The following is a 576716-nucleotide window of genomic DNA, read 5'->3' on the forward strand; positions in this document are numbered from 1 at the left end:
GCCGCCTTCTACCAGGAAAAAAAAAATTGTCCATAATAAACAGAGTATGCTAAAAAAATGGTTTCTGTTGTGGAAGATCGAGTGGGTTTCTTTAAGGTGGGCATTCTCTTAATTTAAATATCTATAAAACGAACTTCATCTGTGCATTCAATGACTCTAGCTGGTTCTCCCCAAGCATCCCACATCGGGCAGCATTCCCCCAAGAGCGGCTGCTGCGGGGTGGGGGGCAGCTGAGGACGGGAGCTGCCAAGGCTGAACGACTAAAAATGATCAAGTTGAAAGAAGCAGAGGGTCCCCCACCCAGTCACACGGTCACATTCACAACAGTTGCACACGCGCTTCTATGATCCACGACAGATGTGGCCGGTCCGCAGGCCCAGGAGCGTAAACACTGACCTCTCCTCGCACCCGGGAGCAGGCGGGGGGATGGCGGTCTCCGGCCTGTGGCTTTGTGCAAAGCAGATGTTGGTCTTGAAACTACGCCGTGGGCCTTTGTGCCTCCTGATGGGGACCAGGGCCGTGCTCGAGGTGTGGCCGTGCACCTGCAGGGAGCACCTAGCCGGCAGCCACGGGAACCCGGCACCCGCAGGCCCACTCCGGCCACGACCTGCCTCCTGGCACTTCAGACCCGGGGGCGTCTAGCCCTTGACTCAGGCCCGGCTCCCACGGGGAAGGCAGGTGACAGTCCCCCAGGAACCGCCCAGTCGCACAGCCCCACCCCCACTGCCACCTGCTCTGCAAAGCAACTTTCCCGCTCGGGGAAAGTCTGTGCAACAGATTCCTTCTCCTCCTTGTACAGCGCGACCCCCTGGAGTCAATGGGCCGCACCTGAGCGCACAGCAGCAGGGCGCGTGCTGCACCTGCGAGCACAGGCGTGAGCTCTTGCTCTCCGTCTGGGCCGGCGGGCCCTTCTACTTGGAGGATTCTTTCGGATGATGGCCTCACAATATTTTAAATAAATTTCGCTGCATATCAAATACATGGAGAAACTCTCTGGGGAATAATGTGCCAGAAATTCGCCTGCACATTTTCCACATCCTCAAGCTGATAGGCCATCAGTGCTGCGCTCCTTGTTTTCTTTCCATTAGAGACTGTGGTTTTCCTCTGTTATTTCCTGCCCGGTGAGGTTTAAAAATTGTTCTAATGTTGCTATAACAAAGGCTTTGCTCACTGGTTTGTTTTTCTTTTATTGATGGTAAAACATGGTAGGAATAGTATTTGGTTGCTGTGTGGACACTGGGCAGATGGCAGGGGAATGGAGGGAAGGGAGGGGAGGGAATCAGTTGAGAAATGGAAACCTGGCTCTCCGCTTCTGAGCAGGTGCTGCTCTAGGACACAGCGGGTCGGGTTCACGTTCTCTGAATCCCTTTAATGCCTTTTTTTTTTTTGAAGGATGAGTGGCAACATATTTTATTTTATATTTAATAAAAGTTTTTGCTGTTATAGCCTCACATACTCAGATGTATCCAAACCTCCTGAATAGATAATAATGATAATTTTCTGCAAAATGGATGAGCAGGACTTTTTTTTTAAATAATAAATTTATTTTTTATTCGTGTTCAATTTGCCAACATACAGAATAACACCCAGTGCTCATCCCGTCAAGTGCCCCCCTCAGTGCCCGTCACCCATTCACCCCCACCCCCGCCCTCCTCCCCTTCCACCACCCCTAGTTTGTTTCCCAGAGTTAGGAGTCTTCATGTTCTGTCTCCCTTTCTGATATTTCCCACTCATTCTTTCAAAAACCTGCCTCCAAGGAAGAAAGCTCAGGACGGTTTACACAGATTCCTACTTGATTATTACTAGTTCATGGACTTGGGCACCATGTACGTGACTTTCTATTTACGGGATCTAATCACAAAGGACATCTTAACCAAAACCAAAACCAAACACTTTCTCTAAACTTTCACTGACATTCAGTCTTTAGTCAAGTCATTATCTTCTCCTAGAAGGTTCTATTAAATTCAAAAAGCGGTCCAAGTCCCTGCTCCGCTGTGTCGGGTACACTTGGACCCAAGCTCGAGCTTGTAAATAAACCCTCGTGTGTTTGCAAAAAAAATAAAAGAATAAAAAAATAAATTCAAAAAGCAAAAATAAAAAATGCTTGGCTGGGAAGAACTATTTTATATCAATATTAGACATTGTAATATGATGACTGGTTAATAGGACGTAGGACACAGAAAAGAGATTTTCTTCATCTTGAAAACTAAATATAATTTATAATTTCATCCTTTTTAGTGTACAGTTCTGGAAGTGTTGACAAATGCAAACAGTCGTGTAACTACCACTACAACCAAGATTTAAAATAATCCTATCACACCAAAAAATTCCTTCATATCCCTTGGTGTCAATGCCTGAACAATCCCTGATCTGTTTTCTGCTCCTATATGTTTGCTTTTTCCAGAACATCACATAAATGGGGTCATACAGTACATAGAGCCTCACAATGCGTCTGAGATTCATCCACATTGTTTTACATCTCAATAATCTGTCCCTTCTCATTGTTGAGTCGTATCACATTGTGTGGATTTAACAGATTTTGTGTATTTATTGCCCAGCTAAAGGACTGCTATGCACTGAATTGTGTCTCTTCAAAATTCATATGTTGACTTAACCCTCAATGTAACAGTATTTGGAGACGGGCCTTTAGGAGGTGATCAAGGCTGCGTGATGTCAGAAGGGTGGGCCCCTAATCCATAGGGCTGGTGCCTCTATAGGAGGAACAGACACCCGAGCTCCCTCTTTGAGCACACAGGCTGGGGAAAAGCTACGTTAGCACATAGAAGGCAGCGATCCACAAACCAAGAAGAGAGTCCTCACCAGAAACTGAATTGGCTTGTACCTTACCTGGGACCTTCTAGACCCCAAAACTATTAAAAAGTAAATTTCTGCGGTTTAAGCCACCTAGGCTGCGGTGTTTGGTGATAGCAGCCTCAGAAGACTGATGCAAGGACATTTGGGTGGTTTTTATTTTTGTGATTATGAATAAGCTGTCATAAGCCAGACTTAGTATGCTTTTAATTTTTAATTTAATTTTTAAAAATAGCTAACACATTTTTGTGGCTCAAGAAAATAAAAAGTAAAAAAAAAAAAAGAAAGAAAGAAAAGAAAAAGTAATGTTGTAGTGAGTCCAATAGGTGGGCTTGTTCAGCATGTGCTCCAACCTTCCATGGGGTTCAAGCTGAAAAGTGGAAACTACATTTAAATAGATCCTTGAGGGCAGCCCTCGTGGCTCAGCAGTTTAGCGCCTGGCTTTGGCTCAGGGGGTGATCCTGGGGTCCCAGGATCGACTCCCCCATCGGGTTCCCTGCATGGAGCCTGCTTCTCCCTCGGCCTGGGTCTCTGCCTCTCTCTGTGTGTCTCTCATGAATAAATAAATAAAATCTCAGAAAAAAATAGATCCTTGAAACTAGAGTTTCAGATATGAAATAGACACACAAATCAAATAGAGCCTTATAAAATGTGACCTTGGAAATATGTGGGGAAAGAAATGGCATAGAAGTCACCCATTTTGCTGATGAGAATGGTGTTAGTTGATGCTGAATTGCAGCTAAGCCAGTTCCCTCTAGTCAGCAGTCATGGCTCTGACTCTGGCTGCTGATCTGTGCAATGGAGCTACACTGGATGGCCCAGGAACCAGAAGTCAGGCCCATGGATTTCTCTTTCCCACTGCCCTCACCCCAGTTTCCCGATAGTGGAAGAGCTAGCGTGTCCCGGAGCATTATTGGTGTTTAACTGGGAGCTTTCTGGGGGGAGTCTATTCTAGAGTCTACTCTTCCAGCATTTACAGTGGGTTTTGTAAGAATCTAAATTTTTACCTTAAAGGCACTTCTGTTGAATCTAGCCAGAGGGTTTCTAGGAGTTGCAGCAGAATCCTGATGAACTGAGATATACAGTGGAAAGACATCCTTTCCCAGCCACCCAGTTCCCCTTTCCAAAGGCATTCACTATTTTTTAAAAACAGATTTACTATATTTTTAAATTTTTTTAATTTAAATTCAATTAATTAGCATCATTAGCTATTAGTTTATTATATTAGATTATTATTATTATTAATATCAGTTTCAGATTATTATTATTATTATTAGTTTTGGAGGTAGAGGTCAGTGACTCATCAGTCTATAACGCCCAGTACTCATCACATCACGTGCCCTCCTTAATGCCCGTCACCCAGTTCCTCCACCCCTTCACCCACCTCCCCTCCAGCGACCCTCAGTTTGTTTCCTATCGTTAAGAGTCTCTTATGGTTTGTCTCCCTCTCTGATTATGTCTTGTTTTATTTTTCCCTCCCTTCCTCCATACTCCTCTGATTTGTTTCTTAAATTCCACATGGGGTGAAATCATGTGGTATTTGTCTTTCTCTGATTGATTTAGTTTTCTTAGCATAATACCTTCTAGTTCCTTCCACGTTGTTGCAAATGGCAAGATTTTGGGGGCTTTTTGATGACCGAGTAATATTCCATGGTGTATGTAGACCACATCTTCTTTATCCATTCATTTATTGATGGGCATCTGGGCTCTTTCCATAGCTTGGCTACTGTAGACATTGCTGCTATGAACATTGGGGTGCAGGTGCCCCTTCAGGGTAAATATCTAGTAGTGCAACTGCTGGGTCATAGGGCAGCTCTATTTTTAGCTTTTTGAGGAACATCCATCCTGTGTTCCAGAGCGGCTGCACCAGCTTGCATTCCCACCATATCTCTCCACATCCTCACCAACAGGTGTTGTTTCCTGACTTGGTAATTTTAGCCCTTCTGACAGGTGTGAGATGGTATCTCATTGTGGTTGTGATTTGTATTTCCCTGATGCCGAATGATGCTGAGCATTTTTTTATGTGTCTGTGACCATTTGTTTATCTTCTTTACAGACATGTCTTCTGCCCACTTTTGACTGGATTGTTTGTTCTTTGCGTGTTGAGTTGCTGAGTTCTTTATAGATCTTGGATACTAGCCCTTTACCTGGTAAGGCATTTGCAAAAATCTCCTCCCATTCTGTAGGTTGTCTTTTGGTTTTGTCGACTGTTTCTTTTGCTGTGCGGAAGCTTTTTATCCTGATGACGTCCCAATAGTTCATTTTGCTTTTGTTTCCCTTGCCTTTGGAGACCTAAATGTGAGACAGGAATCCAACAAAATTCTAGAAGAGAACACAGGCAGCAACCTCTGTGACTTTGGCTGCAGCAACTTCTGGCTAGACACGTCTCCAGAGGCAATCAGTATTATTAATTTCTCATGTATCTTTCTGGATGTATTTTATACAAATATAATCAAATATAAATTTGTACTCCCTTTTTAAAAAACAGAAATTTTAACATATACTCTTCTGCATCAACTTAAAGAACTTTATATCTTAGAAATCTTTTCCGTATCTTCAGTTTCCTAATTCTCTTTTAGAGTTGCAGAGTATTGCATTATGTATATGAATGTACAATGATTTATTTAACAAATCCCTTATTGGTGGAAATTTGTTACTTCCAATAGTTTTCTATTACCAACAACACTGCAATGAACATCATTTTTGTACACTTGCACGTGTACTCGTATAGCTATGGAGTAAAGTCCTAGAATTAGAATTGCAAGGAATATGCATATTTCTAATTTTGATAGTATTGCCAAATTTCTCTTCATAGATATTGTCCCAATTCACCTTCTCTTGAGATGTTTGAGAATACCTATTTCTTCATGCCACCAATATAGTGTATTATAAGATTTTTATGTTTTTGCCAATCGAATAGGTGAAAGCTATTATGTCATCCTAATTTTATTTATTTTTATATTTTTTAAATATTTTATTTATTTATTCATGAGAGACACAGAGAGAGGCAGAGACACAGGCAGAGGGAGAAGCAGGCTCCCTGCGGGGACCCGACACGGGACTCGATCCCAGGACCCCGGAGTCATAGCCTGGGCCTACGGCAGGTGCTCAACCGCTAAGCTCCCCAGGCATCCCTTTATCCAAGTTCCTTAAGATGTGGTTTCAGAGAATGTTCTATACCTCCTATATTCTTCTGTATCTCCTACTGTATACTTTCTCTTCAAAGTGTATAGTGGTCAGAAGGAAAAAGCTAGCTAGAGTCCCTCACTATTAGTTACAAATAAATAATCATAATAATTCAATCATTCCCTAAACATAGTGGCCATGGTGGATCATTCTCTGCTCTTTAGTGAAAAATAAAAGAGGATAACTGAGGTCTATGCCTGGAGTAAAAGGGTTCATTTCATTGTGGAGAAAAATTGAAGAAATACCAGAATGAAAAAAGAAGATGGCGAAATTGATAGAGTCAAGCTAACTGCTCTTAACTCTCTTTTTTTTTTTAACTTTTTTTTTTTAATTTTTATTTATTTATGATAGTCACACAGAGAGAGAGAGAGAGGCAGAGACATAGGCAGAGGGAGAAGCAGGCTCCATGCACCGGGAGCCCGATGTGGGATTCGATCCCGGGTCTCCAGGATCGCGCCCCGGGCCAAAGGCAGGCGCTAAACCGCTGCGCCACCCAGGGATCCCTGCTCTTAACTCTCTTATGAGTACTTCTGCGTAAAATACTCAGCAGTAGAGACGCTCAGTTCTGTCCTTCACCAAGGACAACAAGGGGGAGAAGAGGGCTCAGCTCTTCTCAGGACTCTGCTGGGTCTCAGGACGGTGTCACTCAGTTGAGAGATGACAGGATCACCGGCATCAGAATCTCATGGGGTGCTTGCCAAAGAGTACGGTCCTAGGCCCTACCTGGGGTGAGACCCTGAAATCTGAATATTTTTAAAAAGCCAGATAATTCTGATGCAGATAGTCCTTGGATCTCATTTTCAAAACAGTGCATGAGAGATGGCTGAGGTCTCCATTCTACCTCATTTAAGTATATCATGGCTTAAATCTAGGCCCTGCCTTCCAGAAAGATGCACACATAGGGATTATGACACACGCATGCATAGCATACATACACAGACGGTGATAATTTATTTCAGCGTTTTTGTTGAGAGAAAACCAGACAAGTTGATATTACTGAAACAAATTCGTCTAAAAAGTAGACAACTGAGCTTCCAGGATCCATAGGTTTTCTGTGCATAAAACTCGTCAGTCACATCCTAAGTGTCAGAGTCACTAAATGATGCATATCCTCTCACACCTTTTAGGGGGTTGAATACCGAAGGGAGACGGTCCTGTGGGTGTCACTATGGGCCGTCTCTGGCTTCTAGTCAACACTCTGCAGTGAAAAATGAATGTTTCAATACTTCTCAATAGTCTGCTTAGTAATTTGGAAAGCAGAACCCACCTCTCTGATGCTCACTAAGCATTCTTGGCGAGTGATTTGGACACATTTATCTCCTCTGACACTGCCTGATGGAACCATCTCCTTCCCTGCTCGATGTTGAATGTGACAGGCTCGGAGGTGTGCACTGAACACTCTGCAGTAAGGTGTGTGCGCCCTACAGGGGGGAGCCACCGCCTGGGGCACCCGGCCTAAAAAGTTAAACAAACCTGTTCTCCAAAAGGGAGCCCTCTTGCACTGTTGGTGGGAATGTGAACTGGTGCAGCCACTCTGGAAAACTGTGTGGAGGTTCCTCAAAGAGTTAAAAATAGACCTGCCCTATGACCCAGCAATTGCACTGTTGGGGATTTACCCCAAAGATACAGATGCAGTGAAACGCCGGGACACCTGCACCCCAATGTTTCTAGCAGCAATGGCCACAATAGCCAAACTGTGGAAGGAGCCTCGGTGTCCATCGACAGATGAATGGATAAAGAAGATGTGGTCTGTGTATACAATGGAATATTCCTCAGCCATTAGAAATGACAAATACCCACCATTTGCTTCAACGTGGATGGAACTGGAGGGTATTATGCTGAGTGAAGTAAGTCAATAGGAGAAGGACAAACAGTGTATGTTCTCATTCATTTGGGGAATATAAATAATAGTGAAAGGGAATAGAAGGGAAGGGAGAAGAAATGTGTGGGAAATATCAGAAAGGGAGACAGAACATAAAGACTCCTAACTCTGGGAAACGAACTAGGGGTGATGGAAGGGGAGGAGGGCGGAGGGTGGGGGTGAGTGGGTGACGGGCACTGAGGGGGGCACTTGACGGGAGGAGCACTGGGTGTTATTCTGTATGTTGGTAAATTGAACACGAATAAAAAATTTATTTATTAAAAAAAAAAAAAACCTGTTCTCCAGTAGCTATTCACGGGGGTATTTGTTATTTGAACCTCTTAGGTAAGGTCTCAGATCTTTCAAGGCTGGGCTCTAGGAGTTAACAAAAGTGTTAACCCAAGACTGCAAAAATATATCATTTAAAACTGAGTGGTAAAGCAAACATTAAAAGTTGATTAAAAGGAACATTCTAAGTGCTTTGCCAACGTTTCGATTCCCGAACCCGGAGAAACTGGTTACAGCCGAAAAATGTGACTTATTAAGACATTTGTAGAAATAGCTTTAAAACTGGCAGAAGAATCTCAGCAGAAGGAGAAGAAGGAGGAAGAGGAGGAAGAGGAGGAGGAAGGGAAGGATGAGGGTCATCCCTGTAGGATTTTTTGCTGATAATATCTTTTGACTAGAAAAAAAAGATGGGAGGGGGTATTAGGCCGCTGAAGAAAGGAAGAATCCAAGTCCCATGCTTGGATTCATTTCATCAGTCCTCAAATTCATCCAAGAAATGGCATGAGCTTGTAAAAGAAAAGGTGAAGCTGTGGGTTTTCATCGGTGCTATCAAGTATGTACAGGCTCCTTCTAACTACTTGAGGAGAGATAATTCTAGGACACGGACTGCTTTTACTGTAAGGGCATGTTCATGCTCTGATTATAAACCCTGGCATGGCAAGGCTTCCCAAACCTGTCTTTACCAATTCATACCTCCCACTTCAACCCTCAACACCATCAACTTAGTTTTTCATTCCAAGAAAGGTGATAAAATCAAATATCACTAAAATCGCCCTTCATATAAAAAGCCTAATTGCAATTTATCCAGTTTCATAGAATTCCGGAACAGCTATTGAAAACTGAGTAACTAAAAGTTACAGATGGATATAAATATTTCAATCATCAGCCGTGATTAAGTGTAACAAATAAATGTTCTTGATGCTTTTGGAGTCTTGTCCTTTAAGATGGAATCCAAATGTTAAATGCTAAATGTTAGAATTAGGGTTAGAAAATATTCAGAGGAGGCTCTAATAAAGTCAGCTAATATATTTTCTTGAATTGTGACTATTCTCATTCAAGCCCCAAAACTGGTTCTCTAGAGCAATCTTTGACTCTTGTTTTCGGGAAACCTGGGTGGGCTCAGTGGTTGAGCATCTGCCTTCGGCTCAGGTTGTAATCATGGGGTCCCAGGATCGAGTCCTGCATCGGGCCCCCCTGCGTGGAGCCTGCTTCTCCCTCTGCCTGTGTCTCTGCCTCTCTCTGTGTCTCTCATGAATAAATAAATAAAATCTTTTAAAAAACCCAAAACATTTTTTTAAAGATTAAACTAAAATTTCTGCTTAGTAAGTATTTATTTCCACTATTTTGTGAAAATTAAAAGAAAAAAAAAGGATTTTCATTTCCACTCCTTCTCTAAAGCTCAGGCCACTGGCGATTACTGCAGTTGTGTTGAAATTACCAATACATGCAGATAAAACTAGAAGATGTGGGAAAGCTGAGGCCAAATGATTTGTTGGAAAGTGAGATTTGGGATGAATAACTTCTATTTTTAAATTCCAATACTGTTGTGATTATGTTGTTTACAAAATAACTTTTTTAAAAAAAGAATCTGATTGACTTGTATACTGAAAACTATAAAGCCTTATTGAAAGAACAAATCAATGGAAAGAAATCCAGACTAGACCACCCTCTTTCACCATACACAAAGATAAACTCAAAATGGATGAAAGATCTAAATGTGAGACAAGATTCCATCAAAATCCTAGAGAAGAACACAGGCAACACCCTTTTTGAACTCAGCCATAGTAACTTCTTGAAAGATACATCCACGAAGGCAAAAGAAACAAAAGCAAAAATGAACTATTGGGACTTCATCAAGATAAGAAGCTTTTGCACAGCAAAGGATACAGTCAACAAAACTCAAAAACAACCTACAGAATGGGAGAAGATATTTGCAAATGACATATCAGATAAAGGGCTAGTTTCCAAGATCTATAAAGAACTTATTAAACTCAACACCAAAGAAACAAAGAATCCAATCATGAAATGGGCAAAAGACATGAAGAGAAATCTCACAGAGGAAGACATAGACATGGCCAACATGCATATGAGAAAATGCTCTGTATCACTTGCCATCAGGGAAATACAAATCAAAACCACAATGAGATACCACCTCACACCAGTGAGAATGGGGAAAATTAACAAGGCAGGAAACAACAAATGTTGGAGAGGCTGCGGAGAAAAGGGAACCCTCTTACACTGTTGGTGGGAAAGTGCACTGGTGCAGCCACTCTGGAAAACTGTGTGGAGGTTCCTCAAACAGTTAAAAATATACCTGCCCTACGACCCAGCAATTGCACTGTTGGGGATTTACCCCAAAGATACAAATGCAATGAAACGCCAGGACACCTGCACCCCGATGTTTATAGCAGCAATGGCCACGATAGCAAACTGTGGAAGGAGCCTCGGTGTCCAACGAAAGATGAATGGATAAAGAAGATGTGGTTTATGTATACAATGGAATATTACTCAGCTTCAACGTGGATGGAACTGGAGGGTATTATGCTGAGTGAAGTAAGTCAGTCGGAGAAGGACAAACATTATATGTTCTCATTCATTTGGGGAATATAAATAATAGTGAAAGGGAATAGAAGGGAAGGGAGAAGAAATGTGTGGGATATCAGAAAGGGAGACAGAACGTAAAGACTGCTAACTCTGGGAAACGAACTAGGGGTGGTGGAAGGGGAGAAGGGCGGGGGGTGGGAGTGAATGGGTGACGGGCACTGGGGGTTATTCTGTATGTTAGTAAATTGAACACCAATAAAAAATAAATTAAAAAATCCAGTTACAACGGATGGAAAGATGTAATATTGCTCAAGGTGATCTATGAATTCAATGCAACTTCTGTCAAAATTCCAACATCATTTGCATAAATAGAAAAATCCATGTTAAAATTCATATGGAATCTCAAGGGACCCCAAATAGCCAAACAATCTTGAAAAGGAAGAACAAAGTTGGAGGTCTCACACTTTATTTTTTCAAAGCTTACTACAATACCAGAGTAATCAAAACAGCGTACCACCGGGATAAAGACAGACATAGAAACCCATGGAATAGAATAAGGATCTCAGAAATAAACCCTCTCAAATAAGGTCAGATGATTTTTGACAAAGATGTCAAGACCATTGAATGAAGGAAGGACAGTCTTTTCGATTAATGGTGTTGGGAAAACTGGATATCCCCATGCAAAAGAATGGAGTTAAGCCCTTACTTTATGCCATATGCAAAAGTTCACTCAGTATGGATCAAAATCTAAACGTAAGTGCTAAAACCACAAACTCTTGAAAGAAGACAGAGAGCAAAATCTTTATGATGTTGGATTTGGCAATAACTTTTTGGATACTACACTAAAAGCACAAGCAGCAAAAGAAAAACACATCAGTCGCACTACATCAAAATTAAAACACGTATGTGCATCAAAGGACACTATTAACAGAGTGAAATGGTTACCCAAGGAATGTGAGAAAATATTTGCGAGTTATGTATCTGATAAAAGATTGAGATCTACAGTGTATAAAAAACTCCCACAACTCAACAACAAAACAACCTGATTTTAAAAATGGGTAAGAACATTAATAGGCACTTCTCCAAAGAAGAAACACAAATGGCCAATAAGCACGTGCAAAGATGCTCAACATCATGAGTCATTAGAGAAGAGCAAATCGAATCACAATAGGATACCAGTTCACACTCATTGTTATTGAAACAAAAAGCAAAAGACAGAAAACAAAATGTGGTATCAAGAACGTGGCGAAACTGGAACCTTTGTGCACTGTTGGTGGGAATGTCAAATGGTATAGACACCGCGTCAGACAGTATGATAATCTCTCAAAATACTGAAAATTGAGGGGCACTTGGGTGGCTCAGTCGACTATGCATCTGCCTTCGGCTCAGGTCATGATCCCAGGGTCCTGGAATTGAGTCCTGCATTGGGCTCTCTGTTTGGCGGGGAGTCTGTTTCTCCCTCTCCCTCTGCCCTTTCTCCACTAGTGCTCTCCAGCCCCCAATAAATTAAAAAATAATTAAATAAATAAATATCTTCTAACAAAATTGAAAATTGAATTACTAAATAAATCCACTTCTGTGCACATACCTAAGAGAAATGAAAGCGGAGATTCAAACAGACGTTTATCCACCTATGTTCATGGAGGCATCATTCACAATCACCAATGGTGGAAGTAGCCCAAATGTCCATTGACAATAAGTGGATAAACGATATGTGGTACATACACACAGTGGAATAGTATCCTGCCCTAAAAAGGAAGGAAGGGATGACACATGCTACAACATGGATGAGCCCTGAAGACATTATGCTATAAGTTAAATAACCCAGTCACACAAGTCATCATACTGTATGATTCTTCTTATATGAAATTCTTAGAATAGTCATATTTATAGAGACAGAAAACAGAACGGTCTTTGCCAGGGGTTGGCCAAGGGGAGAATGGGGAGTTATTATTTAATGGGTGTAGGGTTTCACTGTTATAAGATGAGAAGAGTTTTGGAGATGGAGGGTGGTGATGGTTGCACAACAAAATGGATGTATTTAATGTCACTGAACTATATGCTTTGAAATAGTTAAAATGAGGGGTGCTTGGCTGGTTGTTCGGTAGGGTATGTAACTCTGGAGTACGCCCCATGTTGGGTGTAGAGATCTTTTAAAAATAAAATTTAAAAAATATTTTATTTATTTATTTGAGAGAAAGAGAGAGAGAGCGAGCACTAGGAGGGTGAGTGGCAGAGGGAGAAGGAGGCAACCTGCTGAGCAGGGAGCCTGATGCGGGGCTTGGTGTCAGGACCCGGGGATCATAACTGGAGCTGAAGGCAGATGCTGAACTGACAGAGCCACCCAGATGCCCCTAAAAATAAAAAAATCTTTATTATTTATTTATTTATTTTAATAAAAAATCTTTAAATACATTGTTAAAATGTTAAATTTGTTATGGATGCTTTACCACAATAAAAAGGTCCAATTAAATGCATATTCTAACTCTCTCATCGTAGGCAGGACCTCCGGAGGTCCTGTCCCTTTCTTTTTCTATATTCTCGTTCCCCTCAGCTTTGTTCTTTTTTTTTTTTTAAAGTTTATTTATTCATGAGAGACAGAGATAGAGAGAGGCAGAGACACAGGCAGAGGGAGAAGCAGGCTCTATGCAGGGAGCCCGATGTGGGACTCGATCCCGGGATCCCGGGACCACGACCTGAGCCAAAGGCAGACACTCAACCACTGAGCCACCCAGGTGCCCAGCTTTGTTCTTAATGAGATCGTTGCAAATAAATTTCCCCGGTATCAACTCTGCAGTAGGCCTCCTCTGACCGCTTGCCTGCCAAATTCTCCACTAATGGGCTCATCTTTTGAGTTACACGTATTTACTAACTAGGTAACATGGGTGGGGGGGCCTGTATTTGGTGCTGTGGACAATAACATAGATTATAGGCTCAGTGATTTTCAGCAAAACCTTGACAAGAGAGAGCACCTGGGACACAGAGCACAGAGTGAAGGAAAATGGCACTTGATACACTCATCGGGGGTGGTACAGACCAAAAGTGCTTGAAGAAGTCAGGTAGGGCAACCCGGGTGGCTCAACAGGTTAGCACTGCCTGTAGCCCAGGGCGTGATCCTGGAGACCCTGGATCGAGTCCCACGTTGAGCTCCCTCCATGGAGCCTGCTGCTCCCTCTGCCTGTGTCTCTGCCCCTCCTTCTCTTTCTCTCTCTCTCTATGTCTTTCATGAATAAATAAATTAAAAAATTTTAAAAAGAAAATTCAGTTAAAAAAGAAAAAAAAGAAGTCAGGTAGAAGGGGCACCTGGGGGCTCAGCAGTTGAGCGTCTGCCTTTGGCTCAGGTCATGACCCTGGGATCGAGTCCCACACCGGGCTCCCGGCATGGAGTCTGCATCTCTCTCTGCCTGTGTCTGCCTCTCTCTCTGTGTCTCTCATGAGTAAATAAATAAAATCTTAAAGAAAGTCAGCTGAGAGAGGTAGAGGTGAAGAAGCTTTGGAGAAAGGGTGGGATCTGGTTACACGTAGGTGGGAAGCCCTGAACCGATGGACCAACTCATGAGTCAACTACTAAGTGTGTTTTTTCTCAACCTTGGCACCACTGATATTTTGGACTGTACTGTTTTTGTCGTGGGGAGCTGTCCTGAACATTGTAGGATGCTTAGCAGCATCCCTGGATCAGTTGGACAATCAAAAATAGCTTCAGGGGCGCCTGGGTGGCTCAGTCGCTTAAAGCATTGACTCTTGATGTCAGCTCAGGTCATGATCTCAGGGTCGTGAGATCAAACCCCCCCCCCCCCCCATTGGGCTCCAAGCTCAACAGAGTCTCCTTGAGATTCTCTCCCTCTGCTCCTTTCACAGCCCAAAATAAATAAATTAATTAAAAATGAAATAAATAAATAAATTAAATTATAATATATATATATATATATATATATATATATATATAGACATTTCAAGCATGTCTAGAGAAGCATTGATGTATGAACTTGTTCCTGAGGCAGTTTGACCACTGTAGAAAGTCCAGTCATGAGAGTGTCTTTTTTTTTTAAGATTTTATTTTTATTTATTCATGAGAGACACAGAGGCACAGGCAGAGGGAGAAGCAGGCTTCCTGCGGGGACCTGATCAGGGACTCGAACCCAGGACCCCAGGACTATGACCCAAGCCAAAGGCAGATGCTCAACCACCGAGCCCCCCGGTGCCCCCATGACAGTGTCTTTCACCCAATGTGTCTGGGCACCTGACACATAATGGATGGTTTATGGGCCTTTATGTTCATTCCTTTTAATGGTGTCGTAAGAAAGTTGATCTGGAACTTTTAAAAGAGTTCACATAGGGAGAGCCTCGACGTAGACGGACCATTTAGGAAACCTTTTCTAATAATTCGGGAAAGAGATATAAAGACCTGAACTAAGGTTGTGATTAGTGGAATAGAAAGGGGGCAGATGTAAGGATTTGTGTGAAGGAAAAATAACCCAAACTTGGGGGCGGGGGCTAATACAAGGGTGAGCTGGGCAGATGGAGGGGGCGCCCTGGTGTTGCTGAGACTCTGGGAAATCAGTGTAGATAGAAGCAGCGGTCTCCAGGCAACTGCAGCCTGAGTGTGGACAGTTACCGGTGATTTCAGATCACGAAAAGAATTTCTCCAGCGAGGAGTCACGCTGCTGTGGAATCACCCTGCAGGTAGAGGAGGTGGACAAATTCAGGCTTTCTAGTGTCCCCACAAGAAGAAAAAAAGGAATGTGAGAAGGACAAGAACAAGAGAAAGAGCAGGGCAAAATTTTTCTTTGTCGTTATTATTTTTGCTCAGTAATAGCAGTTGCAGACACGAGGATGAATAAGCTCTGATTTGGGATCCTAAAATCCACATTCGAAGCTCAGCATGTCCCTTTAAAAGCCCCAAAAAGAATTAAAAAAAAAAAAACCAAAAAACGCCAACTTTGTGCTTTTTAATATTCTAAGCCATTTCCCCATTTTCGGGAGGAAGTGTAGACATAGCAGGGGCGACGTTTCAGCGTGAGGGCCTCCCCTGTTCCCAGCCTTGGGCGTCGCTAAGCGGGCGGGCGTCCTATTGTCGCTGGAGAAAGCAGCTGCACAGCTGGATGGAGCCGCCTGTCTCTGCAGCTCGAGACTGTAATTATGCTAAAACAGGATCTGGCAGCAGTGATGCGGGGGCCCTGAGCATCGCCCCTACACTCAGCAGCTTCACGGGGGCGAGGACGCAATTACCGGGAACAAGATGCGACCAAGTACAAACAGCTCAGCCGTCCAGCTCTTCCAACTTGGACGTCCACAGCCTTGTGCTGACTCCGAACAGGCTTTGCTCTTTTTCTCCTGAAGCCATAATACTTGTAGTTTTCTAGCCTGACTTTTTAGGTGAATGGAAATAATTTTTTTTTTTGGAAATAATTTTTTTTAATGCACCAGCCCTCACTCAGTGTAAAGCATCCTCTAGGTGGGCTCGGTAATGCCAGGGGTTGTGCCGAAGTCTGGGTTGGGGCATCCTTGGTGCCCGGGACCCCCTTGGCTACCTGCCAGCAGCTGCACCTGTCAAGATGACACGGCCCCGCCGGGAGCAGGGTGGCCCGGGCACAGGACGGGGTGCAGGCCTGCAGGGCCCTGACTCCTCTTCTCTGTGACAGGGCGGCAGACGCGGGGCATCAGGGCAGAGGCTCTGGCCAGGGGGCAGCTGCCGTCAGAAGCACCTGCCGCCCGCCACCGCCTCTCTGCCTCGAGGCCTGTGCCCCGAATGTCCCTGGAATGCTGCTTCCCGAAGGTCGGCGATGGGGGGAAAGTGGGGTAGTGCTTGAGGCCAAGCGCACTCAGGCTGGGTCTACACAGGTTCATGGACAACGAGCTTCCTGAATGGTTCTAGAACCCCAAAGATCAATGTGCACCTACTTACACAGCCGGCTCTGCTCGGGGCTCAGTCCACCGTCCTCAGGGACGGCTTAGCCGAAGCCTGAGACGACGGGAAGAAGAAGGCAAGAAGTATCGAGAAGAGACAGGAGTGTCAGGATGTCCAAACCACATGATTGCCTTCTTGGAAACGTTTCGATAATCAGGAAAAGCAATTATGTCTGATGAGAGGCAGGAGTAAGGAAGCCAGAGGGAACCGCAGGCCGCTGAGCCAGTAGGTTTCCTACATAATCAGCAATAATCAATGATAAAATATAAGAAACATTAAGTGAGAAGAATTCTTTAAATAAATCAACGTATGTCCACCCAGTGTAATTTATGCAGCATTCCAAAGGCAAAGTGAGCTCTGTAAGAGGACGCGGGAGGGTGGCTCTGACGTCCTGGATGAGGAAACTGTGACATCAACATAGCACGTAACGGATTAAAGCAAATAAAATTACGTGTATACGTGTGTGCGTGTGTGACACGTGGATCTCATACGCAGAAATATAATCCAAAAGAATACAATCCACCCCTTTAAAGCGGTTTCCTCGGCAGTGGGGGAGCAGCTGATTTTCTCTATGTTCTATATTTCTCTTAATATTTTTATGTGACAATTATGTATTATATTTGAAATCCAGAAAAAAGCAACAAAGACTTAAAATTTAAGAAAAAAGAATCTTCCTGAGCTCTCCATTTGTTAGAGCCGGAAAGTACTTAGGGTTCATCTGTTAGCCCAACATACTAAACACTTGAAAGGGCAGCCCCGGTGGCTCAGCCGGTTAGCACCTGCCTTTGGCCCCGGGGCGTGATCGTGGGGCCCCGGGTTCGAGTCCTGCGTCGGGCTCCCTGCATGGAGCCTGCTTCTCCCTCTGCCTGTGTCTCTGCCTCTCTCTCTCTCTCTCTCTCTCTCTGCATTTCTCATGAATAAATAAATAAAATCTTAAAAAAATAAACACTTGAAAGCTCATCTCCTTAAAACTGAAATTGAAAACGAACAGCTCCCAAGATGGAATAAAAAGTTCTAGGGTTCAGATCATAAAAGAGAGTAACTGTATTGATATTGTTAAATCAGAACATATTTTTTTTTTTAAGTTTCAAGTTTTTTAATTTTAAAAATTTTTTAAAGACGTTATTCATTTATTCCTGAGAGACACAGAGAGAGAGAGGCAGAGACATGGGTGGAGGGAGAAGTAGGGTCCCTGTGGGGAGCCCGATGTGAACTCAATCCCAGGACCCTGGGATCACGCCCTGAGCCAAAGGCAGACACTCAACCGCTGAGCCACCCAGGCGTCCCAGAACGTATTTTAAAAGATGGACCCAGAGTAGGGAAATTTCTCATTTCCCCTGGTGTTACAACCAACTTTTAATACATTGTATTTTCTTCTAATGATGTCAGTAATTTGTGTTTAGTCCAGAAATTTAGAAATAACCAAAAAGCATAAAGAAAAAATATCGTTTATAAAAATAATCTATAATTAGGGCGCCTGGGTGGCTTAGTCGGTTAGGCGTCTGCCTTCGGCTCGGGTCATGACCCCAGGTCCTGGGATCAAGCCTCACATTGTGCTCCCTCTGCTGCTCCCCCTGCTTGTGCTCTCTCTCTCTCTGATAAATAAATAAATTGATAAATTAATAAATTAATAAAATATTTTAAAAAATAATCTGTAATCATGTTTTTCAGGGATAATGAAGATTAACATATATACTTTTAAATATATACATGCTGAACGTGGGGCTTGAACCTGTGACCTTGGGATTAAGAAGTTCGATGCTCTACCAACTGAGCCAGCTGGGCAGCCCATAAAGGTGAATATTTTTGTGTACATATCTCCTTTACTCTTTGTATCAACGCATACGTATATTTTTGAAAAGAGATCCCAGCTGTTTTCCTCTGACCCACATGGCGAACAGTTTCCCATGCCATTCTTCAAATATCATTGGGAATTTCCTCTACTTACTATCTTTCATCATAAATAACACTATAATGAATATATTGATGTAAAATTTTTGAGTAAAAAGAATAAGCTCCTTGAGCACAAGGACTATGTCTGTGTTATTTATGACCCACAACTGTGTCCCCAGTGCATAGAATTGAGCCCAATCTTTAGTAGGGGCAGAGTAAGCATTAACGGATGCATCTCACTTGCTCAGGGCCGTAGGGCTCAAGCTTTGCCGTATATGAGAATTATCAGGAGATCTCGTTATGGCCAGATTTCCAGATCTCAGTCTGAATCAGACATATCGATCTTGGGAAGGGCCCACGTGATTCTGACGATGGGACCAAGCTTTGGGAAATACTGCCTTAGGCTAAATAAGTAGACTCAGAATTACCGGATCAAAAGCATAGATATATATATTTTTTAATAATAAATTTATTTTTTATTGGTGTTCAATTTGCCAACATACAGAATAACACCCAATGCTCAGATATTTTTAAGGCCTCTGATTTATACTGTTAATTTGTCTTCCTTGAAGGTTTTATCAGCTTACCAGTTCACGGCTTTCAAGTATTCTTTCCCTGCTTTATAATATATAAAATCGCCTATTTTGCTGCCTTTCATCAACACTGCCTTTTCGGGTTAAAAACTCATTACAGATTTGATGAGGATGATGAAGAGAAAATTGTTTCCCACTAAAAATATAAAAAGTCATATACGAAAATGTATGTAGAATGAACTACTCTTGTTCACCTCTTGACATATTTGTCTGTTGCCTTGGTTTTTTAAAGAAAAAAATCATTATTATTTTTGTAAAAATGGCACCCATTATTGTAAAGAATGTGTACATTGTAGAAAAGGGCACCTATAAAGGTTAAAAACGCCTCAGGTTGCACCATGTAGAGATATTTAGATTTAACATTAAAAAAACATGATTTTAGCCGTCTTTGCATGTCCATAGGTAGGTGAACAAGAGATGGATGGTACATGATTGGTTGGCTGGGTGGAAAGCAAGAGAAAAGCACTTTTATAAAAATGAAGTCATACTACAGATAATGATGAGTATGTTCTCTTTGATACACCCGCGTTGTACTCTCCCTTCCGGGATTTTGCTAATAATCCCATGCCAGAGTTCACACTCTTCGTGTGGGTGTACATTGTACTCTTCCCAGTGGTTCATGGTTTGTAGGTCGGGTTCCCACAGAAGCTCAACCCAAGGCAAGGACATGAGTGGAGGTGGTTTATTTGGAAAATGATCCCAGGAAGCACTGGTGAGGGAAAGAGGTGAGGAAGGGAAGGAAAGGGAGCCATAGGTGAAGGAAGCACAGCCAGGGCACTTGTGTGGCCCAAGGGAGCTTGACTCATGGTCTCTGCAGACTCCACAGGGACCTCCTGCAGACTCCACAGAACACATATCAGACTGGAGGAACTGGGTATTTATCCCCGCTGTTGTCAAGTCATTGGTTGAGCCCTGCTGGGAGGAGGCCTGGATGTCCCAGTACGTCCTGCCTCCCCTACAGGAGGCTAAGGGAGGCTTCCTGGTCTGAAAAGCCCTGGAGAGTTGTAGGTCCTTGGGGCTGGAACCCTGAAAAGCAAACATAGTAACTGTGAGTGCTGAGGGGGTGCGAGCAGAGCCCTAACAGTGTCGGCAGCCACCTTTGGTTTGGAGTTGTTTCCCCAATTCAGCCTGTTGCTTTTTTTTCCCCTCTATTTTATCCCTTTCTCTCCATATGCTTGCCTATCACTCTCCAGTCAGAAGATGGGAGAGAGATCCGTATATCTGTGTAGGTCTCTCCCCAGATTTGGGAGTATTGGTGAGAACTCTCGGGACTTTGTTGACAGCTTTCTCCAGTTTCTGGGGATGGCAATGAGGTTGGGGGCTGAGCTTTCCTGTGTTTCCAGCTTCTCTGCTGTTTTAGAAGATGGGACCTGTCCCCCAACCCTGCACACCCCCAACTCCCCACGATGTTAAAAGTTTATTGAAGTGTGATCTAAAAATATATCCACAAAATCCTCCTAAAAGGAAGAGGCAAATTCCCTCCACTTGGAGTGTGGACTGGACTCTGACTGTCTTCTAATGAATAGAATATGGTGGAAGTGAAGAGACTGGCCGAGGGCATGAAAGGCATCCTAATTCTCTTCTTGCTTTCTCTCTCAAATAATTTATTATGAAAGAAGCTAATTACCCTATTGTGAGGACACTGATGGACAGATCCACATGATGGTTTTGTGAACAGCCAGTGAGGGATTAAACAACAACCATGAGTCAAATGAGTGAGTTTGGAAGAGGATCCTCCAGTCCCACTTAGGTCTCAGGATGGAAAGCCCTGAGCCAACTACCCAGGTAAGCTGCTCCCGGTTCTTGATTCGAGACCTGTGACATAAATGTTTTAAGTCACCAACTTTTGGGGTAACTTGTTAAGCACTAGAAGACAATAATACAGTAGCATTAGGGTTTTCCACTTCCTACTTTAGTTCTTTCTTTTTTTTTTTAAGATTTTATTTATTTATTCACGAGAGACACAGAGAGAGAGAGGCAGAGACACAGGCAGAGGGAGAAGCAGGCTCCATGCGGGGAGCCCGATGCGGGACCCGATCCCAGGACCCCGGGGTCAAGCCCTGAGCTGAAGGTAGACGCTCAACCTCCCAGGTGGCCCTCCTAGTTTAGTTCTTTTATGGTAAATTTGGGGCTGGCTTTTATACTAATTTTTTTTCTCTTTTTAAATATGCAATTTTAATTCAGCATATGAAGCAACCCTTGATATTAAGTTTCTTGCCTCAAACATAGTATAATACATCAAACTTTGCTCTAGGGGCAGCCCCGGTGGCTCAGCGGTTTAGCGCCGCCTTTAGCCCAGGGTGTGATCCTGGAGTCCCAGGATCGAGTCCCACCTTGGGCTCCCTGCATGGAGCCTGCTTCTTCCTCTGCCTGTGTCTCTGCCTCTCTCTGTGTCTCTATGAATAAATAAATATACTCTTTTTAAAAAAAAAAAAACTTTGCTCTTTACTCCTTTCTATAAGGCATAAATCCCGGGGGACCTAGGGCATCATCTGTCATATAATTTCCTGGACAAAAAAAAAAAAATTCCTGGATGACAATGTAGAGTACCTTGTTCAGTATGTCCTTTCCCTTCACATTTTATCTATAAAGAGAATAATGTGAGCTGTTAATGCTTTTTACAGATAGAGGTACTTTAACCAGTTCTAGACAAAAGAAGCCTTTGATGCTGTCTCCAAGACCATCTTTGCTTTTTCCACGGGCTTCCCAAAACTTTATTGGGTTCCCTGGATTGTCAAATCCCTTCCGTCACCGCCACCACCACGGTCTTTTCCTCTGGTTCAAGCTGATTCTTCGGTATCACTAGGCTCATACTCTTAATTTTCCCTGTTTGAAATCAATTAGGAAAGACTTTTTCTTCTATAAAGTTCCCACTGGCATTTCATTTTTAGAAATACTTCACGAAGGGCATGGAGCAGAGGGCAGAATCAGATGACCAAAGAGATGGTGACTCCGTGAAGTTTAAGTAGCATCTCTTAACCCAGAGCTTAATAAAACAGGTAGTCCGCTTGGAGCAACTTTTGCAACTCAGTTTTTTTAATAATGCAATCACTTTAAAATTAAAAATTTCCCATTTTCTACTCATGCCAGAATTAGAGAGAGGGCACTTCCTCACGTCACACTTGATGACTTGGAAAAGGATTGCCAGTAGAAGCACACAATTAAAAATGTGGAAAGCAAAATCATGTGTATTCTATGTTAAGAAATACGTAGGAAGCCTGAGTGTATGTGGGTAAGGACTAGGAGAACTGAAGGAACGTGAACAGTTCTCTCATTTAGGCTGGACATCATAGGTACCGTCGTTGAAACCATAAAATCGAAATCTTTCTGGAAGAAAGAAATGTGGTTGTGGATGCCTGAGTGGATTTCTGTAAACATACGAGGATGCAGAATTTTTAAAAGTCAGTGGGGCCACGGTGGTGCCGGAGACAGAGGGAGGGAATGTCCCCTGAGGCTGGCCGGGGTGGGCTGCCGAGGTGAGGCCTCCCCTGTGTTGGCCAAGAAGCCTCCCCCCTCCTTCCTCCCCTTTTCTGCTTGGCCCCATGTTGCTGGTTGTCTGCTTCTCTTCTCTCTTGATAGAAAACCTTCTAATTAGTTTACCGTTGCCTGTTTTGCCTAAACAAAAATAATGATAATACAGCTTCCCCCGAATAAACTGTGGCAAGTCCCACTCTGAAAACCAGAGCGACCGGGCGCGGAGCCTACCGTCCTGTGAGCTCCTGGGAGCCAGGGCCTGCCTCCGTCTTGCACATTGGGGCTCTTGGGAGTGTGGACGTGACCTTGGGGAAGCCAGCAGAGGGGCCTGTGGAGGAGCCTTGCACCTGGAGAGAAGCAGCGGGCTTGCTTTATTAGGTGTCTCCGCAAGCCCGGTGTGCTGCAGCCCACTCACGGAGTCGTGGCCCGGGCCCGGCAGGTGCCGGTGCGGATGTGCACGCGGCTGGCTGGGAAACGGAGCGTGTCCAGGAGGAACCTCCCCCGGAGAAGGGCCGGTCGCAGGGCAGGGCCCGGCTGTCCCCCCTGTGCCCGGGGAGCTGTTGGACGCCGACCGTTTGTGGCAGCAGAGCGGGCAGCCACCGGGCCTTGGCCTTCGTTGGCAGAGAGGGGTGGAGGCACCCTCAGGCCACGGCCCTGGATCCGTGCAGAGGCCCCAGCCCAGAGCCGGGGGCCCGAGCCGAGCCGACCCGACCTTGCAGAAAGCTACGTTGGTTGGTTTTCATTTTTTTGCTCTTTTCTTCTCAGTCTACCCCCTCCAAGCGGAAGCCCCACGAGGCTGAGGGCCGCCGGCTGTTGGGCTCCTTGCTCTCCCTCGCACCAGTGTCCTGACGGGGGTCAGCAAACGTGCCCAGGCCAGGCCGCGTGGCGCTGGCAGAGGGCCCCGGGCCCGGACCGAAGGAAGGGGGTGACGTGTCCCAGGGCCAGCCAGGCAGGGAGGCAGGCGCCTCGTGCAGGGAGGCTCGTCCCAGCTGACAGCTTGCGTGCTGGCCTGGTTGGCAGGGCCCGGTGGGCCTGAGCGCCCGGCTTCCTAGCCCAGTGGCGCTGGCGTGGAGACCCGCCGGGAGGCCAGGGGTGGGGGGATGCCTGCAGTGGGGGGTGCTGGCCTGGGGGCAGTCGCCAAAGGCGTGCGCTGCAGGCGGCCTAGGCCGGGTCTCTAACCTCGGGCCTGGAGCCCCGGGACAGGCAGAGTGGCTGGTGCGGCTGGAAAGCGGCTGGGCTCAGTTTCTTGGGTCCATTTCATCCTGCTGCCCAACTTCGTCCTCCAAGGGTCTTCAAAAAGGCAAGTATTTTCATATCAAAACGTCTGGAACTCACCTAAACTATAAACCCATATGCCTTGCCTCCGCTCTTCCTGTTTTCCATTTCATCCTTCCGAGGGCAAACATCTGTATTTCATGATTTGCATCCTTCTCAGATCTTAATTCCAGGTGTTGAGGACCCTTAGTCAACCAGCACTAGAAACTTTATTCCTTACATTGAGGGTCTCCCCACCCCAGGGCCGAGGAGCTCACGACCTGCCCCTTCTGAGAAGTTGTTCAGGCTCCACAGCAGGAATCAGGCTCTTGCCACCTGCGGGCCAGACCTCAGAGCTGCAGTCATGAAAGTGGGGGAGACCAGCTGCTGCTCGGTCAACATCAAAAGATGAAGGATTTGGGGTGGTGGAAGGGGAGGTGGGTGGGGGGACGGGGCAACTGGGTGACGGGCACTGGGGGGCACTTGATGGATGAGCACTGGGTGTTATGCTATATGTTGGCAAATTGAACACCAATAAAAAATAAATTTATAAAAAAAAGATAAAGGATTTGAGGATGAGGACTTGGTAGGTGGCTTTTATCTTCCTTGTACTTAAATTTTTCCCCCAAATGTCAAAAAAAAAAATATTTAATCCTTTTATTTACAAGTTTAAAAAACGAGGTATTTCTCACAGATGTCCTTGGCTTATTTTCATAAACCACCGTGGATTTATTATTTTGTCTGAATCCTTTTTGAACTTACATATTTTACCTTTGCAACTTGTGAGTGAAAGGACTTTGTAAAGAAAAAAGCCTTGTAAGTTAACTTCCCATGATAAAGTCTTTGATTAAGGGCAAATTTCCAAGCTTATCGTTTTAGAGAATTGTGTGCACCATGCTTCTTGAGTCAAACGATGGTAGAAATGGGTAGGAAATATCAGAAAGGGAGACAGAACATAAAGACTCCTAACTCTGGGAAACGAACTAGGGGTGGTGGAAGGGGAGGAGGGAGGGAGGTAGGAGTGACTGGGTGACTGGCACTGAGGGGGGCACTTGGCGGGATGAGCACTGGGTGTTATTCTGTATGTTGGCAAATTGAACACCCATAAAAAATAAATTTATTATTAAAAAATAAATTAAAAATGGTAGTTAGGATCCTCATAAAATTTGCAAATGAATGTAGACCATCTAAGTGCTCTGCTACTTTAAGTTTTGTTTCTCAAGGTAAGTGGTAAAGTGAGTTACCTGGAGAGGCCACAGGCCACCTGCGGAGGCCCAGGGGGCGAGCCCCGGGAGGCCTCCCACCAGGTAGCCCCGGGCCCCAGGTGTGTGCTCACGTGCCACGTCTTATGTCACCTGAGGCAGAACTCCCACCATTCTGAGCCACACTTTCTCACCGCACATGGTCAGGAGTAGCAGTACAGGCCCCGCAAGACGAGTTGTCTGATGGTTACGAGGATTTTCTGATACAACGGACAAAATCCAGTAGAGAACAAACTCTGCAAGATGAGGGCAGTGACTCGGTTTCCGCAATAAAACAATGGAAAGGAAAGGAAAGAAACATGTTTTGCTTTGGGTGAGAGAAAGAAGGAGAAGGGGGAGGGATTGAGTACGGGTCCCGGTGACGAAATGTTAGCTACCGTTATGTGCCTTCTGCATTAAACTATACAGGAGTTTTCTTAAATCAAGTAAATATGTATGGCACCCTATTAAGGCCACTTCTAGTGTAACTCAGCACGCGTCCTACGGGCCTCCTGGCACTCAGGGGTTGCACAGGAGGGTAATGCCACCCCTCCCTCCTGCTCCGGGCTTGCACGGTTATTAGATGTGCTATATCTAGGACAAATAATTTCTCCTTTTCTCTATCTCCTTAGCCATAAAATCTGGATGAAAATAATAATGCCTGCCTCATAAAGCTGTTGCAAAGATTCGTGACACCTGGTACGAATAGTGCCACGCCTACCACTCAATCTGCATTCGGTAATCATGCTTTCAGGGGCGCCTGCGTAGCTCAGTTGGTTGAGTGCCTCCCTTTGGCTCAGGTCATGATCCCGAGGTGCTGGGATCCAGCCCCGCATTGGGCCTTCTCCTTCTCTCTCTGCCCGTGTGTACATGCTCACATGCTTTCTCTCTCCCTCTGTAAAATAAATAAAATCTTAAATAAATAGTGCTTTCTATTATTGTTACCACCTTAGTAAATATTTTCCCTGCTCTTAAGCTGATGCTGCAACTGGGGAGATAAGACATGTCCACAGAGAACCACACCCCAAGGCCCAAGATGAAGAATAATGCAAGAGCCAGAAAAGTGCTATTGGAGCACAAGGGAGAGAGAACCAACCAGCAAAATGCATTTCCTTCAAGATGGAAGAGGCTCCTGACCTCCTTCCTCAACGGCCTTACTCGCTCTTGCTTCTAGAGCAAGAGGCTGGACAGAAGGGACACAAGTTGGGGGGCTTGCGTCTGGACTGCGGACGCTTCTCGAAGGGTCTGGCAGACTGAAGGAGCTGCAATCTCTGGATGCTAAGCCACAGGGGGAGCGCGAGGGGTGCAAACTTGCTCTGCTCCCAGGTGTGACTTTTCATGCCAGAGTGGGGACCCGGCCACTGCGGAAGCCTGGGAGGGGAGGGGAGCCCTCCCAGGATGAGGGGGAAGGGAATAAGGCTTGCTAAGCACCGGGAGCACTAGCATCTGGGAAAAGGTGGCTCCCTACACGGAGTGGCCCACGGGGCCTAGTCAGGAGGAGGGTGTGGAAGGCGCCTTGGAAGTCCTCCAGCCCCCTTGCCCCCGCCTGACCCCTCTGGGGCAGCCGGTGTCCTGTCCGAAGTGCTCAAACACCAGGGGAGAGGGGAGGCCGGGGCATGGCCTTGGCTCAGGAGATGGGGAGTCCCGCCTCCACTCCCTATGGGATGGCCTTGGATAAGCTGCCCAACAGCACGGGCTTGACACTCCCTCAGCTGCGAAGCAGATGTAGGAGACCTGCCCTGGGGAGCTCGTGGGACGGTTGGGAAGGTCGTGTGAATTAATGTGCGTGATACACGAGTTGTTGCATCGGTGGCTCTGCTCTCTTTGCCCTTGACTTATGTCCTGAGCCTCTTGGAATGAACCAGTGGCTCCGCAAGTGTCTCTGCTACTAGCCTTGACCAGGACCTATCAACAGCAGGCTTTCTCTGTAAAGGTCATTTACACTTGGCGTGTTTAAAATTAGTTTTTTTTTTTTTTCATTTATTTTCATTTATTTCTTCCCTCAAGGAAATATCTATTCTCTGCATCCTAGATTCCTTACTCATCTTTTTCCTAATTCAACATAAATACTGTAATCACTTTAAACCCACTGGTAGGAAAAGCAGCTTTCTTCAAGACGCCATCATTTGCTATTAAGGGTAGAAGACGAAAAAAAAAAAAGGGTAGAAGATGACCTTGTCTGAAATATGGGATATAATTATATCCGGTTCTGAAAAAAAAAATGGTTCTTTGTGAACAGTCCACGCCTCTGCTTTGCATGTTTCTTTTAAAAGAACTGCAAGCTCTAGTGAGAAACATGCCACAAAAATAGAAATGCCAATCTTTAAAGATCTCAAGGCACTTTCAAAATGATAATTAATTTTTCACAGCATCCCCGATATGATTAATCTTCTTTTAGAAATGAAGCAAAGAAGGGCAACAGAAGTTAAGGGACATGCTCAAGGTTATAAGCAGCCAAAACCAGAAGGGAAGCCAGGCTGCAACACTATCCTTCTAACACAAGGGTTTCGTATATGGGGCCTATCATCTAGGAGCCCGTGATCCAGTGGGGAGCACATGCACGCACATGCACACCCTAATAGCAAGCAAACAGCAACAAATACTATAATTACATACAAAATATTAGGAAAGAGGAGAGGAGAAATTAATTATGACTCAGGGAAAAGAGAAATCTGGAAATATTTTTTTGTAGATGAGCTGAGGCTTGAAGAATGGGTTGGACCTTGAGAGAAGGACACAGGATGGAGAAACAAAGGGGAATCACTGCAGACAGACTGTTCTGCTTTGAGTCAATAACTCAAAGGCGTTTGAAAGGCGTGGGAGACGCTCTCATAAAACAGCAAGCGGATCTGGGGTGTGCACGGAGTAGGGATCAGCTTGCTGAAGATGTTGAGTTCGAAACTGAGGCTGGAATTTGTTGGCCATGATGAGTCATCCGTGCCTTTTACGTAGGGAAGATATAAGATGTGTGTTATAATAGGAAGGTTATCACGGCACCAACAGGTAGGATAAATGAGAAGGCCAGATAGCAAACAAAAAACAGGAAATTCATTAATGCTTCCAATCGTTGGAATTTTGGGACCGGTTCGTGCATCCCTGGTGGATTGTTGAGTAGCAGGTCAACAGTGTAACACGTTGAAGCTCAAGTGGTCAGAGAAAAGTCTCAACGATGGGCCAAGGAAAGCTCAAATCGGGGGTTTCACGAAAGAGGAAGGCAATGAGTAACAGAGAGTCAAGAGGCAGAATGTAGAATTTGAGTGACTGTATAGACGTGTGACCTGGACACCCAGGACGGGCAGGCCTACGGCAGGAAGATCCTTAAATCACGGGCAGGATCTGAGAAAAAAGTGATTTACCTGTTAGCGGCTGACTGGTGTCTTCCCAAAATCCATAGGTTGGAGTCGGAATGCCCAGTACCTCAGAATGTGGCCATATTTCAAAATAGGTCCTTTAAAGGGGTCATTAAGGTTAAATAAGGTGATTAGGATGGTCTCTAGTCCACATTGACCGGCGTCCTTAGGAGCAGCTGTCAGGACGTAGATCTGTGCCCGCGGGAGGCCCATGCGAGGCCGCGAACAGAGGCTCGGAATCAAACCAGCCTGCTGACCCCGGAGCTGGACTGCGAGCCTCCAGGGTAGGGACTTGAATCTGCAAGTCTCGCAGCCTGTGGCACTGTTCGGGCAGCCCTGCGACACCCATGCATCACCGCGGGAGCTAATATAGTAAGTAAATCGCCTCCGCGGGGCTAGAGGACCTCCAGGACTGGGGGGAGCCGGAGAACAGTCAGCGAGAAAGGGAACGGAAATTTAGAGAGGGGGGGAAGAGAGAACCTCGGGTAAGTGGAGGCACGCAGCTCTAAGGGTCGCCAAGCAAACGATCCCCTAAACCAGGCAGAATATGTGGTGGCCGCCTTGAGTCGTCACACGCTCTGCGGAGTGGCTTTGTTGAATGCAGTCCCCTGCCCAGTCCCGTGCCTTCCCTGTGCCGCCGTGCTCGGCTCAACGTCACCATCGTCCACCTGGATGTGAAGACAAGGCACCTGCTCCAAGGGGGGGCCGGTGGGGAGGGGGGTCAGGGTGATCACAGGAACTCCTAATTGGCCAAGTGATCGGAGGACAGCAGAGCCCCGGGTGATGCGAGGCCTGGCGAGGGCGAGGGACCAGAGTGCGGGGTGTGTAGGGAGCCTCCAGCCCTTCCACGGGAGGCCCTCGTCGTCAGGCAGGGCCGGGACCAGGGAGCGGGTGAGCGCCCGAAGAGGTTCTTGAACTATTTAAATACAAGACGGGCTTGAAAATAATTCTGCTTACAACTGTCAAGCGCCGTGCAGCGCCTCGGGAGACGCTTTCAGGTTTAGGGTACGCAGCTGTGGTCCTCAAGTCGGCAGAGCGCTGCTCCGGGCCACCGTCCCCGGGGCGAGCCAGGCCCCATGCGGCATTCCACCGCGCACGCTTCTCCAGTCTGACCTCTCATGGGTTAGCAAGTCTGTGTTTGCAGCAACACAGAGCAATGAACGGCAACACGGGACAGCATTGGGCATGACTGTTCTGTAAGCTCGTGACTCAAAACGTCGACGTTTACGTTAGGGCTTTTCTGTGGCAACTTCTGCTGGAACCACAGAACCCACTAGCGCAGGAGCTGAGTGTTCGAGCACGGAGAAATAACCTCACCCCTCGGCCCCCACTTGTGCAAGGCCCCCAGGCCTCCGCTTACGCGGACCCGCCTCCACTCTGAAGCCTTGAGGGCCTCTCGGGGACCTGGAGCCAGCACTCTGCGGGCCCTGGGGTCTCCGACGGGGGAATGGGGGGAATGGGGCCTCCGATCCCAGTGGTCGAGAGCCGAGAGCCGGGTCCCGGGGCCACACTGTTGGGGCCCAAAACTTTGCCCCTCCCCGGCCTCCGGGGGTGCAGCTGTGAGCAAGTGGCCCGGAGTGTCTCTGCCCCTCCCCTCCCTGACACACACGCCCGGAGGCCGGGATAGGCGTGAGGACGGCGTGCACCCATCCTGTGTCGCTCGTCGGAGGAGCTGGATGTGACCTGAGCCCTGTATGAGGCACCAGGGGCACAGGCTGCAAGCAGGGAGGCCGGGCCCTGCCTCCCCCTGGACACCCGCGGCGGGAGGCACAGGGCTTGGCCTGGGAGGGCCCTGGCGGGAGCTCAGCACTCCCGGATGCTGCACACGAGCCCGCGTGGCAGCTTCTGTGAGGACTCAGGAGACCCCTGATGGTCCTCGTATCTCAGGACACTTGGCGGCGGAGCTGGCTGGCAGAGATTTGATTTTCAATTTCTGCCCTTGAATTTGTTACCATGTGCATGAGGATATTTTTCCCTTTTTTTTTTTTTTTGGTATATTTTTTATTGGAGTTCCATTTGCCAGCATATAGCATAACCCCCAGTGCTCATCCCATCAGGTGCCCCCTCACTGCCCGTCACCCCAACCCCCTGCCTCCCCTTCCACTGCCCCGTGTTGCTTCCCAGACTCTCATGGTTTGTCTCCCTCTGATTTTTCCCACTAATTTTCTCTCCTTTATTTTTCAAGAAATAAATTTTATTTTATTTTATTTTAACTAAAAACAAAATAAAACAGTGATAATGCCTGGTGTGTCTGCTTCAGAAGATGTTTTTGAGGATTGAACATAAGGTAATGAATCTAAAGGCATCTTTAGGAACTGGAAAATCCCGTGTCAATGTAATGCATTATTAAAAATAAAAATACGTTTTCTGGAAAAAACAGGAGCCCTGAGCATACACGGTCATGAAATACGTAAGGATGGTCTAGACTTTCTGCATAATGGTCAATAATGACCTTAAAACCGTAGGATTAACGATCCTGCTGACTAGTGACAACAAGTGGCCCTGGAGTATTAGTAGTATTAGGAGTAACTGGGGTCCCGTGGAAGGCAGAGCTTCTTGTCTTATTTTTCTATTTAAATAAAGGGTCAGGGTCCGTCCCCAAGATGTTTAGCTCTGGAGTCCTACTTATTCTGCAGCTCTGGGGCAGAAAATCAATCCTACAACTTCCCATGTTTCAAGAGTTTCTTCCTTCCTCGGACGAGGGGTGACTTAAGAAAATGCTTCCAAATTAGGACTCCTGCATCACGGATAGTCTGTCCGTGAAGATATTTCAGTATGAACCCTTTAAAAAGATCGAAATCCATAAGGAATTAAACATCGGGCTAGGGTCAAAGGAGAAGGCCCTGGTCGTGCTCCGACGCGGGCCCGGCCAAGAGGAGGTGGGTGGGGAGGAGCCGGAGGACAGTCCTCATCATGCTCTCCACCAGGCAGGGCTGTTTTCAGTTGATCTTCAGGAAACAGAGTCCTGCCTTCTGCTTAGATTGTGAAGGAGGGGGTCCCACAGGTGCCTAATAGCACTCAGTCCCCCACAGGTCCCCCCAGAACGAGCCTCAGGACAAGCCTGCCGTGGGCGCCTGCGGGCACTGTGAGCCTGGCACCCGGGGCACAGCGACCTCGGTGCAGCCCCAAGGGGCCCCGCCTGCCCCTTGGGGTGCAGCTCTGCGTGCAGCGTCGCCCCCCACACCTGCCGTCCTTGGGCTCGGGGCCGCCCCGGGGCACCTGCCTGCCCAGTGTCAGGCCTGGGGGCCCGGGACCTGCTGGGCTCCTGCCTCTTTCCTGCCTGTGGGCAGACACAGGTGCAGCTAGGTGCCCCCTGCATGTCCCGCTCCCAAGCCTGGAGTGGGTGGCAGGAGCTGCTTTCCTCCGCAGGGCACCGCGTTGCCCCTGGAGGCACAGGTGCGCGGGGTGGCTGCTGCTTCCGAGGCGTCTCTGGGCGGCAGCCGGGGCCTGACCCTGCGCGGGGTGGCCTGTCGCCTCCCGACCTGCCAGGCCCACCGGGCAGCTTGGCTGAGCGGCGTCGGGGCAGCCTCGTCCCTCTTCGGCTCGGGGGGGCAGGCCTGGTGGAAGGTGGCTGCTTGCCCTGCGCTGGGTGCCCGGAGCCTAGGCCTTGCCTCCCGTCGGTGTTTGGGGAGGGCGGCCTTGCTGCAGGGAGCTGGACGTGGGACTCGATCCTGGGACCCGGAGTCATGGCCTGGGCCAAAGGTGGCGCTACCCCGCTGGGCCCCCCGGGCTGCCCGGCCCGTCGGCATCGTAACGACCTTGGCCAGGCCGCTGTCACCGTCCCTGTCCTGCCACAGCGGGGCCAGCCGCCGGGTGACGACTGGGCCCTGCCCTGAGCCTGCCTGGGGTGGCCGCCGGGTCCCAGGTGCCCAGCCTGCATGCAGGGGAGCGGCGCCAAGAGCTGGCGGGCAGGGGTGGTGGGTGGGCGTGTCGGGCGAGCTGGTCTGGTCTGAGCATGAGGCGAAGCAGGGGAGGGGACAGAGGGAAGGCAGGACGAGGGCAATCGGCTCCGTGTTGCCCCTGCAGGGGCCAGGCCAGGACAAGGGGAGCCTGCGTTCATGGGGGCTACCCCAGTGTGTCATCGCCCTGCAGGTAACAGCCAGGACCCCGGGTCAGGAAGCTGCCCCCGGGGCTTCGCACCTGTAACCGACCCGGCCTGTGCACCTGTGCTGCCCCCCGCCCCCCCGGGCAGACGAGGCGACCCCGCTGTCCTCGAGGGAACATGGTCACCCGAGGCACAGGAGGTTTGCCACGACGGGGCCCCAAGGCCCTACAGCCCCCCGACTTCACCGGGTGCCCCTGGCTCTGGGCCCCTTGCGTCACGGAGCCTCCTTGGCTTCACCTGGGCGGCCACCGCCTCCACCGGGCTCCCAGCAGTGCCTGGGCCGTCAGCCCCCGTGTGGCGGAACACCTGGAACACCTGGGAGGCAGCTGGCCGCTTCCATCCCCCTTTACGGGCCGATCGTTCCTCGAAGGCTTGTGTGAACCGAAAGGCTCCAGTCGCTTCGCCGTTTATTAGACTCGCCCTCCCTGCAGGTAACCTGTAGACGCGGCCGTGACCTTTGACCCCATATGGGTGCATCGTTTCTTACAAGAAAAGTAGACACTCAATCCAGTTTGCCCTGTTCTCCCTTCCCTCCATGATGGGAAAGGTTGGAGCTCAGAACAACAGGCCACGATGCGAGGCAGCTGCTCGCCCCCGGGCAGACCGGAATGACCTCTGTCCCAGGTGAGGCGGTGTTGTTTCCAGAGGCAAAATGGGCCCAAAAAAGCTTTTTGGCATGTCCAAAAAATCCGATTAGCCGATAGCACTTTAGCCATGAGGAGTCACATTTAGGTGAAAACGACGACAATGATCATTATTTCTACCACTGCTGTGCCACTCGGTGCCTTTGCCCGGAATGTCCTCCACGTGCATGGCAGGTGGGGCCCGGCGCGGTGGGTCGCTGCCACCCGACAGCGGCTTCTCGTGCTGGGATTGTGGAATTTGCAGCCTCCATGGGTGTGGGCCGCTTCCGGGGAAAAATGCGTATTCTCAGAACACATTCCCCTCGTCCCGCTTCTTATTCCAATGACGATTCATGGCCAGGGCGTTATGGGCCGCACAGCCGAGGGCCAGTATTTGCTGTTTCCTTGCAGGACATGCTGGGGATGCTGGCAGGACGCCTGCCCCCAAGGGCGCCAACCCGGCTATCTCTCCAGATGCTACAGGGCATCACATGCCCAGTTTTCAAAAGGACGTGTCCCCTCCTTGCTGACAAGGTTTCCCCGTTGGAAGTGGGCTGTGGGTCTTTCTAGAAGCTTCTGTTCCAGGCACATGAAAGGGATCTGGGGTCCCGACCCCGTGCGACCCGCACTGTCACTTCCAGGGATGGCCCAGCCGGCCGAGCTCCCCCTGGAAGAGTGTCGCAGGGGGTGGATGAGCAGGACCGCCCGGGCTCCCAAACAAGACGGGTGTTCTTACAGGCCTTTCTCTGCCTCGCTTAGGTTACTTCCATGGGGATCCGAATAGAAAGTCTGGGACGTATTGCACTTACCAAAGCCCTTGAACCACCCCTTCCCTCTGGGCCTCGTGCCGGCCTCCGAGGAGGCGTCTTTCCATCATTCTCATTCTCTGTGCAGGGACGGGACGCAGACTGGTTGGGGCTTCAGTCACTTCCCCCCTTACTTCCCTTATTGTGACACTTAGCACACTTGGCCGTCAGGACTTATTTGATGTCACAAGACCTCAAGCTTGACGACGGCTTCTATCCCCATCACCATGTCCCAGGCACCTAGCAAGTGCCAGTCCGTAAAAATAATGATTTGTCGGAAGAATAAATAAGTGAATGAATGGTAACAAAGAAAAGCTGTGTTCTGGAGGAAGAAAAAGACACAGAACTGATTTTCCAGTGGGATGTAAGCGAACAAGACTACTTTGTCCCGGATGGGCTGGGATTCAAGCAACAGCGAGTGTGAGCGCCAACCCGATTTTTCACATGCCTGCACTGAAAATCTGCAAGACGCGCGGAAATGCACACCACTCGTCTTAAGCCTCTCCTGCGACGTGCCTGCGTCCCCGTCCCTGTCCCTGTCGGTAGCCCTGCCGCCAGGAGCGGCGGCGAGACCCCCCCCTTCACGTGCTGCGGACCGCACCTCATCCAGGTGATGTTGCACCTGCAGAAGCTGAAACCGCAGGTCCCATGGCTGCTAACGACGGGCCATCCCCAGGACGCGGGCTTCAGCTCAGGTGCGCCGCAGGTGCCCACGCCCAGCCTACCTGCCCTCCCCTTTCCCGCCTCTCAAACCCCAGGTGCTGAGTCATCGCAGAATGCCCGCCTCGCTGCAGGGCTCTCCCCTGGGCTCCCCACTCGGGCAGGGGAGCATAGCAGGTGGCAGGACTTCGGGGGTCATCGGGTCATACCGATCAGGGTCGGGGGGGTATCCCGGTGTCACACTCAATGGGGCATTCGCCACTCCAGGCTTCTGCCCCCAGATCCGACTCGGAGCCCTGGAAACGTGATGGCTGGACCCAGAGCGGCTCAGCTCGTGGCCGGCAGCGCGGGCCCCGCTGTCCCCCACCACCTCTGGGGTCACAAGCCTGGGGTGTTGCCTTTCCTGCCCTAACACCTGCTCAAAGAACTTCATTCAAGTAAATCGCACGAAACCATTTGACAGCGGCTCTGGCAGAGAGGACGGGGCTCAGAGCTGGGTCTGACATGCTCAGCAGTGCCTGAGGACCTAGCGAGGCAAGCGCTCTGGGCTCCGCGCAGGGTCCCGCAAACGTTGTTCTTATTTGAACGAGAGGGTTGTCAGGATACGGCTCCTGAAGCAGAGATCCGCGCAAAATTCACTATGAATACCTAGGGAAGGAAAGTTGGGGTCAGGACAGAAGAGGTCTTGAGAAGGAAAGATAGCAAAATGAAAATATGAGTTTTTACAGCTGGTCTTCTGCAGATTAGTCACTGAATTAACTCAGAGTGGAAGCAATGAAAGCGCCATCAGAGTGTACATGTATCCAGCTACGGTGACACTGAGCTTCTGAACGGTTCTGAACGGTTAGGAAAGTAGTTGCTAGTCTTGTTTTTGTCCTTTACGTGTAGGGCTTTAGGCAAACCACTTCCCTCTTTTAAACCCCGTTTTCCTCATTTGCGGAACGTTCGGCCTGGGTTCGAGAACGTCTAGGGTGCTCTCCGCAGGTAATAAGTCTCTGGTTCATTGGAATATTGCAGCTATCTAGAGGAAGCCAGCACAATCTTGTGTTTGGTGAACTGAGGTTAGCCTTTGCGCCGTCGCTTAAGCGGCAATTTCAGTGAAACCATCTGTAACCGAATTTGTTACCTTAAGAAAAAAAAAAAGAGCCTGATCCTACAGGAGCACGTCTGAGAATGTTAAACTGCACTGAGCATTTCAACCTGACATGTGAAAAAGCAATCATAACATAGTGGTAATGTTAGAATATTAAATAAAAAGATAACTCTAGTGGCGTCAACTGCGGCACAAAGAAAAATACAAAAGCGCGTGACCCCTGTTCCTCATCACTGTGGGATTCGGAGACCACCTCTTGCCGTTGCAAAGCATTTGTGGACAGGAAAAGAATGTCTCCTTCGAACCCTAAGAGAAGAACCAGGGGGATTAGGATTTTGGGAATACTGTCTCCCGGACTCAAAAAGCAAGACTCCTCAATAATTTATAGAATTATAATAAGAGAGTATTCCTCAGCTGAGGCCCCCAGTGTGTCTGCCTCAGAATCCCCCGCAGCAGGAAAGCGCCTACCCTCGGGCCCCGCTCAGACCCAGGGAGTCTGCACTCTAGAAGCCGGTGTCTTAACAAGCACCCCCGATGTAGGAAGAGACTTGAGAACTAAAGGTCTAGGCACATACTTGAGGGATAAAGGCCTTCTCTGCAGCAAACACCAGAATGGCCCACGGGAGAAAGAGAACCTTCCGGTCCTTACGAATAAGCAAAGGTACTTGATGTTAGATTATCAGCATCCAGTTAGGAATATTCCTAGAATTTCTTAGAATTTCCTAGAATTAACAGGGCACTTGGTGTTAGGTTATCAGCATCCAGTTAGGAATATTTCTAGAATTTCTTAGAGTTTCCTAGAATTAAGAATGGGCATCCACCGTGAGCTTGGCCTCTGGTGGAAGCCGCCAAGTATAGTGTTGAGAGCGCTGGCTTGCAGAACGGGCAGGCCTGGGCGGGCTTCTCGCCTCTGCTTAACTCCAGGCAAGAATGCAAACTGGGAAATTGGTGTGAGCACTTAATTTTCCTAACAACTGTACGTCCTAGCGCCGCATGATAAGATCTCAGCAAATATTAATGTTTGTATTAGTTTCCTATTGCTGCTATAACCAATGATCACAAACTTGGTGATTTAAAACAACGTAATTTATTCTTCAACAGTTCTACAGGGATGCATCCCTTTTTTTTGTTTTTTTTATTCATTTTTATTTTTTAAAATATTTTATTTATTTATTCATGAGACACAGAGAGAGAGAGAGAGGCAGAGACACAGGCAGAGGGAGGAGCAGGCTCCATGCAGGGAGCCCGACATGGGACTCGATCCAGGGACTCTGGGATCACGACCTGAGCCGAAGGCAAGTGCTCAACCACTGAGCCATCCAGGGATCCCTGTTTTATCTTTTTAGATTTTATTTATTTATTTATTTATTTATTTATTTATTTATTTATTTAAAATTTTTTTGATTTTTTTTTTTATTGCAGTTCAATTTGCCAACATATAGCACCCCTTTTGGAGGCCCTAGGGGAGAGTCCATTTCCAGCTGCTGGAGGCGACCCACAGTCTTTAGCTCATGGCCTCATTCTCCATCTGTAAGACCAGGACTAGCATATCCTCAAATCACTCCTTCCCTGACCTCTGCTTTGGTTGTCACATCTCCTTCTCCTACTTTGGCCTCTGCCTCCTTCTCTCATGATGACGCTGGACCCACCCAGAGCACTCACGACAACCTCCCCAGCAAGATAGCCTCTATTTAATCACACCTGCAAAGCTCCTTTGCCCATGTAAGGCAACATCGCCACAGGTTCCGGGGATTAGGACAGAGACATCTATGAGGGGAGGCCATTGCTCTGCCTATACAATGTTGTCAAACAAAAGTTTCTTAACTTTTCTAATTCTTGGGGCTCTCCTCTGTAAAATGGAGTTTCTGTAAGGATTGAGTTGAGTAATGACTATAAATGCACAATTAAAGGCAAGCTAATGTTATTATGCCTTCTAATCATTCTAGAATAAATTGCTTATAAGAAAGTGACTTAAATACACTAAACTTGCATTGATTTCTTTCTTGCTAGTACTTCATTACTAGGGGTAAATGTTTAAATTCAGAAGAAGACCTCAGAAAACTTTTGAGGGCCTCCTATATCAGTCAGGGTCTAGAACATGAAATAGAACAACTCTAGGTATTTTTAATAGAAAGGAATTTAATACGGGGCATTAGATAATTCTAAAACCATCAGATAGAGGAGCAGGGATCAGCTGTGACTACTGGCAATATCGAGTTTAAGGCCTCACAGCTGTAGAGGGAGTCTAGGGACCAGGAAGCCACCGCCATAGTGAACACAACCAACCTCCCCACCCCTGTAGGCCTCTCTACCTCTTAAAGCAGGAGATTAGACATTGGAAGTCTGAGTCCAGCTACCACCTGCCTCTTGACACTCTGAGACCGTGTTTGCCGGTAGAAAGAGTCACAGAAAAGATGTTCTTGGCTTCATTCCCGTACCCTAAATCAACTGTAAGTGCATCTCATTGCCAGGGCCCATGTGGTATCCAGAAGTCCAGCATCTCGGCAGCCTGGAAAATGTCTGTTTCAGCTTTCTAGCCTCCTCTGTAGGAAAGCACAGTGAATGAGATTGAACGTATGCTGAGCAACAGTCAGGCATGCCCAAGCCAGCCTCTCTCTAGAACCTTCTATTTGCTTTTTTTTTTTTAAGAGGGAGGAGGGGCAGAGGGAGATTGAGAATCTTAAGCAGGCTCCACACCCAGCACAGAGCCTGACTCAGGGCTCTGTCTCACGACCCTGAGATCATGCCCTGAGCCAAAATCAACAGATGAACGCTTGACCAGCTGAGCCACCCAGGTGCCCCGATTTGGTGTTTGAAATATGTACCTTGGAGGGAAGCCCCCTTTCCTATGATATGTTGCACTGCAGGGCTTGAGAATATTCTAAAATCCTCTTAACTGGATCATCTAGATCTCAGAAGAAATTATTCTCCTGAGAGATTAAACATTTCTCCTAAGAAAACTTCTCCTTTGGTGAAATTCCCAACTTTTCTTTCTTTAAAGGTTATAGATTATGCAATACATTTTTAAACTGAATATTTAAGAAATCTTTTGTGTAAATTAATATGGATTAAAGATTCTGAGAAGCTAACATGGCCTGGAAATTGCCACTGGCAGTCTTTATTTATTTATTTATTTATTTATTTATTTATTTATTTATTTATTTATTTTTGCCACTAGCAGTCTTAACACAAGTCTGAAACATAGTAGGTGCTCAATAAATATGTTTCCTTTCCCAAAATGTGAATCGGCCAGCCTATAGATTCTCCACATTAGAATTGTTAAGATTGTATGATTAATGATTAATTGTATGATTGATTAATTGTATGATTAATGATTAAGATTGTATGATTAATGATAATTGTATGATTAATGAGTTAAAATGTACATGGCCAATTTAAATACTGAGGGATAATGCTTAAAACAGAGTGTGGGAGGGTTTAATCATGATCAAATTTACGACTTTTATCAAGTGGGTTCTCAGTAAGAATTCTCTTTTCTTCTATTGCCCATATTGCTTCTGCAGAGAACCTTTGATTTGGGCCTTCCCCAAGCCCATTGAGCCATCTTTCAGTTCCAGCGCACCTCCCAGCCCTACTGTGCCACATGGCTTTAGCCACACTAGCCACTCCCTTGGTATGACCTTGAACCTAGTACACAATTTCTAAACCCTCTGACATAGTCTCAGGAAGCACGGAAACAAAATAGAACCACAAAAGAGCAAATCACACATGGTCCCTTGCATTTATTTGTTTTTCAGGGGAAGAAGAATAATTTTGAACTGCAACACTGGAATTACGTGATGTGAAGTGGGAAATGACTACTCTTTGCAGAAGCTGAAATTGCTTTTTTGGCACCTAAACACACAACTATAATGCATCAATTTGGTAGCCTACTGTCAAGCAAAAGAAGGTCTATATTTTTGGATTAAGAACATGACAATCTCTTCCATGACACTAATTTACATAGATTGATGTCACCTTTAATACTATGTAGGTTGTAATTTCTATTTAATTATTCCAACTGCCCCATTGCTTTAAATAGGTAAGGATATCTTCTTAACTGCATTTGTTAGAAAGATCTTTTTTTTTTTTTTTTTTTAGAAATTTTATTTATTCATGCATGAGAGACTAGAGAGAGGGAGGAAGAGACACAAGCAGAGAGAGAGAAGCAGGCTCCACACAGGATGCCCGACATGGGACTCGATCCCGGGTCTCCAAGATCCCACCCCGGGCTGAAGGTGGCGCTAAACCGCTGAGCCACCGGGGCTGCCCTTGTTAGAAAGATCTTATGCTGAACCCCAAACTCTGGTTTCTAAGTCTGAAGTGACAAGTTTAGAGCACTGTTGCAGCAGTACACCTTGGGCTGGTTGGTCCGTGATGCGCCCAGCCTCCGTGACATCTCTCCCACAGTGGTGTGTTTGGAAAGGCCTAGCATTTGTGGCCCTGTGCCAAGCAATTGAGGGGCACATTTTTTTCTTGTGAATCGAATGAAACACCCCTCGGCAGACCCACCCATGGAAGGCCCCAGGAACAGCTGGGTGGAATTAAATGGCATTTATTCCTATATTGGTTATGGCCAGGAGCCAGGAATCCTATACCCAAGATGCATGCAGCCTCAGGCACACAAGAGCCTTGGTATTGATTGTGGCTGGAGCTCCACTCTCACTGTGGACAGGATGTAAATGATTGATTTTCTATTAAAAAATTCCTGAAGGATATGGAGGGACTGTTTATTTTTTTGCTCCAGGCCCGGTTTCCCTGATACCCATGTAATTCTCACGTGTCTACACAAGAAAGGGGAGAATTGTGCAATTATGCCATAGACTCTGATGACTCACACAGAGTAATCCGGGCAGAAATGTCCACAAGGATCTAGTCTCGGGTTCACTGAGTAATTATCTAGTGATTTCATGTGACATTTTGAGGACTGGACTTAGGGTTGGAAAAACTTGATATTATGAAAATATCATTTCCCTCAAATTATCCTGTATGTTCATCTGGAAGATTAAAGGTGTTGAAATAGCTAAGAATGTTTTGAAAACGAACACAAAGGGCTGATGAGGTGGTGACCAGCCTTATCAGATGAAAAAAGATGCTGTAAAGCTATAGTGACTTGAACGTTGTGGTGTTACGTGAGGGGAGATATTCAGATGAATAGAACAGAACAGACAAGACCTATTAGCTACGGGTATTTAGAATATAATACATTTTGTAATTCAAATCAATGAAGAAAATACGGATTGCTCAGGAAGTTCTGTAAGGACATTTGGAAAATAATTCAATCATGTATTGTCTCTCAGGATATACCACTTATCTCCAACTAAACCCAAATCCAAATGGGTTAGAGATTTACACATTTAAAGATATATGAGAGACTGAAAGAAAATATAGGGGAATTTGTGTGTGTTTGTGTGTGGTGATGTAGACGTAGAGATGCTTTTTAAAATACAACTTGAAACCCTGGAATCATAATAGAAAAGAAGGCTTCTTTTGGCTCTACCAAACTAAAATGGGTGGTTCATAGAAAGAGAAATACAAATTCCTATAAAAATATGCTCATTCTGATAATTAAATAAATGCAGATAAGCATAAAAAGGATACTTTTTTGCCTATCAGGCAACTTTTTATTTAATTTTTAAAAAAGGTTTTTAAACATTTATGTATTTGAGAGAGAAAAAGAGCAGAGTGAGTGAGAACATGAGTGGGGGTGGGTAGGGCCAGAGGGAGAAAGAGAAGCAGACTCCTGTTGAGCAGGGAGCCGGTTTGGGGACTCGATTTCAGGACCTCAGGATCATGACCTGAGCCAAAGGCAGATGCTTAACCAATTGAGCCACCCAGGTGCCCCAATGAGGCAACTTTTTAAAGTTGCAAAACGAATATTGGTGAGAGAGTGAAGAAAGGAGTAGTTTCATATGCTTGTTGGAAGCGTAACATGATACAACCTTTGTGAAGGCAATTTGATGCCATCAATCATATTTTTAAATGCACATAACATTTGTCTAACAATTACACTTTGATATTACAGCAAAAACACGGCAAGGTGTTTATTGCAGCGTTACTTGTACAACAACAGCTATAACAGAAACAACCTAAATGTCCAGCAAGGGAAATAACAAGTTGAATCATGATGTTGCCATGTGATGGAATATTATTTAACTATTAAAAAAGCCATAAGTACTGATATATAAAAATCACAAGACATATAAATGAATGGGAAAAGTTCATGACACTGAAAATTCTTAAAAATATGTAATAAAAACATGATTACAGAAGTAAATTTTTTGAAAAGCAATATACATACAATATAAATGTAGGCACATGCACATCATGTATTTTTTGAAATGAAAACTATTAACAGTAATTATCTTTAGGGGGAGATTCCAGGGATAGTAGCATGCATTTATGTGTGTGTCATGGGTGGGGGGTAGGAGTGGGGAGATGAGTAAAAAACAACTGTGGAAAAGGTTGATTTGAGCTAATCTGTAATGTGGCCTTGAATGCCAAGTTAAAGATTTAGAACTTGAATGTAGGCAACAGTTAAGAATTATCGATGTTAGGGACACCTGGGAGGCTCAGTGGTTGAGCATCTGCCTTCAGCTCAGGGTGTGACCCCGGGGTCCTGGGATCTAGTCCTGCATGGAGCCTGCTTCTCCCTCTGCCTGTGTCTCTGCCTGTCTCTCTGTGTCTCTCATGAATAAATAACAAAAATCTTTAAAAAAAAGAATTATAGATGGTAGGAAATAGAAGAAATAAAAAAGTATATAGAAATAAATGAAAATGGAAACACAATGGTTCAAACCTTTGGGATGCAGCAAAAGCAGTTCTAAGAGGAAAGTTTATAGCAATACAGGTCTATCTCAAGAAGCCAGAAAAATCTCAAATAAATAACCTAACTTTACATATAAAGGAGCTAGAAAAAGAACAACAAACAAAACTTAAATTGAAGGAAGGAAATACTAAAAACTAGAGCAGAAATAAATGACATAGAAACTAAAAAACCTCCACAACACAAGAGATCAATGAAACCAGGAGATGGTTCTTTGAAAAAAATCAATGAAATTAATAAGTTCCAGCAAGACCAATCACAAAAATAGAGACAGGGACCAAATAATCAAAGCCACAAATGAGAGAGGAGCAATCACAACCAATACCACAGAAAAACAAACAATTATAAGAAAATATTATGAAAAACTATATGCCACAAACTGGACAACCTGGAAGAAATGGATGAATCCCTAGAAACACATAAAAATTACCAAAACTGAAACAGGAAGAAAAAGAAAATTTAAACAGACGATTACAGGCAATGAAATTGAATCAATAATCAAAAACCTCCCACCACATAAAAGTCCAGGGCCCCATAGCTTCACAGTGGAATTCTACTGAATATTTAAAGAAGAATAAATACATATTCTGCTCAAAATATTCCAAAAAAATAGAAAAGGAAAGAAAACTTCCAAATTTATTCCATACAGCCAGCATTACCCTGACACCAAAGCCAGAAAAAGACAACACACAGAAAGAGAACTACAGGCCAATATCTCCCATGAACATAGATGCAAAAATCCTTGGTGCAATACTGGCAAACTGGGGGCGCCTGGACGGCTCAGTCCATTGAGTGACCGACTCCTGATTTCGGCTCAGGTCGGGGGTCTCAGGGTCGTGAGGCAAAGCCCCACCTTGGGCTCAGCACTCAGCCGGGGGAGCTGCTGGTCTCCCTTTCACTCTCCCTCTGCCCCTCCCTCTGCATGCACTTGTGCTCTCTAGTCTCTCAAATAAATCAATAATTCTTTTTAAACAAATACTAGCAAACTGAAGGCAACAATACATTAAACAAATCACTCATCACGACCAAGTGGGATTTATTCCTGGATTGCAAGGATGGCTCAATATCCACAAATCAAACAAACATGATATATTACATCAATAAGTGAAAGGATAAGAATCATATGATCACTTCAATAGATACAAAAAATCTACACATTTACTACAAACCATATCAAGATACCAATAGCATTTTTCATAGAACTGGAACAAACTATCCTAAAATTTGTGTAGGATAAAAGATTTGAATAGCAGAGCAATTTTGAAAAAGCAAAACAAAGCGGGAAGCATTACAATTTCAGACTTCAAGTCATATTTACAGAGCTGTAGTGATCAAAACACATGGTATGGCACAAAAATAGACACATAGGGTCAATAGGACAAAATTAAAACCCCAGAAATATATGGTCAATTCATCTTTGACAAAGTGGGAAAGACTATGCAATGGGAAAAAACCGGTCTCTTCAACAGATGGTGTTGGGAAAACTGGACAGCAACATGCAAAAAGAACACAAAAGAATGGACGATTTTCTTACACCAAACACAAAACTAAATTCAAAATGGATGAAAGGCCTGAACGTGAGACCTGAAACTGTACAAATCCTAGATAAGAGCACAGGCAATAATTTCTTTGACATTATCAACTCTTCTCTGACAGTAGCAACTTTTTTTCTCGATACGTCCCCTGAGATAAGGGGAACAAAAGTAAAAATAAACTATTGGGACTACGTCAAAATAAAAAGCTTGCACAGCGAAGGAAGCAGTCTTCCTCTGAATACATAACATTAACAAAGCTCAAAATTAAAAGAAAAATAAATGAGATGCAGTGGAAACTTTTCCTCTTATCCCATCTTTCATCCTCCCAGTTCACCATCTCCCCAGTAAAGGTGTCTTCTGATTTCTCTGTATTTTTATAAGCAAATGTAATTATAGGTATTTTTTGATTAAAGGTAGTTATTTTTTCTTTTCCTTTTATGCAAAAAAGTTGCATAAAGTTGGAGTATCACACATAACGAAACAAAAGTTGGAGTATCACACATAACGATCAGCACTTTGCTTTTTTCGAACTTAATCTCGGTTTTCGAGATCCTTTTATATTACTATACACAGATCTGACCTCATCCTTCTGCATAGACGCACATTTGCTTGCATCCCGTGGATGCCCGTGATTTATTTAAGGAGTCCACTTTCATTGGCTATTTGCATTGCCTCCGTGCTTTTCTACAAGACAGAGACTTTTACAAACCTAAAAACGCAATATTTAAGATTTCCATATTCCAGTACCTCATAGGCTTCAACCGTTTTGGACCAACGCTGGTGGTGGACTGACCGATGGGGTCTTACGTGCATCTTCCAGGAACATCAGGCCTAATGACCCTTTTTGCACATTGTCCAATGGCTCTGTAGGACTTGTAGGACTGTAGGACTGTAGGACCCGTGGGACCCGTGGGACCCGTGGGACCCGTAGGACCCGTAGGACCCATGGGACCCGTGGGACCCATGGGACCCGTGGGACCCGTAGGAGCCGTGGGATCCTATGATCCCTGATTGCGGTGTCAGAAGCAGCCGTTGAAGCCCCCACAGGAGCCACAGCAGCGTCCGTGCCTGCGGCTCTTCGGGACCCTGACCAACTATGCCAGCACCGTGTCACACACTGTCGCTGCTCCTAGAGCTAAAGGGTCGCGCCGGGGGGTTTAGTGTCTACTGCTCTCAACACGACTTCGAGTGGAGGTGAACACGTTCATCGGTGTTGAAGGCTCCTCGTGGGCTCCGGCCCCTGGAGTTAAGGGCCATGTGCTCTCCTCTTACCCCGTCCCCTCTGGGGGCGGCGCCCCCACTGCCTCCGGGGGTGATGCTCCTGGGAGAGCAGCTTCTGTCTGTGACGGAGGCCCTGGCTCCGGCCCCGGCTGACCAGTTGTGTTTCTGGCGCTTTCCTTCCACGCTCACTCTTCTTTCCTGGCTTCTTGATTTTGAGTCTCGGTGGAAAGACGTCCTCTACTCCGAGGTGACAAGCCGCCCCCGTTCACGCTGCTGCAGCCGCGGCCACACTTGGCACCCTGGTGGACCTGGGATTTGTCCCACCGCTCGGGCCACTGAAGACCCTCGCAGCCTGCCTGGCGCCACGTCGCGGCCGGTGTGGAGGCGACATGAAGCTCAGTGCCACTTCCCACCCGACGTGGGTCCACGATCACCGTTGGCAGTCCCTGGCCCGGGGCAGCCGGCCCTCCATTCCGTGCCGCAGAGCCCGAGCGAGGGCCTGGCTGGGGACAGGCGGCCCCGAGGGACGGCGCGGGTCGGGGCCGTCAGTCCGTGTCCCCCCGAAGCTTGTGAAGGTCGAGGTGACCCGTTCTAGCCGGTGGGACGTGGGGAAGGCTGTGGAGGGGTGCTGGAGGGGGTGCTGCTCACGCTGGAGATGAGACCGAAAGGGCCAGATCTCCTCTTCGGCTCGGAGAGGCACCTTGAGGCCCGCGTGGGAGCCCACGCAGCAAAGCCAGAGCCGCCGCCGGGCCGAGCGGGGCCAAGAGGAGCTCTTCCTCGCTGCTCAGTGGCCACGCGGGCTGGCCGGTCAGCCGTTGCCCCCCAAGGCCAGGTCCCTGGACGCTGGGCGTGCCGGAGACGCGGTCCCAGGATCACAGAACATCCCGCTGGGAGGGCTGGCTTCCTCCTTTGTTTATCCATGAGACGCAGAGAGCGGAGACCCAGGGAGAGGGAGAATCAGGCGCCCTGCGGAGAGCCCACACGGGACCGATCTCGGGACCTGGGGTCACGCCCTGGGCCGCAGCAGAGGCTCCACGCTGAGCCCCCGGGTGTCCCCTGGTGAGATGTCCTACGGCGGCCGGCGGCCGGGTGCCCCAGCCTCACATACCGACCTACACAGTGGGCCCGCTCTGGGTGACGCCGCCGCCGCAGGGCTGACCAAGGACTACGGAAGACCGCACAGGTACGCACGTGAAAATTCCCAATAGGATCTTCAGTGTAAACATGTGGCTTGTACCCCAAACAGAATTTTGTATGATTTTACTCTCCCGGATTTAATGGAATTTAAAATTGGGCTGTGTTGTTTGTTACAGGCTTGAGGAACTAATTTGAGTCTTTAAAATATTACATAAGAGTAGTATTTATCTTGATCACTGGGTCTCCTGGTGCCATCTTGTATTTTGTACGTGAGGTCCCAGCCACCACACCCTTGGGGCAACACAGTGTGGGTAAGGTTTCTGGATAATGTGGCCAAAATCTCTGCTCTGTAACTTTGGGGACAGATAGCTCCCCATTTTAAAGGTGACTGGTTTTCCAGAACCTCTCTGGGTTGCACCCTGCCTTCCTTAGTTAGCATCTTCATGTTATGAGAAATGCAAAAAAAAAAAAAAAAAAAAAAAAAAGAAAAAAAAGAAAAAGAAAAAGAAAAAGAAAAAGAAAAAGAAAAAGAAAAAGAAAAAGAAAAGGAAAGGAAAGAGGGAGAGAGGAAGCCAGGCAGCCCCACTGAATAAGCTCCAACAGCAATTCCGGGTGTGGAACTTTGAAAAATGATCTTGAAATGCAAAAGCGCGTCGTTGATTGCAGATCAAGTCAGCAGATTGTCAAGCCCCAGGCAGTTCATGGAGAAAGCTCTTCGGAAGCTGAATTTGTTTTAGTATAATAGCAGGTGTTTCCATCTTTCTAACCCACGGGCACCTGGATTACGTCCTGCCGTCAGGGTGGGACGGGAGACACGTCCCAGTGGCCACGTCCTCCCGGTGGCCACGTCCTCCTGAGACCACATCCTCCCGAGACCACGTCCTCCTGGTGACCACGTCCTCCTGGTGGCCATGTCCTCCCGAGACCACGTCCTCCCGTGTCCTCATGCTGCCGCACAGGCTCCAGGGCGGCTCCTCAGCAGGAGGCAGGAAGGGAAGGGGACGAGGCTGCGATCAGTGGCCGTGGGGACTGCAGGGCGGGGCCACGCAGTGTGCGATTCAGGCCGTCAACAGGGCTTTCAGCACGGCATTCGAGTGGGTTGGCAAAGACCACGATAGAAATAAGGACCGGAAGCCGGAGGGAAGATGTGCGTCTCACTAGACAGCCTCTTGGCAGGGGCGTCCAGCGGGAGGCCTCACCAGGCTGCGGCCGCAGCTCTGCGCAGAGGAGTCCGGGCGCCAGGCGGCCTCCGTCGGGCCACCAGCTCATTAGTATTTAAATCAGCTCATAAATATTTCCTGCGAATCCGCAGGGCCTGAGGCTTTCCCGCTGTTTGTCTCCCGTTTTAACGCCGTCCTTCCTCAGGCCAGGGTCCCGCAGGAGGCTGGGCCTCGCTGCCTAGTGATGCGGGTGAAGCAGGATGAAGGGGGAGCCGAGGGAGCCCTGCCAGGGGGAGCAAGGTGAGAGCAGGACGCGGACGAAGTCTCACTCCCTTTCCTTTGCACAAACAAAATCCTCTAAGGATGGGCCCAGGGAGTCCGTATGGAGTGAAAGCAGCCCCAAAGCACATGCTGAGCCGGTCCATCCTGAACGAGTTTGCTCTTTAAAAGCCTTGAAACACGGACAGAGCGTCTCACTGCGGGTGGCCCCGGACGTGCCCACTGGCATGGGAGGGAGAAGCAGGCTCCCTGCAGGGACACCACGCGGGACTCGATCTCGGGACCCCGGGGTCACGCCCTGAGCCTGGGGCAGATGCTGCACCGCGGAGCCACCCTGGCGTCCCAATATATGAATTTTAGAACGAGTCCAGATCATTCTGTGGTTGATGGTAGTGATGGTCTCCTTAGCGGGAGCACCCACTCCCAGGAGCGATGGCTTTTCTGACGTCGTCCGTCCGAAAGGTGTGAGCAGCACAGAGAGGCAGACCTGTGGGGCTGGAGGAGAGGGGACGCTGACAGCGCGGGTCCCGTGGGACGCCGACTCCTGCTCCAGGCGTCTTCCAGAGAGAAGTTCCAGAGCGCATTGCCAGGCCGGGCAATTGACATGCAATTTTGGCCTGAGAAGCACACACTCCGATTAAACATCGTCTGGACAACATAGCCTCCATGCAAGACCCTGCAAAATCTGCTCTTAAACTCTTTTTTTTTTTTTTTTTTTGAGGGTTTTCCCCCTTCTGGCTTCCTACGTGTAATCCATACTTGCATCCAGGCGAGTTCCTCAATCTTCTTAGACCCACACCACGTATTACCTCGATTCCCCGTATCGCCGCGACGAGATTCTCTGAAACTTGGCGCCGCAGACGCTGCGGCCCAGAGAGCTGGTTTCCGTGGATGGATGCGCTGGCTTTGCGGGGTTTCCACCGGCCGCGCTCTCACTGCACCCACATGCCAACAGCTCGTCTTCTCGGTTGTAACAACTGGCACGTCAGACAGCGGCCCGGGCCCCGGGGGAGGGGATGGAGAGCCACGGCCGGGGCCAGTGGCCTCGGGAGACACGGGCCCGACTTGGGGCTCCGGCCCCGCGCTCCCCCAGGTGGTCGCCGGGCTCTGTGGCCTCCCAGTACCTCCCCCGTCTGGCAGCACACGTTTCCCCACCACGTGCAGACCTGATGGGGCCCGTTGAGGTGTCGGAGAAGACATCTTGCCCTCCCCCTGGAGGACGTGTGCAGCCCAGCCTGGCCAGTCTTGGGCCCCTGAGCTGCCAGCTGGGCGGGGGCAGCGGCAGGAGGTGGCGTGGACGGACGCCCGAGTGACACTTGGAGGGTCTCTCCTGTCTTTGCCTCTGCCCGACCTCCCGGCCTTCCTCCTGATTTGGGTTTCTCGATTTCCCGTGGCCTCCGCATCCCCACATCCGTCCAGCACGTGACCTGTGTGGTCCGACAGCCAGGGTCCCACTCCGCAGCTTCCTGCCAAGTCGCCCGGCGGAGCCTCTGCCGACCGCCCGCCTCCCGGCGCGGCCAGTCCCGTCTCCCTTCCGCGGACCACGAACAAGCGCTGCCCGAGGGTCCAGGCCCCCACCCCTGCCCCTGCACCCGGCTGCCGCGCTGAGGCCTGGGGGTGAGCAGGGGGCCTCTGGCGGGGACACACTGGCCGCTGGTCAGGTCCGCCTTGCGCCCCCCAGTGCCCTAGCCCCCTGGGCCCGGCTCCCGGCCTACAGCCCAACGGACTCCAGGAGCAAGAGAAGATTCGGGGCCAGCAGGTCCTCTGTCGTCGGACGAGAAGCCAGGTCTCCACCAAACAGGCCCGTCCCGGGCGCCGTGGCAAAGCAGGAGCCCGGGTCGCAGAGGTTCCCAGCAGGTGGCCGGGCAGGACGATCCAGGGCCAAGTTCTTGGCTCTCCGTGGGGAGCAGCTCCTCCTCGTGCCCGGCCTCGCCCCTCCCGACGGGGAGGAGGGCACCTCTGGGCTCCTCCGTCCCGACCCCAAGCCCCGTCAACGAGGGTGGCCTGCGTCCCCCAGCCGTCCGCCGCCGCCTGCCTCGAGCTCCCAGCGGCCACCCCGTCCCTGTCCTCACGGGCTGGCGGCGACGTGTCACCCCTCCTCAGCCACCCAGCCATGATGTCAGTGTGACCGAGTCCGCCTTGTGCCCAGGGGGACTAGCCCGAGGGCTGCAGGGGTGCGCAGTGGGGCGGCTGGCGGGCCCCAGCTAGCACCTGTCTGCGCCCCCGAGGCTGAGCCGGCCCGGCCTGCGTCCGGAGCCTTCCCTCTATGGCCCGGCTCAAGCCTCAGGTGTGGCCCTCGGTGGCGCCCCATCGGTGGGGACACAACAGGATGGGGCGGGCCTCCCAGCTGGCACCATGGCACGCGCCCGCTAACCAGCTGCCCCTCCTGCCAGGGGCTGTAGGTCATCCACTGACCAACGTGCTTTGAGTCTTAATCTGTCCCTGGGGGTGCACCTGTGGGTGTCCCTGGGGGTGTGTCTCCGGGTGTCCCTGGGGTGCGTCTGCGGGTGTCCCTGGGGTGCGCCTGCGGGTGTCCCTGGGGTGCGTCTCCGGGTGTCCCTGGGGTGCGTCTGCGGGTGTCCCTGGGGTGCGCCTGTGGGTGTCCCTGGGGTGTGCCTGCGGGTGTCCCTGGGGTACGTCTGTGGGTGTCCCTGGGGTGCGCCTGCGGGTGTCCCTGGGGTGTGTCTGCGGGTGTCCTTGGGGTGCGCCTGCGGGTGTCCTTGGGGTGCACCTGCGGGTGTCCCTGGGGATGTGTCTCCGGGTGTCCCTGGGGTGTGCCTGAGGGTGTCCCTGGGGTGCGTCTGCAGGTGTCCCTGGGGTGCGCCTGCAGGTGTCCCTGGGGTGGGCGCACGGTGGGCCGCAGGCTGGCAGGTGGACACCCCTGGGGCACTCAGGGAGCCAGTGCATCGGGCTGAGCCCCAGCAGCCGGTATCCCATGTGGGTGGGACCTTGCGGGGGTGACCACTGCTCAGCATGAGCCTCGGTCCCGCGTGGGGTCCGGATGGCACGACACGGTCTAGAGGACTCACCGTGGGTGCTCAAGGACTATTCTCCACGTTTCCTTTGCTTTTTCTTCTGTTAACTGCAGAGTCACTACGATCTAGTCACATCGTCCCAACACACCAGCCCTGTCTCCCTGGGCCTTGTCGCTGTGCTTTTCCGCGCGGCCGGTCTGTCTGTCTCTGCCCCAGACACCCAGTGGGATGCACCCGGCCCCAGGCCTCACCCAGACGGATGCCTGGTGGGACGCACCTGCGCCAGGGCCTCACCTGGACAGACACCTGCTGGGACGCACCTGCCCCCGGAGCTGCACCCAGTCAGACGCTCGGTGGGACGCACCTGCCCCCGGGCCTCACCTGAATGGATGCCTGGAGGGACGCACCTGCCCCCGGGCCTCATCCACGGCGCCCACGCAGGCCGGCCCTGCTTCCACCCATCCCTGGTCGGCAGCCCCTTAGCTCGCGTGGGGATCGGCTACGTGGAGGCACAGGATGGGCGCGTGGACACGGACACGCGGGAAGCAGGGCAAACCCCGGCCACATTGGAGGGCAGCTCCTCTCTGAACACCCCCTTCCCTCCACCGTCCCCAGCCACCCGGACTCCAGTAATGAGAAACCCGGATTGATTTTGTAAGAGAAGGCTGCACCCTGTGCCCGAAAGTGTGCTCTAGGCTGCTGACGGTCGGCTCGATCGAGAGCACAGAGGAGCATTTGGAGGACGGGGTTGTTCCTGCGGGGGCACGTCCGCGCCCGGTTGCTCCCTGCTGGAAGCAGGGGACCTGCTGAGACGCTGCCCCGGCAAACATAACCAGGTCGTGGAGCCCCCTCTCGCCCCGCTGGCTTCCAAAAGCAGAACCGAGAGGAAGGCATTTGTCCGCAGCAGCTGAAACAGGCAAGCACTAGAAGGAACCTTAGAAACCGTGGGGTCGGGCCTCCCGGTGGCTCAGGGGCTGGCGTCTGCCTCCGGTCGGGCTGACCCGGGGTCCTGGGATGGGGCCCTGCCCCCGGGCCTTGCTCTGCCAAGAGTCTACTCCTCCCTCTGCCCTGTGCCCCCTGCTCCTGTGCCCCGCGATCTATCTGCAATTAATGCAATTAAAAAAAAAAAAAAACAACGCACACACGTTGAGCACTGGGTGCCCCAGGGTGCAGGGGTGAGAAAAGCAGGCGGCCCCCGCCCTCCTGGCACTTGTGTCCCCACCGAGCTCGGGTGCCCCTAGGCCGGGAGGAAACCATCGGAGGAGAGGAAGGGGTATGGGGCCAGCGCGGGCAGGAGAACGGTGCCCAGGTAGCTGGAGGCCGTCGGGTCACGCGGGGAGGTTCTGCTCCCTGCCCTGTGACCCGGTCGGTCACGCTGCCGCAGATGCTTCGGGCTCCTGTGCACCTGCCGGCTCAGCCGCGGGGTGTGCGTCCAAGGTGGGTGTGAACCAGCACCCGGGCCCCCTCTGCGGGATCGGGATTTCCCCAGGACGCGTGGGGGAGGAGAACTGGCGGCAAGGAGGTCAGGGTCAGTCTTGCTCCACGAGGGGAATGCACCCCCCCCCAAGTCCTGGCTCAGACCCGGCACCGCCCTGGCTCCCATGGAATCGGAGGAGGCCTGCAGAGCCCAGCTGCCCACCGCCCCACCTCAACCCCTCGGCCCCCAGGAATCTCCTGTGCGCGCTTCGAGGCTCCTTGGAAGTGCACAACCGGGGAGAAGAAGGCCCGGCGGTGGTTGAGGCACCCGAGGCCTAGACCCGGCTCGCCGTCACCCATGACCCACGCGTGGGTGATCCTCCCCTTGCAGCCTCCTTCCTGCTGTGTATCCAGCTGGCACGCATCTGCATCACACGGTGGCAGACGTCATTGCACACAGAGGCCCCTTACCCAGGCGGGCCGGGAAAGCCCTCCGGGAGCGACCCCGCTGTGTCCCCCATGGCGTCCCTGTGCCCAGCTCAGGGCAGGTAGGCAGCAGCCCCTCTGCGATGCCGCCACTGGCCCGGAGCGCACGACACGCACGTCTGCGTGCTGCTTTTCAGCACCAAGCCAGGTCGAAAGCCTTATTTCTTGCAGTTTTCTTGCAGGGGATACGGGCCGACATGTCCGTGGTTGTCAAAGGAAAGCCGCCGCCGCCAGGAAGCATGCAAAGCAGCAAAGCCAGGCCGCGCTCAGGGCTGCAGCACAGAGAGGGAGGGAGGCCTGGAGTTGGCTGCGGGCAGGCGGGCTCTACACACGGGGAGGCCTCTGGGGGAAACACCAGGGCGGAGGGGATGGGGAGCAGGACCTGGCCAGGCCGCGGCCCCGGGGACGCTGAGGTAGCCCGCCTGGAGAGCGCACGGGGCCTCCTGCGAAACCAGAGGCAAAGGACAATATCGAGCCTCCCCCCACTGCCCCCAGGCTCAGCATATCATTTGCATTTACAGTGTAAAGTCATTATTTAAGGCAGGATATTGGGCAGTCCGGGTGGCTCAGCGGTTTAGCTCTGCCTTCAGCCCAGGGCCTGGTCCTGGGGACCCGGGATCGAGTCCTGCATTGGGCTCCCTGCATGGAGCCTGCTTCTCCCTCTGCCTGTGTCTCTACCTCTCTCTCTCCCTGTGTCTCTCATGAATAAATAAATAAATAAAATATTTTTTAAAAATTGAGTGGAAATGAGCTAAGGTGGCTTGTCTCCAATAACATTTCAGACGGGGAGGAGCACTGTACCGGGAGTCCAGTCCCTGAAGGCCCGACTTGTTCACTGACCGTGTAACCCAAACAAACAGCGATTTTCCTGGGCCTCGGTGTCCTCGGCGTTTAAGGGAAAGGGTGGGCGTGGATATTGAATGTTGCAAACTGGAGCTCACGGATGCGTTTTATTTGACCTGCTTGAAATTAGTTTTATTTATTTATTTATTTATTTATTTATTTATTTATTTATTTATTTATTTATTTTTGAAATTAGTTTTAAATAGTAGGCACAGTTGGGATGTTTGGCACACAAATCTGCATTCTCAGCCTCCTCTGGACATGGCATGATCTGACCAGCAGGCCCGGGCCCGGCAGCTGCTTCCCCTCCTCCTCCGGGAGCCCGTCCTGTCCCCCGAACCCCGTGTCCCCCCCAGCACAGGCCTGACCCCGAAGGTGTGGAGCCGCGGCCCGTGGTGCTTCTGCGAGTCGTTCACTCTTACGGTTAACCATGCAGTGAACCTAATTCGGTTTAACCGTCCGTCTCGAAAAAGATTCCTCTTCCGTGTTCCTGTGTTCCCTGCAAGGCCGGGCACCTTGAGCCCATGTGGGTACAGAGGCCGATGCAGCCGATCCCCGGTTACCATGGTGACCACCACCCCTTAAGGATACAAGCTCGATGGGAAGCTGCGGTTGGGGGGGGCGGGGGCACAAGGTGCAGCAGCTTTCTGTCCCCGTGTCCCCCCGGTGCTCGCCCGTCACCACCAGGGCCAGGGGCAGGCTGCCGATGAGTCTCCCCGAGCAGCCACCCGGAGGCCTCCCGGGCCCCAGGCGCTCGCAGGGACTCTGGGACGGGCTGCTCCGAACTTCAGAGCCTGGGACTCCATGCAAACCTCATGGGATGTCATTAAAATAATCAGTTTTCACAGCTCAGGCTCCCACCCCTCCTGCACAAAATGAGCATTGCGTGTGCAGAAAGCCCGGCTCGCTCGCACTCAGGGCCAGTGCCGCCCCCCGGCCCCGGGCCTGCCTGGTTCCCCGGGGGCTGCGAGGGGTGCTCACGGCTCCGCCTGGCCCTTCCAGGCCTCGCTTGGGGCGTCAGTTCGGTGTCCAGTGTCTCCCCCAAACCCCTCGCATCCTGGGGCTCCCTTCCAGAGGCGACGCTCAGAGGGGCCGCTGCCAGCCACCCAGGGATGACCTGGCTCACCGGCCGTCGACGTCTCTAGCCCTAAGCTCTACTTAAAAATCGTGGCCGGGGGATCCCTGGGTGGCTCAGCAGTTTAGCACCTGCCCTTGGTCCAGGGCATGACCCGGGGTCCTGGAATCGAGTCCCGCCTCGGGCTCCCTGCATGGAGCCTGCTTCTCCCTCTGCCTGGGTCTCTGCCTCTCTCTGTGTCTCTCATGAATAAATAAGTAAAATCTTCAATCCATCAATCAATCAATAAAAATTATGGCCAAATAGGAAGCTGGGTTGGAGAGGATGAATCCAAAAAAGCGCATGTTGTTCTTTACTTCACTGCTGGAAGGAGCACTGAGTGTGAGCCCTACATGCCCAGCAGACTCCCCCGGGGCCCCGAGCCGTCCCGAGCCTCTGGGCACAGGCAGTGCGTGGATTTTCCAGGACGGAGCTCACCCGGCGTGGCCGACACTTGCACCTGTTGATTGGGGAGTCCCCATTTCTCCCACCCCTGAGGCTGAATTTAAGACCCGAGGTACCAGCCTGGGGTCCCCTCTGCAGGGCTCGCCCTCTCCTGTCCTCTTTCCTGCTCCTTCCAATTCCCATAGGGGCAGAATGACGAAGTGCCCGGAGGTCCGGGGATAGGCCAGCGATGTGTCCACTGTAAGACGACCTCGGCTTCTCCACACAGTTGAATTTTTCATCGGAAATACCAGAAAACAGAGGACTGGAACTGAGCTTAGGAACCAGGGAGCCACCGCCGCACGAGGTCCACGGGGCGGGATGTATTTGGCCATCGGGGTGGCTTTTCTGATGGAATCAGGAGCAAACATTGTAAAAAGCCGGAGTGTTCACAGTAAGCTCTGGATTTCTTGAGTCTCTAGAAGCATCAGGATGCCAGGCACCCGGAGGCCCCACGTTTCTGCGCGGACCTGGGGGGCAGGTCCTCTCCACTTGGACACAGACCCCATTGGGCACACGGTGCTCCCTGCGGCCCTGCAGGAGGCCAGCTTCCCTGCCGGGACATGCAGGCAGCCCGGGGGGGTCCCCAAGTGTTGAGTGTGTGCGAGGCTGTGCGCGGAGGGCCGGTGAGCACGGCAGCCCTGGGGGTCTGGGTGAGGCTGGGCCCCCCGCAAGGCCCACATGGCTGACGCGGTTGCCCTCCACTGATTGCCTGTGGCCGGGCAGCCGGGCGTGGGGCCGGGGGCCGGGGATGTGCCCCCCTCGCCGCCGAGGGGACCCTTGCCCTCTGCTGTTCGACTCTCGGGCGCAAGGGACCTTTGTGCCTTACACACGTCCTCGGCAGGAGAGATTGGTCGCGGCAGGGTGCCCAGTGCCCGTGCCTCGTCCCGGCCCCGTGGGTGCTGCTCACCGGGTGCCTGTGCCTCGTCCCGGCCCCATGGGTGCCACTCACCGGGTGCTGCATGGGCTGGGCTGCACCCCAGGCCTGGGTGGGCGCCACAGCAACCACTGTGCTGCCCCACGGCCCGGAGCCAAGCAGGCCGGATCCGCGCCTCCCGGGCGCTGCTGGGACGGCAGCTCGGCCCTCTCCCGCCTGGGGCTCCCCCTGGGCTCAGCGGCTGCCCCAGCCCTGGGCCTGCTGACCTCCTGGGGCTCCCCCTGCGCCCTCGCCCCTACCCCCTGTGCCCCACCTGCTGCTGCCCGGGCTGCAGTCATTACCCAGATCCTTCTCCTCTGCTTGTCCCAACCGACCTGTCCCATGGATGAGCCCCCAGAAGCGAGGCCGCTGTGTCTCCACCCGGCGCCGGCGCCGGGATGGCTGCTGGAAAGGCAAGGTTGCCACCTAGTGTTACATGCGACGACGCGGCCGCGGCACCTGGTCCAGAATCCTGGAGTCTGCGCACAGGCCACTCCCAGGCCGCGGCTCCAGCGTCAGTCCCTGCAGGTGTCCTCACGATTCTCTCCATAGCAGGGCTTGTGCCAGGAGTGGGGTGCAGCCGACGCCCCTCCCGCCCCGTACAGGGGACAGCAGCCCACCGCCTCCAGTGCGCACTGTCCCGGCGACACGGGGTGGGGGGGGCACCTCAAGGCTCAGCCCCCAGGCGGCCGTGGCCCAGCAGGAGGCTCTTGGGCGCTGCAGAGTCCAGGGTGGGGGGGTGCTTGGCCGGGTGCTTGCTGGAGGCAAGGGCGGCTGGGCGGAGGGGCCGGGTGACGGGGTGCCTCAGTTAGGCTCCGAAGGCCGCACCCTGGGCCACGGGATTATTAGAAATGATGGAAAACGGGTGCTGAGATGTGCCCGTGGATGGCAATAATGTAACCAAATACCCGTTTTCTTATTATCTCACTTTCCTTGAGACTAAAAATGGATCACGTGTAGGTCATTGCAAGCAAGGCCAGCGGTTCACGCCCCTGGCTCCAGCTCTTGCTGGCCTTTCTGGGGGCTTGCGAGGACTTGCCCTCCTGCCAAGGGGAGAGTACCTGTCACCCTTTGTTGCTTCGTCTTGGTCTATGTGTCACCTTGCTGCTCACGGTCTTCCATTTTTACTTTAGAATATATTTTCTAAAAAAAAAAAAAAAAGAATATATTTTCTATATCAGAAAGGGAGACAGAACATGAGAGACTCCTAACTCTGGGAAATGAACTAGGGGTGATGGAAGGGGAGGTGGGCGGGGGGTGGGGGTGAATGGGTGACGGGCACTGAGGGGGGCCCTTGACGGGATGAGCCCTGGGTGTTACTCTATATATTGGCAAATTGAACACCAATAAAAAAATAAATTTATAAAAATAAAAAAATAATAAAAATAAAAATAGAGCTAAAAAAGAATATATTTCCTAAATATATTTATATTTTAAATATAAAATATTTTTATTTTTATAAAATAGAAGCGGCCGCTTGGGGGCTGAGCAAGTAGGAAGCAATGATGCAATTATAAAGCCAAATTACAACGTGTTTTGGAAACCGCTTGAGCAACGCGAGATTTTTTTTTTCCATCCTAAGAGATGTGGGTTCCACTTAAATGTCTGCGGGGACAAGGAGCTTGCTATTTCGTGACGCAGTAATTCTATTACTGAACAAATCGCTGGAAAGTCATTTCTCTACTTCCTTTTTTTTTTTTTTTTTTTTTATTTATCTACTTCTCTTTGCCCGTGTACCCGTTCGGTACCGAATGAAGCAGCCCCGAGGGCACCGGAGCCACAGCCCGCTCCCCTGCGACTTGCCTCGGGGTGTCTGCGACTACAGACATTGTAGATCATTGCAATGCACTAACGGAGGGCTTAGTCCCATTGAGGGTCCTCTAAAGTTTGCAGAGGCCCCTTAGGCTCCCGCTCACCAACACAGCGTATGAGGTCTGTGAGGGCTCCTTGGCTGCAAGCAAGCAAAACAACGAACAAAGGCCTTGGCAAAAAAAGGAAAAAAAAAAAAAGGATTGATTTGCGGGAAATAGGATAGCTCAGAGAATTGAAGGGAGGGGATGAATCAGGCTGGGAGGGGGCGGAACCGGGGAGCTTGGGGCCTCTAAAAACCTGTGTTTTCAAGCTCCTGCTGTTGTTTTGGGAACAATTGTTCTCAGCTGTCCCCATGATGAAGACCGAGGTTTCAAGGAGAGAGTCCGACTGGCGTGGCTCGGGGCTCGGGGCCCAGGCCCACGCCGCACTAGGGCTGGTTGGCGGGGCGCCTTCCTGACGTCCGCCTGGGTGCAGGCGAAGGAGCAACGGGGGCAACGGGCGATCCTGCAGGGACGAAGAAGCCGCCAGGAGGAGGCAGAGCGGGTGCTGGCAGGAAGGCCAACCGCGTCTCAGTGAGCAGCCTCCGGGCACACGGACACAGGGCCGCACCGCCCTGGGACAGCCGGCCTCATGGTGCCTCATCTCTCGGGCGACAGCCCCGCGCCTCGCCTCCCCACGTGAGCCTCAGGATGACCTCAGCGCCTCGTCTTGGGCGGTCTTACTGCACCCGGGACGCAAGGACGAGCCCACCTGGCGGTGACCAAGGGCCCATGGCTCTTCCTTTAGCGACTGCCCTCTGGGTGCAGCCCAAGCGCCGGGGCCCCCCCAGGCCTTGCTGGATTCCCAAACACATGTGTTCATAACCAGCGTGGGGTGCACGTGCATCCCTCGGGTCGCCGTCCTCTGCATGGACACATCACGGGGCACTTGGCGGACACAGATGGGCGAGCTGGCTTCACGCACTTGTTCTCGGGAAATCAGGCCGCTTTGCTAAAAGTACACAGAGGACCAGCCTAGGTTTTTGCTAGATTAATGGGAAAACTAAATATTTGCTTATCGCTTTCGCCAAAGGGAAAAGCCGTGAACTGTCCTCACTATTGGAGCAGCTCCCAGTTTTATATTTTTTGGAGGTTATCACAGGGCCTCACACGAGGTCTGCAGGCTTCTGTTGCCTTGGACTAGAACTCACTCGGGCCCAGGGTTATACAGGCTCTCAGGGCTGCCGGGCATGCCCACTCTCTCATATATCAACACGGCCTGCCTTGTTGGCCCCGTCTAAGCCCAACACTAAAAGTGTTGCTAAAAGAGGCCGTGAGCTACTGACTAGACCTGCCTTCCCGTGCGGAACTCAGCTGCGCGCAGAGGAGCGAGGCCCCGACAGCCACCAAGCCCTAGGCTTCCGCCCTCGTCCTTCTCAACCTAGTGTGCGACGTTGGTCCAGCTTTTTTTTTTTTTAAACCTATTCTATGTCTCAATCTTCTCATCTGGAAAATGGGTACAACCTCAGGGGGCAGGGTGTGGATCAAGTGTATCCACCAGGAGACAGAAATCACCTATTTATTTATTTATTTTTAAATTTTTATTTTTTTAAAGTTATATTTATTTGTTCATGAGAGACACAGAGAGAAAGAGAGGCAGAGACACAGGCAGAAGGAGAAGCAGGCTCCATGCAGGGAGCCTGATGCGGGACTTGATCCCGGGTCCCCAGGACCAGGCCCTGAGCCAAAGGCAGGTGCCAAACCGCTGAGCCACTCGGGGATCCCCATCACCCAGTTATTTAAAAAGAGAACTTCCTATAAAGAGCCGTCAACCAAGAACTAAAGAGAGGGAAAGGCAGAAAAGGAAACGTTCGGGATGTAGCAGTCTTGGTAAGAGGTTACCACCCTCGAACTGAGGGGGTGAATGGGACATTTGGGGGCTGTTAAGGTGGAGAAGCCTGAGGGGGCCCTGCAGCCCTGAAATCCAGAGCCCTGGAACTGGGACGTGAGGACCCTAAATGCCGGTGGCAGGCTCGCCTTCCAAGTCCATGGAACCACTATCGTGTAGCGGAAAGGAGTCATCGTCCCCGCAGCCCCGGACGGCTTGCTGTTCCCCGGCGGGAGGTGAGGGTGGTGCAGGAGGGTGACTGGGTGTAGTAGTGGGGGCGGCTCCTGCAGCCCTGACGCCTGGGCCCATGTGGGCCGCCTACAGAGAGGGCCCCGGCCCCTGGCCTGACGCAGGCACCACTGCACCCGGAGGTAGAGCCCCGGGCCTTCGGGTATTGTTTGTTCGCGGGTGCCGTGAGCCCATTTCCAACGGGTGTCCCATTTGGGGCCCGGGGACTTCCGAGCACCGGGGCCCAGAGACCCGGCAGCACCTGCCCAGCCAGGGTGTCCGGTGACCTGGGACGCGTGAAAGGCCTGGACATCCAGGGGCCCCTCAGTCTTCAGTCCCATCGGGGTGTCCTCTGCGCTCCCTGCTTTTCTTTTTCCTAGAAACGGTCCTCTCATGAGCTCCCTGCCCCCGAGCCTCTCATCACTGCCGTCAACAGCTCCTCGAGGGACGCGCTTCTCCGCAGGGACCTGGGAGGCCTCCGGCCACCGAGGGAGCGTCTCCCGCTGGACAGCCCGGCGACAGCTCCAGACGCCTCTGACTCCACGACAGCGGATCTTGACTCTCGAAGGCGGTTCAGCCGGGGGAGCTCGCAGGGCCTGGACAGGACTTGCTTCTGTCTTTGGGTTCCGTGACCTTCTTTGGGTCCAGGTGAGGCCAGCCTCGTGTGTCTGGACATCAGACAATGCTCTGGGTCCACTCTGTGTCGCCCTCTGGCCACTGCTTGGCCCCTTCTCTGGCATGTGATGCAATACGCTTGGCGTGACCTAAGCCCCCGTATTGGTCATTTCTGCTAAGGCCATGCTGAGTGAGAGTGATTCCAAGTGTGACCCCTGAAGGTAACACTGGGGTTTCACTGGCTCCAAACAACTATGACTCAGTATCCAGGGAAGGAACAAAAAGCAAGATTCTGGATAAGCTCAAATACTGGGGACTCCTGATTTGTCATTATGTAAGTATAAGTGCTTCCTAATCTAATAAGAGCAATAGAGTTTGTGTATTGCAAATTTCAAACAACTTTCCCAGTTTGTAGTTGGCCTTTCAGTTTCTTAAAAAAAAAAAATTATTTATTTCAGAGAGAAAGAGAGAGGGAGAGGGAGAAGCAGCCTCCCTGCTGAGTGGGAATGCCAACATGGGGCTCAATCCCAGGACCCTGAGGTCATGACCTGAGCTGCAGGCAGAGGATTAGCTGATTGAGCCACCAGGCACCCCTCAATTTTTATATAAAACTGTTTTTTAAGCATAATTTGTCATTTGATCAGAAAAAAACATCATAAACAAATCCAAATAACATTTCTTATATATTTTTTGGATCCTTTGCATCATTATGCTATGGAATCCGCTCCAGCTGTGCCCTCAGCGGGACCTGTCGCGCTGTGAGTGACTCTGGGCGTGACCTCTCTAGGTCTCAGTTTTCTCGTCTGTGAAATGAAATGAGTAGATGAGACGTCTCCAAGGTATTTTTCGTTAATACTACGACATGAACTTTCAGGTGATACGATTTCGTACGATGTGACTTGAGCAAAGGACGGGGCAGGGATTGAATTAGCTAAAGATGACCTTAACCTTCATCTTTTTTTTTTTAATCTTATTTATTTATTCATGATAGAGAGACAGAGAGAGAGAGGCAGAGACCCAGTCAGAGGGAGCAGCAGGCTCCATGCAGGGAGCCGGACACGGGACTCGATCCCAGGACTCCAGGATCACGCCCTGGGCCAAAGGCAGGTGCTAAACCACTGAGCCACCCGGGGATCCCCAACTTTCATCTTTAAATTCAAACTCTTTTGGGGCCTAACAAAGTTCTTAAGTGTTGGAGACAAAACAACTATCAATTAAGCTGCAATAGATATGGCCCATCTGATCCGAGGCCGTCTTGCTCTCATCTCTCCAGGGAGCTAGCAGGGGTCTCTCCGGTGTTTCCCAGCTGCAGAGACGTTCAGTCCCGGAGCCTGCAGCACGGCCGGCGCCCCAACCCCCGATGGCCGGTGGGCAGGGCGGTGGCTTTGCTGGATTCTCCATCAGTGGCGAGAGGGGACGCTGGGCTTCACGCGCTCTAGCTTGAAATATGAGGGAGAGGCTGGAGCTGGGGAGAGAAGGAGGCGAAAAAGAAGAAAGAGCTGAGATGAGGGGCAGCCTGTTGGCTGCAGGCGTCTGTCGGGATCTGGCCCCACAGTTCCCTTAGGAGGTCGGCCCGTGGGGACGCTTCTGCACCGGGCGGCGACACGGCCTGACAACCCCACAGGTGATCATTGCCTGGCCTGGTACCTGCTGGCGCCAGGCAGGTGTCCCGGGAAGCCAGGTGCCCAGGAGGCAGCAAGGGGCCTAAGGAACAAGTCGGTGAGGTCCGCAATTCTGGTCATGGGTTTGCACCGCGACAGATGGCGTCTGAGTCTGGCTCCCTCGCAGGGAAGCACACCAAGCGCCCGGTGGGCCTTGGTTCTCAGCTCCTGGGTGCGGTTGGAAATCCCAAAGGTGGACGCCCACGGGGCCTAGGGGGGAGCACCTGCCTGTGGCCCGGGGCGAAACCCTGGGGCCTGGGATCCAGTCCCTGCAGGGAGCCTGCTTCCCCCACTGCCTGCGTCTCTGCTCCTCTCTCTGTGTCTCATGAATACATACATAAAATCTTAAAAAAAAAAAAAAAAGGTGGAAGGCAGGGCTCATGCATCATGAGCACACAGCCAGGGCTGTTGCACGAGGTCCACTGCTCAGAAGGATCCCACGCTTGATGCTTAGGGTTTTGCAATTGTTATCCTGGTTATTTTTAATAATCTTATTTTTGAATTTATGGTTTATTAAGTAAAGTCAGATGAGACCACAGAGCGTGACCAGGGACTTGGGGGCGCGGCTCACAACAATCCTGTTTTTAACCACCTCCTGCTCCCTGCGTCTCAGCTGCCAGTGCCCCCAGCAACTACTGGCGCCTGTGCTCTTGGTTGGGGCCTCGGAGTGAGGCAGGAACATCTGGGATAGGTATGCTCATGCTGCACATGTGCCACTTGTCGAGGACTGGGCCTCATTCATCCCGCAAGTATCCCCGAGCACGAGGGAGTGCAACAGCAAACAGCAAATACCCCAGGTCAAAAGAGACCACAAAATCAAGAAAAAGCTTTTTCTTCTGCTTTTTAAATGAGAGGCCCCACATTTTCATTTTGCATAGGTCCCACAAATTGTGTAGCCAACACTGATGAGAGGGGAGGTAATGACTATCCGGGGGGTGAGCTAGGCTGACAGCAGGCCGCGGCTGGTAGCAAGGGTGGAGGTGGAGTATGGGGCCAGGGAGGGCAGTGGACGCGGGAGCTCGAATCAAGGAGGGAGTTTGAATCAAGGTTTTTCTGAATATAAATTTAAACAGCGGTTGGTGTTTTAATCTTGTTTTATGTGTGGTTGAGGGTCCATCTGAAGTCAAATGGCCACTGAAAAAATGGTCCGTGAAAAAAATCAGAAAGTTTTAATTTTTTTCAAAGTCAGGAGCAAAAAATTGAATGTAATGTTACAGCTATGTAATAAGGAATCCAGCCTGGATTACCTGCCCTTAGCCCCGTGAAGCTGCAAAATATAATGTTTGATATGGCTTTATGGAAGGAGGGGCTTACGTGAAGGCAAGTGTATATAGGGCCCACAAAAATCATAATGTCGTTCTAATAACAACTGCTTCATTATCTTAACTTCATAGAGGAGAAGTACGAAGCATGCTTAGGTGACCTGAGAGCTCCACGCTAGTGATGAGGGACAGGACACTCTACTCAAGCCTTGCTTCCAGCAGTCCGTGGAACGCTGCACTGAGCTACGCTGACACGCTCATCCCTGGGATATTTCAACCAAAACTTGACCGTTTTGGTTCACACAGAGCTAACTTAGCTCTCTATAGAAAATTATTATTATTGATAAAATTCATTATTAATAATCAACAATTATTTATTAATTTATTATTAATAGTAAAATTATTCTTTAGAATTAGCTCTCTATAAACCAAAACTTTTTAATAATTTTAGAAGAAAAAAATAATAATTTTAGAAGGAGGTCTTCCATGCGTTGGTTACTCCATTCCTGCCTTGCTAATTAGGTTATCCGGAACATAACCGATTCCTTTGCAGGATACCATGGTATCCTTACCCAAAGGTAACATCACGGAGTTTTTTTTGTACTTGGCACTCCTCTAAGATTTTTTTAAAAAATAAACGTTAACTCATTGAATCTTCACCACCTCGTGAGACAGATTTTATAGATGAGGTGGCCCAAGTTAAGAGAGGCTACACCACTTGTCCAGTTTCACACAGCCAGTTGCTAACAAAGGAACCTGGGTGTCCTGGCCCCAGAGTGGACCCTTCCAACCAAGGAGGAGCAGTGACTTTCCCCTGTGCAGTACAGAGTGATAGTCTCAGGAGCTTTTTCCCTACCTGTTGTATTTTTATTTTTATTTTTTAAATTTATTTATTCATGAGAGACACATAGAGAGAGAGGGAGAGGCAGAGACTCAGGCAGAGGAAGAAGCTGGCTCCATGCAGGGAGCCCAACATGGGACTCGATCCCGGGTCTCTAGGATGAAACCCTAGGCTGAAGGCGGCGCTAAACCGCTGTGCCACCAGGGCTGCCCCCCCTCCCCCGTCATATTTTTAGATGCAGATGTTATTTTAAGTCTGCTGTCACTTTTCAGGGTATCTACTTCTCTCTCCTCATTAGGTAACTGGCTAATAATTTTAGCTATGTGTTGCATCTGGTACTCACAATCATCACTTGATAAATTCACGGAGCGCCAACCAAGTGCTTGTTGTGTTTATTTGCTGCATTCAACTACTTTAATTGAAGAACCAGAGAGTCCATTACTCTGCCAAGTACCATCCTCATGTGCTGTCTGGAGGTGGAGGTGTTCCTATAATCGGCCTTGTGATCCTTATTGTTTGGCCTTGTGAAGATGATTTTGGATGCTTTTAAGGCCTTGGTTGGTTATTGGTTGTTTATTTCTTGGTTTTTAGCCAACTTTTCAATAGCAAGTGCTGGTAAATTGCAGGGTGGGAATTATTATATATAGAGGGGAAATATTTGGCATGATACCTTAATTGAGCAAGTGGGTCAAGAGAGTTCATTTGCCAGCTGGCTGGACTCTCTTTAGGGTCTTTATTGAATACTGTGACAAATGATTTAAGTGGAAAATAAAACTCCATTGAAGCATTCTGGATTAGCCTTCCCTTACAGCTCAGTCTTGAATTCTGGTCCTGAAGTTGGGAGAGACTCGATCTCCCTCCGATGTGTATGCTCTCCCAATGTTTTTATGTAGAAAGAAATGTTTGTTTTATATCTTGACCTTTGCTCATATCCAAATATCACATTAGGCATATCCTGAATTTCACCCTCATGACTATTTTAGAGTTTATAATCCAATTGACCACAACTCTAGGATTTGAAGACCGCTCTCTGTCAGCAATTTGATTCTTCTCTATTAACCTCATTTCAGCTCTTGGTCTTCACAGCCCTGTGAGAAAACACTGCTATGCAGGCCTGAGACTGTATTCTTTATGATTGGCTCCACAATGCTCAGCTGATGGGCAATCAGTTTACAATCCTGCAGAAGCTTGACAGTTTGTGGGTCCTACTGCTTAGTCATCATGAAAATACCTAGGGTCCTTTGTGTAGCCTCTGGAATAATAACCGATATTTTAGATAGGAGGAAAACAAGCAAGAGATGAGCCAGTTTCTTGAAGCATCTTCATCTGTTTATTTGTTTTGTTTTGTTTTTAAAGAAACCACTCCAGACTACTAAGTCAGAGTTTACAAACCAGTGACCCACAGGTCAGGCCATTGACATGATTTGTTGGGTCTACATCTTAAACTGAAAATTTAAAACAATTAACTTTCATTTAAAGATCAGGAAATTTTGCCCTCCAAAAATCTCTAGACTTCTCACTTCTTTGGAGATTGGGTGATCTGTCAGCATTAGATCCATATTCTTGTATGGCAACGATTGGCTGGACCTGGGTAATCTAGTCCTTGGCTGCTGTCGACAGAGCAGATACTGCCTCACTCTTCACAATCAACACGCAATCCAATTTTCTTAGTTACATCACCTGCCTGTGCCCTGGAGGCATTTGATTTTGTATCCTCTACCGTGAATCAATGAAAGACACAAGCTCAAAAGTTCAGGATCACAGTACCGCTCCTTAGTTTTCTGACCTCTGCTTAGTTTTCTGCTTAGTTAACATACTCTAAAAAATTGAAATGGAAAAGTAATACATGCTCATAAAAATTAAAACAGTGTACAGCAAAAGTACAAATTTAGTGACCCCACTGATCCAACAATTCTTTTTCTTCACTCCCCAGAAATAACACTGTTAATAGTATCTTTTGTATTCACTTAGCTATTTTCTATGAATTTTTTTTTAATCCAACTGGTATTAATTGCTTTTTGTAAGGCTACATTCGTATACAACTATTGGGTCCCACACATGTGCAAAGAATGATATTGTGTAATAAAGTAACTATCCATATAATTGACAAAAACTCTTGCTAAAATGTTTAAAGAAAACATTTTAGAGAAAAATGTTGCCTTCATCAGTCATCCTTTCAGCTCCCTTCTTTATGGAAGGAATCCATCCTTTCAGTTGACATTCATTGAGTTCCTATCATGTTCAAGGCACTCTGCTAAGTAAAGTGGGAAATACAGAGATAAATTACAAACAAGGTCAGCAGCACAAACATAAGAAAGAAAGTGATTAATTTTCCCCAAAGAGAATGAAGGGAAGATATTGGATTTTGAATAAAACACGCTCTAATTTCAGTGGACCAGGTCTGAGATTTGAGGGATTACAGAAATCTAGGAATAATCCAAACCTAAAAAGGTAAATAAGAAAAAGTTTCAGCTGAATGAGGAGGACATGGGTGATGCAGTTGGTAGGAAGTGGATTGGCTAGAGGAGCGCTCAGTGATACAGCACGACTTCCCAGGATATAGTCCTGCAGGCATTTGGTCTGTGTTCAGACAGATAAAAGCCACCCTGAGCACATGATGGCAGTTCCTCTTCTTTCCTAAGTAGGTTTCAATGACAATTTTGCTAAAGTGAAATTGGGATAAAAGAACCACAAAGTAGTGATAGAACTGGAGATCTCCCTACGAGAGATTTAAGGAGAAAGAAATTTCGCCTTTGAAATCTTATATCTCAGTTACTTTGAAAAAAAATAGTTTTTGTTTGTTGAATACTTTCTTGAATTAGAGAATGGTAAAAAGCTGCCAATCTTTAAGAAAATAAGCAAAACGAAAAAAAAAAAACCATAAGATTACTGTAAGGGCTTTTCCCCACTAGAGTTGAAAATACCCATTTGTCACATATCTGCAATCACTTGTGGATATAGCATTATGGAGGACACGAAGCACATCCAGAGTTCTTTCCAAAGAAATATCATCCTTCAAAAATTCTTTATTTGGATCTCCAGCAACCTTATGCTTTCCCGTGCTCAATGTGGATAAGGAGTTTAAGAGTTATGCAGCTCTAGTTTTGACATGTATAATGGCTATGTAAAACTCTTATTGACATTGGATAAAGCTGGGTGAACTGTTCTTGCAATTTCTTATGAATCTGAAACTATTTCAAAATTTAAAGTTATTTTTAAAATTATCAACAAATTTTCATTTTGCTTTGGAATGCCTTATCTTTTGTCTTGAATGGCTCAAGTTCTAATTTTAAAACTTCTTAAATTATTTTCTGGATAATGCTAATTGAAATATCAATGAAATTGCCTGAATTAGTCAAGCAAAAATATCTGTTTTTAGAAAAGCATTTTATTCTCTGATGAGTCATCTAGGCTAGATTTCTTCAATGACAAAGTTCAGAGGATAATTGGCCAACCTCAATTTCTCTTTGCTTTCCGTTAGAACTTTAGATAAGAAAGAACATTTTTTCATAATAATTCCATAAGTTTACAAATTTTTTGTTTTTTGTCTCAAAAGTGTATGAGCTATTTGAAATATCATTAGTACCACAAATGAACAGCTATTTTTTGACATTACTTTCCAACAGTTTTTTTTCTCTAGAAACATACCATGCCAGTCTGTAAATGTGTTATGCTATATAATAAATTACATAAAACCAATAAATGCCCAGTTTTCTTAATTCTGTATATTAGAAATACTAAAAATCCACTTAGAAATATCATTAGAGCCCACTTAAAAAATAATTCAATTCTATGGTCTCCAAAATAGGGCTCACATGTCCCAGGGGATGTTCAGGTTGATTCATACTAATTGTCTAAATGTGAAAAACTAAGATATGATCCAGAGCAGTGGTAGCTAATATATTGTGCCAATGGTCTCCAAGATTCATTTATCAATGTTTCTCCACAAGTTTCTTCATAATCAATCAAGAAAAATTTCTTAATTTCTAATAGGTAGTAACTATTCTTTTGGGGAGCATGAATCAGTAATTTACATATTTCCATAATTTTCTAAAAAGCATTATGGCCTTTTTAGTGAATCATCAGAATAAGTATTCATCCTTTATCAGTCAAGAAAATATACAGTTTAGAAGGGATCTACATGCTTTCCAGCCCAACAGACTGCCTGCTGTTTGAATCTGCTTTTTGAAATCCTCACAAAGCATTCATCTAGCTTAGATCATGCTATGATCTGGAGAGCCTCAGGCTCTCAAAGGCAGTGCTTCAAGGAGTACTATGCATGGGGGGAGGTGGGAGAAGCCAGAAAAAGTGAATGCTGACCTGGCATGGGTCCAGTTCTCCTCACTCACTCATTGAACAAGAGCAGCTGGGATTGCATCTGATTCAATTAATCAGCTTCTTTGTCAGACTTAATCTGCAGAAAGCATTCTATAGCTCAAGGAAGTGACCCTTAAGCTGAGTTTTAAGATGAGTAGGAGTTAGCTATCCAAGAATACAGTAATTGTACACAACTGTTTGAACGGCAAACTATGTCGCCTCAAATAAAGCTACACAGGAGGAATGTCAGAGAAAATGGGAGCATAAGGATCTCCAAGAAATCTTCATAAAATTAAGAGGAATACTGGCAAAAATCACGAGTCAACTTTTTCAGAACTTTAGACATTTAATGAAAGGCTTGTAGCAATCTGGGAAGCGTTTATTCAAGAAAAATGACTGACTCTCAGTAAAAACAGCGAGATTCATGGCATTTTAACTTGCCCTATTCCCATTCCCCACTTTTGAGCTCCATGATAGCTTTGAAATAAACAACCTCCAATCTTGTTAAAACCTGGCAACCTGGTAGCCATTGGAGGCTGCAGAATGGACATGGGCCTCCTTCAACACCTCAGTTCCAGAGGATTGTCAGTGACTTATCTGGAGTTCCCTGAAAGATTCTATCTGCAAGGCTGTCTTTATTTGACATGACTCAGAGTGGAGCTCATCTAGTAGAAAAAGCCTTTACATCAGCAGTGTTTATTAAAACAATTAGTGGCAATTGTTTAAAATTTGTGGCTGCCAGGAGTGACAAAGTTAGGATAAAAAATAAGCTAACCAAAAAGTTTAAAGGAAAATATGGAGAATACAATAGCCATAGGAACTTTGAAAAGCTCTGACATATCCCTAGGAATCTAGAAGGTCAAGGGCATGCACAGGGCTGTCTATGCCCAAGACTCTGCTGAGAAAGATCTGAGAAGACCCTAAGCCCTTAGCTCTGGATAACCTTGAAGGTCTATGCAAATAGAAAGTGAAGGCTAAGGCAGAGTTGTTAACAATTAACAAAGTTAATTAACAAAGTTAACAATTCTTTCTTTTTTTTTTTTTTTTAAAGATTTCATTTATGTATTTGACAGGAGAGAGGACAAGCAGAGAGAGCAATAGGCAGAGGGAGGGAGAGAAGCAGACTCCTGCTGAGCAGGGACCTCAACACCACAGGGCTCCATCCCAGGACCCCGAGATCATGATCTGAGTCAAAGGCAGATGCTTAACCAACTGAGCCACCCAGACGCCACAAGAGTTGTTAACTTTCTGACTGAGTGTTCAAGGCAAGTTCTAATACACAGACACATGGCCCCTTCGGAGACTCACTGATTCCAGGCATTTAAAGAAATCTCTGCTTCAACCATTACCTGATCATTAAGGTAACCGAGCAGAGACTTCAGCAGCTACATATGACAATGAACACAGACTTTATCATCCAGAAAAGTCACTAAAACAAACAATAAACAGCAACAGCAGCAAATCCCAAGAAGGAGGGAGAATCTGATTTCTAGAGTTGCCGCAATTTATTATTTGAATGTTCAGTTTTCAACAAAAAATTACAAGATGCTCAAAGAAATAAGAAAATATGAAAGGGAATAGAGGGGAAGGCAGAAGAAATGGGTAGGAAATATCAGAAAGAGAGACAGAACATGAGAGACTCCTAACTCTGGGAAACGAACTAGGGGGGATGGAAGGGGAGGAGGGGGGTGGTGGTGACTGGGTGGCGGGCACTGAGGGGGGCACTTGACGGGATGAGCACTGGGTGTTATTCTGTATGTTGGCAAGTTGAACACCAATAAAAAATAAATTTATTATTAAAAAAAAGAAATAAGAAAATATGGCCCAAACACAGAGGGGGAAAGTAGCAATTAATAACAGTCCCTGGTAGGGGCCCATATGGTGAAGTCACTAGACAAGGACTTTGAATCAGCTATTGGCCAAGAAACGATGAAAAGATGCTCAACATCATTAGCCATTAGCGAAATGTGAATCAAAACCTTTTCATACCCATTGGGATCACCATACTAAACAACAACAACAGTAATAAATGCTGGAGAAAATTTGAAGAAATTGGAGCCACAGAATACATTAGTAGAAGAGGGTTCAGTCTATCTAACAAACTTTATTTGGTAAGTATAATCTTCACTTCAGAGACAAGAAAAATACCTACAGGTAATCTAGGGCACTTTCTAGCACTTCCCAAATTGCTTCAGGTACCCACAAATCACTCTGAGGTGTCCTAAAAGCATCTATCTGAAGGCGCAAAGAAAGACTTTACGGGGGTAATTTAATGGATTAAATGCTAGAGGCACATTCTTGAGTCATACATTCCTCCTTGTATATGCTTGACTTCTCTTTGTTATAAAGAACCATAGATCTTGTTGGAAGCAATTTGTCTAAAGCTCAGAGGAAGTACCTCGCAGGCCAGCAACACTGTCTCTAATGCTAGAGGAACTGATACAATTCAGCTTTGGAGGCACATACCATTTAGCCTCACATGGTATTATTTTGATATAAAAAACTTATTAACCTTTTCAACTCTAGGCTCTTGTGCATTTGAATGTTTCCTCAACAAAAAATAAATCAGCACTTTCCGTGAAATGTATGACAAATTTGCGACGTATGGATTAGGATAAACCACACTGAATATAATTGAGTCCATTATTTGGCAAATGTTAGTGGTCTCCTTATAGGCACATATTGGAAGTTAAGCATGGTAGCCTTTGTAAACCTACCAGCTAATTCTGAATTCCCCTAAATAGCTTTATCATTCCATTATTTTATAAGATGTTTCTTTTCTTTTTTTTTTTTTATAAGATGTTTCTAACTGGTAATCATAAATTACTTCTGCTATATTCTGGCTGAGATGAATGTGGCAGTTACCCTCTGAGTCAGTAAAATGTACTCAGGTGTTGCCAAGTCCTGTCAAATGTTTGACTAGTTGAATGTGTCTCATTCTGCTTTTACTTAAGAGAGAGTAAATTCTGTTAAATCGGACAGATTTCTTGTTTCCATCTTTCCCACTTAAATCACTAAAATAGTCACTAGTAACTTTCAATAAAAATAATTATTTTTATTTTTCTTAACTTATGTCTCAGTAAGTTAAAGTCTAAGTACTTGAATCATATCTTCAAACACAAAGTGAAACAGCCTGTCACACTGACCTGCCAGGGCCGGAGTGCAAGGCACAGACACTGTAGTTCTATTTACCTACCAAGAAAATTAATCCCTTCTGCCTAAATCTGCTCTGGGCAATTGTACCTCATTCCTAGTTCTGAGTTTTGTCTCCATTTTTGGATCTTCTCTGGTCTTTCACACCCTTCACTGGACTTGGTTTCTGTATTAGTTTCCTTGGGCTGCTGTAACAAATTACCACAAACTGTTTGGCTTAACACAACAGAAATGTGTTCTCTCACAGTTCCGGAGACCACAAATCTAAAACCATCATGTCAACAGGGGCACATTCCCTCCAAAAGCCCTTGGGAAGAATTCTTTCTTGCCTCTTCCGTCCTCCGGTGGTACTGGCAATGCTTGGCACTCTTGGCCTTTACACACATCACCGGAATCACTATTTCCATTTTCATGTGGCCTTCTCCCCTGTGTCTCTACCCCCTTCTCATAAGGACATTGGATTTAGGGCCCACCCTAATCCAGTATGACCTTATCTTAATTTAGTACATCTTCAGAGACTCTATTTGTATGTGTGTGTATGTGTGTGTGTGTGTGTGTGTGTGTCTCCTACTGGTTCTGTTTTTCTGGTGGAATCTTTACTAATGCAGCATGTAATAAACATTTATTAAATGAGTGAATTACACATAAAAATGAACAAATAAGCCTTCTATAGCCATGTACTGATTTCATGTTCCCAGCTTTAATACATACTGCCTTTCACAAACAGATCAATCTTCCTTTAATACCAATTTTATCACCTTATTCACCTTCTAAGGTACTGACTTCAAATTCCTTGAAACTCTTCCAGGAGCTCATAGTCTTAGCGTTCTATCAAGTAGTAAGATCTAGTGGTTAAAAACATAATCTTGATATCAAAAAGACCTCAGTGCAATCGAGGCTTCCCTATTTATGAAATATGTGACCCTGGACACATTATGTTATTTTTCTGAGCTTCAATTTCTCCATCTATAAAACACACATGTTAGTACTTACCTCTAATAACTGCAAGAAGTAAATAAGACAATATATTTCAAACTGTTAGCTGAATGCCTGAAAGGTATGAAGCAACAAACAAATGGAATGTTCTTGTATTATTATCTTCACTCTACTTCAATATGAATTATTCAAACTAGTCAAGCTGGTCTCCTCACAGGTCCAGAGATTTATTCCCAACCCCATGTCCTCTTAAAAGTGCCCTCTTTTTCTTTCTTTCTTTCTTTCTTTCTTTCTTTCTTTCTTTCTTTCTTTCTTTCTTTCTTTCTTTCTTTCTTTTTTCTTTCTTTCTTTCTTTCTTTCTTTCTTTTTCTTTCTTTCTCTTTCTTTCTTTCTTCTTTCTTTCTTTCTTTCTTTCTTCTTTCTTTCTTTCTTTCTTTCTTTCTTTCTTCTTTCCATTTACTTATTTATTTTTTGGTCTCTTTTTCTTTCTTACTCTCTTCACTTTTGAAGCTTCACTTTTGAAAGCTAGACTGAAACCTATTTCCATCATGTCAGTCCTCATTTACTCAACCTGCTTCTCTGTGGGCAACATTTTATCTCTATTGAAAATGTTAGTTTTTCTCCAGGGAGATGGAGTAGGTTGTGTTTTTCCATATTTCTCCTGCCAACTAAAACTAAAAATCCTGAATATATATTTTATTCTCTATATAAAGTAAATGGAAAATGGAAAAAGATTTTGAAAGAAAAAAAGGCAGAATGGCTAAAGACTTAGGGGCACAAAAAAATAACACAGTGGTGAGTTTCCTGCTTTTTCTTTTTGTGTTATATGTCCCAAACTTGGAGCTGAAGGAGGAATCAGCTCAGAAATGTCAAATTGGCAGCCAAAAAAAAAAAAAAAAAAAAGCCCCAACAAAAGCCTATATCCAAAGGACTATTTATCCAAAGGACTAAGAAAAAGGAAACCTGGCAAGCCAGAAAACTTTCAGACAGTAACAACTCTACTCCAGCCAAACACCACAGAAAACACTAGGGCTTCACTCCCACGCATGCCAGCAGAGGCCAAATGGGGAGCCTAGACTTCCACACTTGTGAGGCGTTAATGAGACATTCAGTACTCACTCCCAGTGGGGTGTCAGAGAAGGCCAAGGAGGGAGCCTCGGCTTCTATCCCCTGCCCTTTCTCTAGAGCCATCTCAGAGAAGGCCTCGAAGAGATTCAGGGCTTTCACCATCACTCACTGGTCATGATGCTGCAGTGAACCGTGAAAATAAAAACTGACAATACAATGCCATTCACAGGGTAGGAGGCTGCTGAGCTCACCTCATCCCACCAGTACAACCAGATAACACCCACTTCAGTGTAAATAACCCAGAAGACCCTCAGATTGGCAGAACAAACTCCACAGCTAAATGTAGACAGGTGGTCCCACTGAAGAGGGTAAGGAAGGAAGACCCGCAGGAGCTCCAAGAGAGGGCACCCAGGGACATGGAGAGGGGAGAGAAACAGACTCACACTGGGAAGACTGCATGGAAAAGATGAATCCCTGTGATGTTTGGCTTTGAAAACCAGAAGGGCTGAATTCTGTGAGTTCTTGTATTCCAGTTCTAAAACCTGGAATTTAAAAAATCAATGAGCTCAGTTCTGGGAGAGCGAGGAGGACAGGAGGATAAGAGGAAACTGAGACCCTGCCCTCAAAGAGACAGCACAACAAAGAGCCTGCAGGGATATAGCATAGAAGCAGCAGTTTGAAAAATGCCTGGGGCACACAGGAGAGAGAGAGAGCTTTACTTATCTCAGAGCGTGTCCAGGAGGGACAAAGATGTTGGGAGAGTCTTCTAGAAACAAAGGAGTTGGCAGGAACCGTTTCCTTCCCAAGTCCCTCAAATAAACACATGGCCACCTGGGGAATCAGTGCAACTCTGACTCACTACCTTACTTGTTAACATTGTCACCCTACGCCTCCGTGCTACAGCAGATCAGCCCCTTCCACTCTACTCTCGGCCAAAGTCCACACAAAGAGATGCCACAAGCCTGGCAGTGTCCAAGCAGCCCCACAGCAGTGCAAGCTGCACTACTCCAGAGGGAGTCCAGCGCCGGAGAGAGGGAGAGATAACCACATATTACAGTCAGACTGTGGCCCTAGCAGTGAGCTGGGGGCAAACAGCTGGTCTGACTGCAGGTTCTGCCCACCATCTAAAGCTTTTCAGGGGACAACACAGGGAAAGCATCCTGCAGTTTGGTGCTATTGCGTCTCTGGCAAATGTGTGGTCAGACTCAACTTATGCCCCAGGTGGCCCAGGCTGGCCCACTAATACCACAGGGACCAAACATTGCTCAGAACAGCTGCTGCAGATGACTGGACTGAAGGAAAGAGCAGCTCAGCCACAACAGCAGGGTGCATGCAACACATGTAAGAGACACCCTGGAAGCACCAGTTTCCACCAGTTCTACACAGTACACTACAGGGTACCACAGGACCTCTTCTTCACAATACCACTACTTTCAAGTGCAGGAGACATAGCTGACTTTCCTAACATGGAGAGGCAGACACAGACAGATAAAATGAAGAGGCAGAGGAATATGATCCAAAGGAAAGAACAAGACAAAACCACATCAAGAGACCTAAGCAAAACTGATATAAGTAACATGACTGATAGAGGATTTAAAGTAATGATCATAAAGATACTGGACTTGAGATAAGGGTGGAAGACTTCAGGGAGAACCTTAACAAAGAGATAAAAAAAGGACCAATCAGAGATGAATAGCATATTAAATAAAATTTAAAATACACTAGATGGAATTAATAGTAGACTAGACAAGGCAGAAGAATGAATCAGTGACCTGGAGGACAGAGTAATGGAAAGTAATCAAGCTGAGCCGATGAGAGAAAAAAATTATGGAAAATGAGAATAGACTTAGGAACTCAGTGATATCATTAAGTGTAACAACATTTACATTATAGAGATTCCAGAAGGAGGAGAGAGAGAAAAGGGGACAGAAAATTTATTTGCAGAAATAATAGCTGAAAACTAACTGAATCTGGGGAATTTAACTGAAGTCTAAATCAAGAGGCACAGAGATTTCCCCCAACAAAATCAACCCAAGGAGGTCCACACCAAGACACATAGTAATTAAAATGGCAACAAGTAGTGATAAAGAGGGAATATTAAAAGCAGCAAAAGAGAAGACAGTTAAATACAAGGGAAACCCTATTAAGTTTATCAGTGGCCAGAAGAGAGTAGTATGATATATTCAAACTTCTGAAAGGAAAATATATGCAGCCAAGAATACTCTGTCCACCAAGGCTATCAGTCAAAATAGAAGGAGAGATGAAGAGTTTCAACAAACAAAAGTTAAAGAAATTCATGACCATTAAACCAGCCCTATAAGAAATGTTAAAGGATACTCTTTGAGTGGAAAGACCATAAACAAGAGTAAGAAAAGTAGGAAGCACACAGATAGTAACAAATAGGCATATCTGTAAATATCAAAGGACTCATGAAATAAAAAATATAAAGTATGATCCCAAATGCCCAGAATGTGGGGAGCAAAGAGGGGGGAAGCATAAAGAACAGGTTCAAACGCGAGTGACCATCAACTTAATACAGACTGCTGTATGCAGAAGATGTTATAAACAAACTTAATGGTAACTACAAATCAAAATCCAGTAATAGATAAGCAAAAAATAAAAAAGAGGAATCCAAGTATATCTTTTATTGTGAGAAAAGAAACCAGGGAAGAAAGGAACAGAGAAGAACTACAAAAACAATCATAAAACAAGTAATAAAATGGCAACAAATATATACCTAATAATAATTACTTTGAATGTAAATGGTCTAAACACTCCAATCAAAGATATAGGGTGATGGAATGGATTACAAAAAACAAACAAAACAAAACAAAAAACCAAGACACATCTATATGCTGCCTACAAGAGACTCATTTCAGACCTAAAGACACATGCAGGTTGAAAGTGAAGGGATGGAGAAGCATTTATCATGCAAATGGTTGTGAAAACATATCTGACAAAATGATGTTAAAACAAAGACCGTAATAAGAGATAAAGAAAGACATTGTATAATCATAAAGGGAGCAATCCAATAAGAAGATATAACAGATATAAATATTTATGCACCCAGTATAGGAACAACCAAATACGTAAAACAGTTTATAACAAACATAAAGGAAGTAATCGATAGTAACTCAGTAATATCAGGGGACTTTAATACCAAACTTACGTCAATCCACAGATCATCCAGACAGAAAATTGACAAGGAAACAGTAGCTTTGAATGACACATTGGACTAGGTGGATTTAACAGATATATATTCAGAACATTCCATCCTAAAGCAGCAAAATACACAATCTTTTCAAGTGCACATGGAACATTCTTCAGAATAGATCATATATTAGGCCACAAAACAAGTCTCAACAAGCCTCATCTAAAAACGATGAGTCATACCATGCATCTTTTCTGACCACAATGTTATGAAACTAGAATGAACCCCAAGAAATAATCTGGAAAGAGCACAAATATATGGAGGTTAAATAACATGCTCCTAAATGAATGGGTCAGCCAAGAAATCAAAGAAGAAATAAAAAAATACATGGCGACAGATGAAAATCAAAACACAATCGTCCAAAATCTTTGTGATGCAGCAAAAGCATTTCTATTTTTTTAAAGGTGTATTTATTTATTTTAGAGCGAGCACACAAATGGGAGGGGGATAGAGAGGGAGAGAATCTCAAGCAGATGCCCCCCACCCCCCCGAGTGCAGACCCCAACACAGAGCTTAATCCCACAACTCAGGGGATCCCTGCGTGGCTTAGTGGTTTGGCACCTGCCTTTGGCCCAGGGCATGATCTTGGGGTCCTGAGATCGAGTCCCACATCGGGCTCCCTGCATGGAGCCTGCTTCTCCATCTGCCTGTGTCTCTGCCTCTCTCTCTCTGTCTCTATGAATAATAAATAAATAAATCTTAAAAAAGAAATCTCACAACTCAGAGATAATGACCTGAGTCGAAATCAAGACTTGGAAAGTCAACCAACCAAGCCACCCAGGCACCCTAGCAAAGTCAGTTCTAAGAGGGAAGCTGATAGCAATACAGGCCTGCCTCAAGAAGCAAGAAAAGTCTGAAATAAACAATCCAACCATACCCCTAAAAGAGCTAGAAAAAGAAAAACAACTCAAAACCGTAGAAGGAAGAAAACAATAAGGATTAGAGCAGAAATAAATGAAATAGAAATTAAAAGAATACAATCGAACAGGTCAATGAAACCAGGAACTTGTTCTTTGAAAGGATCAACAAAATTGATAAGTGTTTAGCCAGATTCATCAAAAGAGAGTGTGAGAGAGAGAGAACTCAAATAAACAACATTAGATATGAAAGAGGAGAAATAACAATTGACACTCCAGAAATACAAAAGATTGTAGGAGGATATTATAAAAAGTTATATGCCAACAAATTGGACAACCTAGAAGAAATGGATAAATGCCTAGAAACATATAACCTACCAAAACTGAATCAGGAAGAATCAGAAAATTCAAATGGACTAATTTCTAGAAATGAAATAGCATCAGTAATAAAAAAAAAATCTTCTCAACAAACTGAAGTCCAAGACCAGATAGCTTCACAAGTGAATTCTATCAAACATCTAAAGAAGAGTAAATTCCTATTCTTCTCAAACTATTCCAAAGAATAAAAGAGGGAGGAAAGTCTCCAAATTCATTTTTTTGTTTTTGTTTTTTTTCCTTTTTTTTTTCCAAATTCATTTTATGAGGCCAGCATTATCTTGATACTAAAACCAGGTAAAGAAACTACGAAACAGAGAACTACAGGTCAATATGTCTGTTGAACATAAATGCAAAAATCCTTAAGAAAATATTAGCAACTCAAATCAAACAATACACTAAGAAAAATCATTCACCACAATGAAGTAGGATTTATTCCTGGGATGCAAGTGGCTCAACACTCACAAATCAATGTGATAACATAACATCAACAAGAGAGAGGACAAAAACCATATAATCATTTCAATAGATGCATTAAAAGCATTTTACAAAGTACAACATCCATTCATGATAAAAAAAAAAACCTGGTAGATTTAGAGGAAACATACCTCAACACAATAAAGGCTATATTTTAAAAACCCATAACAAACATTATACTAAGTAGAGAAAAACTGAGAGCTTTCCTCTATGGTCAGAAGCAAAACAAGGTTGTCCACTTTGACCACTTTTATTCAATATAGTACTGGAAGTCCTAGCCACAGCAATCAGACAAGAAAAAGAAATAAAAAGGCATCCAAATTGGTAAGGAAGAAGTAAAATTCTTACTGTTTGCAGATGACGTGATGCCATATATAGAAAACCCAAAAGATTCCACCAAAAACTACCAAAACTTATAGATGAATTCAGTACAGTGACAGGATACAAAACCAATGTACAGCATTCCATTGCATTTCTATACACTAATAATGAAGCAGCAGAAAGATAAATTAAGAAAACAATCCCATTTACAATGGTACCAAAAATGATAAAATACTTAGGATAAATTTAAACAAGGATTTGAAAAATTTTGACTTTGAAAACTATAAAACACTGATAAAAGAAATTGAAGATGACACAACAAATGGATTGCAAGAATCAAAATTGTTAAAATGTCCATACTACCCAAAACAATCTACAGATTTAATGCAATCTCTATCAAAATAATAATAGCATTTTTCACAGAGCTAGAACAAATAATACTAACATTTGTATGGAACCACAAAAGACCCAGAATGGCCAAAACAGTTTTTCCTAAATAGACTTAATTTTTTTTTTTTTTTTTTTTTTTTTTTTTTTTTTTTTTTTTAGAAAATAGGCTCTATACCCAACATGAGGCTTGAACTCAAGAGCCACATCACTACCAACTGAGCCAGTCAGGTGCCCCAGCCAAAGCCATCTTGAAAAAGAAAAGCAAAGCTGGAGGTCTCACAGTTCCAGATTTCAGGTTATACTACAAAGCCATAGTAATCAAAACAGTATGGAGCTGGCACAAAAAAATAGACACACAGATCAATGGAACAGAATAGAAAGCCCAGAAATAAACCCATGATTATATCGTCAATTAGTCTTCAATAAAGGAGGCAAGAATGTCCAATGGGAAAAAGACAGTCTCTTCAACAAATGGTGCTGGGAAAACTGGACGCTACATGCAGAAGAATGAGACTGGGCCACTTTTCTACATCATACACAAAAATTAGCTCAAATGGATTAAAGACCTAAATGAGAGATCTGAAACCATAAAAATCCTAGAAAAGAGCACAGGCATCCTAGGTCTCTGACCTAGGCCATAATGTGGCCTTCAGCCGCATTTTTCTAGATATGTCTCTGATGCAAGAGAAACAAAAGCAAAAAAAAACCAAAACAAAACAAAAAAACAAACAAAAAAGAGAAACAAAAGCAAAAACAAACTATTATGACTACAACAGAATAAAAAGCTTCATCACAGAAAGGCAATAATCAACAAAACTAAAAGTTAACCTACTGAGAGAAGATATTTGCAAATGACATATCTGATAAAAGGTTACTATCCAAAATACGTATTTATACAATTCAACATCAAAAAATCTACAAATAATCCAATGAAGAACTGGGCAGAAACACATGAGCAGATATTTCTCTAAAGAAGACATCCAGATGGCCAACAGACACGTGGAAACATGCTCAACATCATTCATTATCAGGGAAATGCAAATCAAAACTGTGACCCTGGGGTCCTGGGATCGAGTCCCACGTCGGGCTCCCTGCATGGAGCCTGCTTCTCCCTCGGCCTGTGTCTCTGCCTCTGTGTGTGTGTGTGTGTCTTTCATGAATAAATAAATAAAATATTTTTAAAAATCTTAATATATGTTTCAATACTGAGAAAAGTAAAAACACTAATTAGGTTCTAATACGTCATTGCTAATGACAATAAACCCCAAAGAAGCTCATCTACATTGTGGCTGCTTGTGTGGGTGACTAAGTGATGATTAGATGGATATTAACAGATTGGATATTAATTGGTCCTTCATTAAATGTCTTGTTATAGGGCATCAATGAGGATGAATTAGATAATTTCTTTCTTTGAAGAGCTCGCAGTCCAGAAGACAGACACATAAAAACAATGACAACACCGTAATAAAAGCTGCAACAGGGATGTGTTCACGGTGTTATGGGAACAGAGAAGGGAGGAACTAACTTTGTATGTGGCAAGTTTCTAAAAGTCACAGAATCCTGTGGTTTTCAAAAGATCTGGTTTTTTTTTGTTTGTTTTTTGTTTTTTTGTTTGTTTGTTTGTTTTTTTTTTCCCCCAGCTCCAAGATGATGTCTCCACTTAACCGCGAGAAATTAGAGGACACCACCTGGTGTCAAGACTTAGGATCTGAGGTTTCCAATATATGTGCTATGCCTGAGCCTGCTTGCAGGTCCAACTTCTTGCAGGTAATTGCCCTGAGAATCAGTGGTTGGAGTTAAGAAATCAGGCTTTGGAGCCAGATGCCTTGAGTTCAAATCTCAGCTCTCTTGCTTAATTGTTTGGCCACGGCCAAGTTACTTACTTCTCCGGATTTTACTCTCCTCAACTGTAAGATGGAAATAATAATAGTACACTTATCACTAATATATGAAACCGTTCATGAAGTTAAATAGCAAATCATTCACTTAATTGTATCCGTATTCTATTACTTTCAAACATCGACGTGACCTTCAGCTGTATAACAACAATCAGCTCTATGATAATGGTGATCTGACTATTGGTTTGATTCTTCATCTCATCTACTGTATAAGATGGATTTCAAGTTTCCCAACTATCTTACACAACTTGTCATGACATTATGCAATTTCCCTGAACATACATACCTATGCACATGCTTGACCAGAAGCAAATAAGCAGGGAGTTGTAGCAGTTAGAATCCTGGCAGGAAGTGGGTGGCACACAGGATCTGGGTTAATTTGGGGAGAGTTTTAAAAGAGACTATTGAGGGCAGCCTGGGTGGCGCAGCGGTTTGGCGCTGGCTTCAGCCCAGGGCGTGATCCTGGAGACCCAGGATCGAGTCCCACATCGGGCTCCCTGCATGGGGCCTGCTTCTCCCTCTGCCTGTGTCTCTGTGTCTCTCATGAATAAATTTAAAAAGAGAGAGAGAGACTATTGACAGATGTGAAGAGGATATAGGGAAATCATGAGAGATGGTATGGCACCCCAGATAGGTAACACCGGAAGCCACTGGAGGCAAAGAGAGGAAACAGTGATCAGAATCAAGAGACGGCCCCTTGATAGGAGCCGTGACCTTTTATACCACCCAGTAGAAAGAGATCTAGGGGGAAAAGATATTCTAATCTCACTCTGCTTTTTGCCCCATGACCTTGTGCAGGTTCCCCCCATTGGCCAAACCCAACAGAGAGCCGGAGAGCAAGGGAACCCTTGACTATTACCATGTAAGTAGATGGGCTTCCCGGTGCGTGGACCCGGGCTGAGGGAGTCAAGCAAGAGTCAAGGCAGGAACAAAGTAAACGTGTCACATCTATGACGGAGTAAGTGATGGCATTGACGGCCCCCGGAGGCTCTGCTTTCTGTTTGAACCAAACTTGTTTGTTTGTTTGTTTGTTTTTATAAATTTATTTTTTATTGGTGTTCAATTTGCCAACATATAGAATAACACCCAGTGCTCATCCTGTCAAGTGCCCACCTCAGTGCCCGTCACCCATTTCGTTTTCCTTTTTTTATTACAGATACTTTTTATTATCTCAAAAAATACTTACATTTTATTGTTAAGTTAGAAAATTTAGAAATTTTGGAAGAAAATAAAGGAGAAACTAAAGACCACACATGAGCTCTTATTGCACAGATCACTGTTTTGACCTTTCAACATCCTTCGTGAGTTTTTCTTGATTTGTGTGTGTGTACATGTATTTTATAAATCTAAAATTGTGCCATATAAACAATTCTGTATCCTGATTTTCATTTAGTGTGAGCATTCTTTCATATCCCAACTTGTTTTAAATGCAGAAGAAATGCAATGTCATTCTAAGAAATATGAATAACTAAAGGAACCTGTCATATCTTTCCTGTTTCCCTTAGTAGCAAACCACTTACATGGAAAATTATGAGAAAAAAAAGAGAAAGATAGGGTAACCCACAGTTCGTTTTCCTTTCCATCCTTCTTCCCTCATAAGTAAGCCAAAGGTAAAGAATTTTGATGGAACATGCACATAAAAGAAGCAAAATAAATCAGTTATTTCTGTGCTGTTTCTACTGCTCTGGTACGACCAGAATGCAGGTTTCTGGATGGGCTACGAAGTACAGATCTGTAATTCCTTTCCTTTTTTTTTTTTCAGATCTGTAATTTCAGTGATTCTGCATACAAGTTAAATGCTCTTATATTTGCATTGAAAACTGGCATCACATAATATAAAAATGAATGGTAAAATTCATGCTAATAATTTAAAAATCGGAGTTTTCTTTACATTGAGTGACATTAAATAGAAAATTAAAAACGCAGGACAAATTGAGAGACCACAGAAGAAAAGAGACCACGGAAGAAAAGAAAAAGCTTTGTATTTTAGTACTTTTAATAGCACTTTTTATTTTTTAACACGGAGCCTCACATTTTCACCTTGTGCTGGACTCTAAAAATTATACAGTTGACCCTAAATATGATGTACATTTATGCATAGCACATGAACTATCAGCTAGCTGTAATAAACACTAATTAGACATCCAATTAACAATCATGCTCCAATAAATAGTCCTTTAGTAGAGGGGGAGGAAACAAAACTTTGCTAAAAAAAAACCCTATTCTACTTATAGTGCATAATTTAGCTAAAGATCCATTTCCTATAATGTCTGGGGGCGAAAAACAAATTCTCTCTCCAGTGTAACACTGGTGCAAGGAAAGGAGAGAGGCGAGAGCCATAGTTTGGGATACTATGAGTCTTGGAAGAAATTGGGTTCCCTGAGCCCTTCCACGCAGCCCCTGCTCCGTGCAAAGGGACGACCCGTCTCCCTGTGGTTGCATGGGGCTGCAGGGAGGGGACAGATCGATGGTCGCTGGCCTGCTGCCGGCTACTGTTTTGAACCACCCTGGGGCCGCAGCCAGTGGGGTCCATGACCCATCCCTGGCACCCAGGCCTGTCGGGAGGATAAAGGATATCAAGGCCCAGCTTCCGTCCACAAGGTCTGTGACTCGGGTGGGTCTGAGGCTTGGTTCACAGCCCGGGACACCGAAGCCCCCTAAGCCACAGGATCGGGAGTCCCGGAAGCACGGCTCAGAGCTCTCAGGCCCCGGGGCCACCGCCACAGGAGTGTCCCCAGGGACAGGTACTGCTGTGGTTCTGGGCTGTCAGACAAGGGACGTCTTTGGAGGCAGAGCCCAAGGTCGCGGGAATGGGTGTGCAGAGGACAGACCGTCCAGGATCAGGAGCTGGAGCAGCTGCTGGGGCCAGGGGTCGCCATGGAGCCTCTCCCCGACCCCACCCGAGGCAACAATACCTGCCGTGGCCCAGGGACGACAGTGTTCTCGCCCCCCCCAACAGCAGGTGTTATGAACTCGTTCCTTCCTCCCTTCACGGGTCTCCAGGGGTCGTTGGCTCAGCCAAACATGAAGAGGCTGGGCCTCGGGGGGCAGCTGGACTGACGGGTGTGGAGGGCACGGCCACCCCGCGGAGCCCGGGCCCCTGGGGACACGCTGCCCTCCGGCCCCTCCACCTGGATGCCTGGCAGGGAGCATCCCTGGCACCCCGCCACGCCCGGGCCCTGCCCCCCCCAGGACTTGGGACCCCTGGCCCCCTGCAGCTGGCGCATCCCGGGACACACTGGGCCTGTCGAACCCAGGCTGGAGCCCCTGCCGACGACACCCTGGCCCAGCCCGCCGGAGGCCACTTGCACAGAGGACCTGGGGGCGTTGAGTAGCCACCGCAGGCCCGCGAAGTTGGCTTGCCATTTGGTTTTCAGGATATACCTGCTGGAATTAGGTGGAGGCGATGGAGGAAGATGATTTCTTCGGGGAGGGTACTGTGCATGATGCCAAAGCAGGGTTATCTTACCTTCAGTTGAGTCCATGAGGCTGAGAAAAGCAGACGGCGTGTGTCCCCCGTATGGTAAAGAGGGGTGCTGGCCCATCCCAACAGTCTGACTCAAAGCCAGCTCTGCTCCCCCCTTGGGCTTCAGTGAGGGCCTGAGTGGGGCCTTCTTGGCGCTGGTAGGGGTGGAGCTCCGGGCCACACGGGAGGGTGCTCCCCCCACACCCCGAGCCAGTGAAGGGGCCCGTGAGCCCTTCCGAGGCCCCAGAGTGGATACAGTGTGCTGAGGGCCGGGGGCTTGCACATGGCCCAGAGCCTGGAGCATCCGGGACGGACCCCTGCCCAGAGGCTTCCGAGCTCAAGACTCTCCGGACCTGCCTCTGGGGCAGGGCCACGTGGCAGCCAAGACGCAGGTGCCGCACTCCCCTCACGGTGCAGGGGATTCCCTGGGCCCGAGGGGCCCCTGTGGGTTGCTCCCTGGGACCCGCGAGCTGCCCCCCACCCATCCCCTCCCGGCTGTCTCCTCCTCTCCTCCACAGTGAGCGCAGACGAAAGGTGGAGGAGCCAGGCAGGGAAACTGAGGACGAGAGTAGCCCCCACTGGTCCGTGGACGGAGGCAGGGAGAAGCCCGGGAGATGAAAGCTTTCCTTTGTATCCCATAGGACTTGTTAATGTGCCTGAAAATACAACCTCTTAATATCTGAAAGGGGCTGCAAATCCACGTGATCTGCTGAGCTCTCATCTGGGGGCTGAGAAGGGAGATCCAATGGAGGACATATCTGAGCATTAAAGTGGGAGAAAGATGAACGTGCTTCCTGTCTGTACCCCGTGGGGCCCACGCTACTGCCGGGATGCCGGAGAGAAGCTGGAAGAGGGAGGTGACGAGTGTGGACGGAGAGGAGACGCCCCACCAGGGAAAACATGAACTGGTGTTCGCGGGGCCCTATTCACTATCAGAATTATAGCGTCTGACTGGGAGACGTCAAACAGGGGTTGTTCTCATCGTTTCCGTCAATGATGACCAAAATTATTTCCCCACCTCAGCAATTCACTCCTTTGGGAGAAAAAAAAAATCTAAGGATTTGCTTTTTTTTTAATTGTTTTTTTTAGGATTTGCTTTTTTATATAAACATTCTATCATAATTATTTCCCATGTATCTCTCGTTTTCTTCTGAGTGTAGTTTTAAATGACTTTGTAACCACATCCTATAAAGATGTCTAGATTACTAACAGTTTTTCTCACTTATACGAGCAAAGCACGTAGATAGGACTTTTTCAATATTTTTAGAGTTTATTTCCTTTGGTTATATTCCAAGAACCAATTGAACTGCTTTAAGTCTGGTGATTATTTCATTTTGGATGCATGATAATTCAAGGTAATTAATAATTAATTTATTATTATTAGTTAATAATATTAATTATTAAATTAATAATATTACTAATTCTTATTAATTATAATTGAAGTAATTTCTTGCTCTGTGAATTTCAGGGCCTTACTGGTTAGAAAAGAAAGGCAGGAAGGAAAAAAAAAGAAAGGCAGTTTCATCAAAAGCTGATCACTGTGTGTGTGCATGCGTGCGTGTTTCAAATCAAAAGCTCACATATTAACAATTTATTCTACGGGCTTTCAATTTCTGGTTTTACCAATAAACAGTTTTGTGGAAACAGTGAATAATTATGGTTCATATGATGTTAGTTCATTTTACTCCTTATTTCTATATCATACGTGCTGTACTAGGAGTAAATTGCATTTAAAAACATTTCTCAGTTACGAATCGTCACTTAGTAGAATAGCCATTTCTTTATTGTTTCCAGTTTGTGAGATTTTATCACAACAGGCTTACGGTACAAGACTCAGAACTCAGGGTAATTTCATTTTTTTGTCCAGACAGTTCTGTGCAAATAAAGTGGCTTATACTATATATGAAAAAGTTTGAGTTGTGACATAATCATTTGTTAAGATTCTCCCATATTTAATAATAAGATCATGTTAAGTGAGTTGTATGAGCAGAATGAAGCATGTTCCACATTATTTTGCTTATAAATGTAGTTTTATAAAATAAATGAGGTTTCCATTGTCAAGGGACAGGATGGAGAATGGCAACCATAAGAAACAATGCCTGACCTAATCTAATGACGTGTAAATACTAAACAATGTCCACACATAAGGCTCGTGTTCAAGGATTTGCATTTGGTTTCACGGTTTTTAATCCGTGCAGGAAAACACAGACAAAGGCAACGTAATTTTAAAGTTTAATTTGAATTTTTGGCAATATGTCTTTAAGCAAAGGAAACTGGACTCTTTCCCCAGTTGCCTTCAGCAATAAGCCCCACAGTGACTGATCCTCATGACCTCATCCTGGAATTTGGCTTGAGTGACCAGTTTTAGTCAACCTGAAAATAATGCCCCTTTGTCTATTAGAAAACAAATGGCGACAGATCGGCTCTTTCTGCTATAACCATAGCTCATCTGACGAGCTCTGCCCATGAAAATCTAAGAAAATACGGAACACAATTTGAAGAGTTAGCTGTGTGTGAAAATCTTAATGAACCCAGTCGCCTTGTAATGTAATAGCTAAGAGGCAGCTGTCTGAATAGATTAGCCGTTAAATCTCAGATGTGCAGCTGTTTGACCTTAATTTGCATATTTTAAAAAAATCTGATTTTGCAGGCTTCTTTTTTTTTTTTTTTGCGCTGCTCTCCAAGGCAGGTGAGGAGACTTTGAACACTCCTTCACTCTGTCAGGTTACGAGGCTACGCGGCAGAAGCAAGGCCAGTCCCTAGTGGAAAAACAAATGCGGCTCTGCTTTCCTTTGTTTATTAAGTTAAGATGGTTTTATAGAATTAGCGTCAGCTCACCGGTCACTTTCGTTTTCTGAGATGCTTAATCAACATTCATTTATAGCCCCAGGGAGACCTGGGGTGGGGCAGGAAAACATCACCATGGTGGTCTCTGAGATGTATGTGCATTTCTGAAGGTAGATAGGGCTGTGGGGTTGGGGTTCAGAAAACTGCAAATAAAATAACAAAAAAACTGAAACACTGTTGCCGAAGGAACTGCAGAGGAGAACCAGGCCCTGACTACTGAGCTTTAGTGGTAGGATCCCGCTCAGGACATGTACCAGGCTCCTCAGGCTCCCTCCAACCAGGCGAGGCCACGTGCTATGGGCTGAACTGTGTCTCCCTAAGGTTCACGTTATATGACTATCGCCCCCTCCACATACCCCGTGACTGTATCTGGAAATAGGGTCTTCAGGAGATAGCTAAGTTAAAGGAGGTCATAAGGGTGGCCCTTCATCTGATGGGACTGTGGCCTTTGAAGAACAGGAAAAGATGTCTCTGTTTCTTCCCACCCCGTGAGGACACAGCAAGAGGGTGGCCGTCTGCAAGCCCAGAACAGAGCCCTCGCCAGAACAGAGCCCCACACCAGCTGGCACCTCGATCTCAGACTTCCCAGCCCCCGGGGGCCGGGAGAAGAAGCATCGGTCGTGTACACCACCCGGTCTGAGGATTCCACCTAGTGAGTTCTGGCCAATGAGGGACGAGCAGCAATGATGAGCGCAACGTCTGAAAACGCACACGCTCCCCCCTTCTCTCTCCCTCAGCAGGAACCCGTCCCGGGTGGCGGACTGCCATCTGGGGCCACTGCAACGAGGACGACGCCTGAGGGATCACCGAGCAACAACACAGAGGGGCCCGGGCCCCTCGTACCGCGGATCCGCCACCTTAACCCTGCACCGTCCATGCTGAACGACAGCCCATGAGAGAAAGCCAGATTCACGTCACCAAAACCACTGCTACTCGGGGTCTGTGTCTTAACGGCAGAACCTGTTTCTTTTTTTTTTTTTTTAAAGATTTAATTTATTTATTCATGACAGAGAGAGAGAGAGAGGCAGAGACACAGGCAGAGGGAGACGCAGTCTCCATGCAGGGAGCCCGATGTGGGACTCGATCCCGGGTCTCCAGGGTCACACCCCAGGGCCCGAAGGCGGCGCCAAACCACTGGGCCACTGGGGCTGCCCAGAACCTGTTTCTTGATTGACCTAGAGTGAGTGGTTAAGGTCTTAAAACCTTGAATATTCGAACATTAGGAAAAAGGTGCAGGCAAAACCAAAAATAAGTAAAATACAGTCTTGGGGTAGATTGAATTAGTGTGCAGTTGTGGTTGCCAACTTTCAATCTTCCCTGAAGCCTGCGCTCAGGAATTCCTAGAGGGTCGCCGCATGTCATATTGACTCCCCTCTGTTCCAGTTCGTTCAAACCATCCCTCTCACAGATCCCAATGAAGGGGAGTCTTGCCTGTCAGGGCCATACAAGAGCTAGGCCTGGGGCAGGGATGGGTGCACATGGTTTAGGTCCTTCATTGACTGCCTGGCTAATTGTGGAAAACGGGGAGTCCAAAACCAAGGGCCGTGGGTTTATGAGGTGCCGAAAGAAAAGGGATCTGGGGATGGATTGGAGAGAAAGTCCTCAGAGGGGATGGGCATGGAGGCATTCCTTGCTTGTCTACTGCACAACTCTAAGGTAGAATATTTAGGATTAAATTATTCTGATATTCTAACGCACATTCTAACATCTTCCAGCAAGCATTAGTGAAGTGCCTTGTCAAAGAACCCTTGTCCTATTTGCACACAGCTGGGGCCCATGCTGCCACGGTGGGTGCAGCCCTCTGACTGAGCCTGAATGCCAAGAGTGGGAGCCTTCCAGGAGCAGAGAGAGAGGATGGCAGTCTACAGAAGAAGGCAAAACTTACCTTTCCCTTTAAAAAGTCAGCGAGGAGCGGTTACTGGGGGGTGGACTCCTGGTTTCAGCTCAGGTCATGACCTCAAGGTCCTGAGATTCATCCCCTTGTCAGGGATGCCTTCAGCATCCCTCTCCCTCTGCCCCCCCCCCACACCTTGCACGCGCTCTCTCCCTCTCTAATAAATAAATAAATCTTAAAAAAGGGGGGGAGGGGCAGCCCGGGTGGCTTAGCAGTTTAGCGCCGCCTTTGGCCCAGGGCCTGATCCTGGAGACCCGGAATCAAGTCCCGTGTCGGGCTCCCTGCGTGGAGCCTGCTTCTCCCTCTGCCTGTGTCTCTGCCTCTCTCTCCCTGTCTCTCATGAATAAGTAAATAAAATCTTTAAAAAAAAAAAAAAAAAAGCCATGAACGAGGCTTCAGAGTGCCCAGGGCGCCCGAGTTTCAGAACACGTGTCTCGATCTTGAGATGGTCCCAGAGGATGTGGTTCACCACAGGAGGACCAACGATGTGCAGGAGGTAGGGGCCCTGGATCAGGGAGGTTCCTACTCTCAGTGGCTGCACAGGGAATCATAGACCCCCAAAATGGGGGTGGGGGTGGAGGGGAGAGATTCACAGACTTGTATTCCAGCCACTTAGAAACACTGGTTTGGGGCCTCCGGGGGGCTCAGTGTTGGAGCATCTGTCTTTGGCTCAGGGCGTGATCCCGGGTCCTGGGATTGAGTCCCCCACCAGGCTCCCCGCTGCTCATTCTCTGTCTCTCAAATAAAATCTTTTTTACAAAAGCTGGCTTCATGTCAAACTTATCTGAAGAGTAGCTGTCCCACATTCCATAAATTTCCAAGAGTTGAGAGGAGATGGAGAAGGAAATGGCAATGCTGTGCAATTCATTGTTCAGGCTCTTAAAATACTATAAGCTGTTCCGCGTCGGAGGTTGCAAACTGGCTGTTCAGCTCAGACGTGGCCTTGCAGTCATGTTTTGCTTTGCTGACATGGCATTTTTTTTAAAGTTTGTATTTTTCTTGCCAATGTTTGAATAAAGGAAGAAATTTCACAATAAAATTGGGAGTTGAGGCTTGTTCTTTGAAAACTGGAACATGTGCACAGTTGACCCCCACCACCTCATGGACACAATCAATGGAGCTGAAGAGAGGCTGGCCCTTCCAGGCGGAGCCTCTACTCAGCGTCCACCGTCACCCAGGTCCGCCGCCTGCCTCCTCGTCCTTGCGGCCCCTGCAGGACTTCACTTGCCCCCGCCCCCCCGCCCCGTCCCCGCCCCTCCCCTACCAAGGGCATGATGCATCGCTCCGGGGTCCGTGCTCTATGGATATAGTCACTGAATAATGAATGGACGAATGAATTGATCCTGTTCAAGGTTCGCCAAAGCCCAAGATCACGATCATCCTCAGGCTAGAATACCTTATAGGGCCGGGGTTTTGATCATCTTGCTTAGACCTCTGCTCCTGGCCGGGACACAGGTGCACTTCGAAGCCAGATGCCGTGGCCCCATCTCCGGGGAAGCAGCGTTTGTAGTTATTCCTGAAGAGCTCATAGGGCCTGGCCCTGCCCTTCGTTTTTGAGACCTTTACTTTCCGATCGCCTAAGCCTTGTGTTACGGGCAATTTCTAGACGGAGGTCTCGCTGTTTGTGTGTCTTTGTAAAGCTGCTTTAGATTCTTTGTTCAAAAAAGGATGACTTTGGGCAGCCCGGGTGGCTCAGCGGTTGAGCAGCTGCCTTTGGCCCAGCGGTTGAGCAGCTGCCTTTGGCCTAGAGACCCAGGATCAAGTCCCATGACGGGCTCCCTGCATGAGGCCTGCTTGTCCCTCTGCCTCTCTCTGTCTCTCTGTGTCTCTCATGAATAAATAAGTAAAAAAATAAAATAAAAAATAAATAAAAAGATGACTTTTGCCTCCTGACCTGCTTATTCAGCTTATTCAACAATTCTATGATTTCAGTTATTTCCTCAGGAAACTGTGCTTGAGTCCACATGAAACACTTAAGCGTTTTATCTGCAAGTAACACGCAGAGTGTCCCAAATGCGTGGACTTTAATTTGTGAGTCATCGAAGAGAAAGGACCATTAAAGGGAACCTGGGTGTGTGCCCGGGGGGGGGAGAGTGAGACGAAAGGGGCCAGAGCAGCGGGGTTGGGGTCGTGAAGCAATAATTTAACACTGAATTACATTGGGGCATACAATGGTGTAAATTCAAACAGAAAGCTCTTCTAAAATGAAAAGAAAACCATCCAGTTAATGCTTTGGGGGTAAAAATCTCTCGTTCTGGGGTAATATTTTTCTGCCATCCTACTTTTCCCCAATTGTCACGGATTTTGCTCCTTTTTGTGGAAGTTGGAAGAGGGAGGAATCTCTCCAGAGTCCTGCGAGCTGGTCAGCGCTTCATAAATAAGCCAGAGAGGAGTCTAAGCTCCTCCCAGAAGGATGCGGCGTGTTCCAGAAAGAATCCTGCGACCCGGTCACCGCATGGCCAAGCTCGACCGCGTCCCTACACGCAGGCCTGTCATCCTTGGGTGACTCATAGCTGCACCCTCCACTCAGGTCACAAAGCAGAAAGCGCTTTCTTCTCGTACTTTTCACGGGTTCCCAAAGCCCAGCATTTAAGGGAGGGAGAGGCATTCCCGTTCTGGAAGCACTGACGAGGCGTCACTGGCCTACCCACTACCTGGATAAAACCCCCGCAGAGAACGGTGGATGGAGAGACAGGGAAAGGAGGTAAAGGGGTGCAAGAGAAGACAGAGGAATCCTGCCATGAAATAGCGTCTGATCAAGAAGCCAGTCCGTGGGGGCAGATGAGATTTACACATTTCATTCATTCGTGTATCTATTATTCACTAAACATTTGTTGATTTATATCGAGAAAAATGCAACGTGAACACAATTAAAAGACGTACAGCTGGGGAAACAGCACGTAACAGCACTCAGTAAACGGTACCATTGCATTTACTGGGAAATCAAGAATGTCACAAAGGGCTTACACAGATCAATGGGGTGTTAAAGACACTCCAAGAGAAAATCGAGCAAGGGTTACGAATAGGCGATTTAGGGAGGAGGACATCCTAATCACCAGCAAGCGTATGAAAAGACGTCGACCTATGCTGGAGGTGACAGGCAGGTGCTCAGTCCCCAGGGGCCCCGAAGATCAGGTTAGTGTCTCCGAGGACACTGTCGCTGCGAGCAGCGCTGAAGTCAGAGACGGGGTCCCCACTGCCAGGAGAGAGGTCCAGGCAAGGAAACGAGGGTGAGAGACCTGAGGGAGAGGGTGGAGGGCACCCAGACCCAGCAGTGAGGTCCAGGGGCACCTCCGTGGCTGCTCCAGGCGGGGCTCTAACTCGGGTGCCGAGCGGGGAAGGCCGCCCCGGTGCACCTGTGGACGTGCTCAAGGTCGCGGCAAGCACTTCCTCACCCTTGGGGCGCCCCGGCCCGGACGGCTTCAGGGCTCAGCGCTGCACCCAGCCCACCTGGGTACCGTAGGCCCCGAGCCTCGGGGGCAGCCGGCGGGTCCCACTGGGCCTCAGGCCCCAGACTGCGGCCCGAGGTCGCCCCAGAGCAAGCACCGGTGTTGGCTGGTCCTGCGCTTGGCCCCAGGGAACGTATGGAGCCAGGTGACCCTGGAGCCCGCGGGTCCCCCGGGGAAGGTAAGGAGCCAGGTGACCCTGGAGCCCGCGGGTCCCCTGGGGAGGCCTAGGCCGGAGCCTGGCTCGCAGCGTGCAGCACAGGCAGAGCCTACACGGGTGACGGGCAGGACGGGCCCGAGCGCCGCGTCTGGTTGGAAGGCTCCAGCGAGACGACCCTACAGATCCAGAAGCCAGAAAGGTTGGAAGGCGGGGGAAAAGCAGAGACTGAAGGTGGCCTTGGGGTGGCCTGTGCTCTGCGCAGGACTCGCCCCCAAGCAGAGCCCGGGTCCGGCCACAGCAGCCGGGCACCCAGACAGCCACCAGCCTGGGGTCCTGCACCCCCGCCCTCGCTGCCCCAGGCTCTGCACACCCAGACTCGCCCCGAGTTGGGGGCACCCAGCCCAGCGCACTGAGGTCTCCTCGCCCCACGCCCTCGGAGGTGCCCTGCTCACCGGCAGCCGCTGGGCCCTCATCTCCGTCCAGCCCGAGTGTGCACCAGGCGAGGCCCGGGACACCCGCAGCCATGTCTCACAGGCCACGGCCCGTGCTCCTGCCCAGCGCACCTCCCTCGAGGCCTCGTGCCGGGCATCCAGTCGGCGCTCAGCAAACGTCTGTCTGCATGTCACCACGGGAGACACGCGACTCCCCGTGTTGGCTATGGGCAGCGAGGGGAAACAGAATCCGGGTCACAGAAGCATGGTGAGGCCCTGAGGGCCCCTGGGCCCGGAGCTGCATCACTGCCCTAAGGGGCTCCGGCCCGGCGGCCCGGCGTGGAGCTGCTCTGCGACCCGATTGTCTGACGTGCACCCTGTGGCTGTACTGGGACTCGGCTCACAGTGACGCAGCAGGAGGAGTTATTCTCATTTAATCACTGCAGGGAAGTCAGAGAGGTTGAATGACTTGCCCGGGGTCACCGGGCTGGGAAGCGATGGAGTCTTTTGGTCTCTAAAACCCGGGCTTGGGACGCCTCGTGGCTCAGGGGTGGAGCGGCTGCCTTCGGCCCAGGGCATGACCCTGGGGTCCCGGGATCGAGTCCCGCTTCGGGCTCCCTGCATGGAGCCTGCTGCTCCCTCTGCTTGGGTCTCCACCTCTCTCTGTGTGTCTCATGAATAAATAAACATCTTTAAAAAAATGAAATAAAATCTGGGCTTGGGCCATAAGGTGGAGCCGTTTGTTTTTTACTGCTTGTTGGGCTTTTTCTTTTAATAAGATAACATGATAAATAAAACCTGCTTCTGTACAGCTATTTAATATTTCAGAAATACATACATGTTACATGCCAAGAAAGGACCCTGGTTTTCTTGTAAGAAACAAGGTGAGATCATAACTGAAGGAAAAAAAAAAACCCACAAACAAAAAGGAAAAAAAAACACAAACAAATAAGAGAGTGATAAAATCACAAATGCACAACTAACTACAGTTCTGTACCTACACTGTTAGCCACATTTAACATGATTCTGAGGGAGCAGGAATCAACTTTACATACAAGTCCCTTTTCCCCCACAAAACTGAATGAAAACACAAAGTTGGCATTTTTTAAACCAGTGGCCACATAGTAAAAACTGTACATCGTTGTCCATTCCTTGAATCATAAGGTGGAGCCTGCTCCCATTCACTGAGTGTGTTGGGCAAGAGTGCAAGGCGAGGAAGCATCACTGACCGTTCATGGTGAGCCGTGCCCAGCGCTCTGATGAAGGCCTGCGGGAGGGCTGGGCGGAGAGAAAGCGGAGTAGGCTCAGGCGCAGGCCATCGTCTCGGGGGCAGGGTCCACGAATGCAGTTTTGAAAAATAGTAGGACTGTCCTAGGCGGAGAAGGGTGATGGTCTTGTGTGGAGAACTGCTAGGCATTGTTTTTTTTTTTAATTAATTTTTAAAGATATTTATTTATTCATGAGCGACACAGAGAGAGGCAGAGACCCAGGCAGAGGGAGAAGCAGGCTCCATGCAGGGAGCCTGACGCGGGACTCCATCCCGGGACCCCAGGGTCACGCCCTGGGCGCAGCAGAGGCTCCACCGCTGAGCCAGCAGGTGTCCTAAGCATTGGGCTTACATCCTGGATTGTCTCTGCTCCAGCTGTGTGGCCTCGGAGACGTGCTTACACCCTCTGAGCCTCCACGCCCTCATCCCGCAGGTCGTCTGCAGGCTCTGCTGCTGCAGCCTGTGGGGTGGCACACGCGGCAGACCTGCCTTGCTGCGCTGGTGGTGGCAGGCGGTTGTCGCCGTCCCACTGAGTGGGCCACTGAGTACCCAGACGCAAGGCCCACGGGGAGGCCTCCAGCCGGAGCGGGGAGGCAGGCTGGCAGACACCTTGGGGGCTCCGGGTGCCACAGCAAGGATCCATTGACAGGTTGGAGCCTGAGGGAGACAGAGAGAACTTCTCCCGGTTACGGGCTCAGGCACCAGGTCTGCTGATGGCCCACAAGGTAGGAAGGACTGCAGCACAGCTGCGGCTAGAGCCCGCCACCTGTGGGGTCGAGGCTGACAGAGGCCATCACGCAGATTGGACCTGGGAAGGGGCCGGGAGGGAAACGGTGCTGCAGATTTCGAACCCCGAACCTCACATCCCAGCTAGTGTCTGTCATCTTGGAGAAACACGAGCATGCTCAGAGAGTAACTCTAAAATTATTTGGGATGACATCGTGTCCTTAATGTTAGGGCATCTTTTAAGACCTCAGGAAGATTCAGAATTAAGTATGGGGCCAAACCCAGGGAATCAGTGATTTTTGTGCTAAAGGGACCTGTGCATATTTGGTACTTGAGTCTTTGTCGTATTTAAGGGAATTGGGCCTTTTCGAATAAACAAGCAGCCTTGTTTCCAAATCTGTAAGGGAATCATTAAACTTGTGGTACAAAATAAAATAAAATAAAATAAAATAAAATAAAATAAAATAAAATAAAATAAAATAAACTTGTGGTACAAGCTGGAAAACATAAGAATATCTCACCAAGTTTAAAGACTGTATTAGCGATCTTAAAACATTTTAGAAACATTTAACGTCCACGTGTAAGAGTAATTTAGGTTCTTAAAAAGGTTTCCCTTGTTCTTTAGATAGCTGAAATAGTCAAGATAGAAATAAAACGTATAAAAAAAAATAAAAAAAAAATAAAAAAAAAATAAAAAAAAAGAAATAAAACGTATAAATGCTTAAGGGTATTTTTCATTAATTAAGTTTATATATTAATTGAACACAGAAATCTAAAGCTCCTAGGAGTGCTTGTTAGACTTTGCTACTTTTATGAACGGAGTAGTAAGATCTGTAAGTGAACTAAAAGCTCAGACTTCTCATTTTTAACTTCAATACGTTGCTTTTTTTAAAAAAATAATATTCCTGTATAATGTTTCTGTTGGCAAATGCCTCTCAGGGTTACCAAAAATGCAAATATATTGACACGCCTACTTAAAAAGAGGGGCGCCTGGGTGGCTCCGTCGGTTTAGCGTCCGACTCTTGGTTTCAGGTCCGGTCATGGTCTCGGGGTCCTGGGATCGAGCCCCACACTGGGCTCTCCCTCTACCCCTTCCGCTTGTGCTTTCTTTCTCTTTAGAATAAATAAAAACCAAAAAACAAAACAAAACAAAATTAAATTAAATTAAAAAAAAGAATAAATAAAAACCTTACAAAAAATGCTATATACGGTTTCTCAAATGATACGTAGGATCCATTAATGGTCTATTCCCATACATACCCAGCATATCATGATCATAGGTAACACGGATGTGCCCCCATCCTCCCATGGTGCACGTGTGCATGCTTCCCCGTCTCCTGGCCTGCGGCAAGGACAAGGACAAGCGGCTGCTCGCAGGCGCGGCCCGCTCGGCTTGGACGGCCCGTCTGAAGGCTGTTTCCAGGCTCTGATACTCAGCAACCATACAGAGAACAAAAGGATCGTGTTCCATGACGCCTAATTGCCTGCTGGATAAATAAATCAATAGATGAAGCACTGCCCACGTTCAATGGAGGTGAACAGCGGCCTGACACCATCCGTGTGCAGGTGCAGCTGAGGTGCGGGTGGGCTCCGGCCATGCGGGGCCTCCTCGCTCAGGGGCCCTCATGCACGGGCCTCCCCGGCACCCCAAGGAGGGGCGATCGGATGGGTATTGATTGCTCCACTGCGGAGGGTCCCTTGGGGGCCTTCGTGAAATCAGGCCGAGGAGGAGAAGCAGGCCGTTGGGTGTTTTCCCTTTCACTCCAGCAAGGGGTGTGGGAGCAACTGCTGCAGGTGTTCCGTGGCCTGGCGGCGCCACCTGCTCGGAAGTCCCGTCCTCTGTCTGCGCCCGGGGTTCCTGATACCGCGAGGACCATAAGACTGGTCCTGTCTTTGCATAGGGTTTGGAAGCTCAGTGGGGTTAATTATGCAACGAGCCCTGGAGGAAAGGGCCGTGGTCTTAAAGGCGATCGTGATGACGTCCCAGAGCGCATCCTTCTTCTCCGTCCCTCCCTTCTCTCACCCCGGCTGCCGGGCCCCCTTCCTGTTCCCAAGCCCAGAAGGCCCGGGAGAGGCAGCGACAGGCCAGGCTGCTCCTACAGGCGACTTGTGCACACAGAGAGATCCCTTTTTCCTTCTGGTTCTTTCTGAATCAAGAGATTCCGTTACAGAGTTGCCAAGAAAAGAAACTTCTTAATTTCAAGGATGCACAGAATCAGAGAAACTAAATATTTTCCTTCGATAATAGACAAAACTTATTTCTAGGAGTGGCGTGCAGCACAGAAGCAAGGGGGTCTTTAAAAGAAATTATGTTGGTTCTCTGGTTTCTTGTTGACCTTACACAGCTACATGGACGGGCTGGATTTCAGCTGGGATTACATTAGGTCGCCATAGCAAACGAGCAAACAGATGCCCCAAAACAATAGGGATTTGAACAGATGGATGTTTCCTTCTTCCTTTCCTATCAAGAAGCCCAGAGATCGGCCCCCCAGGCTGGAGTGCTGCGCTCATGCTTCGCCATCCAGGCTCCTTTCTTGCCCCCCTACCATCAGCTCTACATGGCTCTTTGCACCCCAGTCGATCCTTTTCCAGCTCTAGCCACCGGAAGGATGGATGGAGCCGTTGCGCCCCCTCCTTCCTTCTTTTTAAAGACTTTTAAAAGACTCTCAGGAAGTATGATTTAATATTGAACATGTTCATCTCATCGGCCCAGGTCTGAACCACTTGAAAGGAAGTTTGGAGAAAATGCCCAACAGACAACTGGGGCTTAGTTTCGCAGGTAGATTATGTGCCATATTTTGCTTTGGTATGTGGATAATGGGAAGGAAAATTTCAGCCTCAAGTTGTCATAAATTGCAAAATCAGCAGTGTGCTTTGGATACTATTCCTGGAAAGCTCAGGAGCTGCCTCCTCCTTCCCTTTGCCCCCTCCAGCCGTGCACACTGCTGCTTGCAGTATGGGCCAAGTTAATGAACTAAAAGCCATAGATATGTGGGATGTTCCAGGCAGTATCTTAGGTGTTACAGATGAAAACTGAATAGGGTGTGGCCTCTGCCCTCAGGCAGCTCACTGTCTGATAGAGAAGACAGACATGTGAAATGCATTCATAATCATAAATACCGTTGTTTAAAAATACTCAATAAAAAGAAATTCACACGTCGATTTTCTAGGGTCTTATTTGCTAAGTGGGGCAGGGGCAGAGGGGAAGGAAGAGAGAGCACCGCAAGCAGGCGCCTGCTGAGCCCAGAGCCCGACGCGGGCCTGTCTGTGACCTGGGCTGCGGGCAACCGTTAAGTTTCTGTGACAGTGACTTAGCAACGGGCAGAGGAGTGCTTGCCGGGAGCCGTCGTCCCACCAGGCTACAGACTCATGTAACCAGAGAGCACGTCCGCTTTGCTCCCTGCAAGGCCTGGCACACGGCGGACGGTCCATGAGCACGGATTGAGGGGCCGAGTGAGGAGAAGTATGCGGGTAGCACCTCTAAAATGTCTAAATTATATAAGGTGGAAACCTGGGAAATGGAAATACAGATTTGTCAAAAGCGTGAGACGTCGAATGACTATTTACCGTGAAAACGTGGTCTTTGTTCACTTTTTCTTCCCTTTTTTTTTCTTTGTTCACTTTAGAGCAGCATCTGTCAAGCAGCCCTGCGTGTTTAAGCGGTGACCTGCGTCACGGACCTTTGTTGGTTATGCCCACCTGTTCTTAGGCCCCAATGGCCTACTTACTCCGTCCAGGGCCCCTGTTTGGGGACTCGTGTGATTCCACAGAAGCAAATCCTGCCTACGGCTCTGGAGGTGCCTCTCGTCCTGGGCTAAGCCAGTCGGCCCAGCGTCCCTTTAGCCACGGCCCTTGCTTCGGGGTGGACGGTGTCCTCACCATCACTCGCGTTGTCATCTTCACCGCCAACACGTCCAGGCTATTAACCAAGGGCCAGACACTGCTGTAAGCGTCGCGTTGGTCCGCCGAATCCTCATGACCCGCGCCCGAGGGAGGTGCTATTGTAACGCCTCATCTCTGGGGCTCTGAGGCACAGGCCAGGTGCACAGTGAGGGGGCTTGGAGTCCGCGCTGGGGCAGGTGGGCTCTGGAACCCATGACCCAAATGACTCTCCTGAACCACTTACGACTGGAGCTGGTCAATCAGGGTAAAGCCTGGGCCTCCACCTAAGAGGCTTAGGAAGCTGGCTCCCTTTGCTCTGTGTGGTGTGGACACCAAATGTGAGCCCTGGAGCCGTTCCAGCAGCTGATTGTTTCAAGAGAAGCTGGGCCGAGTTCAAGACCAATGTATGGAGGGGCCACAGGTGAAAGGACAGGGAGAGTCAGAGTCCGTTCTTGGATGCGGTTTGAAGTTTGTAGTCAGGGAGGCAATAAACTATTTTATTTTTTAAAAGATTTTATTTGGGGATCCCTGGGTGGCTCAGCGGTTTGGCACTTGCCTTTGGTCCAGGGTGCGATCCTGGAGTCCCGGGATCGAGTCCAACATCAGGCTCCCGGCATGGAGCCTGCTTCTCCCTCTACCTGTGTCTCTGCCTCTCTCTCTCTCTCTCTGTCTATCATGAATAAATAAATAAAATCTTTAAAAAAATAAAAAAATAAAAGATTTTATTTATTTATATGATAGAGGGAGAGCAGGTGAGTGAGCAGAGAGCACCAGCGAGCCGGACACAGGGCTCCATCCCAGGACCCTGGGATCACCAGCTGAGCCCAAGGCAGATGCTTAACCAACAGAGCCACCCAGGTGCCCCAATAAATTCTAAAGGTTGCTTTAAGTTGGGTTTTCAAAAGCATCTTGATATCATTTGATTTACAAAAAAAAAAAAACTATTACATACATGCATTCTTTCCTATCCGCATCTATTACGTGATGCGTGTCCATCACTTGTATTTACAAATATAGAGATATTAACAACATTAAATGGATTATTTTAAGCATGCTTGGGTGGTGCAGTCGATTGAGCGTCCCACTCTTGGTTTCGGCTCAGGTTGTGATTGTGTGGTTATGAGATCGAGCCACGTGTTGGGCTCCGCATTCGGCAGTGAGTTTGCTTTAGTTTCTCTCTCCCTCTGCCCCTCCCCTCCATGCATGCATTTTCTCTCTCTCTCTCAAATAAATAAATAAAATTTTAAAAATAGGTTATTTTAGCAAAAAAAGTAGTAGACACATAGTCCTAATGAACACCATACTTCTTCAATTTTCAAGTTGACATTTTTTTCACATTAATATTTCTGAAATTACTACCTTCTATAACTGATAGTATCTTCAATTAATTGGCAATTTTTCTTTCCTAACAGCAAAATAAGTCACTAATGTAATTGGTGGCATCTTAGGGTCCATGAAATACAGTAATTTAATTAAAATTGGACGTAAATCTCTTTAATGTAACTTCATCTTATGTACGATCTGGATTAAGCCTACTCAGATAAACACTAGTGATATATAAATTATATGTTTAGAAGACAAAGCTTAAATTAATTTCACACTTTCTTAGAGCTCTGGCTGGGGTTCTATTACAAGTAGTGGCAAATCATCTAAAAAATAAATAAATATTTTTTTTTAAATAAATATTTTTAAATAAATATTTAAAACAATATTTTTAAATAAATATTTTAAAAATAAAATAATTAGGACTTGAGGGCAGGAGTCCTGTGGTCAAACCCAACTCTGCCAATGCTAGACACTTCATTTCTTTGTGTCTTGATCCCTTCATCCGTAAGATAATCAGGGGGTGGAATAGGTGATCAGTAAAGTTCCTTCCAGATTTCATAGGCTATAGGTCCTATGTAATTATCTGGTTTGCTTCTGTTTTATGTCACAAGCAATGACCACATAATTTCAGTAAAGCATGGCCTAGATTAAGTTAAATGAATTATTAGCGATGGCTCCTCATCTTGGGCAACTCAACGAAGCCTCAACGAAGGAACAGATTACTGCCTCTCTGAGCAGTAGCAGCTTGGTTATCAGCTCAGGTGCAACCTCTGATGGCATTCAGTATTTACTCAATGCAACTTGAGGGCAAACTCCGGCCTATAAGTTTGCACAAACATCTAGAGCGTTCACAACTGACCTCATTGCTCATCCAAGTTAATTTCTACAAAAAATAAGTAGCTCATAAAGCTTCCAAGCTCCGCAGAACCAGTAATGCACAGGGCAAGGAGAACCCCTACGGCTACATTTTTTTAAAAGAGGATTTTATTTATTTGAGAGACAGAGCATGAGCGGGAGAGAGCGGCAGAGGGAGACGGAGAAGCAGGCTTCCCGCTGAGCAGGAAGCCTGACACAGGACTCGATCCCAGGACCCCGGGATCATGACCTGAGCTGAAGGCAGACACTTAACCCACAGAGCTACCCAGGTGCCTCTAAGTGCACATTTCAATATAGAGCAATGGTTATAAGCTTATTCCAACTCATTTTTCAAAAAATGATAATAATTGCAGGATAACTAAAAGCTAATTTCCCCATCGCTTCCTCAAATATCTAGAGGTGGATTAACACCTGTATCACTAAATTGATGTTAGTAAAATGAAGTTGATGATCCGAATACATGAACCGGATGAAACAGTCCTTAGAGTCCAGGTTAGAACCTAGAAAAGTAGTTCATTTTTATTTTTTATTTTATTTATTTATTTTTTTAGTAGTTCATTTTTATTTTATTTATTTATTTATTTATTTTAAGATTTTATTTTATTTATTTATTCATGAGAGACACAGAGAGAGGCAGAGACACAGGCAGAGGGAGAAGCAGGCTCCATGCAGGGAGCCCGATGCAGGACCCGATCCCGGGACCCCAGGACCACGCCCCGGGCCGAAGGCAGGCACCAAACCTCTGAACCACCCAGGGATCCCCAGTAGTTCATTTTTAAATGAAGGTTAATTTTGTTAACCACTAATGACAGTCTTTTAACATTAAACAATTTTTGCTTAAATTAATTCATGCTCATTGTAAAAAAAATCCAAACTTTCTTTTAAAAACAAACAGAATCATGAATAAATAAAATCTTAAAAAAATAAAAACAAACAGAAATGAATATTTCTATAGGCACTATTATATAAGTTGTTCTTTTTTTGCCTCATTCCTTACCTTGGCTCACTTTCCATGTCAGTGCGTATATACCCACCCCGTCTTCTCTCATAGTTGCTGGAAATCCTATTACATGCATACACTAGAATTAATGTAACAACTCCTTATTCGTGGGTGTGTGGACTGTGAAAGAGCTTTAATATCATCAGCTTTAAGCAGTTCTTTAAAAACCAAAAACCAAAAAAGGTCCCCAAAGGGGCTAGACTTCCCAGCCGGCTCTCCCGCCCCCATTGTTGTGATAGTGTCCATCTGAACAGTGAAGGGAGAACAGGGGACTCTCAGAGCGAAAGCTCCAAACCACTTAAACTAAATACAAGCCGTATCCATGCATCACCAACACGGATTGAAAACTGCAAAGTAAGGATTTTCGGTAAACCCCAAAGAACGTTTATAGGGAGAGCACAAAGATGAAGAAACAGCTTAGATTGTGTCTTGGGGGATGACTTCTCTGGAAATCACCCGCGAGGCGCCGCAGCACGCAGGATCTAGGCCCCCGTGGAGGAGCAGGCTGGTTAGGGACATACATACGCAGTGCGTCAGAGGCAGGATGGTCTTAAAACTGGATGTGCCTGAGCACATACTATAATCAGAAGAAAAACGAGTAAGGTGTTTGAATAGAATGGGCAGTAGTATGCTGAAACTAAAACTGGGGTATCTACCTTCCTTAAAAACTACTCTTTCCGACGTAACCTACTTGGCAGGGTCTTCGATAGTCTTTTCTTGCACAGGCGTTATTTTGATGGATGAGATAGATTAATAGGGGGTAAAGAGTGAGCCACCCCCTTTGAAAAAAATTACTTATAGGTAATCAGGTCCAACCTTCATTATCTATCCGAAAGATAATCTCTATAGCAGTGTTTCTCAAACCAGCAGCGTCTGCATCCGCTGGGAATCTGTTAAAAACGTAAAATTTCAGTTTCCACTTCTATAGTACTGGGTCTAAAACTCTGGGGTGGGGCCAGCAGTCTGTGTTTTAAACGAGTCTTCCCGCCCTGCCTTTGGGTGGTCAAATAATTATATTATTTACTGTCAATGTTTTTAAGATTTTTCTTTTCTCTTTGCAAATTACTGTTAACTTTCCAGAGTTTGGAAAATGCAAAATTATAAAAAGATGATGAAAGACACGGATTGTTTAAAGACATCTCCCTAAGAAGAATACGGTGCTTTCGAAAGAATTCCGTCTGGCATTTTGAAGTGCTCGTTTCGGCAAGGGGTCGGGGGCCAGCTGTAGGTGGAGGGAAGTTGCTTCTTCCAGGATGGGGTCGGAGCAGGCCTTCACAGATGGTCTACATATTTCCATAACACACACCTACTATGAACTTGTTTGTCATTTGACTCACCTACGTCAGCCTATTATGACGAAATGTCATCTTGACCAAAGAAAGTACTTTTCTAAAAATCTCTGAAGAGAGATCAAAGGTTTTAAATAGACTGTACTGTGGGATGCACATGTTGAAAATGATACTATTTTCCCGGTGAAAACTGTGTTCAAATAGTGTCTTGTTAATCTGTTTCTGTGGATAGGCAGAGAAAGTTTCCCTCCAAAATCCCGTGGAAGCTGCACGTGGAACTTTTTGAGAAGCTGTCAGTGTTACCCGGAGGGTTCATGCCATCTTACATCCGCGCCGGCAGAGGAGGAGAATTCCAGTTGTTCCACGTCCTTACCGACCCTGGGAATGGTGGCGTCGTATCAGGCCTCCTGTCAGGTCTGCGATGGTGACTTACGGTAATTTCAACTTGCATTTCCTTAATGACTAATGATGTTGAGCAACTTTTCATGTGCTCATTTGTCATTTAGCTACCTTATGATTCAATCAATTGCTTTTTTTTTTTTTTTTACTTAAATGAAAGCACATGTCTGTACAAAGACAAGGATCCTTACCATGGTCTGAACTGTGTCCCCTCCAAATTTATATGTTGAAGCTCTCACTCCCAGTGTGACCATATTTGGAGACAGGGCCTATAACTAGGTAATTAAGGTTAAAAAAGAGGTCATGAGGGTGGAGCCTTGATAAGATAGCTGTAGTGTCCTTATAAGAAGAGACTCTGTAGGGCTTGTGCTAATGCCCATGCCTCCCAAAAAGAGGAGATCATGTGAGCACACATGAAGTGTCTCTTGTGTAGGCCACCCAGTCTGTGGCGTTCTGCTATGGCAGCCTGAGCTGACTGGTAAAACCCTCACAGCAGGATTCATAAAATTTGTATTACTTGTAACGGTAAAAAACTGGAAACCACACAAATGAATGGATAAACAAGTTGTGGTACACACACATTAAGGAACTACTGAGCAATAGGAACGAATGGACGGTCGACGTGTACAGCAACACGGACAAATCTCAATGATGCTGACTGAACAGACCAGACCGACAAGGAAAAAAGAGTTGTCACTGTTACCCCATTTCTGTAAAAGTTTAGAAGGTGCAGAGACCCTATCCTATAGTGACAGAAAGAAGATCTGCGGTTGCCTGGGAGGTGAGGTGTGGTGAGAAATGAGAAGGAAAAATCACAAAGGTACAGGAGGAAACTTTAGGGGATGATGAATACATTCACTAGCTTGATGGTTGTAGTGGTTTCGTGTATACATATGCCAAACTTACCAGACTGTATACTTTAAATACATGCAGTTTACTGGATGCCAAGTATATAGTTCAATAAGGCTGTTTTTTAAAACAAACAAACAAATAAACAAACAATCTGTGGAATCTTCCTACGATCTCTAGGAAACTCCAATTTTGTGTTAAAATGTTTTTTTTTTCTTTTTTCCAGTCTCTGAAAGAAATGGAAGAGAAAGTGCTTCACTGAGAAAGGGCTGTCATACATATGGGAATCTATGGCTTTGTATCTTCCCTTAGGAGGCTCCTGGAACAGAATCCTTGCCCCCACCCCAAGCCCCCAGCCTTCTCATTACCTTTGGAAGTAAAACAAAAGCAAAACAAACCAAAGTCAAAGGGCCAAAAACAAATGGCAGCAAAACTCAGAAGCGGGGAGCCAATGATTACACTCGGACTGTATCTTCTGTTTCTGCAAGTAACAGGTGACCCTCTTGGAGGATGGAAGGCCCTTTCGAAGCCTTTCCATCACGTTTGGTAATTTACGTCAGGAACGTTGTGTTACCGAAAAGCCTCTAGAGGTAAAGACGCTAAAATCCAGAATAATGTGTCAGTCACGGCAGGCAAAACATTGACAACACAACCCAAAGTTGGACATGGAGTTTCGTTAGGAATTCAACACCTGCTTCCATTTCACGGAAGCCTTGGAAGATGCAATAGGGTCCGCTGCTTGGCTTTGGGTAAAGTTCACAGGGAACAGGAGGGTGTCCAGCCCCTGCCCTGCGGGGACTGCGCTAAGTCACGTTTATGCGCCCAACGGGAGAGCCAGTGTCCTAGACGGTACTCGGTGGCAAATCACCGTGGAAGGAAACTCTCTCCAAAGTTGCAAATTGTTCATTTCCATTTAAACATTTTAAAGGTTTTAGGCGAATTTTGTGAGTTCTGACCATCTAGCTTGTAAGTCGTAGAGGGACGCCCAAGCTCCGGCCCTAACGCTAGGTAGGAGGTCGGCAAGTGTCCCGGGAGGCCTGGCGTCACCCCGCCCCCCTGCCCCGCGCCACCCAGAGACGCACCCGCTGCACCTGCTCCGCCCGGCGCCGCGCCCCGCCCCGCCCCGCCCCCGGCACCCAGCAGGGGGCGCTGCCGCCCGGGAGCCGTGCCTGCCGCGCAGAGGCCCTGGGACCCGGAGCCCTGGCCGCCCCGGGCCGGGCACCCGCCCCCCAGCTCCGCTCCGCCTTCCGCCCCCGCCCGGCCCCTGCGCGAGCACCCTGGCCGCTGCCCCCGGGGGAGACCTTGCCCGCGAGCCGCCGCCTGCGCCCGGCGCGCCCCCAGCTCCCGGGCTCCCGCCTCCCCGCGCGCCCCCGGCCCTGAGCCCCCCCGCCCCCAGGAGCGCCAGCCCGAGCCCCCCCAAGGAGCCCCAGCCCCGAGCCCCCCTCCACCCCAGGAGCCCCAGCCCCAGCTCCCCCCCAAGGAGCCCCAGCCCGAGCCTGCCCCAAGGAGCCCCCCCCAAGGAGCCCCAGCTCCGGGCCCCCCTCCACCCCAGGAGCCCCAGCCCGAGCCCCCCCCAAGGAGCCCCAGCCCCAAGCCCCCACAAGGAGCCCCAGCCCGAGCCCCCCCCCAAGGAGCCCCAGCCTGGGCCCCCCCAGGAGCCCCAGCCCGAGCCTCCCCCAAGGAGCCCCAGCCCCAAGCCCCCCTCCACCCCAGGAGCCCCAGCCACAGCCCCCCCCACGGAGCCCCAGCCCGAGCCCCCCCAAGGAGCCCCAGCCCCAAGCCCCCCTCCACCCCAGGAACCCCAGCCACAGCACCCCCCCAGGAGCCCCAGCCCGAGCCCCCCCCAAGGAGCCCCAGCCCCCCTCCACCCCAGGAGCCCCAGCCACAGCCCCCCCAAGGAGCCCCAGCCACAGCCCCCCCCAAAGGAGCCCCAGCCCGAGCCCCCCACAAAGAGCCCTAGCCCCAGGCCCCCCCCAGGAGCCCCAGCCCGAGCCCCCCCACAAGGAGCCCCAGCCCCAAGCCCCCCTCCACCCCAGGAGCCCCAGCCCCGAGCCCCCCCCAAGGAGCCCCAGCCCCAAGGCCCCTCCACCCCAGGAGCCCCAGCCTGCGCTCCCCCCCCCAAGGAACCCCAGCCCCGGGCCCCCCCTCCAGGAGCCCTAGCCACAGCCCCCCCCAGGAGCCCCAGCCCGAGCCCCCCTCCACCCCAGGAGCCCCAGCCCGCGCTCCCCCGCCAAGGAGCCCCAGCCCGAGCCCCGCCCCCCCAGGAGCCCCAGCCCGAGCCCTGCCCCCCCAGGAGCCCCACTGCCCCGGACGGCAGCCGCCCCCCGCCCCCCCCCCCCCCCCCCAGCTCACCGGCCCGGGGCGGAGGCGGCCGACCGACCGCGCGACACCGCCGCCCCTGGCCCTGCGCGCCCCGCGCTGCCCCGACACAAAGGCGCCTCCGGGGCCGGGGGGTCGCGCCCCGGGGCGCGGGGGGCGGGGTGCTCCCGGCAGGCCCCTCCCTCCCTCCGTCCCTCCCCGCCCCGCCCCGCCCCGCCCCCGTCCCGGAGCCGCGCGGCCGCAGGATGCTCGGGCCCCGCCGCCCCCGCTCAGCGCCGCCCGCGCCGCCCTCCCCGCGGCTCCCGGTGCTCACGCCGCGGGCGCCCCGCCCCCTCCCCTCCCCTCCCCCCTCCCCGCCCCGGGATCGGCGCTCGGGCCCGCGCGGCGCGGACGACCCGGCGAGGCCTGGGCGGGGCGGGGCCCGGGGCGCGGCTCCCGGCGGCGGCCGACATGGGCTGCTTCTGCGCGGCGCCCGAGGATTTCTACTGCGAAGTTCTGCTGCTCGACGACGCCAAGTTGACGCTCACCAGCCAGCAGCAGGGCATCAAGGTGGGCGGGGGGCTCGGGCGGGGGGCCTTGGGCGGGGGGCTGGCCGGGGGGTCGGCGCGGAGCCCGGGCCGTCGCGGGGCGGGGCAGCACCTCCCGGGCGGGTCGGGGCAGTGCGCCGCGCCCCCTTACCCCGCCCCCAGGTGCACCCGCAGCCCGCCGAGCCCCGCGGCGCCCCCCAGCCCCGAGGCGCGCCCGCCGGCCGTGTCCCCGGGGCAGCCTCCCGCCGCCGGGTGGGCTCCGCCGGGACGGACTGGGCCCCGGCCCCGCCCCGGCCCCGGCCCCGAGCGAGCGCGCCCCACGCCCCAGCGCACCCCCCGCCGGCGCCCCGGGCGGAGCTCTGCGCCCGCTTGCCGGTCCTGGGAGCGCAGGTGCTGCCGTCGCCCCGGAGAACCTGCCCCTGCCCCGGGCTCGCGGGTCTGCGCCCGACCCCCGACGGGCGCGCCTGCGCTCGCCTGCTCCGCCGCTCGCAGGGGTCGCAGGTGAGCGCAGGGGGTCGCAGGGGGTCACAGGTGAGCGCAGGTGGTCGCAGGCGGTCGCCATCGCAACACCCCGCTGTCTTCTTCCCCACACTTAGCGCAGCGGGCCCGAGAAGCACCCGGAGTCCGGGAAGGCCCAGGCGCCCCCTCTGTGCAGGGCGGCCCGGGAGCCAGGCCCGCTGCCGCCCGCCTCCCGCATCGCCCTGCGGCTCAGCTTCCCGCCGTGCACGCGGTTCACACGCCCTTCCGCAGCAGGACAGGGGCCCTAACGCCCCCAGTTAGAGCCGCAGAGCGAGTTAAACCGTGTAGGAAAGTGTTTGCAACATTGTTTCCCGGGAACTATAAGAACAAGTCGACACACTCCCAGTGGCTGTTTCCTTTCAAGGCCGATAAAAGACTCTTGGAGAAAAGGGTGTTTCATATTTTCATATTTTATATTTTCACCTTTTATGTTCCGCTTCCCCCCTCCCCTGCCACCATGAAATCAGGAAAAGAACTTTTCGAGGTGATATAGCAGTTGTTTGGTGTCCTGTGCAAATAGGCAAAAAAAAAAAAATCGCAAAATGTAAAATTTTGATGATACATAGCTTCTCTTGGGCTTGGGGAAAGGAACAATTAGAAAAAGGTAACGGATGATCTGACACAAAAACAACAAAGAAATCTTTCTGAAGTGCAAAATCTGAAGTCAGCCTGAGCGTGAGCTTCCTATTTAACTATGAAAGCCGTATCCCTGCCGGCCTGGAGCGTGTACATTATTCTGTCAAGAGAGCAGCCAGGACTTGGGATCAGATGGAATGATTTTGTCAAAGAAACATGAATAAAAGAATCCTGATCCGTGATTACTTTTTATAACCTGATGGTGCTTATCTTGTTTTGCAAATACGTTGAAAATCGAAAATCGGTGAGTGATTCCAAGGCAATAGCAACTTTATAATGCTGTTATCTTGGATACATGCCATTCAACTAAACAATAATGGAAGCAGGCTTTTGTTGGAAGTAGTCATTTTGCAACAGGCTTGGCCTCTTTCAGCGTCACAACAGCATGCCACGATTATTTTGATGGCCATATGTGTAACACAGATGCTGTCTGTTGAAGTTAACCATGTTATCTGTGACTAGCAGGCTACCATTGAATGCATGTGTTAAGCACCTATCTACTTGTGGTATGTCCTAAATTAAACACACGTGTGTATTTATAACCGCAGTAAGGTACGAACAGCATCTCAAGAGTAGATGGTGTTCAAACATTGAATGGATATGTGTATGTTATTATTCTGTACACACTTGGCATTTTCTTTAACTCTAGTTTGTAAATGAAATAGTAACCCAAAATGTAAATGGAATAGCCAATAGCTACTATTAGGGTGTTTCCCCCAGGAGAGTACACTTGGTAACTTTTATTATTAATGAAAGTCATAATTAAGCATATGATGTCAGTTAGCCCATTTTCCCCTGAAATTAAAATACAAAAATCTTTTTTATTTTTCAAAAGGGTTTCCTAACATTTTGAGATGACCTTTCTCCACATTCTGTCTCAAATGAAATGAAGAGAGTTCATTTTGCATGTAAGATTATTCACCTACATCCCTTCAAGGAAGCAAATTTATTGATTCCTAGTTACTTAGTAATTTGCTTGTATTACTGTGAGTTTAAAAAACGATTACGTGTCGTAAATTCAGATAAAAGAAATATCAGAGAAGCTTGGTAAAAACATTTCTTTTGTGTGCCACTTTGGGAACAAAAGCCCACATTTTGGATTTGTTGATGCACCAAATTACAAATTAAAAAGTTAGTTATGAAAAAAATTTTTTAAAAGTTACTTATGAAGTGATTTCCTGCAGTTTAGATCAAAGTCTTTCGACTAGAAAAAAAAAAATTTGATGTGTCTGCTTCCATGGAAAGCGTTTTAGCCTAGAGACAATAGTTGCACATCTTATGTGTCAAGATGAGTAGCATTTAAACGGAAAATGATTTTTCCATTTTTTATTTAAGCAGTAAAATATGTTTGTATTCATATTGATGTTATATAGAAATTTGCTTCTTAACTTGCTTTAGAGGTGACCTCACCTTGATAAGCGGGAAGTCTTTGGCACGGAGTTGGCAGTTTGAGCCCCATCCAAGACTTGAGAACCCAAGTTTATATAAAACCAAAGCTATTGGTTTGGTGTCGGCCCCCACAATAGCTTTTAGCTGTTTGTTCTATGCTGCTATCTCTGTTGTTTATTTAAGTAAGAATTTCTGCTGTGGTTGGTCTTTCAGTTTTTTGAGTAATGTTTGTTCAGGGAAACTTTTGTTGCGTCCTTTGTGGTTCTCTGTGCCGGGGGAGGTAGAGACCTTTCTTTTTGTTCCCTGAAAAAGCAAAATTTGATTGTGGTGCAAAGTACTTGTATAAGTGGTTATTTGATTAGCAAAAGATTCTCAGGGGGGAAAACATTACAAGGTTTGATGATAAATTTAGTCCTCAAAGTTGCTGCTGCAAACACGAACTAGATTAATGTCTTTGTTTCGGCGCGGTTTTAGAGCTCTGAGCGGCGGTGTAATAACCACCGAGGTGCTCGTTTTTCCCTTTGTTGCATTTGATGAAATTAATGAAACCAACATGACAGCAAGATGAAAATTCCATTAACTTTTTTTTTTAAAGGTGCTACTGAGATATACAATTCACACAGTTGAAGTGTACAATTTACCCATTAACTTTTAAATGAAGTGACTTCCTAATCATCGCGAGGTTTCTGAAAAAATGCTGTGAGTCAGTGTTGATGCTTTGATCAGAAACTTCCTAATAAACTAGAAGAACGGTTAGAAGGCGGGGACTTAAATTATATGCATCTCACTTCCCAAGAATTGTAAACTTTATTCTTCTTGGGCTGGTGAAGAAAGCGGCTAAGATGATTGGGAACACGGGGCAAAGCACCAGCGCTTCGTAAATCGTATGACGTGTGTGCGTAAACACCTGCGTTCATGAATTGCCTCCTAAGGTCCGGAGTCAGGGACCTGGGAACCATAGGTTGAAGCAGGTAGTTCTGCACCCGCGCTTCTGTCAAGGTGAGCGTGCTGCGGGTCTTGGCTGGAGGCCGAGTTAGATGTGACTGGGATGGAAGCGCCCCTCGGCGACGCCGCATCTCGGTTTTGAAATTCGGATAGGGGATCTGTGCCGTGGCTGTCTGAGACAGACGGTGGCATGACTGTTCCTTCAGGTGGCTGCTTGCAAACAAACAAAACAAAAACCAATGGATGCTTGCTTTTAAAACCATTCATACTATTTTTTCAGCTTTATTTATTATTTATTGACAAATGAAATCAGATTAAATTGGACAATGTGATTTGATAGAGCGTAAGTTGCGGGAGGCGTCCCACTATCCCCCCATTAAGGTAACGAACACGTCCATCCCCTTTGTGGTGGGAACATGTAAGTTCTCATCTCTTAGCCAACTTCTGTTCTGTGATGCAGCCCTACCAAGGTCCTCAAACCGTAAATGCCCCAATCGTAGACGTCTTTTTCCTTGGAGAACATTATTAAACATACCATTTATCAAACATGGTTTGCGAGTGAGTTAAGAGTAACTTAAGGGGAGAAGCATGGCTGGTTACTTCCAGCACCTAACGGCTGTGCTTCTCTACTGCGATTTCCTGCGTGTTTGGTGGACCGCATTTTTTTTTTTTTAAAGTCCTGTTAATATAATTGTTCTTGAATTCTGTAAAGCTAAGCTTAAACCGACTTTGAACTAGACTTTGACTAATGCAGAGCTTTTAGGGGTCACCTGGCTGGCTCAGTCAGAGGAGCATGTAACTGTTGACCTTGAGGTCATGAGTTCAAGCCCTGTGTTGGAAGTAGACTTACTGGAGGAAAGAATAATCATTTGGATCTTTGGTTGCTTTTGAGCATGGGTGGTGATGGAGGTCAACCTAGAGAGGAGGGTCGGGACCCCTGGGGGAGCAGAGCGTGTTTCCGGACCAGAGGGCGGGTCGCCACGCGAGTCCCCTTCCTGCCTGTCTCCTGCTCTAGGTGACGGGAGGACAGCGGAGTCCTCGGCCAGTGAAGCGCCTGTCTTGCGGGGCCACCGCTTGTCTTGCATCGGATGCGGCTCTGAGGCCTAAGGGCACACACGGTGTCAACAAGTTAAATACTGGGTTTTTGGGACAAATGACAAGTCTTTCCTTCCTGTGCACCGTGTATTTTTCTGCAGGCTAGCAGATTTGGCCAGTCGGGGCGGGACTTGGCGTGCCCGCGGCCTCCGTGGGGCTGGGGCCTGGCAGCCTGCACGTGCGGCTCCCGTGCTTCAGCCGTAGGTGTAGCACACGGGAACGTCCCTCACGAGCCTGCTTGGGGTCCTTTTTCTTTTTAAAGAGTTTATTTATTCATGAGAGACAGAGAGAGAGAGGCAGAGACACAGGCAGAGGGAGAAGCAGGCTCCATGCGGGGAGCCCGACGCATGACTCGATCCCAGGACCCCGGGGTCATGGCCTGGGCTGAGGGCAGCGCTAAACCGCTGGGCCCCCTGGGTGTTCCGGCTTGGGGTTCTGAAGGGCAGCTGCCCCCTTCTGCGTCACAACATTGGTTTCTACGTTCCGCGTGCGGAGAGCAAGCAACCACCTGCCGTGACCTGCTCAGCTGTGGCCTGGGTGTGTGGAGGTCGAGAACCAGCCAGGGTGGTTCGTGACTCGAAAAGCCTGTCACTGGACTTGGGTGAGTCTTTGCCGTTCCAGAACACGCGGGTCACGTGGCCCCGTGAGCCGTGTGTGTTCCTGTTCTGCTTTTTAAAGATTTTGGTTCTATATCAGAGAGAGAGGGGGCAAGCGGGGGAGCAGCCGGCAGAGGGAGGGAGACGCAGGGCCCCCGATGAGCAGGGAGCCTGATGAGGGGCTGGGCGCGGGGCTGGGTGCGGGGCTCAGTGTGGGGACTAGTATGGGGCCGGGTGCAGGGCCCGATGCAGGCTGGTGTGGGGCCAGGTGCGGGGCCCAATGCAGGCCAGGAGCAGGGCCCGGGTGTGGGGCCAGGTGTGCAACCAGGTGTGGGGCTCCATCCCAGGACCCCAGGAGCATGATGTGAGCTGGGGGCAGACACTTGACCCACTGAGCCACCAGCGACCCCTGTTCCGCTGTCTCAGGGACAAAGAGCACAGTTCCTCCGTGCTGTGAGTCCATCGCCCTGTAAGCAGCGGGTTGCTGGGAGGTCCCCCTGGGGGCTTTCTGAATAATCACCGGAGATCAAGGGTCTGGCAACGGCTTCTGAATGTGTGAGAAGTTTGCTTTCAGGGATGTCGCGGTGCCAGGAGGAAGTTAGGATGAGGGGTTTGGGCCAGAGGTGCTGAGTGTGAGCCCGGCTGCCCACCCACGGGGCCACTGGTCCCAGCCCACCCACAGGGCCAGCCTTGGGGGGACGGGGACCCTGTGCTGGAGGTGGGGAGGCGAGGACTGGGCCAGCCTTGGGGGATGGGGACCCGGGGGCAGGGAGGTGACAACCGGGCCAGCCTTGGGGGACGGTACCGCACCGTCTCCGCACCGAGGCAGCTTCCCGAGCCAGCCCCCAGCCCCTGCAGGTTCTCCAGCCCTCCGGGCCCCACCTTGGGCTTTGTCCGGAGCCCAGTTTGCCAGGCCCAGTTTCTGTGGCCTTACCTGTCGTCGTCAGGTTGGCTCCCGTCCAGCATTCTCGCGGCTCCCAGCTCGGTCTGCGTGTGGCAGCCTCCGCGGGCATGCGGTCACCTGCGGCTGCCCGTGTCCCTGCCCCGCTATGCCTGCGACTGGCTGGGCCTCCCTGGAACAGGCTGGTGGGTCCCTCCTGGGAGAGCTGGGCTGTGGCCGCTGCCTTGGGATGACCGGGGATGACCGGGAGGCCGTGACGACATGGGCACATAGGGGTGAAGGTGTCAGCTCGTGACACTGTGTGTGATCCATTGTGCGCTGGGGGCCCTGCTGGTGCCGGATGCCCCGGCATGTGATGCTGGTCCCCCAGGGCCGGTTGTTACCCGGCCTGTGCTGCTCACAGGCGGCGAGGCTCCCCCTCGCTCCCAGGTGCCGCCTGTGACACCCCTAGCTCTGGGCCTGTGAGCTCCCTACCGAATCGTCTGGACACCGGGATCGAAAGTCGATCGGCAATCAACAGAAGATTAATTCCCGGTTGTCCGTTGTGCTCCGATGGCCCACTTGCCAGTTCCTCGGCAAGGGAATGGGTGTTTGTCATTTAGCAAAGAGCCATCTCTGTTAAATCTGACGTGTAATATTTTGAGAAAAAGAAAGAAAAATCCCTCAAAGTTCCCGGGGGCAGTAAAGCACCGTCGTATCCACTGTCACATCCTTGAGGACCTGGAAGGGTGCCAGGCACGTGGGTGGCGTCAGCAGGTAGGGTCACATGGAAGGGTTGATGGAGCGTTAGCGGAGCTGGGCCTGCCGCGTCACGGGCTCCCTCGGTTGCATGGTCAGGGTTCCCAGCACCCTGCGTGGCCCTTGACTGTTGCTGTCGCGGTGCGGAGGGGACCTGCCTTCGTGCTGTGCGCTCTTCCTGCAGCCGCCTGGTCGAGGCCTGGACAACGGCCCTTGCCTGGGTCCCGAGTGCTCCTGCCGCTGTTGCGGGTGAAGATGTAGCGCGTCCGGGGAGCAGATCCTTGAACACGCGTGTGGCTCTGACCGTCCCCCGAGACACAGCGAGGAGTTGCTGCGGGTTGGTCCCATGCAGCGTGGCATGGGGTTTCCTCCTAGGACAGCAATGTCGGTGCCCGGGGACCACCGAGGACACTGCACCACCCTGGCTCCTGGGCTTCGGGCGGGAGGGCAGGCTCCGGGGCTGGGGACCGACGGGGACGTGGTGGTGGAGCTGTAGGGGCAGCTGACACCTGGGAATCCCGGCGGCCTGCGGGCTGCGGGCGGCCCCCGGGGAGGAAAGCCTCGCTCCGGGACCTGCCCGGTGCCCCCTGGGACCAGGCTCCGTTGGAACCTGGTCCTGCCGGCGCGAGCCCTCGGTCGGTCCCCTGCCCACGGGTGTGCAGCAGGCGCCGGGCCGGAGGGCAGGCCAGTCTCGGGGCGCACCTGGCACGTTGCCGGGCTGCCTGTTCTGGGGGGACAGAGACCCAGCGAGGGGCCGTGAGGGGCCAGCGTCCTCAGGAGCCTCTCTGGGTCCCGGCTCCTGGCCGCCCGGGGGCAGGGGAGGGGGGCTGGTGGGGAGGACGGGGTCAGGGTTGATGGAAAGCCAGTGGCCTTCCTGCCAGGCCTGCCTCCTCCCTGGTTCTGACCCCCCCCTCCCTCCCCCTCCCTGGATGCTCCCTCCTCCCTTCCCCCTCCCTCCTCCCTCCCTCCTCCTTCCCCCCTCCCAGGTTCTGAGCCTCCTCCCTCTACCTCCCTCCTCCCTCCTCCTCCCTCCCTCCTCCCAGGTTCTAACCCCCCTCCCCCCTCCTCCATCTCTCCCTCCCTCCCTCTTCCCCCTCCCCCTTCCTCCTCCTCCCTCCTCCACCCTCCCTTCCCCCCCCCCAGTTGTCCTTCCTCCCTCCGTCTTCCCTGAATTAAATCTCGGTGGCTCTCCGCCCTCATTTCCTGCTGCCCTCCGGAATGTGGCTCTGTGGCACTCCTTTCAGGTACATAATTCGAGGAGGTGCCCTTTTGTCCCAGGGAATCTTTTCTAAATTGAAAAAGAAAAAAAAAAAAAAGAAGAGTTTCCTCACATGGGATTTCTTTTCGGAGCAACACCATGCTGTTGCATTTTAATTTTTTAGCTTTAAAAAAAAATGCCAATTTATCTGAAAGGTCTGGAGTTTTTCTTTGGTCTTTATTTCGTAAACCTTTCACCCTGAGTCTTCTAGCTCCGATCTGAGTATCTCTTCAGGAGAGAAAATTAAAACCTGGTTAGGGACCCTTTGCGCTCAGGAAGGGAGGCTGTGGGGGAGCAGAGGGGTGAAGCCGTGGGCTCCCGGGGCCAGCAGGGCGCTGGCGGGCTCCCCGCCCCATAACCGATCTCGCGCGTCTGCAGCGGTTACAGGGCACCTGGAGGCTGTGCGGACTCTCCCCAATTCCTCGGACGGCCACCTTTTCTGCTTTTCCTCCCTGACACAGTTTGGACGTCACGTTATGGGGCAGGTGTTTGAAGATGCGCTGGGCCTGGCGGGTGAGGCCGTGCAGGGCTCTGGGCCCATGGGGGGCCCCAGCGGCTGTCCTGGCTGCGTATGCGCTGAGGCAGGGTTAAGACAAAAGCTGTTTTAGGGGAAGTGACATAGTCTTAGGACAAACTCCTGGGTGGCTGTGTTTCCAGACTCAGAACTTTCCAGATTCTGGCAAAATGATATGTATGTCGACTACGCGTCCTGTGGCAGCCCCCGCAGCTCGCGGCACTACCTTGTAACGAGCGCGTGACCCTGGGGCAGCTCACCACCGGGATATGCACACTGGCTGTGTGTGGGGCGAGCAGAGACTCTGAGACGCCGTGTGCATGTCGCGGTGGGACGGACATGTCCCCTGATCGGGGCCGATTCAGTGGGGCACATTCCAGCCAGGAGGAGGGTTTAAAGAACATTTATCACCTGCAGGTAACGTGGGTCTGGATCCAGGAGCAGCCAGGCTGGATGATTCAGGGTCAGGGCCTCATGACGTCATCCTCAGGCTGAGCGTGAGCATCGATCACGTCAGGGGCTCAAGCTGGCTCTGTGCTCACTGACGGGCAGGTTGGCAGGCCTTGGGTTCCCACCATGTGGGCCTCGCCTGGGCTCTGAGTGCTCCAGCACACGGTGGGATCCCACCCCCTGTGCCTCGTCCTGGGCTCCAAGTGCTCCTGCAGCACAGTGGGGCTTCCCTACCAAACCTGGTTGCTGAGACAGAGCCGAGGTGGAAGCCACAGTCTTTTTAACATGATGGCTCTCCTGCCATATTCTCTTGGTTACACCAGCCGACCTTGGTGTGAGAGCGACTGTGTGAGCCTGAAGAGTGGAGGTGAGGGTCACTGGGAGCTGTTTTGATGGTCAACCGCCACAGTCATCAACTGAGGTTTGGCGTCCGACTTAAAACTCACAGTTTTCCAGTCTTCCTGGGTTCTGGGTTGTGGAGAGAGAGAGTGTCGACCTACGTAGACTTTGGTCTCATCAAAGTGACGACTTGTGAGGCTGGACTGGGTCTCGGAAGCCCATTGGGGGTGGAAGGTGGTGTTGACATCGAGGAATGCATCAGCTGCGGAAGAGGGGTGTGTGCGAATGCCAGGCGCAGCAGCCGTGTGCCGGGCAGCACCCTTGGTGCCGGGGGGTGGGGGTAGATGCGATCGTCACCATCTGGAGCCACAGGCATGCTTTGAGAGGCCTAGAATTTTATTTAGAAATAATCTGTGCTTGACGAAAATACTTTGATGGAGCGTTTAATCAAAAGGGCAGCCTGCGTCGCGGGAGGAGAGGATACGGGCTCAGGAAACCCGGCGTCCAGCTCCAGCGCTTTCGTTTCCTAGCTGGGAAAAGTCCGTATTTTGGAGCCTTGCTTGGTCCCTTGTAACATTAAAGCGATGCTCTGTTATTCCTCCGGCTTCACAGGCCTTGTGAGGCTCAAGGTGATAATGGCCGAGAAGCTCCTGCAAGCCCCGGAGAGCGGTGGAGCGTTAGTGATGGGCGTCCTGCGGCTCCAACACTTGCTGGCAAGGGGCCTTCGAAGGGTTATTTACCTGCGTCAGGGAGGTGAGGGGGATGAGGCCGCTGCCTTGTAGGAGCTCAGCTGGAGCCTGGTGCGTGATGTGACAAAGACCCCGTAGGTATTAGGCACGTGGCGCAAGGCCGTCAGGAGAGTAAAAAGCAAAAAGATGACTTAGGAGGTCTTTACGGGGCTCTACACCGTGAGCCAACTTGCAGTCCGCGAAAGGCCTTTATTATTGGTGTCGCGTTAGGGACCCGAGGACTGGCTTGTTGGGTGGGGCAGAGACCACCTGGGGAACAAGGACCAGCTTCCTCCCGCCGCCGCCACCCTCTCCTTCTGGTGTTGACCTTTGTGTGCCGCTCGCCACACTTCCAAAGGTTGGGGCTGAAGATGTGTCCTTCGCGTGGAGGGTGGCATGCGTCCGTGGGCTCACCCGGCGTGAGGGGCCGCGTCACGTGGGGTGATCCTGGCCGCGCGACTGCTTGGGTCCCCAGAATGAAGCTTCGGCTTGGAAATCTGGCAGGACGTGCTCGGTACAGTTCCCCGTAGGAATAGAATTCTGAGTCAGGACTGGAGACCTGCAGTTTCGTGGTTGTTGTCTCAGCGATGGCGACTTCGAGTTGATGATGATTTAGGCTTTGTAAGAATCTGAATTGCCAGGGCACCCGGGTGGCAACGGCGCTCAAGCGTCTGCCTTGGCGCCGGTCATGACCCCGGGGACCTAGGTGGAGCCCCCCACGGTGGTCCTTGCTCAGTGGGGGTCTGCTTTTACCTCTGCACCCCCCTGCTGTGTATGCTCCACGTCGCACTCTCTCAAATAAATACAAAAATCTGAATTGCCTTATTTTGAGGACCATGAGAATTTTGATAAATCATCATTTTCGCGGATGCCTGGGTGGCTCAATGGTTGCCCTGCCTTTAGCTCAGGGCGTGATCCTGGAGTCCCAGGATTGAGTCCCACGTCGGGCTCCCTGCGTGGATCCTGCTTCTCCCTCTGCCTGTGTCTCTGCCTCTCTCTCTCTCTCTGTTTCTCATGAATAAATAAATACAATCTTTAAAATAAAAAAAAAAAATCATTATTTTCTAGAATCATTTGTCCCATAAACCCTGAAGAACTTTGCCTTCAGATGGCCTGTAAGCCCTGAGGCGCCCCGGGAGAGGAGGCTGTGACTGTGTCACGGAAGCATAGGTATTGGTGCAGGTGCGAGGGTGACTCACGGAGAGAGGGACAGTGGACCCTAGGCTCACAGCACATCGGTCCCCTCATGGCACAAATATCCCGTGTGTCGTGGTGAAGAGACCTGTGTGTCTTGCGAGTCTGCAGGTGAAAAATCCTGGAGTTTGCACACGGAGGAGGACGCTGCGTGACCTGATGTGTTAAGCACGGCTTTAACGCTCGGGGCACCTGCGCTTGAGCGATGCCATGTCCTGAGCCCATATGTATACATTTTTTTAAGTATGAAAATCAGGGCTCCTGAAAAACGTGTGCACATTCTGTAAGGCGTACCTTTGCTTTACTCAATGATTTTCCTGAAAACTCTCATTTCGAATTCCTTCGTGTTTAAACGCTTCCCACCTGGTGCCGTTGAAGTCGGGGACCAGGTAAGGGCGGTTGCCGGGGAGGTGCTCACGCTGCCCGGGCCTCCCCACCTGGAGCCCTGAGGGCTCGCGGCCTCCCCTCGTGCTGGCTATGGGCGTGCAGGGCGAACATTCGTGAAACCGTCAGGGCGGTTCAGCGTAGACGAGGCCTGCATGTGTGAGGCACCACCTCGTGTGCCCCAAATCTTACTGTTGAGGCCCCGTGTGGTTTCGGGGCGCAGGAGCTCAGGCTGCCCCACAAAGCTGAGACGGAGGGGAGGCTGCTGGCGACGCGTGGGGAGAGCCCCAAGACTGTGACAGCGGCGACAGCCAGTGGGTGGTAAGGGACCGCGGGGGAGCCCGGCGGGACTGTGGGCCCTGGGCTGCGGGGTGGGGGGAGAGCTGGGCCGCAGCTTGGGGCACAGCAGGTACAGCTCCGGACACCCGTTGCACAGATTCCGGAACCTTGTCGGCCTCAGGCTGTGTGCTGGGCCTGGGGTGGGGGGGCGGTGAGGCCCACGCCGCGGGAGCTTCCAGTTGGGGCAGGAGCACCCTGACATGGGGCCGGTGGTTGAGCCCGGCTGCGAGGTGGCCATCAGGGCCTTGCTGTGCACACCCACGTGGTGGCCCCCGGGTGCCCCCGCTTTCCTCCCCTGCAGCGGCACTGCCCTCCCCCTCCCAACCCTAGATCCTGGCGAGTATCACGCATGATGCCTGTGACATGAGGTGCTTCTTACGCTATGTCAGTTTTTTTTTTTTTAAAGAAGATTGCTACTTTTTTTTTAAGATTTTATATTTTTATTCATGTGAGATGTGACAGAGAGAGAGAGGGAGAGGCGGAGACACAGGCAGAGGGAGAAGGAGGCTCCATGCAGGGAGCCCCACGTGTGACTCGATCCTGGGTCTCCAGGGTCACGACCTGGGCTAAAGGCCAACGCTCAACCCCTGAGCCTCCCCACAGCTAAAGTTCGTTAGCTTTACATTTCTTTTTTAATTTAAATTCAATTTAGTTAACATACACTGTCAGGGATAGAATCTGATGATTCATTGGTTGCATATAACCTCCAGTGCTCATTACATCAAGTGCCCTCCTGTATGCCCATCGCCCAATTATCTCATCCCCCCACCCACCATTCCTCCAGCAATCCTGTTTGTTTTCTATGATTAAGAGTCTCTTATGGTTTGTCTCCCTCTATGTTTTCATCTCATTTTATTTTTCCTTCCCTCCCCCTGTTTATCTGTGTTGTTTCCTAAATTCTACATGAACGAAATCTGTATTTGTCTTTCTCTGATTGTCTTATGTTGCTTAGCATAATACACTCTAGCTCTAGCCATATCATTGCAAATGGGAAGATTTCATTCTTTTTGATGGCTGAGTAATATTCCAGTGTCTGTATTGTGTATGTTGTAAGAAACGGGTCCAGTTTCCGTCTTCTGCACGTGGCTGTCCAGGTTTCCTGACATAGGGGATGTCTTGAACAAATCAGTTTCTCATATTAGGAAATGATAGAACTTTGCTTTTTAAGTTCCCATCCTCGTGGTCCCCCTCGCCACCCGCAGCTCTTGTGCTCTAGACCCCCTGCTCATCCCCATTCCCCGTGTCCAGCAGTGCTCTTCCGGGGCTACTTCTCTTCTGGGTTCTCTTCGCATTGCTTTAGTGTAAGTTTACGCTCCTTAAATTAAGGACCAGGCACTTCCGAGGCCCGCGAGCGACAGTTTACTCGGACGTGTGTCCGTCTGCGGCCCCCTGGCGTGGAGCCCCTGCAGCCGGCCTGAGACCCGGCACTGGCCGCGCTGCCGCTGTGCCCCGGGGGGACCTGGGCGGCCCTGCACGCCGTCTGCACCAGGCCAGGACCCAGGCTCCTCAGATGCAGCCACCTCGCCCCGTCCCGCAGGCTGGGACGCCGAACCCCGAGGGCACAACCAGCCCTGCAGGGAGCTCCCAGCCATGGGTTCCATCAGGTGCTTGGGGGGATCTGGACTTGCAGGAAGCTGAAAGAAGCTGCGGCAGGGGATTCAGCGCCTCTCCAGGACCAGCCGGGCCCCTGCCACGCTGGCGGTTGCGCCCCTCCAGGCTCCTGCCTCGGATGCATGGGCCCTAGAGAGGAACTCTTGGGGTTTGGCATCTTAAAATTTCCCTCTGCCGAGCCTTGTGTGGTGATAGGAGACAGGGAAGGTTTACCACCCCCACCCCCTTTATGGTGGTTGTTAAAAACCGGGTGTGTAACGTGTCCGTTTCTCAAGGACGGAAAAGGCGGAAGGTTAGGAGTGTATTTCATGAGGTCTGAACACAGCTTAGGGTTAATCTGAATTTCTAATCCTTCTCTTTGACGTGATGGCGTAATGGTGCTATAGCACATTGGCGACACGCTCCGTGTACACAACTGTCTCACTTACAGCTTCGCGTATCGATCGTGTGTATTTGATAACGTGGAAGCTTGCTAAATCTGCACTTTGGAGGCCTTCGCAGTAAATCTAAACGTCGTTTTGCGACCTAAAGGAAAATTTACGTAATGTAGTTTCTTGAAACTGTCACCACCTGGTAAGAAATCCAGGGAGCAGTCCAACAAAGCCTGACACCTGTTTTTAGTGGCATTTCCTACCTCGGAGGTACCTGAAGTGATGGGGGAGGTGTTGGAGCCCCGGTGGCAGCTGGGCTGTCCCGCTGTGGGCGGTCAGTGTGCCCAGGTTCGCACAGCTGCTTCATCGCAGCAGCTGGCCGGGAGTTGGTTCGGGGATCGTTGGGAGCAGAGTGCATGTGAAGAGACCTTAGCGCCACTGCACCCTGAGCCGCACGGGATCTTAAAGGGGTCTCATGGGGGATTTGCTCGTAGAGCTGACGGGCAGGCAGCTCCTGTGCCTGGTCGCTCCCTTTAGCCCACCGCCCCTGGCAGTGCGACTGGAATCTGTATCCTCAACTATGCCATGTGTCCTATATTTCTGATCCTAAACACAGGACTAATAAGAAAGCTGATACCAGAGATTCATTTTAAGACTTTATTTCTGCAATATGTCCTGAGGTTAGTGCTCATTCCCATCTCTTCTGGCTCTCACAGCTCAGAGCCTGACCATTAAATTCAACAATCATTTATTGGATTAAAACAACCTGGAAAATTCAATTACCTGGAAAACTTCATTCCCCGAGCATCCTTTTAAATCGATACTGTGTCCCATAGACGGACCTCAGAAATCTCTTTGCCTTCCTTAAAATGATTGTGGTAGATGCGTATGTGTTTTGAAATCTCTTGAAATCAACGTTATTCATTTTTTTATTTTTTATTTTATTTTTTATTTTTATTTTTAATTTTTTTATAAATTTATTTTTTATTGGTGCTTAATTTGCCAATATATAGAATAACACCCAGTGCTCATCCCATCAAGTGCCCCCCTTTTATTTTTTTATTTTTTATTTATTTTTTATTTTTTATTTTTTATTTATTTATTTATTTATTTTGGAGCAGGAAAAGGCTGATAACTTCACTTTATTTGTATTTCCTCCCACACAAAACCATCAAAACAGAAACAGAGATGGGCAGAGAAAGGGATGAAAATGTGTTTAATCCACATGTTCTCAGGGCTATTCCAGGGAGTACTTGAGGCTGAGTGCCTGTTGGAGTAGCTTCAGATCCAGCACAAATTCCTCCTTCCCTGGCCTGAAGTCTTTACAGGTTGGTGGCCCGAGCCCTGCAATTAATTCTCATCCTTTGCCCACATTGCTGTAAGGCAGGAAAGCAGACTGAAATGCTCCGCTCTGATGGGCAAAGGGGAATCACAGCCCACAGATGTACTGCACTCTCTGTGCTTCAGGAGTGGAACTTTAAGCTGCTTCCAAGGCTCTGAACATTGTAGGCAGGGCTAGAGGCCGATGGTGTATGAGCGGCCTATGGGGTTATGATTTTATTTATTTATTTATTCATGATAGACATAGAGACGAGAGAGAGGCAGAGACACAGGCAGAGGGAGAAGCAGGCTCCATGCCGGGAGCCCGACGTGGGACTCCATCCCGGGACTCCAGGATCAGGCCCTGGGCCAAAGGCAGGCGCTAAACTGCTGAGCCACCCAGGGATCCCCTGTTCTTTGAACTTTAGACGCCCACTGGGACCTTGTGAAACTGGAGCCTCGTCATCTCTGACTGATTCGTACCTGATGATTTGAAAAACGTAGATTTGCCCGTAAGACAACGTACGAGGTTGGCCGTTACCCATTTCTGTCTTCCTCTTTGAGTCTTGTGTCCTTTGGTCTATTGGGTCTTCTTAAAATGTGCTAGATTAGGTCACAATTTTAATTATTTTAGTATCAGTGAGCTATTTCTGGTGGATCCAGAGACAGAGACCAGTCGATGGATTTTTCTTGTCTCTTTTCTTTTTTTCTTTTTGTTTTTGTTTTTTGTTTTTTGTTTTTTTCTGTCTCTTTTCTTTTTATTGACTATGTTTTTGGCTTTAGGTGACAGGGTTTATTTTTCTCCCAAAATAACAAATCTGGAGGCAGGCAGTTCAGGATTGGTTCAGTGTTTTTAACAATGCAGGGCTCTGGATTGGTTGTTCTTTGAGTTTCTTGGCTTTTTTCTCTCATGGTGGTTTATGGTGGATAAAAGCTCGTTACGTACTGTGGGATTCTGAGTTCCCTCTGATGGTTTTCCCCACCCTACCCGTGCTTTCCTCTGCCTTTGTCAGGCTTTGCCCAAACTACCCAAGTGTGTTTCTTCCTTGGGCCCTGACTGCCAGGGGCATGGCTCTTTCTATGAGAGCTGAGTATTTCCCCCAGAGGCCCCACATGCCCATCAGAGGTCCTTCCCCACCGGCCACGTTGTGGGTTGTAGAGGGAGTACCTAGCAGGGTCTACAACCAGGTGGCCTCCGCTTGCAGGAGCATCACTAGCTCTTCATGATAAATGAAACTGAAACCAAGGATCAAATGTGCTATTTCTAGTCTCTTCCTACCCGTGGGAAGCCACAGTGGGCTGAGGGCTCTTGGGGTCATGCATGGGGTCATGCAGCCACAGTGGGGATTTCAGAGATCCCACCCTCGTGTATGGCTTGGGCAACTCTGTGTATTACTGAGGCCCAGGAAAAAATTTATTTACTGTCCACGCTGAAATCTCCAAACCCAGACAAAATCCTTTATGACTTTTTTTCTTTAATAAACAAAGGTGCTTACAGTGAGGTTTTGGCAGGTTACTCATTCTTCCTTAGTTTGAAAATGCAGATATCGATACCATCTTCCAGGTAACCTATGCTTTCTATGCCCATCAGCTTCCGTATGTATTTGACTGTGGCAGAAATTTACCTGTGGTAGAAAGTTCTCAGGCCCTAAATAGGGACTTTACTGACCACCTGTTTTACAACAGGGTTATCTTATTAATAGCTTTGCTCTATCCTGTTTATTAAGAACACATCCTTATGATTTTTTTTTTTGCCTTTAAGCTCCAGTTAAAGAAGTTCTAATTTTTAATGTAATTATGTCCATGATTATTTTTCTCTGTGGATTTTTTTTTTACCTTTTTTTTTTTTTTTAAAGAGTGCTAGCGAGGCAAGGGGAGAGGAAGAGACAGGAAGAGAGAGACTCTTAAGCAGGTTCCACACCCAGTGCAAAGCCCAGACACGGGGATCCTGAGATCATGACCTGAGCCAAAATCAAGAGTCAGGTGCTTAACAGGCTGAGCCACCCGGGCGCCCCCAAATCTTAGTCTTATACATTCGATTTATTTCACATTTTTTTCCCTTTATTGATCAGTATGTTACTGTGCCATTCGTTGTCTGAATTACTGTTGATTTAAAATCCATTTTACTCTGATTTAGCTAGCATTTAAGTCCTCTCATGACTTAATTGTTTTTAAGCAGTTCCCTCATGGTTTCTTTTCTTTGTTTTCTTTAAGCCTTAAAACACCTTTCTTTCTAAATATTCTCATTAAGATCTAAATCTGATTGTGGTAAACGTGTAATTTTGTTTTGGAAGAACTGAAATATTCAGACGTGGCATTCAGCAACATGCTATGACCATTCACATTTTCTTTTCTGTCTTCCAAATAGAGTTTTATAGTTTTTTTTTTTGTCATTGAAGTCTTGCATCTTTCTTTTTAGGGTTATTCCTAAAGTCACATTTTGGTTACCTTTTTTTTTTAATTTTTAAAAAGATTTTATTTATTTGAGAGAGAAAGAGAGAGTGCATGAGCAGCGATAAGGCAGAGGGAGAAGCAGGCTCCCCGCTGAGCATGGAGCCAAATGCGGGGTTTGATCCCAGGACTCTGGGATCATGACCTGGGCTGAAGTCAGACTTCAGTGATCAAGCCACCCAGCCGCCCCTTTAGTTACCTTTTGAATGCAAATTTTATTTTATTCCATTGTTTTTTTTTTTTTTAAAGCAGAGTGTTGCTGGCATATAGGTAGGCTAAAGTTTTTATCTTGTTTCTCTATTATGCTAAACTTGATTATTGGCTGCCCTTAGTCTTTAAGTGGGCTCCATTGAAATTTCTTGAATATTCCAAGTTTTCCAGCTTTTGGGAGTCCTACTTTCTTTAAATTCCTGAAAGACCCAGTGCACCTCCTACATAACTGAAGGGTGTTCATTTACCCTCCTACACACACTTATTTCTGAGGACCCTGTGGGGAGAGTGTTGACTCCCCACCCCCCCACTCACAGCTTTTACTGAACCATAATTGGCATATAATGTATAAGTTTAAGACCTACAGCATGATGATTTGATAAATTATATATTGCAAAATGGTTACCACGGCAGGATTCGTTAATATCTACATCAACTCACGTAATTACTGTGTTTTTTTTTTTTTTATGATAAGAACATTTAAATCTACTCTTTCAAGTATTATAGTACAGTTTTGTTAACTGTAGTCACCATGCTGTATATCAGATCCCTGGGACTTACTCATTGTAAAACTGGAAGTTTGTACCCTTGGACCAACATCTCCCTGTCTTCCCCAGTCCCCGGAAACCATGGTTCTAGAGGTTAAGCTTTTTAAAGGTTCGACGTGTCAGTGATATCAAACGGTATTTGTTTTTCTCCAACTTACCCCCCTTGGGGTAATGCTCTGAAGGCCCATCTGTGTTGTCACAAGTGTCAGGACTTCCCTCTTTTGCTTGACACAATATTCTAATACGTATATTTGTGTGTGTGCATGACTGTAAGAGTAACCATGTCTTTATCCGTTCATCCCTCCCTGACACTTGGTTATTTCCATGTCTTGGCCCTATACATAGGTTGCGGTGAGTATAGGAGTGCAGAGGTGTCTCTGACACCCAGATTGTGTTGTATTTAGAGGTTTACCCCGACGTGGGATGGCTGGATTCCATGGTAATTCTATTTTTAAGTCTTGAAGGAACACCATTTTCCGTGATGGCTGTGTCAGGATATGTTCACCAATGGTACCTCTTGTCTTTTTGATGCTCACTCTCCTAACGGTGTGAGGTGATAGTGGTTTTGATTTATGTTTCCCTGTTGATCAGTGATGTTGCACACTTTTTCATGTGCTGTTTGGCCATTTGTGTGTCTTTGGGGAAAAAGGTCTTCTCATTTTTAATTTTTTTTACATTAAAATTGTTTATTTTGCTCTTGAGTTGTATGAGTTGCTTGTATATTTTGGATGTTAACCCCTTGACGTATAGATGATTTGCACATATCTTCTCTCATTAAGTAGGTTTCCTTTTTGGCCTTTTGATGGTTTATTTTGTTTTGCGGAAACATTTTAGTGTGTATAGTCCCACTTGTTTGTTTTTGCTTCTGCTGCCTGTGTCTATCCAAAAAAATCATTGCCAACACCCATATCAAGGAGATTTTCCTCTATGTTTTCCTCTAGGACTATAATAGTTTCCAATCTTACATTTAAGCCTTTGCTCCATTTTGGGTTAATTTTTGTGAGTTAAGATTGAGGTCCAGCTTCATTCTTCTGCAGGTGATTACTTAGTTTTCCCTGTGCCATTTATTGAAAGGACTGATCTTTCCTTGAGCATTTTTGGCTCCCTTGTCAAATGTTGGGTGACCATTTGTGTGAAGTTTTACTTTTGGGCTTTTGATTCTATTCCATTGATGTATTTGTTGGTTTTTATGCCAATACCATGCTATTTTGATTACTATAGTTCTGTAGTATAGTTTGACATCAAGAAGTGTGATACCTCTGGCTTTGTTCTTCATCAGGATTGCTTTGGTTACTCAGAGGCTTTTGTGGTTCCACCCAAATTTTAGGATTATTTTTTCTATTTCTGTGAAAAATGCAATGGAATTTTAGTAGAGATTGCACTGAATCTATAGATGGTTTTGGGTAACATGATGTGTTTTAATAATCATTCTTCTGATCCATAAACACAGGATATCCTCGTTTATTTGTGTCCTCTTCAATTTCTGTCGTCCAAGTCTTAACAGTTTTCAGTGTACAGGTCTTTTAGCTCCTTGGTTAAATTTTATTCTTAGTATTTTATTCTTTTTGGTGCTATTGTGGGGTTATTTCTTTATTTTTCAGATATTCTATTGTTAGTGTATAGAAAAACAGATTTTTTGTATTTTTGTATCCTGCAATTTTACTGAATTCATTAGTTCTAACGGTTTTTTGGTGGGGTCTTTAGAATTTTATATATTTATTATCCTATAGTTCACATGCAAAGATAGTTGAACTTCTTCCTTTGTGATTTGGATGACTTTTATTTCTTTTTTTTGTTTGACTGCTCTGACTAGGACTTTCAGTACTACAGGAGTACTTAAGGAAAAGGGCTTCAGCCTTGCAGTGTTGATGTGTTGGGTGTGGGCTTGTCACTTATGGTCTTTATAATGTTGAGGTATATTCCTTTTATACCTAATTTGTTGAGGGTCTTTATCATGAAAGGATGTTGTATTTTGTCAAAGGCCTTTTGTGTATCGATAGAGATGATCATGATTTTTATTGTTCATTTTGTTAATGTGTGTGGTGGTTATTACTTTGTGTGTGTGCACATGTTGAACCTTCCTTTTCTGGGATGAATCCCACTTGAGATATGATCCTTTTAATGTGCTATTGAATTTGGTTTGCTAGTATTTTAATGAATTTTTGTGTCTATCATCATATTGATATGTCCTGTTTTTTTTTTTTTGTCCTTTCTTGTTAGTGTATAGAAAAAACAGATTTTTTTAATTTATATATTTTTGTATCTGACAACTTATGCTTATCAATGACCTTATGTGGCTTTGGTATCAGCGTAATGTTGGATTTGTAAAATGAGTTTTGGAGTGTTCCAACTTTCTAGAAGAGCTTGAGAGGGATTGGTGTTAATTCTTTTTTTTAAATGTTTGGTAGAATCACCAGAGAAACCATTTTTTCCTGGAAATTAACTTGTCTTGATTGGCATCCATCGGCTCTCGCCTTTAGGGTAACCTAAAAGAAATAGAAAGCAAGAAAGGAGATTTGACACACTTGCTTCCTATCCACTGTCTCTTTTAGCTGATTCCTGACCCCCGGGTGAGAGTCCCCTCTCCTTTCCTCTTTCACAGAATCCCTGGGCACCATTCAAGTTTCTAATCCCCTCAAGAGAAACCAAACACTCAAAAGATGTTCATTATTCTTTGAGAGATGCTTCTGCATTGTAAGATAGAATATTTAACGTTGAGTCTCAATAGCTGCATTTGAATTACTCCACTGGGTCAGAATTTTTCCAAGAATAGCCAGATGCTTGATCCACACATGCAGGATTCATCCAAGGGCCACACCCAAGGGTGGATTTTAGTCTCCATCTTCCTTACAGCTATGCAGTCATATCCTCTGCCAAATAATGACAGTTTGCTCTCTTATTTTGCAACCCTTATTTTCTAACCACCACTGGTTAGACCCTTCTAATGACATAGGAAAGTGGTGGTGACTAATTGAAAGGCCTTTTGTCTTGCTCCTTTAAATATGATTCAATTGAGGTGAAAAATGTCAGATTAAAGAACGAACTTGCTCTTCCTAACTTACTAAGAGTTTAAAGATCAAGAATGGATGTTAAATTATATCAAATACCTTTTTAAGTACCAATTGACCTTATTTATTTATTTATTTATTTATTTATTTATTTATTTTTTCAATTGACTTCTTTTAAAAAAATTTTTAATTGAATTATTATAAATTTTTAAAAATGTATTTATGGAAGAAGTCCTACTTTATTGCTTGTCATTGGATATATTACGCAAATATTTTATTCAGGATCCTAGATTGTCACCCCCTTTATAGGTAGGCTGTCCAGTTTCCGAGCACCACCCCTCCTTTGTGTGGAATTGGGGGACAAAGTACCGTTTTCACACCGTGGAGGCCCAGAGAAATGTGGCTGAGGCTCAACCAAAGTGCTGGGATTTTGAAATCTTATAAAGACTGAGAGATAGTTTAGAAAGTTTTCACTCTTTGCGTGGTTGCCAAGAGTCCAGTGCTGATACGTGTCCTGCCATAGCAGGGAGCAGTTGCGGAGATGCCAGTGGAAGCATCTTGACTTGAGGACTTGACCTTGTTCGTGGCTTCTGCAGCTTTGCCTTCCTTAGCTTTCAATCATAAGCTTTCAATCTGAAAATGTCAACTTTTTTAAATTTAAGATTTACTTGAGGGAGAGAGAATGAGAGCTCGTGAGAGTGGGGGGAGGAGAGGGAGAGGGCACTGAGCACGGAGCCTGGTATGGGGCTCGATCCCAGGACCCTGAGATCATGACCTGAGCCAAACCAAGAGTCCAACACTTAACCAATTGAACCACTCAGGCGCCCCAGTCACTTCTTAATCAACTGGTTTTACCAAACTCAGGGTTTGGTAGAATAGATTCAGGTTAAATTTCTTAATTTGGTATGAACCCTCTTAGGTACTCCTGGCTCCTTGGCTGTTGCACTGTTTTCTGGGACGAGGATTGACCTTTCCTCTAGGAAGGATGCTTTTGATGACATAACACTTCTTCAGGTAGATGATGAGTAGATTCAATTTTGACTCCTAAATTTTATGCTCCTACCTAAGATCCTAAAATAGAGAAACTTACGGCTTTCGATAAAAAAAAAAAAATAGTCTTAAACTCGAGTAGGTCAGTGCTTTGAGCAAAAGTCAGTTCAAAAGGCCTTTCTTAGGTCCCGTAAAATTATAGTAATGAATCCTAACTTGGCAAAAGTGATTGGTTCTAGATTGGGAAAGGTTCCGGGAGGCGGTTACCTCGATACCCTCATGTTAACTGCTGGAGACTGTGTCATGCCTTTGGCTGAGCCTGAGATCAAAGTCTGGGTTCGTTTGGGAAATGCTGCCCATAGTCAGAGTGGTTGGGTTTCCTCTGAGATCAGGCAGACGGTCTTGTCAGGCAGTTTGCTGCCGTAAGATCTCTTCCTTTACAGACTAGGAGGTAGGAGTGATTAGGCGTGAATGCTTCTCTCTTCCCCTTAATTATGGGGAGACTCCTGGTGATGATCGCACCGTGTTGTTCCAGACTCACCACCCCCCTGTTCTTTGCTGGCATTTCTTCAGTCTGGCCTTTTGTTTCATTAAAACCTGTCCTTATGAAAGAAAGCTCATTTCAGACCTCCACGCCTTTTTCCAAAATATTTTGAGATTATTTCCCAACTTTATTTGTTAATTATTTGGGATACAAGGCCTTGTTTTATAATAAAGACATTCTAGGGGCACCTGGGTGGCTCCACGGGTTAAGCATCTTCCTTCGGCTCGAATCATGGTCTCGGGGTCCTCAGATCCAGCCCGACATCAGAGTTCCTGGTCAGTGGGGAGTCTGCTTCTCCCTCTCCCTCTGCCGCTCCCCCTGCTTGTGCGCGTGCTCTCTCTTTCTATTTAACAAATAATAAAATCTTTAAAAGACATTTTAAGGTGTTCATAATATGTAGGGAACATTTTAACACTGCTGTTTTACAGTTTTTGTTACATAAAGGAAATGCTTATACACTTCTTACTAATTTTAAGAGTAAAATTGTGAATATTTGAGGGGAAATGTAAATGTGCCTTTGCCTTCCTCACGATCCACTGAAAGCTGGTAAGTGGCTTTGGCTTCCCCAGTTGCTGGTCACTCAGAGCGAGTGTCTACACTGGTTCGGTGCTGGCCATGGTGCTCCGCCGTCTTTGAAACCTGTTCATATACCCGTACCCCTGTGTAGTCCTGCGCACAGCCAAGTCGCAGGAGAACAGGTAAGGGTTTACAGGAGGCCCATCGCAGTGGAATGGTTTAGACTCAGTCCCAGATGTAAAAATAGTGCTGGTCAGAATTAGACTTAAGAAAACCCTTTATGGGCAGCCCTGGTGGCGCAGCAGTTTAGCACCGATTGCAGCCCAGGGCATGACCCCGGGGGTCCCAGGCTCGAGTCCCACGTGGGGCTCCCTGCATGGAGCCTGCTTCTCCCTCTGCCTGTGTCTCTGACCCTCTCTCTCTATGAATAAATAAAAAAAGAAAGAAAAGAAAACCCTTTAGGAAGGCTCCCCCACAGAAACTGCCCTCCTGGCCATTAGACACAACCCATGTTTCCTCTTGATGGAATCCTTACTCTATATTCTAGGAGTATCAGATAAAGAAGGAGGTTTATGTTTAGAGGCTCTTGTGTTGCGCAAAAAATGCACTTGAACCACTAGCATCAAACTCTGTGTTTGAACACGTACCTAAGAGAGGCACCCGGGAAACGGGACAGAGAGAATAGGAGTGGCCCGTGACACTTCCTGCCCTGTGTCCGACTATCTCGCGGATTGCTCAGGCTCAGTTGGCATCAAATATCCTACATCTCCGGCCTGGACAAGCTGGCATTCTCAGGGTGGCTGAAATTTTTGCACAGCTCAGCTTCTACAGCCGTGAAGGGCAACAGACTTCATGTTCAGCGGGACGCGAGGCAGAAGACAGCATGGCTTGTCACATGGAGCTTGTGGAACATCAGAATGGGCTGTAGATGCTCCATCCCTGCAGAGCTTTCTTTTTTTTTTTTTTCCCCTCTTTTTTCCCCTTTTTCTCTTTTTTTTTCTTTAACTTTATTATTTTTTTATTTTTATAAATTTACTTTTTTTTGGTGTTCAATTTGCCAACATATAGAATAACCCCCAGTGCTCATCCCGTCAAGTGCCCCCCTCAGTGCCCGTCACCCAGTCACCCCCACCCTCGCCCTCCTCCCCTTCCACCACCCCTAGTCCATTTCCCAGAGTCAGGAGTCTCTCATGTTCTGTCTCCCTTTCTGATATTTCCCACACATTTTTTCTTCTGGAGAGCTTTCCATCCAGGTTAGGCTTTCGCCTTTCCATGCCAGAATCTGTTTCTCCCTGCGGACGGGGTGCGTGGGTTCTCCCGTCTGGAGGAGTTTTAAGTCCTTGCGGGTAGAAAGTGAAGATTACCAAGGTTTTTGTTACGGTTTTGGACGTGGTAGCTGTGCATCCCGAGTCCAAGTGCGCGCTGAGCCGCCGAGGAATTCTTGTCCTAGATGCGCGGTGGGGTCACGTCCTTGTGTTCGCCTGGAGAATCGCATATATTATAACACAGAAGGTGGGTCGTTAGCCCCGGGGCTTCATTTCCAGGGTGTATGAAGATGCTCGTCTAAAAGACACTCCGGAGGGTCGTGGGCATTTAGATTTAAGCATTTTGGCAGCTTTCTCTGAAGATGCGCAAGAGGAGAGAGGCGGCAGCCGCAGAGGACGTGGCCATCCAGGCAGCAGTGGGGCTTGCTGGCCGGTCCCGCGGGTGGGACACTGGCAGCTGCTGACCGTCAGGAAGGCTGCGTCGCCGCAATCGTACCTTTACGTTGGCTTCCTTGGCTTGGCGGCACGCTCTGCAGACCCTCCGGGTTTTGCCCGTGCCAGGACTTACTGCTGGGCTGTGGCCGTGGCCTGGAGGCAGCACAGCTTGTTCAGCCTTTGACCTGCTGAAGGGCATCCGGGCTCACAGTTGGGGCTGATGAATAAAGCTGCCACGAACCCTTGGGTGAGCTTTATGCGTGAGGATGCAATTTCACTTCTCTGGGATAAATGCTGAAGCGTGAGCCGCAGCTGTTGGCACTTCGTGCTGGAGGGGCGCTTTGCTGTGGCCCCGCGTGTGCGCTCCAGGGGGAGCGTGGGCCCCGGGGCTTCCACGACCGGGACCTGCCGAGGCCATGGCCATGCGTGATCCGCCCCCCTCCCGCCCCCTCCACTCGCTGTCCTTAGCCCCATGGGTCTATCATCTCCTGATTGCACCCTTCCTGTTTGTCTTGCTTTGGGGTCTTTGCACCTGTAGTTCCTGGTGCTGGAGCGTCCCCTCCCGTCGCGGCCGAGGTGCTCGGCGAGCTCCTCTCCTGGGGCCTCACCGCCCGTTCTGCTGGCCCCTCCCTACCCACCCGCTGACCCCTTCCCTCCCTACCCACTGACCCCCTCCCGTCCCTACCACTGACCCTTCCCTCCCCACCGCTGACCCCCTTCCCTCCCAACCCGCCGACCCCCTTTCCTCCCCACCGCTGACCAGAGCAGCCAGCACCCACCACTCCCGGGGCAGAGGCAGTGAGGAGCGAGAGAAGCGGGGTTCAGGGGCTCTAGGCCCTGGTACCGCATGGCGGGGGCTAGTGGTTACAGATTCTTGGGCCTGTCAGCTGTTCTATGTCCTGTCCTGCAGACGTGGACTTTGTCCATGCAGGGTAGCTCCTCGTCGAGCACGCTATCTTAGCCTGTGTCCCTTTCCCCAAGGGGGGCTGTTTGTAGCAGGCCCTTCGCTAATGAACAGGCCTTCTGTTGATTTTAAAAGAACAAACATTATATGGTCTCATTCATTTGGGGAATATAAAAAATAGTGAAAGGGAATAAAGGGGAAAGGAGAAAAAATGAGTAGGAAATATCAGAGAGGGAGACAGAACATGAGAGACTCCTAACTCTGGGAAACGGACTAGGGGTGGTGGAAGGGGAGGTGGGCAGGGGGTGGGGGGGAATGGGTGACGGGCACTGAGAGGGGCACTGGATGGGATGAGCACTGAGTGTTATGCTATATGTTGGCAAATTGAACTCCAATAAAAAATAAATTTATTAAAAAATAAAACCGTGATGTTTAAGGTGCTAGTAAGCAGGAGTGTGACCTCCTGGTGACGGCTCGTAGTGCTGAGTCACGGCCGCCAGGGCGTCAGTAGGTCTCACCCACTGCTAAGCTTTGTTCAAAGTCAAGGTTGCCTGAATCACAGAGACTATAAGGGCTGGGGGCCTTGTCTGTTTTATTGACTCCATTTAAAATAGTGCTTAGAGCATGGTCGGTGTCGCATGAACAAAAAAACCATTTCTGACAGGCAAAAAAAAAAAAAAAAAAAAATCTGTGTTCCAGACAACCAGCTTACAGACTTTTGGAACATAACTCCCTTTTTAATTGAGGATTGGTGACTTGAAAACTCAGTCTTTTTCTAAGATCCATGAATATTTGTATTTAACGTAGATCAAGCTGACGGATGGTTGATGAGCATGGTCTACAAATATGGTAAGATGAGCACGTCCATTCCATCTGTGTGCTTACAAATGCTACGAAAGTGAGACTTTTTTTTAAACCATTATTCTTAAAAATTCAAGAAAGAAAAAAAATTCAAGAAAGATCTATAATGCTATTAACAGATTAGAGCTTTGGAGTAACTCCTGAAAGATGGACATGGTACCAGGTTTGCAGAGAAACAAACGTGGTGGGCAGCCCCGGAGCCTCAGTGGTGAGCACCTGCCTTCAGCCCAGGGTGTGATCCTGGAGACCTGGGATCGAGTCCCGCATCAGGCTCCCAGCATGGAGCCTGCTTCTCCCTCGGCCTGTGTCTTGCCTCCCCCGCCGCCGCCCTCTGTGTCTGTCATGAATAAATAAATTAAATCTTAAAAAAAAAAAAAAAAAGCAGACGAGGTTAAGGCAGGAACAGAGGTAAACACGGTTCTGGAGACCACCAGCCCAGAGTTGGCAGGGCAGAGCAGGCCGGGGCGTGGGGTGTTCCTCAGGACTGGAGGCCCGGCCACCGGGGTGAGCTCACGGGGACGACAGGCGGTGCCGGCCGTGGGCCCAGGTGCCAGGTGCTTGGGCTCCAGGTGCCGTGGGCCCAGGTGCCGGGTGCAGTGGGCCCAGTGCTGTGGAGAAAGGCCAAGTCCAGAGCTGGGTGGGTCTGGAGAGGAAGGCGGGGTCCGCGGGGCACCTTTATGCGGGTGCCAGGAGGGTGGGGGAGCTTTCTGAGGGGGCTGACGGGGCTGCTGAAGACACTTGTGGCTTCAGCAGGTCTCAGACACTCTGCCGGGAAGGGAAATCGAGGTGCTGTGCTGGACAGAGGCGGCTTCGGCGGCGGTCTGTGCGGCGGTCTAGCACTTGGATGGCGGGGGTTGGGAGGCCGGGAAGGGGTGGCTGTGGGGGGACACTGGGGACCCACAGGTGCCTTTAGCTCGCCGCCTGCAGCCGTCGGCCCACGCGGGAGCTGGAGGAGAGACCTCGAAGGTGGCGCTGGGTGAGACGGCGGAACCGAGCCTGTGGGTGTGGGCCTGGAGGCAGCAGGTGGCCCAGCGGGAACCCGGGGGGCGATGGCACTCACAGGGTGCACTGTGGATGGACGGCGAGCGGCAGTGGCTGGCGGGGCCGCAGTCCAGAGAGGGCGAGGCTCCCTCCGGCCGGTGCAGCCAGACGGGCTGGCGCGGCTCGGGGGGGCTCGCAGCTCCCCGGGTGTCCTTGGGGGAGCAGGTGCCGTGGCGAGGAGGCGTCGGGCCTGGGCTCAGGGGGAGGCAGGAGGTTGTGACGCCAGAGGCTGGAGCACCCACCATCTCTTTCGGGGGGGAGGAAAGAGCATGTCATTGGAGATGGATAGATACAGGTCATCTGTCCGTCTGCGCGTCCGTCCGTGTGTCCATCTGTCACCTATCTATGTATCCATCTGTGTGTCATCTATGTATCTATATGTATCTGTGTGTCTATCCGTGTGTCTATCCGCCCGTCCTCTATCCACATGTCTTTCTATACACGTCGTTGGAGGTAGGTGTATGTTATGGGCCATACGTACATGCACCTACACGCACACACGGGCTGGAAAGAGAGAACCTGTCACTGGACATAAGCTGGTGACAGAGGGAACGACAGATGGGGCAGGAAGCGGCGTCAGGTATACTGTGGAAGGAGTGATCTCAGGTGAGCTGCACCAGGTGAAGACTCAAGGCGGGGATGCGTGGGAACTGTTGTACAAGCAGAGGCAGAGACGAGACCGGTTTGAAGACTTGACGTGAAAAGGCCAGTCTGTTTTCAAAGCCCATGTGTCCTCTCTTCCGAGGTAATACCGAGTGATAATAGGATCAGCAACAGACTTAAACGCTACAGGAAAGATCCGTTATTTCTTCGTTGCTTCTGAATCCTCTCGTACTCTAAGCTTTATGAGCTGTTTCCCCCCAAACAGTCTCTGTACAGACCCATTTGGGCTTAAGCGCGGTTGTCAAAATTCTCCTTTTATAAATGACGGTATTAGGCCGTGTGCTCTGTGTTCGTGTAAGGGCAAGAGCCGCCGCCTCTGCGCGGGGAAGGTGGCGTTCGGCTGGACGCACCTGGAGAACCGGGCGCGGTGGTCGTGGTTTGCGAGACTCCACTTGAGAGCTCAGCGCGGTCCTGAGACGTGAACGTGCCGTGCGGCCTTGGCCTCTCCCCTTTTCCTGCGTGTCTGGGAACGTGCGCGGGGGTTTTCATCATTAGCGGAGGCGCCTGTACGCGGCCCATGGGCTCGTGAAGATGGGAAGGCCCTGCCTGTGGTGCGCGTCTATGCCGACCCCGAGTGGGAGGCGGTGCCTTCCCGGGACGAGCTGGCAGTGCAGCGGCGGAGCCGCGGCCTGGACCTTCCAGAGAAGGGGCGTCCTGGGGTGTCGGGAGGGGCCTGCAGGTGCACGGTGGGCAGGGGAGGACGGGTGGGCTGCTTACACAGACGCGGCCGGAGCCCGGACCGTCTCAAGGACGCGAGCTTTCACAGGGTCTTAGGCAGGACACGTGCTACCGAGGCCTTATTTTGTTCCTGCTCCACCTAGAGATGCAAGAGGCGGCTCCGGAGCTCACGAGGTACCGGCCGGGGTGTCCCCAGTGCCGGGTCCCTGTCGCTACAGCCACCTCCTGCCTGGGGCCTGGGGCGCGGCCTGTGGGAGCACCTCAACACTTGAGCTCTGGCCATTGGGGGGACAGGGTTGGGGGAGGAGGGATTGGGGTGGGATGCTTGTTCCGCAGCCTCCTGTCAGGTGGCCCGTTCCCATTCACCCTCTGGCCCTGGCATGGCCTTCCGCCCCTTGCGCCCCATTGCCGCTGACCCCAGGGCACTGACCTGGGCGCCGTACCTGCTGGCCCGTTGGGCCACCCCCTGGAGTCCACTCCCTGATCAAGCCCTCTTACTCACTCTGGGCAGCATTGGTTTCCTGCTGAGACCTGACTGGTGACTCTTCTTTTTATAAAAATGATGAGGCGAATGACAAAAAAGGACAATTACAGCACAGTGGGTCAAAGGAGCAGGCGAAGGCACGCAGTGGCCCGTAGGGTAGTGGCTGCAGTTTCCGGAGCCCCCGTGGGGTCCCGGGACGCAGCTTCCCTGAGACATGTTCTTGCCCTTGGTCCGTCTCTCCCGGGACCTTGGGGTCCGTCTCCCAGCCATGGTCACCTTGGTTGCATTCTCCATCTGCAATCCAGGTTTTATTTATTTTTTTTATTTACTTTTATTTTTTTTGTCAAGGTATGTTGAGGTATGTTCTTTTTTTTAAAATAATAAATTTATTTTTTTTTGGTGTTCAATTTGCCAACATACAGAATAACACCCAGTGCTCATCCCGCCAAGTGCCCCCCTCAGTGCCCGTCACCCAGTCACCCCCACCCCCCGCCCTCCCCTTCCACCACCCCTATGCAGTCCAGGTTTTAAACTTGCAGTTTCCTTCTTTCCAGAACAATGCTTTTGCTGTTGTTGTTGAATAAATGGGGAGATAAAGGGCAGAATGTTTGCCTTGTGCTTTGTCCTGTCGGCAGTTATTAGGCTGAACGTTTGGAAATGATGTCAAAATCAAAGCCTTAGGAGAAAAGCATAAGGCAGACCCTCAGTCGAGGGACATCTCTCAGCTCAGTACTTCTTACATGTGAAGGTCGTCAAGAATTTTAAGAATTAAAAAACCCACTTTTACCCAGACTAAGAGTCAACAGAAATCCAGTGCATTTGTGAAAGTAATTATCAGAGAAAATGAGAGGATCTGATTCTCATTTCTCAAAATAAGTGTTTTATTATGTTGACATTTTTTTCTTTGTCCATAAGCCAGCCCATCCTAGTGAACTGGTTTGAATTCTGGGGAAAGTCTGAGAAACTGTCCGAGACCAGACCGGAGGCTAAGGAAATGCAGCGACTAAATGCAATACGGGATCGAGCATAGGGTCCTCCCGTTGGGGAAGAACTGGTGAAATCCTAATGAAATGTGTAAGTTTGGTCAGTGATGTGCCAGTGTTGCTGGCCCTTGTCCCTTCAGGGGTCACTAAGGTGCCACAGCGATGTCGGACCTCTGCGGTAGACGGAACTGGTGCTGGATTTGGGAACTCTTCCCTCTGCCACTTTTCTGTAAACTGTGAAAACTATTAAAAAATGTGTATTTAAAATTTAAAAAGACTCAAGCCCTTAATATCTAGGTAAATCGGTATTAAATCAGAAATACTTTATTAAAACATTTACATGCTTTTCTTGTTTTCTGTAATGCTTGAGGAATGTTCTACGCTATTTGAAGAAGATAAAATTTAAAAAAAAAATGAAGAAGATAAAATTTAGGCCCAAAGTGAAACAAAATCTGCACAATTCAGGCCTATTGAGATCCTCTGTTTTTCTGTGGAAATACAGTAATGAAGACAGACAAGGTTCTTTACATTAAGAAAGAGGAATCTTTTGTTTTTTTTCTGGCTATTTACCTTAATTCTTTATTTCAGATTTATTTTACTCACATTAGATTCTAAGAGTTCTACGAATGTAAGCATGTATGTATTAAATTACATTTAACCTCGTATATACATATTGCATATTTATTTTGCAGTTTATGTTCTATTTAAGAGGTGGAGCTAGGGATGCCTGGGTGGCTCAGCGGTTGAGCACCTGCCCCTGGCTCAGGGCGTGATCCACGGTCTCAGGATCGAGTCCCACATCGGGCTCCCTGCCTGGAGCCTGCTTCTCCCTCTGCCTGTGCCTCTGCCTTTCTCTCTGTATCTTTCATGAATAAATAAATAAGTTAAAAAAAAAAGAGATGGAGCTAGACTTAGAGGCTGTGATCTTAGATACAGGTGGGAATTATGAATTGGGAGATAGTACAGATTTATTTGCTGCAGTTAAGCCAGTACAAAAAGTAGTTAAAGTCTGGTGAGAGAATGTTAAGGTGTTCTTTCAGAGTTGGGATTTAGACAGAAAGCCTTCTTAAGAAACCAGCTACAAGGGCACCTGGGTGGCACGGTCGGTTAAGCATCCTGCTCTTGGTTTCCACTTGGGTTATAAGCTCGGCCAGGTCTGTGGGCTGGAGCCCCAAGGCAGGTGCTGTGCTCAGCAAGGGGTCTACTTGAGGATTTTCTCTCTCCCTGCCCTCTGCACACCCCCCATCCCGGCTCTCTTTCTCTGAAATAAATAAGTAAATCTTCTTTAAAAAAAAAAAAAAAAAAGAAATCAGGTAATTTTATCAGACGTAGTAATTTAGGGAAGAACCTGCACACCTATGGTATGCAAGAAAGTGGCCCCCATTCCTGCTTTGAGTTTCTCAGATTGCCTTACTTTTAGTAAGAATGTGCTCATATCATGATATATATCCTATAGGACTTTGGGAATAATGCCAGTATTACTGGTAAAAAATTAAACAGTATTAGCAATTCCAGATCAATATAATAAAATGGGAAGGGAAGCATAAATGTAATATGAACACCATAAATGCTCTACATAGAATAAATGTGCATAAGAATATTGGCACATTTCCTGAGCTCCTGCTGAGTTTTTTTTGAAAAGTAAATTTCATTATCGAATACTTTTTGAGAGTCCTACTCTGAAAATTCAGAGGCACATACCATTGAAACCAGTTAGGCTAGGTGAAGTGAAACATTAACGTGCAATTTTAATTGAAATGGCTGAATGTGCATCAGCTTCATTATATAACAGTTTAATTTTGAACTGTAAACTTTTAAAATCTTAGACGATAAGAATAATCAAAGATACAGAAAAAGCCATTTAGTGCTCTTAAAGAGCTTCCTAAGCCATTAGATCAGATTTGGGATGAGCCCTCAGACTTGGTATCATTTTACCACATTTATTATTTTAAAAATGATGAGTTGTCTTAGGAGGGTGATGTTTTGAAGAGTGGGTAAAGACCATTGTTAATGATTAGGGAACTTGCGTGTCGCAGACTGATCTGTCGTCCCCCAAGGTTCAATTATGAGCAATGTTGACATTAACATTGGCAAACCGAGGTCAATGTTTTGGTTGACTTTTAAAATTAATGGTCTGTTTGTTTTATAAATCTAAAACAGGATCCTTAGTCTAATGTTAGGCTAGCCTGTTTGGTTTATTATTGCCAACAAGCCAAGAATTCAAATTAGTTTCAAATTAGTTTCCTATGATGGGTTGGCTTGTCAGCAAAGAAAAAAAAAGTCCCACATAATAAAACATTTTAAGAATCAGATCCTCTTATTTTCTCTGGTAATTAGTTTTACAAATGTATTGGATTTCTGTTGGCTTTGTAGTCTGGATAAAAGTGGGTACGTTTAAGTAATTATAGCGTTTAAGTGGATGTTTTGAGATTTGAAACATGGCATGTTAGGATGGAAAGTGAAGATGCTGTATCATGAGCCTTCAGGATGACTTTGAAGGAGTGGATGATGCATGGCATTTAAAATAAACTCATCAAGTCTTTCATGGACAGTTTTCCTACTAATCCCTGAAACTCAAGCAAGGAGTAAGTTGTTTCAAATTAAAAACTTGATAAGTTATTCCAGCCACAGTAAGATTAGAGAATATAAGCAAGTGGAAGCTTTTAGTATTGCCTGTGTTAGATGATTGGATACTTCTGGCGATGCAGGAGAAAGGAAGTTTCTCTAAGCAAGCACTCAATTGAAAATTTGGCGAATTATCTAATGTTTTTATTTTTTTTAAACTTCTCTTGGGTGTTATTCTATATGTTGGCAAATTGAACACCAATAAAAAATAAATTTATAAAAAAATAAAAATAAAAAAAACTTCTGTTGGGGATCCCTGGGTGGCGCAGCGGTTTGGCGCCTGCTTTGGCCCAGGGCGTGATCCTGGAGACCCGGGATCGAATCCCACGTCGGGCTCCTGGTGCATGGAGCCTGCTTCTCCCTCTGCCTATGTCTCTGCCCCTCTCTCTCTCTCTCTCTGTGTGTGTGACTATCATAAATAAAAAAACAAAAAAAAAACAAAAAAAATAAAAACTTCTGTTGGATCACCGACCCATTAGAGAACCCTCCCCCAAAAAACCAAAAAAACAAAACCCCCCCAAAACAAGACACTCTAGATTCTCTCCTAATACATATTAATAAATCTTTTAAAAACCTTTTATTGATATATAACCTATAGTAAAACGCGTAGTTGTTAAGTACGCGGCTGGATGAATTTTTACATCTACATAAAAGTATGGAAACACCATCCAGAACAAGACAGAGTATTGTCAGTGCCCCAGGAGGCCCCTGTGTCTCTGCAAACAATACCTCCCTCCCTTCCACTCAACTCACCCGCCTGGAGGGAAACCAGGATGCTGACCTTTAGTGCTGGACACTAATTTAGCCTATTTATGATGTTGTATAAATGGAATAATACAACACGTATTCTTCTGCCTCTGACTTCTTCGGCTTAGCACAGTGCTTTGGCCTTCTTTCATGTTATTACGTATAGCAGAAGTGCTTTTTTTTTTTTTGTCCTATCTGTGTGATATTCCGTTGTATGAATATAGTACAGTTCATCCACTCCACTGGTGATGCACCGTGTTTAGCTAATATAATTAAAGATATTCTGAGCCCGCTCCTAGCATTCTGAGCAGCTCTTTTCGTGGATGTATGCCCTCGTTTCTCTTACGTGTATGGCTAGACGTAGGATTGCTGCATCGTTGGGTGCACGTGTGTTTCGTTTTAGACGATATTGCCAGACACTTGTCCAAAGCAGTTGCACCAGTTTACTCTCCAGTAAGCAATATGTGAGAATTCCAGTTGCTTCACATCCTTGCTAACACTTGGTATCATCAGTCTTTTAAAATTTTACTATTCTGTTGGGGGACCTATTTTTTGTTTTTGTTTGTTTGTTTTTTACCCCCATATGATTGCAGGGGCATTTACGTTCTAATGACTAACTGTGGACTCCCATCAGGACATCCGATTAAGAACCTGATTGCAGAAAAAAAAAAAAAAAGTAAAAAAAATAAAAAGAACCTAATTGCCGGGTGACCATTATTGTATTTGCCTCTGGGTGAAATGATCTTGTCTAATTTATTCACAATTCCATAGCAATATTCTGTGACCTAGACACTAAACTGTAAAGTTAATCGTTTTTGGATTAACGGTCAGTCCTTCTTGAAAAAGACGGAGCAAGGAAAAGGGAAGAAAAATAAATGATGTGGAAATGTGTGTGCGCGTGTGCATGCATGCATGTGCATTTGTGTAAGTCAGGTATGAACAGCGAGGCCACGTCGCTCCTGAACGGAAAGGCTCCAGTGTACTCCGTGTGCCTCCAGTGGCTGACCAGTCCTCTGGGGAAGGCTGTCCCTGGACACCGAGCCCGTTACTGACTGGGGCCAGCTTAGCCTTCGTGGTGAGATCCGCACGGAGCCTCTGCCACTGCCGCGTGGTCGCTTCTACTCGAAGTCTGTTGAGGAAGCTCCGGAGTAGCTGGTGAGAGACGCTGACACCCGCAGGTTGATCGTATTGCTCACTTGCTTATTGAGAGGCCCTTCTGCATCGCAAGGCCTTTGGGGTACATTCACGTAGAACAAAAAGATTTTCCACACGCTATGCTCACTTTGAAAGCTCAGTCGATACGCACCCCTCCTAGGTCTGCTGGTGCCCTTCCTTCCCTGTTTTTTTCATCAAGTCCTTGACTGCCCGGGTTAACATTAGCCTTTGCCCATGACCCTATAGATGCGTAGTTCTGGCCACTTCTCAATATGGGTGGTGGTGGGTGGGGGGACAGGCACACGTACTGGTTGTCAGCTGGATGATGTCCCTTCATGGAGTATTTCAGGGATGCTCTTTATTGGGGATGTCAGGCTGTAGGAGTCCACTTTTGCTTGGTGCACAGATAACATGCAGACCATGTCTAACCCGGGCCCACGTTTCCCTCTCAGGCAGCTGGTCATAAGGAGCTCTCCATGAAGCTGTAGGTGTGGTAACGCGGTAGCGGGAGGTACTGGAGGTCCCTGGGCCATCTGCTCACGCAGCTTCTTGGGCCCTGTACATAGGCTTGAGTCTGATCTTTTTCATACCATCATCTTTTGGTAGTAGATTGCTTCTGCATGTGCCCAGCCTTACGTCCGTGTGTGTGTGAGATAACACTCAGATTACTGCAGGCAGCTCCGGTCACAACCTTTAATCAGGGTCTGCAAGGCCTAGTGGCAATCCAGAACGGTTGTCTTTGTTCCAGAACCTGAGAGTTATGTGCTGTGATTCTCTGGGTCCTGTTGGATTCCAAGAATTGGATTCGCTGCATCCTGAGACCCAAATGGCATAGCAGTTCCTGCTGCAGAGCCATCCCTTCACACTGGGCCCTCCTCAACCCTGACGGTCTTACAGGTTGCATAGTAAAGTCATCAGCAGCGTGTTAAATGTGGTATGAATGGTTTTTTAAGGGCAAAAAGAGGCCCACGAAGCATGTGTCTCTCTTTGTAGTGACAAGCAGTTCAGGGTTCAGCAACTTGCATTTCACTTTGGAGGGGATATGCCAACGTGTTCCAGATCACTGGGTTCCCAGAAACTTAGGCTGCAGTCTTTGTTTTTTTTTTTTTGTTTTTTTTTTTTTGTTTTTTTTTTTAGGCTGCAGTCTTTGAATCTTCATGGTTTTTTGTTTTTGTTTTTTAAGATTTATTTATTTATTTATTTATTTATTTATTTATTTATTATTTTTTATTATTTATTTATTTATTCATAGAGACACAGAGAGAGAGAGAGAGAGAGAGAGGGGCAGAGACACAGGCAGAGGGAGAGGCAGGCTCCATGCAGGGAGCCCGACATGGGACTCAATCCCAGGTCTCCAGGATCACACCCTGGGCCAAAGGCAGATGCTCAACCGCTGAGCCCCCCAGGGGTCCCCATGGTCTTGTTTTTCACCATTAAGCTTAACTGCATCTCACTAAGATGGCTAAAGGATTTGTTACTTCCTGTTTATCAGGGGCCGTCAGCGGTGTAATCAGTGCAGGGGCCCGTGTGATGGTCTGTGGGATGTGAAGACAAGCAGCATCTCTGTAGACTAGAGTACGGCTGAGAGCGTAGCTCCAGCCGTCCAGCAAGAATGTGAAAGCAGGTTCTTGAGGTTGCAAAACAAAAGCAAATGGCCTCTTGTGCTCCTTCCATACTGGTAAAGCATTTTCCAGATTAGTGGCTTCATATCAGATGTTAGAGGCTAGATGTGCTTCAGAAAAGGTACTTGATTTGGTAAATTGGCCACATTGGAGCCACTGCATGAATGGACTGAAGATCGCCCATGGCCATTTTCCAAGATCTACCTGTTTTCTGCCCAGACCAAAAACGGGAATTAAACAGGAATGTGATAAGAATGATCTGACCTTAAAATTTTTAGGATTTTGGTGGTAGTGTTAATCTCTACATTTTTCCCATGGGTGTGGCATTTCTTTTGGTTTGCTGTCCTTGTCCTGGTAGGGAAGGAAAGTGCAGAGACTTCCACTTGGTCGTTCTTAGCACAATGGCCCATACTCCGTGGTCAGGGAGCCATCGTCGGCGTTGTCCCAGTGGTCAAGGATGTTTCCTCCACTAATGCATTGAGAGCCTGCAAAATAACCGCAGAGGCAGAGGGGTCCATGAATTTCTTGGGCCCCTTGTGAGTTGGAGGAGGACAACGCATCGTGAATCCCCTGACCACAATAAACTTGACTTTGACTGGTTGACGGTGGTATTTCAGGTCCCTAGGGCTAAGTGGAACCCTAACTTAAGAAAACTAAGGCTTGCTTTCTGATGGAATCAAAGCAAATAGAATGTGTATTGGTCATGCACCGTTCCAACTATGAGACCTCTCAGTATGGCCCTGAGATGAGCCAGCTCTATCAGGTGGCTATGGGAGACGCCGAAGGAGTGGAGCTCTCCGTGCAGGGTCGTCTTGTGGAAAAGGCAGTTCTTGCAGAGCTTGTGGTTGCCTTGCAGAGGGTTTGGGAGAGTGTTTGTTTTTTATATTGTGGATACTCTCAAACTGGCTACTGATAAGGGCCCAGAAATGAACTTCATCGTATTGGAAATGGTGTTTCAGCTGTGAAACTGTGCTTGTGCTGATACATAAACACACTTCGCACTCCCAGAGCATGTGAGATGTCACTTTGAGGTGTGAGGCATACTTGTAGGAAAGAAATCTCCTAGGTAATGAACTAGGGGTGGTGGAAGGGGGGGAGGGCGGGGGGTGGGGGTGACTGGGTGGCGGGCACTGAGGGGGGCACTTGACGGGATGAGCACTGGGTGTTACTCTGTATGTTGGCAAATTAAACACCAATAAAAATAAATTTATTATTAAAAAAATAAGAAATCTCCTAGGTGTTTGTTTTTTTTCTCATGAGAAATAACCAATCTGTAAAGAAATTTCAGGTTGAGTTTTTAGTTTTAGTTTTAGTTCAGGTAAAAATCTAAACCTAATGGATTGATCCAAAACACTGAACCTGAGGTGTGCACTTGATGGGATGAGCACTGGGTGTTATTTTGTATGTTGACAAGTTGAACACCAATAAAAAATTTATTAAAAAATAAATAGGGATCCCTGGGTGGCTCAGCGGTTTAGCCCCTGCCTTCGGCCCAGGGCATGATCCCAAGGACCCAGGATCGAGTCCCACATCAGGCTCCTGCATGGGGCCTGCTTCTCCCTCTGCCTGTGTCTCTGCCTCTGTCTGTGTGTCTCTCATGAATAAATTAATAAAATCTTAAAAAAAATAAATGGTATATTTAAAAAAAACACAAAACACTGAACCTACATGCACTGCATTGCTCAGTTTCAGCCACTTGAGTTGCATGGGGTTGGGGGCGGGGGGGATAGCTTTGAGCTGCTTCTAACTTATCTTCCTAGTTGCAGTAACTGAAAACTTTTTTACTAATTTTCTTTTGCAAACTGATGAAATAATCTGGCAGTGACGTTGAAATTTGAGTAAAAATCTGTGTTCATTGCATGAATATTTTTATATGAAGTTAAGAAGAAAGACACAACCTAAGACATTTGCTGGTGGTTACTTTTCCCTTCCACATCTACCTGTTCTTAAATTTCTAAGAACACTTCTAGTCACACGTAATAGTCATTTTTCTTGCCCGGAGTTAATATACTATGTTTATTAATGGTGCTAGTGTTCCCTGAGACTTAAAAAGACATCGTTAAAAGGGCAAATAAAACAGGTTTGCTCATGGAGTCCTGGCATATATATGGTTTGCAAGGACTTGAACACCTATGAAGCCAGGTTTGAACTGGATCAAGTAGGAATCATCGGGTTATTGACTGTTAATTGGCGCAGAGGTGGCTGTTTCTTTCGGAGTCCCAATTAGAAAATGAGGTTTGCACCCTCAGAAGTCATTCCTGGATGCTTTTCACGAACGGTGAGCTCTACGGCAGGGGGAGCATGTGAGAACGTTACTTGACTAACAACTAGCTTATGTTAACATGTTGGGCAGAGAGGTAGGATTTTTTTTCCCCCAGGTTCTTCCCTTACTAAAATTTGGCTTTTTCCCCATACGTATCTGCCCACATTCTTTCTGCGCATTTGGAATAGATCACTTTGCCAGAGAGTAGTGTCTATATTTTCTGGCCTTGTTGCTGCCTCTTCCAGTTTGTTTCTCTTCCCTTTATTTTACTGTTCTCTCTTGCTTTCTCTTACCCTCTACCCCATCAAGTCCTGACTTCCAGATCCCTCCTCAGTATAGATTTAGGCCTTTGGCAGCTCCCATTCACCGTTCTCCCCTAGTAAGCTCTCAGGCTTATTAACACCAACATCTATTTGGAATAATAATGACTCATATTTAAGGGACTCTTACATGCCAGCCACTATTACAAGGCACTTTTCCATATGTTATTTAATCTTCAGAAGGGCTCTGTGAGGTAGATAAGTCATTATCCCCGTTTTACAGAGGAGGTTATTTGCTCAAAGTCACAGAAGTCAAAATCAGCAGATCTGGGTTTTGAACTCCTGTAATCTGGCTCCAGACTCCATGTTCTTAATGACTACGCCGGTGGATCTCAAGCTTGCCTGTGCTTGGGAACTTAAAAAAAATACTGATACCTAGGATACATGCTCAACTGATTAAATCAGTCCTTGGGGGGCAGGGCTGGGACCCAGGTAGCTGTACGTTTTAAGTCTCTCTGGGTGATTCCACTGAGCAGAGTTGGGAATCATTACTCTACATCTGCATGATCTAGTAGAGGCATGGCAGGTTCTGGTCGTGTGTGCCTATCTAAAAATTGTTTTTTAAGATTTTATTTATTCATAGAGAGGCTGAGACACAGGCAGAGGGAGAAGCAGGCTCCATGCAGGGAGCCCGATGTGGGACTCGATCCCGGAACCCCAGGATCACACCCCAGGCTGCAGGCGCCACCGGAGCTGCCCACTTATCGAAGTTTAAATGAACTAGAAGTAAATAAAAACTCCCCCAACGATACTTGGGACATGTTAAGTGGTCCACAGTCATGTGGAACTAGGGACTCCCTGTTGGACCCTATAGACAGAATATTCCCATGGCTGCAGAAGGTCTGTTGGAGGGTCTGGTTGACCAAGCTGCCTCTTCCCTCCCTGCTGCCTTGACCCCATGGCCTTGACTATATTCTTTATAACAGCCCACACATGAGGCCAAACCCTGGACCTTGTCATCACCTGAAACTTGCCTACTTTGCAAAACCTTGAACTCCTAAATCCCTCCTTGACTGGGGCCTCCTGTCCTCTCTCTGGCTCACTGTCATGCAGTCAGCCTCTCCGCTTACCCATCCCTCCTCCCTGTTAGCTGCTCCTAGCCTTTCTTTTTCCGTAGAATTTTGGATCTCATGATCGGCCCTGTCCTGAACATTTCCTCCATTGTCTTATATTTTTCCCTTTTCCTGCCATACCCAGAGTGGCCAACTCTAATGCTGCATATGGTGTGGACCCCACACCGCCTCAGTCACCTCTTCATTTAAAAGTCGTCCGCATCAAGCCTGGCATGTGGTGTGAATGGTGTGCTTAGGAATGTTATGGAATGAGGTGAGGCTCGAGCACAGTTATGTACGGGGCAAAAATAGCTCGTTTGGGGATACCTTGAGACACATTTTTGATTTGCACATGTGGTTCTGAGTGGACAGATGCAGTCTCTAGTAGATGTTTGGGAGCTCACTGTCGAGGTAGATTTTCTGTCTCCACATCTGAATGCTTCGTTAGTGTCCCTGTCCTTTCACTCATCACAGAGGGTCTCACTTTGCAGATCTGCCTTGAACTCGGCCCCCCACCCGCATACACACACCTGCCGCCTCTAGCTGACTTTCCACCTACCCTGCTGGGTGGCTCAGGGGACTTCCCAGATGCTTTAGGTTTTGTCTGCAGCCAAGAAACATTCAGATCTACTTTGTTTTTAAAATCATATTTTCTAACAAAATGGCTTCCCATAAAATGGGGTTTGGGCACATTATTTTTTCTAAATTTAAATTCAGTCTAATTGACATAGACCGTCTTACTCATTTCAGAGGTAGAATTCAGTAACCCGTCAGTTGCATAACACCCAGTACTCATTACTTCAAGTGGGCACATTATTTTTGGCCTTACCCGAAAATAATGATTTTTAAAGCAATTTGAGGAGACTGTATTATTAGAGATATAAAAAAATAAAACGAGAAAGCAGTGGCTTTTGAGCTGGCAGTTGGGTGATGATTTTTTTTAATAATAAATTTATTTTTTATTGGTGTTCAATTTGCCAACATACAAAATAACACCCAGTGCTCATCCCGTCAAGTGCCCACCTCAGTGCTTGGGTGATGATTCTAATACAGGCACAATGTGATAAATGGACAAAGGTGTGATGTGGCTCAGAAGGCTTCAAGAAGGAGGTGGCTTGAGGAAGACCCTGAAGGATGGGCAAGCATTTCAATAGGCAGAGACTAGAGTGAGGGTGGCAGTTCACATGGAGGGAGGGATATGAGTAAAGGTGGTGAGGAGTGCACGTGGTAGCTTATGTTGATCATTGCAGTTTTTTGGAAATAGGATGATAATGGGAGATAACCGTGGTAGAGTAAGTTGAGCATCAAGTGGAGGACCTCAAATGCCAGCCTATGGAGTGCAGATGTGATGGCACTGGGGAGCCCCTCAGGGTGTCAGTGGACAGGTATGATGACGGGCACTGGGAGGCTGTGTCTGGCAGCAGGGGATTGAGGCGGGGCACCTGTGGCTCGTGGGCTAGCTAACCCAGGGTGATTGATCCTGGGCTTTGTCTGCAGAGCGCCGAGGGGGCGGGAAGCGAGCTGCCCTTGGCTGTGCTCCACTCTGATTTGGGTCAGAGACTATGGATGCTCTGCTTTTTAGACTTAGGCTTCTCCTCAAACTGCAACTAGTTCAGTCTTTTGGTTGCTTACTCTACTCCAAAAGTAGCAATTATGCTCTAAATGGATGCCCAAAGCTTTGGGAGCAAAGGGGAAGAAGAGCAGCTACTTACAAAATGAATAATTAAAAGCTGCATGAAGACCCAAAAGCATGTTTGAAGTGAACACAGAAAGTATGTGTTCTTAGATGAGCCCATAACCCATGTAAGGCCCAAGATGCTAGAAAGTCATGGCTATAGAGAGAGAGTTGGTGATGGAGAGAACAATCTGTAACCAAAATGTTAGTCCTTGCCTAAATTCTGTGTTTCAGTAAGTAGATAAGAATCATCTGCATTGCTGGGGGCATTGCCACAGTGTTCCTCAGTTTTTATTTTATTTAATTTCATTTATTTTATTTTATTTTATTTTAATTTAATTTAACTTAATTTAATTTTATTTTATATATGTGTATATATGTATAAAATAAATATAAACATATATATATTTATTTTTTTTAAGATTTTATTATTCATGAGAGACAGAGACACAGGCAGAGGGAGAGGCAGGCTCCCTGCAGGGAGCCCGATGTGGGACTCAATCCCAGGACCCCAGGATCACGCCCTGAGCCAAAAGCAGACGCTCAACCGCTGAGCCACCCAGAACCCATCAGAGTGTTCCTCAGTTTTTAAAAATGTAGTTGATTCCTTGTGTATGTTCCTCATCCTTTTCCTCATCATTCTGTTTCTTCCATCAGTGCAGGTGTCAACACAGTGAAAGAGGCAACTAGCACCTTAGTATTACTAGGAACACAGTTTTGACCACGTGGACCCCCTAATGGATCATACTGTGAAAGTGCCTTTGTGCGTGTGTGCGTGTGCGTGTGTGTGTCTAATGATCCTCTGGTTATTTGTGCCCACTTCTGTGGTTACATGATAGCGGTACTTGTAGCTTCAGTTGCTTGGCTGTTTGCTTAGTGTTTCCTCAGAACTATGTGTAGAGCTTAGCGGTTCAATCCATGTTGTGGTTCAGGACACAGTTGGGTTACTGGTTTTGTGTCCAACCTTGATTTGGAGTTAGGGTCAGACCTACAGCTGGCTATTTGGAAGACAACTGTCAAATGCCAAATCTTGGGTATCCATCCTCAGATCCTCCACCTTGATGTTTAGAAAACTATGAAGAGAACTGGGGATTTAAGAATTCAAAGCTGTAGCCTGAGAAGTCTCAGGATTTCTGTGGCTAAAACACATGGATTGGTAGAACAGGGAAATGATGATATGCACTAAAATTTATTTATTGTTTAATAAAAACAATTTATTTTTTATATTTTTTTTAAAAAAGATTTTATTTATTTATTCATGAGAGAGAGAGAGAGAGAGAGAGAGAGAGAGAGAAACAAAGGCAAATCCCTCCCCTGAAGGGAGCCTGATGTGGGACTTGATCTGGGAACTCCAGGATCATGCCCTGGGCCAAAGGCAGGCACTAAACCACTGAGCCATCCAGGGATCCCCTATTTTTTATCTTTATTTTCTTTCTTTCACTATGTGGAATAACATAGCGACATGATAAAGCGTTGAGAGTAACATTTCTGCGGGATGGTGGTATGGCTGCCAGGTTTCTGTTTATGAACCTTTAGGCATCTTAGGAGTTGTTTCTTGTTTGATTTCTTTTGTTAAGTAAAAACATACAATTTGTTTAAGGGATCTTTTCTATCTGATGTTTGAAAATACCACACTTCCGTATACCTGTGTGAATAAATGATGTGACATATAGAAACACTGAGAATCTTGGAAAGAGAGAGCAAAAATAATTGTGGAGTGCTGTGGTTAATGGACTTGTTCCTAGTATTTCTAGTAACTTGAGATTTCTGGGCAAATGAACTGATCCCATCAATGAAACCAAAGAACTGTCTACCATCCTAACTCTTTAAAAACGAAAATACCAAACTGCTCATAGATACATGTTTACACTGGAAATTTGAAAAACACAGAAGGGTGCAACAAGAAAATAAAAATCCTAGGCTGCCTGGGATGTGTGTGTACACATTGACCATTCAGGGCTCTAGGGAGCTTTCTGGGATGATGGGGACATTCTCTTTTTTATCGGGCTGTGGGTTACCTGGGTATATTTGTCAAATTCATCCAATGGCATTCTTTAGATCTGTATATAAATTGTACTGTAATACAGAAGAGAATCGCACAGTCAGGGATAACCATGGTCAGCATTCTGTATATTTCCTTATAGTATTTTTAAAAAGATTTTATTTATTCATGAGAGACACAGAGAGAAAGGCAGAGACACAAGCAGAAGGAGAAGCAGGCTCCATGTAGGGAGCCTGAGGCGGGACTCTATCCCGGGACCCCCGGGGTCACACCCTGAGCTGAAGGCAGATGCTCAACCACTGAGCCACCCAAGCGTCCCCTAGTATAGTATTTTTTTTTAAGATGAGATCTTAACTGTGCTCATTGTGTAATTGCTTACTTTAAAAAAATTAACATTGTGTCAAGAATTTCCAAATATCGTTAAATGTACATTAAGTATATTAGCCACATTGTATCTATTTGCCAAATATATCCAGTTTTATATAATCAGTTGCCTATTGTTGGATGTTTTGGTTGTTAAAACCCTTCGCTTTTGTAAGTAAGACTTACAAAGTTAATTGCACAAAACTTTTTACTCAGCTGTGGATATTTTGTGTGTGTGTCAATGTATTCTAATTGGGTTTGATTCCATTTAATTCAAGAACCTGTGCTTGAGGGCCATTCCAGACGTGCCCCTAAAGGAGCCTATCGTGTCAGCGAGATAAAGTGAGGTCGAAATGAAAATAGTAACGCAAGTTGTTACAGCATGTGAGTATTCTGTGTCTCAGGAACTACGGATTTTGACAAAATAAGATTGCATGGGTGCAAGTGACGACATAATGTAATAGTTGCTGTCTATTGGGACTTAGGGGTAGGCACTGTGTCCGGATATTCTGAGCTGTTCTTTCACAGGGGCTAAGTGAGGTGTAGGAAAAAGACATCCTAAATGCTGCAGAGGTAGACTGTATGTTAGGGCTTCCCGAGGAACAGAGCCGCTGGGATGTGTGTAGGAAGAGATTGCTTGCAGGGAACGAGCTGCTGAGCTGGGAGTCAGCTACTCTCTCTCAAATAAATAAATGAAATCTTAACAAAGACTGAAGAACTAAACTTTTATTTTTAACTGACTTATAGAGCCACCTGTGGCTAGTGACTGTCCTAGTGGAGAGCATGGCTTAAGACAAGTTTTTACATGTTGTAACCCAAATCCTGTTATCTCACCCGGATTTTAGTAGCAATTCCTTAATATCATAAAAATATTCAGGCAAGTGAGCGTCGCCAGCTGTTTCATAAGGGAAAGGGATAGATTCTGTTTCAGTAGCCGGGGCCAGGATACAGGTAAGAGCCATGCGCTGCCGTCGGCTGGTGTGTGGCTGCAGAGCCGTAGGTTGTTCTCCTCGGACACGCTGTTGGTTAACAGCACTGGGTGGCTTGTGCTTCGTCGGTGGAGTGTCTGCTCAGCTGGACGGCATGGCTCGGTTGTGCCAGCTGAGTGCTGGCCGCGGGGTCCAGAGAGCCTGGCCTCGACAGGCCGCCCTCGGAGCCACCACCTCACCCTCGGGGCTGGCTGCCCACCGCCCCCCCCCCCCCCCGCCCCATGGCGTGCAGCCCCCGGAGAGCCCGGTCTCGATGGCGGCGGCCCCAGGGTGTCGGCGCTCCTCCCGGACACGGGGATGAGACGTGCGTCCGGAGCCTGAGCGCGCTGGAAGCCGCAGAGCCGGCCTTCGCCAGGGGTTTTCCGGACTGTAGGGGCTGCGGGTGGAGGAACGACTGGGACCCGGGGAAGCTTCATGCACGTAAGAGGCTGTTCTGGGCCGGCGCGTCTCAAGGCCGTGTGTGCTCGGCGCGGCTGCTGCTCTGAAGTGGACTTTGATCCCGCGGGCCACATTCGGAACATGACAGTTTTATTTAAAGTCACTGAAACGTTACAGAAAGCTTCTGAGAAACCTGCCTGGAATCTCCCGTGGCCAGAAGTGCCGTGGGCAGTTCCGAGATAATTTGTCTTCCGTGGGTTCCAAGGCATTTGTTCGTGCTCCTGAGGCGGCTGCCACAGGGGCCCTGTGCGACGGGTGTGTCCCAGGTGCCGCGGCTCCATGCACAGCCTGGGGTCCACGTGCATGGAGCCCCCCGCCGGCCTGACGCGCCCCACAGATCCTTGTGGGTGCCGGTGGTTGCCTTTCTGCAGGTGTCAGCTCTGCGCTCATTCGGCTGAGGTACCTGGAGCTGAGTGTTCTTGCTGCAGGCCTGCAGGCCACCAACATGCGGACCCCCCTCCCCCGGGCTGCAGGTCCCTTCACGGGTGTCAGATTAGGCAGGGGACTGACTCAGCCTTGGGGTGGTTGCCTGGCCGAGAGCGGCCTAGACAGTGTGCCTGGTGCTTGCAGCCCTGAGACATCCCTGACCGTGGGCTGGGCACATGGTATGGCTCTGTGCCTCGCGGCGGGAGGACAGAGGACAGGGAGAGGCGGAGGGCCGGCGAGGGTGAGGGTGAGCGAGGCGCGGACGGTTTCTGTTGCCTGTATAGCCAAGGGGACGCTCCTTAACGAAGAAGGGCTACCAATTAACCTCTCTTTTTTAGAAAATGAAGTTTTTAACCTTTTTTTTTTTTTTTTTGTATGTGCCTTCCAAGAATGTTTCTGACAATTTTATAGTTTCTAACTGCAGATAATTTGGGGTAAGCATTTGTTTTAGGAGTTATTTTTGTTCCATTCCAGAGGGTGACATTGATATTTGGCTTTAAATAAAGGCATTTGAAGGAAACTTGCTGTTTTTTTATTTTTAATAAATTTATTTTTTATTGGTGGTCAATTTGCCAACATATACAATAACACCCAGTGCTCATCCCATCAAGTGCCCCCCTCAGTGCCCATCACCCAGTCACCCCTGCCCACCTCCCCTTCCACCACCCCTAGTTCGTTTCCCAGAGTTAGGAGTCTTTCATGTTCTGTCTCCCTTTCTGATATTTCCCACTCATTTTTTCTCCTTTCCCCTTTATTCCCTTTCACTATTTTTTATATTCCCCAAATGAATGAGAACCTTGCTGTTTTACGTTTGCATACATGATACTGTCACGCTGTCTTCACCCGAGCTAAGTTGATATGCGGAGTTTTGGATCACGGCAAAAAAATATTTTTCAGTGTTTCTTCTTAGATACAGGGCTCTATCTTTCGAGTATTCTATTTTTTAAGGCACGTGGTTAAGGAGGCACAATATAGCTTTTAATATTTTAAACCTTTGGATCGTTGGATGTGAGCTCTCAACAGAAGTGTTTATAATGGTTTACATGCCTTGTTAATTCGTGAGGTCATGAAATGTGTAGGGAATCCTGTTACTGTGGTATTTAGTTGGCAGCTGAAGTGTCCTAGACCTAAAGCTACGTTCGACCTCTGTTATTAAAATAATTTTAAACCAAAAAAAATTTTATATGGACATGCACGCACCCCATAGGTGTCTGTAGACTTGTTCCATGAAGAATCGGTTACGAGGGAGGTAAGCGACATTTGGGTCCATTTCCAGGGGGAAGAGTGTCCTCAAATACAATGAATTGTATATGCGATTTTTGGAACTTGATTCATTGAATAGATTGGACTGAAAGCTATCAAGTGTCCTTGTGCCCAGCTCTGGGGACAGAGCAATGAGCTAGCTGTCCCTGAAGCTACATTCCGGTGGGAGGAGACCATTCATTACACAAGGGAAAAACAAATGCACGATAGTCAGATGGAGGGGGTAGGAGTGTTGGGTGGGGAGGATGGAGCAGTGTTTGGGGACAGCCTTTCAGGTGCAAAAACACTGGGACAGGAGCCTGAATGAAGTTAGGAGGCAAACCATCTGGCTCATTGATGGAGAGAGAGCAAGCATCCTTGCAGAGTGAGCGATAGGTAGGGGCCCTTGGGTACGTGTAATGGATACCGATTTATGAACGGCATTGAGGGTTATTTTAGGGCTGAGCGAATGTTTTGGGTTTGCTGGCTGAACTGGATCTTTATCAAGGGAGTGGATAAAGGACTAAGGTATACACCGTTTTAAGTGGATCTTTTGTGGGACGCCTGGGTCATGGAGCCTGCTTCACCCTCTACCTGTGTCTCTGTGTGTCTCATGAATAAATAAATCTTAAAAAAACAATGAGTGGATCTTTTGCAAACAAAATTCACATCACAAAATGAGGTTGGCAGAGAGGTATATGTGGTTGTCTTGGAACTAGTGAAGGTAAAGATAAAACCTTAACCTGGTATTACATAGCATTTAAAAAATTGTATTCTGCTTTTTTTTAAGATTTTATTTATTTATTTATGATAGACATAGAGATGAGAGAGAGGCAGAGACACAGGCAGAGGGAGAAGCAGGCTCCATGCAGGAGCCCGACGCGGGACTCGATCCCGGGACTCCAGGATCACGCCCTGGGCCAAAGGCAGGCGCTAAACCACTGAGCCACCCGGGGATCCCCGAAGGGATCTGTTTTTATGACTATGTAGTCTTTCCATGAGAACCAGAAAATCTTTTCTTATTGGAAGAAGGTGATCCAAGCATTGTAATGGGTTGAGTTGTGTAGTTACAAGAGATAACTGAAGTCCCCACCCCCAGGCCCTATGACTGTGACCTTAATTGACAATAAACAGGGTCTTTGCAGATGACCAAGTTAGGATGAGGCCATTAGGGTGAGTCCTAATCCAGGATGACTGGGTCCTTAAAATAGAGGGAAATGTGGACACAGGGAGACATGAACAGAGGGACGACGGCGTGAAGATGTGGGGACAATGCCACCTGCCAGCCAAGGAATGCCAAGGCTCCCAGGAGCTGGAGAGAGGCGTGGGTAGATGGTCCTCTGTGGCCCTCAGAAGCCACCAACCCCACAATGCCTTGGCCTGGGGCGTGGAGCCTCCGGAGCCTTGAGAGGAAGGCTTGGGGTGTGCAGGCCACCCTGCGGCTTTGGGAAACTCATGTGGGCTGTAAGGAATATTTTGTTTTCTTCTAAAGCTGTCAAGAATGAAGAGAGAAGGTAGACCTGGAAACACTCTGCGTATCCTGGCAGCTGGACGGGCCCAAAAGAGGGCAAAGAGTGCTGCCCACACGGCCCCGTGGGGCCATGACCTTGCATCCTCTGGGTCTCCCCCATCTGGCCAACGCCCCGTATTTGGTCGTTCATTTCTGCACCTCAGGCAGGTAACATGCTCTTTGGCAGCGGGGCAGCCCCGTGGAATGTGGGGCTGAGCGAGTCCCCAGTGGCCACGCCATGTTTCTGGGACTGCTGTCGCTGTAGGATGGTTTTCCCATTCTCCGCCCTGGTGTTTTATATGGCTGTTGTGTTACAGTGACACCGAAGGATCGTGAACCGAATAAGCTTCCTTGTCACTGAGGAGCTAAAATGTAGTAGGGTCGCGCCCTCCGAGGGGGACCCTGGAGCTGTGTGTGTGGGGGGGTGGGTAGAAATTGAAGACGCTTCCTTAAAAGCGAACCTGGAAGGCGCACTGTCGGCCTTCAGCTGGGGCCGGGGAAGGTCGGGGTCCCCCCACCCGGGGAGGCCTTTTCCTGGAGTCCCGCCGGGCGGGTTTAGAGTGCCTGCGGTTCAGGGCCTTGAGGTGGGCTGTGCGATCATCCGAGGACGTGGACGGCTGGGAAGACGGGATTGTGTTTGAGTCCCGGCTCCGTGGCCTGCTGGCTGTTTGACTTTAAGTCACTTAGTCTGTAGGTTTCAGGTTTTCCTGCTCTGAGAGTTGGTGTGACCGCACTTCTAGCCTCAGAGGACAGAGGTGGAGAGCCAGGTGAGGGGTGGGTCACGGTCGGGGTCACGGTCGGGGTCACAGACAGGGTCATGGTCGGGAGTCATGGTTGCGGTCAGGGTCACAAGGTCATGGTCGGGGGTCGGGGTCATGGTCGGGGTCATGGTCACGGTCGGGGTCACAGGGTCATGCTTGGGGGTCATGGTTGGGGTCAGGGTCACAGTCAGGGTCAAGGTCAGGGGTCAGGGTCACGGTCGGGGTTATGGTCATGGTCATAGCCATGGCGGTGGGTCCAGATGTCCACCGAGATGGTCCTTGCGCAGTGCTGTACGGTCGTGGCTGCTCACCTACGTGGTCTGTGATTCCTGGACAGTGTCAGGAATGATAGAAAATCCAGGCAGGGGACGTGGTGTGAAACAGGCTCCACCTGCCTGTCCATGTGTGGGGGAGTGGCCAGCTCTGGTGCCTGGCCCGGGGCGTGGGGACGGAGACGCTTGTATCCTGGCTCCAGCCCTGAGTTAATGGGTTAAAGTCTACAAGCACCTAACCCTGCTCAAGTGATTTTTTTTCCTCATATTTCTCATTTGTTTTGATTAGATTGATAGGGTCCCAAAAATGAGAATGGTAGTGGTGATATTTTCTGCATGTGAATCTTTACCAGGTTCACCCTTTCCTGTTGATTCTTGATCCTTGGGGGCTGGACGTGGCCGAGGGGTATTGCGTCACGTACGGACCACCTCTCCTCCGCTCAGTCGGCCGACGTCTGGGCTCGTCCCGTGGCCTAGCTGCCGTGGGCCTTGCTGCTCCGGTGCCCCGTAGAGTCGCTGTGTCTGTGTCCTTTGGATAAAGCCCCGCGTGCACCTGCCGGCCGCAGGGTAGCTGCCGTCTTGGCTTCCCGAGGAGCCCGCGCCGCCCTCCGCGTGGCCGTGCAGCCTGCATTCCCTCCGTGGCTTAGGAGGTCTCCCGCTCTCCGCCTCTGCACTAGACCCGGAGAGTGTAGACGGAGCGGGTCGAAGCGCACACGGAGGCTGGCGGGCGCTCGGGTTCACGCGTGGGTGCTCGCTCTCTTTACTTTAACCGTGGTTGAGACATTGGGCTGGTCCTGTCCTGCCACGGCTTCCTGCCCCATCACGTGGTTGTTCCCCTCGAATCTGAGCCTGTTCAGAACGGAGAGCAACGCTCAGCACAGAACTCACGCAGCCCGGATGTGAGCTGTGGGGCTGTTTTTTGATTGAAAAAATAATGAGCTCTAAAAATAATAAAATAAAATAATAATAATGAGCTCTATTTCTACTTATTTTTTCCCCTCAAAAGTAATTTAGTGAATGTATCATGAGGTACCTTTGCTGTTCAGTGTCGCAGAGCCTGGGGAGCGCAGGGGGCCCCGAGGGCACCCCACCACCCCCCCCGCCCCCCCGCATGTGCTGCTGTGTGCGTCCTGAGGGCTCGTCCCAGGGACTCTGGGCGGCTGCGACTTGCTCTCGCGAGCCGGCCTGTGCATGTTGGTAGGAATCCCAGATGCATTTTGCAGATGAGGAAACCGAGAGCGACCGTGATTCAGCAGACTCGCTGGTGGCCCAGGCGGAGGGGGGCCCAGAGGGCTGCCTCCCTCTGCTGCCGCAGTGACCTGGAGCCATTGACTGTGGGGTGGGTGGGGGTGGGGAGAGGCCCCCCAGCGGGCGAGGCTTGCTCGGGTGCTCGGTGCCCCCACGGTCTCCCTGTGCTGCACGGAGGGGCCGTGTTGCGGGGCTGCCCCTGGGGCGAGAGGCGTGTCCTGGGGCCACGGCCAGATGCAGTCAGCACGGGGCCTGGTGCTGCTGCACGAACCCTGAGGCAGGAGGTGCAGGCTCCGGGTCCTCCTTGACAGATGCCTCAGCGTCTGGGGCTCTGCAGGCCCGATGAGGACTGGGGGGCCGGTCACCGGGCGGGCTCGGCGCGGGGTTAGCAGCAGGTGGGGAGGGCCTGCACCAGAGAGCCGGGCCCGGGGCCACCAGAGCCACCTCCCTGGCCCTGCGGCCCACGCTTGGCACCCGAGCGCAGTCCTCCGGAGACACTTCGGGAGGTGCCGTCCATGAAGACGTAATATGAGCCACACATGTGACTCCATGGCCGCGTTCAAAGGGGTGGAAGGAATCTTAACGACATATTTTATTGAATCCAGTGTATCTAAGATATTTCAGCGTGTATCCGGGTAACCGTGACTCTGTTCCGCCCTCAAGCCTGTGTTTTGTATTTTGCGTTTGTGGCACATGTCCCTTCGGGGTGTTTCTGGGGCTCGGTGGCCGACCATGCCTGTGGCTCCCGCGTGGGCCCCCGAGCTCTTGGACAGCGGCGGCTGATTAAGGCACATTTCCCAAGTTGTTTGGAGACAAAGACCGCGCCTCTTGGCTTTTGTCAGCATTTCACTGAACATTCTGGTTTAACGCCCTTTAGAATGGAGAGACTGGATGGGCTGTTTTCGTAAGCGCCACAGAAAAATCAGCCTTTAAAATCTGTGCTGTAGGAACTAGTGATTGACATGAAAAAAACAATTCATTGTGTGACTGTAGGTGATGAATCTCCTCTACTACATTTGCGTTTCCTTCTTTTTTTTTGTCTTAGTACTTACTGCATTTATTTTGTGTGTGTGTGTGTGTTTCGTTCTAATGTGTTAACTATTTCACCCCCCCAAAAAAAAGAATCCAAGGAATTAGAAAATTACTAAAAAATTAGTAAATTTTTCTTAAGTGCGTTGCTACTTGAGGATCAAGGAGTATTAAAATTTCAAGAAAAAGGTTAATAGTATAATATCGTTTGATTAAAATTTGATTTTTCTTTTCTTTTTTTTTTTCAATTTGATTTTTCTCATGACTTTTTGAGGAGAACGGATTCCTTAGAGTGTTAACCCAAAGGCATTTTAAGTCCGCTTGCTTCCCGAACATCCAGCAGGTGGGAGACTGGGATGGTGGGATCTGTTCTGGGGCAAATTGCTTAGGTTAGATCTGTTTCATTCTTTGCATAACAATAACCAAAGTCACTTCCTTTTTTTTCTTTTTTTTATTCATGAGAGACCCAGAGAGAGAGGCAGAGACACAGGCAGAGGGAGAAGCAGGTTCCACGCAGGGAGCCCGATGCGGGACTCGATCCCGGGTCTCCAGGATCGCGACCTGAGCCAAAGGCAGATGCTCAACCGCTGAGCCACCCAGGGATCCCCTCTTTATTCCTTATATTATTTCTTTGGGAAAGTCAAACTGTCAAGTGGGGATTATTTTAATGTTTTTATTATTTTAATAATCTTTCTCTCCTGCTAATTTCTAACACCTTTTTAAAGGACTGTAAGTTGCCCAAATGTCAGAAATAAAATGAGGATATGAGCCAGACACAAAACAGATGGCTAATGCAGATGGCCCGTGACAGCCGTGCACTGCGGTGAGCAGGCCAGCTGGGCCCCACTGCCAGCCCGGCGCCCGGCCCACCCGCCCTCGCTCTCCGTTTCTCGGCCGAGTGCCTGGCCACTTGCTGGGGTCAAGGTGCTTCCGTTTACGACCAACGTCCGATGTGCGCGGTCCCTACTCCGACAGAAAGAATGTCTTGCTAAGCCGCTGTCTGTAGTTTGGACGGTTCATCTTGAGAAGTAGCTTTAGAAAACTGTTCACGCGCAGAGTCGTTGACCCTCGACATGCAGAGTCCTTTCTTTATAAAAAGTCTCGTTGGTTCCAGAATGAAACAGACTTTCTTTCCTTTAAGGAAGGCTTTTCTAAAAATTCCAGCCCAGGTCCTAACCACGACCCGTGACTGCTGCTGAGGGTTTTCGCAGAACGCAGAACTTGCACGGTGCAGGCATGGAGGCAGCGTGGGTCATCTGCCTGGCGGAGCCTTGAACCTGGGGAGCCGGGGAGGGAATGACGAAGTCGGCCTGGAGACGGGGAGCTGGCTGGCATGAGCGGAGCTCCAGCCTTTGCACAGGGCCAGGGTGCCGAGCCCGGGGGAGGCCAGGAGGCCGCGGGCGCGGGGCCAGGACCCCTCCGCAGAGGAATGGGGAGTTCGGGGGCGTGCATGGCTGTCGGTGAACACCTGTTCCCTTTGTCCTTTCAGAAATTTGAGGTGAAAAGAAATTCTTAAAATTATCTCTGGACGATGGCACGGCCAGCGGCACCCGAGGCGAGGGCGGCCGTTGCCTTTCCTGCGAACCGGGAGGGCCTGCTTGACGACAGGGCTCCACTGAGCAGCGGGGTGTGGTGGCCACGTGGAGGCCCGCCGTCGTCTTGGGGACTAGGGGGATCCCTTCTGGGTGCGGGGTGAGGCGTGCCCTCAGGAGGGCCAGATCCTGGAGGGGCTCGTGGGTAGAGGCGCGCGGGGAGGTTCCCCGAGACCTAGGTGCAGCTGCATGCCGCCCTCAGTTTGGGCGTCCGCTTGGAGGGGCCCTGAGGGGCTCAGCAGCTCGCCTGAGGTCACAGGGGCGTCAGGAGCAGAGCCACCTGAACCCCGGTCCCCGGCACCTCTTCAGCTGCCTCTGGACACCACCCCGTGCTGCTCTCCTGCCACCAAGGGCCTTCCCGCACCCGCTTCTTTTCTTGTTCTAGATGTTCAAGAAATTGAAAAATCTGAAATTTCGAAATTTGAGGTCACCAAAGCAAAACATGCTGTTGTACTAAGTAAAAATGACAACAAAAACACCCAGAAGGGGCACCTGGGTGGCTCAGCGGCTGAGCATCTGCCTTCAGCTCAGGGCGTCACCCCAGGGTCCCGGGATCGAGTCCCACATCAGGCTCCCTGCATGGAGCCTGCTTCTCCCTCTGCCTGTGTCTCGGCCTTTCTCTCGGGGTCTCTCATGAATAAATAAATAAATTTTTTTAAAGCCAGAAAACCAGAGATGCATAAAGAAAAAAGTTCATAATTCCTCATGAGCCATTTAAGTCACTAGTTTGCTTTTGTGAAATTTAAGTGAAATTCCTTCCAGGCATCGGGTCCACTCAGCACATGTATCCAACACTTCTCATCCGCTTGTCGCCCAGTTTGTCACCTGGTGGATGACGGCCCCGTGCTCAGGAGCTCTGCTGTTGATGGCCCTGCGGGCGGGGCCAGGCGCTTTCTGGGAGCACTGCCGCTGCTCCTCCACCCCCCGTTACCCCGCTGTTCGTCACGTCTCATCATCCGTCCCTCTGTTTGCCTATGTGGTCTTGCGTCTCTACCCCTCTCCTCATGAGCCCGGAGGTCCTCGCCTTTCCGTCCTGCTTGCGGTTCCTTTCTCACCTGATCTTTCCAGAGCAGTGATCATCAAACATCCTAGATCAACATTTACAGGTTAAAATAGTATTTCCTCACCTTGGATTTTACTGAGACAGGTTGGATTTTTTTTCTTTTTTTCTTGATCATTGTTTTTTTGTTTTGTTTTGTTTTTTGTGTTTTTCTTTTGTTTTTTTTTTTTGTTTTGTTTTTTCCCTGTAGCTGTTTTAATAAACATTGCAATGACAAACTGTAAGTTCCTGGGCATATTAATTTCATCCTGTTACATCTGCTTCCCCCCTTCTTTGTTTTCCGTGTCGTGAGCTCTCCGTTTAGGTGGAGCACGTTTCCCAAGATTTCCTCGGGTCGGGCCTATTGGTTGGGTAATCTCGTAGCCCCCGGACGCTCAGAAAACGGTCTCTGTCTTCCAGGACAGGCGAAGAGCGCGGTGGTCGGGCTTTTTCTGTCCGTAGAGCCTGTTTGACTGTCCTAGGCTCTGGCGTCGCCCACAAGGTGTCTGGTGCTAATCTGATTTTTCTTCGTCCGTCCTCTGTTCAACTTGCTGGAATGACTATAATCTGCAGGGTCTCCGCTGGCTCTGCCGAGACCGCAGGATGATGTGTAGGCGAGGCCAAGCCAGCTCGACTGCTGCAGCAATAATGACCTTGCGTGCTTCAGACGAGGGAGGACGGAGATGGGGAATGAATGGGGTTTATTAGGGTTCGGTGACAAGTGGTTCAGCGCAAGGACATGGAACTAGACAAGATGTTGGGTGAGGTGACCTAAGCCTGGTAGGCTGAGGAAGGAGTGTTGACTCAAATGAGGAGCAGTTGAGCTGTTTATCAGATGGATGGGGTTTTGGAAAGTTCTGGAAACAGTAAGATTTTGGGAAACTTCCACCTTCCTGGGTTGGAGTTTGTTGAAATGGTGAAGTCACGGTAATGCACGCACCAGGGTATGTGGTTGCAGGTGAATTTCCTTCTCAGCTTCAGGAGTTCACAAGCCTGGGCACGTGCCTTTTGTTGCCTCGTTAGTGTTGTCTGAGCTTGCTTGGGAGCCCTCGGCCCTTCTTTCAGCTCAGGGAGGTTTCTTTTGTTTTGATCTCCACCTCTCTCCCTTCTATTTATTTCTTCTCCATCCGTTACTGTTTCTTCCCCGGGAATACCTGTTTTCTGTGTGTCCTGTCTTCCGATTACGTCTTCCATGTCTCACACTCTTGCTTGCAATGTTGGATCTTTGAGGACACTGAAGGGTTTTGTTTGTTTGTTTGTTTGTTTTGACACTGAAGGTTCTTAGTGATGGCCGTGCCTTTTCCATTTTGTCCATTGGAACTTTAATTTTTGAAAAAGATTTTTATTTATTCGTTTGAGAGAGAGTGAGAGCCAGAGAGAGCACAAGCTGGGGGAGGTTCCCGAGCGCGGAGCCTGACGTGGGGCTCGGATCCCAGGGCCTTAGATCATGGCCTGAGCCTGAGGGCCTGAGCCTGAGGCAGCTGCTCGACCAACTGAGCCACCCAGGGGCCCTGAAATTTTGATTTTAGAAGTCATGTTACTTGGTCTTAGGAAGCCTTTTGTGTGTGTGTGTGTTTTAAAGATTTTATTAATTTATTCGTGAGAGACACAGAAAGAGAGGGAGAGACACAGGCAGAGGGAGAAGCAGGCTCCCTGCAGGAAGCCCGACGCGGGACTCAATCCCAGGACCCCGGGGTCACGCCCTGGGCTGAAGGAAGACGCTCAACCTCTGAGCTGCCCAGGCGCCCCTATAATGAAAATACTAACAAAGCCTCACTTGATCTTCTAAACTCGAAATTACCTCCAAATTAATTTCATCAAAAATCATGTAATTTTAAAGTCGGGAAGCTGAGTGTTTATATTATAGCCACACCTTGGGCTGCTTTACCTGGCGAAAGAAAAAAAGATAATTTTTATTTCGTGTCAGTTGAAAACCCCTAGGCGCTGGAACTTCAGCAAATTTTTAGCAACTTGCTATGCTGTTATTTTAATAGTTGATGTTATATTTTGAGAAGCTCTTTTTGAGAAACAGGTACCCGCCCCCCCCCCCCCCCGCCAAGCAGTGCTGTATCTGTGGCGCGTTCGAGCCGTAGAAGTGCTCCCCAAAGCCGTAACTTGAAGCAGAAGTCTGAGCAGGCAGCACTGGAAGGGCTGAAGGTCACCCCGGAGGCTGTACTGCTAATTCAGGGCCGAGCCTGGGCCGGGTGCTGTGGATTGCCAGTATCGTCATTTTTTGTTTGCAAAACAAAGTAGTGATTTAGGCCGTTATTGTAGACTGAGGTTCCCTAAGAGCATCCTCTGCTTTTCTTTTATTCCTGCAGCTCAACGGGTCGTGGACCCGAGGGTTCCTGGGGGGTGTCCCCTGTCTGAGGTGCCAGGTGGGCACCGGGCTCTTGCAGGGAAGGCGGGACAGGAAGCGGGGCAGGGACCGCCCTGGGCTTGTGGGGTCCCCAGGCTCTGCACCTCCGCCCGGGCTCCCCGTGTCCCCAGCCCGCCCTGCCCGGCACCAGGTGGCCTATCGCCCCCCCCCCCCCCCCCCGTGGTGCCGGTGCCCCACGGGACGCACCTCAGCTTGCCCGAGGCCCCGAGGCCCAGCAGAGCCCAGGGGACCCTGCTCTTGGGCGTGAAGGACCCGTGACAAGGAAGAGCAGGGACAGTCAGGAACACGGGAGCGGCTCCAGCGAGGCATTCAGGGTCACCCCGGGAGCTCGCCCCTTGAAAGCCCCACAGCGACCCAAGAAGAGACCGAGGGCCGAGCAGGCGGGAGGAAGCCGCTGTGGGACCGAGGAGCTTCGGGGGTGGACAGGCCGGGAACTTTGGGGTCTCCGGATGGCAGAGGGCGAGACTTTCTCTTGAACCATTTATTCAGAAATAATCGTGAACTGAAAGAAGCGTTGCGGGCAGAGCGCAGGCCGTGGCCCCTGTTCCCCGCCGGTGGGTCGGCACTTCACCGTGGGGACGGCCTCTCTCTGCTACTTCTTGATTCGTGTATCTGTGAACATGTTCGTATATTAGAATTGCCCCGGGGGTGTGATCCTACCCTTCCCTTCCTTTTGTCGCTCACGTTCCCCAAGGTTTGACTGGAGTCCCCCCAAGTTAGCTCCTGTGTTCTTTTGAAAGGTTCCCCTCATTCTTTGAGAACTCTTTTCCCATTTTCTGTACAAAAAAAATTATTTTGGGCTCTTTACCTTCCTGTCTCAGCCTCATATTCATCTGTTTTCTAAGGAGGGGGCGAGTAATGGTGTCTGGAAACCAACGGTGTGGGTGCTGCGGTCCTTGGCACCGAGGTGCCTCTGCTCCCGGGCCCTTGGCAGGCGGCCCTACAAGGGAGTGTGCATGTGTGCAGAGACCTGTATTGCCCGTATCGTGTGTGGTGTACGAGAGTTTTTATTTCCCAGCACTTTACTCTTAAAATTCCATTTTTCATAAATGGAAGCGTTTTTGTATTATATGGGTGGATATCGTGCAAGATAAAAAAAAAAATTCCTCTTCCCCATGCTGCAAAAAATTCTAGCAAAATGAGGACTTGATGATGATAATGTATTGAGATGCCACAGGAGTCTGGGAACGTGGGCTCTGTCTTATCCAACGGGAGCCCCACTCGGGAGGAAGAAACATCAGTAACAAATGGGAATTCCTAGTTAAGGAAACCAAATATTTATTATGTTCACAATGGAGACTCCTAAGAGTCCCAGATAATAGGCTAGTGCCGTGATCCGCAGGGACAGGCTTTGAGGTCTGCCCGGGATGGAGGTGCCAGGGGGGCTCCAGTGCAGGGAGGTTAGAGGTTGGGCACGCAGGGCTCCCTAACTGGGAGCTGTTGCAGCTTTCCCATCTAACCTGTGTGTTGCCTAAGGTGTGTGCGGCGACAGACAAGAAGTAATGAAGCATGTTGGGGGCAAGCTCTGCATAATCTTCACGGAAGTCTGCGTTTCCAGGCTGAGAACTGAGTCTGACCATTGTCTGGGTGTCTGTGGTTGTTCAGGTGCATGACAAACTGCCCAAACTCGAGCGGCTTGACACGACAGCCACTGTATTATGTATTATGCAAAGCACGTAGGTGCAGACATGGAGCAGGGCTCGGCTGCGTGAGGTTTCTCCATGTGGTGCTGCCTGGGGACACTTGTTGGTATTGATGGTGCAGCTGTGCTGTTTGGGATGTCTTGGCAGGACACTGGAGGGTGGGCCCAGCTGAGCCCCATTCCTTCTTAGTCTCAGGTTTTCTCCGGATGGTCTCTTGAGCTGGGTGGTTTGGCTTCTTTCATGTCGCTCGAGGGTTCCGAGACACCATCAAGGAAGCAGACAGTTGTTTTAAAAGCTACCTTGGAACTGGCTTAGCAGTGCTCGGACGACGCCGTATCAGGGGAAGCGGCCATAGGCGAGGCCAGAATCAAGGAGGAGAATTAGACCCACCTCTTGATGGGAAGAGAGTCAACAAGTTAGCCGCGGTCTTCACTGCCCCATACCTGGGAAAAAAAGGAGTTTGGAAAAAAACAACAACAACAAACAAAAAAATAAAAAACCAAACTGAGTTTGAGGTGTGCAGACTTTTAAGACCTAAACCTTCTGGGGGCACCTGGGTGGCTCAGTCAGCTAAGCATCTGCTGTCAGCTTAAGTCATGACCTCGGGGTCCTGGGATGGAGCCCGGTGTCGGGCCCTCCGTTCACCAAGGGGTCGGCTCCCCGCGCCCCCCCCCATGCTTGCACGCTCTCTCTCAAAGAAATATATAAAATATTAAGAAAAATCCAGCAAAACCTAAAGATTCTAACCAAAATAGGATATCGATTGTTTTTAGTTGTTTATAATTGTTAATAATATATAGTACAGAGGTGCTTGGGTGGTTTGGTGCTCAGTTGGTTAAACATCCGACTCCTGATCTCAGCTCAGGTGTCCATCTCAAGGTCATGGGTTCAAGCCCTATACTGGGCTCCAAGCTGGGTGTGGAGCCTACTTAAAATAATGATAATAGTAATAAAAAATATAGTACATTTAAAGTTTTGGAATCAGCTTTTCATCATTCAAATTAAAGTTTAAATATTATATCTTAAGGGGTTATATATTTCTAAACATAGATCTTTGGCTTAACACGTGTCCTGCTCTATAAGGTTCAAGAGGTTAAAGATGATTGCTTAAACGTCCTAAAGTTGTTAATGATTTCACAAGGATTTCTTTTTTTTTTAGGGATTTATTCATGAGAGAGAGGGAGGTAGGGTGGGAGGGGCAGAGACACAGGCAGAGGCAGAAGCAGGCTCCATGCAGGGAGCCCGACGTGGGACTCGATCCTGGGTCTCCAGGATCAGGCCCTGGGCCGAAGGCAGCACTAAACCGCTGGGTCACCGGGGCTTCCCTCATAAGGATTTCAGGATATTTGAAAATATATAACCCATTTTTCCTTTTTGTTACAGAAAAATCAAGTCTTAGGTTGTGAAATGTCTTATATTGCCCGAGGTTTCACTGCTTATCTTACTCTGATCCGTAATGAATAGAATGGATTGATAGTTTCTGTTCACTTTCTGGGTCTCTCATTACCTATGAGATTTTTTTTAGCTCAAAGGTTAAATTTCAAATCAGATTTAAAGAAGAATTGCAAAGAGTAAGAGAGTTCCTGAATACCCTTCACTCAGTTTCCCTTGATGTTGACATTTATATAGTCATGTTGTATTTATTAAAACCAGGAAATAATACGGTCAATTCACTGTACATAATACCAGTAAGTAAACCATAGATTATTTTTGGATTTCAAGTTTTTCCACTGATGTTCTCTTTTCCGTCCAGAATCTAATTCAGAATACCATAGTGCATTTAGAAAGATTAATTTTTGAGATTCATAACATTCATGAATTGAAGACCTTTAGAGGACGTTCGAGCCAGACAGGAGAAATATAAAATTTTGAGTTGTGTTATAGGCATATCTATTTCTTGGACTTAATTGTTTAATGCAAATTTGATGAAACTAAGGAGTCTGCTTTATATTAGTTTTGAAAATAGCTCCCTAGTCTGGAAATTCTTTTTTTTAAATTTTTTTTATTATTTTTTTATTTTTTTAAATTTTTTAAAAAAAATTTTTATTTATTTATGATAGTCACAGAGAGAGAGAGAGAGAGAGAGAGAGTCAGAGACACAGGCAGAGGGAGAAGCAGGCTCCATGCACCGGGAACCCGACGTGGGATTCGATCCCGGGTCTCCAGGATCGCGCCCTGGGCCAAAGGCAGGCGCCAAACCGCTGCGCCACCCAGGGATCCCTAGTCTGGAAATTCTGATTTTTGTCAGCAGAGAATGCTGCTTTCTATTATTTGGTCTCTGAGCTTCCTTGTGGATGGCTTGTTTTTCTTCTTTTGGTTGTGTTTTGTTACTAACAAGATTTTTGTGAACCGTTGACAAGATCTGTAAGAGGCAGAGGTAGATGTTTGTTCGAGGACAGTGAGTGGCATCGGTTCTATTCCTAGAACTTCGGGTAGCTAGCCCTTGACCTGTGGGCAGCTCTCTCAACTCCTGGGCCCCAGTATCCTCCTCTATAAAATGAGGAAGGTTCACGTGTCTCCCCAAATACATGAGAATCAAGAAGAATCTATTTTGTAGTATGTGTCATCAAGAATGCACCCTTGTTGGGATAGGAGAACAGTTCTCGGGCTTTTTCTGTCTCAGGATTTCCTCATGTGCCTTAGAATTACGACCAAGGCTTTTGGTGGCTGTCAGTTAAGTGTCTGACTCTTGATTTTGGCTCAGGTTATGCTCTTGGGTTGTGGGATCGAGACCCGATTCAGGCTCTGTGCGTAGTGGGGCGTCTGCTTGAGATTATTTCTCTCTCCCTCTCCTTGTGCATGCATTCTTGTCCTGTCTCTCTCTCAAATAAATCTTAAAAAAATAAAAAATATAAAAAAAATAAAAATATATAAAAAAAAAGAATTCCTGAGGACCTTACAGAACTTTTGGCTGTGAGGGTTATCTCTATGTATATTTATACTAGAAGTTAAAACTGAGAAATTAAAAAAAACAACATCTAAACTATTTCATTTTATAGATTCCCATTACATGCCAATGTAAATATTTTTATAAAGATAGTTGTATTTCCCAAAATAAGACAATTTCCAATAAGGAGAGGGACATTATTCTTACATTTTTTGCAAATTTCTTTAGGACTCAGTTAATAGAAAATGGCTGATTGTCACATCTGCCTCGTGCATTGTGTGTCGTGAGCTCGTACGCCACGCAGCCTCTGGAAAGCTCTATGCTTGGGTGAGAGAGAAATGATAAGTAACTGAGGGGAGTTCAGTTTCAGCCCGGCTCCTGGAGCACAGCTCGGAGCCCGGCCGAGGCGCCGGTGGTGGAAGCCAGGGAGCCGGGCCTTGGCTCTGCTCTGGGGCCGGGCCCTGCCTTCCCCATGTGGCCCCGCGCCGGGGCTGGCGGTGTTGGGGGCCAGCTTGGGTGCCGAAGCGCCCTCCCCTGCGGCCCGTCTGTAAAATGGGGATAAACACGCCGCGGTTCACTGAGCCCTCGCGGGGCGGACGAGGTGACGCCAGGACGTGCCGGCCGGTGCGGCCACCCTCCCGCCTCTGCTGCGCTTGAGGACGAGCGGGGGGAGTGGGAGAGGGGCTGGCAGTGGGGCGGGCGCTGGGCCGGAGCGGCCGGGCTCCTGCTGAGGGCGCTGCCCCCCCCACCCCGGCTCACCCCCCGTGGGGCCTCGGGCCGGAGCAGGGCCCGGAGCAGGGCCCGGAGCCCTCGCCCGTGGGCTGTGCTTCCAGGGAGGGAGGCCGTCTGGAGAGGCGGCGAGGGGAGGACGGAGGCCTCAGGCAGCCGGGGGTGGGGGGGGCACATGCAGCCCTGCCCCAGGCCGCGAGCTCCCCGGTGCACAGGGCCCTAGGCCGCGGGCCGCCCCAGAGCAGTGAGCGCTGCCGACAAACTTGGTTGTGTGGAAAACAGACGTAGCACCTTAAGGAACAGACATTTTACTTTTTTTTTCAAAAATGATTTTATTCTTTTATTTATCCATGAGCAACACACAGAGAGAGGCAGGGACACAGACCGAGGGAGAAGCAGGCCCCACGCAGGGGGCCCAACACGGGACTCCATCCCGGGACCCCGGGGTCATGCCCTGGGCCAAAGGCAGGCGCCCCACTGCAGAGCCGCCCGGGCGTCTCTAAACATTTTACTTTTAGATGACTAAAAGGGATTTTTCCTTCTAGATTCGTCACTTACAGGGTAAAGGTGACTCTTAATCAAAACCCGTCAGATGGGGGTTAACAGTCCTTGGTCTGAGAAGCAGGTATAGTGGTGCCTGAGGATCTCTCCCCCATGCTCCCACTTTACCTTATCCTAACAGGCCTGAACTGGAAAAAAAAAAAAAAAAAAAAAAGAAAGCTAAGAACGGTAACTTGGTTTATGTTTTCCCACAGAACCTGGAACACGTTATGTTAAAAACACTAAATAAGAATATAGTGCATTTCTAAAGGCGTAACATTAAAGAATTTTTTAAAGGGTTCATTTCTCCTTTGTGAAGGAGCAAACTGCCTGAAATGCAGTAGTTATCATTCTGTGCAGCTGGTAAAAACCTGCCCTTCTGGTTTGTAATGTCATGTTAATCTGCAAAGGTGTTATTACTCATTGGAAGAATTCTTTGTTCTGGCTGAAAGCCTCACTCATGGTATTTTCCAAGGAAACGTGTCCTGTTTGGGAGTCTTTCTCAAGATTTTAAGCCTCTGGTAGCTCTGTTCTTTCCAGAATGCTGCTGGTGTGTCAGTAATAAAAGTAATCTGTCTCTATTTGCTGAGATTTAAGTGGCATCTAACCCACAACCCAGAAATATGTCACAGGCATTTACTCTATTTGAAAACTAAGTTAATATCTTGTAAGAGTAAGTGAATTTTTTCCCGAATGGAGTTGGAAAAAGCCAGGTCCTTCTTTTCTTCATTTTCTTCGTTCTCTGCCTCCAATCCAATCTCTTTCGACTTCCTTATGATAGAAAAACAAAAAACCTGTCATATTTATTTTATTGCATAAAGAAAAATATATATTTCTGTATAAGATTTTTATATAAAAGTGTAAACAGGGCCCCTGTATTTTGCCATCGCTTATAAATTTCAAATCTAAGACTTCCTTCTTACACTGCCTTTGGAGTCCATTGAGTTTGTTGGAATTACACGACACTGAAACAAATGTTGGACTAAAAGTAAACCGTGCAGCTTTGACTTAGCTGAGCAACGAGGTCAGGATAAGTGAATCCATCCATCTCTTGCCTTCGTAGGTGTGACTGGTCGGGAAGATAGCAGTCTTCATGACGGACAGGACCGAGGTGGAGTCACAGGCCGCCACGTCCCCAGCCCTTCCCGGCCCTCTTCTTGGTTGTTGGCTCCGACTGGTCACTCAAAGAGTTTTTAGGGAGTTCTTACCATGCGTCAGTTCTTGAACTGCGTGGAAAGGGAGTGTGTCCTCAGCCCCTGCCTTCAAAATGTATAAATATTATTAGGAAAGTGAAGAGAAGCATGCAGTAGCTTTAATAAAGGCAGAGAATAGTTTAAGCCTCAGAGGCAGGCAAGCATGAGAGGTTGGGTGGAGGGAGAGGCCCAAGGTTGAGGAGATAAAGAGGGGCTTCGTGGGGGTGGTGACATCTGAACTGGATCTTGAAGGATTCAGCGGGGTTTTGAGGACGCCAGGGCAGGAGAGAGATTCCAGGCAAGCCGCTTCCTTTCTTGATAGCTGTGTTGCCGCTCGGTTCATTCTCTCGAGTCTTGCTTGGCGAGCTCCATCACGTGCCTGAGCCCACGCTGTGAATTTATTCGTCTTTGTGGAAGTTCCCGGACCTGTCGCGGAGTGCTGTGATCGCAGTTTTATCTTACTTTGTAGCATCTTGATGAGTTTCTCATTTCGGTAAGACTTCTAGAAATGATCAGAAAAAAAAAAAAAAAAAAAAAAAAACCAAAAAACTGATGGTGCTAAACACGATCCCGTTCTTGGCTTCTTTTTCTTTTTGCCAAGTACTCAAAGAGGTGTAAAGTGAAGAAAAAAATTTTCTTTAAACTTAAAATGAAACTAACCCATCTGACATAGGAGTGAAGCCCCATGGCTCGGTGTTTTAGGGACTTTGGGGATGTGTAGCCTCCACAGGGGTACGCGTTGGTCTCTACTGACTGGGGCTACCTGCCCAGAGAGCTCGGGAAGAAGTCAGGTCAAAAAGGCTGAAAGTAGCTTTTTTGGGGTGGATGGAAAGTGTGAATTATTCATCTATAAACGTCACCATAGGGCAGCCCAGGTGGCTATCAGTTTAGCGCCGCCTTCAGCCCAGGGTGTGATCCTGGAGACCCCGGATCGAGTCCCACGTCGGGCTCCCTGCATGGAGCCTGCTTCTCCCTTGGCCAGTGTCTCTGTCTCTCATTAATAAATAAATAAAATCTTAAAAAAAAAAAAAAACCAACAACAAAAAAAACCCAACATTGACGCTCAACACCGCATCCCCGGTCAGCTCTGTACCTTTTCCCTCCTTAACGCCTCACACTACATCAGCCGAGTCGGTGGAACAGCTACCTCTGTGAACAAAAGCAGGTAATGACTAGTTTCCACTTGGCATCCTTTTTCTTTTAAAGCCTATTTTAATGCAAGTAGAATGCGTGCATGGTAACTAATCAAATGTGTGAAAAAGCTTGATAACCAAGTCCTCCTTTGTCCCACTTTCTAGGAGTTTCTTAGTTACTGCATAGCCCCAGGACTTCCCCAAGGTTCCACCGGTTGAGGACCTGCTTCCCTCACTGGCGTGCTTTGTATCACGTTCTGGGCGCATCCTGTTCTCCGACGTTCCTTAGCGCGCTGCTCCCATCGCCGGGGCCTAAGCGCTTGCTGGCATGGGACGGGTGCTCAATCCGTATCTCACGGCCCTTTCATCGCATCATGGGTGGTGGTGTCCTTTTCTAGAGATAAGTCCTGCAGTTGGCCCGCTCCCTGCCCAGTGTTCTAGCTCTTGCTTTGGCCCCCACGTCTGTTCTCTGTCGTGTCTTAACTTCTCTGTTCAAGGATGGCTTCTTCTGAACCGGAAGGCCATCAGTCTCAGCTGCAAAATACAGGCCACGGGCAACCTCTGCGAAGAATCTACGGGAAGAGTACAATTACCCATAAGAGCAGGAGGCATAAATAATGGAATACAAATTGGGGCCAGGGTGATTGGCAGTGGCCAGTTAGGGCAGGACTGGGAGAAATGGGAGCTGGTGACGTGGACCCCCTAGGCTGGCGGCCCGTCGGTTGCTGGCGCTCATGGCTGGACCCACGTCATGTCACGGTACGGGAGGTGGTCTTCACGTGCACATGTGCCAGAGGTGGCGACCGAAGTGTAGCATTTCTGAGGTCCACCCGCCTCTGCTCCAGGTTCCTGTGTCGCTGCACAACATACAGGGGGGATCAGGAGATAGTGGCGTTTCTTTGTAGATCAGCTCTGGACTCGTTGTGTGGCCCTGCATGCTTCCCTGGGGGTTCTCCATAGAGGACAACGAGGAGCTGAAGGGTGACCGTTGTAAAGAAGTTTCAGCACCAGATTCTGCACAAACACAAAACTGTTAGAGAGGATCGACAGACTATGTTCTGATATTTTTGGAGGGATGGTTTTGGCAAATGGTGATTCCTTCTGTGCACAAAACTTCTGCTATTTCCGTGTACTTCCCAAACTGCTAAGCTGGTTTTCCAAGCTTTCTTTGGTATGTGTAGACTATTATTTATGCTTTATAAACAGATTTATATGTATGAAGAAACGAACATTTTTGTGGGATTATAGGCATAATGTGTTTTTCATGAAGATGGCCTTGATTTATGTATTTATATATATGTACACACACATATTTTTTTTTTCTAAAAACTCTGCCCCATTTCAATGCTGAAATTTCAAGGCAATTCATTCCTCTTCTGTGCATGAAGCCCATTTCCCCCTGCTTGGGTTAGAGGAATTCAGTGGAGTTGTGCTGCTCTACTTGCTCTAGTTACTCTATCTGTTCCTGTCTGCGCCTGGATAGGAGGACAGATCCAGAGGAGAGATTAGATGGAGACGGAACTCTAGCTCGTATGTCAGCCTTCCAGAAATATTTTGGAAGATAGGCATGCATTTTCCGCAACAGCCTGAAAGATAAAAAAGGCAGATCTCAGTCAGCCAGAAGTGGTTTAAAAAAAAAATTCCCAGGGACACCTGGGTGGCTCAGCGATTGAGCGTCTGCCTGCAGCCCAGGGTGTGATTCCGGAGCCCTGAATCGAGTCCCACCTCAGGCTCCCTGCATGGAGCCTGCTTCTCCCTCTGCCTGTGTCTTTGCCTCTCTCTCTCTCTCTCTCTGTGTGTGTCACTCATGGATAAATAAAATCTTAAAAATAAATTCCTGAGGCAAAAGGCAAATAGGAAACAATTGTAGGTGAAGACTGGAGCCCAAAATATGTGCAGGAGGATCACAGGAGGGAGGTGGCGATGGATGAAGGGTGGCTCCGTGCTTACCGTTTGGGGCTGTATTGGCAGGAGGAGGAGACCCAAGCGACCATCAGGGTGGCCCATGGAGACTGTGAGATAACCAGGGTCTTTGCAGTGAACTCCTCCTGTGGCTACTTAGCGTCAACTGCTACTGTTGGCAACCAGGGGATCTGCCTGTTGCACTTCCATTCCTACGAGAAACTGTTAGTCTTCATGATATTTTTAGTATACCATTGGACCCAGTTTTCTGTATTCTTAGGATTTTTACTGAGGACCCCGGCATGGCTTTTAGGTCCAAATGTACACAATCAGTGCTCCTGTGGGGCAAGGGAAGGGACGCTGGTGGACTGCCTGGCTGCTTCCCTTTATTTAGTACCTCAAGAATGCTGGGAAACCTGGCTTAGGCATCAGTCATCACTACTGTCTATCCCATTTGATTTCATCTCCGCATGCCTCTGCCGATGGACACCCTACCAGTGGGAACCAGTGTCGGGAATTGCATTCTCAAGTCTTTTCCTCTGTCTTTGCATCAATTGCTCAGAAATCAGAGTCCTTGGCTGAAACCAGGTCATGTGCTGTGGCTCAGCTGCTGCGAGTTGTGGAATGGAGTCTGTTTCTTGCATTTGCCAAGACTCACATGATTAGGCTTCTTTCCAAATAGGGAACAGGTTTGATATTACATAACTAGAACAAAAGAATTAAACTGGAAAATTCTTTATGAAGAATATTTGACATTAGAAATTCTTTTAGGGCAGCCCGGGTGGCTCAGCGGTTTAGCCCAGAGCCTGATCCTGGAGACCCGGGATCGAGTCCCACATCAGGCTCCCTGTGTGGAGCCTGCTTCTCCCTCGGCCTGTGTCTCTGCCTCTCTCTCTCTCTCTCTCTCTCTCTCTCATGAACAAATAAAATCTTAAAAAAAGAAATTATTTTAATGTAACTCATGGATATTACAAGATTTATTGTCTTTCCAGATTCCCATAAATGACTTGATAAAATTATCAACCATTCTTAATTAAAAATCAAAACAGAATAAAACAAAACAAAAACAAAACCCTAGAAAGTAGGAATAAAAGGAACCTTCTATTTGATAAAGAGTATATACAAGGGATACATAGCAGCCAGTATACTTAGTGATGAAATTTTAGAAGCAGTTGCATTAAAGTCAGGAAGAAGATTGCAATTATTGTTCTCACAACTACCAGTCATCCCAGTCATCCTATTGAGGCCCCAGCTAATGCAGTAAGAAAAAGGAAGAAATATGGAGGAGGAATTTGGAAAAGAAAGAACTAGAACAACTTACTATTTGTAGAAAATTTGGTTAACTAAAAAGATTCCACAGACAAATTCTTCTCACCGATACAAGTTTAGGATGATGGCTATGAAATAGACCAATATGGAATAATTAGCTGTTAATATATTGGAAATCAGAAAGTGTAACAACAATAAAACTATAAAATAGCTAAGAATAAACTTTTATTAGTTTTCTGTTGCTGCATAACAAATTTCTACAAATTGGTAGCTGAAATCTACCCCCATTTGTTATCTTACCATTCTGTAGGTCAGAAATCCAGGTTAGCGTGGCTGGGTGTTCTGTGTTTAATTTCAGAAGGTCAAAATCAAGGTGTTGGTTGTCTGAGTGCTTGTTTGAAGGCTCTGGGGAAGAACCATTAAAGACCCCAAATAGCCAAAGCAATCTTGAAAAAGCAGGGCAAAGCTGGAGCATTATGACTCTGGACCTTAAGTTATATTATAGAGCTAGAGTAATAAAAGCAGTATGGTACTGGAACATAGACACATAGATCAGTGGAACAGAATAGAAAACCCAGAAAAAACCCACAATTATATGGCCAATTAATATTTGATAAAGTAGGAAAGAATATCCAATGGAAAAAAGATAGTCTCTTCAACAAATGGTACTGGGAAAACAGGACAGCCACATGCAGAAGAATGAAACTGGATGACTTTCTTACACCACACACAAAAATAATTTAAAAATGGATTAAAGACCTAAATCTGAGACCTGAAACACAGGCAGTAGCCTCTTTGACCTTGGCTGTAGCAACTTCTTTCTAGATATGTTTCCAGAGGCAAGGAAAGCAAAAGCACAAATCAACTGATGGGACTATATGAAAATAAAAACTTCCGCACAGTGAAGGAAACAACATGACTAAAAGGCAACCCGCAGAATGGGAGATGGTATTTGCAGATGACATATCTGATAAGGGATTAGTATCCAAAATATATAAAGAACTTCTACAACTTGAAAAAAAGAAATCTAATTTAAAAAGGGACAGAAGACCTGAACGGCCATATCTCCAAAGAAGACCTACAGACGGCCAACAGACGCATCAGGGGAATACAAACCGCAACCACAATGAGCTGTCACCTGACACCTGTCAGAATGGCCAAAATCAACAACACAAGAAACAACAGGTGTTGGTGAGGATGTGGCGAAAGAGGAGCCCTCTTACACTGCTGGTGGGCATGCGAACTGGTGCAGCCACTCTGGAGAACAGTGTGGAGGGTCCTCAAAGAGTTAAAAATAGAGCAACCCTACGACCCAGCAATTGCACTATTTACTCAAACAGTACAAAAACACTAGTTCAAAGGCACAGAAGAACCCCTGTTGTTTCCAGCAGCATTATTTACAATAGCCAAACTATGGAAACAACCCAAGTGTCCACCAATTGATGAATGGAGAAAGAAGAGGTGCTGTATCAATATACAGTGGAATTTTTTAAGGGGGGAGAGCTGTGGAAGGGGGAGGGAGCAAATCTTAGGTAGGCTCCATGCCCCGGCGTGGAGCCTGATGTGGGGCTTGATCTCACAACCCTGAGATTGTGACCTGAGCTGAAATCAAGAGCTAGGCTTAACTGACTTAACTGCACGCAGGTGCCCTGAAATATTTTTTAAAATATTTATTTATTTATTTATTTATTTATTTGAGGAAGGATGGGAAAGAAAGAACCTCCAGCAGACTCCCTGCTGAGTGCAGAGGCCAACATGGGGCTCGATCTCAGGACTCTGAGATCATGACCTGAGCCCAAATCAAGATTTGGATGGATGTTCGACCGACTGAGCCACCCAGGCTCCCCTACAGCGGAGTATTATCCAGCCATAAAAAAGAACGAAACCGGGGATCCCTGGGTAGCGCAGCGGTTTGGCGCCTGCCTTTGGCCCAGGGCACGATCCTGGAGACCTGGGATCGAATCCCACGTCGGGCTCCCAGTGCATGGAGCCTGCTTCTCCCTCTGCCTGTGTCTCTGCCTCTCTCTCTCTCTCTCTCTCTCTCTCTCTCTGTGACTATCATAAAAAAAAAAGAACGAAACCTTGCCATTTGCAACAACATGGAAGGATCTAGAGAACACTGTTAAGTAAAATAAGTTAGGCAGAGAAAGACAAATACCATAGGACTTCACTCATATGTGGAATTTAAGAAACAGAACTAGCAAAAGGAAAAAAATAAGAAAGAGGGACAAATCAAGGAATAGACTCTTAACTATAGAGAACAAATGGATGGTCACCAGAGGGGAGGTGGGAGGAGGGGTGGGGGGAATAAGTGATGGGGATGAAGGAGGGCACCTGTTGTGATGAGCACCCAGTGTTGCAAGCGTTGGATCACTGTATTATGCACCTGAAACTAATATAACACTGTATGTTAATTATACTGGAATTTAAATAAAAACTTAAGAAAATAGCAACCTGGTTCTAAACTTCTACTAATAGAGAAATTGTCTAAGAATTTGCAAAGACAATTTTAGGAAAGAAAGGTGGATACCAACAAACTACATTATTTTTTTTATTTTTATAAATTTATTTTTTATTGGTGTTCAATTTGCCAACATACAGAATAACACCCAGTGCTCATCCCGTCAAGTGCCCCCCTCAGTGCCTGTCACCCAGTCACCCCCACCCCCCGCCCACCTCCCCTTCCACCACTACTACATTATAACCGAATCATTCAAATCTTGGAGGATTGGTTCAGGAATAATCCATGGGGTAGAGTAAGGGCTAATTTAGTAGATGATGAAGTTTTTATCACATCAAAAGAGAAATGACGACCTTTTCAGTAAAATGTCTGTTTGGAAACAAAGGCCCTTATCCCAGCACAAAAATAATTTACAGATAGAATGAAGAGCTAACGACACCAAATGAAGTCGCACAGGGGTGCCTGGGTGGCTCAGTCGGTTAAGCTCAGGTCTGGATCTCAGGGTCGTGAGACCGAGCCCCGCCTCTGGCTCTGCACTGGGCATGGGGCCTGCTTGGGATTCTCTCCCCCTCTCCCTCTGCCCCTCCCGCTCGCTCTCTTTCTAAAATAAATAAATAAATATTAAAAAATAAAACCAGTACAGGTATCATAAGTGCTTAGGAGAGTTTGTCATAGACGCCAAGTTAGAGACTGCCTGGCCAAGGGCTCAGAGATGCAGCTGGTTGGAAAGCGGGTGGTGGGGCACTCGGATGGGTATCAGGAAAGTGCACGTCAGGAGTCACCCTCTCCCCTCTTCCTCGTTCACTCAGCTAGGGAAGTGTCGCTCGACCTGGTCTGGGCAAAGGTGGGCAAATGGACCTCTGTGGCACATATCGTAATGGCCTTCTTGGCAGCGCCCACTGTAACCCGGACTGTGGCACCCTCAGAGTGCTGTCCCATCCAGTCGTGGACCTGGCTCGTCACGGGAGGACATGAGCACAGAGACAGGTCCCGTGCGTGGCACTGCTGCTTCAGGGATACACGTCCCAAACCAGAGGTCCGTCGTGGCGGGGCCTCTGTGAATTGTCTAGCGGAGTGTGAGGAAGACCCTGATGAGGTTTCACCACGGGGACTGAGCAGAGAACACAAACACCTCTGGGATTTGTCACCAGCATCTGCTTCCATCACCTCTTAGCCGTACGATGAGGCCTTTAGTCCAGACATTGCCCTTACATCTCAAATCAATTTTCTAGAAGCAGTGCCGGGCCAGGTACTCCCCGGGGGTGAGCAAGTGCATGTTGGTGACTCCCTGGGGAAGGCCTGCTTCGCTGACACCATGTGTGATTTCTCGGGCCTTCTCTCCCTCCAGTCATACCTGTGCGACCCCTAGTCCGCTGGCCAGGTAATATGCCGTCACTGGGAGTTAACCTATTGGCTCTTGGCCAGCAGCCGGGGGATGTTCCCTTTGTATCCGTGCTTACATGCAGGAGATAAAGTAGGATTTCTTCACCAGGGCTTCTCAGGACGTTAACTTCGGCCACTTTTTAGCTATGGGTTAAAAATAAAAGCCGTAGCTATTGTTATTTTAATTCTGCGTCTCTGCTGTGTTAATTGTGAGAGTAACAGCAGTAGGTGAAAACTGGTCTTTAAATCGAAAGAACTGTGGGATTTTAACCACAGTGAGTGGGTTTTGAGGAATCCATCAGATGCTCTTCACATAAGAGATTGTCTTTATTAAGAGAAATTTGTCCTGAAGATAATTTACAATCTCCTAAGGAAAAAAGCTTATGTTAATTAAAAACCTACTGCAATTTAAAAATAATTTTTCAAGGGAATTTCTTTAATACACTTTATGTGAAACCCTACTTTGCTTTGTAATCGAGGCAGAACCGAAGGAACCGCGGGTGCAGCTAATAGAGGACGAGCTGGTAGGGACCGCGGCCCGCGTCTTTGGAGAAACTAAGACTGTGGATTATTTTTGCAGAAGTCAACGAAAGGCTCCGTCGTCCTCGACCACGTGTTCCGTCACGTAAACCTGGTGGAGATCGACTACTTTGGGCTGCGTTACTGCGACAGAAGCCATCAGACAGTGAGTACCGCGCCTCCCTCCGAGGCCACGTGGCTAAACATTTCAGCCTCTCTCGGGCCTTCCCCGACGTGCTTTTAGGCACGTCATTTCTTCGTAACTGGAAATGGCTTTGGGAACTTTGAACGTGTTTTTCCTTACTGTCGCTTTTTGCGTTTTTTTTCCTCTTTTGCCAAAAGTCTGTAGAGTCAGGTGTGCGCTCCTCTTTGCAGAACACGTCCCAGGTCTTCCTGTCTGCACCCCTGTCAGAGAGGACGTTCCCTCTATGCTGTTAGGAGAACTGAATGAGCCACTGAGGCAAGTTGGGAGGCAAGTGGCTGGTCTCGCGGAGCCGCAGTTACTGCTCACCTGCCTTTTGGGAAATCAATGGTTAAAGAGAAAAAAACACAGTGTACAAAGGTGCTTATCTAAGTTTTAGAAGCTGAATGAATAACTATAAAATAAGTAAGTAGCAGTTTCCGCTCATGGGCTTGAAGGAGTAAGGGTAATAAAAGAAACCAAAGCTTTGGTGTTCGATGTTGATCGTGAGGATGTAGCCTCTTCCTAGCTGCTTGGATGGCAGAGTTGCTAAGATGCTCACGACCTTGGCTGGTGGACGCTGTGTGGTGTCAGGTGAACAGCTACTTCTTCAGTAATGAGTGGGGGACAAAGACTTTGGAGGTGGCAGTTTGGGGTATGAAAGGACATTCACCGGTGCCTTTAGTTCAGCATAAGGACGGTCTTACCCTCCGACACCGTCTTACTATGCAGAGCACTTCCACGCCCACCTTAGAGACCCTGTTTGACTTCTGCTTTGTGTGTTACTCAATGCCTGTTGGGGTCAAGATTTCCTCTTCCTACTTCATCAGTTCTCCGGGTCTCCATGGGGCCACGCGGGGTCTGTTCAGCGAGGCACCTGATGGTCTGGGTGGGGTCTTTGTGCCCTGTCACAGGAATGTGCTAGGGTGAGAAGAGACGCTCTTGACGGTGGTAACTTGTGGTTTTCCCTGAGCCACTTTCATAATCTGTTTTGTTTCACAGAGGATTTCACAAAGCAGGAATAAAAAGTGGGGTGTGTGTTGGTTGGCTTTCCATAGGAAGGAGAGGCTTTCTAAAGGCAAACGGCCATTAAGGCACGCTTCAAGGGAAGGGAAACGGGCATCTTCAGGAGCGCCCAGACTTGTGTCCTGCACAGGCCGTAGGTCAGGGACTGTGACTCTTTACTCAAAGGTTGAGTTGAAGGCTATAGAAGCTGTCTTGCATTTCATTCATAGTTTTGAAAGAACATTTTTCCTAGTAGAGAAAACTACTGTTTCCTGATCTTATCTAGTATGTCAGACTTCGCTGGAAAGATTGACTGTCTTGCTAAAATTATGTACACCTCATCTCTCTCTCTCTCTTTTTCAAACTTTGCAAAGGAAGAAAAATATAAATGAAAAGCCAGAGAAAGAATTTCGATTGAGCCACCCAGGTGCCCTGCCAGAGAATTTGAACAATGGACTGTATCATTGCAAAAAGAATTAGCAATTGGTATTGATTCACAGTTTTCTGGGGCTTATATTAAAACCAAATTTTTTTTCTCCTCTTACCTTTATTCCTGAGGGTTGGCATTTGTGATATGGTTGCAATGCAGGTTTTAGAAGAAATTACAGTTAGAAGGAGAAAGCTCTTGTCATGTTTTTTGGATACTGTAAGAGCATCAGGTGTGCAAATCACATAAAACTGTTCTTTGCCTCCTGAGTTTAGTTCTTTCTAGTGAACGAAGACAAAATAGAGGTGATTTGTAGACATTCCCTAGTCTTTTCATGTTCAAATGTATTGTCATAAATGTATATATAAATATACTTAATATATATTTATTTTTAATATATATTATTGTTATAAATATATATTATAAATATATATAATATATATTATATATATTTAACTGTAAGAAGCTGTAAAGAGGTCATGAAAACTTGCCCCTCTCCCAGGTAATCATCTCGTCAAAGCATACTGGAGGGCTGATCGTGTACCAGGGTAAGAAAGGTGGTTCCGTTACTGATTTGCTTCTCTTGGGCATTGAGGCAGAACTAAGGATTTCCTTCAAGGAAAAGGCCAATGAAGGCCCTTCATTCCAGAAGAGCAACCACCCAAGGCACAGCTTTGCTTCTAGGGACGTTGTCTATGAACCCAAATCCTATTTCTCTACCTTTTCTCTGTGTTAGTAGGAGCAGGCCCACATAGCCCTCTGTTACTTACAGCAAATGTTTAAAAAATAACCCTGTGTTAGAATGGCACAGGATGCAGCGAAAAATTTTTGTCTTTAAAAATAACGATTTCCATGAATTTGCCTGAATTACAATCCATTAGATTGGATTTTGTGTATTGGTTTGCTCCTTTTCTGCATCAAAAAGTTTACTTTTAAAGCTTTGTAACCATCTTTAAAATAAGATCTATGTGGAAAAGACTTTGAGGCCCTAAGAGGGACGTCTTAGGTCAACTCTTGAGGCAGATAAAGAGAAGGAGAAGAGCTAGGGGTAAAAGGAAGAGGGACACCAGCAGGAAGCCCCAGGTTCCTGTTCCCCTTCTCCCTGGCAGTGGATCATGCCTTGAGGCCAAACTGTGTCTAGGTGTGAGCGGAGGGCGTGTCCCTGGGACACATGGACCTCCCAGGAGCCGGGAACTTGTTTGTCCTGGAGGAGCAGGGTAGCCAAGAGGCTGGATCTAGATGTGTCATCACCACCACCACCCATCACCATCCTCGTCGTGATGCATCAGAAACTGTGGAACATTTTCATATGCTGTCATTACGTGCTCAAAACAACTGTGCAAACTAAATATTATCACCCTACCGTCAGCAATGAAGAAACGGAAGCTAAAAAGGTTAAGCCACTTCCCCGAGGTCAGACAGCCAGCAAGTGTTAGGACCGGAATTCAGACCTGAGTCGTCATGTCCCCGGCACCTTCAGCCACTATTGTATCCTGACATGGATGCAGGATGGAAAGGTCCTACAGACTTAAGGTACTAAGGGCTTCCCTCTGTACGCAACTTGCATAAGATTTGTTGAGAGGAGTTAGATGCTATTTTCCAACAAGCTGACTTCTCAGATTGACCTGTGGCAAGAGAGTTTATTTAGGCCTCGTATTTATGCCTTCATGTAGTTGCTCAGTAGCAATGCAAAGAATGCCTGATATGTGCAGGCCCGATGCTAGAGCCTTCTCTGTTTTTCACATAGTCTTAGGAATTCAGGGGAAGGGGAGTTTGCTGTCTGGAATATTAAATGAAACATACAGGTTTTCTTAGTTGGTTTCATAAAACCAAGTCCTGGGACATTCATGCAACAAATGCATAGGATTCAGGTGTCACCTATGTGTGCAGAGTAACAGCGAGGCAGAAATAAGCCTGGGTAGGGAGAAGCTCTCCATGGAGACAGCCGACTTGGTTGGTGTGGGGCACTCTGGGCACCATGGTTTCTTCACTTCATAGGTTGGGTCTGTGAAAGACCCTCTAGGAAGTGAAGACATGCTTCTTGAGACTGAATCAACACCGTGCTGCCTGTGTTACTTTAGGCTTATTGTATCAGACTGGCCCTTAAAGAGTCACAGTGGGGGTCACGCACCATGGTTCCTTTCCCTAAAGACAAACGGAGAGCACTTAGCGGCTGCATCGCCTACTTTCTGCTCCGCTTTGGCCTGTGTTGTCCTGGTTCTGTCTTGATCCACACTGGTCTCTGCAGGGGATGTAGCTCTTTGTTTTTGTTTTGTTTTGTTTTGTTTTGTTTTTGTTTTTTTTTCAATCGGGGCCTTGGTTCATCAGAACAGAAAATTCCCAGCCTGATTTAAGGTAGATGAGAGGGATTATATGAACACATGTAAGAGTCAAAGAGTCCCCGACTCCTTGAAGGAGCCTGCCACTTACTAGCTGTAAATATTTACAATTTCCTCAAGTACCGATCCTGGATGTGGAACAGCAGAGCTCCCGGAGTACCTGCTGCCAGCTTCACGGCTCGCTCGGCAGAAGCACCGTCTCGTTCTCGGCCTGAGGCCTGTAGCTCCGCAGCTCACCGCGGTGCGCAGCCTTTTCTTGGCTTAGCCTCCCAGTTCCCAGCACCTGTGAACGTCACCGTACACGGCAGAAGGGACTTTGCAGGTGTGCCTCAGGGTCTTGTGCAGGGAGATCACCCGAAGTCATTGGCGTAGGATCACTGTAACGAGAAGTCTCCTTCTACAAGACGGAGGGAGCGTCACAGTGGAGGCAGAGGGCAAGCCCGTGCGATTACTGGAAGGGCGCCTTGATCCAGAGGGTGCACGCAGCTCCTAGTGGCCAGAAAAGCAAGGAAGCAGGTCTTGCCCTGGAGCTCCCAGAAGAAACGCAGCCCTGTGGCTGAGCTGGGCTGCTGTAACAAATCACCCGAGACTGGGTGCCATGAACACGGAATACGGATTTCTCTTAGTTTGGAGGCTGGAAAAATGAGATTAGGGTGCCAGCGTGCTTGGGTGAGGGCCCTCTCCCAGGTTGTAGACAGTCTAATTCTCCTTGTGACTTCACGTGGCAAAGAAGAGCACTTGGTCGCTCCCTGACCTCGTCCTGTGAGGCACTAAGCCCGTTCGTGAAGACTCTACTCTCCTGACCTAATTCTCTCCCAAGGGCCCCACCTTCAAATTCCAGCATATTAGGTATTTGGATTAGGATTTCAGCATATGAATTTGGTGGGGAAGGGCACCAACATTCCAGTCCGTTGCACCCAATGAGAGCATTTTGGACTTTTGACCCTTGAGAATCATAAGATGGTAAATTTCTGTTGTTTTAGGCCAAGTTTATGGTAATTTGTTACAGCTGCAAAAAGAGACTCATACGCACGGGTACAGTGGGAAGCATTTTTGTTTGCTCAGTGGAAATATAAGGGCTTTCTTGTTTGGATTCACCGATTCGGCAGAAACCCGAAAGAGGGTTATTTTGCCTCGATGATAATAGTATACACCCTCCCGCAGGCACTCAGGATTCGCCCGTGGTTAGGGCTGTGCATGCATCCCCAGGTGTCTGTGAGCAGTATCAGTGGCTTTTCCAAGATGAGTTAGGTTCCTTACTCTGGGAGAGGGATGATGAGACCTATTCATGATGGGCAGCGAGTTGAAATTACAATGCAGACTTCCTTAAATAATCGGGGGAATTTGAAATGACTCGGAGGCTGTCAGACACTTGAGCCTTCCTTTGGGTGTTCCGAAGTTGCTGTAAGTAGAACAGGTAAGTGCCTTTGGAGTCACAATACAAGTCTGAGTCCTGAATGTTCAAGTCACGTATTTTTTTTTTTTTTTCTGAATGTTGAGGAGAATAATGCCTCCCCTCCCTGCTAACTCTCGAGATGGCTACGGGACCAAATTACAGAAAACATGAAGGCTCTTTGTAGATTATAAGGTGCGGAATCTAGAGAAGGGCTTTCGTGTCAAAGCTAGGCTGGAGGAAACTACTGCTGGTGGTACTTGTTTAGAAAGGTGGAGGACGGGGATCCCCGAGTGGCTCAGCAGTTTAGCGCCTGCCTTTGGCCCAGGGCGCGATCATGGAGACCCGGGATAGAGTCCCATGTCGGGCTCCCTGCGTGGAGCCTGCTTCTCCCTCTGCCTGTGTCTCTGCCTCTTTCTCTCTATGTCTATCATAAATAAATAAATAAATAAATAAATAAATAAATAAATAAATAAATAAATAAATAAATAAATGTGGAGGAGGGGAAAGGAGGAAACAGTCGGGAGGATAGAAGAGGCAAGATCAAATCTGCTCTGGACTCCTGAAGACCTCTGGAGGTTTCTGAAGATGCGCCCTAATTGGTATGGAAGGCAGTAATGAGAAGTGTGATGTCCCAGAATTGCTTCTGGCTTCAAAACGAACAGTCGTCCTGTCTGACTTGGGGGCTCCTGTACAAATTGCTGTGTCAAGGGCAGAAGTTCGATACATAGAGCTTTTCTCAGGATATGAAATTCAGCTTGGCTTTGGGGACGAGCATGTTGGATCTCCTGCCCCATGACTTCAGGGGTCGGGGGTGGGGGGCGGGGAAGCTTAGAGATGCACCAGTGTGTGACTGTCCTCTTCCCCCCAGGGACCTCCTGTCTCCTTCATCGACACAATAAAAACAGCCAGCTGGTAGCTCCCCAGCTCCTTGGTCCTCTGCACACACCCACCCTTCCTTCCCGTCTCGCGATGCAAGAGCCCAGTGCCACCGGCCTGGGTCTTACCACCTCTTTCCTGTATCTCTAGCCTCTCCCGCATTTCCCTCCTTGCGCTCAGGGTCTGGGCATGCTCAGGTCCCTCCCAGCTAAAGGGCCCCTACCCCACTCCCATGCACTCATCCGTCTGCTGCCATATTGATCCCTCCGTGTCACACATGACCTCCACGAAGCATGGTCTCCACTTCCCGAAGCCTGTTCATTCCTAAACCTCTCAGGGTTCAGCGTCGGTAGCCATCCCGGCTCTGGAACTGTCCTCAGGGGCTCTCGCCCTTAAGTCCAAGTGACACTTGCAGCACTTACCTTTCTTGACCTGTGGGTTCAATCGACCCTGATGAGTCCTTGAAATCTCATTTTGCTCCCATGACAGCAGTTCCCCCTTTTTCCCCTTTTCAGGTTTTCTTCTGCTTAGCCCTATTTAGTCTTGATGATGACTTTTCCTTTGCCTCGTCCTAAACACCATAATGGTCTTGTCAGTCATTTTTCTGACGCGCTAACTGGATACAGGTCGTGTAACGTGTCTGCTTCTGGCACTATTTGTCCCTGAAATAATTCCATCAAAAATATGAAACCGTGTGCTTGTCTGTATCCTTCCCACTGCCCCCAAACACTCGGAGTGTTACTGAGCAGAGATGGCCCTTCCGCTGGGTGCTAGCAGGCAGGCCCCGCTGTGGGTAAAGGGTGTTCTTTCTTGCACCCTGATTTCACTGTATTTTGCAGTGTGAGGTTTCACTTTCTGACCTCATGTTCTGGCAAGTGTCCATAATGACTGATAAGATGTGTGAGTGATGATGTGAGTTCTCTGTGTTTGAAAGGAAGACAGGAAGTCTGTCCTGCTGGATTATTACAGATCGACACTTTGCTAGTCAGGACATGGAAACAGCTTGAGCATCTATCAATGGATGAATGGAGATGTGGGATTTTTATATATATATAAATATATATATATTATATATATATATATAATATATATATATATATCCACACACACACACACTCGTGTGTCATGGATTGATTATAGATATAACACGTATACAGGATGGAATATCATGCAGTTGTAAAAATGGCATATTTCATAGGCTGCTTGTGACAACACGGATGGACCTTGAGTGCATTGAGCCTAAGGAAATAAGACAGAGGACGGCAAACACTGTATAATCTTACGTATACGTGGAGTCTGAAAAGCAGAGCGGCCCCCGGTGGCGTAGTTAAGCATCTGACTCTTGACTTTAGCGCGGGCCATGATCCTAGCGTGGGTAGGATGGAGACCTGCACCCAGCTTCACACTCAGTGCGGAGTCAGCTGCAGGATTCCCTCCCCCCCGCCCCCTGCACGTGCACCTTCTCTCTCCAATCAATCAATCATCAATCAATCAATCGATTGATTCTTTAAAAAAATAAAAATAAAAAAATAGAAGCAAACACCAGGCTCCTAGATGCAGAGAACAGACTGGTGGCTTCCAGGGCGTGGGGAGCGGAGGGGGTTAAGGTGGACAGAAAGTGAGACCTCCCAGTTATGAGGTCTGGGGATCAGTGCTCAGCATGATGACTGCAGTGGATTCCGCTGTGTTGGTCCTTTGAGAGTTGCCGGGAGGGAGGCTCTTAGAAGTTCGTATCACGAGAAAAACAACTGTGAGGGGTGAAGGCTGTGACTTATTCTGACCTCAGACCATTACACCGTGTAGCTTAGACTGTGCCGGAGCCCCTGCCCGGGCGGAGCTCTCATTTCCCACTGTCGGGTATGCCGCACTCTCCCACTCCTCCGTCGGCTCCATATCTCTATGCCTGTCGAGGGTTCAGGTGATCCCCCAGGTGCATCGAGGGCTCAGGTGATCCCCCAGGTACATCTCCACCCCCACACGTCTCAGGAAGCAGGAGCAGACTCTTTATCCAGACTGTCTGCAGTCATCTATACCCCAACGTCTGGGACAGCTGTACGGCATCGGGCGACCCTCCTGACTTTTCTGTGCCTCAGTATCCCCATTTATGAAGTGGTGACATTGATAGTAGCTGCTTTAAGGGACGGTAGTCAGGCCTCCAGAAGCCTGCAGAAAACATGCAGACCGGGGCTATCAAGTGGTGGCAAGTATTGGCTCTAGAGTAAGAGTGTTCTTGCACGTGTCTCAGGTGGGATCCGCGATGCAGCGTGTTCAGAACCGACATCACCAGCTCACCCTCCAGACCTGTTTTTTTTTTTTTTAAGATTTTATTTATTTATTCATGAGAGACCCAGAGAGAGGCAGAGACCCAGGCAGAGGGAGAAGGAGGCTCCCTGTGGGGAGCCCAACGCAGGACTCGATCCCAGGACCCAGGGGTCATGCCCTGGGTCCAAGGCAGATGCTCAACCACTGATCCCCCCAGGCTTCCCCAGACCTGTTCTTACTTAAAAAACATCCTAAGGGTACTGATGTTCCAGATTTTTTAAAAAACTATGTGCTCTGTGATGTGATGAGCCCTGGGCGTTATATGCAGCTGATGAATTGTTGAAAACTGGAATGCTGGCTCATTGAATTTAAATAAAAAAACCCCTATGTGCTCGTGTTGAAAATTTTAGGTCGAGAATAAAAATTGTATTGATTTAGATACAGAGTTTGGGACGCCAATGCTCGGCTGCTGCGCTGAGCGCCTCTCCTTGGTTTCCTGCAGCCCCTTCCTGGTGCCCGTCGGTGCTGCCTGGAAGGGGTGGGACGGGGAGCGAGGAGGATGAGCGCATCCCATGAGGAGCAGCGGGTGCAGGGCCTTCGGGGTGGTCGGGGGGTGGGGAGGCTTCGCAGGCCGCCTTCGCCAGCACCTGGGTGTTCCTGATCTGGGTCGCTAGGGGAGCGTCCTCGAAGGCCTGTGAGCGCTGTTCCCTCCTCTGCTCCTCTCTGAGCATCAACGTCTTGCTCTTGGTGTCTGAGCTGCAGCAAGCTCTCACCTGCATTTTTCTGTGCATGCGATAAGCCAAATATTTATTATTTCAATGTCGTTTAAAATAATACTTTGCAAGCATGCTTGAAGTGAAGGCTGTTGAAAAACAACTAACGCGTACAATTACCCTTTTTCCCCCCTCACAGTATTGGCTGGATCCTGCAAGAACCCTCGCTGAACACAAAGAACTGATCAACAGTAGGTATTTCGTGTTAATTTTGTTCAGGGGTGTTGGAGGTGCTGTGGCATCCTGGGGTGGCTGGGCGCGGGGCCCCAGGGATGAGCTCGGGCCCCAGGGTGGGGATGTGGGTGTTGTGGGTGCGGCCAGACTCCCCCTTTAACCCTGGGGACTTTTCGGTCGATACGGACTCTAAGTACATCACATCTTCATACTCCATTTTGCCCGCCTTTGACTTGCCAGGGATTTTAGAACTTTTTTTTTTCTTTATATTTTCACCTTAAAAAGAAAAAGGCAGAGAGGCATTGATTTGAAGAAAAGGGTCGACCGCCGACCTTCCAAGAGCTGGAGCTCCTCAGGGTCGGGAGCGTGTTGCGTCTCGCACGCTCTGACGTGCCCTTGTGTCCCGAGGGCTTTCCATGGCTTCGGGGCCCCCTGTGTTTTCGGGGGCCCCGGTCTTACCAGCAGGGATCTTCTGCAGTCGCCGGGTGTCACATTGAGGCCGTATATTCTGTAACTACGGCCTTTGGGGCCCAGGTTTCTGTTCACGGGGATGCGCGCACGCGGGTCCCTGCAGGCCGGCCCTGGGTGTGCAGCAGAGTCATATTTTTTTAATTATCTTTTTATTTTTTTTATAACTATTAAGGAAATTTAATATTTAATCATATTTTAGTATTTCATTATATTAATTTCATCAAGGTCAGATACTTGAAGTGGTAAGCATCTAATTAATCAGCCTAAACATATCTGTGAGAAAGATGCAGGGTCTTGGGTTGAATTTGCTGGGTCAGCATGTGGAATTTGAGATCTAAATGTCATCTTTCCTAAAACACCCTTCGAAAAATTCAGTTGGTTATATTTAGAAAACAAAACAGGAAGCATCTTAGAATAGCAAAATCAAATCTATTGTGAATTACTGTAAATATAATACAATACAAATGTGGCATATACAATATCCAAAACAAAAGAAGTAATCAATAAAAGGGACAGGAATTTTAGCATACAAAAATAACTGGCAGTTTTTAAAATTTGGTAGTACTATTTTGTAATGAAACATGGATATTTATTCACATCTTATATTAGTTGCTAGAGCTGCCATAGCAGAGTACTGCACCCTGGTTGGTATAAGCAACAATCACTGTTTCCCACAGTTCTGGAGGCCAGAAGTCCAAGATGAAGATGTTGGCAGGTTTGGTTTTGAGGCCTCTCTCCTTGGCTTGGAGGCCACCTTCTTGCAGTGTCCTCACATGGTCTTTCCTCTGGTTATACACATCCTTGGAATCTCTTTTTCTTATAAGGACACGAGTCCTATTAGAATAGGACCCCACTCCATTGGCCGCATTTTAACTTAATCACCACTTCAAATAAGTGATGGCCAAACATGGTTACCTCCTAAGGTGTTGGAGGTTGGGATTTGAACATAATGAATTTTTGGAGAGCATGACCCAGCCTATAACAACATCCTTCTCTGTGACTGATTCTTCCAGTGCCTGCCTCCTCTTTTCCAGGCCCGATCCAGGTATTGGGGTAAAGCAGTAAAGCTTACAACCTATGTCTCACAGTGGACCTGAGAAAGCAGCAGGGACCAAAACTTAGAGGAAAAGCTTTATGATAATAACTTTGCAAATGCCATTATCCTCAAATCCCTGCCATTTTTAGCTCTGGGCCACAGGCTCCCCCCTTAATTGCTTGGAAGAATTTGACCACTTTTTTTAATATATAATATATTTATTTTTAATTGGTGTTCAATTTGTCAACATACAAAATAACAACCAGTGCTCATCCCCTCAAGTGCCCCACACCCATTCACCCCCACCCCCCACCCTCCTCCCCTTCCACCACACCTAGTTTGTTTCCCAGAGTTAGGAGTCTTTATGTTCTGTCTCCCTTTCTGATATTTCCCACACATTTATTCTCCCTTCCCTTATATTCCCTTTCACTATTATTTATATTCCCCAAATGAATGAGAACATGTAATGTTTGTCCTTCTCCGACTGACTTACTTCACTCAGCATAATACCCTCCAGTTCCATCCACGTTGAAGCAAATGGTGGGTATTTGTCATTTCTAATAGCTGAGGAATATTCCATTGTATACATAAACCACAGCTTCTTTATCCATTCATCTTTCGTTGGACACCGAGGCTCCTTCCACAGTTTGGCTATCGTGGCCATTGCTGCTATAAACATCAGGGTGCAGGTGCCCTGGCGTTTCATTGCATCTGTATCTTTGGGGTAAATCCCCAACAGTGCAATTGTTGGGTCATCGGGCAGGTCTATTTTTAACCCTTTGAGGAACCTCCACACAGTTTTCCAGAGTGGCTGCACCAGTTCACATTCCCACCAACAGTGTAACAGGGTTCCCTTTTCTCCGCATCCTCTCCAATATTTGTGGTTTCCTGCCTTGTTAATTTGCCCCATTCTCACTGGTGTGAGGTGGTATCTCATTGTGGTTTTGATTTGTATTTCCCTGATGGCAAGTGATGCACAGCATTTTCTCATATGCATGTTGGCCATGTCTATGTCTTCCTCTTTGAGATTTCTCTTCATGTCTTTTGCCCATTTCATGATTGGATTGTCTGTTTCTTTGGTGTTGAGTTTAATAAGTTCTTTATAGATCTTGGAAACTAGCCCTTTATCTGATACATCATTTGCAAATATCTTCTCCCATTCTGTAGGTTGTCTTTGAGTTTTGTTGACTGTATCCTTTGCTGTGCAAAAGCTTCTTATCTTGATGAAGTCCCAATAGTTCATTTTTGCTTTTGTTTCTTTTGCCTTCGTGGATGTATCTTGCAAGAATTTACTGTGGCCGAGTTCAAAAAGGGTGTTGCCTGTGTTCTTCCTTGGATTTTGATGGAATCTTGTCTCACATTTAGATCTTTCATCCATTTTGAGTTTATCTTTGTGTATGGTGCAAGAGAGTGGTCTAGTTTCATTCTTCTGCATGTGGATGTCCAATTTTCCCAGGACCATTTATTGAAGAGACTGTCTTTCTTCCAATGGATAGTCTTTCCTCCTTTATCGAATATTAGTTGACCATAAAGTTCAGGGTCCACTTCTGGGTTCTCTATTCTGTTCCATTGATCTATGTGTCTGTTTTTGTGCCAGTACCACACTGTCTTGATGACCACAGCTTTGTAGTACAACCTGAAATCTGGCATTGTGATGTCCCCAGATATGGTTTTCTTTTTTTAAATTCCCCTGGCTATTCAAGGTCTTTTCTGATTCCACACAAATCTTAAAATAATTTGTTCTAACTCTCTGAAGAAAGTCCATGGTATTTTGATAGGGATTGCGTTAAACGTGTATATTGCCCTGGGTAACATTGACATTTTCACAATATTAATTCTGCCAATCCATGAGCATGGAATATTTTTCCATCTCTTTGTGTCTTCCTCAATTTCTTTCAGAAGTGTTCTATAGTTTTGAGGGTATAGATCCTTTACCTCATTGGTTAGGTTTATTCCTAGGTATCATATGCTTTTGGGTGCAATTGTAAATGGGATTGACTCCTTAATTTCTCTTTCTTCAGTCTCATTGTTAGTGTATAGAAATGCCATTGATTTCTGGGCATTGATTTTGTATCCTGCCACGCTGCCAAATTGCTGTATGAGTTCTAGCAATCTTGGGGTGGAGGCTTGTGGGTTTTCTATGTCGAGTATCATGTCATTTGGCGAAGAGGGAGAGTTTGACTACTTCTTTGCCAATTTGAATGCCTTTAGTGTCTTTTTGTTGTCTGATTGCTGAGGCTAGGACTTCCAGTACTATGTTGAACAGCAGTGGTGAGAGTGGACATCCCTGTCTTGTTCCTGATCTTAGGGGAAAGGCTCCCAGTGCTTCCCCATTGAGAATGAGATTTGCTGTGGGCTTCTCGTAGATGGCTTTTAAGATGTCGAGGAAAGTTCCCTCTATCCCTACACTCTGAAGAGTTTTGATCAGGAATGGATGCTGTATTTTGTCAAATGCTTTCTCTGCATCTAATGAGAAGATCATATGGTTCTTGGTTTTTCTCTTGCTGATATGATGAATCACATTGATTGTTTTACGAGTGTTGAACCAGCCTTGTGTCCCGGGGATAAATCCTACTTAGTCATGGTGAATAATTTTCTTAATGTATTGTTGGATCCGATTGGCTAGTATCTTGTTGAGAATTTTTGCATCCATGTTCATCAGGGATATCGGTGCGTAATTCTCCTTTTTTGGTGGGGTCTTTGTCTGGTTTTGGAATTAAGGTGATGCTGGCCTCATAGAATGAATTTGGAAGTGCTCCATCTCTTTCTATCTTTCCAAACAGCTTTAGTAGAATAGGTATGATTTCTTCTTTAAACGTTTGATAGAATTCCCCTGGGAAGCCATCTGGCCCTGGACTTTTGTGTCTTGGGAGGTTTTTGATGACTGCTTCAATTTCCTCCCTGGATATTGGCCTGTTCAGGTTTTCTATTTCTTCCTGTTCCAGTTTTGGTAGTTTGTGGCTTTCCAGGAATGCGTCCATTTCTTCTAGATTGCCTAATTTATTGGCGTATAGCTGTTCATAATATGTTTTTAAAATCGTTTGTATTTCCTTGGTGTTGGTAGTGATCTCTCCTTTCTCATTCATGATTTTATTAATTTGAGTCTCCTCTCTCTTCTTTTTAATAAGGTTGGCTAATGGTTTATCTATCTTATTAATTCTTTCAAAGAACCAACTCCTGGTTTTGTTGATCTGTTCCACAGTTCTTCTGGTCTCAATTTCGTTGAGTTCTGCTCGAATCTTAATTAACTCTCTTCTTCTGCTGGGTGTAGGATCTGTCTGCTGTTTTTTCTCTAGCTCCTTTATGTGTAAGGTTAGCTTTTGTATTTGAGTTCTTTCCAGTTTTTGAATGGATGCTTGTATTGCGATGTATTTCCCCCTTAGGACTGCTTTTGCTGTGTCCCAAAGATTTTGAATGCTTGTATCTTCATTCTCATTAGTTCCCATGAATCTTTTTAATTCTTCCTTAATTTTCTGGTTGACCCTTTCATCTTTTAGCAGGATGTTCCTTAACCTCCACGTGTTTGAGGTCCTTCCAAACTTCCTGTTGTGATTTAGTTCTAATTTCAAGCCATTATGGTCTGAGAATATGCAGGGGACGATCCCAATCTTTTGGTATCGGTTCAGACCCGATTTGTGACCCAGTATGTGGTCTATTTTGGAGAAAGTTCCATGTGCACTTGAGAAGAATGTGTATTCAGTTGAGTTTGGATGTAAAGTTCTGTAGATATCTGTGAAATCCATCTGGTCCAGTGTATCATTTAAAGCTCTCGTTTCTTTGGAGATGTTGTGCTTAGAAGACCTATCGAGGGTAGAAAGAGCTACATTGAAGTCACCAAGTGTAAGTGTATTATTATCTAAGCATTTCTTCATTTTGGTTATTAATTGATTTAAATATTTGGCAGGTCCCACATTTGGGGCATATATATTGAGGATTGTTAAGTCCTCTTGTTGCATAGATCCTTTAAGTATGATATAGTGTCCCTCTTCATCTCTCACTACAGTCTTTGAGGTAAACTTTAGTTTATCTGATATGAGGATGGCTACCCCTGCTTTCTTTTGAGGACCATTTGAATGGTAAATGGTTCTCCAACCTTTTATTTTCAGGCTGTAGGTGTCCTTCTGTCTAAAATGAGTCTCTTGTAGACAGCAAATAGATTGGTCCTGCTTTTTTATCCAGTCTGAAACCCTGCGCCTTTTGATGGGGTCATTAAGCCCGTTCACGTTCAGAGTTACTATTTAAAGATATGAGTTTAGGGTCATCATGGTATCTATTCAGTCCTTGTTTTTGTAGATTGTTCCACTGAACTTCTTTTAAAGGGGAATTTTAAGAGTCCCCCTTAAAATTTCTTGCAGAGCTGGTTTGGAGGTCACATATTCTTTCAGTTCCTGCCTGTCTTGGAAGCTCTTGATCTCTCCTTCCATTTTGACTGAGAGCCTTGCTGGATAAAGTATTCTTGGTTGCATGTTCTTCTCATTTAGGACCCTGAATATATCATGCCAGCCCTTTCTGGCCTGCCAGGTCTCTGTGGATAGGTCTGCTGTTACCCTAATATTCCTCCCCATAAAGGTCAGGGATTTCTTGTCTCTTGCTGCTTTAAGGATCTTCTCTTTATCTTTGGAATTTGCAAGCTTCACTATTAAATGTCGAGGTGTTGAACGGTTTTTATTGATTTTAGGGGGAGATCTCTCTATTTCCTGGATCTGAATGCCTGTTTCCCTTCCCAGATTAGGAAAGTTTTCAGCTAGAATTTGTTCAAATACATATTCTGGCCCTCTGTCCCTTTCGGCACCCTCGGGAACCCCAATTAAACGTAGGTTTTTCTTCCTCAGGCTGTCGTTTATTTCCCTTATTCTATCTTCATGGTCTTTTAATTGTTTGTCTCTTTTTTCCTCAGTTTCCCTCTTTGCCATCAACTTGTCTTCTATGTCACTCACTCGTTCTTCCACCTCGTTAACACTCGTTGTTAGGACTTCTAGTTTGGATTGCATCTCATTCAATTGATTTTTAATTTCTGCCTGATTAGCTCTAAATTCTGCAGTCATGAAGTCTCTTGAGTCCTTTATGCTTTTTTCTAGAGCCACCAGTAGCTGTATAATAGTGCTTCTGAATTGGCTTTCTGACATTGAATTGTAATCCAGATTTTGTAACTCTGTGGGAGAGAGGACTGTTTCTGATTCTTTCTTTTGAGGTGAGGTTTTCCTGCTAGTCATTTTGCTCAGTGCAGAGTGGCCAAAAACAAGTTGTATTGGGAAAAGGAGAAAAAGAGAGAGAAGGAAAGAAAAGAGAAAAAGAAAAAAGAAAAAAGGAAGAAAAAAAGGAAAAAGAAGAAAAAGAGAAAGAAAAAGAATAAGAAAGGTGAAAAACAAAAAAGGGTGGGGGAAGCAATCAGAAATCAAAAAGCAAAAAAGAAAAAAAAAAACCCAAAACAAAACAAAAGCCATGACGGAGTATCTTCTGATTCTGTGTACTTCACGTCCCTTGGCTTCCCCTGGAACTTGTCCGTCCAGCTGGTCTTCTGGGGGAGGGGCCTGCTGTGCTGATTTTCAGGTGTTAGCACTTGGGGGAGCTGCTCTGCCCCTGCCTGGTGCAGGGCTCAGTGGGGATAGTTTACCCCGTGAGGCCACAGGAGGAACAACCGCAGTGGCAGGGCCAGGTCTGGAGCCGTGGAGTCAGCCCCCGCAGTCACCACAGAGCTCTCCGTCTGCAGGGCCTGGATGCTGGCGGGGAGGGGGGGGCGGGGCCGCTGATCTGCTCAGCTGGGGCAGGAGCGTCCTCGCTGTCCTGGGCCCTCCCGGCCTCTGCCAGTCCCGGGGGAGGCGGGATCCTGGGCTGTGTCCGGCGCCCTGTGCTCCGGAGCCTGCGCTGGTGGATTCGCGCTCCCGGGCCGCGCAGCCCCCTCCGCGGAGCCGCCCCCGAGCCCCCCGAGCTGCTCCCGCCCCGCAGCCCCCTCCGCGGAGCCGCCCCCGAGCCCCCCGAGCTGCTCCCGCCCCGCAGCCCCCTCCGCGGAGCCGCCGCCCGAGCCCCCGAGCTGCTCCCGCCCCGCAGCCCCCTCCGCGGAGCTGCCCCCGAGCCCCCCGAGCTGCTCCCGCCCCGCAGCCCCCTCCGCGGAGCCGCCCCCGAGCCCCCCCGAGCTGCTCCGGGTCCCCCGTGCGCTGCAGCCCTTAGGGAGCTCAGTCACTCTCCCGGGGCGGTGTCTGTTAGTGTCCCCGGGGAGCCCGAGAGCATCCCCGCCCTCCTGGGTCCTGCTCCACCTCCCCACGAGCCCCTTTCCCCCGGGAAGGTCGGTGCAGCTCCTGCTCCTCCGGGACGGGGCTCTCCTGTCCTGGGGACACTCCCCCCGGCCTCAGCCCGGCTCCTCGCGGGCCCCTCCCCCTGGAGGCCTTTTGTTCCTTTATTTCTTTTTCCCCCGTCTTCCTACCTCGATAGAAGCGCGAACTCTTCTCACTGTAGCATTCCCTGGTCTCTCTTTAAATCTCAGGCCGAATTCGTAGATTTTCAGGATGAGGTGAAGGTCGTCTCGGTAATTTGGTGGGGAGGTGACTGGGGACCGCGCTCTTCCGCCGTCTCGCCCTCCTCCTAAATCATCTTTTCAGAGGCATGAACCCTTTGACACAGAATGCACCCCCAGCCGCTGTGGGGCGGCGTTAAACCCTCCGTGCGATCGCGGGCGCCCCCTCCGCGGCTCTCCTCCTGGGCAGGGGCCTCCGGGCGCTCCGGTGCCCTCCGGTGCCCTCCGGCGCCCTCCTCCGGCCGGGGCCGCGCCTTGCCGACTCCTGGGTCCGCCCTGCGCCCGCCTGCGCTCCTGGGACCGTGGCCGCGCCCGCCGGGGCCTGTTCAGCGGGTCCTGGGCGTCGGCCCGGCCTCCCAGGGCAACGGCTTCAGAAACAGGCTCCAGGCTCGCGGGCGGCGGCGACGGGCTCGGGGTGTCCCCTGGCCTGGCCTCGTGGCCCGGCTCCGCTGCTCCATCCACCGAGCCCGGTTCTGGTGTCCCTGGATGCACAAGGGCACGTTCTTGGGGGGGGGGGGGGGAGACCGGTGTTGCCCGTGCTCCCACCGAACAGCCTCCCTGGTGGGTTTTTTTTTTTTTTTCTTAAAAAAGGGAGACCTATATATGGAAAGAAAATGACCACTCTGGTTAAGCGTGGACTGTAACGTTTTCACGCACACGCAGGAATAAATACACAAGGGAGGAGTGTGCGAGGGAGGAGTGTGCTACACAGCCTGGCGGGGGGACTCCCTTCGCCCCGAACCACCGCACCTTACACTCGAGACCTATCCCAGGGTGATGTGTGGACTGTGCCTCATGGAAGCCGGGGGCTGGGGGGCCCAGTTCTCCCCAAGGCCGGCCAGCGTTAGTCGTTTCTGGTGTATTCTTCTTGGGGGGGAACATATTTGAATAGCTGACTTTCTTTTTTACCAAAAAGGGATCATACCTCTGGCGCCCGAAGGCGATGGCACATCTTTCCCGATCAGCACCGAGTGCCCCTCTGCCGTGTACTCGGTCGCAGGACCGTATGTGTGTGTTGTGTAGACCTCAGTGGTCCTCCCGCTGCTAAGCATTGATGTTCCGAGGCTCTACCAATTTTTTTGTGTCTTGCTTTCAGGCAGATACATTTTTTTACTTTTTGCAATACTAGTAGGTGGGTGGTTTTTTTTTCTTTTTTTTTAAATTTTTTCTTTTATCTTTTTTGGGTTTTTTTTTTTTAACCATCGGTTCTATCATTGATTTTTCTTCATTGTGTAAAAAACACGTGTTGTAGAAAACATGAAAAGTGGGGAAGTTACCAACAAATGGAAATTGTGCATGACCTCACTAGGGATAAGAACAGGCAACATCCTCAAATATTTGATCTTTTTCCCTGTGTCTGTGAACATGTAAACCCATAACCTGCACAGATATCTGCAGACTTGAGGTCCTGCTGTTACACAATTCTCTGTCCTGTCTTTAATTTTCTATTTTCTTGTGCTTTTAGAAGTTCTTACTATGATTTTTTTTAGACTTTATTGAGGGGGCACCTGAGTGGCACGGCGCAGGTGGTTAAGCACCAAACTCTTGGTTTCGTCTCAGGTCGAGATCTCAGAGTCATGAGATGGAGCCTGGTGCTGGGCCCCACACTCCACATGAAGTCTGCTTGGCATTTCCTGTCCCTCTCCCTCTGCCCGTCCCTTCCACGTGAGCCCTCACTCTCTTTCTGTCGCCAAAATAAGCACCTACATCTTTTAAAAACAACAAAAAAGAACTTTATCGAGGTACCTCTAATGTATAAGAATGATACACATTAAAGATGCAGAACTTGATGCTTCAATACACGTGTTCAGTGAGGGAAGGTCAGCAGGCAAGTTGAAGATGTAACGTGTCCCCTCTGCGTAGTGGGCGCATGTGTGTCGTGGGAGCAAGAAGATCTACAATCCGTCGTCTCAGCAGGTCTCAGCATACAGCTCGGCCCCCAGAGCTGATTCATCTCGTGTGACCGAGACTTGTAGCCATTGGCCAGCACGTCCTTGTTTCTCCCTCCCGCTTCCCCGGTGCCACCGTCCTACCCTCTGCATCTGCGCATGTGACTCCTTTACATTCTGCATGGAGGTGACATCGGGCGGTTGTGTTTTTTTTGTGTCTGGCTCGTGTCACCTTCGTAATGTTCTCCAGGTTCATCTGTGTCCCCTCACATGGGAAGATTTTCTTCTTTTTTTCTGGCTGTATACTATTTTCTTGTGTGCATGTTACCCTCACCTACACACACACACGCTCAACCATGCAGAGGTGATGATAAGGCATTGACTGGGTGTATACGCATCTATGTTCATTCCCCTGGTGCACCGACGGACGCTGGGCTTGCTTCAGTACATTGGCCATGGTGATTAGAGCTGCGTGAACAGTGGAGGGCAGACACGGCCTCAGGATCCTGGCGTCCTCTCCTTCGGATAAGTGCCCCATAGTGCGATGGCCCGATTGTGCGGTCGTTGAACCAGTTTGCTATCCTAGCCACAGCGGACGGGACTCCCTTCCACCCACATCCTCCCGACACGTTTGTCCTTTGCTGACAGCCGTTCTTACAGGTGTCAGGTGGTGATCTCGTGGTTTTTCATTTGCATTTCCCGGATGGTTTAGTGATGCTGAGCATCTTCTCATAATAAAAACAATTTATAATTATAATAATTATATAATAAATAAATATCTGTTGGACATTTATGTGCGTCTTCTTTGGAAAAATGCCTATTCTATTCTTTTGCCCATTTTTAAATTGTTTTTTTTGTGTGTGTGCTATTGAGTCATAGGAGCTCCTCGTGTATGCTGGATATTAACCCCTTATCCAATAGGTAGTTTACGAATATTTTTGGTGAGCATAGTTTTTAGTAATCGTACAATATCACGCTTCTACTTTGAGTAACTTATAATATGAAATTTAATTTCTGTTTCTTATTTTAGCTGGACCTCCATATACCTTGTATTTTGGTATTAAATTCTACGCTGAAGATCCGTGTAAGCTTAAAGAAGAAATAACCAGGTATGTATTAACTTTGCATTTGAACAGTACCTGTGCGGCATAGACTAAAGGCTTTATTTAATATAAGTTGGGGTCAGACAGTGGGTGGGTGTCTGGCTTGTTTTGTAATGCGTCTCCACGGAGAGAGTTAAACTAGCATCGCGTGAGGCAAATCAGCGCCTGATGATGGATGTGTGTGGACAATGGCATGAACCCGGGTGACGTGATGATGGATGTTGCATCTGCTGTGATGGGATATTTCTGTATCATTGTTGTGAAGACTGCATTCAGCCTTTGAAGTCATGTGAAAAGAGTCATTGAACCGTGGAAAGGAAAGCTATTTTAGGGCTCGGGTTGCATGTATAAATACAGGTTTGAACAGCCAGTTGTTTCTCTTTAATTGGTTATAGCTTACCTATCAGTGGTCCAGGGCCTTCACATACCTGTGTAGGAAATGAAAAGATACTTGCTTTTAGTACAAAGGAGAGAAAAAGAAAAACCCCACAATGTTTTACAACGTATTCCTTCACCTTTGTCATTAAATATTTTATTTTTTAAAAGATGTTATTTATTTATTCATGAGAGACACAGAGAGAGAGGCAGAGAGACAGGCAGAGAGAGAAGCAGGCTCCATGCAGGGAGCCCAACGTGGGACTCGATCTCAGGACCCTGGGGTCACACCCTGGGACAAAGGCAGATGCTCAACCATGGAGCCACCCAAGGGCTTCGTCATCAAATATTTTATTTTGTTTAGGGCACAATCCCCAATTGGAATTATGTTGTTAAAGGAGTCCACGCCAACACGTGAGGGTGGCTTATGAAGGCCAGGCAGCCGCGAGCAGAAGGCTGTTCCCACAGCTTACGCCTTAAGTGGTCGGTTTTCCCAGTGTCCTCCTGTCTCGGGCTCAGGGGAAGCCGAATGTGTTACTGGAAACATTGGAAATCACGTCTTCCGTCACGAGGGCGGCCTGTGGTTTTGTTCCTGTTCTGTCCTTTCATCTCTTCCTCAGACTGTTGACTTACACGGGAGGGAGAGGAGTGAGGGCTGGGTGGACCTTTCCTGTCCCCTGCAGTGCGCGACGAGGCCTCCCTTTCAGGACTGTGCCAAGCTGCGTTCATGTCTCCCACCACCACGTTGCCGCAACTGCTTGACCTGGGGCAGGGGGCGGGGGCACACCTCCGTGGGGAGGGGCCGCTGTGTTGGGAGGACGTTTGGGAGAGGGGTCACGTTTACCTTAGAGTTTCCTGAGTCGTCTCTGCAGTTGAGGGATTTCTGAGCTGTGGGCTCATGGGGAAACTGAGTCCAAGGGGTAAAAACACGCACACACATCAGGGTAACTCATTAGGAAATTGCAAGGAAATAACATTTTATGAAAACACGAGGAAAGCCCTTCACTTTCCGTGCCTCGCATTCCTTGGCTGCAAGATTGGAGACACCTGTCCCACCAGGTTTCGTAGGCACTGGAGGGCGCTGCAACTAACGTCGGCCTCGGGTCGCCCGTTGTGTCTGGGTCGGTAAGCGCCTGGTAGGCTTTCATCCTCTCCCAACTCTGGCAGTTCAGGGGAGTTACACCTTGAATGAGGGCTGGCTTCCCAGAGGTACTCGGTTTATTGTTAATAGGGCGAAGGCGAGTGTCGTACGACACACGACTTTAAATCTGCTCGCCAGATCTTGATGAGCAGAACCTTCCCTTCAGAATCTACCAGCCCGTCAGTAGGACACGTAGACTTGTGTAACAAGCAGCCTCACGGCGTGTCCGTCACACCTGCTCTTCCTCAAATATCAGACGAGGTCACGTAGCCAAGAACCAGGTTGCACTGTCTGTAAGAATTGGCTTCCATTGCCCAAAACACGTAGTTGAATTAGGTAAGTTGAAAGTGCGTCCGGCGTGATCTCCCTGTATAAGCTCTGCAGTGTGTCCTGAAGAGAAGGTCACCAGCTCGCATGGACACGTTCATCTAAGCGGGCAGATAAGGGAGCCAGTTGCGTGAGAGGAGTTTGGCAAAAGCAGAAACTACGACCCGAGCCCCAAATCCCGCGGTGTCTGCTCATGGAGGAAGACCGTGCTCAAGGCCAGCATGCGTACGATGAGTATTGCTCCTGCTTCCGTTCTTTGGAAGGTTGTTCTCGCCTACTCGGTATTGGCGCTCAGGTGGTTCCTAAGTTGTGGCATGAAGCAGTAATGCTGCAGTGAACATCGCGACATGCCCGTCCTTCCACGTGCTTAGCATCCTTGACCGTCACGCCGTCCCACGCGTGTTGTGCGGGCCTCTCCACCCTCGCCTGTCTGTTACTCCCCCATAGTATTCCGTGATTTATTTACCCCTGCCCGTGGGGATGGTTCTCTTTTAAAACTACAGATACCGCCGGCCTTGAATTGTCTCAGGTACGTAGCCCATAGTAGACGCAGCCTTCCAGGAGGGTGTGGAGCTTAGGAAACAACACGAGAGGTGAGTGTGATATGCAGGGAAGTGAGGTCCCGGAGACGAAAAACGTGGAAGTGACTAGAAGCACACGAACTTGGAGTAGCTGCTCAGCGGCCTGAAAGGTCTCGGAAACCAACAGGATTGGGAGACTACAAGGACGACTCTGCGTTTAGGACTCCTGTGCCCTGGCCTGAACCTTTTCTACAACATTCCTGCTGCTTCGGTCGGCTTCCTTGTAAACACTGTAAAGACAGGGCGCCTTCCTGTCTGGGGAGCGATGGGAAATCCAGTGAGAAATCCTGTCGCTTCTGTTGTCGGCAACGGGTTTTCTTTCTGGGCTCGTGCAGAATGAACCCAACGTCTCTTCTCTTTGCTGACCGTCTAAATAGTCTATGCCCTTATCTGTTAAATTTATTTTCAGGCCTGATTCAGACAATCACAAGAGCCTTCCACGTACTCTGGGTCGTTTATAGCTCTGTGTCCCGCATGCACTTGGTAAGCGTAGTGAGTGCAGGGCGGGCTTTGGGGGGCACCCAGGAAGCTCAGCCGGTTGAGCATCCCACTCTTGATTTTGGCTCCGGTCGTGGTCTCAGGGTCCCGGGATGGAGCCTGTGTCGGGCCCCCCTCAGCAGGGAGTCTGCTTGTCTCCCTCTTCCTCTGCTCCTCCCCCCGTGCATGTTCTCACTCTCTCTCTGAAATAAATCTTAAAAAAAAAAAAAAAAAAAAAAAGAGGGATCCCTGGGTGGCGCAGTGGTTTAGCGCCTGCCTTTGGCCCAGGGCGTGATCCTGGAGACCCGGGATCGAGTCCCACGTCGGGCTCCCGGTGCATGGAGCCTGCTTCTCCCTCTGCCTGTGTCTCTGCCTCTCTTGCTCTCTCTGTGTGACTATCATAAATAAATAAAAATTAAAAAAAAAAAGATAAAAGGAAGACAGGCTTCGGAGTCAGGCTGATGTTTGTGTCCTTTCTCTGCCTCTCAGTAGTTGTGCGAATTTGAACAAGCTGTGTAACCTTCTAAAGTCTCAATTTTCTCATCCATAAAAAAGAAATCATTGTTTTCAAAAAGACAATGAGAGGAAGGAAGGGGGAGAGATGATGAGAGGAATGCATAGGGTAACATGTGCCAAGTGGTGACAGTGACACAAAAATGTGTCCGTGGGTGGTGGGGACAGCTAGAGTGAAAAGGATGAGAAGTAGTTAATGTTTTCAAGTTATTGACTCAAAAATTAGAAGACCAGCGTGGAGCCCTGAGGTGGGTCTTCCAGCCTGAAATCAGCCCCTGAAACCCCACTTTATGGGTGTAGTTGTTCATTCAATTACGAATCCTACAGCTGCCCTGTTGCCTGTTTCCTGAGCTTGTATCTGACAGAGTTCAGTCAGCCACCCGCCTTCGCTTGGTAGTGACGTGGAGCTGGGTGCTGCGGTGCTCTGGGTATGAGGGAGATGCAGCGGGGACCACAGGGAGGGGTCCTGTCCTCCGGAAGGAGCGGCCAGAGCGACCGTCCATTCCGTGCACACCGTCCTGTCTGCGAATTGAAATCTTTCTGAACCTTTAAGGATCTAGGAACCGTTTCCAAAAAGGAAAATAATGTTCCAAACGAATTGTATCCGATGGGTACTTTCTAGTTTTTAAAAATAGACACTTGCTTTTGATTTTGGTTTGCAGTGCTTTCTAGTTTTTTTTTTTTTTGTAGTTGTTTGCTTTTTTTTTTTTGAGGCTGACCTTAAGCTAATCAATTATTTCTAAAATTTTATGACTCTAATATGGTGATCCCTGTTTTTCACTTTGTGAGGATTAGCTTGTTCTAGCTTCTTTGCCCCCCGAGTGGGCTGCAGCTGCGCATCTGCTTCCAGAGCCCGGCCCTCCTTCTCTAACTGAACAGTGCAGTAGAGTCGGGACGAGGGTCACCTTCTGGTAGGGATGCAAGAGGAATTTGTGGGTTCCAGAGGACTGCACACATGTAAGGTGATTGTTCCTGTATTTTAATCATCAGTGTTACCTCTTGAGGCAAAGGCGTTATTCCTGGTTTGGTCCCTCTTCTTGCGCATGAGCGTGCGCTCCCTCCACCACTGTCCTCCTCGGGCCACACGTGCCGTCTCCCCTGTCCCCCCTTCGGCATCACCCGTCACGACTGGGCTCCGGCCATGTGCCAGGCCCCGTCTGTGCAGAGGCAGAAATCCATCCTGCCGTCCTCTTAGCTCATCTCCGTCAGGCTCGCTGGGCACTGGGGTCACACCTCCACGTGTCCCCGCCGCGCCTCCCATCTCTGGAGGGCCCACCTCAGGTGAGGAGGTTAAGGCACCTCTGGCTTCTGGATCCCAGAGAACTCTGAGGTTTGGGCTCTGGAACAGAACGGGGTCTCTCTGCCCTTTCTTCAAGCAAACCTCCTTTGCAGTCCGCTTGTCCCCAACACTTGTTAGTGGCGTTCAAGGGTTCGAGCGACCTTGGTGTCAGCGCAGCGCTCTTCAGGCAATGTGGGATAACTGGAGAATGCCTCCATTTTGTGCCAGAATGAGTCTGGAAATCGTCCCTAGTGAGTGGCTCATCTTTAGGGAGCATTTTCTTTCCTCCCAGTAAGGGCCCAGGATAACCAGGGCCACCCCATAACTGACTGTCCAAACCCGGACCCTTGGAGGGGAATCATTGACGCTTTCGCCTGTGTAACGCTCATGAGCAGGGCTCTGCTGGGCCCACTGGGGTGCAGGCCCCCCTTGTCAAGACCAGAGACACGCAAGGACGTGAGATCCAGTCGAAGCTTAGAGTGACAGAGGCAAACACTCAACAGCCCTAAATCTGTGATTTAAATAAAATATTAGACTGTGAGTCCTGTAAGATGGACAAAATAAGTCATATGCAGTTAGTTATGTATATGTTCAGCATATGAAAGTATAATTTTATTATATCATAAATTTATCTTATAAAAAAGTAATATGATGCTTCCTGTGGTAAAGATTAAGCACACTTTTATTTTTCCAGAATTTAAAAAAAAAGATTGATTTATTCATGAGAGACACGGGCCGAGGGAGAAGCAGGCTCCATACAGGGAGCCCAACGCGGGACTCGATCTCAGGACCCTGGGGTCACTCCCTGAGCTGAAGGCAGATGCTCAACCGCTGAGCCCCCCAGGTGCTCCAAGATTAATCAAATTCTTAATTAAAAATAGTTTGTCTTGATTTTAGTGGATTATTTTTTCCTTAATGCACTGACTTTATGATCTCTGGTATCTTTGAGAAACAGGCTGGGGGAAGTTCGAACAGACTCCTTTTTTCTTTTTCTTTGGGAATTTCTCAAAGACAGCAAAGAATGTTGGGTGTTTTCCATTTCGGCCATCTGTCCCCTGCTCACTCGTATGTCCATCCATGTCAGCAACTGCTTACTGAGCAGTTACTATGTCCCAGACCTGTGCACTGGGACTGTCATCCCCGATGGGATAGGGTCCCCGTTTCTTTCTCTCTGTTTGCCTTTCTCTCTGTGTCAGCTCTTTGTTTCTTCATCTCTGTCAATTTTTTTTTTTTTTTTTTTTTTTGCCTTTGAAGCAAACTCTTGTGGATCAGGTCCCTCTGGTTCTGTGTTTGGCGAGCGATTTGACTGCTCAGTCAGATGTTATAAACGCCTTCATAGAACAAGACAAGTGTGCGTCTGTGACCCATTTCCTAAAAAAAATAAATAAAATTCCACTTCAGGCAAAGAAATTCCCGGTTAGCAGAGAAAGCATGCCGCTGAATGCAGGTTTCCAGCCAGCACTAGTAACTCCAGCAAAGCGTCTCCTTAGTTCATACGCTCTTGCGTTTACATTCTGCTAATTGTGCTTCCCTCTGCTTTTCTCCTCTCGGGGAGGAGGACCAAGGATCGCAACCAAGGGCGTCGGTACCCAGGACGAGCGTCCAGGCCTGGGGCATGGTCGCAGCAGGCTGGGAAGATGAACGAGGTCAGGGAGCGGCCGTGATCACTGTCAGTGGCGAAAGACCTGGCTCAGGAAGCACAAGCCCTGTGAGCCTTTTTTTTTTCCACTGGCTGTTTGGAGTTTTACATTTGGTGCAAGACACACCGTTACGGGGTGTCAGGAAGGCTTGGGTGTGACTTAAAGAGGAAACAGTGGATCTTCTCAACTTGCTTTTTGGTGTTTTTCTGTAAAAGAACCCACTGGCCTATGCCTCCTGCAGCTGGCCTGCCTGAGGGAAGGCTGCGGATGGGCTCTGGGGCGCCTAGGGCCTGCCGACGCCTCCCGACGCTTGGCAGCCGCTCTCACTCAACCGGGCTGCTCGCAGCTTCTTCTCCTGGCTCCCAGAGCTGCGTCATCAGGGCCATGAAGCTGGGCCTTGGGACGCCAGCCGTGTAGCCATGGGCCACAGCGGGACTTCCCGTGAAAGCAGCCTCTGCATGCGGGTGCATGTGGCGGGCTGCAACGGTGACCTGGGCCATGGAGCCCATTCGTGGGGAGGCCGACCTAGGACCACGCTGCCCTTGCCTCTGCTGTCACCAGGGTCTGGACTTTATTCTGAGAGTAAAGTGAAGTCTCTAAAGCTTGTGTCTGTTGCTCATGGCCGTGATGGGATCCCGTGTTTCTCTTAGATTCCACTTACCTCTTAGGAGGTTGTTTGGAAGGGAGATAGGCATGAGCGACGCAGGGCACGGAAGGTCGTAGAAACCCTGTGGACAGCGACCTGGCCCAGGCGACGGACAGGTGTGTGGATTCCAGAAGGCAGCAGCCCTGGGGGTTGGATGTGGACGCAGGTTATATGTCGCTGCGCGGTTTCTCCTGCTTGGACCCCTGCAGACTGTGCTGCCCCCCGGAATGGGCAGTCTGGAAGCATAGATGCGGAGCTTGTGAAGGAGCCGAACTTGATATCCGTCTTCTAGAAACAGTAGTAATAACAGGTAGGGTCTGGCTCGTGGATTCCTTCACTGGGGGCCTTGATGGCGAGCATCTGGAGAAGAGACGCTGTCACTGCAGAGCTTTAGGATTCATTTCCTTTGCCCCTTTGCTGCCCTCGGTAGTGACCTCGAGAGTCAGCTTCCAAAGAAAGAGAAGCCACGACGGGCCGCCTGCTGTGTGTGTGAGTGCGTGACGGCAGCCGAGGGCAGTGTGGGCAGCTCACAAGCCCCCGGCCCCAGCCGAGAGACTGAAGGGGGCGGGTGAAGCCAAAGCCTCCTGCTGCCGACCGAGGTCCTGGGCTCCAACTGCCCGGGTTTCAGCTCGGGCTCTGCTCCTTGGACGAGCGACGTCGTTTCTGTATCTGTTACTTCCTCCATCCGCGCGATGAGGTGTTGATAGTAGTGACCTAGCGTTTTCCTTGAGCTATTGGATGTAAGACAGTGGGAAGGGGTCACTTACCATGTGGAGGCCAGTGGGTGGCACTATCACAGCAGGGCGAGGGTTCGCCTGCACATCGAGCCAGCGCCGTGGACAGCGGGCCTGCCACAGGCTGCAGTTGCACCCTGATGGCCCGTCTGGCCTGCGCCCATGACCTGTGGCCCTGGAGGTAGCTTGTCGTGTAGGCCGGTCCCACTGGTCAGGCCTCCGGGTACGGCCAGTCATAGTGGTCATGGTGGCGGCAGTACCGGGAGCACGGAGAGTGGCTGATTGTTGCCTGCGCGTTAACTGTACGGGTGTAGACCCTTCGCCGCCCCAGCACGGCAGGGAGATAGGCTGCCCGGGGACCTCCAGCCTGGGAGGCCACGCAGCCCCTCTGACGGCGCGCCCGCACTCCTCGGTCCCTGTGTTGCCCGAGCAGGGGTGTCTCGGTAGTTCCTGTGCACTCAGCAGCTCCCTCACCAAAAGGAAGTGGCTTTTCTTCCACTAATGGTGATGGAGGGCTGTTGCCAATGACTATCAGGGTCTGAAACTTCAGGTCCGAGTGTTGGAAGATGCCACTGATCTCTCTCTCCCTCTTTTTTTTTTTTTCCCCATTTCTCTTTTAGATACCAGTTTTTCTTGCAGGTGAAGCAAGATGTGCTTCAAGGCCGGCTGCCCTGCCCCGTCAACACTGCTGCCCAGCTGGGAGCATACGCCATCCAGGGTAGGCTCCACTCCAGCACATGGAGAACAAATATGAATCTTTCTTTGGAAGCAAGCTCGCGTCCAAAAATTCCTCCGATCGAGTTGACATTTTCCTAGTGGAAGTTGTAGTCAAAATTCAAATTTTAATCAGTGTCTTTTCAGAAGACGTAAAAGTGAAGCCAGTTACGAGCCCCTGTGATAGGTCACATTGGAGTTCTGGTCTCAGGAATCTCATTGATTCTTGATCGAATGGGAGGGTTTGAAAATCCCTTTTCTTCTACAACCCCCCCTGGTTTGTTGACCCCTGCCCCCTGCTGCTATGCCCCAGAGGTCACGCTGTCCTCAGGTAGCCATTGTGGGGACTTCATGTGGTCAGATGCCAGCTGCAGCTCAGCGTGTGGCACTCCTTGCGTTGCAGCTCTTGGCATCAGTATGGCAACTATGTAGGGCAGCTCCAGATTGCACTGTCATTTTGGGGGCAGTGAGACCGCCTGTCCTTGCCTTTGTGGCACTTGCAGACCAAGAAGAGTCTAGAAAAAAATAATATCCTAGGAAGACTGTCATGTAGATGAACTGGGTTGGGCTTGGAAGGTGGATTACCATAGGGAGGAAAATTTTAATGTAATTTTAATAATAATGTAATAATGTAATAACATAATTTTAATAATGTAATAATTTTAATAATGTAATGATGATAGTTACAGTCTTCCAGAAAGGAAAAATACAGAACTTAGGGTTTTTTTTTGTTTGTTTGTTTATGATAGTCACACAGAGAGAGATAGAGAGGCAGAGACACAGGCAGAGGGAGAAGCAGGCTCCATGCACCGGGAGCCCGACGTGGGATTCGATCCCGGGTCTCCAGGATCACGCCCTGGGCCAAAGGCAGGCGCCAAACCGCTGCACCACCCAGGGATCCCAGAACTTAGGTTTTTAAGACAAGATTTTATTTATACGACTCACATATGCCCGTTACAGTTTTCTACTAACGGAAGCTGTGTATGAATTTATTAAAAATAAACACTTGAAGAAAATGTTTCTGCATGATGGCAATGCTTTAAGACATTTTTAGGGATATTTTTCTAAAGTGGAAACAAATTCAATTTCTTTTTCAGCTGAGCTTGGAGATTATGACCCATATAAACACACCACAGGCTACGTGTCGGAGTACCGGTTTGTTCCCGATCAGAAGGAAGAACTTGAAGAAGCCATAGAAAGGATTCATAAAACTTTAATGTAAGAATCATTTTTTAACAACTATAATCAACATGCTGTCCGTGGGATCCCCAGAGCATCATTGTACTGAAGTTCATACTCTTTAACCAATGTGCCCCTATTTCCTTCACTGTGGTGACTGCCATTTTTTCTAGGAAGTTGGCTTTTTTAGATTCCACCCCAAGGGAGGTCATAGTGTTTGTCTTTCTCTGTCTTATTTCACTCAGGGTAACGGCCTCGAGGACCATCGGTATACTTGAGAGTTGTTAGGAGAGCAGATCTTAAATGTTCTCCCCGCAAGAAGACGTGGTACTTATTGACGGAGTGAAGGAGTTAGCTAACCGGGTGGTGGTAGTCATCGTGCAGTGTACGAGCGTATCAGATCAACACATTATACGCCTTAAAATCCCATGATGTTTTGTGTCAATTGTATCTCAAAACTAGAAAACAAATCATGTCTTACGTGGCATCGTCCATCAGTCATGCTAGTGGCAGTCTTATGCAAAGTTTCTAGAATGAAAAAATTTTCACCTGTGCCTTGAACATTTTAGTGTTTTCTCAAGTTTTTTTTTTTTTTCCTGCTTATAACAGGAAAAATGCTCATAGAAAACCTAAGCAATTTAAACAACGTAAAGGAGGGGCCCCGGGATGGCTCGGTTGGTGAAGCATCTGCTTTCAGCTCAGGTCATGACCCCAGGTCCTGGGATCGAGCCCCACATCGGGCTCCTTGCTTAGCGGGGAGACTGTTTTTCCTTCTGCTGCTCCCCCTGCTTGTGCATTCTCGCTTTCTCTGTCAAATAAGTAAAATAGAATAGAATAGGGTAAAATAAAGTAGAATAAAATATCTAAAGGAAAGAGGAAATCTCAATACTGGAAGTCAACATATTTTTGATTAATGGCCTTTCAGACTCCTCTCTATGCATAAATTCCCACGGAGAAAATTTATTGTGTGTGGATTTATGTGCGTATGATTTCACACAAATGAAATCATTCTGTATATATTGTATTTTGCGATTTTCTATCTTACAAGTTATCAGTAACTTGTGAAATTCATTCTTCCAGCTGTAAACCTATTTTATGGCCACAGAAGCCTTAGCGTTTTCTGGATATGGTCTGTCCGCAGTGTGTAAATCCTTTGCAGTTACAAGCAGAGTCCTACTCAGTCGATAGCAATGAATCTGGAAGTCATGACGACACCAGCGTGGAGCCTTGAAGGGTGTTATGTTAACATCACATGCGCTTCCGAGACCATCCACGCTCCCCTAGCAGGATTCTCAATTAATGGCCTGCAGCATTGGAGTTATAATTTAATTATAGTTATTTTGGTTAAATCCTCTATGCTGATTAACTTTGCTTTATTGCCTCCTATGCAGCATTCTCTCCTGAGTTTGCTTGGTTTCCAATATGTTGCAGTGAAGGGGGGGGAAATGTAGAATTAATCTGGTCAACAAAAAATGTTTGCCTGAAGGATGTGTCGCAGTGAGTAGCAGCAGAGGTCGGCCGCCAGCCGAACCGCAATCGGGGAACCCAGGCTTTCCGTATCGTATTTATTAGCAGCCGCGGGAAGCTCTCCGGCCTGATCACCGAGCCCTTGGCCTTAAGGCCTCGCTGAGGTGGACATGTAGGGAGCACCTGCTGCAACGTGAGCGAGCAGGGTGTTCGGCACCTCTTGACAATACTAATTCTCGCAGTTTCAAAGGACAGTTACATGGGTTTTTTTTTAAATTACCGAGGAGCTTTGGGTAAAGGGCCTTACGTGTTTTCTGTGACGGTGCTGACAGTCTGTTATTTCAAAGAGAATCAAAGCCCGATCGAGATTGGGGAGCTTTCTCGTGTCTAATTTGTAATGAAGATTCTTCACAGATTTTCAAAATCACAGTCTGGTTGCTGGGTTTGCAGAGTACCGCAGCTGACATGCAGGATTTATTAATAAAAAAAAAAATTTTTTTTCATAGCTCCTTTTGTTAACCAAAAATCTGTTTTCCTGTGTTAGTTACATTCACACACACACACACACACACACACACACACACACACGGTTCCACTCATCTGTGGTGATTCCTGGCAGATGCTCACGCTCGTTAGTACCATTTACGTGTATTATCACCAATGAAGATGTGGGGATGATTTCTATACTTTGAATCAAGAAAATGGCAAGTGTTTTTTTTTTATAAATCATGAATTCTAGCACATTTTCAAACTACGTACATGCCCAGGAGAGTCTCCCGAGACCCCAGCGAGGTGCCGGGGACCCCACCCTCTTCTCCCCACCCGTAACCGTTCTTACGCCTTTCGTCCTGGTGGAGACGCTGAGCTCATTGTAAAGGAGGCACTTTTTTTTTTTTTTTTTTTTAAGGAGGCACTTTTTAAGTCAAGTGCTTATATTCTCAACCTCTTTGGGGTTTTCTGAAACAGAATTCTTAATAGATGCCGGGACATTGGGATTGGCCGTGCTGAGCAAAACTGGGCTTGGTGAACGAGACGCACTTAGTGCAAGTGTCACCACGAAGGTAAGGGGCTTCTTGAAATAACCAAGACTGAAGTCTGCTTCACACAGAGGATGGTTTATTGTTCCGGTGACTGGGGTGAAGATGGTGGACGTTGCCTGTAAGCCCTGTACCGTTGAGTAAAGTCAGACACTGTTTTTATGCTGAGTGTAGGGGTCAGACTCCTTCCGAGGCAGAACTGAATTACTTGAGGACCGCCAAGTCCCTGGAGATGTACGGCGTTGACCTCCATCCTGTCTACGTGAGTAGCATTTAATTAACACGAGGTATTTTTAAGCTGATGACATTTTTCTTAAAAAGTCACCAAAACCCCCAAAGGAAAGCTGCCATCCTGTCGGTTAGCAAGCACGTGATGCTTTTCCACCGGTGCTCTTTGAGCACAAAGAATCTCTTGCGTGGATTCAACCCTAATGAGTTTTGCTTAAAAGTCTGTGATTACGTTTCCACGTGTAGGAGACAATTAACTGGGCTTGAAAACACAATCTGGATAACCGCTCTGGAGGGCTTAGCTAAATGTCAGAGCCATTTAAAATGGGTCTATAATTGATTGCATTAGACGGAAAACAGGAGGATTTTCCAAAAGTAGATTTTATGGCTGAAAAACACTCATGAGATCACCTTCCAGAGAAGCAGGCTTTGGGCACCAGTACGGGTGCAGCAGCTGGTGGGCCTGTGTTGGATGTGCAGGTTCCTAATGTCAGGGGCGCTGCTTCCCACAGTCACTGCCGCCCCAGCAGTAGAAACATTTTTGCAGATTTTCCCCAGCAGCTGATGAAAGCTTGCCGAATGCAGTCCGGGAACAGTCACACCGGGTCCGTGTTGGGTGCTCTGGACCCAAGTCTTAGCCCCGAAGCCGCCTCTCTAAGGTCACCAATTGTTAATTCTTTGCCAGCGAGGTTGAAATGTTCCCGCCTTTCATTTTATGAAAGAGTTTAGTTAGAGACAGTCAAATTTAATGATTCGAGACAAGGAGCCAGGTGCCGCCTTCTTTACAGGAATATGAAGGGCTCCAGGTTATGGGTGCACGATGGCCAGTAAATTACGTGATTTTTAGGGAACCTTAATGAAACCGCAATGCGAGTAACGCATTCGTGTGTTCGTTTCTCAGTGTGTCTCGTACACATCAGAGTTTCCTAAAACGAGAAATACTCTCATTGTTTGTAAGGAGTCAGCAGCATCCCCGAGTGTACTTTTATATGGAAGTAGAAGTTATGTATTTCAGGGAAGTGGGAGTTCCCGGATATTTTAGATTCCAGTCTCGTTACCTGTTACATGCTCTGTGCCACTGCCATTTAAGAGACACCTCTAAACCACGTCAGGCTTTTAGTTTTTTAAGGAATACATTCTGTAGGAAATGTGTAAAGAAACAACGTCGGGCAAAATTCTTCAGCATTTGTGTAATGCTTATCCTGATTCATAAACACTTTTGTGGATGTTAGGAATTCATGGCAAATGAATGGGTTTCATTAGAATCTTCTGTACGTTCCTTTAAGATTGAATTTTTAGAACTAAAAGTGGGCAACAGCTGGTATTCTTTCAAAACACGTTGGTTGCCTTATGTTCCCTGGGAATATGACTTTGCAGGCTGTTATTTGACCTCAGAGTAGAAATAAAACCTATGTAGACGCATGCCTGTCCTTCATGCCCACTCCCGACTTTTTCATTTCAGAATCTCGTTTTTTTCATTAGGATTTATCATTGCCTGCAAAGTGAGGGCTTTGAGTCTTTAGCATGGGAGATGGTATCTTTACCTGTTTCGAGTCGTCTTAAAGTCACGAATGGTGAATATACTCAGAAAATGTTTCGTTATAAATTCGGAAAAAAAAAAAAAAAAGAGCAGCAAGCTAGCAACTACGAGAGCTTAGCTAGTCTTTGAGAAGCTCGACCCAGTATTACAGCCAGACTCAGCTCAACAAAGGGCTTTGCCGCGAATGAATTCGTTGATTATAGGCACGTGTCTGTTTCTGCAGGGAGAAAACAAATCTGAGTACTTCTTAGGATTAACACCGGTTGGTGTCGTCGTCTACAAGAATAAAAAGCAAGTGGGGAAGTATTTCTGGTGAGTAGACCTTGGGGGGCAGCGGTGGTATCCCGTGCGGCGTGCGGGCGTCGGGGGGCTTGTCGGCGGAAAGACCGTTTCCAGGGGTCGATGGATTATGGAGTGAAATCCGGGTAAGGGTTCTCTGGGTGCATCTCGGTCTGCATTTTCCTTGTGGATGTTGGGTGCTCTGGCTCCGGACTGTCCAGCCCTGCAGATTGCGGGGGGTCGGGTTCCGTCCCCATTGCAGTGTAGGCGCTGATGCTGCGCGGGGAGGCCTTCAGGCCAGGCAGGCTCCTGCAGCCCATGCCGGGCCTGGGGCTGCAGGCTTGTGTGCATCGCCGGAGCAGCCCAGGAGGATGCACAGAACCCCGTCAGGAGGCATCCAGAGCGCGTGACCCGCAGGGAACCCTCCACCCTCCTCGTGCAGAGCAGCGGGGATGAGCCCTTCATTTCCACTGGAAGCTTCCCCGAACTGCTAAAAGCTTGATTCTTACAAAACCAGGCCACCCCCACCTCCTGCTTTGTTTTTCAGGCCACGGATCACAAAGGTTCACTTCAAGGAGACACAGTTTGAACTCAGAGTGCTGGGAAAAGACGTAAGTTTCCGTTGAGTGCGCGGCTTAATGGGAGGGAAGTGGTTTCTGCTCCCTGATGATGCGAAAGGCCTTGGGAAGTAGAACCGCCGTGTTCTGTGGCTCGGCCGCGTGGAGCCCGGTTAATCGACTCGGGTGCACGAGTTCTTGTCCAGGAAGGGAAAGGGGAGCGAGTACGAGTGAGTGAGCTGGTTGGTAGTTTAGGCAAAGAGGAAAAAACCCTTCCAAGGGCACAAGAGAAAATAGGAGATGATCGTCATGATTAGAGTCACCTATCTACGAAGGTGGGATCGTATCACCGGAAGTGTGCAGCTGCACATGGGACGAAGAGGGTCCTGATTTTGTCCCAAACTACATTAAAGGACCTGTGGGGAGTCCCGCCTCTGTTGTCTCCCTAGTTGAGTGTGGTAGATGCACCGCATGGGAAATCCTGGCTGCTTTTAAAGGCGGGCATGAGGCAGGCAGAGGTGCCCCAAGCTTGGCAGTGTCCTACGGGATCGCTGGGGTACTGGGCCCGTACTTGCGGGAGCCCGCGGCCGCTTTCAGGCCTTGACAGGTAGCTCTTAAGAAACGGCGCCAAAAAAAAGGCGAGGATGTGAAAGCTTCCTTTTAATCCGCCTGTGAATGTGGCCCCCCCGGAGGGCCTGTTACTCAGAGCTGCATTTATGGGATAAATTAGTGAAAATACCATGTGTGAGAACTCATCCTTGTGTGGCTTTGGTAGTGGTTCTGTGTGGACCAAACACCCAAGTGGGTGGCATCAAATGGACATTGAGATCCAGGCGTCTCATGGGTAGCAGGTGCTCGCACGCGGCACGCGCCCCCGTCGCTGACCCGGCGTGCGGACGCTGTGTCCTGTGCACCCGCAAAACCCGCTCAGCTGTGACCGACGGCTGTTCGTTGATGAGATTAAACGTGGATCTTGGAATTAGTTTTAATGTGTAAGGAGGGGAAATTCCAGATTTTAAGGAAAATGATCCACCCACGTCCGAATAGCCTATAACAGTCTAGTTCTGTTCAACTGCTGATGGGACGCGTCAACCTTAAAAGATGCGCTGTAGGATTGAATGGGAACCACCTGTGGAGTAGGACATCATCAACCACCATCTGCCGCGTGGTTTTCCCCCGACCTGCTCCTGGTTTCACGGGACTCACTGCAAGGAGGAAGGCCTCCTTCATGTGTTGGAAAAACCAGGTCATGTTTTTGGTAGGAATGTTATAAGAAATAAGGCTTTTTGTGGCAGCACCACTATTATTCACGGGCATTTTCCCCCGTATACCTTAGTGCTGTGACTGAGGCCCTTTGGTCAACCACTTTTATGTTGTCCTAAGGCAGCCTTAAAAGGTCTCCTGACTCAGAAAGACCTTGCAACTTTACCGTAGTTGCAGCTACGCTTGAACTTTCAATGTCTTTTAGAGTCTTCATTATTCGGTGAAAACAAAAATAACAGAACTGGTACCTTTTGTGTTTTTTTTTAACGGCGGTGTCTGCGGTATGACCTCGTTTCCACGCACGCGGCTCTGGCCCAGTGTGCACAAGGAGTGGGTACTGGGGCCCACCTGAGACGCTGCGTGCTGCTGCGTGTTACGTGGTGCCATCGATCCCTTGCACGGTGCTGAACTCAGGCTCCAATCAAAGGGAATTTATTATTATTATTATTATTTTTACCCTAGGACAGTCATGTAAGCAAAGCACTCCGTGTCCCGGGCCGTCTCGTTGGGCAGCCTGCCTCTGTCGCCACTGGGGTGTCTCTCCACGAGGCAGCCGCTTGCTTAACCATAGCATTAGGTTGATTATTAGGCCTAACAGGGACCGTAGGTTGAATATACCCCCGCCCCGGACCCATGCTCTGGACCACGAGTCCCCGAGAGCTTAAACACGGCTGGGACGCTCCTTCTGCTTCCTGCCCCGGCAGCCCAGGCAGTGGGCCCGGGTGCGCAGGGAGGCTGTGGGTGCCCAGCACATGGGAGGGCCGCCCGGGCTCACGCGGTGCCACCAGCACCGCCTGCCCCGCTTGTCGGGACTGCGTGTCTCCCAGCGCATGACGCAGCCTGATCCACGGAGCATGCACTGGCGTGAGCTGACCCTCCCTCCACTCGCAAGTGACGGTTCCCTCTTCCTTGGGTATAACCGAGTCCCATTTGAGTTCGGTGGTTCGTCTTCGAGGGAGCGGCGGTTATCGGCGGCTCAGAACCCATCTTTGCGGACACCAGGTTGCCTGACCGGCTCAGCGGCTCATTACCGTTGTGCTCCTGTGCGTTGTTTAGGCTTCAGAACTGGCCCTGTGCCTCCAGTAGTACCGCCCAGAAAATAAAGTCTTTTAGGAGAAAGGGCTTCCATGGTGATGGTAGAAAGTCTGGGAAATACAAAGAAGACCATGAGAATCACTTTTTCAAAGTCAGAGGCAGTGATTGTTATTTTGGTGCAGCTCCTTTCAGATTTTGCCCCGTTAGCGCACGTCTTGCGTACGTAGGCAGGCTGCCTCTTACGCGGTTCTGTACACAGGTCTCGTATCTAATATCCTTTTATAAGCATTTCTTTTTTTTAAGGTTCTATTTATTTATTCATGAGAGACACAGAGAGAGGCAGGGACACAGGCAGAGGGAGAAGCAGGCTCCACGCAGGGACCCGACGCGGGACTCAATCCCGGGACCCCAGGGTCACGCCCTGGGCCGAAGGCAGATGCTCAACCGCGGAGCCACCCGGGGATCCGTCTCCTTTTTTATTATATTTATTCACATGTGCCTGCACGGTGTTTGACAATGTGTTTTAGTTTCATGCGTTTGGCTTTTTTCCCCTTGATTTCGTGGATCCGGTTTTTCCTCCTGTTGTGTCTTACAACTGCTTCTGCTGCTGGAAGCAAAAATCATGGAATTTTACATTGATTTCAGCCCTGGCTGTGTTGTTGGATTCTTGGGTGCTAGCCAAGGGTTCTTAATTCGATTCTCATATATTTTTGTAGGTATCTAGTGATGTCACTTGCAAGTAAAAATGCGACTTATCTTCTCATTTCTGTTGTTGATGTTTCATATTTCATCGCGTTGATCACGACTTACGGCTCGGCGTTACGTGATCTAGTAATATACGGCATCCTCGACTGGGTCGTGATTTTAATGAAAATATCACTATTTCACTGCTTACGTGTTAGCTCTTGGTTTTAAGGATACGTGTTTATTAGAAGTGGTTTACATTTTTTTTTAAAGTCTCAAATGGTTGCTTTTCAGAGAATTCCTGGAGCATGAACATTGTTGCCTGTTCACCCGTCGAGCGGCTCATGCTTATGTAAGGAATGCAGACAAGGGGCGCCCGGCGGGCTCAGTCAGTAGAGCGAGCAGCTCTCGAGCTTGACGTCCTGAGCTTGAGCCCCTGTGGAGTGTAGGGATTAGTTAAAATCTTAAAAACATGATGCATAAAAATAAAAATAATGCATAAAAAACAAAAAATCATGCTCTTTCCCAGACGAAAGAGCCTGATGACTCAGACCAGGTAGCAACATATCAGGTGCTGAGAAACTGGTGGCTTCTGGATGCAGCCGCACGGCTTCCCGGGTGTGGGGAGGTGCAGACAGTGGAGTCCTGCTGACGCAACGGTGTTCGGCCAGAAGACAGGAAGCTTGTGGCTGCTCACCGGCGAGGCGAGGAGCTTTGGGTAGAGCAGGGTTGGGGAGGAAGGCCAGGGGTCCCACATGTAACACGTTACATTTGACATCCCGTTAGGCGTGTGATGGGAGACGTGTATTCATTTATTTTTTTTAAGATTTCATTTATTTATTCATGAGAGACACAGAGAGAGAGGCAGAGACACAGGCAGAGGGAGAAGCAGGCTCCATGCAGGAGCCCGACGCGGGACTCAATCCCAGGACCCGGGGTCACGCGCTGACCCCAAGGCGGGTGCTCCACGCTGGGCACCCCAGGAGACGTTGTCCCTAAGCGGAGATACTTAATGAGTGGGATCTACGAGTCTAGCGTTCAGGACCAGAGTCCGGGCAGGATGCGGAGACTGAGCAGCGCTGGCACAGCCTGGAGTTCGGAGCCGGACACTGGGCCACCCGGTGGACGACTCGGAGGAGGCCGAGAGGCAGTACCCGGGCAGGTGGGAGGCGGACCGGCTGGACCAGGTGGGCCAACCATGGCCCCGTGTTGTGGCCAAGGCTGAAGGTGGCAGGTCGGGAGGGGACGGGGCGGCTGCTGAATGCAGGAAGGTGGGAGGGCATGGATGGGACCACTTTCCTGGCTTGCAGGGGGAGCCCCAGGCCGCGCCCCCTGAGAACCCCCAGGCAGGGTCCCCCTGCAGATGTGAGCCTGCCGCGGTGCTCGCGGCACTCACGGGAGAGACCACCCCCGATGCGCGTTTCTTAGGGAGAGACTGGAGAGCTGATGGGGTGGGACCGGGCGAGGGCGACCTGGCAGCTCTTGAATTTCGGCGTGACGGGGCCACGTGGGAGCATGGCTGTCGGGGCAGCGGGCCAGGAGGTTTTGGTTTGTTTCTTAAGTTGGAGGAACTAAGAGCCCAGGGGTACTGTGACGAGGAGGGTCCATCCAACACCTGCTGCGTCCTTGGTGACAGCGGCGTAGAGGATTCTGGAAGGACAGCCCTGGACGCTGGGGGCGACAGCTGGGGTCTGGAGGCCATGGTTCCAGGGGGCACCAGGACGTCACCCCGGGTGAGGGCAGGAAGGCAGGGCAGGGAACGTTCCCTATTGTGAGGGACCTGGGCATGGAGGCCATCAGCTGCCACTGACGTTGGGGTGGCAGCGGGGGTCAGAGGGAAGCCGAGGTGCTGGGTGAGGAACACCCTGTGGGTCCGCAGCAGGTGAAGCCACGGTGCGGAGACGTCCCGGCCCAGCGTGGAGCAGCCCCACGGAGTCCCGGCCAGAGCACCGCACTGTGGACAAGCCCAGCGGCCTCGCTCACCTCACGGGCTTTCACGCCCTCGGGGGAACGAGACACGTACGGATGTTCTGTCCTGTGACAGTAACGCCAAATCCATACAAAGTGGCAAAAATGAAAGTACTGCAGAGGATGGGGTCCCACCCCTGGCCTCCCATCCGGTCCCTGTTAGGGTTTCACTGCCTTCCCTTTTCCATTCCTCTCCTTCCCCACACACGGCTGTTTTCTGGGTGATCCGGGGGTCTCGGGGTCACACACTGTAAAAGCTTCAGCGGGTCCAGGGCAGGACGCGCTCGGTGGAACCGCAGGACGCTTGGCTGTGACCCCGGGTCCCAGGATCGAGTCCCGCGTCGGGCTCCCTGCATGGAGCCTGCTTCTCCTTCTGCCTGGGTCTCTGCCTCTCTCTCTCTCTGTCTCTCATGAATAAATAAGATCTTTAAAAACCAAACCAGGAAACTTCTCCCGTCACGTGCACCTGTCGTGTCCCATGTTCCCGACTGGGAGCCACGTCCGCGGTCGTGCCCTCCTCGGGCCGTTGCGTCTGCAGCCACGTGGCAACCGCTCGTCTCCTGGTCTCACGGGGTTGGGTCACCTAGTCGGGACGTCGACTCCGTTTTGCACTGAATAGTTCCTGGTTCCCTTTTTCCTCCCTTACAGTCAGTAAGTAATCTGCGGGTAGGTCATTTCACTCAGCACAAGTACCCCGGCCCTCTCCGGCACTTCCTTGTAGGCCGAGGGGCCCCTGAGGGCTGCCCCTGCTGTGACCGCCCCCAGCCGCTGCGCACCCGCCGCTCACCAGTCAGCCCTTGGCCTTACGCCATCCCTCCCCTGCCCCACCTGCATGAGCACTGGTTGCCTCCCCCACTGGGGGTGCAGTCCGCGACCGCACCTGTGTGCTCCCAGGTCATCATAGACGTGCTCAGCAGGACCTCCCGGGCCTTTTGACCTAACCTTGGCCTTTTTTGCATCATTTTCTCCCTCTTTCGGTGCACCACGGAGTTTCAGGTGCATCCTATACCGACTGTGTGCCTGCCCCACTTCCACCCCATCAGCAGCCACGTCTCCAGCGAGCCCTGGTTCTGTCTACGGGAGGGAAAGGTGCACATCTGGGTGTTAGGTGTGGTTACTGCTCACGGGTGACTTTGGGCCTTTTCAGGGCCCGGGGCTGACATGCTTCCCAAAGCCAAACCTACACAAAAGCACAGAGCAGGGTGACTAATCCCCATCCTCCGTCCCTGTTTCCCGACCGTTGTGTGTGGGTCGCCAGCCTCTGTGCTGGATGGTTCATCCCTCTTGTGCTTCCATCTGCTCAGCGAAGCACACAGAAAACTTTCCTGCCCGCAGGGCAGTGCTGCCGTTCGCCTCGGTGCTTCGCGTTCTCTCAGGCCGTAAGAGCCCTCTGCAGTCCAGTCCATGGAGCGCTCCCCGTCCTTTAGTGCGGCGACGTGGGGCTCCTGGGGGGCACGTACATAGTCCATGCGCTCTGTGTCTCGTGCGCACATAGGCAGCTGGTGTTCGGCACTTTGCAATCATACGTTTTCCTCCAGTGCCTTTGTGCCTGCGTGTGTGTGTCCTGTCGCAGGAGTGCCTTTGGGGTAAGCTCCCGGGAGTAGGTGTGAGTGCTCCGCGTAGCTCTGTTAGGTGTTCCCGCGTCCCCTCCTCCGGCTGGAGCTCCTGCACCCTCCTGTGTTTCCCGCACAACGTGTGAGGACGTGACGCCCACAGCTGCAGGGCGTCTCTCAGGTTGGGTGGTGGCTGCTAGGCCTGTGGTCGAATTGCATGGCTTAGGTCCAGGCCTCCCACTGTCCTGACTTTGGACGATTCACCGGGTAACGTGTAGCTTCTGTTTCTTTCTTTTTTTTATTTTTATTTTTTTAAAAAAGATTTATTTATTTATTTATTTATTTATTTATTTATTTATTTATTTATTTATTTATGAATGATAGACCTGGAGAGAGAGAGAGGCAGAGACACAGGCAGAGGGAGAAGCAGGCTCCATGCAGGGAGCCCGATGTGGGACTCGATCCCGGGACTCCAGGATTGTGCCCTGGGCCGAAGGCAGGCTCTAAACCGCTCAGCCCCCCAGGGATCCTCTCTTTTTTTTTAAATTTTATTTATTCATGAGACACAGAGAGACCAAGGCAGAGACACGGGCAGAGGGAGAAGCAGGCTCCATGCTGATGCACGACTTGATCCCAGGACCCCGGGTCACACCCTGGGATGAAGGCGGCGCTCAACCGCTGAGCCGCCCCCCAGCTGCCCGCTTCTGTTTCTTTATAGAGTGAGAACGACAAAGTCTGCCTTTCAGGGTTGTTTGAGGTTGAATGCTCCCAGTCTGAAGTTGGAATTAAAATAGATGCCTTCCTGGCCACGTCTCTGAATCGGGATTGTCTTGGCCTCACGAGGCTTAGGGCTGCTGGGGCACCTCGGTCTGGCCCAGTCTGGGCAGCAGGGTAGCCGGCGCCACGGTGGGATGGCACGCAGGGCTCCTAGGGCCTGGCTTTCGCCTCAGCTTCACTTGCTGTTACATGTCTTGACCTTCTCTATAATCAAATCACACGGGCCGCTTATTTTGGGGGGGGGGAAATGTAAAATTCTGCTGTAAGACATTTTTAAATTGGGCGTTGGTAGATTTTTACCAGGTTTGCCTTCATTTTAACAAGCTTGAGTAACACGTATTATCTAAGAACCTGTAACGTTTGTAAACTGGGAGTAAAGGGTACCTTTAAGAAAATAAATCTGTGAAAGGCAGTTGTCGCAGGATGACACTCGTGTGGGATTGTAGGAAGAAAACATGATCACATGGAAGGGAGGAAAAAACAGAATAAGATGAAACGAGAGAAGGAGATGTACCCTAAAAACTCTTAACTCTGGGAAACAAAGGCCGCTCCAGGGGGTGGGGGGCTGAGGGGAAGGGGTCACTGGGTGATGAGCACTGGGGTGATGGGGGGCACCAGTTCCCGTGGGAGGCTGGTGAGTCTGAACCCCCGAGACTGATACATGTTAAGTAATTGAACTTAAACGAAATAAAATTTTTAAAGAATGAACCTGCAAGTAGTAGACAGAAATGCCAACGTTTTAGTGAATGCCGTGGTTTCTCTAAAGAGAAGCCCGGGGACAGATGGAGTGACAGGAACCTGGAACCCGTCTGGATGCCTGGGTTTGCGTCCATGAATGTCTTCAAATAGGACACAGAATGAGCTCTATACCACGGCTGTCAGTTCCCCGGACGGGAAAACTGAAAGAAAGAGTAAGAGGACAGTTCGCCAAGTTCCTTTCCCAGGAAGAAGGTGGTTTGTGTTGGGGGACGTGGTCTGGGCCCTTCACAGGCCCGCGGGGCCACGTATGGCGCCCACTTTCCCCCCGTACTGCCGCATTCAACCCTGCTCATTCAGGCTCGCCGTTTGCTGTGACGTTTTTCAAGACGCGTAGGCCCCGGGGCATGTCTCGGAGTCTGTCTTGGTGTCTGTCCCAAGTTCCGCTCCTCGCCTTTGCTTCCCCAGCGGGGGGCTGCCTCGTGGTGTTCCTGCTGACGGCCGTCAGGCCCCCAGGCCACGCTCCAGACATGCAGCAAGTACGTGCAGGCACCGGCGAGCTGTCGCCTGGATCCCTCAGCCTTCCCGGTCCCCTCCCCTCAACCTCCGTGGATCCTGGGGGTTGGCAACCCCTGCCCCCGCCGCTGGCTCTTCCAGGACCCACGATGCCCGCATCTTACTGTCGCCATTAGAAGCACTGATCTTTCCAGAACGATTCCCGATGCAGTGGACCCGAGGTCACCGCTGTGACCTCGGAGGCGGGACAAACATAAATGGGACCCAGTAGACAGGTGCCCAGGGTTCCAGGGGGTGGGAGGGCGGGCCGTACTGTGGCTCCCGTGAGACAGCGCCTGGGGGCCGGTGGGGCGTGGAGGCCACAGGCGGTCGGGGTGGGGTCCATCCAGAGGCTGCAGGTCCTGAGTTCTGAGCACGTGCAGGGACTAGAAGCATGAGCGAGTTTACCTAGGGGCCGTGAAACCGCCACGTGGCACTCAAGCTGCGGGTGACGTGAACCTGCTCAGGGCACGGAATAAAATTATCGTAAAATCCTGTACTAACGGGACTCGGGACACGCGACTCTGTGGTTATGTCTGACTCTAGGTCTCAGCCGCGGCCTTGGTCTCAGGGCCGTGCACCCGAGGCCTGCACCGCACCCCACCGTGTGCAGAGCCCGCGTGGGGGACAGACTCAGGGCTCAGCTCTCCTGTCAACGTGACAGGCTGGGAGGCCGCGTGAGCGCGTTTGCCAACGGGGGGCACTCGGCGCTTAGGTCACGTGGGTTGGAATGGATGTTGGAGGGTCCAGACCTGCTCCCTTTCCGCCAGCGGGTGCGAAGCTGCTAGCTGTCGGCGTCTGTTTGCAAACGGGTTTCGGGGCAGAGACCTTGCGCCACCTGAGGCCCATCCACGTCAGCGGCGACCGTCAGGGGCAGAGGTGCATGGAATTGATTCAGAATTCCTGGTTTCATTTTCGGTCGTGTGCGCCCTCCTTGCAGTCTTTGGACTGCCCTGCCCCCAGCCCTGTGTCGACGGGGAACAAGCCCCTGCTTGTCCCTTGCACACGACAGGGTCATTAGGGGCCCGTGGGAACCTCTTGCTCCCTTAATGGGATCGTACCCGGGACACTTGAGAAAGCCCAGCCCTGTGGGAGCTGCCCTCGCGAGGTGATGGTGAAGAAAAGCATCTTGAATGTCCTGTGCCTGCGTCTCCGCTTGAAAAGAACAAGAATATAGACGTTTATGGAGAATAAAATGAAAAAAGTGTGAGGGGATCTGCTTTAAGATGAAATCTTTTTTTTTTTTTTTTTTTGGTTTCTCCTCCATTTTTGGAAATCTGGGTGATAGGTAATTAGGTGACTGTTTTGCAGTTTGCTCCCGGGCACTTGAGTCTCAATGTCTTTGTGGATGCTCTTGCTACAGTGTTCAAGGGTCCATGTCACAGAGCTCCGCTGACCAGCCACCGCGTCCATACACCCCAGCCCTGCGGTCGCATCCATACGCCCTGGCCCTGGTGCTCACGTCTCCCATGCCCTGGCCCCAGGGGTCACATCCATACACCCTGGCCCCGGTGGTCACATCCATACACCCCAGCCCCAGTGCTCACGTCCCCCATGCCCCAGCCCTGGTGGTCGCGTCCATACACCCCAGCCCCAGTGCTCACGTCTCCCATGCCCCGGCCCCAGTGGTCGCATCCCCATACACCCCGGCCCCAGTGATCCTGTCTCCCACGCCCCGGCCCTGGTGGTCACATCCATACACCCTGGCCCTGGTGGTCACATCCCCCATGCCCCAGCCCCGGTGGTCGCGTCCATACACCCTGGCCCCGGCAGTGCTGTCACCGTTGAAAGCTGGTGACCGGGCAGCGGACGGGACAGCCCGTCTGTACGTACTTTCTTAGCCATTTATGCTGACAACGAATCACAGGGAAAATCATTTTAGAGTGAACGGCCGTGCGTCATTTCTTGGGGTGACCCAGTGAGTCGAGAACACGCGGCTGTCGTGGTCGGGTATCTTACCAGCGGCCACGTCGGGGATGAGGACGGTGGGGGCAGCCATGGCTCTCCGCGTGCCCCTGGATCACTGCCGGCACTGGCACCATGTGCGTCCACTGTGTGTTAAAGGGAAGGGAAGCAGAGGAGGAAGGCCCTCCACTGCCAGCGTTCCCGTCCCCCCAGGAGCCCCCCAGGACCTGCCGTGATTTCCTGTCCATGCCCGCCCCCCGAGTCCCTTGCTTCTCCACAAACCCTTTGTGAATCCGTGGAGTTTTCTTCCCCCCCGCAGCCCTGACTTCCTGATCCCCGCCCCTTTCACGAGCGCCCCTGAAGACTCGTCACCTTCTTTCGGAGCCCGTGTGGCCTTACCCTGCAGCCCGGCTTCGGGCCCGTGGTGGGGTCCTCGGTGGGGGCTGCTCGGCGTGTCTGCGTCCCCGTGGGCGCCTCAAAATCGAAGCAGCCTGAGCTTGCCACCCATCCCCTTGCCACCCCAAGCCCCGATCCTTCACTCACTGGGTCACGTTTCCCAGGACGGACCCCCAGGATCATCTGAAGTTCCTTCCCCAGCCGCGCGAGGTTCTGGGGCTCTGGGTGGCCTTGCCGCCGGCTGCATGGACTGGCCTGCCCTCGTCATGCCTGTGCATCCTGCAGATGAGCCTCTCGTTTGGGCGCACGTGGGGGAGACTCATGCCTGCGCTGTCGTGTCCTTCTTAGAGGGTGGGCAGGCCCTTCCAGTCACCCCGGCCCTGGCAACTCTGTGTCCGCACGCCCGCAGGAACCGTGTCCCGGGGCGCGTCTGCACGCGAGCTCGCAAGGTCTGTGTCAGGTGAAAGCCCGTTGCAGAGCTTCACAGAGCCTGCGGTTTATTCGAGTACTTGCGTTTTAGTCACTTAAAAAAAATAGTGTTTTGTATAATATAACAATCGAGTCTTCAATTACAATCGTTTTCAACAATTAACAGTTTTCAAGAGTGTAGCAATTAGAGTTATTTCCTATGGTCGGACGTAGGTGAGTGACCACCGGGCTAAAGTACTAGTTGACACTCAGTGTGTTCCTGTGACGTACTTTACCCCTGTCGCGGGATCCAGTCGTCGTCGTCGTCATCCCCTCTGATTCACCCGATGCCTGGCTGCGGGACGTGGAAGCCAGCGTCCTTGCAGCTGCTCGGGTGGCACTGCTCACGTCGGCTCCTCCTGACTCTCTTTAGTCATCGGTTTGTTTTTTATTTATTTTTTAAAAATTTTATTTTATTTAATTTTTATTATTATTATTTTTATTTATTCATGAGAGACACAGAGAGAGGCAGAGACACAGGCCGAGGGAGACGCAGGCTCCGTGCTGACACGGGACTCGATCCCGGGACCCCAGGGTCACGCCCTGGGCCGAAGGCGGGTGCTCAACTGCCGAGCCCCCCCAGGCGTCCCTAGTCATCTGTGTAGACCTGGCCTGAATGTCCTATACCAGGGCAGTGGAGCCCTGGGCTCACGGGCATCCCCTTGGCATCAGGGGTCGGTTTCCACTTGCTCTCATCGGGATGCGATCACGGCCCCCGGTCACTCATATTCTCTTCCTTTTTTTTTACTTCCAGTGCAACGAAACCTCGTTCTTTTTTGAAGCTCGAAGCAAAACGGCCTGCAAGCATCTTTGGAAGTGCAGCGTGGAACATCACACGTTCTTCAGGTGCGTCGCGCTCACAAATGAATGTCGATTTGCGTTTATGACAGTTCTTTTGTGTGCAGTGGAAATCTAGATGTGTTTCTCTACTTTTTTCAGCCAGCTAATTTTCTGGCGCGCGGTAAAACACAATCCCTCCTTCCCTCCCGCTTCGAGGAGTGGTGGATCAAGGACGTTCATATATGTGGATAAAGCACAGCTTTGGTGTTGGTGGAGGCTCCAAGCCCTGCAGGCCTGCGAGCTTTGAATCGCCCACCCACTAGCTGTGCAAGTGCAGGTGTGGGGAGGGCGGCTGGGTGTGCGGGCCACCCGGGGGACCAGCGCTGGCCCCGCAGACGTGCCGGGGGACGCAGAAGCACCGGGTGAGGCCGCGGGGACAGAAGCAGGTGCCGTGGCCTGCGTGTGGGGTCCTCCCAGCGCACTGAGGGCAGCGGGAGCCGGTGCAGGAGGAGGAGGCGAGACCGGGGGAGCGTACATGCTGATGCCAGCAGGGAGGGACACGGCAGGGAGAGTCAGAGGCCGCGACCGCGTGGTGTGCTCCTCGGAGGCCGAGGGAGACGAGGCGAAGGGTGGCCCATTGCCCCGTAGTGGCGCTTGCGGGTTTGCGTCTGTGCGCTGCAGAGACAAACCCGGATCCTGTGAGGCGAGGTAGCGAGCTTCACGTGTTGCTTTTAAATCTAAAGCTGCGTCGGTCGCTCCCCTCACTCCTAGTTGGTTTGCTCAGAGCACGTGTCCCAAGCGGCAGGGTGCTGGAGAAGTGCTTGGATGCGATGCCCCGCGTCCTTTACGGGGTCTGTATGGGGCAGGGGGTGGCCCGGCAGGGGCGAGGCCTCACTGGCCGTCAGCAGGGCCTCACCGAGTCACCTCCTAGGACTCGGCAGGCGAGCCCCGGGGTAGGAAAGCGTGAGACCGTCACGTCTGCGTGAAGACCATGGCCTTGGGGGACTCAGCACAGGGACAAGGTCCCCAATTTAAGGAGAGAAAGCAAGTTGGTTCGCGGGTATGACTTCAAGGACCGGATGGGCCCGACAGGGTGCAGACGCCGAGCGCTCGCATGTGCCTCGAGCGTGAGCCCCGGCGGCCGCACTTCAGACGTCAGGCAGCTGCGGCCTTCGCGGGTTCCTGCCAACGTGTCAGTGAATACGTGAGCTGCCGAGAACCAGGGCGGCCCCGCTGTCCACGCAGCGTCGTCTGAGCACCTGCACTGACGCCTCCGTATCTGATTTTCTTTTAAAAATGCGTAGAATGCCAGAAAGTGAATCAAGCTCGCTGTCGAGAAGGCTCAGCAAGTTCGGATCCGCTGGCTACAAGCACCGGCGCAGGTAAGGGGCGAGTTCCCCTTGGGGGGAGGGCGCGCCCGGGAGGTAACGATGCTCAGTCCCGCTGTCCACGTGCCTGCGCGCCGGGGCCCAGGACTCACGTTGTTTTCCTCGGTTTCCCTGCAGAAGCGTGATGGGTTGATTGAACGCTCCTTGGTGGGGCACCTGGCTGTGCGGCCGGATGGGCGTCCTGGCTCGGGGTCAGGTCGTGAGGTCGCGCCCTGCACGGGCTCCAGGCTGCCTGTGGACGGCTCGGACTGCCCTCTTTTCCTCTCCCCCACCCAGCCCTCTGCCAACCCCTTCTTTGGGAGAAAACAAAAGAAACTTGACCGAAACGGCCTTTCAGGTTTCAGTTTAGGGTTTCCCAGATGCGGTAAAGCTCACCATCTTCAGAAGCCCGTTTGCTGCCACGATCCCCGTGTGTAGCAATGTTGTGATCCCCAGGCGGGCTCATGCCGGCCCCGGGCGCAGCCTGATCCCCTGCGGTCCCCCCGGGGGTACCTTGCACTGTGGGTCCCGTCGGGTCTCCTGCAGCACAGGGCCCACCTGTGGGGCACAACACGGTGGCCGTGCCTTGGACCTTGCTGAGCAGCTGCCCGGTATCCCCGGTGCCATGTGTCATGCCGAAGGTCTTCCATCCATTGCTTCACAGAATCGTGGCGGTCGTCTTGACGACGGTATCCTCCGTTACGTGCGAGGACACTAGGGTTCCAGGAGGCCGGGTCCGTGTCCAGGGGACCCAGCCCGGGAGCAGGATGGGTGCAGCGTCCCTGTCCAGCAGCCCAGCTCCAGAGTCCCTGCTCTTGGCCTTGAGGCCGACGCGAGCACGTCGCAGGACGGGGCCAACTGGGTCTTCTTCCAATATCCGTATGAGAAGCGGGAACCTTGTGTCGTGAGAAAGAATTTGTGGTGTCTCAGTGCGTCCTATTGGTAGACGGAGCCTGTGCCACGCAGGGTGAGGTAGTGGGTGCCCAGGGGCACAGGGAACCCCGTCCCAGCACTGCTGCGCTGCAGCGGTGGGGCCTCATGCAGGTGGTGCAGCAGGTCCCAAGGCCTGCAGAGCCCAGGCGGGTGGCGGCCTGTCCTCTGAGTTAGGGTCAAGGTCAGGGTTAGGGGTTGGGGTCGGGGTCAGAGTTAGGGTTGGGGTTAGGGTTAGGGGTTAGGGTCAGGATCAGGGTTGGGGTTGGGGTTAGGGGTTGAAGTTGGGGTCAGGATCAGGGTTGGGGTCGGGGTTAGGGTCAGGGTCAGGGTTAGGGTTAGGGTCAAAGTAGGGGTTAGGGTTAGGGTCAGGGGTTAGGGTTAGGGGTTGAGGTAGGGTTTAGGGTTAGGGGTTAGGGTCAGGGTAGGAGTCCAGGTTATGGTCAGGGTTAGGGTTAGGGTTAGGGTCAGGGTCAGAGTTATGGTCAGGGTCAGGGTTGGCGTTAGGGTTGAGGGTAGGGCTAGGGGTAGGGTTTAGGGTCGGGGTTAGGGTTGGGGTTGAGATTAGGGTCAGGGTCAGGTTAGGTTTGGGGTTATGGTCGGGGTTAGTGTCACGGTTAGGGGTTAGGGTCAGGGTTAGGGTCAGGGTAGGGGTCAGAGTCAGGGTTAGGGTTGGGGTTAGGGTTGGAGTTAGGGTTAGGGATGGGTTTGGGATTAGGGTCAGGGTCGGGGGTGGGTTAGGGTTAGGGGTTAGAGTTGGGGTCTGGGTCTGGGGTTAGGGTTGAGGTTAGGGTCAGGTTCAGAGTTAGGATTGTAACACCCCTTCTGCGACCCACTTTTGGGTTTGGGTCCTGAATTCGAAATCAGGGATAATCAGTAAAAGAGCGACTAATAGTAAGCGCTCATCGCCTTGATGGCCCCATGTTCACTTGGAGGCTTGCTCTCCGATGCCATACGACTCACCTGCCCGGGTGCCCTTACCTGTGTCGGAGGCTGACACGTGGATACCTGAGAGATTGACCTTTGGGCCGTTGAGGTTCTTCCCCAGGAGAGGGGATCATCGGGGACCTGCGGGAAGAGTATGTTTACTTTTATATTTAGAAGGAGAGCTGCTGGTCAGCCTTTGGGCTGTTTTTCGACTTGGGACATAAAACGTTTTGAGGCTTGTGGAGAGAACGTGTGAGTCCAGCCCCTTGTCCCTGAAACGAAGCCGCCGCAAAGGCGCGGTCCGTGTCTGCACTGCTAAAACCGTTGTCGTGCTGTCTGACACACGCTGCGTTGGTCTCCACATGTTGACCCAAACCTGGCTTCTCAAATTCATTGAAATGCAAGCATTGTGGCTGCTGGGGAGCATCGTGAGGGAGCCCTCGGGGGCGAGAGGATGGGCAGCCAGCCTGGAGCACTCGCCCTATGCAGCGGGATAAGGGTCCCGGGGGCGCCGCGGGCCAGGAGCAGAGCCCCGGACATGGCCTTCAGGGCCTGGGGCGTGCGTGTGGGCGGCCGCGTGGTCCGGGCGAGCAGGCGGGCGTCTGCAGAGGTGGGTGCAGGCGCGGCAGGGGCGACTCCACTCTTTGCGGCCTTCCTTGCCTCGCGGGGCCCGCACGGGGCCCGGAACACGCTGCCGTCTCTTTAGAAAAACCTGTTGTTAAGAAGGGAAACGTTTGATGTCTTTGGTGATAAGTGATGGCCTGGCCTTCCAGAACCTCAGGAGTGGTGGGTGCTGGTTTTATGGTCGGAGAGCGATAGCCTGGCGTAGGTGAAGTGTTTGGTCGCCCGCGGGTAGCTCTTTCTCTGAGGCCTTCGAACGCTAACAGCCTCCACCTGTTAAGGTTGTAGGTGGCTCCTGCTGATAACGAATCAGCGCCTTGTATAAAAGGCTTTTTTTTTTTTTTTAAAGATTTTATCTATTTATTCCTGAGACACCCAGAGAGAGAGGCAGAGACACAGGCCGAGGGAGAAGCAGGCTCCATGCAGGGAGCCTGATGCGGGACTCGATCCCAGGACCCCAGGGTCACGTCCGGGCTGAAGGCAGATGCTCAACCCCTGAGCCCCCAGGTGCCCCTAGAATTCATACCCCAGAAGTGAGAATCCGGCCTGAGAAATCCCCACTGGGGGCCCAGGTGTGGGGCTAGTGTTGCAGGAACTCTCCGCGTTTCCTCCCGTGTCAAGGGCCCACGCTGTTGTCAGAACCTCCTCTGTGTCAGGTGCCTGAGATGTGCTATGGGGTCCGCGCGGCCCCCTGTGAGGTCTCGCACCCTGGCCTGTTGTGCGAGGACTCCTGTGACCCCCTAAGGTGCCAGAACCAAAGACCCTGGACCCTGAGCGGCCCTTGCCCACTGGCGGCCGGCTGTGCCCTGGTCGCAGGGCCGGGGCAGGGGTCCCAGCTGCCGCCTCGGGGTCCCTGGGCACACAGGACCCCATGCTGCCCATCGCTCAGGGCCTCCCTGGTGTCAGGGGTGGCGAGGACACTGCATGTCCTTCTGCCGGGACCAGGCTGAGTCAGTAGGAACCCACCTTGAGGCAGGTGAGGCGCGGGGCCCTTGGGAGAGTCTGCAGGAGCCCACGCGCTCGGGCAGAGCTGGCCTTGGACAGAGGCCACCCTGGGTTTCGGGGCCGGGCTCTCGTTGGCTGCGTCACGTGGCTTCCCCTCGCTCCCTGTTCCCGAGCGGGAACCCCTGAGGAAGAGCTGAGTGACAAGGTGGGGTTCCGAGTGTGAGCGAGGCGCATGCTGCCCAAGCTGGTAACGGAGACCACCTGGTGCAGGTCGCTCTTCTCTTTAGAGCTCACACCATTTATAATAATGGAACTTTGCTCTTTATACGGGATTTTTTGGTTTGAGATTCCAGGACAGGAGTGTTGCTATTTGGGGCCCTTCCCTACAGCCCCTAGAAACAGGCTAGACTTCAAGGGGAGGAGGGGCTGTCGGAGGCCTCCTCCCATGGCTCGTGGGCGGTCTCATGAGTCCCCGGGGGCCCCCGGAGCCCGAGCAGGAGCCGCTGCCATGTTTCCAGCATCTTCCTGCGTCTCGTGGAGGTGACTGGGAAATGGGAAGGGAGGCTGCTCACGGGAGCTCATGGGTGGGCTCTGCCCATGAGGCTCGCCTCTTCTGGGGAGAGTTGCTGATACGTACCCTGTAAGGGCGGGAAGAGGATCTGGGGCTGTGAAAAGGCCTTTCTCGTCCTTGTCCCACACGTGGCTCTTTTTGTGACGAGTCCAGCATAGGTGCGTCTTTCCTGTGAACCTCGGGGTCGTTCGTTGCTCCGGTGTCAGTGGCCGCGCTTGGGTCTTTCAGGGAGGTGCACGTGCACTGAGGCCCGGCCCCAGGGAGCTCAGGTCCTTGACACCAGGGCCCAGGTGCCCCGAGGTGCGGGCCACCAAGACACGTTGGCCCTGCGTGATGGTCGTTCGGCGGCCAGGGCACCCCATACTCTGTGCTCTCCGCCTGCTTGGATCCGGCCTGCCTGCCATGCGGGATCGCCCTTGAGTCTAAGCGGGGCCCCCGGGGCCCTTGGTCCACGCAGCACGGGAACCCCCTGCAAACCCCGTGTGAGCCCGCCGCCTCTCAGAGCCCTGCCTTGGGCCTGCGGCCACGCCCCACCTGCCTTAACGGACGTGTTGCGTTTCCCGGTGGCAGGACGGCATTGCAGAGGAGTCGAGGTCTGTGCGTGGAGCTTCCAAGGCCAGATCAGAACGTGGCGAGAAGTCGGAGCAAGACTTACCCCAAGAGGGCAGCACAGACACAGCCGGCCGGTAAGTCACAGGACAAGGTCATGGGGACGCGCGACCTGGCCAGGCGTCTCCTGCATTACAGTAGCTGCTCATGGTGACCCTGCAGGGGCCCAGGTGGTTGGCGGTCAGGGGCGGGGGGTGGCTGGGGGATCCCCGAGGGCTGCGTGGGGACCACACCTGCTTTCTGTGGAGGTTCCCTCAAATCCCAGCCGAGGCCTGTCCTCGTTCCGGGGGCCTGAGGTTGGAGCCGACGCTTGGTGGGAGCCCTGGTGACGGGACCCGGTGGGGCGTCTGTTATTGTCGCTCTTTGGTTGGGAGACACGCGTGTAGATGGCACAGCGGACTCGCACACGGGTCCTGCCCCCGCCGGGCTGCTGGGCTCTGGCCCCCGCCTCCTTCACTCCTGCTGCACTGTCAGCACCACGTGGCCCTGTCCCACTGCCGCCGACGTCCGGGGGATGCATCCCGGGCACACCATGGGTGCTCCTCGCTCCCCACGCGCCGTGCAGCACTTGCTAAACGTGCGTCCGTTTCCCCGCCGCGAAGCTTCCCCGCCACGGCCTCCTGTTTATCCCGTGTCTTGGGGTGGACACGGGGTCGTTCAGGGCGGCTGCTTCTGTGAGAAGGGCACCCAACCAGGTCCAGCGCGTGTCCTGGCCCAGAGCTCACAGTTGCGGCGCGGCGTCCCTGTGCTTGGTTTCCTGCTGTTGGTCACCTCGTCTACGAGCTCTGTGCACCTTCTCTTTAGGCTTTATGTCCTCACGCGACAGTGCGGGGCCGGGGGCGCAGAGGGCCAAGCCCACTCCACGCCGAGCCTGCAGCCCGCAGCTCAGTGCCGACCCTGAGGGCCTGACCTGCGCGGCCCAGCGCCAGACACCATGTCCACGGAGCCTCGGTGCAGCCAGGGGGGCGGCCAGGGTGCTGGGCCCCGTGTCCCAGAGTGGAACAGCCCGGGCCCCAGGCTGGGTCCCCCCGTGCCCCTGAGCTGGGAGGAACTTCGACTCTCCCTGCTGGTCCTGCAGCGGCACAAACAAGACACGACGGGGCTCAGGTCACGTCCTGACACGGGCATCGTCACTGCCCCCGTGTGGCCCAGGAGGAAGCGGAGATCTTAAGGCAGTTGGTCCGGGGTCCTGTGAGAAGTAGCTGGCTTAGGATAAGAAGCCTGGCCGTGGGGCTTTAACGCCTTTATGTTGGTTTTTCTGTCTTCATCTTTGTGGATGAACCTCAGACCCCGCTCAGACCCGGTGCACGCGCTGCACTCCGCGAGGAGGCTGCAGATCTGGGCTGCCCCTGAGGGCTGAGCCACCCGAGGGGCCCGGGCCAGCGGGGCGTCAGACGCGTTCCTCCCCTCAAGCACCTTGCGCCGTTCGAGATGCGGGACTCACACGTGCTTTCCGTGCAAACCTGCTCGGGTTGCTCCTTCTCCCCGGAGCGGCTCCTACGAAGAGCTCGCCTATGAGATGCTTGTGTGTGTGAGCGTGCGGCCCTGCCCTGGAGCCCAGATACACGGAGCTGGTTAAGGACGGAGTCTTTGCTTTCGTTTCCCTCTTTCTCTCTTTACTACTTATTTTTTTTATTTTATTTATTCATGAGAGACACAGAGAGAGAGAGAGAGAGGCAGAGACCCAAGCAGAGGGAGAAGCAGGCTCCATGCAGGGAGCCCGACGTGGGACTCGATCCCAGGACCCCGGGGTCACGGCCTGGGCCCAAGGCAGGTGCTCCACCGCTGAGCCGCCTGGGCTGCCCTGCTATTTGTTTGAGAGAGAGGCTGAGTGAGCATGAGCAGGAGGGGCAGAGGGACAGGGAGGGAATCCCCAGCGGAGCACAGAGCCCGACCCCGGAGCTCGATCTCATGGCCCTGAGACCACGACCTGAGCTGGAACCGAGAGCCAGGCGCTTGACCGGCCGAGCCCCCAGGCGCCCTGTGGTTCTGGTTTATCTTGGGCAGAGAACAGCCTCGCGTGCCCCTTCCCACGGGCCCTGTGTGGTGGCCAGGCGCTCCCATGGCAGGGAGGAAGGATGTGGCTCTGGGACGGCCCGGCTGCACAAGGGCCGCCTCTCCACGTCTGGGGCCTCATAGAGCGCAGCCGAGAAGGGGCACCAGGCACTCAGGCTATTGCGTGTCCAATGCTGACCTCACCTCAGGTCTTGATCTCAGGGTGGCAACTGTAGCCCCACGTGCTGGGCTCCACGCCGGGTGTTCAGTCTGCTTAAAGCAAACAGGTGTAGCCCAGGATGCGCCAGTCATCGCGGAGGCCTGGCTGGCTGGGGTGGAGCCTCAGCTCTTGATCTCAGGGCCCACATGGGCGCGGGGCTGACATGAAAATACACGCAGACACGCTTATTGGACGGGAAGCCAGGAGCCCTAGAACCTTTGCTGCCGAGAGGACAAGCCTGTCCCGTCCAGTCCCTCTCCTTAGCGCGGTATTATGTAGCCTCCCGGGTGTTTGTGCGTCTTTCCTGCAGAAGCGAGGATAGTGGCCGTTTACGACCCATGTTTCTCGTTGCCCGGGTGTCCTGCGTGTGCTCTAATAGCTTCTGCAGCGTTGTCAGCACCACATTGAGACCCACGCACACGTGTGTAGACAGGATGTGGTTTATGCCATGCTCTTTACTTCTCGGGGGTTTCTGCTTCTTGAAATTTCAAAGACTAGAAATAAGCAGCGTGAATGTCCTTCACGCGAGGACTCCAAGCATCCGTGCTGATTTATCATGTGTCCTTTAAGCAACAGTGTATTTGCATCATTTTCAATTTACAAAGGGATTAATGGTGTGTTTGGAAACTAGGATTTTGCTGTGTGCACGTGCCACTTTGACCATGAAGTGCGCAGAGCCTGACCTGTCCAGCCTGGGTTCCAGGGCCCCCTGGGATCCGGGCGGGACACGCCGTCTGACGATGTGACCGTCCCGGGGAGCAAGGGCCCCCACCGATGCTGCACTTGCTCACACACGGGAGGACGCGGCTGACCCGGGGATCGGTGCTGTTCAGCTTTTCCAAATCTCAGTTTTCCTCTTTCTCCTCTAATTCAACGTACTCTGCTTTGGGCCCCAGTGGGCCCCAGCCCATGGTGACCGAGTCTCAGCCGTGCGCCCTCGGAGGTCAGGGTGGGGTGCAGACTTGGAGCCGGGTACATGCAGAGGGTGCCCTGTCCCAGCCCGTCCGGCCCCGCCCAGCCCCAAGAAGCTGGGCTGGGATGTGTGAGAGGGCCTGGGCCTGTGGGACTCGGGGTCAGGCCTGCCCGGGGAGACCAGCCCCCCAGGTCCTGCCCGGTGAGGGGGGGATGCTTGAGGGAGTGGCCAGGCCTCTGGTCCCCCCAACACCCCGAAGGCCCTCCAGCCCCTCCACCTGTTCCTCCCCTTCCTCGCCCGCCCAGCAGCCCCAGGCAGCCCCACCTCAGATGCTCCCTGTTCCTGAGACTCACTCATGGGTGGCAGAGCAGGAAAGGAACCATATAGCTCTTATTATTTTTTTAATTACTTTTTACTGACCAAAGGAAAACAAAAATAATATGTTCATAAATTATGCTGCCACAGCTAATGTGATTGTCCAAATTTTTAAATGAAAATTTAAGTGACAGCTGAATTTGAGACCTAGGAAAAGTTGATTAGGGGATCCCCAGGGGGCTCAGCAGTTGAGCATCTGCCTTTAGCCCAGGGCATGACCCTGGGGTCCCGGAATCGAGTTTCGCATCGGGCTCCCTGCGTGGAGCCTGCTTCTCCCTCCACCTGGGTCTCTGCCTCTCTCTGTGTGTCTCAGGAATAAATAAAAGTTTTTTTTTTGTTTTTTTTTGTTTTTTTTTTTTGCTTTTTTAGGTTGATTAGGTTTTATTGTATTTGGCAAAAATGAAGTTAAAATTTAAATAGGATTTTTTTTTTACACTAAACAGAGCGGCTGTTAATTTTCATAGATTAAATTCTAATCATGTTCCCCATAAAACAAGATTTTAGAACTACAGTTTCAGGAGTTAATAGGTGTAAATTCATACCTCCATTTACCATTCATACGTAATAAAAAATGTGTGGTAAGAAGCTTCTTTATTTTCTGTTAGTTTATAAAACAGTGTGTGAGCTGTTACCATGGAAGACATTCTTCTGTTTCTTAAGTCAAAGTAATCCAGTCTCAGTGACTACTCCCCGTAACTGGCATCTCGGTTGTCTGCGTATTTAAAATACCTTATTTTTCCTACCTCTCCATCTCCAGTGATAACCGCCCCCTAGGTAAACGCCACTGTGTTTCTACCTCCTGGACAGCAGTCCTAGGAGGAGGCCTGGGCACCCGGAGGAGGAAGCACATTCCGGAGCAGGCCCTGCAGCAGGCCGCGCCCAGAGGGGTGCACCCGGGCAGGGCAGGCCGCCAGAGCATTCCTGCAGGGCCTCGGGCCGGGAGGGGCAGGTGCAGCAGGACAGATGGACGGGAGGGAGAAGTGCAGGTTGTGCAGCCCCTTCTCCTACCACCTCCTGGCAGCACACGGGTGGGTTCTCATCAGGGTCTCGGCAGGGAGGTGGTGTGGATGGGACGCGGCTCCGATCCACAATCAGCTGAGAGGAAGGGTTGGCTGAAGCCTCTGGGGCTGGACAAACAGGGCTCGGATGGTCTGAGGAGCATTTTAGGGTCTTGACACTGTGCTGACCAGCAGAGAAATAAGTGGTTGCAGTGTGGTCCCCGAGCAACTGAGAAGCAAGGCGCTTTGGCATCCGGGGAAGATGGTATAGGCACGGGCCCCACTGGGCATCTGGGCAAGATGGTGCAGGCCTGTGCCCCACTGGGCATCCGGGGAGGATGGTGTAGGCCTGGGCCCCACTGGGCATCCAGGGAGGCCTGGGGGCGACGGCCATGACACCCGAGGGTGGTGGGCCCCCCGGGTCCACATGGACGACCCCTCTGTGCAGCCCAGGCCGCTTGTCCCTCTGCAGGAGGGCGCTCAGTGTTGCCAGACCATCCCGTATTCAGGGAAGCGTACTGCTGGGGTGTTGTTGTGAACCTTCCGGAGCGTTGCACCCCGACGATCTCACCTTAAAGGAAGGCCCGTGTACTGCGTCAGAACCTGCTGAGGCCAGACGCAGAAGGGCTGCCTCCCGGGGACCCCAGCTGACAGCTGATGGCGCTGTGCGTGCCGAGCCGCTCCACCCGGGGTTTGCTCTGGGACCCCCCCCCCCACCCCGTAAGCATCACCGCGTGGCACCCAACACCCAGTGACTCCGGCACAACCGCTTTCCTGCCATCAGCAGGTCCACCCGGCTCTGGGCCCCATGGGGATGGTCCGCGCCTGGGGAGCCACCTGGTAACCTGAGGCCTGAAGCGGGAGACGCGGAAACGTGCCCTTGCCTAGTGACGTCCAGGCCGTGGGTGCGGCACGTGGCTCGGTGCCGCCGAGAGGTACCGTGGAGCCAGTGGTGGTTGTCGGGTCCTTCCCGCCCGCGCCGGGGAAACGTGATGTCCGCAGGAGCCCGCTTGTCCGTGGCATCACAGCTGCTTTGGAAGGTTTTGGAAGCAGACGGAAGGGAAGCGGCGTGAGAGCCGCTGGTGTCAGTTGGTCGTCTCTGGGTCAGCGGAGGTCACGAAGGGAAGAAATCAGTACAGCTTCCATACTCGGGGCTTGGCAGGGAAGCACGTGGTCGGGGGGAGGAAAGGAGAATGTGTGCCCGACCTGAGGAGATCGCAGCTCCTGGTCGTGCTTGGCCGTGACCTGTAACGTCAGTCGGCATCTTCATCTTTCCTCTGCTTAGCTGTAAAATAAAGGAACTGGTTACATAAACTCTAGAGATCCCTCTTCTTCCTTTTTTATGTTTAAACTTAATCGTTTATTTTTGGGGAGAGAGAGAGAAGCGGACTCCCCGCTGAGTGTGGAGCCTGACCCAGGGCTCGATCCTGCGACCCTGAGATCGTGACCTGAGCCAGAACCGGGAGTCAGACACTTGACCCGCTGACCCCCCGCAGGCACCCCCGAGAGCCCTCTTCTTGCGAAAATTCTTTTTCTTCTTGGGATTGTCCGTCCTAGAGTTAAAGGGACCAAACATGAAAAAAAAAGATCTTGGAAAGCTTCCTGTGAGAATCTTGACCTTGATCGTCATTTCAGGGGCCTCACGGACGAAATACCGGCCCAGGCCACGGAATAGGTGTTTCTCGTTGGAAATAGATGACGTTTTGATGTGAGACTTTTACATACAAAAGCTCTTTGAAACTCAAGTTCGAATGAAATTCTTACCGACAAACTGAACGAAATTCGCTGCAACGAGCGTGGCGTTAACACGGTTTTTCAGGCTCTTCTTGAAGTCAGAGTTGAGCAGATGACTCTGGATTGTCCCTGCTGCATAGGTCGCGGACTCGGGCTGGGCAAGGAGGGGCCTGCGGACAGGCGGGTGCACGGTGGTCCTGGCTGCCGGCCCCGGAGCGTGACCAAGGGTTGGTCCCCTCCCGAGGCTGCTTGTCACTCCGGAGTCGGCGCTGTGACCTGGCTCCCCCCGCGCCGTGCTTTGCCGTCACAGCTCCTGAGGCTCTGCCTCGATCTCACAAAGCTTAGGTAGATTTTTCTGCTTTTTCACCCCCATTTCTTTACGGACGGACAGAGGTTCTGGGGCGTCTGCCAACTGCTTGGGGTGTTCTCAGGTGGATCTACTGAGTGGACGGCGTCGGAAGGTCTCACACACTCATTTTATGATCGGATTCGCAACCCACAGTGCTTTCTGTGTCGGCGTCTTCTTGGGGCCCGGGGGGACCCAGGGTTGGTTTCTGTCCCCTGCTCTCCTTGCTTATCAGCCCAGCGTGAGACGCGGTGGGTGTCCCTGGAGCTCAGGGCCATTTGCTTGGCGTGGGAGAGGGGGTGAGGCAAGGGGAAAAGGCCCAGCTCTCAGGCAGCAGCTGCCCTGCTGGGCCCTCGGACACCGCGGGCCTTGCCGCTTGGCCGGCCCGGGGAACAGGGGCACCTGAGGAGCCTCCCAGTTTCCTTGCCCAGACACGCGGAACTGGAGCCCCCCGGGGAGAGCCGCCCACAGGCCCACTGTCCCGGCCCAGGCACCCGCGGGCCCAGCCCCGCACAGCGGTTTGCAGCCCAAGAGCAGAGTGGCCCTGGGGGGACGGGCCCGGAGTCCTGGTCTGAGAGCTCCCGCCGCGTCCCGAGGACCAGGCCAATGTGAGCAGCTGCCGTCCTCGCCCCGGAGCAGCGATAGCATCGCTTTCTCGGTGACCCCATGAGCAAGGTGGGGGTATTCCCGTTTGACTTGTGGGGACACGGATGCCCCGAAACCAATCGTATCCAGGGCGACACAGGCCAGGAAGTGGTGCCAGGCTGCGAGCCCGCGTGTTTGGTGCAGAGGGGAAGCGGGCAGACAAGAGGCGGGAGGCCTGGAGCTGCTCGAGGTACATCCGCAGCCCTTCCTGCTGTTTGGGTGCAGCCTCACCAGGGCTCTGGGGTCCGTACACGTCCCTGGAGGCCCGCAGAGCAGCAGCCGGTCACACCATTGTTTGTTAGGAAAGAAAGTGGGTAAGTTCCTTGGGACGGGCGCGTTAGGCCGCAAAGGCGGGGATGGCGGAGGCAGAGTGTGCCAGGAGGGGCGTCTGGCCATCCTCCAGCTGGGGACGAGCGACCACGGCACCCCTCCTCCGGGCACCCCGCTCTCTTCTGCCCAGAAGCTGGGGCGTATTTTCATTCCATAGAGGGTCCTGAATGCGCAGCACGTACGGTTACATGTCCCCTAAGAAGCCAGTGCGCTCATGCTTCCCCTGCACGTTCAGCATTCCACGCACAGCTGCCGGAATTAGAAAAGCAAGATGAGAGGCCTGTGGTATATGAGATAGCGTAGCTTCACTGAGTTACCATAAATGGTGTTTTTCCCCTTTCCGTTTATAAGAATTTTTTAGATAAAATCTTTTTTAAAAGGGGGAGGAAGGGACGCCCTTCCTGTGGCTCAGTGGTTGAGCATCTGCCATCAGCTCAGGGCGTGACCCCGGGGTCCTGGGATTGAGTGCCGCATCGGGCTCCCCACAGGGAGCCTGCTTCTCCCTCTGCCTGTGTCTCTGCCTCTCTCTCTGTGTCTCTTGAATATATAAATAAAATCTTAAAAAAAAAAGAATTTATTGAGCCCCTGTTTGGCGTAAGAAACATGTCCTCATTTGGTCCTCATTTCCATTTATTCCTAAAACCTAAGTGACCAGAGCACTAAAGGTGTAGGAGCATCTTCTGTGATTCACAGGAAGCCCCTCGTAGGCACCTGAGCGTAGGTGTGGAGGTGACTTTGGGGAAGCCCCAAGGGCGGGGGCTGGTTGCCAAGGGAACCACCCCTAGTTAAGGAGCTGGCGTTTTCACCCCCTGCCTCTGGGTTGAGTTCGAGGATGTCAGCAGTCACGCCAGAGTCCCAAGGCCCCACATAACCCTTGAGGACGGGGCTCTGAGGGCTAGAGAACTCATGGAGATGCAGCGAGTCGTGCTTGGTGCCCTGTGCTCATCCCTTGCCCTGCACATTTTTTCCATCTGGCCATTCTTGAGTTACATCCTTTTAGGATGAACTGGAGATTTAATAATAAGGAAGCTGTTTCTCTGAGTTCTGTGAGGCCTTCTAGCAAATTACCCTGAGGAGCAGGGGCCGCCTTGAGGACCGACCATTCACCTGTGCCATCTGACCTTCGCTCCAGGTAGAAGGTAAATGCCAGGCCACCCAGTAGTCCATCCTCTGAGAATCGAATTGCTTGTAGGTGTTGAACAAAACACGACGCGAGACCCTTTTCCATGGAGCACAGAAAAATGAATGAAACGTGGCCCCCAATCCAGGGGAAAGTCGTTGTATAAAAATAGTAAAGCAGTTATTTTGCTTTATTAAAAGCCCAGCACTGCGATAGACAGTTTCTTTTATTTATTATTATTATTATTTTATTTCCAGTAGGCTCCGGGCTCAGTGAGAAGCCTCAACTCACAACCCCAAGATCGGGAGTTGCGTGCTTCCCCCACTGAGCCAGCGAGGCGCCCCCACACTTGCTATGAATTATTTAATCTTCATATTCGCTCTATAAGTAGTTAGTGATGCCCGTGTTTTATTGATGAGAAGTCGGAAGCCCAGAGGGATTTAATAACTCGTCCAAGAGCACCCGGTGGGTAAGTGGGCAGAGGGGAGACTTCAGCGTGGGGCCTTCCAGCATGCCCCCAGACTAGAGAGGCCAACGATGTACTTGGCGTGGGCAGGGCCTGCCGGGCCATGGGGGTTGCCCAGAGGGAGCGAGGACCAGAGGAGGGTACTGGGTGCGGCTGCAAGCCCTGTGGTGCTGCTGGAGATGCAGGAGGCCGTCCGGGAGGGTGTGTGGAGGTGACAGCAGTGATGCAGTCGCTCCTCAGGGTCAGTCTCCTGAGGCGTCAGCGAGCGGAGCCCGAGCAGGCCTGCTGGCTCTTCTCTCTGCTTCCCGCTGCCCAGAAGACGTGGACCAGGATCGTCCCACTGTCGTGTGCTTAAATGATGAAAACCTCCTGAGTTAGAGGCTGGAGACAAAAGAGCTTCACCTATGAACCTTCCCTTCCCTTCCCTTCCCTGATTTATTTTAGAGAGAGCGAGAGCACGTGGGAGAGGGGAGGGGTGGAGGGAGAGGAGACGCCAAGTCCCCACGGGGTGGGCAGCCCGCCCGCACGCAGGGCTCCGGCCAGGACCCTGAGGTCACGACCTGAGTTGGAGCCAGGACGCAGATGCTCGTGACTAAGCCACCTCGCGCCCCAACGAGCCCTCCTTTTCTAAGTCGTTTCCTCATTTTGACCTTGAACGGAATTGAAGGAGGACCTGACTGTTTTGTCATCGGATAGAACATTTGAAATAATTGTAGATAATATATTGCTGCTGGACGTACGAGTCTTAGGATTTCTTTAAGGACATCGTGTTCACAACAGAATACATACGACTGTAGGTGAACAAGATTTCTCAGCCTTGAGATCTATCCAAATAAAAACAAGAATAGAATTCTTGCTCAACTGTTTGACTCAACACAGAATAATATTCCTCACTGCATATCACCAATGTTATCATTGAGAAAACAAAACTACTTCAGTCATCTCACGAAGAATCACTTTGCAAATGTCTACTTTTCACTTGTAATAATTATTTATCAGCATTACTACGCTCTTGATCTATTAATAATTGTCATGACTTAGAAGAAATTTTTAACCCCTAGAGCTTTAGGGTCATGGGAACTAAAACCTAAATTCATTTCTTTCTTTCTTTTTTTTTTTTTTTTTAAACCACAGAGAGGTGAGAGAGAGTGATAAGTAAAACTTTGAGGTGTTAAACACGTATTACTCTGGGATGAATTTTTCCAAAGAGGGTGAAATCGAAATTCAAATACACGAAGAAAAGAAGAATGCCATGAAATTCTCAAATGTAAACTCATTTCTTCTATTTTTAAAGTGGGTGATTGTGTGTATCAAATTCCCATGATATATTATGGCTTCGGATACATTGAAGAGAGTCATGAAACAATTCCATTTTAAAGTGTCGTATTTACTATGTGCTGCAAATGACTTTCTTTGGCCTTATTTAAACCTTCTGTTTAAAAGTGAAGTATGCTTGACATATAGCGTCCTGTTGGTTTCGGGTGTACCTGTAGTGATCTGATATTTTTATACAGCATGAAACGTATAGAGTACATTTCATAACTGTGGTAAGTCTAGCTGCCATTTGTCACTATACAAAGTTGGAGCTATTTAAGTTTTGATTTAAAAAAAATGTTAGCTATCACCTTAGACGCATACACCGAGGCACCACAGTATTTCAGGTTCTTGTAGTGAGTACTGGGTAAAAAGCTGGAAGGACATTAAGTTAAGGCCTCTTAGATGTGAGCTTAATTATAGAAGCAGGGAAAAAAATAAGAATTTTCCCAATTGCACCTTAGCTAAATAAGCCTTTCTGAAGCAACTTTTATATACAATGATGTGTGTTTTGTATCCATCTTATGTACAATTATAATCGCAGCCAATAAAAACCCGTAAAGCAGGGGTCTAGCACAGTCCTCCGAAACAGAAGCAGCTTCAGGTCAGAGATGGAACTGTCCACCTGCCTGTTCCAGGTGAGATAAGTCGTTTGGCAGAAGCCGACCAGAGAAGATGCGCTGTTTGTTGCTTTAGACCGCGTGGTGCTGTTGGAGGGGCGGGGGGATGGCAAGAAGGCCGCGGGAGGACGGAGCGTGTGCGCAGGCCTCCCCCTTGGATGCTGTCAGCTCTCTCGGTTGCAGCTGGCCGCTCACGGGGGTGTTGTCATCGGAAGGAAGACGGCGCCCCGCCGCTGCCGTGTCCAGCAGGGCTCCAGCGACACGGGCCCATCACAAGGCCTCATTCTACTCTGAGCACCCCGGGGACTGAAGAGCTGACTTGCCAGGCCCACAAGTGCCTTTCTTGCTTCTGGACCTGGCACTCTGACCCAGGAGGACGAATGTGGTGGCTGCCTCTCAGGGTACATCCCTTGGTGACTCTGCCAGAGGCCTTCGTTTCCGTCCAGCTCGTACTCTCCACTTGATTATTTTGGAAATGAGGAAATCCTAGGGATCCAGGAGAGGACAGGGTTGGGGAAGAAAAAATTGGAAGCAGACCAACCAGAGAAAGGATCTTTCATGTGTAGACGTGTTTTCCTAGCATCTTTCTCATCCACGCCCAATTCTTTCTAATCTGCCCTCCAGCTTTTTAGCAGAAAGCCCTGTTTGATCTTGCAGTTGACATGAAGCAGAATCCGTGTCTTAAAAGTCTGTATATTTATGGTAAAGAGGTAACTGCTTAAATTCCACCCTTGGGATTTTTGAATGCAGAACTCTTAAGAAAAGTGGGGATTTTGGGGCACCTGGGAGCCTGCGTGGGTTTAGCATCTGACACTTGATTTCAGCTGAGGTCACGATCTTAGAGCTGTGAAATCCAGCCCTGCATCAGGCTCCAGGCAGGCATGGAACCTGCTCAAGGTTCTCTCTCTGCCTCGGCCTCTGCCCTTCCTCCTCCTAAAAAGAACCCAAGAAACAAGAAAAAGTAAAACCACCAAACAGGGACCTGGTTGCCTGTTTTCAGTGAATGAGCTGAAGTCAGGCACTTGAGCTTCAGTGACTTAGCCATTGGATGCTGAAGAAGTCGTTTTTTCCAAATTTTGTCTTTCAAGATTCAGTTTTGTTTTACCTGATTTAATGAGTGGCTGTTCTGCCAAATTTTCCTATTTGACCATAATTTGTAAAATTAGGAAAATATTATGTCAGGACCTGTTAAACTTTGTCATTTTTTCCATAGTGCCGTAAAGTCGGTGAGACCAAGGCAGAGTGACTATGTATCATCGGCGTGACAACTAGAGCTAAGCTGCATTTCCAATTACTAGCTTTTCCTTAACTCATGAATATCTTTTTTTTTCCTGATAAATTGCACTGGGTTTGGTAATATAACCAGATTAGTTTTCCTGAAATGTAATATGTAATTGTGTTGGGAATAGTTACAATCTGTCCTGATTATTTGCCTTCAGCATCAGATCTAGGTTTTTTTTTTTTAAGTTTAGGTAAGAAAATGGGAATAAACGGCATGAAACTTAACCTAAACGTCTAGAATAGATAAGAGGGCTCTTAAAATGAATCATTTATGTATGATAATCCTGCTTTACTTACTGGCTCTTTGTCCTTTCTCTCATATAACCGAGTAAGACACTGTCGCTTGCAAAATATACGTCTTATCTCACTTAATGTTGCATATTTATCTCCTTGCCCGGGATAATTAAATTAAAGGCATGTAAATTAAAAGCATGGGCAACATTTAAATAATACCAGAAATTTGGGCAGCCCCGGTGGCCCAGGGCTTTGGCACCGCCTTTGGCCCAGGGCGTGACCCTGGAGACCCAGGATCGAGTCTCGCCTCGGGCTCCCTGCATGGAGCCTGCTTCTCCCGCTGCCTGTGTCTCTGCCTCTCTCTCTCTCTCTATCTCTCTCTCTCTCTCTCTCTCGCTGTCTGTCATGAATAAATAAAAGCTTTAAAAAAATAATAATGCCAGAAATGTAGTCTGGGCTGACACGTGTCAAACAGAGCCACACGTTTCCGAGGCTCGGCTGCCATTTGAACGCAAAGTGTTTCTGTGCCTGAGAATCCGTGTGCGTTCGTCGCCGAGTCTCGCGCCACGGGGACGGAGCTCAGGGACGGCTTCCAGAGCAGGCAGAGAGGGCTCTGCGCCGCGGCCCCTGCCGAGCTGAGGGCGGGCTCGCGGCGGGGGCCTCAGAGGGGCAGCAGCGCGCACCGCCCCGCCCGGGAGCCGAGCGCCCCCGGCCCACGCTCACGGCCGCGCGGTGTGGACGGCGCGGCTGGGCGGGGCCTCCGGGCCCGGGGTGTTGCTGGCGCGACGTCCTGGGAGCGCGCGCGGGTCCTCGGTCCGGTCCGCACAGCCGTCCTGGGGGCTGCGGGCGCTCCCCGGGGCGGCCAGGCCGCGTTCCCGCGCGTCCGCGCACAGGTGCGGGGTCTGGGGGGACCCGGTGCGGACGCGTCTGCGACTCCCGTCGTGTGGAGCTCCTGGTCCGGCGGGCGGGGCGGGGTCGCCGTGCCCGGGCGCCCCTCGTCTCACAGGGGGCCCCCGCGTGGGTTCCGTGAAGCGGACGCGTGATCCACGCTGCTCTGTTGCCCGGACGGAACGACACTGGCCCCGTGTCGAGGCCGCCGCGAGGGGAGCGGCTGCCATAGTGCCCGGGCCGCCGCGGCTCGCTCCTGAGCGCGGGGCCGGGGGTGCGGGGCGGGGGCTCCTCCGGCGGGGCGGGGGCCCCTGCGGGAGGGAGGGAGGGAGGCCGCCCCTCAGGGCCGCCGTCGGAGCCCGGTGCCAGGGGCGGCGCCGCAGCTGTGGGCCTAGCGCGGGGTCTCCAGGGCCCGTGGGGAGAGGGGAGGGGGGAGGAGGGGGAAGGGAGGGGGAGGGGAGGGGGGAGGAGGGGCCCACCCGCTGGCGGTCGCCTGCAAGCGGCTGCTCTGCGCGAGTTCACCGAGTTCACCGCTGTGCCCCCCTGCCCCCTCGCTGCTAGGACCGCAGGGCGCCTCCCCGGGGCCGGCAGACGCGGAGGACGGAGGAAGCGGAGGAGCCGCCAGGATTCTTGCACCTTCACCAGTGAAAAGGTCAGTGGGCGCGCAGGTGGCGCAGCAGGCGCCCTCCACGCCCTCCGCGTCCCCTCAGGCCGCCCCTCACATCCCCCCTCAGATCCCTCCTCAGGACCCCCCTCAGGTCCCTTCTCAGGTCCCCTCTCACGTCCTCTCTCAGGCCCCCTCTCAGGTCCCCTCAGGCCCCCTCAGGCCACCTCTCAGGCCCCCTCTCACGTTCCCTCTCTGGTCCCCCTCCAGACCCCACTCAGGCCCCCCTCAGTCTCCCTCTCAGTTCTCCTCTCACATCCCCTCTCAGGCCCCCTCTCAGGTCCCCTCAGGTCCCTTCAGGCCCCCTCAGGCCACCTCACAGGCCCCCTCTCACGCCCCCTCTCACGTCCCCTCTCTGGCCCCCCCCTCAGACCGCGCTCAGGCCCCCCTCAGGCCCCCTCTCAGGTCCCCTCAGGCCCCCTCTCACGTCCCCTCTCACGCCCCCTCTCACGTCCCCTCTCTGGCCCCCCCCTCAGACCGCGCTCAGGCCCCCCTCAGGCCCCCTCTCAGGTCCCCTCAGGCCCCCTCTCACGTCCCCTCTCACGTCCCCTCTCATGTCCCCTCTCTGGCCCCCCTCTCAGGCCCCCTCAAGTCCCCTCAGGCCCCTCTCATGTCCCCTCTCACGTCCCCTCTCATGTCCCCTCTCAGGCTCCTTCAGGCCCCCTCTCAGGCCCCCTCACGTCCCCTCTCACGCCACCTCTCACGTCCCCTCTCTGGCCCCCCTCAGGCCCCCTCAGGTCCCCTCAGGCCCCCTCTCACGTCCCCTCTCTGGCCCCCCCCTCAGGCCACCTCTCACGTCCCCTCTCTGGCCCCCCCTCAGGCCCCCTCTCACGTCCCCTCTCACGTCCCCTCTCATGCCCCCTCTCAGGTCCCCTCAGGTCCCCTGTCACACCCCCTCTCACATCCCCTCTCACGTCCCCTCTCTGGCCCCCCCCTCAGGCCACCTCTCAGGTCCCCTCTCAGGTCCCCTCTCACATCCCCTCTCACGTCCCCTCTCACGTCCCCTCTCTGGCCCCCCTCCCTCAGGCCCCCCTCATGTCCCCTCTCAGGTCCCCAAGCACCCTGAACGGCTGCCTCTGGGGGAGGAGGCCTCACAGGCCCACCTGCCGCCCGAGGGGCCCAGACCCAGGAGCTCCAGGCTGGCACTGAGGGTGCTGCCGGTGACCCCAAGGGCACCGGCAGCAACCCGGGGCCTCGGGGGATGCCGCCCGCTGGCACACCCGCTGACCCAGCCTCCCCGGCCTCCCCGGTGTCACCAGGTCGTGCCCATACACGCGTGGCCCTGGTCACGTCAGCCACGGCAGCGCCTGTGTTTACCCCATCAGGCTTGGGGCAGCGCTTGGGGCCCCACGGCGGCCTCGTACTCACCGGGAGGTGAGCAGGTGACACCCCGCAGTGACCATGTTCCAGGCCAGGACTTCGGCGCTGCTGCTGTCACCTGCTCCCCATGCCGCGGTCGGCGGCGGCATCCTCCTGGATTGGGCTGCGTGGACAGACACAGCCTGGCACCTCCTGCAGATGGTTCGGGTGCACGGTTCCGAGGGATCCGCCTGCGCTGCCCCCTGTCCAGCTCCGGGTGGCCCCTTCCGGGTTCACTCACGGGCGGCCTTCGCCTCTGCGCTCCCTTTGGTGGCCCCCTGGCCACCCCAGTCCCAGCACAGCGGCCCGTGTGTGGTAGGGGGTGCTCAGTCCCCCCGCTGCCGTCTGGCTGATGGGGGGGTGCCCGAGGGGCCTGGGGCTCCCCACTCAGGCTCAGGGCGCAGGCGGCACCTCCGACCTCACCTGTCCCTGGTTCCCCTCTCATCTGCTGCCCAGTGTCTCCACCCCCGTCTTCCTTTCCCTTTTCCTTTCTGAAGGAAAACACACGCTTAAATTAAACACACGCTTTCTACTGCCCTGTTGCGTGTCCCCCATACTTATTACCTCTTCTTATTTCACAAGAAAGATATTACTTGGGGCGTTTGATCTCCGAAAGGTCAAGTTTAGTCAAGTAACGCGAGTCAAAAACTAAGACGTGACCCTGCCCTATGCCAGTGCGAGGAGTCGGGGCCCTTGTCAGGTCCGTGGTTCTGTGGGCGCGTAGGAATCCCTGTACGGGTGCAGGACGCCGGGATACGGCCTGTGTGCCCCTGTGGGAAGTGGCCTCACTGCTTGCCCTCTGCCCCTTGGTCGGCTGCTGTGAAGAGCCCTGCTACGACCACGTGCGAGGACAGTCTCTAGAGGATGCTTCAGAAGCCAGGGTTAGACGTGGTTGGAAAGTCCCGTCGCTCCGCCTTGTCCTCAGGCTGCAACTCGGTGGACGTGAGGGGTGATGCGCCTCCCGCCCCCACGGCTGTCCCTTCCTCTGCATCTCTGTGTGTCCAAAGCAGTTCGTTGGGGTCCAGTAGCAGCCCAGTCACATTGACCTTCTAGTGCAGAAAGATGATACTGGGTCAGGAAGCAGCACTTGGAAGTCGTTCTGGTTTGGAAGATGAGCCAAGACTGGCAGGCGCTGGGGGCCTGGAAAGGTGGCCTTGGGTCGCCTGTGCAGAGCTGACCCGCCTGCAGGGACTTAGGCCCAAGTCCAGAGGGAGCCAGCCTCAGGAGCTGCCCTTCCGTGTCTGCGTTCTTCTCTTCCTGCCTCAACACTTGCTGTTCTTTCCTGTCCCACACAGCGGAACTCTCTCCAATGTTTGTTTTCTTTCTTTTTTTTAGAAGATATTTATTTATTTATTTATTTATTTATTTATTTATTTATTTATTTATTTATGAGAGACACACAGAGAGAGGCGGAGACACAGGCAGAGGGAGGAGCAGGCTCCATGCAGGAAGCCTGACGTGGGACTCGATCCCAGAACCCTGGGGTCATGCCCTGAGCCAAGGGCAGACACCCAACCACGGAGCCCACCGGGCTCCCCTCTGTTCAAAGTTTCTTAACAACAGATGACCTGGCTTTTGTTGACTGAAAGCAATAAAACTAGAAAAAAGAAGGTGGAGGGGAGCCCAAAAGTACTTGCTGGAGACGTGGAATGTCTTCAGGCAGCCCCTTCGTGCTCTCTGTGGAATGAGCCACGGGTATAAATAAAAACGTGTTCTTAAGACATGTGTTCAACGGTTTCGTGGAAGAAGTAAACATGTGAGTTAACTTTTATTCTCTAGGTGATTTATTTACCATGTTTTTTGTTTCCTCTTTTGAATTAAAGCTTTAAGAAAGCAAAGAATGAAAACAGCCCTGATGCCCAAAGAAGCAAATCTCAGGTGCCGTGGGACGAAAATGGGCCCCAGAGGTAAGGAGCAGGGAGTGTCTCTGTAAAGGAGAGGAGAGAAGCAGGATGTGTGAGTGCCATGCGTAGGGAGTGGCATCCACATGCCGTTGCAGGAAGCGGTGCCACCGTGGGCCAGATGGTCAGCTCCCCACTTCCTGGGCCCAGGCCCTCGGAGTCAGAGTGCTTGGGATGTACCCTGCGTGAGGCTGGGGAGGGACGCTGCCAGGCCAGGTCTCGGGCTGAGACTGTCTAGGCCTGGGCAGGACCCGTTGATGGCGACCCCGCTGCTCTAGGGCTCTGAAAAGCTTCTCCTGGATAGTGGCTCCAGAAGAACATCCTCATATGTAGTTTCTCCACGTCCACACCCGCAGACCAGTGCAGACTCGCCTTACCCGTGGTGGCGCGGGGTATGGCGACTACAGACACGACATCTCAGGGCTTCAGATCCTGAGTCCTCCCCTTCACAGCCGCCTTACTTGGGCCCCCAGCTAAGCGTCCCCGATTTCTGCGTGCTTTCTGGTCACGCGGCTGGGTGATGGCACCTCGGGGCCTGCCCGTAGTGTGGAGGTGTGCCCGGAGGAGGCAGCTTTGTCACCAACGCAGATCGTCGTCATGGCCATCATTGGTGTGCTCCGGCCATCGGAGGTCAGTGACAGGCCCGTCCCCAAAGATAATGACTCAGGATCTGATTCGCCAGACCTCACCCCCTCTTCTTCAGTAGCTCCCCATCTCTGGCAGCAGGAACACCTAGGGGCCTGTCCCGCCAGGCCCTGCGATGTCACTGACCATCCCTCTTCTGCTGCAGTGGCCTCTACAACTCCCCTGGGGACCGCGTGAAATCCCCGAAGTTCCCGTCCGCACGCCGCCGGAACCCGTCCTGCGGGAGCGATGACTCCGTGCAGCCGACGAGGAGGAGGTGAGCTGAACATTGCCCCTTGGTTTTGCATTTTCAGCAAGAGCACCGAGTCCCGGGCACATTTTTGTGTTGAGTTATCCTCAGAATATCGTGCCTGTCCTCCCAAGATCACAGATGATTTTTTTTCTTGGGGGGGGGGGGTAGCAGATAAAATGAGCTAGAGATCCCAAAGGATTTCTCTTTAGACAGCCTGGGTTTCAGAGAACTTCATAAAATACTGGTCGGAAACTTGCTTTTTGTACAACAACGAAGACCGATGAGCTAAAGGTCCTGCATTACGTCTGTATCTTTAACGACGTCTGTTGTGTTGTCTGTGCAATGTGACATACGTGATACACATCTGGGTGTATTTTTACATATAGAAGATGGTGACTGTCGTGACCCGAGAGGACGAGCTTACAGGTGAACCTTAGCTGAGGCTTTAGCGCCCTGTTCTCCAAAAGGATGTCGTACGAACTTGAGTAAAACCCCTTTGAAAACACAGGGAAATGGGTCCTGTTACGTTGACCCAGCAGGTCAAGTGGTTTTCCTGGTTATATCTGCACAGACTTAAGATAACAAAAGAAAACAGTCTACGTCTAGGAGTTCTGGGTTCTCAGAAGAGTGGGTCGGGCAGCATGGCAGGTGCCAGAGAAGACCCGGAAATCCTGCAGGTGAATTCCGTCCACTCCTCCGTCCCGAGGGCTGTGCTGCCTGGGGACCTTCACGGGCAGCATGACATTTATGGTGTCCTCAGGTGCCATTAGCCCCCGCCCTCCTGTCCCCTCCGCCCCTGTGGACACGTGCTCCCTGGTCTCTCCCTGTTTCATGTTGTTTGGCTTCTGCCAATTTCTGGAGTCTCGACCCTGGCTTTCTCAGACCAGCCCCCATGTCCCCAAGGTCCTCTGATGATGGTGCAGGACAGAGGTCAGTGACCCCATCCCCTCATAGGTCTGAAGGGGCAGCTCCGTCTTGACCCCCTCAGACATGATAATAGTTGACACTCCCCGTGTTCCAAGTGCTGAGGCACCAGAGGCAGGGAGGTGCCCCAGGGTCTGGGTGCCATCTGCCCCTGGGCTGGGGGATCAAGGCTGTCCCTGCCTCTGGGCTGGCCCTGCCAGCGTTGCTGCAGGTACCACCCTGTTGCAAGGACTCCCGCTGCTGCCGCTGGGGGCCCCTGCGCTCAGCCGTGCACAGTGGGTGCCGCAAGGGTGTCAGCAGCCAGATTGAGACCTGGAGGCAGGAGGAAAGGGGGCAGCTGAGCGCCTCTAGAGGTGCAGCCCCGCTGGCAAAGGGGCCTGAGAGCAGGTTGTCAGGCTTCAGGCTTGAAGGAATAGGGGAGATGACTGATGGGTTGGGATGGGGCCGAGTACCAGTGGAGAACAGGGACTGGGCGGCGGGGCAGATACGCAGGTGACGGCCCCTCACGGTTGGATCCAGACGTGTACGTCTGTAGAAGGCAGGGATAGTGAGTCATTAGATAAAGGAGGCGAAGAGGTTTCCACTCAAGGAGTGGTCCAACCTGGACGGCCCCCGACAGCCAGAAAGGCCCCTAGGAATTCCTTACAGTGACCCTGTGCGTGTGCGGAGGGGGTGTGGGCAGCGGCAGTCGCTGGGTCCAAGGGTCTGGCACTGCCTCATTACTGCTGAGTAGGTTTATCTTTCGTCCACTAGTCTTTTCGTCCCTCGTCACTAGTGTATCCTGATAGCTACCCCCAAATACAGTAACTGCCCATGTTGAGCAGATCGTCATCTTGATGTTAATATACTTGGAAATGAATTTATCAAGTTTTGCTAAAATACACTAAAATTCACATTATTTTTTCCCGACCTAAATGCTCAAAACGGTTTGGAGCCTGTATATTCTGAAATCTAGAGGTAACGCTTCTATGTTGAGATGCTGCTGTCTCTTGCTTCCTGTGAAACACAGCGAGAGATTGTGCAGAGTGCCTACGGGACCTTGACTGCACAGTCCAGGGGAAGAGAACCTTTGTGTCCCCGTAGCCATGGAGCTGTCCATCTGCATATGTGCGTCCCTTGATGTCACAAGTTCCTGAGCGTGCGTGTTTGGGAGGCATAGCCTTCGCCCCATGCAGCAAGGAAGCGTTAACGCTCGTGCTCTGCTCATCTCCGCTGAGAGCACCCCGAGCGCCCTGCCTGGGCAGTCTTGCTTTATCTTCTTGTATGAATCCTACAAAAGCACACATGCTTATATAACTTTTATATATTTCTAGGGAGTTACGTGGTGCTTAGGGGCGTAAGAAAAAGCTTTTGCTGAAAGCTAACAGGTATACAGAAAAGCACGTGTATCCCAAGAATAGCTGCTTGATGACTTTGCCACCCAAGCACCTGTACAGGCAGCACAATTGTGGGAAGCTTTGTTGAGGAAAAGGCGCTCGGGGGCTGGATGCTTGCGCTGGCATATGAGGCGGACCGGTGAAGACAGGTGCAGGAGCCAGCGCATGCAGAGACCTGGGGATGGGAGGGAGCTGGAACGTTCACGAGAAACGCTTCTCAGGACACCTGAGCCTTGTTGAGGATTTGGGTTGTCAGACTCAGTAGGTTTTAGAAGAGGGACTGGTTGCAAGATCGCATTTGTGTTGTGTGAAGAGGAGCCTTACCGTCCTGTGGAGAAAAGGTGGAAGAAGGCCGCAGTGGAAACAGGGACCAGCCAGCGGCTGCCATGTGAGTCCTGGCAAAGGCTCATGGGAGCTTGGGCCATGGAGATGATTTCAAGGTGGGGATTTAAGGAAGTGGGTGGTGGTAAGACCCGTTGGGAGGTAACAGCAATAGGACTGGGAGGTTTGAGAAGACGGGAGGAGGAGGGACTGGAGGGACTGACGTCAGGAATGAAATCCATCCAGACTTGAAGTGTGATGTGCTGAAACGGGAACCCCTGGGGCATCACAGGCCGGGAAGGGACAGCGGTGAGTATGGTTCTGGGCATGTTGCATCTGTGGCATTGTGGAGAAGCCCACGTGCGGGATTCACAGGGACTGTTGGCTGTAAGTCTGGCTCTTGGCTAAAATGCAAATATCTCAAGGCTGTAAGTGAACCAATGAGACCACGATGAGGCAGGAGAGAGAGTATAGATGGGGTGCAAAGACCAGGCCATGATGGAGCTGGGGAAACGCCAGCATTTCTTGGGCCTCCGCTGAAGACAGTTACCTTCGGAGGAAGTTACTTCCAGAGGAAAGAGACGGAGAAGTTGTGGCCATAGGAAGACTCAGGAGAGCTCCCTTCCCTCCTCACCCCTGAGCGGGAAGCCAGGTCTGGGTCTCCGAGAATCGCAGCGTAAAAAACACGGATCCAAGAGAAGAGACACGCACATACCAACTTTGCAAGGATCCTCCATGGAAGCGGTTGACACCGTGCATGGCCCTCTGTTCCAACCTCTGCAGTGAAACCGTCGGGTAATATTCTTGCACCATCCAGAGACTCCAGGCTTTTTAATGCCTACGTCTTTTTTTTTAAGATTTTATTTATTTATTCATGATTGAGAGAGAGAGAGAGAGAGACACACAGGCAGATGGAGAAACAGGCTCCATGCCAGGAGCCCAATGCAGGACCTGATCCCGGGACTCCAGGATCGTGCCCTGGGCCAAAGGCAGGCACCAAACCACTGAGCCACCCAGGGATCCTAGTGCCTACATCTTAAATATGAAGAGAGAGCCGTAGCCACTGGGCATTTGAACATAGCTTCTATGTTTGGGAAGACAGAGGTTGAAACACACAGCAGCAGTCATGTTGTACCCACAGGAATAGAAACGATGCAAGAAAGAAAAAATGTCTTAAAAGTACAATGATCTTGAGAAAGAAAATCTGAAAAAGAGGCGAACAAGCAGGAATTCTTAGACTTCAAATCCCAGTGGTGGAATTTAAGATAAATCAGTAGAAGGTTTGGAAGGTAAATTTAAGGAGATCACCCCTAAAGTAGAACAAAAATAAAACAGGTACATGGACGTGAGGATAAACAGTGATCAAACCTGGATATCAAACGTCCGAGTAATCAAATTGCTAAGAAAATGCAGATGAGGAAACTGTTAAAGGCATAACATAAGAAAATATCCCAGAGCAAATGATCAAATGTCATAGAAGCACTCGGCGTAGCGAGATCCGTTATTACGTCTCAAAACATCATAGGTTAAGAGAATTTTTACTACTCCGAGGAGTGAGGGAGGAGCATGAGGACAGAAGTTCATGGTGCACCGGGGTCGACGAGTCAGGAGGATGGCAGGGCTCCCTGGCAGCAGTGCCAGTGCAGATGGTGAGCACTGCCTTCAAAACGCTGAGGGGAGACCCTCTTCAATTCAGGATTCTAAGCCCAGAAAAACGGTAATTACAGGTGCCAAAATTATTTTGGGGAGTCCCAGCTCCCAAAGAAGAAAAGATAAATAAAATACCTGCTGGGCAGACCTTCTGTGTTAGTAAGTGGAAGATGCGTCCCTCCAAACCGGGACCCACGGTCATGAGGCCTGCAGGTACAGGCTCCGTTTGCAGAGAAGCAGCAGGAACCTCCTGGAGCTTAGAGAAGGGAGTGATGGCAGTGCCGGCACACGCAGCGGGGCTCGGGCTTGGGGCAGACGGTCCGGATGTGGGCGGGAGTGCTTGGGCGCGGGGAGAGGTCGGGGAGCTCATCGCATACCCAGCCAGGAGGCTTTTCGCAGTTCTGAGAGTTTGGATGAAGACTTGGGGTAAGAACAAGGAAAGGAAGTGACTTACGGGTATGTGGAAAAGTCGACAGTTATCATCTCTCAGAAAATCGTAAAACTGCAGAGGATGGAATTCCATTGTTTTTTTGTTTGTTTTTTAAATTCAGTTTGTTGGCAGATAGTGTGACACCCGGTGCTTGTGCCATCACGTGCCCTCTTTGCCCCCCCCCCCCAAGGACTGTGGGTGTCCGTGCACTCGGCTCATTCTCAGGGACGGAGACTCCCTGGAAGCTCGGGCTCTGCACAGGGAGTCACTGTCGCCATCCGGCCCCCTGGTCCGAGCAGCAGCTAGGCTCCCCGGGCGGTCGGCCCCACCAGGAGGCCCCATCGCAGCCGCTCGGGTGTGGACAGAGCCACAGACCCACGTTGGAAAGCTATGGGCTGCTGGGCTGTTGTGCGGAAGTGACTGGAGTCACAGTTGAGGGATCCGGAGGCCAGAGGGTCAGAGACGGCATCTGCAAGGGCAGCAGTGACAGGTCACGGCAGGCCTGACCCAGCGGGGCTGCAGCCCAGGGACGGCGCACAGCCCACGGCTGGCTGCATGGCCCCCCCAGACACATGCGCCATCGTCGATGGGCCACCTGCGGCCCCCCTGGCTCCTGGCTCCCGGAGGCCAGTTGGTGTCATGCCCCCCCCGCCCCGACCGGGTGTGCTGTGTGATGCACGTGGGGCCACAGATGACGCACGTTAACTGAAGGGAGACTCCCCTCGCTGTGCTGTCCTCAGCCCCCTGGTGGTTTCCCGTTTCCTTTAACATCTCCATTTACTCTGTTTTCTGCAGGAAGGCCCAGAACAGTGGCGAAGACTCGGATCTAAAGCAGAGGAGGAGGTGAGAAAAATCGTAATGAGAAAAACGGGAGGAGGGTCAGGGAGCGGGAGGCAGGCTAGCGCTCCTCAGACTGGAAGCAGGAGTGGGGACTTTGGTGCTTTACTGACACTTTCAGGTCAATATAAAAGAAATCCGCGTTTTCTGATCGTGCAGGTGGTCGTCAGCCTTCCTCCGTAGCGTCCTTAGTGATTTCTCCTTCTTTCTGCGTCCATGTAGCCCAGGGGGCCGCGGGGGGTTACCTGTCCCCGTCAGGCTGCTCGGGGGCATGCTGCACTGGAGCCACGACCACCCTGAGGAGTAAGGGCGCTGGCTGAGCAGGGTGCCCCCCGGGGCCGCCAGGTGGCAGCGGCGTGGCCCTTCCCATCCCAGTAGGGGTGAGGCACAGTGCGGGAGCCCTGGGGCTTCCCTCTCTCAGGGTCCCCTCCCCGGGCTTGTAGGGATGGAGGTAGGGGGAGGTGGGAGGAGGTGGGAGGAGGTGGGAGGAGGTGGGAGGAGGTGGGAGCTCCCCCCCCCCCCACAGATGGTTCTGGAACAGCAGCATCCTTCTGCGTCTGTGCATCAGGAAAGCCAGTCGCAGGATGTGGTTCAGGGGAGGGAAGTGAGCTGCCCCCTGTTGGACAGCTGGTGTGGCCGCGTGTGCTACACCGGGTCGGGGCTCCGCGTGTGACAGAGCCACCGGGAGTCTGCATCTGTGTTCCTTGGGGGAGCCTGGGACGTTGGCCCTCATCTGCTGTCACGGGTCACAGGCTCACTTGGGTGTGTGACCGCCTCAATGTGGTGGGGGGTGGCTCCAGCTCCTGAGGTTGGGGTTGGGGGCTCCCCAGGTCAGGGTCACAGGCTCCCCATGTCGGGGTCAGCGGCTCCTCAGGCCGGGGTCAGTGGCTCCCCAGGCCAGGGACAGCGGCTCTCCAGGTCGGGGTCAGGGGCTTCCCATGTCGGGGTCGCAGGCTCCCCAGGTCGGAGTCAGTGGGATCCCCAGGTTGGGGCCAGTGGCTCCCTAGGTTGGGGTCAGCAGCTCCCCAGGTCAGTGTCACGGGCTCCCCAGGTCAGGGTCATGGGGTCCCTAGGTCGGGGTCACAGCCTCCCCAGGTCGGGGTCACAGGGCTCCCCAGGTCAGGGTCAGCAGCTCCCCAGGTCGGGGCCAGCGGCTCCCTAGGTCGGGGTCGGCAGCTCCCCAGGTCGAGGTCACGGGCTCCCCAGGTAGGAGTCATGGGGTCCCCAGGTCGGGTCAGTGGCTCCCCCGTTTGGGGTCACAGGGTCCCTAGGTCAGGGTCACAGGGTCCCTAGGTCAGGGTCACAGGCTCCCAGGTCGGGGTCAGCAGCTCCCCAGGTCAGGGTCATGGGCTCCCCAGGTCGGGGTCACAGGCTCCCAGGTCGGGGTCACTGGTGTCACTGCAGGGCTCATCCTGATGAACTGTCGCGAGCCTCCCTGAAGTGTTTCCATTTGTCATAAACGTGGGCTTTTTCCTTTGTGTGTCCCGTGTGCAGGTCCCGTTCTCGCTGCAACACGAGCAGCGGCAGCGAGTCCGAGAGCTCCCACAGAGAGCACCGGAAGAAGCGACACAGGTAAGGCCCGGGCCGCGCGGGGTTCAGCCCCACTGTCTGCTCTGAGTCTGCGGGGCCTGGAGCCCGGGGTCGGGGAGCCATAGCTTGCACAACTCAGGTTCTGGCCCCGATAACGAGATGATTAAATAACTTGACGGTGAGGGTCCTTTCTTGTTAATTAAAAAGATCTGTATTTAGGGACAACGTGCAGGGAATCTGTGTGGGGATGGTAAGAATTTGACCATTTCTTGACGGATTTCTCCCTGAACCGTCTTTGTATGGGACGGTACCGTGTTGTGTCCAGCCAAAGTGGGAGACCCGTGGCATCGGGTTTCGTGTTGCGCCTCATACGTGTACATGAACATACGTGTCTACGTTCACGTCCGGCACATACATGGGGACACGCGGGTGGCTCCTGTCATCAAGACTCATTCTTTAGGGCTCGGCCTTGAGAGCTTGGTATGCGACCGGCTTTAGCGATGACAACACGGCCATCAGCTCTCCGTACTCCCCAAGTATTTAACTCAAGAAGCAGCGCCATGTAGGAGGGGCACAGGGGTGCCGGCTGCCTCCGTGTCTGGCTGGGGGTTTCAGCCGGAGGCACGTCTGCCGTGCCCCGCCCCCCTCCCCCCCCCCCCCCACCAAGGATGCGGGGCAATGTCCTGAGACGTTTTTGATCGTCCCGGTTGGGCAGGGGGCCGCCGTCAGCCCGGGTGCTGCGGAGGACAGCACCTCCCCGACCAAGGCGTCGGCAGCCACCACCACCCCCGGGGGCAGCCTGGCCCGCTTGCTGTATTTTTCTGGGTCCTTCCCTGTCTGTAAAACGAGGTGGTCAGCTGGCGTGACCCAGGGTCCTATGGCTGCTGCAGCCCTCATCCTTGGCACATGCTGGGCCCTGTGGGGAGGCCTGGGCAACAGGAGCGCAGACGCCATGTAGGGGTCATCTCCTTGGGAAGTGTTCTCTGTGGAGCCCAGTTAGGGGCCGGGGTCACCTCAGGCGCCCCGCCCAAGGCACGGTGACCTGCAGGAAGATCCCTCGGTGCCCCCTCCTCCTCTCACGGATGCCGTGCCCGCTTCAATGACACAGACAAAGCCAAGAGTGGGTAACAGATTCTCCTCCTATCTAGAAAAGTGTGACTGTAGGTAAGCACGTCCTCTCCGGCCTTTGGGTCCAGAGCTTTAGGGGCTACATGCATGAGGGCCCTGTTGTTGGCTGTGTGCTCACACTTGCTCCCGTTCCACATGGTCCCCATGGCCAGACGCCCCCCTGCTCCCGTTCCACGCCATCCCTGCAGCCAGACAACCCTTGCGCCCTGTTCCACGTGGTCCCCGTGGCCAGACGCCCCCTGCGCCCTGTTCCATGTGGTCCCTGTGGCCAGATGCCCCCTGCTCTCATTCCACACCATCCCTGTGGCCAGACAACCCCTGCGCCCATTCCATGCAGTCCCACAGCCAGACGACCCCTGCGTGCCCCATTCCACATAGTCCCCGTGGCCGGACGACCCCTGCATCCTGTTCTACGCTCTCCCCATGGCCAGAGGACCCCTGTGCACTCCATTCCACACGGTCCCTGTGGCTGGATGGCCCCTGTGCCCCCTTCCATGTGGTGCTCATGGCCGGATGACTCCTGTGCCCCGTTCCATGCTGTCCCCGCAGCCAGACGGCTCGGCCTCCTCTGCTGCCTGGTGAGCCATTAATGTCTGTCTTCACACCTTCCATCCTAGTTGTTCTTCCTTTACTGTTTCTACAATCTGGACGACTACCCTACGGTTTTCTAAGTTTACAGGTTTGAAAGGACAGTTTTTCATTTTCTTTTTTATAACGAGCTGGGAGTTGCAGCACCCTTTGCTGTCGTGACATCTAAGATGACAAAGGCTCATTCTCCCGTTGCAGCCCTGCCCGTATCTTCATCTTCATCCCTGTCCTCCTGCCTCCCTTTTATATCTTTGTCGCGTTGTTTCTCGTCACTCAGTTCCTTTCTTTTTTTTTCTTAGCTTCTCTCCACTCTTTCCTACTTTTTCTTGTCTTCTTTGAGTTCTGCCTCCATTTAGGAGCCAGAGAAACATCAGAAAAAACTCCCAAGGATGTGGGTCAGGGCCTCCGTTCTGTTGTGTCCTGGTATTTGACCTTGGGCAACTCTTGAAACTGCTCTATTTATTTTTAACATTTTGTTTATTTATTCATGAGAGACTGAGAGAGAGGCAGAGACACAGGCAGAGAGAGAAGCAGGCTCCACGAGGGAGCCCGACGTGGGACTTGATCCCAGGACCCTGGGGTCATGCTATAAACCAAAGGCAGATGCTCAACCGCAGAGCCACCCGGGTGCCCCTTGAAACTGCTTTAGTCCTGAGCGTGCTCATCCTTAAGGTGGGGTGTACACTGACCTCTGTTGTCTGGGGGGTCATGGTAAAGCTCACTTGAAACCTAGAAAGTGAGAGCACTTGACAATGGAACCACGTGGTCTGACACTTGGCCTTGAAGTCGGGCCTCTTCTGGGCCTTTCCCCCCTTGCCTCCACCCTTGCCAGCTCCTTCACTTTCCTGTCGTCTCCTCTTCCTTGCTCCCACCTCCCTGCCTTTACAGACTTGGTTTTTCGACCAGGCCTCCTTATTCTCTGATTCGTCAGCAGGTTCTCTTAGAGGGTTCAGGAAATTGTAGGTAAACTTCTCTGTTTCCAAGTATAGGACTTTCTGGTAACAGGGTCTGTGGCCCCAAACATTTATATGGTGGTCGTTACGATCGAAAGAGTGAAGGATGGATGGATTCTGGGAGATGAAGTTGAGCATCCAGGTCACTGGTAGGATTAACCAGTAAAATGCTTCGGTTTTCTTTGGAGATGATTTACGTTGCTCTGCTGATTTGTGAAGCAGTCGGTCCTACTAAGTTCATCAACTTGGGAACCTCCCAAATACAAGGCAGTATGGAGCTAATGGGCTGTGTGAATATGCGATTATGTCCATTTTCACCAGTGAGAATTTTGGTCAGAAGGCCAGCCCATGTCCCTGGGTCTGAGCCTGTGGGCCTGGCTCTGGACGCGTCCAGGGTCTACGTTCACAGAGAACCAAGGGAGGAGTCAGATCTGAGTGAAACCTTTCACAAGCCAAGATTCCCCTTAAAATGCCTTGGGCTTAATAAAATACCCTTTACATTCAAAGAAATGAGGCTGCAAAATATCCTTTGTGCTATTGATGAAAACAGGCAGTTGGGCCATGAGTGCTCGCTGGCGAGGGCCAGTGGACTGCTAGGTCGTCAGCTTCCATGGGTTGCTAGGCTTGTGGGGCTTTGAGGTGCGGAGATCTGGGCGGGGAGGGGGAAGTTGCCCCGTACTTGGAAGCTGCGCTGCAGCCGGGGGACGGTTACAGCAGCAAGAGAAATGGGAGGCTTCAGGTGGGAGCCGGGAGCCGGCAGAAAGCAGTTGGCAGCAGGACCACTTGGGCCTCTCCCTGCGTTCATCCTGGGGCACGTGCGGCCCAACACGTGAGTTACGTGTGTGGGGTTCTGTGCGTGCGTGTGCACGCATGCGTGTGCACACAATAGAACAGAGCACAGGAGGAGGGAGCCGGCGATGTGACCGTGACCTTCAGGGAAGAGCGGTGTGGCTGGTTGGTCCCCTGGCCGAGTCTTCATTTCCGGGCCGCACAGGGGACGGTGTGCACCCTGCAACCTGGTGAGGCCGGGAGGGCCCCGGAGGCAGACCGTGCCCGCGTGAGTGATGCTATCAGCTCAGTGAGCCCCCAGCCTGCTCCGTGTACCCGGAGCCCCCATACATCTGTGAGTGGGCCCGCCTCCTTCCACAAAAACTCAGCGTTCCTGACGAATCCGTTGTCCCTCAAGTGTTGGTAGCGTTTCTTCCTGCCTCTTAGATGTCTTTAGAATGTACATCTGAATATTGGGGTAAGAGGATTTTAAATATGAAATACATCCCACAGTCTCTCATTTTTTTTTTTTTAAGAGTGGGAAATATCAGAAAGGGAGACAGAACATGAGAGACTCCTAACTCTGGGAAACGAATAAGGGATCGTGGAAGGGGAGGTGGGCAGGGGGTGGGGGTGACTGGGTGACGGGCACTGATGGGGGCACTTGGCGGGATGATCACTGGGTGTTATTTTATATGTTGGCAAAAAAATAAATTTATCAAAAAAAAATATATAAGAGCCGTTAGGTTTCCTTGTGAGCATTCCTTGCCCCGTCCCTGACTTGAGTGGGGGCTGCGAACGAGGTGAAACCTGTGGGTCTGCAGAGGGCAGTTGCTGCAAAGCCGCAGTGTTCACCGTAGTACAGATTGCAAGGGCTCCTGATTTCCACTTGAATAAGTCCGATCAAGAATTAGGTATTGAATGCGGATGATTGAGGGCTTGCAGGGCATAACCAGAGTTGACAGAGATGACGCTAGGAGTACAGAGCTGCAGCCACTGAGCAGTGCTGTCTGATTACTGAGCGAGAGCATCGCAGGCCACAAAATCAAGAAAATAGACTTTGAAGGGAATTTGCACCAGAGGTAGCATATCTTTGTAGGGAGAGCGTAAGGAATAAGTGGAAGAGACAGAAACACTTTTAAGGGCAAATGAGAATAATTTATCGACAGTGTGGGTAGGTTGGGAAAAGCAAATGAATTTCTTGCTTGCTGGTCTTCAGGGAGGAGGTCGACAGATGCCTGGAACCAACGTAAATTTCCCCAGGGAAGAAAAATTACTGAAAAAATAGATGAAAATTGGTTTATAGCAGGCAATCCAGGAATGAACGAGTAGATGAGAAACACAGGTCCACAGTCACTTGGGACCCGCCGGCTTACTCTGAGCGGTGGAGTGGCCGATGAAGCAGTCGTATGCACCGTTGTGCTGGAGCTGAACGGGAGAGGTGGTTTTCAGTGTGTCACACTGGCTTGGAGGTAAAATATAAATAGAGAAAACATAGAGGTGTTTGCTTTATTATTTAAATTCAGTCAACCAACATGCAGTACATCATTCATTTCAGATGACTCAGTGATTCAGCGGTTATATAACACGCAGTGCTCATCATGTCACGTGTCCTCCTTAAGAGAAAACATAGGTTGTTGGTTTTTGGTTTTAGATTTCATTTATTTATTCATGAGAGTCACAGGGAGAGAGGCAGAGACCCAGGCAGAGGGAGAAGCAAGCAGGCTCCATGCAGGAGCCCAATGCAGGACTTGATCCCAGGATCCCGGGGTCAACCCTGGGCTGAAGGCAGACGTTCAACCCCTGAGCTGCCCAGGCGGCCCTTGAGGTTCACTTTAAATGCAACATTTGGAAATGAGCACATCCCCGCTGTAACCGGCAGCGGACTCCTTTTTCCCCCTTGACATTCTCATGCTTACCTGTCCTATGACATTTTGACTTTTTAGAAGGGGTTAATGTTGGTGTTTTCATCCTTCAGAATGTCAGTCCCTACGTCATAATCAAAGTGCAGCGGGAGAGGCGCGAAAAAGCAGCTCTGGCTCTCCCACCCTGGGGATAGGGACACGCAGCAGAGCTGGTATGGGGGCACCCTGTGCTTAACGGTCCGTGTTTCTCTCAGCATAGGATAGTCACTACTGCTTCCTGAGGCTTGAGCACGGTCGTGTTCATTTGTCCCTTCTGCACCCAGTACCTGTGTCTTCTTCGGGGAGTGACTGATGGAATCCCAGGGCCCTAATCCGTGGGGAGTGACTGATGGGGTCCCAGGGCCCTAACCTGTAGGGAGCGACCGAAGGGGCCCCAGGGCCCTAACCCACCAAGAGTGACAGATGGGGTTCCAGGCCCCTAAACCCGCGGGGAGTGACTGACAGGGTCCCAGGGCCCTAAACCCGGGGGGAGTGACCGGAGGGGTCCCAGGGCCCTAATCCACGGGGAGTGACCGACAGGGTCCCAGGGCCCTAAACCCGGGGGGAGTGACCAACAGGGTCCCAGGGCCCTAAACCCAGGAAGAGTGATCGACAGGGTCCCAGGGCCCTAGCCCATGTGGAGTGACCGGCGGGGTCCCAGGGCCCTAACCTGCGGTTCTGGCTGCAGAAACACGCGCGTGCACATGGGGCAGCTTCCAGTGCAACTGCTTGTTTGGGGGAAGGACGAGTCACTGGGACCTCACGGCGTCCGTGTCCTGGCACCACACCTGCTCCCGGTGCCCCAGCCCATGGCGTGGACTTGCCTTCCCGGCCCTCCATGCATGCCGCGGGCTGCAGGCTGACTCCATGAGGCGCTGGGCCGTGGGTCCAGGTGTTCGCGCCACAGCCTCTGGAAAATGAAAGCTTCAGTGAGGAAACAGCTCGAAGGGCTCGGATGGTGTTACAGAGAGGTTCACCCAGCAGCTGCTGTTCCTTTTACTAGGATGCGCGTCGCGTTGTGTTCAGGTTACACGTGGAGGGGCATCTGCAGCCCACCCAGAGCCACGGCCACTCCAGGCGCACCTGTTCCGAGCACAGGTGTCTGCAACCTTGTCTGCCCTTTGCGAAGCGGTCGTGCTCCCGTCGTCGGTTTGGTGCCGATGCCCTCGTGGCTCCACGCTGCTTGCTCACCCCGGAGGGTGGCCCCCTGAGGGGCTCGCGTGGGTCCGAGGTTAAATGTTCAAGCAGCAGGTGTTTGGTTTCCACAAGCGATGCTCCTGGCTCACAGCCGCCTGGTGTGTCCCCTTCCGTCGGGCCTCCAGCGGGCGCCTTCCCTGGTCCTCTGGAACACCTGGCCCCACTGCTCACGGTGGGAGCCACTGTCGCGTGCTCCAGGGACCCCAGCACTGGGCCCCGACGTCACCGTGACACTCAGACTGGGGCGTCGGTACCCAAGAACTGGAAGAGGTCACTTTAAAAGCCCAAATCTGTAGGTTACCTGTAGAAATGAGCGGCTCTGGAAACACTGTCCTGTGAGGTCACACAGCAGTCCCTGACTTCCATCCCTACACCCCCGAGTGCCCTGAGCGCCCAGTGGGCCTGGCAGTGTGCACCACCGTTGGCTTCCTTACTTCTGCTTTTCCTTCTTAAATATGGGAATTAAAGGGGCGCCCGGGCGGCTCAGCGGTTGAGCGCCTATCTTGGGCTCAGGGTGTGACCCCAGGGTTCCAGGATTGAGTCCCCGCATCGGGCTCCCCCCAGGGAGCCTGCTTCTCCCTCTGCCTGGGTCTCTGCCTCTTTCTGTGTCTCTCATGAATAAATAAATAAAATATTTTTTAAAAATGGGAATTATGGGAGGGATCAGTCAGTTCAGCATTGGACTGTTGAGTTCCGCTCACGTCATGACCTCAGGGTGGTGACACCGGGCACAGAGCCTGTGCAGAATTCTCTCTCGCCCCCCTGCTCCTTCTCCCCACCCCCTTCTCAAAAAAGGGGGGGGGGATTATATATGGCACCTGTTGTCCACGAAAACTCTGACAATTATTGTGAATTCTTAAGAACATTTCAAGTAAGATTACTTACTGTTACTTTGATCAGTATGTTTATTTTTTGATCAGTATGTTTTAAAAGACTTAGTTTCATGATTTAAGATCAACCCTGTAGCAGACTTAACTATGTTTTAAATGAGTTTATTGTTGGACATGCCTATTCTTAGAAAATTGTAAGCCAAAGATAAAAGCCTGAAACTAGTATCTACTTTTGTGTTTTTGTGTTAATATTCTAGCACACATATGTATGCGTGTGTATACCTGCTAGGGATATATTAATACAGTTAATACATTCTAGCTTTAAATGATTTTAATAAAATCGCTTCTTAAATAATTTTGTTTCTTAATCGCTTTTCAATAACTTATTTAATAATTTCTTAACTTTTTAAATTTTTTATTCATATATTTTTTTTGATGACTTATTAACTTTTAAAAGCAAGTTTAGGATGAGCTGAAAAATAGAGCACTGCATGTGCGAATGTTAACTTGAGATGAACGGTCTTGTCTTTCAGAATTCGGCAGGAGAACGATATGGTTGATTCAGCGCCTCAGTGGGAAGCTGTATTAAGGAGACAAAAGGAAAAAACTCAGGCAGACCCCAACAACAGACGATCCAGACACAGATCTCGCTCGTAGGTGGACTCTTTTTATACTTTTATTTCAAAACAACACTTGCTGGAAGCAGCATGCAGATCCTAGGGCAGACTGGGCTGTCTCTTGGAGGTCTCCCAAAGTGGTTTTCATTCCACCGTGATTATCCCATCGTCAGTCATATTTACCATCCCATGTTTGTGACGTTCATTAACCGCACCTGAAGCCGTAGACATTGGAGCGTGGCCAAAACAAAATGTCAGGAGCAAGGCTGTCAAGACCAGGTTGGGTTTTGTTTTCAAACAAAGCGTACATTCAGCCAAGTAAGTAGGAACGGTCTTTGTTCTGGAGCCTGGCTGTTGGCAAAAAATACCTGATGCTTCTCTCAATATGAGTCTGTAGAATTCTCTGAAGTCTTGTTGGAGATTGAACCAGATGTGAGTATCTTCCTATTAAATTGCCATTTGTGAGCAGTAGGCAGCGAGTGATTCATTACACCCCGGTGTTGGGATTCGCCTGCACCTTCTGTTGCTAGGCAATGCCATGTTGAGCACAATTACCCCATCGTGATGAGATTGCCAGTCCCCCCAATTAATTTTCTTTTGAGCTGATAAAATTTCTAGGTTTTTTTTTTAATGTGTGCATCATCCAGATTTAGACACCCCCGTCCCCACGCCCCTTCCCAGAGCTTACCTTTTATGTCTGAGATGGGACTAACTACCCATAGCGTTGTGACCCTAGGTGGTTAGAGGTCTGATGTGGCTCAGGGTGTTCGACAGGGTGGTGGGAGGATGCCAAGGGGTGGATGCAGAGACAAATTGTAGGTAGGCAGGGGTAGGGGATGGGGCCCCGGGGAGCCAGGCAACAGGGTGTCAGTTGAGGTCAGGAGGCCAGGAGAGGGCTAGAGGACATGTCCCAGAGCCTGGTGTGGCTCTAAGGGAGGCTTCTCAGTCTTAGACGTCCACTTTTTTAGTTGAAGTTATCCTAGTGTATGTTTCTGCCTTTATCGGTAGCAGGTCCTCGGGAGCTGTGATGTCTGTTTCCTTTCTAACAGTGTCGCGGCGTACCACACCCTTAGAGATGTATCTGTTGCTTCATGAAGTCTTTGTTCTGGAGCCTGATGAGAACCTACAATTTCAAGCAGAAGTGGATACATTTCCCTTTGTCTTGAATACCGCACTTTGAGAGGTTTAGGGCTGGGAGGATCAAGACCTCAGGGTTGACAGTTTGACCAAAAGGCACAGAATCCCAGGATTAGGACGTAGTACACCCATGGGTGAATCTTGCACTTTGACTTTTCCATCACGGGATCTTCTTCTACGAGGGACTTGTGATTCGTGAGGCTCGGTGACCTGACATTAAATCTTAAAAACAGCATTTAGTTCTTCTAATAATTCCTAAAGCATTCTAAACTCCATTAAATACCAGTAATAAATTTCATTTATTAGAAAGGGAAAATAAAATTGAGGAAAAAGTTTTATATATAAATGTTGAAGAAGTAAAAAAAAAAATTCCTGGCGGCAATATGCAAAATTTGATATGATGATACCACTATTTCTGTACCCGTTCTCCTCTTGGTGGACATATGGATGGTTTCCACTCTTTGCTGTTGTGTTAGAAGTTTCTACAATGTTCTGTCCAAGTATATCTGCCACGTATGCACTCTTGTGCCCTGGGATAAATACCTGAGTGGAACTGCTGGGTTAGAGGTATTTCTACCACACTAAGTGTAATAATGAACTACCAAAATGCTTTCCAAGGAGGCTGTATCATTTTACACGCCCACTGGCGATGGACGCGAGTTCTCATTCTGCCCCATTCTTGCAAATACTTAGTTCTATGTTATTTAATTTGTCCCAAGTTAGTCTACTTGGCTTGAAGTGCTATCCTGTTTTGGTTTCAGTGAGCATTTCCCTGATGACTAATGATGTTAACCAGTGCTTTTTGGTTATTCACGTATCTTCCTTTTTAAAGTGTTTAGTTTTTGACCATTGTACTTGAATTGTGTTTTTTTTTAAATTATTATTTATTTGTAGAGTTCTTTATGTAGTCTGGATAGAAGTTCTTTTTCAGAGATGTGTATACTGTGTATTTCTAAGTGTTGTTTTTCCTTTTCACGCATTTAATATTGTTTTTTGATAAGCAGACATTTTAAATTTTGGTGAAGACCAGGATATCGCTTTGTTTTCATTTATACTTAGGGCTTTTTTTACATCTTAAGGAATATTTGCCTACCCCAAGGTCACAAAGATGTTCCCTTACCCTTTTTTAGCAGGTTTATAGATTTTGCTTTTTATTTATGTCTGCCATCCCTCTAGAGTTCATTGTTCAGTAGGTATGAGCGAGAGGTAGATATTGAGAAGTGTTTTCCAGGTAGCTTGTGCAGTATTCCAGGTCCGTTTGTTTAAAAGACTATCTTCATTGAAATGCCTTTGGGCCTCTGTTAAAAATCAATTGACTGCTTAGATGTGGGCCGGTTTTATTTCATTGATCTATTTGTCTATTCCTAAGCTACCATGTTGTCTTGGTTACTGGAGCTTTATAGTAGGACTTGAATCAGGCAGTGTAAATGCTCCAGTGTTGTTTCTTTTTTTATTTTTTTTTATTTTTAAGATTACTTTGGCTATTTTAGGTCTTCTGCAGTTCTATGGGAATTTTTGAATCAGCTTGTTGTATTTTACCAAAAAAAATAATTGAACTCTACACCTAAAACTAGCGACGGACTATATGTTTGCCAATCGAATTTAAATAAAAGATTTTATCCCCGCCCCCCCCCCCCCCCCCCCCCAAAAAAAGACTTTAGGCATATGTTGAATCTATAGCTCAGTTTGGAGAAAATCCTTAACCATTTATTTAAGCCTCTTAACATCTTTCAGCAATGTTCCTTGGATTTCAGTACAGAGTTACTGCATTTGTTTTATTACATTTAATCCTAACTGCTTAATATATTTGTTTAAAGATTTTACTTATTTATTCATGAGAGACACAGAGAGAGGCAGAGACACAGGCAGAGGAAGAAGCAGGCTCCATGCAAGAAGCCTGATGTGGGACTCGGTCCCAGGACCCCGGGGTCACACCCTGGGCCTAAGGCAGATGCTCAACCGCTGGGCCACCCAGGCGTCCCTTAATATTTTTAATAGCACTGAACTGTACTTTAAAAATGTTATTTTCCAATTGTTGGTTAGTCGATGGAAACACAGATTATTTTTTATGTTACTATTGTATCTTGCTACCCTGCAATCTTGTAAAATTGATTTCATATCTCCGGAAGCTTTTTAAATTTTTTTCTTAGGATTTTTCACACTTACAATCCTGTTGTTTGTGACCAGAGACCACTCTCCACTATTTCTAATCTCCTTTTTTCTTATTTATATTTTTTCCTCTAATGCACTGGCTAGATCTTCCAGTTCAGTGTTGAATTATGGTGTTGAACACAAGGGGTAAGAACAAAGACCTCCGTCGCTTGTTCTCTTTCTTAGGGGAAAACATTTACTGTCACATTCGGTACGATGCTAGCTGTATGTAACACTGGGGAAGATCCATTCTATTTCTAGTGTAAGAGTTTTTATCATGAATGAGTTTTGAATTTTGTTACAAGCTTTTTCTGCATCGGAAATGACTGTATGTGGTTTTCCTTCTTTATTCTGTTAGTGAGAATTGCAGTGATTCAGTTCTGAAGGATACATCATGGGTTCCTGAGATAAGCCCTCAGAGTCCTGATGTATTAGCCCTTCCCTAGATTGCTGGATGCTATTTGATATTATTTTGTTAAGAAATATTGGTCTGTAATTTTCTTGTATTATCTTTGTTGGGTTTTTGGTAACTGGCTTTTACTGATCATTTAAGATAATTTGGGAAGTGTTCCCTTTTTCTCCACTTTCTGAAAGACTTAATGTAAAAACTTAGCATTATTCCTTCTTTAAGTATTTGATATAATTCACCAGTGAAACCATCTCTGCCTGGAATTTTCTTTATGGAAAGTTTCCAATTACAATCTGTTTCTTGAACAGATACTGATTGATTGAGCTATCCAGATTTTTACTTGTTATGTATAGGTTCAAGAATTTGTTCATTTTATCTAAGTTGTCAAATCTTTAGCAAAAATTAGTTCACAGTAATTCTTTAGTATCTTTTTAACATCTGTTGTAATATCACCTCTTTTATTCCTGATGTGAATAATTTGTGTTTTCTCTTAATTTTCCCCTTAATCTACGTTTTCAGAGAACTAATCTTGGGTTTGCTGATTTTATTTGTTGTCCATTTCATTGATTTCCAGTCTTTATTACTTCCTTCTATTAATTCTCTTTTATTTGTTCTTTTTTCATGTTCTTAAGGTGACACTGATTTTAAACCTTTATCCTTTTTAAATATAAGTATGAAGTTTCAGATTTCCCCTAAGCCTATTTATAGTTTTAATTATCTCACATTTTGATAAATGTTTTCATTATCATGTAGTTCAGATTATTTTTAATGTCTTGTGATTTCTTTGACCTTAAACTTTTTTTTTTAGTAGTGTATGGATTAATTTTCAAATACTAGATTTTCTAGATATCTCATGAGTATTGCTGATTTGTAATTTAATTCCATTGTGATAAAAAAGTAATCTGTAAGATTTTAGTCCTTTGAATTTTGAGACTCATTTTATGACCTAGTGTATGATCTTTCATGATAAATGATGTGGTGGGCTTGAAAAGAATGAGTATTCTCAGGCACTGGATGCCGTCTATAAATGTCGAGTGGATCCAGTCACCTGATAGTGATGTTCAGGTGGTCTGCGTCCTTTCTGATTTCTTAGTTTACTCTTCAGTCATTGAGAGAGGGATGTTAAAATGTCCAGTAAGGTTTATGGATTTGTCTGTTTTATGCTTTAGCTCTGTCAGTTTTTGCTTCAAGTTATTTTGAAGCTCTGGTATTAGGTACCTATATATTTGCTTTTTTTTTCCCTTTGTCTTCCCGATGAATTGACCCTTTTATCATTATGAAGTGTCTTCTTTATGCTGGTACTACTCCTTTCTCTGTGTCTGGTACAGGCACACACACACGCCCAAACTCTGATGCGTACGTGTAGAGCCTTTACGTCTTTTCCATGCTCGCTGTTTGTGTGTTATATCCTCTCAATACTTTCATTTTTAGCTGCAGTACATCTTTCTATTTAGAATCAATCTCCTGATCTCTTGTAGTATAGTTAGAATTTTTTTTAATCTGGTCTGGCCATCTCTATCTTTTAAAATCAATGTTAGTATATTTGTAGTTGCAGTTGGGGGTTGAAGTGTACCATCTTGCTCTTTTTCCTGTTTATTGAATCTGTTTTTTGTTGGTTTGTTCCTCCTTTCCTATTATATTTTGTGTTAATTGAATATTTTTTGGTACTCCACTTTACTTTTAATTAACATCTTCCCTATACTTTTTATTTTTTTCTTTATTGGTTTCTCAGTGGCTTACAGTATGATTCCTTAATTTATCATAGCATGTTTAGGATTAATGCCATAATATTTTATGTAAAACTTAGAAATCTTGGAAAAATGTAGCTCCATTTATCCCCTTTGTCCTTTGTGCTATTGTCACATATCTTATTTTTGCATGTTAGTAGCCCCATGTTACAATATTATCTTTGTTTAAACAGTAAGTTTTTTTAAAAGACTCCAAAAAAAGTTCTAGTTAATGTAGTAGACAGAAAGTGTCCCCTAGATATGTCCATATTAAGATATCTCCAAGACTTGTAATATTTTATGTTAGATGGCAAAGGGGTAATAGGGTCGCAGGTGGAATTAAGAATGTTAACCAGTTGACTTTCTGCCAGAAAGATTCTCCTGCATTACCCACGTGGGCTCAAAGTCATCACATGGGTTCTTAAAAAGTAGAAAAAGGGACAGAAGAGGGGGGAGAATGATTCAATTCAAGAAGAACTCAATCTGCTGTTGCTGGCTTTGAAAATGCAGGAAGGGGCTGTGAGCTAAAGAATGGTCCAGCCTCCAACATTGGAGGTGGATTTTCTCCTAGAGCCTCCAGAAAGGAATAGAACTCTGTCGACACCTCAATTTTAGTCCAGTGAGACCTTGGTCAGACTTCTGATCCTCAAAACTGTAAGATAAGAGATTTGTGCTGTTTTAAGCCACTAATTTGAGGTAATTGGCTTCAGCAGCCCTAGAAAATGAATACAGTTACCCACATATTTACTGTTTCCCGGGTGTTCTGTTTCTTCCTCTAGAGCTGACACTCTATCGTTCCTTTAGCATCTCCTATGTACTGCAAATACATTCTCTCAGTTTTTTGTGAAAATGTTTTTATTTTAACCCTTATTTGTGGCTGATAATTTCACCAGCCGTAGGATTGCAAGTTGATGGGTTTTTCTTTCACACTTAAAAGAGGTTGTTCAGTTGCGTTCCGGTTTTGTCATTTCCGATGGGTCAGTCTTCATTCTATAGGCCCTGTGTGGAGCTTGTCTTTTTTTCACTAGCTACTTTTATGATTTTTTTTCAGTATCTTTAGTTTTTATCTGTTTGAGTATCGTATGGCTATATGTGGTTTTCTTCGTATTTATCATTTATGTTTTTGTAATTTGATGGGTTTTTTCACCAAATTTCAGGGATTTGGGGGGCATTATTTTTCAAGTTCTTTTTTCTGATCTATTCAGTCTTCCTCTTTTCTTGGGCATCCAACTGTATATGTGCTACACCATTTAGTTTTGTCCCACAAGCAAGTTTCCATTAATATTTAAAATCTTTTTTTCTCTCCTTTTAAATTTTGATCATTTCTCATGACTTGTTTTCAGCTTCGTCGACTTTTTCCCTTGTGTTGTCCAGTCTGCTCTTAAAGCCACTCTGAACTTCATGCTTTCCTGTTCTAGAATTTTAATTTTGTTATTTTTAGACTTTTCATTTATTTGTTGAGATTTACCATCTATTAATTTATGATGTCCATATTTTCCTTTAAATTGTTACACACATTTGTACAAGATGTTTTATTTATTTATTTATTTATTTATTTATTTATTTATTTATTTATATTTTTTTTAAGATTTTTTTTTTAATTTTTATTTATTTATGATAGTCACAGAGAGAGAGAGAGAGGCAGAGACACAGGCAGAGGGAGAAGCAGGCTCCATGCACCGGGAGCCCAATGTGGGATTCGATCCTGGGTCTCCAGGATCGTGCCCTAGGCCAAAGGCAGGCGCCAAACCGCTGCGCCACCCAGGGATCCCTGTACAAGATGTTTTAAATCCTTGTAGGTGAATTCCCACATCCGTGTCTTTCAAAATCTGTTTCTATTGACTGTTATATTGTTTTCTAGATATTTTCTTATCTCTCTACATATATAGTCATTTTTTATTATATGCCGAAAATTTTAGGTAATATCTAGGTTTGTCTTTCTCTGAGGAGTCAAACTGTGTTCTGGCAGGCAGCTGTATTATTGTTGGCTACCCTTCTTTTTAAGATTGTATTTATTTTAGAGGGAGAGCGCACACGCATGAGTGTGTACACGAGTAGGGGGAGGGGCAGAGGAGGGGCAGGAGGGACAGCAGGCTCCATGCTGAGCCAAGCCCGGGGTGGGGCTCGATCCCACGGACCCTGAGATGATGACCTGAGCCTAAGTCAAGAGTCAGCCTCTTAACGGACTGAGCCGCTGTTCTTGATCTTACTTTGTACACTTGGTTTTATGCTTTGATAGGGTGGTGGGACTTTGGAGACTTTGTCATTAACTTAGGATGTGTTCTTTACTTTAGGCTGGGTCCTTATCCCTAAAGCCTGGCCTTCATGGAGTCTTTATTTTATTTTATTTTATTTTATTTTATTTTATTTTATATTTTATTTTATTTTATTTTATTTATTTTATTTTATTTTATTTTATTTTATTTTATTTTATTTTATTTTATTTTATTTTATTTTATTTTATTTTATTTTATTTTATTTTCCCATGAGAGACAGAGAGAGAGAGAGAGAGAGAGAGAGAGAGAGAGAGAGGCGGAGACACAGGCAGAGGGAGAAGCAGGCTCCATTCAGGGAGCCCGATATGGGACTCGATCCTGGGACCTGGGGTCACGCCCTGGGCGGAAGGCAGGCTCTCCACCTCAGAGCCCCCCAGGCGTCCCGCCTTCGTGGAGTCTTGACTGAAGGCACACAGCGCTCAGCATGGCTTTTCCACAGCGTCAGAACACTGTTCCCTACCACTCTGTGTGCATACCCTGGACACCCTGGGGAGTGTCTCCAGCCCTAAGCCTTGTAGCAGCTGCCCTCTGTTAGACCTCACCTAGTGTTACTCTGTTTATGTAGAGACGAAGTGCAGGGCACATACTCGACCAACCTTAAGGAAAACCCCATATAGACTTCTGGAGCCCCCCTTTTTTATTTTCTTCTGCACTGTGAATTCCATCCTTATCAATAGCCTCACATTCTGATCTCTGTCTCCCTGGCCTCTTGAGTTTCACTTCCCCGTTACCACACTGGGAAGGAGCTCCCATGCGCAGACTGAAGCATTGGGGGTCTTGCCTTGTGCTTCCCTTGTCTCTCATATCACAGGCTTATTGTGTCTGCTGCCCAATACAAAACAGTTGCTTTGTTATATTTTGTTTCACTTTATAATTCTTGATAAAGGGTTCTTCTGATACCAGTTCCTGAGTTGTGGCCCAAAGCAGAAGTTCAGGAATACTCTTTTGAGGTGGAGAAATAATTTCAAACTCCAGACCTGAGCTTGATGAGATCAAGCTTAACCAACTAAGCCACCCAGATGCCCCCGTAGAGAAATATCTTTAAATTGGGTATTGCTTTTATTAAATCAGCTGACATCAGAAAATAATGGCACTTTAAACTTAAAATCTTACTTACCTTTATTTTTAATTTTATCTACATGATAAAAATATAAGATCGGATAGAGGTTTATCTCAGAAAAATACAATTTTATTAGAGAACCCCATGAGGAGTTTGATGTGTATCTTCCTGGAATTTAGTTTTAAAGCAAACCATAAGGAGGTTTAGCAAATATTTGAGGTGACTGTGTAATGGAACTTGGTTGACTAACTATATAGCCGATAGGGCCAAAGTGCAGTTATAAGAGTTACAAGTGAAGGGGGAAGACGTCTGTTTGAAGAGTGGTTCATTCAGAAGTTGCTCTGCATCCTTGGAAAAAAGCAGATTGACAAAGAAGATGTTCCTAACAGGAAGAGCAATTGGAAGACTTCTGTGATGGGCTAGGGTGAGAGGTGGCTTTAGCTCAGAAGATGGTGGCGGGTAGAAATGGTGAGAAGTGGATGAAGACACATTGTGGAAGTAGTGGTGATGGATTTGGCCACTGGATGTCTTTTGAATGAATCTGCACTTTGAGGCTGATGAGTGGAGTGGGCAGGCATGAGGTCGCAGTGTGGTCGGGGGACATGAGCTGGAGATGTGAGGGGAGAGAGTGTCGAGATTTTTGTTCTATTAGATTCGAGAAACCAGGTGGGGAATCGAATGGAAATGTCAAGTAGGCAACTAGATAAAGCTGTGAACACTGCAGGATGACAGTATTGGACAAGCTGGGCTCTCCTTTATTTGAGCAATGATATTAAAAACCTGAAGTTTGTTGATAAGGAAGTCATCTGCAAGGTGCTGTTGGACCGTTGTTGGCGTTCTGGGCTCTCGTGGTAGCTGGCTGCTAAATTCCCGTGAACTCCAGCGCCATCTCTATGGATAGATAATACCTTTCTGATAGAGTTTTGCTGAAAACTCGGGTCTGAATTCAGGTACCTATGACATCGTACTTGCAACTACAGTTACTATAAGTTCTCCAGATCATACTTAATCCCTAGAAACACTGTAAGGTATTGATTTTTCCCCCCTTGAGATGAGGAGGGAAGCTATGAAGAGAGTAGGGTGAGGCCAACTTACATGAAGATTGGGGTTTGGTTCTGTGCAAATTGAGGAACCACTACTGCTTTTTTAAAAAAAAAAATGGGAGTCGTGCCTAGAGCAGCATCTGAGAAAGTAAAATTGTTCCTCACATATGCTTGCATTTGGCGTTTCCAATAGACAGTAAAGCAGTTCTCTCTCAGTTACTCCCATATATTCTTGAATTCCTGCTGCGGTATGCATAACCATCCTCAGAGGGGGTATACCCGTGGAGGGGAGAATGCTGCAGTACGTCATTCACACGTTTCATTCATTGTATTTGTTCTTTGATTTTTTAAATTTGCAATGAAAAGCTAGAAAATTGTGTTTATTATAAATACCAGAGACGTACAATAGTATACAATACAAAAACCTCTCTCTCCTAAGAACCCATTGAAGTAAAATAGGGTTGGATCTCATCTACAGAGTCTTGAGAAGTACGGTTCCTTCCAGTACATTTTGCAGCTGCGTTGCCATGACGTCTGGTTTACGTAGCATCAGAAAACATTCATGAAGCTGCTTTTCTGTGAGTGAACTCATTGGGATGTTTGGAAGCCGCCTGGACGCGGAAACCATAGTTCTCGCAGGTTCAGCTTGGGGTGAGCGGGCGCGGGCGCCCTCTGCTGGCAACACGGTCTCACTGTGTTTACAGGAAAGTGATGCCAACGGGCCACGGGGGGGGGGGGGGTGGGGGGGGGTGTCAGGGGTTGAGCATCTGCCTTGGGCCCAGGGTGTGACCCCAGGGTCCTGGGATCCAGTCCCACGTCGGGGTCCCCGCAGGGTCCCTGCTTCCCCCTCTGCCTGGGTCTCCGCCTCTCTCTCTCTCTCTCTCTCTCTGTCTGATGAATAGATAAATAACATCTTAAGAAAAAAGAAAGAAAAAGAAAACTGCCGGCACGATGCGAGTGGGGGGGACGTGGGTTCTGGGGCGCAGAGTCCTGTGCCTCCTGAGGTAGCAGGGCACTTTGGCAGGGGACCCCTGGGTGGCTGGCCCGTGGCTTCCCCACCTGTCCCTGCCTCTGACGCAGGGACATGGGGAGAAGGGGCAGGTTGGGCTCGCTGCGAACCAGTCTGCTCAGTACTGACCGGGAATGACAGAGATGTTTGTTAAGGGCTTAAGGTTTAAAATAAAGATGTTTCGTAAGCGTAGAGGTTTCTTAGTGACATATTTTCAACTCTAATTTTCCTTTTACAGCAGTATTTAGTAGTAAGATCACAAAAATAATAACTCAAATGCTACCACATTTATTTTTCCCATAACATGGTGTATTGTACCCTCGAGCATCGCATGCAGTGTCCCCTAGTTAATATAACTGGAAGGCGGATGCTGAGGGGCTTGGGACATCTCGAAGGTCTGGGTGGCTCATGGGTCAGGTGTCATGACCTCGTGGGGCCCAGCTCCTCATTGGCTCCCTGCTCAGCGGGGGCTCTGCTTGGAAGACTCTCTCCCCTGCCCGCCCCCGCACTTGTCCATGGTCTCTCTCTCTCTCTAAAATAAATACATCTTTTTTTTTTTTTTGGTAAAATAAATACATCTTAAAAAAAAATAAACCCTTTGTAGCTTTACAAAGTAGTGTTCTTATTTTAGGGTTTTGGAAGAAAGGAAGAGGCTGATTCTAAATGAAATCAAACAAATTTTTCTGAAAAATGAATTACTTAAAGTGGACCATTGGTATAAGGCGTGGATGAGAGATGTTTTGCTTTTGAGATAATACTGGACTAATATTGGACTTCATGTGTATTTTTTATATATGTTCCATTTCCTTAGAAATTTATTTGGAGAGTTCAAGTAAAACATCTGTGTAATTAAGAAAAATGGCTGTCAAAAATCCCACAGCTTTCTAAATCCACAAAATGATGAGCTGCAGCTCATGAATCCATCCTAAATTATTGATTAAATGTGTGCAGATGTAAGCATAAAAATAATACATTCCTCATTAGTATGTTGCCTGTCTTTACATCTGTTAAGTCACAGGTGGTCTAGGAATTGGAGGAAATTAGATTTTTCTATTTGTTTCTTTAGCTTTGGAACTTCTCCCTGCCCTAAAGTAGCTTGAAACTTGTGGCCGTTTCAGAACTCAGTTAACTTGAATATGTGACTGTTACAGATACTATAGAACTTAAACATATAGACTAAATTTCTGAATCTTTTAGGGTCAGTATTTGTGGCTGGAAGGACTCATGTTCCCATTTGGGTTAAGATAACATTTCTGCTAATTCTTACAAGATGGGAATGTAAGGCATTGCCTCTGGAATTGCAACAATGATAATTTTTTAAAGCATGAAAATACATGTATGTTATTTTTTTTCCCTGGTAACTAAAGTTATAAATTCCTTTGGCTAAAAATAAATCAGAAAAGATAAGTTACATATAAATAAGATAAAATTCCGGGCAGCCCGGGTGGCTCAGCAGTTTAGTGCTGCCTTCAGCCCAGGGACTGATCCTGGAGACCCAGTATCGAGTCCCACGTCGGGCTCCCTGCATGGAGCCTGCCTCTCCCTCTGCCTCTGTGTGTGTGTGTGTGTCTTATGAATAAATAAATAAAATATCCAATAATAAAAAAATAAAATAAAATAAAATTCCCTGCAATTCCAACACTGGGAAATATCCAGCGTTAACCAGGTTTTCTGTGTATTGTTCACCTTCACCCACTCCCGCCACCGTCTGGAGGTTACAGGGGCAGGCACGTCCCACTTGCCCCTCTGCTTTTCCTCCTTCTCTCTTTCTCCTTCCTCGAAGCACCTGGTTTTGAAACTCATGCCACCAAAATCACACCACTTGTCGTAACTCATCAGCTGCGCCCTGGGTCCCTTCCTTCCTTCTTCTAAGATTTCGTTCCCACCTTCTCTCATTCTTTCCAGCCCTGTCCCATTATCTGCATAATGTCCACATAACAGATCTTTCCAGAGACCTGGCCTTGAGGCTCCTCGGTCAACCTTTGACCAGCCACCTCTAGTCTGGGCCGGTGCCCCCGCCGTGGGATGTCTGCCAATGTTGGGACACATTTTTGCGTGTCGTGCTGGGGAGGTCTGTAGCGTCGTCGGGGAGACGCAGGTGCTGCTGGTCATCCTGTGACGCCCAGACGGTTTCTGTAGCAAAGAACACATGACCCGAATGTCACTGGCACCGAGGCTGAGGAGCCGGCCCAAGTCAGACAGCCTCACTGTTGCCTCCTTCAGAGGTAAAATGATTATCAGTAGGATGGCTCTGTCACCGAGCTCAGATGTTGCACTTCCCATTACTGGGGACCTTCTGAGAGCATCCCACGCTGTTGCCGAGTTAGAACAGAATCTTGCGTCTGGGAATGGGCTGGATAGCCTAGTGCTTTGCCAGCACCACCTCCTCTGGCAGAGTCTTTAATGGGCCGGAGGATCACACCAGCCAGATAGAGGAAAGGCAGGTTCCTTACAGAAAATCCTTCCAAAGAAGCATTTTTTACACAGATTTTTTAAGCATATAGTTTTATTCTAGAACATCAGCATTTAACAATAGCACGTTTTATATGTTTGGGACCAAGGCTTCATTCCCTCCTCTTATCTTCTGTATTTTGATTCCTTTTGAGTTGATTAAAAGACCTTTGCAATTTTTTTCCCCCACAAAGGGGGGAAAAACCCGAAACCCCACTTAGTCTATTTAATTGCTAGAAAATTGGCTCGTTGTGTTCTGTGGGCTCAGGAAGCCCTACCAGAATGCCTCAGCGGTGCCTCAGTAACTGAGAAAAAATGAAATCAATGATAATTTCGTATGTCGAAAGTGGTACTGAGCCCCAAAATGCTGATAGAGATTATGAAGGGAAAATCCACCAGACAGAGCACAGCAGTGGCTCTGCAAACCTCCAGGCCTTTTAATTGTTAGGGTTTGGGGTCCTTTCTTTAGGCCTTGGCTCTTTTGAAAGGATGAACAAAAGCTTATTGTTTTCTCAGTAGGAAAGAAACAGTGACAGCGACCATGGATTTCTAGTATTCGTTGCTCTTACGAGGAGGGCGGACGCATGTGTGCTGACTTCAGACTTCTCCTCCGAGGGCCTTAAAAGTAGGGTTATAATTTCCACTCAAGTGGTTTTTGGAGAAGAGACTGGTGGGGCACATAGGGAGATGGAGAAACACGAGGGTGACTGTATGAGCCACGCACAGGTGCTGGCGTTCCTGGGGCCTCGCCTCGGCCCAGAAACCCGACGTCAGCGGTAGGAGGAAAGGTGGGTCTGGGGCACCGTCGGCAGGCCTGGCCGACCCATGTCCTTTCCCTGTGGTTGCTGCTGCTTCTGGGGAACCCCGGATCATGTTGGGAAACTTTCACATGAGTAGAATCAGGAGGAGTTCTTTGCCTTTCCTTAGAGATAGCCCGAAGGAGAAGGAACAGGCCCTGAACCATCGTCACCTCACCCCGGAGGTATGGGTGCTCCCAAAGTTCGGGGCTCTCATCCAGTAAAGCCCTGGCTGGTGTTCCTGTGACTGTCCTAAAGCGGAGCTAGCAGACGAATGATGCGGCACCGTGTTCTATCCCACATTGGCCCTCCCCGCTCCGTCCTGCCCTGGCTGGTCCCAGCTGACACCGTCACCATCGGCAGACTCTTCGTGTCGCTCTGCTAGCGTTAGCCGTGAGGTCGTTAGATGAAGCATGTTTGCAGACACGAGTGGTGGTTTTCTGTTTATAGGAGGAGCCCCGATATCCAGGCGAAAGAAGAGTTATGGAAGCACATTCAGTAAGTACCGTCGTTCTCTGTTTGTTATTATTGTTTTATGACCTGGGTAGTGTCACGGCGTGGAGGGCAGCCTGTGGCTGAGGCCCGTCATGTAGTCTTCACTGCCGTCACTATAGGGATCCCGCACTCTGCTGGTGCCTTCCATGCCGGCAGCCCCCACCGGTAGCTCCAAGGCCTCCTCTCCTGGACCAGTTAGCCTCATGGGCCTCAGACACGCCAACAGTGTACAAATAAATACCAAGGAAAAGAGATTCAGAAGGAAAAAAGACGCCTACCACGGGGGAGAGAAGCAGATCTTTTGTAGGGAGGTGATGGGTGGAGAGGCATCTACATTCTAAATATAAGAAAACTGGGAAAAAGGTAGAAGAGCTACAAAAAAGGTTTCCCCCCATTTTTCCTTTAAGACATTCTAGTTTTTTAAGTCTTTGTTCTTGGCTTATGTTTCTGTTAGTTTTACTAATGTGTTTTGGGACAAGATTAGGAAGGGAAAACTCATCTGCCTATTATGAAAGTTACTAGTGGGATCCCTGGGTGGCGCAGCGGTTTAGCGCCTGCCTTTGGCCCAGGGCGCGATCCTGGAGATCCGGGATCGAATCCCACGTCGGGCTTCCGGTGCATGGAGCCTGCTTCTCCCTCTGCCTATGTCTCTGCCCCTCTCTCTCTCTCTCTCTCTGTGTGTGACTATCATAAATAAATAAATAAATTAAAAAAAAAAAAAAGAAAGTTACTAGTATTCATGTCAGCATCATAACCTTAATTTTCTTGCTCACTTCCTTCTAGAAAGGAACTCGTGGACCCTTCTGGATTGTCTGAAGAACAACTAAAAGAGATTCCATATACTAAAGTAGAGTGCGTATGTCTTTGAAAATCTTTCCACAGGAGTTTCATCAATACTGATAAGTGAATGATCCATTCTGACTTGTCAGTGGTGTTCTGTGCAGTGCTGTAATACGCCTTTGCATTTTAACTAAAATTAGAACTCTAGGGAGGGAGGGAGGAAAGGGGGGATTACAGCTGATTGTTGTTCTGTACTACAGCCTCTGTCGCCCCCCTCCCCCATCAGCTGCTTGTTTGTGGGGTAGCTCCAGAGGGGCTGTTGATGATCAATGTCCGTTTTAATCTTGAGGAAGTCCTTGATTGGGAACAGTGTTCCTTCTTACTCATCACTGTAATGCCTGGAGAATCACGCTGGCCACAAATCCCATCGGATGGGCCCAGTTGTAGATCGAGCACACTGGACATGCTTCCTGGAAGCCCGACAGGTCTCCCAGCCAGTGTAGGGTGAGGCATACGATGACCTGCTGGCTGAGCGACGGTGGGATGCTACTTCATTGCTTTATGTCCTGCCGTGACTGTACTGGCCTCGTGCTCTGGTCAGATGTTAGATGTATGCACCCTCCCCGGCTCCCCCTCCTACCTCCTTGTCTTTAGGCCAGACATTGAATTCTTAATAACAGCTAGGACAAGGACCAACCTTTATGGTAGGAATGCCATTTGTCTGCATTGTAGGTTTTTTTTCTTCTTCCATTGTAGGTTTTTTTTCTTCCATTGTAGGTATTGGAAAAAAATCAACTGTAGGAAAGTTTCATTACAATTTTTTTTTCATTGAATACACACACACACACACACGTACAAATACTCAAGTTTCACTCTCAAGTGTGGTCAAAGGAGCAGCTTTCTACTGTTAGCTTGGGAAATTTAAGTCACTTAGGCTTTCCAAACGCAGAGGGATCAAATTCTTTTTAAACTCTCAAGGTCTTATTCCTTTGTGGTTTCCATATGAAGTGAAAATTCCAAATTACCCTGTTCTGATGCATGGCCTGTTTTCACATTTCTGGTTGCTTGTTCAGGACTCAAGGCGATCCAGTCCGCATCAGGCATTCCCATTCGCCTCGAAGCTACCGCCAGTATCGCCGGTCCCAGTGTTCAGATGGAGAGCGGTCTGTCCTCTCGGAGATGAAGTAAGTGGGCAAACTTGCGTACGTCATCACCTGCATGGCTCCAGCTCCAGAGCAGCCCAGCATCATGGGACTTTCCGCAATGATGGAAATGTTCTGTGTCTGCGGCTGTTATTTGAAAGGTGGCGAGTGTGACTGAGAAACTGAAAATCTAGTATTATCAATTTGAATTAAGTTTAAATAGCCCTGTGTGGCTAGTGGCTACCATATTGTATAGGCTAAATCATGGCACCTCCACAGTGTGCACTGCGACTTCTAGAGGAAAAAAAAAAAAAAAAAAAATATATATATATATATATATATGAACTATTCTGTTACAAATAATGCATCCTTCTTTGAGAGAAGCGGCTTATGTTTCTTTTTGAGCTGATAACATTTTCTGTTACTACAGCAGGTATCATATGTTGCAGTCATTTCTTTGTGTTTAGTCTTCCTGTTGAGGAAAGTGGCCATATCTCACCATATAGTCACAATAGGTGGCATATTTTAAATGAATATATTATTGAAGTAACTATGCATCAGGTACTTGGTATTGTTGGGTAGGAATGTGAATCATTGAACTCTGAATTAAGGCTCAAAATTTTAGTAAATATCAATAGGTTGCAAGACAGGCTAACCCAGCAGAGAGGTAGAGGCCAGGTTTTGTGTATTTTGTTTGTTTGTAAAATGTAGAGCATGGCTATTTATAACTCCATGGTTTTATAGAAAAAGGATAAATGGCCAAGAAAATGCTTCTGTGGAAACAAAAAAAGCCATTTATACATGTCACAGTAACAAAAGCACAAGGGAACCAAACCTGTTTTGTTCTTGGTTCTTCTGTTTATTTGCTGTGATTTGGGGCAAGTTACTTGACCTGCTCAACTTAATCCAAAAGCTCCGCCCGCCCCCTCAGTAAACCATGGTGGCCGGCCCTGGAAGGGATACGATGGGGTGTAGAACGTGCTGTCCCGTCACCACCTTCCAGCTCTGCTCGGGATTCATTAATTCTATCTAATCATTAATTCTGAACAAATTCTCTGCAGTTCAAAAACCGAACTGGTACCCCCACTTCCTGTGACCCGTTCTTCAGATGCTCAGGGTTCCGGTGGCTCCACGGTTCATCAGGTTGGTCAAATGTTTTAAGGTGTTGGTACCGATGACAATTTTTCAGAAGCACTTTTCTGAAAGTTCTTGGGGACGTAGGGCAATGAATCTGACTCCAGTGAGAGCCAGGAATTCTTTTTTAAAGTTTATTTATTCATGACGGGGGGGAGGGGGGGCTGGGTAGAGACACAGGCAGAGGGAGAAGCAGGCTCCATGTAGGGAGCCCGACATGGGACTCGATCCCGTGTCTCCAGGATCAGGCTCCCAGCTGAAGGCGGCGCTAAACTGCTGCGCCACCCGGGCTGCCCTGAGAGCCTGTAATTTTAAGTACATTTTAAGCACGTACAACTGCTGTTTCTCTCCCATAAAAATGCATGTAAGCACATACATAGTTTTCTATGTAAACTCAGGGGGTTTATGGACAACCTAAGAAAACCGACTCAGCCATACTCGTCGTACGCTACCCGTTGTTTCTCCTGATTCGTTTTGTCATTGACTGAGCAGGGACAGAAAGCCGACGCTAATTTGCTAGGTTCCCTGGGAAGAGATGCAGAGATGGAGGTCCGCCTGGAGGAAGTCTGTTGGAAAGCTCCTAGGATCAATACCTGGGAAGCCAAAGGCCAGGGTTGAGGTGTGTGGCACAGGGAGCTCTAGCGCTGACATGGCCCATCCAGGGCCCCCACCTGGACACAATGCTGCTGGGCCTTTGCACAATCACACTCCCCACGTACTAAGTCCCTGGAGAAAGGGTGCCAGGTGGAGGCCGTCTTCAGCTGAGGCTCGTTCCTTGTAAAGGCTCACGTCTTAGCTGTATGGAGCCAGCACTCCCCGCTGCGGCGGACGGATGCCTCCGTCCAGGTGGAGATCTGGGTGATCGGTCACCACCTCCACTAGTCTGCCTCATTTTAGATTAGTCTGGGACAGCTAACAGGTTGTCGATAATCTTTTAAAAATTTATATTCAAGGTCAGTGGTTTACGGTTTGCATTCAGAGGGACTGGCATTTGTCTCCTTGTCTGACTTGTAGTGTGGACAAAATGTTTAACTTCTAAACTTCAGTTTTCGTGCAATGTAGGTAAATAACCTGTTTAGGCTTACTGTGAGGACTTTTCAGGACTTTTTGTCTTAAAATTTAAAGTTGGATTCAATACAAATAAGGATTTTCATTGTAGTCTTGCTTTTCCAACGACTCTGGACTCTGTCATCACCTCATCACCGACACTTAAGAACCTCAAGACACTTATGCACATTCATAGACTAACTCTCGCTTTGCTGAATACAAGAGTGGAGCCCATGCACCTCCATCAGTGGCTCTCAGCTTCTGAGCTGGTCACCCGACTGAATGCCACGGACATCCCGTGCGCACAGCTGGGATGATGGGGAGCAGTCTGCCAACTGGTCTCCAGGCTAAGTGCAGTCTGCTTTTGTACAGCCCAGGAGCTAATAATGGCTCTGACATTTTTTTTTTAAAGATTTATTCAGAGAGAGAGGCAGAGACACGGGCAGAGGGAGCAGGTTCCATGCAGGGAGCCTGACATGGGACTCGATCCCAAGTCCCCAGGATCACACCCTGGGCTGCAGGCAGTGCCAAACTGCTGCGCCACCGGGGCTGCCCTGGCTTTGACATTTTTAAAGGGTGGTTTTTAATAAGGGACCAGGGCCGGGGGTGGGGGGGTGGGGGTGGGGACAGGGAACAATGAGCAGATGTAGCCCACAGTCTGGCCCTTCTCATAAGAGGGTTTGCAGACTCCTGGCCTAGACACGGAACACACAGAAGTGAACCAGTAAAGTATTCGGTAGGCATTACGGAGAAACGAAGGGCGCGTCAGGTCAGCAGGTGACCTCCCCTACAGAGACCGTGGTGGAAGAGAGCTGGGTGGAAAAATGACCTTGCAGTGGGAGCCACCCCGGGGCGGGGTGGGGGGGGGAATCGTGAGACAGAGCCGCGTGTAAAGGGAGTTTGGGCTGAAGACCACTGTGGCCTGAGCAGGGTGGGCAGGAGGCAGGCTTTAGACACCAGAGTGTGGATTTTACTCTGTGCCAGAGGGAAACCCCGCTCCGGTGGCCGTGAAGATCTCCGACACAGGGAAGCAGAAAAATCCCGTTTCCTCCTCCCGCCGTGGTGCCGGAGTTGTGGTGGTGGCCCAGCCTGTCCATGCCTCACCTTGCGCAGCGACTGTAGTAGTCGCGCGACTGGGCTCGGATTCCCTGTACTTCCCGGAGCTCCACTGGCAAAGGACAGGTGCTATGCACTGACCCACAGCTGGTGCTGGTGTGTGTGGGGGAACCTACCACGTTGCTGGTCCCCTACCCACTGGCTCCCTGCAGGGCTCTTCTCTGGATTATCTAGACATCGTGCCCTCTAATGCCCTGGATTCTGCCTTGGAGCTTAGTTTAGGAGGAACCGGAGAACTGACACCTACCTGGTACAATACAATACACAACCGGTTCCCCTGCACTATTACATTACCAGGTTCCACCTGAAAGATATAAACCATCTTTCACGCTGTTGTAACTAGAGCATTTGTTGAACAGCTTTTGATACTGTGAAGCTGAAGTATTTCATAGTCTGAGGTCTTAAATGTAAGAAAAGCTTGATTTCTGAAATGACTTAATAAAATTGGTTTTTGCCGTTTTCTTCTCTGAACCTTCTATTTCTTTCTAGACAAGGAATGGATCTAAGGACAGCCTGATGGAGGAGAAATCTCAGACCTCTACAAGCAACCTGGCTGGAAAGCACACAGCAAAGACCGTGAAAACTGTCCAAGCTTCCCGCCTCCGAACAGAGACCTGATACCGGGGAAGGGCCTGGGCCGGAGGGGTGGCCGCCTTACTTCCCAACTGTGAATCCAGGATCCACATCCTCTTGGACCTGCAAGGTTTCATCAGAAAGACTGAACCTGTTGCATCTTTTAAAGGCCAAGCAGCCTGTGTGTGCTGGAGGCCATTACTGGGGAACTTGGACAGGCTTGGGAGCTCGTTCACTGGATGTCCTGTTCTTCCTGGGAACCGCCAGCACCTTGTGGCCACCAGCGAGGGCAGAGGCCTCGGTTGAAGCTCTGGACACTGGAGTGCGGCTGGTGCTGCAGGACGCACCACCTGTGAACTGTAGGTGGGTCTCGGCCTGTGTGCCGAAGTACTGACATCCCCATTGGGCTGCAGAGGCCTCGGCCAGAGAACTGTTCTCGTGATACTGTGTGTGGCGTGGAGCCCCACCGGTTATTTACAAATGTATAAAGCTTTAAGTGTTGCTTTTAATTTCTAGTGTCCTTGTGTTTTCAGAAGAGAATGTGTGGATCAGTTGACCTAACAGACCGTGGCCCCGGGCACAAGTGATCCTCCGCCCGGCTAGCTCCCGGGACCCCCAGATTAGTTCCTTGGGAAGGGGCTGTCCCAGGGAGTCGTCCTGCAGGACGTCCATCCGTTTCCCCGCCCCCAGCTACCCCAACAGGAAACCCTCTCCTCCCGTCCCCGCACCTGTGCTTTGGAGCCCACTCTCCCAGGTGTTCATCTGTGAACTCTCCCACCTAAAGAAGCCAACTCAGGCCACAGATCCCTTGCCAGCTGTCCCGCTCCCCAGGCTCCCTGAAGTGCGTAGGCTTGACCCTCACTGCTCCAGCACAGCCCCTGCTAAACTACCTTGTCCCCACATCCCAGCGGGGACTTTGGGGCTGCTTTGCGACATCTGACGTGTGGGCTCTCATGGTTCCTATGGTTCTGACCACCTACACCTCGCCAGCCGGGTTTCCAGCCCTGTCCCTCTGGGTGCATCTCCCTTGTGCTACAGCCTTAAAGCTCTGTCAGGACCAGTGTGGCCACAGCCCCACGTGGATCTCCCAGAGGCAATCCTAATTGCCCGGCTTTAAAATGCTGCTGCGGCTGGACTCAGGACCCGTGGCTGGTGACCACGCACGACCACACACCAGTGCCTGATCCCATTACAGTCGGGCGAGCTTTGCCCCCCGAGCCTCCTCTCCCGGCGTCACCGCCCTGGTCCAAGGGGCCGGCCTCCGGGCCCACTCTGCCCTGTCCTGATTTCCCCTCGGTCAGCGGCCTCCGGCGGGCGGGTTCCTCCCCTCCCCGTTCAGGCTCGGAGCACCGCGGGCCCCCAACAGCGGTCACGGGCCGGCTGCCCTGCCAAGGTGACCCCCGCCCTCGGGCTCACGCGCTTGCTCCGGTGTCCTCCCCGGTCAACTGCAGGGGCCGGTGTCCCGAGGGGAGTCTGTCCGTGACGCCATTCCGGCCGCTCCTCCCGAAGGCAGGACTGTTTTGCTCACCCGCGCGTTCCCACTCCCTAGTATGTTGCTGGAAAACTCAGTAAATTCTTTGAACGCTCGGGCTACTCTTTCCTGCAAAGCGAGTGCCGAGGGTCCGCGGCCTACCCCCCGGGACACGCCGACCGCCTAGCGGGGGCTCCGCGGGGCACCGCAGGCCGCGACGAGCCCGCGTCTCCCGGACCTCACGGCCTTCCCTACGGGGCTCCAGCCGCGCGGAAGTCGCGGGGGGCGGGGGGGACGGGCACACACACCCGGTTTCCCTTCGGGGTTTTGGTGAAAATGCTCTTTGCCGGTGGTCAGCCAGCCACGAAGCCGAGCGGCGTGAGGACACGTTTATTCGCAGGCCCCGTGCGGTGCGCTGGCCGGGGCCGCGGCGTCAGCTCGCCCCGCCTCTCCTCTCCGCGGACTCCCTGGAACGCAAGGTAGAGGTCAGCGGGAGGGCGCGTGTCCGCGGGCCGCCCGTCCCCGCCCCCCACGCCGCCCACGCAGGGACGCGCCACCCGGCGACCGAGACGCGGGCCACGTGGGCGCGAACTGTGACCCGGCGGCGCGCGCCCCAGACCCACGGTCCGGGCAGGAAGCGCCGCCAGGGCCTTGCTTTCCGCCTTTTCTGACACCGCGTTCACCAGTTTCGGAAGGTGAACGGGCAACACAAAGGCCGCGGGCGGAACCCCGCGCGGGACGGCCGCGCACTCACCTGCGGCGCCCCACGCTCCGCGGCGCTCCTGCCCGTGCGCGCCAGACCCGCCGTCCCCCCCTACCCCGGGACCTCCTGCGGCCCGCGGACCACGTGGCCGGGCCCGGCCGTGCGGCTGCGGGCCCGGGACTCGTGGCGCCGGAGTCTCCGTCCAGCCGCCCTGCCCGGCCGCAACCCGCCCGCCACCCCGGGCGCAGAGACAGGAAGGGCCGCGCGCCGCTCCCACAATGCTTTTCTACGACCGGAAGGGCCCACCGTCCGGGGCCCGCGGGGGGGACGGACTGTACCACTGGCCGCCAAGTTCTCGCGAGACGCAGCGCTGGGCGCGCGGGTTTAAGGCCCACGGATGGGCAGTGCGGCGGGGCTCCGGAGGAAGGAGCACCGGGATTGGCGGGGGGCCGGGCTTCCGGGAGGAAGCAGGACAGGGATTGGCTGGGGGCCAGGAGGAAGAACAGGAACAGGCGGGGGGCGGGGCTCCAGAGGAAGGACGACAGGGATTGGCCGGGGGCCGGGCTCCGGGAAGAAGGAAGACAGGGATTGGCGGTGGGGCGGGGCTCGGGAGGAAGACCGGCGGTGGGGCGGGGCCCTAGGAGGAAGGAGGACAGGGATTGGTGGTGAGGCGGGACTTCGGGAGGAAAAAGGATAGAGATAGGCAGGAGGGCCGGACACCGGGAGAAAGGCGTCCAGTGATTGGCGGGGGGCGGGGCTTTGGGAGGAGGAAGGACAGGATTGCTGAGAGGGCGGGGCTCCGGGAGGAAGGAGGATAGGGATTGGCGGGGGGCGGGGCTCCGGAATAGGAAAAAAGGAGCAATGCTCCGGGAGGAAGGAGGACAGGGGTTGGCGGGGAGGCGGGGCTCCGGAGAAAGGCCGGCGGTGGGGCGGGGCTCCAGGAGGAGGAAGGAGGGGGCAGGGCTACGGGAGGAAAGGGGAGGGGCTGCGGGAGGAAGGCTGGCGGTGGGGCGAGGCTCCCGGAGGAAGGAGGAAGGGGGCGGGGCCCCGGGAGGAAAGAGGAAGGAGCATACACACTGGCGGTGGGACAGGGATCCGGAGGAAGGAGGAAAAGGGCAGGGCTCCTGGAGGAAGCAAGGCGGGGCGCGGAACTCCAGGAAGGGCGGGTGGGCCTAGGGGTCCCTACAGCCCCTGTACGCTAGACACCCCGTGCTTCAGCCCAGAGAGGTGGTCCTCACTGTGGTCGGCGTCCTCTGTCCCCGGGTCAGCACACGGGGCGTCCTCACTGTGGTCAGCGTCCCCATCCCCCGGGGTCAGCACACCGGGTGTCCTCACTGTGGTCGGCATCCTCCATCCCTGGGTCAGCATACAGGATGTCCCCAGTGTGGTCGGGGACCTCCGTCCCCCAGGTCGGCACACGGGGTGTCCCCGCTGTGGTCGGCGTCCTCTGTCCCCGGGTCAGCATACAGGATGTCCCCGGCGTGGTCGGCGTCCTCCGTCCCCCGGGTCAGCACACGGAAGTGTCCCCACTGTGGTCGGCGTCCTCTGTCCCCAGGTCGGCACTCAGGGTGTCCCCGGCGTGGTCGGCGTCCTCCGTCCCCCGCGTCAACACACGGAGGTGTCCTCACTGTGGTCCGCGTCCTCCGTCCCCAGGTCAGCACTCGGGGTGTCCCCACTGTGGTCGGCGTCCTCCGTCCCCGGGTTGGCACACAGAGGTGTCCTCACTGTGGTGCGCGTTCTCCGTCCCCCGGGTCAACACATGGAGGTGTCCCCCCCAGGGCCCGTGGTCTGCGGGAGCTGCAAGTGGCGCCCCCAGGGCAGAGCGTGGTGCTGTCCGGGCTCCGTCCCCGCGTCCGGGCGGGCAGGTCGGTCATCAGGGAGCGGGCCGTGGGGTCCGGCAGCAGCGGCAGGCCCCGCCCTCCGCCTGGGCATCAGGTGTGCAGGAGTCGGACGGTCGGCGGCGTTGTCCGGGTGACCGAGGCTGAGCGCGGACAGGCAGGCTCGGGCCGGTGGGTGCGCGCCGCGGGCTCCTCCGCAGCGGTTCCGGCCGCCGAGACGGAAAGAAGCACCGGGTAGGCTCCGGGGTGCGGGAAGCGACACGGCGTCGACGTCGGCTCGTGAGCCGCTCGGCCGGGACACGTGGCAGCGACGCATGCGCCTGCCGCCCGCCGTTTCCGCTCTCCGGGGCCCGCGCCCAGGGGTGAGGGAGCCTCGGGTGGGGCAGCGGGAGGCGGGGTCCTGGGCCGAAGGGTCCGCGGCGATGGCCCCGAGAGGAGAGCAGAGCGTGTCGGGTGGCTCGTGGCCCCGTGAGCCTCCCGCGCGGAACGGACACGGCAGCGAGGCGCGCCCGCGGCTGCGGCGCCCGCGCACACCGACCTGGCGGCGCGCCCCGCACCGGAAGTGCCCCCTCACAGCCCCGGAGCGCGCCCCGCACCGGAAGTGCCCCCTCACAGCCCCGGAGCGCGCCCGCGCCTTCCCTCACCGCGCGGCTCGCGAAGACGCCGCGTCCCGCCCACGGCCCAGGCCCCGCACCAGGGTGGCCTGAACCCTAAAGGAGCTGGAGGCCCGCGGGACGCAGAGGAGCGGGCGGAACCAGCCAAGGCCCTTCTGTTAAGGTTCTCCCCACTACGCGAGGCCGGCGCGGCTGCGGCTGCGGCTGCGGCTGCGGCTGGTGCTGTGAGGCCCGCCCCGGCAGCAGCAGGACGCCCCGGGGGCAGCGTCTGCACACAGCGACGCCCGCCCGTGCGGGCCTGGCCCTGCCTCCCGGCTGCGCGGCCTCCGCGCTGTGCCTGAGGCAAAGGGCCGCTCCCGGCGCTCCGCAGGCAGCCCGGGGCCTGAGGGACCCCGCCTCCCCAGGGACGCGCAGCTGCGGCCTCCTGCGTGGGCCCTTCGCCAGGGGCGGCCCTTGGGCTCCGGGCTTCCAACGCGTGGCCGTGCTGCCCGCACCCGGGCGCCTTCCCGTTCGCGCCCTCGTGGTTCCTTGCCGACTCCCGGATGGCCCGAGGGCCGCGGAGGGGCAGGCACCCGTTCCCGGGCTGCTTGGCGTCGGTGTCCTCCGTCGGCAGGCCGCACGGCCTCGCACGGCCTCGCACGGCCTCGCACGGCCTCGGGGACGCCCGCGGTCAGGCCCAGGCGCGGGGCGAGGACGCGAGCCACTACGCACGGGCGGCTGCCGGCCTGCCTCGGCCCGGACGGCGGGCGGCACGTGCGGGTGTGCGGGCGGCTTCCGGCCTGCAGGCGGGCGTCCCGTGCGGCGTGGGCGGGCCGCGTGCCCCGGGCGGCGGCCGGTCGGTGGTCCCCAGGGCGGCCGCGGCCCGCGCAGTAGCCGTGCGAGGGCAGGTGGGAGCAGCGTGGGGCCCTGCGCTGCGCTGACCTCCGGGCCCCACCGCCTGGTCTCGAGCGCGGAGGGTTCTCCGCCCGCAGCGTCGGGGAGCGCGCGGACCCCGAGGCCCCAGGAAAGGCCCGGGCTGCGGAGGCCTTGGCGAGCGAGGCTCTCGCAGACCCGCGTGGCGCCCGCGTCGTCCCCGCTGCCGAGTGTCCGTTCGTGGCGCCGTGCGGGGCTGACGACGAGGAGGGCTGCCCCCTGCCCCCCTGCCGCCCCGGCGGCCTCCTCCTCATCAGGAGCTAAGGGGGTTCCCCGCGAGCGGACTGCGTGGGCTGCGGCTGTGGGTCGGGGAGGCTGTGGGTCCGAGCTGACGGCCAACAGATGCTGAGTGATGTGAACACTTCCTACCACGTAAGGGCATTTGTGATTCTTAAACCGTGTGTGTGTGTGTGTGTGTGTGTGTGTGTGTATGACAAAGAATGTGCACACTGGGGCCTCGAGGGTGTCTAACATGGCAGCAGGCATCCTCCTCTTGTCCATCATCTTAATAGCATGCATTTAAAGTTTCAGCACGTGTGTGTGACGTGGATGACATTTTTATGCATTTCCTATTGTTCATCAGGTTGGAGGACTTTCCATATATATCTAGTTTGCCAATAGTTTTTTTTTTGTCATAAATGAATGTTGAATTTTATTAAGATGTCTTATCTGCCTCTGTTCAGATGAATATGTTTTTTCTTATAATTTGCTGAGGTGACTTGCCTTAATGCAGTTTTTCTAAAGATTTTTATTTATTCATGAGAAGCAGAGAGGCAGAGACACAGGCCAAGGGAGAAGCAGGCTCCATGCAAGGAGCCCGACGTGGGACTCGATCCCAGAAACCCGGGGTCACGCCCTGGGCTGAAGGCGGCGCTAAACCGCTGAGCTTCCCGGGCTGCCCCAGGTGCTCCACTTTAATGCATTTTTCTGATGTTGAACCAGTCTTCCTCTTTGGAAAGAAACCAAATTTGTCACCTCAAAAATTTTTATTTAGAAGTTTTACACTTATGTACTTGGATGAAAAGGGACCATGGTTGTCTTTCTCATACTGTCTCTGATAGGTTTAGATGTAAAATTATATACAGATATCAAGTTAATATCAGTCATTTGTTTCTGAAAATCAGGTGTTCTGTGCAGAAACCTTAACTGGGAGCCTAGTTCTTTTTATTTTAAGTGGTAAAATTGTGCTATGTTACCTGTTAATCCAGACCAGTTTCCTAAAGTGTAAGTAAAACATGGTAAACGAAGTGCTTTTGACTGACACAGCATCGCATTGGGATGTGGATACTCACGACTCTGCTTCCTGAATTGCCGAACAATAGTGTCGTTAACAAAGGGTTGCTCCGTCAGCAGTGACATCCTCTCTCATTGCTGCTTTTCTGCTTCCTTTCCTTCCTTCTCCATTAACCCCCTTAACACTTTCTCAACATTGTCAGCTTTTGTTCTACAAAACTAGGGAGGAAAGGCGATAGGGAATATGAACGGCACCGTGGAATCATGGCAGAGGGTGATTCACAGTGAGGACCACGTTTTAATGTTTTCTTCATCACCAGTGGCATCTATGTGGGATGTCCCCTTCGTTGGCAGTTAGAATGCTTTCTGATTTGCTGACAAGATGTGGACATTTTACCAGATGTTTGTGATGCAGCGCGAGGCATTTCTTACGCCTTCGTTGTTGTTACTGGTAAAAATGTTGTATTGAGCTGTGGGAGTGCTGAATACAATATTTCCTCCATGAATCTCAGCTGAAATGTTGTTCTGAGAGAGGTAGACGTATGGTGTTGGAGAATTAACCATGAGAGAGAGTTTACTGGGAAAACATCGATCAGAGAAATGTTCTGCGATGTGTGCTTGAAATGGCTTTACCAAATTACTTGGGCAACTCTTTGTTTCGCTCTTCTCCAAAAAGTTTAAGATAATGTCAGAATTAATTTTTCTTTACTTTAAAAAATAAATTACATCCTTTTAAAACTATCCGGGTCTGATTTTTTTTTTTTTATGAGATGAATTTAAAGTACTGATTCAGTTTTTTTAATCTGACACTAATTCCCCAGGATTGCACCAGACCCCACAGGTTAAGAGCTCACTCCCACAAGGCTGCCCCATTTCACTGCCAGCTGCAGTGGGGTGGCCAGGCTACTCACACCTCTGCTCAGATGGAAATCTGAGGGTTCACATGACCCCCCCACCCTCAGTTTTGGTAATTCACTACAATGAGTCATGCTCAGAAAACACCTCACTAAACTACTACAAGTATACTGTAGGGTATATAACCTGGGAACAGCCAAATGGATGAGATGTGCAGGGCAAGGGGTGGGGTGGGGTGGGCTTGGCTTCTATGCCTTTTCTGGGCTTGAGGCTCCCTGAACCTCCTTGTTCAGAAGTTCTTATGGAGATTCCACAATGCTGGCATGATTGGTTAAATCACTGGTTACTGGACCCACTTGTCCATGTCTCCAGAGACAGGGCGTGGGATGAGTAGGGCTGGGGTAGGGTAGCTCTCTAGTGACGAGGTTGGTCCCTCTGGCAAGCGGCCCCAATCCTGAAACTACCAAGGGAGATCACCAAGAGTCACCTCAATGACATAAACTTTGTTCTTTCTCAAAATTGCTTTGGCTATTTGGGGTCTTCTGTGATTTTACACAACTTTTAGGGTTGTTTGTTCTATTTCTGTGAAAACTGCCGCTGGAGTTCTGACAGGAATTGTACTGAATCTGTAGATCACTTTGCGTGATGTCGACATTCTAGCAATGTTAATTCTTATCTGTGGGCACTGACTATCCTTCCATTTATTTGTGTCTTCAGCTTCGTTTACCAATGTCTTATAGTTTTCAGCATATAGATCTTTCATCTTCTTGGTTACGTTTATTTGTAGGTGCTTTATTCTTTTTTTTTTTTTTTTTTTTTTTTAAGATTGATTTATTCGCAAGAGACAAACAGAGAGAGGCAGAGGGAGAAGCAGGCTCCATGCAGGGAGCCCGACGCCGGACTCCATCCCAGGTCTTCAGGATCAGGCCCTGGGCCCAAGGCAGCACTAAACCACTGAGCCACCTGGGCTGCCCTGCTTTATTATTTTTGATGCAATGAATGTGATTGTTTTCTTAATTTCTCTTTGTGTTTTGTGTATAAAGACATGACTGATAGTTGTATAATGATTTAATATCTTGCAGGTTCACTGAATTCATTTCTTAGTTCTAAGTTTCTTAATGGTCTTTAGAACTTTTTATATATGTCATCTGTAAATACAATTCTATTTCTTCTGTTTTGATTTGGATACCTTTTATTTCTTTTTCTTACCTAATTACTCTAGTTATGAGTTCTCATACTATGTTAAATAGAAGTGGCAAGACGAGGCATCCTGGTCCTGTTCCAAGAGGAGAGACTTTCAGTTTTTCACCGTTAAGGATGATGTTAGCTAGAGGCTCGTCATGTGTAGCATGAATGGCGTATGGTGTCATTGTGTTGAGATATGTTCCCTCTAGCCACTTTGAGGGTCTTATCATGAATGGCTGTTAAATTTTGTCAGATGCCTTTTATGCATCTTATGAGATGATTATATGACTTTTATTTGTCATTATGTTAATAGGTTGTGTTATATTGATTTGCAGATGTTGAACCATCCTCCCATTCCTGGAATAAATCTCACTTGATCATGGTATATGATCCTATAACGTGCAAACAGTTTGGTTTGCTAATTTTTTTTTTTTTTTTTTTTTTTAGAATTTTTTCATCTATGTTCATCAGGGATATTGGCCTGTAATTTTCTTTTCTTATAGTGCCCCCTTCTGGTTTTGGTATCAAGGTAATGCTGGCCTCATTAAGTGAGTTTGGGAGCGCTCCTTCATCTTCTGTGTTTTGTTATTGTTGTCGTTGTTGTTGTTTTTGGAAGAGTTTAAGAAGAACCAATATTAATTTCCTCTTTAAAGGTTGGTAGAAAAAAAAGGTTGATAAAATTCACCAGTAAAGCCATCTGGCCCTGGAATTTTGTTTATTAAGAGGTTTGTGATAATTAATTCAATCTCTTTATTAGTAATTGATCTGTTCAGATTTTCTGTTTCTTCATGATTCGGTCTTGGTAGGTTGTATGTTTCTAGGAATTTATCCATTTCTTCTAGGTTGTCCAACTTGCTGGTGTGTCATTGTCCATAGTAGTCTTATATGATCCTTGTATTTCTGTTTATTAGTTGTGACAACATCTCTTTCATTTCTAATTTTATTTGAGTCTTCTCTTTTTTTCTTGGTGGTTCTAGGTAAAGGTTTGCCTATTTATCTTTTCAAAGAACCAGCTCTTAGTTTGGCTGATCTTTTCTACTGTCTTTTAAATCACTGTTTCATTTATTTTTGCCCTGAACTTATGTCCTTCTTTCTACTAAGTTTGGGTTTCATTTGTTCTTCTTTTATTTCTTTAAGATACAAAGTTAGGTTGTTTGAGATCTTTTTCATTTCTTACTGTAGGCACTTACTGCTGTGAACTTCACTCTTAAAACTGCTTTTGCTGAGTCCTATTAGTTTTGGTTGTTGTATTTCCATTTGCATTTGTCTGAAATTATATATATATATATATATATATATCTTGCTAGAGGGGAGGGACAGAGGGAGAGGGAGAGCATCTTAAGCAGGCGCCACACTCAGTGTGCACCCCAGTGCAGGGCTCAGTCTCAACCCTGAGATCATGACCTGAGCTGAAATCAAGAGTTAGATGCTCAACTGACTGAGCCTCCCAGGTGCCCCTATCTGAAAACATTTTTTATTTATCTTTAGCTTCTTCTTTGGCCATTGGTTACTCAGTAACATGTTTAATCTCTACATATCTGTAAGCTTTCCAGTTTACTTCTTGTAATTGATTTCTAGTTTCATACCATCAGAGTTGGAAAAGAGGCTTGATATGATTTCAGGTTTCTAACTTTATTAAGACTTGTTCTGTGGCTTGACATATGATCTATCCTGGAGAATGTTCCATGTGTGCTTGAGAAGAATGTGTACTCTACTGCTTTTTGATGGAATAATTCTTAAATGTCTAAGTTCCCCTGGGCTAATGTGTGCTTTAAGTTCAGTGTTTCCCTATTCATTTTCTGTCTGGATTATCCATTGATAAAGGTGATATTGAAATCCCCTATTGGTATTGTATTGCTGTCTATTACCCCCTTTAGTTGTGTTAGTGTTTGTTTTATATATCTCGGTTGTCCTATGTTGGGTCTGTAAATATTTACAATTGTCACATCCTCTTCTTGGATTCACCACTTTATCATTATATAATGACCATCTCTGTCTCTCACTAGTTTTTGTCTTCAAGTTTGTTTTGTCTGATATATCTACCCTTGGTTTCTTTTCTTCCCCAGGTTGGGGAGTATCTTTTTCTATACCTTCACTTTCAGTCTATGTGTGTCCTTAAAACTGAAGTAAGTCTTTTATAGGCAGCATTTAGTTGGGTCTTGTTATTATTACTGTTTTTTAAAAATTTATTTTTAAGTAATTTCTACACCCAATGTGGAGCTTGAATTTATAACCCTGAGATCTAAGGGTTACACACTCTACCAACTGAGCCAGCCAGGTGTCCAGGTCTTATTTTTTTAGATCTATTAAACTACTCTTTATCTTTCAATCAGAGAATTTAGTCCATTTACATTTAAAGCAAATATTAATAGTTATAGACTTATTGCCATTTTGTTCATTGTTTTCTGGCTGTTTTGTAGTTCTTTAGTTCTTTTGTTCTTTTCTTGCTTTCTTCCTTTGTGATTTGATACTTTTCCATTCCTTTCTCTGTATCTTTCGTGTATCTACCGTAGACTTTTGCTTTGTGGTTACCATAGGGTTACATAAAACATCCTAGAGTTATAACAGTCTATTTTAAGCTGATACCAATTAAGTTTAAATGCATTAAAAACTCTACATTTTTACCTCCCCCTGTTTTTGTTTTGTATTTTTTGATGTCATAGTTTATATCTTTTTACATATATAGCCATTAAGAAATTACTGTAGTTATAGGTTTTTTTTTTAACAACTTTTGTCTTTTAACTTCATGCTTGATTTATAAATGATTAACCTATCATCATTGCATTAGATTATTCTGAGTTTAACTACATATTTACCTTTACTGGTGAGATTTATACTTTCAAATGTTTTCCTGTTGCTAATTAGTGCCCTTTAATTTCAGCCTAAGGAAGTCACCTTAACATTTCTTATGAGGCCAGTATGGTGGTGATGAACTTCTTAAGCTTTTGCTTGTATGGATAATTCTTTATCTCTTCTTCTGTCTCAAAGGACAACTTTGGTAGATAGAGCATTTTTGGTTGGCAATTTTTTCTTTAAGTGCTTTGAATATATTGTGCCACTTTCTTCTAGCCTGCAGAGTTTCTGCTAATAGCCTCAAGGAGATTCCCTTGTGTGTAAAATTGTTTTTCTCTTGCTGCTTTTAAGATTTTCTTCTTAGTTTTAACTTTTGACACTTTAATTATGTGTCTTGGTGTGGATCTTCTTGGGTTTATTTTATTGGACCTCTCTGGGATTCCTGGATCTGGATGTCTTTTTCCTTCCCCAGGTTAGGGAAATTTTCAGCCATTATTTCTTCAAATAAGTTTTCTGCCCCTTTCTCTCTTCTCCTTCTGGACCCCCTATCATGTAAATATTGGTTGGCTTGATGATATCTCAGAAGTCCTATAAGCTATTTTTGTCCTTTGTTTTTTTTTTTTTTTTTTTGCTCCACTGATTGGATGAATCCACTACTCAGTCTTTGAGTAACTGATCATTTTTTCCACTGCAATCAGTCTGCTTGCTGTTGAACCCCTCTATTGAAATTTTCAGTTCTGTGATTTCTGAATGGTGCTTGCTTATATTTTCTATCCCTTTATTAAAATTCTCACTTTGTTCATGCATTGTTCTTTGGACTTTAGTGCACATTTTGTGACCATCATTTGAACTCTTTGGCAGGTTTATCACTTGTTTCATTAAGTCTTTTTCTGATGTTTTGTTCTTTCATTTGGAATGTATCCCTCGGTTTCTTCATTTTTCCTGACTCTGTGCTAGTTTCGATGCATTAGACAAAACAGCCACAGCTCCTAGCAGTCTCATGTGGGAGTTGAACCTTATCATTCAACCTGCCCTAACTATTGGTTGTCTCTCAAATCTTTGTGATTGTCTAAGCAGTTTTATTTGTTCTTAGTAGCTCACAGTATTGAAGATGTATTAAGACCTGTGAGAGTCCCAAAGGGGAGGATCTCAGTCAGCACCTAGATTCAGGTTCATTGGCAGCTGGCCTTGAGGCAGCAGCTTTTAAAATATGCAAATATGCCTCTTTCAGGGGAAGCCTGGGATATGGGCATTTCTGTCTGGCCTCATCAGCAAGTGCCCTGAGGGGATAGCTGGCCAAGAACTCTTTCTCTGTTAGTTTTGTGGGACCTGCAAATATAAGCCCTACTGGCCACCAGAGCCAGGTGATAGAAGGGCATCCTTTGGATGACAGCCACAAAAACTGGGATGTATATATAAGCCCCTTTCCTGGAAATATCAGCAACCTGGAGTGAGGCATCAGGAGAGCATATAAGTGGTGCCTACCAGCCTCCCTGGTCTCTGGAGAGTACTGTAGTCAGCCCATTAGAAGCCTATTAGAAGGCTGTAGCCAATCAGAAGCTACTGTGCTATGCAAAAAGACCCCCTTTACAGAAAGACTGGGCACATTTAAATTCTCTGGGTCTGTGCTGGTCCCTACGGAGTTTGCTGTGGTAAATTCTCATGAGTACTTTAAGAACTGTCTCTTAGTTTCCTATAACCTTGCTGGTCTCTTGGATGCCAGCCCCACTGGCTTTCAAAACTAGGTGTTTGGGGCATCCATTTCTCAGGTGGAGGTTTTAAGAGTTGGGACACCAGATATAAAATCTAAACCTTTGACTTCTCAGAAATTTGGAGTTGTAAGTTCCCTCCTCGTTGTGTGTAGCTGCACCAGGGCTGGGGTTTATGATGAAATTATTAGCCTCTACTATCTGGTTTGAGGTCTTTTCTCATTTACCCAAGGTGTAGGAGCCACGCAAGCAGTTTCTGGATTTCTTTCAGAAGCACTGTTCTATATGTAGCTGTAGATTTGATGTGTTCATAGGAGGATGGGAGGTCAAGAGCCTACTATATTGCCATCCTGAATCAGATCCAGACATTGAGTTTCTAGTGTCAATTATTAGAACTTATTTTTTCTAGGATTTCTTTTTGGTTCTTTTTCAAAGATACGGTTATTTGTGATATCTTTTGTTCCTTTGCAATATACCTTCTTTTATTTCTTGAAATACATTAAACATACTCATTTGATATTCTATAGGTCAAAAATTTGCAGTCTTTGTTTCAATACACTATCACTTGTCTGTTTTCTCATAGGTTTCTGATTTATTTTTAAAGTTGTGGCTGCCATTTGGGTCTGTTCTAGAAAGGATTATATGTTTGTTATTGCTGGGTATTTGGGGCACTGCTAACCTGGAAACACTTTTAGACATCTTCTCTATTCATTCATCTGTCAATGGGCATCTGGGCTCTTCCCATATTTTGGCAATTGTTGACATTGTGTGTGTGTACATATATATATATATATATATATATATACACACACACATATATATATATACATACATAAAATGGAATATTACTCATCCATCAAAAAGAATGAAATCTTGTCATTTGCAACAAATGGATAGAGCTGGAGGGTGTTTGGCTAAGCAAAATAAGTCAGTCAGGGAAAGACAAATCCCATATGATTTCCCTTATATGTGGAATTTGAGAAACAAAATAAATGAACATAGATAAAGGGAAGGAAAAATAAAGTAAGATAAAAACAGAGAAAGAGGCAAACCATAGAGATTCTTAACTCTAGGGAACAAACTGAGGATTGCTGGAGGCGTGGGGGGTGGGGGGGTGGGGTAACTGGATGATGGGCATTAAGGAGGGCACTTGATATATAACGAGCACTGGGTGTTATATGCAACTGATGAATCACCAAACTACCCTGAAACTTAATAATAATAATAATAATAATAATAATAATAACAACAGCAACAATAGCAACACTTTATCCAGCATTTTTAATTATTCTGAATTAGGGGCTTTTTCTGCATATCTCTCCTGCCATATTGCAGGCATGAAACACCTTTTAAGTTTCTTCATCAGTTTATTCCTTGAAAAACCATCCAGCTTAAGAACATCAGAAGAGCTTATCACTAATCCTGCTTTTTCTGCTAATAACCTCTGTGTAAAGGTAGTAATTCTTCCCAAAATAATTTATAATTTAGAGCAAGTCTCACCAGGTCCCTTTTTTAAAGTAAGTTGGTCAAATTCTGTGGGAACCTAACAAAATTACTCTGAAGATCTTTTTTTGGAATAAAAACTGTTGAGAATACCTGGAGCAGTTTAAAAAAAGAATAGTAATGGTGGATGACTGACTCCTTCCTTAATATTAAATATTACACCATATTTTAAAGTCTATAAGATAACTAGAGGAGTATGATAATGGCATAGGTACTCATCTGTCAGTGGAATGGAAGATATAACACATAACTATTCTGAGTATTTGTTAAATCTTGGCAAGTCTTAAAGCAAACTTGCCAAATTAACAGAGAAGGGCTGAGTAAAAATATTTGCTTGATTATAAAAAGGATTTACTAAACGTTAAAAATCAATGGCTCAATCTGGAAAGTGGCAAGAAACTGGTTACAATGAATGATGAGGTTTATCTGACTTTTTGATCATGAGAAAGCATTCCCTTTCAAAATAATATAAATAAAATTGATTTTAAAAATAAATGGAAGGAGTATGGAAATAATTGATAATCTTAATTTAGCAAAAATTTAAAATTTCTCTATAATAATTAGAAATTCCATGAATTAAATAGGCTAAATTCTTATAATAAATATAACTGTAACATATAATCCTTAACAATAAAATAATTCGTGTTAATCCATGTGAACAGTGAGAATCCAGTAGAATCAAAGGTAAAAAAAGATATTTTATAAAAGAGAAACATGAATTGTAAAACATACCAAGAAGTATCGGTGCCTTAAGGGATCTTATGAAAATATTTTTGTAACACTACTGACTTGTAATATATACAATGACCCCTAAATTTCCAATTTATTTTTCTGATATTTATGCGACTTTTTTTTTTTTTTTTTTTACTAAAAGCAAAACATGTCTATGTTTAGAGAGGCCTGTCTCTTTCTTTAATTTTGTTCATATTTTGAAAGTGTGATTGGGCTTCAGTTTTTTTTTTCAGATTTTTTTTATTGTGAATGTACTAATTATTAATGCTTAATGTGTTTATATATGAATGGTGTGTTTGGGTAAGATGTGGTTGATCTTGGTTAACTTATGTAAAATTGTCTCTGCACCACCATTTTATAGAGTACTGAGTTTTTGATGACAGTGGTCCTGAAAACTGCTAACTGAATACTGAGAAATCCAATGGGCCTGACTTAGTAGCAGCTGGGTGCCACCAGGTGGTAGTACAAGCCAGGCGCAAAACCATCGCTGTAATTCACAGTGGTACTTTAACAGGAATGAAATTAGTAATAGAATATCCATATTTAACTGGAATCACCCCATCTTCCTTGGTGTTTTTTAAATCTGACTTTAAACTAGTTTTTCAGAGATGAAGCTTCGTTTTTTTTTTAATCTGGTCACATTGCACAGGAAAGACCTGTTTTAATATCTTCTTTTGAATAACCCAAAAGAACATCTTATGGATTCCAGTCCAGACAAAAGCGAAACATCTTTGAGTGGTGAGATTCTCTGTGCCACAGAACTGCAGTCCTAAGCCAATCAGGGAAATAAAGCTGGTGCTGTAGTCAGGAGCCAGCCTGCCAGGAAATATATGTGGCAATTGGGGTTGAATTATTCATAGACAGTTTTTTTGTTTTGTTTTGTTTTTTGTTTTGTTTTGCTTTTTTTTGGTGGGTTAGACAGCTCAATCTGTCTATATTTTTTTAAGTCAGGTATGACTTGATTGCAGTGCTAAGTCACATATCTGGAAATAAATAGTTGCTAGATAAAATATTTTTATTTTTTTTAATTTTTATGACTAAATGTATATGGCATGTGTTTCATGTCCCTACACTTCCAGGGGTATTTTTAGAGATGTCTGTTTCCATATCAGTAACTTTGCTCTTTCATGATGCTGGAGTCTTTCTTTGGGGGAGTGGATGGCAGCTTTGGAGGATATTTGGTAAGACAGGCGCTCCAGAGGGGCATTGAATAGCTCAAACAGCTCAAAATCCCAAACCTGGGATTCTAATGAGTGGTGTTAGCTATATTAGTGTTAATATTTGTTTTAGCCACTGAGAGAGAATTTCTAGCTGCTCCATTAGAGATAGGAAGTCTGTCCACGGAATAAATTAAGTCCTCCGTATTGAGACAACCTGAAAGTGAGCACCCATGGGTCTATGGGGACCTGTGAGAAATCATGGAGAGCCCAGAAGGGCCTAAAGGACATAAGTCCGAGGATTCTAATCCTTCAGATTTTCAGGAGGAGATGTGATTTCAGTCAAGTGTGGTCCTATAATAATATACGTGGCTTGAATTCTGTTGTATGAAATGAGTGAGTGGTGAGGCCTTGGAAGGAGCATCACTCACTCATGAGAGGCCAGAACAGGCTCAGCCCCCATCACAGCAAACTTTCTTTTTCAGCAAAGTATCCAGAGCTGGTAAGTGTGAAAACCCCAGAAACCTGAGTTTCCGCAAGGCGCTCGGTGAAGTCTCTCGTGACACACCTCTGGCTGACGTGAGGTCTAGGTGTCATTTTGTACGTTGATGATTGATTAGCTACCAAGGTGATGCCACTTAATAGATTGATGTCAAATGATGCCTCTAGGGATGTCCTCGGCCTTCTTTTCTTTGATCCTTTTTATTCATGATTTGGATGAAGATGTAGAAGGCAGACTGATACAATTTGAGATGACATGAAATTAGAATTAAGGGGTCAAATCAGAGTTGTAAAGTCTTAGGCTGGTTGAACTTGGCATGCAGTAGCAGAATGATTTATTTTTATTTTTTATTTTTATTTTTAGCAGAATGATTTTAAATGGAATATTTATAAAGGCTACTGTGTTCTAAAATCAGGAGCAACTATTCAGGGGAAGTCCTATCTTAGCTGTAGCATACCTAGAAGAGACTTAAGGGGAGATAGTTGGCCGTGAAAATAGTATCAGTCAGCTGTGTACCATAGCTGTCAGCAGAGTAAATGTTAATTTAGGTTTTATCATTCAAAACGTGTGTCCTGGCAAAGGAGAGAGGGGAAGTTCCCTGTCCTCCCGGCGGGGGGGACCACTGTTGCCTCAGCGCTGGGTGCTGTACCTCCCGTGGGGCATAGGCGGCTAGGGACGGTTCAGGAGGGGGATGGCACGGCAGTGAGAGCCGTGGAAGCTGTTATAAGGGGCACAGCTGAAGGAACTGGTTATTAGAAAATCCAGTATCAGGATGGAGTGACACTGGCTCTGCATGTTGGAATCTGCCTGGCGAGACTGGGATTAGACTTGCTCTGTGTTCAAGTTAAGGTCAAGGGCGTGGAAGTTGTACAGCGACAGTTTTGCATTTTGTGTAGTGAGGCTCTGATGGTTAGAAGCAACCCTAGGTGGGAACAAACTATTTCAAAAGATGATTTCTCCGTCGTTACTGTGTTCGAGCATGGACGGGTAAGAACTTGGAACTGTCTTAGCAACTGAGACATGGTCAAGTGAACTTAAAAGGGTCTCTTCCAGTTCTGGATTTGTGGTTATCTTCTTGACCCATTATTGAGCTAAAAGGAATCCTTAAGAAAAAGGCACATTTGAGCAGTTCTCAATATTAATTTATCCCAATAAGCCTAATAAGGGTTTTTTTCTTTCTTTTCAGTTTCTTTAGCTGGCAGAGGCAATTCAGGATTTTCAAACGTGACCTTTATTCCTGTTGTCTCAGAGATATGGTCAGTGCCCCGATGCCAAGGTAAACACAATAGGTACTTCCAAATGCTAGAGGGATTACCTAAGCAGGTCGTGTCAAATGATTGGGCAGCCAGTTCTGGGCATATTAGCCCAGGGCTCAGCTCTGGGGTTGGAGTTCAAGAGTCAGCAGTGTTGAAGAGTGGAGTTGAAGAGTGTTTGAGAGAGTCCTTGGCCTGCTGTGATCAACCCGTCCTCCGTGGGGAAGTGCTGGGAGAACCTGATGTGTCTGCCCTGGAATTTGAGAGGTTCAAGGATCCTGAGGGCCACTAAGAGACTGTGGCGGGGGTTACCCATGCCTGGCAGTGGCCCCGAAGGGACAGAGGGCTTTGTTGGGAACCTCGTCTTCCCCACCGCGGGAGAGCTGTGGCAAAGGTGTCCCTTAGTCCAGAAGTGGGGCTGTGTGAGGGGACTGCCCAGCAGGGCTGCCTAGAGGGCGGATTGCCTGTGGTCGGCTGCTGGGGGGACCACTGACAGGCCAGGACAGGAGGCCAATGGGAAGACGTTAACAGGATTAACTAAAGCCAGACCAGCTAGGCTAGGTTCAGATCCTGGCTCTGCTGCTTTTTTGCTGTGTGATCACAGGCAGGAGTAGAGCAAGAAAGGTACAAGAATCTAACCCAAGGCCTATGTCTTAGGAAGATGGCTCAGGGGAGCCAATTTAAATTCAGTAAGATTTTGGAATTTTGACAGTAAACAAGAGACTTTTAAAATACTCAAGATTATTCATGCAACTTAAAGGGATAGAGACCTTGGAGACCTTCCATTTAAGGGTTTAAAAAGGAGTCCAGAGAGCAGGTTTGAAGAGAACGGTGGAAAAGGAATAAGGGTGCCTTCTAGTTGCATCCTGTGCAGACAGACCTAGTAGAGAGTGGAAATGCTGGAGTCACGGCCAGGGACGGATTTTAGACATGGTTTTGTCACCAGGTAGCCATGTCCGTAGCAAGTCACCCTACCTCTCTGGGTCCCAAGTGTCTTCACCTGTACAACATCTCCTGCTTCCTTGTAGCCATGTGGTTCTGTTTCCATTTTCCTTCACAGGCAAGGTATGCAATATGTGTCATATATACAAACATTCATAAATACTAAATATCCAAACATATCTTCCATTGATATATACATTTAATATTTATAGATACATATGGATGCATTTGATACTTGTAAGTATACAGATATATTTAGTATTTATAAATATGTAGATATATATAGATATATTTAGTATTTATATATATTTATTTATACCCAGAACTTTTTTCTGAAAAGATTTCATTAGCTGAATTGCATTTTCTCTTGGCATACTGACTGGGCTTTGTGCCTGAATACAGTGTTAAGGTTACCTCCTGTGTTCCTCCAGTAGTTTTCCTCTGCTAAACTTTATATAGATAAGCTTTAGTAGGAGATGGCATTTTGAGCACATATATTTTAAGAGTCTTACCCATATTAATTCTCCCGATTCAGTCTACATGTGGTTTTTACATTTTCATAGCTCAAAAGTCACAGGCAAGCTCAACTGAAGGAGGTAAGAGGAATGTCAATTAAATACAATTAAATATTAAAAAATCCCCCAGACCTCTTGGAATTCGTGAGATAGTTCTGCACGTTCCTACGTGTGTGCAACAAAAAATAGACTTAGTTTGCCCTTGAATTTTAAGCCTCCTCATAACACTGGTCTGGAGGTGATGTAATTTTCTGTAAATTCCTGTCTGAGTCCCTGACATGCTCCAGAAAGGGTTGGTACAACCAAATCACTGCTTTAACTAGTTCAGTTATTTGAAATTATACAGTAAGTATACAGTAATTCTATTTTGTCCAAATAAAAAGTAGACACAGAGATTAGAACATCATAAAATAGACAAAAGGAGAAGGTGACATCTATCTTAACCTGCTCAGTCCTTTGCTGGAATCCTTCTCTTGAGCAGGGATTGATCTCATGAGCAGTAGCAATAGTTTGTTATAAACTATACTAGATTGTGTATTTATTAGTTTTAAATTTTATAAGACATTCAGTCTCTGCAGTGATAGCTGAGGAGGGGTTTTCAAAGCTGAGCACTGCACGTGGACTGCATATTTATACGCATAGCAGCATCTGTGTCCTACACTGAACCAGAACAGCAGTACCAACAACTGCGGCACCCACAGCTCCAAAGCCCATAACTTGAGATGTCTCTGCTATTTTCACCCAATATAGGTTTAAATGATCTCTAAGTTCTCTCTCCGCAGTCCTGTGGTTCAGCTCACAAGAGGCATCATCTTTAAAGCTTAGGTATAAATTCAGCTGTGGCAGCTTAAGCCTCTAAAATCTTGGTATCCAGAACACCAAGACCCTGTTAGGACACAGTGAGGATACTTAAATGTTGGGAAGAGAATGGAAGTCAAGTGTAACAAGGTGTCTTTCCTTAAACATACATGTACGTTAGTTCAGTTTCCCTTGCGTTTTTGGAACTGCTCCATATCATGGTGGTTGAGAGGATTATAAGGAGTGATTACAGAGAAAGAAGTAAACAAAGAGCCCTGAATTCAATTTCTGGGGGCGCTTTATTTTCCGCCTTCCTGAACTCTAGACCACGTCCAAAGATCTAGACCAGTGGTAATAGGGGGCAGATGTTCACATAATGAATTAGAGGGTGGCAACTGCACATGTTACTATTCCAGGCCTCTGGTGGTAGTATTTTTGCAGCCCAGCACATTGCCTGTCTCTTCCTACTCTTTCAGTGCAGTTTCTCTATTGCCCTTCTTTACGTGAGGATCAGCAAAAGCCCTGCTGGGGTCAGAGCGCCCCATCACCTGGCCATTGTAATTGATTCAGACGTGACGTGTGAGCCAAGCTGGGCTGACGAGAGCCCGAGTCTGGGACTCAGAGTGGAGGCAATAGGGGAAGCTGCCTTTCCTCTCTGTTCCCAAAACTGGGAGGGTAGCTGAGGATGGCTCATTTTACCATCCTGTGGAACAAGCCTTGGTCGTCAGAGTGAGGCCTACCCTGAGACAAAGGCAGGAGGTGAATGGCAGTGTTGTCTGCGGTCTGGCTCTAGGTCTGTCTGATGTCAGCTCTAATAAACCACGGCTTGTTTGTTTCCTCTAAGTTGATTTGGATTTCTGTCATTTGTATCCTAATACAGACTTCAAACAGAAATATTAGAAAACACACTTTTATGAAATGTCACTTCATAAGCCTAAAAATACAGATGATTTTGGTGTGATAAGAAAAGTAACTGTAATTTATCAAGCATCTTCCAGGTGCTAAGCATGGCTATCAGTACATTCTGTGTTCGTTTTTATTTTTTCTTCTTTTTTAAAAAAGATTCTTTATTCATTGGAGAGAAAATGAGAGCATAAGCAGGGGGGAGGGCCAGAAGGAGAGGGTCGGGGAGAGAGGGAGAAGCAGACTTTCCACTGAGCGGGGAGCCCAATACAGGGCTTGATCTCAGGACCCTGGGATCATGACCTGAGCTGAAGGCAGTTGCTTAACCAGCTGTGCCACCCAGGAGCCTGTTTTATTTTCATTTAAACTCTACCACAACCTATGTAGTGTATGTATCAGTTAGCTGTCACTGGGTAACAAACTGTCCCAAAACTTAGTGGCTTGAAACAATAAGAGTGTATTTAACCCAAGTCTCTTGCTGGGTTGGGTGATTGTTCTGATGTAGGTCAGGCTCAGCTGAGCGCACATGGGCTTGCTCCTGGATCTACAATAAGCTGGCAGATTTCTGGGGACTGACTAGTTTGGGATGACTCATGTGTAAGTCTGGAGTTTGGTGGTTTTCTGAGCTGGGCCCCACAGGAGCGCCTGGACATTGTGTCTCAAGCAGACTAGCCTGGGCTCTGAACGTGAGTGTTGCCGAGTTCCAGGAGAGTGATGAAGGCATGGAGGCTCCCGCATTTTGCAGCTTCTCCTGCATTCTGTGGACCAAAGTACAAGGCCAACCCTTGTTCAGGGAATGAGGAAATAATCTCCACTTTTAATTGGAGGACCTGAAAGTCAAAGGGAATTGATATAAGGAGGCATGAAAACATGAGAGCACAACTAATTTTCTAAAAAAGGTATTAGGTGCATATACTTCAAAAGTTAAGAAATTTACTCAAGATCACATGGCTAGTAAGTAGCAGAGACAGGACTTGAGCCTTAATCTTCTGACTGAAAAGCTCACTCTTCCAGCATTTCTCTCTTCTTGCTGATTCATCTATGTCGTCCAGTTGTCACAACTTAGTTTCCAAAGTCCTATTCTTAGATCACTTTTGAATGACTTCTCAGTTATTATGAAGAGTTTATTATAACAAAGGTATTGACTTTCCGTGAATAGGTTTTTCTTGAGCCACACTTATAAGCATTTCCATTCATATTTATACCCACAAGAAAAGTTAGTTCATATTTTCATCTTGCATCATGGCTATGCTTTGAAATACCAAATGTTATTTTGGGAGAATAGATAAAATAACTTGTAGTATCCAGTAAATTCTTAAACAATACATAGATGTGATGAGGAAACAATGAGTTCAGGCAAATGGGAAGTTGGAAGATGGTGAGATCTGTAAATGGGAAGAAGGCTGTCAACAAATGGAGGCAAGGGACAGTGAACTTCAATCCTGTAGGATTCTAGGAAGGGTAGTAGTGGCTGTAGCTACCATTTAAGTTGAGAAATCTTATAGCCTTGTGTGAAAGTCTTCATGAATAGTCCAGAGACAGCCCTCCCTAAGGATCCTCAATAGGATCGAATATGGGGAAAAGAGACAGTGTACAGAGCCTGGTATTGCACTGCAAGACTCAGATGCCCTACATTGTGCCTCTCTCAAAATAGTTTAGCTTAAACTCTCCTTGCATGCCTAGCTTAAAAGTCTGAGTGTTATAATTGTTCCTCTACAACAGTCCTAAGGGTGTTGATGGGAGGGGGTGGTCACATAGGCAACTTTGTCTCATGAAATTCAATGATTAAAATGCATGATTGCTGTGAAGAAAGGAAATTCGGAAGAGCATAGAAAGAAGCAGATGGTGGGAAATGAAGGGAGAGAACTGCCAGGAGCTTTCTTCCTGCGATGGAAGCAAGGCCCTCTCTCAGAAGGTAATACTAGGTCAGGGCGCCTGGGGGGCTCAGTTGGTTAAGCCTCTGACTCTTGATATCTGCTCAGGTCATGATCTCAGGTCATGGGCTCAAGCTCCCTGCTCAACAGTACATCTGCTTGAGATTCTCCTTCCTTCTCCCTCTGCTCTTCCCTCCCTCCCTCCCTCCCTGCCTCCATCCTTCCCTGTTCTTGCATGCGTACCCTCTTTCTCTCTCTCCTAAGAAACAATGGTAACACCAGGCAAGTAGAACTGAGTGCTCAGGAACTTCTCAGAGGTCATTTATTTTCAGGGAATATAGGCATAAGGGCAGGGAGTGTTCACATGGTTCAGTTGAGACAGGAAGAGGTAAAGGATAAGTCGGAGGATATCTAAGGATTGGTAAAGAAAGTAGATGGTTTTATGACTCATAAGTTCACTATTAGGGGAAAAGGTGATATGTATAGTTTTTAAACATCATGAAATCTTTTATTTTCATCTTTTCAACACAGTAAATACGTCACAAACAGCAGAATGGTTTCTAATTTCAGAACCTGGTGATAAGGAAAGGCAGGGTATGAGAAGAAGCCAGGGACTGTACCCCCCTGATGAGGTTCCTTTGTGGTTTGTTTTAAGGGGGTTTGCATGGTCTGTGTTCAGAAGCACTGAAAAACTTGGAATGAAGAATCGATTTCCCCTCTTTTCTATTAATCTCCATCTGGCCCTGGATGACTCTGGAAAGAGAGGGTGGTCCTTGTGCCTGAGTTGGAGAAGTTTGGTCTGCAGTCAGGACTGGATCCCAAAACTGTGGAACCTGACATTCCTGTACTCCGTGTCCATGGGATTTTGTCCATATCTGACTGTCGTGTGACTATAGACTTTTCCCCCTGCACCAAAAAGGTGCAGAGTTCTAGCCACAAGGGTGAGGATTCTATATAAACTTGAAATCACTTTTCAACATGAACCATTTGAAAAAACAGACCCCCATTTTATTATATTAAGTAAAAAACCCAAATAAATTAAAAGAAAGTAGGTCAACATCCTTAGATAGGAATGTATCTCAGAAAGGAGACCAAAAAAAATTTTGGATAGGGCATCTTCACATAATAATTTTAAGCTTTTAAATCACAGATTTGAGCTGTAGGAATGCCTTTGTTGATAAATACAGAAGGAGGATCAGCCATTGGAACTGCTTATCTTGCATTTGTTCAAAGCACTGAATAAACTAGAGCAGATTTTGTAGAGTTTGGAATTTTACTGCGACGTGACAAGTACTCAAAATCAAAGAGTTGTTGAATCTGCAAATAATATGTTTGTAGTGATTGATCCTCTTCTAAATCTATAATTAAAAAAGGTAGGAAAAGTAACATGAAAGCAATTTCACATTCTTTTAAGTTCTGGTTAAAGATATTTGAAAGATCAGAATGGTTTTCCATCTTTGGTAACTTAGATGATGCTTACAAAAACAAAATACAATCCAAATGTCTTCTACAATATTGTTATTAATCTAAGTGTTATTTGTTACAAATTTATAGGTAACTGCTGCCTTTGAGGATGTTACCATCCTCAAAGTGATGTCTGTTTGTGGATACCTCTTTTTGCTATTTCAGTCTCTAAATTTTTATGTCATAAGCTAACTTTGACAATTGGGGCACCTGTGTGGCTCGGTTGAGTATCTGAACCTTGATTTCAGCTCAGGTCATGATCTTAGGGTTGTGGAATTGAGCCCTGCATCGGCTCTGTGCTCAACATGGAATATACTTAGGATGCTTTCTCTCCCTCTTCCTCTACCCCTCTCCCTACTTGCACACATACTGGCCCTGTCTCTCTCTTAATAAATAAGACCTTATAAAAAATAAGCTAGCTTTGCTTAAAAATAAAAGTTAAATACACTTTATTCTAGAATGATTTTTTTATGTACCGAAAACTTGAAAAGACAATACAGCAAGGTCCTATTTACACCTCATCCATCTTCCCCTAATTTTAACATCGGTAGTGGATTGAATGGTGGCCTCCAAAATATATGTCCACATCCTAACTCTGGAATCTGTGAATGTTACCTTATTTGGAAAAAGAGTCTTTGCTGATATAATTAAATTAAAGATTTCAAGATGAGATTATTCTGGATTATCTGATTGGGCCTTAAATCTAATGACAAGTATCCTTGTAAAAGACACACAGGAAACAAAAAAAAGACACAGAGGAGAGACACACAGGGAGAAGAGGAGAAGGCCTGAATTTTTTTTTTTTTTCCTTTTTCTGATGTCTCTTTTCTGTTCCAGGATCCAGTCCAGAACACCACATTGCGTTCATTGCCGCCCCCATGGTGTCCTCTGGTTCATGACAGTTTCCCAGTCTTTCCTTATTTTTCATGACCTTGATGGTCTTGAGCAGTCCTGGTTAGGTATTTCGTAGAATATCCCCTACTATGAGTTTATCTACTATTTTTCTCATGATTAGACTGGATTATAAATTCTGGGGATGAATACGACAGAGATATAGTGTCCCCCTAATCATAAAGGGTAAAGGGTATATATATCCGTATGATTTATCCCTGCTGATGTTAGTCATTTTTTAAAAAAGATTTTCTTTATTAATGAGAGACACACATAGAGAAGCAGAGACCCAGGCAGAGGGAGAGGCAGGCTTCATGCAGGGAGCCCAATGGGGAACTCGATCCCAGGACCCTGGGATCATACCTGAGCTGAAGGCAAACGCTCAACCACTGAGCCACCCAGGTGCTAGGATCCCTGCTCATGTTAGTCTTGATCACTTAGATAAAGTGGAGTTTTCCAAGTGTCTCCATTGTAAAGTCACCATTTCCTTTTTACATACTATATTCTTCAGAATCAAGTCTTTAAGTTCAGCCTACACCCAAGGAAGTGGGAGATTAAACTACACTTCCTTGTAACAGGGGGAAGCTAGTATGTACTATTGGGAATTTTTCTCTAAGACAGTTCTTCCTTTCTTTCTTCAACAGTTTATTTATGTATCAATGAATGTATATATTATAATCCAATTCAGTATTATGATCGTACATTATTTGTTGCCCAAATTGTTGTAGTTTTTATCCGTATTATAATTATTAACTTATTATACTGTATGCTATTAGTTTAAGCTTTCATTTTGCTCTTCAGTCTATTAGCTATCTGTTGCTCCATAACAAATTACACCAAAATTTAGGGGCTTAAAACAGCAAATATTATTATCTCACAGTTTCTGTGGGTCAGGAATCTGAGTGTAGCTTAACTGGGCACCTCTGCTCCCTCACTAGGCTGCAGTCAAGGTGTCAGATGGAGCTGTAATCTTCTCAAACCTTGACCTGAGAGCACCTGCTTCCCCAGGCTCATGCACATGGTTGTTGGTAGCCCTCAGGTCCTTGCTGGCTGTTGGATGGAGACATTAGTTCCTTGCCAGGCAGGACAGGAATAGTCGTAAAATAATATGGCAGCTGGCTTCTTTCAGAGGGTGCCCAACATGGAGAGTACAGTCTTGCAAGTGACTTCCTATCACTGTTGCCAGAATATATATATTTCAAGTGATTCACTGGGGTGCCTGGGTGGCTCAGTCACTTGAGCCTCTGACTCTTGATTTTGACTCAGGTCATGATCTTGTAATCATGAGATTGAGCTCCATGTTGGGCTCCACACGCAGTATGGAGTCTGCTTGAAAGTCTCTTCTCTCTCCCTCTCTCTTTCCCCCAAAGGCACATGTTCGCTCTCTCTCTCAGTATATCTCTTAATAAGTAAATAAATAAATCTTTAAAACAAACCCAAAACAAAACAAAACAAAAAACCCAAGTGATTCACTTGTCCAGCCCACACTCAAGGCAGGGATGCTGGTTATAGAAGGCCATTCTGAAGAGGAAGAGGTGATGATAACTGGGGCTACCACACTCAGTATCCCACTATTACATTCACTCGCTTCAGTTAGTGAGTTAGAATGGGCAGAGGGAGAAGAGGAGGGGGAAACCTAGAAAAGCAAAACCCCTGATGGATTAAATGTTTTGGATGCAGTAACTTTTGACAATGTGTCACATACTATATGGGTGTCTACCTCTTATTATTATTCATCTATACATTTATTTACTTATTCATTTAGGATTATATGGCATGTAGCTTCAAGCCAAACATGATATTTCTGACCCCAGGCTGTGGTCTACTTGAGAGTTTTGAAAACATTTTTTTTCTTAATTAGCACCTGAGCACTTACAGGCTATTTAGGACCAGCCACCTGAGCATCACTTCCACCAGGTATTATATGAGCAGAAGTGGAACCCATTAGTAATTATAATTGAAGCTAAACATAATTACTTTCATAATCTTGAGTTGTTCACCTTGAATTCCATCAAAATCGTATTATGAAGCTGAGGAATTATGAAGAATTACTGACAAAGGATACTGTCAATAATTCTTTCATTTGTATTCAACTCATCTTTAAATTAGGTCCATTTACCTTTATTTATTTGTTTCTTTTGGTAAAAAAAAAAAAAAAAAAAAGCTCCCTGCAGAACACTTGAAAGTGAATAAAACTCCAAAGGAAAACAATCCAAATTATATACCATAGTGTTAACATTTTGATGCACAAAATTTCCATATTATTCTTTTTTAAATTAAATTAAAATTTTTTTTAATTTTTAAGTAATCTCTACACCCAACATGGGGCTTGAACTCACAATCCGGAGATCAAGAATCATATGCTCTACCAACTAAATCATCCAGAACCCCTTCCATATTATTCTTATACATATTTATTTATTTACATGTATACTTAACAGCATTGTTATCAAATTTTGGAATTTATAGAAATATGAGTATTTTCCTAAGTAAATTATTATTTTAGCAAGAACCCACTTGACTCATGATTATTGTCACTGAAATTCCCACAGTAGTTTTGCTCTGTAGACACCTCTGCACTCATCCAATTAGCATATATTGACTTCTTACTGGTGGCCAGTAAGGAACCCAGCACAGGGGAGTGCATGAGCCAGGTACTTGGAAAACTCAGTGTATGTTTTAGCCTGGCACCTAATCGGTTTTCATGTCCTTGGACTAATAAAAATCAATAGCTATCATATATTGAACATTTGGTTAAAAAATTCCTTTATCTCTAGGGCCAATGTGGGGCTTGAACTCAAAACCCCAAGATCAAGGGTTGCATGCTCTACCAACTGAGCCTGCCAGATGCTGCTATAGTGAACATTCACTATGTGCTAATTATTCCTGGAGCCCTTCATTTTACTCTCATGTTTAATCACAACACCCATGAGGTAGATACCATTACAATTATACTCATTTTACAGAGGGAAAGACTGAGGCCAGAAAGGTTAAGGAACTTGCCCAAGGGCACATAGCTAGTAGGTAGTGGAGCCAGGATTTAACCCTGGTAGCTAATTCCAGAGTTTATGTTCTTAATCACTGCTCTATACTTTTGAAATGAATACGAGCACTTGCTCTCTGGGCCTTAGTTTCTACATTGGCACAATGAATAGAAATTGTCCTAAATGAATACCCACCATTTGCTTCAATGTGGATGGAACTGGAGGGTATTATGCTGAGTGAAATAAGTCAATCAGAGAAGGACAGCCATCATATGGTCTCACTCATATGTGGAAAAAAAAATAGTGAAAGGGATTATAACGGAAAGGAAGGAAACCGAGTGGAGAAAAATAGAGAGGAAGACAAACCATGAGAAACTCCTAACTGGGAAACAAAGGCTTGTGGAAGGAGAGGAGGTGAGGGGATGGTATCACTGGGCAGGCACTAAGGAGGGCACTTGATGGGATGGGATGAGCACTAGGTATTACACTATATGTTGGCAAATTGAATTTAAACAAAAAGAAGTTTTTTTAAAAGCTTAAAAAAAATGAAGTCCTGAAAGTAGGTGATTTCTAATATAATTTGCTTGTTTGCAAGTATAATAGGATTTCATCATATGCATAATTAACTTACTCAACTTCAAAGTTTCTCCAAATGAAGAGGGAAAGCAAGAGAGAAAGAGATTAAAAGAGAGAGTTTAAATAATCCAGGGAATTGAAATAGTCAATAGTCAGTGCAAGTTGGTCAAAACCTATGGAAATAATGTATGAATGATTTAATTTTAAAACTATTCTTATCATTGACAATGGAAAGAAATGTATTGTTCAGGTGACCAGATAAGTCAGTGGTGATAGATTTACTCACATTCTTGAAGAAGAAACTGAAGAATTAATTGAACTCAGTGGTGAAACACAAGTGATAAATTAGGGCAGCCAATAAAATCAATTTGCAGTTGTAAAAAAAAAATACATACTTTTTTTTAAAGCAATGTATTTTAAGGATAGTTTTATTATATGTGGTTTTTTAAAAATCTACTGATTTTAAAATCAAACCTGAAGTAAGATGTGAATCCATTTTAACAGATACCTCCTAAATAATTTTTTTTATGGAAAGATAAGTTTATAATAAAGCATCTAAAAGCCAGGATTCATTCTGGTCTTATGAAGAACCAGACTATGACCAAAACACCATTAGAATCTAAGGTATCAATTTTCTGTCTCATCCCCCCCTCCCCCCTGCTTCCCTATGGGGACCTGCTTCATTCTTTTCCTGAATAAGCTTTCTTTACTTCTTCAGGCATGGGTGGAAAATCTTTCAGACCAAGCCCTGAATAGGATGCAAGTTGGCCACTAATAGTGTTTCTGAACCTTAATTCCAATGTCCTGGAGAATTTGCAACCTCAGATAGGTTTGTGAGACCCAAGAGAGTAGGACTCTGCCCCACTTTCCAGGAGACATAGATCCTTCCCTAGAACCAAGACAGGAACTGCTACTGTGATGTGTTTCAGACACAAGTGACCTCATAAAATTTCCTGGGTCCCGGAAGCAGGGCTCAGAAGAAGAGGAGGAAGTCACTGGACTCACCCTGTGGACAGAAGTGAGGGAGGTCTTAGTGGTGATGAGAGAGAACCAGACAAGACATCAGATGTCTTAGTAGGTGACCAGTCACTGGGGACTTAGCTACAACCCAGGAAAGGGGGAGCGGGAAAGGAAGAATGCCAAATCAGCAGGTTAAATTTTTGCCTCTCCAGTAAAATGGAGCTTAAAATAAAAGCTGGGCTGAATTATAAAAAATAGTATTATGTTGGTGGCACACTTACTTTGAGGGCCGAGACTTGTATCTGTCTGGAATTCTGTGATTCCTTTCTGAACTACAGGTTGCTGACGCACTCCAGAATTAGGGTCAAGCCATTTTGGGCAACATTTGTTCCCAATATAGAGACAAGGTAGGTGCTCAAGACACCAGTGAGTTGGAAAACCTGCGAACTCTAGTGAAATTTAGTTGGCAATAGTTCTAAAAATGTTTTGAAGTTTTGGGGCAACTGGAAGGTGATGGAGAAAAGGAAGAGGGCAAATGTTAACCTTAATAAACTTAATGGATAGATCTGAGTTTTATGAGGACCAAGAAGGTGGTTAAAAAGGTAGGTGCATGAGATACACTTTTCATGGCATCTTTCTCAGGCTCTAATTTTAGCCAGTGGACTCGAGAGTAGTGACTCCAGCAGCACCAGCCCAGGCCTGACAAACGGCACAGATGGACCCTTATCATAGCTCTTTTGGAATGCCCTGAACTAGGCTGTTTTTAAGGTATCTTCCAAAGCAGAAGAACCCTGGTGCTCTGTCAAGTGGGTGTCCCTTTACTGTGCTACGGATTGGTGCAGTGGCCAGGACCGTGGTCAGACATCTTTTGAGGAAGGACTCCTTAACAGGCCTTGAGAGGACACTGCTCTGCATTGGAAGGTGGATGCTTCTAAGACTCTTGTGAAGTATAAGCACACTCCTATTTTGTCTTGTTTGTAGGAAAAAAAGAACATTTTAATGGTGACATTGCCTTAAATGAAGCCCTTAGCCCTAATGTTGGAGCTAAGGCCTGCTCGGGGAGGGTAGGAGGAAAGCATCTCAGAACTTAGAGGACCAGAGAATGGAGCCACTCTGTGGCCTCAGGAGTCTGGGCTCAGTAAATCCCTCTATCTCTTCTTTCACAGACCTCTGAAGCCCAGAGATCTTAGAGATTGTAGGAGTGAAGTCATGGTGAAGGTTCAGGTCGGGACCCCGGTCACACACCGACTGCCTTATTTAAGGCAGCAATAGCTTTCACCCCTTCGGTAAAGTGAGTCTCTCAAGGCCTCCTGTCAGTTCAGTGGAAGTGATGGGTGAATGTGGGGAGCAGGAGCCCAGGGGTTCTCGATGGTAGTTGGGAGAATTTCCCGGGTAACCCCAGATAGGAAACATTCCAAAGGGAAGAACTCACCCAGGATATATTCTCATCTATCTCACCTTTGGGAACCTGGAGGAAATATCACTCCTGTGGTCGGGGCTGCTTCGTGCACAGCACTTCTCTTCTGGGACTTGGGCCCAGGTCTCCACCTGTGTGCGTGCATGTTTGGAAGGGGCCGTTTGGTGAGGGTGAGGAGTAATGCTTGCGGGTAGAGTAACTTGCAGGAATATACATGTTAATTCAGGAAGAGAATATGGTGGAATAATATCTTGGAGATTTATTATTTTATTTCCTTTGGCATTTCTTCCCTCTCTCTGTTGGAGCAGATGGTCAGCTCTGAGCTCATCACCTCAGGAAGGGAAGTGACAGCGTAGAAAGAACCTCTCCAGAGTTGTGTTCCAAGCCCCAAGTCCTTAGGGAACTAGGAGTATTTTGGGTATAGAAAAAATGTTTAGAAAGAGTAGGAGGAGGAAGAGAACAGGGCTTCCCTCAAGATTACAGAAAGCTCTGTGGGCTGGAGGGGGAGGAGGGGAGCGAGTGGAGTCACAGAGAGGGGCTCTGAGCCTGAGTGCCTGAGTGCCTGAGTGCCTCCTAGGGATGGCTCCCCGGAAGGCTGGCAGGTTTGGCCAGAACAGCCTCTTAAAATTTTCCTGTGCTCCAGGGGTCTTAAAGCAGCAGTTTCCTCCACTGGGATCTCTGGACCATACCTTGTCCTACCTGCCCACGGTGCCTGGTCCACACTGGTGTCCATGTTCTCTCCAGTCTTTACGTTGAGCCACCGGTCCGCATGGCCCCTTCTGCTCCAGTAGCTCTCTGTGCCAGGTTAGCGGTGTTGGAGTCTTCTGTGCTCGTGTCCTCCACTGGGACACAGGCATCTGTGTGAGTGTCCGTGCTCCATCTGCCTGGACGTGCCTCCAGGTCAGTCTTGGTCTGGGGCCCTGATACACCTCTGAGGTCCTACTCCAATACCACGTACGGGGACTTTTCAAGTCCTGTGTTCCTATTCATCAGCTCTCCTTGACAAACACCATAAGGCTCGGAGAGGTATAGGGCTTGCTGAAAAGAAACTGTCTTATAAGGACATAGAGGTTTATACATTCTCCTACTGCAGATTCTCTGTGAGTTACTGCCCTGCTGCCCATGGACTCCTAACAGTCAGGGATGGTCTTCAGGACACAAAGCATTCAAGCTGAGGAGTAGACAAGTTTGTCCTACAGCACGATATCAAAAATGTCATATCAAGCCTCTGCTACAGACCCTCAAATCACTCAATCTCTGTTCTGAGTTTAGTATGACGGGTGAGCCTGTGTGAGCCTGGCGCATAAAGGAGAATGGCATTTTATTCAGTTTGGTCATGAAATCAACTTATCTCAAACATTCACAGTGGAAATTACCTTAAAACCTTTTTTTTCCCCCTTAAAGTAATCTCTCTGCCCAGTGTGGGGCTCAAACTCACAACCCTGAGTCACATGCTCTACTGACTCAGCCAGCTGGGCACCCCTACCTTAAAATGTTATTAAATCTTCAATTGCACTCCATATGAGTGTTCCTCGTGTTTAGGGACAGTGTTGCTTTAAAGTTTCTTTAAATTCTAGAATCACATTCAGTGTGGTGAGATGCTCACACTATGAGAGGTATATCGAGGGAAGAGCATTTTACATCTTACAGATTAGTTTTCAGTTTGAGGTGTGAATGGGAATGTGGGGCAAGGATGTACACACTTTTTATTATAATGTATACATCATTATGTTTATATAATTGCTTCTTTTTGGTATAGCAAGTATAGAATTGTTAGACACAGGTCAAGGTACCAAGAACATTCAAGAACTTGATCTCAAGGGATATATAATTCCACTTCTGAGAAAATTAAATAGAAACGTAAGAAGTAAATGGCAGCAGGAACGCTTAGGTGGCTCAGTGGTTGAGCACCTGCCTTCAGCTCAGCGCATGCCCCCAGGGTTTTGGGATCGAGTCCCACGTCGGGCTCCCTGCATGGAGCCTGCTTCTCCCTCTGCCTCTGCGTCTCTGCCTCTCTCCCTCTGTGTGTCTCATGAATAAATAAATAAAATACTTAAAAAAAAGAAGTGAATGGCAGCTTAGAGATTTCATAATGGTCTTGTACCATCTCTTGATCCTGGACCATCCACTGTGGCTTCATCCTTGGGTTTCATGTATTGGAAATATGTCTACCAATACTCCAGGCTTGTATCTTCCCAGGTTATGCCTGATAGAACAGAATTTGTCTTTGTCAGCATTTCCAAAACATCTCTTTGGATCTCATTAGATCTGATTGGTTCACATGCCCATCCTAAACTCATCATCACCTTAAATAAGGGATGAATGTTAGAGGGAGATAGAATATAATTCCTTGATTTATTATGTTTCAATTCTTGCATACTCCTGGAGACAGGGCTACACTTGATCTTAGCCAAAAGGCCGAGAAGCGATTGGAGACAGGGCTAGAGTTAACTTTTCTATAAGCGCTTAGACAGAAGGAAGAGGTTGTTTCCCAAAGGAAAATTGAGGGAATGCATCTTGAAAAAGGTGAATGGATACTGGGAAGAGAAATGATATTCTTTAAAAGGTTTAAAATGTTGGTAATTTCTGGGCAGAAGAATGATATTCCAGAGGGTGTGTTGTAAAGCCTTAGACAATTGGTAAAAGGAAGGTGCGGTGGGAGGGAGAAGTCAGATTAAAGAAGCAAAGGGCTAAACTGGATGGGATTAAATTCAGTGGACAAGGTAGGATTGTACTTGGGGTCATTCTGGGAATGACATGGATAAAGCATTTAAGGTAGAGGCAGATGATAAATAATGAGTTAACTTTTGGGTCCCTGTTCAAATTTTGGTGCAAAGTTGTTTTTTGTTTTCTGCGTGTGTGTTTTTTTAAGACTTATTTATTTGAGAGAGAGAGCAGAGGGAGGAGCACAGAGAGAGGGAGAGAGAGAGGGAATCTCCAGCAGATTCCCCCCTGAGCACAAAGTTGGATCCCAGGCCTTGAGATCATGACCTCAGTGGAAATCAAGAATTGGACACTCTACCAACAGAGCCCCCAGGAGCCCCAGTGCAAAGTTGTTTTGTATTCATCCTTCAGCCCTAGACCCTTTCCATTCAGGAGTGTTCACAGAGGCCTGAGACCTTAAGACTAGTTTACCAGAAGAGTCGGCATCTAGATCAAAGGTTTTACTTAAGTATAACAAAAATTTCTAGTGATTGTTAATAAAGAGATAGTGGTTGTATCTTGCTCTTTTACACTTTCCCATTTTCCCTGAGTAGGGTAACTATTTGAAAACCATGTAGAACAAGGACAAAATTAGGTCCTCAAAGATCCCTAGAGCTTTCTTTTGTTTTTTTTTTTTTTTTTTTTTCAACACAGAAATAAGATTAATTGGAAAATGACAGAATCGAAGATATGTTTCACTTGGTTTAAGCAACGGCCAACTTTAATATAGAGCATCTGTGTCTTTCATTCTGCAAACAATTACGAGCTGATTTATATATTACAGAATTCAATTGCTGCTTAAAACGATCAAATTATCCCATTGAGTTCCTACAGAGCTCCTTAAAAAGTGTGTAAGAGACAAAAACAAGAGCATTTAACATTTTTAAACATATATTATCAGGTAAAACTGTTAATTTCTTGGCAAGGTCTATATTATATCATTTAGAAATATGTATTATTATCATGTTGGAATTGGCAGCAACTCGGACCTGAAGTCTTTTATTTAAAAAATTAAGAATGGAAGCTGCTTTTCTCTGAGAGCGTTGGTTAGTCTCGCATTTGTTGTGGAGCTCTAATAGCTACCATATGTTAGGTCTATTAAATGAATGATGTAATTTAGGCTGCCTGTTGTCCTGCCAACTGCTCCGTGCTGACTCCTTACTGTTAGCCTGTGTTACTCCAGTGTGTCCATATATCACCCAGCAGTAGCTCCTTACACAAACATGTTAGTCCTTGGGCCTTTAACCCCATCCATCATCATATACAGTCTCTGTCTCCTTCCTTTCAGAATTGAAACTAATGAAAAATAATGGTAAACCTTGGCAAAGAGTGTGCTTGCAGGGTAATAATCAACCCAGTGTTCTGGCTCATGGATAGAAAACCTGAGGGGAGTGCTGATGCTGAAGACAAGAGCATAATGTATGATTAAGAAAATTCGGACTTCTCCACAACATGAAAGACAGAAAAATGTCTCTCTTTTGTGAAACATAGATGGTAGCTTTTTCCTCCCTAGTGAACAGGACGATGGAATGAGAATGATCAGAGCAAAAGGAGTAACATGTAACATATGCCCTTTGCTTGTGCACTTCTGAGGGCTCCTATCCAGGAAGATAGTAGTTTCAGTCTGAGAATCTCAGATATTTATGTAGCTATGACCCAAATATTTTCCATTTTACCAATGGGAAAACAGAGGGCCAAGATTGATTAATGACTTATTTCAAGTTGCCATTTATTTATCCGTGTTTAGTAAAAGGAAATTTATAGGTATTTTAAAAAATTCATTGGGAAAAATCCATTATCAATGATTCTATAAATTTAATTGAAATCTATTTCTTACAGCTTCACTTCACCGTGCTACAATTATCCTAGGCCTGCTTTTACTAGCATTTTCTAGTGAGTGCGACTTTTTTTCAGCATTATAAAGAAATCCTACCATTGCTACCGTACAGCTTCAAAGACATACATCTTTGTAGTATGTCTTATGTATTCAAATGTTAGGACTATTTATTTTCACTCAATATTCTGAATATACTGTCAATATGGCAGATTTCTTTTCAATGTTCTGTGGGGTTTTTTTCTTTAAGCCTAGGATTGGAGAGTAATTTTCTTTAATTTACACCTACTGTATGGTCCAGCAGAACCTAAAATTAATCCTTTCCTTTATGGGGAGTGCATAACAGTTGTACTCTTATGTAACCTGTTGGCTCCCACTTGTCATCTTAATGAACTTCCCCATTTCCTACTGTTTTACAATCTGTCCTTTTGGCATCTTCAGACTTCCTGCACTCTTCTTCCTTTGGTAAGTGTATTAGTTTCCTAGGGCTGCCATAACAAAATACCACAGACTGAGTGGCTTAAGCAACAGAAACTTATTTTCTCACAGTTCTGGAGACTAGAAGTCTGAGATTCAAGGAGTGAGCAGGATTGCTTCCTTCTGAGGGCCGTGAGGGAAGGATCTGCTCTAGGCCTGTCTCCGTGGCTTGTGGGTGGTTGTCTTCTTCATGTCTCTTCACATCATCTTTCCTCTGTATGCGTGTTCATGTCCAAATTTCCTCTTACAGAAACACTAGTCATACTGGATTAGGGCCCATCTTAATGACCTCACTTTAATGTAATTACTACTGTAGAGTAATTGGGGGGAGGGGCAGATGCAATTCAGCCCATAATGGTGGGAAAAAAAGACATAGAAATATTTAATGCTACATGGCATTTCTAGGGTATTGAGATTCCATGGATCCCCAAAATGTGGATCTTAATTATTAGTCAAGAAACATGGATATGTTGCATAGTGATATTAGTCTCCTAGCAGCCAAAATGCTAACTTGATAAGATTTAGATCCTCATCCCCACCCCCTACATGTCAAGAAAACAATGCATACTGAGTTAGCAAGTGTGTAGAGAATAGAGATCCTGAAATAGAAGCTGGGGGGAAAGAGGGCCTCCAGCGCCTTGCATGCCAAATGGTGATGGAAGTCAGATATTCTTTTTAATCATGTAGTAGGGGTATTTCCATTCAGGTCACAACACATGCGTGTAAACCAACACACACCCATCCCAAAATTTCCAGATAGTATTGTATTGAATATATGTTATTTATTTCATGGGAGTCAACAGTGTAAGTTCTCTGTAGTTTTCAAGGCTTTAAATGTAGGAAGAGATCTCCAAATAATTACAAAAGATTGTATAGTAATCCAAATTTGCCAAGCAGTTAAGAACCTGTTTCTCTGGAAAAATAGAACTATGAAGAGAATCACATACTACTAGAAGGCATAAGATATTAGAAGCCTTTATTTAATCCTTGGAATTTTTTTATGCCATTATTTAATCCTGGAAACCCTAAGTTGTGATTGTATTAGAGATCTAAATTTTTTTTTTCCTTACAACCTAGTGAAAATGACTTACGGGCGAGTTGGTGGGTGGTTAAGTGCTAGAGATGAGAAGTTAGCCTGGGGTTTTTACCAGATCAAATCTGTCTGTCTGCTCTGATTGTTGGGCCCTCAGGTTAATTCTGGGGACAGCCCGAGGAATAAGGACCTGCCCAGGGGCAGTGAAGATTGGGAGATGTTCATGGAAACTGACCTGGCCTCTTAAAGTGTTGCTCTGGATTAAGGATCCCAGACCAGCAGCTGTTATGAGTTGAACCAGCTTGTCCTCATGATCACATTCAGAAGAGGTTACAAGGAGGGAAATGGGGGCACAAGTAGCTCTCCTCAGCTGCTTCTATCAGAGGTTCTCAAAAAGCCTGGCATGTTGTGTGCTCACACTTAAAATGTTCCCTAAAAGCATAGATTTCTTTTTAAATTCTTTTTAAAGATTTATTTACTTATTTTAGAGAGAGCAGGAACAGGAGGGCCAGAGGGAGAGGGAGAGAGAATCTGCAGCAGACTTCATGCTGGGCGTGGAGCCTGATGCGTAGGGCTTGATCTCACGACCCTGAGATCATGACCCGAGCTGAAACCAAGAGTAGACTGCCTAACCGCCTGTGCTCCCCAGGCGCCCCCAAAGCCTGAATTTCCTGATGCTGCCCATTTTGCTTCATTGATCCTAGAGAAGACTCACATTATTACATTGAGGTGTTTTTAGCAAGGTCTTAGAATTCCCAGTATTAACCTGCTTGCTGCTCTTTAAAGTCACAGTTTTGGAGTTACATTTGAAATAGGATAAGTTTACCTTGGAAACAATAGGGATTACAGTCAGGTGTTTTCTTTATAAGCAGAGTGCTCACTAATATGCTTAAGTCTAGAAATTGCTGTTTTACTAATGGGTAAAAGCAGGACAACTTATCCCTTTTCTCAGAAAGTATTAGCGATTTCCTGCAGGAGGAAAGAAGTGGGAGAAAGCCCTTCCTACAGTCTTTAACAGTTTCCTATGTTATTTTCTGTGGCCTAAAGAGAGACGCATCCTGTTCTCCTTTCCCAATTTATCACTTCCTCACTTATACTCAATCCCCACACACCCACAGGGACCAATTCTCACTTCTACTGGTTTTATTGTGCAGTTCATTTATTTCTATAATCCTTCCAAATGACTCAAAAAAGTGGATGTGTATGTATTCTTAGAGGTGTCATTCTTGCTTGTCTTTAAATCATAGCACCCATTGGAATTTTAATCAACCTTCCAGGTCAGTTAAAAACTTCGGGTATAAACCAAGAGTTAAAATTATTGTTGTGCATTGAGTTTTCATAATAGAAGATTATCGCCATAAATGATTATTCTTCACCTTGCAGGTTAGGGAATGCAGTGATCTAAAAGCTCTTGCCTGTCAGTTTTATCTGCGACATGGGCAGATCAAGTCAGTGTGTACATTCTGCAGATTTTTAAGAGTCTTTGCTCAGGGGAAGGGCTGGACCCACGCGTGTGTCCTGTCAGTCTTGGGTAAAGTGGTAGTGGGTACCCTGGACTCTTGGACTGATGTTGCTACTTGGGCTTGCTCCTTCTTTCTTTCTCTTTCCCCCCTCTCTCTCCTTCCATCCGCCCCCCCCCCCTTTTTTTCTTTCTTTTTCTTTGAAGCAAGTTAGACATACGCTGGACTCAGTAGCTCTGTTAAGGCCATATAGTTTGAGAGGAGAATTGGTAGGATTTAGAAGGGCTTTTTAATCAAAGCCTTAGGGGGGATGTGTCTGGTTATTTTTTGGAACAGGGACTAAATGAATGAGCCAGAAGGTGATTGGAAAAACAGGCATTTATTCCTCTGGGTGTTTATATGAGGGCAGAGGGCTGAAAGCAGAAAAATTACAGGAATGGTGATTGATCTGGGAGCCAGCTGGAGAGCGTTGCTAAGGATAGACTGTTTTTGACAAATGGTAACCATCCTCAAGAGGATAAGAACATGTGGAAGGTAGGAGACCAAACTTTTCTTTTTATGGAGTCAATCAATACTTGTATTACAACAAATGAAGTCATTCAAAGAGAGGATTCCAAAGGCATATGCAAATACATTTCCAAAAACAAAGGGCTCAGTTTAGAAGCAAGAACATTCAGTGTCTTTGCTGGTCAGGAGGTCAGGGACTACCCCTGAATTAACTAATTATCCGTGTTGCCTCTCTGTGTAAAACGACTTAAGCTGGTCAAGAGCTACTTCCCGAGTGGGATGAGGAAAAGGACCTAAATAATGACTGAGAGAGACTTTTGAAAAGTGGGAGTGAAGCTAGTGTAATCCGTTAGAAATTTATTAATAATATATTAGATTCAAAATACATCTGTCTTTTTTTCTCTTTACGTGGGCTAACGACCCACTCTGTTGCTTGGACCATGAGAAGAATTTATTAAAATCTGATGTGTCAAATAGTTTCAACACTCAAATAAAAAAATGTTATAGTCAAATGAAAAGTATAGAGAAAAATGGGCCTGGGGTGGGGGCTGGATCACACAGCCAAAGCCCCAGAGACCATCCGGAAAACTAAAGGAGTGTGTACAGGTTAGTGCAGGGCAGCCTGAGAGCCACGGAGGGAGCCTTGAGGTCTAATAGGAGATGTTAATCCTTGCTCTCGGGCCTGGATGACGGCTAAGACTCCAGGCTTGGAGCTGTAAGTCTCTGCAAAGTCTACAAAAGATGGACTAAAACTTGGGCAGTGTGAATATTTGAAGGGTAGATGTGGGAGGCCCCACAAAATAAGAACAAAGTGCCGAGAAACTGCACTGATTTCTTGGCAAAAAGGGGGTGACCATGCAGCCCAAGCCTGACAATGAAATAAAGATGTCAACCCAGTGGCTCTAATGGCTGTGTGACCCACATGTGTGATCAATGAAACTGGGAGTCCGGGGGTGTGTCACCATGGCTGGGATGCAGCCGTATCCCATGCTCAGCCGACAGGGAATCCCAGGAGGGGAGCATGGAAAACGGAAGCTCTTCTTTCCCGTCATGCTTCCTGCAATCTGGGGCATGGCCATTTTGTCATTATTCTTGAAACTGTACTTTTGTCAGGATTATATTTGTTAAGACTTGTCAGTTTTTACCTGTGGTGAAAAATTGTTGGAAAGACAAAAGTGTCGTTTGCTGTTTCAGAGACAAGGCAACATGGGAGAAGCTAGGGGGCAGAGGGTGCGGGTATTGAGCCGTAGGGAGATTCAGGGCCCAGAAGCGACTGTAGCAGTGACTCCCCATGTCTGCTTGAAGTGTTTTACCCCCAGCACACATCTGACAGTGTATGGGACAGTTCTGACTGCGGGGACTATAGGAGGCCCTGCTGCTGGCACCTAGCGGGTGTCAGCCACCTAACTAAACACCCCACCATACGCAGGACCCCACCCCCGCCCCACCCCAAGTTATTTGGTTCAGTCTGACAACAGTGCAGATGCTGGGAAGCCCCGGCAGAGGAGGGGCACGTGGCTCGGCCTCAGCGAGGGAGGGGGTGTCCTAGCAACAGGCCTGGCGCAGGAGAGGGTGGACTGAGACCCTGGGGTTGGGAAAGGCTGGAAAGCTTCTAGTGTCGGCAGGTGGGAGAGGGGTGGGGCGGAAGGGTGTGGAGCCTCTGGGCAACAAATGCGTCTGGAGGAGACGCCAGCATGTTACCCTAAAGGGGGACTTCGTTGTCCCCGCTGCTTGTCCAAAGGGCGGTGTGGTCAGAACACGGCCTGCCCACTGGTGCTGCTGCTTGCCCTTGAGCCAGAGGACGATGGAAGGTCTACTCTCTCTTTCGGGTCTCCCCTGTCTTCACGTGGCGGCGGCCTTGACACCGTGTCGCTTCTGTTCCCTTTCTGGCCACTGAGCATTGACTCTATGTGTTTCTCCTTACACACCCTGTCCTGCCTGCTACTGGGAGTGCACCTGCTGAGGGTGCAGGACTGCCCTCTGCCTGGAACTGCCTGGAGCCAGTAGGCCTTATTCGAGGACACCTGGCTGGTGCCCTTGTCCCACCCTGCCTGGAGCCTTCTCGTAGGCCTCACTCAGGGACACCTGGCTGGTGCCCTTGTCCTGCCCTGCCTGGAGCCTTCTAGTAGGCCTTATTCAAAGACACCTGGCTGGTGTCCTCTGTCTTGCCAACCTGGAGCCTTGTAGTAGGTCTTATTTGGGGACACCTGGCTGGCTCAGTCGCTGAAGCATCCAGCTCTGGGTCTTAGCCCAGATCCCTGTCGGGAGATTGTGAGTTCAGGGGCGCATACACAGCCCTTCCTCAGTCTACCCTTCTCTGGCTCTCAACCCTGTTGCCTGCGCTTCCCTTGAAATTTTTTTCCCTTTTATAGTTTTCTGCCTTCCGGCTCTCTTTTTTATCCTGAAATCTTTCTCTTACTCCTTTTCAAGCTCAGTGCCTATGCCTGGTCTTTAAATCTATGTCCTCTGTCCGACTTTCTTTAATATATTTTGCTAGTGATACCACCTCTTCACACTCCTCCATCAACTCACTGTGGCTTGGGTACTGTAATCTCAAATATTTGCATACGAAACCACTCATTCTTGGTCATCAATTAGGAGGTTGCACGATGCCTTTAAGACGTCTCCAGGGCAGAGTTCCCCGTGGCTGATCCCTGACTTGCTTCCTGGGGGCCGAGCTTTCCCTGTATCTCTTGAATCGGCTTTGCTCAAGGCTTTGGATTTCTGATCCAGTGAGAAGATTCAGTTTTTTCCTGGTAAAGTGAGCAGAGCACTCAGTTACTCACCGTGTTATTTATCCACCAAGATTGCAGTTACTGACCCTGTACTTGCTTCATTTCGCCCTTTCTGTGTATATTGTGGAGGAAGTTTCCGCTTTAATTTGCTTGGATTTCAGAGTCTCCCACCAGCCTGCCAAGCTCCCAACTCTTACACATCCATTCTTTATCCTTCCACCTAAACTTGCTACGTTCTCTCTCCTATGAAATACTGTTTTTTTTACACTAGATTCTTTACTTCCTTGGGTCAATGAGTAGAAGCTATGAAAATTTCTGGCTTGGAGGTAGAAGCTGTTGGGCAAAATTTGTGGGAGACAGGGAGGCCTTTTGGAACTTTCAAATCACATGATGCTAGCAGCTGCTCCAGGTAAGCCTGGCCCTGGCCTGCTTAATGCCTCTTCTGTTTAAAGCTTCCTGCATCACATGGCAATTACCACCCTACAGAGCAGGAACTTGAGAGCCTGTCAATAAGAGTGAAAGAAAAGGGTATGGGATGGAGAGAAGTAGAGGAAATTAAGCTGCTTCCAGGGTTTCCTTGTTCTAGCTATCATGCAAATAATTTAATAAGCCCGATGTGCTTTGCTTTAAATACAGTTTTGAAAATTTGCATGAAATGAATTTCTGCAAATAAAGTACTATTTCAGACATACTGTTTAAAATTCACTCTGGTAAATTTCATTAGGTTGAAAAGAGTGCTTAAAAAATAATTGCACTTTTATTTCATGGAGGCTATTATGCCTTTTAATACCAGATTTGTTTGCATTTATTCCATATTTGATTTTGTAATCACACAACCAGGAAAATAATTTCTTTTCTGCCACTGATCAATAGCTATATTAAAACTGCTTACCTGAGGCTGGCTAAAATAAAATAAAATAAAATAAAATAAAATAAAATAAAATAAATCTGATCTTTCTTCAGCTTGCTTTTCTGTGTTGAAAGCCAGGATGAGCAATGTAAGCTAAAATAGTACTCTGTAGCCCAAATCAGGCACTCTACACCAGATCCTTAGCAGATCTTCATTTTCCTTTGTGCTGCTATATTTTATTCTTTTGTCATGCAGACTTTTCTACTCAGAGTGAATAAAATTACTGGAAGTTTTTCTGTTTTCGTTTTTGTTTTTTATATTTCTAGAGGTGAATAAGGGAAATTACAGTGATATGTGGTGTGGTGTTCAGGTTATACTCGGTAGGCACTGACCTTGGTGTTTGATTAACTCACAAGGGAGGCTATGAATAAGGCCAGAAAAATTCATAGGATTCAGGAAGACATATAATTTTTGTTTTTCCTAATATTTTAGTTATATTTCCTGAAACATTGCCTTTGGGAGTAAAATATAAGCTGGGACTTACTGGTCATTGACAGTACTCAGTATTCCCTAGAGTTGGAAGAAAAGCTCAGTAAAGATATTAAAAACACCCACAGTATTTCAATTTAACTGAAATATTTACTTTATAGAACTTCAGACTAGATCCTGTTGTTTCTGTGGGTTGATATTTAGCAGAAAAAAAGCCCACCACATTTCATCCAGCAATGCAAAAATTAGAGGGCTTTTTGTTTGATTTGTTTGTTTTCTATTTCTGTGGCACACCGCTGTTGGAGATAACATTTTATCCAACTTGAAAAGTGCTATTTATAAGGCAGGTGAAATTCTATTACTGCCAATTTATAGAAGCATGAATTTTCATAATGGCAAATGCGAAGCCGAATGTAGCCAGCAGGTAGCCCTGTTTTCTGATTGTTTCATCTTGCAGAAAATGTCACCAAAGTATAATTTGCTATTTTGCTTAGAAATTATATGGTGTGCCTAGGTAAAGTCCACAGAGTACAACAGTAGGGCTTTAAATAAATCTCTAGGGCCTGAGGAAAAAGTGAAAGGAAATTCCATGTCGCATTCGAAATCATTAGGATTTGTTTATTCCTCTATTTTTAAATTAATATGGTACCAGCAGATCTTGAGTTGCATAATAGAGATATTAGTTATTTTCACACAGGATTTTTTTTTTCTAATGTAAAAAATCTAACCCCCAGTTCAGAACTGTCCTCTTCAGGCCTACGTGAAAACATCTGAGGGTGATTATTTGCCAAGTACTGACAGATTTCCACATTTCTCTCCCACAGTAGTGCATTCTTCTTTTGGGACCCCAAGTAATCTCTAAGAACTTAAATCAGATCATACCAACCTGCCTAAAAATCCTTCAACTGATATTTGTCCCATTCAACTTAGAATAAGATCCTACTCCAAACCATGAGCTATAATACTCTATACCAGTAGTTCTTACTCATTTTGGTCTCAGCACCTCTCTACACTCCTAAACATTGTTGAGGATCCTCAGAATACTGTATTTGAGCTACAGCTATTTATATTAATATATTAGAAATTGGAACAAAATTTAAAAATATTTATTAGTTCATTTAAAAATAATAATACCCAATACACAACATTTTAATGAAAATAACTGTATTTTTCAAAACAAAATTTATTGAAAAGAATGACATTGCTTTACAGTTTTGCATATTTCCTTAACGTTTGGCTGGATTCTTGTATCTACTTTGACTTAATTTATTGCAGTAGCACTCATTCTTTGCCTTGAATGCAAAGGTCCGCTTCACTGGTGTCTGCAGAGAGGCCTTCCTTTTCACTCACTATGTAGTCACCCTATGTCCCATTACTTTACTTTCTCCATAGCATTTAAAATTATGTAAACTTTTATTATCTATGTCCTTGTTTATTATCCATCTCTACCCACTCAGTTATAAGCTGCACTTAGGTAAGCATCTTCTTTGTGTTACAAACCACTGTGTAATAGTTTTCAGTTGCTGCTTAACAAATTAACCCCACACATAGCAGCTTAAAACAGCATACATTTATTATCTTATGATTTCTGTGGGTTAGGAATTTGTGTGTGGTGTAGCTTGGTGGCTCCGGCTCAAGGGCTCTTCTAAGGTTGGGCTGAAGGAGCTCTCGCGCTCACTCCTATGATGGTTGGCAGGCACCTAGATGATCTGCTTCCAAGCTGATTCATATGGGCCAGTGCTGCCTCCCTACGTGGCAGGTGGCTTTCCCTAGGGTGACTGCTCAGAGAGAGAGAGAATCCAAGACAGAAGCTGCAGTGTTCTCATAATCTAACCTTGGAAGTGACATTCACTCACTTACCATTTTCATTCATTGGAGGGAGTCACTAGGTCTAATCCATACTCAAGGGGAGGGGATTATATGGGATGAGTAACGGGGTAGGGATCCCCAGGGGATGGACAGGCTCTTACCATCAACTGTATCCTCAGGGTTTAGGCATAATGACCGGTATGGTACATAGTAGGTACTCAGTAAATGTTTGTTTGTTTTTTAAATATTTTATTTATTTATTCATGAGAGAGAAAGAGGCAGAGACACAGGCAGAGGGAGAAGCAGGCTCCATGCAGGGAGCCCGATGTGGGACTTGATCCCGGGACTCTGTGATCACTCCCTAGGCTGAAGGCAGGTGCTCAACCGCTGAGCCACCCAAGCTTCCCAGTAAATACTTGTTTAATGAACATTGTGTCCATAAAGTACTTAGTAAAATACATGTTGCCAGAAGGTACAGCTTTGTTTTCTGAGCAGAAGGGGGATTATTGACATTATACAGCTTTTAGAATCCATGCTATTTATTCATGGCTCCTCTTGTGTATTGTATTATTTAGGTATTTGGCATAAGCCTACATACAAAGAAAACTATTAATTTCTTCTGTGGGATAAGAAGACCAATTGATGGTGCCTTCTGGGGCTTAAAGTGAGAAACTGGGTGAACCTACTAGTCTGCAGCTGTGATGTGTTCCTGCCACTTAATACCTGTTTTGCCCATTCTTCTTCTTATGTAAAATTTTTATTTACTAGAGAGATGGTGCTATTGTAAGACCACTGCTGTCTCCTGGCATCTTTGTTTGGCTTCTCTAGGGTAAGGAACACATTGAGTTGCCTAGTTGGCCATATTTGTTCCGAGATGCAGTAATTCCAAATTCATTAACTTTATTCATGGGACGATTATAATCATTTTCTAAATAAATAATCTAGGCTCGACTAATTTATTTACCACATAGAACTGCCCTAGAGTATCTTCATGTGTCTCTATGCTGTAGTACTATTTTAGGTCTTTTGAAGGAAATTATAGCTAATCTTCACTTTTAGTCATGATATAATAGCATTGTTTTTAAACTTGTTTCCAGAGCTATGTATATTGGTCACATGTTAGTATGAGTCAGCCTTTAAAATGTTTTTTATGCCACTTAGCTGGAACTATGGCAACAAGGTTATGGTAATTTCAACTAAACGTGAGAATGGAGGAAGAGATAATTTTATAGAATTAGGAATAGACCTGTGCAGGACATCTGGTCAATGAAGGGGTGACCTAAGGTCAATGTAAGCCTGAAAAAGGCGAGTTTCTACATCAGTCCAGGAAAAACAGGCTGGAGTATTCCAGAGGCCAGATGCATTGACTTTAGTGTTTTGCATAGGATTTTTCAAGTGCAGATGACATCTGTGGGTGTCCTGGATGGAGACTTTTTTCCAGCAAGAGTCTCATGAGGATGGGGCCATCTCAAGATTCCTCTAAGTGGCCTGACTGAGAGGGAAAGATGTGGTTAAAGGACACAGATTCTGGTGTTACACAGACCTGGGTTTCAATCTCTGCTCTGTCATTCTCAACAATAAGTGAAGGAAATAATTCCCATACTTTAGGATTGTTACAAAGATTTTGCAGAAAATACACGTAAAACAATTGCCTCACATAGAGGCTACGTGTGCAATATTTGTAGCTCTCTTTCCGCAGCTGAAATTTGGCAGAACATTGAATATAGGAACCCCAAGGGATGTCCCAGTTGTTTTGCTGGGTTTCAAACACACTCCCCTTGGCCTCCATTGCACAGCAGCAACCCTTGCTCCCCAGGTGCGTAGGGTCAGTTACCTCCACCAATATGGGGATTCTCTCTTTGCCTGTCTTCACAGGTCTGTGTGGTAGCCAGAGCTTCAGGTTCAGCAGAATCCTTGCCGCACTGCTGGAAGCCAGGATCCAGTAAGTAATAAGGTTGACAGAAAGCACAAATTCTGCAAATGGGTCATAGGAATAATGGTGGGAGAGGCCTGTCCTACTTGCACCCTGTTTCCCTGAAGAGCATGTTCCAGTTATGGGCAGCATAACCTTCTATACTGTTCAGTGCGTACAGCTACATCTGGAAGGACAGTCCCCGGCCACACTCAGTACCTTTCTAGAACTGGTGCCTGAGCTGCGCCCTCAGTGAGCCATCCCAGTGTTCTAGTAGCCTGTGGTCTCGTGCCCACTCTTGTATCTCTTTCACGGTAAGATAGCGCTTTGAATCTTAGGCCAGTAAGTTGGGAATTCTCCAAGTTCTCAGATGGCTTGTTTTGTCGTGACCATAGCGTCAGAACACCCCGCGGTGGGATGAGGGACAACCGTACCTGTGTGCAGTGCTCCCCATGGCAGTGACTGGGGTCAGAGGTGGGTCAAGAGAGTGTGAGGCAGGAGTGCAAAGCACAGAATATACAGTATGTGCTGTTTGTGACCTGCGTATTTCCTTGAAGAAAGCTGTTTGGGGTTATTTTATTGTTTTTATTTGGGTAACCTGATCTTTATTTATTCTACTGATTTTCTGTTTTTTTTTTTTTTTTAAATCATTAACTTTCGGCTTTATGTTTATTATTTGATCTCTTTTGCTTTCTCATGGGTTTATTTTGCTTGCCTTTTCTAATTTCTTGGATGTAATGTTTAGTTCATTTTAATTAATATGAATATTTGAGGCCATAGATTTTCTTCACTGGCTGCAATATGGTGTTTTTATTATTATTTTCTAAAAAAGATACTCTGCAATTTTGGTTTTCATTTCCTCTTTGATCCAAGAGTCGCTTAACAGAGAGGTTTTTGTTTTTGGTTTTAACCTTTTGTTTTGGAGTAGTATCTAGCTTTCAAAGAAGTTATGACTAGTCAAAGAACCATCCTGTATCTTTACCCAGTTTTACCAAATGTTAACATTTTATCACATTTGCTTTGTCATTCTGCCTGTCTGTCTCCGCATGTGTGGGCATGCGCACAGACATATGCTATTACTTTTACTGAACCAACTAAACGTAAGTTATAGGCAAGATGTGCCATTCTTCCTATAAAGGTTAGTATGCAGTTTCTAAAAAAACCCCACAATACAACCTAGGTAATCACAGTATAGCCATCTAAATGAGAAAATTAACTTTGACACAATTTTATCATCGAATCTAGGGACTTTATTTAAATTTTGCTAATTGTCCCAACGGATGGATGCCCTTTCTAACAAGTGGATTCAGGACCCACGCCGGGATCATATGTTGCTTTTAGTTGTTCTGTCTCTCTATTTTTATTCAGTCTAGACTAGTCTCTAAATACTTTCTTGTCTTTTATGACCTTGAGATTTTAGGAGAGTACAGGCTTCTTGTTGTTGTTTCCATCAAAGGTCCCTCTATGTAGGAGTCTGATGTTTCCTCATTATTAAATTCCATGTATGCATTTTTAGCAGGAATATCACACAGGTGCTTTGTTCTGCTCCGTGTATATCACATCGGGAGCCATCCAGTGTCAATTTGTCCCATTGTTAGTGTTGTTAAATGAAATCACTTGGTTAAGGTTTTTGTTATTGTAAAGGTTCGGTTTTCTTTAATGTAAAGTACTTATTTTTAATCCCTCTGTAGTTACTAAGTACTTTGTGGGGGGAGATGCATTGAGATTATGCAAATTTCCTGTTTTTCAGCAAACTTTATCCTATTAGTTTTAGCATCTGTTGTTAGTGTTTACATGGTTCAGTTGTCACTGCCATGGCAGCAGTTTTTAATCCCATCATTCTTTTCATATTTATTCTAAATGGATATATTATTAAATATTGCCTTTTATCTCTCCTTTCCTCCTTCCTCTCCTCCTTCTTCCCTTCTTCCTTCCTTCCTATCAGCATGACACATGGATTGTTATCTTATTCAATGAGTTAAAACCCATTACTATCATTATTTATTTTGATGCTCAAATTGATGCTGTTTGGCCAGTAAGACTTTAAGATGTTCTGTGCCCTTTTGACAAGAACTCATCATTTTTTAAAAATCAGTTTTGTTTCCTGGCATAGTATTTGCAAGATGGACCCAGAAGCCTGATTTGACTCAGGTTCAGTCCCTTTGGCAAGACTCTAACTGGTGTTTGGAAAGACGGTGGGGGTGGGAGGCACATTATGTCTGGGTGTCTCTGTTTTTTGTGATTTTTGTGAGTAGTCTGTATCTCTTAATTCACTGAGTTCACAAAATAATGGTGTAGTGCATAATGAAAAGGTAGGATATGAAATAATGAATTAGTTCCCTAATAATCCCTGAAGGTATAACTAATGACTACTTTTTAGTATCATTATGAATTTATAGACATAATATATTTGGCAGATTTCAGTCCATTGCTGTTATCTTTATTGAAACTCAAATTGTCCATCTTTGGCAGATGGGGTCCTCTTTAAGTTGATTCTTGGGTCCTTCTGACACAACTCTAATAATCTTTGATAGCTTCCTCCTCTCTGGCATGACAAAATATTCCAGATTTATTTTATGTATTTCCTCTCCAGCCCTGGAGTAAGCCTTTTTCTGAGATAGTGTCTCTCAGCCTTTTAAAAAATTATCCACCACCCCCAAGGGATGATAAATTAAAATTAAATTAATATAGCCTTAATTAAAGAAATAAAATATTAAGAGATACTTTTTAAATTTTTGTTTTGTTTTTAGGTAGAGTTAAGCTTTGAAGACCACAAACTACTGTAATATAAGAATTTCTTCATCCCCACCCCCAACCAAATTTCTCTTCCTTGGTGGTGAGGAGTGGTGATAATCACACTATTGAGGGCATGCTTTAAAAAGCCCTGGCTTATTTTACTGGAAATTATATTTTAAGACCGCAATCTGAGCACTGTGGATATCCCAGTACTATAGGATTTTTACTTAGTTTCTTTTCTATCACTCCTGCATCTCATTTCTTCCATGCTGAACATCCATGATTATCCCCTTGATTTATTCCACATTGTACCGCAACAAACTCATAGTAGTAATACTAATGCTATTACCAACCAGGATTACTCCAAACAGAAGTTTGCTCTGCATGTGCTCTTCTTACCCTCCTTCCCCATTCCCTCCTCCATTACTGAATTTACAATTTATAGCAAATGTTCTCAAACCTTGCTTAGATTTTCTTATTTTCAGAGGCTCCTATTATGAGTAATGGGTATCTTTGTTTTTGTTCAGTCTCTTAAATCATTTTTAATTTTGTCTTTGTTCTTTTTTGATTTATATCTTCATTCTTTTTAATTTTTAATGTAATGTTTATTTCCACCTTATAATTCTCTTCAGGCATTATGTATTATGTTTAGTTGCTTTTTTGCTCCTCTTGTTTATTCCTCATTACTGAAATGGTTTTGCTCTTTGTTTTTTCTTCATTACTGAAATGCTTTTTTTTTTTTTTTAATTTATTTATGATAGTCACAGAGAGAGAGAGAGAGAGAGAGAGAGAGGCAGAGACACAGGCAGAGGGAGAAGCAGGCTCCATGCACCGGGAGCCTGATGTGGGATTCGATCCCGGGTCTCCAGGATCGCTCCCTGGGCCAAAGGCAGGCGCCAAACCGCTGCGCCACCCAGGGATCCCGTGAAATGCTTTTTAAAAACTTTATTTCTGATTCTTTTATGAGCACTGTCACTACATTTTTGAGCTTCTTTTTTTCTGATTCTGTTGGTATCTTTTCATATCTTGTACCAGGTCTTAATATCTGTTTGCTCATTTTGAAGTAGTTTTGATCAGATACATGGGCACACCTTTTGGCATGCTTTCATTATTGGTAGTGTTTTTCTGCTCCTTATTCTCTTTTTTTAATCTTATAATAAGATATGATATTTGGCCTCAGTTCTTGTCTTTCCAAATTTTATGAGAAGCTAGTTTTTCTCAACTCTTAAGAGGTATGGCTCAGGATAGTATTTCTAGCTTCACATAGTTCCTCCTTGGGTTATTTTTAGGTTACATTAGGTAATATGGTGGCTTGCTTTCTGAGCATTCCTGGCTTCTTCCCATGAGCCTTTTCTCCTCCTGTCTCAGTTTTCACTGTCCTGCTCAATTTGATCTCCCAGCATGGTCTCTGAAAGGTGAGCCCCAGCTGATAACTTCATAGTGATCAGTTTATAGACTGCTTTGATCTCTTCCAAGTTTACTGGATATTTCGTTCCCTCACCTGTTTTTAGATTTAGAAACTGCCAATTTTAGCTTCCATTCTCAAGTCAGTCTGCAGTGCTTTCCAATGAATACTTATTGGCTTTTCAGGGGCTCTCCCATCCTCAGGTTCCTCATCTGCTTAGCACATTTCGCTTCCTTTTACACAGTTGAAGATTAAAGAACCTTTAAAGACAGGAGGAGAGAGGCTTTTAAAGAGGGCAAAAATAAGTATAGAAACCAGTTAATCCTGGTTTGGGGGGTTCATTTCTCTATCCAGAGAAGGTTATCACTTACAATTTTTCTTTTTTTTTTTAATATATATCTTTTACTTGAGAGAGAGAAAGGGAGGGTACTAATAGGGGGAAGGATAGAGGAAGAGGGACAAACAGACTCTCTGCTGATTGTGGCGCCCATTGCCAGGCTCCATCTCAGGACCCTGAGATCATGACCTGAGCCAAAGTCAGACTCTTCACAACTAAGCCACCCAGGCACCTCATCACTTAACATTTTTCAAAGCATAGCCTAACTATATTTGTTGTAACAAAATAAGCTCATAAGAAATGTGAGTAAGAGTTTTCCCTTATTTGGGTTTGAAAGAAAAATGTGTTTTAAAATGTAAAGGCCAACTTGCTATCTTCTTTTCATTTTTTTTAGAGAAATATATCCTACTAGCTGAAGTTATACAATTAATTAATTTATCCTTATCTCAGCAACAGGTTATTTGAGCCAGGATTTTAGACTGGACATGTAAATACTTTTCATGGTTTATTTGTTCTTCCATTCTTTAATGATGCTAAATTTCCAAATAGGTTGTTCTCATATTCTATTGCTTCTCATATTTTTAAGCCAACAAAATGATTTTTTGATGAAAACTTCTTTATTAATTGACATTGAAAAAGTATATGAGCTCCAAGGACCAAACTTCCAAGGAGAATTATGAAAACTCTTGAATGACCCAAAGAGCATCATAGATTTAGGAAAGAAGAAATACTGTGAAGAAGAATAGGAAAAGAGTTAAGAAGAAAGGATAAAACTAGGAAAAATATGGGAGGTGAAACTATGGCAGTCATTCCAGAGTAGATTATAACTGTTGTACAAGGACTAGAATGCTGTTGTATTCTTCTGTAGTTCTCTCCCACAGTAAAACAATGCACACACTCACATACCCTTGGAATGACCCTTCAGTTTCAAAACCACATTTATATAGAGCTTTGGTTTGTCTGTCTTTCTTTCTTCTTTCTTTTTCTCTCTTTCTCTTTCTCCATGCCCAGCGTGGAGCCCACTGTGGGGCTTGAACTCACGACCCTTAGATCAAGACCTGAGCTAAGAACAAGAATGGGACGTTTAACAGACTAAACCACTCCAGTGCCCCTGGAATGTATTTCTGTGGGAAAATTTTGAGTGGGGAAAAAGGAGTAAAAGAAAACTTTTGACTATATTGTAGACTGTCTACTGGGAGTTAGGGACATCACTTAGAATCCTATTTTTACACAATCACTGTTGCTGTTTTTTATCAGGTCTCTCAACTCAGAGACTAATGGGGTTTTCAATATTTGCATTTTGTATCTCCATTGACTTATAGCTATTTATTTATTATTTATTTTTTAAAGATTTTATTTATTCATGAGATACAGAGAGGAGAGAGAGAGGCGGGGGGGGGGGGGGCGGAGTGGACAGGCAGAGGGAGAAACAGGCTCCATGCAGGGAGCCTGATGTGAGACTCAATCCCAGTACTCCAGGATCATGCCCTGGGCTGAAGGCAGGTGCTAAGTCATTGACCCACGCAGGGATCCCTATAGCTATTTATTATTTTCAAAATCATCTAGCAAATAATGAGACTGAGGCCCTGAAAAGTCTAATGTCTGTGTAGTGATAATGACTAGATCTTGGAGTGAGTCTTTCAAATGTGTCATTGAAACGAAACCTATTAAATGGCAAGCTTAAATTTTGAGATCACAAGTCTGTATCAGTAAGTGTGCTCTGCATGCAGGTAAGAAAACTGAGTAAGGAATACAGGAAACATAAGGATTTATGTAACTAAGTCTTGAATTAGGGCAGAGTTAAGGTTGGTTCGATTCACCAACTCATAAAGAGCATCAAGGACCCATTTCCCCACCATTTTCCTATTTTATCTTCATGGTTCTTTATTTTTATCTTTATCTTAAAGTTGAGAGCTGAAAAGAATGTTGAAATGCTACAAAATGTTATAATATGACTGACTGCCAATTACCTCCAGGATTACATGTTTCCTCATCCAAATCCAGGCTTCTCATAGCTCTCTCAGAAATACATCCATCAATTGTTACTATTATGTTTAAAAAATAAGGATTTTTTTGAACTCCCAATTTTTTTTTTTTACTTTCATCATTTGGCATTCTGTCAAAAAAGTTTCTCTTTCCCTGTCTCTCCCTTCCTCCCCCTCTTCCTTCTTTTATTTCCTTCTTTTAACATGGAATTAAGAATGGTGCCTGGGTGGTTCAGTGATTGAGCATCTGCCTTTGGCTCAGGTCATGATTCCGGGGTCCTGGGATCAAGTCCTGCATCAGGCTACCTCAGGGAGGCTGCCTATGACTCTGTCTCTGTGTCTAGCTTCTGCCTGTGTCTCTCTCTCTCTCTCTCTCTCTCTCTCTCTCTCCGTGTCTCTCACGAATAAATAAATAAAATTTAAAAAAACATGGAATTAAGAGTCTTATTTCATCCAATGGATTATAAACTGGTGATGATATTATTTATTTTAATGTTTACAGTGTCCCAATTTTAACTGTATTTTTAGACTTCTTACTTTCTGAAACAGTAAGATGTTCTGAGTTCATCTTGTACTTTCCTTACTTTAGCCTTTGAATCAACCATTTATCCCAAGAGCCTTGATCTTTTGAGTGGAGAATAGTGTTTAGAAATCAAGATCTGGGTGCCAGATGTGCTCATTGCGACTAGTGTGTCACTGAATCTAGGTCCTCTTGGAGGCTCAGCTAGGAAATAGATACACATACACACATCTTCTTAAGAGATGATTGCATCCTAACAAAAGGTTATTTAATCATAGTTGAAAATGAAAGGTAATTTGTTGACTGTATTGTTCTAGTTTAGTAAAATGTATATAAGGAAAGCCATTGAATAACTTTAACCAAAGATAGGACTTAAATTTCTTGAATGATCTATATTTTGAGAACCTAAGAAAGTGCCTGTTTGTGAGCTAAACAGATCACTAAATGGTTAAAGAGTGGACTTAAACCTTCAATTAATCAATAAGAACAAAGCCTTACATATATCCATATATCTATTGTAGCATGTGCTTGTGAAATAGGTAGCTTTGGAGCTATTATGCCCATTATACAGATGGAAAATCAGAGAAGGTCTTAGTTACACTTTTACTGGGATATGGCTTTTGATTACTAGTTCAGTTTGTGTTCTGTTCCACAGTCTCCACTGCTTTATGGTCAATGCAATTTCCCAGGACAGCCCCACCATTTAAAGAAATGAATACTAATTAACATATAGTGTATTATTGGTGTTAGAGGTAGAGGTCAGTGATTCATCAGTTTTATATAACACCCAGTGCTCAGTACATCATGTGCCCTCCTTAATGCCCATCACCCAGTTACCCCATCCCCTCCATTCCCTCCCCCTCTAGCAACTCTCAGTTTCCTATGATTAAGTCTCTTATGGTTTGTCTCCCTCTCTGATTTCATCTTGTTTTATTTTTCCCTCCCTCCTCCTATGATCCCTATTTTGTTTCTTAAATTCAACATATGAGTGAGATCATACGATAATTGTCTTTGTCTGATTGACTTATTTCACTTAGCGGAATACCCTCTAGTTCCATCCATGTCATTGCAAATGGCAAGATTTCATTTTTTAATGGTTGAGTAATATTCCATTATATATGTACATACCACACCTTTATCCATTCATGTGTTGTTGGACATCTGGGCTCTTTTCACAGTTTGTCGACATTGCTGCTAGAAACATTGGGGTGCAGGTGCCCCTTCGGATCACTACATTTGTATCTTTGGAGTAAATCTATAATAGTGCAATTGCTGGGTGGTAGGGTAGCTCTATTTTCAACTTTTTGAGGAACCTCCTGTTTTTCAGAGTGGCTGTACCAGCTTGCATTCTCACCAGCAGTGTACAAGGGCTCACCTTTCTCTGCCTCCTCACCAACATCTGTCATTTTCTAACTTGTTAATTTTAGCCATTCTGGTCAGTGTGAGGTGGTACCTCATTTGGTTTTGATTTGCATCTACTCAATGCCAAAAACCATAAGATACCTAGGAATAAATCTAACCAAAGAGACAAAGAAGCAGTACTCAGAAAACTATAGAACACTCATGAAAGAAATTGAGGAAGACACAAAGAAATGGAAAAATGTTCCATGCTCATGGATTGGAATGACGGATTGTTAAAATGTCTATACTACCTGGGGCAATCTATACATTCAATGTAATCTCTATCAAAATACCATTAACATTTTTCACAAAGCTGGAACAAATAATCCTAAAATTTGTATGGACCAGAAGAGACCCTGAATAGCCAAGGGAATACAGAAAAAGAATACTGTAGCTGGTAGCATCACAATTCCAGACTTCAAGCTGTATTACAAAGCTGTGATCAAGACAATATGGTACTGGCACAAAAACAGACATATGGATCAAGGGAACAGAATAGGGAACCCAGAAATGGGCTCTCACCTCGATGGTCAACTCATTTTTGACAAAGGAGGAAAGAATATCCAATGGAAAAAAAAGACAGTATCTTCAACAAATGGTGCTGGGAAAACTGGACAGCCACATGCAGAAGAATGAGACTGGGCCATTTTCTTACACCATACACAAAAATAGGCTCAAAATGGATGAAAGACCTGAATATGAGACAGGAATCCATCAAAATCCTAGAGAACAGGAGGTAGCAACCTCTGTGACCTTGGCAATGAGGCAATGAATAAATATTTTTTACATTCTTTTCTTTTGATGGCTGCAACTGTCCTGCCAAGTCTACCTCATTAGGCTTTTGGAGGCTTTTTAGTGTCCAGAGTTGTAAAAAACAAATTCAGACTTGAAATTCAGGAAATTTTATGTCTTCCTGATATGTACTTTGACAGTTCTTATGAAGCGTTGGGTTTTCTCCCTGGAGTTAGAAATGCTCCTTTGTTTTCTTTCCAGGGACAGCCCACGATTACTCATTAGTCTAATTCATAATTGTGTGTTGCAATTTTACCCATATATGATGCTTGGTATCAAGTCATGGGAAAGGCTTTGTGACGTTGGACTTTGTGAAGAGGTCAGGCATGTGGTTCCATGGAAGTCAGAGATGTTCTATGTGAGCAGTAAATCATCACAGACACATAGGCTTTGTTTTGTAGCAACTTCAACTACTTTAAATCCACATGTACTCTTGTTTCAATGAAGGAGCAATTCAGGGTGAAATTTTGGAAGAATGTCTTCACTCTCTGTGGGGTGAGTTTGAGCAGTCCACCTGGGATGAAGTTGGCTTCCTGTATAAAAAGGAAAATATTGGGCAGCCCCGGTTGCACAGCTGCATAGTGCCGCCTGCAACCCAGGGTGTGATCCTGGAGACCCGGGATCTAGTCCCACATTGGGCTCCCTGCATGGAACCTGCTTCTCCCTCTGCCTGTCTCTCTCTCTCTCTCTGAATAAATAAATAAAATCTTTTTTAAAAAAAGGAAAATATTTTCAAAGCTTTGCATTTAGATTTTTAAGGCTTACTCAACTGAAAAATTTTAAATAAAAGCAAGAAGTGAATAAGATGCAAGAGGATGAGAGAAAGATCCAGGAGATATAAGAAAGAGTGAGTGTCTATAGCTTTCTTTTTAAGGGCTCCTGGGTGGCTCAGTCAGTTAAGCATCCAACTCTTCATTTTGGCTCAGGTCATGGTCTCAGGGTCATGAGATCGAGCTCTGAGTTGGGCTCCATGCTAGTGGGGAGTCTGCTTGAGATTCTCTTTCTCCCTCTGCCCTCCCCCCTGTTTCCCCTCTTCTGCTCTTTCTCTCAAATCAATCTATCTTCAAAAACAAAATAAATCTGTAAAACACTTGAACACTTCAAACACTTAAATCCACCTTACTCCCAACATTATATTTCAGTGAGACTGAGCCCAGGAGTTTTCCTTAGTCCCGTGTTTAAAAGGAGGAGGAAATCATACTGGAATCATTGCATCGCGGGTTAACTGAATTCATTTAGGGTGACTCTTTCCTTTGTTTAGTTAGTGTACATTTTCTCTTGACCTAGGTACTGTTCAAAAGATGCTTTCACAGGTGGAGGTCTGACATTTTTATATTTCACTCCTCTTTGGTTTTGTTCCACTATAAGTGAGAAGTGACTGACTTGTATGTGTAACTTGGAGCAATTTACTGTGCTTTAGTCTCTGTATTGTATACACAACGTATGTTCTGCTGTGGCCACTGCATCAAATCTCTTGATGGTTCTATATATGATTTTCTCAAATTGGAAACATGGGTTAGTAGTTTCATGGAAGAGTTCTTAGCATCTAAACTTGGGCTGAAAAAGTAAGGTGTACATATAGGCAATTTTTCTACCAATGATGTTATTGTAAAAAATTTAGTATTCTATAATAAGGGAATATAAGAAACTACTGTATCTTCTTTATTTTTCTGTAATAGATTTCCTTTAAGCTCCTATCGTGGTGGACTGCCAAGAAATTCAGTCTTTTTTTTTTTTTAATGGAGTTGAACACAACTTTTGGTGCTGCCATTTATTTTTTATTTTTTAAATTTTTAAAAAACGTGTATGACATGTATCCATCATTGCAATATCATGTAGAGTATTTTCACTGCCCTAAAAACCCCTCTGGGCTCCACCTGTTCAGCCCTCCTACCACCCATAACCACTGATCTTTGTACTGTCTCCATAGTTTTGCCTTTTCTGCAAGTCATATAATTGGCATCACACCTTCTCAGATTGGCTGCTTTCACTTAGCAATATGCATTTAAGGTTCCTCCATGTCTTTTCGTGGTTGGATAGCTCTTTTCTTTTTAGCTCTGAATAATATTCAATTGTCTGAATATACCACAGTTTCCATTTACCTACTGGAAAACATCTTGGTTGCTCCCAACTTTTGGTAATTATGAACAAAGCTGCAATAAATGTTCATATGTAGGTTTTTGTATGTGCATAAGTTTTCCACTCCTTTGGATAAATACAAAGGGGCACAATTGCTAGATCTTGTGTTAAGAGCATGTTTAGTTTTTTAAGAAACTGCCAAACTGTCTTCTGAGGCAGTGGCACCATTTTGCATTCCTACTAGCAGTGAATGCAAGTTCCTGCACTCTGCGTCCCTGTCAGCACTTGGTGTTGTCCATGTTCCAGATTTTGGCCATTCTAGTAGGTATGTAGTAGTATCTCGTTGTTTTAACCTGTATTTCCCTGATGACATAGGAAGTGGAACATCTCTTTGTATATTTATTTGCCATTTATATATCTTCTTTAGTGAGGTATCTGTTAAGGTTTTGGCCATTTTTAAAAGATTGACTTATTTGAGAAAGGGGGGAATGAGAGAATGTGGTGGCAGGGGCAAGGGAGAGATAATTTCAAGCCGATTGCGCTGAGCACAGGGCTCCATCTCATGACCCTGAAATTACAACCTGAGCTGGAACCAAGAGTCAGATGCTTGACCACTGACCCACCCAGACATCCCTCTTTGGCCATTTTTAAATCAAATTGTTTTCTTATTCTCATATTATTTTTCTTCTTCCTGAAAGAATAAAAAAAAAAACAAAAAGACATATTGATGTTTAGTGGAAAGAGGGACTAGACTAGCAGGCCTGCCATGCTGCAGAGAGGCCTGGTGGTATTGGGGGTGGGAGCTTGCAGACCCCAAAGATGATTCAAGTCTGTCACACACCTGGACTACTGTGGTTGGCCCTCTTTTCTTCCTTTTTGGGTAATTCTTCTGGCTTTCCATCAATACATGTCTGCTTATATTGTGTCATCCATGGAAAACCCAAGAGAATCTACCTTAAAAGGAATGTGAGAATTTTATGAGACAACCGTTAAAAAAAAAAAAATCTAATTACTTCTAAAATTTCTGTGAAATCTGTAGGAAATGACTATTATCTAAATAACCACAAATGGGTAAGATATGTGAGTTAAACCTGTGCCTTAGTTCTGTTATTTACATACCATGCTACTTCTAAAATTTCTGTGAAATCTGTAGGAAATGACTATTATCTAAATAACCACAAATGGATAAGATATGTGAGTTAAACCTGTGCCTTAGTTCTGTTATTTACATACCATGCTACTGCTTCATTGCCAAGTTAGAGAAATCGACAAATCTGGATTCTCTCTTGATTCCTAATATCCATTTTTGCAAAAAGGCATGAAAAGCTTTAGGTAAAAACTGAGACCCAATCACACCATAGAGATTGTTTACACTTATCTAAAAGGTAAATATTACCACATACCTAGAGAATGAGGACTCTTTAGCCTGTAATTTCTCATTTTCCTTGGGAGTAAGTACCTTGAAGAATGTATGTTACTTAAACAATGCATTGTGGCTACTGATTTTGTGTTCAGCACCTGTTGGGTTTTCCTAATGGGATGTGAGTTCAGTTTTTCTTACTAGATTAAGCAGCTATTCTGCATATCTTGGACCAGGCTATGTTTATATTCCAAGATCTGTGGTTTGATGACCTGACCAGCCCAGTATCACTCTGATGTTGCTAACTAACTGGTTGCTTCACACAGTTATCATATTTTACAATGTAAAGTTGGCACTGAGAGTTAGAAGTCTCTAATTCAGTGGTTTCCTTAGAATTCCCTGTGATTCCTTTTAAAATATCCAGATGTTTAAAACTCATTAAACCAGAATCTCCTGTTAGTAGAACTCAGAAACCCACTGACCTTATCCCTCACTTCTCTTTCAGAAAGGGTACCACACAAATCACCTTGTAAATCACCTAGAAAATTGGTAAGTGTGGGAGCACTGTAGCTTTATTTCTCATTTACTCATACTGTAAAGATACGAGTAGAGAATTGTGAAAAGAGAAAATGGCCTTGAAAGGCAGTTCACTTGTGAAGGTTTTCTATTTCATAACTTGTTTCTACTTGAAACAGAAGATCTTCAAGTTCATGAGGTTCTATGAAGTCTTTCGTAGAATAGAGGCTCCTGCCTTCAGTTGTTCTCCTTTAACCTGCCATCACTCGCAGTGGGATAGAGTATGGACTAACCCCTTTGTTTTTGATGTTTAGTGGGTGTTTTCATAATGTTTAGTATTTATTCACCACCTGTGTTGACATTTCTGGGGTCAAGAGATTTATTTTCTTACCTTTTGTTGAATAGGAATTTGGTAAAATAAAGTATGGAATGAAATTAAGATGTTGATAGTGTTTATTTTTAGAGAGAAAGTATTTTTACACAGCAAAATGATCTTTAACTTTAAAAATTAAAGTTTTTATAATATGGAAAAATTGTTAACTATGGCATTGATTGTCCCCCTTTAGGTGAATAATCAAGTAAAAAAAGTTACTTTGATTGTTTTACCCATTTGAATTCCATACACAGAATTACTGTGTACTTCTGTACCTTCTTCCTACTGTTCAGGGATATGTTTTTGTGGTTCTTCACTATTTATACTCTTACATAGCTCTCTCATTTTTGCAGCTGTGGACATTGTAAGGTATACATTTAAGGTATATATTTAAGTTGATTTATTTGTTCAATGAATCATATTTGGATTATTTTCAATTTTCTGTTGTTACACTACTGCTATGAATATGCTTTTTTTAAAAAAAGATTTATTTATTTACTTTGGGGAGAGAGAGTGCGAAGGGGAGTAGGGGCAAAGGGAGCAAGAGAGGGAGAGAAGCAGACTCCCTGCTGAGCATGGGGCCTGATTCGGGCTCCATCTCACTACCCTGAGACCACAGCCTGAGCCAAAATCAACAATCGGATGCTTAATCCACTGAGCCACCCAGGTGGTCCACTGTGAATATGCTTTTTATTGATATATAATTAAATACCTTAAAATTCACTCATTTAAAATGTACATATTTAATGTTTTTATCTTATTTTTTTTAATTTTTATTTATTTATGATAGTCACAGAGAGAGAGAGAGAGGCAGAGACATAGGCAGAGGGAGAAGCAGGCTCCATGCACCGGGAGCCCGACGTGGGATTCAATCCCGGGTCTCCAGGATCGCGCCCTGGGCCAAAGGCAGGCGCCAAACCGCTGCGCCACCCAAGGATCCCGTTTTTATCGTATTTTAAAAATTGTGTAACTATCACCAAAATCTAATTTTAGAATATTTTATCATGCCAAAAAGAAACCCAAGCCCATTATTAGGCACGCCCTACCCCCACCTCACACTTTCCCTCAGTCCCTGGCCTATTCTGGCTATTTTTATATAAACAGAATCATATAATATGTGGCCTTTAGTGTCTGGCTTTCTTCATTAGCTCAGTGTTTTAAAGGTTCACCCTTATTGTATGTGTCAGTACTTCATTCTTTTATTTTTTTGCCAAAAAGTATTCCATTGTGTGGATAGGCCACCTTTTGTTTATCCTTTCATCAGTTGATGGGCATTGAGGTTGTTTCTACTATTCATGTAGTTTTTTTGGACATCAGTTTTCCTTAGTTTTTTATGTGGGAATTGCTGGGTAGTATAGTACCTCTGTGTGTAATATTTTGAGGTGCTGCCAACTATTTTCCATAGTGGCAGTATCATCTTACATCCTACTAGCAATATATGAGAGTTTCAGTTTTTCCACATTGTCACCAACACTTGTTCTTGCATGTCTGTTTGATAATAGTCATCCTGATGGTGTCAGCTGAAACCTTGCTGTGGTTTTGATTTGCATTTCCCTGACAACTAATGATGCTGAGCATCTTTGCACGTACTTACGGGCCAGCCATTCATCTTCTCTGGAGAAAGGAGGTATAGTCAAACTGTTTTTCCCATTTTAAAATCTGACTATTTGTCTTTTTATTGCTGGATCAAGGGAGTTCTTTTACCCTTAGTTTTAGGAAAAAATAATTGACATACATCACTGTGTAGGTTTAAGGCATACTGCATGATGGTTTGAATTACATATATAGCTGACCCTTGAACAATGCGGGCGTGAGGGGTACCAACTCCCACATAGTTGAAAATCCAAGTCTAACTTTTGACTGTCCCCAAACTTGACTACTAATAGCCTCATGCTGACCAGAGCCTGATTGATAAAACAGTAGATTAATGTATTTTGTATATTATATGTATTATGTATTGTAATCCTAAAGTAGCTAGAGAAAGAAAATGTCATTAAGAAAATCATAAGGAAGGGCAGTCCTGGTGGCTCAGCGGTTTAGTGCCGCCTTCGGCCCGGGGTGTGATCCTGGAGACCTGGGATGGAGTCCCACGTTGGGCTCCCTGCATGGAGCCTGCTTCTCCCTCTGCCTGTGTTGTGTCTCTGCCTCTCTCTCTCTCTCTTTCTGTGTCTGTCATGAATAAATAAATAAAATCCTTAAAAAAAAAAAGAAAATCATAAGGAAGAGAAAATACATTTCCAAAATACAGTATTTTGATAAATACTGCTCTGTATTTATCAAAAAAGAGAAGAAAAGAAAAGAAACCACATATAAGTGGACTGGTGCAGTTCAAACCCATGCTGTTGAAGGGCTGATTGTAATTCCTCTGGGGAGTGGGTGATAATCCACCCAGAGGCAGGACAGCAAGGGGACAGTAGCCCTGATGATGACAAATCGATTGCACTGACAGACTGGCGAAGTGTGGGGAAAACTGACTAGTAGAGTATGTTCTGAACTAATACGATGAAGATACAAGTTCCTCATACAAAGGGGGAAAAAAATGACTCGAAATTATTCCTAATTGAGAAAAAGCTAACGCCAAGAGTCATTCTTTCTTATATACCACATATCAGATTTATCGCTGAATGTTGTGGACTGTACCCTCAAATATATCTTCAGTCTGTCTGCCTGTGTCCATCTAGAGAGCCCTGCCCCAACCCTAGCTATCGTTTCAACACGACATTTCTCCTAGTGTCTGCTGTTGCACACTTCTAATCCAGTCTCTATAAAGTGGAGAGACCTTTTAAAAATCTAAATTGAGTCATGCCATTTCTCCATTAAAAAAACCTTCAATGTTTTCTTGTTACCCTTTTACAAAAACCCGCGAATCAGTAAGGAACTGGCTGATATGTTCAGTGGAGAATATGTGTTTTTAAAAGAGCTAATATAGAAATAACATAGAAATGTAAAAATGAGTATGCCAAATAAAAAGTGAGTGAAATAGAAATTTAGCTTCCGTTTTAATGTGAACTAGTTATACAGCCCATCTTACCTTTTTTGGAAGGACTAAACATTCAGAGTCTGTTCACTTCCAAAATTTTAAGGAATTATGTTTTGTCATTTAAAAAGAATTATTTTAATTCCAGTATAGTTAACATACAGTGCTATATTAGTTTCAGGTGTACATCGTAGTGATTCGACAATTCTCTGTATTTTTCAGTGCTCATCATAAGTACACTTCTTAATCCCTTCACCTGTTTCCCCCAATCCACACCCACCTCCCCTCTTTATAGTTAAGAGTTGGTGTTTTGGTTTGTCTCTTTTTAAAATTTGTTTTGTTTCTTAAATTACACGTGAGTGAGGTCATATGGTATTTGTTTTTCTCTGATTGATTTATTTCACTTAGCATTTTATCCTCTAGATCCATCCATGTTGTAAATGGCAAGATTTCATTACGTTTTTTTATGAATAATATTCGCGCGCGCGCGTGTGTGTGTGTGTGTATCACCTCTTCTTTATCCATTCATCTATGGAAGGACACTTGGGCTGCTTCCATAATTTGGCCATTGTAAATAATACTGCAATAAACAGGGGTGCAAATATCATTTCAAATTAGTGTTTTTGTATTCTCTGGGTAAATACTTAGTAGTGGAATTACTGAATTATATTGTAATTCTATTTTTAGTTTTTTGAGGACTATCCATACCATTTCCTACAGTGACTACCCAGTTTACATTCCTACCAACAGTGCATAAGCATTTCTTTTTCTCCACAATCTTGCCAACACTTGTTGTTACTTGTATTTTTTATTATAGGCATTCTGACAGATGTGAGGTGATACCTCTTTGTGGTTTTGATTTGCGTTTCCCTGATGATGAGTGATGTGGAGCATCTTTTCATGTGTCTGGATGTCTTCTCTGGAGAAATGTCTGGGTTTTTAAAAATTAGATAATTTGTTTTTTGGTGTTGAGTTGTTTGAGTTATTTATATATTTTGAACACTAGCTCTTTACTAGATATGTCATTTGCAAATGTCTTCTCCCACTCAGTAGATTGTGTTTTAGTTTATTGTTTCCTTCACTATGCAGAAGCTTTTTATTTTTATGTAGTCCTAATAGTTTATTTTTACTTTTGTTCCCCTTGCCTGAGGAGATATATCTGGAAATATGTTGTTATGGCCAATGTCAGAGAAGTTACTGCCTATGCTCTCTTTTAGGATTTTTATGGTTTTGGGTCTCACGTTTATGTTTTTAATTCATTTTGAGTTTATTTTTTTGTGTTTGGTGTGAAAATGTGGTACAGTTTCATTTTTTTCATGTTGCTGTCCAGTTTTCCCAGCGCCATTTGTTAAAGGGACTTTTTCCCGTTGGATATTTTTTCCTTCTTTTTCAAAAATTAATTGACCATCGAATCATGAGTTTATTTCTGGGCTCTCTGTTCTGTTCCACTGATTCATGTGTCTCTTTTTGTGCCTGTATCTTACTGTTTTGATTACTACATATTTGTAGACGATCTTGATACCTGGGATTGTGAGACCTCCAGTTTTGTTCTTCTTTTTCAAGATTGCTTTTGGTATTCAGGGTCTTTTGTGGTTCCATACAAACTTTAGGATTTTTTTTTGTTTTGTGTTCTGTGAAAAATTGATATATATTGCATTAAATCTATAGATTGCTTTGAGTTGTGGCATTTTAGCAATACTTGTTCTTTCAGTCCATGAGCATGGAATATTGTTCCATTTGTTTGTGTCATCCTCAACTTCTTTCATCTGTGTTTTACAGTTTTCAGAATATGTTTTGTCTTTTTGATGCTGGACAGTTAAAGAAAAATTATGTCAGAATTTCTGAATAAATAATATCTTTAGTTTGCAAACCATTTTATAGTTGAAAAGGTGTTTCTGCATGAATTATCCTGTATGATGTCCTTAGCTTCTCCCTGCCTTTTCTTTTTTCAGATTAGACAGACTGAGAATAATTGAGTTTCCCAAGATTCTTTTTCATTATTCTACTTTGCCTATTCTAAAAAATACCATGTAATGTGTTCAGAATAGGGTAATACAACCTCTAAAAATAAAATAATGCCAATCATTAGTGAGTTTGGGAAATAAAAACAACTTAGAGATACCAACACTTGCTAATCAAGGTAAACTTTGAAGAATTTTGCTATATATAATCTAGTTTGAATAATTTTATGACTAGATTAGTGAACATAGGTGAAAATGCTCAGTTATATTTATTTTCATTCTTAGTGTATATAAATAATATAACTTGAAATACACCAATGGTCTGAATATTAATTCTGAAAACTCTTCTAACCAATTAACAAATTAAAATTTCTTGTCATTACTTTTTTATAGTATGGCATGTCTGGCAGTCTGCATAAATGGAAATGGAAGTCTTTAGGGAATAAAATGAAAAAAACTGAGTAATAAATTGCCATCATACACATGTAATATTCTGCTATGTTTCTAATAACCTCTAAGCCATAATTTTCTAATGGAATGAAATAACTCTGTCAGAGGCAAAATCAATACTCTCAAAGTACACACTAATGTTCTGTGAAATTAGAAATTGACCTTTTATCCTTTTTTTTTTCTTTTAAAGAATAAATACAAGTGGGTTTAGATATTTGGGGTATATATAACATTTGAAATACAAATTTCTTAAATATTTCTGCAGAAAAATAAATTCTAAATGTTATAAGTGTGTTGTTATATATCTTCTTCTTTACTGATAATAAAGTTTTATTTTTTGTTTTTAAAGATTTTATTTATTTGTTCATGAGACACAAACAGAGAGAGAGGCAGAGACACAGGCAGAGGGAGAAGCAGGCTCCATGCAGGGATGTGGTACTTGATCTCAGGACCCTGGGGTCATGCCCTGAGCTGAAGGCAGATGCTCAACCACTAAGCTATCCAGGTGTTCCTAGATTAAAATTTTAAATAAAAACTTGATTCTATAAAATATGGTTACTAATCAATTAAAACAATTTTTGTTTTACTTTTTGCCAGCATATGTTGCTCAAACTGCAACTTGAACAGACATTTTTAAAAACTAAACATTTTATTTATCAATGAAAAGGTAACATTTCATTATTCTTTTATTATTCTTAAAAGTCATGCTGTTATTGGAGTGAGTATGCATATGAGATCCACTGTCTGCCAAGATTTTTTTCCTGAGAAGGAACAAATTGTTGACTATAAATCAAGTTGGTATATTAGCTCTATGAAGCAGCCAGGTAAACATTTTGCTTTTAAGATGTTTTGTATAGGTTCTTGTTGAGATTGTTGAGTAAATCCACCCAGCTAGTATTATTAAGCTCTTACTGTGTTCAAGCCGTTTATTGTTCAAGCTGGGGTCATTTGAAAGGAAAAAGGTGGATATTTCCACATAAAATAGCACAAGAGTCTCTAACTAGTTCCTTGGATCTATCTGCAGATTGCTGAATTGGTGCATATTCAAGATACTTGCTACTTTGAGATTTCTATCATTACATTCTCTTCCATATTTGGAGCCATGGAAGCAGTATGGTATATAATTGAGGCCATTGGCTCATGAAGTTTACATGAGTTCAAATCCTAGCTTCACCAGTTACTACTAGTAATGTGACCTTGGGCACAGTATTAAGATTTCTGGGACATTTGTTTTTTTCATTGGTAAGATGGAGATTTAAAAAGTTCCCAGGGGTCTCATGAGAAAATAAAATGAAATATTGCATTATGAGCACTTAGAACTATTCCTAGTGGGTAATAAAGCACAACTCTCAGAGATTTTTGCCTACATTTTCTCATCTTTCTCTACTCCTAGGTGACATTAGCTTTGGGAAAATGAAAGGAAACACGTTTTCCCTCAGATTATAGAGATGGTGCCAGAGATCTGCCTTGACTTTTAGGTACACCAAGCTTGGGCGATCTCATGAAGTGAAAAGTTAAGGAAAGGATGGAAGAGGTGTATTACAGAGCAAAGAATGTGCAACCTGGAGGAGGAACTCAGTCAATACTTGTGAACCAGTATGTGGATCAGTGAGGAGTGATGTTTAAGGAGGTACCATCAATGTGAACGTGACATTTCCCTACTCTGGTTCTTACCTGGTTCACCTTCTGCCTTCATTTAAGATGCTCTACACTTTCATTCTACTTTGTTGTTACTGCTTTTGTTTTGTTTTTGCTTACCACTGAAAGTCTACACATTAGCTGGTAATTTGAGGTTTCACAATTGTGAAATTTAGGTTCCCATAACCATAAATGGACCTAACTGGAATCAGATTTTCTTTGTGAAATGGCATCTCCTACAATGTGTTCCCTTATGCCATGGGCAATAACTATCAGAGAAAGATGCTTTTGGTAGAAAGCATGAGATGACTAATTAAGATGAAACTTAAGAGAAGGAGTGTCACTATGGAATATTTGGATATTTAACCACTTAATAGAAATGCCATATAGTTTAAAAATTTCTAAGCACCTCAACTAGGCCCTAGCAGGGAAAAAATAGATACAACCACTGAATAAGGTCAACACACAGTGTTCACAAAGCATTTTGTAAAAAAACGTGATAGTTATGTATGATCAGTGTTTTCACATCATTTTCTTCAACAAGATTTAGGGCTTCTTGTGGGCAGTTAGGTAATCTTACTTGAGTTTGGATTTCCAATGTTCAGTACATGTGTGCTGAATGAAGGAATGAATGAGCAGATATAGATCAATTTGTCACTGCCCAGCTGTGATGAAAGATTATGTCTGTGATGTGGTAAGTCACAAGTCAGCAGAGTCTTAGCTAGTGATCTACACTGTTCACTTGGAGGGCCCTGGTACTACTTAAAACTTCCATGAAACAACATTAGATCTGTATTGAGGAATAATGCTCGGATTTAATGCATGGCTATCCAAGTGATGGGTCAAGAATCAAGGATTTTCATGAATTGGAACTTTATTTTTTTAAGATTTTATTTATTTATTTATTTGACAGAGAGAGAGAGAACACAAGGAGGCAGAGCAGCAGGCAGACGGAGAGGGAGAAGCAGGCTCCCTGCTGAGCAGAGAGCCCCTCATGAGGCTTGATCCCAGGACCCTGGAATCATGATCTGAGCCAAAAGCAAATACTTAACCAACTGAGCCACCCAGGCGCCCCATGAATTGCTTCTTTAAAATAAATTTTTAATTTTTTTTCAAAAGACCTTATATATTTATTCATGAGAGACCTATACACACAGAGAGAGAGGCAGAGACACAGGCAGAGGGAGAAGCAGGCTCCATGCAGGGAGCCCGATGTGGGGACTTGATCCCGGGTCTCCAGGATCATGCTGGGGGCTGAAGGGGAGCGCCAAATGCTGAGCCACCCAGGCTGCCCTAAATTTTTATTTTGATCAAAGTGAAACATGTACAGAATTTTAAAACGAAGTAATTCTAAATACCTGTGGTAAATTACTCCCATCAACCCCCGACAGATTCTCTCCTTACTGGGACCCACACTATGGGTGGTTTTTAATTCTAAGCTCAGTGATCAGATTTGGCTGTTTAACTTGCTGTAGCCAACAAGATGTAAATGTAAGTGATATGTGCCACTTCCTAGCAGAGGCGTTAGGAGCCACAATGTGGTTCTGCTGTGATTCTTGTCCTGCTGCTGCAAAATTGGCATATCCCAACGAGGGTCTTTCGTTTCAACCTTGACCTTGTAGTGAAGATGAAGAGACACCCATGGTGGACATGAGTGGGAAGTAACTCCATTCATCTTCTTGTCACCCACTCAGATTTCAGGGTCATTTGTTATCACAGAATAATTTAGCTGAGCTGTTTGGTACAATGGTTTATAATTAAAACGACCATGTAATTTATTGTCAAATCTGAGCATTTTTGACAGTTAAAGGAGGTCTTATGACCAGCTTGTGTAAACTGGCACTGTTCCACCAGAGGTTGTGTGGTCATGTTACTTGTAAAGGAAGACAGAGTGATGCAAACAATCATACCTTTCCTTGATGCTCTTACTCTCCTTTGTTTGAGCCACATTGTTGGAACCTGGGACATATGAATTTGTCTTTGTTGACAGACTCTTCTTGTGTGCTGAAGCATATCCTTCAAAAGAGTGCATAAGACGTTCATTTAAAAAAAACCCTTTGGTGTCAAAACTGTCTCTATTTTATCTTCACACTTGATTGATATTTTGGCTTGGAACAGAATTTTTAGAAAAAATATTTTCCCTTAGATTTTGAAGCATCGCACCACTGTGTTTAGCATTTGGTGTTGCACTTGTGAGATTTGGTGCCATTCTGATTTTCATTCTTTTGCATTAATAGGCTTTCTCTCTCTGGATACTTTTAGGATCTTCTCATTATCTCCGGCGTTATGAAATCTTGAAATGATGCATATTCTTTCATTACTTTGATCACTTGGTTGACTCTTAAACTGAAGGCTTTTTTTTTCAGTTCTGGAAAAATGTCTTGTATGACTTCTTTGAACTATTCCTCCCTGTTCTCTCATTTTAGTACTACTCTCATTGGCCACCCTAGTTCAATCCTAGAGAAATTTTTTTTTCTTTTTTACTCTTCTTTTTCATATTTTCTGACTAGTATTTTGCTCTACTTTCTCAAGGATGCCTTCCATTTTAATGTTCAGCATTTGATTGATTGATTTATTTTGGATTTTTTTAAATTTTGGATGTTTTATGAGGTTTAATTTCCAAGAGCTCTTTCTTATCCTCTTATCATTATGCAGCTATATATATATTTGTATATGTATATATATATATTTGTATATGTATATATATTTATATATATTTTATCTCACTGAAAATATTGTTTATAATTTATGTGAGATTTTCTTCTCATTTGCTTTGTTTCTGTCTCTTCTATGTTCCTTTCAGCTCTTTGTGTATATTTTTGTCTATATCTTTTCCTTCCATGTTGGAGGTAGGTTGAGCAGGAAAGGGTTAACTTGGCAGGCATTAAAACCAGGCAAATCTCAAAGAAAGGCTGGTTCTGAGTTAGGTCCTGGAAGATAAATTCTGAGCCCTTGGAATATAACATTGATTTAGTATGCCTGATAAGATTGAGTTTTGTATGTTTGAGGCCTTGGGCCACACTCTACCAGTGTAATCCAGTAGTTTATGCTAACAATGTGATTTATGATGAATTCCTAGGTTTACTCTGGAGGAGGGAGGCTGCAGTCTGAGTAGCTGAGGTCAGTCATACAGATTCTGCTTGCCTACATGACTGACCTCCAATGAAAACCCTGGACACCAGGACTCAGATGAGCTTCCTTGGTTGGTAATACTTTCTATGTGTCATATATCATTGCTGGGAGGATAAAATGCATTCCTATATGACTCCACTGAAAGGGGAAACCTGGAAGCTTGTCCCTGGCTTTTCTTGGACTTTATCCTATGTATATTTTCCTTTTACTGATTTTAATCTGTATCCTTTTATTGTAATAAAATACAACCAGGAGTTTAATACCTTTCCTAGTCCTGTGGATTTTTCTAGTGAATCTGAATGGCATTCTAGTGAGCCTGAATGGTTTTGGAGAACATCATCATTAAAATGATTATTGACTAACTCTTCATATTTTTACATAAGCAACTGAAATGCACAGAGAATTCTCAGAACACGAAGACATGGTTTGTTTGTTTCATTATAGGGCAACGGTTTTCAAAGTATTGTTAAAGGACACTGAGATCTCAGAGAAACTTGCAGGGAGTTTGCAAGCCCAAAAGTATTTTCATCTTCATATTAATACCAGGTTTTATCTGCCTTTTCACTGGTAGTATAAAACACTGATGGGTAAAACTGCTGAAGCCTTTGCCATGAATAAAGGAAATGGCACCAAGCGATAGCAGTATTCTTTATGACCACACGCTGTTGTAGAAATATGCTGGTTTCACTTAAGGTTGACCTTATTGAAACAATAAAACTTATAAATTAAGTACACATCTTTTCATATTTTGTGTGAGAAAATGGCAAATATGCCTACCAGCACTTCTGCGTACTGTAATTCAATGGCTGTCTCAAGAAATAGGCTTAATGCAATTATTTCAAGTGAGAATTGAAGTCACCAATTCTTTTTCCCCAGGGAAACCATTTTTACTTGAAAGAATGACAAGCAAACTGTAGTTATTGAGATTTGGGTATTCGGCAGGACAGATCTTTGAAAAAGAATAGTGAGCCTGTCACTTTAAGGAAAACAACTGATAATATTTATTGCCAATGATAAAGTTAAGGCTTTCAAGAAAAATCAGAAATTTAGAGAACTTGTATGGGCCACTGGGAACTTGACAGCTTACCAATAGTTATAGAACCTTCTGATGAGATCAGTGGTAATATTAACAAATGTGATTTCTTTTGGTATTGTATAATGAAATGTGTCAACGTTTGGAAGACCTGTATAACTCACCGAGTAAAGATTTTTTTTTTAAAGATTTATTTATCTATTTATGATAGACAGAGAGAGAGAGAGGCAGAGACACAGGAGGAGGGAGATGCAGGCTCCATGCCAGGAGCCCGACGTGGGACTCGATCCCGGGACTCCAGGATCACGCCCTAGGCCAAAGGCAGGTGCCAAACCGCTGAGCCACCCAGGGATCCCCCGAATAAAGATTTTTGAAATGATAAAAGCGTGATGTTAAAAATCATACCTGGCTAAAATATGCTTTCAAAGTGCAAGATAGACCAATGGATTTCAATGTACAAAAAGTTCACATGGTTTCAGATTCTGTTTTGCAATTAACCTTTAAGAAAAGGCTGCTTTTCAAGTTGTGTTATAGTCCCAATCCATGATCCTCCGAAAAGGCTATTAAAATACGCTTCCATTTTCCAGCTGTATATTAGCGTGAGGCTGCATTTTCTTCATATACTTCAACTGAAACAACGTGTTGCAACGATTTAAAAGCCGAAGCGGATATGAGAACCCAGATGTACTTTATTATGACAGACATTAAAGGGTTGCCAAAAATACCACTCTTCCACTAAATCTTTTTTTTGTTTTGTATAATTGGTTGTTTTCCATAAAAATATGTTATTTATGTTATGTGGGAGGTTTGTATTGTCATTTGGAAATGAAGTAATGTGTAGTTTTTTAATTCCCAATTTCATTTCTAAAATGGTAAAAATTTGATAGCTATAATTTACAAAATGAGAACTCTTCAGAGCCCTCAATAATTTCTATAAGTATTAAGGAGAGCTTGGGACCAAAACTTTGAGAACTGCTATTATAGGACCTAAGGGAAGGAGCTAGTCTTTTCACTGGGATGCCCCCAAATGGTATTATTTGTAGGTGCATTTTTCTGAAATTGTTCATTTTCTTTCAGGAAAGAATCCCTCACTTCCCTGACTTTGGGCTATATGGTAGCATTTTGGGGGTAAGTCAGAGGAAGGAGTTTGCAAACCCTTAGGTTTTATTCCTAGATTTCATTCATTCTGTGCCACACTCCTCTCCTCCACTCTCTCATGGCCAGGACTGTGAGGCCTTCTTGACCTTATGTCTCCAGAGAATAATCTCTGCCTCCTTTCATGTTGGGACAGGGTTGCTGAGTAGATGGGCGGCTCATTGTTTGTAGTGTTTTCCCCTTCCCTTGTTCTGTTAAAGCAATCCCCATGGCTCCATCTCCTTTAATCTTCTAAAAAGTTGTGCTTTCTTGAACTTTGTTGGATTACTGCCTTGGTATCTTTTTAGGCTGAATAATGGCTCCCCCAGAAGACATCCATTTCCTAATCTCTGGAAACCGTGAGCATTCCCCTATGTGGCAAAGCCTTTGCTGGTGTGATTGAGTGAGAGCTCTTGAGATGGGGGATTATCCTGGATTCCCACATAGGTTTTAGATGTGATCACGAGTATTCTTGTGAGAGGAAGGCAGAGGGATATTGGTCGTTATAGACAGAAGAGAAGGAGATGGGGCCACAGGGGCAGAGATTAGAGTGATGCAGTCAGAAGCCAGGCAACGCTGGTGGCCACCAGAAGCTGGAGGAGGCAGGGGCGGTTTTTCCTCTAGAGCCTCCAGAGGCCCCGCTGACATCTTGATTTCTGCTCTGAGATACTGGTTCTAGGCCTTTAGAGTTGCAAGGGAATTCGTTCCTTTCATTTGAAGTCACCAAATTTGTGGTGATTTGTTTTAGCCCCCAGCTTCAGGAAACTGATACAAGCATAGGGTTTGCATACTTCCATGTTGGTTTTGTGGCGTGTTGCAGGATAGGCTAGGGAAATGCATGTGGTCTGTATATGCCAGGCATAATCAAAAGCATTTCAATGAGTTTCTAGCTGCAGCGAAGATGAGGCAAGGAGGGGAGATTGGAAATTTTGCCAGAATATAAATTTTCCTGATGCTTTGCAGTGACTCAGATGTCTCTGTGGGAGGGGTGGGGGGCTAGTTTTCAGTCCCTTCCTTTTTGGATTTGCAAGAAAAGAAGCATGTCCAAATGACTGTAACTTATCTGGAATTTTTAGAAGTAGCCAACAAAGAGGCATGAATTCTTGATCCAGTGCTAGAACCTGGGAGAGTTTGGAATAGCACCAGCTTGGAGGTAGGGGGCAAGAAGGATGAGTGACAGCTCACGTTTTACACCAAAAGGTGCGGAACTTTTACAACTACCCACTTGAGCCCTGTAATTTCTTGCTACATTACCGTCTTGGTGAACCTTCTGCAGCCTAAATAAGGGAAGAGAAATTGCTGCCTCCTCGCCTTTTCCCATTTTGATGCTAGCGATGCTTCCCACTTCTGGCATCTGCATTGAAGCCGAAGAGTACAGAAAGCTAAGAGAGAACCGGGGTAGGGGGTGGGCAGCACGACGTGAGCATCGGGGGCCAGCAGAGAGACTGAATGATGAAGTAGGCTCTGGAAGGTGAAGTCTTCCTTCCACAATTAGCGGACACTTAGGGAGCACACAGCAAGAGTAAAGCTTAGTACCACAGCCTCTTTTGCAGGAAAGGGTAACTTTAGCCCTGACCCTGTTCTTATAAGAGCAATCGTGATACACAAGAAATTCTAATACATTAGCGAGGTATACTCCCAAAGGAATGATTTCCACATTTCTTGAATTCCTGGAAATAGCAAGAGCTAAGGCAAAAAATTTAAGGTCTAGAATTTTCAACATTAAAATCTATAAAAAGGGTATTATTCAAATTTTCTTGATACATTATTAAAAGAAATAAATCTCAGAATTTATAACAAAATTGGGACCCAGATACTTTCTACAAATTAGATTTTCCTTTTCTTCACATGACTAGAGTTGGTTGGGAATTCTTGGTGGTATACGTATAGGGCTTTAAAAATAATGATGAATAAGAGATGACAAATAAAACTTAAATTGACAGAGTAAGCCAAATAAATAGAATTATATTAGACAGAAGCAAGAAAATGACCATTTTAGGCAGCATGCCCACTGGGCTGTAATTAGGTCTAATGCTGTTGTTTCTGGTACTTTGTATGCTGCTGGTGGTCAATGAAAGTTTAAAACACAATCAGAAACATAACCTGCAGTAATAAATTTTACTTTTACTGAACAGAGACGTGAATATACAAATTACTGCCCACTAATTCAAAAAAACCACCTCTCTCCAAATGACTCCCTTTAACCAATGCATTCTTGTTTCTTGACAACGCTGAAAGAATTCCCTAATATCAAGCGCTGCATTTCTTGAAAGTTTACTGAATATTGCATAAGCTGATTATTGCTCATGTTAAAAGTAGGAAAGATAGGTTGGAAAACCCAGGGTGAGGGGATTGTAGATGAGTAATGTATGAGTAATTATGAGGGCTTAAGTGAACAGATGGCTAGGATACTAAATCCTGCTCATAGAGACCTCACAAGGTCTTTCTTTCTTCTACAGACTGGCTTCTTCCAGAAAGATCTTAAGTTTATAGATCTTTGTTCCTGTGTGTGTGTTGTGTACATGATGTGTGTGTGGGAGGAGGTGGTGGAAAAAGCAAGATAATATAATTTTAAAGGAAAACAGACAAAAGCAACACACGGTCACAGATTAAAATGGAGCAAGAGGGGCACCTGGGTGTTTCAGTTAGTTAAGTGTCTGACTTGATTTCAGTTGAGGTCATGATCTCAGGGTCGTGAGGACGGGCCCTCAGGACAGGCTCTGTGCTGGGCGTGGAGCCTGCTTAAGATTCACTGTCTTCCTCTCTCTCTGCCCCATCCCACCCTCTAAAAAATAATAATAAATAAAATAAAATGGAGCAAGAAATAACATTAATTTTTAAAAATGCCAACCACAAAGACACAGAAAACATCTCAAGTTTGTGTCTGACATTCTAGAAGCTATTCAGGAAAGAGGTAATATGGAGTCAGTGGTACTTAAGATCACAACATATTTTTGGCTCTGGAGGCCCAGAAGTATCACGGAAGCTGGAGACAGGCAGGTATTTCCCGAAGCCTTACTAGTGATGACATTGTGAGATATAATGAATGATACTCCTAACAGAGTTCTTCTGAGAGTTGTTGCTTATCTAGGCATCCAATGTAGGTCAGTGGCATCACACCCAACAACAGTTCAGAAAAATCATCCCTACCAGGGCCTGTTACACTACAAACTGCGTACACCAGCCATGTATGTATCTGGAAGGAGGAACCAGAATTTGCTTCTGAGGCAAAAGTGTTCTGGAAAGGTGTCAGTAGAGACAGCGGAGCTTGTACTGCCTCTGTGGACCTTTGTGTTTCTTCAGTGCTTGGGAGTCAATAAATTACGAGGTGTATTGTTTTGTTCAGAAAAGAAGACGACTTTCTGCCTAAAAGCAAGAAAGTAGAAAAGACTGAGGCTCATTATAGCAGCCTATAACTACTTCCTTCTTCCTTAGCCACATACTTTCAGATGTAGACCACAAGTAGATTCTTTTTCCCCTGGATGAGTAGGTAGTTATACCTCCACAGGCTCATTGAGTGTGGATAAAATACGATTAATCCCAAGACAGTTCCCGCTGGGGTTGATCTAGAGCCTCCCACGTCGCACAATTCCAGAGGGAACCATTTAATGGAATTGTATGCGACCGTCCAACGGTACCTGCAGTTGTACTACCTAGAAGCCCTAGGAGGACCATTTGCCAAAGAGCAGATATAAGGGTTGAAGTTTTCCCCACTTCAAACAAGATGGAGTGTACACTGATGTTGGGAGAGGGTGATGGTGCTCACCCAAGTAAGCTGAGTCTTTTTTGTCATGAAAATGGGCAACACTTCCACGAGTAGGTAGTGGAGATCAACAGCGGCCCAGACCAGGGTCGTGCCTGGTCGCTCTAGGCTCTGTTGGAGTGATGATGATTAGACTTTCCCATAAATTGTATTTTCAAAAAGTTAAGAGCATAACTCATGCAAATATAAATAGCTATCAACAATTTCACACAACTCATCAATTAATGAAGGAATCAGTAAGATGGATAGCTGATTGCAAGTGCATTTTAAGAAATGGGGCATTTACAGGAAATTTAGTAAGAGAATGTTAGAACAAGCTTGCTAGCTTAGATTGGCAACTGGCTAACAGGCAATAAACTGTAACATAGGGGGTTATTTTTCTACCAGAGAGAAATAATTTGGATAAAATTTCTTAATATTCCTTTTATAGAATCAATTGGGTGTACTCCTGCTCTTATCAAGAGGTGCTAGGCATCCTAATCACAGCAGTACTCATTTAGTGTTGGGTTGCTGTTGGGTTTTTAATACAAGTTTTTATTAATTTTATCCTGAATGTGTACACAAAGTGTTCTAGGTAGGAGAGAGATTTTAAAAGTGTGTCAGCTCCTCACACCCCAGAACTCGTCTCTGGGGCAATGTGATAAAAGGCCAAATAATCCTACTTGAGTAGCAGGACACTTCATAGGTGAGAGACGAGGAAAATTATTTTTCTCTGTTTCTAATGGGGAAGGAGGCAGCTGTTCCCCTCCCCTGCTGTCTCCTTGGAAACATAATGGGCCTGAATCCTCATTCCAACCCTTTGGTTTATAAATAAAATCTCTCAAGGAGCCAGAATGCCCTGTGTGTCTTGGCTTTTACCACTAAGAGATGTCTGCAAGTTCTGGGGCTCATTCCTCCTTGATATGTGAATACCTAGGGAGGTAACACTCCAGTCTGGGCTGTAGCCATTTGGGGTCTTTTTGGATCAGAGCAATTAGCTCCATCATTGGGGAAACAAATGGTTGCAGAGCTAATCCTTATGGTATGTGAAACATGTTTCTAGGAGAAAGGAAAGCAAAATTTTTTTGCCTGAGATTTTTCTGTCTTTCTCTTGCACATATTCCTGCGTCTTGGGAGGCTAGGACTTTCTGCAGGAGCAAACACTGTGGGCCAGTGGTTCTTAAAACATGGTCTCTAGACCAGAAGCATCAGCATCACCGGGAAAGTTTTAGAAATTTAAGCGTTCAGGCGTTGCGTTGCGCGTGGCTACCCGAGTCAGACAACCGGGGGTGGGCCCAGCAGTGTATTCAGCGAGCGCGCAGGGATTCTGACGGAGGCTATGGGAGAGGCGCTGCACTGTGCCAGGGGCCCTTGATCAGGGCCCGCCAGTCCTCCCATGTCCTTCACCTGTCGTTGCCCACCTGCCCTGCGGTACCGGTTCTTCACGGCGTCTACCTGCTGCCGTGATGAGGCCCCCTGCTCTGGTGGCTTGGTAGTAACCCAAGGGGCACACTTACACGTGGGGAGCATTTCAGCAGAAGGCCAAGGTCATAAGATTCCCGCTTCTGAAGGCTCTCGCAAATGACGTGGAAAAACAGCCACCTGTTCTGAACAGTTGGATCTGGACGCCTGACCTGCAGGGCTGGCCCAAAAGCTGGTGAACACTTTCAGTCTCCTCCAGGCAAAGAGCATCTGGGGAGCCCATGTGATAAAGTAGTTTCCTGACTGAAGAGTCACCGAGCACATCAGTCCTCGTGGCCCGACCACGCAGAAAGCACACTCGCTGGTTTATACTGCGCCAGAACCTTCAGGAAACAGGACTGCCTGCTTTTACGTGGTTCATAGACATTTGTGTGCTTTTACTTGGTTAGAATTCTGGTTTCATCATGTCTGTAGATAGTAGGATCTTCAGTGCCATTCATGGTGTCAGCCACCTGACTTCTCGTGCCCTCACGGGGGACATCAGGGTTCCCTCCATCTGCAAACAGCGTGTTCTTTGACTCAAACGTGGGTTCGCTCTTAACAGAGAGAGAGCCCTCTGATAAGAGAGAAACCACTCACTTGCTCAGTCAATCTGTCCTTGTGGAAAATTAGTAAATGATATCAGATCCTATAAAATTCCATCTCTAAAGTCCCTCGATGATCTTTTGAAATTCTCTTGCAGCTTTATGAATCTAAGCAAATAGAACATGTGGGATCAATTACAGGCATTTCCAAAATTCTTGTTACATTTCCGCAAACATAAATCTGATTTCCTTGGCTTTGTGACAGAGACCTAAGAACTGATCCACAGCAGAGAAGAAGCACATAGTAAGGAAAATATAATTAGCCGCATGTGTGTTTCTGTGCCGCCGTATTCATGTTGACCCGAGAGCAAATGTGACACAAGAAAAACGTGATAAAGGGAAAAAAGATCTAAATTTCAAGACTATGTTACTGGAAATTAAAGAGGGATAATCCAGGGCAGTAAGAACCAACGCATGAACCATAAATACTTCAGAAATAAGAGAATGTTTCCTCGTTCCCCGTATCACTCACTTTCCTAAGTGGGATTGTTTTTTATGGATTTTTTTATTCCTTGCAGTACCTACTCTTGGTTGCTTCCGAGGCTGGTGCAGAAGGAGTGGTCATTACTTTATGAATTGCCCGTATTTATCCAGGTTTCTGTGGCCCTTTTGTTGAAGCTTGCAAAAGATGTTCCAAACATCAGTGTCCAAATATGTGCAAAATACACAGATTCTTTTTTTCCCCTTTCCTTTTGAGGGCTTGCTCTTAGGAGGGCTATTAGAGAGACGGCTGAAACTTCCCTAGAAAGGGAACTTCTCTATATGATGACTCACTCGGTTGTCATTTTTCCTTGTACTCACTTTTCTGGTATCTGTTTTTCTTTGATTTTTTTTTTAACATTTTTTTAATTTAAATTCAATTTGCCAACATATAGTCTGTTTTTCTTTGATTTTGAGGCTGTTCCAGACACTGAATCATGGAGAATCACTTTAGCTCTTTAGTTTAAGGGGGCTTTTTGGGGTTGACTTGATAGCCCCCCCTCCTCCCCCCCAGAACCAGAGAAGAATAAATGCAGGGACGTTCTCTACCGAATTCTCTGTGTGGGGAGAGGTAGTCTGGCCACACCTCCTTCAAGACGGAGAAAGTCAGTTAGAGAATACTTCTGTGTAACCTGTCCGTCCCGGGTTGGCTTTGCTTCCTGTGGCTGGTGCTTTACCTAAGTGCAGGCCTATCCACGCTGCATCCAAAAGGAAAAGCCTAACAAGGATGGGCCGTCCTTCGAGTCACACACCTGTAAATGCTATGATGTGGTTGGTGCTCCCTGCCCTCCCTGAGCCTGGCCCAGGTGTGTTCAGGGAGTGGGGGGCCTTGGTAAACGAACATCGTCCGTTTTAGCCACGCCTGAAATCTGAAATCCTTCCTCATCAAATCTGTGTGTGTGGGGACCCAGATGCTCCCGTTCCAGCACCCTTTGCTCTCTTCACCCAAAGATAGAACACAGGATCTTCGTATTTTGATGGTCTAACAGCCAATCATCATGGGGGGAAAATAAGCATGGTACTGACACGAGCAAGCTCCAAGAAGTTGAAAGTGGCTGGGAAACGTGTCCAAGTTCCTTGGTTCCTCTGTGCCCCTTGGGAACCCTCCTCTGCCTTGCCGCCTGCTGGAACCTGTTCCACTGCGGCGCAAGCATGCCTGGCATCGCGCGCTAGGGACCCAGGGAGCAGGTCCTGACGCGGTGGGGGAACGAAGGGTGTTGGCTGCAGAGTACGTTTCACTAAGAACAGGCACAGCCGGGGGTGCAGGAGACACAGATGTGGTTATACAACTGCTTCCTAAGCATCAGCTTGAGTCTCCCTCGTAGCATTCCTTGATGAAAGGAGAGCTTAGAAAACAGAAGGCAAAGTGCCTTTCTTTACCGAAACAGAGCAGAATGTGGCCTTGCCCTGCAGCTAAAGGACCAAGGGCTGCGTGACTGCGGAGGAGGTCTTTTCACACTCCGTCCCCTCCTGACCGCTTTCTGGGCCGCCCGGAGGGAACCGGGGGGATCGGCGTCCCGCAGGCTCGGCCGTCCTTCGGGCCCTGGGAAACTGGCCCTTGTGTGCTCCACCTTCCTCGGTCCCTTGTGGCCAGCACAGCCTCGACGGCCGGGGAAGTGCATGTCTCGGTGATGGCCTGGCGCTCAGTGAGACGTCCCAAACCTAATACCGTGTTCTTCCTCGGCAAGGAAACTAATGCTAACTATAAAGTTAACTGTAGCTCAGTAAACCGTCCACATTTTATGGTTCTAAGTTTTTATTCTTGGCAGCAGAAATATGCTTGGTAGTTAATTTTACATCAGGCTGCAACCCAAGAGTCTGTGTCTGACAGCTTTAAATAGAGAAAATGAGTATTTTTAAAACAACCCAGCAAGTATTGGTATGAATCAAGTAATTCTGGGCTACAAATGGATAGTGAGTAAAATCTACTCTATCCTGTGACTTGGTGCAGCGACCTGCTCCTGACACGCGAAGGGAAGCGGGCGTCGGTGGGGAGCGCACGCGGCCTTCGGCCAGAGGGCGCCTTGGGGGGCTCGCCCCCGCCTGCAGGGCCTCTCTCTGGGGCTGGGGCCGGGAGCCGGGGTGGGGAACGGGTGGAGGCGGGAGACACCTGCTTGTGCCCGGTGCCTGCGGGAGCCGCAGTGCGACACCTGCCGTCCTTGCTGCTGCCCGCGCCTGCGGGGGACATGAACGAGCCGCCTGGGGGGTCCTCCCCACACCTTCTGGGTGAGTGGGCCTTCTCCCCGGGGTCGGCCGTGAGGACAGGAGTGTGCGGGCAGTCAGGCCTCTCCACCTGCTGCCCCTCCTCCTGGAGGCTCCCAGACTGGGTGCTGGGTGCCCGGGTGCTGCCACAGAGCCGGGGTGCAGGGGCGCTGCTGGCAGGGAGCTTTGTCCTTGGGCCTGTCCCGCCTCATGTCCCTTCACCCCAGGATGCTTTTTCGGGGAGACCTCGCAGAGTTCTTGGTGTATCCAGGGATTAGAGCCTCATCTTCAGATGGGAGAAAGTCCTGTCCTGTCTAAATCCAGACATCGGCCTCTTACCCCATTCAAGAGCTTCCCCTGCAGTTTCCCCCTAGCCGCTGCTGCCCCAGGCCCCCGCCAGGCGAGGGGAGCACTTCACCCAGCGCTCACCCGTCCTCCCAGCCGCTGGCCGGCTCCCGGCTCCTGGCTCTGGAGGAAGCACAGGGCTGGAGCCCAGGGGAGTCTGGGCTGCCGAGGCACCGTGGACGACGGCCGCCCCCGTGCTCCCCCGTCTGGGCACCCCAGGGATCCTGAGGCCCCTTGCCACTCAGGACGTGTCCTTGCCGATGCTTCCTGGCTGCTCCAGGCCCTGCCCCTGTGCAGCCAAGCGCCTGTGGGCAGAGCTCTTAGTGTCGCCGATGGCTGTGCCCCCTTCAGGGCCAGCTGATGTCGTGGGCCATAAACCAGGCTCTGTGACCTAGTCCTGGGGAAGGTGCTTAATTTCTCCCGAGGTGCCCCCGCCTGCCTGGATGCTGGAGCCCAGAGCCCCTTGACCGTGTGTCACCCATGGCCGATGGGGTGGGTGGGTGGGTGGAGAGCCAGCATGAAGGCGCGGTCAGGGTGAACGGGCTGGCTGCTCAGTTCAGTCTGTGACCTGACACCCACTGTCTTTAGGTTTGGGGCCCACGCTGAGGCTTCTGGGCAATAGGGAAAGCTGTGCTTAAAATGTGGTTGCCTTAAGAACAAGCAAACGAACAAAAGCAGTGACCAAAAGGAGAAACAGATGCATCAATATAGAGAACAAACTAGTGGTTGGCAGGAAGCAGGAGGGTGGGGAGAAATATCAGAGAGGGAGACGGAGCATGAGAGACTCCTAGCTGGGAAACGAACAAGGGGAGGTGGGGGTGACTGGGTGACGGGCACTGATCTGACGAGCACTGGGTGTTATTCTATATGTTGGCAAATTGAACACCAATAAAAAATAAATTAAAAAAAATAGGTGAAGGGGCCGTAGGGGGATGAACCCCCAGTTATGAATGAATAAGTCCAGGGATGGAAGGTACGGCCTAGGGAGCATAGTCGGTAGGATCGTAATGACTTCATTTGGTGGCAGATGGTGACTACACTTGTGGTGGTGAACATTTCATAGTGTGTATAACTGTCAGGTCATCGTGCTGTATACCTGAAACTAATGGAATATTATTTGTCGACTTCAGTTAAAAATTTTAAAAATGACAAAGAACCAGCTCAGCTTTCTTCCATTTGTTTTGAGATGGAATAAAAACCGCGTCCTACACAATAAAATTTATCAGACATAAATAAGAAAGTAATTATTCTAGTTACAAAAGCACACATCCTAAATTCTTTAAGTTATAAATTCTAGTTCTTAATTACGGGTTAGTTTAAATATCATCAGTTATTTCACAGAGGCTAGAGAAATAACGAAATTAAAATTTTCTCCAAGGAGCCATGCCCAAGGAGATGGATAAGAAACTTAAAAATCTCTGGAGTAGAAGGGACACGTAAGTCAGTAGAAATATGATGCAATTATTTTAAAAGGCTTATATTTTCAGAAAAAAATCTGTCTCATATAGGGAGATTGTATAGTTTTTCTCCCAGGCATCATGCAGTAAAAAAAACAAAAAACCCAAAAAAACAAAGCAACAAAGACCCCTGTGCAGCCGGCCGTCTTGCCTTGCCGTGCCCCAGCGTGCAGCCCTCTGCGGATACCTGCTGCTCCGTCCGCGTCCCTCACGCTGTCCTGCTTCCTCAGTTCCCGACCTAAGCCTTCCACTCCCTGATTTACCCGCCCATCCCCACCGCCATAGAAACTGTATGTTTCTGGTTTTTTGTTTTGTTTTTTTTTTTTGGCTGTACGTTTCTGTTTAGTTGGCTTGCTTTTGCCAAAGCTCCCCACAAGCTGCCCTTGGCCCACCCCAGCTGCCCCCAGCTGCCCCCGGCCCGCCCTCTGCCCACTCCCAGCTCTTTGTATTTTTTTTCCTTTTAAAATCATTTTATAGTAAAACAGAGAAAGCTGCATAAGACAAATGCAGTTAGTAAATTGTGTAGACACCTTTGTAACTGTCACTTCAGGTCGAGAACTAAAACATGTGCCTCCCATATGCCTGGACCCAGTCATAGTCACCTCCTTCCAACAACAAATGGTGCATTTGAACCCATTTTCCCATCTTCTGTGTTTTCTGCAAATTGACAGCTGGATCCAAAGCTTAGAAATCTGGCACTGGTCAGAAATCCAGTTCAGTCCCCTTGATGGGCCTACATGTGGGGCTGTATGCCGTCACTACGAGGCATATGATGATATTTGGTTGTCTCTCTTTTTTTTAAGTATTTTATTTATTTATTCATGAGAAAGGCAGAGATACAGGCAGAGGGAGAAGCAGGCTCCATGCAGGGAGCCCGATGGGGGACTCGATCCTAGGACCCCAGGGACACGCCCTGAACCGAGGGTAGATACTCAACCGCTGATGCACCGGGCATCCCTGGTTGTCTGTTTTATCTGATGCTAATAACCACTGACACTTATGCCTACATCCATTAATACATTGGAGGTTGCCAAATGATAGTATTTAATTTTATCATTTTTTCCCATTTTTTAGCTGAAATACTGCTATAAAGAGATGCTTCTCTTTATGCCCTACTTGATTATCCAGTGATGCACTTTGTACGGCAAAAGAATCTTTAATACTTGTTTCTTGCCATTTGTTTAACTTTTTTTTTTCAATGATTCATTAATCTTTTTTTTTTAATTTATTTTTTATTGGTGTTCAATTTACTAACATACAGAATAACCCCCAGTGCCCATCACCCATTCACTCCCACCCCCCGCCCTCCTCCCCTTCCACCACCCCTAGTTCGTTTCCCAGAGTTAGCAGTCTTTACGTTCTGTCTCCCTTTCTGATATTTCCCACACATTTCTTCTCCCTTCCCTTATATTCCCTTTCACTATTATTTATATTCCCCAAATGAATGAGAACATATAATGTTTGTCCTTCTCCGACTGACTTACTTCACTCAGCATAATACCCTCCAGTTCCATCCACATTGAAGCAAATGGTGGGTATTTGTCATTTCTAATGGCTGAGGAATATTCCATTGTACACATAAACCACATCTTCTTTATCCATTCATCTTTCGTTGGACACCGAGGCTCCTTCCACAGTTTGGCTATCGTGGCCGTTGCTGCTATAAACATCGGGGTGCAGGTGTCCCGGCGTTTCATTGCATCTGTATCTTTGGGGTAAATCCCCAACAGTGCAATTGCTGGGTCGTAGGGCAGGTCTATTTTTAACTGTTTGAGGAACCTCCACACAGTTTTCCAGAGTGGCTGCACCAGTTCACATTCCCATTTTTTCAGATAAAAATTTTGCTTCCTACCATCTTCCAAAGGTATCAAATTAATTTGTAATATCATTATGAACTAATGGATTTAAATATATTTGATGGGCTTCAAACCATGGTAATCATTCTCCTTATGAAGTTCAAGTTTTCTTAATCGTAGCCAGTGAGAGCCTCTGCAAACTGCCCTCGGTGTCCTTTGATAGGACCCTAGTCTTAGATCACAACCTTGTTATTTGGTATGGGCATTAATTTTCTATGGCTGCTGTAACAAATCATTACAAACTTGGTGGTTTAAAACAGCACACAGTGATTTTTTTTTACAGTTCTGAGGTCAGAAGCCTGAAATTGTTTTACTGGACCAAAATCAAAGCATCAGTAGGGTGACTCTCCCCCCAGTGGCTATTTTGAAGAACCGTGTTTTCTTGCCTTTTCCAGTTTCTAGAATAATTCCTGTATTCCACGGCTTGTGTCCCCTCCTGCCAACTTCAGAGCCAGTAGCAGACCACCTTGCTTCATTTTGCACATTGCCTTCTCTCTTCATGTCTAATTTCCCTGTTATAAGGGCATTTTAAATTATATTTAGGATCCTCATGGAGAGTCCAGGATAATCTCCCTGTCTCAAAAATTTTAGCCGAATCTCTCTTGCAAAGTGCCTCTTGCCATGTAAGGTAACATACACAGGTTCCAGGGATTAAGACAAGATATTTTGTTTTTAACTTCATGAAGAACCTCCGCAGTGTCTTCCACAGTGGCTGCACCAGTTCATTCCCACCAACGGTGCACAAAGGTTTGTTTCCTCCCCACCCTCGCCAGCACGTGCTGTTTCTTGTGTTTCTGACATTAGCCATTCTGACAGGTGTGAGGTGGCATCTCATTGTGGTTTTGGTTTGCATTTCCCTGGTGATGGGTGATGTGGAGCACCTTTTCATGGGTCTTTTGGCCATCTGGATGTCTTCTTTGGAGAAATGTCTGTTCATGTCTTCTTTTTTTCCATTGGATTCTTTGTTTTGTGTGTGTCTGTGTTGAGTTGTAGAAGTTCTTTATGTGTTTTGGATACTAGCCCCTTATTGGATATATCATTTGCAAATGTCTTCTCCCATTCAGTAGGTTGTCTTTAGTTTTGTTGATTGTTTCCTTTGCTGTATAAAAGCTTTTTAAAGGATTTATTTATTTGAGAGAGAGAGAAAGAATGAGTGGAGGGAAGGAGAAGAGAGAATCCTCGAGCAAACTCCCTGCTGAGTGCAAGGCCTGACACAGGGCTGGATCCCAGAGCCCTGAGATCACGACCTGAACCAAAACCAAAAGTCGGATGCTTAACTGACTGAGCCACCCAGGCGTCCCTGTATCAAAGCTTTTTATTTTGATATAGTCCCAATAGTTTATTTTTGCTTTTATTTTCCTTTCCTTGGGACACATACCTAGATAAGAGACTTTTTTTTTTTTTTTTTTTATGATAGTCACAGAGAGAGAGAGAGAGAGAGAGAGAGAGGCAGAGACATAGGCAGAGGGAGAAGCAGGCTCCATGCAGGGAGCCCGACGTGGGATTCGATCCCGGATCTCCAGGATCGTGCCCTGGGCCAAAGGCAGGCGCCAAACCACTGCGCCACCCAGGGATCCCGGACACATACCTAGATAAATGTTGCTTCAGCCAGTGTCAGAAAAATTATTGCCTATGTTTTCTCCTAGGATTTTTATGGTTCCAGGTGTCATATTTGGGTCTTTAATCCATTTTGAGTTGATTTTTGTGTATGGTGTAAGAAAGTGGTCCAGCTTCGTTGTCCTGCATGTTGCTGTCCCGTTTTCCTAACACCATTTGTTGAAGAAATGGTCTTTTTCCCAGTGGATATTCTTGCATCTTTTGTTGAAGATTAATTGACCATAAGATTAATTGACCATAAAATTGTGGGTTTGTTTTTGAGCTTTCTCTCCTGTTTCATGGATCTGTATGTCTAATTTTATGACATCACGGTACTGTTTTGATGACTACGGCTTTGTAGTATAACTTCAAATCTGGAGTTGTGATACTTCCAGCTTTGTTTTTCTTTTTCAAGATTGTTTTGGCTATTCGGGGTCTTTTGTGGTCCCAAACCAATTGTAGGATTATTTGTTCTAATACTATGCAGTACACTTATCATGATGAGTCCTGAGTAATGTATAGAATTCTTGAATCATGATGTCATACACCTTAAACTAATATAACACATTGTGTAACTATATGGGAATTAAAATAAAAAAACTTAATAAAAAATGCTAGATATTTTGAGGGGCCATTATTCAACCGACCCCAGCATGACAAATTCTTGCAGGGCCGTCTATCTACATTTCCTGTTTGGAGCTAGAATCCATTGTTTCTCCAAGTACTTCTAATGTCTTCTAGTGGGAAGTGGTATTTCAGGATCACAGTCTGAGACAACGAGAGATGCTCATTGCTTTGAATTGGTCGTGGTTGTTAGGCCTTTTTGTGGACAGAATTCCTTTTGATGTTTTCTATTCAAATTCAGGATTTTAGGGCTCTTATATGACATCTTCTAGAATACCTCTGAATCTCCCATCTTCCACCCTGAGTTCTAAAGGACTGAATCTCAAAGGCACAGATGATGATAAAATTAGAACATGATCTATACACATTAATTTCAGAATGAGTATACTAATACTATCACCACCGATACGATTTCTGAAAACAGTGTTTAAACACATGTTCTCTGCATTCTTCCCCCATTTTAAAAAAAAAAAAGTAGTTTTGTTACTTCTACATTGTCAAATCACATAGCCATGGCATTTTTTAATTTATCCTCCTTAATTTTTATTTAGTCATAATTCTACAAGCAAGTATGTATTTAATGCTCACACCCAATCTTTATATAGATGTCTTTCTAGACTTTTAGATTGTGTAAAATTCTTCTGTAGGACAGGGTCATGGAAATAACATTCTCTGAATTCTTGCATGTTGATAACATCTTGTGTATGACTGTTATACGCAAAAGTCAATTTTACTAGATAAAATATCTAGGCTTGTACCTTTTTTCATTGAATAACATGTATAATTTTTTTTTCTTCTGGTATAAAGATTGGTGTTGAGAATTTGATTGTAGTCTGACTTTTTCCCTAAAGGTTATTTTCTCTTGTTTCCTAGATATTCAAGTAATTTTTTTCTCTAAAGTCTAGTAGTTTTATAAGAAAGTGTCTTAGAATCGGTTACTCTGGGTCATTATTCTCATGTGAGTTGTATAGTTTTAATCTTTTTACTGGTATTTATTTATTTTTTTGGAGAGGAATGGGGGGGGAGGGGGAGAGAGAGAGAGAGAGAGAGAGAGAGAGAGAGAATGAATTGTAAGCATGGAGCCGGATGCACTGCTGGATCCCATAACCCTGAGATCATGACCTGAGATGAAATCAAGAGTCAGACACTTAACTGAATCACCTAGTCACCTCAATCTTTTTATTTTTAATTCAAGAAACACATTCTTATATTCTTAAAATACATACTTTTATATTTGTTATGTTCTCTTGTTTGGTTTTAATACTCAGGGAATCTTGCAATCTATATGCTGGCTCCTTTTTGCTTATCTTCACTATTTGTTACTTTCTAACCCCCTTTACATCTTTTCTCCTTTAAGCTATTATCCTTAAGGTATTATGTGTTATGTTTATTTGCTCTTATATTTCTTCTGGTTTGGCCTTCATTTCTATTTCTTTTAATTTTTCCTTTTAGAGAGAGAGTGAGCGAGAGCATGTGTGTGTGTGTGGAGGGTGTGGAAGGAAAGGACAGAGGGAGAGGAAGACAGAGACTCTTAAGCAGACTCCATGCCCAGCACAAAGCCCAACATGGGACTAGATTCCTGAGATCATGATCTAAGTTAAAATCAACAGTTGGAGGCCCAACCAACTGAGCCACTCAAGTGCCCCTAGTCTTCATTTTTAAAATGATTTTTTCTTTAATTTTTAATCCTGTCCTTAAATCTTTCACCCTGAATTATGTTGTTCTTTTAAATCTTATATAATTTTTTTTTAACTTTTAGCCTAATTTCATCTAGGAGGTCATGATTGGGTCTGTTTTGTGGACATATCTTGCTGGCATGTTTCCACTGTCTAGAGGGATGCTATTTGCTTTTCTCTCCTTTGTTCTTCTATAACTTTGTACAGGAGTCGACTTACATATTTTCCTTTTGCTCATATTTGTGAAACTAGTTTTCCCAAACTTTTCAAAGATGTGGCTCAAGGTATCTTTTTGATTTCTTGGTGCTCCCAGTCCTGTTGTTTGTTAGTTTGTTTTTAAACTGTTAAAACATGTACTCACTTACTTGTTGAGATTTCTTGGCTCTTTTCCCCTTCTCTACCTATCTGGACCCTCACTTTCATTTGTCTCTTTTGTTCAAATTCTTGCCGAATTTTGATTTCACTCTAAGAAGTTTCTCCCAAATGTGGGGTTCTCATTTGAAAGAGAATTCTGGTTGTTTGATTTTCACAACTCACGTGGCCCAGACTGCTTCAGTCTTTTTCAGACTTTACCGTGGGCCCCTTGGAATCATCCACTATTGGATTAGGCAAAATGCTTTCCGATTTTGCTGCTATTGTCAGATCAGCTGGTCTTACTTCCCAGGAATCCTTGTGCACAGTTTTGCTCTTTAATTTTAAGCCCATCAGACATCCCTTGGCAGCTTCCTTCTGTCTTCTTTCACACAGATACCAACACCTTATCGTTAGTTTATTGTTACTTGCTTGTTTGTTTTGTGTATATATATATTTTTAAATATTTTATTTATTTATTCATAAGACACACACACACACAGAGAGGCAGAGACACAGGAAGAGAGAGAAGCAGGCTCCATGCAGGGAGACCGATGTGGGACTCGATCCCGGGACCCCAGGTTCATGCCCTGGGCCGAAGGCAGGTGCTTAACCACTGAGCCACCCAGGGGTCCCTTTTGTATATTTTTTTTATTGGAGTTTGATTTGCCAACATATAGCATAACACCCAGTGCTCATCCCATCAAGTGCCCCCTCAGTTACCTGCTTCTATCTGTGGATTTGTGGGGCTATTTTGTCAGTTGGTTCCGATGCAAAGGTTGTTTTGTTTTCCCATCTGATGATTGCTGTTTTATGTAGAGATTCAAGGAGATTTTTCAGAAAAGTATTTTACTGTATAAACATGAAGAGATAGACCCAGTGAAATAACAAATTGGATTCTTTTATAAATAATACATGATGTTATTCTTCTCTTTTTAAAATGAAATGTTGTGATTCAATGGCAAAAATGTTTAATACTTTATTTCCCTAACCACCAATGCTTAAACATTTCTTTTATTAAGTCGGATCTGTTGGAGAATTTTGTAGCATATCAATTAATTTTATATATCAATAATTATTCCCTTCTGTCACCTATTATTTCACCTTTCCCACCTCAGAACCTCAACACAACAGGACAAATATAAAACCATGTGATTATACCACTGACTCTTCGAGGTAATGTACAGTAATCATATATAGTTATGTTTGACTTCTATACATGTGCACTATAGTACTTGCTAGCTAATATCAGAGCTGTACTCAAAAAAACAAAGAATTAAAGATAATTTCACAAGAGCTTTATAATGTTAATTTACAAACAAAACCTTTTTATGAGAAATAATAAATTTAATGACTAAGAGTGAATACACTAAATGACCTATTTGTAGTCCAACTTCTAGAGAATTCTGTATACTGTATAGCCCATTGGACACAAAATTGACATGAACTGTGAATGTTCAGCCTCTCCAAGGGACTTTGAGTCAATTGCCAAGTTTTTAAAAAATGCACAGAAATCAAACTATGACAAGTTGTGGAACTTTAGTTCATTCCTTGATTTCTTAGAAAGCATTAGATATTAATTTGTAAAATCTATATTTCTGCTCTTTATGTGAATTTTTCAGCCCCATAGTTTACTGCTTCCTGTGTCTTGATAAACCTATGTCTGTGAAGAACAGTGAAATAGTCCTGGTAGATATTGGCTGTTGTCCCAAGTGTGTGCTAGAGATGGATAGTTCTCTGCTTATAAGGGATTTGTTCTTCTAAAATTATATTTTTATCTTCTTATATACACTAATCTGCAGGTTAAGTAATAGCGTTAAAGGTTTAAGATGACAAGAAATATAAGATTATATAAATATTCTGATCTGGAAAGTCCTCAGTGTTTGCTAGAGCCCTCTTAGAAGTGCCCTGTCACCATCTCTTAAGGCTGCATCTGGCAGGAGCAGTGACTGTCCACTCTGTCTTGCCAGGTCCATGATTCTGGACCTTTGAACTGCTGACCAGTCCTGATGTGCACATTGCAAATGGCTTCAGCTTCCAGGATTGCAGTCTTTCTGGATGAGCTCAGTGATATTTCCAGCTGCTGGGAAGATGGTCCTGTCAGCAGAACATTATGTTCAGAGTGGCTTGATCTGTGTAGCCGACTTCCATCCCCTCAGGACAGTGAATTCACATTGCATACTCTTTGCCCCACCTCTCTGCTACATGCAGAAAAGTTGGCTTGGCAACTCTGTGTGAGCAACTAGATGTATGTATAAGATCTGTGTATAAATGTGTCTACGTATATGTATATATGTTTATATGCAAATATGTAGTTTAGGTGTTCATGTGATTTCCCAGTATGTAGGGAAAACCTCACTGCATTTCATTGCTAACTGCATCTGCTTGGCCTCTGTTTACTTCAGGCACAATTGTTTATCCTCATTAAGTTTTTGGTACAGTAAGCAACAGACTAGATGGATCACTTAGGTTTCCAAAAAGAAATAAATGATAAATACACAGAAAATTTGATGGGGGGCTAATTCTAAATTTATGGGTGGTATATAGGGGAGCCACAAGAGTAGTAGGACCCAGAGCTAGAAATACTAAAGGTGTTAACACCCCTACACTGGAAGGGACACGAAGAGGGAAAGGTTGGGAGCCAGAAGGATGAGTACAGGACACAATGCCTTGAGACAAGCAATGACTTTCTTTTGAGGAACACAGTCAGGTTCAGGTGACCTTCTAAGAAGAGAATTAGGGGAATAATACCCCACCCTGGTTCTTTCCTCCTTAGTTTCTACCTGAGCATTGGCTAAACCCAACCAGAAGCTGAATTGCATGAAAACCTGTTGGGTAAGAACAAGGTGGAAAGGAGAGAGAATGGATCTGCATTACGTAAATAGAAAATATCCTGTACATTAGCTGTTTGTCTCATTAGAATAGAACTGTCTCAGGCTAAGCATGTGTCGTGATGTTATATGATACATCCTGTGGCTTTTACATATGCCATCATGATTTAAGAATAGCTCCTTCCCATAACTGAGAAAGCACCCTTCTTACCTGTGTAAGTGCTGCTAACTAGATAAGGATGAATTTTATTCCCATGGTCTCTCTCCTTTTTTGTTTTGTTTTGTTTTGTTTTTTGGCCTCTCTCCTTTGAGTATTACTTGTTAAAAAATAAACCAAAGAGTTTGAAAATGAAAGGCAAACTGAAAAAATATCACTGTTAGTCTTTGAAAATTATCTATAGTATTTTTTAGCCACCTATTTATTTTTATGCTCACAAATAATGTGTAGGAAAAAAAGCATGAACTTTATTCTAGATCTGAAATGATAATACTAAGCTCCCCCCAACTCATCTTTGCCAGCAATAATGAGGAAATAAAAAAGACTATTACTATGATGATTGATTGTATCAGTCAAGACAGATTGGATTATGCAGCTATGACAAATCCCTGAAATCTCAGTGGCTTAAAACAGGAATACACCCAGTGAGTCCAGCAGGAGGTTTCTGCTCTTCACATTCAGAGACCCAGGATGAAGAATGTGCCACCATCCCTTGACCTTGCCATTTTATAATGTATTTATATGATCAACACAACAGGGAAGGGATCTGTAGGGTCCCATGCCAGTAATTACATATTTCAGCCTGGAAGAGGTACCCAGCCCTTTGCCCATAACACTGACCATAATTAGTTATTGGGCCCTGCTCAGTCACAGGTGTGCAAGGAGATGCAGTCGTCTGTGTCCAGAAGGAAGAACTGAATATTAGTGAGCCCTAACAATGTGTACTACCTTATGAGATTCCTTTTTGTCCTAACTTGAATGAGATCAAGACATCTTATGAATTAACATCCTTTTTCTTTCTTACGTTCCCTATTGATACTCAACCATGATCTGCCTCTTAATTTTTAACCCTTGAACAGCTGGTACCAGGATTGCTTTCCTTTCCAATTCAGCTGTGGCAGTTTTGCTCCTAGAGGAGTCCTCATTTTGAATTTTGTATCTGTCTTAATGAAGCTCAGCTTAGAAGCAGAGTGCCAAAGACAAAGATACTTTCTTCTAAATGCATAAATGAGGTTCGAATCAGAGTGACTATGAGATATTATCCTCTAGCAACTATGAGAGTTGCCATGTAGAAGATGAGAAGGGTATGGAGAAGCAAGCTTTCTTTTCTTCATGGAGGAAACCCGGGGGGCATCCAGGGCTTGCATGTGTCCATCCAACAGACACATCCCTAAACCGTTGTCAAGTTACAGAAAATGGGCCGGTGTTGACCTCAATTTCTGTTAGTCATCTCTATGCTAATAGGGATGCTAATAGATCTAACGCTAATAGAGCTAATACTATTACTAGGAAGAAAAAACATTCCTCAGGGAAGTTTGATTCTCTGTCTTTAATTTATGAATTGGTTGGAAGAATTGGTTACTAAACTATATTTTTCCAAGTTCCTTTCTTCATTTTTATCATTGCCTACCCTGAAAATTTAAACGTGAAGAACCATACAAATGGTTATGTAGAAGTCCATTTAATATATTATTTATTATGTAGAAGTCAATATTAAATTGAATTTTTATGATGTTGAACCAGTGCTAGGAAAGATTAAAAATTTTTAGTTCAAAAAGTGAAAACCCTTCTCTTCCCTCTGCTGAGCGAGGATAACAACTTCTAGGAGGCCCGTAGCTGATAAGACCTTTCCAAAGTATTAATAAGGAGCAGGCTTGTCCAAGTTAGTTCTTTGATTTTTAGTTTTATTGGAAACATCACAAACTATCTTGATATAAACAACTTTCTGTTGCTTCCCAACAGAATTCTTAGATTGCTGAGTTGGCAAAGCACAATCATTTTCATTCTGTTCAGATCATTGTTTATGTAACTCAGCACTAGCTTTCCAACGTTTCTTGCCTAATGACTCTTAAAATCAACAATCTGAGTACCATGGGGAGATAGATTGTGTCAGTGTTGGGTGTTAATGGGTAAAGCTTTGACAGAGACCATTCCATTCTCCTCTATTTTTGCGGTGCATGAACAGAGGAGATGGAATGGTCACAAATGGGATGGAAATTAAAAATCGTATCTATGGAGTCTCTAGATGTGTACTTGGCAGGAAAAAAAGTGACAGAGAAACCAACTTTGAAGAAGTGCTCTTTCTAAGCTTGCTTGCATTTCCATTATACTTTGAAATATTTGATCATTTTAAAAGTAATAATTCTTACAAAAAAATTAAATGCTACACAAATGTTTAACAATAAGGTGAAATTCCCCTATAACCTGGCTCTTCAGAAGTAACTAGGACTGACAGTTTGTGTATAGTCTTGCAGTATATTAATATATTTAATAAATATATTAATTTTTCTTCTATGAGTTGCTTGTTCATGTTCATTTTTTTCTATTGGGTTTTTTGCCTTTTAAACATTAATTTTAACATATATGCTAATATATATTAATATGTTACATATAAATTAGGGATGTTAGACTTTTGTCTTTTCTGTGTATTGTCTGTACTTTTCCCTGATTACCTCTCTGTTTTCATTTTGTTTATGGTACATTTTGCCTTACAGAACTTTCACATTTTCACGTGAACATATCTATTCACAATTTATTTTATTGCTTCTAGGTTTCATGTAATACTTCGGGTGCTTCTTGTATTCTAGGTTTATAACAAATATTTACCATTGTTTCTTTTAGCTTCTTTGTGAATTCACATTTTTGCTTTGTGAGGAAAAGCATGTGAGTAAGGAAAAGGTCGGAAAGGGAAAGGATGCAAGTTTTTCATCCTTTTGGAATTTATTTGTAGCAAGATATAAGGCATGGATTCAACTTAATTATTTTCCAAATTGCTATCCTTTTCCAAATGGCTCGCTCATTGTACAACCTGCTTCTTTCAATAGTCCATTTTCCCCTCCACTGATTTGGAATACTATCCTTATCAGACACTACATTTCCGTATAGTTGGGTCTCTTTTGTTGTATTAATTTTGGCTGTCTATTTCTGTGCTGATACTGGATGTTTTTATTACTGTAGCTTTAATATATTTGAATATTTAAGAGGCCTTCTAGTTTCCTTTGCCCAAATTATGGACCTAACTTAAAAAGTACAGCGGGGATATTGATTTTTATAACACTGATTTTATACATTAATTTGATGAAAAACAATACTTTAAAACTATTGAGTCATTCTATCCAAAAATAAAATTAAAATAGTTTTTCAGGTCTTCTTTTATGTTCCTCAGTGGAGTTTTATACTCTTTTTCTTTGGAAGACTATGCCCTTTTTGGTTACATTTCCCCAGAATGCTTTGTGGTTTTTATTTCAATTATAAATATTTTTTCTGTTACATTTATAAGAAAATAGGAAGCTATTGATTTTTGTATATTAATATTAGATCCAGCTAAATGCTGAATACTTTGTTTTCTGCTCTTACTCTTTCAGTTACTTACTTTGGGTTTTCCAGACCAATGATCATATAGCCTGCAAGCAGTAATGATATTGTCTTCATATATATATATATATATATATATATATATATACACATACACATACACACACACACACATACACACACACTCTTTTCAGAGTTCTACTGGAGCAAAGTGACTGTATCATGGTGATATTATACATCTTCTTACCCTGTTTTTTACTTTAATCCTATGTTTCAGTGTCTCAACATTAAGCATGACACTGGTTTTGGAATTATATATGTTGTATAGTTAAGTAGCTATAAAAGTTGATTTTATTGAAGTTTTTAAAATTCAAGAATCAATTTTAAGCCAATTTTTATAAAATATTAAATTTTATCAAATGTATTTTTGCTACCTATTTAGTTTACTATATAGTGAACATTGTTAATAGAATTCTTGATTTTGATCCATCTCTGTCTGCCTTCCTGGAATGATTAATGCCAGAGAAGTGAAATTAGCCTACATTTTCTTTTTTAAAGCTGCCTTTATCTGACTACAATGGCAGTGATATGTTTATTTATAAATAGTCTGGGAAGTCATTCTCTTTTTTTTTTTATGTGCCCCAGCACAGTTTAAATAGCATGGGAATTTTATTCCTTAGGGATTTGAAATGATTTATTTGTGAAATTATTGGGGTTTAGTGATGTTTAGGGAAGTAGCTCTATAAAATTAAAAGAATAATCATAAACCATATTAAATAATCTGTCAATCTTGGGCACATCTTCATGATTTTATAATAAATTTTTAATTTGGATTGAATTATCCATTTTATCCTAGTTTAAAAATGTATTAGCTTAAAATTGTGCAAATTTGTCCTTATAATGCTCTTAATTTATGGCATATTTGTGTTTTCCTCTCATTCTTATTCTTAATTTTGTAGATGTTGATTTGTGTTATTTAAAAATATCTAGGTACTATTTATCTAATTTATTATTTTAGAAACTGCCTCGGGGATGATTTATCAGTTCTGTGACATTTCCATTGTCTAATTTAGTTATCTTGTTTCCACTGTAACTATTTCATTCTGCTCTCTTTTATTTTGTGGTTTGATTTTACTTTTATTTTATTGATTAGTTTCATAGTTAGCAATATCGGGGTTTTAGGTTATAAATATTCTTAAGTTTTTTTCCTTTGTTTTTCATGGGCCATTTTGGAATTTTTGCATTGATCACTTATTGTATCATTATAGTTAATACTTACATAGCCTTCCTTTTAAAAATAACAATACTATTACTCTTATTATATTTATATATATTACTTACATTATTTTGAGTCATTATATATCTCTAGTTCTTTTATAGTGGGTTTTCTTCACTAGCGAATTTTTTGTTTTGAGCCATCTTCCAATGAGCGTTATTAAGAATTCATATATATTTTATTTTCAAGAAGAGGTTGTAATGCATTTATTCTTGAGGTATTGCAAAATCAGATATTTCCCCCCACTCTGCATGACAGCCTGTTGGCTGGGTATATAGTTTTTGATGTCATTTCCTTCCCTTTATTCCTCTGTAGTTAGTTTTCTCATCTTTTTGGCCTTCAGTCTTGCTGAAGTGGAGTCTGAGATTATTCTATTTTTAAAAAAACACTTGTAAAGGATTTGATTCTTTTCAAGTACTTAAAAGAGTCTTTGTTTTTGAAATAGAGTAGTATCAATAGGAAACATCGGGATTTTTTGTGTTTTCACAGTTAACCTTTTTAACATTAACATATAAGTGTTCTTTTAGAAAAGGTATGTTTTGGGGTTCCTGGGTGGCTCAGTCAGTTAAGCATCTGCTTTTAGCTCAGGTCATGATCCCAGAGTCCTCTCTGCTCAAGAGCCCATCTAGAGCCTGCTTCTCCCTTTCCCTCTCTCTCTGCTCCTCCCCTCGCTTGTGCTCTCTCTCGTGCTCTCTCAAATAAATAAAAATCTTTGTAAAAGGAAAAGAAAAGGAATGTTTCATTGATGAATGATTTTTGCATTCTGTTCTCTTCTTTATGTATTGACTGCCTTTCAGATTTATTATCCTCATGCCCTGTTGTTTTCTTGGGCTTCTTCTCCATATTACAACTGTGTTTTCACCAGTGTTAGCTCACTGTCTAACTGCTTCCAATTTGATTTTTATTTCTGTAATGATGTTTTCCCCTTAGGCTTTGCCAGCTCCTTTTACATACATCTTCCTTAATTGAAACAGCATCTCACCTTTGTTCTCTTGCATCTCTTCTCTTCGATTTGATTACCTATTTAAGATGTTTGGTCTAAAATTTTCTTCTGTTTCCTGGAGTATCTCCATTTTAAAATCTTTTCTTCACCTGTCATTTGTTGGGTATGTTCCTTTCTTTCCATTAAAAAAATCTGTCAACCATATTTTTCCCCTATTAAGTTTTGACTTATGTATCAGTTAAGCTGCAATAAAGGAAGCTGCTTTAACTATTCTAAGCACAAAGAATTTACAGCTGGGAAGTTTGTATTGCAGCATCACTTAAGGGCAGGAGAAGTAGGTTCTAGACTGGGACACCAAGAATGATTCTTGGAATAGCACTCCAGAGCTGATGTGCTATAGGAGCTGCTTCCTCTGCAAAAGTCAGGAAGCTGCTATGGTAACAAGTGACATATGCAAGACGGTCATTTGGTTAGATGTGGAAGTGGGAATATGTGAATGTTATCTTCTAATTGCTCCAATTTTCATAGTGAAGTTGGAAGTAAAATCATGATCAAGAGTGAGAACGCATGAGGAGATGATGGAAATTTTAGAAGAAAGGAGAAAAAGGGGGTCCCTGGGTGGCTCAGCGGTTTAACGCCTGCCTTTGACACAGGGTGTGATCCTGGAGTCTCGGGATCGAGTTCCACATTGGGCTCCCGGCATGGAGCCTGCTTCTCCCTCTGCCTGTGTCTCTGCCTCTTTCTCTCTCTCTCTCTATCTATCATGAATAAGTAAATAAAATCTTAAAAAAAAAAAAAAAAAAAGAAAGGAGAAAAAGTAAAATAGTTTTCTAGGAGAGTAGAAAATTAACAGGCTAAGGAAGTATATAGTATGATAGCCAGACAACATTAGGAGATTGTTTGAGGTTTGTGGCCATGAATTCAGTGAGACCAATAAAAAAAAAAAAAAAAAAAAGTGAGACCAATCAAGGTAGTTCTCTGTGTGTGTGTGAGTATGTGTGTTTAGCCACATCCAGCTACAAAGCTACAGGCATGTGGAGGTTGAAAGTTTGAATTTAATCAGGGTTAGAAATTTGCCAGGGATTTGTAATGATGGAAGAGAAGGACAAGAGAGTTAAGGATGTATAGCAGGAAGGATTACAGTGACCCTGAGAGTAAGCTGGTTATGGAAAGATCAAGAAGGTGACAGACAGTGAAATGTTGGTAAGACTAATGATCCAGAGTCCTAGTGGGATCAAATGATTGTTGGAGTTTGGGCAGAAGAAGGAGTGACAAGAACCAAAGGAGGTGGTTATCCAATAGTACAGCATGTAAAATTATGATTATGGAGAAATTAAAGTTAAAATGACCATGGAGTAGGCAGCTAAAATAATGTAAAGACGAGATCCCTGGAGGAGAGGAGCTCAGGGAACTGAGAAGGTAGGAAATTTGAAAGATCATCTATGTGTATATTGTAGTCTTCAAAAGTTAAGAAAGCAACAGTCATAGAGAGGAGGACAGTGAGCCAGAAGTGGAAGTCTTTGAAAACTAAGAGGAAATAACCTGGGGCAAGGTATGCAGATACAGAAGATATAGAATAGGAGATAATATAATCTAATGCCATGACCTATAATGCTGGAGGATTTTAGGTAGAGGAGAACGAGGAAGCAAGGAGCAACAGAGAGGATATCCACCTCATTGCCATGCTAAGTAGTATGAGGACTGGGAGAAAACCAGCCTGTTTGAGAGGGTTGTGCAGGAAGCAGTGTCCTCAGGGCAGTGCCAGGTTTCCTTTAAAGTAAGAAGGTAAAGAGAGAATCAGAGAAGGGACTAGAATGTTTAGGATTGTACCAGTAATGGAGTTTCAAATGTCTAGTGAAAGGATTTCAGGAGGGATAGGAGAAAGGAAAGATGAGGAACTATCAGAGCTTTATGGGGATTATAAAGTGGGAGATGAGGACGGACCTAGATACCTAGAGCTATAGAGATGAGCATAAATAGGCTAAAGGCCATAATAAGATTCATCCTGATTGATTCAAGGCAGAAATTGGTAGGAAGGCTGCATTTGGGGCAGAAACAATTGGATGCTTGAAGCTCCCTCTTGGTTCCTGTTGATGGAGGCAACAGGAAATGGGGAGTGGATCTTTGACTCAGTGTGTAGACTCCAACTTGATCCTATATTATAGGGTTAGGAAGCCTCGGGGAGGCATTTCCCTGATTTAGGCACAGTCCAGGGTTTACTCTCAACATGAGAGGCTCTGCCTTAAACCTTAGTGGAGCTAGGATTCTGGGGGAGCTTGTTAACTTCATATGCACAAGTCCTCTCTACATCACTGATACTGTAGGTAGAAGGCCTACGGGGAAGATATGTCTCAGTCTCTGTGAATACGCCTTCTTGATGCCTGATGATTTGAAATAGGATCATAAATGTGGGTATTTGACCTGTATTTCAGAGACTGTGTGGGAGCCCCATCATGTTTACATAAGCACTGTATAAATTTAACCCTTAAAACCTAAGTAGAAGGTAAGATTTTTTACGTCTGTGGTGTGTGTGTGTGTGTGTATGTGTGTGTGTGAGGTTGGGGTAGCATATGGGAAAAGAGGACTGCCTTCTAATTTTGTTTGTTTGAAAGATCATAATGATGAATTATCACATAAAGTAAAGATGGCACTGTGCATGATACCTTCTTCAGCCTTCCCTCATTATTTGTCCTTGGATATGCAAATATGCTTCAAGTGGGTGCTTTTTGGTTTTTCTCCATGGTTCAGCATAGCCATTGGTTATTTTCTCTTTCTACATAAGGGATATTATCTTTTCTCTTAAAAAAACAGTAAGAACTGTGCTCTGATGAAGATTATGGACATGGATTTCAGTTCTCAAATTTTTCCTGTGGTTGGATCCAAATTTCATTATATATAGAAGGTAGATATGTTGGAGTCTTTGGTATAAACTGTGGTAATACCCTGCTTTTCTACATAAGTTTTATGAATCTAGGTTCATTTATTTTAATAGACTTCGTATTTTCTCCTTCTACTTAAAGGATACTATATTTTCTCTTACAAAAAAACAACAAAAAGCACACTGGTTAAGATGATGGAGATGGAGTTCAGTTCTCAACGTGCTCCTGAGGCTGGGTCCGAATTTCATTAAAATGGAAGAGTAAATATTGCATGGGGCCATCTTCTTCCAAGTCCTTGCATATGTCTCTTGCTCCTAACTAGTATGTAATTGAGCATTAGGGTTTCTTTTTTTCTTTCTTTCCTTTCCTTTTTTTTTTTTTTTTAAGATTTTATTTATTTGAGAGAGAGAGAGAGTGTATGTGTGTGTGTGTGTGTGTGTGTGTGTGAACTGGAGAAAGGCAGAGAGAGAGGGAGAAGTAAGCTCCCCATTAAGCAGGGAGCCCAACATGGGGCTCGATCCCAGGACCCCAAGATCATGACCGGAGCTGAAGGCAGAATGACTGAGCCACCCAGGTGCCCCATGAGTATTATGGTATTCATTCATATGTCACTAGAGTATGTGCTAAAATAATTATGCTGATGTTGAAAAAGAACATGAATAGCTAGATGATACTGATACCTGCACATACCCATGCTGTTCACGTTTTTAATGACTCGAGGACAGGGTTCAAAACTGTTTAGTGCATAGCATTATGAATATTGCAGCTAATTTGAAATATTTTAAAGATTTTCAAAATATTTGGAGATTAAAATGTTTTAGGATTCCATCAGTCTTCTCTTGCTGTGTAACAAATGACCACAAGTTTAGTGGCTTAAAACAATACCTCTATAATAGCTTACCATTCTGTATGATATGCCTGGGTTTTCTGCTCATAATATCACACAGCTGAAATGAAGCTGTTAGCTTGAGTGAGTTCTCATCTGGACATTCTGGAAAAGGATCTGTTTCTGAATTCATTCTTATCAGTAAAATCCAGTTTCTTGCTGGGGAAGGACTGGGGTCTGCCTTTCCTTGCTGTCAGCTGGGGGCTGTTCTTAGGTCCTACAGGCCACCCACGTTCCTGACCGTGGCACTCATTGCAACTTCAAAGCCAGTGTGGCAGGCTGAACAACACCCGTCCCCCAAAGATTGCCATATCCCATGCCCTGAAATCTGTCAGTGTGATACCTTGTATGGCAAAAGGGACTTTGTAGGTATGATTAAATTAAGGATCTTGAGATGGGGGATTATCGTGGATTATCTAGATGGGGCTGAATGTCATCACGAGGGTCCTCATAGGAGAGGACAGGAGCGGAGATTGGAATGATGCAGCCAGACACCAAGGAATGCCGCTGCCTCTAGAAGCTGGAAAAGCAAGGTATAGATTCTCACTTGGAGCCTCCCGAAGGAACTGGCCTGCTGACACTTTAATGTTAGCCTTTTGGGGTACCTGAGTGGCTCATTTGGTTAAGCATCCCACTCTTGATTTCAGCTCATCATGATCTCGGGGCTGTGGGATTGAGCCCCACGTTGGACTCTACACTCAGCGTGGAGTCTCCTTGAGATTCTCTTTCCCCCTCTCTTTCAGCCCTTCCTCCCAGTCATGCACATGCTCTCTCTCTGTCTCTCTCAAAATAAATATGTAAAGAAAATATCTTAAAAAAATGTTAGCCTCTAATGACTCGTTTTAGATTTCTGACCTCCAGAACATACAGGAATAAATTTTCGCTATTTTAAGCCACTAAATGTGTCACAATTTGCTACAGCAGCAATCAGAAATGAACAGAGCCAGCAACGGGGAATTTCTCCCCCATGGAATCTCACACTCTGAAGCTAAGCTCTCTGACTTCCTCTTCTAAGACAAATGGGAGAAAACTCTGCGTGTTAAAGGGTTAATGTGATGAGGTCCTGTCTACCCATGTAATGTCTCTGATTTCAGGTCAGCTGTTTGGGGACCTTAATTACATCAGCAAAATCCCTTCACAGCAGCACCTGGCTTATTGTTTGTTTGAATCGCAGGATATGTGTGCACACCAGATGCCAGGAATCTCGGGGCAAGGGGGTGGGAATCTCAGAGTCCTGTCCACTGCAGAGATGAAAAACTTGAAAAGTGTTTTGGAAGCTATTTAAACACTTAAAATTATCTGAAACTTACTTGGTCTCACATGTATTAGGAATTTAATAAAAATCTTTAGTTTTTTTTTTTTTATATGTGTGTTTGGGAGTCCACTGATTTCTGAATTTGCACAGCAAGGCATTTCATCTATCAGTTTTTACAACAGTACAGCTGATAGACCTCTCCAAATACTTTCTTCTCTTGCTTTCAGTCCTTTTTCTGATGACAAGGCCTACTGCTTCACAGTACATGAATATACAAGGGCAGGTTTCTATGGCCTTAATTTAGTCAAAGGACATATACAGTGAATTTGTGCTGGAGACCTGCCCCTGGAGTCTCCCAGGGAAGAATTCCTCGCTGGGTTTTTCTACTCTAGTCTATACATAAGTTTCTCAGAGTTCCTACAACCTATAATCTCCACTTCCTTGATTTACTTAAATTTCTAGTCAAGTACATAGTGTATGATTGATGTTTATGGAATGGATGGATAAATAACAGTTTCTGGTACACTTCCTTTTGTGGCCCTTTAGGGGTGTGTTTTGGCCTTTTTACAGTCCTTTTTAACTCTGAGCAACCTCAAGGAAGTAGATGCTATGTGTCCTTGCCTGCCTCTATAATTTATCTACCCTCCAGTCTTTTTTCTAAGATTTTTTTTGGGAGGTTTGTTTTTCTTTTTAAAATTTTAAATTATTTATGCTTCTTGAGGAGCATTCCTATTCTGGTGAACTTTTGTGAATGACGGCATCCAGTGAGAAGAATTACCTTCCCATGAGTTTCCATCATAGCTTGTAAATAATGTTTTTCTGATAAGCTATCGTTTTAGGAGGAAAAAACCTTGTCCCCTACAAAAAGTTAGAACAGAATCACAGTTCTTTAAGAGATACAATGTCTTTTTAAAACTTTTTAAAATATTCCCTCTATGGTGTCTCAGTTTTCAAATTTCCACCTAGACTGATGGAGAGACACAGATTAAAGGAATAACATCATAAGGTTGTTCTGAATGTGCCACATGCTTTCCCTATAATCTTCTTGAATATTTTATAAGGAAAATTTTACAAAAAGGTGACATTGTCTGGGGACTGAAAAATGTGAAAATTAGGAATAGAAATGCCTGAAATGGAAGAGTATAGTGAGATTTCCTTGAATTATACACCTTTCGCCATGCCATCAGAGATTTTGCTTTGATGGAGTACTTCAGTGCAAACACTTTCATTTCATGTGAAACCTAATCTTGCTAATTTGCCAAAAGAAAATGTCAAATTAGTGATTAATTTGCTTTCATCAAGATGTTTACTGGAACCTGATTATATCAGCATATATGCAGCAAATGTATTTCTATATTTCTTAACATCCCGGTAATAAAATACATCCTTGCAAATCTTTTCAGTTGTACTAATCGGTAAAAGTTAGATTACCTAGTTTAAATTTCCGTTTTACACAGTGGACAATTTTTGATACTAAATCTATAACCAAATAAGAAAATACAGAAAGAAAAATCTAATTTATTATTGATGGTTAACTTGTTAAGTATTTTATAAAGTCATACTGTGAGAGAATTCTAGCTGAGTTTGTTTCAGTCTATGTGTTGTGTTAATCTGCTGTCACCATGATAACACTGCATGAACACTCCAAAACTTCATGACTGACCACAGCCTGAAATGATTCTCATGCTCGAAAGGTCTATATTTGAGTGCAGTTTGATTTAGTCGAGAACAATTGGGCAACTCTTTTTCAGGCCGCTGGTTAGGGTTATGTCTGCTTTATGGGCCTTTCACTCTTCATGGACCAATGTCTGCCCAGCACACATTTTTGTGACACAAGCACCAAGTTTCACTGTGCAAACACATTGAAGGCCTCTATGCCCGTCATCCTCTGAGGTTCCACTGGCCAAAGTCAGTCATGTGGCCAAGCCCTGAGTTGAGGGGCAGGGAGATATATGGCACCCATGGAGGGGTGGGAATGTGTGGAAGGAGTAATGATTGAGCAGTACTCCATCTATCCTGTGTTTTATCCTTTATAATAAATAATATGTAAGAGCAAAAGGACTTCCGTCTGTGAATCACATGCAGGTGCAGTCTACACTATGCCTTCTTCTTTCCATGGCATCCAGTAAGGTAAAGTGTAAATTTAAGTGTAAATTTGACCACCCTTATTTTAGGACTCAAGGTGAACTCCTATGTGTTTAAGCAGCAAATGGCTTCATTTCGGGTTTGCTTATATTCACATATAGAGGTGGATCAGTAGAGTCCAATCATTACTCTTCCTCATATTTTTCCTTTAAGAATAAATGTATCTCTGGCAGAGGAGAAGAAATGGAAGAATGGATGCTCTGCAAAATTTCTATACTGGGCAGAGGCCACATCTGTCTCTGGTGCTGCCATGACTCCGTGCCCAGCCCAGGACTGGGCTCTCAGTAAATATTTAGCTGATTACCAACTTTCAAGAGAGTCCTCTCAGGTCCCACCTCTGTGTGCCTAATTTTGTGTTAATACATACAGTTCCTGAGAATACAAATAATTTTTTTAATTGGGGCAAAATGCATATGACATAAAATTTACGATTTTATTTATTTATTTTAAAGAATTTATGTATTTATTCATGAGAGACAGAGGCAGAGACACACAGGCAGAGGGAGAAGCAGGCTACCTGCAGGGAGCCCAATGTGGGACTCAATCCCAAGAGCCCAGAATCACGCCCTGGGCTAAAGGCAGATGCTTAACCACTGAGCCCCCCAGGTGCCCCAAAATTTACTATGTTAAAGCACATGTTTCAGTGGCATTAAGTGGAATCATAAAGTGCAGCTGTCACCACCATCAAGTTCCGATACTTCTTCATCACCGGAAAAGGAAATGCTGTCCTCACTAAGCAGTCACTCTCCACCCCTCTTCCCCAAAGCCCCTGGCAACCACTAATCTGTCTCCTGTCTCTATATTTTGAACATTTCATGCAAATGGAATCCTACAATACACGGCTTTTTGTGTCTGGCTTCTTTCACTTAACATTTTTAAGGTTTATTTATGGTATGTGGCATGTGTTAGCACTTCATTCCCTTTTATGGCTGAATAATAGTCCATTGTGTAGATATACCACATTTTATTTGTTCATGCATCAGTTACCCAAATAAGGCAAATTATATTTCATATACATGCTAATTGATTTAGATATATGAAGTTGGGTAAATTAATCTCAGAGTTTTGTTTCTTTTCCCCTGTAGAATATGTTACTGAAGAGGAACTCTTTTGTAGAACTTAGTTGGAAAGGGAAGAGGAGATAACTGGAAGACTTTCCGGAAAAATAATATCAACACCGTGTAGAGTGAATTCCCACTGCCCAATTAAGCTGTGATAATGCGATCTTTTTTTTAACTTCAGCCTAGATTACTGTGATCAGATATCATAGTCACTTGACAGCAATTTGGTAGGAAACCAGGAATCAGCAGCTGGTTGTTTTAATTGTAACTTTAATCTTGCATCTTTCCCTTATTTGCTATGACACACGCCTTACTTTTCTCTTTTATAAAATAATAACATCCAAATGGTACTTTCCCACTTCTTCCCATGCTTTCTGTGCCAATGTTACATGTGCTTTCCAGCCTCCTCCTGCTCTCCAAAAATGTTTTAAACCCCAGATCATGTGAGATTCTGAGTTAAGATTTAAAAATACTTGCTTCCCTGAAGGTTTATTACCCAATTAGAATCTGAAAGGGGCTGCATGACTATTTCATTATCCATACAGTCCAAGGGGAGTGTGATGGAATTAATTTAAAAGCTTGGGAAAATAAGATATATGAGTAAAATGAAAAGAATTGGCATTATGTAACCTGGAGAAATGAAGGCCGAAATCTTTAATACATGAAGGACTATTATATAGAGGAGGATGAATGGTTTTTCTCTGTCTTCCATGAGAATAGAATAAGAGGAAATGGATTTAAGCTATAGCAGGAAGGATTTAGATTAGAAATAAAAAGCTTTCTAACTCTAGGGAATGTAAGGCATTTTATCAGTGTCCTTACTAAACCCCAAAAGGGATTTAAGAAAAAGAAAGTGGAAGTGAAGAATTACTTTTTTTTGTTGACATTGTTTATTAAGAGATGTTCCTAAGTGGTGTTTCTGGTGAGTGTTTAGACAAGGATGGATACCTACCTACCTACCTGTTTTGCATGGTCTCAGCCCCTGAAGAAAACGGGGTACCACACTCGCATTTCTCCTCTAGGGAAGTGTCTAGCATGATGTTTTGCAGTCAGGACCCACTTAATAAAATTTAGCAACATGAATGAGCCCCTCTTCTTAAAGATGAGAAAACCAAGGTAGTATAGTAACTCTCTGCCCTGAGGTCAAGCGGCTCGCTGGTAGTAGGATCCAATTCACACAGTTATGTAAGATCAAAATGTAGATTTGAGGCAGAAAATAGGTATCTACCTGTTTTGTACCTAGAACACCGGATGAATGACCTGAAACTGTGCTTAGGTACATGTTCTCTCTGGACTTCTGTCTAGATTAACAATTTAGTGATCAATGGCCAATGGGTTAAGTGAGCCAATGGGCAGGTTCTAGTGAGCCATATACATCCAAGACTGAGAGGTCTCTTTAAAAAATGATTAAAAATAATGTAAGTCAATTTTTCACGGACTTCCAACAGCATCTGAGGCATTATGCTAAGTCCTGGGGCTACGCAGTATGTAAGGCCGAAAAGAGGTCTGTGAAATAATATGGAGATACACTATCCCTTCCTTTCCAGGCATCTGGTAATATTAGGGCCATAAACATCAGGAAGAAAGTAGATAAGAAGAAAAAACAACGGGAGCAGCTCTGTGTTTTCTCTGAAAGCGTTACGTGCGGGCTTTCCTACTCCCATCCACTCTGTCCCTGGCATCCTCTCCTTCCCTTTTCTGTGAAGCCAGATGGACTGACCGCTTCCCTTACCTCCGCCCTGTATACTGCTCCTAGCATGTGCTTGCTGTGTCACCGACGCCTGGACAGACTTATAGCCTACGTTTTCAGGCTCTTGATTCCTTTAGATGTCAGGACCTCTTTGGGTCCTGAATAGAGAGTAGGTTCAATGGTGTTTGGAGTCCTGTGTGGTGGTGTAGGGTGGGCAGAGAACTGGGCGCACCCAGGGCCCCAGAGGGGAGCTGTGGGCCTGCATCTGAGGTCCCAAGTCTAGAATCTTGTGTTAACTTATACAATGGGAGTAAAGTGGTAGAAATTAAAATCTACCATGGAATGGGGGGAAGCTGTCTAGCAACACTGACAGTAGAGACTGAGAAATAAGAAAGAGAAAAAAAAAATGCTTAAAGATACTAGTTCTAATAAATATATAAGCTTGTTGTCAATTATGCATAATCGCCAATAATATAAAAGAACAATAACAATGATTCATCATTAAACAGACCAGATTAATTTTGTGTGTATTTAATGTCATTTCAATCTAAATTATTCATGTAGCTTGCTTTTCAAAGTTTCTTGCTTTTGTAGCATGGCTGGCTGTTGAGAGAGTATAAAGTACTAGAACAATACCCACCCATGGAGTACCCACCCATATAATTATTCGCACTGTTTGGTTGCTGTTTCATAAATAATGCTGGTTAAAATTTTTTTGTCTGTTGAAATGGAAAGAATAATTCAATGATATTTCTAGATTGCAGCAATTGGCATATTGTTCTAATTGCCTTTGCTGCTTTCCCTAAAGGAAACATATTTGTTTTCAGGGCTGGTGAGTCCTGGCATAATAATAAATTGTTCCCAATGTTAAGTTGCAAAGAAACTTAGACTATCTTAATTTTGGCAATTTCAGGATTTCTACTTTACACCTCCTGCATCCCCCTGCAAAAACTAAGCAAAGTATATTGGGTTTTCTTTTCTTTTTTAAGATTTTATTTATTTATCCATGAGAGTCAGAGAGAGAGAGAGAGAGAGAGAGGCGGAGACAGGCAGAGGGCCAAGCAGGCTCCACGCAGGGAGACTGATGTGGGACTGGATACCGGGTCTCCAGGATCATGCTCTGGGCCGAAGGCAGGCGCTAAAATGCTGAGCCACCCAGGGATCCCTATTGGGTTTTCTGCACATCAGATACTTCTCTAAAACATTTAAAATAATTTCTATTTTTTTTTTTTAGTAAAGTGTAACCAAAAGATAAAGGAAGTCGCACCCTTGGTCGGGTACTTCTTTTAACCTTAATAAAAGTAGTGTTACATTTGTATTTTGATTTTAGGATTGAAAAATAAATATAGACACTAAAGGAATTAAATAAGAGAAAATTTGGGAGTAAACTTTTACAAATTAAGGAAAAAAAAAAGCAGTTAGTGGCTGGGCGTCAGGTACCTGGGCTGACCCACTGGATGCAATTTCTTTAACCCACTGGTGCCTGTGCTCTGGGTTGAGCTTAAGTCTTTGTCATGGTCGACTTAGGTTTCTGTGTGCCCCCCCACCCCTCCGGTGATGGAGCTCCTGGGGTTCCTGGCAGCAGAGCCGTACAGGGACCTGAGGCTTCCGTGCATTCACGTTCTTGACTGCAAGCATCTGACCAGTGCTGGGAGACCGGATTTGGCAGAAGCGACGTGATGTCATAGAAAAGCATTTCCTTTGTTTTATTTGAAAGTGGTTTTCAAGTTTCTCCCCAGGAAGGCTGGCTTTTATCTTGAGCTCTGAGAGGCCCTCACCAGATGTCAGAACCAGGACGGCACCTTTGCATTCTCCAGGCTCCTCGAGGCCGCCCTGGTTACTGCCCCCGCCCCCGCCACCTGGATGCCCACTTCCCGGGTGACACCATCTCCCAGGCTGCTGTTCCCTCCTTCCTGGCCCATCTCCAGCCTTGTATTCCTGGTACCTTGCCCTCCCTTCCCCTGGCCTGGAAGTGATTCTCAGACCCTATCATCTCCTTAATGATTTTCAAAAAGAGATAGCGATTTCCAGCCTGGTTTAATCCTCTCTAAGGGTGAGTTACAAACGGTGAACCTCATGCCAGTTAGTGGCAAAATCCTAAAACAGATTATGAAACAACAGGTTTGTCGGCACTTGGGGCAAAAAACAAAAAAACAGTGATAAATTATGAGGATCTGAATTTTCTAAGAACAGGTGGCAAACCGATTTCTGCCGTAGGTAGGACCCTTCCATTTTGGGGGTTAGAGGACCAAGGCAGGTGATGTGAAGTAGGCGCCCAAGGTGGCTTCGTGGACAAGCGGGGGGGGGGGGGGGGGCGGGGGGTGAACTGAGGTGAAATGGCCACATCTGGTAGAACAGCTCTGGCCACTACTTAGTGAAGCCCTATAATTGAGGAGGTGATCTTTTGGGATACGCTACAGGCCTTCAGTTTGGCCCAGACTCAGTCAGCATTTTAATGGGTGATGGATAAGCCACGGAAGGTGCCCTTCTTGAAATTTCCTGTTTGAGCTTCAAAACGCTGCTTCAGAATCCCCTCTTAGTGTGAGTCTTCCACCTCGCTCAGGTTTGACTTCCAGGTCTTGCCTCTGTATCGCCCTCACGGTTCCTCACGCTGCTGGCCACGCTCTTCTGGGGTTCTCCATCTACATGTCCGTTTCCTCAGTTAGGCCATGGACTACCTGAGGCCAAGGACCAGTCTTATATAACTGCATATCCCATGTCGTCTGGTACTCTGTGTCCATGAGGAAAACTTTTTTGAACAGATGAAAGAATGAGCGACTTAATGCTGTATTTATCATTCTTTTCACGTGACACAGAAAAGGAAGTTATATGATTAATGACAGAATGAAGAGTCAAAAAGAGTCGTTCTAAAAATGGGTTAAACTAAAATGATGAAGCTTGATACCTCCGCCCCACTGATCCTACCAACTGCCTTTTATTGTCTTTTCCCCCCTTGCTGTTCTCTCCTGCCTCCTCATCACGCTTAACTTCATGGCTGATCATTATAACCACTCCCTTGCACATCTTGACTTTGTACTTTATAAACTACAACTCTGGAAAAATCCGATCCTCTACATGCATCCATGGACAAACATGGCTGAAGAAATGCCCACTACTCTGCCGACTTGCTTCACTTGCTTTGATTCATGACCACCAACCTGACGTGGACCTTTAATACTGCCACTAATTTCTGCAAAAAATACCAGTAATCTGGTGAGAACTTGCACATCACCCATCACCTCCTCTGCCCCTACGTACTTTGCGTCCTTTATGTTTCTAGAGAGAACTGTTTATGACTTGACATGCAGCCACCATATATATACTAGATCCTGCTCCTCTAATTTTGTCAAAAACATTATTCCAGGAATTCTGGGATTTCACAGCCAATTTTTTTTTTACTCTCCACTGGGTCATATTCACAAACATGTAAACAGCTACTAGTTCTTCTACCTTAAAAAGCCTTCAGATTTTTCTTCTGCTCCAGTTCTTTGGAACAAAACTCCTCAAAAGAGTTTATTTGACAATGTCTCCATTCTTTTTCTTTTTTTTTTTTTTTCCATTCTCTCTTAATCCCATTCTAATCAGGACTTTGCCCCCATAATTCCCTTAAAACTGATCTTAATCTTTATCTTACTTGATTTGTCAGTTAGCACTGTGTTACTTCTCCTTTTCTCATTCATTCACTTTCTGCCTTTGGCTTCGGGACACCATACTGGTCTGTGATTTTTATTCCTTTACTGGCTACTCATTTTCAGCCTCCTTGCTTTTCTTTCCCTCCTCTGTGTGGTCTCTTCTTCTCTATGAAAAGAAGTAAGTCTCACTTCTGATTTTATTCTCTTCTCTTTCTGCATGCATTGTCTTGATGATCATCTAGTTTTCATGGCTTGAAGTCTCATCTGTATACCATGACTCTCAAGCTTGCATGTCCAGTTCAGATCTCTTTCTCAAATGCCTTGTTCTTACAGAGTCTAGAAATGATCTCCCCCACTGACAGATGTGTTTCTCTTTCTGGTGTTCCCCTTCTCAGTTAATGCCACTTTATCTTTGCAGTTTTGTAGACCAAAAACCTTGATATTGCCTCCCTTTCTTTCATAGTCCACATCCTGTTCATCAAGAAAGTCTGTTGACACTACTGTCAAAATTTATCTAAAATTTCATCATATCTCATCATCTTCTCTGTGACAACCCTGGTCCCAGGCACTGTTAGTTCTAGCCTGGATTGCTGCGCTAAACTCCGCGTGGTCTCCCCACTTCTACTTTTAGCCCTTTCAGTCTCTGCTAACACCACTGACGCATTTCATTTAGAGTAAAAGTCAGAACCTTACAGTGGCCACAAAACTCTATATGCTTCACTCTCCCACTACAGCTACGTCTTCTCCCCCTAGGCTCCACCTTGCTCACTCTGGCCTAGTCATAATGGCCTTCTTGCTGTCGTGCACACCCGCCAATCACATTCCCACCTTAGGGCCTGTGTTGGCTGTTCCCTCTGCCCGAAACACTCTTCCACTGGATACCCACCTGCCTAATTCTGTCACCTTCTGTTCAAGTGTCACCTTCTCAATAGATCTGTTCTGACACACTATTAAATATTAACAATTGCATCCCATGTCCCCCAACCCTCAGCACTTTTGAGTCTACTCTACTTTTTTTTTTCTCTTTACATAGCACTTGTCATTTTCCAGGATCCTATATTATTTATTTATCAGCTTTATTGTTTATTATCCTTCTCCCCTTCTAGAATGCAACTTCCATGCAGGCAGCGTTTTTTGTTGTGTTTGCCAGTGGCCCTCAAATACCTAGGTCTGCCAGCATATTATAGGTACCTAATAAATATTTGTTGAATGAATAAGTAATTATTAATTTTAAAACACTTCACATACATGATGGAAGAGTTGTGGCTTACTATATGAGAAAAAATATGAGTTTTAATAGATGTAAATACAAATACAGCTTTGTCCTCTCATTGCTAAACACGTTAAGTATTGGGTTGTGTTAATAGTAAAGAAACAAAGTGATCTATTTTTCTATTTATCCTACAAATATTTATTAAGTACCTTTTATGTGTTAATAACTATCATAAATTCTGAAACTATAGAGTAAAATTCTTGACTCCACAGAGTTCTGTTCTAGTGTATTTTATTCTACACTGCTGTATCTTGTGCAACACACTGCATTCCAAATGGACTATGCCAGATCAGTCATATGGCGTTTCCTTTGGTCATTGCTCTTTGAATGATATATCACATGAGTAAGGTGAATGGACTTTGGGATATGAGAGACAAAGATTTGAATTTTGGTTCAGCCAACTATTACTTGTTTGACCTTGGGCAAGTTAGTTAGCCTCTCTGAATCCCAGTCTTTCCATTAATAAAGTGAGAGTACTAATACCTACAGTAGAAGATTATTTACTTGGACTGTCAGGGCCTGATTCATTCCAGATTACTGTATCTTACTTTAGATATCTTAACTCCAAAAGAATATAGTGATTTACACAAGACATTTTAGTTGGACAGTTTAGCATATGACATGCCAAGTATGATAAATAAGTTAAAATGCATAGATGTCCTATAGAAACACTTTTTTACTTATCACTTTGAGTCACTTAAGGAATTTATTGCATATCTATGGATGTTTTGCATTAAATGAAAATAAGTTTGTTTACCTGTGGAAGGAAAACATGTATCACATAAAATATAAACATTTAATGATGTAACTGTTATATTTAATTAGCATATTTTACCTACCAAATTATTACTGCAAAATTACAATTTATAAACCATACGTATTTCCTAAGCAATGGTTTAAAAAAGCATCTAGTAATTTTTTTCTAGTAATTTTTTTAAGCCCAAAATATATTTTAGAAAAATGAAATTGGTTCCTAACCTGCAGAAAGAGATTTGAGAAGATCACTAATCATCAGCATTTGCTCTTCCGTGACAGCCACAGGAGAGAACAATACAATAAGTCTTTGGAAAAGATCAGACAGGGGCCTCTGCTTGCTAATGTCATCCTTTATTTTCAAGGCTCTCCCCCAACCTATACATCTGGAATTACTTCACACTAGTGGGTAAATTTTGTTCCATGGTATTTATGAAATTTTCACAGCATCAAACAGCCTCGTCAGAATCCATCTCGAACCATCCTTTTGTAATCCACACCACTTTGTCCACTTGGTCGCCGCCTGCCTCTCATTTGTAGCCTTGGAGATTGAGATTGCACTGTTCCTTAGCAAAGTGATCTGCTACTATTACACAGTGTAAGTAAAAATGGATGATCAAAGAAAACATTTTTTTAAGAATAAATTCACTATTTGCATATTTACAGTATTTAAACTCTCAACTGAATTACCTTCTATTATACCATATACATTATTATGAGAAGTTCAAGAAAAAGGAATGTATGTAAAGAATCTAGCACAGAGCATGGCACAGAGTAATTGCTTACTGAAGGACTTCAATTATGATTTTGTACAAACAATTTAGTATACTTTTTAGAGACCTCCCAGGAATGTGAAAGAACTCAGTATCGTGTTCATATTTCCTTTAGAATTCTCTCCATACATATCCATATATGCTGATGAGGTCCTAGGTGGCAAGAACCAGGTCAATTTAACTTGCTTTTTTCCAGTCTCTAACCAAGCACCAAGAATATTGTAGACACATTCTATTTGCATTAGGTAAAGCTAATTGAATATTTTTCTTTCCACTGAAGGAGCCTGGGAGTTTCCAATGATTCCTGGAAATCATTAAATTAGGATTAATGATTATCTATACAGAGAATGCCCACAGCAAGGATTAATGTTAGACAAGGTCAGGGATTTACATTATTCATTCATCTATTCAGCCTGTCATTTTCAAATCATTCAATAAACATTTACTGAGGGTTTCTCACTCCTCATTAAGTATGCTAGATGTTGGAGAATCAAAGATTAGAAGGAACTCTTTGACTCTTTTATTAATGTGATATATATTTGTGCTGGAAGACTAGATGTGAGACATCTGTGGGGAGTTTAGCCTGCATGATCTAAGGAAGAAGACAAGATAATACTGTATCTTAAATATACTTACATACAAATTCACGACGACTGTATTAGTCAAGGTTCTTTAGTTCAAGTGATAGAAAATCCAATCCAGACTGGCTTAAGCAGCTCATTGGCTCCTATATTTATTTAAAGAATCCGGGGTGTTGCTTGTCTGCAGCCTTTCTAGATCCAATGTATTGATATAATCAGAACCAAATCACCCTTTTAGTCTTGGTTCTACATCCTTCTAGAAGTTGGCTTCCCTCTCAGGTGGGCTTTCTCTCTGGGCTGTCTCCTAGCACCTCAGACTTAATATCTTCCCATGTTTGGGGCGCCTGAGTGGCTCAGTCAGATAATCATCCAACTCTTGGTTTGGGCTCAGGTCATGATTTCCTGGGTTGTGAGCTCAAGCCCCACTTCACGCTCCACCCTCAGCCGGGAGTCTGCTTGAAAGATTCCCCTTCTCCCTCTGCCCCTCCTCACACTTGCTTGTGTTCTTCCCCCCACCAAATAAATAAGTAAATCTTAAAAAAATATCTTCCCGTGTTCCAGGGTTAGAAAAGAAAGAATTTCTCACCCAGTGCCCATGTCCAAAGGCCTGGGAGTATCTGATGTGGTCACATTTCCTTTGCTTAACCAATTACTGTGCTTGAGGGCAGGGGACAACGTTCTGACTGGCCCTCAAGGATCAGATGTCCACCCTTACACCTGGGAATGGAACTGGTTCCATACCAACCACTGGGTCTGAGGATTGGCAAAAAGTACCACCTGGACCCATTACTCAAGGAAGAGGGAATGCAGATGAACAATCACACAAAGATTCACAGCAGAGGTCTCTGTGACAGGTGTGAGGCTGTTCAAATTGATGGGATTGGTCACAGAGATAAAAAGGACTTTGGATTAACATTAATCTTACGTCTTTTATTATTTACATTGGTGACCATATACCCTATCTAGAAACATTGTCACCATACTTTTACTTTCTTTAATTGTATTATGAAACATTTTTGGTTTTTTAGTGTCTTAGGGCAAATATGCTAGTAATCCACATCATTATGGATTATCCTGGTTTTTTTTGTTTTTTTATTTTTTTATGATAGGCACACAGTGAGAGAGAGAGAGGCAAAGACACAGGCAGAGGGAGAAGCAGGCTCCACGCACCGGGAGCCCGATGTGGGATTCGATCCCAGGTCTCCAGGATCGCGCCCTGGGCCAAAGGCAGGCGCTAAACCACTGCGCCACCCAGGGATCCCTGGATTATCCTGTTTTTAAGTTATTTATATTGACTCATGGTTTCCCAGATAGCTCCAGGTACAAACACCTATAATGGAGAGTGTGAATCTGAAGATTCTTAGTCTCTCTGTGTTGCTAGATGTGTAGCCAGCCATGAGTGTGCATTGCAGGTAAGGAGTTTTCCCATTTTTGTAGTATCCATGCTGCAAATCTCTCTCTTGTAACTGCTAAGGACATAGTCTTTCCACTTTATTCAACAATAACAACTACAATGACAGTAATAGCAAGACAACAAAATGCTCCTTCTACCTTTAAAGTCGTATTGTAAAAATAAATATTTGCTTATTTTCAGAGGGGAAGAAATGTACACTGGAATTTGACATTATCCAAGAATCTAATGGATGCATTACAAGCTCCTTCACTCAGCCAAACGCTGTGAATTTACAAACTCATATAATTATCACAAAGCCCAGACAGGCAGATCTGGTCTCCCCCTTTCACATTTCTCAAAGTCTGATCACTCTTGACTTATGTTGAAGAGAGAAGCAGCAAAATACGGATTGGAGTCTCTTTGCCAGGGGGTGTACAGATCTCTGGCTATCAACAAGGTGGTCAGCAGGCTTTTCCCTCCAGATAGGAGCTTCTGTAGATTTGTATTCTAAAACAGTTATTCTCAGAAAGAGGATCTTCCAGCTTCCTCCCCAGGGGGGTGTAATGATGGTATTTAGCATAAGAAATCTGGGCAGGCAGAGGGGCTTGGGAGTTTCAAGGTCTATTATGCAGATAAAATGTAATCCTCCAATCTCAGCAAGGCACCACATCCCACCCTAATCGCTTTGGGTGACCCAATCTACATCTCTTCCGTTCAGTATTCCCCTGGGGGTGAGAGAGCTATGTTACCTGTTTGGGGGGGGGGGGCGCTGCAGTGCTCACTGCCCCTTATACAGACTTTTCAGCTGGCTTCTGTAATGATTACTGCCCCCATTTCCTGCAATTTTTCAGGATTCAGAAGATCAGAATGCTTGCTTCTCATTTGTATTATCCCACGATTGATTTAATCTTCCTGTTGCTAAGTCATTTACCATTTCTTCATCTACTCTCTGCGTTCAAATATTTGCATTAGGATTACAGGAATCTCCTAGCTGCACTGAAGTTGAAGTTTTTGTTTCTGTTTCTTGTTATTTATGTATTTTGGAGAGTGACTTTTTAAAAAAGATCTATTTATTTATTAGAGAGAGAGTGTGCGGGTGATCAAGCAAGGGGAGGGGCAGAAGCAAAGAATGCTGAGCGGACTTCCCGCTGAGTGTAGAGCCCCACACGGGCTGGATCCCAGAACCCTGAGATAATGACCCAGAGAAACCAGGAGTCAGATGTTCAACTGACTGTGCCACTCAGGCATCTCTTGAGGGTGATTTTTGTTAACATTTTATTTATCTATTTGACAGAGATAGAGAGCCAAGAGAGCACAAGCATGAGGAATGGAGAGGGAGAGGGAGAAGCAGGCTCCCCGCTGAGCAGGGAGCCTAATGCAGGGCTCATCCAGGACCCCAGGATTATGACCTGAGCTGAAGGCAGATGCTTAACCGACTGAGCCACCCTGGTGCCCTGAGACTAATTTTTAAAAGAAGAGAACAGAATATGTTTTTACTATTTTATTTTTTTTAAGATTTAATTTATTTATTCATGAGAGACACAGAGAGACAAAGGTAGAAACACAGGGAGAGGGAGAAGCAGGCTCCATGCAGGGAGCCCAATGGGGACTCCATCCCAGAACTCCAGGCAGGATCACGCCCTGAGCGAAAGGCAAACGCTTAAGCGCTGAGCCACCTAGGTGTCCCCATTTTTACTATTTTAAAGCCAGATATCATTTAATTTATAACCCTCTGACCTCAGTTTCCTCATCTGCAAAATGAGCCACATGGCTTCTAAAAATGTAAATTCCATCATCATCTATTTTCATATTTGTGTGTGTGTTCTTTTAAATTTTTACTTTATTGATTTAGAACAAAATTTTCCTGTTGAGGAGACCTGAAAAATGAAAACATCTTATATGTGAATTCATTTATTTGAGGTGTATAAGTAACAAGCTCAGCTGTATCTGCTATGATGTTATAGGGTATCCCACACAAAAGCAATTAGCTAATTGAAGCATATTTTTCTAAGCAAATGGAATCATAAAAAAAAAAAAACCTGTGATTGTTTACTAACTGCTCTAGTGTAAGATCCTTGTAGTTTTGAAAAAAGCAGCTTTCCGAAATACAATAAATCTGAACCTAATCTTAGGTTTTTTAAAGTAGTTCAAATAAACTTGGTTTTATAGCAGTTCAAAAAAACTAGACTTATATGTGGTCACTTAACACGTCTTTCTTTTTTCACATGAGCCATTTGTTCTATTACGATTCAGATGCTAAATCATGAATTGGAGAACTAATGATTTTTAAAACAATTTTTAAAAGTTCTATGTTCTTCCATTGTTAAATCTTGTGTTATAACAAATCCATTTTGCAAATTCATTCCTAGTTAGCCAATTACAAAAATAATATAGAACAAATTTTCAACCCATACTTGAGATTTGAATGAACATTATTCTGATACACAAGTCCAAAGAAAATACTTATTTAGTGTTTCTATTTCCCTTTCCCCCTCCTTCTCTGTATTTCTCTTTTTCTCTTCTGAATGCCTTTAGTTCTATTTTGTCACTAAGAAAAAGTTGCTACATGTCTGGCCAAAGGCCAAAGGTGGATGCCAAATAAACTCAGTGACCTCTCTGAAGATTAATGATGAGATTTCTACCTAGCATGCCCTAGGTTTTCTGTGTTCCAGTTTTGCCAAGATAAACCTCTGGGCAGCCGGGTACTTGTTTAGAAGAGGACTTGAGAAAAGTTGAATCATTTATGGGGTTGATTTTTTTGACAGGTCAGTATAAAACTGCTTTATTTAATCCAGATTAATATACTTAAGTAGGACTCAGGAAATAAAGAGAATTGGCTTTGGCAATGTGTTTGGGCAACAGGCAAATACAGGCAGTTCTTGAGGGAGCTACCAATAAATATATGTATCTCTGCAGGGAAAAAACCTATGAACCCATAAAGAAATGAGTTTTTCTAGTTATATAGACATTAAGTATCAATTGTTTCTAGATATAGCTGGCTAGAGAAGGAAACACTGGGCCCCTGGCCTACATTTGTCATATGACCAAGATCTCCAGTAGCAGTGACAACAATATTAATAAAACCATGGTTCCCAGAATCCCCTTCTAGAAACTTTAGTGAAGACCTTGGACCAGAAGAGCAACTGGAAATTGAATTTCCATGCCATAGAGATGAAGGAATAAAAATAGAGTTCAGCTACAGAATGAATATTACCAGAAGCTAAAGGGAGAGGAAGAAAATGAAAAAAAAAAAAATTCAGTGTTCGGAATGGGCATGTGCTCCTGTATGCAGTGTCATTGAAAAGAGAGGCCAGCTGAATTTGGTCATCTTTTGAAGTCCCAGTGACTTGTATTTTCTCGGAGTGACCAGACCCTGAGAACCTGACTCATGCTTACCAAAATACTTGCATGACTGAGGTAGACACAAGAATGCTCTTTTATTTATTAACAAAGGAAAAATAACTACTACGTGTCCTGGGAGTACATGTGAGGGCATGGTCAACACAGCCCTTTCCTGTTGACAAACCTCCGTGGGAAGCTTCATCATAAACCATGGAAAAAATACAGTGATTTCAGGAATGAAATTTGTATCATTAGTCTGTTCTTTTCCCAAAGTTAAACAGCATGGGAATCAGAAGTTTCTTGGTGATCGTGGACTCAGAACAAGGGGCTTTAAATAAACTCACTGTGCGATGGCACCAGGTGATACCTCCATCTCTTGAGAGGTATGGTCTCGTCAGATGGGCCAAAGTAGTCAGTCTGATGGCAGGAGCCTCCAAGATCCAACTCGATGATAGAGCAGCCCAGCAATTGGACCAGAATAAGAATAGGCAACTCTCCTTTTCAATTTACTTGGATTTTCAGAACTGCTCAAAGTTCATCCTTAAATCCACTTCTATTTGATAATGGAGTGCTTTGGGAACAGCTTTACTTAAGGGATTATGTTCTCCCATTATTAATCTCTAGCATCCATCCATCTCTTTCTTTGACCAACCAAGATGAGGAATTAAGTAGCGATAGAATAGAAGTCACCATCCATATATTTCAAATCTTCACTGATGTTATCACATTGGCCAGTTCCCAGAATTGCAGTATGGCTTTTGGCTGAATATTTCATTAGGAGAAAGCTGTTCCAGACCATTTTATTTGTTACTTACTCCTATATTCTTTACTCTGAATCAGGAAGCTGTTAAGTGGGCGGGGAGTCTGTGATTGGTTAAGATATCAGTTCTTCAGCGCCAAAGTTTGTAATTGCAGATAACCCTTAAGAGATTCAGAGTCCTCCTGGACCCATTTACGGGGCTGTCAGCAATCCATTTTTAACCTGAATTCCCTCCACCCTCACCATGATCAGTAACCCATAGTGATGTTCTGAATCCCAGGAATTAGTGTTAGCCCAGAATCAGGGTGCAGTATTACAAAAAATTTTGAATTTCACATTCCCCAGTGCAAAGCTAGTCGAGTTAATACTGCAAGCTTCTGTGTAGATGGATAAGAATAGGTAACATTTATTGAGCACTTGTTATATAGCAGACACTGTTCTAATATTTGTTTCTAAGCATTCTGAATGCTGGTATCACCTTCACCAAATAGCCAAAGGCGTTGGAAGGAGAATATTTTACTGGGCCTGTCTAGGGGCACATAGAGGGGATGGGTGAGTCATCCAATAAATCTACCAAGTGTTTTTATCTTGTGAAAGGAGAATTTCCTTCAAATAAAAAATTAAGTCTACAGACTGGATAGCCAAAACCATGCAGAAAAACTCACAATGACCTGGCAAATATCTGCTACATACACGGGGGTTCACCTCATTCCTTTAACTGCTGTGTATTATTCCATTGCTTTCATATGTTACAGTTGACTCACTACTCCTGTATCAACAGACATGGTTTCCCTATTTATTGCTACTTCAAACAGTACTTCATAAGTATTTTTGTATGTTTCTGAGTACATCTATGAAGAGTTTTCTAAGATTTGTACCAAAAGAGAAGTTTAATTATCAAGTTTGTCTGTATTTTGCCTCTTTGTTAGAGAAGCCAAGTCCTCATGTCCCTTCCCTCCTTAAAGAGAAGACTCAAAGTAACTATAATTGTGATTAGGCGAAGAGAAATCAGGGCCATTTAGGAAAAACCAATGCATGGCAAATGGAACTCCTCCAGATAAACACATGAGCAAAAAACAGCAACAAAAACCACTTTACCGAACAATCTTGTCCTAATAATGAAAATCAACGTCTATGTAGATACCAGAAAACTGAAAAAAGCTAAGATAGACAAATAATGTCCCCTAAAAAAATAAAAATAAAAAAAACAATAATCTCCCCTAAAATCTGAGTAAGGATAATTAAAATTTTAGGCTCCACTTTTAAAAGACAGATTTTGAAAACATTGAGTTTTCTAAGCCAAATATATATAGCATATGATTTTATACATCCAATGCCCTCATCTCTCTCTCTCTCTCTCTCTCTCTCTCTCTCTCTCTCACTTTTTCCCTCTGAGCTTACAGGAAAACACTGTTTATTTCTGACATTCAGTAAAGCTGTTTCAGCCCCAGAGTTGATTGATAGCAATAGATTCAAGGATTAATAAAAGAGATGTGTTTAGTGAGTCACCAGCACAAGAGCTAAAACAGGTCACATCCCAAGTTAAATCAAGCGGGGCCCGGCATCACCCCATAGGGTTTTGAAGCTGTGATTGAAAGTCAGAAGGGAGGAATATGTGTTTGCCAAGAAACATCAATGCTTTTGACTTCTTTCAACCTAGACTGTTTGGTGGCATTTCCAGACAGCTGATGAGGTCTGGAGGGGAGAGTATAAAGCTAAAGTCAGAAAGCCTATTGAAGTGGATTTGTTCTACCTTTTTAACTTAAAAGCATGGATGTTTTGTGGTGAAAATTCGAAATGGACGATGTTAACATGAAGTGATGTGCTGGTCCTCACCCTTATCTTGGCAGGTCTGCCTGACTTTTTCAGAAAGGGTCAGAAAGCCAAGAAATTTCATGTTGCTCATATTCCTATTCATGTCCTACTAATGATATTCCTCAAAAACAAAACAAATCTGTAAACAAGCCAAATATCAACAATCTTACCCTAATTATGAAAATCGCCCTCTATATAGATACCAGAGAACTGGGGAAAGTTTGGCTAGACTATGTCACTGACTTAATATCCCATATTACAATGTCACAACAAATGATATTATCATGTTTTCCAGTAAACGAGCTTCATACGTAATTAATTCTGATCTCATCTCAAATAATCCTAGATTAACTGTTTACTTTGCAGTTAAAAATGTTTCTCTAACTTCTTGATGAATCTACACCTTTGGATATTATTATTCTTAGTATGAATTAGTTAAGGGCCAAATGCAAGAACCAATGTGTCTCTTTCAGGTTGCCACTGCTCCTTTTCTAATTAAGAATATCTAGAATTCCTTCATTCGTGTGGTGTCAGCACTTGCTTGACATTTATTTTGGTTGTGTGGGCTCTGGTGAACTTATTTATTTGGAATTAAGTGCTAAAGCTTTCCTGCCCATTTACTGTTGCTCTCTTTAAGAAAACAAAACTTAGCAAAAATATATAGCATGTGTCTCCCCAAACAGTCATATGTTGATGCCCTAACAGCCAGTACCTCAGAAGTGACTGTATTTGGAGATAGTCTTTAGAGAGGTACTTGTTAAAATAAGACCTTTAGGGTAGGCCCCAGGAAAGCAGAACTAGCACACTAAATACAGCACAAATACTTTATTTTCCAGATTTTTCTGCCTAAAACCCCTCACATACTTTTAGATTTATTTGTCCAACACATATCCATATATAAATAAGAGGTTGTAATTATTTCTCTTTCCAAACTCAACATGACATGTCACACGTTATCTTCACTAGAAAAAATTTTAAACATTGGCCATCAAAGTGGAATTAATCGTCTTTGCATATGATTTATGTATCATTTTAACACTATCAGGTCTCTGGCTCTCTGAGACCCAAGGCAGGTTTTACTTACATTTAATATAAATTGTAGGATTTCCCACTAGCATGAGTATTGGCTTTCTTTGGATTCTCACTTTTCTACTTTAGTGGTGGCTTACTATTAATCTATAATTTCGGGGGTTGGGGAGCTTCTCTGATGTGGCTGATTCAGAGTGTCTATAAGTTAACAGGACAAAGAATAATCATGGGGCACCTGGGGGGCTCAGGGATTGAGCATCTGCCTTTGGCCCAAGGCGTGACCCCAGGGTCCCGGGATCGAGTCCCGTGTTGGGCTCCCTGCGAAGAGCCTGCTTCTCCCTCTGCCTGTGTCTCTGCCTCTCTCTCTCTCTCTCTGTTTCTCATGAATAAATAGAATCTTAAAAAAAAAAAAAAAGAATAATCACAATTTTTGCCACTGTCAGTACAACTCTGTTTTCATTGCCTGGTATTGAGAAATGCTTTTAATTTCTTTTCATGACCATTTGGCCCACTGGTTAGTTTTACAGTTTGCTGCTCTGGGCAATCTGGACAACTTACCATTACTACAGATGCTCTTTGCTTTTCTCCCTTCATACTTTTGTCTATGTGGAATATCATCTCCCATCACCCTAAGACCAAATTGAATGCATGAGTACATGACAGACAAGTTCTTGTCATGGGTCACATTTCATTCCCTATTTACTGTCTAGATGTGAATTGGAAATGAGATTCTGAAGGCCCTTAGTGGTTTGTTTTTTTAAGATGTTATTTATTTATTCATGAGAGACACAGAGAGAGGCAGAGACCCAGGCAGAGGGAGAAGCAGGCTCCATTCAGGGAGCGTGATGCGGAACTCGATCCCAGGACCCTGGGGTCATGTCCTGAGCTGAAGGCAGATGCTCAACCACTGAGCTGCCCTGGTGCCCCGCCCTTAGTTTTGAGTTTACATCACAATTGGAAGGTATGTATGCTTAGGATCAATGTTACAGTGAACATACAGAACTGATGTGTGATTTCTGAGTGATTCCTGATTTTTCACTCTGAGCAGATGAGAAATGGTAAGTGCCTGAGTGATATTTACAAATAACAACTAATGTGATTTCAAAATGCAGTCTCTAAGGGAAGCATATACATTGATTAACAGGAAGTTGTAATCCTCGGACAGTGGTTCTGTACTTTGGCAAGAAACAGTTTCCTTGTGTAAATAGTAACTGTGGACTGTCTATAACTATCCAAGACACTGAGGGTTAATGTGATTTTCACAATACCTTGTAGGCATCATTCCTATTATATGTTTATATGATATGATAGGCCATGACGATGGATTAATTTTAGGTTTCTCTGAAACTAAACATTTTGAAAATGGTAGAAACTGTTCTATTTAGTTGAATGGCACGCTTTATCAACTCTAGCAGTGTTCCTCTTAAGATACCTTTTCAGGGGCACCTGGGTGGCTCAAGTTGGTTAAGCATCTGCCTTCAGCTCAGTCCAGAGTCCAGGCATTGAGCCTTGCATCAGGCTCTCTGCTCAGTGGGGAGTCTGCTTCTCCCTCCCCCTCTCCCTGCCACTCTGCCCACTTGTACTCTCTTTCTCTCTGTCAAATAAAAAAAGAAAAGAAAAGACCTTTTCGGATAGAACTGTTTTTCTTGAAAGAAAAAATAGAAAAGAATGGCTAATTATATGTGTGAGTGCACGTATGCCTTTGTTTCTTGTGTGTTTTTGGAGTGATGTGGTTTGATGTTGGTGTTTCTGCCTTTCTGCAGTTCAATGTGTCAGTGGCATAATATGGGAAGAGTCAAAAAGAGGTTAATTGTAGGAGGAGATTGAACTCAACACACACCTGAATTTCCTCTTGTCCTGAATCCCTTAGGTGGCTGAAAATTCATAAAGATCCAGAGAAAGGAGAAAGAATGTCATTAGCAGGCAAAAAATTAATGAGAATTTTTGCAAATTAGAAAAGGATGCAATCCTGAAAACCTCCAAGCTTGGAGTGACCTAATATATGGAGGAGAGTGAGATGAAGGAACGGTCATCAGAGTAATTAAACAGGAGCTAAATTCAGAAAAACAAACCAGTTCAGCTTTTCCCTTCCCCTACTATATTAAATGACAGGCACAAGTGGAATTCAATGTCAGGATAAGCCTGAAAAGTATTATCAAAATAAATCCTTCAGGGGTCTGTGTGAGAAGAGCAGGTCATGTGGGGATTTGAGACACATACAGACACAGATGGAGAGAAGGGACAGACTGCTCTTCCGGGAGGTTCGGGCTTTGAAGCACCTCTGCCAAAATGCACATCTTCCTAAGCTGGTAAGGGGGTGGAGGGGACAGGTACTGGCCTGCCAGCCCATGCCCAGGGAGCCTTAAGGGACTTGTCCAGTTAACCCACCATAACCATTCATGGTTAACTAAACTAAAAAGCAATCTTACCCTCAAAGTTGAGGCCCGGGGTACTATCAGAACTGTAGAAGTAACCCATGCCAGCTATTAACGGATGATCAACCCATCACCAGCCAGTTGATGAAAAGCCAGAGAGGGACCAAGATCCACTAACAGAATCACTGATCTAAGGTTATAAGGTTTCATCACGGAACAGATGAAAACTTAAATTAAAAAAAAAAACAAAACCTTAAAATATCTTTAGAGAGTCAAGTGGCTATTTTCATTGAAAGAAAAGCAAACAAAGATGAGAGGGAGGGCTAGGAAGAGGGGAAAGAAAAGTCTTCTATTAATATGAGTAATTAGCCCAAATTGATTCTAGAAATAAAAAATCTTATTGGGAAAGCAGAAAAAAAAATCAAGTTGCAAGAGATAAAAAACAGGATGAACATGGCTGAAGGCTGAGTTAGTATTCTAGACAATAAAATGTTGCAAAGTCTGGAGAAAAAAGTGAAGGTGATAGAAAAAAAGGAATGAAAAATTAAAACGCAATACCTTTAACCCATGATGTTAAACACCCACTTAATAGTTCTAGAAAAGCAGAACACAGGAAATGAAAGAGATGAACAGGAAATAGAAGAATTTCCCTTGAGTTGAAGATTTTGAGTCTTCAGATTAATAGTGTCCTTATATAGCTACATCCTAAGGGAATTTCTGGTCTCCCAATTTTAAATTTCCAGAGAGAAAATCAATCAATCAAAAAACCAAACAGATGGCCAAGAAAAGAATAAGAGTCAAATTGTAGTCAGACTTCTAGTTAGCAGCACTAGATGCTGAAGAAGTAGTTTAAGGAGGCTTTTTCTGTCTCTGAGCAGATGGAGAACTCCTCCCCACTTTTATGCCCACTTAGGATAATTTTAGTTTTGGCCCTCTATTTCCCCAAACCTACTGGTCCTCCAATCACCTGTAAAGCTGTTGAAAAGTGTGGATCCGTAAGCCCCATTCCAAGAGATGTGGGTGTATTAGATCCAGGGTGTGGTCTGGGAAATCTGTTTTCTAAAAAAACTCTGTGGTTTGGAAGTAATTGGCTTAGCCCTGAGGGACCCATGATTCAACTCCATTAGCTGTTGGGTCCATGGGGGGCTCCACACCATGACGCGAACTCTAGTCTAGGACTCATTCCTCCTCATTCTAGACCACAGTGTTGACTCAGTGTGCCCTGTCTGAGGCCTTGTGTGTCTCGTGTGGCCAGAACCCAGGCCACGGAAATAACGCTCGTGGCCTCTGCTTTGTTTTAGACTAAACAAGCCGTAGATGACAAACTAACAAAAGATGTGAAACATTTTTGTAAGTCCCAACTCAATTAGAACCTGTTACCATTCATTTCAGACCCACCAATCACTTGAAGCCTTCAATTTCCCAAATAGGATAAAGAGAGAGCTTGGCCAGGGTTTTGTAGTTAAATTGCAGCTATTCCAGTCAGATGGATTTCATTGAGATTAAATTAACTTAAAAATTAAAGATTTGTCAGATCACAGTACGAGATTGTCTTATTCATAGAGAAGCCCCTGGAGCTGCCTTTGAATTTTCTCAAGTTTGTCCTTTAGAGAGAAGGCCTTCTACTGCCCACACCATCAAAGTCACATCAAAGAGCAGCTCCGAGCAGTCGGTTGGACACAGCAGGAGATCAGCAGCCTGAGATGCTGTTTGCTGCACCCAGCCTGAGCAGACCCGAGCCGCCGAGGGCGGCTGGGCCCACCCCTCGGCTCGCACAGTACGGAGGGAGGATCCCGGTTGTCGCCCAGAGCCCAGAGAAGGTACACCCTTCCTCCAGTCGAATGCCCCACTGAGGGGTGGCATGAAACTAAGTAAGGTTTTTTTTTTTGTTTTTGTTTGTTTGTTTGTTTGTTTTTTAACTGCAAAGAGCTGCATTGTGAGGGTTAGGAAGGAAAACGTGTGTGGGTGAAAGTGCACAGTGAATTCCAAGCACCAACCAGAGGAGAAGCATTTACACGAGCGTGATTTTTAGTTATTAAAGCATCGGTGGACTTTTGAAGGCTCTCTCCTTTCTTCCCCATTTGAACTTCTTTTCAGGATTACCCTCCAACACGGCGGCGACGTGGATCCATCACAGAGTGTGATTGCATTTCACCGTGTGGCTCCGTTTCCACCCTCTGACTTCCCTCCATTGTGTTTCTTTGTTCCCTTCCCCTAACCTCCTTTTTAAAATCCTGGCTTTTACTAAAGCCAGTACTAAAGGAGAAGGGGGGGGAAAGGCACAGAACTTGAAACATTTATATAAATCAGTTTTATTAGTAATGATCATCCGTCACAGCTAATCTGAACCTCACTGTCATTGGTTTGTGCGGGTCCTGACCAGCCATTCCACTCCTGTACACTTAATGGTTAAATATTTTTCATTTTCATTTTTTCATCAGAAAACAGGGCTGAAATAAAATTTGGCTCCAAGGAAATGTCTGTGTTCAGCTAAGCATGTGTTGGAATTTCCAAAAGATTATACTCCTCTCAGGTCCAATAAGTTAGAGGGAAATTTTGATTACGGTGCCTGGTACTTGTGGAGAATGTGATTAAAAACTGATTAAAGGCCCTATCAAAAGATGCAGCTGAGATACTGGCTATAATTTCAGGAGTTAATAAAAATCATGATCTCAGTGTTTCTGAATTTCTTTTGAAACTAAAGAATATTTGCTTGACCCGAGGAAATAAAAACCAGCAGAAACTTAGTTTACATAAGAACCTCAAAGACAGCCCTAACCATCAGCTTCTAACAATTGTGTGTCCAGGGAGGAGAGGCCCAACAAGCCTCCTTTAACCTTTACGTACTTGTGGCCTTTATTTTGTGTATGGTAAGCGGTCAGCTTGACATGTGCTGCTTTCTCCTTTTCTTTAAGTGGAAGATGCAGTGAATGCCATCAGGACACTACGGGAATAGAATAGTCTATTCTGAGTCTATTAGGAAGAAAAGGCGACACTTACTTGGTCTTGATTTAGGGAATGATTCATGTATTTTTTTTTTAATAGGGGATTCAAGTTTTCCTGATAAATTTCAAATTAGATCAGCACATTCATTGGCCCATCATCCTGCATATATTTGTCCTAAGATTTCTGATTCTGAAAACTGTTAAGAAACAGTCTGGTCCGCATCTTCCAGGTAACGAGCGGTCACCTTGACCTCGCTCTTGAGAGTCTTGTTACTTGAGACCTTGTATCTGAAAAATGTCTGGAACGGGCAACACTCTTGATGTACAACTCACTCTCTGCATTTTCACTAATTTATCACAAGTGGGTTGGATATCCACAGAAATGTGTTAGAAGGAGTTTTTAAACTGTAGTACTATGTTCTCTTTTGTTGCTCTTATTTTAAAGTCTTTATTGTGTAGAAACAATTTTGAATATGTTGTCACGTTTAATTATTTATGAGATAATAGCAAGTTTACACTACAGTTAAAAAAAAAAAGAAGTGAAGACTAAAATTTCAAAATAGACTTTGCCACATTTTCCACAAGCCTGGCGCTTTTCTTTCTTGTTCCTTTTTTTTTTTTTTTTTTTTTTTTATTGTTGGAAAATGTTTCTGGGGAACCTCAAATGAAACAAACGGCCAGTCACGTTTTAGATATATGTGGAATAAACACGGCTCTTGATTCATGCTCTTAAGAAACAAACCATACTCTGCTTTTGTCATTATTATCATCATCATCATAGTTTCCGTTGAGATTCCAAATCCCCTGAGAGTTTACACACCTTCGGCAGGGTGTGGCTCCGTCTCTGGGGTGTGGGGTCCTGCGAGATCCGTGAAGGCCAGGGCTCAGGAGAAGGGCCCCGGTGTGCGGAGAGTATGGGGCGAAGCCAGCGCTGTGGGGGCAGCCCTGAGCCTGCAGCCCAAGCACCGTGACCGAGGGCTGGGGCAGCCAGATGGGTGGCAGGTGCAGGCCGCGCTGCGGGCATGAGAACCACAACGAGGCCTGGCTGCGCCATCACAGTGGTGAGGCCTCTCTCCTCCCTACAGCCTGTCCTTAACCCCCCTGCAGGACACAGGGTGCCCTTCCGGCCCCGGCCCCTTTGTCTTTCCCCTTCTCCGCGCTGGCCTCCACCTAGGGAGACCTCTCCATTCTCACGCTCCCAGCACCCCCAGTTCTGAATATCTTGCTCCCTATGCTACATGTATCCTTCTCTTCTCTCTAGTTTCTGCAGATCTACTCGATTTTTAAGAACCCAGCTCAAAGGTTATCTCCTTTATGGATGTTTCCCCACCTACACCTCTCCTGCCACCTACTCGCCCCCCCCCCATGCTACTGGATATAGGAGTTAGTCTTTCCCCTGCCTCCTAGAACAATAGGTTCACTTGTCTTTTATAAAGCTAATCACGTGACACCATGCATCTACCCAAATGGGTAAAATAAAAAATAGGGACAACTCTTAAGTGCTGGTGAGAATGCTGAGAAACTTGATCATGCATGCACTGCTGGTGGGAATATACAATGGAGCCGTCATTCTGGAACACGGTTTGGCAGCTTCTTAAATTTAGAGGTTTTAAATCTCTGGCAGATTAAAAAAAAAAAAAATCTGAGCATCAAGCTACTCTATGACACAGCAGTCGTGCTCCTAGGCATTTATCCCAGGGAAATGGAAGTGTATGCTCCCACAAGCACCGGTACATAAATGCTCATTGCAGCTTTATTTGGAGTAGACAAAGGCTGGAATCAGCCCATGTGTCCTTCAACAGGTGAACGGTTAAGCAAACTATTCAGTAAATCCTACTATGAGCTACTACTCAGTAATAAAAAGGAACAACTATTGATAAATGCAGTAACTTGGATGAATCTGTAAGGTATTATGCTTAAGGAAGAAAGAAAAAAGAGCCAATCCTGAAAGATTACATACTGTTCGATTCTATTTGTGCGACATTTTAAAAATGACAATTTTAGAAATGGAGGACAGATGAGTGGCTGCCGGAGGCTAAGAATAGGGGAGGAGGATGGGAGGGAAGTAGGTACAGTTAGTTCTAAACGGGCAGCACAACTCGTGTGGTGATGGGATCATTCAGTGTCTTCACTGTGGTGGTGGATTTGGAACCCACACACGTGATGCAGTTGTATGGAACTCAACACACACACACAAACAAGTACAAGTAAGACAGGAGGATTGTGTCTGTAAATACGCCAGTTTGCTATACTCTAGTTTGGCAAAGTGTTACCACTGGAGGAAGTGAGGCAAAGTATAGGAGAGGTCTCCTTCCATCATGTCTTACAACTAGATATGAATTTACGATAACCTTAATGAAATTTTAAAGAACAAGCAAACCCTGATGACATGGGACGAAAATCGGTCCACATGACTTTATACTTGAGGACAAATACAGTGACATAGACCTTCACACTCCTAACCCCTTGTAGGCTGATGATAGATGCACACTACAGTATTGCTAAATAAATTAATTTTGGAGGACAGAGGAGAGCGAAGCGTCAAAGCTGACATTTCTGCTCTGAAGTACTGGGAAGAGAGTGATATCTTTAATTAAGAGACATGAGTACAACTCAAATGAGTTGAGGTAGATAGGTCTCTCTCTCTCTCTCTCTCTCGTTTTCTCACTCTTTTTTCTTGAAGTGTTGAATTTGAAATCTCAGTGAGATATCCAAAGGGAGGTATCTAGTGGGCAGCTCCCAGTATTTCTATCCTCTCTAGCAATCAAGCTAAACAAATGTTCTAGGTGTGACTCTGTGATTCAAGGTTCCATGTACCTCAGTACATTGCTTGCAAAGGACTTGATTAAGCTTCCATAGTTCATTTACTTCAACACCGGATATTGTACCTCACACCCCAAATTCAAATAAAGTTGCCACGTTCCAAATAGCCTTCTCATTTTATAGCTGCAACCTGTTAATGGATTTTGATCCACAGTTTAAATTCTTAATTCTTTGTCAGAGAGATTATTAGATGTTTTCCCTTAAGCCTGAGTCATCAGGTTTCACTTTTAATTAAAGATCAATTAAAAATGGACACAAGAATATTTGACACGAAATCTAAACATTAGTCAATGGGCAAATATAAATGCAGTTACATGTACTATTGTTATATATCACTTTTAATATCACTTTGTGGGAAACGGTTGACTGTGGTACAGGTTTTAGTATCACAGATCTACAGAGAACTTCAATCATCATCTAGTTCTACGATCACAACAATCTTGAATAGTGGTCAGTGTTCTTCTTGACAATCTGTAAGCACTTATGTTGCATATGCTCCCCTAGTCGTTTCTTGAGTCATATCACCTAACTGTTCATAGGAGTTCTTTCTTAATGTCCAAATGAAATGACTTCTAGCAGAGACCATGTCGTATTCATTTTTGTGCTTCCGCAATCTCTTATTGTGTTAGGCAACAAGACAGTGCCCATATTATGCACTTATTGATTAAATCAGCGGCTTCAAAAATGTTTCAGTTTTATCCTGTTTCCTCACATCTAGGCCTTTAAGGAAAAGAAAAGCCTAAAAGCTCTCCTGATTATGAAGATAAGATAATAATCAAGTCAGCCCTTAGTTTTCTCTTCTCCAAGTTAAGTAACTGGAATTAATTTAACCTTTTCTCATAGAACCTAATCTCCTTTCCTAATTAATCATCCTTACCATTCTCCTTTGAATCCACTTTAGCCTTCATACATCCTTTAAAAATTCATCACCAGTTGGACACTCCATTCCAGTAAGGACCTCATTAACTTAAAATATATCAGCTTGATGACTTAGTGGCTTATGTCCATTATTTGTTACCTGGTTTTTCTTGGGCCACACAACCCTATGACGGTCTCTGCCACATTGTAAGGATTTGATAAGTATTTGTTGAATGACTGAATTTGGTCACATTAATATTTGGTCATGTTGTATGCCTTTCTCTTTGAGAAAAGGGTACCAGGCTGCGTTCCTGTCTGGCCCAATATCTTACAGATGTTAATGAAAACATCTCTTTCTGCTTTTACTCAAAGGGCAAAGGAAACATCCTGTTGACAGCTACAGGTTTTCATAATCGCATCACTGTGACTGAACATGTTTTACGAGGTCTAGATTACCCACCTGATCCTGTCTTCATGATACCTTCATACGAAGAGCCTCATATGGTTGGATTTCTGGTGGGCCCATTACACCAAGCCTGCAGATAGGATTAAGCATGTTTGAATTCTAGTGATCACTGCTAGGCTTACTCTTAACACTTCTGTGCAATATGTAATATCGTATTATATATATTTTTACATAGATATTATTTAGATTTTTAGATTTTTAAATTTATTGAAAAGCAGGAACTGTGTTTCACTCACCTTGTGCCTTGTACAATGACTTGCACACAGTGGGCGCTCAAGTATTTGTTGAACTAAGGGCTCAGTGAGTGAATGCCTTTTTTTTAGCTTATATTAGTTCAGCAAAGGTGGCATATTTAGTTTTACTAAAATAGCAAACAACAAATATTTGTCCATTGATTGAAGCTTCTATTCTTTTGCCATCGATACAGCAAATTTGGCAAGTGTTATCATTTTAGCATTTCTGAGTTCTATTTATTTATTTATTTATTTAATTCATTTATTTTTTTATTTTTTTCTGAGTTCTATTTAACTTATAGTCTGTCATTATATCAAATGGATGTTCGGTACTTTCCCAGTGTTTCCTAAACTGGGAGTTGACCCGTAGGGAGATCATGGGCTGTTACCAGGAAGTCACAGAGACAGCAGCCCCAGTGCCCTGACTAGCTGCTTGGGGAAGAGGCAGTGAACTGTGGGTGACCCAGCATTCTCCACCTACTGCCTCCCCTCGGGCACTTCCTCCTTTCAGATTTGATGTGATACTGAGAGGGAGACCAGAGCTACTGCAGGATCCGTAAGATGAAAAGCAAACTTACTTTTTTGGGGACAGTTGATATGAGTCATGGAAAACCCAGGGGAGTTCACAGGATGAAAAAGTTTATGAAGTCCTGGGGTGACCTCAGGCTGATGCTAATTGAATTCCCTTGACAAAGGATCTTAAATGATCTAGAGCAGTTACTGTTTTTAAATGAGAGCAGGGAAAACAGTTTTCCCAGGGTGTTTCATTGGAGACCAAAAGGTCACTCAGATTCTGTGGTTACAGTCACGTGCACATCAGTCTTTGGATTAAGTGAGAGCTCAGTCCAAGGGATCTGGAATTAGAAGACTCGGGTTTGGCTTCGTAACTATATCATTCTTATTAGCTGAGAACAGTGTGATTTCACTTTAGCACCGAGGCTTAAAATATGTCAAGCAAAACATTTGCATTTCTATTGTCTTTAGCAGAAGTTCAAGATAATTCTATACATCTACAGTCTGTAAATGGCAGCAGACTTGATTTATCATTGACTATAGACTATAGACTATAGACTGATGTCTAAGTACCTTAATACCTCAACCTCAATATAACGTAGACATTTTACCTTCAGCATGCCAATATTGAACTATATCCTCAGAACTCCTTACTTCCCTATATTCCTTGCCTCCTTTGACACTCCCCAGCTCCTGTGATCTCCATGTCTTTGTCCTTCCACTGTTAAAATCCATGACCGTCTACTCTCCTTAAAATTGTTGCCCAGAAACTTTCTCGGTGTTTCTTCTCTTTCATTGAGGATTCTAGGTAGATTCTTGCTCACAGTCTCTCCTCCCCTAGCCCCACTATCTATCTGACTTACTTCAGTGTCCGTGTACATGAGTGTGGCAAATGCCATTGGTTGCCTACCCCAAAACCATCATCAACTGTTATGTTTTCTTCCCAGACAAATGAAATCTGCCTTTGTTCATGTGGGAATGTCCTTAGTTCCAGAAAATGAACAGAGCACAAAATACCGGTGTTTTCTAATTTGCTGATTACTCTGTGGCTCATTTTAATATGCAACCAGGCATGACAGCCATGGCTCCAAACCCATCACAGCAATCTCAGTTCCCTTTGTGATTGTCCAAGGATGCTCATGCAACCCAGTTGGGGAATTTCTACTAAAGTTTTCTGGGAAAGCTTTGCTTTCATGATTAAAAAAAAAAAAAAGAATTTTATAAGAAAAAGTCTTCTTGCCCTTTACTTTCCTTCTTTTTTGGATGCTTTCCGATGAGGATGCTTTTAGCTGTTGTAGCCATCTGGAAACTCTGAAGTGGTAAGTCAACCTGCTGAGGATAGCAAGATACAAAAGGGTAAATAAAGATCCTGGATCTCTGATGCTACTGTTGAATCTGTAAACCTGAAACCTGGCTAATTCTGGAATTTAAGTTAGGAAAGCATAAATATTACTATGTTAAAAATCACTATCAGGTCTTTTTTTTTTTTTTTTCCAGTGGGCTCCATGCCCAATGTGGGGCTTGAATTCACGACCTTGAGATCAAGAGTTGTATGCTTTAATGAAGTCATATATTTTGCTAAAAGCATGTTTATGATAGGGTGCCCCATCTAACTTCCTAGAGGCCAAAACTGGAGGTCAAAAAACTTTCTGTAAGGGTCAGATGACAAATGTTTTAGGCTTTGTGAGCCATATACCATCTGTTGTAATTACTCAGTGCTGCCATTATAGCACAAATGCAGCCAGAGACGACACATAAACAAATGAGTGTGGCTGTGTTCCAATAAATTGTTACCTGTACAAATAAGCAGACAACCAGATTTGACCCATGGGCTATACTTTGGGGACCCCTGTCCTATATCTTCATTAAAAAGTGGCAGGGTATGAGCTTCTAGAGGGCTAACTACATCTTTTGATATTTCTTGGGCAAGAAAAGATTAGCACCCTTTTGTGGTGCAGTGTAAGAAATTACTACAGAACTGGGGATTAAGTACTGAGGATGCAAACAGGTGGATTACCTGGACTCAAAAGGTAAGAGAAAGGATTGTGTGGAGATGAGAACCTTAGGGTCCCACAGAGGTTTTACATGGTCATTATAATTCCAGAGATCTTTGTGTCATGTGAGTGGAGAGAAGGAGACATTACCTATATCACCAAAAGGTTTATGGGATTTCCTGAAGCATCAAAATCTATTTTGACTAAGAACTTCAACATTTGTTATTTGGAGAGAGAAAACTCTCCTGGGATGTATAAATGATAGTGAGAGGACAGAAGGTGTGGGTGAGAATCTGATTTATCAGGTTGGGCTTCTGTGGGTCTCCTACTGAATGCACAGACTTCCTTCCAGACAATTTTTGCCATAAGATCTGGTGTTCCTTTGATAGAGGCACCAGCTTGCTTTAACTTACCAATTCACACATATTTTAGAGGAAACCTAACAGGTGCTACCTGACTTGTACAAAGAACTTTTGCTGAGATATGGTGGAGGGACTCAGCTCTGTGCTGTCGGATTTTCTGAGGTTTCTAGATGCACAGTGAGACTCATTAGGGTTCCTAGTGGAAGAAAAGGAGCCCCTTCTTCAGGTCTGTAAATCCTCCACAACTGTCCAAATAAATTGGGTGAGATTGCTTTTCTCCCCTACGCTACCTTAAGGCTATCATTGCTTATTTAAATTTGAATCCATTTGTATAAAAATCATGGAAACACAATGATTACCTTTAGGGAGAAGAAATAGGAGGTTTGCGGAAGGAAGTCAGGAAGTCTTAGTTTCTTTTGGGGAATCCTTGTATAATATATGGAAATTCCATCTGCCTGTATTACTTTATCCAAAAAAATGTTTTAATTTTTTATTTTGAAAACCACTGGGTGTGTCTGTGTCAGGTAGGGTTGGCAGGTGAAGGTAGGAAGGTACACTGCAAAATTCATTTCAGATCCTGATCCCTGCAAGGAACAACTCTGCATTCTTACACATTTAGCTGTGGTCAATGTTTGGGATTATTTACAAAACAATGCACATATTGTGCTTTGCCTATTCACACAAGCTTCAACATAAATACTGCTAAAACTACAAGCCACAGATCTGTGAATCTCATCCATTGAGATTCAATAGCTTGGTAACATCAACCCCAATAAAAGTGGTGAGGGAGCATGAACAAATAAAAGTTATAAAGAAGAAAGAATAAGTTTTGAGGTAGGAAAGTTATGGAGTTGATGTTGAGCCAATTAGTAATGGAAGAGAATTAAGAATCTGTCCCCCCGTAGAACTGGCAGTTACACGATGTGATGGCGGTGTTGGCTCATGCTACAGTGGTAACCGTTTTCCTGCACAGTTATACCTTGAGGATATTGCAAGTTTGCTTCCCAGCCACTGCAATAAAGTGAATGTCACAATAAGAGTCAAATGAATTTTTTGGTCTCCCACTGCATATAAAAGTTAATGTTTAAAAAAAAAAGTTAATGTTTATACTATACTGTAGTCTGTTAAGTATGCAGTAGGATTATATCTTTAAAAAACAATCTACATACCTTAATTTAAAAATACTTTATTGCTAAAAATTTCTCATCATCAGCTGAACTTTCAGCGGGTTGTAAATCTTTTGTTGGTGGAGGGTCTTGCCTTGACATTGACGTCGGCTGAGTGCTCGGGGTGGTGGCTGCTTGGGAGTGGAGTGGCGGTAGATGCTTCTTAAAGTAAGACAACAATGAAGTTTGCTACCTTGATTGATTCTTCCTTTCATGAATGATTTCTCTGTAGCACGTGATGTTGTTTGATAGCATTTTACCCACAGTAGAACTTCTTTCAAAATTGGAGCCAATCCTCTAAAACCCTGCTGTTGCTTTATCAACTAAGTTTATGTAATATTCTATATCCTTTGTTGTCATTTCAACAATCTTCACCAGGAAGATGGTGGTGAATCTAATCTATCAGGATTAGATTCCATCTCAAGAAACCACTTTCTCCTCCATGAGAAGCAACTCCCCATCTGTTAAAGTTTTATCCTGAAGTTATAGCAATTCAAATATGATAATAATGAAAAATTTGAAATATTGTGAGAATTACCGAATTGTGACACACAGACGTGAAGTGATCAAATGCTGTTAGAAAAATGGTGCTGATAGACTTGTTCATAGCAGAGTTGCTACAAACCTTTGATTTGTAAAAAACTCAATTATCTGCAGAGTATGATAAAGCAAGGCCCAGTACGATGAGGTGTGCCTATATATATGTATCAAATCGACACATTGTACGTCTTAAATTTGCAGAATGTTATATGTCAATTATATGCCAGTAAAGCTGAAAGAAAAAAGAATCAGTACCAAAAGAAAAAGAGATATAGAGAGTAATTGAATCTCTTCAATAGTATTGCCATTACAGGGAAAATGTGTGGACTTTGCTGCAGAAGTCCCTAGAGCTTCCCCCAGTGCAACTCCTGTCTTTGTGGGATTCACTTGTTTCTGTTCTTGGATTCCCATGAGCTATCTGTTTTGTTTCTTTTTATAATTAACCCACTTTCCTTGACTTAGCATAAGTGAATCTGTGTTCTTTCTTTCCAAAAAAACTTAAACTAATTGAAATTCCTGCTCTGGACTTTAGTCATTTTCTCCCAAATAGAGAATCTCTAGCTAGAGAGGCTGGGATGACATAATCACCCTTAATGGATACACCATGAATCTTAAATTCATCATCTCTCATTGATGGAAAGTATATAAAACAACTCCAATACCCAAATGATATTTCAAGATCAAAAAGTAAAAAGCGCAAATGATATTATAGATTGAATAGAAGAGACCGAGTATGTGTGGGAGGGAGAGGTCACTGAGTATAAGAGGAAAGGACAAAGAATCAGCCAGGGTCAACCCTGAGAGAGATTGAAAATAGGAGAAAAATGTCTTTCTCTGTCCATGTCTCTCCCTACCCTTTCCAGGCACACATCTTGCATTTGGTTTCTACTACTTGTGGCTTCCACACCCAGTGTTGTTTGAGTTGCCATTGTTATAAAAAATCTTTCTTCAAGCACACCTTGTCTTCATCAAGAAATCAAGAAAATGGAAAGATCTCAAATAAACAATCTAACTACAACCCAAATTTCTAGTGCTCAAGGAATTCGAAAAAGAAGAAAAACCCCAAAGTAGCAAATGTAAGGAAATAATAAAGAGGAGAAATAAATGAAACAGAGAAAACAGAAAAACCATAGAAAAGATTGATAAAACTAAGAGTTTTGGTTCTTGGAAAAGATAAACACAATTAACATATCTTTAGTGACACCTTATTTTATTCCAGGGTTGAGATGCCTACCTGTCCCTGAAAGGTAATGTAATGAAGCAGCAGGGGACAGAGTTTCTTGCTTATGTAAGGTATTTTTCACTTCCACAAAAATGCACATCCTGTTTCAGTGAAGGCAGCTAACTGCTGTAACAAACAGCCCTCAAATCTCAGGGACTTCATAGAATATGCATTTCTCACGCATGATACAGAGCAGAGTATGAGCGGGAGCTCTGTTCCACACTGTCATTCAGGGATCCAGTCCACTTCTCCTCTGTGGCTCTGGCATCCCACAGTCCTCCACTGAATCATTTGCATTTGACGAGAAGAGAAAGTATTAAGAAAGAGCATCCATTTAAAACACTTTCAACCCCAGTGATACGTCGTCACTCGTTCACATTCTGCTCACAGGAAGACCAGGAACTGTAGAGCCCAGAAAGCAAAGAAGAGCTCAGCTATTAGTGAATATCAGAAATCTCTACTATGAACTTTCCCCCATATTTTGGAAATGTCCTACCTGGTCAGCATCTTGTTTCCCACTCTTAGATAGATATAATCAATAAGAAATATTTCTCGATGACAGAAAAGCCCAGGCAGTGGTAAATGACAACTGACATTGTTCTTAGTTGATAGGACAGTGAGAGGTAAGGGCAAGAGCTGTGGCAGACAGAACACATGCCCCGTCTAATAAGAGTAGCCGTTGCTCAGCTTTGACTGGTTGTTAGCATTAGGAAATGTTCACTAAGTTTTTCTAGGTCTTCTGATTTTTCAGATGAAGAGCCTGGATTTGTATGAGAAATATAATCTCAATTATAAAATAAAAACTGCTCATTTCTGTTTCTGGTAATTTATGAAGTGACTCATTTTTCCTCCTACTTCCTACTTATTGCCCTTGACTCTATTAAGGTTTTATCTAATACAAATATAAGAGTCTACCCATAGGTATTGGCATCATAACAGAAGGTTCTTGAAAACACAAAATCAAAACAATCTAAAGGAATGAATTTCTAACTATACAATTTTAGATGGAACTGTTAAGGATATTTTTCAGTAAGGACATTGCCCCACAGCCTGCCAATCACATCTTGTGGGTGACGTCTGTGTTATCTGGGTTGTGTTGTGTTGTGTTGGAAAAAACCTGTAGTTCTGTAAGCATTAAGGTGTTCTATCGCCATCCTCTGATGACCTAACCGACTTTGTGTTTAAATCTCTAAAATGAGTTAGAATGTCCTTGCCACTCTTTGGCGTCCTTGCCAATGTTACTTGGCGAGTTTCAGCGCTGTGAGCAGGGACTGGCACTGTTACAGATTGATCTGTTTCCCCCAAATTCGCATGTTGAAGGCTAATCCTCGAGGTGACTGTATTTTAAGATATGGCCTATGAGGATAAAGGTTGGGTGAGGTCATAGGGTGGGGCCCTAATCCTAAGGACTTAGTGCCTGAGAAGACAGGAAGAGATGCTACAGCTCACTCACTTACTTGTGCTCATATTCCCTCGCTCTCGCTCTCCATGGGTGCACAGAAGTCTATGTGAAGACACGGTGACAAGGAAACTGCCCATGAGCCAGGAAGAGAGGTTTCACTAGAAACCAACCCTACTGGCCCCTCGATCATGGACTTCCAGCCTCCAGAACTACGAGACAATACATTCCTGTTGCTGCAGCTGCCCGTCTGGGATATTTTGTTACGTCCACCTGGGCACACCTTACCTGTGGCCTCAGAGTGTTATTGGGCTCTCATGAACATTTAACTTACTTTGGGAAATACATGCAGAAATATTAGAACTGAAGCGATGGAGTTATTCTAAGGATACACTGAGCCTCCAGGTGAATCTCTCCTAACCCAGGGCTTTTAAAATGTGTATTGAAGTGTTTTAAACAGGCGTGCATTCTCCACTTTACCACAGGGCCCAGTGCTCCCTTGCTATCACTCATGGCCCCCTCCGTGCTTTTTTTTTTTTTTTCTTATTAATCCCTAGAGGCATCCGTGTGACCTGGAATGAGCTGAGGCGTGGTGAAGAGGTATTGGGAGGAGGCGAGAGAAGGGGTAAGTAAATCAATGAGAGGTAGGAGGCAAGACAGCTAAGAACCTGGGCCTGGGAAGAAGGAGTGTAAGGAAGGAGGAAACCAGGCACCAGTATCGTACACAAGAAAAGGCCAGTCCAGCCAGGGCTGAAAGGACACCTCCGGATTAGCAGGTAGGTTGCAGAACCATCTCCTGGCTTACGTGACAATCCTTCCCTTCTCTCATGTTGGTAGATCCTAGAGCCCGATGTCCACAACTGAGACTATAAAACTGCCAGATACTTGCCTCCCAGCATCCCTTGCAGCTAGGGATGCTGCGAAAACACACTTTCCCTGAGACATGAAGGGAAATGTGGCTGATTTCTCGCCTCATGTAAAGAGAAAAATGGATCAGCAGTGTTCCTGTTCCATTCTTTCTCACTTGGTGCAGTTGGGTGAGGGAGTACAGCTATCTCACTGAGCATCATGAGGCAACTGGCTGGCGGAAAGAAGCCAACATGTAGGAAAGAAGGGAACAGAAAGATGGAAAGAGGTTGGGCCCCTGAGCTACTGAACAAATACCAGGCCTGCCCAGCCTCAGGCTCCCTGGCTGTCTGAAAAAAGCAAAACAAACACAAGAACAAAACAACAGAAACCCTTTATTCAGGCTACTTTCTGTCGGGGATCCTGCCAGCGGTATCCCAAAACATCTTAGCTGGTACGCTCCGTGAGAACGCGTCCAGCAGAGTGGGGAAGGGAAGTGACAGCTGTCGTTGAGGTTCAGTTACACGGAACGTGAAGGAAAGAAACAATGGCTTGGTTGTGAAGAAAGGTGGAGAAAGAGGAGATTAAACCTACAACTTTCTTCTATAAGAAGGTATATGTGAGGGTGAAGGGTGTAGACTCTGGATCCAGAAAGACGCTGGCTTAGATCTCAGTGCTACCATTTGCTAGTTGTGAACTGGCTGTTTGACCTCCCGGGGCCTCCCCGTCCTTACCTGTAAGGTGGGGGTACAGTAGAGCCCACTGAGGACCGTTGCTGCAGGGCTTACGTGAGTCCAGGTAGGTGCGCCTCTTAGCCAGGGCCCGGCAAGTGTTCACTACACGTTAGCTGCGGCTTAGACCGTCCCTGATCTATAGCCTTCTTGCACATCTCCCTCCGGGTTGCCCCGTCCACACCTCGAGCCCCTGGCGTCTGCTCTCCCTCTCCTTCCCACCATATGCTCTTCATTTTTGCTAATTAGGAAAATGTCTTGGATGTAGCAGAAAGACATGTGGCATGCTGTGTGAAACTGGATGTTTGGGCTTGGATAGATTTAATTCACAGAGTATGCTATGTGCTGTCTGCTTATCCAAGGAACCCAATAAAAGCTGATCTCATCCTACTGATTGAATTTGCTGACACGCTTATCATTTCCTTTTACAGTTTTTATGGTCCAGAATGATTCCATTGCCAGCATCTTCTGATAGAAGGAATTAACTTTTCCAGGCAGTGCAATCATGCTATTTATTAAAAGAAGCATTGGACAATCCGAATGGACTTCAGAGCTGTGTCCTGAGCCATCTGGCCAACTCTCGGGCAAGAAACTTCTTTGTTCTTTAGAGACCAAGCTTTTTCCCCAAGCGCTAACAGAATTGAAATGGAAGAAGTTGGAATTATTCGTCTTTGGTACGTAAAGAATAGCTTACTATTTATGCATACGAAAGGACATTTTTAAAGGAAGGAAGCAATTAGAGGATGTTTTGTCCCCGCCTCAGTGACCTCTCCATTTTAACCTTAGTCTTTTTACATGAGGGCTGTTTTTATGTTGTGTTTATGAACCCGTGTCCGTGAATACAAACCCTTTGTGTATTTCATTCATTTATTCAATATTTGCTGACTGCCTCTGTGATCCAGCATTGTTTTAGGGGTTGTGATACTGTGAGGTTCCTGCTCCCAGGAGACTGAGCCCTGGGCTTGGGGTGCATGTTAAGGACAGACCTGGGTCGAAGGCACTTGGGGCGCAACAAAGGAGAACGCTGCAGGAAACAAATGGCAAAATTGTTCTGAAGGGAACACTGGATGTGGAACCTAAATTTCCTGAAGCATCAAGGATGCCATAAAACAAACATCAGTTTTTCGATCATGCTTCTAACTACATTTTTCATTATAGCATTGAGATATTCAGAGCTCCTATTCAAATCAGAAGCTGTTACACAATGTTTTCTGAATGAAGGCAGTAATGATTCCTTATAATATGGTTTATTATATGAAATTAGTTAAATCTTAGGCCTCAAAACATAATATGCACCATAAAATCCTGATATAACATAGTTAATCTATACTTGGGGGGTTAGCCCAGTTCCCCTCAGTTATCATTATAAAAAGGTTTCACTCCAACTAGAAGAAAGAGCAGCTTAATTTGTAAAAGAATTCTATATGCTGCTGCCTTAGCTAAACAAAGACAGAAAAAGCAGGAGGATGGAATGTGGATTTGGTGAAATGCTGGCATAGAATGCAAAGCAGCAGTGAGTCCTCAGTAGAAACGCATTTCAGTCTAATAATTGCAGGTGAAATTAACTATTTTGGGGGAAGAATAAGAGGAATGAATCAATTCTATTTCAGGTTAGCATTTTGATGTGAGGTGTTAAGCATTTGTAATTCCAAGTTAAGAAACACAAAATGTGGCATTTTTCATTTTGGATATGAATTTCTATGTTTATGGATACTGTTTCTATATGTATTATGCATTTTTTTTTAGTATAACCATTTTCCTTCTCAAACACTTTTTTTTTTTTAGAACTACATCCCTTCCTGAACTACCCTGCATCCCTTGCATCAGTCCCTAGGCTTCCCGAAGGAATCTCCATGTTAATCTACTGATCCTTTGCCCTAGCCACAATGTCCTTTTTAGGGATTTTAGAAATGGGCGTAAAGCCCATTCTGCCCCTCTGGCTCTGAATTGCTGAGGCTGTAGATTAGGTACTGGGGCAGTGTTAGCACCCATATTTCTTACTGTGTGGTGTGGTCTACAGAGTCCAAGATAAGATGAAGCACAAGCCCAGAAGAGCAGGAGGACAGACAACAAAAGTTCTTGGTTCCAGTTGTTCCCAGGTTCAGTGCCAGGTTTCTGTCTGTGAATTGTGTAAGACACTCCACTATCCTGATTTCCCCTTTTTTATTAAACTAGTTCAAGTTGGGTTTCTATCACATGCAACCAAGCAATTCCTGACTGATGCAGTCACCCTCCCTGCTGCCCTATATGAGCTCTTCAATTAACTTGGGCTCTACATCCTATTTTCTTTTCTTCTTCTTTTTTTTTTAAGATTTTATTTTTAACTAATCTCTACACCCAACTTGGGGCTCAAACTTATAACCCTGAGATCAAGAGTCACATGCTCTACCAACTGAGCCAGGTGCCCCTATCATCCTACTTTCTAAACCTCTCTTGTGTTCCTGCCTTCACACCTCTGCAGTGTGATCTTCACCATTCTCACCCCCTGTGGAAGCCCCATCCTTACCAGCATCCAGTGCAAATCCTACACACCCTGTGCATCTTTCCCTGACTACGCAGGCCTTCTCTCTATGCTCACAACTCACATAGCCTTTGTTCTCACTATATACTCACTGGCACTTTCATTTCTCCCAAACTAGGCTAAACTCTTTGAGCACTGAGACAATCTATCCTACCTTTGTGTCTCTCCAGGGCCTTAAACATTGTAAGTGTTTAGTTTTGATAGAGATGATCTTGCCAGCCATGATTTTATAGCTAGATGATAATCCTGAAGATATAATTTAAATGGAAAATTGACTTAAACATAATGAACTCATGTTAGCTGAGTAACTATTTTAGGATTAGTTGACATTGAACAGCGATAGTTCTTATAGTGATGACCTCTATAGAGAGATACTGTTGTACTGTTGTATAACTGTATGTACACACCCTGTTTGGCAAGGAGGATGTGTTTTGGGAAACAGAACTGCTAACAATGTTATGCAGGTTGTTACAGCACAGCTGTCAAGACCGTGCATTCCTGGCACTTTATGTTGACAGTACCTCTTCTATTCTCTTCAAATGACTTGAAGTCATGACATACTTCTGGCCCAATTTTTTTTCTAGGTGTTTTTCAAACAACAGCAGGTCAATTATCCCAGGCTACAGAGATATTTATGATGCCATTCTAATGTCACTGTATTTCCACAATCCTGGAATTGTGTACTGAGCTTCACTCTCTGTTTTCACATCTATTTCTTTGAAGGTAACACCAGCTGCCTTACAACTAGTATAATTATAGCATCCAGCATGTCATTTTCCTTGCTTTCTTTGGGGCATGTCCAACTCTATCACTTGCAAACATTATGTTAGCCATTAAGAAGAAAAATTCTTGACCAGACCCAAAATAATTGGCAGAAATAAAGAGCATGGAAAGTGGATACTCTGCAGAACATGCTTGTTGTAGGAAAGCAAGGCAGCATACTCAGAGGCAGTGGTTTTTGCAGGATGTGTCCCAGCTCTTGTTGGTTGAGTGCCTGCAAGTACAGCTAGCGCTCATAGCATGGCAGGTGTGTTCAGTAATAGAGAACCAAAATGGAGACTACACATATATTAATACATGTGTATGTGATTTGGGAAAATACTTCAGAAACAAATTGCTTTATAAAATTTTGGGACAAATAAATAGCATTAAACCTGGTAACTTAGATAGAAAAAGGAGAACTTAAATGCAGATATGTACTCAACTTACACATATGGCTTCTTTGCTAACTACAAATGCAGGATTCAAAACTCAGGACTTTGATATAGATTTGTGAAAAGAAATAGAAGGAGAGAGGTCCTGAAAGGTGACAGTAGATGACAAAAATAACAGACCATTAGTCGTAATACCAAGGCAGTTATAAACCAGAGCTGGGATGACCGTTATTCTGGTTAATGAAGACAACAAGGTGGAGAATGACCTCTGGATAAACACCATAGGGGGAAATGTGAGAAAGGTCTCAGTCCCAGGGCTTGGTTAGAGACTTGTTGGAATTGCTTTCCCAGGAGGCAAGACTTCTGAGGGGCAAATAAAATATGCTCTCATGAAAACCCAGACAAGCCTCCATCCTGGTCAAATGACTCTGGCCATCTGTATTATTAAAAATAGCTTTGGTTAACTCAGAAATGTGGAGAAGCATTTTTTTTTTTCTTAAAAAAGCTAATGCCTACAAGTATGACATGTGGATAAAAGCTAGCAGGCCATTGTAGGTCCTTTGGATTTCATCTTAATAAGAAGTTCCAACCTTAATTTAAAAAACTTTTTTTTGCTATGCAGGACAAATTATAAATTAAGATTTCAGCTTCTGGCACTGCAAGATCAGAAGAAATGCTGAGGGCTACATTTTTTGAGAAATGAGTACAGTAAAATACAGAGGAAAGAAGCCTCTCTTCCTGTTGTGTTCTTGAGATGACAGCATAACATGGTCACATCCCATTTAATTCCTACCTAATTCAAGGCTTTCCTCCCCAGTAGAGCCAGTGTCATGGGTGTGCAAGCCTTATAGTGCCACATGACTTTGTTCCCAGAAGAGACCCTGTGCTTATTTTAATGTTTTACTGTTGCTGTTTGGGCATGCTTGGTAATTTTCCCTTTGAACTTGTGTTTTGTAAGTGGAGTCTGATGGGATAAGGAGTGTGCATGTGAACAGGAGGTTACTCCAGGGGTGTGTACTAGAGGGCACAGACCTGCAGATTCCAGGGGCTGCAGGCAGCAGTGTATACATGGAGCATTCCCCAGCACACACACACAGAAGCCTGGGGTGATCCAAGATGCCAAAGGACCCCAAGGAGGCAGCTGTGGCTGGACCTGGGTCTAGATTGGTGGTGGCAACAAGAGCACTGGTGGCCTTGGGAAAGAGAAGTATATGGCAGGAGCCAGTACTGGGACCCAGGTTGTAACACTGGCTCGGTGGTCCATCTCAGAAGCTGGGCCCTAGAGCTTCTGCACAAACATTAATTCTGTAGATGGAGCATGGGTAGAGGAAATGCTGGCACCAAGGAAGTAAATTTTGTTTGTAAATCATTACAAAATAAAAGCATACACAGGGATATTGCTGAAAGCACATAAGAGAGTTGTCACTTTTCAAAGAGTTTAGAATTTATGCAACATTATGAAACAAATATCCATAGGCTTATAAATAGAAATTAAATTTAAAGATTGTCCCATTAAGGGCACCTCGATGGCTCAGTTAGTTAAGCATCTGACTCTTGATTTTCGTTCAGGTCATGATCTCAGGGTTGTGAAATAGAGCCCCATGTTAGGCTCCATGCTGGGTTTGGAGCCTGTTCAGTATTCTCTCTCTCTCTCTGCCCCTCCCCACTTCTCTCCCTCCGGGGAAAATAAAAACACCATCCTACTAGATGGAAAAGAATACTGTTTTCATATGAAGCTTCAGATGAGTCGGTTACTAATGAAGGTGACAATTCTAAAACTGATTTTTCCTTTTAACTGAAAATACAGTAGAGGCGTCTGAGGAATGATGGCTGAGTAGGAGGACCTACTCTTTGTCCCATGTTTACCACAAGATATCATCCTCATTTAAATCAATAATATGGAGAGTGATCAGAAGATTGATAGATCAAACTCCACAACTAAATATAAAGAAGCTGCATCTGAAAGCTTGGGAAGGACAGAAAGGCAGAGGGAGCTGCCTGTAGGAGGGAGACAACTGCACACATGGAAAAGGCAGAAAAATGTGTCCTTATACCAGGGAGCTCACATGGGGAAGACTATTTCCCATAAAAAAACAGAGGGACTAAATTCTGTGTTTGTAAAAACCAGTGGGACTTGGAATTGGAGCTTTAAAAGTCAGCTGACTGAGCACTGGGTGAGCTGGGGCGGGTGGGGAGGGAGGCAGGTGACAGCTTGATCCCACCCTTAAAGAGACAGCAGCCTGAGCAGAGAGGCAACATAAAAACAACTCTTGGGGCAAATGGGAGATAAATTTGTTCATATGGATTTCAGAGCATGGTGGGGCACTTCTGTGAAAATGAGGGAGCTGCCTGGCACCATTCCCCCGCCCCCCCCCCCCGCCCCTCAGCATAAACATAGAGCCACCTGTGGGAAGCAGGGCTACACAAATACTTGGTATGTAACCAGCTAGCTGTGTTCCAGTCCCCCAAGTTCTCCTGAGGACTCCTCCACTCCAAGCCTGCCAGCTTCTGCCCTGGGCTCAGGGCATATTTTGCCAGCATACTTACCCCACCCAGCTGTCAGCTGCACAGCTGCCACTGCACTGTGCCCAGTGGCACTCCCCCAACTGCCCCAGCATGCAGCTCCCAGGCACTGTAGCACTTCAGAGGACCCAGCACAGGACTAGTGACCCAACACAAATTTTGCTAATGTCGTAACCTCTCAGAGCAGACCTGGCTGGGTCCCACTAACATTAGAGAACAAGCACAGCCCGCAACAGGCCGAGAGTCAGTGCAGATGACTGTGCTGAAAGGAAAACACAATAGCAGGGCAAAAGCAACAAACATAGGATACTCTCCTGAAGTGCCAGGTTCTGGTGAACAGGGGACATGCACTAAAGGGCACTCCATGACCTCTTCTTTATAGTCACTACTTTCAAGAGTAGAAGGCACAGCTGACTGTCTTAACACACACAAAAAAAAAACAGACACAGAGAGGCAGACAAAATGAGAATACAGAGAAATTTATCTCAAGTGAAAGAACAGGACAAGGTCACAGCCAGAGACCTATGTGAAACAAATACAAGCTAACATGCCTGAAAGAGAATTTAAAGCAATGACCATAAGGAAGTAGAAGACTAAGTGAGACCCTTAACACAGAGATAAGGAATGACATAGCAGAGAAGAAGTTCTCAATATATGACATGAGAAATACGCTTGATGGAATGAACAGCAGGGTGGAAGAAGCAGAGGAATGAATTAGTGACCTAGAAGACAGAGTAATGAAAAGTAATCAAGCTGAACAAGAGAGGAAGAATTATGCAAAATGAGAATAGACTTTGGGAACTCAGATTCCATCAAAGGTAGTAACATTCATATTTTAGGAGTCTCAGAAGAAGAGTGAAAAAGGCAGAAAATTTATTTGAAGGAACAGTAGTTGAAAACTTCCCTAATCTGAGGAAGGAAACAGATATCCAGATCCAGAAAGCACAGAGATCTCCCTTTAAAATCAACAAAAGCAGACCTACACCAAGACCTGTTGTATTTAACTTGGTAAAATATACTGATACAGAAAAAAAAATTTTTTAAAGCAGCAAGACAAAAGAAGTCAGTAACTTGCAAGGGAAAACCCATAAAGCTAGTAGGAGACTTTTCAATAGAAACTTTCCAAGCCAGAAGGGAGTGGCATGGTATCGCCAAATGCTGAAAGGGAAAAGTCTGCAGCCAAGAATACTCTATCCAGTAAGGCTGTCACTCAGAATAGAAGGAGAGATAAAGAGTTCCCCAGGCAAGCAGAAACTAAAGGAGTTATGACCAGTGAACCAGCACTGCGAGAAACACTAAAGCTGAGTCTTTGAGTGGAAAGGAGAAGACCAAATGTGATAATATAGAGGTAGGAAACAGAGCAGTAAAAATGAATATTTCTGTTAAAAAATTAGTCAAGGAACTCACAAAAAACAAGGATATAAAATATAATAACATATACCTTAAACATGGGGAGGACAGGAGAAAAGAATGGGTTCACACTTAACCATCAACTTAAGGTAGACTGCTATAGGCAGAAGACCTTATATACAAACCTAATGGTAACCCTATATCAAAAACCACTAATAAACATACAAAGAATAAAGAGAAAGAAATCCAAATATATCATTAAAGAAAATCAGCAAACCATGAAAGAGAGAAAGGCAAGTAAGGATCTGAGAAAATCTTCAGAAACAACCACACAACAAGTAATAAAATGATGATAAATACATATCAATAACTACTTTGAGTGTAAATGAACTAAATGCTCTAATCAAAAGACATAGGGAGACCGAATGGATTAAAAAAAAACAAGGCCCACTTATACGCTGCCCACAAGAGACTCATTTCGGACCTAAAGACACGTGCAGATTGAAAGTGAAGAGATGGAAAAGTATTTACCATTCAAATGGATGTAAAAAGAAAGCCAAGGTACCAATACTTATATAAGACAACCTAGACTTTAAAACAATGACTGTAACAAGAGACAAAGAAGGACACTATATAATAATAAAGGAGACAATCCAACAAGAAGATAACAATTATAAATACTTATGCACTCAACATGGGAGCACCTCAATACATAAAACCGTGAATAAACATAAAGGAACTAATTGATAATAATACAATAAAAGTAGAAGACTTTAACATGCCACTTACCTCAATGGACAGATAATCTAAACAAAATCAGCAAGGAAACAATGGTTTTGAATGACACACTGGACCAGATGCATTTAACAGATATATTCGGAACATTCCATCCTAACGCAGAAGAGTATACATCCATTTCAAGTGCACACAGAACCTTCTCCAGAATAGATCATATTTTAGCCAATAAAACAAGCCTCAACAAAGTCAAGAAGATCAAAGTCACACCACGCATCTTTTCCGACAACCCTATGAAACTAAAAGTCAACCACAAGAAAAAGTCTGGGAAGACCATAAATACATCGAGGTTAAATAACATGCTACTGAACAATGAATGGGTCAACCAGGAAGTTTAAAAAGACATTAAAAAGTACATGGAAACTAATGAAAGTGAAAACACCATGGGATGCAGCAAAGGCAGTTCCAAGAAGGAATTGTATAGCGATACAGGCCTATCTCAAGAAGCCAGAAAAATCACAAATAACCTAACCTTATACCTAAAGGAGCTAGGAAAAGAACAATAAATGAAGCCTAAAGCCAGCAGGAGGAAAGAAATAATAAACATTAGAGCAGAAATAAATTATATAGAAACTAAACACACACACAAACACACACACACATGAACATATCTATGAAACCAGGAGCTGGTTCTTCGAAAAAAATCAATGAAGTTGATAAACCTCTAGCCACACTTATCAAGAAAAAAAGAGAAAGGACTCAAAATCACAAATGAGAGAAGAGAAATAACAACCAACACCACAGAAATACGAACAGTTATAAGAGAGTGATACGAAAAACTACATACCAACAAATTGGGCAGCCTGGAAGAAATGGGTAAATTCCTAGAAACATAAATTACCAAAACTAAAACAGGAAGAAATAGAAACTTGAACAGACCAATAACCAGCAAAGAAATTGGATCAGTAATAAAAAAAAAAATCCCAAGAAATAAAAGTCCAGGAACAGATGACTTCTCAGGTGAACTCTATCAAACATTTAAATAAGAGTTAATACCTATTCTTCTCAAACTATTCCAAAAAATGAACAAAGGAGGGAAACTTTCAAATTCATTCCATGAGGCCAGCATTACCCTGATACCAAAACCAGATAAAGACACCAATGAAAAGGAGAATGACTGGCCAACATCCCTGCTGAAAACAGATGCAAAAATCTTCAATAAAATGACAATCTGAGGGGCACCTGGCTGGCTCAGTCAGTAGAGGGTGTGGCTCTTGAACTCTGGGTTTTGAGTTTGAGCCCCACGGTGGTGTAGAGATTACTTTAAAAATAAACTAAAATTTTCAAAAGAATTTTAAAAATACTAGCAAACCAAATCCAACAATGCATTAAAAAAAATCATTCAGTGTGGTAAATGGGATTCATTCCTGGTTTGCAAGGACGGTTCAGGATTTGCAAATCAATCAACATGATATATCACATCAATAAGAGAAAGGCTAAGGGCCTTATGATCATTTCAATAGATGCAGAGAGAACATGTGACAAAGTGTAACATCCATTCATGATAAAAATCCTCAACAAAGTACGTTTAGAGGGAACATCCCTCAAAGTGATAAAGGCCATTTCAGAAACAAAAGAAACAAGCAAAGGGGAAAAAGAAAGACAAACTATGAAACAGACTCTTAATTATAGAGAACAAACTGAAGGTTAGCAGAGGGGAGGCGGGGAGTGGTTGGGGGACTAGGTGATGGTGATAGAGGAGGGAGGGCACTTGTGGTGTGGACCCCCGAGTGGTGTATGCAGTCGTTGAATCATTATTATTGTACATCTGAAACTCATATAACACTGTGTTAACTAACTGGAATTAAAATAAGCTTAAAAAATAAAAAACAGTTAAAAATACAATAGAATGTTATTAGTAGGTGTTTTTGAATCATTTGCAAATTTATGACACCGTTTTTGGTTTCGGAGGTGCACCTCCATTTCGGAAAATGTCAGAGGAAATACTTAAATGCCATTCGTGGTACTAATTTACATGTATAATTAGATTCAGATGCAGGACACTGCTTTTTATGGGGGATTAAATCTTTTTCAAAAGTTTTCTGCAAGAACCCTTGGCTCTGGATATACTAAATTAATAAAATATTTATTGTATTATAGAGTTAAGCACCAAAATATTTTTTTTATAATTTGTAGATTTATGCTGTTACTCGTGTGTTGGTTGCTATTACTCCTACCACATGTCGGATGTAGGCCGAAGGTCTTTCTGAAGGACAAAGCTTTATACTTTAGTGCCTTCAACTGCACTTTCCGCTTCTTGGTGGACAGGGGACCTTGCGCACTGGGCGCCACAAACTGCAGCCACCCCGTTGCCTCGTGGAGGCCCCTCGTGAGCACGGTCCGATGTCCTGCCTGCGGGACAGGCTTTGCCTTGGACGGGGCGGCTGGAGGAAGCCGAGGCTTGAGGAGGGGGGTGTGAGCTCCTTGCTGGTCTCCCCTGCTCCTCGGTGCGGGCGTCCGGCACCCCTGCCGACCGCTCTCTGCCCCCGGCCCCTGTGCTGCACAGGGAAGGATGCCGAGCCCCCCAGTTGCTGCGGGTCCAGTGCTGGGTCAAGGGGGGCAGACTGGGGAGGCCCGCCTCGGAGCTAGAACCAGCTACTTGAGTGGAACAGGTTCTGAGAGAGTAGCCTGTTTTGCCTTGGAGAACTCAGAAATAGGGGCGCCAGGGTGGCTCAGGGGTTAAGGGTCTCCCTTCGGCTCAGGTCATGATCTCGGGGCCCTGGGATGGAGCCCCGCATCGGGCTCCCTGCTCAGGGGCGGGCCTGCGTCTCCCTCTCCCTCTGCCTGCTGTGCTCTCTCTTTCTCTCTCCATCAAATAAATAAGTAAAATCTTAGGAAAAAAAAAAAAAGAAGAATACGTGGCTTTGTATCCAGATATATGAGCCCTGGTGTCCTGTCCCCATGCCCCGGTCCTCCCCATAACAGGTGTTTGGGCCGGCAAACGGCTGCCCAGGGAAAACTCCATTGAGCCTCCTCCTTTGCAGCGGGATGTGTGTCTGGGATCCAGCCTCCTAAATGGGACGTTGTTGAGCCTCCAGCAGCACCAGAGAAGGTTGGCACAAGGTAGCCTATGTGTACTTTTTGCCCCTTCTTGCAGGATTTTCCTGAAAAATAAAGATGAGATCTGGAAGCGTAACTTAGCAGAAGGGCAAAGGGACGAGAGCGCATCAAGTTAGATGCCACTCTGCCACCTGCCCCGAGAGCAAGTTTCTGTGATTGAGAAAGAGGCACTGATCTGGAGGTCCTCTGTCACGGGTACAGGACCAGCGCCGTGATAAATCCACAGTCCTTGGTTACTGCTGCGTGGGTGCCTCGTCCCCGGGCTGTGCAGTGCAGCAGGCACGCGGCCTGGCCCAGAGGAGCCTGGGTCTCCGAGGAGCTCGCGGAACAAGGGATGGCACCGGCCCTGGTTACCAGGCCTGGCTCTGCTTGTGTGACGGAGATGGACTTCAGTACGGAAGCTACTGTTATTTTGGGCCATTGGAGGCCCACGCTGATCCTGATATGGTGGCCTGTGCTGCTCGTCACCTTTCACGCCCTCATATGCTTGCTTCTCAAATCTCCGTGTTCATATGAAGGACCTGAATGTATTGTTGGAGCGCAGCGTCCCTGGACATCTCTTTCATGTATCCTGCTGTCTCTTCTTGAGTCAGGGGGATACCTTTTGACTTAACCAGTCAGTATTTTTTATTTTTTTAAAGATTTATTTATTTATTCATGAGACCCAGGCAGAGGGAGAAGCAGGCTCCATGCAGGGAGCCCGACGTGGGACTCGATCCCAGATCCCCAGGATCACACCCCGGGCTGAAGGCGGCGCTAAACCGCTGGGCCACCGGGGCTGCCCAGTATTACTTTTTAAAAATATATTTATTCATGGGAGACACACAGAGAGAGGCAGGCTCCCTGCGGGGAGCCCAATGCGGGACTCGATCCCAGGACCCCGGGGTCATGGCCTGAGCCAAAGGTCAACTGCTGAGCCCCCTACCCAGTCATTATTATAAAGACGTAGATAACCAATAAATATTTTTCATGTCCGATGACAAAAATACCACATTGCACATTTCTCCGGTTTAGAGTCCTTTTGAGAGGGTTTCTTGACGTGTAATCCGTTGACGACCTATGCAAAGAAATTGGTTAGGGAAAGAACCTTCCCGAGGGGAGGGGTTTGTTAAAAGGGCCTTGTCCCCTCAGGAGGCAGCTACAAAGCTGGGCCCGAGGACCGCGTGTTGAAGCGGCTGCCAGGGGTGGGCCCGCTCTCAGAGAACCGCTGCCTGGAGAGGAGAGGCCGCGGGCGGGCCGGGAGCGCTCGGGCCCGCAAGGCTTTTGGAAAGATCCACTGCCTGGAAGCCGTGCGGGGTGACGGCCCGAGGGCGGGAAAGGCCCACAGGCTGGAGCCTGGACTTCCCCGGTGTGTCCAGCCGGCGAGCCGTGCGTCCAGGGGCCATTGGTACCAAGCCTGAAGGAGGGTGAGCCAACGCCTGGCGCTGAGAGCTGAAACCTCGGGCTGAGGCCTTCATCCTGACGCTGGTGTAGCCGTGTGATAAGGTGTGTGTATTCTACTTGATGTCTAGGCCAGACAAACTAAAATCAAGCCAAAAACAAAAAACAAAAAACAAAACAAAAAACAAATTTGGAACCACAAATTTCAGTCCTAAGGAATAAATTTATTTTACAGTGTATTGCCTGCTTTTGGCTAACCACAATTGAAAGATTACTCTTGGAAAATGCCTAATAAATCCACATTTTCTACGACTTAGGAGAAAGCGATCTTACAGAGCGGGTTTAGGAAGAGGGAGCATTTTAAAGCTTTTATATGGCATAAAATGGAAAGAGAACTTCCCCTATAGTTCTATCATTAGGTTTTGTACAAAATGAGTGTGGAGATGCGGTTTATCCCTCATAAAACTTTGCTCAGAGACAGCCACAATTTTGCTTCAGAATCCCTGAGGATGTAGCCATTAATTCTCCTTCACCAGTGGCCCCCCAGCCCCTGGGTTACTGCAAATCGGAGGATCTGAGTTCAAAACACCTGACGTTCTGTGCTCGCTTTGGCAGCACATCTGCCAAACACCTGACGTTCTGATGAGCTCTTGGGGACCCACCTACAGCCTAAGAAAACCGGCCCAGACTAGCAGTGCAGACTTTCTCCCATGCGGCTTTCACTGTAACGGACAAAAATCCAAATTTATCTCCTCCTATATTTTACCGCTTGTATGTTGAACTTTTGAGGGCTGCTTCTACATGACACCTCTTTAAATATTTAAAGAGAACGATCAATCTACCTTCTTTCTTCAGGCTAAATATCACCACGGGTTTTTTTTTTTTTTTTTTTTTTTTTTTTGCCATTTAGGTTGTAGAGGACAGAGGAACATTTATCTCCCTTATTATAGCTACTGTACATCTATTAATACAACTCAAGGTCATATTAGTTTCCTTTTTGGGGGGAGAGTCACGTTGACTTATATTAAGCTTGCGATGGAATAAAATATTTATGCCTTTTCCACAAATGGTTCTGGGATATCACTGTCTCTCTGTCTTGTGCCTTTGCAGTTTCGTTTTTGAATTGGTTGAATTTCATCCTTTTTTGCTCCATCCACTGTTCTGGACTCCTGGCTTTTTGTCTATTCCTGCCCTTTACGGTATTTGCTTTTCCTCTCAGCATCATGATCTGTAAATGTGTGATGACAATGAGTTTGATATTTTTATCTATGTTGTTGCATGGGCAACATTCTGTGCTCCATCCCTGGACATCTCTTTCAGGCTGGTAATCCCCCAATAATCGGTACTTGAAGGTCACCCTTCTAGTTACAGATTCTCCTGAATGACCTAGCACCTGGTTCACCTCTCTCACTTGGCTGCAAAGAGTTTACAGGAGACTTTGGTTTCTTTATATTGTCCGGATGCGTTGTATCAATAACATTTCCCTAAGTCTGCCCTTTATTATTTTTTTAAAAAGTCAACAATAAATAAATAATAAATAAATCTGATCTATTATATATCAAAGTCTTTACTTCTCTACCTGGCGAGGGGCAGTGGGTTGATGGTGGCGAGGGGATGTTGCAAGGCCTTGAAAATCACCATTAGGGGTGATGACTGTTTTGCAGACAGTAGGGGGACTCCTGCAGGTGATCAGAGGAACAACATAATGACCTCTGAAAGATGCATCGGGATGGTGGCTGCCCAGGTGCCTAGAGAAGCCGGCATCCGGAGGTCCGAGGACCAGGATGCGTAGTAATAGGGCTAGCATGTGCATAATGCATCGAAGAGGGAATCCTGAAGCTGAGGCTATTGGGTTTTGCTCAGGGCACAATTTTCTAACTGCAGTGATGGCCTTGAATATGTTCCTAACTGCTCTTGAGACCTTAGTGAAGCTTCCTCAAAATCAGAGAGGCTATAGGACTTCTCCCTTGTATTGAGCCAAAATCTTACTCCTGGCACCTGCTCCCATTTGTTCTGCTTCTCTCTCTGTGTGAAAATTTATCTCTTCCTCTTTCTGTGTAAGAACTCTTTAAATATTTTAAATAGTGACCATGTTTCTTTTATTCAGGCCAAACATTTCCAATCTCTCTACTAGAAATGTTACTGACTTAGCAGTATCTGAAATAAGGGAATTAGTCTCTTATGCAATCAATACACCTTACTGGAAAAGTGCAAATTCAATTTTCATTTTTAATTTTATGTTTTTGTGCCCATAGGGTTCGATACATACAAAAAAAATTCCCCTGAAGTATCTTTTAAGATTAAAAAAACTAAGATTTTAAACAGATGTGAATGATATCTCCCTAATTTTCCTTGCTTCCAAGCCAAGATTATTATGAAAGAAAATCTCCACTAAATTAGACCTTTTGGAAAATGGAAAAATGATAATTAATTGAGGGTTTTTTTTGGCCTGAAAAATGCTTTGTTTTGGCCTTCAAGTATTGAAAACAATTTCCTGACCTAGATGTGCTATGAAGATGTACTAGAAAGAGCATATTCAAGTTATTTTCAGTTCATGAATCTTGTAGTAGATTCTACTACTATTATCCCGCTTATCCACAGTGGAGGCAATTAAAAAGCAATCTGTTTTTTCAAGGTATCCTTTACCCAAGCAGCAGGAGTCAACCGGAAGGAAGGCTAAAACAGGTAAAGGAGATAAGAGGGAGAAAGATCTCTTGATGTCTTGGCTGCAGTAAAGGAGCTGTGGGAATGTTAGGTAAGATTACAAAAGGGATGGGTTAGCTATTGATGGTTAATGAGTCTGACGTCAGGATGAGGACTTTAGCTTTGACGTCATAGACAAAATAGAAGCCACTGCAATTCTTAAAATGCAAAGGAATGTATTACAACGTCACGAAAAGCCATGAACTGGGCAGCTCTGTGCCCGTGAGCCAAAGTGAGCCAGGTCAGTTGGGAGCCTGTGGAAAACTAGAAGTGAGATGTTAAATCTTGCATTTTGATTGTGGCAAAGGTAGTGAGAGGAAAGAGTCATAGAGAAAACCTTTGTTTGGCGAAGGAGAGACAAGTCCTTCTGTGTATGTTAATGGGCTGGTGCCTCAGAGCTGTTCATCCCACTCACCAGATCAGGGGTGCTCAGCCTGGCCCTCCTGGCATTTGGGGCTGGCTACCTCTGTATGCTGGAGGCTGATCCCGTGCATTCTAGGATGTTTAGCAGCAGCCTTGGCCTCCACCCGCTAGGAAACACGGTACTCTCCCCCCAGGCTGCAACAAAGAACAAGGTCTGCAGGTATCACCAAATGCCCCTAGAGTGGGGAGCAAAATCACCCTCAAGGAGAACCACTGCCTGAGAGCCTACCTTTGACACCATCCCCCTGCAGCCCCTGCAGAAACCGTGCTGATATCAGCATTTTTCTCTTTATCAAACTACTACCTCTGACTTTGGCGGGGGGGAGGGTGGTGGGGGAAAGGCTGGAAAAAAATGGAGAGAAAGGACAGCACATGCTTTATTTAGACTTTTATTTTTTAAAAATAGTAAATGTCTTATGAACTAAAGTAGGATTTACTTTATTGCAGTTATGGGGCTTTTCTTGCCCTCATTTTCTGTTTAATTCCTTCCTTTTAGCCTATATTTTCTGCTTAATTATTCTCCTCCTTTCCTCCTCTTCTCATTTCTTGAATTTTGCCTTTTTATGTTGCTTTGACATTTTTCCAATCTTGTAAAAACCCTGTATTTTATTTTGTTACTACAAATCCCTTTCGGAAGCAGAAGAGATATTAATCAATAAATAACACCAAACAATCTTATTAACATTACAGCATTTCTTTTAGTAGTTTAACTGCACATTAAAAAAAAACAATTACAGTTTCAAATTCAATACCAATCATTTTGAGTATTTATAACCTAATTTTAAAACTATAGATTAAAAACAAAATTGATTACAAAGAAGTGGTGAATTGAAGCCATTTTCTTGTATATGTTTTTACTTTAATAGGTATTTGCCAGGGAACTATAATTGTCTGGTCTTCCACCATCTTTATTAATCTCTTGCTCATGTGGACTTCTTTAAAACAAGATCTTTCTGTAATGGAACTAGCATTAATTCCATGCTCTTTACCACTCAGTATTCAGTGATCCTCATTTCTTTGTTGTATACTTTTCTCAAGAGATCTGAGTCTTTAATACTTTTGCTCTTTGAGGGACAAAGTTCTGCTAGATAGTAACCTGACTTCCCTGCTGCAGCATTTCCAGGTGCGGCCACTGACCATCATCAGGGGGCATTTTAGAAGGATCATCCCCAGTCTGGTTGGAGCCTATGAGCCTGATTTCCCCTCCCCTCTCTCCCGCCCCCCAAGAGTACCTGGTCTTGCTTAGGAGACCTATCAACCCATTACAGTGTTTGGGATTTACTTGGATCTCAATTCAAATACACTTTTTCTTTCTTTCTTTCTTTTTTTTTTTTTTTTTTTTTTTTTTTTTTTAAGTAGGTTCCATGCTGAGCATGTTTTTGCTCAATGCAGGGCTTGAACCCACGACCCTGAGATCAAGACCTGAGCTGAGCTCAAGTCTGGAGGACTGAGTCCTGGCAGGATATTTGTTGATGTTAGAGACTGTTTGTTTTAAAGGAGATAGAATTTTATTGAATATGCTGCAAAGGAGCAGGGACAGGACAGCAAAGAAGAGACTCCGAGGAGGCAGTGGTAGGGGCTGTAGTTAAGAGGGGGAGGAAGAGGGCTATGAGAACGTATCAAAATTACCTGTGTTGGGGCCTAAGTAGCCCACTGGCCAGGTGGGCTCTGTGGCTGCTTTGAGGTGGGCCACCTAATGAGCCTGTTTGCATTGGGCCCAGGGGTCACCTGGGCCCTTTTACCTTACTCAGGTTTCTGTTGCTTAAGCCTGTTGCCTAAGTGGCCTCTATGTTCCTCCCTGACAGATGGACATTTGGGCGGCGGTCTCCTCTCAAAGATGCGTCAAGCGAGCTGCTTTGTGCTGGGGGCCGCTGCCCCTACCTAAACTTAGCCCGTCGGGGTTTTGGTCTCTGGTTAGAGACCAGAGCATGGTATTTTATCAGCGTGCTGGCCATTCCAATGGGGTCCGCTCATGGCCGGGTCCATGGTTTTTTTTTTTGGTCCATGGGGTTTGAGGGGGACCCTCTGGTGACAGGGGCTGGACTCTGTTGAAGCATCATCTGTAAGTGGGATTACTGGATTTGCCCAGAGGGGGAGTGCTGCGTTTTGCCTGTAGATCCAGATGGCAGCTGGACCTGTGGGAACCAGGGCCTGGTTGGGCTGCCCTGCCAGCCTGGGCTGTGGGGGATGGATGCCCCAGGGGAAGGGCTGGGGGGAGACAGGTCCTTCGCCCTGAGAAGTGTGGACGGCCCAGCCGTCCCAGGCGGCTGCAGAGCAGGGCAGGGAGAGCTGCCAGCTGGCGGGTGGGTGGGCCACTCTGTGCCTCATGCCCTCTCCCCTGCCCGGGGCTGCACAGGCCACCTCACTGGCCACAGCGGAAGCCGCAGAGGTGAGGGGACTGATGGAAGGGAGCACGGCCGCCCCGGGCCCGGGCTGGGTGCTGGGGGAAGCAGGTGCCTCCAGCCCGCGAGGGCCCGCGACGCCTGGAGCCTGGAGGGGGAGGAGGCCCGCGGCCGGCAGGATGGAGTTTTGCTTACACTAGGACACGTGGGACATGGCAGGGAAGTCGCTGCCGCGTTTCTGGCTGTGCCCGTGGCCCGGCCGGTGTCGGGAGCTCGGGGCGGTTCGTGACTCAGGGTCTGGCCTGAGAGCAGAGCAGAGGACAGAGATCCCCGCAGCCCGATGGCCTCCTGGAGTCTCTGACACCGGCCCCCCTGGATTCGCCCTGTCTCGGTTTATTCTGTAAAATAGTAGACCCCATGGCTTAAGCCATTTTTAGTTTTTTTTTTCTCTGCTGAAAGCATTCTAAGCGGACTGTGTGCACACTCTGTAACCAGGAATTTTACTCTGTCCAGGTGTACACCCTAAGGAAACTCTTGCACGTGTGAGACAGGAGACACGATCAAGAACGTCCCTAACAGTACTTCTGGTAACAGTGCCAAGCTGGGTGCACCGAGTTGTCTATCAGCAATTGGACGGATTAAGCTGATATATTCGAAGAGTGGAATATTACACAGCAATAGGATGAGCACGCGACCGCCCTGCCCATCGACCTAGTCTAGTCTCACAAGTAGATGTTGAGTGGAGAATGTCAGACATAAAATTTATATAGAGTGATGCGATTACATTAAGTGAACAAAACTAAAAACACATGGTTACAGAGGACCCATCTAAGTGGTAAACGTATAAAGTAAGTGAACAGTTGCCCCTCCCCCTCCCGGGAGAGTGGTTTCCTTTTGAGAAAAGGTTTTTAGTGCAATCTGGAGGGGCACACGGGGGTGGGTGTTCCAAGGGACTGGCAATGGCGTTCCTGTTCTTTACCGTTATCATGGTTCCTTAAGGGCTGGCTTGTTTTTTTTTTTTTTTAAATGCAAATCTGTTTACTTTGCTCTTCTATATGCATGGATAATACTGCAGGAGATTTTTTTTTTTCGTCTTAACCAATACAAACAGTGTTGTATATTAGAAATGAACTGGGTACGAAGTTTAAAAAAAAAGGTAAACCAAGATCGCTACTCCCATTAGTCTTGAGCATTTTACCACCAAGGACTTGGGTTCTGTTTTTGTAAATGGAAATGCCTAGCTCATTGAGTCACTTCTTATAGTCATTTTCTGTTTTCCCAGCAGATCTCACCTCATTCTGCCTTTTTCTTTTCCAAGCATACTGGCTCTTGGCCTTGAGTATCAATTCCGTAAAACCTGTGAATTTGAGCAGGGTGCCGTAGAAACTGTGTGGCAGATACAGCTGTGAAGACAGCAAGACCGCCGGAGAACCTGAAGCCTGTCGCCAGGCAGGGCCCCGGGGAGGGAGTTCAGTCTGCTGAGTAGACTGCCCTCCGTGCGCGAGTCGCGCTCTCCTGTTCCCCTCACTCTCCACTGGGTTTCGATGGTCCATTTTAAAACCTCTTGTTCTTTCCTGGTGGAACGATGCCTTGGTCCGAAGCCTGTGGCTTGTGCTTCGGAGAATTTCTCTGAGATGTTGTCCTTCTCTGAGACATTTGTTGAATCTTTAGGGAAACCTCTACTCAAGAACAAAGGAAATCGTACGTGACAATTTCTCCTGTGATGCAAATTTCTTTACCTCTTCTAGATCAGATTAGTGCAGTTTAGGATGGGAGAACGTCAGGAATGTTCTGTGTCCGTTTTATTACATGGATTAATTTCCTCTGGCTCATTCACTTGTACAGTGATTTTTTAAATGATGGAAGTTTAGGATAGTCTCTTAGTGAGCAAAGGGGTTTTCTCAGGCATAATGAGGTATAGGAAAAGATCTGTAGGTGTTTTTGAAAACAAAGTTTGTTCATCATTGATCAAAGCTAGAACAGAAGAGTCGATCTATTGAGATAAAAAGAACCCTGCCTACTGAGGCCACCTGAGCTTTGTCCTCATGTCCACAGGCCCCTGTGCTGTGAACTTTGCCACCTTCCTGAGAATTTGAGTGTACACTGGACGGGAAGCCTATACTAAAGAAGCAGAGCCTTCATTTCTAGACGACTATGCCAATTTCTCTCCCCTTTTTCCTTAGGATTTTGACTAATTGCTCGTGGAAATTCACTCTCCTCTTAGAAGGAGAATTCTACGTGTTTTCAAGATTCACGTAGAACGAAAACCAAGACATGAACTCTTCTCTTCAATTTCTCACCACTTGAAATGATCACTCTGTATGTTTGTTTTTTTTCTTAATCCCTAAAAGCATTCAATTTTGGAAACTTTGATTAATAGAATCAGGAGAGATTAGGGAATTTGCAGTATTTGATGCTTCCTGAGCTGCAGGAATTGCAACCAGAGGAAATTACGCACAGGAACTATAGGGCTACTTGAAAATCATAAATGTAGAGTAAATAAAAGCAAGTACTTGCCATAGAAATATGATAGAACTCATAATCTTAAAATACAATATAAACTCTTGACGTGAACAGAGGAATGTTACAGTTGAATGTGGAGTATTTTGAGCATATTTTTACCATTTAAGGCAAACTTTAGGAAGAATGGTCTCCCATCAAACGTTCATTGCTTCATTTTTACTGTTTGGAAAGCTCTTCTAACTGGACCAGAGATCGGGGCAGCATAGTATTTATTGCTTTCTGATGGACAAAAATACAGCATGTGATTGCTGATTATTAATGTTTGTTTTCCTTTTCAAAGTTAAATTGAGTGGACCCTGGTTGCTGGCTGGTGAAGTGCACTCTTTTCGAGTGCGTACAGTTTCTGTCCTCTTTACAGATGATTTTTGAGGAGCAAAGGGCTGTAGGTAGTAGAGCACTGGATTGAGAGCCAGGGGGCCTTGGTTCTGGCTTAACTATACTTGCGTGATCATAGAATAGTCATGTCACCTTCTGGGTCCATTCTTCACTTGCAAAATGAGAAAGATTGAGACAAATTTTCTCAAAGTTTGTGACTAGAAGTGGAAAGCAACTTGTCAGTAGGCAGAAACCTAAAATGCAGCCAAGCCAGAACTTGTGCCATACAGATGCTTATTGTCAACATTTTATGACTCCATAAACTAAAAAAAAAAAAAAAATATATATATATATATATATATACTGTTGTAGTTTATTTTGGCTTATCAGCTGATTTTTTAAAATCACTTTATATTCTTTACATAGCTGAAGGACCAGTTTCTCGTCTTCTACAGATTTGTAGACTTCTGCTTGATTTTTTAAAATATAAAACTCACAAAGCATTTAAACCTTTAAACAATACACACAGTTTACTTCTAAACTTTAAAGTTAAATTTAGATACGATGAGAGTGAGTCAGAGGTGAGTGTAAATTCCATCGCAGATTCAGGGCCGTTCCATTCCTATTTGTCACAACCACCGGGTAAGCTGCGTGCAGTGGGCTCCAGACCTTCACTGACCTTCCTTTGAGCCTCTGCGGTCTCGCCCAGTCAGATGGCTTAGGACTGTACTCAGGTGCTGTCATATTTGGATAAAGATGAGGGTTTCACCTGAACCGGTTTTCACAGCAGTGATAGATTTCCGATAATCCATCCACCTCCATTGCCGTGCCCTTGTGAACAATGGCACATTTTTGAGAGGCCTTGCTGTGGAATTAAATCAAGCTTACTGACTTCACCCCCACCTCCACTCCCCGCCCCCCCAGCAGTCCTCTTCATCTATTGCACGTGTTATGGAACGAGTGAGTGAGTCGTTCCGTAGGTACAGTGTGAAAAGTTCAATGTGATTGTGATTGGCTTGAAACAGCTGAGTAGAAAAATGGAGTAGAATAATGATTCTCAGGCTTGGGGATGTCAGTCATGAGTGACATTTCAGAAAAACAAAATTGGGGATGCATACAGGCGTACCGACTTGGTTTTTGTCAGGTACAAATATTAAAAACCCATAGGCACCATTAACAGGAGGCATCTGTAATTTATATTTATAATAGAATGAATCTTTTTTTTTTTTTTTGGTACCATAAAGATTGTAAGGACAATCTTGGAATTCTTGGAATATTTGTTAGTATTAAATTAACAAATTTAGTTTTATGAAACCTTTTGTTTCTTCATTTTGTCCAGGGAACAGCAGGTTTCGGACTGGCAGCTAACTATAAACCAACATTTTGGTATTTTTGGTATTTTTCTAACTTATTTTTGTTACACACACACACACACACACACACACAAACCATTGTTTATAATACATGAAGTTGACTTAAAAACCGCTTCATGAGTCAAAATATACAATTTGAAAAATACTGCTCTGTGGTGTATATATATATATACAAAAGTGGAATTACCAAGTTGCAAGACCTAGGAAGTTTCAATTTTCATACAAAATTGCCGAATTGCTCTTTAATATGTTCAAACTAGTTTATTTCATAGAATACAATTTTCCCTACCTCTTTGTTACGTCTTGACATTTGAGGACTTAAAAGTTCCTGCCAATACTATGTGTAAAAAATGGTATGTTGTTTTACTTTGATTTTGTGAGATTTTAGTAAAATACATGTTCTGAATACTCATTTTCCTTTATATTTAACACTCTCCAACACTGCATTTGCATTTTAGTCATGCTTTGATAGCTGTGTTTAAAATTTAAATTTAGTTAGTATACAGAAAAAAATGTCCACACATATGTACAGCCTGATAAATTTTCAAAAAAGTGTAATCCTCACCTGGATCAGAAGAAAGAATTTCACTGGCACTCAGAGGAACACCCCCCAAACTTTTCCAGTTACTACCCACCCATCCTTTCCTCAAAGGTAGCCACTGTTCAGATTTCAATCGCCATAGACTAATTTTGCCTGCTTTTAAAATTTGCATTAAGGAGCTTAAAGTTAGAGTAAATTTTGATGTTCAGCCATTATATATTAGTCAAATATGTTTATATATTCTTAGTGCTTTTTTTGATGATTTGCTTAAGAAAACTTTTCCCTCTGAAACTCCTGTCACCTTTTAATAGGCTCACAGTTTTAATCTTCACATTTAGTTTCCTGACCCATCTGATTTTTTTCTTGTATGAAGTAAGAATGTAAGTTTTTTTTTTCTTTTTGAAAAGCAAAAGTACAATGTCTTGAACTGTGTCCTTCTTGGGGATGCATGACATACTAAAGGACTGTCTATTCTGTCCCATTGCTATATTACTACACTTTTGTGAAAATAACTTTTTTTTTTAAGATTTTGTTTATTCATGAGACACAGAAAGGCAGAGACACAGGCAGAGGGAGAAGCAGGCTCCCTGCAGGGAGCCCGATGTGGGACTTGATCCCGGGACCCGGGGTCACGTCCTGGGCCGAAGGCAGGTGCTCAACCACTAAGCCACCCAGGCATCCTGATATCATTTACTTTTAATGTCTTGATATGTGGCACAAACTCTGTCCTAACATTGTCCTTTTAAAAAAATCTTGATATTCATACAGCTTTCAAAGCAAGTCTTATAATCAGTATGCAAATTCTTTCAATATAATAACTGCGTTTTTTAAGTAAGCTTAAAAATCTGTATTTTAGGCAGACTTAATTCTATGCTTTTGAGTTTTTCTTACTATATTCTTTTTAACAGGAGAAAAATGAACAAAAGTTTAATAACATGTATACTTCCTGTATACATGAGAAAGATCCAGGAAAGCTAAGTAACTTTGTTACTATTTTGAATGGGAATTTTTCCCCATTAACTTCTAAAAAGTTATAAGGTCTAAAGATAAATACTAGTTTGAATAGGACTTTGAATCCAGCAGCTTTGCTGAATGATCTTCTTCATTTTAAATCATTGCATTTTGTTTTTCTTGGATTTTCTATGTAGTAAATTATATCATCTATAAATAATGACAATTTAATTTTTTCTTTTCTCATCTTTATATATCATTTGCTTTTGTTTTGCATTGGACAGGATGGCTATTTAAATTTTTATAGATGAAGAAAATTAGCTTTACGTAAATGAGAAAAATGATAGCATTAGAATTTTAAATATTTTAATCCTAAACAATTTCTAAGACTACAAATAAAACTTGGGTATATCACATTACTATTGCTTGAGATGAGATATTTTCTCAATTCTGCACACAAATTTTACTACATAATGAAAATTATCTCTTCCTTTCATAAGAATGCTTCTAAAGTTTTTCATAAGATATTTGGTGTTTTTTTAAAGCTCCAGTTCTGTACGTTTTCTTTATCACTATCTACCTGGGCTCTTTTCTTTCTTTGAATCATGAATGAATATTGTTGCATTTTTACCAAGTTTTTAAAAAATCTATCGAGATGTCTTGTTCTTTATGATTTTCTTGAGTTTTTAAGCCTCTATTTTCCCCTAAGTTTTCTAGTGATATTATATAAAGCTATATATACATTTAGATATGAAGTTAGACTTGATTCACTAATACTTTATTTAAAATTGTTGCATTTGGAGCACCTGGGTGGCTCAGTCAGTTAAGCATCTGACTCTTGATTTCGGCTAGGTCATGGTCTCAAGGTCCTGGGATCAAGCTCTGCATCAGGGCTCAGCATGGTGTCTGCTTGAGATTCTCTCTCCCACTGCCCCCTCCCCCACCATGTGTGTTCTCTCTCAAATAAATAAATAAATCTTTAAAAATAAATAAAACTCTTACGTTCATGTTCAGAAGTGAGATTAGCTTCGTATTTTACTTTCTTGTACTCTGTCTTGGTTTGGCATAAATATACCAACATCATAAAAATTAGCCTTTTATCCTCTTTTTACTATCTGGAAGAATTATATAAGATAGGAATGATCTGAACTTTTAAGTTTGATAAAATTATATTCTGGATTCTGGGGAAGGGATACAGCACTATTTCTTTAATATATATTGACTCATTAGAGATTTTAAAAATCTCTAATGGGTCAATACTGGTAATTCAGCATTTCCTGGAAATTTTTCCATTTTATCGAATTTAATATCTGATATTAAATTGCTAAAGGTACCTGTATTATTTTGTCAAATCAAAATTATGTATGATGTTACCCCTTTTCATTCTTCATATATTTAATTGGTGTGCTTCTCCTTCCACCTCCCATTTTTATTCAATAGAAGCAATCTCTTTTTTCCTCTCTAAGAAATTGAACATTTCTAACTTTGATGTTCTGTAATGTCACTACATTGCACATCAGTGTACTTAACAGGCATTTTTAAAAATGAAGACTCAATCTTTCTTCACCTCTGGAAAATTCTCAACTATTGTCTTTATGAATATTGAAGAGAGCCTCAATTTTACTCTTTGTCTGGAATGCCTCCTAGATGTGTTTTTGACTTCCTCATAGTCCTTTCATTTCATACTCCCTTAATTAAAAAAAACTTTCCCTACTCAGTTCTTCTTTTCTGTTTCATTCTGAAAAAATGTTCTGAGGTTTCTCTTCAAATTTATTCTCTTTTCAATTGCTTTAATATTTCTTCTATTGAGCTTTTTAATATCAATGTACCATTTCATAATGTTTGTGGTTTTGTTTCACAAAAGATTTCTTTATATCTTTGAAGACTTTAAATGTACTCATTTAAACATCCCTTACTTGTTCTCTTGTTATTTCTTTGCTGTGAGTTATGTTTGTTGTCTATTATCTTGATGCAGACATTCTAGTATGTTTTGTCATTCTTGTCTGTGAGCTCATTTTCCTAGCACACTATCTTCTCTTTGAGCTTACTCATGTGTAACCTGGAATGTGGAGAAATCTCCACAATTTCCCCTTTTTCAGCTTTCCCTAGGGGGCTTTCACTGTCTCTGAGCAAGTTCTTAAATTTGTGTTTTGACTCTGGATTTTTCAGACTTGGAAAATATAACTAGGCCTCTGCAATCATGCCGATATAGATCCAAGATTCTGGAATCACATGTCTTGAGTAGGTGGTTTGCTTACCAGGTCCTGTTCTTTTACTGGAAGATCAACTTTGGTTTTCCACCACAGGAGTAAGATAGGTGATTCCACCTCTCATCCTCATATTGGTGTTAATGTACAGCCCCTATGGCTCTGTTTACTCCCAGGATCTGCTGCTTCTACCATGAGTTCCAGACTTCAGCTCAAAATCACTACAATTCTGGCGCCTGGGTATTTCTCCGTATACCCTTCATCCAGGCTATGTACATACAGATGAGTATAGTTTAATATATCTTATTTAGTATTTCTAGTTATTTAAGTGCAAGGTATGTACGTAATATGTCTTCTTGACTTAGAAATCTCCACAGTGTTCCCTAATGCAGACACAGGAAGAAATTACTTATGGGTACCTATACACAAATCTTAAAGCTGAATGTTTTTTCTCTGTATTAGCCACTAGGTAGTTTATGTACAATTCGTTGCTTCCAGCACCCATAGCTACAGAGTTCTGGTTGGCCTTCATTTATATGAGATTTTCCTTCTTTCTGATGCTCTCAACTATTAACTTTATACTTCTCCATTTTATGAATTTTTATAAAATTTCTCAATTCTTTTGTAGAATGAGGTGGCATATAAATACTCAAGTATTATTATCATTCTGTCTGTTTAGATCTGTTAACCATATAGGTCCTGACCTCAAGAAGTAGAATAACTGCATTCCTCTTTGAATATGTATGGACTGTGTAGTTCCTGGATTGAAGCTGCTGCTCAGTGAATGCTAACTGACTGAGGGAATCAAACACTGGGAGTACGACTCTTAACCATAAACCTTTACTTATCTTCCCTTTGCCTCTTATGTTTCAGCCAGACGAAGTCTAAGTTTGGCTGTTGAGGAGAGTGTCAATGCATGTGGACAGACATTCTCCTTTCTAGAGTAAACAAAAATCCCAGATTCACTATTGAATTCACTTAGCCTTCTTCCTCTTTTATATTTTTTGGAAAATTGATTTGTTCTTTGTCATTTATTCAAAAAAACATTTTTCAGAATATCCTTACATGCTCGAGCACTGTTGTAGGCCTCGAGGACACAAATATGATGAAGACATAGTCCTTGACTCAAGAACTTCTAGTTTGGTAGGTGGAGGGTCATTTGCTGGCAGATATTTTAAGTTCCATCGAGAAGCAGCAGTAGGCAGATATGGGCTACTCAGAAGCCTGAGAGGATGTACGTATGCATGGAGCTGGTGGAGGAAGACAACTATACTCGAGTCATTGTATAGGAAAAGGTCATATTGGGGTGTGATAAAGACCTTAAGGCAAGGAAGTCTTTGTGTTAGAAACTGGTTGGTACCAGGCCCTTGAATAGAGTTCACAATTCTGAAGGCAAGAGTTGAAAAGCTGATTCTAAGATTAAAGTCCAGAAATAGTTATGTTTGACAACTTCTAAAAGGCAAAAGTAGGGCATCAGAGGTCAGTAAGATGCCACAGGGCATGCAAAATAGAGGCTGGAGTGAAATCTATGAAATAGTAATGTAGGTATTACTGTCCTTTGTCTGGGCCTGACATCTTGGGTGATACATATTGTAATGGACTGAATGATATCTCAACAAAATCCATATATATTGAGGCAGGAACTTCCTGTTATCACTGTATTTGGAGACAGGACCTTTAAGGAGGTAATTAAAGTTAATTGAGGCCATAAGATTAGGGCCCTAATCCAATAAGATGTCTGTCTTTTTAAAGAAGAGGGTGAGACACCAAGGATGTGTAAACATAGGGGAAAACCATGAGAACATAGTGAGAAGGTGGCCACCTGCAAACCAAAGAGAAAGGCAGGAAACCAATCCTGTTGACAACTTGGTTTTGGATTTCAAGCCTTTATAATTGTGAGAAAAGTTTCTGTTGATTAAATCACTCTATCTGTGGTACTGTTTTAGCAGCATTAGTGGACTAATATACATACTCTTTCTTCTTAAAATAATTTTAATCTGCTTCTTACAGTGGGTTGTTAGTCTTTATATCATCTGTAACATTTTGTACTTAGCCAGTCTTTCCTATTGGTCACCAATATTCATCAAAATATATTTTTCCAAAAGGTTTTTTATACATCCTAGCAGATGGACACAGCATAGTCTGAGGGCAAGACCCCAGATGACATGGGACCCAGATTCTAGCTCTGCAAACATGGAAACATTTAATTGCTTATGACCTTCCTGCCCTCTTTGTTACATGAAGGGAACCTGTTACTTTCCATTTTATGTATTTATTATTTCTTGCTTTGCATTCCTATTCTCTGCTTTTTTTTTTTTTAATCTTTCTATTTTTTTTCCCTCCTCTTGACCCTCTAATATCTATTCGTGAGCTAAGGAGAAAATGTTATTTTCCAATCTAACACTACTTTGAAGTCTAGACAAATTGTCATTTGTCAGAGCAAGTAATTTAAATGATACTAAAATGCATCTATTTGGGGTTCTTAAAAAATGTCATTCTTTGACAGTTTTGTGAGGTCAGAAAAAACTCAGTGTATCGCTATTCAAGCCATGATAAAATTGAAAACTTCTGCCAAACCAAGAACACTTGTGCAGTGAAATAGTTCCTTTCCCCATTAAGCTAATTATTTTGCATTAATGGACTATTAATGAATTAAACACTGCATAGAAATTTATTTTTCTTTTTTCTGACCCAGAACAATAATCTGCTTCCCTGTAAATTGCATGTATTAGTTCCAGCTCTTACTCTGGATTTGGGCATAAAATGTGAAATCCCTCTTCTTCCTGACAATTCTTCCAATATCTGAAGATGATCACATGATATATCAAGTGTACCATCATGGAGCCCATATTTTTTTCACTTTGGCCAACAAATGTCATGAGAGACTTAATCATGTGCTTAGCTGAAAGTTAGATGACAATTCACTTTAATTAAACTCAAGTTAGTGAGATGTATGGGGCTCTAGAGAATAATGTCACAGTTCCTTAGCTGGCTCATATCTCACTCTCTGGCCCTTATCCATCCTCAGCTTGTTGACGTTTGCACAGGTACTCGTGCTTACTTCAAGGACATGAGGCTTGGACTTCCCATCCCTTAGGAGTAATTATTTCAAAATATTTCCCCTAAATATGCTAGGTGTTTCTACATTGTGGTGCCTCTGTATGTGTTGATCCTTCTACTCAGACTATCCTTCTCCTGTTTTACCATTATTCTCAAAATTCAGCCCAAATCTTGTGAAAAATATTCCTTGATTCCCACAGGCAGAGTTCATTGCCCTGTATTTTCTGCTCTGGACGCTTGGTTTATGTCCTCCTTTCCATTCTGTAATGTGACTTACATGTTTGTGAGGTTTTTGAGGGCAGGGACCATGTCTCTTTAAAAATACCGTAGTCTCAGTGCTTAAAAACATTTATTGAGTAGGCCTTCAATAAATATCTGTGGGACACATGATGCCTGGAGAATGAATGCCTGCTCAGATAAAGCTTAAAAGCAAGAAATCTTTGGAAGACAACTAATCGGATTGAAAAAAAAACTACAGTAATGGAGGAGGTTGCCAGTAAGATGATTCTGTGCCTTGCAGAGAGTGTTCTAAAGGAAACTCCTTGAATTAGTCCCAAGGTGTATCATGGCCACGGCTATGTCTGCTGCAGTGTGGTCTCGTGGCGCATCAGCACTTACTCATGCATTGCCCTTCTGGGAAGTTCATACTTGACAAAACTTTGAGTTATACTGCCCTGAGTCACTGACCCCCAGGGTGGGAAGTCCCTGCTTCCTGTCCTCTAAGTATCAGCACATGTACCTGTATTATGGTAGCCCAGCTTGTGGTTCACTGTGGCTGGTACTGGGCTAACCATTTATTGTATTTTTTTATAAATTTATTTTTTATTGGTGTTCAATTTGCCAACATATAGAATAACACCCAGTGCTACCCATCAAGTGCCCCCCTCAGTGCCCATCCCCCAGTCACCCCCACCTCCTGCCCACCTCCCTTTCTACCACCTCTAGTTCGTTTCCCAGAGTTAGGAGTCTCTCATGTTCTGTCCCTCTTTCTGATATTTCCCACTCATTTTTCTCCTTTCCCCTTTATTCCCTGTCACTATTTTTTATATTCCCCAAATGAATGAGATCATATAATGTTTGTCCTTCTCTGATTGACTTATTTCACTCAGCATTTTTTTTTCTTAAACGCCCCTGTTCTTCAATATTTCTTCATGCTTGTTTTCTCTTCCATCATCATGATTTCCTCTCTTTCTTCCTCAAATGACTTTTCCCTCTTCTCTTTCACTTGCTCTTTCCCTTCCCTAAGGTCACAGCTTTCACTATCAAACTGAGGCATAATTTGGGATTTCAGTGCTCTAGATTTGTTCCAATTATGGTCATCCCCTGCCACCTCCTTGCCTAATTTACCCAAGCAAGTTATAGAAATATCGACAAGGAAGAGAGTTCCCTTTACTATAGCCAACTACATAAATGAAACAAAATCTAGACTTGTATAAATCAACACTTGTGTTCCAGAACGATGTTGTGGGCCCTGGGCAGATAAAGAAAAACTGATTTCCTTCCATCAAAGAACGTGATCAAAATCAGATAATCTGAGAGGTACCTAGATGGGGAGCATCACCCTGGGAGCAGCAGAGGCACAAATGAACCTTTCCGCCTTTTACCATCACATTCTTGCTCCTGCCTACCTGGCAGGCTTTGCGTGTAGGTGATAACAAATGCCCTCAGGTGGTGCAATGTGGAGACCAGGTGTTCCATATGGAAAACAGGGAGGCTGCTTTCCTTTCTCTCGCTGCTCTGGGACTGACTAGCAGTGCAGTTTGTGAAGGGAAGGAGTAGATTGTATTCAGGCAGAAAATTAAGAGCTATAGAAGAACATGTATACATGATCCAGAGCAACAGATCCTTAGAGATAGTGTGTTTGGGGTAGAGGTGCCATAAGATAACATGGGATGTAGGGCTGGGGAGGAGGAACTCTCTTTGAAACCAGAGAGGTGTCCATTGGCACTCCCTGACCTTGGGATGGAGTTAAACTGTCGCTCTATCATTTCAATTGTTACTCTGAAACATGTGGTATACACAGATATAGATATGACCTAACAACTCTAGGCTATTTGAAATGGAATCACAAAATAAATGGACACCATTTGAACATTTTTGAGATTTCAAAAATGAAGGTACTGGTGAGGATGAGGAACAATGAGAATGGGGATTTTTTTTTTTTACATGATTGAGGAGAGTGTAAATTGGTACATTACTTTGCAGAGCATTTGACAACATTTGTTAAAATTGAATACTCATGCAGCCTTTGACCCAAATGTATCACTGCTAAGTTTATACCTTAAAGTAGGGGGTGGGCAGACTTTTTCTGTAAAAGACTAGAAAACAAATATTTTCAGCTTTGCAAACCAGACACTCTGTTACAACTAACTACTCAACTTCACCACTGTAGTGTGAAGGCACCCACAGACGTATATAAACAAATGAGCATGGCTGCATCCCAATAAAACTTTATTGACAAAAACAGGTGGAAGGCCGGATTTGGCCCACAGGCATGGTTTCTGACTCCTGCCCTTAAGAAACAACCATGTACACAAAGATAAATGCACAAGAATGTTCTTAAGAGCATTGTTGGTAATAGAAAAAATTAGAAACAGCCTAAAGTCCATCACTAGAAAAATGAACAAATGAAGAGTTATATATATGTATGTGCAATCAAATGCTATAATAGAAAAAAATGAACAAGAACACCATCATTGTTGATGAATCTCACATGTTTAAATAAGGATGCAGACAGAATTACACTATTTAAAGTTTTAAATATACAAAGCAATTAGACATTGTTTTGAGATACATACATGTAATAAAAATACAAGACCATTTTGAGGAAGACAAACACCAAATTCAGGGTAATGATAACCTATATGGAGAGTAAGGTAGTGGGGGAGGGTGTGGGGGGATATGTTGGAGACTTAAATTGCAATTTAATGCTTTATTTCTTAAGCTCTCGGAGGATACACAAATGTGTAAATGAGTGCTTATACTATATCCTAGACTTTTTTGTATGCCTCAAATATTTTATGATTGAAAAAAATTCTAGGGCTTTTAATTTCGAATGCCTTTGCATTGGACTGTAGCTTTTGACCCATTATTGATATGCAGCTGCAATTACCTTGTATCTTACTGTCACATTCAATGGTGCGGCCCACATATTCCATCCCTGGGGTCTGTTTGATTGCACATTTTTAACATAAAAACATTTGTGCTGGACAATGAAAATGCTTTCAAGAGCTTTGGTCTTTCAGTGACACTGATTTGTGATTGGAACAGGTTGCTATGGAAAAATTGCTGGCTGAGGGGAGAAAGGGTTTTTAGGATTTTGTTTTTTCATTTATTCTTCTTTAGATACTTTACCGTGACTTCAGTTTTTCTGCCTAGATTCCATGGTTTCATTGTTCTGTGTTTTTCTCTTTGAACATTCTAGTAAGAGATTCACCAACAGTCTTTGTCCTTCATTTCACATCTTAGCCGGATGAGTTTAGGTTCACCAAGTCCTCCAGGTTAGGTGACTTTCTTGTTCTCCAGAGAGGATGAGACAAATTGGAAATGCCTTCTACATGGGGAATTGATTAAGTTCAGACTTTTCCCACATTGGAAAGATGCTGATTTGGATTCATAGTCATGATATGAGTCAGCCGCAGCTGGGAACATATTGTCCACTTACAGTGAGCTGTTCCATACTTGGGGAAGGTGACAGACTCTCAGGGCAGGAGAGAGAAGTATTGGATTTGTTTTAGCATTTAGGAATTTTTTCCATGAAGACATGCCTTGGACTACCACTCACTTTTGCATGGCCCTAAGGCACAGCTGTCTGGGAAGGATTCTTGTTTTTGTCCCTACTGGGCACATAAGACAAATGGTCTTTGAACTTGATAGAACTGAAATATCCAGGAGAAATTCTAGCCAACTGATTGTTGACCTAGAAGCAAACACCATCAGGGCATCTCTGATATAGCAGCTATACAGGCAGGGTTGAATTACCACAGAGACGGGAAGAATATATTTTGTATGGTTGTTGCGCTAAAACAGTGAGAATTAATTTCAGTGTGAATCGGCTAGTGTTTATCCAACACACTGCATTCTATTTTCTCCACAGCTGTTCACTGCCATACATTTCTGATCCAAAATACAAAGTTGTCCAAAAACTGTGGAACACACTGACCTGATCTTCTCACTGGGGAAATATCTTTACAGGAAAGATGAGATTATTAGAAAAAGGCTTTTGTGGGAAATTAAATATTTCTGGATTTATAGGGAAAATTAGTTTCCTACCTCTCTCGATGGCAATTTATCTTCATTATTAAAATCTGAGACTAACCAATGTGTTTTCCAACAAATGTAACTTTGATAGTCAAAGAATTTAATAGGGCTCTTAAAAACTGAAATGGCAGCAAATACTGATTTATAAATTATGAGTAATGAGAATGAGGGTCACCAATATGGAATATAAAGTATAAACATTTGAACTGGTGATACATTGAGTAAAGAGGTCTAGAAAAGTCTCAGCAACTCCTAACAAGGCATATTTAGGGCAGCCCGGGTGGCTCAGCAGTTTAGTACCGACTTCAGCCCAGGGCGTGACCCCGGGGTCCCAGGATCAAGTCCCACCTCGGGCTCCCTGCATGGAGCCTGCTTCTCCCTCTGCTTGTGTCTCTAGAGCCTCTCTCTCTCTCTCTCTCTCTCTGTCTGTCATGAATACATAAATAAAATATTTTTTAAAAAGCATATTTAAAAGACATTAAGAAAGAGGGACGCCCGGGTGGCTCAGCAGTTGAGCATCTGCCTTTGGCCCAGGGCGTGATCCTGGAGGCCCCGGGATCGAGTCCCACGTCGGGCTCCCTGCATGGCGCCTGTTTCTCCTTCTGCCTGTGTCTCTGCCTCTCTCTCTCTCATGAATAAATAAATAAAATCTTAAAAAAAATAATAAAAAGAAATGGGGAGGAGAGTGGGGGATGGAGTGACTGGGTGATGGGCACTGAGGAGGGCCCTTGATGGGATGAGCCCTGGGTGTTATACGTTGGCAAATTTAATTTAAATAAAAATTTTTTAAATGTTTAGTTACTTTCAGATGTACATGATAACTAAAATGTGCTATTAAAATATTGCTTCCTTAGATTCCTTATGTTAAGGTACATATAAAAAAGTAAAAATTACCACAACAATGCACTATTCCGAGAAATGGTCACCTCTTAGAAGGAGAAAGAGTATAATGTATATAATGTATTGATTAAGAGCCTAATGTTTGTAGCTAGGTTCTAACCTCTATAGATGCCACCATGGCAGTTTCTCTGTGAGATTTATTTTTTGCATCTGTAAAGAACAGATTAAAATAATCACTTCATAGATTTGTTGTAAGGACTTAATAAGATAATATGAAACAGTGTAATTCCTGGCACTGCCAATCAACACTCAATTAATACCTATTATGATTACATTATATAATTGTAATGTCACATTTCTTACTAATAGTACTAAGGTAGACAATTCAGTTCTTAATTGAAAGAGCACAGAATCTGAATTAATGAGATCTGAATTAGGGAAGTTTTTCTCTAGAAAGTTTGTCTTTTTAGATCTCCAAAGACAATGTTTTAATTAATGTTAAAGCATTTTAAAGTAGCTACTGTGTGCGGACAGCTATGAAATATTGCAGAGGAAGAAACACAAGAACAGGGACTTCCATAGTCTTACATTATTCCTTTGAATGTTGTATACCTTTTAAAAGGTCAAGGTTATGCTTGTTGAGAACATTTAAGCTATAAACTGTGCTTCTGAGTATTACAAATAGCCAATGCCATAGGAGAATTAAAGTTTATTAGCTAAATTATATTGTAGAAAGATATTTGGAGTAATAGTGTGGAGATTAGCATTTTCTTATTTTTCTTTGTTACAAGAAATTTTATGTTTCTCGGTTGATTGGGTTTGATTTTGGCTTCCCAGTTGGTTGACCACAAAACTCTAGAGGATGTATGATTGGAAGGAGGAGCAGAAATAATTTTGGTGGAAATTGGAGCTACTCTTCGGGTGGAGGTGAGGTCTATGGGAATTTATTTCTTAGTTGGGAAGGAGGGTCAAGAGGAAATACACTGCCCTCTGCATAGTTGTCAGCCCCTTAAAGAGAAAAAAAAGGCTCCGACAGAGGTGGTACTGAGTCGCGTCCATATACTGAAAAGGATGAGAATAGGAGAAGTGGGAGGAGAAAAATGACCAATTCCATATGACAACTGGGAAGTTTTCAGGGGACTTATCTTTTACTATGGTCTAAGAAACTCATGCATTGTGTATAAAACAAAAAACTGTATTTCACGGTGGTGGTATTCAGACCGTGTGAGACTTAATATGATTCGGCTATTGTTGATGCGCTGCTATAAACATGGTGTGTGTGTCCCTTTGAATCAGGATTTTTGGTTAAATACCTAGTAGTACAGTTTCTGGGCCATAGGGTAGCCCTATTTTCAACTTTCTGAGGACCCTCCACACTGTTCTCCAGAGTGGCTGCATCAGCTTGCATTCCCACCAACAGCATAAGAGGGCCCCCCTCTCTCCACATCCTCCCTAACACCTGTTGTTCCTTGTGGTGTTGATTTTATCCATTCTGATGGGTGTGAGGTGATACCTGACTGTAGTTTTGATTTGTATTTCCCTGATGATGAGGGTTGTGGACACACTTTTCATGTCTCTTAGCCATCTGTATGTCTTTGAAAAGTGTCTGTGTCTTCTGCTCACTTTTTAACTGAGTTATTTGTTTTTTGGGTGTTCAGTTTGGTAAGTTATTTATTTTGGATTTTAACCCTTTATCAGTTATGTCAATTTCAAACATCTTCTCCCTTCTATAGGTTGCGGTATAGTTTTGTTGATTCTTTCCTTTGCTGTGCAGAAGCTTTTTATCTTGACAAAGTCCCAATAGTTCATTTTTGCTTTTGTTTCCCTCACCTTAGGAGACTTACTGGTAGGAAGTTGCTAAGGCCAATGTCAAAGGAGTTCTTGCCTGTGTTCTTTTCTAGGATTTTTATGGTTTTAGGCCTCAGATTTAGACCTTTAATCCATTTTTGTTTTTTTTGTTTTTTATTTTTTTTTTTATTTATGGTAGTCACACACAGAGAGAGAGAGAGGCAGAGACATAGGCAGAGGGAAAAGCAGGCTCTATGCACCGGGAACCCGATGTGGGATTCGATCCGGGGTCTCCAGGATCACTCCCTGGGCCAAAGGCAGGCACCAAACCGCTGCGCCACCCAGGGATCCCTCCATTTTGAATTTAGTTTTGTGTTGGTGTAAGAAAGTCGTCCAGTTTCATTCTTCTGTTTGTTGCTGTTCTGTTTTCCCAACATCATTTGTTGAAGAGATTTTTATCCATTGAATTTTCTCTCCTGCTTTGTCAAAGATTAATCGAGCATATAGTAATGGATTTATTTCTGAATTTTCTGTTCTATTGATTCATGTGTCTATTTTTGTGCTGTACCATACTGTCTTGAGGACTACAGCTTTGTAATATGACTTGAAGTCCAGTATTGTGATGCCTTCAGCTTTGCTTTTCTTTTCCAAGATGGCTTTGGCTCTTTGGGGTCTTTTGTGGTTCCATACAAATTGTAGGATTGTTTGTTCTAGCCCTTTATAAACCTTCTGCCAAAAAAAAAAAAAAATTATAAGTACAAGCAATTGGAAAAGCCATATCATTTTCTCCTGGAAACTTCATTGTGCTTATTACCAACTTTCAACTAATCTCTTCCTTTCATTAAGATAGAAGTTTAAGAAATGATTAAGTAGAAACAATAAAAAAGAAAGATAGACAACATGAAAGTGCTTTAAAATCCATAGTTCTACACATGTGCAAATTAACATTGTGGAGAACTTCAGTGCAAGACCAGCACTTAACTTCATAAACATTTGTCATTTGTGATGTTGGCAGTACTTTGTCAAGGTTCATTTGAGGATCTGGTGTTTTTTTAGAGCAGCTGGTGGCATAAATTCTGTGCCTATTTTGTTGTGAAAGAAACTAAAGCACAAAGGAAATCGAATTAGGTTGACAAGATCTCACCAATGGATGATTAGAATTGGCAATTCCAGATGGGTAAGTTATTCTCACTAACTCTTAAAAATTTAGTTCTTCTTACATACATGTGTGTTATGTGACATCACAGTCTCTTCAGAGAGTTTCTTCTCCTTCACTCTCAGTCCATTTGGTTCAAGTGGGGCTCACACCAGGTAACTCTAGGGTTGGGGATATATTTCAGATCAGATTAATGACTGAACCACTTGTCCTTGGTCATAGTGATTGGTTCAGAGTTGGTCAGAGGGTCTACAGTAAGCTAATGCTATCTAAATGGGCTTCCTAAACTGGTTTATATATTTTCCATCTTTTTACAGAAACCCTGAGAATAAAACAGATACTGAGGAAAACAGGGCTGTGAAACAGAGAGAAACACAGTGTCCTAATGATATCATGTAAGACCCTGGATCCAACTATTCCAAAGCCAAATTCAGCTCTTACATTCCTAGTTCTATGTGTCAACAATTTCATTTTTGTGGTTAATTTATTTTGAAGTTGGTGTCTGTCATTTCCAACAAAAATACTCTCCTGTATTTGTTTTCCTCTCTTCTTCTACCTTTCCTTTTTCATTTTCCTTCCCTTTCCTTTTTATCCTTTCTTCTCTTCCTTTCCCCCTTACTTAAAGGTCCTCAAAAGAAACTGTAGCAAAAAGGATCAGGCCATTCAAGGCATTGAAAACTAGGATAAATGTTGGACTTGATCATGTATAGCCTAAAGCTTTTATATTTTGGAAATAAATAGCATGACAAGAGTTGTACATTAGGGTGATTACTCTGGTAGAAGTGCACAGTAAACATTCATGAAGGAAGAGAATTACATACATGAAGAGCCATCAGGGTGTTGTCCAACTTACAAGGAAGAGTCCTTGTCGTGGAGTGTTAATCTACTGGAATAGGGATATAGGGATAAGGAGAGTTGAAGATGATCCTGAAATTTTGAGTATATAATCACTAGGACTTCAGTGCAACAAAGGATTATTGTAAATAGGGAAATGGCAGGGGAGGTGAACTCATTGAAAGTTGAGTTTTGTTCTTGCTGAATCTGAGTGCAGGCTTGAAGAAACAGGTTTGGAATTCAGACACTTCATTGCTGAAAATACCAACTTGGACATCCTCCAGTTCAAAGTGATCCTAGACATTGTGGGCTAACAGAGAATGTTTTAGACAGTAGAATGTATTTCACAAAAAGAAGCATCACTGGAGCCTAATATATAGTCACAAATGTTAGCTGTTATTATTGTTGAAGAGTGAGTAATAGTAGGGTGCTTTATTAACGTGGTACTGAATTAACCAGGGGACAGAATGGAGATGCAAAAGGGGTGCAGTTGTCAAAGCTGCACAGAAAGTGGAACATGCACACTTGCTGTTATTTGATAGCACAAACTGCTCTGCCATGAATAAAGGACACCTGCAGTGTTGCAGATGTAGTACAATGCAGCCAAGACACCAGGAAAAGCAACAGCCTATTTTAAAGACTGTTTTTAACCAGCGTCAGGGATCTGAGTAATGACTCCATCACATGTGATCATGACTCTCACTTATCAGATGGGAATGCTAATCTCATGAGACTTTTTTAAGTGAGAAAAGTTCAGAATACCCACAATTGAGGCAAATACGAATCATTTTCAGTGTTATGTCATTCTCAAATAAAAATATTAAATGATATTAAGTATTGTATAGTAAGCATCAGAAATTAAAATTTTATTAACAAATGACTATCAAATGCTGGCAAACAGTTTTTCCTAAGCTGATTACCATAAAAAAATGTCTTTTGTGAAGCTAGGTTACTAAAATGATTTTTATGAGAATGTAATGCCTTATGGAATTGATCCCTGAGCCCAGGTACTCTTAACACTAAAGCAAAAAAGTTTTATTATTCTACAGAATGTTGGACTAAATGTACCAAGAGTCAAGTCCTGAGTCCATACATGGTGCACATAAATCAGTAATGAGTGAGTTATTGTGTTCATATAGAAGTTAAATATGTTTAGGAAGGAAGATGTAACCAAGTAAGATAGAATCTACGTAGACAATAACAGAATTTAAAGATTTACTTTCCATTGGTTGGAGTCTCTTAGGTCAACCTCTTAAATTACTTTTAAGATAGGAATGCTGTGCCCCAGGCCAGAAACACTAAAATGTTTAGGTATTACTTCCATTCCTAGATGTCCTGTCATAAAATTCTAATACCAGCTTTGTATTCATTAATTATAGAAATGATATGGACTGAATTTTGTCCTCCATTTCCACCACCAAATTCATATGTTGAAATCCTAACCCCCAATATGTCAGAGGGTGATAGTCTTTGGAGACTGAGTCTTTAAAGAGGTAATTAAGTTAAAATGAGGTCATTAGAGTGGGCCTAAACCCAATATGACCAGTGTCCTTATGAGAAGAGGAGGATAGGACACAGACGCACACAGAGGGAAGACCATGTGAAGACACAGGGAAAAGGCCACATCTGCCAGCCAAAGAGAAACCCACCCTACTGACACCTTGATCTTTGACTTCTAACCTCCAGAATTGTGAGAAAATAAACTTCTTTTGTCTAAGCCACCCACTCTGTGGTACTATGTTATATATAACAGCCCTAGCAAACTAGTACAAAAAAGTATGATTTTGAGCTTTCACTCCAAGTATCAAACTCTTGATTATAACGAGATAATTAAACAACCAGAAAACAAGCCTTCTGATTCTCAGGTAATTTTTAGTGATTTCCTCCTTCTCAATTTGCAATTGCTTTGGCAAAGGGAAGTTTGATGTCCATTTATTGGCTTGTAAATTAGTCCATTCTGGTTTTTCCCAGCAACGACCTTGAGGCAGGAATCAGTTTGTTCCTTATCCACCCCCCCCAAAAAAATCACTTTGTAAAACATAAATATACATTGTAGTGTACATTGGGTTAACTTCCCTGGTTGGCAACTCTCTGTGCTTTATGACCAGACTTGATTGCTGGGAGAAACAGGCACTATCTTCATGATTCCCTGGGAGACAACAACCGGGATCTCATGCCTGGAACTCTTGACCGCTGCCCTGTGTGCCTCTTTCCTTGGCTACTTTTTGACCTATAGCCTTTCACGAGAATTAGAACCATGAGTCTAATGGTCTTGCTGAGTTTGAGTCTTCTGGCAAAGTACTAAACCTGAGGGTGGTCTTGAGGAAACTTGAACTTGAATTTGGGGCCAGAGATGGTCTTTAGGAGCTGCTATCCCCCTTCCTGCCTTGCATTAAGTGTCAGTAATGCAGGTGGTCTTGTGTACTCCCGACCTTGGCACTTTTTTCTCTCTCTGAGCCAAGGCCCATCTGTGGAGTAGCTGGTGGTGGGCGATAGGGAAAGCCACACCTATTGTTCTTCCCTCCAGGTCTTCTGCAAGTTGTAAGGGGAGGGAGCTAGAGGTCTACTGAGTTCTTTCCTTGTGGGCCTGGAACACGGGGAGATACACAACGAGACACCCTGATCCCCCTTGTTTATAGAACCTCATACCTGCTATTGTGATGGCAGGGAGGTGACGGCGGCTACCTAGGGGGCTGGTGGGGTCGAGGGCATGACGTTCAAATCAGGAAGCAGAAAAAGGAGGGAATGGTATTTCAATAATTTTCATTTTATGTTTTCTTTTATCCCCATCCTTAAACTCAATTCTGTTTTTGGTATCTCACAGTCCTCTTTCAAGTGAGGTATATTAGACAGCTTTATCACAAAAGGCTGGATACCTTAAATCAGGTTTTCAATTTGTGAAACAAGTGAATCTCTTTAGAGGAGTTTTGGGGGTTTATTTTTTAAATGAAAACCTACTATACTGTGCTCGATGAGTGGCTAGCGATGGGAATTCTTGGAGTGAATTAATTCAGATTTGAATATATGGTTGACTTCCATAGTTGCAGGTATATTCTATGTTGTACACATGTTGTGGTTATGTTTTTATAAAGTTGCCACTTACACTGAATTAGTGACTACGGAACCATTGCCTGTAGGGAAGATACATGGCTAGGTTCCTGCAAACCTCTGGTCACCGCATTTTGTCAGCTGATCAGTAGACAGCCTTACTTCATGCATGCTTCTGTATAAAGACACCTTTTTTAATAAATTGTTGATTCAGTAACTCTGTACTTATGGCCAGTAACACCATTACGTATGCCTCAGAGCAGCTTATCTAACACGTTTATTTTCTCTCCAAAGCACATCACAGCCTTTTTGTACTCGGGAAACTAGACAGCATTTTGACACTATTCTTGGGGCCCTTTTAAGTAGTAAACTCACCAACACGAAGTTCAAAACTGTGAAAACTGTACACTAAATAGATCACGAGAAGGATACCACCTTACAGTCTGAGGGCTGAAACAGAAGACCGACCGTTGCCTTGTTTGACCTCAGCTGGGAACTTGCACATGGGGGCAACTCAGATTTTTTGCACTCTGTGCACACCCACTAAGGACCACAAAAGTGCTGCGAGTATTGATTTGGGGCCTCCACATTTTAGCAAGTAGGCAAATCCACAAATAATGAGAATTGACTGTATCATTGGAGGAAAATGCTGATTGCCATGAAATATCTTTAAAAGGAAATTGGTATTTTGGTTATGACGTTCACGTCTCTGTAAGAAACAAGAGCTTCTTACCTTTTTCCCCATCTTTCCAAAAGGAACAAGGCTGGAATCTCTGCGCCTTTGACCTATTTAATGTGTCAGATGTGTGCTATGGGAAGTTTACCAGTCTTTGTGAGGAATTTGGTGTGTCTGCCAGGTGGCATTCCGTCCTGGAGGATGTGAGGACAGGGGTAGAATAGGAATGAACAGGGTGGTGTCTAGGTACTATTGACAAAAAAAAAAAAAAAAAAAGAGTCTATCTTGGATAGATTATGAGGAAGGTAGTAGGATGGGAACCCCTCCAGTGATGGCCTAGTCCAGACTGCGTTTCAGCCACTGTAAGGCATTGGCAGTAGGCCTCCACTCTTTTTGTTCCCCAGTAAATACTGTTTCTTCATATTTGTTATAGAGATGCCATCGTCCCTGTTAATTGTTCCATCAAAAACTTCTGAGTCCATGACCTCCAGGCTGCTGACGGCAGTGGATGGGGCCTTCAGTCAGGAAAGCAACCGTGGCAGCCAGTCCTCATGGAAGGCTTTTGGCACTCGAAGTTCTGCTCTAAGTCCTTTAGGTGTTTAAGGCATCTCATCCTTACCATGGGCCTTTGAGGTCGGAAATAGTATCACTCCCAGTTTGTGGATGAAAAGCACGAGGCACAGGTTAGGTAATTTGCTCTAGAAGACCTACATAGAGTAAGTGACAGATTTAAGACTCAAGCAAGGCCATCTGCTTACGGAGCCAATACTCTTCTATGTTCTTTCTCAAGGAAGAAGCCAACTTAGAAAAATTTTAAGTTCAAATTTGTCTGGATGCTAAGATTATGCAGCTTTTAGTTCAATTTAAAAAAACCTAATCTATTACGAAATAAAACGAAAATAGGATGCAGGTACTGACAATATCCCACAGTGTAGATTTGGGTAGTTTGGGTTTCTAAGATAATGACGCAGTAGCATTCAGTAACATGACGACCCTCTTGTGCAGCAGTGGGGAGAGGATGCAAGGATGTGTTTGCGAAGGTCTTTGTATCATAGGCGAGGAGTATGGACAAAGGAATGGAGCGTCCAGTGAGGCAGAGAGTGAGGGTCAAGAGCCTGGTACCCTGGGGGAGGATGGCCAGAGAGTAGTGCTACTACGGGAACTCAGAGGCTACAGCCAGGGCGACTGGTAATCCAAGAAGGGCTGGACAGACACGAGGCCAGGGGAACCCCTGGGGGAATGCTGAACCAGAGAGAAGTCAGGAGGCAGGGGGTAGAGGTGGAGATTAGATTACAGGGGCGAGAGGGGGCAGCCAGAAATGGGTGCAGAAGTCAGCACGAGGAGCATTCCAAAAGGGACGACTAAGAAGTCAAGCATCAGAGGTCGATCTAGGCCAGTTTGTCTGCAACAGGCAGCTGGGTTGGAGCCCCAGACTGGGGGCCCAGGGAGCCCTCGAGGGTGTGGAGGAGAGGCGGTAGGACGGGAGGAGAGGCCGATGGGGCGCAGGGATGGGAGCAGAGAAGCCAGAAGTGTGCCCTTTACACATTTCTGGATAGACTTGGGGACCTGGGCAGAGATGGCCCTTTGCTTGGGGGACACAGATGGTCCTTCAGTTACCCAAGGGTCCTACTTTAGAGTTCACGTGGTTGCTTTATCTTTAACCAGAGCTATGTCTTCCAAAACTTCGTTGCTGTCTGGGGGGAGGAAGGATGTTTAATGTTTCTTTCCCCTGTACGCAGGAAGATAGCTGGGCCTTACTTGGACACTCGTTCCCTGTGTAAAAGATGGTTTTGGCAGGGGAGAATGGGGCAAGTGTTGAGAGCTCGGTGGGGGGACTTTGTATTTGAAAAGGAGAGTAGGAATGCTCATTACTTTATGCCGGGGAGGAGGTCATAAAAAGGATCAAAAAGGCCTGAACACTTCAACTTTGATTCATCCGCTCGGTGAGTTGTGGTGGAGCACAGTGACCCAGCGCAGGGTCCTGCTACCCGTGGGGGTTACTCTAGCACGAAAGAGGATGGACCCCTGGACTCCTGAGGCTACGTTAACTTCTCTTCTTAAGGTTCTCTCCTTAATTTTTGGCGTCCTTTAAAACTGAAAACCTCGATGTGCGGGAGTGTAACTTCTAAGCTCTGTTGTAATGTCATCAGGGTGATAGTAAGATTTTTTTCCCCCTTAATTACATAAGACCCTCTCCCCTGAAGGTGAAGGATACTATTCTTCTGAAGGGGCATTACTATTGCCCGTTATCTTGTAAAGATATTGATCCTGGAGTAGGAACAGACAGAGAAGTAGACCCTGGACCACAGGGGAGGAGAACCCGTTCTCTGGGGGCCTCAGGCAAGTCTGGTGTCTAAGAATATGTCTATTGAGGGTTCCATGGAAGCAGCTCTCAGGTGAGTCAGGGACACCTGGCTGGGCCTGGAGCTGCTGGCTTTGAAAGAAGCCATGGCTAATAGGATTGTGATTTACTTTCTTTGCCATATTCCAGTGACTTTTCTATGCACCTGGAGTAGAAAATTGGCCAGAAGTTGTCTCTTGGTCTCTGCTGTCTCTGCAGGGGATTAGGGGGATTTATCATCGTGCATTTGGGGTACAGAGTGAGGGCGGCATGGCAATGGCTGCTGTACTGGGTTGAACAACACCCCTTCCCCAAATTCATGTCATCCCCAGAAGCTCAGAATAGGACTTCATTTGGAAATAGGGCAATTGTGGTTGTGATTAGTTAAGATGGTCACACTCCTTAATCCAGTATGACTGGTGCAGAGACAGAAGAGAACAGTGTGGAAGACAAAGATGAGGCAAAGCCTAGCGTGATGTGCCGATGAGCCGTGCGGCACCAGGATTGCCAGCAGCCTCCAGAAACTAGGAAGAGGCAAGATGGGTTTCCGTCCTAGAGACTCCAGAGAAAGCCTGGCCCTCCGGAGTCCGTGGTCTCGCCCTCTAGCCTCTGCAACCGTGAGCGTCCACGTCTGTTGTTCCAGCCACCTGGTTTGTGGCCCTTGGCTGTGGCAGCTGCAGGAAACTGCTACAGATGCCTATTCGCACGTGCCCGGAACCTATCATGGAATTGACAGAAAGGGAACTGTGTTCTCTTAGGATGTACATCTTTACATTTTTGAAAAAAGGGATGGACCTAACAATCGTAGTCTACATTTTGAATGTAATCTTTGCAGGAATAATCTTACCTCAACCAGGTGTGAGCTTACCCCACACACACTTCAATTTTTATTCCATCGGGATGGCGGAAACTTAGTCAAGCTTCCCTCGTGCCCTCACCTCCCAGAACGGACAGCTACACTTCAAAGTACGTGTGTGGTGAGTTCTACGGTGCGTCTGCCTGGGCAGCGGCTTCCCCCGGGAGCGCCCATCCTCTGCCCTGGGTCTCAGGCCTCGGTCTCTGTGGGTCAACGCTGAGATTGTCCTATTCCTTCTCTCCTGGCCCTCCAGGTCCCTGGGTGTCCTCGGCTAAGTTCAAACCACGCTGGGGTACGGAGGGCTCGGAGGTGGTGTCGGGGGGCCTATTTCTTATACTCAGTAGACAATTTCTCTCTTTCTGTGTTTGGGCATTAGCTTGGAATAATTCTTTTTATATCTGCTTTCTGTTGTCACCTCTGAGCCACGCAGTAATGACCACAGCCTGGCTGCTCTGAGTGTAAGGTGGGGAAGGGGAAAGTGGGGAAATTTTGGGAAATTGTCAGTTAGTTTTCAAAAATGCTGTATGTCTACATTTCTATTCTAGAAAAATAGTTACTAAAACTATTCCCCCCCCCAAAAAAAAAAATCCTACAGAAGTATTCTTTCTTTTCTAGGTGGCCGTCTCCTGCTCCTCCTACCCACCCGCCTCAATCATGCTTTGGGTCTCCATCCAGAACGTGTTCTTCGAGGACAGTAACTCCCACAGGGAAAGCAGCATCTGGCCATGTGGGTGATCTATTCTCCAGCCTCTCGAAGTTGTGTAGGTAAGTCTGGCTAAGTTACTGCCTCCCTCATCTGGGGGTTGCTGCTTATTCCCCCAGGAAGTTCTCTGTCCTTCCAAGACAGTCCTTTTGTCTCCAGGTTGCTCAACCACCTGCACTGACTGGCACAAGGTCCCACCGGGATAAACCTCTGTTGGGCTTCACACAAATCAGCTACTAAGCAGCTCCCTGCTTAAGGCTGGAGGTAGTGTGGGCTGGCTCCTGTCTCACAACTGTAGGCACAGCTTGCTTCACCTGAGAGAAGGCAAGGAAAAGTCTGGGAGCCACTGTCATCTGGCTTGAGGGGGAAGACCGGCTAAGGCCACCAAGGTCTTTTCAGGCCCTGCGTGACTCCTCTCAGGAGCCTCTCTGGTTTCTGAGATCGTCTAAGTCCTCCCCAGCTTCTAGATGAGTAGCTGTGGGTTCTCTATGAGTGCAGTCTACCGTGCAATGTCAGTCTTTCCCCCAGGTAAAGAAACATGAGCGGTGCAGGTGCCCTTAAGCCCTTAGAAATTCTGGGACTGAGCGATACCCTCCAGATGGGTTTTGCGGACTAATCAGATATGGGAAGTTAGGAAAGCTGTAGGTGAGAATCTCTCACATCAGAGAAAATATGGAGCTTGGACCGTTGGGGGCAATGGGTGTGGATGAGAAAGACTGTAGTCATTTTGTCCTTGACCCAGATGGCAATATGCTCTCTTAATAAAGGTTTACAGGTCATGGGCTAACCATGTAAGGGGTTAGCTAACAGAAGAAACCAGGAAGGCGTCTGAACAGATTTACCAGCTGTTGGGGCCAATGCGTAGTTGTAGCGTCAGAATTCCGTCCACCTGAAACTTGACCGCTCCAGGATTGCTCCGTAATTCCTTGATTTATTTTCTTTAGGGGATCCCTTTTTTAGATACCAGATACTTTCCTAAACGATAGTGTATCTCATTCGTACTAAGTGAACTAAAAAAAAGCATTTGTGTTCTCACTTGAATCCGAGTTAAAAAGGCAGGCTGCCTTCCGGGGGCGGGGGAAGCCGGGAGCATGGTAAAGGAGCAAGAATCAAGGACAGGGCGTCATGGCGACGGAGGGAGAAGGTGGGGTTCCTCACATACCTGCTTGCACACCTTTCTTTCCATAAATCCCATTTCTCAAGTCTTAAATGGTTGGTGGTTTGATTTTTAAGAGGCAAAAAAGTTGTGATACTAAGCAGTCCGAGGTATTCTAGGCATGTCGGAGTTGGCCCAGCCCCAGGACAGAACCGTCTACCTTACGTGACATGTGACATCGCCCGGTTGGGGCAAGTCCTAATCAACTGCTATATGATCTTCCTACTTATTCAGGAGTATGGGGTTTCCTTCACTTGATTTTAGGGCTTAACAGAAGGATAGAATCCAGGGACTGGAGTCAAGAGGGCTTGGCTTCCTTGGCTGTGTTGGCTGCATCGTCGGTGAAGTAGTTGACTTTTAGCTCGCATGGGTATGCTACCTTGGGGTCCTACAAACCAGATACTGATATTTCAAAATTCCCTGTAAGAGGATTTTTTTCATTACACCAAATATGTGAGAGGAAACATTCACCTGAAGTATTAAAACAAAAAATCTTAAAAGGGGGGAGCAGGTTTTCGTGTAATGGGAAACAAGAAACTAATCATTTTGGAGAAAACCACTCATCTTTGAGTAAATGTGTGTGAGTCCTATTTTGCTCCTGATGGCGCATTGGTAATTCCTGACTTGTACCATTTCTGACTTGAAATCTAAGTCTAAACTTAGATACTTCAGATTACTCAGATAGTGGATGTGGCTGAGTCTCTGTAGGATGGCTGTGGTATTTTGAGTATAGTGCTGGATTATTTTGATCATTCATGCTAATACGTTCATTCAGTGTATTGTGGCATCCACACTAGTGGTTCCCTGTGTTCTAAAGAACATTGACGTCCCAAGGAATATGGATATTTTTGTTGAGGGCGGGGGAGGAGCATAGAGGGGACAGTCTGTAGTCACATTAAATTTGAGAAATTCTGGGTTAAGCAAAAGCTAAGCAGATTTCTTTGTGAAAGACCTCTCCAAAGTCTTTAGTTTGCTGTATGTGTCTTTTGAATGTCTACCTCAGCCCTCCCCTTTGGGTAGAACATCTGTTAATATCATTCAGGATGCTTTTTCTGTAAGAGAGTTAGGGAAACACCACTCAATTCTAAGCATACAATGAAATGCAATTGTTTAATCATGACCAGAGGGATTTTAGCCTCTCGCCAGATGGTTGTGAAAGTAAAGCCCCAGAGCAACTGTTACCTCTTTTTTTGGAAGGCCTTGTGAGAAGGATGTCTCTTTATCTCAGAGAGCATTATACAGTCCTTGTAAGAAGGAAAAGGAACCCGAGGACCCTGTAATTCTCTGGTTTTAGAATGCAGTCTTTTACAACCTTTTTACCAATTAAGGCACCTTTGTCTGAAAATGTTAGACCAAATCTTAAAAAGCGTCTTTGCTACCTACCATCGTGCAACGATTTCCCCGATATATAGTGGGTTAAAATAACAAATGTCTCACAGTTTCTGTGAGTGGGGAGTTCGGGAGTGACTTAGCTGGAGTGTTCTTGCCAAGAATCCCTCATGAAGTTGTATCTCAGGACATAGGCAGAGGCTGCAGTCATCTCAGGGCCTGACAGGGGGTGGGAGTTCTGCTTCCGAGACGACTCCCCTACCTGTCTGTTGGCAGGTGACCTCGGTCCTTTGTGATGTGTGCTTCCCCTTAGGTTGCTTGTGTGTCCCCATCCTGTGATAGCTAGCTTCAGTCACCAGGAGTGACCCGGGGGAGAGCAGGAGGAGGAAGCCAAGGTGCCTTTCGAGATCCGGTGTCTGAGGCTGCATAATGTCACCCTGCTTTATTCTATTTGTTAGAAATGAGTTCCTGAGTCCAGCTCACCTTCGAGGGAGGAGATTTAGGCTTCCCCTCCTGTGAGGAAAAGAGTGAAAGGGTTGTGGACACATGTTAAAGCTACCACAGAAGGTTTAAACGACAAGGATGTGAGAAGGGGCAACATGGGGCAGTGCCTGGGCTTCTCTAGTTCATCATATCGGTGCCGTCACCAGGGATCCAAGTGCTTCCCATCTTCCATCCTGCCGTGCTCGCTGACTTGGCTTTGTGTTCAGGTTAGTTCCCTGCACAGTGACCGAATGACTGCACAAGTTCTGGCTGTCCTGTCCAGCTGCAGTAATAGCCAGAAGAACAAATGGATGGCATCTTCCTTGTAACGTGATTTTTTTTAAATTTTTATTTATTTATGATAGTCACAGAGAGAGAGAGAGAGAGAGGCAGAGACACAGGCAGAGGGAGAAGCAGGCTCCATGCAGGGAGCCTGACGTGGGATTCGATCCCGGGTCTCCAGGATCGCGCCCTGGGCCAAAGGCAGGCGCTAAACCGCTGCGCCACCCAGGGATCCCAACTTTTTGTTTTTTTCCATTAGGAAACCTCTCCTGGGAGCTCATAGTGGTTTCCTGTCTTGCCAGGAGGTCAGAACTGCATCATATATGCGCAAGACTGAACCAATCACAGGCAAGAGGAGTGGGATTGCTATGAGTGACTTAGGTAGACTTTCGTAGATTCGGGGTCGGGATATGTGCCCTGAAGTGATCCTGAAGCAGATGAGAGCTCCCTTTACAAGGAAGAGTGGAAATGACTACTGAGCTGACAGTGACCAGGTAGCTTGTTCTGGATTCTTCGCCTCTTTCCATAATGGTCTTCCAGTCACCACGCCACTCGTACAGGGCACCATCGCCCCTTTTGCAGAATATAAAGGCTTATCCTTTAGACGGAAGATCGAGTCTAGGGAACCCCTCAATAGTTCTTTATATAAAACTCATTCTAGTTAAAAAATATTTTAAAATTTCAGGAAATGTAATCTCAAGACACATCTTTAATCATATTCAATGTGTTGTTGGAAAAGAGGGGTTAGTTATTAAACTAAATCCACCACTCACAAGGCAACTATTAATCATTTGGGATGGGGTGCAGCCTCCATTTCTTCTCATTTGGGGTTAATAACGGAGTAAAATTCGCCATTTGTCTATGGAAGCCTAACACTGAAAGAGAAATCTTGAGCTGTGAATTAAATGGTCTGGTATTGAATTGGTTGTCATATATTGTCTTTCCCCTGTGTTTCGTACTCCTCGATGCTCTTGCTGAATTAGGGCCCAGTATAAGGCATTGCTCTTGCCTCTTTATGCTCCCGAGACCTGCGGAGCTATTCAGGGTTTCAGCATTGCTCACCCAAGGTGAAATCTCCCCAGCAGTCTGTCCTGTCTCAGCTTTAATCTGTTTTAGTCATTTCATGGAGTTTTACAATTGCTGGACGACTGCCTGAGACAAATTGAAGGGAACTAAAGGGAGAGGAAAAAGCAAAAATAATCTGCCCCTCTTGGGAAGAAGGCTAAACTTGATTAGTTCAAAGGAATTTAGTTAGGTGCTTTGCATTTAGTAGGTTTTTCTTCCTTCCTACCTTCCTTCCTTCCCTCCCTCCCTCCCTCCCTCATTCATTCATTCATTCACTCACTTATTTAGCTTTGAGTCTACCTAAGAGCTTCAGTTTTCAGTCACTCGAGGAGCAAGTGAATGACTGGGAGTGGAAAACATTGTTGGACACCCAGGAATTGCCCTGATAAATTGAGTAACAGGAGATCCAGTACACAAAATTAATTCCCTGAGGAATTTGCCAGCACTTAAAATGTGTAAACGTTGCTGTGCAGATTTCTCATTTCCTATAGAATTCTGTGTCAGTCATGCACATGTTAAGAGAAAGAAAGATTTTAAAAAATACAATTTGACAGCAGTCGGGGAATATAACTTAAACTCGTCTCTATATTTGTGACCGGTACAAGCTCCTTAGAGCATGTGGTAAGGGAAGGTCCTTGCCCAGAGGCCAGACCTCTGCAGAGGCCCTGAGGCTGACGACAGGGTTAGCTGGAGGAGGAAGGACCCCTTCATTCCTCATCCCACTGACTCTTCCCCCTTTTAAAATAAGGTTTTGGCAAAATTCCTTACTCTTTTAAAGTTTGCCTTAAAGTTTTGCTCCAAAAGGCATAGCAAAGGCATAGCACTTTATAAAATACTCCTATCGTTTTACAAGTGCAATGTTTTGCCAAGATCCACTTGGATCCAGAGGCATTTTGGACCCCATAAAAATGTAAGCCTCCACCTGTTCATCAACCCAGGAGCCCTTTCCTCCTCTTCCTTGTAAAGGGAACTCGAATCTGTTTCAGTGTCCACCTCAGGACAGATCTGCTGGCCCCCCAGCCCAGGACTGTGTCTGGGTCTGTGTAAGGGACTCCTGGCTCCTGGAGAGAATCCCACTCCTCCTGCCTACTATTTGCTTGGTGTTGAGCATGTGATGGAGTTATTTTTACTTGCAAAGACAGTGGGTAAATAAATGTATCATCTAAAATACTATGACCCTTTGCTAAATGATTCTATTCCTTCTACTGGGGAAGGGTTGTGGAGAAGTGTCGCCCACTCTGCCACATTGGCCCTGATTGGCTCTAACTCTAGACAGAAAACATATACATTTATTACATTTATCCTAATAGAAAATACACGTCTAATGACTTAAACAGTGCCATGTCAGATGTTTTTCCAGAATAGGGGTGTGTGTGCTAAACTGGAACACACACTCCAGGAGGTATGTGACCATTTTCCAGTGAGTATGTAAGCTGGGATTGTTTTAAGGAATAAACTTCCATTCTTTAACTTCTAAATGTATTCTTCCTTAAATTGGCCGCCTCGGAATGTCTGTGGTCTATGGGTTCTCTCTTCCCATCTTCCCTTTTCTAGCTACTTGACATCCAAAATCTGACCATGAGGCATTGTTCAGAACTAACCATCAAACTGCCAAAGGGACAAGTGGAGGCTTTACGGCTCACCAGGAGCATTGTGTGTGTGTGAGAGAGAGAGAAAAGAGCTTCTAATGGAAAAATCTTAAGGAAGAAACACATTCTTTCATCAGCTTCCAAACTTAAGGAAACTTGCTTCCGTTATCTTTCAGAGTTGAGACTCAGAAGTCAGATGGTTAACCAAGAACACAGATTAATACACACGTTGCAATTCAAATACCATGTCAGATATTTTTTCTGACAAAAATGAAGTCGGTTTTGCCCGACCAATTTGAAACTGAGAACTTTGTCATTTCCCTCCTAATGACAATTTCTATAAATTAAAAAAGCTAAAGCCAAGACCTCAAGATCTTGAGGAAAATATATTTAAAGCCTATATGTTATATGCAAGAAATCACAACCTTCTTAACTATTTAATTATATGATAAAAATTCTAGATGTTAAAAGTCTGTGGGGCACCGATCGTTGGCAAAATTCTTTTAGGGGATGGATGACCAAAAATATTTGAAGACTGCTACTCCAGAAATGCCATGTTATCTCAGATTGAGATACCCCTTGGCAAAATTGCCAAGTAAGGAAGACTCTGGCATTTATCCCTCCTTCTCTCTCCACTTTGTCTTTCCTCTGGAGTCTTTTGTCTCAAGACTTCTGGCAGCCACAGACGGCAGCCTCAAGGCTGCAGACCTTTCCATAGCTCTTGCTCTTCATGCCATTCTGGGTTTCATTCCCTCAGAGCCCTGCCCTCCAAGAGCATCACTTGACTCATCTTTTAAACTAGTCTACCAGGGTATATAATGGGCACTGGCCATTCTTTTACACCTGCCATCATGTGGTTTGGAAATGTCCCCATCTTCAGAGTCTTGATTGGATGCCAAGCCTATCTTGTGTGATAAAAATCTGAAAGCTCCAGATATTTGCTTCCCTAATTCCTCATATTAACAGACATCATCACTTCTAAACTCTTAACCTGTAGCAACTCAATTGATTCTCAACAATCTCGTGAAGTAGGCGCTATTATCAAATTGGTGCAGTTCAGGAAACTGAAGCACAGAGAGAGAGAGAGAAAGTAACTTGTTCATGATGGTCACACAGTGATCGGAAGAACCAAGATTTGAACCCAAGGAATCTGATTCCAGAATCTAAGCTCTTAGTCACCACGCACAGGTACACAGTCCAAGTTCAGGTATAATCATTGCAGACTTTAATTCAAGAGCTGGTGCTTAAGAAAAGAGGATCTACCTAGGACCAGGGAGAGCCACTGCTCAGTACCTGGACTCTCCCAGGACAGCAGTGACAGCGGGTTTTGGGCTGGCTCCCGAGTGCTGGCCATGTTGAGTGCAGCTTGAAGCGCCAACAGGGGCAGTTGTGGATCACTTCTAGAATGTGCCTGTGATTGTGGCTTTGGCCGTGCAACTCTCTACCTGGTTCTCTGTCTCTTCTGATAGAGGCTTTCCCAGGTCTGTCTAACTATAAACCTCTTCATAGTTATAACTATATACTGTGTATAATATATGGTGATATATATGAACTGTACATTATATCAGCCAGATAGGCTCCTGTCGGCTTGCAGCTAAGGACTCTGACAGTGAGTTTTCAAAGGTGAGGGTGGGTGCATCCCTTGTATCCCTTCCTGGCTTCCAGCAAAACACCCTGCATGAATCAGGCACTGGAAACACAGTTGTTACGTGAATAATGAGCTGATGCACAACAAAGTGTTAGTGGGTGATGATAACTTATAGGGGCAAAAAAAAAAAAAAAACTTATAGGGGCAACTCTTCTGGTAATATTAGCATTTAGATGCAAGCCCTTAATGTCCCAAGGCACTGGCTGTAACCCACTAATGGGTCCTGAAATCAATTTAGTTGGTTGCTGCTAGCATTTAACAATGAATAGATTCATTTATAACAGAAAACATAAGAAAATAGAGTGTATCACAGATAAGAAGAACAACTATTTCATGAAACATTTGTTTTGATTGTGTTTAAGTGTTTAGTACGTGTGAACCTGTCTGGCGGTATATTGGGTTGTGGGGTTACTATGGGCTGAAATGTTTGAAAACCATGGCCGTGGGGTTCAGATGACTAATGGTCGGTGTGGTACATCTCCTGACGAAAGAGCAATGGGAAGGATTGAGAGACAGGATCTGAATTGTCGCAGTGATTACCTGTACTGCAAGATAGAAGGCAGATCCAAGAAACATGAATAATCACTCACACTGTAGGAAGGTGGAAAGAAAAGGTCACAATTCACTTTAGCTCATGCTCACTCCCCTGCTACCTATGTACCTTTTTAGGAAAGATTATTTCTTTTTTATTTTTTTAAGATTTTATTTATTTATTTGAGAAACAGAGAGGCAGAGACCCAGGCAGAGGGAGAAGCAGGCTCCATGCAGGGAGCCCGACGTGGGACTCGATCCTGAGTCTCCAGGATCAGGCCCTGGGCTGAAGGCGGCGCTAAACCACTGAGTCACCTGGCCCGCCCAAGATTGATCATTTCTTAATCGTCCATTCTAGAATATACAGTAGTTAAACCTGTGTGAAAGGCGACTAAAACTTGCAAGTTGGCATGCCTTACTAGTTCTTTTCTCAGACGAATGTTTTGTTGTACATGATGACTAGCACACTTTCAAGTAGGAAATCTTTATAGTAGGGGCGCCGGGGTGGCTCAGTCGGTTGAGCAGCCAGCTTTCGGTTTTGGCTCAGGTCGTGATCTCCCGGGTTGTGGGATGCAGCCACGAGGCAGCTCCACGCTTTGTGGGGAGCCTGCCTGAAGATCCTCTCCCACCGCTCCTCCCTCCACTCGTTCGCTGGCTCTCTCTCTTTCTCTAAAATAAGTCTTTAAAAAAGTATTTACAGTAATTTTCCAATATATCCGTACTTCATACACTGCCTTTTTCTGCTCCCCCTCAGCTTCATTCACGTGTGCACCTTACAGCTTAACAGGGTGGATGTGTGTGTGTGGGTGTGTGTGTGTGTGGATACCCCTCAAATGAGAAGGGTACACCTAGGGAACCAGTCTTCTGCCTCTAACTTGAGCACCCTTGGACGTGGCTGCCTGAAGTTTGGGGAAGACTGTCTGCAGTGAGGAGAATGGGGCAGACAGATGCCAAGAAAAACACACAAAAGATACCAGAGCACTGTGCGTGAGTGACATGGACGTGTGCTGGGGAGGGAAGGGCCGACTGAGCCCCAGATGCTCTCAGGCCAGTTCCTCAGCCAGCGCTGTGTCTGCTTCTGTGTCTGTGATTGCCGCCTTTGCAGTCTTACCCCAAAACACCCCAGCCGTATTTTATTTGGCTGGTGTCGTAGGTCAGGTTCCCTGGAGACTAAGTCTGAGATGAGAATTCATGTGCAAGTAATTTAGTAAGGAAGTCTCCCAGGGGAAGCTGGAAGGAAGTGGAGGGAAAGCACCGGGAGGGCAGAGGAAAGGAGAGCACGGTGTGATTTCGGGCCAAGTCCGTGGAGCGTAGGGCTCCCTTGACTGGACTTTCAGGGCCCTGCACCATCTCTCACTGGGTCAGAACTACCTTGGGGGAGCGCAAACTCCCAGGCACGATGTGCTCCCTATGTGTGCCTCTCAACAGCCCCAGGGGGTCCCCAAAGGAAAAGCCATTGACCAGGCCACGGAAGGCAACAGCACAGAGGCTCACAGGGAAAGGCCCGAGGAGTCGGAGGGCGTTGGGCTGGAGGCAGCCTCTGCCAGAGCCAGTCAGAATGGGTTTCTGTGCCTGTAGTTAAGGAGACTTGTTGGTTTTCATATGATATCATCATTTGGTGTTTGTATGGATTGTGAAACGATGACCACAGTAAGTCTAGCTACCATCTGTCACCATATACAAGACTTTTAGGGAATCAGTGGGGAAGGAAAATGAGATTTTTACAAAAATAGGAAGGCTGCTCCCTGAGAGTGGTGTTGGGCACCTTCCTAAGTCCATACCCGTGAAGACTGTACATTCAAGCTTCTCAAGGGTCTCTAACCACCACAGGGGGACATGTTCTGCCTTAAAGATGTGTATTGTGTGAGCAGAGGGCAAGAGGCCAGCACTCCCTTTTCAGTAAGTGCTTCAGCTAAAGACCCAGCAGTGTCCTGCCTGGATGATTCGTCAAGGTGATCCTTGGACCTGAAGTAAGAATATCTCCCTTAGCCTGGTGCCTGCCTACCCTTGCACCTATTTCCATTTCAGCTTTTTTTCCCCCTATCGACGAATTCAAATCTGAGGGTACGAATGACCACCGAATGGTGTTGCTTGTTGACATCCAAGGATGCTTGCATTCCTTGTATCCCCTAATTCAAGCTGGGCATGCTTCCAGTTTTTAAAAATACATCTGTGGCCTGACTGGAGTTTAAGATGCCCTTGTCCATTATTAGGCAATTTTAAAAGCTGGTATTATTTCAGAGGAATCTGTTCTACTTCTCTTATCCTCCACAGTTTGTTAGTCTTTTTTTGCAGTAATAGTACCATCCCTATAATCAGAGCCAGAAACGCGGAAAGGGGAGAACTGGGAAGCTTCCCCTTATCCCTTGTGAAGTGGGAAAGCCTGTGATCAGCACCCGTCCTTTCCCCGTCCTGTTCCATTAGTTCCTTCTTTTGGTTTCTGGTTCCATCTGTTCTGGTCATTGAGTGTCATCACCTTACTTATTGGTCATGTCGGGCCCTAAACGATAGACTCATCCCCCTATTAATCTGGGCAGATGCTCATTTGAATCCTCTTAAACATCCTTTACTCTCATCAAAATGTATCTACCCTGAATTCTATTTATACGAGGTCATTCTTTCCTCTAGGAGATGGCTGGATGCTTTTGTCAACTAGTCTGTGGCAATGGATTGAAGACAACATGCTAGCTCCCCAGCTCCTGCAAATGTTAAGAGGGATATTTTTATAAGACTCCCTCAATGAGGCGGTATGGCACAGTGGAAAGAGCGAAGTCTTGGGTTTGATCCAATGTCACTTTAATTTCAAATCTCTTATTCCCTAAGAGATTACCCATAGCTCCTTAACCTCTCTGAATTTGCCTAACACACCTTTACAAAACTGTAAAAAGGGGATACTAACACTTACCTCCTATATTTGGGAGGGCTACTTAATTAAAATTATAAGAGTTCTCAAGTCAGTGTCTGATACGGAGTAGGTGTCTTAAATACTGCAATTAATATACTAATGATATTGTAAGTCAAATAAGTAACACTGGTCATCTGAACAAATGTTCCTTAGGAAGTCTGTACAGAGGGAAACAAATATAGGATGTGCCTCTTAAATTAGATTGTTTCATGTATGCCCTGTACCAGCTCTTTTATAGTTTATTCATCCACCAGCCAACTATCCATTCATTTATTGTCAACTTATTAATGTATTTATTAGGTACAAAAGGCTGGGTTTGTGCTGTGAAGGACACAAAGATGTGTGGTACCGACTCCCACGTTGGCTTATCACGAGTACGGCAAATAAAGTCTTGATGAAGGGCGCCTGGGGGCTCAGCGGAGGAGCGCCTGCCTTCGACTCAGGGCGTGACCCCGGGGTCCCGGGATCGAGTCCCACATCGGGCTCCATGCATGGAGCCTGCTGCTCCTGCCTGTGTCTCTGCCTCTCTCTGTGTCTCTCGTGAGTAAATAAAATCTTTAAAAATAAAGTCTTGGGGGGTAGTTGGATATTGAAAAGGCAGGAAACTGAGAACATCTCCATCCTCTGTGAAGTTTGTCCATGAAAAGTTCAGAGTCGGAGACAAACCTGTATCTTTCAGAAAAGTTGAGGATCAGGTCATTTTAGATGTATGGAAAGAGTAGATGATGAGTCCTGGCCCGCCGGCAGGGTCCGTGAATGGCACAGCAGATGTGCAACAGACTGGCAGTGAAGGGCACGAGGACAACAGGGGAAGGTGCGAGTGGACGGAGAGGAGAGGCTTAACAAGGAAATCATGCTCATGTGCTCCCTGGAAACGGGCCACGCAGACCCTTGCCCGTCTTGGCTTCATTCACTTGCAGGAGTCACACCAGACTGAATGAGGGAGTCGGGGAGGAGAGGATGATGAATGCAGAGAGGAAGGACAAGCTGATGAGTGTTGCCATAGCAACTTACACCAATTCATGAAACGGGAAGAACAATTAAAGTGGACCAAAAAGAATAAAGACTGTTCTAGTTTAGATATTGGATGTGCTAGCTTAAAACTTGTAATCTCAGAGAGGTTAAGGATGCCAGGTTTACCTCCGTATAGGGTCGGTGGTGCGGTGATCACCACCTGACCCCTCGGGTTGAAGGACCAGAGGCTACGTTCGTCCTTGTCAGAGGTCGGCTGTGTGCCTCCTCACAACCTAGCTGTGCCATCTCCAAAATGCGATAAGGACCGGTATTTGCTCAGGCAGTGGCTCCAGATACCAGGTGAGGGGCCGTGTGTATGTCTCAGCGCAGGGCTTGGCACACAGCATGTGGGCCGTGAGTGTAAGCTGTTTGGGGGTGTGATGCTGCATGTCTGTTTAGAGGTCTCCTCAAGCTTATGCAACCTGTCATATGGCTGTGCCTATTTTTATGTCTTTAGCTGTTCATAAAAATAGCTTTTAGACCCTATGACCGAAGCCAAGAAGAAGTCAAGTTAAGCCTGAAGAATAGTAGCACACGTGTGACTCATTTAATCTCCTTGGCATTTCCTTTTCTTTCCTATTTGTGAATTATTTATGGGATCTGCGCTTTTGGGGAAAAAGTCCCAACACCTCTCCAGCTCACTCGGGCTCCCGGAGGTTCCCTTTGGGGCCCAGAAGTGTTTCTGCCACAAAGCAGGTGCTCAGTTAGGGTTGGTCTTGAATGGTGTTAGAAACGTGGATAATCCCGATACAGATATTTGGTATTCATGGGGTTGAGCTGGCAATAGGATGTGTAAGTAAAAGATACGAAATAAGGAAAATAAGTAGGTCATTTGTCCATCAGTTTACTCAGAGAAACGTATTGAGCAGCTGCTTTGTGGCAGACACTGCTCCGTGGCCTGGAGACAGAACGGTGGGGAAGGGGGTGGTTTCTAGAGTACTCGGCAAACCAGTATCACCTGAGTGCTAATCAGAACTGCCCCCAGTGATGGTAGAGACGCTCTTCTCTGCAGGGGCTCCCCCCAGTGAAGCATCCCCCTAGGAGGGGCTGGAGTAGTGGGGGCCACTCGGGGGCTGCACGCCAGTGTATACCTATCGACTAGTCAGAAGCAATCGTTTAATATTTGCAAACTTGTGTCTTAAAAAGCCAGGTATACTGACGCATTCTGGTCGTGAACAAGACAGAGACAAGGTCCCTTTTCATGGGGTTTTCTTTCTCGGAGTTACTCACATGGCATTAGAGGGCTTAGCTCCTGGGAAGGCCTTGAACGTCTTGCAGTTTGAGGCCAAGCTCCGCAGCCGCACAGCCCAGGGCTGGGGTGGACCTTCGTGGCCCAAATCCATCCGTGGCGAGCATTTGTATCACCAGCAGCTTTCGTGTTGTTTGAATCTTATCTTAGATACAACTTATAACTTACCGTAAGTTTCTTCTCATGGGGTAAGCAGATTCTGAATGTGGGTCCTTCTGAGTTATTCAGTTCTTTCTTTTTTTTTTTTAATAAGATGTTATTTATTTATTCATGAGAGAGAGAGAGAGAGAGAGGCAGAGGGAGAAGCAGGCTCTTCGTAGGGAGCCTGACACGGGACTCGATCCGGGGACTCCAGGATCACGCCCCGGGCTGAAGGCAGGTGCTCGAGCCCTGAGCTATCCAGGCGCCGCCTGAGTTGTTCAGCTCTTAATATCTTTTTGGTTGTGAGGACCCCCTGCTTCCAATCCCTCATACTAAAGACAGCAGCCAATTAATTCCCACACATCGGCCCTCTCTGATAGTCCCTGTGAGAACTCTCATTATAGAAAAGCAGAAAGATGACTTAACTTGGCCTTACAGAGAAACGACAAGTTCTTTATTCACTCTACGTTTATTAAAAAAAAAAAATTAAGATGCTTCCATGGCAGAGACTAAAATGAATGTCCTCTTTCCTTGGCACCCCGGGTGAAAATTCAGGGAGGTGCATGGAGTCAGAAGTGCAGATGGTTTTTACCAGAGTTTAATTAATCAGGATAAATGTGGCTAGCTGCGGATAATCGAATTTAAGGAAATGGAAAATATAACATCAGTCTACAAAGGATTCAGTAATTTATATCCTCTTGTAAACGTGCATTATATAATAATAGTAAATTATACTGTGCCTGCCTGAGACTTACTAATCAAGTCAGTCTTATATGTGGGAAGGAAGAAAGGAAGTGAAGGAAGGAAGGGAAGGAAGAAAAGGAAAGAAGGAAGAAAGAAAGGAAGAGAAGGAGTCGCAGAGAGCTACGGCCCAGACGGCTAAGTTGTCACGGCCGCCCTAACCCACAGACGGAGGACTTACGGTTAGACCTGCGGGGCTGCGGTGCGGGGCCGTCTGCGTCTGACGGTGCCTCGCACATCCCGGTTACCACCGGGTCTGTTCCCTGCCTGGAGAGGCCGAGGGGACACAGCTCTGTCTTGAGGCTCCGGGCGGAATTTGCATTAGAAAATGGAAATGACATGGACACGGGCTGCATTCCGGTGTGAGCCGTCATGAGAGGGGATGCGGGGACTCGCACAAACACCTCCCTGCCATGACCTCCGGCCGGGCATCTCCGCTGTCTCGTTGGTGCTCTTAGGTCATGGAGACTCAGAAGCCACTCGGGCTGCAGGTACATGCTGCCCACGGGAAAAGCCAATTCCCCAGCCCACCCGCTACCCAGCCACGTGGCGAGCGGCTAAATTCAGTGACACGGAGGCTGGTCCCGTTTCATTTTGAAAATGCATAAAATAACCCTTTAATCCATAATCAATCCTTTCATCAATATAAAATCCAATCATCAACATAAAAATCAGTGTTGTTCAAGATGTGGGTAACGAAACCAAGCCCAAATGGGCAAATGAGCACTTTATTTTGCTCCACCTTCATTTTTCACAAGAATTTGTCTTTCTCTCTGTGTATGTAGAGGGTGGGCATAGGAATAGGGCTTAAAAAAAGATCCCTATTCCTGACAAAAGTAGGGCAGGCAAGTATTTTATAGGTAACAACAGACACAACTTCAGTAAGTTTTTAAGAGCACTTTTAAGAAATAAAAGACATTTCAGTTCTTTTGTTTTTAAACTCTAGGCTCACCATATTATATATTTCCTAAATACTAAAAGATTAGTGAGTAGATGTGTTAGCCTAATTTTTTGTCCTAGCATTTCCCTATTTGTGGAAGTAGATATATGTCCCGTCCCGTCCCCTCCCTTCCCCTCCCATCCCCGCACCTTCCCCGCTCCTTCCCTCCATCTCTCGCCTTCCCGTCCTTTCTTCTTTTTTAACCAAACTGGTGTTTGTTGAGTACTCATTGTGGAAGATTCAGTTGTCTAGATAGTATGAATTTAAAACATTAGGATCACATGAAAATGTAATAACTAATACCTACTTAAATGTTTATCAGTTGTTGGTTATTACAATTCTAGAGAGTAAAACATGTTTCTGTGAAATCACAGGGTTCGTTACGTCCAGACAGGAAGGATAAATTGCTTTTTAATTTTCTTAGACTTCTTTTTACTTCTCTGGCATCTTAACTTTGCAAGTTAATTGACCTTTTAAGTTAAATTATGCCGCTGCTCTGCCTGAAACTCTAGTACCCTCTCTTTCACTCCAGTAAAAGGCGACATTTGCACGATGGCAGACAAGGCCCTATGGGATCAGTCATGCTGCCTCTGAAATGACATTCTTCCTCTCTCCCCCAAGACTATGGAGTGTGGCCAAAGCTGTACTTGGAATAAGATTCGTAGACTTGAACCTCCTCACGATTAACAAGAAAGTGTTTTAAGTTGTTAATTAAGCATTTAATTCAAGAAAAATAATCAAGCAATCACATTCTGCTGATCTTTGATTAGTAGGAATGTGGGTAATTTCTATTTTCTTCTTTGTCCTTGTATGTCATTTGCTGCATTTCCATAATACATTTTAATCTTGAAATCAGTTAAAAAAATTGTCAATGCAGAACAAAAAATTTAGGTTAAGAAAAGGGAGTCTATTAATAATGGAGAACAAAAGTTAAAGACGTTAAGCATGGAAGAAGGGAATATAATTCAAGTTTCATAGTCTCTTCCACTGTTTGAGTCATAATAGGATTGAACTAATCATGGAAAAGTTGGGTTGCCAGCTAAGAAGTCGCAGGAAGATGTCAGCTAGGACAGAGGTGAGCCAAGCGAGCAGAAGGAAAAACAGCATGTTTAACACAGAAGACAGCCACATAAATCTTATCAAGCATGGGAAAATTAGATTGCAGAGAAGGAACCTCAAAAAATTTGCCTGGATTGAGAAGCAGCCCAGGTTCTCTTCAGGAAAAGGTCAAGTAAGAGTTCATGTATGGTGTGAGTTACACTGTGGAATAATACTCTGGTGGGGCACTTCCCCTCAGTACTGGATTGGTTGTCAAAACACGTGTGTTCCATTTTTTTGTTTTTAACATTTGTTTTTAAATTCAATTTCACTTAAATTGAAATAAGTTCAATAATTTGTTTTTAATATTTGCCAACATAGGACCACAGGCAAGTCGTTGATTCTGTTGGACGACAGTCACAATACCTTATTCTTAGTCCTAGACAGTCCAGGAACCCACAATTAATACCATCTATTCTTTGAATATTCAATTCAACATCGAAGATTCCCAAGTGGACACCCCGGGAAAATTTTTGTCCCCGCTCATCTCATCTGTACCACTCCCCACCCCCACCCCCACCTCTCCGGCTCCATTGCCTTCTCACTCTGCCTGGCAAACGACTACTGCCCCAAGGATTCTCTATCACATTATCTGTTTGACTTGTTTTTGTCATAGCATTGAAGCTACCTGATACTACCTTGTGAAGTTACTTGTTTCTTCTCTACCACTGTCGGTACCTGATAGAAGAGCGTGTTCCTCTGCCCCAGCATGGCGAGCAGTGCCTTGATGTTTGCCGAGCGATCGTCTGTCCCTCTCATACCCATCCCCATTCCCCAGCCTAGCCTCATTTATTTTTCACCATTCCCAGTTTCTAAACTCTCCTCGATCCCCAGTCTCTAAAGGGTGCAGGGATGTAATTTAGGATAAGATGAGCGTATCTGTTTCAAAGGTATATCGATTTGTTTTTAGTCCCCATTAAATCGTCTCTGTATTAAAATGACACCTTTGTCAACCCCCCCAGCAGCAGCAGATAGACCAGCTTCATAAGGTGACCACTAACACCATTCATCCCCCAGAGCTTTCCACTCTGATGGTCTAAGGGTCATTGACCAAGACTGTTGGCCGAGGCATCCTCTGCATAACATGAGTTAAAACTTCGCGGTGATTAAACATCTCACGATGCTGTTGCAGAAGATCTGAATTCAATATACCCCCATAACCGTGTCAATACAGTGATGGCTCCTCCCCTCATGTGAGCAGCCTCCCCACCCTGACCCTGAGCTAACCCCGCTCTGGCCATAATCCTAAGGGCCGTCCGCTGTGATCCATCAACAACTGCCATCTCCGTGCCTGAAGGTAAAAGGCATTCGGGCTGCCTGTGTCGTAAGTACAGTGAAGAGCTAGGCCGACATTTCAGATGCTTTGAATCCGCGGGTTAAATTTGTCTTTGGAATTGGGGAATCAGGTTTTGACACAAAATTACCCGTTCTTTTAGAAAACTGGGTTTTCCATTCAGTTTGACTGTAAAAGATCAAATTTCCAGGAAAATCACAACTGAATGCCCAAATTTCACCATATTTAATTTTGTTCCAGCAGGACTTCAAACAAATGAACAAAAACAAAGCGAAACAAAGAAAAAGAAATCCTTCAAGATGTACTGACAGAAAACGTGAATTCATTCTAAGCCTTAGTCACAGAAATGTCCATTCCTTGGGAAAAAATAAAATGGCCCATCGTAAACATAGCTATTTAAACTGATTCTATTCTATTCAATATGCTATACTTAGACAAACTAAGTGTTTTTGTTTGGAAAATGTTTATTATTTACAAAAACTGAAGCAATTCATAAATTGAGGCTACTGTATTTTTTAGGCCTCCTTGTAAAAATTCCCTTTTTACCCTTTCTGCTCCATGATAATTATAAGATTGTAAAATGAATTGGGAATGCTCAGGCACTCCTCAAATTAAATGGTAAGTCAGCCCTTCGGACTTGACCCAGAAGGTGGATGTATCTTCACACACCCTCTTACGTGGCCTCCGTTTTCTATTTTCACGTAAACTGTGAAGTTCTCTTGTTGTAGGTTTTTGCCTTGGGAATGAGGCATCAAGTTTCACTGGATACATTTTTAAATGATACGTGAATGTCCCCCTGAGCGAGTGCCCAGGGACAGCCTATAGAGGAGGGAGAAAGTGCTCTGGGGTCTCCCTGTTTTGTCTTTGCTCCATCTTTGATTATTTCCTCTACTCAACTTACGGTGTCCGGTGTCCATAGGCTCCACTGACGGCCCAAGGGGCGCCTGGGCCAGTGTGTGTGTGATTCCTCCGCACTTTGTGTGGTGATCACGGTGAAGGCAAAGAGCCGTCCGGACACCCTGACAGGAGTTCCTTGCAGCTGCTGGGCTTTTGACCCTGTTCTGTCTCCCTGGGATTTGGACGATGTCTCACCCAGATGGGCCGCCCGGCCGCAGCCGCCTCGGCCTGCGCTGGACTCCTGCACGACATCAGGAGGCCTGGGGGGCCTTGTCAGTGGCAAACGTGCAGAATCAATAAAGTGGCTTTCGCACTGGAGTTCGAGGTTTTCTCCAACTTAATGCTTAGTTCAGTTAGCCAATGTTTTCCTTTCATGTGAGTGGAAGGTGGGCTTGGCCTTCATTAATAAAAGATTCACTAACCCTCACAGCCCAAGAAACCCGCATCCTCGCAGGGCTTATGGAGGCCCGAACCAGTGTCTTGAATGGCTGCCCTAGGGAGCCCTCGTCAGGGCCTCGCGGCGTAGCTTCTGAGGGCTTTTTGTAACACACACAGGAGAAAAGCAGGTTTTGAATAATTAAGATTGTAGTCACTCTGCACGTTGAAGTCTTGATCTATATTTCCTCCAGGCATTCTTACTGTTTTTTTTTTTTATTTTGTTTTTGTTTTTGTTTTGCAGAAAAGGAAGCAAGTTGAATTTTTTTCGATGTATCACAACCCTCTTTTTACATTTTTTTAAAAAATTTTTTTTTATTTTTTTAATTTTTATTTATGATAGTCACAGAGAGAGAGAGAGGCAGAGACACAGACAGAGGGAGAAGCAGGCTCCATGCACTGGGAGCCTGACGTGGGATTCGATCCCGGGTCTCCAGGATCGCGCCCTGGGCCAAAGGCAGGCGCCAAACCGCTGTGCCACCCAGGGATCCCACATTTTTATTTTTTAATCTAACATGTTCACCATGGTGAAAAATAAATTATTTACACTTGCTTATGATAAAAAGTTAAAGTGCATCTTTTTTTTTTTTAAGATTTTATTTATTCATTCATGATAGACATAGAGAGAGGCAGAGACACAGGCAGAAGGAGAAACAGGCTCCATGCTGGGAGCCCGACACAGGACTCGATCCTGGGACTCCAGGATCACACCCCGGACCAAAGGCAGGTGCTAAACCACCAAGCCACCCAGGGATCCCCTAGAGTGCATCTTAAGAAACTTCTCATTCCTTATATGATGTGAGATCACCGTGATGTTACAGTGCACAGATTGGTTCCCTTCCAGTACATTCTGAAATGTGGCTTCCCCTTCCCTTTTCCCTCCAATCTATTCAATATATTTTGCAAAGCACATGGTTATTAGTAATTTAAATGGGTCCCCTCTATTGTGTTTTTTCCTTCTTGGCTAACCCCCACTCCCACCTCTCCCCACCTGGAACCCACAGTTATGTATTGATGTGGCCTTAAGATACACAATATGCAATTTCTATAGTATGCACTGTTGCATTTGGGAGGCTTTCATTTATACAGAAGATATTGTGCTTTCTCATTCTGTATCTGCTTTTCCCACTATGTTTTTACTTGCTCTGTTTCTCACTTTTCTACTTACTGCTGCCCAGTGTCTCGTGAAATACATTCGCTCCTCCTCAATTATCCGATTCCCTAAATCTCTTCTAGCTCCCCACTGCCCTAACGACCACTGTGTCCACGTGCAAAGATGTGCACACGTGCCCAGCCGACCTAAGTGAACATGCCTCTGACCTCTATCTGGGAGTGTAACTGCTGTGTCACAGGTCATGCCCATCTTTCCATTTTCTTTGATGTACTGAGACCTGTCAATCCACTGACAATCACCACCCCGCTCTCACTCTCTTTGCTGTCATACACTGATGCGTTTCGCACTCGTAAATATTTCAGTAGAGTGTTGAGAAGGACGGGAGGCAGATGTGTGTGCTCAGTCTAACATTTGAGCTGGGGGACCTCCTGTCTTTGCTTCAGTGCACCCTAGTGGGTTTGGGCCGTGGCCCAAGGGGGAGGACTAGGAGAGGAGAAAGGACGTTCCCGTTGATGTTAAGCTACATGCAATCTGCCGTAAGCTTGTCACCAAAACACATTACCTGAGAAGTGGGGCATAGACTAAAAGGAAAGATTGCATCTTAATAAAGGTGGGCGGTGGCAGTGAGCCTGGTTTCATAATTGAGAGGGTATTAGACTGGCTTTCAACGCAAACGAATGACAGCATTTCTGGAACCAGAGGCTCGCTGCCTTAGCCAACCCTTGCCCCGGGCCAGCGGACTTTGGGTTCTACCCCAAAGTTACTCTTCAGCGCTGCAACTGACTACACCCTGTAAGTTTGCAGAGTAAAACCGTCTCAGTAGTTCATTTGACAGGACTCCCCCGGGATTTCAGGCGGTCTTGTGACGGCCCTAACAAGGCACCTCTGGGGATACTGCTGAGAAATGATCAGAATTGCATTTCCTGGGCCAGGCAACGAGGTGGCTGTGAGAGGGTTAGGTCCAATTTGTACTTGGAGGAAGCTGGAACAGGACTTTATTAAAAAGGCGAACGCATCGCTATCAGGTCTGCTCACATCTCAGGAGCAATGCCCGTGGTCATGTCAGCACTTTTTTAAATTAGAGTTTTCTGGGTGCAGCCTGTCAGGCATGTCTTTGGTTGGATTTGAACAGTTCCAGTGAAAAATAGCCAAGCAGACCCCAGATGACAAGATATTTGGCTACATTTCAAGGCATTTAACCTCCCTGTTTCCGTTCTTCACACCCGGTAAACTGTCTGGTGCATGGGTTACTATCCCACGCTGTTCAGGGCCCTTGGTCCACTGTGGTCCTACTCTGCGTCGCCTAGATTGGCCTCTGCATCTGCAGCTCATACGTGTATTTCTCTGAGATTAGTGGAAGTGATAGCTCGTGGATAACAGGTATCATGATCTTGGGACTGAGCACTTGATTTGGAAGCCCAGTTCTGCCTAAGGCAGTTGTCTTATCGGTGTACTGGAGATAATGGGAATATGGGTCTCCTTGCTAAGTTGAGTTGCTGTGGGGGTGCCTGGGTGGCTCAGTCCCTTAAGTGGCTGACTCCTACAAGTCCTCATCTCAGGATTGTGGGATCGAGCCCCACGTTGGGCTCTGTGCTCAGCGTGGAGTCTGCTCAATATTTTCTTTCTCCCTCTCCCTCTACTCCTCCCTCACTTCTCCACTCTCTCTCAATAAACAAAATCTTTTTTTTTTAAGTTGCTGTAAAAATCAAATAAAATAATGCACCCAGGGCAGCCCAGGTGGCTCAGAGGTTTAGCGCCACCTTCAGCCCAGGGCGTCATCCTGGAGTCCTAGGATCGAGTCCTACATCGGGCTCCCTGCATGGGGCCTGCTTCTCCCTCTGCCTGCGTCTCTGCCTCTCTCTCTGTGTCTCTCATGAACAAATAAATAAAATCTTTAAAAATTAATAATAAGAAGAAAATAAAGTAATGCACTCAAAGGCATAGAAGATTTGCGTTCTTGGTGTCATGGTCTGAATCGTGTCCACAGTACCCTCTCCCCACTTCATACTTTGAGATTAAAAAGCCCAGGACCTCAGAATGTGATCATAATTGGAAATTAGGTTTTTGAAGAGTTGATTAAGGTACAGTGAGGTCATTAGAATGGGCCTAGTCCAACAGGACTGGTGTCCTTATGAGAAGAGGAAATTTGGACCCTCCACACAGCAGACACACAGGGATGATCGTGCAAGGGCCCCTCAAGAAGGTGACCATATGCAAGCTGTTCAGTCCATCGTATTTTCTTAGGGAAGCCTGAGACTAACCCAGGTACCCGCTGGCAGCCTGGAATTAGTCGCTTTCATGTTACTCTGATTCTCCTCCAGCACTCAACAGACCACACTCAGCTAGGCACTGGATGTATATAGTGGGGCAGATGAACATCGTACCTGCCCTCAGGTACACAGACAGGTACTTTCTAATAATGCCATCCGTTCTGGGCTTTGAATTTGTTCTTATTTTTTTTTTTAAGATATTTATTTATTTATTTATTTATTTATTTATTTATTTATTACACATAGAGGCAGAGACATAGGCCGGGGGAGAAGCAGGCTCCATGCCGGGAGCCCGACGTGGGACTCGATCCTGGGACTTCAGGATTGAGCTCTGGGCTGAGGGCAGGCGCCAAACCGCTGAACCACCCAGGGATCCCCCAATTTGTCCTTATTATTGATTACTTTCCGACATATTGTAATTTTGTGTAGTCATTTTGTTAACCCTTTTCTCCTCTAGAGTATGAGCTCGAGAGCAGAGGTGTTTATTTTCTTCAACGCTATATTCGAGGCTATGAGAACAATGTCTGGCATGTAGTGAGGGATCAAGGGCATTTGTTGGAAGCAATTACAGATTAGGTTAAATAACATAAAACACATGAACAAGGTGTCATGATCCAGAAGAACCTATGGACTGTCTAAGGCTCGGAGGTGGTCAGAACCTTCTCTGTGGTTACCGAGCCTGTGTAGGAGAGAGGCACTCAAGTAGGAAGCCTACGGTGTTCTTTTTTTTTTTTTTTTTTAAATTTTATTTATCCACAAAAGACACACAGAGAGGCAGAGACACAGGCAGAGGGAGAAGCAGGCTCCATGCAGGGAGCCTGACGCGGGACTCGATCCCGAGTCTCCAGGATCACACCCTGGGCCAAAGGCGGCGCTAAACTGCTGCGCCACCCGGGCTGCCCGCCTAAGGGGTTCTAAGTCTCTCACTGTTTTTTTGCTCCGTTCTAAAAGGTTTCTTTGCTTAGGCCTTTACAAAGATAATGCAAGGATTAGCTAAAAGCTAAAACTACACTATAAAACAAGCTTCTTATTTAGCATATTAATATTTAACTTTAGCAGGCATAGCAGCAAACGGTAAATAATAGATAACCTTAGGCTTACTGGTCAGTCGCTCGGTGCAGCCTTCGCTGGGGAGATTTGGGAGCTGGGTCTGGGCCTGGGTCGTCTTGTTCAGTCGTCCCCATTACCTATCTCCCACCAGAGTCCTCCGTAATTTAAACTATCCTCTTTGCCCCCAATATCAGTGAAGTTACTGCCTGTGGGGGACCCCACTTCTCTCCCCCCTTTTCCATGGCCAAAGTCCCGGCCTCCCTGCCTTTGGTGGCTCCTGATGTGTTTCTAAAGATCAGGCTTTCTGTGCTCACCACACAGACTTAGATTCCTACTATTTTAATTTCTGTCTAAAAATTTCTACTGCACAAAAAAAACCCCAAAACCGTGATAAGCACAACTTTGCGAAGAAGTTTCCCCTTGATGGACCCCGAGTATGGCAGTGGGGAAGGTCTCTGGCCTTTCTTTGGCTTTAGGTGGGACAGGTGGCCTGACTGGTCTGTGACGTTGCTTCATATCTCGACACAAATGTCCCCTCTGAGGACCCCCTCCCGCTGCTCTGACCCGGTGTGGACTTCAGCTGCCCCGTGGGGGGTCGCTCTCCGGGCGTTCTGGGCTCTCTGGTACCAGTGGAGGTCAAATCTGAAAAAGACACACATGACCCCCGAGAAGTTCAGGTGCAGCCGAGGCAGTCGGGAAGCCAGCAGCCCCGACCTGGGGAGGGGGCGCGGATGCACCTGCCGTGCCCAGGGAAGGCCCCAGGCCCAGGCCAGGAGACGTGCTTCAGAAGCTGGCCCGAGCCCCGGGCAGAGCAGACAGGGGTCCGTCCTGCCCAGTCATTGAAGGCCACCGTCCCCTTGCGTGCACGTTGGCATTGAAGCCATAGGTCTCGGACTGTCCGACTGCAGGACACATAAAAACCTCCTAAATAATTTATTAGGCTTCACATTCCTGGGCCCCGTCTCCAAAAATTCTGATCCGACAGGGCTGGGGTTAGCAGCTACAAATCCCAATTTTTAAAAGATCTTTAGAACAACTAATATGTTTGTGGGTCACGGAGAAACACCTCGAGAGTCCCTGGTTCGGAGGACAGGAGGTGGTGAGAAAGAAGGGCTGAGGCACAGAGGACGGGGCACTGGCCATGGAGCCCCCGCGGGGTGCAGGGGAGCCGGCAAGGCCCCAGCAGAGGAGAGGACAGCCTGAAATCAGTCGGACGGTGGGTCAGGTGGGCTTTGGGGCATTAGGACGAGGCCGGCTGGCTACCGTGAGGTGCGCTGGGTGGGCCAGGCCTGTGGCCAGACTCAGCGACGGGTATGTGCGAGCAAGTCCTGAGAAAAGAAGGGGAATTCGGTACTTTGCGTTGTGCAGGATATGTCAGTACTTTATCATTAGGGAACGGGAATCAGCTCAGCATGATGGTTAAGGGCGCAGACCGCCTGGGCTTGTATCCTGGTCCTACGGCTTACCAGCTCTGTGGTTGTTGGACAAGTTGTCTGACGTTCTGTGTCGCCTGTCGGGACAGACCCCATCTGTGTCTCCTTCATCCATAAAATGGGTCTAATAGTTTCCTTCCTCACAAGTTCCTCCTGAGGGTTAACCGCGTGGATGTTTGTAAGCCCCTTAGAATGGTCGCTGGCAGGTAGCGAGGACCGAGCAGCAGAGACGTAAGGAATAAGGTCTGGTGTATGTGCTCGGTGTGGACGGCCACGCGGGGCGGTGGGCCGGGCCTCGCCCCTCTGCGCCAGGCGCCTCGGTAAGACCCCACGCCCCAAGCTGGAGGGACGTGTCCAGCGGTGCTCGGTGGCCCCGTGGTACTCGGGGTACTCGGCCGGCAAGGCCAGGCCCCGGCGGAGACGGAGCGCGGACCGTGTCCCGGACACCGTGAGCCTCGGGATCCTCGCCGAGGGCAGGAGAGCGGAGAAGCCGGGCCGCGGCCCTCATGTCAGCCCTGGCCCCGTCGTGTCCACCAGTCGTGGAAAGTACCTGCCAGGAGGAACCTACTGGAAGGGATCTCCCCCGACCAGGGCATGATGGGACGTGAGCTGACGGTAACGTGACAGTTTCTGAATCCTAGTGTTTTGGTCCATAAGACACTGAGGGGGAAAGGACGGGGAGTAACTTACAGGGCAAGGAATCTGGGCGAGCAGAGCTCGGGTCTGCGAGCCGTTTGGTAAGTTCCTGTGGACACTTGGAGTGGCGGAAACCGCGAGCTTCCACGTTCTCTAAATATATATATGTATGTATTTCTGAAAAGTGATTCTCTCAGCAAAAATGTAAGGGGGGCAATTTTTGTTTTAAATGATAGCTCCAGACCTAGTGGGAAGCATTTTCAATCTCTTTTTCTGTTTGTCTCATAAGGCCTATTATTAAAAGGCTTTTTTTTTCTTTAAGGAAAAGCATTATTTTAAAATTGAATAGTTAAGAGGAAGTTTAGGAAGAGAAAGGGTTAAGGATTTTTATACCAAAGAGAGTCACAAAGTGAGGGGAAAAATTACCTTTGGCAAAATTTTGAAGTAGGTGAACCTTGTCTTAGGTGCTTCTGATTTTACTTCTCGGGAAAGCACTGCTCACCCTCACTTTTGCTTATTCTCCATGATTCTCCTTACAAAGATCTACTCTTTGGAAAAGTTCTGATCTAATCACTGTCTTGTGCAAGAGATGAGTGACTGGTGAAAGGTCATTGTTTCCCTTTCCTTGTGGTATTTGCATTTAACATAGTGGGTAGGGCAAAGTACAATGCTTTATTTTTAATTAAAAGCATTTTAAAAAAATTTTAATTCCAGTAAGGTTAAGAACATACAGTGCTGTATTAGTCTCAGGTGTACAATGCAGTGATTCAGCACTTCCGTACATCGCCCAGTGCTTCATCCACATCCCCTATTTCCCCCATCTCCCCTCCCGCTCCCCTCCTGTAGCCACCACTTTGTTCCCTAGAGTTAAGAGTGTAGTTTTTCTCTTTTCTTTCTTTGCTCATTTGTTTCTTAAATTCCACATGTGAGTGAATATGTCTTTCTCTGACTTATTTCACTTAGTATCATACTCTCTAGGTTCATCTATGTTATTGGAAATGGCAAGATTTCTTTCTTTATAGGTGAGTAACATCCCACTATATATATGTACGATGTTTTCTTTATCCATTCATCTATTGATGGACACTTGGACTGCTTTCCTAATTTGGCTATTGTAAATAATGCTGCAATAAACAGAGGGGTGCATATATCTTTTGAATTAGTGTTTTCATATTTTGGGGGTAGAAACCCAGTAGTGGAATTCCTGGATCATAGGGTATTTCTGTTTTTAATTTTTTGAGAAATCTCCATATTATTTTCACAGTGGCTTCACCAGTTTCCATTCCCACCAACAGTCACAAGGGTTCCTTTCTCTCCACATCCTCACCAACGCCTTATTCTTGTGGTTTTGGTTTTAGCCATTCTGATAGGTATGAGGTGACATCTCATTGTGATTTGCATTTCTCTCCTGATAAGTGATGCTGAGCATCTATCTTTTCTTGTGTCTGTTGGCCATCTGGATGTTGTCTCTGGAGAAAAGTCTGTTCATATTTTCTGCCCATTTTTTTAAGTGGATTATGTTGGATTTGGGGGTGTTGATATTTATAAGTTCTTTATATATTTTGGTTACTAACCCTTTATCAGATATGTCATTTGCAATTAGCTTCTTCCATTCCCTAGGGTGCCTTTTGGTTCTGTTGTTTTCATTGCTGAGAAGAAACTTTTTTCCCAATAGTTTATTTTTGCTTTTCTTTCCCTTGCCTCAGGACAACTATCTAGAAAAATGTTGCTATGGCCGATATCAGAGAAATTACTGCTTGTGCTCTCTTCTCAGATTTTATGGTTTCAGGTCTCATATTTAAGTCCTTAATCTGTTGAGTTTATTTTTGCATCTGGTGTGAGAAAGTGGTCCCATTTCTTCTTCTGCATGTTACCATCCAGTTTTCCCAGCACCATTTGTTGGAGAGACTGTCTTTTCTCCATTGAATATTCTTTCCTGCTTTGTCATTGACTAATCAACTGTATAATCGTGGGTTTGTTCCTGGGATCTCTATCCTGTTCCATTGATGTGTGTATCTATTTTTGCGCCCGTACCATCCTTTTTCAGTTACTGTAGCTCTGTAGAATACCTTGAGATCTGGGATTGTGATACCTCCAGTTTTGTTCTTCTTTTTCAAGACTGTTGTGGCTATTTGGAGTGTTTTGTGATTCCATGCAAATTTTAGGATTATTTGTTCTAGTTCTGTGAAAAATCCTGTTGTTATTTTGGTAAGGACTGCACTAAACCTGTAGATTGCTTTGGGTAGTATGCACATTTTAACAATATTTCCAAGTACAACTCTTTAAATAATATGATTTCAGACAGTCAGCTCAAGAGGAGAAGGACATTGTTTCGGATCTGGTGTGCTGAATCCACCTGAATCATCCCTTTAAAATCACTTTCTTAGTGGGGAGTGTTGAAGAGAGCACTCTGCTCTGTGACAAGTGGCCAGAGGCAAGACTACACAGAGATAAGCCTAATCACGGGCTGTCAGGTGCCAGGGAGCCATGCTTCATAAGTCACTCAGAATGGGTGCTTTTGGAGGGAAAAATATCTCTTTCCTTAGTCCCAGCTCTGTATAATTCTCAGAAAACTTCTTCTAAAGATTTGTGACCTATATAGACTGTGGGCTTATTTATCTATAAGATAATAAATCTTTGTCTGAGCCACTAAAGTTGTGACCTTTTGTTACAGTGATGATAGAAAACGAATCATCTCTTATTCCCTCTGTCCCTTTTATCATCATTCCCATTTGCCTCTCTTCTCGCCTGGCAAACATCATTTAAGTTTAAAAATAATAATGGAAACTTTTAGTCAATATTTTAACTTAAAATGTGACAGGCATTATAATAAATATGTCACCTGCATTATTATATCTCATTTTCACAATAATACATGAGCTGGATACTTTCATTTTCCCCAGTTAACAGGTGACCAGACTAAGGCTTGGAAAGGGCGACAGCCCAAGGTCACATTGCAGTTAAGTAAGTTACATGACTACCTATCACCCGGGAATGCCTTGTCCCTGGGGTCCCAGTAGACATGGCTTGAATGCCTGCAGGCTCTCAGCCCGTGAAGAGCTAAAGCCCATCACAGGGATTTAGTCACGTACACCTTAATTACATTTCTTTTTGGTAGTTGAAGTGACACAGAAGAAGTCTGAGAATTGTGAGTGTTAACTACTTTCTCCCAAAACTTGTCATCAAGTTCTTAATGAAAACAAGTCTCACCTCAGGTTTGCCACAGACCCAAACAGCTCTTAAATGTTCATCAGTATGCTGGGCTAGCACTTCATAAATCCAGAATTTATCAAGTTCTAATGTTAGGTGCTCCAGCCACACCTTATACAGACAGTTCACCTAAGCAGATGTGACCATATTTCGGAGACCAGATTCTGTTACCTTTATTGGTGGCCCAGGCAACCATCAGTCCTCCAAACCAATAGTGGGACACAGGACTTCTTAGATATCTAACTTGAATGCCGTGAAGGTTAGTTTTATATGTCAACTGGGCCATGAGGTTCCCAAGGTATTTGGTCAGATATTATTCTGTGTATTTCTGTGAGGTTGCTTTCATATGAGATTAACATTTAAATGAACATAAATTGGTAGCTTGAGTAGATTCCTTCCATATTGTGGGTGGGCCTCATTCAATCAGTTGAAGGACTGAATGGAAGAAATAGGTTGACTCTCCCCTAAGTAAGAGAAAATTCTTCCTGCCCGACAACCTTTCAAGCTTAGACATCATTTTTCTCCTGCCTTTTGACTAGAGTGGAAGCATCGGCTCTTCCTGTATTCTGAGCCTGTCAGCCTCCATCCAGACTGGAACTACACTGTGAGTTCTCATGGGTTTCCAACTTGCTGACTCACCTTGCAGATCTTGGGACTTGCCAACCTTCACAACTGCATGAGTCAATTTTTTAATTAATTAGGAGAGAGAGACAGAGAGAATCTCACACGTACAGATACATACATCCTGTTAGTTTTGTTTCCCTGGAGAATCCTGACAAATATAGAGGCCTAAGGGTCCAGGGTATGATCCTCTCTAGAATCTTGTATCTTGTGTATTAGTTTCAAAGCAATAAAGGCCCACAAATTGGATGTCTTAAATCAACAGAAATTTTCTCATAGTTCTGGAGACTAGAAGTTCAAAAGTGAGATGTCAGCGGGGCCATGCTGTCTGTGAGACGCTGGATGGAATCCATCCTTGCCTCTTCTCCTGGTAGCCATCAGTGCTTGGCTTTCCTTGGCTTACAGCTGTGTAACTCCAGTCTCTGCCTCCATCTAACAGCAGCCTACCTGTGTAGGATTCTCTCTCCTTCTTTATAGACACCAGTCATTTTTGGCATTGACCCACCGTACTTCAGCATGACTTTATCTTAGGGTTGCTGTGAATATAATTAGCTATTTCCAAATAAGGTCAGTTTCCTAGGGATTTGGGGGTTAAGACTTCAACGTGTCTTTTCAGAGGACACACTTCAGCCAATAATACTTGTTCATGCAATATTTCAACCAATCTACATATAATGAAGACCTTTTAATTTCACCAATGAAATCCATTTTCAAAAATTCATCATGCTAATTAAGCCTTTAATTTCACTGAAGAGAATCCATTTTTGATGTGCTAATGATCAGCGTCATGCTAAAAGCGTCAGGTGTTGGAGATACGGAGAGCTTTAGGAATAAGCTAGATGGCCACCCAGCATGGTTCATTATTACTCAATAGTCTGTCTTTAGAGCTGAAGTTTAAACTACTGGCATATACACAATATCACGGTTTCTATGCTGAAGAAGTTTAAAGGAAACCCACATTCTAATACGTTGGCTTTTTTGCCCTATGTCAACTCAACTGTTCATATATTTCTTGATTAAGAAATTAACTCGCAGAAAACATTTCTTGCATTTGGTCAACTTGAGGCTGGTTCTTCCTCTTTTTACCCAGTCTATCAAGGAAGAAAGATTCCTCCCCTTACCCCTTGCTTCTCTTGCCTTTGAGTATGCTCTTAGGGTCTCACTCTTTCCTCCCTAGAACTTCTCAAAGTATATCCCTTCCAAGCAAATCCATTGCTCCTTCTAAGAAGAATCCTTGGATTCAATTTATTCTTTCTCTCCATGTGATTATTCTGGATCACTTATACTATAATATTTAACATGAAGAACAGTATGACTATAAAACAGTTACAGCACAGCATGCAACTGCTGATAAAAACGGGATATTTAGTTAAAACTCAGTTAACAACTATTAATTTCAGAACAACTATACTGCTCAGTTTTAGAAAAGAGGAGGTAAAATGTAGGTAAAATAATTTTGGAAAAATCTTTGCTTTTTTATTTAAATGGAATAGTCAGAAATACCTATATTTGAAATAACTTTAGAATGGTTTCTAGCAGCAGGTCAACAGATAGAATTTAAGGGAATTCTAACTATTATTCTTCCACCGAGCAGACGTGCAATTTTGAGCAAACTTCTGTGCTTCGCTTGCTTCCTCTGATGTTGGTAAACGATCTCTCCTTAACTAGTATGAATATGTAGATCCCATAACTATACCTCTATCTGTATCTGCACCGGTATCCATATTTGTTTCCATATGAGAGAGACACAGGCAAATAGACACATTTTGTAAACTATTTGCTATTGTTCAAATTATTCCCACCTCATGGCTCCCACAAGTTTTTTCTTTTAGATTCTAAGTGAGCTTCTGTGTGCCTATGACGACAGCCAATGTGCAATGGCCATTTGCCACTCCGGCAGAAATTTCTGTATACCTTGTAAAATAGTCAGATTTAGTCATTGGCCCACCACTCAGAAACTTTGTACTTTCTTTTTTTTAAAAAAAGAAAACTTTATTTATTCATGAGAGACACAGAGAGAGAGGCAGAGGGAGAAGCAGGCTCCATGCAGGAGCCCGACGTGGGACTCGATCCCAGGTCCCTGGGGTCATGTCCTGGGCCGAGGACAGACCCTCAGCCCCTGAGCCAGCAGGTGCCCTGAAACTTTGTACTTTGCAATCCAGTTTCTAGATCCATAGAAGTGGTATCCATCATTCCTGTTGAGTATGGAAAGTTTGAGACCGTGGTAGAAAATCAGATGATGCTCCGGGTTTGCCTGCCGTTAAGAAGCTTTGTGCTTGAAGTGTGGTTGAAAGAATGTGCCTCTGCAATCTCTGTGTAGAGGCTGTTCTGTGACAGGAGAAGCAAATTCAAGTGCCATCAGGGGTTAAGGAGCTAACACCTGAGAGTAGCAGACGCGACGGCAGCCGTGGTGAAGTTGGAGACACATAACACTCATAAAACAGCAGTTGTCTCTCATCTCAGTTGTTGCCAGAAGCTTTAAGGGCCCTGAGTTGCCGTTCAACCCAGTATTTTTAAGTGAAGCTAGGAATCTGTGTATTTTGTATGAAATTTACTAGTAATATATTATTGGTTCAATTTCTTTGAAAAATAAAATCCATCTATGATTTTGGTCGATTTTTTGTAAACAAAACAAAACAAAACAAAAAACAAACAAACAAAAAAACAACACACAAAAAAACAAAAAGCACCAGGTTGTAACTGCTATTCTACACTGATAATTAAAACAAAAATCAAAACCCTCCCTGACGGTGCTCTATTCATCCTCTTTGCTTGGCCAAGAAATCTGTTAACAGTTTAACTTAGAATTTCCTAACTGTATTTCAACATAAAATCTGCTTTGTTGAGGAGGGTGTATGAGGACATGATATTTATAACTTTTTTTCAGCTGCTCAGTATAACATTTGGAGATAACACTGGAAACTGAGACCCTCTGTATGACCTCGGCTGCCGTGTTTCTGTGAAGTTGTCCTTTCCTTGATAAATTAAGACAGCCTCCATTCCTCTGTGAAACTCTGAATTAGTGGTTCCAGTAGCTTTTAAAATAGCATTCTTAATATCTGTTTTCAGTGGAGAGAAGAACTAGCACTTCTTCCTAACTTTCTCTCCCGAACTTTGGAAGATGAGGACCAAGGACTCAGGGTGGGGGGAATAGAAAGTGACTACTTAACAGGTACAGGCTTTCTTTTTAGAGTGATAAAAATGTTCTGGAATTAGATAGTGGCGATGGTTACACAACCTTGTGAAAGTACTAGAAGTCGCGGAATTATGCATTTGAAAGGGATAAAATGGTGAATTTTGTTATGTGCACTTTGCCTCAATTGAAAGAAAAATGCCATCCCCACAGGGCCAAGATGCGTATTTGCCAATAGGGGGGACACGCAGTATGAGGTCAGGGTGATGTGTTTTGTTTTGTTTTCTGAATAGATGGCTCCATTTTTCAAGCTCTTCTGATGTGATTCTTAACCTCCCTAATATGCAACCTAAAGTTTCCTTGATGTGATTCATTTATTTATGAGTTTATTTATTTTAAATAATTGTTATACCCGCTACAGGGCTTGAATTCACAACCCAGGATCAGGGGTCTCATGCTCTTCCGACGCAGCCCGCCAGGTGCCCCTCCTTGCTGATATTTAAATATTTCTCCTCTCTGTCTATACATGCTCTGGCCTGAATTATGAGGCCCCTCCTCCCCCAAAATGCACATATTGAAACCTTAACTTCTAATGTGACTACAATTGGAGACAGGGTTTTTAGGTGGTTATTTAAGGTTAAAAGAGGTCATAAATGTTAGGTTCCTGATCCAGTAGAATCGGTGACCTCATTCATCTCCTCTTTCTCCCTCTTTCCCTCTGTGCGGGCACAGCAAGAGGCAGCCATCTGGAGGCCAGGAAGAGGCTTCTCACCAGAACTGGACCATGCTGGCCCTCTAACCTCAGACTTTCAGACTCCAAACTGTGAGGAAATGAATTTCTGTTGCTTAAGCCACCCAACGTAGGACATTGCTATGGCAGCCCGCCACGCTCTTTCTAGCAACTCCTAGCTGAGCGTCCATAGAGAACCCACAAGAGAGCTCTATATTTCAAGGCAATGGAGTGCATCCAAAGTTGGCTGGGAGTGGCTGTGTATCCCCACAGTGCTTTTCAGCGTTAGCTTTTATGCACTGTTGAACAGAACTTATGGTTTTGGCTGCGCCACATGTATTCACAATCTTTTCTAAATGACAGTTATGATCAGAGCCGCGCATCGAATGACCTGGGAGTAAATCTGGGAAATGACGGAGGGTCTAAGTGTGCTTTGTATTTTCAGGGCTTCGTACCCATGTAGTCTCTGTGGAATTTCTACGCAATTAAATCAGCTTCATCAATACCAGTTGGGAACATTGGAGGGAGATACGAACTCTAGTACAAGATAGCCATTGTTTTGCAAGGTCAGTAGTAGGCTAAGCGCTAACTGTTCACTGCTTGCAAGTCTCTTCCTTATCATTTCCATCTGTCCCGGTGGCAGCGCAATGCTCTGGCCGGTGTCACGGGCTGCTGCTTGCAACACTGGGCGGAGCTAATCCCTCCCTAGGATATGGTCCAGCTCCCAGTGTTACATGCTGCCATCCACATGCCAGGGTCAAGTGTAGTGTTGCTCATTCCCTGGTGACTTTAGCCGCTGAAGAGCTACAACCCAGTGTGGATTTTCAGCGCTAAGGAGCACAGATGACAGCAAGGACATGTTTATTCATGTTATTCACTATATTCCATATGGGTGAGCCAAACAGTGGGATTGCCAAACATTAACCACGGCCACATTCTTCTGTAGTGTAAATTGTGCTGTCGGCACACGGCACCATTTTTCCCCCAAATCTATATGTTGCTGAAGACTTTTAATTGTTGCTGTTGCATCAGCCTCTCTAGATCTTAGAGCTGCTTCTCCTATCCTGGAGTGTGAAGAAGAGAACACTTTAGAAAACTCCAGTGGTCCTTCACACCCCTGGGGTGGAACATGCTCTCTGTCCCTTCACAATGAAGGAGGTACCTCTACCGACGTGTCTTTCAAGACTGTTTCCCTTGGAGATATAATAACTGACTCTTCAAGTTCTGCATAAAATGTCCCTTCACTAGCTTCCCTTTTGAACACTCAAGATAGCTGCGTGAAATTATTCTTTGCCCAGACTAGACTTTCTAAAGTGTATGATTTATATATACTGTGGTATATGTTGAAAGAGCTCCTATTTAGTAATATATGAATAAAATGGATAGCCTCGTTTTAAATTTTATTTTTAATTTGAATTTTGGTAGATATTATCTTCCCATGATTCTAATATCAATGTGAAGGAGTACACCTTGAACGTTCTTGCTCTCATTGCTTCCTTTCCCCAGTAACCCATGGCTACTCTTGGAGACAACCATTTGAACTCATTTCTTTATATTCTATATCAGTGTTTCTCAAACTTTTTCATCAATTCACTAAGGAGCCTTTGAAGACATTTTTTCCTCTGATTATCTCCCCGTCATTTAAAGTTTAATATGCAGATATAGTGTATATGTTTTTATACCATCTAACTGTACTTTATGTATAAAAAGATTAAGATTCCTCCCACCCAAGAACTCATTTTTGCCCCCTTCGGGGTGATATCCTCCCATGGAGAATGCATGTTCTATATGTGTTTTATTCATATACAAGTAAATATAAGTGCATTTTATTTTCCTCCTTTTACACAAATGGTAGCACTCCATACAACCTTCTCTAATCTTTGCTTTTTAACCCATTAATATCTGGGATGCCTAGGTGGCTCAGTGGTGGAGCGTCTACCTTCTGCTCAGGGCATGATCCTGGGATCGAGTCCTGCATCGGGCTCCCCACAGGGAGCCTGCTTCTCCCTCTGCCTGTGCCTCTGCCTCTGTGTGTGTGTGTGTGTGTGTGTGTGTGTGTGTGTGTGTCTCATGAAGAAATAAAATCTTAAAAAAAAAAAGATTTAACCCATTAATATGGCCATATTTCCATAACATTGTATTAAAAGTATCCCCAGTGTTTTTTAATGAGTACATAGTTTTTAACTTTATAAATTTAAATAAATTTACTTAACCAGGATCCCAATGATCAATGTTTAGGTTATAGCCAATCTTTACTGCTTATAAAACATATTATAACGAATAGAGTGTACATGTCAAATATCGACGTCTGTGGTGGACTAAGCTGCCATGATTTCTCTGACGATCCTCCTTCAAAAGTTGTGATCTATGTCCCGTACCATTGAATCTTGGTGAACAACATGACTGCTTGACCAATAGAATATAGTAGAGATGATGAGCCATTTTCCAAGCTCAGACCTCAAGAGACTCCCTATATCCTAGAACGCTGACTGTTGGAGCAGGCTGCCATGGCGTGAGGAAACCCAAACAGACTCATGGAGTGTTCCATATGGGGAACAACCGAGGAGCCAGGTGATAGTCCCAACTGATCTTCCAGCTAAAAGCTGGCAATATGTATGATCCACCTTGGATAGGAACAACAGATTACTGGAATAAGGTCTTTATCGTTTTCAACTGTTCATCACCAACTGCTGCTCATTATGATTGCTTCTTGATATACTCACTTTGCCTTGATTCAGTGGGACTGCACTCATAGTCTCTCCCTTCTCTACCATTTCTCAGACTTATTGTCTCATTCTCCTAGCCTCAGATTCTAAAGGTTAGTTTCTTAAGGCTTATTCCTAGGCCGCCTTTTTTTCTTACTCATAATCTCTCTAAACAAACTCATCTATTCTCAAGTCTTCAACCATCTGGAAAGAGACAATTTCCAAACGTACACCTCCAGCGTGGACCTCTTTTCTGACTTCCAAGCCTGGGTACCCTAGCACCCAACTGCCTACTTCAGTGATGCCTTTTATGGGTATCTCCCTCAGCATATAAAAAACTGAACTCAATCTTTTTTTCTTCTAGTGTAGTTGACCTCAATGAATGACACGAACACCAAAGAGAGATCAGGAGATCATTCTTTCTCATTCACTCTCTAACCTAATAACCAAATCACCTTGATTTTAACTCTTACTCTTTCTTATGGTTTTCAACATTATCAATTTCTGCTACCATCACCCTACACCTAACTGCCACCAGTTTCACCTGGATATTACCACAGCTTTTTAATTGGTCTGCTAAGGGCCATTCTTGCCTCTTTTGACTCTATTTCCACGCAGAAGCCAATGTGATCTTTTATCATTGCAAATAAGATGATATCATCCCCAGACTAAAAACTTTCAAGGGCCATGCTCTTAGAATCAATATCAAAGTATTAAGTCTGTCTTCTCTTGCCCCAAATAACCTCCTGATTACCTTAGCAAGCCTACTTTGCCTTCACCTCCCTCTTTGTTGGAGAAGATGAGCTACACTGGTGGTCTCTTGATTTTTACTGTCTTCCTTGTTTACTTGTCACAATTACAAACAATTATGCAGTGGGTTGTTTTATGTCCGTCGTCTTTAACAGATTGCAAGCCCTGTTTGTCATGTTAGACTAGAGTCTGAGAAAACCTAATGAAAAGCATTTCATGTTGTACTGCGTAGCAATGTAGCAGTTCCTGTTCTGAAAGGTCTGAAATCTAATCATAAAATGCCATTTATGTTTGTTATGGCTCTTTCCGTTATCAAATGAGATGCAATGTAACTGGTATAAGGGAGATTGGTAGAAGCTACCATGGGCACAGAAGAGAATGGAGCCTCCCTAGTCCTGGGGAAATCAAAGACTTCACTGAGATGACACTTGTCTTGAGAATTCTAGGTCTGTGGCTAGTTTCTCCTTGTGCTAGCACTCCCTTCATTCCCCCTTGTGTATCAGGTGGCTACCAGCGGCACTGCCACCTTTCTGACCCAAGCTTCCTGTACCGTAACCTGGAGGCAAACACCTCTGCAGCCACCCTGGTTGAGCCATGCAGAGGTTAAAGAGGGAACACTCCACATTTGGCTGTTTCAAAAGCAGAACCCAAAGCCCATGGCAGTTGCCACAGGAGCACTTCCTGGTCTTTGTACCTAAGGCTTCGGGATCTTAGGGTGCCTTTGACATTTCCTGCACCCAGAGCGGTTCCCTTTATGTGTTCTAGACTATGGTTTTCTCCCTTATTCTTTTCCCACCCATTTTCTTCAAGGATTCCTCATCATTTGGTGGTTTTTCTTTGTTTTGAGGATTTTAAGATTCTTTTCTGTCACATTTAGGGATTAGGGCAGAAGTGAATTCTCAGAGCACCATCTTGATCCAATGTCTGGAGCATTCATTGTTGACATTTTTTATATGCAGTGAACCATAAAATTATGCACAAGCATGTTACAAATGTCTCTCAAGTGTTTCGGAAAGGTTTTTTTTTTTTTTTCTTTAAATCTTTACATTGGTATAATGCTTCTGAATACATAAGGCATTTCATTTGAATTATCCTATTCCTTCCTAACAACAATTTTTCACTTTGCTTTTTTAAAATGATGTCTATTATATGTTGGGTGATGAATAAGAAATATAGTTTAAAATAGAGAATATTGGGCAGCCCAGGTGGCTTGGTGGTTTAGCGCTGCCTTCGGCCCAGGGCCTGACCCTGGAGACCTGGGATCGAGTCCCACGTCGGGCTCCCTGCATGGAGCCTGCTTCTCCCTCTGCCTGTGTCTCTGCCTCTCTCTCTTTCTGTGTCTCTCACGAATGGGTGAATACAATCTTCAAAAAAAATAAAATAAAATAGAGAGTATCAACCTTATTGGATATTGCCCTTGAAAATAGGCAAAATGTTTTTTCCTCTGTATACAGACTGGAACCTGAATTTAGCACAGATTGAAGGAGGGAAAGGCTGGAGTCTGGGTGGCTAGCTAGGAGATTATGCTGTAATCTGAGGACTCTCTGATGAGACCCATAATTAATGTGCAAATAGAATGGACAAGGTGGTCTAAATGAAAGAAATATCTCAAGGAAACACATGATAGGTCCTGGTGAAAAGTTGGATATAAGTGATAAGAAGAGGCCATCAAAGGGGATGCCAAGGTTTTCGGTGTAGTCTAACGAAGACAGTGGCATCATTGAGGAGACAGAGAACCCAAAGGAGTGTCCTCCTACCTTGCAAGTGCACACACACTCACACCGGAGCCTTGAAATAGTTGCTTTAAGCCTTGGGTTTAGTGTTAGGTGATTTCATCTTAGACCCCATCCAAGAAAGTTTATTCCTGGAAGTCCTAGAAGGATTTCATTACAACATCATTTTTCACTTACAACATGATTATGCAACTTGCTTGTAATAGGAGAGTCAAAAGTAAGGCTCTAGAGTATTGGCCCGCCCTGTAAATTAGCCCAAAGCCCTGAAATCTGAAAGAAATTTTGGTGAGCCAACAGAGCCAAATTGATGAGAAGTAAGAACACTAATAAAAATGTTTCACATGACACTGAATTAGTTTAGGTTTATGTTCACTGCCCCAAGAAACATTACGAGGCACTGTTAGTAGTCGGATGACCTGATTAAAAAATACTGGGCAGATAAAGTTGCCTGTGGGGTGGTAGATATTTTTGGACTTCTCAGCAAGATTCCTGGAACCATTCTGTTTTCAGCATGGCCGGGCTTGACCTCCTCTTGCAGTCCTTGGAAAAATAAATACCAACCGGTACGGTGGGGTGGGAGAGAACCAGCAGGGGGAAAGGCTGTGCCTGGCTCTGGATCCCTAGCAGGTCTGTGAGCCCATTAGCGTTGCCCTTTTAAGCCCCGTCCTCCTCGCTTCGTTCCCCTGGCCTCTAAGGAGCTCCAGTTTCCTAATTTATACTAAACAGCGAGAGGAGATGCTGTGGGATACAGCTGCCTGGCACATTCTCATCTCTGACTCAAATATGCCTTTTTTTCCTTGGCAAAAATTTTCATTCTGAAAGCAGTTTCTCCTGTCTAAACTTGTTATCATTTCCCTTTCTATGCAGTTGTGCCTGAGATTTTCTTTGGCTAGCCGGAACTTAGTGTCCACCTAGTGCTACGGAGTCTCTCTCTCTCTCTCCCTCTCTCTCTCTCTTTTTTTGGGTAACTACCAGCTAAAGATTAAAATCTTTGCTCAAAATGACTCCTCCTTAGATAAATAAGGGCTTTCTGGTGGGCGAGAGATAAGGGAGCATGCTATGTAAGCTGTAATCCAAAGTATTCAAAAATGACCTCTTTACCCACCTTTTTCCAGCTCCAAGAATTCACATTTTGTGTCGGCTCATGTCATCAGAGGCATGTGGGTGGCAGGATTGACTCCCCCTTCCTCCTCCCCCAGAGCTGCGGAGTAGGAGATAGAACTTAGTTTTTCCTGACTTGGTCATTTATTCTTCAGGACCAGTTCTTCGGCTGCTCATCTGTGTGTAGCCTTCTACTTTGTTGAAGGCCTCTTGGTGGGAAAGGGGAATGAAGCTGGAGGTTTTTGTAAAAATCACTGTAACATAAAAATGTTCCGTGTTCTCTTGTTGGTGCTGGATGCTCTAGAAATACACATCCTGAGCGTAAAGATGGGGAGGGAGGGCATTTGGCAGTGACGGTAGGGGAAGCCTAGCTACCTGACCAGAAGGAGTTCTAATCTTTTCGCTGTCTTTGGTCTTGGCTAAGTAATTTAGTGTCTTTGAGATCCATTTTCCTGGTATGTAATATGGATGATTCAGAACGTAAAATTTCCAAACCCCCGTTAGCTCCCAAAGTCTTAAGAACTTGGTTAAAGCTTTTTATCCAGAGATGCTTCGTGAGTGTTACCCTGCTCCTCACAGACAAAAGCTGGACCGGGGGCTCTTGGGATGTACAGAAGGGGACTAAACTAGGCAATCTGGACTTGTCTGGAAAGACCTGGGCCACGGAAAACCCAGATCATGCAGGTAGGGAGGTAAAAAGGAAGAAAATTGAGAGAACCTCACTCTGCAGGGATGGGTTGTGGGTGGAGGGTACAGAAACAGGGAAGGTGCTGGACTCCGGGTTCGTGACTCTTAAACTTTAGCATGATCAGACTCACCTGGAAAGCCATTAAAACACAGATTGCTGGTCCCACCTCCAGAGCTTCTGACTCAGTAGGTCTGCTGTCATACCTGAAGATAGGATTCCTAACAAGTGATGCCAGCGCTGCTCTTTCTGGGGACCTCTCTTGAGAGCCGTTGCTCCAAGTCATTTTCTCATTTTTAGGTGTTGCAGCCTGGGAAGTGAGTGTTTTTAAAATGTTGTAAAGTAGATTGAAATAGTAGAGGACCACGCGGGTCATTTTTGTCCCGTCCTTTGCATTTGGTTCCAGGCTTGGTATTGGAAGGGGCTGCACTTGGGGCGGTGGCTATGGTCACTTTGTACTGCTAGTTCTGTGCTACGGGAAGGTGGGCAGCTACTCATGTCCTCTCTGGTGCCTTCCGGGGGACAATGAAAAACAGCACATGCATTCATTTGTTTTTCCATTCAATACATATCTTGTCGAGTTATTACTACGTTCTACTTACTTTTCTAGAACCTGGGGACCTGATGATGAACACGATAGTGAAAAATCTGTCCCTTCATGGAGTTTATCTTTCAGAGTGTAGTGAAGAGAGCTCATCTCAAGGAACTGCTTTTGCCCCAAGAAAGACAGTTTAGTGATCAGATACTGTTAATGCTCCCCTGCCTCACACCCCGCACCCTAACACACAGCAAAGATAGAATAATGTCCAATCCACACACTCCAGAGACTTAAGGCTTCTTGGGTTGGTGAGACCAAATCATATGAAGCTACTAGAGTTTGGCCCAGGGAGGATTAAGTATCTGCTCAATTTTTCCCAAACTGCTCAATATTGTGATACTAATTTTAAGGTGCTAGTTCAGAGAGGGAAGACCATACTGGAGGCCAAAGAACCAACATGGTGCTCTGGGTTGAGATTCCGCGCTCTCGTCTGTAGCGCATGCTACTTGTGCTTATGGGGAAGCCAGGACCACACAGCTTTGCACTCCGTGGCCCCGGGGCCTAGCCAAGTTCCTGCCCAGAGAAACTTCTGGGTGTAGTGACCTCTGTGACCTGCAATGCAGGGCTGACCAGCAGTCATTTGCATCTAAAGACTCCCAGGCTTACTCTTGGCAATCTCAACCCTGCTTTCCAGGAAAAGGTGCAGGCCAGTTCCCATCTGGAAATCCAGCACATGCTCTTTGGATTCTGCGGAAATTTCCTATTGCATCTGTGTTTTATCATCATGCAGCAAAATTCAACTAGCCTGTGTCTATAAATAGACAAATTTGAAGTCAAATTGCAAACAGACTACACTGAAACATACAGAAACAAAAGCAACGAGATTGAGATATCGAAGCTGGTATCAAACTTACAACAATCTAGCCGTAGACGAGACCTGTATGTTCAAAGTAGGAATAGTCAGCAGCCAACCAGTCCAAACACCAGATCTTCTTCTTTTTCTTCCTTTTTTTTTTTTTTTTTTTGTCTTTTCACCAACATCTTTTGAGCTACAAATAATTTACTTTCACCTTTCTTTCCCCCTCCATGCTGCCTTTGGTGTTCATTTTAGCCTGATTTTACCTGCATAAAAGCGCCACGGGCGGGGGGAGGACAGTTTGTCCTGCACCCGGTACCCCTAGGGATGGCCTTGCGTGCGGGCTCAGGGCGGCCTGTGGCCAAGGTGTTGGCTTCTGCAGTATTAGTGAAGTCAGCCTCCTCCAGGAGTGTCCTCAAATCCCCTGAAGGTTCTTAGATGTTGCAGTTTGCAGTCAGCTATTTACATTAGCAAAAACTGTCGTACAAACAGGCCCTGGCGGCCTGTCAGTCAGGGCCCTGCTGGCTTCACTTCAGAGGAGGAATCTAAAGTGTGAGTTAAATGAGCCCAGCAGGCATTTAACCTCTGGGTCTGGAAAAATCCTGACTCACAGGCGGTTTGGGAGGTGGGGAGGGAGACCCTTTGGTTAAGAAGCTCGAAGCCCCTCGAGCCGAAGGTCGTACAGCTCCTGGGAGGAGCCCCTGAGTGCCAGCCACTGTGCTGTCACCCTGGGACTGCTGCCCGCAGAGCCGGGCTTGTTCCCGTCACGCACGTGGGGCTGGGCTGCAGGGAGGTCCTCCTGACCCAGGTGCAGGGTCCCAGCACCATGAGGGGGGCTGGGTGGACGCGCTGAGCCCCCCCCGGGCCTTCTCATCCTAAGGCCACGTGGCACCGCGGAGGTGGACGCCCCACAGGCACGTCACTTGGGGAAGATCCTTCCCGGAACGACGGAGGAGCCGATGTGAAAGCCACTGCTCACGCACCGATTGGGCAGCTCCGCTTACTAACGTCCGTCCGTCTGTCCGAGAGGCCTGCGCTCGCTCGTCCCCGCAGGGTGCCAGTTAGACCAGTTTTCGTTTGTGTTCATGGAATAACCGCAGTGAGCTGGACGGCCGGCAGCAGGGCGTGGGGGCAGCAGCCGTTGTGGACCGTGGGGCACAGCGAGCAGCCGAGCAGGAGGAGGCGACCTGGTGGGGACGGTCACTGGTGGCGGCCGGAGGGAGGCAGCGGGTGACGGGCACCGGGTGTGCAGTGCGGCTCCTGCATCGCTAAATTCTACCCCTGAGCCCAGGAACACAGCGTGCGTTCATTGAATTGAATGAAATAAATGTTGTAAAAGAAGGAGGCGTGTCCGGGAGAGGCCGACAAGGCCCCCGCCGCTGCTGAAGCAGGCCGCCGGGCGAAGCAAGTGGTGTGGTCGCACCTACACCGCAATCCGAGCACAGTGCTGCCCGCTTTCTCCGCATCCCTCCGGGTGCGGAAAGTTCCGGAAGGCTGCAGGGAGAGGCACGGGAGTGGGTGCTTGTGGGAAGGGGTGCGAGGGCGGCTCCTTACCCCGGCTGCTGGTGGCCGGTCCTGGCCTCTCTGCGAAGGGCCGGTGGCCACGCTTGCTCTTTCTCGTCTGCTGCTCACCGTGTTCGGGTGCCACTGACTGGACAGATTGACGTACGGATGGACGGATGGTTCCCTGGAGATCAGGAGTATTTCCCGCGCATTAGCGCAGCTTGGGGAACCCCCGCGGGAATCTGGAGGCCGAAGGTGATGGGGGCACAAGGGCCTCGAGATCTCCTGGTGTCACCTGCGTGGAGCAACTGAACCTGGGGAGGTTGCAGGGCTGTAGCTGGGCCCCCAGAGGCCCTCAAGGCAGTGCACCTGCCACCCGAGCCTCGGGCTGCACAGCGCCCCGTGCCTCCCGTGTCCCCCTCCATGTTGCCCGTGTCTCCCCATGTCCCCCCTGTGTCTCCCCTCCTTGTCCCCCTCCGTGTCCCCCTGTGTCCCCCCATGTCCCCCTCCATGTCCCCACGTGTCCTCCCATGTCCCCCTCTGTCTCCCCTTGTGCCCCCCTTCGTGTCCCCCATCTATGTCCCTGCCCCGTGTCCCCCTCTGTGTCCCCATCCGTGTCCCTGCCCCGTGTCCCCACCCCATGTCCCTGCCTCCATGTCCCCCTCTGTGTTCCCGCTTGCCCTGAGCCGCAAGGCTGCTGCGCCCCTCGGGTGGACATCCCAGGACGATTCTTCCCAGACCGTGGGCCAGCGCCCCTCTGTGGGGCACGCGCGTCCCCATCGCGGGCAGCACCCCTGTATTGGAGCTGTCCTCCCTTGTCTGTGCCTTGGGTGGCTGGGCAGGCGGGGTTCCGTCTTGGATCCTCCGCTGAGAAGGAAGAGGGGGAACAACCCTCCTCGGCTGTCGGCCTCTGCGGCTCCCGGGGCGGCAAGACGTCGAGCCAGGCTGTGTCCTGCGTGGTTTCCCCGAGGGCCCGGGGACGGAGGACGTGGACTGGGCTGTTCTGCGTCCCCGGGGCCTCGGCAAAGCAGCGGCCTCAGTCGCCAAACCAGAAGGAGCATCTGGGGCTGAACCCTGGGCACGGCGAGCGGCTCCGCGGCCAGGCCAGACGCGGACACCGCAGGCTCACGAGGCTCTATCCGCCAAGTCGGGGCTGCTCTGCCCCATGGCATGCGGGCCTGGGTGCCCGCCCGGCTTTAAGAACAAAAAAAACCTTTGTTAAGGGCAGCCCTGGTGGCGCAGTGGTTTAGTGCCGCCTGCAGCCCAGGGTGTGACCCTGAAGACCCAGGATCAAGTCCCACATCAGGCTCCTTGCATGGAGCCTGCTTCTCCCTCTGCCTGTGTCTCTGCCTCTCTCTCTCTCTGTGTTTCTCATGAATAAATAAATAAAATCTTTAAAAAAAAAAAGAACTGGAACCTTGTTTAAAAAAAAAACCTTTGTTAAAAAGATATTGCAAAAAAAAGTTACTGTTTTCAAAGGAAGGAAGAGTAATAGTAACCAGGGTAATAGTAACTAACCTAAGTGCTGGTTTCTGTTAAAGACCTTTTTTAAAACTGACTAACGGATGGCACTTCTTAGGGTGGCTTTAGGCGTGTGGGGAAGGCCCAACGACCTTCAGCGCCCCCTGCACCCTCGACGTCTTGCGACCACGAGGTATATTTGCCGTGACGACGAAGCAAGCTCGATCCGTTGTTCTGAAGTCCACAGTGTCCTTGGGCCCCCTGTGTGCTGGCCTTTCTGCGGCCCTCAAGCCCCAAGGACTGCCAGGCGGGGATCTGGGGGGCCAGGCACGGCCGGGGAGGGATTAGCTCTGGGGCACACGGGAGCGGACGGCTGGCACGGATGCTGGAGCCCGCGTCCTGGTGGCCGTCCTATCGGTCTGTCCTGTTGGGCCCTGCAGGGACAGGGCACCCGTCACCCCAGGGAGCATCGTGCTGCAAGGAGGACTTTCCTGGGGCATCGGGGTGGGGGGATGTCCGAAGGGGGGGCATCCGACTCTCGGGGTCGCCCCGGGTCACGATCACAGGGTGGTAAGATGGAGCCGAGCTGGAGCCGCTGGGGATTCTCTCCCCTTGTGCCTCCTCCCTCGCTCCCCAAGGGAGAAGCACCTGCTAAGTCACCGGCCCAGTAAATCCGTCCCTGCAGCGTCCAGCACGAAGGCCTCCTGTGGGTCCTGCGTCCAGAGGCCGGTGGCCAGGCTCGGGGAAGGCGCTTCCTTAGTGTCTCTTGATGTGCACGGAGGTGGATCTGAGCTCCCAGGGACAGGCACAAAGCCAGGGCCTCAAGGCCCAGCCCCCTGGGGGCGCTGCTGTCGCTGAGGGGGAGCCAACACATGTGAGGGAGGGAAGTGGCACCACCTCGGCTCCCTCCCTCTCTCCCTCACCCCCACTGCCACTGGGAGAAGGAACCTGCCCCCCCCCCATCCTGTCCCCGGGGGCTCCCGGGCTGCTCCTCCCAGTGGAAGCACCCCAGCAGGCGGCCTGACTTTGCGGGGGACAGTCCTTAGGAGACGGCTTTGCGACCCGCAGGGTGTGCAGTCCTCATTGCCAACATTGGGGGGGGCTGAAAGGACGGGTGTCAGGGCCTTGACGCTCGCCCGTGACCTGCACCGACAGCAGCAACTGTTCAGGCCAGAGCAGAGGGAGTCGAGGGGGTTTCCTCTCTGACCCACGGATGTTGGAGTACATAGGAGGCACAGGCGACAGCACCTGACACTGGCTCCTGGCAGGGAGGGAACGCGGAGGCGTGGGCCTGGCAACCTCAGCAGCTCTGGGAGCGCAGGCGGCCCAGGTGCACAACAAGAACAGGCTGCTGGGCGGCGGGGGGGGGGGGGGGGGGGGCGGTTTTGGGGGGGCGGCCTCACGCAGGGGCCGCAGGGTGTCCTGAGGCTTGGGCAGCGAGGGAGCAGCAGGTGGGCAGGCCGCCCAGGGAGGCAGAGAGCGGGCCTGGAGCTGCACCAGCGCCCGGGCAGTGACCAAACCAACGTCCCCCCATGTGAGCCAGAATCCGCACCGGGTTGTGTTGGTCCCACGAGGGGAACTTGTGTTTGTGGCAAATGAGGAGATGGTGGAGAAGGGTTCCCAAGCCAGCGGCCCCCAGAGAGGTTTTGGGTAGGGTTAGGGTGAGCGGCCAGGGAGGCCCGCCGTCCCGCGGAGAGGCGGCCAGAGGGTCGCGCGGGGCCTGTGCAAACCCTGCATGTCCTGCGAATGAGGCCAAGGCTGCTCCTGGGGCACAGGCGTCGGTAACGATCACTGTGGGCGACTCCCTAGGTCACTGGGGCCAACATCACAATGACGCCCCCCCACCCACTTGAGGCACAGCGATTCCCAGGTGTGCACTCTTACCGTCTCTGTCTTACGCACCTACTCCTTACGCTTCCAGTGGTAAATGCCTTTGCTCAAGGCCGCGCACCTGGCGGTCAGTGCGCCCTGTTCCAGAGACGCCGAAGCCCCCATTCCTGCTGTCACGTCTGCTCCTTCTCAGGGCGCGGCTCTGGGCCTGGTGGGACAAAGCCCTCAGTTCCTGGGGAAGGAGAGGGGAAAACCGAGATTTAGGAGATGGTCGGCAATGTTGCGTATTCAGGACGGGACAGGAAAGGACGGCAGTGGAAGTTAGGGCCCTGGCCACGGGGACCGAATGGAACAGTCACCGAACCGTGGGGAGAAGAACAGCCCCCAAAGTTACTTGAGACCAACCAGGGCAGCGAGGGTTCGGGGCAGGTGAGAGCGGAAGGACGGAGGAGAGGAGAAGCTCACGTTCATCTTGAGGCCTCAGAGTAGGGGGGAAGGTGCTGCTGCCTTGAAGAAGTGAGTGGCTGGGAAGCACGTCACCTGGGCGAGGGACATGGTGCTCCGGAGACCTGAGGGCAACGTGCTGCAGGCTTCTGGGGCTACTGGTCCAGCCGAGGATCGGCTCAAATGTAAAATTGGGGGTCTCTACACTGAATGAAACCGTGAGGAACAGAGCCTTCCCGTCCCCGCGACAGCAGACAGTCCAGGGAAGCGAGTCCCTGGGGCTTGGTCGCAGGAGCGGCAGGAGGGCGGGGTGATCGGGGAGGGGGGCCTGTCACGGAGACAGCCGGCAGTTCTCAGGGACCCGCTGGCTCCCTACCCCGCCCGGTGACGCAGAGACAGTGTGATTACTTAGGGTGCTGGCTGAGACTGCCCGCGGCAAAACAGGGTGGCGCTCAGCGGTGGGGGGCTGCCCGCCCCAGCCTGCCGCCCGGCCCTCCTCCTCCCAAAAACAGACAGTGAAATCCTTTGTTTTTATTTTTAAAGATGTCATGTATTTATTCCTGAGAGACACAGAGAGAGGCAGAGACCCAGGCAGGGAGAGAAGCAGGCTCCATGCGGGGAGCCCGACGCGGGACTCGATCCCGGGACCCGGGGTCACGCCCTGGGCCAGAGGCAGCGTCCCGACAGGTTGCAGTGCTACCTCCCAGTGTGACAGTTGGGAGGTGATGAGATGGCAGGTAACCGAGGCGCAGAGCCCTCCTCCGGGGCCCACAGAGCTCTTGGCCCCTCTGCACCCTGAGAGGCTCGGGCGAGAAGAGTCTGCACCTGCAGAGGCTTCCCAGCAGCCCCTCACCTTCAGGCCTGCGGGGAGCGGGGGGACGGGCAAGGCCGACCTGGCAAGCCGCATGCACTGGCCACAAGGGCATCTGGGGAACACAAGCCTGCAGCTGGGCAGCCGTGGAGGGGGATCGGAGACACTGGGGCCACTGGCAGCATTGGCTGGGCTTGCCAAGGGTAATGATCATTCAGGAAAGGCCCTTGGGGGCGCCCGGGGGCTCAGCAGTGGAGCGCTGACTCTGGCTCAGGCCTGACCCCGGGGTCCTGGGATCGGGTCCCACCTCGGGCTCCCCGCAGGGAGCCTGCCTCTCCCTCTTGTGACTCCACATCTTAGAGTTCGTTGGGTTGTTTATGGCAATCCCCATTTCAGGGGAGGGAAAATTGCCTATTGTGAGGGATGCATCCACAACCCACTATTTAGCGGAGCTGTGAGAGCTTATTTGCTTATTGCCATAGCAACGAGCAGCCCAACATGGCACGTTGGTATACTTGTCTAGACAGCCCCAAATTTATCAGGACTTCCTCTTTTGTATGGCTCATTTTAAACAGGCAGGTGTGGATGCAAGGTGCTACTGGGAGAGAAACGGTTTTTCTCCCCATGTGGGCAAATGAGAGTGTTGAAAGCATCCTGGGAGCATCTAAATGGCTGATACTGAAATCTGCACCGATTTGAAAGCGCTAGCGTTAATCTGTGGCTTTCTTCTTTAATAAAAACCTTACTAGAAATAAAGAACTAGAAATACATCCATATGGCCTGCCAACGAAGTCTAAAAATAGTCTGTGTGAAACAAAGAGCTCTCTGACTCTTAAATTTATGGCAAACCGAGGATTTTTTAAATGTCTTTTTAATTGTGTTTTTCTCCTCGTCATCAGTATTTGGACACAGATAGCAAGAGCCACAAACCGAACGTTTATCAGCTTAGAATATCTGTGAGATATTGTTTTCAGGGGAGAAGTTTGGGGAGGCCCAGAGCTTCCAGACCCAGGCTCTTGAGACTTGCTGAACCCCAAGGTCGGGGATTTCTTTCTAAGACGTGCTTGGTCCTAAATCTTCAGAAATGCTAGACCATCCACCAGCAAATGCTCTCTAGGAATGCTCTGGAATGAAGGACCTAGAAAGGATGTATGTTTATTTCCACTCAAAGTCGATGCAAATCAGTGGTTCTGACTCGCTTATGGTCACAAATAAGAGTTGTATCTGCGTATAGTTAACTATATGACTGGTGACTGTGTGTGCAATTTATTGTAATTCAAATGTAAAAAAACAAAAACAAAAACAAAAACAAAAAAACTGGGGTCAGAAAGGACTACTTGGCCCAGGCCTCCCATACGCACAGGGAAGCAAATTTAAGAAGTTGACCTTGTCCGCAAATACGCGTGCCCAAGAAGTCAGAGATGAGCTGTGGGTTGGCGCCAGATGCCCTTCATCCTGTGACTTTAAGCTTGGGCCCGTCACTGGACCCCCTAGCCTCACGGAGCCCCCTGAGATAGTGCAGTCTGTAAATTTCGTCCTTAGCGCGTGGAGAACACGATCGTGTCACACCGATGTGTGTGCATAAAAAAGCACTGGTTTGTTGCGTCTATTTAACATGGGAAACAAAACATGCTTTTCCTATCTCCGTTTTTAAAAAATACATCAGCAGCCTCGTGAAATCGAAGAGGCCACGTCGCTATCATGGCCGAGGAGCCTCGGGGACCAGGCGTCACTTCTATTAGCATTTGGTCCCCTACTTGGCTTGACTTCGTGACATTTGGTGGATGCTTGATACGACGTTGGTTTAACGAACACCTGAACGAAGGCACCGTGGATGTGAATGAACCCCGTTTGGTTTCTGATCAGCTCCTCATGGAACGTGTACAGACAGCTTCCAACGGGCTAACGGGAGGCTAACAGAGGAACGTCCTCTCCAGGGAACACGCCCCGGCGATTTTGGTGTCCCCTCCTGCAACTGTGCAGCCACAGGGATGCACATCAGCCCCTGGGAAAATCAGGGGAAAGGTGAACTTGGGTTACGAACAAGCGAACCGCAGTGTATCTTTGAAAAGAAAGAAAGTTTCGTGGTCCTCGAGTTAACGCGACGGAGCATTGACTGGCCGAACAGGGGTCAAGCCAGCTGCTTAACCAGACGTGGAGCCTGCAGGGAGCCCTCTGCGTCGAGGTGCCGCCGGCCGCTGCGGCAAGTCAGCGCCGATTTAGTGGCTTCCCGCACCGCAGGTGTGTGCCCCTCGGGCTCGAGGGGTCACGGGTGCACGGCCTCCCAGGGCCCGGAGGCCCGGCGCTTTCCAGAGACTCTGAGCCGCGGTCGTTTCCCTGCCCACTCGACCTCCTGGAGGCTGCCTGCCTTCCCCCCACCCTGGACTCAGCCTCCGCGCAGCCAACAGCACCCCCGCAGGAATTGTTGGCCCTGGAAGACGGCAGTGTCTCCACCAGCCCACCTGCCAGGGCCTCAATTTCAACCATAAACTTGGGGCGGGGATGTGCTTTCCCCTAGAAAAGGGAAAATCTGAGCACTTTCGAGGAACGCAAGAGCCTTAGTTCAGTTAAGCAGAAACTAGCTTTAATGCCTGGAATCATGTAAAAATAAAGTGATGTGTACAGAGGTGTCCACACAACCAGCCCCTAACAGCGCCAAGTGAGGGCGGCAGTAGGATCCCAGCACTGGCTTCCACCGGAGACCCCTGCATGCCCCGGGCTGCGTGGCACGGTGCTAACCAGAGGCTCGTCACTCAAGTGCGGCTCTGACCTAGGCCTTCCCGTCTGTACCTTCCAAAACCATGGAACTTTAACAATCAGAAAAAAATGGAAATACGAACTCCACCCCAGTATTTTTCTTATCTCCACTCTGATTGTTACTCAGCATGGAAGGTTCTAAGGTACTCTGGATCCTTGAGCCCTCTGAAGCCCTAAGATGTCCCACTAAAGGGGAGGAGCACCTCCAGGATTGAGAACCTCCTATGAGAACTCCAAGCCTTGAGGCGCCCGGTTGGCTCAGTGGGTGGGTCATGCGACCCTTCATTTCAGGGTCATGAGTTTGAGCCCCATGTTGGGTGTAGAGACTACTTAACATCTAAAAAGAAAAAAAAAAAGATTGAAGATCTTCTCTCATCAAGTGCCAGTCTACTTTTCTAGTCTCTTCTCTAAACATGATCCCTTCCAACTCCACCGTATCCCAGTGTATCAGACCACCTTCCCTGCCAGGCCTCAGATCCTCTTGGCAAACATTTTATTCTAACTGTTGCTGCAGAGACCAGTCTTCCATAGGCATCACTTAACGATGTCGTGCTTCAGCTGTTCCCCTTATCTCTTATCTTCTGCTCCAGGACTTTTCTGGAGGGAAGACAAGATGCTGTTGAGAAGTCTCTCAACATTAGCCCATGTCCAAACGAGAAAGTACACAATGGTTAAGAATCCGTGGGGCAACCCTTGACCTCTGGAAGATAAGAGCGGATGGGCTCGTGCCCCCATTTTCTAGCCCTTGGGTAGATAATTCTGTGTATCCTTGAAGAGTCCCAGCAAAGGAGGCTCACACTTGATAACTCACCCTTGTCTTGGTTCTTCCCCTGCTCTTGCTTCACTCCTCCCAGACGTCTACACAGAGTCCCTGGGTTATGTCCCGAAATAAATTACATGTGTGCAAGCTGTGGCCTCAGACTCTGCTTTTCAGGAGAAACTCAAGCTCAAGCTCACAGAAGTGACACAGAACAACTTCTAGTTCCACCCTTTCTTCTGCTGAACTTTAAGCCTAAAACTACCTTTTTCCTTTTTATTTGGCAAATCTCTTTATACTCAAAGTCTTGCCCAAGTATCATCTACACCAAAGATCACAACCTGGTTTTGGTTCGGTTTGGCCCACGGGTTCTCCCATAATACGTCTACTCTCTGTACTTGTTTGAGACTCGGCTTGTATCAGGGAGAAGCATTGTGTCCCACTCATCTGTGTACTTTCCAGAGAGCAGCAATTTGTAACCCTTGGATAATGGTTGTCATCTGTTGAATGAACAAGACAGTTTTTGGAAAGTGCAAAGAATAATCGCCTTCAGTGGGTCTCATCCATGCCTCTTGGAAATGCCCCTTTTAAACAGTCTCAGCCTCAGTTGAGAGTCCAGCTGGCTGCAGGTAGCAGAAAACTCCACGCAGTCTTTGAATCCTATAAGGGCTTTTATTTTTACACAGTAAAGTCCAGACGTAAGCTGCTGAACAAATAAATATTCCTGGGTTGTCTTGTGTTTTTGTTTTTCGGCCTTTCCTTCCGGGTCACACAACGGCTATGGCAGCTCCCGCCCTCGCGTTCATGTGCGAGGCAGGACGGAGAGTGAGGACAGAGATAGCCGGGTCAGTTCCTTTAAGCAAAACCCAACACACGTACAAGCGAAGCTGCCCAGAGGCCGGCAGATTCCGTCCCCGTGAGTCGCGGTCTGACCTGCGGCTCCTGGGCCCAGCCGTCGGGCTGAGGAGAGCAAGTACCTGGGCCGGGCCGTCTGTGTCCCTCTGCCACACAACCAGGACTTCGTCAGCGACGGAGCCGAGGCGGGGGCAGGAGTGGGTGTTGCGGGGGCCTGCGGCACGGCCCGCCACCGTCTCGTCCACAAAATGGATTGAATCCTTGTCCTCCCGCCCCGCCGGGGTCGCCCGAGACTCGGAGAGGACCGTGCTTGGGACAGAGCTCTGCAGGGTGCTCGTTCTGGTTCTGCCCTGCCCTGAGCGGAGGACGTGGTAGGTACGTGAGTATTTATTTAGAATTCATATCGATAAAATAAGCTCACCTTCTACTTCTGACAGAGGACCTCAATAAAGTGTTGTACATGGACTGGTGGTGGTTCCTTCTTTGGAGATGCATAGACTGTCCCCATAGTAATACTGTAACCATGACAGCAAGACCATCAACGCCGCATTACAATTTAATGACAGGAAAGGAAAGAAAAATATCTTGTCGTTTTAGCAGTATGGGAGAGTTTGGGGAAGAACACACTGTAACATGGCCAGGACATCTGCACTCTTAAGAAAACAATACAGAAAGCCAGAATATTGGTTTGATAGCTGATTTGGAAGAGTCGTTCTGAGGCACGGCGCTTGTCCCAGCACGTCATATGGAAACGTGGGCAAACTAGGGAAAACTCACATTTCTGAATCATCTGCATCATGTCCCGAGGACTCCGGTCACTGGCCGCCACACTCTGGACGTGGAGTGCCTTCTGGTCTGCAGGGAGTTAACTGCATCACACTTTAGATTCCCTCTCATTTAAAAAAATTTTTTTAAATCAGTTGATCATGCATTAAAACTCTGTTAAATATTAAGCTAAAACTTTGTTAACAAAGACTCGTTCCGCTAGAGATATGCGTGTGTGTAGGCGTTGTGTGTGCACGCCCGTGTACGTACGTGATGAAACGCTTGGGATTGGTGTATGGAATTGTGGGGCTGGCAAGCGTGTGACCTAAAGCACGGCTGGTCGGCCAGGAGGTCGGCGGGAGTTTTGCAACCTCAGTTTTGCTTTTCAAGGCCTTTGGATTGGCTGGATGAGCCCACCTCTGTGATCAAGGACCATCTCCTTTCCTTAGTCGAGTGATCGTACGTGTAACCACATCTATAAAATACCTCCCCAGCAACACCCAGGTTGGTGTTTGGTTAAAAACGACGTACTTGATAGCTTAGCCAAGGGACGCAGAGAACTAACCGTCCTGGTGTTTAGCTTCATCCCTCTAGCCCTGTGCGGTCTGGCACGGCAGCCGCTGGCTATTGAGCATTTGAAATGTAGTTAGTCTGCACGAGGTGTGCTATAGGGTAAAATCCACGCTGAATTTAGAAGACATGATAGATACCACTAAAAAAAATACAAATTATTGCATTAATTTTTTTATTATGAATTACCATTTTTTACAATCAATTTGCATGCTAAAATGATAGTATTTTGCATATGTTGGGTGAGATGAAATGTATTAATTACTAAAACTAATTCTACTGTTCCATTTTACTTTTTTAAAGTATGCTTACTCGAAAAACTTTAAACAACATATGTGGCAACATTTACTTCTTCTGGGTAGTTCTGCTCCAGACTCTGTATTTTCTGTAATTGAGAAATTCAACTATAAAGGTTTTATTAGATGAAAGTTGAACCTTCCCAGCAGGATGACATTGCAGTGATACTTCATACGGTAGAAGAAAGTATCATCTTGTATACTGTTAGTGGTTTAGAGCGTGGCCACTGGATCAAGTGGATGACCCTCTGATTTTTCCGTGGTAAAATTACATTTTTTCCTCCTTGTGACCAGAAAGCAATCTTCATGGTGTTATTTTGCCACAATAAGAATGTCTAGTTTCTCATCAGCAGTTCATCACATGGTTTCAGTAGCCATTGATAATTCTCATTTGAACAAATAATTTCATCAAAGATTGCAAAAAGCTGATGTCCATTTATGTCCTTCCTTATACGTAATTAATTGTCATTATTGTAAAGTTTTCCTGTTTAACTCAGGGCATTTAGTGGCTATAAATGCTTATTGGAAAGCTGGGATAAATTAGCTCTTTCCTTCAGTAACTGATTTTTAAGGAATTGATTTAATAGCTGTCGTAAATGATGACAGATTACTTTTCTATTGGCTTTTCTTTCTGGAATATCATTATAAACTCATGAGCTTGTTGAATATCTTTCAATCAACTGCAATCATTATTCTTTTTGATGCTTGAATTTTCACATCTTGGACTATGGGAGCCCCTCCAATATGGTTCCAGTGTCTTTTTGACATTATCTCATCAATCCTGGAAAGCTTTCTTGCTTTCTGACACAATAATATATCCTGGACTCACCTTGAACCTTCCTGCTCAGATCTTAAATCAGTCATTTCTCCAAGAAGCTCTGGCTCCTTGTATTAGGAAATGTATTTAGAAACCAAGATCTTAAGCTTATCATAAGCTTAGTCATGGCTTTTCTTTATTTACTTGTAATGCTGCCTGAATTTCATAGTCATAAACTTAGGGGTAAAAAAAAAAAAAAAAAAGGAATTTTATTTTCCTATAAGCAACCTAAATTTCCACTGATGTCAGGAAACCAAAGCTTGCCAGTCAAAATAAACTTATGGCCCCTCTGGATTCTTCTTAGCTTTGATTGGGTTAAAATTCAATCAAATTCAGGCCTGTCTCCTTCCTCTCAATCCTTTCCTTTTTCCAAAGATGGTGCAGGCTTGGGATTTAGGGTACAAGGAGTATTCTGTGCCGTCCTAGTACCCAGAAAGTGGTGTCTCATTCACTTCTGGGATAACAGATTTTTGCAAACCATAGGGTTCGCTTTTTTCAGTGGCCCCCGCAACTAAAATGTCCACGTTTTCTCTGTTCCGTGGTCGCTGGGCCTTTGTAGACCACTACATGTCCTTTGTCTCCCACTTGCTAGGAATTTCCAGGTCTAATGATGCATTCACAATGAATGCCACCCCTCCTGGGGTGTGAAAAAGTTTAGGACGTTCTTTCCCTCTGAACAGATTCAAGGAATTGTCTTCTTATTCCTCATCACGCATTTCTACTTTCATGCTGTCTTCTCTTTGAAGTGTTTTGTCTCCTACCCAAGGCAATAAATACCACTGATTTTGATGTAGAGTGCCAAAGGAAATGTGAGGAAAGAAAGGCTTGTGTTACTGTTTTTATATTTTACTTTGCTGCATTCCTCAGGACACATTTGCTGTTCCCTGTGTTCGTGCCTAGCTTTTCCTACCTCCAGAATTTTGCTCAGGTGTTCTTTTTGCATAAGTGACACCTCTAACAGTCTGTGTATCTTCAGGTGCACCTATTCCTTGGGGCTCATACAAACCTAAAAATATCTCTTTCTCTTTCTATCCTAACTATATTTCATTTCTGCCTTTCTTGTGGGATGTATTATTTTGTTATTCACTCTATAGACGTACACTAAGTTACTGCCTACCCAGGCTTGTGTTCTTTTCTCTGAACTAGATCGTAAATTCTTTGAAAGGAGAATCAGCATCTAGTTCATCACTGTATTTCTATATTCAATAAATCTTTCTGAATGAAGGATGGAAGGAAGGACTGAATGAACAAGCACATGAATTGCTGAGCCCTCGGGTTGTGGGGACCTTCTCTCCTCCCCAACTCTAGAGCCAGGATGCTTCGTTCTTGGCTTTCCAATCACTTCTCTTTCAAACTTACTGTCTTCTTTATCTATTTTCTCTTTGCTTGTCTTTCTAACGGGGAAAGACCCATTTTTAATCTCAGACTAGCTTTTCCACTCACCTCCTGCTAGAAACCATCTCCTAATTTCCTTGGGATCATACTTGAGCAGTAATTTCCCTTCCTCTTTCTTTAGCAATTCCATCGGCTCCTTCCACTCAGCATATGAACAGGATCCTTTCACATCTTTAAACCCCCTTCCCTTCTTTTTTTTTTTTAATTTATTTTTTATTGGTGTTCAATTTACTAACATACAGAATAACCCCCAGTGCCCGTCACCCATTCACTCCCACCCCCCGCCCTCCTCCCCTTCTACCACCCCTAGTTCGTTTCCCAGAGTTAGCAGTGTTTACGTTCTGTCTCCCTTTCTGATATTTCCCACACATTTCTTCTCCCTTCCCTTATATTCCCTTTCACTATTATTTATATTCCCCAAATGAATGAGAACATATAATGTTTGTCCTTCTCCGACTGACTTACTTCACTCAGCATAATACCCTCCAGTTCCATCCACGTTGAAGCAAATGGTGGGTATTTGTCATTTCTAATAGCTGAGTAATATTCCATTGTATACATAAACCACATCTTCTTTATCCATTCAACTTTCGTTGGACACCGAGGCTCCTTCCACAGTTTGGCTATTGTGGCCATTGCTGCTATAAACATCGGGGTGCAGGTGTCCGGGCGTTTCATTGCATCTGTATCTTTGGGGTAAATCCCCAACAGTGCAATTGCTGGGTCGTAGGGCAGGTATATTTTTAACTGTTTGAGGAACCTCCACACAGTTTTCCAGAGTGGCTGCACCAGTTCACATTCCCACCAACAGTGTAAGAGGGTTCCCTTTTCTCCGCATCCTCTCCAACATTTGTGGTTTCCTGCCTTGTTAATTTTCCCCATTCTCACTGGTGTGAGGTGGTATCTCATTGTGGTTTTGATTTGTATTTCCCTGATGGCAAGTGATGCAGAGCATTTTCTCATATGCATGTTGGCCATGTCTATGTCTTCCTCTGTGAGATTTCTCTTCATGTCTTTTGCCCATTTCATGATTGGATTGTTTGTTTCTTTGGTGTTGAGTTTAATAAGTTCTTTATAGATCTTGGAAACTAGCCCTTTATCTGATACATCATTTGCAAATATCTTCTCCCATTCTGTAGGTTGTCTTTGAGTTTTGTTGACTGTATCCTTTGCTGTGCAAAAGCTTCTTATCTTGATGAAGTCCCAATAGTTCATTTTTGCTTTTGTTTCTTTTGCCTTCGTGGATGTATCTTGCAAGAAGTTACTATGGCCGAGTTCAAAAAGGGTGTTGCCTGTGTTCTTCTCTAGGATTTTGATGGAATCTTGTCTCACATTTAGATCTTTCATCCATTTTGAGTTTATCTTTGTGTATGGTGAAAGAGAGTGGTCTAGTTTCATTCTTCTGCATGTGGATGTCCAATTTTCCCAGCACCATTTATTGAAGAGACTGTCTTTCTTCCAATGGATAGTCTTTCCTCCTTTATCGAATATTAGTTGCCCATAAAGTTCAGGGTCCACTTCTGGATTCTCTATTCTGTTCCATTGATCTATGTGTCTGTTTTTGTGCCAGTACCACACTGTCTTGATGACCACAGCTTTGTAGTACAACCTGAAATCTGGCATTGTGATGCCCCCAGATATGGTTTTCTTTTTTAAAATTCCCCTGGCTATTCGGGGTCTTTTCTGATTCCACACAAATCTTAAATGGATTGGCAGAATTAATATTGTGAAAATGTCAATGTTACCCAGGGCAATATACACGTTTAACGCAATCCCTATCAAAATACCATGGACTTTCTTCAGAGAGTTAGAACAAATTATTTTAAGATTTGTGTGGAACCCCCTTCCCTTCTTGTCTGCATGCTCCTACCTGCCTCTCCATCTTCACCTCTTGTCACTTGCACCCCTAAAACTATATTCCAGCCATATTGAAATATCTGACCCTCTCTTGATTCATTTTTCTTTCTTTTATATGATCTTTCTTTTGACTGAATATCCCTCTTATTCTTTGCTGCCAAGTCTCAGCTAAAGCATTCCCTTTGGGAAGCCTTCTAAGACTCCCAGAGGAGCCGGTCATTATTCACTTCTATAATTTCACCTAGAATTGGATGTATTATAATTATCTGTTGACAGATATGCCTCCCCCAAGTGATTGTGGGGTCCTTGTGGACAGGTTCAAGATCCTCTTAATAATACGTGTATCCCCAGTGACTGGCTATGGTAGGTCTTAAAGCTTTAATTGAATAGATGAGTGAATGAACAAATGACCATCTCATTATCTATAGCTGCTGCACTGTGCCCAGGAAAAACCCTCTGATAGTCTATGCCAATGGGTGTTCCCCCTGTAGCAGCCCTGGCGGGGACAGCATGACCTTGGCAAAACCATGTCATGTATTGAATAGGAAATCAACTAACATTCCTGTTTATGTAGTATGCCGGCCAAAGGAAAGGTGGCTGTGTGTGGCAAAGGCAGCAAATGAAAAGACCTTCTGTGCAAGGAATGCTCCTCTCTTACATTTCATTTCATAGGAGGTGCCTCCTTGGAATGTAAGTGCTAATTCAAGGAGGGTTAAAACAGATCTTGCTCACAAGGGCAGGGACAAGGAGATGGTTATGAAAATCTTTATTCCAGTGTCAGCACCTTTTGCTAAAACAAACAGGAAAAAGAAAACACCTCATGATTACCCATCTTGGCTATGAATTCTTTCTACTATTCTTTGGAAATAAGAACTAGGGAGAAAATATGTAAAATTATGTAGCAAAATCCATTCATTTTGCCCACCCTAATTCAATTTTAAAGATGAGGGATCTATAGAGTAGTTGGGAGATAACCTGCCCAAGGTCCCACAGCTAGTAATTGGTAAAATCAGTACCTGGGCTCAGGTGTCCGGATATTTCATCTGGCACTTTTTCAGCTTCATTATGTGAACATAGAAAAAGTGCATGAAGAGGGAAAGGGATGATTGCAACAGCTAGAATGTGTTGTGTTCTATAGACTAGTTTAATGGCCTGGCTATGCTTCTAGACCTTACTGCAGTTCTCATTTCCTTACATTAATCTGTGACCTGGTGTCAATATTTCCTGGGACTTAATATATTTTAGTTGAAAAGAACTGTCTCGTGTCTTGTCTACTACTACAAGATGCGGAGTTCCACTTTTGGAAGGATCGTGAGGTCAGCAACAGAATTAACACGAGTCATAGTGTTTGGTAAGGAACCTGCCAAATTGCCATCCTGCAGCTGTTTGGAATGGTGAAGGGTCTGAAATTTTACCCTATTTGTTATTTCCCGGGTTGGTAACAGAAGACATGAAACTCAAGGGTTAGGATCAAAGGGCTTCATCACTCATGACAATAGCAGTGGCCAGACTATCGGCACGGGTTTCCTAAACCCCAGTTCCCACAGGTGGAGGGCCACAAAGGACACCAGGTGACATCTGCCCTCGCTCGCAGTGGGCCGGTGTGATACAGGAGGACTCTGAGGCCTAGGGAGGTCAAATCTTTTATAATAGGCAGTAAGGCTCCTGCTCTTTTCTCTAGAGGGAGACGCTGCTTCTATCTTTGAAGGCCGTCTGCTGTACGGGTATCCTTGAAGAGATCATCTGGGGCAGAGATAGTCCTCTGCTCACACGGTATTCTGAAACAAAGGGGACCCACAAATAATACTGTCCCCTACCCTTCATTTCTGTACTGCCTTGGCTTCTGGTGAATTTTCCCATGAGTGTGCCACTCCACCAACTACTCTGAGTAATCTGAGTGACACAGGCTGGGACCAAACTTGTCAAATAGTTGTAGAAAGTGATTTCCTTAAGGCCTCTATCATCAGGACTTCAACAGAATGAGGACATCCTGCGGTGCTAACTTCAGTTGTGCCCCCAGGGTCTCAGACCCACCTGGATTTGCAAATGCTATAAACCACTCCTGTCTGTTGTAGAAAGTCGGGTCATTTCTCATTAAATTTTTCTGGCCTGAGGCGCTAGTCCAGGTACAGCAGAATGTATTAGTGATTGGACGGACTCCATCTTGGCCTGCAAGGAGGAAGGAAGTCTGGGACCATTCTATCACCCGCACCAACACACCGATGCCGGCCTATGAATTCAGACTGACCCAGATGCCTTCCAGCACTAAAATGTTATCATTGATCAGTTTGGCTAAAGTCAGGAGAACTTTTTGTGTTGTCTTTTGTAATTGAAAGATCTCTGTTGTAGGGAAAACTCTCCCAAGGGGACCCATAAATAGCAAGTCCGTTCTCCCTCCGAGAATTTTCCCAGAGAAACTAAAAGTAGCCTTATTTTGGAGAGAACGTCACAGTTGTCTGAGGGCTACAGGATCTAGAGGTGGTGTTTCTTTAAACACTTTCAGGTCTCTTTTGACCATCTCTCAGGAGCAAAACATGTTTTAGAGAAGGAGGGAACGTCTTACCTGGCTTCCACAAAGAGGTACAGTCCTGGGGAAGGAACTGTTGTTTACGATCTCTGTGGCCCACCAAGTGGGACCTACTTCAGTCAGAGGCACAGCTTTGACAGTGTCTCCAGTGTGGCCTCCTAGCCAGCTTAGGGTTCCAAGTATACTTAAAGTAGTTGAGTACAATCTTTGTTTTTAGAGGAACTGCCTGAGGGAGTCCAACCTGGCCTATTTGTCCATGGCACCATGTACGTGGCATTTGTCCAACCCATCAAATTATTGAGTACTGGCCATGGTGGTGGGAGTGGTAAAGGGATCTGAAGGTACTGGCAGGTATTTGGGATGGAAAGTGCAGAAGCCGGGGCCTTCCCTTGCTGTTTCTGAGATTTCTCAATGAAGTGAAAGCATTGGTAACTAAATCACGGTCAGGATCGTCTAGTGGGGAATGGTGGACCCAGCAGCTAGGTAAATTGAAAATGCTTGCAGTACTCAGGGTGGGCTGCTCTAGGGCATTTCTCTTCCTAAGGAAGACTCCAGGGTGGTTCTGAAAGACAAAGATCACTAATGTTCCTCCTTCTCCTATACCTGCCCAGGTCTAATGCGTTCCTTTCTCTGAGGTGAGGGTTCTGGCTCCCCTTCCATTGCCAAAAAATCAGTATGCCTCATTGCAATAGAAATAATTCCAGAAATCTACTCTACTTCCAGTCATTCCTTCCTCACCCTTAGAACTTTCATCTAAAGGGTCTCAATGCAAGAAGGGGAAGAGTTGTAAAACTACATAGATGCTTTATGTCCATCACTTTGGCTTGCATGGCCCCTGGGCAAGCAGTGTACTCAACCAAATGGCCATTATCCTTATGATGTAGAACTATATCAAATCCACAAGAGAATCAGATGATGGCACCGGAATTAAATTGTCCACTGGGTCCCTTTTGTCTGTCTACCACCAGGAGGGTGTATCAACCATGTTGGCCTGAGGTTGCCATTAAGGGAAAGAAAGAAGTGGTCAATGTCTAGGAATGGTCAGGTTGGAATCACAAGTTTTCAAAATAGATCTGCATAGTACTCTGCCCCTTTCTTCCTGATTTTTACCCAGGAAATGTCTGAGAGAACATGATTCCTTTCTGAGGACAGCCACGTGTAGTGAACAAACTCCCTTGCTAAAGTGTATGGACCAGGAGATGAGACCGGCAGTCAAAAGTCTCTTATTGTTGTTGTTGTTTAAAGATTTTATTTATTTATTCATGGAGACACAGGGGGTGGGGCAGAGACACAGGCAGAGGGAGAAGCAGGTTCCCTGCACGGAGACCAGTGTGGGACTCAATCCCAGGACCTTGGGGTCACAACCTGAGCTGAAGGCAGACACTCAACCGCTGAGCCACCCAGTCGTCCCTCTTGGGGTTGTTTTTTCAGAAGGTTATTCCAAGATCCCATGATACAGGGTATCTATGGATGACAGAGCAAAAGACCCATCAAGTACCTTGACCACTGGCCTATTGTTGAGTTTTTTTGCAATAAAAGTCAAGTATTTTCAGACCCTGAAAAACTGAAAGCATGACACAGATTCATTTCAAGGGCTGCAGTGGTGCTACCAAAGTTGGCTGATGGGACTGGAACAGTAACACAGGAATCTGTAAAAGTGTCAGTGGTGGAGAGGAGTCACCAAGAGCCCCAAGAAGGAATATAAGGTACAATGTAGTCAGTCTGCAAGGAGCAGATGGAGTCAATTTGCATATGGTGTGGCCTCCTTCACTCTGAGAAACAGATCAACCTTTGGCACCAGTCACAACTCTGGCATGTAATAGCAGCCTTGGCTTCAGAAAAAAATGTACTTTTTGTTCAGTCTATGATAGTAGATGTATTGCCATATGTAGTAAGATCACGGATCTACACAAGTGGTAGCAGTCTGAGTGGTGCGGGCTCTACCAGCAGCTTGATTCTAGTTAGTCTCATAAAAGAAACTCACGCCCTACTGTGAGTTTCTATGTGAGTGACCCAGATGGTTGCCAATAGCTGGGTCATTGGCAATAGCCCAAGAGTGAACAAAAATAAAACAAGGTTCATCAAAGGGAATAGTGGTCAAAACTATAAGAAAAGCCTTGAGTCCTGCTCATTGAGGATGTGACCATGCCCACTTTTGGTTCTGCATGGATAGCACTGAGATTGAAATATCATAACAGCACAGGAAACACCATTTGGTTTTAGCTTAGCTGAGCCATCAGTGACCCAGGCCCCGTCATTTAGGGGAACCTCTATGCATTGAAGATTTCATTGGCTTAGTGGTTTTGCTTTAAACAGTATAAGGAGAAATAAAGTTTCCTCCACAAGGACAATTGCCATTTCTTCATATGAAGCCCAAATCCTTCCGGGCCAGGCAGACTGCATTCTTCAATATACCATTTCCATTTAACAAGTGAGGCTTCATGTGCCCTTCATACTTTGTTGTTGAGTCTGAGTCAGCCCACCTCAAAAATGGGATTATTAGTCTGGAGAGTTATAAGGCCTCCAAGGGTCAGGTGTTCAGTGTCAACAAGAGCCTGGTCGCAAGCTAATAGCTGCTTTTCAAATGGGATCCAACCAGTAGCCTTGTCAGGGAAATGATGAGTCTAGAACCACAGGGGTGTTTCTAGGTGGAGGCTTCTAGTAGCAAAATGATCAGTCACAGAGACTTGTACTTAATGGCTTAAAAGGGCCATTAAGGTTGTTCAGCTCTGCTTGGGATGGGCTCAAGAAATGGTTGAATAGTAATTGATATGTTTCATTTGTACTACTTTACATGCAGCTCTTCCCCATCAGGAAAATTCCTTCTGGCACTTAAGAAACTGGGAAGTGTAAGTATATGACATCAGTTCTTGAGATAGTCTCTCAGATGTGAAAGCAGCAACAGCAGTACATTGAATTGGTTCAAAGGGCACCACCCATAAAGTCACATTAGCTTCCCTTCCCCGCAGTAGGCCCTACCGAATCCTTATTAATAGAATCCTGATGCCCCCGCCCCTCATGGCATTGGTAGGCAGCAAATTGTTTCCTGAATCCAGCGGAACCATAAAAGTTTGAGTCCTTTTCCTCTCTAAAACTCCCCAGTATACTCAAATGGATGTATGTAACCATTGGAGACCAAGTGATCTGGCCACACCCATAATCATACTTTCTCTTAAAATAGCTTAGGCTCGAGGGAAAAGGAGAGATCAGGGGCATGGAGAGCAAGAATGACTCTGTGCCAATACATTGGTGCAGTCACTTTCAGCTTAGAGTAGGTGGTGGTGGCCCATGGATCAATCAAATGAACTTCTGATGTTTTGGGGCCTGTCTAAAGCTCTGGATCAGAAGATGAGATCCACATCTGAGTCATCTATTTCAATGTTGGATACCTCTTGACTCAGAAGTGACGGTCACATTGGTTTTTGGCATAAGATTTCCACTCTTTGCCTGAGTGGGGCTTGATTCTTTGAGTGGCACTTTTTTTTTTTTTCAAGAAGTCCACCTTAATCTTGGGCATTTGCAGCTCCCTTGTCCTGATGACATCCCTGAAGCTTTCACTGGATTTGACATAAGATCTAGGAGATTTTTCTAGGGCTAATCATAAGAATTGATCTAGATTATTTTGGGTAAGTTACTCTGTAAAGAGGTCCTTCATCAGCATTGTAAACTCAATCCAGGCCAGTATGAGCCAATACACGTAGTAGTCGATAACTCAGCTATGACTTCCTATGGGAGTTTGTCCAGCCTGTGGCATAGCATGTGGGTGAGGTAGCTGAGTTTAAAGGGACAGGAATGGCTTGGACTAATTTAGTAGGTATTTGACATCCAGGTCCTTTCCCATTTAACAAAGAGGATTTGGGCAGCCCGAGTGGCTCAGCGGTTTAGCGCCACCTTCGGCCCAGGGCCTGATCCTGGAGATCCGGTATTGATTCCCACGGGCTCCCTGCATGGAGCCTGCTTCTCCCTCTGCTTGTGTGTGTGTGTGTGTGTCTGTCTGTCTGTCTCTCTCTCTCTCATGAATAAATAAATAAATTAATTAATTAATAAAAAGAGGATTAGCAAGATGAATGGGATGATCAGGTAAGGAGCTGAGTTCAGGTAAGGTCTAGACTCCCCAGGTCAGACACCAGGTATTTATTAGGTATTTGCTGAGTTCATTCACTGTGAGACAAGAATTTGATGGGAGAACTAAGCTAAGAAGACATGAAGAGTGGACGTAAAGGGGCAGAATCTGGAATCAAAGGTCAAAAACCCAAAGGGAACTTGATATGTGAGGGTACAGGTTGGGAAGAAGCCAGAAGTATCAAGAAATCCTGTCTTTATGGGTCAGTGGGTGTCAAACTATCTTTGGGGAACAGGTTCAAGATAATCATCTCTCATTTGGTCTTCTGAAATAGTCTTAGCTAGTTTCTCTGACTCCGGGCTCTTCCTGCCAATTCCTTCTCCACCTGGCTGCCAGAGTTCCATTTAGGAAATACAAATCTGATTATGTCAATACACTGCTTGAAAACCCTTCTTCGGATTCCCTCTGCAAAAGGAGAGTCTAAACTCTTTTGCATGACATTTAATGTCCTTCACAAGCAGGACAGTCTGCTCTGCAACTTCATCCCTGTGTCTCTCCAACATGTACCCAATGTTCTAGCCACACAGAATTATATGTTTTTCCCCAAATACACCGTCCTCTTTCATGCCAGTTTGCCTTCATTTCCTTACCTTGAAAGACCTTGTCTTTGCCTGGAATACTACTAGGTTCAAGCCCAGCTGTCTTCCCCTCCATACAGCTTTCTAATCCTCAGGCTGGGCCCCCACAGTATCGTATGCACATTGATTATGATGCCCTGTTGGTACAGTGTCTATGTCTGTGTTGCTCACCAGACTGTGACCTTCTTGAGGTAAATTGTCTTATTGATTATGCCCACCCTTAGCATATAGTAGGCACTTATTCAATATTTGTTGAATGCATTAATGTCTTTATGGAGCACCAAATTGTTTCCTTAAAGCAATAAGTATTTCATTTTATCATGTTAAAAATTAGATGAGGGCCCAAGACTCTGGATTATTGTGAATAATAACACCAATCCATCAAGTATAATATTAATGACTTTATATTAGATATCCATTTTTCATTTCCAAAGCAATCAACAGTAACTGCTGTAATTAAGCACTCTAATCTTTAAGGTTATTAAGTGTGAAATTAAGCTGAAGTCATCCAAGGGACAGCAGGTGAACATTGTTTTAGGAAATGAATGTTTGTATGTTTTTTTAAAGAGACACACAGGTCATAGTATATTAATTGCATTTTTTCCTAGAATACTCTTACCATGTTCCCCAAATACACCACATCTCCCCTACCCACACACACATACATACCTGTCAACCTTTCTCTTCGCCTATTGCCTACAAAACAAATATCCAAAGGTAATAGATTTTGTGTCAACTTACCCATAAATACAAAAGATACTCACGTGAGCACTATTTGGAATGTTTTCTGAAAAGACCTTTGCAAAACCTACTTCTTGTGAACTTGGTACTGTATTGAATCTCTAGAGGGTGCGCAGTGTTTATTCAGTCTGAAGGGCAGCTGACATGGCCACACTGAGAAGAGGAGAGCAAATAGAAAACCTTGTCACTTTGGGGGAGTAGCTTGGTTTCTCCATATCTTAGGCATAAGGTGGCCATTTTGAAAAAAAAAAAAAAAAAACACTGACTCTGCCAGCAACTCTTGTCTTCATTCATGCTAAGTATTACGGAAGTGGAATTAAGAACAATTTTAGCATCCCGAAACAACCCTTCTGGTGGTAACGCATTGACCTTAAAGGTTCCCTGACACCAAACCACAAGTACATGTAGGAAGCAAACCAAAAGTGTTCATCTCTCATGTTGGTAAATATGATGCAGTAGTGCCCATTCTTCCACTCGTAAAGCTTTATTATCCTTATATATTTAGACTGAAAATAAACCTTCTATGTATATGGAAGAGACTACCAATCAATCATGACATTTTCCCACTGAACCTGGGAAAGCCAGCCGCTAACAAGCAATCGGAATTGGCTTTCAAGAAAGCATACATTTTCTATTTTTATTCTAATGCATAAGAATACATCTTCAAATGAGAAAATAAATCCTAATTACTGTGAAGGAAATTCAACAAATAGTAATCGGATATCGGAACGTATTTTGAACATGGACTCATTCAATATCCATTTCAGCCCTCTTCCAGCTTGTCGTCTTCCACTAAATAGTCTGGAAAGCTAAAATTGTACTTCCAAAACCCCTCTGATTAGAACACAGCCATGTGACCTGGGTGCCACCAATCAGTTGGCCTTAGGGGAGACTTGAATATTAAAGTGAGAAACTTGGGGCTATAGCCCTGGAAAGATGGTTATCCTTTTTAAGATTTATTTATTTATTTTAGGGGAGAGGGTAGGGAGAGAGGGAGAGAGAGAATCTCCAGTAAACTCCCTGCAGAGTGAGGAGCCTAACACAGGGCCCTGTCCCATGACCTTGAGATCATGACTGAGCCAAAATCAAGAGTCGGATGCTCAACTGACTGAGCCACCCCAGCAACCCGTAAAAGAAAATAGTTCTAATATACACAGTTGAGTTAGAAAGTGCTTCTTCTGGAATTGCTGTGGTAGGAGTTGTGGTGTCCTATGTCAGCATGCTCGGTGCTAAGTGTTGGGCTGCAGTTGCACTGGTTTATTAGAACAGTCTATGGCATGAACTGGGCATTTTCCCTACCTTCATTGTTCCTGGCTACGTAATATCCAAGCCTGCCTCTCCAGCCCTCCTGGAGATTTGTGAACTACCAAAAATCCCTTCTGTTTCAACAAATCAGAGTAGTCTCTATTGTTTGTAATTGAGAATTCTATGTAGGTCCTTGTGAACCACTCACATACATATACCCCCCTGTTCTTTGGTATGTCATGGATACAGAGGTATACATTAAACACAAAAAGAAAAAAAAACATGTCACTGAAATTGTGGAGGTAAAATAGAAAGTGCATAGGGAGATATGGGAAATAATGGGGTCAAAGTCTGTAGGGATGGCCCTGCGCTAATCTCCCACCCCAGATACTCATCAAAGTGTTCGCAGCTGAGAACAAGAGGGAGAAATAAATGAGCAACTTACTTCAGTGTGAACATTTCTGGCTGGGCCTCCTGAAAACACAGAGCAGTTCTGAGCTTTATTTATTTATTTTTTTAACCATTAAGTGTCAAAGGATCTAACATTAATATTCTTGAGCATTTATAATAGAATAATAAAGCAGTTTAATGCGAAGGGAAAGTATATTCTGCATCATAACAGTGTAATACAACATCATGTCCTCAACTCTGACTCAGAGAGGAAACAGTTAATGAGGAGACTTCGGTCTCTTCTCCGATTATGAATTACCTCAAGCACAACATACGTGGGAAAACAAATAATAGACATCACACATTTTTTGAACTGTTCATAACACTTTACATAAAGACTTAACCTTATTCCTTTTCTATTATTTTATTTTAGTTAATGTACACCCGGTGCATTCAAGGCTGTAGAACTGGAACACAGGGCGCTAAACCTACCTGGAGAAGACTGTAAACAGTAAGTGCAAAAATTATGTGTGGAATTCTATACACCGTTGAAATACGAGATCCAGCTTTGATGAACTGACTACACTCAAATATGGAATGTGATAGCCTTCACATAAAAATTCTGTTAAACTCCCTAAAAGGATTGTATGTTCACCAATTTTCACACATCTGCCATCCATCCATCCATCCATCCATCCATCCATCCATCCATCCGTTTCTCTACATAGAAAGCACAGTGTGCTGGAGAGAACACAGGCTTTGAAATAAAATACAACTGTGCTGCCGTTTACTAGCCCTGTGCCTGTGATCATGTTACTCGATTTCTCTGTGCATCATTGCATAATGGAAGGAATAATAGTAATAATAATACTTTACAGGGTTTAGATCTTAATAAATATTATTTCTTTTCCTCTAATTGCTACCCCCCACCTCTGGCCCCTTAGACTTTATAGAAAATAAGGACTCATTTCATTAATATATTAACCAATTTTAAAAAGTAAGTATTTATATGCACGCATGTGTTTATTTTTATGTATAGATACATGACACCCTAAAAGTAAATTCACAAAATACTTAAAAATACGTTTGTAACTAGGAAACATCTATTAAGAACATTATTGATTTTGCTCCTCTTTGTCATCTGACATCACTGAGTAATGATTTTAGCAGATTAAGAAAGAATTTGAGTTTTTTTTAACTCAGAGACCATATTGAATTACTCTGGACCTTGCCTAGGAAATGTAAAACCATAAGAATTAAATGATATTTTGAAACTCAAAAGCTTTGTCTGTGATTGGCAGACAAGTTAGACTATACTCTTGTGAAGAGAGCTCATTTAGACATTTTTCATTAACAATGGAATTTTAAATAATCCTGGTTAATGAATAGTCTTATATATGTCTGATTGTCAGTTTACCAACATGACACACATTTGGATATGGATGGTGTATATGGAAATGGTCTTATTGAACTGTTTCTAGCATTCTATTTTAATAATTAGACATTCTCCATCCTTAGAGAAAAAGTGTATTTAGACAAAAATAAAAGAATATACACGAGTGTTGCAACTGAAGTCAGAATTTAGGTTCGTTCCAGTCGGTAGGGGACAGAGCTGGATTGAATAATAGAAGGACAAGGATATGTGTGAACTTACACAGTTTTCCGTTTTATATTTTACTTAATTCTTTTTTAAGATTCTAGTTCTCTGCTGGAATTTAAATCTAAATCTCTTGTCATGTATTTTTTTGTACATCCTAATGACGAGTGTTTTATAGTCTGTCCCGTAGCTCTGATATCTGGATGTCCTGCGGATCAGTTTCTATCACTTTTTCTCTTATTGATCTGGGCTGTTTGATCTGGTCACCCGGGACGACTGGCGTGTGTTCTATTATCATTATTATTACATGGTGGACCACGTCTAGGAAAGTCGTGGAGAGGATTTCAGACTCTGAATGATTTTAGGTTCCCACAGAGAGTGTTTGCTTTAGACTCAGGCAGGTGGTCAGGTTAGGGCAGGTCACCCCTGCAGCCTGCAGGAAACAGGCAACTGCGGGCCAGTCCCTGTAGGGACCGCTCTCCTCCCTGCGGCTTCACCCGTGGCTCCGGCCCCCCAGGGCCCAACGGAGGGCCTTTCCTCCTCCGGACGCCGAGCTCTGGTCCCTCCGCTCCACGAAGCCCTCACGGCTCTGCACAGCCTCCTGCACAGCCTCCCGGCCTCCAGGGGATGTCCTGCGAACTCTCTGTCCTTTGAGGGCAGAGAAACACCGAATGTTGGGCTCCCTCTTCTACGCCTTCCTTCCCTCCAGGGTCTTGGACTCTCAAGTCTGCATGACCCAGCTGGTTCTCTGGTGCCGTCAAAGAGCTCATTTCCATTTTTTCCCCAGATTTTCTAGTTGTTTTCAACGGGAAAAATTGGTCTGAAAGGAGCTAATCCATCCTAGCTGGGAGTCGCCTGTGCTTCTGTGTGTATTCGTCGGTACAAAGGCAACTCCTGCTAACACAGAATGTGATTAACCAATGTTAAAATTAATTGTGGTTTAAGAATAATAAAAGGTGCATTTAAATAAATGCATACAGAACACATTTCAAGTGTTTTCATAGTGGAAGAGGTGGTTGGTGCTGTGTGGAAAGCAACATAACCTGCATTGATATTGTTGCAGCGTGGCATCATGCTCTACTGTCAAAAAACTATCTAGACATTTCTTCCTCCTGTCCACAGCCTCTTGTGAGTCCTAAGCCACGGCCGGGCACATAGTGAAGGCGCGAGGGAGCGGAGAGAGGGGCTGCCAGTACCAGGGCTGGGACTAGGATGCGGAGTCCATTAGGCGAGGAGAGAAAGGCACAAAAGGACACATGGAACTAGAATTACATCTCTGACCTCCTTGCTTCCTGTTTTGATATGTTCAAAAAAAAAAAAGCTCAAATATTAATAACAGCCTTACTGTTGGCATTTGTTTTTGTCAAGAAATTTCTTTGATGTTTTCCATTCTTAAATACTTCTTCTTGATTTGTTTCACATATTCGGATTCAGATTTAGAAGTATAAGTATATCGTTAAATGTGATTACATTAGTGACTTTAGGATTACATTAAATCTATTTTAGAACACATTTGTAAATTTTTCTTTTTTCACATATACATGCACGATTTAAGCAATGCATTTAAGCCCAAGCAAGGAGTTGACTTTTTTAAAAGAAGGGTGTGACAAGATGGAACTAAAAATGTGTGTATCAGAAGCCACGTTTCATATCTCACGGTCTCAAGTGAGTCATTAGATCAGTGTCCGGATCAGGAATATATAAATAATATGACAGAGAAAGCACATGAGTCTGACAGGGGGACTGCCACCCCGCACAACTCCAGGAGGCACAGTCATGCTGCGTGCATGACGTCTTCTGAAGCATTGCAGGCACACGCCCCGTGTCTGAGGCTGGCATCCAGGCTCTGGCTCTCAGGCCTGACTGTCCATTGGAATCCCCTAGGGAGCTTTTCAAAAATACTGACTCCAGACCTACTCATCAGAATCTGAAAGACTGGGACCCGCATAACCGTCTGTATTTTTAAAACTTACCCAGTTGTTTTTGCAGCGCAACCAAGTTTGGAGACTTCTGATCGAATTCATTCCCACCTCTGTTTCTAAAACGCTGTTACAGATTTAGATTTTCTTGTCCTCAGACTTCACCTTCAATTAATGGCTTTTTTCATCATATCTCAATAATCCATTTTAATCCTTGGCAACTCTTATCACAAAAATTTTTTATAACTTATCTAATAACATTCAGATGGAAATTAAGCCCCCTTTTTTTAGTCTTTTAATAAAACAATGAAGGAAGACAGATCACACTTCTATAATTTATTTTTAAATATGAAATATTTTAAGTATGTGGAGAATCACATGTGAATAAAATTTCCATCCATTATTGTATATTTATTCTTTTATTTCTAGCCTTTTTTTTAAGTTTGTGAGTAGGCTTTTAGTTATGTAGAAATCTAGAAATATAATATCTTCATGCTGAATTGACCTTTCTAAAGAATAAATTCTGTCCTTCGTATTTCTAATAATATTCCTATCTTAAATTTGTACTTGTTATTTATACCTACTTCAACTTTTTTTTTTAGTGTTTTCATGGTATATTCTTTCCATCCTTTTATTTCTGGATTGTTATATTAATATTTTATTCTTATAAAGTCTGATAATTTTAGGTGGTTAATTGGAAATATTTAGACCCTTTACATATAATGGAATTATAATACATTCGATTTAAATCTATCACCTTACTGTCCTTGGGGATTACCAGTTTTTGTGCTTTCTTGCTTTCTTTTGGGTTAATTATTTTTTGTCATTATGTTTTCCTTTTTCTTCGTTTACTGATTGTATATTTTTTGTTATTACTTTAGTGTACTGTAGATACTATGAAAGGCACTTAGACTTAGTAGAGTCTGTCATAAGTTAGTAATTTTAGCACCTCTCAGAGAGTAAAAGGAGCTAATATAATAATACTTTAAATCCATTTACCCACCTTTTACCTTTTACTATTATTGCTATGTATTTTCAATTTATATAATTTTAATGTCACAAGACATTACTGTCAGTGGTTTAAACATCTATAGTCATTTAGATCAATCTTCTTACACTTTCTGGAGCTCTTCAGTCTTTCATGCAATACCGGGCCTCCATGCAGCATTATTTTCCTGTTGCTTAAAGACATTTTTGGGTATTTCTTTCTATGGGGGCCTGTTGGCAATGAAGTCTTTCAGTTTATATTTATTTGAGAAGACTATTTTTTCATTCCAAAATTATTTTTTGAAAGAAATGTTTTTAAGACATTTTAAAAAATAATCTTTTGGTGAATCTTTTTACTGATTATAGGATTGCTTTTTCTTTCAGTTTTAGCGAGATGTAATTGACATACAACACTGTATGAATTTAAGGTGTACAGCATAATGACTTGGCTTACACTGTGAAATTATTACCATAATAAGTGAATCCATCACCTCATACAAATACAAAAAAAAGGGTTTTTTTTTTCCTTGTGATAAGAACTTTTAGGATTTACTCTCCTAGAAATTTTCAAATATATCATACAGCAGTGTTAACTGCGGTTATCATGTTATACGTTATATCCCTGGTACTTATTTATCTTATAATTAGAATTTGGTACCTTTTGGCCACCTTCATCCAATCCCCCTGCTTCTTCCAGAAACCAAAAATCTGATCTCTTTTGTTTTTAGATTTCACATATTACAGTCATACAATATTTGTCTTTCTCTTATTTCACTGAGCATAATACAATCAAGGTCCTTCCATGTTGTTGCAAATGGCAGGATTTCCTTCTTTTTTACAGCTGAATTGTATCCCATTGCACATATACATGCACCATAATTTCTTCATTCATTTGTCAGTGGTCACTTAGGTTGTTTCTGTGTCGTGGCTATTGTAAATAATGTTGTCTTACTATTGCCCCTTTGAAGGCCATATGTCTTTTTCATCTAGCTGCTTTTAAAATTATTTTCTTTGTCTTTGATTCTCAGTAGTTTTGCTCCACTGTGACTAGATGCGGTTTTCTTGACCTTATCTTGCTTGGTGTTTATAAATCTTCTTGGATCTGTGGCCTGATATGTATTTTCTGTTCATTATTCTGTGTCTGCTTCAGTTTCGATCTTTTTTAGCTGATCCGTCTTCTATGTTACTGTGTTCCGTCTAAACTTCAAAACCCAATCTTTGGTTTCTTTATTTCAGCGATTGTATTTTTCAGTTTTAGAATTTCCATTCGATTTTTCATACTCTCTGGTGAGAAATTAATTTTCTTTTCCATTTTCATCAACATATTTATAATAGCTTTTAAAAATCTTTGTACAATAATCCTTGTATGCCTGGTAATCTTCTTTGATAATCAAGGCTTTTGGTTATATAGGTTGTAGACAGTTTTCTTTCTCTATAGAGAAGATTACTTTTCTTCTAGAGAGAAATTAGAATAAAAGTTATCTCGATCCAATAAAATATGGAGATGACTTGAGTTTTAGACTTGTCAATTTCCAACTTTTTTTTTTTACTAGTGCATAGGTTTACTGGTTCTCAACTGTCAACTGGAAGCCTGGATATTTTTAATCAACCATATCTTCCTTGGTAGATCCTGGACTGAAATTCTTGTCTCTGTAGCCTACGAGAGTGGAATCTATGGTGTAGCAGGTTTCTGCTTGGTTTCTTTCCAGTTTTGCCCTCACACAGTTTCATATATGGCAAATGCTCAAGGGCAAAACTCAACTGATGATTGGATTGACTTTTCTAAAGTCCCTTGATAGGTTCAAATCCTTTCCTGCAGGCTCAGTTCCTTTAGTATTCCACTCTCCATTTTTCTTTACCACATTCTTTTCACTTTTTTTCAACAATCTCCATACCCGCCCCCCCCACTGACTTCAAAGCCTATTACTCCTTTTGTACTCACTATTCCTCACTTCCTACTGTCTACTTACCAGCATCCCAGTGTCCACAGACCAACCCATTTTCCCTCATTAACCCCTAGAAGAATTTGCCTTCCAATTCTTTATACATACCTCCATTTCCTTCAGACTTTCCAAGTCTCTTTGACCATTTCTTTAAATTCCAGTCTTTCCCAGCAGATAGTGAGGGGGTTGTTTGGCATCAGTACCCCCAAAAGTCCTGCAAAGTACCTAGCACTGTCTGATACACAGTAGCTACTCAACAAATATCTGTTCTATGGACAAGTTAATGAATGGCAGACAGTGTAAATTTCTAGGCCTGCGGAGCCCTTTACTTCAAATATTTCTCAAAGGGCAGCCGGAGTGGCTCAGCAGTTTAGTGCTGCCTTCAGTCCAGGGCCTGACCCTGGAGACCCAGGATCGAGTCCCGCGTCCCTGAATGGAGCCTGCTTCTCCCTCTGCCTGTGTCTCTGCCTCTCTCTTTCTCTCTGTGTCTCTATGAATAAATAAATAAAATCTTAAAAAAATATGTATTTCTCAAAGATGAGCCGAAATCAATCAAAAAGAAAGTTATGGAAGCCAGTGGAGAGGAAAAAAAATTGTTCTGTCTTCGCCTTTTCTTGATTATTACGCTTTAGAATGGTAATTATTTTCACTTTATTAATCCCATAATATATCCTGATACAAGAATGAATGAGAAATCTTGTTTGAATGTTTGCCTGTGTCCTGATTAAACATTTGGAAATTTGTATAAATAGGTAAGTCAGAGACTTAACTTCCTTTGAATATATTTTCTTTTCTTTTACTGATTGTATCTGCAGGTGTTCAGTGTTCCAAATAAACATAACAAATAGTATAAGGACATTATATTTGCATAACTGAAACTCATGCTTTTTGATATGCACATGACTATCAGCCTTTCACAGAATCCCAACCAAATACTGGCTGAAGGTTTAAGACTTTCCCTTCTTTATCCTGCATTTACACAGTTTAGTACTACAACTGTTAAAGTGTGTTCAGAACTCTTAACAAAATGATTTAAGAGGATACATGCAAAAGAATAGGAAAGGCAGTTTCCACATCTACGGAATCTGGAACATATCAGATACCAAAAGAATTAAGAAATAGTATTTCCAGTTTCCCATGCTTATGTATATTAATTGTCTGTTTCCCGAGAGGATGATGAGGTTAGTCAGCCAGGGAATTATTAACATGACCACTCCAGACAAAACTCTACAGTGCGTTGTTTCAAAGTGACCCCTCTCCTTTTTTCTCATCCCCCTTTTCTCTCTCCCCCCTTCTCTCTTACTTTCTCCCTGTAGTAACTATAACAACCAGCTCCTTTTAGAGAGGTCAATTACTAAAAACAGTATGATCCATACATCACATAATATGATCATCTATAAAGTATACTTTGGGCAATGCCCTTTTTTTTTTTTTTTACAGAAATTGGTTTTAAGGCTATGGAAATGTTCTAAAATTGGAGGTTAAAATAAAGGAAAAAATATGTAGGTGTATCTAGAAAGTCAAATGGAGATGACACATTAGAACATAAGTGGTCAGTTTTAATTTTTAACCCGTTATTACTAACAGAGTTTGGTACGCAGCGTATCCTCAAAACTATGAAGATGGCTAATTTTGGGAAAAAACAATTTAAATATTATTAAAACTATTTATTGAAACTAACAACAAAGGAGATTTCTTTGTCCGTCTAACAATACATGCTATGTGCCTTCAAGAATACCTGACAGAAAAGTCAGACAGGTGCAAATGCCATCAGGAGCCCAGTCCGGCCTCTCACCAGCTAAATAACTTTGGGAAAGTCACTTTACCATATTAGGCCTCAGAATTTTAATTTTTGAAATGAAGATGATAATGCCTACTTCATATGTTACCTCTCAAGGTCAAAGATATATGTACTGCATGTGCACACCAACAGTAAAGTCCCTATAAGGTGAAATACAGTGTAGTAACTAAAAGCTAGTATTTGGGGTTAAGCCGTCCCAGGTTAAAATCTGTACTTAGCTATTAACTGTTGCCAAATTACTTAATCGGTGAAACCTTCAGTTTCTTACCTACAAAATGAAAACGAGTCATTTTCAGGTCCTAAGAAATGGTCTCACGTGCCAAGTTCTAGGTAAGATGTCTTATTACTAACATACAAGTGTGATACTTCTGCTACGTCGAGTCTCCACAAGTATAATATGCATGTAGTAATGAGGACAATGCGGTGACCAGCACTGACCAGCATCACTGTATTAGAACTACCACTTGCTTCGAGTTATACAATCTGGGTTAATATGACCCTGGAGAAGATTAAGTACCCAAAGTGCTTGGCATGGATAGGACTTATTAGAGGAGGGAGGTAAAGATAAAAGATTTGTTTTACATAATTAAAAAAAAATCTATCACTTTTAAGCCATTGGCTTAAATGAATTGAATATGTTGATTATAATGTAGAATTGAATCTTGTTTTGTGTTTGCAGTAATACCAAAGGAATTTTCCTTCATTCTCCCTTTTAAGCTATATTAAATGAAGAAATTAATGCATACCTATTATTTTAAAGCATTTTGATTTCCAAAGATAATACTGCATGGCCTTTGCTTAGGCTAGAGTAAATATTAAAAATCACTAAGCCACAGTATCTTACATTATAGTAGGATTTTGCAGAAATTTTTCGGGGATCAAACTGAGATGAAATAAGCTGAAGTCAATTTAATCTAATTGAAAAACATTAGTCTCTAATTCTTTCTTTTTTTTTTTTTTTTAGAGTTATATTTACCTTTTGTGAACTGATCATTGCTTCTCTGAGACCAGGCATCAGGGAGGATAACATGGAAAAAGGATCAGATCACTGATTCTCATTCTAGTTTTTCATCATTGTACAGAAAACAAAACCCTTTATGTTAAGCCCAGTAACTGGAACTAATAAAAATCACAAAAGTTCTGAGCTTCAGGTTAGCACCAGTACCTCTGAACTAGAGGCTTCACTAATGTCAAGGGAAGAATAACTCTCCCTGTAGATCATTGGTCCTACTCCAGAAAAGTCTTAGAGCCCTCTGGTTTGGAAGCCCTGTCTTCTGGATGAGATTGCCCTTTGATACTTCCCAGCCGGAGACTGGACAGAAGGCTGAGGCGGGTGCAGATGCAGGTAACTTGCAGGAAGAAGTGCTTCCTCAGGGCTCCCATTCCGAGTGTGTGCGTGTGGAAGGCCTAGCAACGTCCCCATTGATGGAGGTGGAGTCCGAGTTAGAAGACTCGAAAAAAGCACTGCAGTCTTGACTTCTCTGTTGCGGGAGTTAAGGGTGTCAACTGAGCAAGTGCCTGCAGAAGGTCCTAGGCTGGGCTTGCAACAACGCAGGTGTAAGGCACGTGTCTTCACGGCTATTAGGAACAGTAGGCCAGACTCGGGGGGGGGGGGGGGGGGGGGTGGACAGAGAGAGGAAGGCTGGTGGCAAGAGAGGGTTGAAGCGACGCATCTCGGACGCATATCGGATGCACAAGGAAATACTATTTACGGGTCTCTGAAGTTTGGGGAGAAAAAGGAAGCAGAGGTTAAGGGGCCCAGAGCCCGTGTTCATTCCACACTGCTGTACTGTTTTCCTCTCCTCTGATTCCTTCAGGTGAGGCGGCCCAGCTGGCTTCCCCAGCGAGCACCAGGAACCTGTTCCCTACATTAATTTGCAGAGTACTGGGCGGGCGCCGGGCGGTGGCAGAAGCAGGCAGCGCTTGCCTGTGCTTGCAAGTGGCCCTTCAGGGAACACCCAGTCGTCCCTGTCAACCGTGAGACACAGTCCCGGTGCTCACGAGCCATTCGGGAGCAATTGCACAAAAATAAATAAATAAATGAAAGGCTCAGTATGCAGGAAACTTGTTCAGAGGGAAACCGCGTTTAGCAGAGCGAGATGTGCCTTGGTCCTTGGAAGCCAGGGAGCAGCAGGGGATCTCGCCGCGTGCTGGGGTCGCGCCCACCTCGGGGGGGGGCGCCCTGCCGGGACACTGGGCTGCGCTGTTGTAGGAAGAAGGAGGGAAACTGGGCAAAGGTTTCAGGGCCTCTGAGTAACGGGGTGCACTCAGGAGACCCCGAGGCCAGCGCGGGCCTTGCATCGCCCTCACCTGTTGGGGTGAGGCCTTGGTCGGGGCAGGTGTGCTCCCCCCGTGCTGGGGCCGGCGCCGGGTCACGACCCCCGGTCCCCGACCTGCCGAGCGCCCGCCTCCTCCTGCGGCTGCCCTGGCCTCTGGGCGCCGCGCCCAGGGCTCGTCCCCAGTACCCGCGGTCCCTCTGGGGGCCGGGCGCCTGCCCTCGGGCCCCTCGCGTGCGCCCCCCCCCCCCAGGGCCCATCCCCGCACGTGCACCTGCCGCCTGGTGGCTCCCAGCGCATCCGCCCCGGCAGGTGTGGGCGCCGCGCCAGGTGACCCGCCGCAGCCGCAGCCGCCCCGCGGGAGGCCCCGAGGCCCGAGGCCCAGGCCCCGCGCCCGGGGACTGGAGGTCGCCGTGGGCTCAGGGCCCCGCACAGCGGCCGCGGACACGTGGGGCCCGACCCGCCGCCCTGCCTGCCGCCCGCCCCAGCCCCGCGGGCCGCCTGTGGATGGAGGGCGCAGGCCCGGGGCCAGGGTCGCGGCCGAGCAGGACCGAGCAGAGGATGCGTTGGGGGAGACGGTGCGGGGCGAGGCCCCGCGGAGAGAAGCCTGCTGACCCGCAGGGGGGGCGCGGGGCGGGGCGGCTCTGCTGCAGGTGGACTGGTTAGAGGGAGGCCGGGAGGGGGAGGGAGAGAGGGAAGGGGAAGGAGGGAGGGAGGAGAAAGGGCACTGAGAGAGGGAGGGAGGGAGGGAGAGGGGGAGAGGGAGGGGGGAGAGACAGAGGGGTAGGGAAGGGGGAGAGGGAGGGGGAGACAGGAGGGGAGGGAGGGAGAGAGGGAGGGGGAAGGGGAAGGAGGGAGGGGGAGAGACGGAGGGGGAGGGGGGAGAGAGGGAGGGGGAGAGAGGGAAGGGAAGGGAAGAGGGAGGGGGAAGGAAGGCGGAGAGAGGAAGGGGGAGGGAGAGGAAAGGGGGAGAGGGAGGGGGGAGGGAGGAAGAGGAGGAGGAGGGAGAGAGGAAGACCGGGAGCGAGCGAGAGAGGGAGGGAGGGAGGGAGGGGAGAGGGAGAAACGGAGAGGGAGAGAAGGAGGGAGGGCAGAGACGGAAAGAATGAGAGAGGGGGAGGGGGAGAGACAGAAGGGGGGGGAGGGAATGAGACTGAAGCCCCAGCCGACCACACACGGGGCGCCCCCCCAGGGCAGGATCTCAGGGCCCTGGGGTCGGGAGAGCCGCCCCGGGGTGCGACGCGGGGAGGGATGTGGGCAGCGCCGGCGCCCTGGGTTCTGTGTTCAAGGCCGCCGGCGCTGGCCTGGGAGCTGGAGGCGGGACTCTGGGTGACAGACGTGCTGTGCCTGGGACCTGGGGTGGGGGTGGGGGGGAGCCCGGGTGGCAGGAGGGCAGGCAGGAGGAGGGCGGGCTGTTCTGAGCAGGGTGGGGGGGCGGGTCGGCCCCGGGTCGGCCTTCAAGGCCCCTCCAGCTCCCCAGCTGGTACCGGGGCAGGACCAGAGAAGGTTCTGGCTCCGGGAGGCAGGACTGAGCCCACAGCCACTGACAGGCCCCCTCCCTGCCCCCACCGCCCCCACCCCCCCACGAGCGAGAACCACGTCTGCACCTTATTAACCAGGATGCTTGGGAATAAAGACCTTGGTTGTCTAGAACAGGAGCCCCCCCCCCGCCCCCCCTTAAGCGCTATCTTGGTGCATTAACTTCACTAGCGGAACTGCTGAGTCCATTTCTGTGGAAATCTTTTTTGACTTTTAAAATGTGCATCGTAAAGAATGTCACAAATGTTTCCAAATTGTCCTTGACACTTTTTTTTTTTTTTTTTTTTTTAGAGCTCTTTCATTTGCTTTGGGGCTTCTACTCCTGCAGATAACTTTCAATTATTTCCATCCTATCTAAATAAAATTTACTTTCACCTTCTATTATTTTTCTAAAAATCATCTTTAAAAACTGCCATCTTAAAAATGACAATTTCCTCGTTTAAGAAAAATCAACATTTTTAAAATAAAATGTATTGCATCAAATTTCTCGATAATGAGACGAAATTGGTTGAATTGTTTTAATCCATAAACATTTACATAATATTTGGTAACTTCCAGGCAAGATTCCTTCGTGTTTGTTAGTCACTTCAGAGTCATCTGAAAGAAAGGTTAGGATTGTTATTCTCTGATGATTGAATAACCTGATGAGATGTAATAAAGTCAGTGATTTTTTTTTCCGTCTTAGAAGAGAGCTTGCACTAAAATTGGAGCTGGAATAAAGAATCTCCAACTTTGCAGTTGTTAACATTGAGTCAACAACTAACAAGTATAAGATTTTAGTTAGGATTTTAGATCTTCATTTAAGCTGACATCTATACTCAGATACATGAAGTTATTTTTTAAGATGAATTAGGTTTAATTGTCTTACATGCAGCCTTGTAAAGGCATCAAAATTTGCCAGCCCACATTTTTTTAAAATAGACTTTCCAAGTAGCCAGTTCCCCAGCACAGTCTGTTCCCTCTCCTCCAGCCAAAAGCCACAGCAAATCTGGCTCTCCCCGGAGGTCCGGGCGGACCCAGGCAGGCAGGTCTCTGCTCCAGGGGCTTCTCCCATAGCATCCACGTGTTCCTGACACCCCTCAGCCCACTCACACTCTTCGCTTCATATCAGGCTTGTGGCCCAGTCCGCAGTTTGGTCCGTTTCTAGGGGGGCAGGATCAGAAGGACCCATTCAAACTTAGAATAGGGAAGAGCTGGTTATTCCCTTAAAAAAAAAAAAAAAAAAAAAAAAAAAAAGAACAAACTTCTGGATTGGCACCCGTTTCCAAACAGGGCTGGAAGGCCAGAATTAGATGCTTAGTATCCGTCCCATGTTGGACGGAGCCTTCAAGGCTAAATGCATCTCCAAGGCTGCTGGTTGTAACAAATATGCTGACTAATTCATCCTCCACCAATAACCTGCAGTGAGAAAATATTTTTTCCTTCCGTACTCTTGCCCAAACCTCTCGTCAAGGCTGCTGAGGTGCTTTAACAGATGCTGCACATAGGACGTGGGTCTCCTAACCCTCATTGTAGAGCACTGGAGGCCTGCGGCCTCTCTGCGGCCAGCGCGTCATCCTTCTGGGTGAGGCACAGCACATATTTTTAGGGCCACGTGGATCCCCCCAGTCCCTGTGTGGAAATACTCTGGGACAACACGGAAAATACTATGTCTATAGGGATAGTTGGGTATGTGTGTCCTTGGACCCAAAGGGTGGGAACGGAGCAGATCCCCGTAGCTATTCTCTGTCCCTAACATACCGGCCTCTGCATGTTCGGCCCCAACCCCCAGCTATTTATTTTGGAAAGTTTCAGGCCTACAGAATGGAAATAGCATAATACAGTGGCACATACCTTCTCCTAGATCCACCAGTTGTTGACGTTTTGTCACGTTTGTTCCATCTCTCTCTCTCTCCTCTATCTCTCCGTAATCAACCCACATTTTCCATTCAATCATTAATTCACTTATTTGCTTAAAGTGTCTGAAAGCTAATTATGGATCTTGCAACATTTCAGCCCCAAATAGTTGAATGTGTATCTGTTAAAAAAGCAAAAACAACAACAACAACAACAAAAACAAAGGGCAAATCCTATATAAACATAATATCACAGTCAGGATATTCAGTATTTATACAATACTATTATCTAACACACGGTTCTAATTTTGATTTCATCAACTGCCCCCATAACTTTGCAGGTTTTTTTTTTTCTTTTTAAAATCTGGTGTTCAGTTAAGAGCATGTGTATTGCATTTCATTGTCATGCCACTTTAGTCTCCTTTTTTATCCAGAGCAACTTGCTAGCTGTTTACATTTTTCGAAGATACCAAACCAGTCGTTTTGATCTTCTGTTTTGATTTGTCGTACTGTGTCCTCACGATTACTTTCAGGCCACACATTTCTTGCCCAGAATATGACCTGGATGGTGCTGCATCCTTGTCAGTGCATTAGTCAGGGAGTTCCTACTTCAGAAGCCCTGGATTCTTTTTTCCTTCTGTGTTTATGTTATTTATTTGATACATAGTTAGGTTCATTTGATTCTGCTTGCTTTAAACTTTGAATCCCCCTCCTTTACTTACCCTTATTATTTAATGTCTAAAACATTAACATGGCCCCCAAATTAACACTGCGTTAGATGATATGATCAGTGTGATCCTATCCCATTTTCTGTAGCTTCCACTCTTTTCCTTACAGATCCCCTATATATGATGGATTTCTTTTTATACATAACAGATTTCATTAGTTTGATTGTTCTTCCTGCATAGACAACTCTCTCTCTCATGCATATATATCACATATTCTATTTTATACCTTACTTTATTCAGTTAGCCATATGTTCTAAAAATCACTCCATAGAAGCTAATCTAGATCTTCCTCGCTGCTTTTAAACACTATGTAATACCCCATCATGTGGCTGTGTCATACTTTATCTGGCTATCTCCAGTATATAGGCATCCAGGTTATTTTTAATACTGAGTTACTACAAACATGCAATGAATAGCCTTGTGCATTTTTTTTTCTGTTTTGTTGTGGGTGTTACTTTAGGGGAAAATTCTAGACGGGGATTATGGGTTTGATGAATAAGTTTCTATAAAGCTTTTTCCCCTCCAGAGCAGTTATGCAATTTCTAATTCCCACCAGCAACGAGTGAGGGCCATTGCCTCCGTCTTGTTAAGCTTCTTTTTTTTTTTTAAATTTTATTTATTTATGCATGAGAGACACAGATCGAGAGAAGAGAGAAAGGCAGAGGCACAGGCAGAGGGAGAAGCAGGCTCCACGCAGCACATCGACATGGGACTCAATCCCGGGTCTCCAGGATCACGCCCCGGGCTGAAGGCGGCGCTAAACCGCTGAGCCACCCAGGCTGCCCTTGTTAACTTCTAATATTGGGCAACTTGATAGGTGAAAAGTGGTTTCTCAATTTAAATTGCATTTATTGGGGCACCTGGGTGGCTCAGTGGGTTAGGTGTTTGCCTTTGGCTCAGGTCATCATCCCAGGGGCCTGGGATCTAGTCCTGCATCAGCGTCCCTGCTCAGCGGGGAGTATGCCTCTCCTTCCCCCTGCTTGTGCTCTCTCTCTCTCAAATAAATCTTTTTTTTTAAATAAATTGCATTTATCTTATTATGAGTGAAGTTGAACACTTTTCAAGAGTTCTTTGCATGCACCTTTCATGTCTGCTCATGTCCCGTGCCCATTTTTCTAATATAGCTAAATACATATTGAATCAGAAAGGGAGACAGAACATGAGAGACTCCTAACTCTGGGAAATGAACAACGGGTGGTGGAAGGGGAGGTGGGCGGGGGGTGGGGGTGACTGGGTGACAGGCACTGAGGGGTCACTTGATGGGATGAGCACTGGGTGTTATGCTATATATTGGCAAATTGAGCTCCAATTTAAAAAAATGTAAAAAAAATAAAAATAAAAAAATTTAAAATAAAAATAAATAAAAAATAAAAAAATAAATACATATTGATATATCCTTACATGTAAACATATGTTGATTTGCTGAAATACATCTATATATTTGCCCTTCTATTCCTCCACTTTTTAGAATTCTATTCCATATTAGAGAAAGTAGTATTTTACCTATCTTTATATACAAATGTTGTCGATCAATTTGCATTTATCCTTGATTTTGCTTATGGCATTTTTCTGCCATGGAAAGGATTTTACTGTGGTTTAATATAGCCCATAAGTATCTGTCGTTTCTTTTACTGTATTTGCATTTGAAATCATAGTTAGGAAGTTTTCCCTCCACTCAGGTCATAGAAGAATTTACCTGTGTTTTCTTCTAGTCCTTGAATGGTTTCATTTTGACGATTCGCAGTGTATCCCCGTGTAGGTGAGGTATGGTATCTTTTTTCAAAGGCTATCCAGTTGTTTCAAATCACTTGTTAAAAAGTCTCTGTTTCCCCAATGTTTGAAGATGCCACCTTCATCATATACTATATTTCCAAATGCCATCTCTTTCGGGATTTTGTTTACTGATCTGTGGTTCTAACTAAGCATTCATGAGCTAGTACCACACTGTTTTAATTCTGGAGATTTCTGTTAAAATTTCTAATAGTCCAGTCCCTCCTTCATTTCTCTTATTTTTCTCTTATCTTCTCTCAAATTCTTCTTCATTAAGCCCTTCCTGGTTACTCCAGAAAGCAAATTTGGAATCAACTTGTTAGTTCTAGGAGAGAGGGGAACTTACTAATTATATTGGGGTTGTATTACATTATAAACTAACCCATGGAGAATAATAAAGAATATAAAGATAGGAATCTTTATGATATTTATTTACCTCTTTCAAGAAAAAAAAGAGTATCGTTCTACTTGTTCAAGCATATTTTTGTGTCACTGAAGATGACTTCCACATACCTTGTTAAAGTTATTCCTGAATATTTTATCTTTTGTGTCTATGCATGATTTTGTATATTCCCCCTTTCAAATTTGAACACTAATCTCTGTGAGGGACACAACATAACATGGCATTGAAAAATTCTATTAGGAAATATAACTGATAATACATAAAGGGATTTTTAGATGATAGGTCTATTAATAGTGCTGAATATTCTTGCTTTGTGACAGTAATAAATATCAACAGGCATTTAAAATGCAACCTTGTCTTTGCACGTGCATCAACAGAAATGCTCTGAGCAACAAAGGCCAAACTTAGTATCTCTTACAAAGAGAGAACTCCAAACATTAGAATATTATCAAAACGAGCATGTAATTAAAAGGATGCAGATAAGAGGATCAGGAAAGAAGATCATTGCAAAGATGTGTGCAGGATTCAGACATAGCAGTTTACTGTCTAGTGAATGTGCGTTTTAGACAAAATACTCCCCCTGGCTCTTGACGCTGTATCAATGAAGATTTTTTGAAACCTCTCTGAATTAGTTTTCTCTACCTTGGGTAATCACCTCTGTCAGTTTTTATCAAGATTTGCTCTATCTAAAGCTGCTTCTTTGGAGGGTTCATCTACTATCATAACTTCATTTCCTATCCAGATAAAGTAAAATCCCCATCATTAGACCTGAGCCAAGTAATAATTTTTCCCTCCGCATCTGACTGTGTGGTTGGTGTCAATGGCACTTGCTCATTTCCATTGACTTGCTCCATAGCCGTATTAAACTCCCCTTATCCAAAACCAGAACCAAATTGAAATCTTTGTCTTTGGCAACATCACACTCCCCGTTTTTTATTCCACTGTTCCTTAGCCACTTACAATCAGTCAACAAATCTTGTGGCATTTCCCTTGTATTATTTCTTGCTTCTGTTATGTCAAGTTCATTCTTAAGGTCCTTGCCACAGTCTGCTGAAAGGGCCATCTACCGAGCCCATAGTCCCTTGCAGTCCACTAAATACTCTGCAGGATGTTTTACATTTTCAGGGAAAAGTTGCGAAGTTATGTTTTCATGCATGTTAAGTAAATTTTAAATGTAAAATTCTAATTTAAAAAAATACATTAAAAAAACTAATCTCGGTCCTTTTACTGAAGAACATGCCAATTTCCTTCGACTAATGTTCAGGTAATGGGGTGCATTTGAGCTGACATTTTTCATATCATTAATTTGTTATTTATTTTACATTTGTTAAAATAGTATTTTTTAAAGTACTCTGCTGATCTAGGCTCTGTCGTCTCTCTCCTGGAGCTCTGCAAAGTCATACTCCCGCTCTTCCCCGCTTCCTATCTCTAGCTTCAATACCCTTTCCTGCATAAGGCACCGAGTCCATTTCATAGAAGCATTCTGTGCTCCCCAATGTTTCCAACAAAAAGGCTCTTTGGGAGTTTGAGGGAGGGTCATCTGCTTCATCATCCACTGATTTCTTTTGCCCAGGGCAAATTGTCTCCTTGTCCTCTCTAACACTCTTTGACACATCTCTAATGTTTTCATTCATTGTGTTCTTAGCCCTAACACCATCCCATTTAAACTTACACTCAACTAAATCTTTTTCCTTCAAGGCTCTATTCAAATTATTCTTCATTAAGCCTTCTCTGACTATTCCAGGCAGCACCATCTTCTCCTTAAGGCCTGTAGTGGGGGTTCTCAATCAGACACTCACCAGAATCCTCTAGTTTGCATCTAAATTTTTAAAAGTATGAATGTCTGGGGCCTCTGCCTGGAGATTTTGATTCCACAGGTCTGAGGTCCATAATCTGGAAACCTTGTTTTTTAAAGCTCCACTAGAGATCAGAGCTGGCTGCATAATTTGCAGGATCCCATGCAAAAGGGAAATGCTGGGCCCCTTGCTCAAAAGGCAGAGGAAAAAAGTTTTTTTTCCTTGCCTTCCATGATCTCTTACTCAACTTGCCATGATATTTTCTTACTTCCAATTTATTATTGTTATTTTAAATAGAGTAAAATTTTGAGTTGTCAGAATGAATCTTACTGTTCATCTTTATACTGTACAGTGCCGGCTTTAAATGCAAATATGGGTATTTAAGTGACTTGTGAAATCACTGAAATGACGCAACTCATACACCATAGCTCATGTGTGCATGTGAATCTTTTCTTATCAGAACAGTGGAAAACTTCACAAACTAACCGAACTGTTTTTATTTCAGTTCCTGACATGCCCACATGCTACCAACACTCTCTACCTTCCACGTACTGAAGGGTAAAGACAGAAGGACAAGCACTAGGAGAGGCTTTCCCTTTCTTCTTCCTTTTCTGTCATTATTTTTGGAATAAGTGTTGGGTGAATTCAGGGAAGTAACCAGAGTAAGAGAGGAAATTTTATGACTCCTCCGCAGCCTCCTTTCTGCACTGAAGGCAAGTGTGGGGTCAACAGAAGCGCAGTCTCTTGGGGCCTCAGCCCCCCACCGCCCCCACCTCAGTCATGGTGTAAGGGCAAGCACAAATTTAAAATCAGGAGGCTTGAATCTTCCTGTTGAAAATATGGAAAGCCACCCCCTGTCCCCTACTCCTTTTCTTAGAGCATTTGCTTCAGAAATCTTGTAATTGGGAGTTCTTTCGGACTCTTTGACATATAAGGAAATCTTTATAAACTAAGTCTTTCACCAGCTTGAGGACTCAGGAGTGTCTTTCTCAAAGACCTGAGAACCATCATTTGAAAAGCGATCTGGGAAGGTGGCACCGCATCTCCAGTTTCTGTGGGAGGGTCGGAGCCTAGCCTTGCTCAAAACCTACCTCCTGCGGTAAAGATAGGAGAAGTTTATTGTTCCTTTGGACAAAGCCTTGCAGCTAGCACAGATGGTCACCCCACTTTCCAAGTGCATAGGAGGAGCTGTGATGAATGGCGCTGTGAGTCCTCTCACTTGAGGACTTCTTGTTTATCTTGAGATATGTGTGCTGATGGCTTATCTCTGCTTAGCAATATAAAGGAGTAAGATTTCTTTTTGTCTCCACGATCTCTTTAGTGGATGCCTGGGATGCCAGTCACATTCTGGTTGAAGCCTAGTCAATAGTAAAAATAAGTTTTCCCTCATCTAATTTTGTGGAAGGGTTTTTTGGGATGGAAGGAGGGTGTTTTTTATTTTTATTTTTTTATATTTTATTTAAATTCATTTTACCAACATATAGTATAACACTCAGTGCTCATCTCATCAGGTTTTAAACATAAGTCCCCAATAATAATCTCCTTGGAGTCTTCTGGGCTCCCATGAACTCCAGAATTCTATGCTCTGGTGGCGCCGTGAACCCTGTAGGCAGAAGGAGAGGCAAAGGGATGACAGTAGACATCCATGTGCTCCATGTGCTCTATTGTTCCATAAGACTTCATTTATAAAACACAGGTTTAAAGACGAAATTAGTAAGAATTTCAAGATGGCGTCCACAGAGCATTAAACCAGGTGTGTGTGTTGGGTGGGGGGGTGGGGGGGGTCTTTCTAGATGCAGGGCCCTGTGTCTGCGGAGGCTGGATGTCCATGAAGCCTGCTCTGTGATCCTAATACGGACCCCTGGTGGATCACTGGCTTGCAGCAAATACTACCCAAACCATTGCCCCTCAGCTCTACTGAAAGACCTTAAACAATGAAAACGCCACTATTTTTTCTGCACGCTTATTACTTTTTAAATTATATTTCATTAAATATAAAATCCCATTACCAGCAAGTTCTAAGAAAATAACAAAATTCTTCCACTACATTTCATTATCTCTACTCCAGAGAAGTGGGTTATTGGCTAAGTCCAAGAAACATTTTATTTCCAAATAATTTGCCAAGTAAATAACATCATCCTTTACCTGGTTCAGAGTTGATATAGCCAGAATTAAATGATTGTAGTCTCTGGACAAATTTAAGTCAGAAATAACTGGTATTAAGTCCAGTTATTTTATTCCTCAGTGAGGGACACCGAATTTATCTCAGACTTTGATGCAGACATTTGTATATACAAGAGTAGAGTAGAAGCATATCAGAAATGCAGACAGTATAAACATCAAGACTACACCAGGGAGGGAACATAAAAAAGTTTTGGAGGGGTCGTATTATAGAATCAACCAGCTCAGGGCAAAAGGTCTTCCTCAACAACCATCAAACCCACATGGAATGTAATAGTGATAATACCAGATCTCCCAGGAAATGTTAAAATAGCTATAGAATTCTCTATTGACCAAGGTATGGAGTTATATGATCCATTTTCAAAGATTTTTATATTTCACTCTTAGAATGTCTGTGGCTTAAACAATTTAGTTTTTCATTTCTCTGTGGTCTTATGTAAACAGGAATTTACTTTAATCGTGTTGGTTAAAATTAAATTTGACCTCTCAAAATCCAGCTCTACCAAAGGAAGTATAATATCCCCTTCCAATAATCACTATAATTATAATCTTTAGGTCAGAATATCCAGAGGAGGTCACTAAATTTAAGGGGGAAACTGTATCATTATCTAATTAATTCCCAGCAATCTCCGCTCCATATAAAGTCCCAAATAACAGTGTGTGAGAGCTGCAATATGAAGGAGTTCTTGTTTCTTGCACACCTGGTGGTTTGTCCTATCAGTTTTTGCTTTGCGCACTTTCCACACATTTCTTTGTTTTGGTTTTACCTAAACTCGACTTTCCTTCTTCCATAAATATGTTCTATTGAATTGTCTAAAACTCGTCTCATTCTGTTACACTCAGTTTTCTAGGAAAACCAAGGTTTTCTGAAGAGGATAAAAAAAAACCCATGCTCATCGGGGCCTCTGCAGTTGCAAGGCTGTTCTGACTCTCTGAGGTTGCTTCCAGTTCTCTCATCTCAATTCTCTTACTTAGTAGACTCGTTTCCTTTGAAGATAAAACTGGCACACTTTCGAATTCATCTGACATCTGAGACCCTGCAACCCAGCAACCCTGCCTGCTGGCCTTCCCAGTTTAGCTGCAGAGACTCTGAGAGCTCCAGCAAGATTATCAGCTTTATATTTAGTATCAGAAAGTGCATATTTAAGTTACGGACTCCATAAATTCAAGGAAAGACAGCCCATGCCAAACATGATACCTGTCAGGCCTGGCCTGTTGTTCAACTCGTCTTTTCTTCTCTAAATTCTAGTATATCTAGGTCTGATCCTAAAATGTTAATACTTCTTATAGGATAGTGGCTGGCCCAGAATTCCCCCACTCAATTTTAAGCAATAAGCAAAAAATTCAGTTGCAAGAAAAGGAAATGTCACAGTATAAATACAAGCTGTACATTTTCAGTATTTTTTTCTCCAGCTCTTGAGTAGTGTTGGTGCATAATAGGTACTCAAGAAATAAATATTTGTTGAGTAGATGAATTGCGGAATCTCCATTTTCTCCTCTAATTTATCCCACAGTCCCTGTGTGTTTTCCACGAGGAAGTTGTCTACTTTGATTTGTTTGTATTTGTGCTCACTGCACTTGTGTTTTCTTGTCACTTTGCTGAACATCGTCATTCCCAAGACTCCACTGTTCCTCTTAGCAGTATGAGCACGATTAATTCTTCAAATTTTCCTTTTACTATCACTTTCTACAGCAGGATAGCAACCCCCTAATACAATTTAATTCTTATTTACGAGTTTGGTGGTTGTTTAATGGTTTTGTGCAAGGTAAAACTCTCTCTGCAATAAGCTTCCTGAGAGCGGAAAAAATGCCACAAGCCCTTTGTTTTACCTGTAGGTTATATAAAAATCATAGGCAATTAATCAGTGGTCACTGTATCCTGAATGTTTGATTGACTAAGTCAGGTGAGCCATCTACAAGCAGTCACTCATTAATCCACTGAATATTTCCTGAGCCCGACTGTGACCCCATGGGAGGCTTTAAGCAGGCAGTTCTTTCTCAATGTTTTCTCTTTGTCATGACTCCTTGTAATATCAGTTTCATAATATGATAAAAAAATAAGAATTATGTAAAGAAGCGGAAGGCCCGGGAGTGTTGTCCTGGCTCTGCCTGCTTCATTCAGTGGCTTTGGGCTGCCAGTCAATGGCGTGCTGGTGGTAGCCAGAAGAATGTCCCTCAGAGATGTCCCCATCCTCATCCCCAGACCTGCGAATATGTCGTTTCACATGGCAAGGGGATGTAAGGACTTTTAAAATGGGGAGATTATTCTGGGTTATCAGGTGAGCTGAATGTAATCACATGCGTCCTTAAAAGGTGAAAGTAGGGGCTCCTGGTGGCTCAGCCGTGGAGCGCCTGCCTTCGGCTCAGGGCGTGACCCTGGGGACCCGGGATTGAGTCCCCCATAGGGCTTCCCACAGGGAGCCTGCTTCTCCCTCTGCCTGTGTCTTTGCCTCTCTCTGTGTGTGTCTCATAAATAAACCTTAAAAAAAAGGTGAAAGAAGTAGGTAGAAGAATCCGAGAGAAGAGATGGGAAGACAAAAGCTAGAGGTGAGAGAACAAGAGACAGAAGTAAGGAGGGAGAGAGAGGGAAAAAATGGAAGATGCTGTGCTGCAGCTTTGAAGATGGAGAAATAGGCCATGAACCAGGGTTTTCTAGAAGCTAGAGAAGGCAGGAGAACGTTCTCCCTTAGAGCCTCCAAAAGGAATGCAAGCCTTGATCTTAGCCCAGTGAAAGCCGATTTGGACTTAGGACCTCCAGCACCGCGAGATGCTAGGTTCGCATGGTTTAAGTTTGTGGTGATTTGGTACAGCTGCAGTTGGAAACTAATATGCTGCCTGACTCAGGTTTTCCTGCTTAATTAAACACCTGGCTTTGCCTCAGTTCTTCAAGCTCCAAAATGGGAATGATGAAAGCACATTTCTCATAAGATGTTGGCTAAACTATGCTTGAGTGTTAATAAATGCCAGTTTGCACCATGTATTCTATAAGTTTTCAGTTGATTTAAAAATGCCTATTATAACTGTTGTTTGTATATTGTTTACTTATTTAATTAGCTGTTTCTGGACGAATTCGCCAACTTTGGCCAAAGCAATGTATTCTCTAAGTACTTAGTATATTTTAATGCATGAATAGTTCCTAAACAAACATAAAAGTGACTAGGTTGTAAGGTTAAAAGACTTAACTTCTCTGATTTGAATATGAGTAGCAACAGAAACTTTACTTCCTAAGGAATTTGAACAAATTATTTTTAAAATTTTCAAAAATATTTATAGACTATAAAAAGGTGAAGTCTGATCAAAAGGATGACTCAAGCAACTGTAGAAAATTTTTGGTGTCCGAGGAAATGGTTTAGAATAATTCAGATTGATTGTCCACACAGCTTGAACTTGCCAAATGAAGGCCAGGCTTCCAGTGCACTCCCCTGTGCGGGGCTTGCTTGCGAAGCTGTGTCAGCAAAATCACCTTGAAGCCTCCTTACAGGACTCCACAGTCTTGAGTAGGATATAACCATGAGGGAGCCAGTCCACTCCCTGGCCTCCGGCATCTTCATTTTATTTATTGTGTATTCATTTAGTAATGAGCCATCTGTGCTTCCCTATCCATTTATACAAAATAGAAAAATTTTTTAAAGAACCAGAGACACAGGATGGTAGGATATCAATGTCTCCTTAGATAAGTCTTTATAATACTCCTTGAATCGAAGATACTTAAACTGGTTCACTGTTTCAGGACAAAGCCATTCATTACACTGAATTTTTATATTGAATTCTGGATGAAAACATTAAGTTAATTTAATGCCTTTCTGTTTATTAAAGAGGCTATAGATTGCACTTAGACTTCAGAAATTTTTTTTACAACAGACATTCACTCATCAACCTTCCTTAGCTTTCACTGAGTATAAAGCAGTATATACGAGAATGAGGAGGGTTCCTAAAACCGATCACTTCTCAGAATGAAGCAAAAGAGAATTCAGTTGAGAAATGTCCATATTTTATTTGAATTCGTAGCAGTCACTTGACTGAGCGGCTTGGGGATAGTTCTGTCCTTTCGTGTGCCTGGTTAGAATTGTGAATCAGTATGACACGTCCCCTTTCCTTTCCAAAATCCATTTGTATTCTTTGTATGGTGATGTTCAACTTGGAAGAGCTAGAAAAACTAGGTATCACAAGAAGCACTATCACAAAGGAATTTTCACATTCTGATGTGGCTTTAATATGGGCCAGTGTAGCCAATTGCCAACTGCATTACACACGACACACACAAAACTTGACTTACGGTTGAATCACCAGAACTGAATTTTGTATATTCATTATATTTGAATAATTTCTTCCTATTTTGTCCTCTCCCTTCTTTTGCCTTTTTTTCTCTCTTCTTTCTCTTATTTTCACATGCTGAAAGATTGCTAGAACATTTTTTTCTACTGGTTCTTCTACATCTAGCCATCTCTCTCTTCAGAATACGATAGATGTTATTTATATATGGGAAGTATCTCAGAGAAAACTGTGCTTTGCCCTTTTTCACATGGGCCGTGTAAGAGTAGAGTCCAACTGTTACCTGGCTTATGAAGACCATACCTTTTTGTGGGAAATCAAGCCATTTATTTTCTATTGTACACCCAAGTTTAATTTTATACAATTATTATAATATTTTTCTTTTAAACTTAGGAGACAGGTAACAGCATATGTATTAAACCTTTTCCAAAAATATTATACAGTTGGGTTAGTTGGTTATTTAATTATGGTCTCTCATGCTCTGAGATGATCTCTAGGGCCATATATCAGACTCTAAACAAGACAATAGATATTAAAAATGAAAGATTTGACTAGGAGAATGAGACTGTCAAAGAGGCAGGTAAGTGTGCATTCATGCCATAAGAGCTTATAGGATTATCAAGTCAAAACTATAGACCACGCTTTAAGCAATCAATTAAATGTGAATTTCTTATTGTCCATTAGAAATTATGATATTGTCCAAAGAAACAAGCAGTTTCTTCACACCTTGGTCCAAAGCAAATTATTTGTGTAATAATAATGATAATTCATGCTCACTCTCTCCTTCTAACACATGCACACTGTTGGGCATTGGAACTGATGTGTATGTGTAGCTTCAGAATGTTTTTTACTATGATCACTGGGAACACCAGTGTCAGATGAGGAGTGGTTGTAACCTTGAGCAGTCCCTTGGCTGGGACTTGGGAGGAAGCACAGTGAGGACTTACCCAGCAGGGCTGACAATATAAGACAGACATTTCCTAAGCTGACAGATCTAATGGCTCCAGGTCTAGTCCAGTGTGCAAAATTCTGATCACTCTCCAACCCCTCCCTCCCCCCCCCAGCTAGGGAGACTAACAAGGTCAAATCTTAAAAGATCCTAGTTCCCCAAAAATGCTACCTTTAGATGCAGCAGCGTTAGTTGTACATTGTACATTGATTGTATCTACTTCATATGGAATTGTAAGAAGGGCATTGAATACATGACATGTGTCCAGAGGACAGTGACAAGAAGGAAGAAGGTTTCTCAAATCACTGCACCTGAGAAACCTGAGGAACCTGAGGCAGACTTGGCGATATCTGGAAGACAAGGAAACACTTAGTAATAAGGCCAAGCCAAGGATCTTTTAATATTTAAGACAATCATGTTAAAGACTTTTCTCTATCACTTAGGAGGCCAGGAGGGGAGCAGAACTAGAACCAATAAATGGAAGCAAGCACAGAGGATGGATATTTTAACAAATAAGAAAGGAACCTCTAAAGCAATTAGAATTGTTTGAAATCAGATGAGCTGATTTGGGAACAGCATAAGCACCCTGTCATTAGCAGCAAGTGATCAGAAGCTGAATGAGCATTAGTGAAAGGTAGAGGTTCTAATAGAGGAAACTGGACAAGGTGGCCTTTGAGGCCTTTTCTGGCTTCTAAACAGCTCAATGAAATATTGTGATCTCTCTTCATTTTTCTCTCTAGCTCTTGCCCTCATCCTCCCTCTGCATCCCCTTCCCTCTAACCATCCACTTCCTTCTTATAGTTTATATATAAACTGTGAGGACTCAGTAAGATGTAGGAGTGCTTCAGACCCCACTCCTGCCCCCAAAGGGGGCCTCTCTCATGACCCTCAACTCCCGTTCATTGCTATTGATGTCATGTTTTCCCCTAATAAAATGTGCTAGGCAAACACAGCCTTGAGACCTGTTTCTTCTCCTTTCCACTAACTCACCATCCTAAGCCAGCTCTTATATATAAATTCTGACGTCACCATGGCATGCATGTATTTTTACCAACAGTAGCTTCCAAAACTTGGAGTAATGATTACTCACGTTGAGAAAGAAATGAGTCGTGTCTGAAATCATAGTCTCTGTGTTTAACAAAGCCATGCTCTTGCTAATGAAGAAAACCACGATGGAGATTTTGTGTACCAAATAATCTATATTAAAGAAATGGAGCAAGATTTCAGGGATGGATTACTGCTGAGAACCCTTCCTCTTCTTTCTCTCCAGGAATATGGGATGCAGATCCTGGTTGTATTTCATACACATGTCTGATGTTCTGTGTAGGCAAGACACTCAGTGACTGTAACTCCAGACCCAATGATGGCACCAGAGAGGCCCTGGGAATACAAGCCTTCTCTTGGCTGGAACAGTTTCTCCCTTTCCCAGGCACGCCCAGCCTGGCTTTGTGGAAAGTTCATTTCGTTCCAGATGTCACTGTATTTTCTTCATAAAAATAAGGAGAATGAGTGATGGTTAGGAACACTGAAGAACACAACTTTTAATTTAGTTGCTGTCATTGGATATCCATTGTTTCAATGATTCTCAAACTAAGTCCTATTATCTTCATAGGTAATTTACAGCCAAATAAGGAATGGAAATGTTTCGCATTCCCTGCATTCTTGGAGAGTAAAAATGTGTATCGATATATTAAAGGTCCTGAGAAGTCTTACAAGAAAGAAACTTGCTTAAGTATGTTTAGACTTAACATTTTCTCATTTGACCATGAAAAACTTTTTTTCAAAGACCATCCATGGTGCAGGACTTCATTGCTCTGCCAGACATAGTCTGAGAAATGCTACATTATAACAAATCAAAGGTACAGTAGCATATGGTGTGTAGGCTAGGCCTGACCTTAATTGGATGCTTAATAAATACTTTTTTTTGCTTCTCAAGGCAGATGTAACTAACAGCTCACCAAAAATGTATGTTCTTCTTTCCTATAATTTTGCAGGAAAACAGACTACATTCCCAACCTCCCTTGTATCTATGTGGGTTAATGTACAGTGTTCTGGCCAATGAAATATGAATAAAAATTAAGCATAGCACTTTTAGCCTGGCTTGTAAAAAAATTTTATATAACAAAGATTCATATATATGAATGACATTTTTTACTATTTCCTCCAGCCCACTGGCTGGCTATATTGCTTAGGAGAACATAGAGAGCCACGTGTTAAAGATGGCGAACCCTCTAGCAGCTTGAATTCTTGAATTATTTGTGGAGCAGAGCCCTCCCTTCTCTCATCTACCTCCAACCGCACATACAAAACAATTGGATTTTACACAAGACATAAAAATAGTGCGTCATCCCAAATTTATGTTTCCCATGCAGATTACTGAATTCACCATGACTTGTATAGGGAGATTTTATCATTACTAAACAGAAATATAAGCCAATGCATACTTGATATGTTTAGTGTCATTAATTCATTTATTCAAGCATTCAACAAACATTTATTGGTCATGAATAAGGTGCTAAGTTTAAGAACATAAAGATAAAAACATTAGAGTCTCCATCTAAACATAGATATTTATATATGAAGTCACAAAATTTGGAAATTCCTCATGATTATGTTCATAGAACGAAGGAGAAAAACCATATATCAATTTAATAGATGTTTGTATGGTTGACAAAATTCAATACCCAGTCAACATAAAAATGTACAGCAGACTAGGTATAGTAAGGGATATCCTCAAATGGATAAAGAACATCTCTCAAAAAACAAATTATAGGTAATGGCATACTTGACTATTGAAAGACTTTTTCCCCTTTGACATCAGAAACAATCCAAGGGTGCTCACTTTCATCATTTCTATAAAGCATAGTTCTGGATGTCTTATCCAGTGAATTAAGGCAAGAAAAAGACATAAAATGCATAAAAGTAAAAAAGGAAGATTTAAAACTATCCCAATTTGTAGGTATGACTGTTACAGAAAATCCTAGAGAAACTGAAAACTGGCTAGAATTAGAACTAATTATTTAATCAAGATTCCAGGATACAAGGTTAATATACAAAAAAAAAAAATCTATTGTATTCTTATGTACTATCTGCAATTAGAAAACCAAACTTTTCAGCAGAGATTTATTTTCAGGAATAAATGAAACAAAGGAATCTTATATTTAAATACTGGAAACTAGAAAACGTCACCGAGAGAATTTAAAGATGACCTAAATGAGTAGAAGGGTATATACCATGTTCAAGCATTGGAAGACTCCATTTGCAGTGCTAACCAAACTGATGTATAAATTTAATGTAGTCAAAATTCCAGCAGCTTAATTTTGTAAAAATAGAAAAACTGATTCTAAAATTCATATGGAAATGCAAAGCACCAGAATAACAAAAGCAATTTTGTAAAGATAGAGGTAGAAGATTTACCCTAGCAGATTTAAGCACTTATTATAAAGCTATTGTAGTAAAGACATTTTTATATCGGTGAAAGTATTAACATAGAGATCAACAAAAAGGGTCCAGAGTAGACCCTCACATGTGTTGTCACTGATACTTGACAAAGAAACCAAGGCAATTTGATGGAAAAGTGAATGTTCATTCAACAAATAGTGCTTGTTAACATTGTGGAGGAAGAAAATGAACATTGATCTTTACTTTATTCTATACCCCAAGATTAAATCAAAATATATCATAGACCTAAATGTAAAATGCCAAACTAAAAAACTAGAAGAAAACAGGAGAAAATCTTTGTGACCTTGGAGTTGGCAAAATTTTCTTAGATTGCATCCAAAAATTACAGACCATAAATGAAAAGAAAAATGAATTGGATTTCACCAAAATAAAAATATTTTCCATCTTCATAAGTTGAAAAGGAAAAGACTGGGAAAAAAATGTTTGCAACAGATACATAAGACAAGGGACTTGCTCTACCTATCTAGAGAATATCAACCACAAAGTAAGAAAACAAACAACCTAGTAAGAAAATGGATCAAAAGATTTGAACGGATACTTCATAAAAGAAGACATAGGAATGGCCAGTAAGCATACAAAAAGATGCTGAACATTGTTAGTTATTGATGAAATGCAAATACGATGGGATACCACTACACATCCGGTATTAGAATGGATAAGGCTTTTCAAAATCCTGTGACACCAAGTGTTGACAAGGATGCGGAACAACTAGAGCTTTCCAGTACTCCGTGGCAGTTTTTTAGAGTTAAATTTATATCTACCATATGACCCAGCACTTCCAATCCTTGGTGTTTACCTGAGAAAACAAAACGTATGTCCACATAAAGACTTGCATACAGACATCCATGGGCAGCTCTGTTTGTGATCGCCCCAAACTGGAAGCATCCCTAGTGTCTATCAGCAGGTAAATGAATGATCTAATTGTGTTTGTTTTACATAGTGCTCAGTAATAAAAAGGAAAGAACTAGTGATGTATCTAACAATATGTTGAATCTCAAAATCATGCAGAGTGAAGGCAGGCAGGCAGAAAAGAGCACATACTCGAGGATTCTATTTAAATGTAATTCTAAAAAGCACAAAATAATCCATAGTGACAGAAAGGAGATCTGTGGTTGTCTGTGGATAGAGACGGAGGGAGGGAAGCCTTAGAAAAGGTCATAAGTTAGCTTTTAGGGATGATGTAAATGATTGTTATCCTGATTCTGGTGATGACTTCATGGGTCTATCCTTATGTCAAAGTTGTTTGAATTGTACACTTTATGTGCACTTTAATGTACTTCAATTATACCAGGATAAGTTGAAAAAAAATGAAATGAGAAAAGATTGACTTGACAGTTTTCCACCTGATTCAACCTCGTGCATTTCAAAATTGATTTGTTAGGCTTTGTGAAAAATCTGTTGGAGTTTGTAAACATTGAGACATCTTTTGGGCAAAATTGATTTCACCTCCAACAGACATCTTAACTAATTCTTTGGTTGTATCTACATGGCTGGTAGAGTTAAAGTAAACAACGACAAATTGGTTTGAATATTTGAGCCAAGTAATCTCCTATGGTGTATTTTCCCCAACTTGAAGAATATATTAAGCGACCTTGGGAAGATTTTCAACCTTTAAAGGAAATTGAAATTTCAAATTATAAAACTATAAAATAGAAATGTACACAGTACCCCTGGGTTGCCTCAGGGAGTCAGTGCATTTTCTCTGTTCCATCTCTTAGGGGAACAGTAGGTATGAAGATTTAAGGTGCAGAAGTTATGACCAATTATGTAGTTGGTAAGTGTAGTGAAGCCTCACCGATAGTTTGGGGGGTGTTTCCTGCTGATCTTATAGAACAATGAGGACTTCCTACTGTGAGTTCACTCAGAGCCTGGAAAAGGTCTCTATTTTAAAAAAAATACCATGTGCTTCCTTGTTTTTCCTATACTCGCTTAGTTGAATTTCCCACTTATTGTGTATATTATGGAAAATTTTGGTTTTTCTCTGCTTTACTCATCAAAATGTTATTTATAGAGTTAATTTAGAACTATCAGATGCCCAGAGAAGCTATTTTCAGCTCTATTTTTACAGAGGAGTCAAAAGTTTCATATAGTTAAGTGTAAATGGAATTAACTACTCAAAATGTAAGAGTCTAATTTGAAACACAGATCCTCCAAGTTATGAATATGTTCCAAGGTTGGCACGATTTATGATCATATCTCTAAGGATTGCCACTTACACTCCAGCACATGCAGAGATGACTCAATGCCTCTTTAGGCTGGTAGCTAACGAACAAATTGCTTTAGGTTAGGACATGTTGAATGAGTTCAATTCTATTGTGAACTTACTCGTCACACTGGTGTCGTACGTTCGATGTACTACAGAACTTTCTGTCCTCTTCTTCCGAAACTCCAGGGACATAGCTGTGGAGAGAGAAAGGCAGGATTTAGTGACGCGGGTGAGCGCGTTAGAATACGTATTCGGAGCTCGGTAATGATTGTGGCTGCCCTTTCTCCAGCCATTACCTGCTCTTAGATGCTGCGCTAGGCACCTTATAACAACCGGTTAGTATTCATAGACCCCTTGTTCTGCACCAGACACTATGCCAAACACTTTACAGGCATTTTCTCTAGTAATCCTCACAATTATAAACACAGATTAGCTGGATTTATAGGTGAAGAAACTGAGACCAAAAAACCAATTTTCTAGTAACGTGGTTAGTAAATTGCTGAAGCTGGGGGGATTAATTCTTTAGTGTGTCAAGCCACTTATTTTCTCCTTGGCCGGCTTTGGAGTGTGCTTTTTATTCCTGAAACACCTCCCCTTGGGTCTTAGTATGTTCCGGCTGCTATAACAAAATACCACCGGTGCGTATAGGCAACAGGAATTTACTTCTTGTGACCCCCGGGGGCTGGAAGGCAGAAATCAGGACGCCCGCATGGTTGGGTGAGGGCTCCTTCTGGGTGTCAGACTTCTTGTTGCCACGTAGGGCTGAAGGGGCCAGGCTTCTCTCTGGAGCCCTTTGTATGAGGCACTAGACCCATCGTGACGGCTCCACCCTCATGATTTTAGCACCTCCCAGTGGCCCCATCTTCTAATACCATTACCTCTAGGAGTTAGGATTTCAATACATGAATTTTATGGGGAGTCAGACATTCGGACCATCCCCTTTTTATGGCCTGATAGCCTTTACCTTTCAGGCTACAAAACTCTTGAAGTGCAAAGACTGGTACTTGAGATCTAGCAGGTGCCATGAAAGCAGATATGATCCAATTCTTTAAGCTTTGAGTAGAATTAGTCTAAATTTCATCACAAAATTCTCTATTTCTGGGAGTGAGGATATATTATTTATCTAATATAACAAATTTCCCTAAAAGGTAGTGACTTAACACAATAATAGTAATAATTTCTTTGAGTCAGGATACAGCGGAGATGGCTTGCGTCTGCCTCATGCAATGTGTGGGCTTCCAGCTGGAAAACTTGAAGAATGAGAATGGGAATCATCAAAGGCTTGTTTGCCCACATTTTTAGAGGAGTTGAAACTGAGGCCATTGGTCAGACTATACACACACGGCCTTTCCATAATGCGTGGGCTTCCTCACACATGGAGGCGTGGGTCCAAGGGCAGGATCCTGGCAGAAAGCAGGGGCCACATGGAAGCCACGTCAGCCTCACTGACCTAGCCTCCCAAGTCCTGCAGCATGACGTCCGCTGATGCATTGGGTGAGGCACTTAGGAGGACCCCCTGGGTTCAGGGAGGATAAGACTATCCTTGGTGGAGATGCGTCAGTGTCACATTTTTTTTTTTTAAGCCTGAGGAATGGAGGAAACACTGTGTGCCTTTTTTTCCCCCAAAGAAAAGTGTCCTACAGGAAGCAACAGCGAGGAATTAAAAAGCTTTCCATCGCTGATGCCCCTTGGCTCCTGCTTTTACGGAGTTAGTTCCATTAGTGCGCTGTTTTACATGCTGCCTCCCAGTTCTCTGCCCCTCGGGGGACTTGACCTCGGCCTCCCTCCGTGGCCCCCACACAGGAAAGTAGGCTCCCTGCCCCCCTGCCCCTCTGTGCACCTGTCCAGGTGGGGGCGGCGGCCGTGGG

General features: G+C 45.8%; 2 protein-coding genes, 3 long non-coding RNA genes and 1 other non-coding gene across 16 annotated transcripts; 3 read left to right on the forward strand and 3 right to left on the reverse strand.

Annotated features, from left to right (window-relative positions):
- The first annotated feature begins 107899 nt into the window (after positions 1 to 107899).
- On the forward strand, positions 107900 to 288747 carry EPB41L4A (erythrocyte membrane protein band 4.1 like 4A). The gene is made up of 23 exons (XM_072787912.1): positions 107900 to 108056; positions 181413 to 181517; positions 190750 to 190801; positions 201722 to 201800; positions 210128 to 210225; positions 211319 to 211439; positions 214079 to 214166; positions 215896 to 215984; positions 216499 to 216562; positions 228563 to 228654; positions 229893 to 229970; positions 234520 to 234635; positions 248599 to 248689; positions 251884 to 251967; positions 252752 to 252862; positions 258335 to 258382; positions 259871 to 259948; positions 267808 to 267927; positions 282402 to 282449; positions 283230 to 283298; positions 284300 to 284410; positions 285430 to 285511; positions 288155 to 288747. The coding sequence occupies exons 1-23, from the start codon at positions 107958 to 107960 to the stop codon at positions 288281 to 288283; spliced, it is 2052 nt and encodes a 683-aa protein (XP_072644013.1). The 5' UTR covers positions 107900 to 107957; the 3' UTR covers positions 288284 to 288747.
- LOC140611123 (uncharacterized) lies at positions 166954 to 199093 on the reverse strand. 6 transcript variants are annotated; one of them, XR_012012466.1, is made up of 5 exons: positions 198713 to 199093; positions 183083 to 183245; positions 177041 to 177116; positions 175768 to 175941; positions 166954 to 167778 (listed from the first exon to the last, which is right to left on the reverse strand). It is a non-coding gene; the product is annotated as an uncharacterized lncRNA (long non-coding RNA). The 6 variants fall into 6 exon arrangements; XR_012012464.1 differs by lacking the exon at positions 166954 to 167778 and adding an exon at positions 171203 to 174831 and having other exon boundaries at positions 175768 to 175931; XR_012012461.1 differs by lacking the exon at positions 166954 to 167778 and adding an exon at positions 171203 to 174831.
- A 1337-nt stretch (positions 288748 to 290084) lies between the features above and the next one.
- Positions 290085 to 291716, reverse strand: LOC140610915 (uncharacterized). Its single transcript, XM_072787467.1, has 3 exons — positions 291651 to 291716; positions 290464 to 291584; positions 290085 to 290176 (listed from the first exon to the last, which is right to left on the reverse strand). The coding sequence occupies exons 1-3, from the start codon at positions 291714 to 291716 to the stop codon at positions 290143 to 290145; spliced, it is 1221 nt and encodes a 406-aa protein (XP_072643568.1). The 3' UTR covers positions 290085 to 290142.
- Positions 290299 to 290426, reverse strand: LOC140623920 (small nucleolar RNA SNORA13). The gene has a single exon (XR_012023446.1). It is a non-coding gene; the product is annotated as a small nucleolar RNA SNORA13 (small nucleolar RNA).
- Positions 291717 to 292895: 1179 nt separating the features above from the next.
- On the forward strand, positions 292896 to 361118 carry LOC140611111 (uncharacterized). Of its 5 annotated transcripts, XR_012012458.1 has the most exons (9): positions 293986 to 294148; positions 306632 to 306721; positions 335795 to 335861; positions 348952 to 348995; positions 349689 to 349717; positions 350838 to 350962; positions 356202 to 356353; positions 359441 to 359563; positions 360738 to 361118. It is a non-coding gene; the product is annotated as an uncharacterized lncRNA (long non-coding RNA). The 5 variants fall into 5 exon arrangements; XR_012012455.1 differs by lacking the exons at positions 293986 to 294148; positions 349689 to 349717 and adding an exon at positions 292896 to 293027; XR_012012450.1 differs by lacking the exon at positions 349689 to 349717 and having other exon boundaries at positions 293989 to 294148.
- A 51700-nt stretch (positions 361119 to 412818) lies between these two features.
- LOC140611231 (uncharacterized) lies at positions 412819 to 487622 on the forward strand. Of its 2 annotated transcripts, XR_012012520.1 has the most exons (7): positions 412819 to 412962; positions 415878 to 416099; positions 429358 to 429425; positions 430809 to 431051; positions 475377 to 475518; positions 476013 to 476162; positions 486812 to 487622. It is a non-coding gene; the product is annotated as an uncharacterized lncRNA (long non-coding RNA). The 2 variants fall into 2 exon arrangements; XR_012012521.1 differs by lacking the exons at positions 475377 to 475518; positions 476013 to 476162; positions 486812 to 487622 and adding exons at positions 433483 to 433621; positions 434675 to 434780 and having other exon boundaries at positions 412824 to 412962.
- The last annotated feature ends 89094 nt before the right edge of the window (positions 487623 to 576716 follow it).

This window comes from Canis lupus, chromosome 2 (genome assembly GCF_048164855.1).
Source record: "Canis lupus baileyi chromosome 2, mCanLup2.hap1, whole genome shotgun sequence".
NCBI classification, from domain to species: Eukaryota; Metazoa; Chordata; class Mammalia; order Carnivora; family Canidae; genus Canis; species Canis lupus.

Excerpts from the sequence above, each read along its gene's own strand:
- EPB41L4A (XM_072787912.1), top strand. The coding sequence starts at position 107,958 with ATGGGCTGCTTCTGCGCGGCGCCCGAGGATTTCTACTGCGAAGTTCTG. Across the intron at positions 108,057-181,412 it reads GCCAGCAGCAGGGCATCAAG|AAGTCAACGAAAGGCTCCGT; the intron begins GTGGGCGGGGGG and ends TTATTTTTGCAG. Across the intron at positions 259,949-267,807 it reads CACCGGAAGAAGCGACACAG|AATTCGGCAGGAGAACGATA; the intron begins GTAAGGCCCGGG and ends CTTGTCTTTCAG.
- LOC140610915 (XM_072787467.1), bottom strand. The coding sequence starts at position 291,716 with ATGGGGACGCTGACCACAGTGAGGACGCCCCGTGTGCTGACCCGGGGA. Across the intron at positions 291,585-291,650 it reads GACAGAGGACGCCGACCACA|GCCCACCCGCCCTTCCTGGA; the intron begins GTGAGGACCACC and ends AGGGACCCCTAG. Across the intron at positions 290,177-290,463 it reads CGGAGCGTGGGGCGCCGCAG|GGAGTCCGCGGAGAGGAGAG; the intron begins GTGAGTGCGCGG and ends CTTGCGTTCCAG.